This window comes from Suillus discolor, assembly GCF_016758755.1.
Source record: "Suillus discolor strain FC423 chromosome Unknown F5147scaffold_5, whole genome shotgun sequence".
Taxonomy (NCBI): Eukaryota; Fungi; Basidiomycota; class Agaricomycetes; order Boletales; family Suillaceae; genus Suillus; species Suillus discolor.
Window position 1 is genome coordinate 851,803 of NW_024541252.1, and position 424,549 is coordinate 1,276,351.

Sequence of the window (424,549 nt, forward strand, 5' to 3'; positions counted from 1 at the left end):
AGCGCTGGCCTGGCGCTATAGCAAGGAGGGCACTGTCGTCTATTTCCAGGAATCCGCGCAACTGTCCTGCAAGCTATCACCACTTTGTCCAGAGGGCACCTACCTTCGTAGCATTGTCGTGCTTGACCTCTGTCCTCTAGACAATGAACACCGTCACAGAGCTCTCCACGAGCTTTCAGAGGCAGTAGAACGACGCCTTTGACAACGTGGTAGTAGATGTCGACGGCACCATTAGAGCCATCAGCCTCCACCATTTGGCAATGACCTTCCTCGTCTCGATGTCCCACAACCTAACTTTCCAGTCATTGCTTCCGCATGCAACTGTCTTGCCGTTTGGAGACAATGCCATGGCTCGCAATCCTACGTTATCCTCATGTTGCCAGTCCTCGCCTATCTGTACGCCACTCTTTGGGTCCCATAGGCGGAGTGAGCCATCCGACGAACACGTGATGATGTGTCGGCCGCCAGGCAAGTGCACACCACCGCCCAAGTCAGTGTGACCTCGCATAGTCTGCTGTGGCGTGGTCACTGGTGTCTTACTGATGGAGGAAGACATAGTCGCTAGGTTATCCAGCAACGACAATGGTTGCTGTTGAGTCCAGGAGCCTATCTTCATTTCCAATATGATGTTTGTAATAACCGTACAATCCATTACTCACGAGACAGTCTACTTACAGGATTCAATATCTAACCCTCTCACACAAGACAGCTTTTGAAAACAGATCCTCGCTGTTAAGCATGTCGTCAGCTTTAGCTGGCATCCATGGGTGTACTATGGTTGGGAGTTGAGGAAGTCGAGCAGTCGTTTATTCATGCCGTTTTTAAAGCCATGTTCCATGTGTTATCCTCATGCTTGCTTCACAGCTTCATTGCTGTGTAGTCGAAGCGCTCAAATCTGCGACCAGTGCTATGTGGTGTGCATATTCCCATTCGTAAAGGACTGCGTCGATGGCTAACGATTATTCGACAGCGTCTCGCGCCTTTTCTCCACTCTGCACATTTCTTCCAGCCCATGTCCGAACTCGATGAGCATGAGCACGAGCAGCCTTACTATTCACGTTTTTTCAGAGACAAATCTGTGACGCTGCTCGACATCATGGAGAACCATGCTACGTGCTCCATGAAGAGGAAAGTACCGCTCGAGCAGAGGACGGTCTTCATTCAGATTGGTGTAGTTCTACCATGTTGTATCGCTGTCGTCTGCGTTAGTTTTACGAGTCTTTAATCATGGATTTTTACCCTCCCTTTGTGCATCGAGTTGTTATAAATACTATTACCCTGATACAGTGGCAGTGTAGTCATCTTGCTCTATACCTCTCTCTCTCACGGATACCGAGGGCTCGGACAATTATGCCATCAAACAGCAGGGATGAGCAAAGTTCCTAGTAAATGGCATTACTGCGTGGTAAAACGGCCAGCGCAAGATTTCTGGCTAGGGGTATTATAACATATCACAGGTGTCGTCAGAAACCAACGTGTCTCATATAGCTTAGATCAATCATATCTTGCCAACAAGCAAGTTCTTAATCATCTCTCGGCCCGTGATGCGGACAGTGTGGTATAACGTCGGAAGATCTAGGGTAGACGTGAATGTGTCCGCGAGACCGAAGGGCATCATCAACGGGATCCAGCCTGAAAAAAGAGAAAGAAAAAATTGAGACAAAACAACAAGGCTATCCCAAAGTGCCACGTACCCCGAGCATACTCAAGCGCGAAGCACCCCTCATGCATCTTGTATTGCTTCGCCGTACCCCTGGGAAGGAAATGCACATCCCCAGGGCCGTACCTCTCCATCTCCAGTGCACCTGGTTTGAACGCCCACTGTTCGCCGACTAAGATATGGAAATAGTCATCTGCGGTGTGCAACCCCGTGTGTCCTTCCGTGCCTAGAGGGGTACCGAAAATAATGAGGTACTCAGTGATGGACGCGTGGATGATGTACATTGCGCCCATTGCGCCTCCAGCATTGCTGAATACCCACTCAGAGGCGTTCATGTTGAGGGAGATAGCAGGGGAGTCGAGTTGTGGGTGCGTAGAGGTGAGGTTAGTAAGAATGTGGTTGATCATGCCTTGGGGGTCATTCGGAGAGACGGAGATGGCTTCTTGCGCAAGCTCATGGAGGAACTTGGGCTCTAGAACATACCACCGGTCCTGTGGTTGAGGTTATTTGGTGCGGTAGAAGAGTTGGAGGAGTGACTGACCTTGATACCATCGAGCCACGTGAATGTTGCAGCGAGGAGCAACAATGCAGCTATACGTGTTATCCACTTTGTAAAGTTATTTTGTGGCTTTGGTGGAGGCTGCTCGAGAGCTGCGTCCACGTTTCCTAATCTTTTGGCTCCCATTGCGAATTCAGTGTTATTTTGACCTTTCGTTGTGACTCGCGAAAGAACAAGAAAGAAATTGCAACAGCAGCAACGTTAACTGCGGTAGTGGACGTGGTTTAAAAAGCTGAAACTGAGGCACGCACACGTGACTACCACGAAAATCGGACGCGTCTCACGCATTAAAAACAGTATCAACGAGATGCATTCCAGAGTGAAAAGAAAATGATTACTATAAAAAATACAAATACATCCTACACCGAACACCGAAAATAAATCGAATAATAAGATTATACTTCCTGGCTCTCTTTCTTGCCCTTTGCACTTTTACTGGGCAGCAGTTCGGGGTTGATGAAAGGCACGACGCCACCCTGTGAAATGACGACGTCTCCAAGGAGTTTGTTCAGCCTATAGAAAAGCGAGTTAGACACTGCGGAATGACTGAGAATGTTTTGCGTACTCTTCGTCATTTCGGATGGCGAGTTGCAAATGTCTAGGAACGATACGTTGCTTCTTGTTGTCGCGTGCTGCGTTACCGGCAAGCTCGAGAATCTCAGCGGCCAGATACTCTAGTACCGCTGCAAGGTAGACTTTTCCACCAAGTTAGAATGAACTACTGAGTGATTGAATTCAGTGAAGGCCTTACCAGGTGCGCCAGCACCAACACGCTGTGCGTAGTTTCCCTTCTTCAAGAGACGGTGAACACGACCGACGGGGAATTGAAGACCGGCTTTGGCTGAACGGGATTGAGACTTGGATGATGATTCACCAGAGGCTTTGCCACCAGACTTTGCCTTTCCGCCGACTTTGCCAGACATGATAGTTAGATTGAAGTGTGTTGTGAGAGTGTGTATGTACAACGACGGAGGACGGGAACGCAATAGGGGAGCCGGGATCAATGGACAGCTGTATTTATACTGGCAACACGTGATTTTATTCAATAAGGTTCAACAATCAACAAAGAAATGTGGACGCGTTGATCTGGTACCAAATAAGACCACACGCGTCACAAACGATAAATACAAACGCCCGAACCAAATCTGTCAGATAATCATCCACATTCACACTACCTCTTCATCAAATGGCACCTAAACCAGTCTCCACCGCCTCAAAGGCCCCTGCTTCCACCGCTGCCTCAAAGGCACCTGCAAAGACGACAGACAAGGCTAAGAAGGCTACAAAGACTTCTGCTGCTGCTGCTGCCGGGGCTGATGGTGAAAAGAAGAAGCGCCGTAAAGTCCGCAAGGAGACCTACTCCAGTTACATTTACAAGGGTGCGTACTATTAACATTTCTTACAGTTCCAGATCTGACTCTCGTTGCAGTGTTGAGGCAGGTGCACCCTGATACCGGTATCTCCAACAAGGCAATGGCCATCTTGAACTCATTTGTCAACGACATCTTCGAGCGCATCGCAACGGAAGCATCCAGTATGTACTCTCTCATTGTCTTTTTATCATTCCTAACCTCTTCCATCCAGAACTCGCTGCTTACTCCAAAAAATCGACAATATCTTCTCGGGAGATCCAAACATCTGTACGACTTATTCTGCCTGGTGAACTTGCCAAACACGCCATCTCGGAAGGCACCAAGAGTGTCACCAAGGTCAGTTCTTTCACCTTCATATCGCGGCTATCTTACTCATCTGTTGCACCTGCAGTTCTCGAGCTCATCGGCGAAGTAGGCTTATACTTGACTGTTCTACTGTTATCTCGCTGGACAGCATGCGCTGTTGTATTGTAGATGTACCATTTACATTATTTTAATCTACTCTTCGATTTGGAACTTGCCAAGTGCGCGAACTTTTCAAGTAATCAATAGTGAACTCCACGGCGAGTGTCCCTAGAAGTGACCATCGATATGTAGTATATGCTTGAAGTTGAGTACCGTGACTGCAAGCCATTGGTATGCTTCATGGCTTAGACCTTCAGTGACGTCGGATGCCTTGAAACCTGAGTATGTAGCTTCAACTCCAACTCGAAGACCGACTCGGACTCCTCTTGAATATCTGTCACTAGTAAGTACCCCTCATCCAATGCTCAGGAGGGATCTGTGTCTCAGACCTTACTCGACGATGCCAAACCAACCGGTGGATACATGAATGCTTGTGGGGTCACAGTGGAGTTTTGGGCAAGTGAGTGCAATTGGCGCGCGCGCACGGGCCGTCCCGGACTCACCCATTGTATTTGCTCCCTGTAGGCTGTACACCGTGTATCGGTGAGTCTGCAACATCAGGATCTTACATACTAGTTCTATCCCTTATGAAAAGCCAATCAAATCTATTGAATAAGACCGATATCAAATGCTGTCCTTGCTTCTGGCTTGGGCACGAGGTGATCATCACATCGTTCGTTCGCCTCCTTGGACAAAAGGCACGTTAATCCCCGCTATTACGAAGTACTAGAACCCCGCCCTTCGGCTCACGATCCCAGACTTTAGTAACTTGGATGCCATACTCGGGTGATCTGGCCCTCTGGCTACTCGAGCTTCCGCGAGTAATAGATACCCCGTGATGTGTTACGATCTCATATTCGGTTCATTGAACAGGAACATGCTCCCTGTGTGTCAAACAGACGTAAAATGTGATCAACGCCGGCTTACGGTCTCCCCATACCCCGATGCCGGCTATGCATTCGCTCCCTAAATGACAGGCTTCCCAGCTTGCAGACACCTCGTGCTAGTTTTCATCTCGGATTTCACGACTTATCCGGTGGTCTTGAACTTCATATCTATCCAGATCATCTGATGGTCAGATTCAAGATAGCCTAACCTCTGATAGATAGTAGCGAATTATTCGCTTCATGCCCGTATAAATGGCCTAGGAATTTTCGCTTTCAATCCATTCCCCAAGAACTGTAACACCATGGCAGAATACCCCACCCAAGCAAACCACCGTCTCAACGAGTCAGCGGCCAACCATGATGTTCCTGCGCAAGACCTTAGCCATGATGGCCCACCCGATGCATGTCTTAATGATGATATCCCCCAAGAGCATGTCTTCCCACTGTATATAGGCTCACCATACTCATTTCACATTTACAGGGACCTCGTCAATCGTCTCATTCGGGACAACCAAGACATTTGGAACCAGTTGCTTCACAACCAGTTTGTCGAGGACATGCGTGTTGCAGATGCAGACAGCAAGCACGTTCTCCATGGTTTCAAATGGTACATGATTGTATGTTACTTAATATCTGTTGATGTTTCAAGCTGTGGCTCATCACTCTGTAACGCGCAGCAAGATTTCTTCTACTGCGTGCAACTCATAGCATACAACGCCGATCGCGCTGCAAAAGCTCCCAACCCAACGATATATGGGAAATTGACCTCAACTCTCAACAACACGCTGACGCAGTGGGCTCCAAACGCCCTCAAAACTTGCACCGATCCCGATCAGCTGAACATCCCAGACACTGTAGTCTTCTCTGCCAGGAGGGAAGAGGCAACTGAAAAATACTCAAAGTTCATCTCTGACACTGCGGAGGATCAGAACTGGGTAGTCTCTTTGCTCGCCCAAGTCCCCGGTATTCAGGTTCGTGAAGGGATATGAGGTCAATTCATAACAGTCGAGGCTGACTCGGACTCGATCGTTAGTCGTACTATGCGATCGCTAGTGACCTTCAAGCGAATGCTTTACACAAAGGTTAGTATTTTCTTCCAGTAGTGCGCGAGCCTCCAAACTGATCTGACGATGTTTCCAGATACTGCATGGTACAACATCTGGGCTGTCGATAACGCCAAGCACCGCAAGTCCACGATTCAACAAATCAGTAAGGGATCGATGCGCTGTATAACTCTATCCAACCATTGACGTCGTCTCTGCATAGATTTCTTCAAGACTAACTATGAGAGCTGGAAGGACATTCCCTATGAGAAGTTGACTAGAATCTTCAGGGAGGGGTGTCAATGCGAGATCGATTTGTGGAACGTAGCGCTGAACCCTGGACCCGTGGAATGAATGTGCGGACCAAGTGTGTAATAGTATCGGATTGGAATACAAGACACGTCAATGTCAACATATCAGTTTGCGTCGACGCGAGATCAACGATAAACTAAGGTGGTCATAACGGTTTTCAATCGCACACACGATCGATGGCGGTAAGGGGCAGTAACAGTTCCTGGCGATGGCCGTTATAGAAAGACAAACTTTATCTAATTACGAAGTACTAGGGACATGAATTAGGAAACGTTCTCAACAATCAAGAAAATATATAGGTATGCACAGATGTTCCGGTAGGTATGATGCTAAAGATTGTACTACAATGCAAAAACAAATGAGACCCTGCCCCGACCTGCAACCTACAAATAAATGAGAACCCCGTATCAGCTCTGTCTCTTCCCGTTGGTTGGATCTGATTCTGGCCGATGAGTTAGGCCCGCCCTGCGGGGTACATGGCCCCCTTCCGTTGTCGTAAACCGATTTGGCTGGGGTGACACTGTCCGTCGCGCTTCCCTGTGCCCGCGGTCGCTGTCAACACGCTCTCCCTCCTGCGTCGATTGAAGCGCAGGAGAAACCATCCCTGCGCAAGACGAGGAAGCCCTCGACTGGCTCTCTCCCTCTTGCTCACTCGAATGAAATTCGCTTCCCTCTCTAAAGATCTCTTTTGCAATGCCGCAGACGGGTGGGAAGTAACCTGTATCATCAGCCGGTCCACTCTGCGGAGGGAAATAATCGCCCCCAGAATTAGGGGGATGGCCATGATTGTGCCATTGCTCGTCTGCATGCACGGGGGCTCCCGGAGCTGGGTTTATCCACGGTGCCTGCGGCCAAAACGCACCAGGTGTCATCGTCACGCCAGGCGTCATCGGCACCCCACCAGGCGTCAACGGCACCATCGTCACTGATGACGGGTATCCGGTGGATACAGGCACCATGATCCCAGGTGAAAGAGGAATTCCGGGGGAGAACATGTGCGAAGGCAGGTGTGACGAGTACGGAACTTGGGAATGCGGCGGGAGGTGGTATGGAGATGATGGCAGGGGAGCCTCAGTTTGGCCTTCCGCTGCCTGACCCCGGTAACTCCCATCATTTGAACTCTGCTGCTCTGTGGTATTAGCGTGCCCATTTGTTGGCTGCAAGAATGTAAATGGCGGCATGCTTGGAGTAATGGGAGGCAGGCCGTGTGGTGTTATGACACCATAGTGCATATGGTAAGGGGAATGGAGCGGGCTGATCGTGGGGTGATGTATAGGGCTGCGCACACCAGGATGATGCAACGGGCTCATGGGATGAGATGGTGCATAGCCAGCGTGATACATTGGACTCTGTGGGTGGGGTGGAGGGTATGGGGATAGTACCGGTGGATGTGGGAGTGTAAATGTACATGGAGGAGGCAGCGCAATAGGTCCAGGCTGTCGGCGGGAGGATGCCGGTTTCTGTGGCAATGTTTGCTTCTGCGGAGACGAAGATGTAGGCTTCGAATTTAGCGAAGATATTTTGTTTTTCTCTGCAGCCTTGGAAGCTAGCGCCTTGGACCTTCGCAAACCCAGAGATCCAAGTGCGGTCGCGGTGACGTTGGTGTTTCCTGACCCCTCAAACTTGGCTGGTGTGGATCCCTGGCTTGGTTCGACCTCTGAAGCGCCCCACATAGATTGAGACTTATTCGGCAAGTCTGAATTGAGGATCGGATGTGCAAGCACGACAGATTTAGGCGAGGTCTGCCGGGGACTCGACATACTTGGCCATCCCCCGCTCGCCGGAGGGGACGTTGACGCGGTATCACTGCCTACGTCCGACTTAGGACGAGTCAGTTTATGCGGTAGGGAAAATGTCGAGCTCGAGCTCGAGCCCGAGTTCTCCCGCGACGTGCCCATACTAACAGGATGACCCACAGACCCCTGCCCCTCTCGTTCGTCATCAAAGAACGGCTCGTTCAATAGCGAGCTCGCACTGAATGTAGGGCGCCGCGCAGAACCACTGCTAAAAGACGGGCGCTGAGGTGTGGAGCTAAAGGTGGGCCGCTGAGATGTCGAAGAGCTGAAGGACGGTCGCTGGGATTGCGATGCGCCAAACGACAGCCGCTGTGAGAAGTTCGTACCATCAGTCAATGATGATGTTGTACTAAAGCTTGGTCGTGATGACCCTGATGAACTCGTTGTGGTATAGCTTTGCGCTTGCGAAGAGCCCGCAGAGACACTTGGACGCGGCGAGCTGGAGTTTGATGTCCGCGATTTATTTGATGATAGCGGATAATTATCGCTTCCGAGTTTCATGTCCGTGTTTAGCTTCAAGCTGAGGGAATCGGCAACACCCGAGTGTGGGGGCAACTTGATGGCAAGGGCGTCGGCACCCAGAGATAGACTAAGGGGAGCGAAGTTTGTCGAACTATTATTTGAGAACCCTAGATGAGGTGAACTTGTCAATGAATGTGGATGGGTGGGCGTAGGTGCTAGTGAATGGGCTGCTGACGGTGCAAGGGACTGAGTATGCAGGAGTGCAGGTGAGGGCGAAGTGAGGGGGGCGGAGGTAAGGGGACTTGAACCGAGAGAAAGGTCGGAGGATAGAGAACCTGATGACGCAATAGAGCGAGCTAACAGGACTTCCAGCTGAGATGATGTTATGGGATCTCGATCAGCACGTCGAAGTGGATCTAATGGGGGGTGCATCAGAGAATCCAGCTGCGAATGCAACAGCCCATCGAGTGTGAGCTGAGATAGATGTTCATTTTGTTGGCGTCCCAACTGATGGGACTCCAGTTGTAGGGATTGCAAGTGGGATCCAAGAGTATCATACTGTGATAGAGTGGATGGGACTGGTATTTGTACGCCAACATGAGGTATCGAGGCTGCGGACGGCGAGAATTTATCGTAGTGGACCTTCAATGGTCGTCCATTGAATTCATACCTGGAATGGATCACGAATAGTCAGCACATGAGCCGAAATCGATTAACAGAACACGAAGGCATCGAAGGGTTCCAATCGTGTGTAATGCCGCGACACGCCACATCGCTCACAGCAAAAAATATTTCATGATCAAAATGTGAACAAGATAGGGATGTATAAGAAACTCGGAAGGCGCATGGTACATCATGAAGAAGGCAGCCACGCACCCATCAAACATCCTACATGCTCGCTCAGCACCATCTTCTGTGACAAAGCTGACTGTTCCGAACCCGCGGGAGCGCCCATCGGGCCCAACGGTAACATCTGCTCGAGCAACAGCACCAGCTGCACGAAACAGGTCCTTCAAATCCTGCCATTGGATATGGAAGGGAAGCTGGGGTGGAAGAAATATGAGCAAATAGACGCTTGCGGCACCACATGTAAAATATAGGCCAGGAAAGAAATATACAGAGATGGTAATGGTAGAAGGTTACTTGCACAAACTCGAATCTCACGTGATAATCCATAATGGGAGGAGTATCAATGAAGGAGGGGAAAAATCAAGCAAGAAGATTGACAGACTCACGTTACCCACAAATAGGGTTTTCATTCCAGTGCCACCCACCACATCCTGTCCAGATGTGATTTCATCATGTGGATTGCCTGAAGATGGGAACCCTGAGGGGTGCCCATTTGCGCCTCGGATTGCGAGGCTGCTGCCCATTTCATCGACACTTGCGCCAAGCCTGTCGGGGCGCACCTCCAGGACCCTGGTTTGCCAGCAAAATCCATTTAACATGTCAATTGCCCTTCCCGCATCCTCTGCGGTGGCCAGAAGGACAGTACCATAGCCTCGTGAGCGATTGTCAGGCCCTAATGATACATCAGCACGCAAGACAGTGCCTGCGCGACGAAAAAGATCCTTGAGGTCTTGCCAACGGACACGATACGGGAGCTGCAATATCTGGTCAGGGCTGATCAGCACTCAGGAGGGTCTACAGACGACCATACATTTCCAACGAACAACTGAGCGCGGGTATCTCGTAGGGGGGCTAGCTGACGGGAATCCTGAGATTGCCTAGATGATGTGGCCATTTGAATGACAGCCTCAATATCATCATTTGTGGGGCCCGGGAACTCGGAAGGATGTATCAGGCGAGGAGGAGAGAAATCCTGTTGCGATAAGTGAAGAGGAAAAAGAGATAAAAAAGGCATTAGCACCTAGACGATAGAGGAAGGGAAGAGTAAGTGGATCAACGCACAGAAAGAGGCGTCGCTGACGCCATCTGGAGCGGAAGGCGCTAGTACGGCTGCAAGGGTATCGTTGGCTTGGCTTTATTTATGTTGGGGTATGGGCTTCGCGATGCGTCGCGGCTTTATCGCTCGCGTAACGCGTCGGTTGCTACAAAATTGATGGTGCTGAAGTCACGGTGTTTTTCCAGATTAGCAAGTATGCTGGAGGACGTAGAGAACAGTGAGCTCGACCTGCGACAAGATCAGAGTATTGTAAATTAGGAACAAGAAAAACCTGTTAAACGTTTCTGAGCTGCGCGCTTGGATCTGTTTCGCTCATTTTACACGGAATGCTCCACACGAACAAAAACAGGGTAGGGCCCCCAGCGCCACCAGCCCTACGTCATTCTCCTTTTCTGGAAATTACATCCTTTCACTCTCAGGCTTGACCCGAATTTCTCATGGTTCCTCCTTGCTTCGTCCACTCCACAGTCCCTTAACTAAATCTTATCCCTGCTCGGCTAGCCTCCTAGAGTCACTAGTTTTCATACAACCGTCGCGATCATATCCAGCATTCTTCATGACTCAACCCACACCGGACGCACACTCCGATTTCTCACGGGCGTCCTGTCCCTGCGAGGGGTGACATGGGCCCCTGGGTCTGCTGTTCAAGTAGCTGGTGATGTCATTATTCAATATAGAACATCCTCAAGGGAGCCTAGAAAAACACGCACCCAGCAGACTCAAGATCGGTTCGCCCCAATTCCTTTTTCCAAGGTAATTTGATTTCATTCGCAGGTGCCAACCTTCATACCTAGCTGAACATCACCACTGTCCAAACAGCTACACTAGGCATATCTGTTATTTGCGAACATTCCGAAAGATTTATTATTGGCAGTGACAATTTTACTGTAGGCGCGAAAATTCCGAAATTGGAGCAGTGGTTCGGCTAATCTGATTAGGCTTGTGCAATACGCAGACGTTTATGTTGGTAGGTTTACAGATATCCCAATAATAAACGTCATTAATCTGATTGGGCATCAAATCTCCATCTCCCCGGCCTGATATTGGCATGATGATCTGAAGCCTTGAGGGAAGACTGACGAACCTGAGAGTTTTGTATCACAGTAGTAAGTGATTGACCATGTACGAATTCCGATCGATGCACCAGACTCGGACATCCTAGTTGCGTTTGGTGAGTTTGGCCTACTAGGTATTCGACTGATTCTTATGACTAGTTTACAGGTTTGTCGTCTGGACTGTCGGGCAGTCCCTATTCTGTGGCACGAATACTATGAAATTCTCATGATCAAATGCGGTGATCGATGATACCCGAAATTGATGTATGTATTTCCATCAACTCCCTAATAGCATGGTCTCTCCGGAGTCCTCCAGACTCCTACAGAACGTTTTTTGAGATCCGCCCTGGAGTATATCTCATTCAATTGTGTTATCTCCTTACTTATCTTCGTCATAGATCTAGATCAGCATTTTGAGTTGGATTGGTTCATGGAGAAGAGCAGTTTTCCATTGGATTATTCGAGGCTATGGAAAACTGGTGAGATTTGTAACGGATCCTCTCAACAAGCCTGCCACCAGTTTCGTTTCGTTCATTAGTATTATAACCTGATCAGTGGACGATAAGTTAATACGGAACTTAGCAACAAAATACACTTGCTGTACATGGGACACTTGAAAATGTACGCAAACTGTCGCGGTTACCACTTGTGAGGGCGAACTCAACATCCGTCACTATCCACGGTGAAACGTCTCGATCACCTGTACCGAGCAGACTCGAGAAGAGCTTCTCTTGTCTATGAGATAACTGAAGGGAATTCTTCGGGAGGATCGATCAGCTGAGCTTGCCAAGTTCACCATCATGGGCGTTAGATTTCACCCCACCAGTGGCTGATCGTGGACCAATAAGCTCTCCAAGCTGCTGTTATTGTAAAATCCGGTCGCACCATCGGTCGCGAGGCAAGTGCACAAAGCAACGTTTGACTGGGAGCGCATTGAAATCGTGACCGCAACTACAATTATTGTGTTTCGTGTTGTTAAATTCGCAAGCTACTGACTAACCCGAAGACCGTCCTGACATTTTTTCACAGGACACTAATCACTACAGTTTCTTTGAACATTCAAGGGTTCCACATCTTGCCCTTGACAAACTCTAACAAGACTGTATCATTCATTCTTTTCAGATCCGTCGAGTTGTCCACGCCCTGAAAATGCGTTATAAGCTTTTGAATACTGTCGAGGATCATAAGGTAGCTATACATACCGCCTGCTGCGCTGCCCGTATCACCTTGACAGCAATATGTGCACTGATCTCCCTGATGCGCTCGACACGAGGGTACACGAGCTCTAGTGCCCGTTCATCCCACGAAAGAGAACCCGCTAATCCGAATGCAGCCGCTTGTACCATACTATCTGTCACGCTCTTGGCGCGGCACAGTATCGCACCCAAACCAAGCCCTGAGATACAGCAGTCCAGCTCAGATACAGGCATAGAACGAGAGAGAGAACCTACCAGGGAAGATGTACATATTATTACCCTGGCCTGGTTCCCTCCTGACGCCACCAATGACCTCGCTTCCAAATGGCGAGCCACTTGCGAAAATTGCGGTGCCGTTGCTGTGTATGAGAGCCTCAGTGAACGTGCACTCTGAGAGTTGGACAGGGTTGGAGAGAGGGAAGATGATAGGGCGAGGCGTGTTCTGCGACATCTGACGGATGACTTCCGGGGTAAAGGCACCCTGAAAGAGAGTGAGCGTGACAATGAATACAGAATATATGTTTGAATCATACCGCGATTGTCGAGAGACCAAGGAGCGCAGTTGGCTTCACATACTTGACAATTTCTGTAAGGTCCTTCATTGGAATACCTGTGTAATGCCTCCTTGCGAAATCTATGGCATAGCCTGTTAGGTGTGAACCATCCTCCGAAGAAAAGGGGGCATACACATTTTGTGGTCAGCAACCTCTTCCCTGCCGACGTAAACGAGTCCCTTCGAATCCACGAGCCAGATTTGACTCCTGGCTGCTTCCTCGCTCATCCCAGTAATTGTAAAAAAGCTCATAAGCTGCTTAGCAACTCCTACACTGGCGCTGCCGGCGCCAAACAGCAAGATTCTATGTTCGTTGCGCGGGACGGGAACCAGTCGTGCAGCGGAAAGGAGCCCTGCAAGGACAACAGCACCTGTACCTTGGATATCGTCATTGAACAGTGGGAGTCTATTACGAAAACGTTCAAGGTAGGAAAATGCATGGTCGGTGGAAAAATCCTATTGCCCACAAGATTGTTTGTTTCTAAAATGGAAAAGTTGAAGAATGTCAACGGACCTCGAATTGCACCAAAACTTTGGGGTGGACACGTCCCATCTCGGTGATAAACTCATCCATGAAGGCATCATATTCCGCATCAAGGGGCCGGCGTTGGCGCAGCCCGAGATACAAGGGGTCGGAAAGATTAGAGGAATTGTCAGTTCCAAGGTCAAGCGTGATGGGGAAAGTGGACGATGGGCGGATACTAAAATCAATGGTCAGGCGGTTACAAGAATAAGACTGGGGTGGACGCACCCAGCACAGGCGACGTAAAGAGAGAGTTTGCCAACGGCAATGGGCATCCCATTTGCACCAAGGTCACCAAGCCCAAGTATTCGTGAACCTGGTGCATATTATTAAGCACTGATCATCCAACCAAATTAGATGACACGAACCATCCGTGACGACGCTGATCCGAGCCTCGTTTGCAAGGGGCCAGTTGCGCAGAATGTTCCCAATTCTGCCTTTGTCCTTGAGAGAGATGAACTGCAGCACCCATTAAGCCAAGAAGACTCATGAGGTATTTGTATTCATTACCAAACCCTCGCGGTTCCTGTAAATTTTTGAGTACTGTAGGCATGCATCACCGACAGTTGGTGTGTAGATTATAGGTATGATCTCCTGAGTATAAACAGTTAATTGTGTTTTCCAAAGATTCTGACACCACTTGTCTCATACTGGCATGTACTCGAGACATAGCTTGTAAAAGGCCTCGACATCTGCTTGCTTGACTTGCGCAAGGAACGTATATTTCTCGATAGGGGATGTCCTGGAGCGTAATTGGAGAAGGGTACGATCCAACTGAGCTTTCATACTGAAAACTGGTGGCGCGAGGCCTGGCGCAGCTGGAGCTTTAGCTAAAGGCAGTGAAAATTCGGTATGAGGTATGGATATCGATGGAGTAGACCAAACGCACCCCGAGCTTCTATCTTGAGCTTCTGGATGCCCTCATCCGGTGACCAGTAAGGGGTAAGTACGATAGACATTCTATATGGTTTACAGTAGGAAAGATAGTTGTAATTTTGCGAAAGGGAGACAGAAAGGGAGAGAAGAAATAAAATGAGCAGCAATATGAGAAGGTCCTGAGAAGGAAAGGATCATCGTATAGTATATATAGATGTAAATCAGTGATGAGAACGGTAATCGCTGAGCGTGTCAATGGACAGTGCACGGTGTGAGTGCGAACTTGTTTGGTTGTGACCACGGAAGACACGCATAGCGTTTGAGTGATGCGGTGATGGAGATCGCTCCGAAACACCCACACGAGAGGCTACACGGCCCTGGTGGTCACCCGTGCTTTTGAGAAACAGTAGTCAAGTACTGCATTAGTTGTAAGGAATCACACTTACACAAACCTCCTCGACCATGTGATTATCTAAAAAGTGAGGGAATGTACTTACCTTCATCAGCCATTCCTGGGTAGTCATGTCTTCAAAAAGAATCGGGCCGAGGATTCTTACCCTCATAGATTACGCATTTATCCTGCATACATTGTCCTATCTTCGTCTATGACAACATTGGCGAGGGTGACTCGACAGGAGCCCAACGCGAACGAAAGTAACATAGACAAATACTGAGAAATCTACCGGTATCATGACATCTCCTCGTCGTCTGTGTCCGATAGAATTTCCTTGCTTTTACTGGCGAGAAGAATTAGCAAAAAGCTCAGAAAATCTAGATGCCTAACGTACTATTGCTTGTATTTGGGTGGTTCTGCAACAGCGCCCTGTTCCTGACTCTCCTCTCCTCTAGTGACAAACTTATCGAGCATCGTTGGTTCACTCTGGCTCTCTGCATCCTGTAATGCTTTAGGTTTGCGTTTTTGTGGAGGTTCCGTGCGTTGAAAAGCGATGATCTCTGCATGCGACGCTATGAAAAGAGGAGATGATTAAACCCTTGAAGAACGTACCCTCGAGGAACATAAATTCATCTGCTCGCCGCACTACACTTGCTGCGAGAGAATGAAACTGAGAAATGAAGTACTGACACAGCACGCTCCAGACGTACCGACGTCCTTCTGTTGCACAGTTGTTCGCTTCTCCCGCTCCGCGAGCTTCTGGCATGCCTCTGAAAGTCTTCTGATGAACTCCTCGGTGGCAAGTGAGATTAAGAAAGTCGCGTCGCGCGCGACTATTGGAAGTTCCTGAAATGCTGCATGACGCTATACGCCATCTGGGTAGGATCCATTGACAACTACCTTGTCCGCTTTGATTATCTTTTGCACTCTTGAAAATGGTAAGATTGACTTTCCCAGCTCGCGCTCGCGCTGCGGTTCCTTCTCTTTCCGTTTCTTGGTCATCGCACCTGAGTTCGTATCGTCTCCGGGCTCTTCGTCGACAACCTCCACGCTCTGCATATCTTCTGTGAATTTCAAGTCATCCTGCCGTGTCTGCACTTCAGAGACAGACATTATTGATCAGTGCAAGATCAGTGATGGCATTCAATGGTAAGGTCAAACTCAGCCACAGACACGCCCGGAAGTGCACGTGGAAGAGTTGATAATATGGACGCACTTGCCACGCACGTACGCTAATCCAACAAAAAATTCTCCAACTTCTGGCGGGGTCAGTTCTTCAAGGAGCTTCGAATGTAGCCTAGGCCTAGATGGACAGGCTCCACCTACCGCGACTTTAGACTGGCACATAGGATATCTTCTCGGCTAGCCTCTTCTCTCTGTCCTTGATGCTCAATGCTCGTCGTCCCTTTTATTGTGCTGAATCGTATTATACCCTTCAGTCGACGGGGCTCTGATGTCTTTCTACGGACTCCCCTTCCTTATTGGAACGAGGCGCAAATGAACCTAGGACTCATGCTGCCATCTTTAATTCGGCAAGCGATACCACCGTGCATGCCTCTATCTGTATTGCACACGACGTTTAGTCGGTATTATCTTATATGCCCTCACAATATTCCAGTAGAAGCTCTAATCTGCTCGAATGGCAAATTTTGGGTACATGGGGGTAGTTGTTGTTTTGAAGGATTCATATAGGTCAGTACATTTCCCTGGGGGCCACCACAACATTTTAAAATCTTTCTTAGGGCTACTGATAGGGTTCCAAGGAATGTCGTTTATGTTGTGACCCTAAGTTGTTGCAACTTGGAGATTCATAACACATACTATGCCGTCAAGGGCCGCAGACACTTGCCACTCAACACCTTCGGTTCGATCCAACGAGTCTAATCCCGATTCCTGTCAGTGACATACTAGAAGATGGTAGAATGACAATGAAATCCAACCTGTTCTTGGACATTTGATCTTTAGCTTGTTATGTATGCACATGTGACATGGAAGCCTGCACTGAACGCCGGACGATTCAATCTGAATGCACATTCCGATCGTAATGAGGGATATTCACTTCTGCCTGTTACAAATTTAACATTGTCATCTATGTTGATTGCTCGGTCTCTCGCATGTGAAGTGCAGTGTGCACATAAGTCGTATTGAATTGATCCGTTTGTTTCGAGATTTGTAGCCAGTCCATATGATATGCAAGACGTTATATATGTTGCGTACTGAAAAAATTAGATGTGAAATACCCAGAATTTTCACTGATACGGTATATACCAGTTTCATGTCCATCTGGTGTTTTGTTTCCAGACTACAAGTTTCAGTGTCCCGTAGCACAGTGTGTGACTTGCGCGCGTGACGTTTCCTCACGTGCTTTGTGTCACTCAAATTGCTCTGGAAGGTTAACATTGTACACGTTGATTGATAGCAACATAACACTTAGTTGCTATTCCTTCGTTCAACGATGGCCGACTCTGCAGAGACATCTCCGGAAGTGATGCTCCAGTTTTACCGCATGCTGTACCCTTTCAAATCTATCTTCACATGGCTCAACCAGGAACACGCACCAAAAGATTTGTTTACAAACCGCGAATTCGCATTTACTCTCCAGGGAGACGTGTATCTACGTTATAACTGTTTTTCGAATGCAGAAGAACTCAAAAAGCAGGTGTGCGCACTCAATCCGACGCGTTTCGAGATCGGGCCCATGTACTCATCTCGGGTAAGCTGTCTTTCAATCTGCCTGGCACTTATGCTGACAACATGCCAGCCAAACGAGCGGAAATTGGCGCGGTCTGTCAAATCTGGGAAGCTCTTCACCCCGTTAAAGCGCGAGTTGGTGTTCGATATCGATATGACTGATTATGATGGCGTGCGCACATGCTGCACATCAGCGGGAATATGTAAACGCTGCTGGGCATTCATCGCCAACGCTGTGCGCGTCCTTGACTCAGCCTTGCGCACGCAATTTGGATATCATCATTTGTTATGGGTATACTCGGGCCGTCGCGGCATCCATTTGTGGATCAGCGACGACGAGGCCATGGGGCTTACGGACGAACTACGTAGAGCTGTAGTTGGGGCGCTTACTGTGATAGAAGGAGGTAAGGAGATGGCGAAGAAGGTGAATGTAAGGGGCATAGGCACGAAGAGCCACCCAGGAGATTTGCCACCTTCTCTGTGGCATGCGCGCGATGAAGGGAGTAGGATGTGGTATCCATTGTTGGATAACCAAGAATGCTTCCTGTCCGAGGACGGCTGGCGAACGCTGCTTAAACTGGTTCCGGACAAGAAAATTGTCGAGACTCTCGAGGAGCGGTGGGAGAAACAGCCCGGTATCGAATCGTCGAAGAAATGGGACGAGCTGAAGGCTGAGGTGAAGGGTACAGGTGTATGTACTTTACTCTCACTATCCATGCCATTCCTGACGCTTCATAGGCCCGAAATCTAGCCGCTCTAGAAGACATCATTCTGCAATATACATATCCACGCCTGGATGCCGAAGTATCCAAGCACCGAAATCATCTTCTCAAAGCACCATTCTGTGTGCATCCTAAAACTGGCCGAGTCTGCGTCCCCGTTGACCCGAACCGTGTGGAAAATTTTGACCCCAATGCAGTTCCCACAGTCATGCAGCTCCTTCAAGAGCTCGACAAGGCAGGCGAGGGTGCAAGTGAGTGCACTTGTCACTGTACCCGTTGTTTTCACTCATATTTTGATTCAGATTGGGAGCATACAAGTCTCAAGCCATACGTCGACATGCTAGACAGACACGTTATGGGAATTCTGGATGATGTCCGAAGGAGAGAACGGGCAAGAGCTGTGCTTCAACACGGTGTGTGGGTTTTGGTGTATTTTAGGACCATTCAGGTTTACTGGCATTTTCGCTCCAGATCTCAACTGGTGATGGACGTTTGAAAAGTTTCATTTTTATCTTATTTTTACAGCAATATTGTAAGTTGCAAACAATATCATTTACCCTGTTGTATTCTATTACGCTGCCTGTTCTTTTTGTCCTTCCAGTCAGTTACGACATGTCACGTGAGTCGATTAGTGAGACAAAAAAAGTTGCTTTCTGGAACTGTCGTGCTCACGTTCGACACCGTAATGTGTTACATACTTATGCATCCGTTTGCCTTGGGAATGCCCCCCACGCTTAGGTGTCGTCGTTGAAGGAAACCATGACTGCGTCGTCAACGAGCCAATACTCCTCGTTGCTTTCATCGACGTTATCATACGCTCCCAGCTCGACGTCGACAAGCAATGGAAACACATCGAATAGCGGTTCATCTCTACTCTTTGGCTTTCTTGTCAGTGTATTGTCACTCTTCGCCTTATTCATGATTAGTGGACTCGTATGGCATCGTCTGGTCATACGGCGTCAGATGATTGATGAGATGTTGCGGGTTGATACCGATATCCCCTTGCAGAGGAGGCGTATGCAGAAGCCTCTACTGTGGGATGTAGAGGTTTTGCTAGGTCAGGACTGTTCGCAATGGAGGGACACACAGGTAGCGCCCATTTCTCGTTAGTGCCTAGGTCCGTCTGATCCTGTCTCACCTTCATAGCCATTAGCAACGGAAAAGTACGACATTCCGTTGCCACCGCCACTGGACCGCCAAACACCGAGACCTTCTTTCTGGAAACGTCAGGTTATCAACCGCATACCACCTGAGATAACCTATCTCTTTTCTCCTCCCACCCTAGTTAAAGTGACTGATCCCCCACATCTGAGTCATTCGAAGATGGAGCTCCCGCTGGATAGATCTCTTCTCCAAGTTTCGGTCTTGATAGCCATGCCGCGACCGCCAGATTTGTTATCACCTTCGTCGAAAGGTGTGGGATTGAAGAAGTACCAGCCATTGTATGAGATCGTTATTGGGACATCGAACGTGTACTATCATGACTTGGACTCGCAGTAGCTGTGACGCTTGTTCTGATTTTTACGACTGCTACGTGTTTCGTGCTATCTTTCTTTGACGTGCCTTACCAGGGTATATTAATTATTGCACTATTATAGTCTTGGACTCTTTGTTATTCTGGACTGCGCTTCGTCTACTTTGCAATACTCGAAACATGAGGCGAGCCACTGGTCCGTTACTCGCACAGATACATGGGTCGACGTACGTTGAGCCACCACCAAATCACATCTTTTTTTTTGGTCTGACAGCCTTAGTAATTATGATACTTACGTCCTCGCCGGCTAGAACATACAGCAAGTCGGTATCATCCGATAGGTCCTGCCAACAAGTATTGTCTATCCAGGGTTGCGTGTCCTCTTGAACTGGGCCTCGGAAGGCAACTCCGTCCCAAATTCACTTGATATGTGGGCATTCCGTCCAGTCCGTGATCGCGCCTCCCCCTGTTTGGAAACGACGCCTCCCTGCATTCCATTCATAGTACGCCTTAATACAACTTATCTCTCCACAAAAGCCTCGTGTTTTTGGAGCCACAACTCATCGGACCCGCGCCCCAGTGACTCACTCCTCTGTCCTACCGTCCTTGTGTGTTTTGCCCGACATAAGCCGATATACCCGTGATACATACGTGCATCTTCCTCAACTGTATCTGGATTCGGTTTATCTTCTTCCACATGTCAAACGGCTACGCGCCAGGATCTAACATTTACGAAGTCTTACATTCACGGAGAATTTGTGTCTCCGCTCCGCTCGGCTTATGCCCGACATCACTTTCTAGAAGGTCACAAACTATCTTTTCACCGCCTTACCCCCATAGCAATACAGCATGTTCTTCCCCCTCTTCCCCGCAACCTGTCGTCACTATTTCACACAATCAACATCACAACGTGTTGAGGCTGATGTGATTATAGGCAGAACGCCGTGTTAACATTGATAACCATGTCTCTTTCTGGTATACGGAGACATCAAACTTAACAAGGCGCATACGCGTCGCCTCTTTTTAGCCAAATATGCGGCGCGTTCTTCGATGAGGCAAGTAAGTTTTCTTTTGTTGGTATCGACTGCGGGGTCTGAACTGTATTCTACGGTGGGGCCCTAAACATCACTGCCGCAAGGCATCAATGACAGTTATTGGATATTTCATCAGGTATAAAACTTGTATTCTTACTTCTGTCCTCCCGCAACCTTTCAAACCTCCCTTCACATTTCACCCACCATGGCTAGATCCATAACTCGCACGCACGGTGTCAAGCTCAACCCCCTCTTTATTGGTTCTCCCAGTGGGGAGCGCTATCATGTACAAGTCCCCATAGAATGGGATGTGCGCTACAATCCAATGCATTATGCAGAAGTAGCAAACATGCCTCTATTGTCATCCCACCTGTCACAATTTGCAACTAATCCCCCTATCCCAAAGTTGCAACTTGTCTGTGACTTACTGTCCCCTGGATGGGAGATAATAGCCCGTAACCCAACTGGGGTGACAGTGCAAGATGTGTTAGAAGCGATTTATGAGACGCTCCACGGGCTTCTGCGGACGTATGAGTGGGAGGGCATGTCGCTCAAGCAGCGCAGCCGTATTGAAGATATACACCGCGCGCGCTGCGCGGCGTCTTCAGACCCTGAGTACACACGCTTAGCGGGTGTGCGCAGAGTAGATTGTCTGCTCTCAACGACCATGTTTGCTGGACTTACCTCGTTGGTCAGGAGGAGAGAGCAGTGGCAGGTGGTCCTCACGCTGTCACGCGATTTTAGACCCCGTGCCTACTACTAGCTAGTAGTATGTTCTCTCAGCAGTGCTGATGAGAATGTGGCGCATTGAAAAATGGAGAATCACTTATGAACTAATTTGTTGACCCACAGTTCTATTTTACTATATCAGACCCCTCCTCGACTCGTCAGGTGTGTGTTGTTAGTGTCCCAGCATCGTGTATCTGATCTACTTATGCGTTATCGTGCGCGTGTATCACTTTCGAGCTCTACATATGTTTATATCCTTTGTACTTATAGCCCTCTATCGTTACCCGAGTCAACGTTGAACGTTGAAGTAGTACTGTTACTGTTACTGTTACTGTAGTTTGTTGACGCACTGGTATGATCAGGAAATTACATAAATGTGATTTGTTTCTCGGCTGCACTCGTTCTCTGATTCTGAAGCTGGGCTATTATGCTATTCGGCCCGTCAGCACTTCAGCGCTTGCCAGTGAGCCTTCACAGCCTTCACCAGCACCTTCAAGACACGAAGACAACTCATGTAATATATGCAACCTTCAACGGCCGCCATTTTCACAGGGCAAGTTCTACTAAATCCCACTTAATGTCCGTACTAACCAGTATTATAGAAACAATAAGCCCTACAGCTATGACAGAGGTAGGTAAGTGTCATACATCATGCACATAAATTATACATGTGATCAGGCATCCAAATATAAGACCAAACAGCCCAGTACTCTGCACTCTGCTTGCCACTCCCCATCACCTATCTTCACTACACGACACCTCCACCGACCCGATGCAATACTCTCCCAACTCTGTATCATGGAGCAGCTCTGGCGTAGACACCCGGTCTGATACTTCGGAGCTCGTGGCGTTGTCGCGCTTCCTAGTACTAGTACTAGGCGACGGCATAGAAATTGTGAAGGCCATCACGACGAACGAGCCCTCCGGCCGTTCAGACATATCATCAAGTTCATAAGCTTGTGGCTCTGGCGGGGGCGGAGGTGTAGGAGGAGGACTCGGCCTCCGAATAAGTCGGAAGTGCTCTCTAAAAGCCGAGATCCGAGTCATCACAAACGATGAACGGGGCGGATTTCGAGGCTCGACAGTGGTGGCTTTCATCAAGACCGGCCGAGGAGGCTTTTCTTTCCGACAGAACACGCGCGTGGCGCAAAAGGGCTAGTCATCCACGAGCCAATAGCAGATCTCAGCGCCATGTTTCGACGCCGACTGCGGAGCCTGACGCACCGTTATATTTTCCCATTTTAAATCGATCGTCACCTCCGAGTCTCTTCTCGTCCACATATCCCAAAGTGTGGGTTTCTCTCCTATCGCGATCGGTCTCTTCCCTGGGCGAACGCGAACGCGAACTGGCCTGGCAGGTTGGACCACGAGACTCCCTCTACGCATCCTTCTCCATCCAAACAAAGCTGCCATGACCACCATAAACAGCCCGATCGCCAGAAACGCAACTACCAGCGATGGCGATTCATTTGCGCCGAAAATATTACTCATAATTTGATTATTGTTGTTAGAATTGTTGGTGCTAGAATGTTGTGGGGACGTGCTTGTTTGACTACGCGTTGAGGACATGGTGCTGCCTTCGCATGGCGCGAGGCTATCAGTCAGATAAAGTGGGGCACTGCACGCAGCCTTGAGGCGGGCTTAGATATGATGTGCTCAAGATATACTATAGGCTCAGTTATATAAGGATCTGCACGAATGCAGGTCCTGAGACCGATGCTGAACAGGGAACGAGTGTGATAGTAGAAGGGGGTCCGTGATATATCTATACTCCATTCCAATGTCGTTATCAAGGTAATAGTGGACCGACAAAACAAGAATAGAACCAGCAAATCAGATCTCAGAGTCCGTGAAAACCACTGAAACTTTGGTTCGGTCATAGTGTACCGTGGAAGAAGCCCAATTACAGCCGCACTTGTACAAGGAAACAACAGAACAACAGCAAATAAAGAGTCGCGGATAAACTCAAAACAGAGCGTGATTACTCTGCCTTTCATCCCTGCCGACGCTTGATTCCCACCCAGCACTCCACCGGCTTTCGCAGGAAGCCCTCCCGTGTGTCAAACTAATTCATTACAGTTAGTTCGTGTGAGATGACCGGCATGGAAGGAACATACCGCTTTATCCGGATCTGCCAGGACGAATTGGTAGCGGCGGAGAATGGAAGATATGATAATTAATAGCTCCATGGACGCAAGGTTGCGTCCCACACATGCTCTGAGGTTTAGGGTCAACATCAGCAGGCCAGTGATCGCGTGGCATTAAACGTCATGTACCTGGGCCCATAGGAAAACGGATTGAAAGCTTTTTGCAAAGTGGCACTATCATGCTCAAACCACCTCTCTGGACGGAATACATCCGCGTCTTCTCCCCACACTTTGGTGTCCCTATGGATCGTGTAACTTGGAACGCTCAAAACGGCACCCTGCGGGAAATGAATGCCTTGGATAGTCAAACCGCCTTCAGGAGCTACACGAGGAAGACCCATGGAAGATGTCGAATGCATACGCAAGGCTTCATTGATAACAGCTTCCAGATAAGGTAGGCGTTTGACTTGTTCGTATGTGGAAACGTATTCATCTTCACTGCCGAGGGCGTCGTCAAGCTCTTTCTGGAGCTTGAGCTGTACAGAAGGATTGGCAGCAAGGTAATATGTGATGGCACATGACGAGCTGAGCTGAATGGGGAAGATGATTGACCATGATTGGCTAGAAGACTTACTTGGAAGTAGTGTCGGAACCGGCGATGAGCTGAGTGAGGGCCTCTGCGGTGAGCTCTTCTCTGCCCATGAGATTTCCCTCATCATCACGTCCCTCTTGCAGCTTACTCAAGAGGTCAACGCGGTCGGTCGGAGTTGTAAAACGTTTGGCGACAGCGGCGACTGCAAGACCAGCCAAATTCTTGACAGCTATTCCACCCTTGCGGTACCAGGGAAGCAGACGAACCCAGGGTCGCCACGTGGGAGGTAGAACGCCCATAGAAGCCGAGAACTCTCCGCGATCGTTGAGAATCTGGACGGCAGGAATATCGACGTATGCACACTCATTCTGCGACCCGTAGGATTTCATGACATCTTTCTGTGAAACAGCAACAGGCGCGGAGTCTTTGGCGTTCAGGATCATTCCAAACGGTGAACCGAACGCCAAGTCGCCGATGATATCAAACGCCAGATAGTTGTACCCTGACACGACACAAATTAATGCTAGTGGAAATTGAGAGATGGATACATACACGGAAGGCAATCAAGCCACAAACGACCTCCCTTACCGAACCAACCACCTTCTCCCTCGGTGCCAGATTTGTTTTTGAGGGCTTCGTCGAATAAACGGTCCCACTGGTTCATGAGCTGGCTGACATAGAGACGGATAGAAGGTTCGAACTCCAAGACATTCTTTTGCGAAAAGACGTGAGAGACAATCTTACGCTTACGAGCATGGTCAGCGCGGTCCCTGGTATTGAACAAACCACGGTGAATGGAGACGAAGGCGTCGTAGAAGTTGGATTTCAGGCTGCCGTTACCATGGGCATATACAATTTGTAGCGCGTCCGGGTCGGAAATGGAGACGTGGTTTGGTGCAAGACGCACAAAAGTTCCTATGGGCAGGAATATGAGTTCATGTGGGATCAAGTGGGTCAGATGCTACCGTGTTTGTTGTGCAACTGATGTATGACGTCTGAGCGATGACCTTGGCTTGCTACCCAACCCAGCCAAAAATCCGAAAAGCGGGCAAGGAATGGACCCTGTATGCTCCGCTGGTTGTAAGGATCCCTGAGATAAGGGATGACATGGGCCAATAAGATTGGTACTGGAATTAGCAGGAGAGCCGAAAGATAGTTGAGGTCTTCAAAATGAATGGGGACGAGGCATTTAATGGCGTTGAGCAGATTGGACGACATGTTTCTGAAGTACTAAGCCTCGTCAAGGAGAGGAATAAAGGACCCTATTGACACGAGAATGTCTTTTATAATTTATGACATTAATATGATATGATATGTATATAATAGTACCGACGGATCTTACAAGTCACGGTAGCGAATATGAACTCGAGGTCTCTGTGCGCATAGGCTCGTGACCCTCTGCAGTTATATACAGACTCGACGTACGTTCTCGTCGTAGCTCCCCCGAGCTACCCTAAACTCCCTCAGAGGCTCTCTCTTGAAGCAAGTACCTCCAGTTCATTAAAAATCAAATCATGATGACCATCCGCAGTGGAATAATTAAATGGAACAACCGGCAATCATATATTGCCAGGCTAACCAGACTCAGTTCGTCTACTTGGAGCAACCAGGGTGCAGCGGACTGCGAAATCGGCCTTAATGTGACTATGTAGCAACCAATTTGTGAGGCAGCAAATTCTGCCGACTCAGTAGTCAGTCGTACTACCTTCAGTGATCGCATTTGAAAATGGGTTATGCTCCCACTTCTCATGCGAACGTCAACGTCAACGTCCGACCGGAAGAAGATAGATCTACTGCAGGGGCGCTTGCACGCCGTTCCAGTCATAAACTTCAAGTTAGCGCCGACTCCCGAGAGTCCAATTTCTAGCAACTCTTTCTGGTTTCCTGCCACTGTCACTCGCTACATCACCTCCAACCTAGTTGTACTCCTCAAGCTCGCCTCAAGGATATTCACCGAGTAAAAATCAAGCCATGGGTACGATGCTACTAGCCTAAAGTGGTATATGGAAGAACGTTCACAGCCTGGGCCCTGCACAACGTTAGGCCAAGAAGACATATGTAAGTGCAAGAAGTCGAACGTACAACCATCTGTGTTCCTACCCATCGACGTCGACCGAGTCGATCCGGATCCTTTCTTTGACAATTGAGCGCCTTCAATGATAGTCAGATCTACTGCTCAACAACAATCTTTTTATCTAGCTCAGATCACAAGCCGCGCGCCAGATAATGACTAATTCAAGGTTGAACTTGATTGGATGTTCATGATGTCACTCGGTCATGTACGTGCTTCGCCTGTCTCACGTCGTGTAAAGAACATGCCTAAACGTGATGCATTTCAAAGATGCCCCTGCGCAGTTACGGTATAGGTGAAATGCAGGCGTTTTATGACCGTGCCTGCAGGACAACACTCCCAAAATTTCTCCCTTTCCCTTCTCTTCCGCATATCAACGTTTGTTCGTCAGGAGTGTCGCCCCCATGCTTCATTCCGTCTCATTCGTGGCACTGTCTTTGGTCCTGTCAGGCTATGCTCAAAGTCCTACTTATTCGGCAACTTATTTGCCTTCAAACGCTCCCTATCAAAGCGAGCAGGGGCAGGCAGGTTACAACAACTGCACCTCTGGCTACAGTCAGACGTCGGAGTGCCAGAATGCTTATGGTGCGCCGCCAATCGCCGATAAGCATCCTTAACCTTGACTTAGCATATCGCCAGTCAACACTGTTCAGGATTGGTGTATCTGGGGACCTCCTCAGCCAGGCCCTGACTCGGTCATCGGGAACACCGAGGTACATGCCTTCACTTTTTTGTCCAGTGACCGCGAAGAAAGAACCTGTAACCTTCACAGCAAATCGAAGTAGCATGGTGCATGCAGGTGATTTGCCACTATATTCAGTCTCCTAAGTGACGTAGTAATTTTCTCTCAGAGCGGGTACGGAACACGACTGATCCCAGACGGTTCCATCACTGGTGCGCACGTCGTGGTCACTCCAGACTACGTCCAGGTCACAGGTGAGTATATTTTATAGTACAAACTAGATCCACAGCAACAACGTGAACTCAGGCGTCGGCAATCTTACAAACATCAACATTCCTGCCGGCGACAGTGGCGGCGAGCTTGACCCTCACGGTGCAGACGGTAACGGCAATCCTATCGGCGGTCTTGTGTTCTCTAGCGCATTCGGCACGTTGGAGCAAATTCACGAGTGGACGGTAATTTACCGATTGCTCGGAAAGACCGCCACAGCGTTCTAATTGAGTTCTTTGCGTACCCAGAATTTTGTGGCGGATGATCAATTCTGCTTCCGCGCTTGCAAGCCCGCGGTAGATGCACCGACAATGTGTCAGCATATTTATGATGTTATGGGGTGCGAGTGGAATATGCCTGGGAATTATTCTCCGGGAGTGTTTGAGCAGTGTTTGGGTGACTCAGCTGAGGTTAGTGTCAATCCCATTTCACGCACATTTGTCTAGCTAAGCATTTACGAAGCCTATGGGTGTCTATGGGACGTCCACATTTTACCAAGGGGAGCCCATCACACCACCTGCGCATCCCATACCCTCTTCTTCCAGTTGCACTTTCTACAGCACAATCAGTAACGGCCAGGGCGTTTTGACCGGAGGAATCACATCCAAAGCCAGCACAGCATCAGCAACAGCAACTGTGGGTACTCATCACACTTCCCACTTTCATCATCACTCGTGCTTTAGTGATCTTTGTACTTCTTCCGTCACGATTATCACATATTCAGATGTGCCAGCGTCTGTGACGCTCACTTCAATTTCACCGGACATTTCAAGTTCCACGCTTTTATCGCGTTCTTCGTCGCTTTACTCGTATTCAAGTCCTTCGTTGAGTTCTGCAAGTGCACACTCATACTCTCTTCCAAATTCTTCTTTGTTTCGTCCAACGATTTCTTCGCCCCTTCAAACTCCATCCCTCCAAACTTTGTCTTTTCAAACTTCGTCATCTATAAATTCTCCATTCTCCCCTTCTTCTCCTCCTCCTTCCTCCTCCTCCTCCTTCTCCTCCGCCACTTCCTCCTCTTCCGCACCTACCCTTACATCTTCCCCTGCATCACAATCATCCTCTGTATTAGGTGGTCAGAATGGCTCACAACAATGTCCTCTTTTTGCACAGGGTGCCTTCAAATCTGGATCGTCCTCCGGCGCAAACGCGACGGGTTCTTCAGCTGCTCTACCGACCGCGACCCCTGCAGGCTGTCAACGCTTGGCTATCATTGTTTCGACAATTGTGATAGGGTTCTCTATGGGCGTCATTGTGACTTTTTAGAACATTTGCCAATTGACACTTTACTATAGTGATGCTGGTTGAAAGCTTGAACTAGCGATGTCAGTTGTGTCTCACATTTCTTATTCGCCTGTCTTACTTATCGTCTATCACTTCGTATTGGCCAACCAAAGGTGTAGGATACATACAGGGATACTCTTGGAATACATGGACTTTGTCGTGTGCTAGATGAAATCTTTCTTTAGAACTACAGTTACAATAAAACTTTACAGAGGCTCGATGTCTGGGACTGGGCCAACGGCAACTATCCTGGAGGGGTTGACCTGCTGTGTGTGAGTATGAGAGCGCTTAAGAGCCTACAGCACAACGCACTATTGTCTGGGACCAGTAGTAATGTTCTTTGATGTGATCGAACTTGGTGCTCGACTTGAAGGCATCGTTGTTCCAGTACAACTTCCTCATCCAACTGTGGAAAATGAGTCTGTCAAACATCCTAAAAAGATGGAAGACACCTCACAGGTTAATGTTAGGGTACCCGTGACGGATGTCGCGCAGGTTGCATTTGAAGTGGCCTACGTACACGGGATCAAAGCGGGTCTGGAACGGAGCAGTAAGTTTCAGAACGGGCGTTTAAGATCGAACGTACGGTAGTAACGAATAACCTGATATCCGCTTCGGTGAGGATGTTGCCTACGAGGTAATCCTTGCCTTTGAGTATCTCCTCGAGTCGGTCGAGAGATTTGAATAGAGCATGAACGGCGTTCTCATACGCGGATTGGGATTGTGCAAACCCAGATTTGTACACACCATCTGCAGTGCACGATGTCATTAAGACAAGCTCCACGCACAGACTCAGACGCACTGTTTACGGTGTCATACACCCACTCGTTGATACTATCGATCTCCTGGCGGTGTGCTTCAGGATAGATATCAATCGCTGCTTTATCAGCAGGAAGCAAGTGATTAAAGGCGGTGTTGAATATGCGAATGATTTCAGAGCTTTCGTTGTTGACAACAGTGTTGAGCTTCTTGTCCCACAGCACTGGTACTGTAAATCTGATTACGATGTAACAAGCAGTGGTAAATGGGAGGGGAATAGACATACCTTCCGCCATAGTTCGGATCAGCAAGTAAGTAAAGATCTTTGACATGCTGGAAATTTGGGTGTTCTGGGTCGTTATCTGCATCCTCCCAACTCGGATCTGCATTCTTGAATGGCCAGCCTTGCGCACCCATGTGAGGGGACACCGCAGAAAAAGCTGCAAAAAGGTGGCATAAACTCGTGAAGTGCACAAAACTGGTTGGAACTGACGAATGAAATCTTCAAGTCCTTTCAGTTTCCGAGTGATAAGAGTTCTCGTAGCCCAAGCTGAGGAATGTTCAGTCAAAATGAGACTGCGTCAATCCTATCACTGACGGCATGCATAAGATATATAGAGATGGTATCTTCCTGTAAATCAACTGAGTTTGTCAATAAAATAAATATGTTTTCGTGATTTACCTTTCTCCGGCGGGAATTTACCATCGTTACTGATAAAGTTCCTGAAGCTTGATGGAGCTCTTTTGAAGGAGCCGTCTGACTCTGCCCTCAGTTTACCAATGTCACTCTGGCTCGATACGTCTTTTGTAGATGACATTGTTCGTATGCGGTGGAGCAATGAATGAGATGATGGTCGTGGGGAAGAAGATGCCGCAGTCAGGGGTTTGGAGTGGCTAGTAAGCATCAAAAGTCTAGAGCCATACATGGAAAGTTGCCTCATGATCATAGACGTCTCGGACTGGTCACGAGTCTACGAGCCTTGGCGCGCCTGGATTATATAATCACGACATCAGGGATTTGTCACTCAGCGTAATGACATCACCATTATCCCGTAATCACGGATTCACGGCTATGTATCCGCAGCATACACATGAACATATGTATCAAATCATGACATCTGTGCATACAAGTTATGCAGGTTGGCGGCTTTAAATACTTTTGGGCGCGACTCGGACACGAACGTACTTACGCTGCGGGCGGGCAGACTTTTGAAAGGCAATTACTATCATACGGGCGGGAAGTTCACATTCTACAAGTCCGCGGAACAATTCTTGTTGACTCGAAAGGGCGAAGCTAGCTAGAACAGCAAATATTCCGGAGGAGGGAAATATTCATTGATATTGTCAAGACAAATATTCAATAGGTCACAGAAAATTACCTTTTCTGGCAATCTGGCATGTTTCCATCGTTGCGTGAATTCCAGCTAATTCATTTATGGCAAGCCGCGACAGAGGCGAATTATGAAGACAAGTGTGCAATGTGGAAGCCCAACTAACTTTTCGAAAGATCCTCATTACTCTACGTGCCCGCCATTCCGACAACGCCTACATGATCACGGATTTTCGCGATTTCACTGGCTGTCAGCCCTCCCTTGCTTGCCCGGAGGAAGTCCTCAAAAGCGATGAGTGCATCACTATCGTTACTGAATTCCGTTCTGATGATATATGTTTAGGTACGAACTGCGCATAACACAATCATTTACTCACCTCAAGTAAGAGTACAGGCGATCCCAAAATGGTGGCTCGGAGATAACAGTCTGATAACTTGACCGCGCTGCGCGCGATATTGAAGCGGTGGGTAACAGAGACGTGTCAAGAGTCAGATCAATGTCGTGAGGTTTGACCTCGGGCTCGAGAGACACAATTGATGGTGATGGCGACAATACGATGGAGGGCGTGCGTGTATGCCTATGACCTGTTGCCAGTTTCGGTTGCGGTGTTTGTATTTCGGGAAGATTGGAATATTTCATCTTTACTGGCGAAGTGTTGGGTGGGGATGGAGATTTAGTAGGATCCCACTCAAACCCGGGTTTAAGCATTAAATTTATAGTGTCTCCTTCTTTCACACCGTATTCCTTAAGGAGCTTTGCGTCAGCAAGTGCCTTTCCTTTGAGTAAAAGCCGCTGTGCTTCTGCGGGCGGTGCGTTCGGTTGAGAAGCAAGCAAGGCTTTAACTTCGGATACAGTATCTGTTGGCTGCACAGCAAGCGTGAACGACTGCGGAGGCTTTGTTGACTTGAACGTAATACTGATTGATGCGGCTAGCGATCTCTGGTGAGATGACCATCAGTGATAACGTGGAGATGACATCTACCTGGCGGTGCAGAAGGTTCTCCTTTACGTTCTGGAACAGGGGGGAGCTCAACCTGAAACAAATTTCGCGTAAGAACATGCCATGAAACACGATCCTCGAGTCTAACACGCACTGGTAAGATAGGGACCTTCTTTAGTGAATTCTGTGGAGGTTGATTGTAGTCGTCACTGTACACGATAGGCTGAGCTCCAATGACTTTTACAAAGCTCCTGACAAAGACAAGTTCCGCTTGATCAGCCATTGCTCTTGGCGTTATTGTATGGATTGAGACAAAGAGGGTGTTTTAGTACGGAGTGTGGCAGTGCAATAATGAAGGTTTGTGACTTCTGTCACGTCTTCATATTAGTGCTTGTGACCGTGACCCGGGATCCATTCGCGTCACGCTCGTTTCTCCTCCCCAAGTTCGATGGCGGTATGTGTCTGCCTGGTAATGACAAGCTTTTTCACTAATGTCTTATTTGCACACAGTCAGGTTTCAGTTACACTGGAGGTGCGACTATTTACTGCTGGTCATGTTCAATGCTGAACAATGTCGTGTCCAGGCCGTTCGCGGTGTTTTGCCTACTGGCAAGAATTCTCGAAAGTAATAGCCGAGAATACCCATTCTAGAAATTGACTTCTTACAGTTGATATTCACAGTGCTATGCTGAAGCTGACGTGCCTAGTCAATGCCGTCTGCAGGCGGATGATTACCTAGAGTGCCTCCACCACACGAAAGAGGTGAGTATTCCTGCTATCTGCCGTATTTAAATTCATGTCCTTTTTGTGCAGATTGCGCACGCTAAGGCTGTGAAGGCCGAATTTATTAAACAAGCAGAGCACCATGCCAAAGAAGGCCGTAAAGTGGCTGATGTTCTCGCAGATGGCGTGATTGTAGGAGTGGGGCTGATACAAAGAGACCAAGGTGGGGAAGGCAAGCACAAGTAGTGTATTGAAATACCCTTGGTCGCTGGTTCGACTTGCACAGCACTGTTGCATCCTCGCGCATTTTTAGCTGCCTTGCGGCTGTCTGACGGAGCCTTAAGCCGATCAGTTACTGTAATCCGAATGGAAATCACGTTTTCGGAGGTCCTTCTTGCGGCTGACTGTAGTAATTGTAAAATTCCAAACAACGTGTTTCTTGCATGTTATCTGCATTTTGTGAGCTCGCCATCGAGCTTGTGCATCCTTCACTGTAGCGGACTTTAAACGAACCCATGAGATCGACTCTCAGAACGTTTCTTAGTTCGATACATCTTGGTTTCCGACCACCAAACAATTCATCTACCCCTCAGGCCACCGACCGTACCATGGTCGCTCAAGGTGTTGGTTCTATCAGTTCTCCCATCGTCATCTCAGACGATGAGGACGAAGCTATGATAGACCTCCAGCTGCGAGTTGATTCGGATTCTGTTGACAGTGAACAGAATGATCAGCTGCGCACTCCACCAGATGGTAATTCAGAGGAGTTTTCCACGGCGAGCAAGGGCTACGCCATGGCCCTGAACATGGGCTATTGCCCAGGCCGCGGTCTAGGGCGCGGCCTCGACGGTAAGTGCCGTTGTAGCGCGTGTCCTCCACTCACCCAGATGGTCTTCGCTCTAGGTCGAGTGGAGCCTGTGTGCCTTGAGGTTGCTCAGAAACGCAAACGGGTGGACAGCGGTATTGGGTTCCAGCGACCCCAGCTTTACGCAACTGGCTGGTCACCGAGGAAAGGTGATGGTAAGCTAAATAAGAAACGGAGAAAGGAACAGCATACGTTTGGAGCTCCTCCGCGAGGTTTTAGGTCCCAGCAGAATTGTCCATTGCAACCCAAATCGCTCGCTGCCCCGACTGGCCCCGCGAATATTAGCCAAGGGCCTTGGGCAGCGCTCGCCTCAAGTAGGAAAGGCAAAGAACGGGAACGCATTACCGCCCCATCGCCTCCGAAGCCATCACCAAGCCCGGTGCGGGTGCCTTCACTTCCTCAAGGTCCTAGGTCAAATATTCCATATAGTCCTCCATTGCCTGCTGCGCCTCCCCCTAAAGGACCTCGTAGCTGGCTCGCATCTCAAGCTCAGGCTCGGTCACCGACCCTGGCTCCTAAAACTCCACCCATTGCACCACGGTCTCCGCCAACTGCACCACGTGCCATGCAGCAACAGCAGCAGCAACTTACAAGCAATGGATCTCCTATACCGCAGCCTGGTTATCCTCAGATACAAACACAACCAGTTAACAGTTACCCTGACGGGCAGACCACTGCCATCCTGCCTGCCCCACAATCTGCGTTTCCGCAAATGCAGCAACAACAATCGCAAAGCGCCATATACAACCCTGCATTCTCAGGCGCGCCGGTTCCATATTATACTGGGGCAGAACCATCCGAGCCGTGGCACACGCAGTATGGGATGGTGACTGTTGCACCACCTCCACCTGCACCCACCTATTTCATAGCATATCCTGACTATTCGAACCCGGGAGCATATACATACGTACCCGTCCCGACCCCTCCTGCTGGGTATGCACCAGCATCAGCACCTGCTTCTGCCGACCCATACGCCGCGGCAGCTGGAGGTACTACGGGTCCGACATCGCCCAGTGGGCTTGCTCCTGTGGTTACTGATGCATCCACGATTGCTGCTGGTAGCAGCCAGTCCAACGGATATCAAGCTATATCGGCCACCGATCCTGACCACGACCACGACCACGATCGCTCGGAAACTTCAACGCCTGAACCGCCTTCCTCCAAGAAGTTGCTCGCAGAGCGGATGCGGAAGCCCAAGCTCCTCCATATCGGACATGCACCGGAGGCAGACCCAAACAGTAAGACAGGGACGTATGCGAAGCACCTCGCCTCGCAGCCGAACCCTTCATGTACACTCGTGCTAGACAGCATCCCAACGCGCTTCCGTAACCCGTCGTGGGTGCACAAGTGGGCGGTGAATGCAGGGGAAGCAGAGCCCGTGTGCGTTGATGTGGATACGAAGAATGGGAAGTCACTGGTGGAATTTGTGGATTCTGCGTCTGCACGGAAGGCATTTCAGAGTAAGCAGCTGAAGGGGAAGGGGAAACATGCGATTCGGGCATGGTGGTATAGGGTTACGGGGGTGGGCTCTAACGCTGGCGTTGGCGAGATCGAGGAGGGCGAAGTGGAGGATGGAAGCAGAAAGATAAACGAGCCGATTGTTCAGTTGAGCAAGAAGCAAAAGAAGAAGCTGCAGCGGAAGCAGCTGGTTGAGCCGAATCCTCAGGCAGGTTCGAGTGGCGTACAAGTTGCAGCGAGTGAAGATACCATTGTCGACGAACAAGGGCGCGTACCATCTACTGAGCGGGAAGAGGCATCCATCGATGTACCAGCCCCTCGTGGACGTCGGTTCTCGCTCGATGATTCTTCCGTGCGTTTTGAGGTGTCTAGTGGCTCGCAGGATGGTGTTGGGGTTGGTCATTTTATTCAAGGGGACGATGACGAGGATCATTTGTCCATTGCATCTTCACGGCTACACTCCACTCAGCTCGTCATATCTCACGACGACCGAGGGGAGGATGTGGAAATGTCCTCGCCAATAGTGACGAGCGGCATGTCCGGCGATTTGCTATCGGCAAGTGAAATCTGTGGAGAAAAAAGTGCAAAGGTGGACACTCCTAGGTCTACGGATGTGGACTTGGATTGTGCTGTGGCTCTTATTTCAGCGGACAATAGTCCACTTCCTGCATTGAATTCGGAGGCCGCACAACACGACAGAAAATCTGCAGAAGTTTTAACGATCTCCTCGTCAATATCTTTCGACCAGCAGCCCATCTGTTCCAATTCCACTTTACATTCTAACCCATCATCGTCTCTCTTGTCTACAGAAACATCTGCCGACGAATCAGCAGAACATTCGCACTCAGCCAAGGTCATTTCACTCGCACCCCAAAAGGAATTCGAAGAAAATATTGAATCCAGTGCATTCACACAAAATATAGAAAATTTCAACATGGTCAATTCTCTCACATGTACTTCCACCGACTCCTGTTTCCCCTCACGACTACCAGTACCCTTGCCAAACGAACCGTCGGCACACGAACCATCGGTGGACAAGATCGCACATGAAATGAACTTGCGAAGGCTCGTTCATGAAAGTAAGCAGAACAAGGCGAATGCTCGTGGCGCAACTACCTCACCCATGTCCACTGGTCCTGCAACACTCCCCCCTGCGCCATCTGCTGTCAACGGTGAGGTTGCCATTGCGCAACCCAGTCCCACCGTCTCGTCAGCAACGTTTGTTCTGCCTTTTTTTAGAATTTTATCGACACTGATTTTCGAGTAGGAGCTTGGAAGAACTTGCTGTCACGTTTATTTCCGAGACAATAGAAAGCATCAAACCGACGCCGTTCAAACCCGCGGTGCCCTTGAATACACGACAGGAGATGTTTCAGAAGCAGCAGAAGCTTGAACAGTACATTACACGGAGCAAGGAGCTTATTGCGGAGCTCAGCCAGGCGCAGAGCAAGGAAGAAAAAGAAAATATCATGTGCGCTGTTCGTGAGTGGAGCAGGTATGTGAAGTTCGAACATTAGGGACAATGTGGGGCTGAGCTGCGATGCAGATTGATGGAGATGGATTCGGTGGGTGTGCCGAGCAAGGCTCCGGCTGTGACGACTAGATTTTCTTGGCCTTCGTGCGAGGAAACGGTGTTGGTCATCAGTGATGATGAAGACGAGGAATGAGGAGATTGTGCGGGGTTGGTAAGTATGTTAGTTTTTCCATTTGTTCAGGCGTTATCACAGGGGACTTGGATACATTGTATATTTAATAACATCAAGCGATCTTGAAATTGTATTTAAAATCTTAAATTGAGGCAAGTTAAGTGTTATCTGGTCGAGTACCTGGGGTGTGACTCATCAGTCAAAGGGTTGAGGGTAGCGAGCGCCCATTTCAAATTTACTCGGCCGCTGACCTCTACTAGTGCTGTCGAGGCGTTCTTGGTTTTCTAGCAAAGAGCGTTGCCCGAGGTCTGAAAGCACTGGCAGCTGGGCTGGAGTAGCCGACTGTAGTAGTATATAGCCTACACAGCAAACTACCTATAACTCTATTAATATTCACATGCTCACTTTGTGGGTCTTTTCGCGCTCGAGATCGACTGTGTCTGGTGTCAAAACCTCTACTATGGGTAACCCATAGTACTCGTTGGATTAACACGACAATAACGGAACTTGGGGCCCGGCCGGGGGTTTAATCCGTTAAACGGTTATCATAGAATTGTGCCAGAGAGATTCCAGGTCTCGAAAGATACGCGCTGCTTTTGTCAGCGACCGGACCAAACAGGATACAAACATCATAAATAGCCACAATCTCCTGGTCTTGTTACTTGCCCTTTACCACCACCGCATTCCCGCTCATCGTCATACAAACTCATCTGTAAGTCCTCTTCTAGTTTTCACGGGCAATTTATCTTTCTCACTATTCATGCCTTGTTCATACTCATTGTCTTGATATCGTTGCCAATCATCCCGCGTCTATACCCATGTCTTAATCATATCCTCTGATCGTGTGCGATTCTGGTCGATCTCTCGGCGATTCGTTCTGGCTTGTTGCTGCAGTTTCGAATCTTGTATAACAACTCGCTGCCATGGCCTTGAAGCGCATCAACAAGGTCCGTGTGTTGCTACTTGTGTTCCTGTGGCGATGCTCGCGCTCAATTCTGACATGTGGCGCACAGGAATTGATTGACCTCGGACGTGACCCACCCTCATCCTGCAGTGCAGGTCCTGTAGGCGACAACATGTTCTCATGGCAAGCAACAATCATGGGCCCTGTACGACATCTTACTCTTAATCTCGGTTCTATTGCTGATCTAGCGCTCGTGCCATTTGTGATAGACCGACTCACCGTACTCGGGCGGGGTCTTCTTCCTAACAATTACGTTCCCAACCGATTACCCCTTCAAGCCACCCAAAGTCAGCTTCAGGACGAAGATCTATCACCCTAACATCAATGCCAATGGATCCATTTGTTTGGATATTTTGAGGGATCAGTGGTCGCCAGCGTTGACTATATCAAAAGGTGTGCAAATATGCTATATTCTCATTATTGTGGCCTATATCGTGCTTCATACAGTGTTACTTTCGATTTGTTCGATGTTGACGGACCCCAATCCCGATGATCCTCTGGTGCATGATATCGCCCATCTGTATAAGACTGATCGTACCCGCTACGAAGCAACAGCTCGGGAGTGGACAAGGAAGTATGTGTCAACAATATTCAGTATGATCTCATCTCATCTATTTATTGCAGGTATGCCACGTAGTACGGTGTCCATTTACTTCTCTAAGCGGTACACATGAGTTGTATTGGTCGGCTGTATGAAAGTGCATCAACATCCGTTGTACATCATTGCATGTCTATGTTTTTAGTATCCCCCCTTTCGCTTGTTTGTATCAAATGAACGATAAATCGTCCAGGAATCCGTCTCAGTCTGATACTGGTCTGCATGTTCATGTCAAGTTGTTCTTCCGCCCTCGAGTTTACTGCGGTTTACTGCATGCAAGTTATTTTCACTAGTTATCACATGAAGGACCGTCATTGTCGTGAGACTCGTGGCGTGGTGCTCAGCTTGGCAATTTGTTGAGCTGCACTGGTCATTAATAAGTCCAACTTTAAAATTAAATTGTTGTCTTGCAACGGGTCAGTGAGGAATGTCATTATTAACGACCTCCTTCAAACTCTGATTGCGAATGGTTAGTAGGACATCGTCACTATGGACGGGAGTAGCGCGCAACGTTCCGAGTCAACGTTCAACGTCAACTACCAACTTGAGACGTTTCTGGATGAGACGTGTTTGGGAATGTTGTGGCCTTGTAATATTGATAATGTTTTGATGCCTTCCCGACGAGGTACGGATGCTATTTCTCAAACTTCCAACTACACGCGGATATTTAAAACACACTTGCTACAGGGCAGTCGACTTTGAGTCGCAAGAATCTATTGTCCGTTAACTACGGTGTACGCGCCTAGGTGAGTCGGTGTGCCTTGACCTTACTACGTCCAGCACTGCATATCACATGCAACTCCCGACCAATGATGACAGTATGTACTGCATATAGCACCTCGACGCTCGGCACCTCTGCACAAGCACATCCTTCGTAGCCATGTCAGATGTCACCGCGGTGTACCATAACTGACCTGCGGTCACGTCAGGCAGGTTGCCTCCCGGATTTGCATAGTATGCTGACACACTCCTACCTTGGCATTATTTTCCATGTGACAACCTTTCTGTTGCTGGTCCACCAGTGCGTTCAGTTGTGTAATGCGAATTAGTACATTGCAGTGAGCAGTGTGTCATGCCCCTCTCATGCATCGCATTTATGCCTTGGATCGTATATCAAGAATGGAGCTGCTTCAAGTCCATTCAATCTGTCAACACACAAGTTCTTCATTCGCTCAGCCGTTTCCCTGTTCACATCCGCAGCCATGTACGGAAGTAACCCATTCACAGCGCAAGATGCATGGAACGCAGGAAACGGTCAGTCGACCTGGGATTCCAGCGTCCCCCCGCCGTCCATCTTCGGCGCCCTCCCCTACCCCTCTGTGCCCTCAACGCTTGCGGGCGCGATCACACTCAAGTTCACGTCGTTGAGCCCTACAATCTTGAACTGCATGGTGGTTGGACCGCGCAACGAGACGTATTTCCGTGTCGTGACGGACGGGGGCCACACCGTGCTGAAGGATTCACAGGGCTCGAATATCGCGCTGTTGGAGTGGCGGGACCACCCCACAGTCGAGGTGCGTTCTCTGGTCGCAAAACAGCCCATGGGCCACTGGCTTAGACTCTCGACGGACAGGAGGTGTGTTTGATTTAATTTAATTTTTGAATGCGGGGGTCATTCATGTAAAATCCGGTAGTCACCGATTCATGGTCCACAACGGCGTTGGCTACTCCTGGAGACCACATGACAGATTTCTGCAGGTACGTTAGATATTATCCACCGCGCAACCATAGCTGATCCGGGTGCTATGCTACCGACTAGCTATCTATTCCGGGCTCGTATGACGTACTCGCCCGAGTATCGAAGACACACGACGTTGTGACACTTGAATTGACGCCCCATGCGGTACAGCTTGGGCTCCTGGAGCTTGGCGTGCTGGCCACAATTTTATTGCAGTGCGGGAAGAACATAGACTGAAACGGTGTTTTAGATTGCATGGCACACGGACAAACATAGATGTCGTATAGATGGCTGGTATTTATTATTTAGAACATCCATAAATTAATGTTTATTCCTATTGAATCGACTTGCACTGGTGACAGAATGAGTTTAGGGCAAGTGGGACCCTTCAGCTCAATGGTCGGAGGACCCGCAATCAATTTAGTACCGAGGTGTGACAGCTCCTATATGAAACAGAATCATACGAGTCCTCCCGGTACTCCAGAAGGAGGTTCAGCGCAGTAATCATTCCGCGCAGCTCCTTCCGGTCCGCGGCGAACCTCTCTGTCATCGCGTTATTGACCGTGATCTAGCCCACCAATAGCGTAGATGGCCAAATATAAATTTCAAAATTCAGTAAGCTGCCCAATTTTGTCTGATAGCATCACCACAAACAAACAGTTAGAGCAAGCAAATTGTGATGATATTTAGTCGCACTGGTTGATACTTGTGTTTCAAGATCCGAGTAAGTGCCTTGTGGTCGCTGAAATTGACCGTGACGCACGGAGCCCTACTATGAGACTCGGAGGCACTACTACACCCCTTTAGAGGCTCGTGCATGTCAAGGCCGCGAGGTTACCGACACTGCTTTGTATGATTTCAAAGGCAAAGGGACTGAATTACCAAGTCCGCATTTGAAAGCTCTGTGAAGTTTCGGAACCATCGGCCAATTAGACTTGTATGAACAAGATTAAATTCGACGCGTCATGCGTATTGGGATCCGGCTGGGGCCATTCATAGGCGTGTAACGGCACAAACTAGGCTGGTAGAAGGTTAGCCAGAGTAGAGTAGCCACTGGTACGCGCAAGTCGTGACTCCGAAAGTTTTTGGAAGTTGTTCCCGGCTCAGTTCGTGATAGCGCGCATATGATCGGATAGCCTAGATTGAGTTTAAGGCAATACCATTTTTCAGGGACATTAAGTATTTGATTCACCTGATACGTAAGTCCGTATCATGGTGCGCATTACCAGTCTCTATGGCTAAGGACAGCATTATTGACAGAAGAGACGAACTCCGAAGTCAACCTAAAACAGGTCTTAAATTAAGCGCGCCCTTTCAGTGAAACAGATTTGAACTAGAATCACACGAATATTTTTGAATAATATTATGAACAAGCAGGTCCGCACTTCAATCAATGCATAGATACAATACGGGAAGGAAAGGTATTCACAACAGTTAGATACAACGATAAACCGCGAAGAAGCAGTTTTCCGGCAAAACAGGAATCACGAGGCCTGAATTGACCTCATATATTTTTCAAAGAATGTTGTTTGTATGTGGCGTAGCTTGGTTGCCTCGTCGATTGCGGTCAACTTTATTTGTGACTGCGACTGCGACAAGGATCAATGCTCAGCTTCCTAGTCAGCAGAACAAAAAAAGAAGAGACACACCAGTGCCAAGGGCCTCACTATATCAAGCACGGCTGTCAGCCCAGAAATCATCTCGGCTAGTGCAACTTTGTGTCGTGGGTCGGATGGATTGGACAACACATCGGGCAAAACGTTGATAAGGCGGGGCACAGTACGGGTGAAATTATCCAACTCCTGCTCCTCAACTGTGTCTGGCACTGCTGACTCTGTCAGCGAAGCGTGCAGCTCGGGAATGCGTGTCATGGCATGAGCATAGTCCATATAGACCTAGTCAGGCCACAAGTTTCCAAGTTTCAGATAAATGGGTGGAGCGGAAAACGAAATGACGTTACCTTGCCCCGAGTATGCCATCCATCGACAGTCTGATTGGCAATTCTTTCAAATAATGATACAAGCAGATCAAGATCTTGCCGGATGACTGCTTCAGGTGCAAGCTCAACAACAGCAAGGTCGTGAGCCTGCTGATACAATCCTGCATTCAAGTACAATTGGTAGGCCTCGAAAACTTTGCCTTCATAAATAGCACACACAGCCTATGCGAAAGGGTGAGTGCTTGAATGAGGAGAATAATAAAATGCTGACTCTTGCTTCATTCACCCAAGCCACAGGGATCTTGAGGCTTCCAAGGATGCCGCTACACATCCACTCGTCCAGTTTATCGGCAGAGCGGTGAAGAAGGTCTTTTATTGCCTTTTCACGACTGCCATCACCGTGAGTAGCCAAGACATACAGATTGACAACGTGTTCTCACCCTGCAGATCCTTCAATGTGTAAAAGTACAAAAACAGCCTCCTGGAGCATGCCAAGCTGCTCCAGTTGGTGTGCATAGCTGCTCGCAAGCAGGTCAGCACTTGGACTATGGCCTTCATGTTGATCTTGTTCATTATCATCATCCATGGCGTCCCTGCGATTTCCCAGATCCGCACGATCGGCGAAGTCACGGATACGCATACACCGTGATAAGATGATATACAAATGCCACGAGAGTGAGTAATCGCCTGGTGAAGGCCCGAATGAGAGTGGGGAGAGGGCCTGCGATAATGAGCATGTAGGGTCCGCATGTAGGCGAATTAAAGAAAAGAGAGCGTCGGAAGGCGATGGGGTAGGAACATTGAATGGCAACGATTCTGATGAGTGCTCGAGGTATGATGGGAGTGGAGGGGCGACACGAGAAGGCGATTCTTGTCGTGATCGATTGTAGGACTCGAAGACCTGTGATATTGGTGCGTCCATCGGCTCAGAGAACCACAGATGTAAACCGAATGTGCGCTTCCAGTCTAGACCCTTGATAGGGTCAACGTCCGGACAATGCTCTAGACTACTAGCTTTTGACCCTTCCACAACATCTAGTATTCCGGCGAGTAAGGCGTAAATTTTGCGCGTGCTCTCCCCGATGTGTACGTCTATCCGCTGTTCCCGCCAAAGCTGAATTTGTTCCATCAAGTCCTCCCTGAACTCGAAGTCGCCCGAAGCCTGTGATATGAGAGTTGCAAGTTTGATGTAGCCGTTGTCCATGGCTGCTTCGCAAGCTTTTTCTATTTGGTTGCCTGTAAGGAGTGTGTAAATGCACGCAGCAGAGTCGCCAGAGGAATGTTTCTTGAGATCAGCATCTACGAGATAGCCGACAGCTTCCTCAAGCCAATCTGACAGGGCAGCCTTCCGGCGCACTGCAGATATCCGATTGCGCACGTCAACAGTCATTTCCGGTGCGAGGTGTAAGTCGATGCTGTCAAATAACGCGCGACCAAGTCGGAAAAGAGACTGTTCATCGGAGTGGTCGGAGGAAGGATACAGGGACACAAAAGAAGAAAAATCAAGTTCGGCCGTTGGATCGGCGAAAGGGATTCCACTTTCGTCTTTAACAATTGGTGTTTTGCTCAAGTGGTGTTGCAGCAGACGTGAAAGCCGGACGTTGGCCTCTTTATGAGAACGTGCAAAGAGCGGTACGATTGTCTTCGTGATAACTGAAGAATTCGCAGAAGTGTCACTGTCATAATACACCGTCCACAGCTGAACATTATTATTGCAAGAAGATGGACGAAGGCTTACATTTGACTCGACGGAGCAGAGAGTCGTCCAAGGTGGACTAAAGTACCACCTGGTCCCCAGCCTACTCGGAAGGAACGACCAAACGCCAAACCAGCATCTACCAGACCATCTTCACAGCCTGCCACAGCAGAGGCCGAAATTTCCACTCGAGCATATTTTCTAGACGGTCGGTAAGCTGGTGGTTCTATGTCATGCGCAAATGATGCCCTCTGGAAAACATGGAATTAATTTGAAGACTTGTGCTGAGACAAGGTACGCGACAGACCTCCTGTGAGTCCATCCGCAGCCCATCTCCGATGGAGTCGCGACTATGTTTTCGCCTGACTGTAAGCGGCAACTTGAATTGAGGTCGCGTTGCACGGTTCATAGCTTTAATTGCCACGGCCTCCTCAGGGATTCGAAATAGCGAAGTCTGCATGACGTGCATCTTCTGCGCATCCACACCGACTTGTCTAGCCCATGGTATCACCGAAGCATCTTCGCGTTGAGCCGACACGTCCACATCGGATTCACTAGACGAAGCAGAGCGCGAACTTGTACTCTCCGACCCGTCCTCAGTTTCGTCATCCGAATCCGCCGTCAAAACGTGATTGCGCGTCAGTCTTGAGCGAGCGGGGGCCAGGTCGTCCTCCTGCATGTCCGACGAGCTATCTTCTTCTGAGGTTTCTTCATCTGATTCTTGGTCAACTCCTATGTCCTCATCTGAACCAGCTTTGGCATTCTGGTTTTCCAGTAGTTTGGGTGGCGACCGCACCGGGGACTTCTTGAAGTCCTGAACCATATGTACATCGTGTTCATCATCGCTACTGTCGCTGACGGCGGCACTGAAACGTGTCATAGTGCACTCGACTCTGGCGGCCCAGGCGTTTGGCAACTCAACAAGGCAAACCGAAAATCTGAAATGCAACAAACAAGAACAAATTGAGAAAGCATGGTGAGTTATGCCATGATCATATATTAGCAGGACTGTGGATAGCTTTTTGTGTCCGACATAAGTATTTTCGAACACGATATCTTCAGTACGTTTGTAGCCCAGCATGATGTATTTTGAACTCTGGCCTACTTGTCTTCTAGATTACTCTGACCTAGACCCTGGCATGGTAGTATTAAGTAGATCTTGCCCTACACATTCTCAGACTTGAACTCGACCCATTCGTTGACCCACATATACCTCGAAAACGTCATGTACAAATAGCGAAACCACACCATCTGCGAGTCATGTGCTAAAATGGCCCTTGCAGTTGTGAGGTAGTCCGGGATCCCTGAAATGAAAACGGGAAGTGAATCTACCGTAGGCTCAAAGGCTAAAAAAGCTTGAGAGACGATGCCAATGCGAGCAAGAATTGCAGACGGCAGCCCGGCATATTTGGGAAGGACCGGCACTGTGACCAAACTGAAGAGACGTGGCACAGATATATGTGAGGAAGATGACAGAGATTTGATGAGGTATGATACACCCAATGGGAGCGAAAAGTGATTGGGATGCAAAGATATGCCCTTGATGTCAAAAGTCAAGACCTGCCATAAAATAACGGTTAGTAGCACACTACATCGATGAAAGTGGTTTTGGTTTCTGACAGAAGTTATGTGGTGCTCGATCACGAATGGTTGAAGGACTTGAGCAATAATCTCTGCATCCCACTGCTGCGTTATGTTATCTTGCAACTGTCTAAAGAAACTTGTCAAACTCTTATGAACTCTATGTAACGGGATGACGCACGGATGTTCAATAATCCAACGGTTATCCTTCTCAACTCCGAGGATGTCTAAGCTGCGCACAAGCTCCCCCTTTCGTTGTTCCCCGATACCATCAGCGTTTCCGCTGGATAAGCATAAGGAGAAGATTTCAGGACTTAAGCTACTTCGCCGAAGCGCCAGAATTGTTGGCGCAAAGAAAAAGCATTCGTCGTCAGGATGAGCAGTTAATAGGAGGACGCGTGGAGGCGACACAGTCCGTTCTAATAGCGCATCTGTGTTAAATTCAGACGGCTTGTAAAGGATAGAAAGCAGGAGTGTCACAACTGCCAGGATGAAAGGAAAGAACATCATCCAGGGTTGGATCAGTCACGGCAACCCCCGAAAACCTTCGTATCAAGTATGCATACTAGTGTGGGGGGCAAAACTACTTGGGGTCAGTTTTGCCGGTTGCAACCGGCAAAACTGGCAAAACTGGTTGTTTTGCCAGGTGGCGAAACTCTAGGCTATATATGTGTATGACATTCCTAATGAAGACATCAATCATCGAAATCAAAAGCATTTTCCTCCAGCAATTCAACTTCGTTAATGTTCCGAACTTCTTCAGTCTGTGGCAGGATGTCATCTGCATCACAAGGTTTGGTCAAGAGCGGAGCCCATCATCAGTGAACTACCGGAGTTCTGAGAAAAGCATATATTACATTATATAGTACATAATTACCAGCATCTGTATAATTCAGCTATACGCTATCACATTATCATACTTAACTTTATACTAGTGGAAAGATGAGTTTCTATCGGTAACGCTGTCATCACGCTGTCACGGTAGGCGTAGGGGGTACCCAAGTTACGACAGGTTAGTGTCTTGAACTACTCGATCGCACACCTCTTGAGTTCTAGGCGCTCGAAATTCATCAATGATGCAAGTGGGTATCCTCCACCATGGAACATCTTGCTTTAGGGACGATATTCTATTGAATTTCAAGGTATATTTATCAGATTTAAGTTACATCTCTGCGAGTTTTGCCAAGTTGTGCCACCCCCATTTTGCATGAGTTTTGTCGATCACCGGGCACAACCGGTCTGGCACAACCAGTTGGCAAAACTCGGCTGTTTTGCCAACAACACTAATGCATACACCAACCTTTACATCGCTCTGGGCAAGCCCTACCGAGGTCACGTGAACTCGCGAGACGATAAAACCGCTGTACTTATTTATCTTTCTTGCCCTTTGCATTCCCCTTGCATACTCTCTTGGCTTCCGAATGCCGCACTTACAGAAAACTTACAAAAGCTCCAAGCCCTTTTACCCAGGCCTAACAACACCACGTTGCCACCATGCTGTTCTCGACATGGCACAAGAGTTCTTGGTTTGGCCAACTTTTGCCAACGAGTCGTAAACCCACGATCAATACTTCCAACATGACCGGCGTCCTCGTAACAACGGGCTCGGGCAACTCAGCGCCCCCCCCCTCTACTACTCCTGCCTGTAAGTTGTCACTGCGGCGAGAGCGTGTACTAGGATGCCATGGTTAGACGGGAGGTCCAGAAGACAGTGGGCAAGTATTGGGTAGTAAGTGTAAACTGAATTCATCCATGCCCTTCCTGTCATCCATAATTTACGAGGCCAGATTGAACCGCCCAAACTGGATTGAACAACAACAAAAAACATTGATTAAGTGTCGGTCCGGATTCTCAGCGTTATTCGAAGAAATTATGGCACCGTAAGCCAAGTCTAAGTATAATATCAACGCGACGTGACATGAGTAACGTGAAAGTATCTCTAAAGGACGCATCCTGTCCATTTCAAATATATCCCATATAGCCCACTCCCACCTCTGATACCGGAGTGCGGCTCGTGCCATTTGCTTCCCCTGATTCAGGTCTCTGGGTCACGGTGATCTTGGGTGGATTCTGCTGGCTCACTGTCGCGCGCCTAAACGAGATGAGCGGTACGGACATCCGAGTCCCCTCTCGGGTATGAGGTGGTGGTCCGCTGCGTGCACTGCGAACAGAAGCCACTGAAACTCGTTTATTTGCGGTAGCAAACCAGCCGCGCAGACGAGAAGCAAGACTGGGACGCTTATTATCCGGGCGCTTGTTGGTCTCTTCGCTAGTCACCTTGCTGACCACTTCCGGTTGGTCTGACTCCCACCACCACGGCGCACGCTTATCGGATGCCACGGATATACACCAGACGACGAGCCCGCAGACAGTAAGTAGTACGGCACCGACGATAGACCTAGAAACTGCGTCTCCGGGTTTACACCATTCGTAGGAGAATGCCGCGATGAAGAAGAGCATGCTGGGTTTAACCTCAGCTGGCGATCGTCTAGAAGGGATAAATAACTCACCTCCACATGAGCAATGCGTAAGGGAGACTGTAGATCATCGCCAACTTTTCCAGGCCGTGTTTTCCGTCATTCATCCGTTGCAAAAATCTTGACTGATGATGTGTAAGGCCCGATGAATGAATTCACAAAGTGCGCAAATGACAATTACTTACAGCCTCAGAGCCGCGATCCCTGCCAGTGAGATCCAGAGTGATGAACGTCAGACCCAGGGAAATAGAGCCGAAACTAAGAACCAGCGACATGTAACTAGCTATTTGCGTCGGTGAACGCCCGGCACCTGAGTCGACTGATTGGATTGCCAGAAAACCAACATTGGCACCAAGTAGCACCGTACCCTAGAAAAATCCTCTTCAAAATGATACTGTTGAGAGCGAAATTTGACTCACAAGAAGGTTTAGGTTCTGGAGTTGCCCATTCAGTTTCGTGATGAATATCTTCCACTCCGAGGTACTTGCGAGATCGTCTACAAAGCTGGTATGCAGGGACCTTACGTGAGCAACGGGGGCCATGCATAGGAGTGGAGCAAATATAGTCATGTAAATCGATGGCTTATAACTCCAGCCGCGCACTGTCTGGTCGACACTTAACCGAGCACATGGTTGACCATGGAAGTTCAGGTACTGGTTGCGACCTGAGGAAAATATTGATGAGTCCTGTGATACTAGCTTGGTTGAGAGGCTCACAGAAGGTGTGCATAAGTCGCCCTGTTCGTCTGATCAACAGCATTATCGAAGATGGGTATATCGCCCTCACCTATGATGACCACTACATGCACTCTGTCGCCAGATGAGTTCACTGGGGATCCAAATTACCACAACGAACAAGAAGCATAGGCGTGGCATTACCCTTTATCCACTTCACAATTTCAAAGTACTGCTTGAGTTCATCGGCGCTTAACGCTGCTGCAGATCGTGTGGTTGTGAGGTGATCTGAGGATGTATTCAGATGATGAGCTACGTATGTGGCCAAATACTAACCGCAAGTGGCATGAAGCATAAGTTCCTTTAGCTCGTCCAATATATCGTGCGCAACTGGGCAAAGGTTGGGAAACAATTCCCAGTGCTTCCTGTGGAATGGTGTTCGTTAAGTTTTGGAAATCTAGACTAACGAAGGTTGTCAGCAAGAATCATAAAATATCATCTGTGACGTACTTTGGTAGTGACACACACCAGTATTGAGCTTGAACTGCCAGTCCTACAAAATTTCCATACTATAACATCAAAATATTCGCCCACAAAATGCACTTACGTTTGTGAGATAAAGCGGTAACCCCCCGACATTCCCCTAGCATATCCTCTGCATCATATTCATCTAGCCAGAACAGACATCTCTCTGGAGGGTTGACGAAGTAGTAGCAGCATATGATATCCGCACAACCTGCTTTCTTCGGCTCAAGCACTAGTTCTACATCGTCGTAGTCAACGTCAATCTTCTTGGTGTCAATGGCGATGCGGAGTTCTCCGTGAAGATAATTTGAAAAGTAGGTGATGTCGTGCAATACCTCCTGTGAACAGACATCTGACTCCGTATATGTTCTCTGGGGTCGATTTGTAACTATAACACAGCGGGAAAGATCATCACTCACTGTCTGTGCATGCAGGAAGTAGCGGGCACCTTCCGGGTGTACATGCGCCGTCCAGCCTTCTGGGAGGTTTCCGCTAAAACCACGACAAGAATATTAGTCGTAATTGACAATACAAAACTGTGAACTTTTACTCGTGACTGGGGTATTCGACTTGGTAAGCCTTGATCTTGTAGTCAGATATTGAAGGATCGCTAACTCAATTTCAGTATCCGCGTGTGATATTCGTAAGAATGCGTACATCATAGCAAATTCTCGGGAATGTCGATCAAAACGCTTGACTCCATTCGCTGACATTGGAGCAAAACGTGGTCCAGTAGTGTCCCTCGAATGCGCATGGCCTGAAGATGAAGCGCGCGGAGCAAAAGGAACCTGTGAGCCATCAGCATCCGACGCCACAGCCGCGGCGAGGGTAGCGGAAGATGGGCCACACATATTCGATGAGCTTTCGTAAAGGCTCGGAGTGGGGGAGCGAGGGCGTGGGGCTTGTCCATCATGTTTTCGATATGAATTTCGACCAAGAGACACATTTGACTGGGCGCTGCCTGGTCGGCTTATGGGTTCACGGTCTGGAGAGTTTGGCACTGCCAATGTATGCCGACGGGGGCTCAGATAAGACCGTGTGGTGAGTGACGGGCCCTCCGAGCAGCTACCACCGAAAGTAGCTGCACGAGAAAGTGTAGGACGGTGAACGAAATCATCTGGTGAAATAGGCGTCCGCTGGCTCGGTGAAATCTGGGAAAGGTCTGGGTAGCCACTCAGAAAACTTTTGTTGAACCTGGTGTTCACGGAAATGGGAGGACGAGTTGTGGCCGTAGTAGAAGTGGGAGTAGGTGGTGCGCGGTCGGGGAAGGACTCCCTTATTTCTGGCGGACCTGGCACTGTCAAACGTTCAGGACTGGACATGACTTCATGAGATGTATGTTGCCTGGTTGGGCGACGGGGTATTACAATACGCGTAGGTGGGTCATAGGGAGTGTCTGATGGGGAACACGGTTCACTTGGTCTGCTATCTGGACTCGAGCTCGGCGGCAGTTGACTAGCACAAATATATTCGCCAATTGGCTGCAGAGATCGAACCTCGTATGTCGTTGCCGATGCCTTTTCTTCATCTTGAACCCGTGATGAGTGACGAAAGCGTCGAGTAAGGTTAATGAGGAGCTCGATTGCGCGGCTCAGAAATCGGTGAACGTGTGTAAAGGATGAACATTGTTGGAAATAGCGTTGTATACGCATAATGACAAGAGAAAGCATTGGGTGCAGCTCAGCACGTAACATCTGTTAGTAGATAGAGGAAAGCAAAAGGCCTAGTGCGTACGTGAGGAAAAACCAGGGATACGTAGGTAATGCTACGAACTCCGCGCTATATCATTTCAGAAGGGCGCATGTTTTCCACGAGGTAATTCAACAAGCGGATGTTAGCCAACAATCACGAGCGCACCCCTAGAAAGGGGGGGAGGGACTCTGTGACAGCGAAGCAAGTGTGAGTGCGGAAATTGATATGATATCGTCATGAGAAGTCAAAATGAGAGTACTATCACTCTGTTCTGATTCAAGAGGTAAAGGTAGGGTTATCTACCGTACCCTGAAAGTTGAATGTCAGGAGTGGGAGGCTAAAACCGCAACCTGTCCCCAATATCAATCGCCGGGCGGGGCCTGTGATAGGGTTCTCGAGGCAGTTTATGTGGGCACACGTGCAAACAATGCGCAAGACTTCGACTTCCTCAAAACGTCGGAAAGGGCGTGGATCGATGGCTCGCAGCACTCATCGAAAACCAAGTACTGCCATCGCTTCAGTGGAATTGCCTAATGCAATCCGATCACGGACGCATGTAGTCGACAAGGATCTAGAGTCAATTGCCTGCGCCTTGATAATGGTGCGAGGTAAGTCCGATCAACCACAACCAGCGCTAAGAAACCACACCGTTGGTTGCTAGCCGCTACGTTCTGTTTCTCCATAAGCTGATACAACATCGCCTTTGGAGCAGGAAAGGATTACCCCAACGAAGTGCATATCATGATGCTGTATGAGTATGGATGAAAGTTTGAGTGCGAGTTTGATGCTGGTCTTTCGAGATCGGAAAATGCCGCGTTCACTTACATAAAACTTGTTCCTTCGCTCCTGAGCCCAGTGAGACCTCAGTACCAGTCCACAACCCGCCATGACCTCCAAGGATTTCAGATACCCGTCACCTGCAGACTCGCACGACTACGTGTATGATTTTTCAGACCATATTCGCCGTAAACACGGCGAACTAAATGAGGGCCTTGAAGCTGGTCATCGGATACGTCTTCCTATACCAGATATCCGGTTCGAACAGACATACCTTAGCCGCGTGCAGACGTGCCTTCATGTGGAAGAAATAGCGGGAAGAGGAGGCGGTGTCGACCCTCCATCATCCACTGAAGACTCATTCACCGCCGCTACACACGTTATACCAGTCATCACTTCATCACAGCAAATCACACGCGTTGACTGGGGAAAACTAGCTTGGATCACGGTTCGTGATCAGGTAATTATGCCGCTGTTGCAAGGGATGCTTTGGTGTGTTATATTCACTGTAATAAACCGGGACTTGATGGTTTCTATTGTAGGGGCGTCGTTGGAACATACTACCGCCCCTTTGTTGGCGTTATGAAGGACAGTCTTCGTAGTAAACCCGCTTCACCCCTTCCAGTTGAAGGCGAAGGCGTGGGATTGTTAAGGAGCTGGGCAAAGAAGTTGGGTCTCGGCCAACTTACAATTGGACCTGTTAGCACGACATCAAGGTTGTAGTCTTCATGCATCTGGCGAATCATGATCATGACCGGTTGACCTTCCATCAATCATCAATGTTTGCATACTGTCCGAATCATACAATATGCTACCTACAGAAGGAAAGATGCATATGACCCACGAAAGGACTCGATCTGATGCAGACAAAAAGTTTCCATATTGACAGTATATTTCCTTACAGAATCACTCCAGACTTAGTCCGTCGGTGTCCAGTACTTCGAGTACCCGTCGTACAGGATGGTGTTAGAGCGTAGCTTAATGAAGACCTCATTCATGGGTTCTTGTTACACGTCAACATCAATTGATCCGATCACCTTCTAGGTCGAGGGAACCACGAAACACGTCCGCGGACAGGTTTGTAATGCCAGATCGATATCAAAGTTTTTAGTGGGATTCGAGTACATGACACCACCTTCACGGTACTGTACAGCCAGCAAGGCACGACGAGTAGGACATGATCCGTCCTTCCAACAATGAAAGTGATAATTTCGGTTCACAATTGCATATCATGTGTATCAGTCACAAGGACAACACATCTGTTCCTTCTACACCGGAACAAACCACTATTTTCGTGAATTCCCCTTGAAGTTAGTTATCTCTTTCATTCTAAGAAGAGGGCTGGTTCAGGACTGGGGCAGAAGTCCTGAGACCAGGATTGACGTCGATCAACCATCAACGGATCATTGCGAATCACAGAAGTCAAGCATAGTATAATTGAGCGTATCTGCGACGGGTACGCATCGTAATCAACCTTAAATGACCGCAAAGGCTTTACAAGCACCATGAGTTCGATGCCTGTGTTGGATATTCGCGGGCTTCCTGCTGCGCCCTATATTCATTCCAGGAAAAACTATTAACCCTGATGATGTTGCGCTCATTCGTGGCTTGCTCGTGGCTCCCTTACTATGTCAAGAAAGAAGGTTGTAATGCCATGCGTCCTTGATGCGTAGTGAGCATGTATGAGTGTCACAAATATAAACAAGGCATCACATACCAATTTGCTCACGGTGTGAACAATTGAAGCAAGATGAAAATGCACTATTGTGAGCTGCTCTCAGCGATTGCCTGACACGAACTGGGAGGTCTGTTGGACGGCACCGCTGTAAACGGAGGCAATTTGGAAGCAAGCGAAGAACCGACAGAGCCACCATCGCAAGTGAAAGGTTTACATAAAAGGAGGCCGGGGTTCTCAAACGAGGCAGCATTCTCGGAAGATTGCACCACGACATATATCAGAGGAATCTTCCAAAAACCCGATTGGACCATCTACCTCCGTTCACCTTGCGGTTTGATTTCGACGGCTTTTGAGACGACGCTAAAGGGAATATTGCATTAAATGGCAGTACGACCGGGGTTCTATCGACGGTAGAACGAAAGTAGTGTTCTAAGATGTTTTCATGAGAAGAACCCTGAAATCTTGTTAGTTGTCGTGGATTGCTACGGTTTCTCAGGAAGTACTCACAATATTGAGCAGTGTATTTGACAGTAATATTTCCTGCTTCACACTGTGCGGGCGGCTGACCTCCGTTGGTATCCACCCTGAAAATCAAGCTAGCTAATTCTCCCTCGACAGTTTCTATCATTAAGTCATCGATATCGCTCGAGTTCGAGCTAGGCAGATCGCCAACTTTAGCACCAATGACATAGGCATTAGGATCTCCAGCTGTCGCCCCCGATGATGTGAAGTCCCACTTTGGAGACAAACCGGTTCCCACAGGGTTGGGAACATAGTATTGTTGTCCAAGCACGCCAGAATTGTGCGTGAGCCCCAGGATGGTGACGATTTGCTGGACTGTTACACCGGTAGTAGCATACCACACATTATAAGCAACGGTTGGAGCGCTCTCGAAAGAAGGAGTGCCATATAAGCATGAGCTATCGAAAATTTCTCCGTAAGCCCCAACAAGTCTGTATGGTATTAGCAATGGTGTCGAAGGAACGAGACTTGAACTCACGTGTATGTGGATAGGGTGGCATTACAAGTGTAGTTTTGAGTCCCGACGCCAATACCAATATAGCTCGGTGCGTATGTAGGCGCAATGAGCTGCGTTTGATTAGCAGGCACATTGAGTCTTGCACCGGACAGGTCACAGCTTGTGCTATGATGTTTCTCAGCGCGTAATGCATCGACATATCCTAGGATCACAAGAGCGAGGATGTTGAATGTCAGCATTTCTGGAAATTGTGGGATGGCAGTGAGTAGAATTGTTGGCTCTTTTGTAGCCCGAATTGAAGCTCAAGGCCTGCTAATGGAGGAGATTCAAAGGGAGAGAAAGGTGTACGCAATTTGAAACGCTTTGAGCATCATTGATAAGTCGACAGCTGGCTACCGCAGTCGGTCCAAGCAGATAATATTATCGCCTAGAAGCCCGGTCTATTCGTAACTGTCGTGAATCACATAAATGTTACGAATAGTCACAAACAGTCACATTTGCCGAATTCACAGTCCGCTCGGCAGACGTCAACCGTTATCATTAAGATGGTATTGAGTTGTAAGCTATGTATATGAGTACTAGTATGTATTACAAATTATATATAACAATAAATCCCAATGATCGGTGCTGAGTGTAATAGCACTGAGGGAATGTGGAAGTGAGGATGTGGTGCAGCAATGTTGGGGCCAGTGTAAGATGGATGCATGAGATATGGAGGCAGTAAGTGATGAGTGGAAGGGGCAGATCCTGGCGGCAGATTCTGTGGGCGGCTCGACCTGTTTCATTTGTTCCCGACTTGAATGCCTTGGCTGATTAGCGCAATCCGGATTCGCCGCAAGATGCTCCTTGATTTGTGTAGTCAGTTCAATGACTGTCCAATCTGGGAGTGAAAGAGCGCCGGCGATAGTGACGAGGTCGTCCTTGTGTTTCTGCAAGAGTTCGCCGTGGAAACCTGTAGAATGAAACTATAGTAGTGCAGGGACTCTAAAACATGTTCCCTTACATCATGATTGTGTGCCTGTGCAGCCCGTGAAACATCCTTGTGTGCGCCATTTGCAACATCGGGGAGTGTCCTTAACTCATGTTCGGGGTTAGTAGACGCCGTCAGCTTGCCTCGTTGACGTTTCATAGCGTGTCGACGAAATCAAACTCACGAATTGCATAGCAGCCTGGCAGCTGCCAGGCCCACAAAATGTCTCATCAAATTCAATGTCCGACGTCGGCATTGGCGGCAGGTGACATCGACCCGTGACTCTCGCTGCTGTCACGCCCGAAAATACTATCTCCACCATTTCTCAACCGAATTGCTTCGTATCACTTGGAATATGATAGTAGAATACATAGGAATGTTTTCAGTGAAATAGCTAAGTAATTGGTGCAAAATTGAGTGCTGTAGACAAAAATCACGAAAGAGCGGGCGGTCATGATAGACCGTAGCCTACGTAGGGGATAGTACGGTTCCGCCTGAGAAATTGACCCAATCAATGATGGCATAAGGAATCATCAACAGTATGGAATGCGAATACAACATAAGTTGGTAACTATACAGAACTAAATCAAGAGATTCTCAGAAGATGGTATCAATAACCTGATCCATACCCTGCATACCGGGGTTAGTTAATAGGTACGAAGTAAGATATTTTAGGAAAGAACCAACTAATGGGTAATGGCTGGCGTACTGTTGTTGGGCTAGTCAGACACGACAACAAAAAAGTAACAAAAAAGCTACCCCTGGATTCTGCCATTTGGTTCTCGCTTTTGAGGTGCAGCGAGCTTTCTGACAACTCATGTACTCATCCAAGTCGTGGATGACTACCTCTGTGTGGCGTCGGAGGATTGGCATTGTCTTCTCTCGCATCCTATCGTCGACATCGGTAGCGCGACGGTCGGCAATCCTGAGCTGCAGCTGCCGTTTCTCGTTCAATTTATCCACACGACCTCTTGTGTATTTGTCAGGAAGAATCAGGTTAAAAAAATGGAGCCTAACTTGATGTGTGTTAGCAAGGTGAACAGTGATGGTTTGGGATCTTGTGCTGTGTTCCAATGTATGTGTTCATGTTTGAATATGATATTTCGAATTATACTTACATACGCATTCAATAAAAAACTGCAAGGAGCATATTAGGAAAACCGATCGAAAATGATGTGGAACTCGCACCTTAGTTACAGTGCCATGAGTCTCATTGTCATCGTACGCATATTCATTATCACGACACGCCGACAATGAGACCTAGTGGCGTTACTGGTAAGTAAATCAACCAGGACCAAAGCATACGCACTACATGAGCTGCTTCATGCTCTTCTACTGACAGTCACCCGTACACTTGAACCAAGAGACTGGGGACAAAACCCGACGGAGAGCAGAAGGTGAGTTCTCAAAAAACATGCGAGGAAGCCAGCTGTTGGGAGATTGAGGTCGCATAAGGATGCTGTTTAACGTCAGCGATGGATTTCCCGCACGACCACGCGATAGAGGTTGTTGGTTGTCGGCTGCCGATTGATGGACATACAAAACGAGTCAGACATTTCAAGAAAAGAAAGCGTGAAGTGCTTACGAAGTGTCCTTGGTCTTGACACGAAATCTTGTCCCTATGTCAATATATGAGAGTCTTACACAAAAACTCAACATACCCAACAAGAAGCGTCCCGTTAATGACTTTCGTCGAGTTCTCACGTCTCCAGACAATAACTTATTGCATTTATAGTGTTCCAGGTCTTTTGAATGCTGATTAGATCGGGTATTAGCTGAGTTGTAGGATCACTAGCACTAACCCAAAATCGTCTCAGAGTGGCAAGAGTCCCACAGTGCCTGTCCCCCAAAAGAAAATGAGCTCGTGTTGTACGGCGCCTTGGAATATTCACTTACGAAAAGTTTACTGCCTCGAGGTAAAGGCTCTACCAGTACCTTTCTTAGTTTCTGTGAACGCATGACCAGTCAAAAACCAAGGAACAACGTGTGAGGGAATCGTACGTTATCAACTATGTAGTGGCCAGTGTACGCGTATATGACTGGCAAATGTGATCAGATGCGAAGAGCGAATATGCAATCAAGTATACCTTCGTCCTTTCCATCTGTTTCTGTATGGTGCTTGCAAGTTACTTGGTTTCCGTGACCGGAATCTTGTCCATTCCAACGTATCATTCTGATCCTTTGAAAATTGACGAGACATCTTTCACTTACAGTAGAAGAAAAATTGGTCATTTGAGGTTGCATTTGCAACCATCTTGGTGATTTGCTCGAGCTGCCAAACAGCAATTCAGTCAGTCACTTTGGCAAGCTTCAGTCATTAAGTGCCGTACTATGTTGTCCCGTGATGGCCAGAGATGTTTTGGGTGCTCCGCATCATGCTTCATCAAGACAACATTTTCTTCGGGGTAATCGAACTTATCTGTAATGAAGATCCAGATTCAGAAGAATGATCCGGGCCCAGGAGACTATGATTATACAACTCACCGATAAGGAGGCATTTGAGCGATTCGGCGTCCTCATGTGCATGTTGCAAAGGAAGGAAGCCTTTTTTATTCACAGATCGGACTGCAATGAGGAGGGCCTTCTTATTTCCAACATTGGTAGAGTTTGCCATATACGCAGCAGATAGAGGATGAACCTAAGGTTTCCAAAAGGCAAGTGATATGTTTGAAAGTGATTTGAGATGACCGTAACGGGATAGACGATCGGCAGTTGCGGTCTATGGAAATGTAAGTTGATCGACTGTTGAGTGTTCCGAGTCACTAAGTTTGCTTTAACTTGCTTGACTCCAACCGATAATTGAAAATGAGGTGATGGAGCGATGGGGTCAAAGAGTGATAAGAGGTCGAAGAGGAATAAGAACTCCTGTGACATAGCATTTAAAAATTATACCCACGAGTGAGAGATGATCAGAACCAGGTGCTCAGGCTGTTCCTTCGTAGAAAAGTTCTAGGAAATTCACAGCTTTACACAGGCTTACACGGAACAGCATTGACTCCGAGTCAGATCGGGAGGCGGTGGACAAGCTTCTTTCAGAACATCGATTTATTACGATTTTGCGAATGCCAAGAGGATGTAAATGTTATAGTAGATGAGTTTCAGCGTACCCAATCTAGCAGAGCAGAACGTTACTGAACAGTTCAACTCATCGCATGATTCGCATCGACAGGTGCGTTGAACGTGACTTCCCGGCACTTTCCGGACAACCTGTATTCCCAAGACTTTGACACGAAGTCTGTGGCCTACAACACAGGAACACTTCCACAAAAAAAAGTAAAGCGTGCCTACTCATCGATCGCGTGATCTTTAACGACAGTGTTACAGTGAAACCAGCCCCGGGGTATGAATATCGACGGAAAATAGATGACTGATAAAGTAGATAAGTAAATAAACTGTAAAACGTCCAACTTGAATCGGGTTCTTCGGAGGTAGGGTACTGACCTTAGCCTTTCTTGAAGGCTAACGCTTAGATTGAAACCTTCTTGTCCCAGTCCTTTTGGTAGTTGAGTGGTAGATCTCAGGTGCAAGAAAACAACACATACGAATGGGCAATTACTTGTAATCTGGGGGCTAATTGGTTATCATCTCATTTCGTCAACCAAGTCCTGCACTTACTCGAGGTTCTTGAGTTAAGCCTTTCCGGTTGATTGAACTTTCCGATGTGACCTCGAATTGTTTCCTTCGGACCGGAAAGCGGCCAAAAGTCTTTCTCCACATCACTGCTAACCTCGTTTGCTCAAGGTCGGCAACTTGAGACCTGGGAGAGAATGAATTAAGAGATGTTGAAACAACAAAATAGACGTAGAAAACTAACTTAACATTGTCAAGTAAGCCCCGGTAAGAAATACTGGAGTTCTTCCCTACGAAAAAAGTTGTCAGGGATCATCATGTACACGTATCTCAAACTTACTCAGTGAAGAAATTAAAAACTGTTACGTATTCATGAGGATGTAGTAAATGCGGCGCAAGCTTGTTCTTCACCTTTGTGAAAGTCGCACCTGTCATATTATCGTCATGTGCCTCTTCGCTGTCTTTGCAAGCTGACAGGCACACCTATATTGGAAGCTTTAGCTACATGAATGCTAAAAATACGTATTAACTTACAACACGACCTTGATTCTCTTCTTCTGCAGTCATGACACAAGTACCGTTGCATCTGGCATTTGGGTACATTGAGATGGGTGACATCGCAGTCCGATGTGGAGACGTGAGCCAGCGAGACTGAGGAACAAAGCCAGTATCGACTGAGACTGGTGGTCTTGAAGGTGCAGTCTGCACAGATCCATTGATTTCATTGGCACAAGGTGGTGTGCTCGAGAGAAAGACCTTCAGTATTCTCGCGGCGTGATTGTGAACTAGAGTCTGCGTCAGACGACACAAAGCACTGTAACATTGAACTTACGATGCAACATGACACGGTTTACAAGCCCTATCAATGCAATGTCGAAAACGGGAAGCTGCAGGATAGAGAAGATACATACCAATGGCGGACTGCGAAGACATAACCAGGACGTTGTTGCTCAGCCGCAGTATGCTTACCGGGAGGGAAATATGATATTTTTTCGACAACCATGACCATTTCTCAACGAGGGGTGCTCGACTTGCATCCATGTCGCTTTGCTGGCTGGAGGTCACAACGGGTTTAACAGGGGACGGTGATGGAAAGCAGCAGTTAGAATGCTTGAGGTCTATGTGGATTGTTAGTCGGTAGAAATGACAGGGAGAGTGAAGTAATCACCGAGGATAGTTCCGGAATGACAGCAATCGAACACAGCCTACGAATGACCAATATCAAACACTTGACTCTGGCGAACATACATAAGTACTCACGAACAATTGACAACCCTTCGCTTTCAACACTGGTTCCACCAGATGCTGCTTCAGGACCTAACATAATAAGTGTCACAGTTGGCTACATGATCCTCAAACTTACATTGTCGATAATCTTGCCACCATTATGTTCATAGATAGCTGGAGAAACGTTAGTTGGGCGAAATCATTGGAAGATGGACATCACCTTCATCTTGACCATCAACTTCACTATCATGGTGGCAGATAGTCTGTCCGCCGTGACCCGAGTCTGACAAGATAGGGTGAGTCTAACTGATATAGCTATGAGTGAAGACAAACAGTAGAATGCCAGTCTGTCGTGCTCTCCAACATCCTCAACGAGCCATTGGATTTTCTTGAGCTAGGTACGAAGTAAGGATAAATTAGAAGTATCGAAGCAGTTCAAGCTCACAATATTGACTTCGGAAGGCAAAAACGATTTGTGCAATTGGCGGTTGTCCACCAACATCACAATATCATCTTCAGCGTAGCCATACTGGTCTGTAAGAGCGTTACTGATTGTGGGGGTCCACATATAATGAAAAGAACGAACCAATAAGAAGTTTTTTGAACTCTTGTACATCATCGTGTGTGTGGGGGAGCGGAATATCGATCCCCATTACATGCATCACCGCGATGAGTAGTGCCTTCTTCCTGCCTTTGCGGGATACGCCTTGGCTCAAAGACTCAGACATAGAACTGGCTCAGCTGGGCGATACAAAAAAGTGACCGATGACAAGTAGGAGACCGGTACTGTGTAGTAGGTATCGGAAGTATCAGATCGAGCAAGCCAACCATCTGTGATTATAAGAGATTAGGGATATCTGACAGTCACAGCACCCACGAATGAGTCGGCCGCCATCGGCGTATTTCCCAAGCAAGGCACATGACTGAGCAGTGTTGAGCTCACAATTACTAGAGCACAGCCGTCACTATGAGGTGTAACGTCAGACCGGTCCTAGTGGCCGGTTCTGATGGAACGTCAGACTTCTAAAAAGCAATTACGAGATGATCATCTACTAGTAGATCCGGCTTGCCAAGGTTTGACTGTGTTAACTCGCCATGCATACAACCTGCAAAGCGAAAGCCTAAAGGGTTCAAACTTTTATACAAAGATAATGTATGAGAAGAATTTATGCAACTCTGATTGTTATCATGGTGCAGTATTTACTAGTACTGCAACTATAAGCAAATCAGAAAGACGGACTGCAGTACTGGAAGTTCACACCTGAGGCCTGATTGCTGTACTTGGCTGTACTACATACAGCAAAATAATGACATATGATGACAGTCCCGAACGAAAGAACATGGTCTGAACTTGGGTACTGTGGATAGCCATGTGCGTTTCATCAGGGACAGATGTACGTGGGTTTCGGTAACTTGAATAATCAAAAGGTTTGCAGTCAAGACATCGCAGCCTCATCGGCGACAACCTCGGATGTCCATACCCCATAAACGTACCCTTACCGATGATCATGTCTATTTGGGCGTCATTTGACTGTGTGGGTGCAAGTAAACGTATGCGCTCCTGCAGGTTATTGCACGATCAATCATAAATTGGTCTTGGTAACGAATAATTGACAAGCAAACAACGATCTTTGTTCGAGATAAGATTCAAGCATATCTGCCTTGAATTTCCTGAATAAATCCCTCCATAGTGTGGAACTTTACTCCTAAATTGATTAATCGTGGATCAGGGATAGCGGTATCCGGGTATAGTCCAAATTCGGACTGAAAAGCATACTAACAAAACATCATCAGCGTCAAGATTTCAATCATACCGAACAATACCGACCATGTCGTCCATTTCCTGCGCAACATGTGAGCACATGGACTACATTAGAGAAAGAAAATATTTGCAGACCTGCATTCCTGTGGTCTGTGAGGACACAAAAGACACCGGTTTCCCCAGCGCTGACCGTAGCAGGAAGATTAGATCAACAAATTTCTGCGTTTTGATCACATACCCTGCTGGAGGATCGATGCAAATTGAGTGTAGTTCAACTTTGCACTGACGGCATAGAACGTGCGAGAGAGAACCTCTGATTCAGGATCTTTGTAGTGCTTGAGAAGCGCTAATGCGCACTGGCCAAGGTCCCGCTCGACCCACGTAAAATACTGAGGAGATTGAGCGTCATATCTGGCCACGGTTAGTTCCAGGCGATCGGAATCCGGCACGGGCGCAAGAATGTTGTACCTGCCACAAAGTCTGCATCAGCTATGCGTAGGAAAGCTTTCTTGCAGGATGTCTTACTTCCAGAGATTCTCCGAAAACCAGCCTTAAATGATGGGTGTCAACTACTCAAAAGACGCTAAAAATGAAAAACTGCTTACCGGTGTATAAGATAGAATGGGGTACACCGGATTCTCGGAGATAGTCATCCACGTTGGCTTTGTCTAACAATTTCATGATTAAACCCGTGTCGCTTCGCTGAAAAAATCAAGACCTACTGTCGAAGTGGTAAACATTTGCATACTTCCCGTTAGATACCCTTGTACAGTGCGGAAGAGAACTGCGGAAGGTACGCATTGAGGCCAAAATCTCAAGAGGGAACAGCCAGATTCACCTCCAAATGAAGTACTTGACATCCGTTGCTTTGGCAGCGTCAATGAGATTCCTGCCAAGTAGCATTTCGCTGTTGTGACCTTGAGCGACGTTCTTGGGATCATAATAGTCGGTGACCTGTTAAAACAGGTAGCGATAAGTCAGGTCCTCGGAGGGAAATGGAGCAAGCGTGACATACTCCATAGACAGCCTCAACACCGGACAAGGCTTGCTTCAACGAGTCGATGTCCCATAAATCGGCTTGTGCAACCTCGGCACCAAAACTCTTTAGTTTTAACGCTTTCTCCGAACTGCAGTTTCGGGTGATTGCACGCGGTACAAATGTACCATCTGCTAGTAGGGCCTGTACCATGGATGAGCCTGATGATTGTGGTTAGCCAGACACTCGAGCACGAACAACATCAGCATGCCTTGAGTTCCGGTGGCTCCAAACACCGCAACTATGCGAGGTGACGTTGACATTGCAGGTATGAATGAGTGAAGTAGAGAATGGGAGATGTTCATTCTATTCTGCACCTCGACCCCTTAAGTAGCCATCCTCAGATTGTTTGTGTCGTGTTGCGATACTCCGTCATATGGAGTACGATCATTTCTTGTCCGATAATCGGGGCGCAAGTAAAGTCCAGGAGCTCTACTCCGTTCTGCTTTATCCAATGACGAGTATACTGACTGTCAGGCATAGTAAGCGGCAGCCGCCAAAATCACCCGTTGATGGGGATAGGCTCATCCTGGGCCCGAGAAAGGGGATCAGTACGGGACTTTGCAAGACCCAGTAACCGATCAGTGCAAATCAGCAACATTTGGACGATTGCTCACATCTCTTATGCAAGAATAACATTTGTTTCGCGGGCCGGTTACTCCACACTACTACAAGTAACATCCGAGTCCGAGCCTAGTACCGCTGCGGCGAAGTTCCAAGGGACCTGAATGACCTCATAGGTACACAACGCACAAATAAGTAGCTAGGCGGCCGTCAATGTGCGCTGGCATAATGCATGCGATATCTGCAATTGTCATGTGAAGACAAAGTAAGTCTGTAAGACGTTAGACCAATAAACTCACACTGTACGGGGCAAAGCTGGTGTCTCCTCTCCTGCGTGTCACCAGGTGGACACCACCCGCTAGTCATTTAACCATTTCTTTGTAGACCAATCCTGAATGAGATCGATGGTTACTATAGAGGCTGATTGATCTTTGTAAATTTGTAGTGCACGTCGCTCATCACTTCAATGAATTTTTGAAAGACCAGTCAGCCGTAGTAAGCCGGGAAGTACTGCATGTGACAAGTTCGAGGCTCGAAGTTACCGCGGACTCGCGCGAAAGACGCCCCAACGTATTTCAATAAACGATAAATGATATAAAATTGGCTGACTGCGTAATAAACGATTGCTTATATAAGTCATAAGTAATTTGAATTTTCTATTCTCTGGGATGACTCATGCGTGCCGGCAGCGCTAGCTTTCAAGTTCGTCTCGTCCACTCTCACCTTGCACATGCTGCCTGTAGGAGTAGCTGCGCCTCGATCACACACCTAATATGCTCATTCATGCTCATGAACCTCTTCCGCTTGCTGCTCGCCATTTTTCATCACTAGGTTTTGCTACCTATGTTTATGGCTTTACATCCACTACATCAATCCCAGAGGCAGTTGCTACGACTCGGTTACTCGATGTGACGGCTGGTGGGTTCGTCGCTGCCCGACATCATGACTCACAATACTCGAACAAGAGTTGTGGCAGCAATGGCAGTTATGAATCAGAACATGCAAGTTGTCAAGTAGAATATAAAAGGACAGGTTCTGGTGTGTATAGCTATTAATGTAGGGTAACATCGTATTGTCGTGGAAATGATAAGTGGTATTTGCTCGAAGCCAGGATGTGAGAAGGGAAAGTCCTCTGAAAGTCCTCCCGAACAAGTTAATACTAAATTAATTATAAGGTAAATGTCATCAACCACCGTAGTAGCGTTGCCAGGCAATACAGTCCGTTTTGTGCTTCATAATTCAACGATTTGCGACATATCCTGGATCACATGAGCATGAGCATGATACTAAGCACACAAGCCACGTTAATATACTCACCAGGCGGTAGTGACTCGAATACTGCACAAAAAACAGGCTAAGTATGGCGAACAGGATGAAGAAACAGCGAACCCACCGAAGGCTGCTGAGAGCTCAAAGTGGAAGTGTCGTTTCCGTCATCGCTGTGGTTATGGGGATCGCATTTGCGCCAATCCTCGATTGAGACTTCATTTTCCGATAGTCTCTGTAGATGATGCGGGTGGTAGGTTGTCTCGCCTGCCATCTGTATACGTCTGCGAGTAATGCCATAGATTTTTTCCCTGTGAGATGCTCATCAGCGCAACGCAGAAGACAGAAAAGTGCCACCCACCGTATGTGGGAGAGTAGCTCGCAATAAGAAGGTCTGGGATTACGCTCTAGAGAGGATGAGTTCTATAGTTCTCTTCTCTGGATATGTTTCTCACCGAGGTACTCGATGAAGAACTAAGCGAACATCAGTCAGGCTAAAAATGCTTAGAAGATTGTATCCTACCTTTGTCACAGTTTCACCCGTAACGTTGTCGTCATATGCCAACTCATCATCCTTGCATGCAGATAAGGAAACCTTGGGGGGCATCGACTTTAGAATATGTCAGAATACATCATTAAGAAAAAAACGCACAACACAGGCCATGGCTTGGTTCTCGGGGGGCGTCATAGGGCAATTGAATGTACATGGAGGTACGTATGAGTCAGGAGAAGACACTCTGCAGATGTCCATGCCATCAGTTTCCGATGATACATTTCTTGATTGAGAGTCGTCCTTTGACGAGAAACGGCCTTCCCAACTATCCATCGAGATGCTGGAGCTGAGCCTCTTTCCTGTGGGGCGAATATTGAAGTGATGACGAACAGAGTAACAGAATACCCACCGAGAGTCTTGGTTTTCTTTGCCAGACCTGAAATCATCAGTATCGACTCGGAGACGCAATAGAATATAGCTCTCACCTGACAAGACTTTGAGGGGCCTCCGCCATAATCCGTTGCAGTTGGAATGCTCCAAATCTTTGAAGCTTGCATTAGTGCAAAAACGAACACGAACTTTAAACCTGACGCACCCAGCACTGTGTGAGAGTGGCAACAATCCCACAGCGCCTGTTTACCAGACAACATCATTAGTAGGACTTAAAGATCCAATAGGAACACGCACGAAAAGTTTGGCGCCTTGAGGCAATGGATCAACGAGATGTTCTTTCAATATCTTGGAGTCGTTCAGCATCACGAACCAGACGATGATCATGACATGGAGCTTACATTATCAATGATGCGCTTTCCCGTGTAGGTAAGGATGGCTTTATGGAATATTTTAACAAAGCTTAAAGCAAAGAAGCTGGAAGTGACCCTACCTTCATCTTTGTTGTCGGATTCAGAGTTGTGTTGACAAGTCACTTGATCGCCATGACCGGTGTCTGATGGATTATCAATCATTAATCATTAGCGCTTTGCGTTAACGTAAGAGCTTGCTTACAATAGAAAAACATCCGGTCGTATTGGGATGTATGTTTGACCATAACGTCAATCTCACGCAGCTGTGCTTTACGATTAGATAGGCCATGGAAAATACGTAATTCAGGATGCTCACCATGTTTTTTTTGCTGGGATATAACTTTGTCGGAACACTGTTATGATGCATCATGGTGACAATGTTTTCTGGGCGGTAGCCACGAACTGCAGCAACAAATTAATTCGACGATGTTTTCCATCATAAAATATACATACACTTTACGAGGAAGTCTCTCATTTTTATCACATCTATGTGCGCTTGAGGGAGGTTGGGGAAACCGGATACCCTTTCCACAGCAATAAGGAGTGCCCTTTGTATTCCTTCACCCGACATTTAAACTGATCACTGATGAACGAGGCTGAAGACTGATAGGCTTGGGCTCAAGATGCTGAGTCAAATATGCCGGCTGCTGGATAGTATGTGCTGTCGAGCACAATAATTTAAGGTCCTAGAACTGGGTAACTCGGTCGAGTCAGAGATTCAAGGGGAATGAAGAGATGACTTGAGGATAGTGAGTAGCAAACTTGAAATTTATGTACTTTGCATAGGAGACACAGCAGCGCACAGCTTATCTCAAGAGCTGTAGAGCAGAGATATACCACGAAACTTCCAGGACATACAGGATGGCATACACATACACAAATTACCTAAATATCGGTGCACAATAACGACCTGCTTACGATCGTTGAGATGTTAACAAGTCCCAGGAGCAGAAACGAGTCCGAACCAGTCGCGATCAAAGTTCTGCGCCTCGCGTAGCAAATTCAGGTTCCCAAACGTCGCATCTAACACGCGTCAGCCACACGTCTCGCCTCTCTCTCTCCCAGCGGTGGAGAGTTCGGCAATTTCTACGCTTCTCCTCAGGGCACGCACACTCCCACCACGCTGGAGGTTTCCACGAACCTTCATGTGGTACTTTGGCGGTGGCACTAGTCTGCCGGATGACACTTGCTCGCATGAACGCCGGGAGATGTACCGCATTCGCTTGTTCAAGACGTGGTTCATCCAGTTGTGGAAGCGTGCGAAAATCGGCGCCAAATGCAGCAACGCGGATACGCTGCCGGTGAGATAGATCCGGTGCTAGTAAAGCGATGACTTCCTGCTGTATTTCCTCAGGCAGTTGGAAGAACATCGAGGGCGCGGAAATGATATTTGACTTGACACCTGCGGAAAGTCGATCGAGGGCGGAAACAGAAGCAAAGTCAAGAAGAGCACCGCCGTGTAGGTCCCGCATGCCCGACCGAAGGAACAATGCACGGCTGTACAGCAACAGCGCGACAGCTTGCTTTTTCACCCGGATTTTTTTCTTCAAGTTCCTCTGGGATGTATTGTTTAAAATCCGCCAACCCTCTTGCCACGCAAGAGTGCGCTCCTCGCCATCGCCATCATACTCATCAATATGCAGGTCATCAAGATTGACCTTGAAAAGGCTGTAATTCTCATGCTCGATAGCGTTGATGATTTCACGCGCACCGGGCAGTGTCAGGCTGTTCGCGTTGCACTGCAATTGGTCCAGTCTGCAACGCGGCGACGCGACATATTCAATGATGGTAGGGACCACAACGCGGGTAATATTGGTGGCAGAAAGGCCGAGTTGACGCAGATACCGTGCGTTGAGGCTGGGAAGGAATGCTCGAATGAAGGTGTCAGAGAGAGTGCCGTTATGGATCAGCTGGAGCGTGCACAGTCTCGAGCTGTTCAGTGCAGTGGCAAATTGTGCGATGACATCCGCATCGGTCGATAATGGGTTCTGCGTTAATCACGAGGAAAGTGTCAATTTGAGGGACTTTAACAGGATAACGCCGGAGGTTTCCGTACTCACACCGGACAAACATAGTTCCCTGAGCACATCATTGTCCCTGATGAACTTTGATACAGCAAGTAGACCCTTTCCACCTATACCGTTCCTTGTGAGGTACAGCTCTGTGAGGCTGTTTTTGCATGTTCGACCAGCAGGAGAGTCTAGAAAGTTGAAAAGCTGTACGCAACCCTCATCGCCCATTGAACTGTTGCCGATATCCAATCTATGGACAATCTCACGGCGCTGTATAGCATTGATGATATTCCTTGCAGCTTCCAGAACGTCAGCGGCTATTCAGACCATGGAGAAGCGATGAACAAAAGGCGCTCAGTGCTCACCGATGGTTGATGCAAGTCTAGCGCTGACGCTCTTCAAGCGCTGATGATTGACAGAACGAACAGTGGCCGGATCATCATCATAATGATGTCGAATTTTCTGGGAAGATAGCCTAAAGTGCATGATAATAAGTAGGAGATGGTCGAGGGAGACCCGATCGCATTTTCCACTGTGGTTTACATACTTCTGAGAGCGGAGACGGTAACCCGGGTGAGAGTCGATCTATTGAAGGCGCTGTCTCGTTGTACTCACCGGGCTTGTCCGTCGGATCCTAAGCCTGATATTCCATCAGAATATACCAGAACCACACATTGAGCTCGAAACAATTCAGGTTCAAGTTGAACGTTGAACATGTACAGCTTTTCAACAGCCTCCCAGAAGTTCTCGGTTTGGGTTTTGTTTGCCCCCCGCTATTTTGAATCCTAGCCGAAAATACATCCGTCTTCCCTCTGGAATTCCTTAATTATCTACATTCAGAGACTTTGGACCGATTTGTCTCTATCTGTGTGAAGACATCGAGGATATGGCACATTTCTGAGGCTGGTCTGGACAATCACGAATCGACTAGTACACATGTGGCATGCCTCTCGCAACGTGTCCAACTCAGTTGCTCAGGCTCTTGTGCATCTTTCTGACAATATATCCTATACAATGGCAGCGACACGCATTGCTCCCTATTGTACACTTATTTGTGTGTTAGGAAGGAGGAACTGGTAACATGCGTACATGCGAGTGACCTATTTTGATTTTTATAGCTAATTTGTTGCTTGAAATACATTGATTTATGCCGATACATTATGAGAACCGCAGGATGCGAGCCATTTATTCTTCAAATGAACGGAAATCAACTCCCCAGGTCTGGCGTCAATCAGCGTCGTTGTCTGAGACGGAACGCGTTGACGGGTGGATCCATCGATATCGCTCATTCTAAGGACACCGAACTTTTCAGTGATTTCTGTCGATGATCTCAGGTGCAAGCTTGGGCGTTGGTCCGAATTTCACTGACATTTAACCATAAGTAGTACGAATTCATGCTTAGTTAATTAGATATATTCATTGTCCTCACTTGAGTACAAAAAGAGTTGCACAGCCACAGACCTTCCGAGTGACTCAGTCTCATCGTGACCTCATAGAGGAAGGAAGATAATCGTTTCAGAATACTTGGTCAATCTCAAAGAAGGAGCCTTCACTTTCTTTCAGGCCATGAAGGTCGAGTTTTGCCACTGGTCATAGTAATAATCCACTGACTCATTCTAATAGATTGCAGTGGAGGGATGCAGCCATGGCGCACTGAACGCGATATACCAGCACCTACGTGATCTAGAGACCAGGCACAACTATATCGTGGATTTACTTCTTATGTGCGGGGACTTTCAAGCTATTCGCAATCACAGAGACATGCAATGCATGGCTGTCCCGCAGAAGTATAGGCAGCTAGGTGATTTCCACAAGTACGTGCCAATACCTAGTTGACATAAACATGCATTGATCCACTTTTCTCTAGATACTATACAGGAGAAAAGATTGCTCCGGTGCTTACCATCGTAATAGGCGGAAATCACGAGGCATCAAATTACATGTCAGAACTGTACGCATCCGCTCCGCGCGCTACCTGTATCCTTATTTACTCTCACAGGTATCATGGTGGGTGGCTTGCACCAAACATATACTTCCTTGGGCATGCCGGGTGCATCCAAGTGAACGGTATCCGTATCGCTGGTGCGTCTGGAATTTTCAAAAGTAATGATTTCAGTCTAGGTGATTCTCCAATCATGTTCTCGGATTCTCCACATTAAACACACGCAGGTTTTTACGAAAGATTACCTTACGATAATGGCACCATGCGAAGCATATATCACATCAGGGAATTTAACGTTCGTCGTCTGTCTTTGGTGCGTGAATTTTAGTCTTTGTGAGTTCTTGATCTCACATTGGATACATCACAGCTATCCTCCCCGGATATCTTCCTTTCTCATGATTGGCCCCAATACATTGAGCGACATGGTGACACTCAGGGCCTACTTCGCCGCAAACCATTTTTCAGACAGGATGTACAGACGGGCAACCTGGGTTCCCCTCCTTTAATGGGGCTCTTGCGGACACTGAAACCAGAATGGTGGTTTTCAGCGCACTTGCATGTTCGCTTTCAGGCTACAGTACAGCATGAACAATCCGGTATCGGATCAAATTCTCTGCCCACTACTTCGCCACCACAAAACCCAGATGAAATAGCAATTGCAGATGATGATTTCGATGCAGTTGAATATCAGAATCCTCCAATTGAAGATTCTCGTTTGCAAACGACTTCCCACAATCCTGATGAAATAACTCTAGAAGAGGAAGAGGAGGAAGTTATACAACCGCCTCCCGTTGCTTATCGGCCACAGCCATCTGTGACGAACTTCCTCGCATTGGATAAATGCCTTCCAAAACGAGAATTTATGGAGGTATGTGGCTCTGTGTCGATAGGGCATGATTCCGATCGTTTCTAATATAGGTCATCGATGTGCCTACCGCATCGGATGAATCTACCATGCCTGGACAACGCTGCATACCGAAGTTAACCTTCGATCCGGAATGGTTGGCAATATCACGCGCTTTTCACCCATTCTTCTCCACGAGGCGGCGTCAAGCAGATTATCCCGATGAAGCAACAGCTCGTGCGATGGTTGCTGAAGAGATGGTGTGGGTCAAGTCCAATGTGCACAATAACGAAGCGAATTCTTCCGATGTCCCTCTACCTGGCGTCCGAACCATTTTAGATTGCCAGACATTCGTGCAGAGCGCCCCTGGTCCTGGAAGTGAAGGAGCTCAAAAGAATCAACAACGTGAGAGTACTAATTCGTCGAGATATATTCGCTGACATTGGTTATGCAGCACCTTGGTACACTAATCCTCAGACTACCGCTTTTTGCGATATGCTTGGCATTCAAAACGTGATCGATTTCTCTTCGGACAATCGGGCCTAAGAAGCCTCTTGATAGCCTTCCATAGAAATATGCGAGCGCTACCCAGGGTCTAGTATTATCCTCCCACGCCATGTAATTATGTTCCTTCATCACACCAGGCACTTAATATCACATTGCACAGTTATCCTCGTCCTCGCTTCCCCTGCAGTACTCTCGCTGCCATGCTAAGGTTGCGTTTCTGATGGACCACTCCGATTTACATGTTCATGAGATAAATTTTACTTTCTCGAAGCTCCAGTACAGCAAGTGCGTAATAAGCGCCTTGAGGCTGTGGCGTTGGATAAATGTGGCATGATGGCCTGTTCTTTTCTTTCCTTCCCCCACTTGCAACTGTACTACTGTGCAATAGCCCGCCATGATCACAGATCGTTTCACCCACATTCTCAACATATTGAAGAAATGGCTTTCACGGCTTGCACGTCGCTCTGCGAGTTTATTCTTCGTCGTCTTGTCTTCACTGCATCGTTTTGTAGCACGTCATTTGAAGCTCGGTGATCGGAGATTGATCACTCGTTTTGCCAGCGGGGTGCCCCCACGATCTCAAGAGGATATCAAAGGAGAGGGTTCATGTGTTTGCCCGAGTCTTCTGCCGCCTGGTCAAATGGGGCGGGAAGCTGGAGAGCCACCATCGCCCTCAGACGATCCTTACACAGGATCCCATTTACCTTTGCGAAAGAGTACAGGGATGCCTCCGTTGGACCCTAATCCAACAACGATAGGATACACTAGTGCCACTCACACAGATGGGCTCCATCAAGGCCCTGTGTCAAGTTCACACCTGTCTCTGCGTATGGAAGAGGGTTCTACGAAAAGCAAGACATTCCTCAAGGACGGCGCATTGCAGGAGCCCAGCAGTCCAGGCCCTTCGCGCCTTTCTGGCCACCATGAACTGTCCACGATACATTCACGACCACGAGGATACATGGACGATGCTCATTCTTTGAATACAATGCGCACGCCATCCATGAGGCATTTGGCGCCTGGTATGTCCTATTCCCTACACGCGTCCAGTAGTCGTGTTTCGGTGAGCACGGGTCACTCTTTTACACGATCAATTGCTGGTTCGGAAGCCCGACAAGCTGCATATCGAGCACACACGGGAACTGACCATTCTCGCCCGTCTCGCCCGAGTAGCATCTATAGTATCGCCGATGTACACCACGGATCCCGGAATACGGTTTATACTCCATTGGATTCGTCTGCCCAGGCTGTGCCGATACCAGGTCACGGTTTAGATCATCATGTGCATTACACTGCTCCCCCCGGCAACAATGAGCAGGTACCGGGCTCAGAGGTCGTCATGGTCTATGACGGCCCGGAGCTAAGCTCTATGGTTCCGGATGATGTCAAGAGGTATGGCAGGTGCCGTTACCGGTAAACATTAGTCTGCCTTCGTTTACCCAAGCGCTGACCTTTCCAAAGAGAGTACAAGGTCACCAGCTTTACCATCCATGCTTTGACATTGGCTGCACCTGAGTAAGTTATCTTATGACTTTCAGTCGCCGCACCTCAACTTTTTCAAGCATGGATGTGCCCGAAGGATGGACTGCGTTTATGCACCCAGAGGGCGCTCGTTATTTTGTGAACCAAGAAACGGTGCGTCAAATTCATGCATTATTGACGACTGACACCTAATTTGGAGCTATAATGCGCAGAGAACATTCACAGACATGAATGTTTGTGAAGCAGATATACGCGATGACATCGAATACTTCATGCACTATCTGCTGGACGAACTGCAGCAGACCATCGAGGACAGGAACCTCTCGCTCGACATGGAGCAGGTGGACCTCGTGGTTGAGCCCAAGACCTTTGGTGGCGACTCTGTCATCTGTTGCTATTATTTCGTCAATCACCACGACAGATGCCTCTTTTGGTTAGATGACTTTAATCCCGAAGATATTATCTCAGAATGTAAAGGCATCAACAACCTCTCACATATATGTGGGTAGCTAATAGTTCTAAGGAGAACCAGATCTGACGGTTTATCCTTGTTTTCATAACCAGGGCTTGCCGTTGAAGCGCAATACTGGTGTGTGTTCCGGTAAAGGTTCGCACGGCATATATACTTTACTGTCCCATTTCTAATGAAATTCTAGGTCATATGCAAGTAAATTGACATACAATGTAGGAAACATTGGGATTATTTTCCTGGTTTGTGTCCGGTTACACAAGACATTGTCGATGAACTCAATGATATGTTGGTACATGCGACATGTGGTCAGTGCTCTCCTCGATCTGATAATTTGATTGATGCATATGGTCGCAATGAGTAGACCACTTAACATCGCTGCAGTCTTGTGCGGCGTTTGACGCCATTGAACTCAAGGATCATCTTTCTGTGGTTGACAAAATCAAGGGTATGCTACTTTGATACCTTCTTACGGGCGCCATATGCCAATCCCATTTTTTCATAGTCCATACCACTCAGACTGCCCCTGCGCATCAGAGTGTGCGACGAGGTCACGCTGCTATTGTCATTGGTGAGGCCTGAGCCTGAGTTCGATCTATTCTGTTGACCATCATTTAAGGCCGCATCATGTATACGTTCAGTGAGTGCTTTCTCATTTATACATCTAACTGTAATTCACGGTCATTTTGAAGTTCATAATCGCTTTGTGAATTATCACGGTGAAGATTGTGTGAGGCTGATATTTGAACAATCGGTCCATGGTTGGTCATATAAACCATCACCGTTGATGATCATTCTCGCACCCCTTCTGTTGCTTGACCCTGTGGCTCAAGTCCAAGAACTGCACAAGATTTTTGTGGATGAGGTTACTTACGAAGCACGGTGGCGAGAATTCTGCTTAAAATTCAAAGGGCAGCTTCAGGACTCTAACCTCTTGGTAAGACCAGCTTTTCATTGTTATGAACTTTCATGTGATCATTGTCGAGCCAGGCCACTGTCTTACTCAATGCCAACGTCGGGTTTCTCGCCATCAACACTGTTGATAGAAGCGGTAGAAATGCCATTCAAATGGCAAGCTACATGTCCTTGGTGACGAGCTTGGGGAGCATAGTCGTCGGCCTGTTCTTTGTCTCACATGATCGAACATCTGGACAAAATACAGCCACGGAAGCGGTCAGTATATTCAACCGTATTACTGAAACATTTCTCATAGCAGTTTGTTCAGGCAGAATTTTTAGGAAGACTTCACAATAGAAAACACGGACTGGAAAAGCTGGCTATAATTTATAGCCTCCCAAAGGCATTGCTGATGTGGGGGTGAGTCTACACCTTAATGTAATAGGCAGAGGCCCTGATACCAATATATTAGTATGGCCTTCTTCTTTGCGGCATTCTCGATCGATTGGTGGAAAGCTGGAGATAAAACTTCCAGGAGCATCGTTGGTTCTGTGACACTGGTCGTATTGGTGATGATTTTAAGCAGCATCATTCTAACCAGGGACGAAGCAATATGGTCGTGGCGGCTAATCTGGCGGTTGTTTGGAAACATCACCCAGGAACTGTTGTCTCGTCTGGCTAACGCTTGGAAGCAAATCATTGCGCTCGGCCAAATCGACCTTGTTGGTCCCTCTGCCGAGGCGGATATTCCAATGCCTATCACCTCTTATATCACAACTTTACCTGATCCAGAACTAGACAATCATGAAAATCGTCCCGACTCCCCTATCACCCATGTCCGGCTAGGCCACCATACCGCTTCGGTACACGTACCTCAGCAACCACATGCTGGCAACTTCGTGCAGCCATTATCGGATTCACACACCAACCTAGTTGTTCTGTCACGCATAGGCTCTTTGCAACAGATTCGAGAAAATACCCAGACAGATTTCCAGGATCAATCTACCACGGAGGCTCACCGCGAGCACGGTAGTGCCCCATTATCCGTGCACTTTGACACATTGCCAAGCTCTACATCAGAAGGGATGGTTGAAACACCGGCCAGTGCACCACGGAATTCTGATGTTCTCCCAACCACGACAAGCATCTTGTCCAAGCATGGATTACACAGTGCAGCGGTAGCCACCGACACGGAGGTGCCCATATTGCCTGATTTATTTGAAGTGGTCGAAGAGCCCCGGGACCTCGAACATCCTTCGAGCACAACGCCACCTCCAAGAATCTATGCTAGAAGCGCCACTGGTGACCATTTTCATCGTGCGCCAGAGGCTCCGCAGTCGACACTTGAAGCTGGTCATGATGACATAATAGAGGAGTGCCAAGAGTAGGAATGTGAAGGACATGAGGGCCGTCAAGCTCGTGGTTGTCGTTCGAGCTTCAAGGTTCAACATCCTTGGAAAGTTGTGATCACACGCATATAAAATGCCGCTGAGACGAAGAAAAACCAACTGACTAATAAGTTCATGTTGGATGCTGTTGGATGCTTCATTCTCCATTCTCATACGCTATCTCATTATCTTGATTCATCATAGACACCATGCGTTGTAGAGGTCCTTCCTAACTTCCATACTATATGACGAGCGCTTCAGCACGATTAACGATTTTTAAAGGCTAAACGATCCCCTTGACCACCTTAGCTAATCACTTACGGTATTTGGGTTATGTACATCGTCCAAAGGATACAATACTGAACTAATCATTCGCTAGCGTATAGGTTATGAGCCCTGTGCTCTAGAGGCACAGAAACATAAACGGGAGGACAACGAAAAGCAAGAGAATTACTAAAAAATAGAAGCTGAAGACTGAAGAAAAGAAACGGAGCTACGACGCAACAGCAGCTTGGTCATGGCAAGGTGACTTGGTGTTTATTGAAGTACTAATAAGTAGTGTACTTGGAGGATATATAGGGCAGTATTTGATGCTGGGGTCGGGCAAATTCCACTTCACCGACTCTGGCGCTATGCACCAATTGTCAGTCCTCGAGGTTTTCGAGGTCTTTTTATTACGTGTGATATTACACTGCTGGTACCTAGTTTTCACCACAGGACGCCGCACAATCGTGCAGATACACTAGACGAACCAGCAGTGAGGTACAGGTCATCATGACAGTCAAACACCATTTGGGTCAGATGCGTAAGCAATCAACCATTAGTACATTACAGGTATTTGGGCCCTGGAAGTCGGCATTTTGTTCCTCTAAAAAGTAATGCGCCATTTTAGTGCACTATGGTTTTCCAAATCCGCAGGCGAATCATCGTCGGGCGGCAGGCACAGATATGGATGCAGGGTGAGATGAGGGATATTGATGTATCGCTCTTGAAGTGACAAGCTTTTCAAGAACCGAACTGTGGATACTGCGGAGTAAAGGATTACACTTGTCGGTGCTGTCAAGGACAGAAAATTTTATCATCAAGCAATCATTTATGCCAGAATAATGCTATAACGCACTGTTTGGAGTATTAGAATGGCATCTAACCGGTCCTTGTAGCGTTTCCGAAAAGAACGGGCATGTGGCCATCGGCGCTGAGAGGAATGTGAGCTAAGCTGTATCTCATCGTTGGCAGTCCTGATTATCAATACGTTCGTTAAGGAGAAGCGTCACTTTATTGAGCGGCGACTACAACCAAAACGACCGAGATGATGCCCCGATTGAAGTTCTTTCTACCCTGTCCAGTTTGCGTCAAGTTTCATTGATGTGGCGTAGTTGACAGCACGGCACGTAAATTTGAACTCGAGATAGTCGCGGTTGCCATCAGCTCTCAAGTGACGTTGTAAGGATAACAAGAAGTGGTCAAATCCCACCGAACTTTACTAGATACAGCTTAAATTCGTGAATGAATTGAAGGGAGAGGGGGACATACATATAATCTCGTCGGTTTTGTCCCAGACATCGAAATTTGTGACATCAGCTTTTGTTCGTAGGAGACTCTAACACAGGACTCGGTGGTCAAGAGTCTCAAGATTCTTCAGGTCAAGAAGACCAGTCAATTCGACTGGCCTGGATTTGAATGGATGAGAGTCGACTTGGATGAATCCAATCCTTGAGAGGCTGGAGTTTGCATGATATCATGATGGCTGAGGACTGGCTCGTGGGCATTGGGATCAGGTGAAGGTTTTACAGTATGAACCGTGGAGATGATGCAACATCGATTCTGCAATCCTGCGACACGTTGTATCCTCTGTGAGATTAACTTAGCATTACGCATCTGCAAGGTTGAATGATTTGGCTAAACCTTTGTGGAGGAAGAGAAGCTGGAGCCTTGATATAAATCAGCCGAATTTGTGTGAGATGTGTATTTCTCGGAATACAAATCTTTGACCGGATAGGCATATTTCGATAACCCAAGACAGAAGCGATGTCAGTTGATATGCCATATAGCGATGATAGCTCGTGTTTGAAAATGAAGTTTGAAGTGGATCCGAGCCAAAGCCTAATATTAAATATCGAGTTGTCAGGTTGATCGTTTCTTCCCTGCGGCTGCCAAGTGCCCCCTTGCTCGCCATTACCCTCATGGCAATTTCGATCCCCACCTCCCGCTCTATCATAGTATCCAAAGAGATTCTTGAAGGCATTCAAGGTCCGTGAGTCCTGCGGGGTTCTACCAGTCGAACGGAACAGAAATCTAAATGTTTAGAACAGGTGCACACACTATCATTTCTCAGCTCAGCTCCTCGCGGTCAATCACCAAGCTCAAGCTAAACAACAACCGACTAGGGGATGACGGTGTATCTGCACTCTTTGCATTCCTCAAGTCTCCGGCGGCATCACGACATCGCAGTTCGATATCGGAAATTCATCTCAATGATAATGATATAAGCTGTCGGGGTTTGCGCGACATTGCGGACTATGTGAATGGGGATGAAGTGGTACTGAAGACATTGTGGCTCGCAAACGTGAGTGATCATCCTTTTTCCAGTTTCGCAAAGTGTATGAACGCTATCATAGAACACGATAGGACCTGATGCTGATGTTCTAGCCTGGTTTGCTACCACAGTAAACCACTCTCGACTAGAGTTCCTTTCGCTCACAGGAAACCATAAGCTTGGCGATGCTGTCGTTGAGATCTTCTTGCGTCACCTGAGGGCACCCCGCCTTCGGGAGTTGCATGTCAACGCCATGGGACTAACTGCCCGCTGTGCATCTGGACTCGCAGAGTGGATTTCATCGGGGCATACCGGCGGAGCGTATTCCCTGCACACTCTCAAATGTAGTGGCAACAACCTAGGGATCAAGGGCGTATGGGAAGTTATTCGCGCGATCGAGATGGGTAACTGGTCACTCATGAACGTGGAAGTGTACGCGAACCAACTAGCGGGCACAGAAATCCCGAATGACAACTCTCACATTCAACAATCAGAACATTTGTTATCCTCTGAAACGGAGGTGTCATGGAAGGACGCGGAACGTGCTCTTCATCGAGTGCTTCACCGGCGAAACGCTTATTGGAAAAGACAAGTGGAGACGGAGGCATTGAGTCTTCTAAAGTACTCCCGGACACTCATTCTTCGGTCTAAGGCTTCTCTTTCATCCACGAACAAACACCCTACCAGTGATTTGGCCAGCGAATCGTTTCCATTTTACGATCTTCCTATGGAGCTACGCCTCCACATCCTTGCGGTCCTCGCTCCTTCATTATCTTGTGCCCAGCGCACCCGTATCTATGATTATGCTGCCAACCCTTCGACTCTTCCGCTGCTTCTACCACGTCTACGGCGAGATAATGGCCACGCATGTCTCGCAGATCCCTCACGAGCTCTTGGAGCAAGTATAGGATTTACATTGCACACTTCAGGCGGTTGTGCTGAAGGGAAGTGTATGGGTACTGGCAACAGTCTTGTGTGCCGTCGGGAGGCAGAGCGCACCAAGTTTCTGGAAGTTGTTGGATGTCGTGCATATGAGCCTGAATGCGTCACCTGAATGTGGTAGGATCACTTCAGAGGATATTTTGCGAAGGTATTTTATGTAATTGTTTTGTTTATGCAGTGTATACATACCATGACTCATGTGAGTTGCTATAGCAGTAGCTCATGACTCTACTGTATATTGTGCAGGACTATGATAGTGTAGTGTTACAATCTTCATTTCCATTTCACGGTATCTTGGACGCATGTTTGCATGGACAAATTAAACCTATACTTCAACAGGAGGGGAACCTCATCGTCGTCAATGTTTGGGCATCATTCACCAGTCCTCAGTGAGTCCTGAAAATTTGCTACGGAGTGACATAGACACCTCTGACATCGACATATTACACCTGCTTGGCGAAACCCTTAATATATAATGCGACCACAAGGCTGAGGAATCGGCAGGCCGCTGCATGGAGAAATATTTTCCGGACATATATCTCACCAATGCATTGCATAGAAGTGTTCGTGTGGGATTCGGAACTAACTTTGAACTGCTTCTGATCAACCCGACATATGTTGGACGTTGAGTTCCTAACCCGATGTCAAGTCGGCTACGACAGTATCTCGTGCCATATTTTTACACCCCACTAACCGAATCATGCGTAGTTGAGCGTTCATTCGTCTGTTCGGGTGTTTTAATAATACTTGCGTGCACAATCAATTAGCGCAAAGACTACATACCAAAAAAGTCACGAGTATCGGATGTCATTTGACTTGCGCGGGTGTAAGCAAACCTGTGCGCTAGTGCATGCTATTGTATAATCATAGATTGGTCTTGAGAACGAATCGACAAGGAATGCATACAAAAAACAATCTTTGTTCGAAATAAGATTCTGCCTTTAATTTCCTGAGAAAATTCCTCCATAGTATGGAACTTCACTCCTAAATTGATCAAATGTGGGTCAGGGATAGCGGTATCCGGGTATAGTCCAGACTCGGACTGAAAATCATACTATTAAAATACCATCAGCATCAAGGTTTTGATCATGCTGAACGATACCAACCATGTCGTCCATTTTCCTATGCAACATGTGAGTACATGTACTGCATCAGAGAGAAAGTATATACGAATCTGCATTCCAGTGGTAGGGGAGGACACAAATGATACTAACTTTCCTAGCGCTAACGGTAGCAGGAAGATTAGATCAACAGATTCCTGCATTTTGATCGCATACCCTGTTAGAGGATCGATGCAAGCTGAGTGTAGTTCAACTTTGCACTGACGGCATAGAACGTGCGGGAGAGAACCTCTGATTGAGGATCTTTGTAGTGCTTGAGAAGCGCTAATGCGCACCGGCCAAGGTCCCGCTCGACCCACGTGAAATACTGAGGGGTTTGAGCGTTGTATCTGGCCACGGTTAGCTCAAGGCGATCGGAATCCGGCACATGCGCAAGAGTATTGTACCTGCCACAAAATTTGCATCAGCTATGTGCAAGCAGGCTTTATTGCAGGATGTCTTACCTCCAGAGATTCTCCAAAAACTAGCCTTGAATGATGGGCGTCAACTACTCGAAAGACGCTGAAAATGGAAAATTGCTTACCGGTGTACAAGATAGAATGGGGTATGCTGGATTCTCGAGATAGTCATCTACGTTGGCTTTGTCTGGCTATAATTAGCCCGTGTCGTGGGCTGGACGAATGGAGACCTACTGTCGAGGTGATAAACATTTGCATACTTCCCATTGGACACCCTTGTACAGTGCGGAAGAGAACTGCGAAAGGTACGCATTGAGGCCAAAGTTACAAGAGGGAATAGCCAAATTCACCTCCAAATGAAGTACTTAACACCCGTTGCTTTAGCAGCGTCAACGAGATTCTTGCCAAATAGCATTTCGCTGTTGTGACCTTGAGCGAAGTTCTTGGGATCATAATCGTCGGTGACCTGTTAAAATAGGTAGTGAAAAGTTATGCCTTCGGAGGGAAATGGAGCGAACGTGACATACCCATAGACGGCCTCAACATCGGATAGGGCTTGCTTCAACGAGTCGATGTCCCATAAATCGGCTTGGGCAACCTCGGCATCAAGAGTCTTCAGCTTCAATGCCTTCTCCGAACTGCAGTTTCGAGTGATTGCACGCGGTATGAATGTACCATCTGCTAGTAAGGTTTGTACGACGGATAAGCCTGATGATTCTGGTTAGCCAGACACTTGGGCATGAACGACATCAGCATGCCTTGAGTCCCAGTGGCTCCAAACACCGCAACTATGCGAGATGACGTTAGCATTGCTCAGGTATGAGTGAGTGAAGTAGGGAATGGGGAATATTTTATTCAGTTCCGCACACCTTAAGTAGCAATTCTCAATTTGTTGATGCCCTGTTGTGACACTCCGTCAGACGAAGTATATTTACTTCTTATCCAGTAATTGGGGTGGTAGTGAGGTCCCCGCGCTATAATGTATCCAACGGCGAGTTCATTGATGTCAGGTATCAGCGCTTCAGCGGCGACCGGTGGCGCTGCGAATAGGGTCACCATCCACAAGAGGCAGGCAGACTTGTTCGCGCGAATCTGAGAGAAAAGGGCATCCGAGTCGGAATCCACAAAATTATCCAGATCTTGCAATCTAACCAAGCCAGTATACATGATAACCTGTTAGGGCAAGGATGATAAGACCGATCTCCCCACACAAGTGACGTACGTTGCGGCGAACTTCAGAGACCAGAACCATCTGTGATGAGTCAAAACGCAAGTAGCTAGCGATGTCATTTACCACTGCGCACGCCGCAAAGCTTACTGCATGTTCAAAGTTTGTCCATACCAGGTATCACCCACCGCGCCCAATTTTGTGCGGGTTCTCTGGCTAGCACCCAGAGTGACTGCTGACGTTAACAGGATTACTCTGACGAGGCAGTAAAGGCTTAACGGCCGCCACTTCTGGTTCGCAGTGTGATAGCACACAATAATCCTTCTTTGGACGGGAAAGGCTTGTAAAGCGTTTCGCGTGCATTGGTAACAAGGTCGCCGGTCATCTACTAGTCGCGCTGAGTCGGCAGCATATACAGCCTTAAATGTGGTGTCGTCCGCGATAGTACCGAAGGCATATCAGAGTCCAGACATATGAGTATTGAAGTGTGAAGATTTCTGAAGCGCACAGTACTGATATCGCCTATGTTTTACGTTTAGCCTTGACGCTGCACTGCATACATAGATAGGTTTAAACGCCAATCAAGTTCCAAGGACGGTAATGAGAAACGGAAGCACCTGCCCAGTTTGCAACCACCGGTGGGCGACGCCGGGCGTAGTATGGTTTTGTCAAAAAAAATAGTCACAGAGTCACAGACAAGCTGTCACCAGTCACTAGTCACCAATTACCACAGTAATATTCTTCGACCTGGTCGACCTTGACTACTTTTCACTTGCTCTGATATCATAACTTGAACCATATGACATGGTTAAACGATGAATTGGTGAAGGTATCTTCACGATTGTCATTACTTTGACGCACAGCTGTACTGCGGAGTAGACACCTTCAATGAGTGTTTCAATTATGACCAAACATAGCTTGTCAGAACATGGATCAAGAGAATGTTCTTTGATGTACCTCCTGAACACAACTGGTGATACAAAGTCTCAAGATCTCACAGGTGGCTGGTATCATCTATCTCTCAGGTCGCTTCAAGTCTCTACGCTGCAGTGCTGCTTGGGATGGTGTGTTCACAAACCTGTAGTCTTAAAACAGCAAGCTTAAACTTGACACTGTCCAGCAACACCGCAATGCGATCAGACGAAGTTCAATGAACTATGAAAGGTTCCTATACAGCAAAATCAACCGGCTTGTCCGACACATGCGGAGAAGAAGTTACCACGAACTCCAGGCCCCACAAGTTAGGACCGACTCTCTTCTAATGAACAACATATGTCAGGGCAAACTACGCAACAATTGCACATGATCCGAACTGCCCGTTGCAGGTTGCTGCAGGCAATGGTGACAAAGCCGGCGCTGTTTCCGGTGAGCCAAGGGTTTACTCTGGAATTTGTCGAGTGTTGTTCTAGAAGTGGTGCGTCTATCAGCCGGCGCAGGCCAAACGTATCGGCTACGTTGAGCTGCCGATTGGCATGGGTTTCGTGCTGTTCAAGCGTGGCATGAGTTAAGGAGCGAAGCTTCAGAAGAATTATCTGGATGCCTGGGTCGCGTTGTTCTTCATGGTAAGAAAATGACTGGACAGGTATTCGACAGGAGCTTTCTATTCAGCTTTATGACTGGCAACGAAACTAAGCTGCACCTTGAAGGAACCCGTTCCTATAAAACTTGGAGAAGCCAAAATGGCTCTAATGACACGCCGCGAATCGACGTAGGTGCGATGGTAGACATGACCCTTACTAAATGTGCTAGGACTACGTTCAGAAGTGCTGATAAATTGAGAAATACATGTAAAAGAGCCTAGAATGTAGCAGCAAATTTAAGGGAGCTCACAACATTCATTCGCACACGAACTACTACTTTTACATTAGGTACAAATATAGCACTTATTGACCTTGTCGAATAGGGTCGAAGCTGACTCTGCATTAATGTTGCACGATGCAGACACGCAGAGTATGCGTAGTGTAAAACGTGTGGGAGAGAAAGCGCAGAAGGGGTGTTAACAAAACAACTGCAGTACACATAATGTGAAGAGGAAATAACGAAAAGGGGGCCGATGATTATGAGTGGATGCAACATTCACAATTTCAGCGACTCGAAGGAGGACAAATGGTAGTGAACCGTTCGGTAATTCATCCACATCTTCAACAGAGTAGATGGACAAAAGATCTGAGAAAAAACTGACAAGAGATGGTGCGAAAAGGAACATGCACTTCTCGATCATTAATTGGAGGCTCCATGCACGTGGTAGATTGATAGTTTATCCTGTATAATTATCAGCCAGCTTCGCCTATCTCATCGCAAATTGGACCAAGACGTGAACGTGTGCCAGTGTGTCGAATTACTTACTGTCAAGATGGTAGTGACAATATTAGCAACAAGAGCCACTGTCAAGTTGCTGTATAACTTGCCCACACGCTTATTAAGCAGTTGTTTGAGCTCTTGACTCTTGAGTCAGCCTTCTAGGAATCTTCAGCTCGCTCGCGGTCGCAGACTCCAGAGGGCTCAAACAGCACTATGGCGACCAAAGAAGACCAAGAGTCGCTACGTCTTCTTGTCCAACACGTCTCCCGAGGATTCTATGAACCAAAGTTTACTATCATCATGGACCAGCTAGCCCGTCATCCGGTGTAAGTATCTAGAATGTGGATGAAACAGAGCCCGTTAACCTTTCACCTACGATGTGTACCCATGACCACTAATTTGGCACCAGTCTCAAGGATGACGACCTGGCCGGGCGGATGGGCCTTCAGGCGAAAGAATTGAATAAACTTATGGCTGTTTTAGGGAACGACCGCCTGGTGCAAGTGTAGGTGTAGTCATGATTATTTCTCCGCAATCATATCTGATTTTACTTTGAAGGTACCGCCAAAATGAGCTCAAGGAAGGGGCTCAGAGGTCTGTCGGAAGACAGTACTATTACATTGACTACAAGCACTTTTGCGATGTCGTTAAATGGCGCATTGCAGAAATGCGGAGAATCATAGACTCGGGTCTCCGTAATGTCGGTCTAGACCCATTGTTTTCCGTCATCCACTAAAACTAATGGTTCTGTTTAAAGGAACTTGACAACAAAGGTTATATCTGTCCGCAGTGTAGCAAGTCGTACACAACATTAGAAGTTGACAAGCTAATGGATTTTTCGAGAGGAATATTTGTGTGCGAGGACTGCCGCGCAGAAGTTGTGGAGAATGAGAACGCGGAAAACGTCAGGGGGAGTCAGGACCGAATGCAGAGGTTCAACCACCAGATGCGGTTTGTTGTCGAAGGATTGAGAAAAACAGAGTCTATGGTTCTTCCAGCGTGCGTGTCTCAGTACATCAATCGCATATCCTTCCTGACGCATTATGTTGTAGGCTCGATGTTCCCACTTGGGTCAAGAATAATGTTGGTGATGTCGAAAAGCAAAAGACTGGCCAGGTGTCAGGTTTGAAAATAGCAGGATCTGGACCTGGTGGGAGGCAAGAAGATGGTGTTGGCATAGTCATGTCAATGGACAAAGACGAAGCAACGAGACGGCAGGAACGAGATGCCGAGGCAGCGGCAAAACGACAGCAAAACGCTCTGCCAGCATGGCATTTGAAGAGTACTATCACCGGAGATCTCACAGCTCTTGGTATGCAGGAGAGTGCGCGTGCTGTGGCGAGAGAAGGCGAGGGTCTGCCAGTATCCAGTGACGACGCTCTGAAAGGGCTTGGAACTATCGGCACTCAACCGCGTCTACTTCAACTAACGGCAGTGACGGAAGATGTGAAACCAGAAATCAACCAGGAGATGGATTGTACGTCGTTTGCGATGTGAATTCTATGTCATTATGATGATCTAACGGTATACAGATTGCGATCAGTACTATGCCTCGTTGGCGGCCTCTAATGCAGTTTCCTCTCAGAACACGCCCAGATCTGGCCTCGGAAGCGAAGAGTTGGAAGAGGATGATCAAAAACCCTCTGTGCAGTACCTAGATTCCCTAAATGATTACAGGAAGCGGTCCCGATCAAAAGAGGACGAGGGTGCTGCGGCGACAAGGTTGCCCAAAATCGATGTCCCAGAACTAGAGCCAGATATCACTGATTCTATGATGGAGGTAAACGGGGCGGATGATACCCCTGTATTAGGTGGGTTTTCGTTCTCTACATCAAGGATTTTAGTATCCTCATCATTGTGCCGCCTTCGCAGTTAACGGTGTCTTGAAACCATTTTCGGAAGTCACTGATGAAGATACCGAACTTATGACGCCCGACGAGTATACCGCTTACTACGAAGTTTTGCAGTCGCGGTCGTAGACCTAATTTATTTAAGCTACCCTGGATTTAAGTGGTCGATGAAGGGAAACACTATAATTGTTGTACTGATTCAAGATAATAAAAGCATTCTCGTGTATGATGTCCTACTGCCAACGTTCGAGTTGGTCACACCTTCCTTGCATTAGTCGAACTCCCTCAGACCATGTAAAGAGGACTTCAGTAGGGCCTGTTCCCGATGCAACTTGTTACTTTGGTCTACATACTAACTTAAGCTTCAAGTTCAACACGTGATTCGTACCTGAGCCCGGGAGCATATTCATGTCCATGTTCTCAAAGCATTCACCAGAACGTTTACAGCGACCCGTGATCTCTCCGCGACAACCTTGAGGAAAACGCGCCCTTATGTACTAGAGCACATCTGAAGCTCACGAGTTCGATAGCGAGTCAACCATGGACTGTGACGTTTTCAATCCAGTCGATTTACCTTGCGGTCGTACTATCGAGAACAGGCTGGTGAAGGTAGTGTTTCCGTCTACATAATTCGAAGACGGTTGTTTAAAGCAGAGTTATTGTCATAGACAGCTATGTACGAGCACATGGCAAATTTCTCTGGTGGTCCACCAAACGAATTCCACTATGGCTTATACTCAGAATGGGCAAAGCATGGCTGGGGAATGATTCTCACTGGAAATGTCCAGGTCTCACCTCAGCATCTGACCTTGGGCCGTGACATCGTTGTGCCACCCACACTCGATGCCGAGGACGTCAAACCCTTCAAGAAGTTGGCGGAAGTCATCCACGGAGCTGTTGATGGCACGCGCTCCCTGGCTATCATGCAGCTATCGCACGCTGGACGCCAATCAGCGAATTTTATTGGTGGTCGACCGCCTTTTGTTCCACCCCTGGCCCCCAGTTCTGTTTGTGTTGGGGGAGGTCATGATAAAAATCGTGAAAGGAGCGCAGTATCTAACCTGATATTTCATGCGTTGTTCCAAGTTCCTATGGAGATGACCGCACTGGACATTTCAAATGTTCAATCCAGCTTCGTGCAAGGCGCTCTCTTGGCCTACAAAGCAGGCTTCGATGGAATCCAGCTTCATGCTGCCCATGGATGTGAGTTGACATGATATTTGTGTTAATGTATCTGGGTCGAATTTGAATTATTTGCAGATTTACTGGCACAGTTCATGAGCCCTAAGGTGTGGCCACTGTGTACTTCCAAAAGTTAACTACAATTACGCGTCAGAGTAATATTCGGGACGACAAATATTCAGTGGCACCGGAAAATGCCACTCGCATGCTGTCCGAGATAGTTGAAGCTATCCGCAAGGTGGTGCCAACTACTTTCATAATCGGAATCAAAATCAACTCGGCTGACTACGTAACTTCTGGAAACACCGAGGAAGTATCTCAGGAAGGCGAACGGCGTGTTTTGGATCACATCCGCACCATTGCAAGTTGGGGTGTCATCGACTTTATCGAGATTAGTGGAGGCGATTACGAAAAACCTGGTATGGGAGCGTATAAGGAGAATGTTCCCCAGTCTAACCCGATCTCTTGCTCAGACTTTATGGCATGCAGTGGATCTCAAAAACTAGACCGCCAAGCCTTCTTTGCGCAATTTTCACGGACAGTCATGAAGGACCTTCACCGATCGCCTGTCCCTTTCTCTTCTGTCCCACTCATTCTACTGACTGGCGGTCTCCGTTCCCACTCTCACCTACAAGCTGCCTTGATGTCGAAGCACGCCGACTTGCTAGGCATTGGAAGATGCGCTGTCCTCTGTCCCGACCTGCCCAAGATCCTACGATTACAGCTACAAAATAACAAATCTTCTAGCACTTGGGCTGATAAACCCTTTACACGCGAACCAGAAGCAGTGTTCAGAGCTTCTAAATGGATACCAAGTGTAAAGCTCATTGGCAGCGGCGTCGGGACTGCGTGGTATACCACTAGAATGAGGGACATTGCTATCTCCCAGATCAAGAATCCTAGAGCAGAACCACCACCCGCGGACTACAACAGAGGAGGATTAATCGCTGTGTTCACGATGTGGGCTTGGTTCGACTGTAGAATAGCCCCGATTTGGGTCCTAGGAATACTCATGGTCCTTGTTGTCACGGCCGGGTTTTCTGCCAGTGGCGTCATCCGTACGCCGGGCTGATCGGGACGTTCATGCCGGCGCGGCCTCCGAGCAGGGTAGGAGGGCCGAAGGCAACTTGGCACTCCATTTCTTGTTCCCAAGGTAGTAGCCAATTCTCACCAATTCTCACATCCCAACTAGGAGACACTGGAGAAAATCGTACATTTCATAGGACGGACTGCTCGTCACTATTTGATGTGTTTGAGTTGTGCAATTTGATCCAGGACTCTGACTAGCTGAACAGGTTGATCTGAAAAGTAATTCACAGCAGCTTGCCATTCTCAAATATTATTCCGATGTATCTCCGCGCGCGACGTCATCGAAAGAGTTGTGCTGACTCAACCTCTTTTTTTATCCTCCATTGAGAGTGAGAACTCTCTGTAGGACAGTACTGATCCGTGGCTTTCTTCAAATCCCGAAATGCACTGGTGTAGGGCGTACCCCCATGCGTTAGTCTGCCGTTCTCGGATTCAACCATTAATGTTCTCATTTCTGATCTCGCCTTTTCACACTTGTGTCAAACCAGCCACGGATGATCATATTCATGGAAGCCTCGTTATCTTGCTAAGACAGTCACTTCTGGGGATGCTACCCTGTGTTGTCTGGCCGGGGCTTTTTCGGTTTCCCCGGCTGCAAGTAGAACCGTCAAGGTGATAAGAGGTGATAAGCCCCTTGGAAAAACTCATCACATCCGTATTGTTGTTCGCAAAGCATGCGCTTTTCGGCACATGTGGTCCGTTGAAGGCATAAGGTGAAGGTCGCGACTCTCGCGATTGTCACTGCTTGGTAAATATAGCTCTGAAAAGGGCTATAAAGTTAGGGCGTACCAGGCTATCAGCCTGTCAATTGATTCTTGTATAGTGGTATCAGCATGCCTGCAACAACATCGGTCATACTCAACACTGGAGCAGTTATGCCCACGGTCGGTCTTGGTGAGCACAGCCGAAAGGCGAACCATCTCATGTACTGAACGTTAAATGCTTGCGAATATAGGCACATGGAAGTCCAAGCCCGGCCAAGTCGAACATGCTGTTGAATTCGCCCTGAAAAATGGATACAAGCATATTGACACTGCCGCTGGATACCAGAACGAAACAGAAGTCGGACAGGGGATCAAGGCGTCTGGTCTGCCAAGAGACCAGATGTTCCTGACTACGAAGCTTGATAATTCCGACCAGAGGCATCCAGCAAATGCTCTTGAAGCATCACTCAAGAAACTCGATACTACTTATCTAGACCTCTGTGAGTGGCAACCCGTTCGCTGATCTTGACGAGGACTAATTCCTAGAGCAGGGCTCATGCACTGGCCAGCTCCCATGACAAAAGATGGCCAGGCGGACAAGGAACACGACTGGTTGGACACCTGGAAAACTATGGAAGACCTATACCTTGCTCACCCAGAGAAACTGAAGGCTATTGGTCAGTGGCCAACCTCATGTGCTTTCTTTGTACTAAAAATGCATCAGGTGTTTCCAATTTCTCCGTGGAATACCTTGAACGTTTATTGAAAGTTGCACGCGTCGTACCGGCCGTGAACCAGATTGAGCTCCACCCGTAAGTCAAATAAATTTGTTTTTGAGTACTTTGATTGTGAATCATTGCCCGTAGTTCGTGTCCTCAAGATGACGTCGTCGAGTACTGCCAGAACAAGGGAATCGTGATGACAGCTTATTCTCCGTTGGGATCCGACAATTCCCCCTTGTTGAAAAACGAAACTGTTACAAAAATCGCAGCGAAGTATGATGTGCAACCCGCCAATGTGTTGATATCCCTTCATGCAAACAAGCCCATGCACACTGGTGCGTAGTCTTCATGAACATTCTTAATGGAGAGATCGGTTCTCAATGGTATGACACAGTGCTTCCCAAATCCGTGACCAACGAGCGTATCTTGAGTGAGGTGTTATTCCATCATTGATTCTGACTGTTATTCATTATTATCCTCAGACAACGCGAAGATCATAGATTTGACCCCTGAAGAGATTGGCGAGCTTCATGATATTGATAAAACACATCATTTCCGTGCTTGTCACCCATCTTGGACAGGTTTCGGTAGTCTTGGATTCCCTGATTGCAAATAGATTTATGGGTAGTCGAAGTGTAGACGCAGGGGGTGGGCCTGCAAGTAGACTAGCAGTGACTCGAGGCGAATTTCAAGCTATCCTCCCATCTATGAAGACGCTGCATGCAGATAGATACTCCACTTCCAAAGAGCAACTGGACTCCACCATAGACTCGATACTCGTGCCTGTATGTTTCTGTACCTGTGCATGACAATGCCTGATATAATGATGAAACTGTCGAACGATGCTACAACAGTGAACATTGAAAGGACATGAAGGACTAAAGCTAAAAGTTGCATGCTTCTTTAGAGCGCCCGGCACCCAGCGACGCGTTTGCCTATTGTTTCTAATTGTTTTCCGTCACTTACAATTGTCTATCCTTATGACGTTTCAGTGATTGTACCTCCTGCCAGTGTTTTTATAGCCGACGCCAATTTTCTTTTGTTGTCGTCCTTTTGGTCTAGGACAATAAAGCCAACTTTACTTATAACCGCAAATTATTGGCCTGCACACCTCAGACATTTGCGTTTCAGGCGCTTGACTGAGGTGAGATATCTTTCATTGACTCGTACTTATAACATCACTCACGCTACGTAGAGAATTTGCTTGCTCTAGATCCGCGTGGACTTTATATAGATCCTTGACATACGTTGATATTGGGCTGACAGAAAAGTGTGCCAGTTGATACATGCAAAGAATGCATGCAACGATTGGCAGACGTTTCTTCCCAGGGTTTCTCAGTGGGTTTGTCGCGCGTTTCAAGGGACGATCACCTTGCGCAATAACTCGCAAACAACCTCGTCGTCATCCATTCTGCAAAGGTGGGAGAGAGTGCCGCTAGATCAACATTTCATACCTTACTTTAATGACTGTTCTGGCGCTCTCATGCGGGTATGAGACTTGTCTTCAGCCATTGCGAGCGCTTTTTTTCATACAGAGTATCATCATTCATAGAGTAAATTTATAGGGATAGTTGAGTAGGAGTTTGGATGGAGTTCTGGGATGAGGAGGGTGTCGATAACAAAGGTGACTGTTGCATGGCTGTGCGGAAGCGCTTTGAATATGGTGCCTATCATTGTGATAAGCCGGACTTGAGCTTAAGCTTCATCGACATTGTTGATCGATCCATAACTGGCCCTTACTATCGAAATCACAGAGGTAAGCATCTTGGTATACCAATGGGCTGCGACTCGAATTATCGTCAAGATGGTAAGTAGGTATAATGAGTACTGAGAAACTATGCACAGAAATACAGGAACAAACCCAGTGCACCTCCGAGCAATGGAATCATGCCACCGTTAGGTACATGTTGCAGAAGTTGCTAAGATCTGAAACATGATTCTGAATACAATCAAAGATAGAACTATAGCATCCGACTCACCTACACCGACTGATGGATTCCTTAATTGCCATCGTCTGACTCTGAATCATAATCATCGTCTGAATCATCGTCATCGCCAAGTGTAAAGCATTGAATGACCGCGTTGGCTGGAATGAGGCCAACACATAGAAATTCATGTTTGTTCATTGCTTCAGGTTTGATATACGCGCCGGTATATTCAACAAGATCGCACATCCAGTACACATACGTGCCTTCTCTTTCGAGCTGCGAGCTGTCGATCTTCGCAATCGAAACAGCCTGACTTCCCATGTTCAACAGAGTCAAAGCAAATTCAAGAGCCTTTGCTCGTGAGCACGTCACAGATATAAAGGGAGTTCGACGTCGATTACTCCAATCCATATGCCGTTCTAATTGACCTCGGGCATTCCGATGGTTGCGGTTGTAGACAGCATAAGTATGCTGGCCACAAAGGTGCCAGAACGAGTTAACTGGGAACAAGACTGCTCATCAAACACTCGGTAGAAATATTGTGGGAGTGTGTCGTCTTCAGACATCTGGATTATTATTAGATAATTGAGAACGCACGACAGACATACACGGCACCTTGTGAATATGAAGAAAATTTGTTGGTATGATGTTTAGTGAGTGTGGGAACCGAACCGGGCACCATGCTTAATTACTATGACAATGTAAGTTCTTCTAGCGCGCTCAACATGTTGATACAGCGGGGAAACTGACCCTTTGCCGCCAGTGAAATTCCATTCGAAAGGTACTAGATGTCCACGGGAGTTCGCGCATTTTTGGCAAAACGGTCATTACTCCACATCGCACAAACAAACAAAATTAATTCTTTGACAGTTCGATAGCGTGACATCGAAAGTACAACGTCTGCTAGTTTCTTTTTCGAAAATTGACGTGTTGAGTCCAGCGGAGAGTTACCGCGCAGAAAAGTGCATTTTCCCTAGAGTTCGCGCACTTCGTCACACTATGTCACACGTCTGCCGCGATGCCTTTTCACGCTCCGCAGAATTCGCACCGTTTAATTGGGTTTAATATAAGTTATACGAAGCTAATTGGCCGACAAGCGGTTGCGTGTCTGTCGCGGAACTTCGAGTCTTGAATAAGACTCGTCCTCTACTTCATGGGCCTGCGTGTGCGCTGGCTTAAGCCCTACTATGGTCGCGCAGCCACATGTATTCTTTTTAGGCCTGTTTTTCGTCGGGCAACACTCCCGATCGTCTTTCAAACTCCTCCTCTCCTATAGCGGAGTTTGAGGTTCGCCTGGTGGGTAACGATTGTAAGGGGCTCTCATCTCTTTCTGACCTCCTCTCGTCGTCTCGCCAGGTAGGTTGCCTGTAGTTTTATATTACACGATTAATCTCTTTCTGACCTCCTCTCGTCGTCTCGCCAGAGCGTTTTTTGCATTATTTATTGTCACTTCGTTTCCATCGAAATAAATTTCTCATGTCTAATAATGGAGCTGGGTCATCACAAGCTATCTCCGGTACCTCTCAAACCGCTTCATCCGGAGCGGATGAAATTCCCGCACGTTCGGACTCAGAATGCGTCGAAAAGTGTAATGAACTTGTCGAGCAATATCGTCGACGAGAGAATGCAAAGGCAGACACCATCCTTGCCCTACATCAAGTCCTCCTTGAATCATCCAGTATCAGAATCGGAGGAAGCCTCCCTGAAGCCCTTGCAGTATACGTCGACATGCTCGACTCCGTTAAAGAGCGAATGGGAAGGCTGCCGAACGAGGAAATCAAATTAGGGGAACGTCTCCTCAAGAAGCGGAAGAGTGAGACCTACCACCAAGAGAAGAGATTCAAGAAGATGAAAATAGGGTCAGAAAGGAGCGAGCAGACTCCGAGTCTTCTGACGAGGATGAACCTCGAATCAAACGATCTCGAGGACACCTTGACACCTCTAAATTTCCATGGCACGAAAAGCGCGTCACTGCCATTGCCTCTTTGGCGCCGGATATCAAGCAGACCTTCGACCAACTTGAACGATTCGCAGTTGACCCCAAAGCAGTCGTTCGGGACATCTTATCCACACCTGGATGTCCACCATTCCCTCCGGAACAGTGGCTCAATATCGTCCAATGGAAAGTTGTCGACTTGGGAAAGGTCCTTGAAGCCGCCCATTCAACAGACCTTGAACCTAAGCAGACCCACATCATCGACGACAAAGTTGAGCTCTCATTTCGGGCCAACAAATCTTCGGTCAGAATCCACTCTGCCTCAGATCATAACATCGCTGAAGGTTCAACGATACAGCGAGGCACGAACAATGCTCCTGGTTGTATCTATAAATGTTGTAAGGTCGCGCGTTGCCTAGTCTGCTATACTTGAGACGACAAGTGCGTTCGACCCTAAAGGGGAAGCGAGTGCAGCAAGGATCTAGAGGTATGCGCTGAAAGCGCTACTGGTTGGCCAATGCGAAGCGCGGGAAAGCGCAGGTGCGCGCGAGGCGCGAGAATGCGCGAAGCGCGGGAATGCGCGCGCGCGTATTGCGCGAAGCGTGGGAAGGCGTGCGCGTGTATACAGAAACAAGAGAGAGTAAGAGTGAGTTTGCTTAAGTGATGATATGATGTAAGACAAGAGAAGAGAGATGCGAGGTGTAAACAAATAGATTTCTACTATGTTCTGCTAGGTGAATAGTGGGTAGTAACCAGTAAGTCCTCTCTCGTTCTGGTGGGAGAGTAAGTTTGTAAGTCATAGTATGTACTGCTGGCGCTTAAGTATGGCGCCTAAGCACTGTCATGCGGAGCCGAAGCGCTACCGAGTAAGGTGTGTAAAGATATATGTAAGTAAGGGTCCATGATAAAAATAAAGATGGAACGATATGCAAATGTGAGAAATGGAAATATACGCACTAGGGAACTTGGTGGACAGTGGATGGATGCTTCCGGATGGCTGGCGCTATAGGGCGCTACAGCGCGGGAAAGCGCGCGCGCATATACATCGTGAAGCGCGGGAAAGGTACGCGCGCATGGCGCGCGTTGCGCGGGAAAGCTGCGCCTCATATAGAGATAGCTGCAGGTAGCACACAGAGTGATGCTACAAGTTCGTGCCATGTACTCCCCAGTGAAAACTGCCATATTGCACAATGAGAGGCATGAGTCTCTACATCTCCCAGGGACTTAAATTCTGAGTGTCCCCACTCAGCGCGTGTGTGGTGAGGATCTCGAGTGATAGTATGCGAGTACGATGCATGTACGATGCTTGGGTTGTTGGGCGATGAATGCGCACGCGTAGGAATGTATCACATGGTATGCACGAAGCGCGGGAATGCGCAGGTGCGCGTGAGGCGCGAAGGTGCGGGAAAGTGCGCGCGCATATGCGCTCGAGGCGTGGGAATGCAGCATAGCATGGCGAATTGCAAGGGTAACTCTGGTGTGAATAATGCACCATGGGTGTGAGGCGATGATGCGAGAGTGATATGGCTGTGGTGTGTGAAGCGTGGGCGAGGTGCGCGCATATGGTGTGAAGCGTGGGAAAGTGCGCGCGCACAAGGCACGAGAACATGCACTGCATTCTGTGGGGGCGCAAGGGGCTGTTGCACAATGATCTCTGAGTCCAATATGCGTGCGTGAGCATGATGCGAAGTGGCGCGGTCCAAGAGCGATCCAATCCATGTCCAAACCAAGTCCTGCTAGGTGCGCTAAATATTAGGTGCTAAAGGTTTGAACAGCATGAGTAAAACTTTATGCGAAAATATGAAGAGAAAACAGTAACCTTTGCAGATGTCCTATCCGACTTGTCTTCTTCGTGCGGCTGTCGACATCTACACCTTCCTATGAGCAAGGCGTGGGAAGCGCACGCGCACGTGAGGCGCATGGGTGCGGGAAGATTGCGCGCATATCTGCGTGTTCTAAGGTAAAAAGAGCATGGTGCCGCGTCATGCGTGCGAAGAGAAAATAATATCCTATTGAGCTAGGCGGGCACAATCTAAGGTTGTTTTGTTGTTTTTCTTCTATATTCTTCTAGGTAATCCCTATATGCATATATATCAGTGTGTTATTAGTCCTTTGGACAGCGGTATAATGAGAGAAAAATGAAAATGAAAGAGCACTGGACGAAACCCAGGGTAAAACGAACGGTATCCTATGAAACAGCGTTGTTATGTGTCTTTTCTTTGATGTGCAGCTGAAGCGCTTGAAGCGCGTGGTGTGTGTGGCATAGGCGAGGGTCAGAAGGTGCAAGGCTGGCACGCTTGGGGTGCTTGGTTCCTCTTCATCAAGCCTTTTTGATTGCGACTCCGAGGTGGGCTAGTAACTGGCAGAATGAATTCCTGCACAACACGCTGCAGGTTGAAGGCGCGCCAATGGGAGGCGCTGCAAGGGGTGTAGAGGTGCTCTACAAGCTGATAGGATGCGCGCGATGTGCGCGCCTTGGGGCGATTTCGCGCGAATTTGATTATATTGGCCGAACACGCAAGGAACGGCCATTTCTCTGCAAATGTGTTAGCGAGAGACATATATAGTTTGGAATTAGGCGCAAATGTTGCGCGAATGGGCTGTAAGGGTGGTTTATCAAGGCGCAATAGGCGCATAGGTGGAAGAGAATAGTGCACGTCAGGGTGTGCAGGAACAAAATTGACATGGTAAGCAAAAACATGAAGAATGCGAATAAATGTGGAAAGTGCGAAGTTGAAGATGATGATGGGGGAGTTAGGCGCATATGTATGCGTCCGGCGCACGCCTAAGTCGCGCCTGGATGGCTGATTGGAATATATTTTGTGTTGAATAACAGAGATGTGATTTAAAAGGGGAGAAACAATAGAAATGCGATAGTGTGAAAACTCTGCTAAAATTATGAATGCGCGAGGCGCGGGAATTACCGCGTGATGCGCGCGATCATGGCGCGTGAACAAGGGTTGGTGCGAAGATGAAATTAAAGTGTTTGGAATTCTCATATAGCTCCTTAAGAGCTTTAAACATGAAAGGGACAAAAAACGCGAAATGAGATGAGGGAAACTATACGATGCCTCTAGGCGCACGCATTGCGCGTTCTCAGGCGCAATATGGTGCGCCTGAGTCATCCCAGGGTCGCCTGAGTCATGCTCTGCTTGGTGGTTGGGCAGTGTGATGCACGGATGCTTTACTGGCAAGGGATAGTCACTAGAAGCAAAAAGCGCGATGTGCGCGTGATCGTTAGTGACAGATGGAATTACCAGAGGCAAAGTCTGGTTGACGCGAGGTGCAACTTGAGCCTCTGATGCGGTAGAAGGCTCCTCTATAGGCGCGCTAAGGTGCAATAGATGTTTAGGGTCATCCCTGACCTCTGATGATGCGAATAGCGATAGTGGTGACGGTGATGGGGCGATTGGCAAGATTTCTTCCTTAAGCGATGCAATAGCGATAGGCGAGCGTGTTTCAAGCAATGGCGTAATAACTTCCACAATGGGCGCGTTATTGTGCAATAGATATTTAGAGTCATCCCTGACCGTAGGCGATGCGATAGCGATAGGCGAGCGTGATTTGAGTGGTGCATTGGTGTGCAATAGATGTTTAGAGTCATCCCTGACTAAAGGCGATGCGATTGATGCTGACGTGGGCAGCAAATAAGAATTGTCAGCGTGCAAAACAGGTGAAGAAAGAGATGATGATGGGGGCAAAGAGGTGCCTGCAGTGCGCTTCTGGTTGCGCTTTGCAGGCACGCGCTCGAGTTCGTGATCTAAAGCGATGCAGTCTGGTATAGCTTTGTGTGCTGGCGCAGTTGATGGTTCAGGCGAGCGTGAATCGCGCGAAGGCGTGGGAAAATCGTGCGCATGAGGCGCAAGGATAGGAACTGGTGGCCTTTTGTCAAGTACAACATCTGAGGATGCGCGATAGAAGAGTCCAGCTGTCACACTAGCGCTAGTGGACGTATCCTGCGTTGCGCGGCTCGTGTAGTATTGATCTTTGCGCTTGGTTACCATGGCTTGCACCGGTGCTTGCGCTGGCGCGGTCGCTGTGACTAAGTTCGCAAATGGTACTACTACAGGCGCGTTAACTGGCGCGCTTGGCGCGGGAAAAGCGCGCGCAGGTAATAGGAACTGTGCGGCTGCAAAGACGTCCATGAACGGATATGGGTCGTGTGGATAGTGGTCGGGGAACTTGATCATAAGGCGCAAGCGAATTTGCGGCTGAGCATCTCTAGGGATTCCTTCCATGAATAAGCGGTCGCGTTCGGCCTTTCCAATACGGTCTTCATCCATAAGTGGCTGCATAACCTTCCTGAATGCGCGCAAGTAATTGCTTAGTTCAGTGCAAGAGGGCATTGGTTTGTTAGCGTATTCTCGTGCGAATGGCGTGTAAGTCCACGAGTGCGTAGCGTCTCTTGCCATCCCATCCTGGATACATTACCTTCACCTCATCTAAGAAGGCGTCGTAATCGCTTACTGCCGCTTCAGGCATGCCTCCCCATAGTTCTCGATCATCGCGTTCAAGGTAGCGAATAATACCTTTGATGCAGTCGAGTCCTTGGAGTCCTGCTTCATCAGCGAGCTGCTCATATGCGTCAATGAACTCGGCGAGGTTGTCTGTAGTGCCGTCGAATTTGGGCGCGTTCGTTGTGCCACGGATGGGCATTCTATAAGGCATTGAAGCGCGAGAAAGGCGCGCGCGCGAGGCGCGAGAAAGCGCGACTAAAAATGGTTAGCTTGTGAAAATGCAAAGAGATTGACCTATATGTGCTAAATGGCGCTAGACGCGAAGATGCGCAGAACTAGATCTTGCTGACTGTTCCCCTCGCGGTGGGCTCCAGTTGAAGGTTCAACGATACAGCGAGGCACGAACAATGCTCCTGGTTGTATCTATAAATGTTGTAAGGTCGCGCGTTGCCTAGTCTGCTATACTTGAGACGACAAGTGCGTTCGACCCTAAAGGGGAAGCGAGTGCAGCAAGGATCTAGAGGTATGCGCTGAAAGCGCTACTGGTTGGCCAATGCGAAGCGCGAGAAAGCGCAGGTGCGCGCAAGGCGCGGGAATGCGCGCGTGTATGGCGCGAAGCGTGGGAAAGCGTGCGCGTGTATACAGATACGAGAGAGAGTAAGAGTGAGTTTGCTTAAGTGATGATATGATGTAAGACAAGAGAAGAGAGATGCGAGGTGTAAACAAATAGATTTCTACTATGTTCTGCTAGGTAAATAGTGGGTAGTAACCAGTAAGTCCTCTGTCGTTCTGGTGGGAGAGTAAGTTGGTTAGTAAGTATGTACTGCTGGCGCTTTAAGTATGGCGCCTAAGCGCTGTCATGCGGAGCCGAAGCGCTACCGAGTAAGGTATGTAAAGATATATGTAAGTAAGGGTCCATGATAAAAATAAAGATGGAACGATATGCAAATGTGAGAAATGGAAATATACGCACTAGGGAACTTGGTGGACAGTGGATGGATGCTTCTGGATGGCTGGCGCTATAGGGCGCTACAGCGCGGGAAAGCGCGCGCGCATATACATCGTGAAGCGCGGGAAAGGTACGCGCGCATGGCGCGCGTTGCGCGGGAAAGCTGCGCCTCATATAGAGATAGCTGCAGGTAGCACACAGAGTGATGCTACAAGTTCGTGCCATGTACTCCCCAGTGAAAACTGCCATATTGCACAATGAGAGGCATGAGTCTCTACACCGGCTTCATTCTTATGACCGTCTAGCAGTGTTTACGGACAACATGAACTCGGTCGCCATGTTTAACACCCTCGCTGCACTTCCTCCGTATAATTGGTTATTGTTGGTCGCTATGGACGCTATCCTGGCTTCGCATGTGGACCTACGTGTGTTTCACGTTGCGGGGATACACAACACTGTTGCTGATTGCCTTTCGCGCTGGAAGAATGATGAAGCTTATCAGGTATCTCCGGGCTTAATCATCTCACCTTTTCAACCCCCTCGGAATGCGCTGGGGGCATCGAAAAAATGATCACTCAGTCCACTAACGCCAGGCAGCCACTCCGGGAGGCCTGGTCTCTAGAGCGTTCTATCTCCCTCGGTTTTGCTCTTGATCCTGCGACTTCCCGAGCCTACTCGTCTCATCTCAACTCTTATTTGTCCTTCTGCGCAACTCATCGTTTTGCTGTGGAGCCCAACGCTGATACGTTACCATTCTACGTGGTCTACATGTGCCAACACATACAACCTCGGTCTGTTGAATGCTATTTGTCGGGAATTGTCAGTCAATTGGAACCTTATTTCCCTTCCATTCGTCAAATCCGTCAATCTCATCTCGTCAAACGCTCTTTGCAGGGATCCGCGCGTCGGTTTGGGCGTCCTGCAAATCGGAAACATCCTCTATTGCGGGATGACCTTGTTCGTGTGGCCTCTACCATGCCTCGTCCTTTGTCATATGACGACATCCTCTGGCTGTCTCAACTCTTATGTGGTTTCTTCGGCCTCATGCGTTTAGGGGAATTGGTGTGGCTGGACCAACTGGAACTTCGTGATTATGCGAAGTTGTCTCTGCGTCACTCAGTTCGTTTAAATGCTGATTATTTTTCGTTTCTTCTGCCTCGTGATAAAGCGGATGTTCATTTCGAAGGAAATGAAGTTCTCATTCAACGGTGTGAGGGCCCCGTTGACCCTCTACAAAATTTCGCGGCTTACCTGGCCATTCGGGATCTCAAATTCCCACTGCAACCTTTCCTTTGGTTGCGTAACAATGGTAAACCTCCCTCGCGGGTATGGTTTATGCGCCGTTTGCACGTATTTTTTGATGTGTCCATCGCAGGACATTCATTGCGTGCTGGTGGTGCGACTTCTCTGGCCGCTGCTGGTGTCTCACCCTCCAGCATTCAGCGGATTGGGCGCTGGCGTTCGGATACATGGGAACGCTATGTTCGGAAGAACCCTGTTTTGCTGCAAGCCCTGCTGTTTGGTGGGCATTCTATTCACGATGGACCGGGAAATTGATTTTTTGGTGTGTCTCTTTCATCGCTTCGCTCAATATTTATTTATTTATTTTTCCACAATCATTTATTTTTCTTTCCCTCCCATCCCTCCCTTATTTATAGTGTATAGCGGTCGAGACTTAATTTCTTTCTCTTGGTCTTTTCCTATCGTTATGTATTATTATTATCCTGCCAGTTGTCGGAGCATTCCATTTTTCTCGCAGGTTTTGGCTAGGCTCACTATTCATGTATTACTAGTTAAAATCTCCATAGGACTCCCTGTCGTCTGCAGGGAGTCGTGTTTGCACTGGTTATCTCCGCGCTTCCTCTGCCTTCTGCACAGGCCAATTAGATGTTGTGAAGTTGTGCATGTGTAAAGCATTTCGGCATTGCGGAGTTTTGATTACACAGTCTCTATGTAACGCTTTGGGCAGATTGTCACGTCTGGGGCTTATTTCTTTATCGCAGATGATCCTGACAAGCATGTGCCACGAATAAATTTGTTTTAGTATTCTCTAATCATGTATATAACCATCTCACAATATTCTAGAATTATATGTGGAGATCTGACCTTTAGAGTGAGCCTTCTATGCCTCTCACACTGATAAGTTGCCCATGGAACAAGATCTACTTCGATTTTCTTCAAAAAAAATATATGGCAGTGTGTATTATGTTTGGGCGAATCCAGATCTATCATGGATAAGGATTCTGTGCAGAATTGCGTGTGCTAGAGTCAATGCGCGGACTCTTGGGACACACGGACTCGTGGGACCATCTAGTAATCCAGAGTACTTGCTCTGAACGCTCTAGGCTAGGTCTGGAATGGTCTAGCCAGGTCCAGATCTGCTTTTGATTGAAATCTTGCAACAGGTAAAACGTTGAAACTCCCGATGTGTGAATTCAGGCGTGGCTATTTTGACTGTACAATTGTTCTCTTTCCGACAGATTATGGCGACGCTACCTCGACCCATCAAATCAACCTCAGACTCATCTATAGTTGAATCGGGCAACGATACACGTCCACGTTCTGACACTCCCTTTGACGCTGGAATAATCTCTTCCAGTGCATGGACAGAGCATTTGGAGTGCTACTCATTATCAGACGATGAACCTGAGCCGGCAGATGAACATCATGAACCGCAGCCTGTCGAAGAGCCCGTCAAAGCAGCTCGTGCGCTCTACAACTTTGAAGGAAAGGCTGAATTCAAGGAACTGGCCGTCGGGGCTGGAGATGAACTGAACATTTTGAAGGAAGAAGCTGGAGATGGCTGGAGTTTGGTGAGAGTGAGCTCCGGTGAAATAGGGCTGTTACCTCAGACATATTACACGGTGAGTACTGATCTTACTGATCGCTCGATGTTCGTACGCTTATCTAGCTTATGCTGTCCGTGAAGTGCACGACTAGTTTTCTTTCTGCACCGTTAGCCGCTCATGGGAGAAATGAGCCATCTACCAGCACGATCACTCCCAAAGCATCTTTGCAGCATCAGTCGAAGCCACTTTCTATCGTTCCTCAGGATACCGGTGAATGGACGAACCCTCTCCCAAGTTTCAGGCAAAGCCTTCTTAGAGGCAAGACTTTGAATCGGTTCTCCGGGTTCGTGACAAGCGGTGCAGAAGAGTGGGTTCTCGAGGGCTATGTCGATCCAGTCACTTCAAGTCCATCCTCTTCACATCAGCGGATTTCTACGGAAGACTCCATCAACGATGATAATAGACTCAGTAGACTTGGGCTGGGGGAAGCAGACAGGCACTATGTTGACGCTGGCCCTGCGTGGCAATCTAAAGTTCCAAAGTTTCGAGTCTTGGTTCACTCACCTTCAAAGCGCACATCGGGCCTTTCAGGAGCATATACCATGTATAGTGTCACTTCACTCTTTTCTTCGGCTACAGATGAATCATATGATCCATACATCCCACCAATCTCTCCTGCCCGCATCACAGTTCAACGACGGTTTTCTCACTTCATCGTGTTACACACTTCGCTGACTAGACGTCTTCCTGGTATTGCACTCCCACCACTTCCTGAGAAACAGTATGCTGGACGGTTCAGTGCTGATTTTGTCGAAGCTCGTAGAGGCGAACTCGAGAGATATATTGGATGTATTGTGAGGCACCCTGTTGCACGATATGCCGAAGTTGTCACGTCTTTTCTTGGTTGCGAAAATGATGCGGTGAGCGAAAATGATGGGTTCACTTTTGCTTTTTAACCCATGTCCAAGGATTGGAAACGGATTATGCCCCAATTACTTTCAATGCCTGCGGCTGGGCCTTCATTCTTCGCACATGTTTTTCATCCCGCATTCAACTTAGACTTGGACGATGCCACAGAAGTAATCGATCGCTTCAGTCGTCACACCCTTGCAGTGGGCAAGAGCACGCAGAGCTTGAGAAACGTCTTTGGTCACATTCGTGAAGCGAGACTAGGTGAGTACGGGCGTCAGTTGTACCAAATTATCATCACAAAGTGCTTTCCAGAGATGTCGAAAGCCGAACGATTGTTGTCGTACTCATTATTGTCCTTGGTCACGTCGATACCCTTGTCTTCTACTCCCCTGGGGATTAACGAAGATCCGGGGGACACCCCTCAACAGAGAAACGGCCTCTTGAATGAAGAAGGAGCTTGGTGTTGGCGTGAAGGCTGTCAAGGTGCTCACGTGAATTTCTGGAGTTCATGACTAACTGAGACATGACTCGAAGATTGTCTGAAGCTCACAAAAGCGATGCAGAAAACATCAGATGGTCTGCAGATTGTCGCGGACCTGTATGACGATCATGTCTGTGTCATGTTCCTTATGCAAGACTTGTACTAACCACAGACGAAGGCCCGGCGTACCCAGCTTGCAACTCACGACGCCTTCAAGAGCGTTGCCCATCCATACCAATTGTATGAGGTATCTTGGATTGTTCGATCACCGTCTTTGCCCTGAGTATGGTCGTTTCAGGGAATTGTTGAAACCCACCAATCTACTGTTTCACGATATAAAGATGCTCTCAAATTGGGCAAGGTCGGAACGTTCACAATTTTTGTGGAAGACACTGGCTTGATGCATATGTCCAGTCAAACGATGAGATGGCCGCACGCTGCGAAACTGTCTTGAACACTACGATGGCTGAGATGGACACATACCACGACCAGAAAGTGGAAAACTTCAGCACAATAACGAGGGAGCATCTTGATGGAGAGATACACTTTTACGAACAGGTCCTGCACAAGTTGAAGGCAGCCCGGCGCACCTTCGACGCTCCGCGTTTTGACGAGCTGAGCAGGTCACCTCGTCAACCTTCAAGATATGAGCGGGATTTAGAAGCCCCGAAGCTGAATCCTCCACCACTGCCACAGCCCTGTCCTCATGTCTATGACTCAGCGTCTATGAGGCCAGTGAATACGGTAATACACAAGGGGATCGGAGCACTACTAGGAAAGTCCCAGCCTGGTAGGAAAGGGAGTCTTTTGGGAAGAATTTGGGCCGAATAAAGGACCTGATGCGGTATAAAAGTTGTTACTGTCACTTCAGGGTGTTGCGTGGCTGACTTCGTTGCATCTAGAATGTTATCAGCAGGTTCCGACACAAAAATCGGGTCGACTTACTTGAAATTCTGTATCGACGTCTCTTTTTAATTCGTTTTAGCTACTGTCTCCAATCGATTTGTAGACGTTCCGTCTATACCACAAAATGTACGTCTTGGGTCGCGTCTTATTGTTCTTATTTAACTGATATTTGATCGTCCCTCAGGGGTTGTATTTAAAAGGTGCCTTGTCGTTTGGCTCGCGTCCTCGAAGAAGATCACTGCCCTCCTGGTGACGAGCTCCATGCCGTCCAAGACTATCTACATTACTATGATATTCTTTACTACCCTCAATGTCATCTTGTATGTTTAGCAGGGGCTCCAACAGAATCTCTTGGTTGATGCCTCATTAGTAGTTTGATAGGTATGCTTGAGGTCTTCTGACTTGCAAAACTCCAATTCTCTAATTCTCCAGTCCCCACTCAGCAGACCTTGCCATGCTCATTCGTGATAGAGGCATACATTGATCCAGGAGTCCGCGCGATTAATTCCTTTTCATTCTCCGTAGCCCAGATAGAGGACAACGCATCTGAGCACCAATGAGTCATCAGCCATCTGGGCTTCACGCTTCGCAGTAACTTCATTATCATCTGTGTGCTCAGATAGCGGAACTCCGCAAACGCGTAGAATTTGCAGTCTCGGCAATTTATACTGATTCTCGTTGTATTTTATTATCGGGCGTCAAGGACTGCCAGTTAAATCATTTCGACTGTGCAAGTGTAGCAACTTCGCTCCAGTCTGCCTAGACCTTTCAAATATACTTTGAAACGCTAATGTTGAATAAATATCTCGACGGATCCTCGACCCAGTTTCTCCTCCCTGCAGACCACTCGCTAAGCATTTCGCTACACAGTACTGCTAGTTGGTATAAGTACACGCTCCTGGAAGACAATCGAATTCATGTTAGTTTCTGCATCGGAGTTGGCCACGAGTGTGGCGTGGTATTCTCGAACGCTAAGGATGAGGCGTGGTCCCATCACAAACATCTGCATGGACTGTGAAATTTGAGAAGCATCAACAAGTATCTGAATTCCCATAGATTGTGTATTCTACAGAAATGATTAGCAGTGGTGACAAGCAAGAGTCAGCGACAGGTCGGCGCACCATGAGCCCTTGGCCTGCAGAGCTAATAGCAACCTCGAGGCAAGAGACCCAAACAAAGCTAGCGCGTGCGAAACTTGAGAAAAAGATGACAGCATGCACATTACACGCTCACCTTGCAAAATAAAGCACATGAGATCTTATCAGCACTCTGAAACAGTCCCCAGTTGTCGATCCTATCGGTCGACGGAGTCGTCGCATGTCACGGAAGTGTTTTACGGCAATCCAGGCTGAAAGACACAGTGCGAGGATCTCCCAGACAGCGTAGACCGTCCAAAACATTAAATACGCAAGTTGGTCGCCCCCTTCAAATTCGTTATCGCACATGTACGTGCCAGAGAGTATTAGCTTCTCTGGTGTTTGTCCAATGAGCTGTGTTCTTCAAGTCAACAAGTAAAGCTTACCCGCTACACTGTCCCTGGTCGCTATTGTTCCGATTACTGCGCAAGCAATGGTAACAGCCAAAAAGATAACAACAAGAAAAATGAGCATCCTTCTAGATCCCAGATACATGGCATATAAGCGAGCAATCATGATGACTTGCATTGTGTTTTAATCGAGTCAATATCACAGAGGTATTGCAGCTGGGTAACTTACCACCCAACATGGCATATATGACCCCATTTGTCCCATTCTGAGCACGATTCATAAGATTGCCTAAAACACTCAATTAGTGGACACCCTCGTGCTGGTATCAAAAGCTCCGACTTACACCTATTGAGATATTATGTTGAGCCAAGTTCGATGATCAGAATCTCACTCGCCACTACTAAATATGAGCGTAAAAATGAGACGATTGTGTAATACTCACTGCATCCGTTAGTGAGACCAATGGCAAACATCCTATGTGCCGCCAGCCTGAGTCAAAAGAATCGAACACGGCACATATGAGACATACCCAGAACATTGACACTAATTGTCAGAAATGAGCGATTAGCACGGTGATAAGTTGTTGGTCTGGACACACACACAGAATATGGTATTCCAATATAACGTATCTGAAACATATTGAAGTTAGTATAACCTGCCAACCACACTAATGATATAACATAAGGTACGAACAACCAAATACAGCACAGTCATGAGAGACCAGCGTTGCCTCTGTCGCGAATTTATTGTATTAGCCTATCCTGTTTTCTGATACGGGAATTTGTCACTCACCCATATCAGTTCAATCTATGACACCGTTCTCAGCGAGTTGACTGCTCCGACGATAACATCGACTTACCTCTTGTCCCAGTGTCAGTACTAGAAATATTATGAGAATATCAGCAGTTATCGAACACTATTCCGCTCACTCCAATCATATACTACCATGACGCCGGCAGCAACTGCGAAACTGCGAGTCAATGTTAGAACTAGACATCTTGGTGTGACGAACCTGTCCAATAGCTGACAATAATATTTGAATTGATTGTTGGCCACCAACTGGGATCATTGGAAATTACGGTCATATTTGAGAGATGGGGGTGAGCGAGTGGGAAATGTTGGTGGTGTATAAGTTACGATACTTCCGTGCTGAATATATAATCAATTTGCAAACCAGTACTATTGCGCAGGCCACCACTTGAGCTTAGCTTGATCACCAGCTGGAAAGTTCCATGATGGGCCGGCAACTTCAGTATTTCCAACGTGATTTTGTGGAGCACAGTCGGGCCGAGTCTGTTCGGCCTCGCTGGCTGAGTCGGACTCTAATAGACACAGCGAGAAAACCGCTAAACGATACAAAGATAACTGCATGAATGTGACACGTCGTACAATTTTCAAAACTCTCAGCAAATCGCACTGATTTTACAATCAGGATAATTGCGTATGATACTTTTAAATGCTAATATGTGATACCATAAAGCACTTAAGTACTTGGTACGGCATTGAAATGCATGTGCTCTTACTATATGTCAAGATCATCGAGACCATTTTCTATGTATTACTAGTACTACTGCTAAGTAGAAGGTGGACTTCATTACTTCAGCCTTTAGATCCGTTTTTCCAAACTTGATTCTGACTCTCAGAGATCCGAGCGCTGAGCGTTAAATGACCGGTTGCGAAGTACCGTGACTGCCATCATCAAGCAAGCCACATCGCGCGCCTCTATCCGACGTCCATCATACGTTGATGTTTGTATTTCTAATCGCAATAAACCAGCTGACAGACATTAGATATATAGACTCATCACGGCCTAGGTCCAAAAATGCCGACTGTTGCACCACTCCCAACATATCCTCCTGCAAGCGCCAGAAAGTCCTTATCAGCCTCCCAGCTCGCAACTTTCCATAGCAACTTATCAAGCGCCCTCTCTGAGATCCTTGCACTACCTCCCGCAAGACGAGACACCCCTGCCACCCGTAGTTTTTTATTCAGCTACGTTAATAACGTTGCCCATCAAACCTTGCAATCTCTCATCTGGGATGCTCCACCGTATACGGACAATCATGTACACGCACGCGTCCTGTTCCTTGCGGAGAAGCTAGCTATCGTACCCTCCTGCTTCGATGTCAAGGCACTCCTCGACATCGCCATCGCATACTTTCCTTACCCAACTCGCGTCCGTGCCCTTTTCGCTACAGCCCTCGCTAGCACACCAAACCTTGCTACTGTATTTACCTCAGATATGGTTCCTGTGCTCACCACTCTTCTCGAACCGTCCCGCTCTGCCGGTTTATACGGCCTTCGCAAAACCTCACGCTGCTTTCTCAGTCTGCTCTCTGGTTGTCCACCCGAACTCGTGCGTCCATTCGCGAGGGACCACGATTTCATGACAGGACTTGCACAAGCCTACGAAGAAGGACTCTCTGCACTAGCACGTTCGTACGGTGGAATGCGCACGGACGTCGGCACACGCGAGCTGGATGACTGGGAGCGCATTTGGCTTGAAACCAAGGTTGACCTCATAGACAGTTTCCAAATTATTATCACAACCATGCTCCAAGACCTCTCAGTCGCATCCGGTACAGAGTTGGCAGCAGAGTCAGAACGGACGTTCAGTATTGTATTTGCACTATTGAACCTCCCACCCCCGCCAGCAGTACAAACGGGTGGCACTGCTACTAGCACTGCTGCTCCTTTCCTCAACCGATCGTTGATAGCCGACTATCAACACTCGTATGACTTGTCTAGCACTCTTGCATCTGCTCTACGTCGTGCGGCACGTGAAGACGCCCGAGTTGACCTCCTCGAGTCCACCCTTCGCTCCTTCGACATCGAATCTTCCGCTGCTGGGACAAAAGATCCTGGGGCACTCAGGCTGATCATCAAATCGTCTGGCGTCCCGCCCGGCACCTCTGCTTCGGGGAAGGCCAAGTCTTCAAGCAAGGGCAAAACTAAAGCAGGCCGCCCTGAACCTGAGCCGCATGATCTCGACGTGGAGATCTTACAGGTCATGGATATTTTCCCAAATCAATCGCCCGAGTATATCCGGGGGCTCCTCACGCAGTCTGTGTTCAAGAATGCAGAGAAGGTCATCGAAGCACTATTGGAGGGCACCGCACCCGCAGAGCCCTCTGCTGCAGATGATGTCGGTGCGAACAAAAGTGCCCATACTGTGCCCAATGAGCCCATTGAGAGAAAGAACGTGTTTGACGATGAGGTAATAGATGTTACCAAGATACATGTGGGGAAGAAAAAGTATGGAGCGATATTCCTTTGTATATCCTGTCACTCACTGCTCTGCTCTATAGCCAAGATGAGGCATCAACGCTCAGGGACAGAGCAGCCGTCGAGCAAATGAAAGCTGACATTCTTCGACGTGCAGAGGCCATGTATAACGAAGAGGAAGATGAAGACAGCGGCAAGGCTGCCGAAGTCGATCATGATCTCGACTTTGGAAACGAGGTGAAGGTTATTGGTGATGGAGAGGCTAGCAGCGAGGGCGAAAACGATGGCGACGAGGATGGGGTACCGCCTTCGAAAGTTACTCCGGAGACTGTTTTGGAGCTTGCGTATATCCGTGATCCGGAGCTGTTTGCTAGAGATGCTAATACACGGAGGTCGAAAGCACGTAGTGAGCTCAAAACACAGACCGGCGAGTCTTCACTTGTTCTCATTAGTAGCTGCATTGCTGAGTTAACATATAGGTTGGTCCGATGAGCAAATCGAGGGATGGAGGATTATGCTGGAACGCAATGTATGCTATCATTACCTGCGTTGACTGGTCGGTACTGATACTCTCATCACCCTGCATCCAGCCAAAGAAAGACAAGATCTTAGAGAAACACGAATTTTCTGGGAATAGGATAGTAGATTTGTCAACGACCGGAAACGCAGGTGGTTCTGGGTCATCGTCCCGTGGTGAAGATCACGGAAGAAGCAGGGGTGCGCGCGGAGCAGGGAGAGGAAGGGGGCGCGGCCGAGGGTCTGGAGATGGTGGTGATGCGAGAGAGCGAGCATCGAAAGACAAGAACAAAGCTAGCAGAGGGAACCACAATCGGAAAAGGGGACATGACAAGAAGATGGCCAAAGCCGGTCCATCTTAATGCATAGGGGCGATGGATGGAGTATACTTTTCCCAATTTATGTGATGCAATGCGGTAAAATACAACGAGAAGTTTGTATGTGCTGGTAGATAATCAATGTGTAGGCACACTAGGCTATGTGTCTTTGTATCGAGGGAAAAGTTTATCGAACCTCGATTCAAACGTAAGCTCAATCACGTCGTTGACCAGTTGCATATCTATATTAGTGGAATGAGAACGAACATGGCCATACGATTTATTGAAAACATACCTAGCTCGCCTTCTGAATCCAACGGGAGTGTCGCCATGGCTTTTATTGTGGATGCATCCACCACGTTTCCAATAACTTCGACATAGGTGGCAGTCATATCCACATTCTACCACCGACAATGAGTGTTATGAAAAGTCAGGAGTGCACGAGCTCTGACCTTCCTTTGAATTTCTACCTGACCACCATCACTCGCTTCGACGATGGCAATGTCATCTGAAAGCTGGAACAAGATAAGGGGGTCAGACGCGTACGTGAAAGACGTGAATGAACATTAGCTGACTCGGAGTACTTTGCAAGGGAGGCGGACTGTCCTGCCCTTGTTTCCGGAAAGACGGGCAGAGTTGACGCGCATTGAGATATGTTCGTTCATGGCGAGCTCGAGATTGGAATTTGGTGTAGTGCTGCTCCGGGTCGAAAGCGACGCGTCTGTGGCTGTGCAGTGAATAATGGTAGTAAATACAGGTAAACATACGCTTGGGAAATCAAAACAGTTCAAGTTCGTGCACATTAAACGTTAAACAGTCGTTCAATGTATAATCATTCTGAATTACACTTTGTATCTTAATGCTTCGTATGCAATAATTAAACTCCAGAGGACAAGACGCGCATATGGTCACGTTATAGTACTAATAGTACTAGTAGGTCCGGCCGTGATTGAAGCTTCTTTAGTTCGCCGCGCTGTAGCCTCGTGCTGAGCTCCCTAACTCAAACTGCGTCAAGGCTTTATAGGTCCTGGAATACTTTTTAGATGACAGCACAATTCCTTGTACACCTGCTCAACGCAGTGAAGAAGTGGCTTTCACAGCTTGCACGACGCTCTGCGAGTTCATTTTCGCTTTTTTTGTCTTTACTCTGCCGATTTGTTTCTGATCGCCTAAAGCTCAGTGCATGTGGTCAGAGATTGTTTGCTGGGATACGTCTTTCCAGCGAGGCTCTACTGCGCTCCCAAGAGAACATCGCAAGACAGGATGCACCCATTTGCCGGAGTTCTCTGCCTCTACCTTCTTCGGATGGTCCTCGTTCAAGAATCCATTTACAACACCTGCGAAAAAATACAGCGATACCTTTGTCGCAGATTAATACAACAATACGGAATGGGGGTACTGCAGAGATAGAGAGGAGTTCTATATCAAGTTTCCACACAGGGGAGAGCTCGGGGAGCAACATGAGTTGGCCGTCACCCAATGGCGACCCATTAGAGCGGTCTGGCAGCCCAGGCCCATCACGTCCTTTAGGCTATGGATTGTGGGAGTCACATTCACGATCGCAGATATCCACAAATGATGCTCGTTCTCTGGTTGCTGCAAGGCCCACGGCCTCCACGATGCATCCCGCGCTTGGCATGACTCCTTCCAAATATAGTCTTACACCATAATTTACTGGATTACGACCGCACAAGGGACATGTTTATCGTCTTTCGGAAGATGTCCATAATTCCATGGCGCGACAACCTGCACCACCAGATCTTGCTGCCGGTCATGTTTATTACGCTGCTCCGCCCGGTAGCAACAAGATGCCGGGCTCAGAGATTGAGGTCCATCAGCGTATACTCCCAGGAATATTTCCTATGGTTGCGGAAGGAGTCTTGAGGTATGACAGGTGCATTCCCCGGTGAAGATGAGCCTTTTGTCCTACTTGTACTCAAGAGCTGACATTGCAAAAAGGCCCACTGACAGTGCCCTGACTATTGTCCCCGCTATGACAATCACATTTCCTGTCCATGACCTGAGGTAAGTCGTACTTAAACCATCTTCTTTCATACATAAACTCTTTCAAGTGCGGTTTTGCCTGAAGGATGGACCACCCTTGTTCATCCAGAAGGTTCTCGCTACTTTCTAAACGAAAAACAAGTGCGTAAAATCTATCGATCATTGAAGACCAGCATTTTTAGTACGACTACTATATGTAGAGGACATTCACAGAAGTTGATATATTTGACCCACAAATACACAAGGGCATCGAAGACTACATGCAATACTTGTGGAGTGGGCTCAAGTCAATCATTAAACAAGAGAACCTCCGCCTCGACCTGACGCAGGTGGATCTTGTACTTGAACTAAAGGATAGCGACGTTGCTAGCTCCGGCATCGCTTGTGGGTACTATTTCGTTAACCACAATAGCAGATGCCTCTTTTGGTTGCACAAGTCTGACGTCAAAGATGTGCTCTCCGATTGTAAAGGCATCAAGAGTCTTTCACACATACGTGGGTGGATCGTAGTTGTCAGTGCATCTGGATCTGACGACTCGTCCTGGTTCTCATTATCAGGGCTTGCCATTCAGGCACAGTACTGGTTGTGTTCTAGGAAAGGTCCGTGCGACACTGCTTACAATACCATCCAATTTCTAATACAATTATAGGTTCACATACAAGTATACTGACGGAGAGCATAGGCTGCATTGGGAATACTTCCCTGACCTGTGTTTAGTTTCACAAGACCATGTCGATGAGATTAAGGATATGTTGATGCATGCGACATGTGGTTAGTACTTTTTTTAGGTCTTCTATCTCGACCTAATATGTTCGGTCGCAACTTGAACCATCAGATCACATAACATCGAAGCGGTCTTCTGCGCTAGGTGATGTCATCGAACTCAAGGACTACATTTCGGTGGTAAATGGACTCAAGGGTACGTACACTACGTCGATACTTCCTCGTGAATTTCTGTGCTAATTCAGTTTTTCTAAAAAGTTCATTCCCGTGAAAAGCAGCGGATGCAACGATGTCATACTGCCATTATCATTGGTGAGGCTTGAATTTGAACTTCAGCTGTTCCTAATGTCAATTATCGTTTAAGGCCGTATCATGAAGTTATTCAGTCAGTGCTCTCTCATTTCTATCCAGCTGTGATTGACGATGGCTTTCTAGGTGAAAATCAGTTCATCAACTTTCACGGGGAGGATTGCGTGAGACTGATATCTGACAAGACGGTTCATGGTTGGGCATACACACCATCATTGTTGATGGTCGTGGTCGCACCCTTCCTTTTTTTGGACCCCATGACGCAAGTCCAAAAACTACACAGGGCCATTGTAGATGAAATTGCTTCCACAGCACGGTGGAATGCACTTAGTTCGAACTTGAAAGGGCAGCTCAAGGACTCCAATCTCTTGGTAAATCTACCTCTGTTGCGTTGAACAAAATTAATTTGGAACCATTGGTAGGCCACTGTCTTGCTCAGCGTCAATGTTGGGTTTCTCGATATCGGCACTGTTGATACCGGCGGGAGATCTGCCATTCAGATTATAAGCTACATGTCTTTGGTTACGAGCTTGGGAAGTATAATTCTCGGCATGTTCTTGGTCTGGCATGAACAAACCTCTGGAGACAATACAGCCTTGGAAGCGGTCAGTAACATGCTGTACAACTGGAATGTTTCTTATGGTAGTTGTGTCAGGCATCATTCGCGTTAAAAATTCACGACGAAAAGCATGGACTTGAAAAGCTGGCCATAATTTACAGCATTCCCAAGGCGTTACTCATGTGGGGGTGAGTCTGAGCCATAATGCCATAGGCAGACGCCCTGACCTCAAGTTAGGATGATCTTCTTCTTTGTGGCATTTTCCATCGATTGGTGCAGTGCCAGGGATATAACTTCCGGAGCCATAGTCGGTACTGTGGTACTCATCGTATTCGGGTTAATATCATACGGCATCATTCGCATCAGGGAAAGAGAGCGCTGGTGGTGGCACGCAATTGGCCAGCAACTATCACTATCATCCTTTCTGGCTCGAGTTATGAAGTTTTTGGAGATGATAAGAAGCCAAAGACGCAAGCCCCAATCCGACCCTGAAGAAGCTAGCCCCCGTACATTGACAGGCCTCCCACAAGTAAACGCCGATGTGGACGCCCCAACCCCGCGCAACCACCAACCAGAAATATCAGGTGCCGACGGTCGTGACGATGACCTTCACTCTATCGCCGAAACTCGGTCATACCAGTCCAACACCTCTGCGGCGTCCAAAAATGAAGGACAACCGGCAGTCAACGACACGGACGCCGCAGTATCGCCTAGTTCATATTATCCAGAACACCAGGAGAATGCAAAATACACAGATACCGGAGTCGTTGAAGAGCCCGAAGAGGTCGCTTCGTCAAGCACAATTCCGTATCCAAAGATCGTCGGTAGAAGGGCTACCAATGAACATTTCCGTCACGCGGCGGTGGCTGCGAAGTGGACACTACAAGACGGTAAAGACATAGAAGAGGCCAAAGATTAGAATTTGATAACACTGACTTTGAACATCATAAGAGGAAGATCATTGGGCTAGTCACCGAAGTACCAACACGTACTATGTAGCTAGGCGGCCATCACTAGTCAGGATTAGATCTTACTGTAGAACATGTATTATATGGCCTATAGGCCAGCTGTGAGGCGGATAACCTCGTCGGGCGTCTCATCATCACCGACGGTGGGGAGAGTCCGGATGCGTTACTGGTAAATATTGCTGTGCATCATTCTCTCGTCCCTATCGTCTAATCGATCAGATGGCTCTGCCTGACTTTTGCATCCTTTGCGACCTTGGTGGAGGCACTCTTGAAATAATCCGAGTGCTTCTAGTGTAACACTCTTTTTTGCTACGAATACACGCAGTCTGTTGCAACGAAATAAAATGTGATGCTTCAGACTTTGGGACTGCATATCAATCATCGATGTTCACACTTGGGTAAGTACAGACTTATAAGACCGTTCGTCTTTCTAATTTAAGATTTCGGTTCGACTTCGATCAACCTCGCACTGTCGTGTTGTTCCAGCTACACTTCGATCGACTGACGAAAAACTGTATGTAACATAACAAAATGAACTCCGAGAACGCAATATGTGAGACTACAGACTTGGCGGAGAGTTACAGACAGCGAAATCCGACAAGAAAATGAAAATGAACATAACCAGCAAACAAAATACTAAAAGATGTAGTGCTAATACAAGCCTTGTGTTGGCGCTGTCAGGATCCGGGGCAGGCCTAGCTATATAGTAAAGTTTGTACTCAACCATCTGATTGATAATCGAACGGGGGAATCTGACTTACGTTGAACAGCCCAACTGTAGACGCTTCAACGTAAATTCTTTGACATCATCCAGAAGCTTTGCCTCGTCAATTGTCTTTGTGGGGTGGATCTTGCCAGTGCACACTGTCTGATGCATGGCGTCGTTGCAAACGATATAGACATTCTTAGGAGGGAGGTTCCCCTTCTCAAGGTTAATTTGGACATTCTGGTGCGTTTCATCGATGAACCTCTGGTGTTCTTGTGATCTCGTCAGCCGGAAAAGAGAACGTGTTGTGTCGTCCATGTCCGAGTCTGGATCCCAAGGGTCGAAACCCATCTTCTGGGACACCATGTTTTTGATGTGCTGGTCTGACTTGGAGCGAACAAGGAATGCCTCGATGTTCTTGAACTGCTCACAAGTGCGGAGGATGGCAAGGTCAGAATCCAAGAAACGATTGTCTATGACCACGATGATGCAATCAAAGATGTAGAGGCCCATGTCATTGAAGTATTTCCAGTCCGGCACCTCTAGAGTGCCTGATCCGGGAATGTCATACCAAATTGTCCGGGAGTTCGGGCGCGGATCAGGGTACCTCGTGACGGTGCGAGTGGTCTCGATGATTCCCGCAGGAGCGGCCATGGTATGATTTGTGGACAAGCCACGGACGGCATTGATGAAGGACGACTTGCCAGCCCCAGCAGAGCCAACAACTGCGATATGGATGAATCCCGGATTGTAATGATACGTGGCCTTCATCTGATTGATATCTTCCTCTGAAGGGTGACATTCGGGGCGAACACCTTCGAACCATTTCTTCTCAGCAGCGAGCCTTGCTTCCTCCACCCTGCAACTATCTTCTGCAGCTGACTGTTGCAGTCCATCCAGATGGTTCTGCAACATTACGCGGATCAAAATCTCCATTAAGTCATTTTTCATCCTCCTTGCTGTCTCTTCTGCTTCCAGTCGCCTGGCTCTGGCAAAATGCATTGGCCAGATGGCCGCAAACGTGGCGGACCCCGCAGATACCACTGCAGACACTGCAGACGCCACGACTGGGACCATGAGTGGGACAACCATGCGGTGCAGAGAAACTTTGTGTGTGGCTAGCGACTTTTACACTGCTGAGAAGGGCAACCTGTTCTCTGCGTGCGTCCGATGCAACCTAGAATAAGATTGACCAATTGTGGATTGCGGAATTTCAAACTTTGCTCACCTCTGTATAGATTGCGATAATGTAAATGTGGCGTGCAGCTGATGATAAATCTGCAGGGAATACAACAGAAAACGAGTTGACAAGGGGCAAGCAGGGTGGGCGACAGGTTTTATACTTGTCCAGACAAGACGCGAGGCCGGTACGAATAAGGTGTAATAACTTCGTCAGCTTTCACATTGTTCAAAAGCTATTCACGTAGCTTCTGATCGGTGTCGTGTCTAGGGTAGAATAGAGTATGCACCCATTGATGAGAAGTCGTAGATCAGAGATCTGCGTGAAGTTCTGTGACCTGGTTCGCCAGGAACTATCACTTACAAGACAATTTGACATTGTGCAATGAGAAAGCCATGCCCGCCACTACCCCAATTGCCCACATAGGCAAGCCATCGATAGACGAACTGAACCTGGTCTCACCAGTCCTAGTCAACCTCCAATTAGCCACTCGAGACCGCGTTATTTGCTGTTTGGATGCATGAAGGCAGGTGTTCGACGTTGAACGTACGTGAGTGTGGCATTACCAATAGTTGTCATGTTTGGGCATACTTAGCAGATAACGATGTACACCATCCTTGTTTATTGTGACGTGCACTCTATAACCCTGGTATTGCCAGGAAATATGACAAGTCCTGAGTACGTCGTTACCTGCAACTCCGTCCCTACTGCTAGATGATTGCCTACTGTCCTAACTGTCTCAAAGAATTTGCGAATCCGTGGGCTGTTACACGACACCTGAACCAACCTCGTACTTCCTGTCTACGATGGGCCAACCAGCTTGAGAGTGCATCACAAATTTTGCTTGACCCTACTAGTCCTCGATGCTGACGAGTGTCAAAAGGCCCTTCAGCCTGTAACTGAGTAGTAGGGCATTGTCGAGATCCGTGATTGGATTGAATATGGTGATTAGAAGCAGTTGGGGCTGGGGATATGCGATGCCATTTTGTGGACGACATGTTGTCGTGCAATACGCATGTTGTGATAGGGTGCGGGCCGTCCAATATAGAAGGAAACGAGTGTCTTCCGTCAATGTTATCATGATGGTCTGGGAGATTCATAGTAGTGGCGGTGCACCTGCTAGCAGTGTCTTCCGCCTCAATGATCAGTGATCACTCGTCCGGATGGCTTCAGAATATTTCGACCAGACGGCTACAGCAGATATAACAGTTGGGAAGATTGGTGCACCCATGCAGTGCAGAGAAAGGGGGTGGATTTGCCACCGCTGAAAAGCGCGGTGTGGCAACGTGTTTTATGTGCGTCCGATGCGACCTAGACTAATTAACAAATCGTGGACTGCGAAACTTCAAGCTTCGCCCAGCTCTGTACGGATTGCCATGATCTGAGTGCGGCGTCCAGGTGATGACAACTCTACAGGGCAGAGACGAGAAATTATCCGACACGGGGCAAGTAGTAAGGTGGGTGTGCAGGTCTTATACTTGTCCAGATAGATGTGAAGCTGGTACGAATAATGTGTAATATCTTTGGCAGCTTCCATATTGTTGAAAGCTATTAATTTGGCTCCTGATGTGTTACGCCGAGGGTAGAATATTAGAACATGCATCCACCGACAAGAAGTCATAGATCAGAGATCTACGTGAAGTTCTGCGAGTCGATTTGGGCAGATATGAGTGATAGGAGAAGACAGAAGTGAATCAGGTTTCTGGGCATGTATTTCCATATTTCTGATGACTGTTTGTACAATAGACGAAGGTGAGGTGTACAGTCTGGTGTATTTCATAGTGCAAACAACCACTGCCATGGGAGACGATCGAGAGCGTTGTGGAAACAGAGGCGACGGTTCGTAGGGATTGAAATGTTGAAGTATGTCGAATCGGGTGAAAGATGAAATAACGAGATGCAGTGAACAATACAACGAGCAACGAAAAGTAGCTTGGAGCAAGAGTCAGAATCGACATGAGCGACAGGTCTTCAAAAGGCCTCGGCGGCATATCTGCCAATGAGCCTTTACCTGAGCGCTGTCGCCTGAGTCATTTTCTGATTCGACCATGGACGCGTGGAACCACGAGTTCAGGACTGGTTGGCTTACTAGACTTTGCAGTAGTTCTAGAGAGACTGGCATTCCGGTTGCAAATGAATCTTTCTATATTTAGTAACCACGTCATTCAGTCACTGCTGCCACTGCCTTCACCTTCCACGCCATGGGCAAGAAACAATCAGGGTCGGCTGAGAAAAAGCCTACGGAAAAGAAAGGTGGAAACAGCAAGAACACCGACAAAGGTGATCAATCCGAGGGAAAAGTAAGCTACAACAGTCGCTTCTGATGAAAACCGCACCTCGAGTTGTGTCCAGGGAAAGGGTGGTTTGAAGGCCGCAACTGCTATCAACGTCCGCCATATTCTATGCGAGAAACACTCCAAGGCAACTGAGGCATTGCAGAAGATCCAGGTGGTGACACATGCCATTATATGAAGGTGCACTGGTTCTGATAGGTGGTTTGCAGGAGGGGCAGCGCTTCGACAAGGTAGCGCAGGAATACTCAGAGGACAAAGCTAAAGGTGAGTTTACTGACCAGATATAATTGTGGAATGTCACAAAATTCTCGTCCCAGCTGGTGGCAGTCTTGGCTGGATGGTGCGAGGGTCTATGGTTGTAAGTAGTTTGTCATTGACTGACTCAGATAAGCGAAATTTATCTGTCATAAAGGGTGCATTCCAAGATGCTGCATTCGCCCTTACCCCGTCCACTGTCGACAAACCCGTTTTGTCGCCTTTAGTCAAGACGAATTTCGGATACCACGTTATCATGGTAGAGGGTCGTAGATGACTCGACGCCCTCTGTATCTTCCATATACTACTATGCACTCGTTTGGCTTGAGTCTACAATTAGCGAACTATACAACTACCATACGTGAGTGAGATACAAGCTGAGGATATACGTATCAGACAAAGTCGCCTGAAAGGACTGCAGTATAACTACTGAATTAGATAATTAAAGTGTCGAATCCCCAACAGAAACAGATGCCAATTCATTCATGTGACAAGCTAAGCGGCGCCACAGCCTGCTACCAGATCACCACAGACCTTGTGGGGAATGGAGGCAGCGACGCGGTGCACATTATCACCATGTTGAGATAGAAGCTCAAGGAACAAACCTGGACTGAGATCAGCAAGCCAATTTCAGAGGCTGTGCGGGAGAGGCCTGACTTTTGTCCTCTTTGGACCATGGTATTGGCATCGACGACGACTTGCAATAATCTGGGAGTTCTGGAGCGGGGGTGGCTTCCTCTGACGGGGTGGGGACTGCGCGTGCTCTTGGCTTCCGGGGTCTTCTGGTTTGCTTTGGAGGTGGAGCCTCAGCGCCTAGTTCCTGTATACGTCAAACATCTATATCAACAAAAACGCCAGTAGTAAGTAACATAACCCGGACGTACAGTAGGTTCGACCTCTTCTTGAGCAAGACCCGACGAACGCGCAACTGCGGTGGAGCGCCGCCGGCGCTTCTGCTCATCCGCTTCAGGATCTGGAGTTGTCCCGGAGGAAGTGGGGGTCTGATCAGGCTGGACGGTACTCCTGCGGGACTGGTTTCTCCTGGGTTCAGCATTGGATCGCAGCATAGCAGCCCTCCTGCGCTTGCTGGGTACAGCCGAGGAGGTGGGGTGGGCAGCCAATACCTCATCATCATGGCGGCGAATATCCGCAAGTAGCGCGTTGCCTTTCTGCTTATTAGCCCCCCTGCCGTTCCTTCGGCGCCGACCTGCACCATACTGTGCAATAGCCTTGCGGAAGTCGACGTGCGGCTTGTGCAAGTAGTAGTACGTGACACACTGGGCGGCAGTCTTATTGGGTAGATGTTGAGCAATAAGCCCGAATTGTTTCGGATGGGCAGCGTATCTCTCCTTGAAGACAATGCGTTCCTCTTCTGTCCAGAGGTCAAGAGCCGAGGACGAGCTGTAGAATTCCGCAGGATCGTCCAAGAGATTGTTCGTGTCGTCGTAAGAATATGGACCACGGCCATCAACGACAGAAACCATATCCGGTATCTTTGCAACGTTCTTGATCGCCAAGTAGCTTGGATCCGTCAGCTCCTCCATCCCAAGATTCGCGATGATTTGCTCCATCTCAAGATCAGAGCGAACAGCATCACCCAAAACAGCAGCTGATCGTCTGGTGGACCTGCCGCCTGCAGAAGCTGGCATGGATTCCTCAGGTAGACCACCTTTTGACACGTTATCGAGCCGGGCACATTGCGCTATCCATTGCTGATGTAGCTCAAGATATTCTTCTCTCAGCTTTTGCTGTTTTTCCCGAAGGGTTGTTTCTCGCTCCAGGAAGTGTCCTGATAAGGACGATCTAATAGACTGAGAATGTAACGCCATTCTTTCCTGACGGGGCTGATCAGCTGCAAATTCCTCAAAAAGCTTGTCTTGCGCGTCAATGGGTGAAGGCAGAGAAGGCTCGCGGATCGCCCGATTGGCCCTGAGAACCGGAACAACACGCTCATCGCGCGTCTGACGATCACATTGAAGCCTCGTTAAGACTACAAAACGGAGGGCTTTTGCGGTCGAGTCTGAATAAGACGGACGACCATAAAACCAGGTTGCGGGTTGTTCTACGTCAAGTGCAGGAGTCAAAGGCTGCTCTCCTGCCTCGATATGAGATGGACTACCGACCGATTCGGTGGCAGTGACTTGTGGAACAGACTTAAGAAAGGGAGTGTTTCCTGTTAATGTTCGCGAGGAGCCGACATCAATATCTTTCTCCGGTATTCTTGATTCTGGTGAAGGAGCCGTGGTCGCGGTCGCGGACGCTGGCGAGTCATTGACGACCGCCCCCACAGATTTCAAAGCAGGACTGGGTGTAGCAGGACTAATGTCATCAGAAAGAAGGGAGGTTTGGTTGGTTTGCATTTCAATCCCTTTGCCAGTAGAATCTCCCAAGAAGGCGAATTCCACGTCACCAGGGAGAGCATGAGAAGATATGAGTCCAGGAGGAGACATCTCAATATCTAAATTGGTATACGTCTTCAGGTTATCGACAAGCAAAATGGATGGTCATACCTTCTCCTGACAATAAACTTGGTGGAGAACGCGGGAAGTTCGATGCCAAAGGCGGACCATTAAGCTCACCGTTCACCACAGGATAGACCGGTTTGGCGTCCACGTGCGGCAACTCGTGGGGTAGAGGCTTAGGGTGTGTAGAACCCTTTCCAGCAAAAGTGTTCGATGTAGAACCAAGTCGATCAGGATCTCGCGACAACACATGCGTGGGTACTTGTTGGATTGTACTCTCTCGATTTGATTTCGGTGACACGAAATCCTTAGAACCATTATGCACGGACATAGCAGATTTATCAGGTCGAGAAGAAGCAGATGATCGGGATGAAGATCTCGACTTTAATCTTTTAAGGGGGACTTCAGAAGATATCGAGGACGCTCTAGATCGTGCTACGGAGTGGGCAGGTGATGCAGCTCTGCAAGATGGTGAATGCATACGGGGGTCACGATCGGTGATATGTGGGTCTGGGGGAGGAGAGTTAATAGCATGGCGAGGCGGTGTACTAGCAATGGAGGTCGAAGACCGCGTATCATCGTGATCATATTGACTGGATGGTCGACGCGGATAGTAAGCATCTGTGTTCGATTTATCAACTGAGCGCGGTGACCGCCGAGCACTATCATCATATTGTGGCCGATATGAATCTGACCGAACGAACACGTGTGGTTCTCGGTAGCTTTGACCACTAGAATAAGGGCGATAAGTATCACCATGAGTAGGAGGATACCCTGGTGACTTCTGAGGAGAGTAATCTCGTGCAGGACGGGCACGATAATCTGGAAATCTGGGACTTGTAGGCTCCAACCTACATACGATAATGAGAGAATATACTAAGTGACACGCAAATGGACAAACGCTTCGTATCGGCCGGGTCGATCGACGTGTGATTGCTTCCAGGAGTCTGATGGCTCGAACATTCGCTCTGCCATAGTATCTCTGCGGAGTTTTTCCCGTAGAGGTGGTGGACTCGGAGAGGATCTTCGATCTTGCCAAGACGACTGCCAGCGGGAACCGGGATCCCAGAAGCGCGGTTCCATAGAACGAGACCGGTCGTAACGATCTGGGGATGGACTGCGGCTGTTATAGCGTTCTGGTCTCCATGCATTTGGCCTGTAAATGTTCGGATGATCATCACTACGATAGCTAGGTCCCCCACGGGGGATATAACTATCGTACGGGGAGTATCTCCGCGAAGATGGCCCAGGAGATGGAGATCTTCGACGTGCAGTAGAATATGGCGACTAAGAAAGAGGATATTTGAACGACCCGAGAAAGTACGACTCTCACGAGAACTTACGTCGTATACAGATGAGAAACTGCCACCTAGAGAGCGTCGTATGTCGTGTGCAGACGAAGGATTAGCAAAAGTAGAAGTTTCGTAGCTTGCAGAAGTCATGCTTAAGAGGATTGGGACCTCCAAGATGCTACAACGCTTGTCACAGGTAGGAATGGAAGAGAAGTTGGGATGAAAATTAGCCTAGCGCGTCGTGGTGATGTGAATATTTGTATAGCTATTTGAAAGCAAGTGAGGGTCAGTTATCGAACATGGATATTTGAAACTTTGATGCAACTAGGAGCGAAGACGCTCAGTCGAAGTAAATGACTGAGGTAGAATGAGTGATCTCTAGCAAGAAGGGATTGAAACTCCGACCCCCCATTTGCGGGTCGATGTCGTTGTTGGCAACTTGGTGTTATTGCTGGGGACTCTGTTAGGAACTTAGGATGAACTCTGCTGCTTTCGCAAACACTGGCTCTGGCTTCAAAGATCCTGAAAAACTTAGCTTCGAAAGAGACTGGATACGCAGAGCAGTCTTGGCCTCGTATTGGATCGTTATTATTCTGGCTTTCCCATTCTGGTGGCATTTGACGAGTATCGAGAGACTTGCACTTCCGACCAGTCAAGTACGATCACAACTTCAGAGTAACATTGTCTTTCCTATCGCTATTCACTTTGATGCGTCCATTAGCCAACAAAATCCCAGCCTAAACTCTCAAGTTCAAACATTACTTCATGATTCTGCGATAAATGAACCTGGACGGTGGAGAGGCGTTGACATACGCCTACAAGACAGAAGTGATCAAGGTTTGTGCGCTCACGGAAATTATATAATGGACAGGGCAATCTAACGTGTTACTATAGTAGCATCTAGCCTATATACAGTTGCTCTTGGTGGACAGACCTCAATTGCGCATTCAAGAAACTTGCGGGTGAACAGGACCGATGCACAGTCAGGTGAGTCAATAAGAGTACTGTATCTTCAAACGAATTCGACTGCTCTCATATTAGCAACGAGATTAAGCTCTATGTTGTCCGACCTTATCGCTCCTCCAGAGTCAGGCACTTCACATTCGCAGCGCGTCGTTCAATACTCAGATCACTATCGTCTCGCTTTCACGCTACTAAATGAAGACGCAACCCCCAATCGATTCGTTGCAACATGGGATGTGCAAGCTGCGCTCGCAGGTAATCCATATGGCCCCTCTATATCGAGACCAACTCTCAAGACACTTTATCAGAATTCATATATCCGCTGATATCTCAACTCTCTATTTTGCACAATTTTACTGTCGAAAGTCAAGTACAGTACCATGCTCCATTAGCATTTGAGCCGAGACGCGTGACCCTTGGTGACACCGAAGTATCAGGGCTTACTCAGGAAGACTTGACTGTGTTTATCAATTCTGCCGAATGGACACTTGGTCAGTACTGCGTTGTAATCGATGGTGTCAACACCTGACCAGTCATTGTAGCATCCAGCGTCTCGAATGATCCTGTTCTACATTTCGTTTTATTCGTTCCTTCTGAGACCCATTCACCCATGAACATTATTGACAGTGAAGGTAAATGTCGCGTATACTCGCTTATGGTCATTTCTGACTTATTAGTAGGTCGTCCAATAAATCAGAGCTCCTTCCTTTTGCCCCAATGGGGCAGTATTTTCATCCTCAACAATGAACTCAATTCCTCCTCGTTGCATCTTTCATATAACGATCTAAAACCAGTTTTCCGCAATTTTGCCACCCAGCTCGCTGCTCTTTTAGGCGTGCCACCCGTTCCCCTCGGCTTGAGTATGGAAGGAAGCTTTCTATCCGACTGGCAGTTAGATGCTCTGCTCCGGCATCGTGCATTGCAGAATGTGCAAGGCAGCCAGGACACATTACACAGCATTATAAAGCTCGTGGATCAGATCAATAACATGCCTGTTGGGCAAGTGGTACGAGATGATGTCCTAGACGCCCTTGCATCGCTCCACGAGGTACGTTCTGCATCTGGTGTCATATTAATGAAGACTGTGCTCAAATAATGCAGGCTTATCGTACTGCCGCGACATCGCCGGCCCTTGCTCTGCGATGGTCCAGTAAGGCATTATCTATGGCGTCACGCGCTTTCTTCAATCCTGGGATGCTGGCATTGCTGTACTTTCCTGCCGAGCACAAGTATGCGGTGTATACGCCACTATTCGCATCTATATCTGTTCCTCTTGTGGTGGCCTTAATTCGGGATTTCATGGCGTGGAAACGGGGCTCACAGGATAACGGAAGGCGGTGAGATTGATGATTACGCCCTTTGTTTGATAGCTTGTTTGTCGTCCGCAAAGCTCTTGTGTACGCTAGAAAATCCTATAGCAGTGTATTGTAGCCCTCCGTACTATAGTATATAATCACGGGTATGGGAAGCATTAAGGCCAGCTGAAGGCAATAAGATAAAGGGGGTGGTTACTGGGGTTTTGATGGCGGTGATTGATGCGACGTGTGCAAAAGGGATTTTGCTGCTGAATTTTTGAGCATGGGGTAGCACGGAAATGTGTGTATGACATATATTTCCCATAGCATGAGCCTCGATGGCATCCCCATGGTCCCCCTCTCTCAATGCGAAGGTAGAATTGCTATTTTGCGGCGACTCCACCTAGATCCCATAATTTGACAGGGGCTCACGTATACAATTGGGTAATAAGTCTAAGTGCTGAGCCTCTGCGGCCGTGTCTCCGTGTGCTGCTGCTCTCTTAGCGCATCCGCCACAAATTCGCCAACTGCTTTATTGCACGTAATCCCGCAGCTATGCACAGGACAGTGGTTTGTACAGGGTGCAGTGAAAGCTCCAGTCGCTTTGATCACCGCCGAATTCAATTGTCCAAAACCAATTTATGACTAGCCGCCCTTCCCTCCAAGTAACTCACCATCACATACAATATTAAGCTCCCACCTAATCACACACGGTATGATCTTTAAGTACTGAGTAGCGGTATAACTACTAGCCTTTGTATTACTTGCCTACTACTTAGTGCCAGCCAGCCCGGGCCTTCCAGGTCACGTGGGAGTAATTACAAGTACTACGATCATTTAATCCCGATTCCCTCCCAACTTCAACGATAGCTAAGCCTTGAAGACAGGTTCTTATACTATTGATATGAGCTCAACAAAGCTCAATTCAGAGGGGGTGTTGCTCTTTGAGCAACCGTTTGTACGAGTGCGCAGTTACGCCTGCTAATTGTCAATGACCTCACTACAATCACACTCCGCCAGGTCCCTTATGAAAACTATCGAAAGGTCTTCCGTGCGACACAACGGAACATTGAGCGCGAGCTCGGAAATGTGCAGACTGTCTCGAATGACTTACTAAAACGATCCAAGAGCCGCGAGGTCAACCTCGAGGATGCTGCTAAGAGCGTAGATGGAATGATAGGTCGGGTTGAGAACCTCAAGCGCAAGGTACGTGGTGTTATTTGCTAGTTCGGATCTCATTTTACATCAGTGGACATTATGCGCAGCTTTCAGAACTGCAGGATACCGCTGGAAAGCCCACCCTTGATGTCACTCGGGAGAGGCTACAGCATCTCATGGCGGTAGAGACCCTGCAAACCACTGGTAGCCTCGATTTTTCACGGTGGGCGGACACGCGGCTTGACAGATGGCTTGTTGACTGGGCCCTCCGGACTGGACGGGAAAACACAGCACGAACACTGGCACAGGACAGGAACATAGAGGTTTGTAGTTCCGCAAAGTGTTCACATCAACTCATGGCGTTTACCGTTTGCAATAGACCCTTGTGGACATCGATCTGTTCACAGACATCCGAAGAATCGAATTGGCACTTTCCAAGCACAGCTGCACTGAAGCACTGGCATGGTGTAGCGAGAACAAGACGGCGTTGCGGAAAATTAAGGTGAGACTGAATTCTGCAATATGTGATCTCTATGAAAACATCTCGGTTCTTCCGCAGAGCACACTCGAATTTGAACTTCGCTTACAAGAGTACATCGAGTTGGCGCGTGATCAGAAGAAGCAGGAGGCCATGGCTTACTCGAAAAAACATCTCGTGTCATGGCAAGAAACACATCTCCCACAGATTATGCAGGCTGCCACTTTACTTGCAATAAAACCTTCTACGACGTGTGGTCCGTACCGCGTAAGATAGCGTTACTCCATCTGTATTCGTATCTCATTGGACCTTTCAGAGACTATATGACGATTCCCGCTGGCTTGATCTCATTCAAGCCTTTCGGCTTGCCATCTACAATCTGAACTCTTTACCCACTGAACCCCTTCTCAATCTTGCTCTCTATTCTGGTCTGGCTTCACTGAAGCTGCCATCCTGCAACGACAAGTCATCCCACAATATCGACTGCCCGGTGTGCGACCCCAGCATAAACACTCTGGCTCGAGAAGTTCCGTTCAGCCACCACGCCAACTCTACTATTGTTTGTAGAATTAGCGGCAAGATCATGGACGAGGACAACATGCCTATGATGTTTCCTAATGGTCAAGTTTACTCGAGAGAGGTATGTCTTTCACTCCCGAAAACGAACCTATCACCAACTTCTTCATGTGACCAACTGATACTCATTCTACCATCAGGCGCTGGAAGATATGGCAGCAAAGCACAATGGCATGGTCACTTGCCAAGTGACTGATCAGGAGTGCGAGTTCAGTGCGCTCAAGAAAGTATTCATCTCTTAGCTGTTTACGGTGCGGAATACCAGACTCGTCGTCTCGGTTCTTCACTTCGATTTTCACCGTGTGTTGGACCTATATACGCTCATTTTTTTCATCGTGTAATAACATTAGCGACTTGTAGAATATTCAGACTCGACGAAGAGGAGGGCTTTTGTCGAGAATATTTTTCTGACTTAGCCGGAATTCAACTGCATTCGTGACCAAGGGTGTTTTTGTAAGTGGCAATTGAATTCTGGTCAGTCCACTTTCGCTAGTTGACGTTGGGTTGACGTCGAAAAATTCCGCTCGTGGCTGAGCGCTGAGCACTGGACGACCCTTCGGTGACACGTGTCGGCGACCGAGAGCTTTCGTGATAGGTGTCAGAGAGTAGCGAAAAAGAAGAACTGATAGTAACAAAGTCTCTGCGACCTTGGCGGCGGTCTTAGTACGACTGGCCAGGATGTGACGAAGGACTTGCGTAACATGATACACGATAAATTCATCTCGGCCCGATCTGGCCCTGGAAACTTGCCACCTTGGTATGCCTAACGATATCTAACGCCCCTCCGGTGAAGAAGTGGCTCCTAGGACAGGTTCCAGAAGCTGAAGCGGCCATCATGTTGAGTCTTCCAAGAAGAAATTTCCCCATGGTAATGGAACGATTTTGTATACAACTGACAATCGCCGAGGTCATCTCAGCGATTGAAATTTTTCAATAATGAGCGCTGAGCGCTACAGCTTGTAGATTGGCGCTTATCAATATTTGTGCTCACATCGATGACAACCATGGTTTTGATAGGCACATTCTTCAGACTTGCGAGGCGGCACTTTGTCACTTGTGCATTCAAGGTGTGGGACGAGTGCTGTTCTTTGTACTTCACGTGCATTAAATTTAATTGTGACTGACAAAGTGGGGTCATGCGCACTGTGCCTGTCACGCAAGCTTTGACTTGGAGCTTGAAATTTGGAACTTCATGCACATGAAGTGCTGAGCCAGACTATTCGTACCTTGCAACTCCTATATACCAAGCCTACACATATTGTTCTCTCAATCTCGATACCTGGAGGTGTTTTTTTTACCGTATGTCCGAGCTCAAGGCACGCAAGCGCAATCTGAATGGACCTGGACACCACATTTTGCAAGCTGGTCCTGACAAGCAACGGATGACGCTTTCCTGGCACGAAATACCAGAATGGCAGAGGGATAACGAGTATATTTCAATGGGCTACAGACGGTAAGACTTGGTATCAACACTCGACTTGCCACACTGCGAATGGTTGATTGACTGCTGTGCTACTAGAGTGCAGAACTGTTGGTCAGGTTGCATTGCATCTATCTACAGTTGTAAGGATATTTGAGTTGCCTAACATTTATATGTCGTTGATTGATTCTGTTCTGAGTAGATCCTCATAACGAAACTGGTAAGTTTCTTGTTGTTTCAAGTAGGCATGATCCATTGCATTTTCCAGTAAACATCCTCAGTCATCTGGCTGGCGCTATGGTCTTCCTTTGGATTCTGATGACATTCCACGGGCAATATATCTTGGCGTATAGCACTGCAACTTGGCTGGATACTTCTGTCTTTGCTATATTTTTACTCTCTGCAGTGTTCTGCCTTACTGCGAGCGCCATGTTCCACACTGCCACTTGTCATTCGGCACAGGTCAGCCCTTCTCCAAGTTCCGACTACAGGATCTGACTCGTGATTCGAAATTGATCACAGGTGTCGACCCAGTGCCATGCACTGGACTACTCGGGGATCGTCAGTAAGTGAAGGTATTGCCACCTCTATCTCATTTTGATGAATCCTTCCGTAGTCCTCACCGTCGGATCTTTTGTACCATGCCTTTACTACGGATTCTACTGTGAACCAGCCTTGCAAGCCTGTTATCTATGTTCCATCGCACTAGTTGGCGCAGGTCGGTGTTGTCCATTGGTATCAGTCCATTAGCAAGTCATTTACCAATACACGTTTTAAGGTGCAGCATATATCGTTCTCAACCCTGAATATGCAAAACCAACACATCGAGGTGCACGTACCGGTGTTTTCATTGGTCTTGGATTGTCCGCTGTGGTCCCAGTTGCTCATTTATTGGTATCGCATGGGGCATCGAAGCTATTTTCCGAAATGGGATTTGGTTGGCTGCTCGCATCAGGCGGACTATACATTACGGGCGCGTTGATTTAGTGCGTAGGGCCTCATTTCCCGCCTTCACACATGCCTGACATTACAATTCATCCCCGCGCAGCGCCAATCGCATACCGGAATGTCTGGCCCCAGGGAAATTCGACTTACTCTTCGCATCACATCAAATATTTCACTTCTGTGTGGTTCTGGCCGCTCTGGCTCACTGGATGTGTGTATTGACTGCCTTCGATCATTGGCATTCTGGCTTGACCGGATGGAAATTGTGACATGCTGGTGTTGCGTCGCTGCGTCGTGGGTATTACGCTGTGGTTGGACAGCCCTGGGAAAAGATTTTGTCGGAACATGCCCCAAGTCTTCGCCTGTACAGCAGGGCTCACGGCTCCGGCGGAGTCGTTAGCGCGGAAACAAAATGCACGTTGCAGGGTGTATCCGTAAGCCTAATGAAAGTTTGGTCATCCTTATAGATTGAATGGTCTTGATTGTTTGCCTTTGGTGACCGCGCGCTGTATGCGGGAGTCCTCGGGACGTGTGTATACGAAGGTGACGTGTACGTTAGATGATAGACGGATTTTGTGGTGAACGGGATCGAGGCTCTAGTACACCGGCGTCCGACGGATGACGAGTAGATGCAAAGATGCCATGCCACACCAAGACCTCGAGGCTTTGTCCGAGTTTTATTTTTTAGGTATTAGAGAGTGCTGCGATGCAGGGCCGGATGTACTAACTCTTGCGGCCAATGCAGGTTAAGGAAATGCAGCACAAAGTACGTTAGGCTACACTGCAGAGCGTCGTCATTGTCTCCGACACAAGACGTATGTAATACATACGGGCCACGAGACAATTACGTATTTACCGCGTTTGCGGAACCGACACTGGCAAATTAAAGATCTGATCATCACCGAAAGGCACTCATGTGTGCATACAGGCGAGGCCGCATGTTGGCGTCTTGTACACGGTGTAATGACCCATGGAGTGGCATATAAAGTCGCGCCATCACGCAAGTTTTGGTTGCCGTACTCAAGTATTATCTTTCGCGTCCGACAGCTTGTATCATGTATACGGTCGGCCTACAATCCGCTGCCGACGCATTTCTTCTTTCTAGCCTAAAGGCCCAAGTGGCTCTCGCTTTGCTTATTCTCTTTATTCTTCTATTTTTCGGTTTTGGCTCTCAAAAAGATGGTGCTGTTGACGGCGCCCCAGTATTTCTCCCCGGCTCTCATCTCCTCGCCATCACCCCATTCTTCCGCCGACGTTTCGAGTTTCTGAACAATGGATTCCATAAAACTGGCCAGTCCCTCTTTCAGTTCAACATGCTCCGAGTAAGCGTTATAGTACCAAATCTTCTCCGGCGACCACTCACTACTATGTTTGCAGGAGACGGTCATTGTTGTTTCCGGAGAGTCAGCCCGGAAATCCTTTTTCGCCAACAAGCACTTCGACCTCACCGAAGGCTTTAAAATGCTTTCCGGAGCTGTCAGCATCTTTTTCTATGATTGAAGACATTTGATCCTGACGCTAGTTAGATCCCTGTTGTCAAAGGGGTAACTTCAAACCTTCAAACCAAGCGCATTGCGCAAATCCATAAGCGTCTCTCCTCCGTTCAGCGAAATGAACACTTAAGTGGCCGTACGTCGTGTCTATTCATTCACTTATTCTATCTCATCTCATTTTATCATCTTGCGTAGTCATTGCCCCCATTTTGGAGGATTGCCGAAGGGTGATGGAAACGTGGGGACCATCAGGAACATTTGACCCCTTTGAAAAAATTTACGAAGTCGGTTTTTGGATTCACTAGGCTCGTCCCAACTCCTGACCATGTATACTACAGCTTTTATTCCAAATTACTGTACGATCGCTCTCCTGCGAGGAGTTGGCAAACGATCCTGTCCAAGTTGCGCGTCTCAAGGAACTCTACGACACCTTGGACAGTGGGACAACGCCTGCGACTGTCTTACTTCCATGGCTTCCTGGGCCTAGCATGCTTAAGAAGCTGTGGGCGACCAAAAAAATCTACGACATTGTCGTCCGGGCCATTGATGAACGGGAGCGCAGTGGAATATCCAAACCTGACACTCTGCAGATGCTTCTCGACGAAAAAGACGAAAGGCTTGTCATCGTCGGTGTAAGTCTTTTTGTTGAGTATGGCCATTCCGAGTCATCTGACATTTCAACAGTTCATTTTGGGTCTGCTAGTTGCTGGTGCACGTGCTACTGGAACAACGGCTTCGTGGCTCATCACCTATCTTGGTGATCATGAGTCCAAGGATGAAGTAATCGCTGAAGTGGAGCAACTCCTAGCCAATCACGTCTCTCCTAACGTCTCCTACTCTTTGTCACAACAACTTTCGTCCATTCCACTGGAGGCTTGGGAATCTGAGACACCCGTTCTTGATTCTCTTATTCGCGAGACTCTCAGAATTGCGCAACCTCATACTGCCATGCGCCGAAACCTTGGACCTGACGTGACGATTGACGGGAAGACTATCCCATCAGGGGCATATGTATTATATCCTTTCTCAGACGTTCATCTCAATCCGGACGTCTACCCTGATCCTTGGAGGTTCGATCCTAGCCGCAAGGAGACGACGGTTCCGTTCGGTTACGTCGGTTGGGGAGGAGGTAAGTCACGTTGTTGATTGCGCGCTTGTTAGCAAACCTAATTTTCCGGTAACAAGGTAAGACACATTGCCTTGGACAACGCTTGGCCCGACTTGAGCTCAAGCTTGTCACCTCCATGATGCTACTTGGCTTCCGGTACTCCCTCGTTGACAAGAAAGGCGAGCAACTCGATGCACCACCTCAACCCAACTGGAACGATATTCTACTGTGCCGACCAGAACAGGGCTCGTGTTATCTCAAACACGAGAAATCCATGCTTTCACTTTAACTCAAGCTGGCCTTGACTTTTCGGACAATCCCTCTCACCCTGCCAACAAACTAGGATCTTGTTGAGCCCTTTTCGAACATCACATAACTACATTACCCACACGGTTCTAGTCACAAACCCACTGGACACGCATCATTTATTTACCTTATACTTCATTTCAAAAACTGTACCGGCTCCGACACTATGCCCATAAAGTACTTATAAGTTGTTACCCGTCACCGCTCCCTCTCGTTTGCTAGATATCTAGACGTGTGACTAATAATCTAGGTTAGATAGAAGTAATATGCCTGTTTGACGATTCCCATGTAGCGCTACGATGCTCCATTTCTGTATAAAAGCTTTTACACGTCGGGCATGTTGCATGGTTCTCTGATCGATGATATAAGCTAAGCGTGCAGGTGTGAACATATTGAGCAATGCCAATCCGTCGATCCCAGTAATTTTGTTAACCAAAGTATAACCTGTCCTTCGAATTAAGCCCTTTTGGCCGCTCATCTCTCCGATTGGGTCTCTCTGATATCGTGGCAGTCTCAGAAATCAATTCCATGTTCTGTTTCTTCTCTTCAAGCCTACTCTGCATCTTTCGTTCCTCCCTCGACCGTCGCTCCCGTTCTGCAAATCTCGCTCGTTGTTCTCTCGACGGTTCCCACTTGCTCCGCAAGATGCGGCGGACAGCCTCCGGGCTGATCTTGAACTTCTCAGCAAGCACCGGCGTCGAAAACGTACGCTTGTCATAGATATGCATGGCACGCAAACCGTCCATGGCTTCACGAGATAATTTACGTGGAGGGGACCACCCCTGAGGAAAAGCCTCCTTGATGGCGAGACGGTGACGTCTCCACTCCTCTGGCGTGTTTTCCACCGGCGCGCGCTTCCGTCGCCTCGCGGGTGGCTCATCTTCACTCAAATCGAGGCTTTCTCCTTCCGCTAAGGACAGAGGCGCAGGGTGTCCGGCTAGTCTCCAGTCCCTTTTTTTTGGTTCATTGGTAGTGGAATAGTAGCTAGAGAGCGAGCTTTTGTGAAACCAAGACTGCGCGTGGTGTGAAGGTGTACGAAGTAGTGACGTCAACTTATAATAGTTGAACCTCGTTGTAAACTGGATGGCTTGCATGTTCACCCGGGAAAGGAAAATGTAACAAACTTAGTGAGTAAAATTAGTAGGCGGGTTGTCACGGTATTTGCCGAGTGGTTTCGTGACTGCTTCGACTTTCAAACCAGGAAGGAAGCCACTGCCATCAGTTCCCAGCCTATCGTATTGACCTGTTCTCTTTCCCTCCTTCCCTTCTGTTCTGCAAAGATTTTGTATTCGATTCAACGCGCCTGATTATACCCGATGGCCGACCTATCCGATCCCCAAATCGATGAAGGTTAGTCTGCGAAATTACAGCGCATCGCTTAGTGAAATTGGGTTAACCAGCAGCGTGGTGCTGATCCTTGCAGCTTACCAGGATGTTCGTTCCGACAAATCCGACACTAACTGGCTTTTACTCGATTATGAGGTCAGAATTTAAGTTTCCAAGCGGGTCCGATTGCCTTGATGCGTTTAGGTCCTCCCTACGATAATCACACACTTAGTCTGACCGGTCTGACAAGCTAAGAGTCACACAGACGGGAACGGGTGGTCTCGCCGAGTTACGCAATGCACTTGGCGACTCCAAAGCGTCTTACGCATACGTTCGCGTCACCTTCTCCAATGACAAGGAATCTCAACGGGAGAAATTCATTCTAGTAGTGTGGATCGGTCCTGGGTGTAAAGTGATGCGGAAGGCCAAGGTCAGTCCTCAGTCTGTTTCTTTACGTGTGCTACGGCGTGTATGAATATCTTTTTTTGTTTTCCAATTTTAACAACACACGCGGTGGCGGCGGGCTGCGCCTGCACTGCCTTTCAACAGTCAATCGATGACAATGACTCGGATGATGTAGTACTTAGTCTGACATGACTCTTTGCTATATTATCTCGCAGATCTCCGTCCATGCAGCCGATGTCAAGCAGGTATTGCGTGTCTACTCTATCGAAGTTCCCGCTCGGGAAAAGGACGATTTAAAGGAGGATCCGATTGTGGTGAAGCTGCGGAAGGTAAGCATTCTAAAAAAATCTAGAGCGGGGAATATCTACCGGTCTCACATTAATTTTGTCAGGCAGGTGGGGCTAGTTACGACGGGGTGTAGCTTACATCACACAAAGTCGTGCTCTCAATTTCATGGCCCTGCATTCATGCGCCTTGTATGCCGTCGGATATATATGACTCATTTACCACTTGTATTGCGCATCGACTGCGCCTGAGGTCCGATAAGTCTTTTGATCAGCTCGTGCGTCATACAGAGACACCCTGACATCGCATTGCGCAACGGTACCTATGCTATTACTTGCCCGGGATATAGAAGACCCTGTTTCAATTCTTTCAGGCTGCGTAGACGGCGAGCTTCTGCAGATTCTCGATTCCCTGTTCCTCCAGCCGCATACCCATCCATTCTTCCATTGCTTTAGCCTCCAATTTTTTTTCATAAAATGCGATCGATGGCGTGTTCCACTGAATGAAAGAATGATATACAAATATCAAAAGAATTAATCCGCTGAAAAATTGGTAGCACGATCAGCCAAGTGACTTACCTTGAGTACCGACCAATCGAGGCGTGCGCAGCCCTTGTGGGCCGGAGGCTGCATCAGCTAAGGTCCTCGGAAAGAAGCGTGTGATGTTACCTTCTCCTGCGCTACCTTGCCCAGCTCCGCGAAGAGGGCTTTACCAATGCCCTTATTTCTTGCATCCGGGGATACATACAAGTCCTCAAGCTATATGTGAAGTGTTAATAAAGAGGTAGCATCGCGGTGCAGCGTAGGCGAGTCAGAATCTAGACGCACAAAGAGGCCAGGCTTGCCTGTCCACGTTGAAAAATTGAAGAAATACAGCGCCATTCCCAATGCTATTCCGGGTGCCTCGGGCGTCCCATCAAACGCGAGGAGGGTGTGCGCATATTTCTTTTCGAATATATTTTCTCGAAACTTTAACGGCATTTGAGTATGACTCCGCGACCTGTCAAACGACTCACCAGAGCAGGGGTAGCCCTTGCGGACTCGGGTTCGTTTTCATACGTCGCCTAGATAAAAGTGGGAAGTTGCAGTGTATGAAAATCTCGAGGCAAGGGCGATTACCTACAAGATCCTGTACCAACTTGAGCATGGCGTCCTGAGTCATTAATCTTATCAGTGCTGATAACAGCGCTCCGTCAGCAATGCGTTATGTGCTCACCACATCATCTACGTTAGCCGGACGAATGTGAAATGTAAGGGTCATCTCTGGGTATATGATTCTTCCAAAAGGTCTTTGACGGACTTGATGTTGTTAATTCCAGCCTGAGGGATAAGCTATGGTTAAGTACTTGGGGAATCCCCCTCCAAATTAACGGGTGATTGTGGTGCCCAAATACGTATAGGTTTGTGGTACAAATTCAGGACCGCTGTACTAGCGTTTGTGTACACATATTTGCGCGTAAACCTTAGTCTGTAACTTTTCACCGTCGCATCACCAAGGGACGTGAACCCTCGCCGCAAAACATCATGGATCCCACAAAATTGGCCAAACTTCAGGCGCAGGCTGCAGCCAACAGGATCGGTAAGTTTTTATATCACACCGCGGAATTTATAGCTTCCATTCCTTCTTTCTTCTTGACATATGTGTGCTCAATCAAGGCTAACATGATGACGCGTTGCAGGTGGTAAAGGGACCATGCGTCGGAAAATCGTCCGGAAGACCAAGCCCTCTGCCGCACAGGATGACAAAAAACTCCAAGGTGCCCTCAAGAAACTGAATGTGCAACCTATTCCTGGTGTGGAGGAGGTTAATATGTTCAGGGAAGATGGAAACGTACTGCATTTCACTGCCCCAAAAGGTGTGTACGAATTTCTACGTCGCTTGCGAGTAGATAAGCTCGCGTTCGGCGTCCCGTCAGATAAGATTTGTGTTAATTTGTGTTTTTCTTCTTGCCTTGTGTAGTACATGCCGCGGTCTCCGCCAACACGTTTGCGATCTATGGAACTGGTCACGTCAAGGAGCTGACTGAGCTCGTCCCTGGCATCTTGAATCAACTTGGCCCTGATTCATTGGCATCGCTCCGTAAACTTGCGGAATCTTACCAGGCCATCCAGCAAGGGCAACAGAGGCCACCTACCGGTGCCGCTGAGGATGATGATGATGAAGTGCCTGATCTCGTCGATAACTTCGATGTTGAGGGCGAGCAAGCCGCAGCCGAAGAGAAGAAAGAGACCCTTGAGGATGTGAACTGAGCGCGCAACCTGCTTGATGCGCGTGGTTTGAAGGGGAGTATTTGTCATACCGGTGTTGAGAGTTAATTTGATGGGTGGTGGGAAGAGTTGGAACTAAATGACGGACGAGTATCCGGGTAACAGCCAGCTCATTTGCCTTACCATCAGTTTCCATTCATGCACTGTCAACAAAAGCCTTCATCGATCTTACCCCGATACGTCGCTCTTTTCATGTCTTTATCTCATCTTTGTGCTCTGTAGTTCCTATCCTCCCATGCGATCGCACATTACTGCATGCTAGCATTGTTAACTGGTATGGTTCTGAGACAGACATGTTCGCAACATGTACAAGTTTTGGTGACGTACCGACAGCAGGTCGATCTTGAGTTCATCTGTCCGGCTGCCGCATCTACACGTAGCTCAGGCCAGGGTGCTCTGCTCTGGTGCAAGAATTGTACGCACTCGGTTCAAACACGGGGCCTTTGGGTTTGTGACAGCGGTTGTGATGATGATAATTATAGTTGAAGGCCACCGACACGCCTGGGAGGTCAATAAATCCAATTAGTTAGTGAAAGTCCTCGTCATATGATTCAAGCTGGAAACGTCAACTAGTACTTGTCTTGGATAGCTGGTATTACACTTTAAAGCTTTATGAATTAAGTCGCACCAGCTTGAAACGGAAGCCTCAGTAATAGACTAAATTTAGAAGGACCAGCTGTCCTCCTACATGTAGAGTAAATGTAGGGCTAGTCTCAGTGAAACTTGAGACATACGGGCAGAAAACACACCCACTGAGTCAGTGAGAGACTCACCGGGCCGTCGACTGAAGAAGTGGATGCAGTCTAATGCCCCTGTGGTCCGTCAGTTACCCATTTAACCGACGCTCTTGTCTACTACTACCAAAGCCTTGACAATAAAGTAACGGGGGATGCATATGTTTTAAGCTTCGTGCGGACCGGCGGACCGGGTAGCGCATACCAGTTCGCGTGCCAGCAGTTTGTCCGGTCACCGCACATATTGACTCGGACCAAGTGTAGTACTTACTGTCTTGTGATATATCCCTGTATGTGTCTATGCGTCACCTGGTCGTCCAGGGTTAGCGTTCGCACCGGTAGAACCTCTCAGCACCATCCTCAAGACTCCATAAATACAAGTGGAGTAAGACTACGGTGGCATATCTTCCGCTTTTCTTTCTTTCGCTCAAATCAACCGTGACATCGGCAACCGAAACACTCCTCGTACAATGACTACCAAGATCACATACTTCGAAACTCATGGTGGGGTTCGTTACTTTCCCTGCGCGCGTGCACTGATCATCTTGTTTGCCGTCGATAATAGATATTCGATTTCCCACATCTTTGACGGGTGATGGCACTGATGCGATGTAAGCCAATGCCCATGTCGTGATCTGCGATGAATCTTCAACATCACACGCGCCTCAGGAATACAGATTGCGATTATAGTTCAGCATATGTTACCATACACACTGACAGTGGGCTTATCGGTCATGGAATGACGTTCACCATTGGTCGTGGTACTGATATTGTGAGTGAACAAAGCTTAGCGCTTTTAGTACATGCTTCCTCGTCACAAATTTTGGTAGATGATCTATTTATCGTTGCATCACTTCTCTCATTCTGTTGGAAATATGTTACTGATAATCACTTATCTCGCGTCATAGGTGTGCCATGCGATCCGGGAACTTGCTGGACGCTTGATCGGACGGGATCCCGAGAGCTTTTTCGAGAATATGGGCAAGGCTTGGGACTGGATGTGCTCCGACTCGCAGCTGCGATGGTGAGTGCTCGAATGTTCAGCTGAATCGACATTAGGTCGTCGCGTATGACTCAATAGCTTTGCTTCTTCCTGAATTATGTTGTTTTACCTTGGTATCTGTGATCTGACTGTGAATTTGGTTTCAAGGATCGGTCCGGAGAAGGGTGTGATTCACCTTGCAACAGCTGCAGTGAACAACGCCCTGTGGGACATGTTTGCTCGTGCCAGAGGCAAACCCCTATGGAAATTGATTGTTGATATGACTCCCGTTCGTGACATTGTTCTATGCCTGTCCCGTTTAAATTCACTATGAGTACACACACAGGAAGAGCTAGTAAATGCGACTGCGTTTCGTTATATCACAGACGTGCTTACACGTGAAGAAGCACTTGAGATGCTTGAGGCCAAGGAGGCTGGGAAGCGTGAAAGGGAAGCCCTTGTTACCAAAGTTGGGTAGGGTTTATCGACGTACATGTCAATTATCCACATCTTACAGACAAGCACAGGTATCCAGCATATATCACATCAGCGGGCTGGCTTGGTGAGGAGGCGCCTATCGATTCTACTGACTTTGCTGAGAAGTCCTGCAGGATATTCGGATGAGAAAGTGTCTCGTCTCACGAAGGAGGCCCTTGCAAGTGGGTTCAACCACTTCAAGATGAAAGTAGGCGCCGACGTCAAGGATGACTTGCGCAGAGGCAAGATGATCCGTTCTATCATCGACGACCCCGCAAATTACCCGTCTGGATTCAAGGACCCTTCGAGCCCAGAACTGGCTGGCAAGAACGCAGGTCCGACTGGTGCTGTGTTGATGATCGATGCGAACCAGGTTTGGGATGTCCCACAGGCAATAGAGTATGTGACCGGATTAGCGGAAATCAAACCTTGGTTTGTACTATTCATTTTCACTTCAGTTATGAGAGCTGACCCTTGATACTACCAGGTTTATCGAAGAACCTACAGCACCTGACGATGCTTTGGGACACGCTGCGATCAGGCGGGCACTCAAGCCGTACGGGATCGGGGTTGCGACTGGGGAACATGCTCATAACCGTATGGTGTTCAAGCAGTTGTTCCAGGCAGAAGCGATCGATGTTTGTCAGATTGATTCCTGCAGACTCGCAGGTGTCAGTGAGGTTCTGAGCGTGTTGTTGATGGCTGCAAAGTGAGCACGAGGAGACTTTCACTTTTTCATTCGGACGACATGCTGAATGGCCATGTTCGGAGGTTTGGAGTCCCTGTCTGTCCACATGCCGGCGGCGTTGGGTTATGCGAATATGTTATCCATCTGAGGTCAGTGTAGATCCTTTCGCTGAAAGTAGTGTCCCTGACCAGTAGGTTAAGCGTGATTGACTACGTCGCAATTTCCGGAACGATGGAACGAAATGTGTTAGAATTCGCGGACCACTTGCATGAGCACTTTCCCTACAGGTGTACCATGAACGAAAGGGGGAGGTACAATGTTCCGAGTAATCCAAAGGAAGGGTATAGTATTGAGATGTACAAGGAGAGCATTGCCGAGTTTGAGTGGCCTAATGGGTCTTACTGGGTCGGTGCGAGGGGTGGTAAAAAGTTAAGCACTTAGCGATAAGTATAAGCTTCTGTATCATAGGAATTTTAGTCTCTATATATCGGATAGTCGAAGCTAAAGAGAAAATTTGAAGTTTGACATATGTCGGGTGCGCCGAGTTTATTTTGGTATATTTGTGCATGTGATGTACGCGTTGGTTAAATGATGTATGGACAGCCTCTCTTAGGACACGCGGTAGGGTGTTACATTGAACACCTTGAGAAGGTTGGAGGATGGCATACACAACGGCACCACGGGATCCACCACCACAATCTCAAGGTTTTAGGTCTATATCACCCCGACCAGGATACCCGATCCAACACCCGACCCAGATCCAGATACCATCCCAGTTAAGATATCCTCACCCTCACCAGCAACATCGCCCACCACCGACATCTTTCCCTAACCCCACTCCAATCCGACGCCCCCTTCCAACCCCAAAGTCACGTCCAGAATCCCTCAAGTCACGTCCAGAATCCCTCCCCCCGCCTGCACGTGCCGCTCAGACCCCGGCCCCGTCACGTCCGGCACCTATTCCAGCCCCGGCCCCTTCACGTCCTGTCATCCTAGCACATGCTGCATCCCTCGAGAGCACCCACATTAATAATCATCATACCAGACGTCCTCTTCCTAATCCAGGTGCTAAATCAACTAAACATGCAAGCTTGGATCTTCGTGCTCAGTTGGAAAATAATATTCCAACAGAACCAGATCTAAATAGTGCCGTAAGCTCCCAAACCAGCTCATCTGGTTTCTCCCCCTTTTCTGCTGCAAGTGGTGCTTCAAGCTTTTCTAGTTCGACAGCCCTTTCATCTAGCGTGGAACAATCATTTGCTTCCCCAAATCAACCCCCATCATCAGCCTACTCGAATTCACCTCCTGCAACCTTTCACAATACACCACTCCATAGTTTCACCAGCCCTGTCCCAGCATCTAGCTACCCCAATGCCGCTCCACATATAGATGTGCGGGGTACGTGTGTGCTCTTCTCTTACTTGACCTCATTTTTTACACACTTTCAGCTCTTCCACTCTCTTCTGCACCGGCCAAATTTACCCCTCACTGGAAACGTGACCTACCCGGACCTGGGCCATCACCACAGCCAGATGAGTCGTCCTCACGCGTGGGTCCATTTATGGAACGCAGGAGCACTGTATCTGGCTCGGCTATTCCATCAAATTTTGGTAATAATGGGTTTCCCCATCCTGCGACTTCAACCAACTATTCCTCTACCCGTCCAGTAAGCCCAGAGCGTAATCCCACAAGTGTCATAGATCGTGCCCAGACAGTCATTCATCGCGCTCAAACACAAACATCGTCCGGTCGCCGTCCTTTACCATCCATCGGTAATAGGTCCCCACCTGTACCCCCACTTCCAGGTCCGTCTTCTAATCATTGAACACATCACAGTCAGAGTCAAGGGGCATTTTATTTATAGGCATTTCACGTAGTCCTCCCGAACTGGGCAATTCACGCTCGCCCCCTGTTACAGGTAATAGTAGTTATCATAAGTGCGAAATTCAACTTTAAATAATATTTTCAGGAAGCTCGCATTCCCCTTCAGCCATCCCGGCTTCCTCGCAGGGCCAGCCAGCTCAAAGCAGTTCGAGATGGCCTCCAGAACCAGGTATTTATTTGTCATTTCAGTACTCTGACCGTTCATCAATTTCAGATCTAAAAGGGAGTTCGCGTGGTCCACCTATATCAGATGCTTCTCGCTCTCCAACAATTATGTCATCCCGTCCTCCACCCGTCTCCAGTAGTCCAAGATCACCAGCGCCAGGTACTGATAACTCATGTTGACCGCTGGATGTACCTGATTGTTCTGGTTGTCCCAGCTCATTCTGTTTTACAGAGGGCACGTACGGCAAGCAACGCGCCCTCTCCCTCGTCCACGTTCACAGATTCTTCCCGTTTATCGTCTTCGACGATGCGTTCGATGCACACACGGATGCCTGCGACCACTGACGATGAGTCAAATACAAGTGACGTGGGTGATGAGCATGATGAAAAAAATGATGGACGCCACGCAGGAAGAGGATATAGTAGCCCAAGGGAAGACTATAGTCGCCAGCATGGTAGGTATAACGAACAGAATGAAGTTCGCGACATACGTAGTGCAGTAGAATCGGGCAATGTGTCCCCGCAATACGGCATCCGCGACCTTCCTCGGCGCCCTCATCCTTCTCAACCATCTCAAACCCAAGCGCATATTCAGGAAAGGCAATGGACTCGGACACGCCCGACTCGCTCAGCAACTCTCCCGACTCCTCCACCCCAGTCACCCAACCATATCCAAGACAATGAACCACAATCGCTCACACTGCGTATGGCCGCACTCGGACTATCCACTTCCTCTCAGTCACCCTCGCACAACATGCAAAACGATCTAAGCAGACATCCCTCGATGCAAAGTTCACGCTCATCTTCGCCGAGCTTCGACCTGGGGAGCCACCCGCTTTTGCAGCGTGTGCCATCTGCAAAGGAAGAAGAACTTGAAAGCCTGTCTAAACGCCCATCGTTGCAGCGTGGCAAATCTGTGATTGAGGGACTTCAAAAGCATCCTTTTGTGTCCACCCCGATGGAGAGACGGGTGTCAGGCAGAAGTCGAAGCTTGGTGCGTGAGCAGGAACGCCGAAGAGTGTCGCCTGCACGCGAACAATCCCCTATACGTGAACCTTCGCCTACGCGCAGCCAGTGGCCACAGAACATCCCGCCGCTTCCCCGCGCACCGCTATCGCCTGCTGGAAACCGACCTTTTTCACCTGGGTTTAATGCCTCTACGTTTGATAATAACAACATGAATGACTCGCCTGCGCGATCCGCTTTCGCGCGTCCTGCATCTCCACTCAAGAATTCTGTGCTCCCTCCGTCTGGGTTTTCACGCCCTACATCGCCATCAAACCCACCCCTACCGACGCCCCCTGCACGTGTTGAGGCAGGAAGTGCGCATGTGTTCCCCTCTCCACGAAAAGCGAGCAGCGGAAAAGGCCCGTTTAACCCACAAAATCAAAATTCGCCTTCCAATTCACCACAAAAATCGTCCAATACGTATACATCACCAACGTTACCTTCTTCGTCCTCCCCACCGAAACTAGCCTACCTTAGCAACTCGAACACACGGAATGCGTTCCCGCCCACCTCGTTTCCATCTTCGTTCCATACGAGCTCATCTCATTCGACTACATCAAATTCACACATCATGGAGCGTCAGCGCCAAAAGCAGCGTGCGTACGTGTCTACATACGACCTTGATGACGAGCCACCTGTTTCGCCGCTCCGTGAGCGTGTGGGTCTACCTTCGCCTAGTGTATCTCGCTCACCTTCCCCTTCAGATCCTGGGGCACGCGTGAGGGGGCGATCTGTTTCCAGAGGCCCTGCAAATAAGGATCAGGACTATGGATATTGCAATGAGGATGACGGGGATGAGCACTCACCCTCGCCCATCCGTTTCGCGAAGCGCTCCTCTAATCAGTTCTCCGTACTGGAGATGGGTTTTGTGGGTGAGGAGGTTACGCCGAGGTGGCATCGCACGCCGGCGCCCAGAGCTGTGGCAGAGCGCGGGGATGATGAAGGCAGACGCGCGGATGTGGGCGTGCCGGTTATCTCTCTCCCCGGTGGGCATGTTGATTTTGATCAGGACTGTGAGAATGGTGGTAGTGGGACGGTACTATCGAGCAAGACGCAGGAGTCGCCGCCAAGGATTGCTGTTTCGAGCGCTACACCGCCGAGAGTGGCGGGTTCGCGTGCTACGCCGCCGAGGGTGGCTGTTACTAGTTCAACGCCGCCGCGTGCAGCTGTTAACACATCAACGCCACCGCGTGTAGCCGTTAACACATCAACGCCACCGCGTATCGCAGTGTCAGGATCATCACCTTCTTCTCCACAGATTTCTGCATCCTCACCGTCCATACAACAAACATCTGTATCATCGCCCTCTACACCCCAGATATCTGTATCCATTCCCAGTTTCTCTCTGAGGCAACCTAACTCATGGAACACATCGGCGCCATCCCATGAGCCAAAACGTCTCCCGCCACCTCCAGGCGAAAATGGACTAAAAAGTGCAGGAGGACAGAACAATGTGTTCAACGTGCAGAATGGAGGTAAATTATCAGGAGTGCTAAAGGGGATGCGTGGGAACGGGTTATCATGCGCAGGATGCGCTGGTCCAATTATTGGACGTATCGTCAGTGCCATGGGACAGCGGTGGCATCCAGGGTGTTTTCGTTGCTCCACCTGCAATGATCTCCTTGAGCATGTCTCGAGCTTCGATCACGAGGGAAAACCGTATTGTCATCTTGATTACCACGAGGTTCGTTCTCCCAACATTCCTTTGCTATATAACGGTTTTCATTCCAATGTCACACAGAACTTTGCGCCTCGTTGCTATCACTGCAAAACGGCGATTATTGACGAACGGTTCATCACGCTTGACGACGAGGCGCTGGGAAAGCGGACTTATCACGAGCAACATTTTTTTTGTGCGGAGTGTGGGGACCCGTTCCTCCCGCCATCTTCTGGGAGTGGCGGTTTGACGGTCACGGGTGATGGCGAGTTCGATCTTGACGACGACGTCGGTTTCACGGTGTACAAGGGTCATCCATACTGCGAGGCGTGCCACGTCCGTCTGCGTATGCCCAAATGCAAACATTGCAAGAAGTCAATCAGGGACGGAATGCGCGCTGTTGAGGCTTTGGGAGGCAAATGGTGTTGGGAGTGTTTTGTGTGCGAGGTATATGATATCTCTTGTTTTCATTGAATGCTTAGCTCATACCGGGTTGCACTTTCAGGGCTGCAAAACCCCGTTTGACGATCCGTCATTCTTTTTGCGCGAAAACAAGCCATTTTGTGAGCCGTGCTTTAGTTTGATATTGCGAAATGAGGTATGAGGCCAGGTGTGGTTTGAATAATTTATTTCTTGCTGTATGTAGTTTTCGGTTTCGGTTTCTTGCTCGTAGGTACTTGGATGTGCTAGCCACTTTAACTTTGGTCTGTCTACATATCTTATGGTTATATTGAACCAGTTGCTTTAAGTACTTAACGCTTATATAGCGGCCGAACTCAGAAAGTTTCGTAATCTAAATTGCCGGCATCGGTATGTCAATATTCTGCGTGGTTGAAGTTTAAACTGATTCTTTGTTCTGTCTCCTCTTTACTCTTCTACTATGGTAGCTTCTGCTTCATTTCACGGTGTTATTGGTCTTCAAAATGGAAGCAGGTATCAGATTGATTTTGGCAATACGACGGATTCATCGCCACTCTAGAAATTGAAGATATCCGTCTCGTTTCAATGTGTTCACATTTGCTGCTCACACTAACCGAAGACGGAATCTATCTAGCGGACAATCACTGGTCCTATTATTGGCGATGAAAACAGATCATCCCCTTCATCTCTTTGCTAATGATACAATGTGTCTATTTTCAGAGATGAACGAAGTACAACTGTACAAGTCTATGCTTATATCGTATTTCCTGAGTTGCTACTGTATACACCGAAGAGCAGACCGAAGGGGTGTCTTTGTATGGTATAAATTGCTCTTCAACATCCTTGATGGGTTATTTGTCGACATACTGGCTATAAACGCTTAGGGGTGCACTGTCCGAAAGTAAGACCCGCAATAGAAACCACCTATGAAGTGTAAGCGTGCCAGAAGTACAGCCTTGCGAACACATACCGTTGAAAAAAAGAAGATTGATATTGGACTCATACTGTCAAAGGTTCGGTAACTGCCACAGAATCGCTTTGGAATGTTTGCCAATGGCTGCGCAGCATGGTGGCCAAGGAATCGGTATGATCATCCTCCAAAGATGTGAAATGGAGGATGCCATAGCCCATTAGTGCTAGAAAGCCAGCGCCACCTGATGCCCAAAAGACGCCAACTACGCGGAAAGTCCAGAATACTAATTGAGCAACCATAAGTCCTATGCTCCATAAGTACATCGCTTTTGGCATGCTGTATACAACAGATAAGGGCAGGAAACCCCAATCAGACGATTTTGACGAGCGAAGGAAGTTCGCCTAGAAAGAGGGTGAGTCAAGTTGTATCGATCGAAGATAGGGGAAAGTGCACACAGCAAACGAGGCAGTTGCATCCTCGAAACCATGGTGTCTCAAGAGCAGGATCGATCCCGACAAGATGCTTGAAGATGCTGCAAGAATTGGTGCCATAGCAGATGATAACGAAGCACGCGGCAGCATCGAAATGAGAATGCTGGCACTGTGAGATGATTATCAAAATTGGAAATCAACTAAACCCTGAGATTATACTGACATCAGGACCGAAAATGCCTGGACGCCAGCTCAGCTATCCAAATTGATACATTACATGAGACAAACGACCTACCCACACAAGTAACCCTCTCCATTCCGAGATGCATTCAGTCATGAAAGCCTGCCAGTGATCAATATACACATTGTCGTGAACGAAGAGGTCATGAAGCTTGGAGTAGTGGTGGTTAGGGACTCCCCATAACATCAGGTTTGCCAGTGCACGAATCCCAGTGCGATCAACTATGTCTTCTGGCATCGGTGGTTGCAATCTATCCAATTGGGCATTTTCTTGACCATAGTACGTTATGAATCGCTGATTATCTTTTGAATGTTCAGCACTCATGAAGAAATTGCAATGTGTTCACAACTGACTTATTGCACCCCAAAGACGAGCTAAGTTAGGACGTGTCAGCTTGGCATAACACACGAAAAGCATCCTTCTTACCCACAAAACATAGTGTATGGCCATCTAATGGTTCGCCTTGCATAATGGTGAGGTCGTGAACTCTTTTTGCAACAAGTGTCTCCATACCTCGTCGTAAGGACAACGCCCGCAGGAGTTGATCGCACTTTTCCTCTGTATATGGGAATGTAGAGGAGCGCGACGTCATTCGATCTTAGAACGCGTGTCATGTCAATAGACGAATTCTGCGCAAAAAAAGGGCACGATATACCTGTCATGCCGTGACAGATGACACTGATCAAGTTGTCCAAGATGAGTGGCGTCATCTGTGCACAGACATGCATGGGGAAAAACTCGACATGTACCCAGTAGAGTCTTTCCAATGCAGTATCTGTTGAAACTCAATCAACTATTATTGTAAAGAAACTAAACACCCACCTAAGTGGGAGTCAGACACCACCATGCCCATGCCGAACAGTTCTGATGACGTGGGCTCGAGCCAGAAGAGGCAGCGGCTATGGTGATCCACAAAGTAATATGCACATGTAGACGTTTGTGGTGATTCGTCAAACCGAAGCTCGACGAAAAGTTCGCATGCTTGTGGCAATATGATGCCGCATTCGAGGATCCTTTTTTCGATTAAAGCCAGGTAGCCGGACACCAAATTGTCCGTTTCAACATTTGATACGTTCTCCTCTGTGACAACCGAGAAACGATCACGTTTCATATGAAAATATAGTTGGCCTTCTGGATGGGTGAAGGACAGCCAGTTAGATTTGGTGCTGGGACGTTGGTCAAGGTCAGTTCAAGTCCACCGGCCAGTCGCCGGTACTAAGTGAGTTCACCTGGTACGAAGTCGCAACCCAGGTGCAGTTGTAGTGTGGTATGCATCCACCCTTGATGGAGAATGAATGAATGGATGGATACCATACAGGTTGGTTTGAAAGAACTTACCAGAGAAACTTGCCATACCGTCTGGTGGTTGTCGAAGTCACAGGCCTGAGCTCCTTGAGTAGGTCAAGTGAGGATGTCATATCGTTGTAGTGAGTTGAGGTTGAAGTGGTGCCAATTGAAATCAAGTTGGGCAAAAAAGAAGAGGAACTTCCTGAGCAGTGGCGTGTTATTAGTAGTACGCAATTGTGGCTCAGATCAATCGATCGAGCCACACTTGTCACTTAACCGCGCGCGGTAATTCAAGTTGGTGGGTGCTGTGGACCGACCACTGTGACTCAGAAGGGTTGACTCAACTTTATGTCATATTCGCCCTCCGCGCTTGTTTCCGAATTTTAATCATATTGATAATATGGTCTTTAGGTCGTCAGTCTCCCGGGGATAGCTCGTAGGATTCGGGTGTAGTTTACTGACAAGAGGTAAGTGTGACTTACACTCTCGAGATGTGAATTTACCAGACTGCTGGCACTGTCAGGTGCCACATAGTAGTCTATCATCAGGTCATACTGGCATACATCCCATGGCACTACGACTCGGATAGCTCGTAGCCGGTGACTGTCGGTTGCTGCGTGTTAACTTTCAGGCGTGCTGCCAGCATGGGTAAGGCAGGGCCTGGCAAGCCGCAGTAACAATAGCCTGAGCATGAGTCATACACCACGACCATGATGTGGCTCAAAACCAACTTCAAAATGGACTCGCCTCCTTCTAGTATTAGGAGATGGCTGATGCATTGGCGTTGGCGTTGGCCATACCAAGCGCCGCCAGTAAGAAAAACCGGATCTCCGTGGCCAAACTAGCGCTATAATGCTTCACGGCATTATTGCCAGCAATATCTTCCATTGGTGGCAGACCCTATCAGTGAATTATCAGGCTATCATAATTCATACTGGATAGCCAATATGACTCGGACTTCGTCAGTACGTCTTCTTTCTTGACTCGAAAGTTAAACACACCTATCGCGTCTCTTCCGCAGACTTCGGAGACATCGCCCGCCACAGGAGCTCATTACACGCACATGCTGGCATGCGAGACTGTAATTAGCGTGCCATGCGTATGCAGCCAGCCAGGGGCGAAAAAAAAACGTGAACACGATAGTTAGTGCCCTAATTTCAATGGCAAGCTGTTGTCTCCTCACCAGTCCAAATTCCAAGTCATTTCTTACCACCAGAACTAATGCGTGCTATCGTACAAATGCCAGGGCCATAGATAGATTTAGACTAGTGCCAGTTGGGGCTACCATCTGTTCGGCCTTCCACTTCCAAATGACGCCTACGGTAAGATCCACGAGTTGACCACTCCTAGCGCCCAGATAAGTGATACTGCTGAAAATTCCATGGAGACTCGGTGTCCAACAGGCCAAACGATCAGTGTCATAATCAATACAGCTTGGCATTCAAATATTCACTGTCCACCTGCAAGCGTCTATCAGACTCGATTAGTAAACAGCGTGCTATGGGAAACGGCGGCGCTTGCGTTATCAGGGTCTAGCGCCTGTCCTCATGGTCAGACGCTTACTTATGTACTGACGCAAATTTAGCTCTATCCAGCCGCTCCAGCCACATATACACGTTCCTCAGATTGCTCACGCTTCCCTGACCACTACTGTCTTCGATTTGATTCACTGCTCGCTCTGCTGCACGACGACATAACTGTACGACTGTACGCTAAGATGACCAAACATGTAGAAGACGCTTCTTATGGAACACCCTCTGTCCATTCCCGGCAAGTGCACTCATACTGAACGTGATAGATATGCAAGATCTCATGGCGATACAGGATGCACGATGAGAACGTTCCGGTTCATGATGAATCAATTCAAGAAGATTCAGAAGATTCAGAGGAGGAAGAATTTTCCCCAGAAGAGGTTACATTCGAGGCCTCTGAGGATTCCAGGTATTTGTTTTGAATTCCGGTGCAGTGTACGATAAAGTGACACATTTCCCAGGTTCAGTTCCAGAGGCCCTGCTGATGCGAGGGCTATATCTATCAGTCACGCCCGCCAACTTCAAGAGGCCAAGGAGCAGGAGAAGAAAAATCAGAGCCAGCCCAATAAGCAACCCGTCACTCAAAAGTACGTGGTTTTTATTATATCAGAGCTGCCATTTGACGGGGTCAAATATTAGGAAAACAGCTAATCCTCCTCGCCACGTCGATCCCAAACGATACGGATAGTAGATGGCGTAGATGATCAGTGCATCTGCAGAGAAGGCGCAAAGAGAGATAACCAATGCGATTTCCAAGTTACTCGCCAGAATGATGTGATCATGAATCCTAAGAAGTTGTATACTATGTACATAAGCCACGAAATATGGCACAGACGAAATCAAATCTTGCTCAGAGTTACGCGCGTTCAAATTCGTGCCGGTTTCAGAGCTGCAGGATGGTAGGCGCTGACGCTGAGCTTCCATCCGACATTCACCACGGCGCCTTAGATTGTTATTGTTGGAAGAAAACAATTACAGCTGCTATCTGTAACTTGCTAGATCCGTATGATGTCCGGGGGACCTTGGACCTTCTTGGAGTGGAATTCCAATTGTTCCTGATGTAAGTGCGATCTAGGGCTGATGAATTCGCGCGCGCCTGCAGGCGGACATGAATAATACGTGTTCAACTTGGGCATAAATATTGCTGTATTGCAAAGCGCCTCCAATCACCGTCGTACGGACTGCCTTAGCCAGGCTCAATGCGAGTTTGGGCAATTTCTTTACGTGTGTAGTCAAGTTTATGTTTATCGCTTATAATTATAGTAGGCAGATAGGCGAAGATCGCAGAAGTATTTGAATTTGAACATATAATCACGTGCTGGCTCGGAGCCAATTTGTGCGCAGTCTGCGCAGCTCTCAAATTATTTGATTAATTGGTGAAGGACCTATAACACGCAAAATCGTTCTTCAGCGCCATCATGATTATAAGTATTCCAGCTTTCACTAGTGATGAAATTTGGCACGATGTAAGATATATGCGCGGAGAAACGAGGTTCGAACTTGACGAAAAGATAGATAGTAGCAGAGGGAACTGTCAATGAGAGCAATTGCTAGTGTCGCCCTGCAGGAACGCACATATATTGATGCGGACAGTCTGGCTGAGATCACTTGGCAGTCACCGCAGTGTCTCCAGGAATGCATAGATTGGCCAGGGTCGTCTTGGAGACGTTATGACAGGCTAGATATCTGAGGGGTCCAGTGATATGGGATACTAGTATTTCGCTTGCGACAGTGCCTAAACCGGCGAGGTTGAGGCATGTTTTCGTACATTTAAATTGTGCGGTTACATCTGAGGTGTGTCAGGTACGTACTTGACCCACCACTGAGAGATAGTCACGAATTAGAATGGCGGGGAGCTTGCACGATAAACGCCTTGCACCGTGAACCAAAAGTCCAGCAATCCATATCAATACCGGTGCAAGCGTCGAAATCGAGAAAAGCCGGTGGAGAGGCAAATATTGTAATATGGTTACTCACGAGGGAGAGGTTCGTTCACATGCATGCATATTCAAGCATCGAATGACCCTTCACAAGCGGGCGAGATAGCGCAGGGCAAAAGGGTAACAATATGTACGTGACGTGGTCGGGGCAAGACCTGGCAATCACGTGGATATTGGCAAGCCAGCACAGAGAGATATAAAGGCAACGATACGGTAAGGACAGTACACTTCGACGACCTTTGAAATATGATTGCCTTCGTCGTACATGGTGTATGGCAGTATGCAGTATCGGGTCTCATCTGGCCGCTGGGGTTTGCCCAGGTGCTAACGTCGTATTGAGGGGCTGGAGGTGAATTAGCAACGTAAGTGGGAGATAGTGGAGCATGATGCGTGGGGTAGCTTTCTTCCAAATACATCATTAGAGGGGCAAAAAGGGACGGATCCATAATGGAATGCGGGCCACAGCAGCTGGCGAGATTGACACAGTACGCGTATGATGATGTGGTTATTGAGGTACAAAGGGTCACACCGTATAGTTCTGCTATCGTAGAGGTAGTGTGGAAAATCACGACCGTTGTGGGGGCCTACCGGACGGTCGCTCATCTAGGAAGTCCGACTCGCACTGACCGTAGACAGCATAGGTTGTGGGACTAACAGGTGAAAGATATAGATGAGATAGAAGTGATGGAGTGCTTGGGGATGTGGCCGAAGGTAGTCATTGTCGCAATAGGCCGGACGCTTGGATATCGTATATCATCAACTATCGCGTGTATGTCAACGTTGAACGTAAATGACAAGAGCGATCCAATGATATAATTATGTCATGATCTAAAAAGACTTCAGACAATGGATAAAATCATAGAGTACGCGTGCGGAGGGCGCCAACTACCTTGCCCTGGGATTGTCAGCAAAATAATTTCCCTCCAACGCAGTACCGTAATTCCATTGATCAGGCAGTAGTCTCTGTAATCTATACTTTTGTACAATGGCTGCAACCTTCGCGTGGTTTACATTGTGTTGCTTCAGTGTTTCAGGGTCTGGAATAGGGGGCAATGTTGCGAATGTAAGCCGAGCGATGCCTACTTGTTCTAGGTACAACTGTTTGGAGAGCCGTGGTGGGTACTTGTGTTCTTGTGTGATCACACGCTCGATGCTGCCATGTTCGCGAATGAACTTGAGTGCGCGCTGAGGACCAACGTTCTTGATCCGTTGCGAGAAGTCCGTGCCGAGAAGCAAGAGGAAGTCGATGTATGCGGATTTGGAAAGTTGGAGAGCAGTGCGAACGTGGGACCCGTGGACGAGGATCAACGGATCGTTTCTGTTGGCGATATTTCGAATGAGGGGAGCCTCGTAGACGAGGACGTCCTAGGTGAAGAATGGATAAAGATTCACACGTGGCATTCTAAAAGGGATGTACCGTATCTTCGCTTGCAACATAATCAGCTTTGCCATGGATAACAAGTGAGGATGCAAGAGCCTCTGCTTCAAAGGGTCCCCCTGATTCGATGCACGGCACACCCATGGCGCGCAGCATCTCCTTGCTCTCCTCGTAAGTCTGGGTGGTAGGAGGATTCGATCGGCGAGCGTAAGACTCGGAAAGAATACCACTCTTTTCAGCTAACGTTGCGAGGACAGTTTCAGGAGCATCTGCGAGTGTATCCCATACTTGACCCTCCTCTATTGTCATTTGAAGTTGGGTCCTGGACATGATGTACTCGGCGCGAGTCTCGTCTGGGGACTCTGGAACCTCCACGGTAGGGGGTAGTGAGGTGATCTGTGCGACGCACTCGCGATATTCTTGATATAGGGAGGAGAGCGCAGAAATCACATCCTCTGCTGGGGGTACGAAATCTGCAAAAATCACGTCCTGAGAGGTTTGAAAATCAGCTTCTCGAGGTTCGCCTTGCATGATGCTTGGGCCAGGAGGGAGGTCTTGCACTCGAACGTTGGATATGCCTTCAACAAGGGAAGCACCTGGATCCAACGTCGAATTATTTATAGGGTCTAGCCATGACTTGGAATCACAAGGCGAGATGACGGCGACTGATTGACCTGTGCGAGCGAGAAGAATCTCTTTCATGTCTGCATCCGATATGTTAACAGAATCGTAGATTGCCCAAAGGGTATCCTCCTCCGAATGGGTTGATAGAGTTTTGCAAATTTGCTCAAATTCAGAAGCACCAGAAAGGCGAGTTTGAAAGCGAGTTGTAGCAACACTGACTGAGTTCACATCATTCTGAAGGATATCCGATGGTGACAAAGAAGGCTGGAAGTATGTAGGGATGGTCTTTGGAGCCACTGCTACGTGTTGTAACGCATAGCTGACGCGCCGACGGTCCGGCGGTTCCATTGAATGATATTGCGGTAGTAATCGCATCAATTTCCGAAGTCTGCTCAGTCTCTCCACCTCAATGGATGAACGAGCTGCATCCAGTCTCCGTATCTCCCTGCGTCGTTCTACCTAGAAAAGATATCCATTTAAAGTATCTCCGGCTATTGTGGTAACTCACCTCTCGAGCTTTGGCAATGCTGCGGTCTCTACCATCAAATACGCAAATTGCATGCACATTGCACTCGTTGAGCTCTGTGATTATGCGATGCCACCCGAGGACGTGTCTATGCGGATGAGGCATCGGTGCGAAGTGAAGGCGCTGGGTTATGAGGGTGCCATCGCTGATTTGGTCGAAGATGAGTTGGTGGAATTAGTCAGATAAAGAGCTTACATGACAATGGTCTTACCGCAGAGAGATCTGAGGCGGTCTGGAAGTTTTCTGATAACTTCTGGGCTGACAGAGGTAAAATTAGTTGTGAGCAGGGAAGGCTAGATTAGAGCTCACCAGGTTTTCTGTAAAAATGGGGTAAGACCCAGAACTCCCATGCGCACTGCAAATTTTGTCGCTCAACGTCGAAAACTGACTATTGGCAGAAAACCTCCTGTGACATTGGTGTAAACAAGTTCCTAAGAAGACTGTACATCAATTTCCTTTCTTAGCTTTTTATGAACTCCGCCACCGCGATGTCGTGGCTTACAGCGCCTTGCAAGTGAACTGCAAGATCGACGACGACGGCACTCTTTTGTGAATAACCGGGCTCCTTGACCTACCGATATAATCATCTACAGCCTAGTCATTAGACAGGAAATTATACTCGGTATTGACGCGACTGAAGGGAGTCCACGCTCAACATGTCGGTGATGCTCACAAAGTTCGAGTCCAAGAGCAATCGCGTTAAAGGTATGTTCGTTTCCAAGCTTGTCACGAGTTCATGACGCAGCTGCGTGTCATAGGACTTGCTTTTCATCCGACTCAACCACTACTTGCCGCCGCACTTCACAATGGAAGTGTTCAGCTCTGGAATTACCGAATGGGCGTATTAGTGGATCGGTTCGAAGAACACGAAGGTAAAGTTCATTCAAATCGCAATGACTGCGATATCTATCTCATTTAATCGACTGTTAGGACCTGTACGGGGCGTCGCAATTCATCCGAGTCGAGCACTACTGGTTACTGGAGGTGACGACTACAAGATCAAAGTATGGGGTGGGTGTGGTTTCTATTTCCTAAACATCACGCTCATGGGCATGGTAAGACCTGAAACCTCAGAGCAGAAGGTGTCTGTTTACTCTGCACGGTCACCTCGACTACGTCCGAACCGTTCAGTTCCACCACGAAATGCCATGGATAGTAAGTCATGTTTCGCTTTCCATCGGATAGTTTGTTGAGAGTTGTTCGAATTTGCAGTTGTCGGCGTCCGACGATCAGACTATTCGGATATGGAACAGCACCTCGCGGCATTGTGTTGCAATTTTGACAGGGCACTCTCATTATGTTATGTCCGCACAATTCCACCCAAAAGACGATCTCATCGTCTCAACGTCGATGGACCAAACCGTACGAGTTTGGGACATCTCCGGTCTGCGCAAGAATACACCAAATAACGGCCCTAACAACTTCGAGACGTTTGACACGTTCTCCACGGTCAAGTATGTGCTAGAAGGCCACGATCGTGGTGTAAACTGGGCTTCATTCCACCCTACGCTACCGTTGATCGTGTCTGCAGCTGATGATCGGACGATCAAGATCTGGCGAATGAGCGAGACCCGAGCATGGGAGGTTGACTCATGCAGAGGTCACTTCAACAGCGTGTCAAGTGCGATATTCCACCCAAAGCACGAGTTAATCGTATCTTGCGCAGAGGACAAGACTGTCCGAGTCTGGGATCTGGCCAAGCGGACAGCAATCCAGACATTCAGGCGGGAGAACGACAGGTTCTGGATATTGGCTGCACATCCAAACCTCAACTTGTTTGCAGCAGGACATGACGGTGGTCTCATTGTGTTCAAGCTCGAGCGCGAACGACCCGCCTTTACCGTGCATGGGGACATGCTTTACTATATCCGTGATAAGTATGTGCGTACTTACGACTTCAACTCGGGTTCCGACATCGGCTTGTTGAGCGTACGGAAATTTGGAAGCCCATATGTTCCTCCGCGTACTGTGAGCTACAACCCTGCCGAACGGGCTGTTGTGGTCACCATTTCCTCGGATAACGGGTTGTTTGAGCTCTCTTCATTGCCGACGCAGTCCAATGGCGAGGTCAAAGACTCGTCTGCAGATGGAAAGCGCGGCTCGGCTCACAGCGCAATCTTTGTTGCAAGAAATCGGTTTTCGGTACTCAACAAAACCTCCCAGGTAGTCGCTCTAATTTTCTGGTCAGAGGATATTATTCTAATAATCTTTGCAGCTCATTGAAGTTCGCGACTTGTCGAATTCAGTCGTGAAGACCATCAAACCCCCAGCTCAGACTAATGAAATTTTCTACGGGGGTACAGCCTGCCTAATTCTAAGTTCGACAACTACTGTTGTGCTGTATGATATCCAACAGCAGAAAACGATCGCAGAGTTGAACAGTCCACCTGTTAAATATGTCGTTTGGAACGCAGACGGGTCGCTAGTCGCGCTGATGAGCAAACACAGTGAGTTCATCCTATACAGTTCTTTGGACTGAGTTCAAAGCCATGAATAGCAATCACTATTGCCAACAAAAATTTCTCGCAAAACAGCCTCATCCATGAGACGATACGAATCAAGTCCGGGGCTTGGGATGACACAGGCGTTTTTATCTACTCCACGCTCAACCATATCAAGTACTGCTTGCCTCAAGGGTACTGAGTTTCTTCCCGCTAGCTTACATGCAGCTGATCTATCTGCTTTCTCAGTGACCATGGCGTCATCTGCACACTAGATAATCCCGTCTACCTTACCCGTGTCAAGGGTAAAACCGCTCATTGCCTGGACCGATCTGCACGCCCACGCACCATCACGTTCGATCCGACTGAGTACCGCTTCAAACTCGCGCTCCTGCGCAATAACTATGACGAGATGCTTCATATCATCCGCACGTCGACATTGCTTGGGCAGAGCATCATTGCGTATCTTCAGCAAAAGGGCTTCCCAGAGGTTTGTTTTCGAGTGCAGATCCTTGAAATATGGAAGGTTCATACAATGTACAGATTGCACTGCACTTTGTGCAAGACAAGAACACCAGATTTGATCTTGCAATCGAGTGTGGGAACTTGGACGTCGCACTTGAGACTGCAAGAGCGATCGACCGGCCTGAGTGTTGGGAGCGTCTAGCGCAACAAGCCTTGAAGCAGGGCAACCACAAGGTTTGCTTCCTTCCTTGCGTGTTGTCCAACAATCGATTTATTGCATCTCAGATCGTCGAAAAAGCCTACCAGCAAACTAAGAACTTCGACCGCTTGTCGTTTTTGTATCTCGCCACAGGCAGTACAGAAAAGCTCTCCAAAATGCAGAAAATTGCAGATGCACGAGGCGACCCCATGTCGCGCTTCCACAATGCGCTTTATGCCGGCGATGTTCTGGGACGTATTACTGTTTTGCGCGACGTCGGGCTTCGTAAGTACATTCCTTTAGTTCGGGTTTTAAGACTTCACACTTCGTCCCAGACCCCTTGGCATATCTTACAGCAAAGACAAATGGTTTGGAGGAAGAAGCAGCTGAAATCCTTGAGGCGGCTGGCCTTACCGAGGCCGACGTGGACGATGTCCCTACATTTGGAAAATGTACCCTCCAAACCCCGTCTATTGTCACTCCTACATCCAACTTCAACTGGCCGTCTATTTCCATGGGAGAATCCTTCTTTGACCGTGCGCTCGCCAATGGCCATCTTGATGGGGATGGTGATATACCTCACATCAATGGCAATGGCTTGGACTCAGGTGCAGGCGCCTCTACCGCTCTGGACGAGTGGGCGAAGGATGAGGAACCAGATGTGGAGGAAGATGGATGGGAGCTTGATGCAGAGGCGGAAGATGATGAGGAGAAAGATGTGGATGATGAGTTTGAGGATGCCGTCGAAGAGGAGGACCTTGGCGCCGGCGCTGCACCTGGTGTAAGCGAGAACGAGCTCTGGGTCCGGAACTCACCTTTCGCAGCTGAACATGTCGCAGCTGGATCATTCGACTCCGCCATGCAGGTAAGCTACACGTCACTTCTTCGTTTCGAATAGACACTCAATTCTCCAACTAGCTTCTCAACCGACAGCTGGGCGTTGTGAACTTTGCGCTCTTGAAGCCATCGTTCTTGTCCATCTATCGTTCGTCACATGTCTACGTATCCCCGATCGCTTCGTTGCCGCCATTGCAATTGCACATTCGGAAGAACCCCGAGGAGACCTCGCCCGGACGGGTGCTGCCTGTTGCTGCTCGTACTCTTTCTTCGATCCGCACAGAGCTGTCAGAAGGATACCGCTTCGTTTCCGGAAACAAGTTGTCAGAGGCTCAGGCAACATTCCGGGCGGTGTTGCTAGCATTGCTGCTTATGGTTGTCTCATCAGATAAAGAGGCCAAAGAAGTAAGCGTTATCAAACCACTGGATATCAACGCCAACTGATTATACTACCAGTGGCGAGACACTGTGACGACCGCCCGAGAGTATCTCCTCGGTGTCTCCATTGAGCTTGAACGGCGGCGTATTGCACAGGATGAACCTGACAATGTTCGCCGGAGCCTTGAACTCGCCGCATATTTCACGCATTGTCAGTTACAGCCACAGCACATGCAGATCGCACTACGGAGCGCTATTGGTGTGTTCGCCAAAGCCAACAACCATGCAACCGCTGCCAAACTGGCACGTCGCCTTCTTGAGCTTAACCCCGATCCCAAAATTGTTGCACAGGTATACTCCCGGTTCTTTTATCTCATTCATTGCCCTCGCTAACTCGTATGTTAAGGCTCGTCAGCGCATCGCAGCAGGGGACCGCAATCCTCGGAACACAGTCGAGGTCTCATACGATGAGTTCACAGAGTTTGAGATCTGTGCAGCTACATACACCCCCATCTACAAAGGCTCACCATCCGTGCGCTGTCCATATACCGATGCAGCCTTCCTGCCTGAGTTCAAAGGCAAGTTGGACCCGTTGATAGAGCTGACTGAGATTGGGGCAACTGTGAGTGGGCTGCCTGCACCACGGTAGAATTTTGTTAGATGTGGATGGACAATAGTATCAATTAGGAATAATCGAATCTTGACATACTATTTGTTCTGACGATTGTTCCGATATATATCAGCTAGAATGACGGGTGCCATAAATTGCCACGAGCACGGATTTACGCATACACTCCAAATTAAAATCAGTACCATCTCGCGCAGAAGTTAATCTTCACAGTGGACACTGATGACAGGGGATGATACAGTCCACTTAACTTACACAAAGGCACGCCATAGAAACAGGGAAGAAAGTACTGGACGAAGAGTTGGAACAGAGATGTGGCAGTGGCGTTTTGCCCTCGCGTATAGACTTCCACCAACACTCAAATCCCGCAAACACGTCACCATACCTCTCGCGAAGTTTACAGCCGTCTCAGTATCACACAGGACATGAATTCATCGGAGAGTACGCTTAAATGGTACAAACTGAACCTGTTGGCTTTCAATTATGTGGAGAGCCATGTCAAACGCAAGAACAGATCTTACGCGACTGTCTGCTATTCACGCATCCTCCAGCACGCAAGGACAGTGGTCTGGATGTATAAATATGTTGAATGACATGGAAGCAATAGGACGAGAGGAGGATAGAGACTTGCAAATACTCTTATGAATGGCGTTGCCGGTGCGAAGATGGCAAGGCAGGACGTGACATCTGAAAGCTGCAGGCCCAGTCGTCTTTACCTTCGTCGTTCTGAGTTGCTGCCCGATCAAGTCCGTAAGTGAATCCATGGAAAGCCCTTTATGACAGCCAATATTGCATCATCAACAGGCATGGCATGCTCGAGATCGACACGCTAACCGGCATCCTTCAGCTTCGCTTATCCCCCAGCGTCCAATGCTGCGTCTCGATGGGGTGTGCTTGCTGGAACTTGAGCAAAAAAGCTGCAGATGCACGACAAGTGTCAGGGCATGTATGGAACTACAGCCTATGTGCCACGACACCGAGTAATCATCTTTCTTGTGCATGCAGCAGGCCCAAAGTTGTTCATGGAACTCAGAATTCTTGAGGACCTGGAATCTGCATTCATCAAGGTCATAATAATGTCTACGTCAGAGAAGCGATTTGATAAAAAATCTGATACACACATACAGTATTGTTCCTTCGATGCGCACATCGTACTAGTTACTCTGTAAGTGTGTGCAAAGACTCGGTGAGATTCACATCGAGATCCTTTCTGTTCGGAGTCCGGACATGTTTTTATTCTGTTTGTCATTTTTGGGGGTTAGTAGGACAAGATGAGAATGAGTTGATTGCTAAAATTTGGAATTGCGGAATCGTTTATGTGTAAGTTCCGCACCACAGGCACCCATGAATCGTATAAGTGTTTCGATGCCGACGTACCATCCCCCAATCGCAACCAACCGCCTCATGATGAGCCACTGTAACAAGATCCAACACTCCACTGGAGCTTTCATTGCAATTTGCAAAAAGACTTGACGTCATTCAAGTTGCTCGTTGTCGCTCGCCAGGAATGAGCATCGATGCGGCGGTACGATAGAACTATTGGCTTCCCGGCAGCGTCAGGCTACCACGCCCTGGCACTTCCACGTTCGTTCAAAGTTCTGCCAGGAAGACGTGACGGCACGAGGACCGCTCTAAAACCTGATCAGGCGATCGCACAAAGGGAACTACTAGTACTAGTACACACTATTTCTCGATTTCGCTTGCGAGAACAATGCGGCACATGAATTTTGTTGAGCCGGGCATCATATGCACCCCTGAATTATGTCAGTGATTCTATCCGTAGTAGTGGGGACTGAACTATAACAATTGTAACTTACCGCCTCGTAATATGAGCCATTGTAGCTAGATTTGATACGCCACTCCGGAGCTTCCACTGTAGATGTTTTCACTTGCCAGGTATGTTTGTCGATCGGCGCACTAGACGATTTATTTTTCTCGGCGGTAACTATGATCACACCTCTGTTCGGTTGGTAGGACTGAATTTTCGTCGATGACAGTACAGGTATTCTTCTAGAATCAGACCAGTCAATTTATCAGCCAATTTGTCACGGTTGTGAGGAATCTTTGCCAACATACTTCGGTTTCAAACTTTCGCGGAGGAGCATAATTTCGATGACTTGTTACTAACAGGAGTGAGTAAATAGTTTAAGCTATACTTGCGCTGAGAATTTTCAACTTTTGTTACATACCTGACACAGTTGCCTCCTCCGGCGTATCAGTACTAGCTCATCCCGAAAATCTGACTAGACTCGAAGAAAGACTAGTACTTAAACATTGAACAATATTAATTGGACCATGTGTTGATGATCGGCATTTCCAAGACCAGGATATTGAATGTTAAGCAGAGTGACTCATCTGAACTTCTGAAGGTCTAGCACCAAATTATCACGTGATATAATAGTAGAGGTTGCCGTAAGGTCATGGCAAGGGATCCTGAGTCTCTGCCATACTCACAGTGTACCAAGGCAATCATAAACGGCGATTTGGGGCCCGTTCCTGGCTCTGTCCGTCGGTTATGTGTATTGACCTAGTCAGATCATCTCGGTGGTAATAACGGTTGACTGAACTAGGCAATACGATACGGACGGCGGTCAAGACAGTGCAGTGTCTCGTCTCTTAGTGGAGATGATGACCTAGCTTCCTATTCAGCCGGGAGGAATCTGTGGTGCTAAAGTTTATTTATACAAAGATATACCACATATAAAGGTATAGCGATATGTCCCTTTCATACATTCCCCTTCATAAAAATGGCCATTCAATCACTTGTAAGTGGTTGATGTTTGATTTTTCTGCTGCGAAGGCTAAAATACTGGCTAGCCAACCTCGACTGAAATACTTGTTGTGGGCGGCGGACCCGCCGGAAGTTACGCTGCTGCTGCTTTAGCTCGAGAAGGTTTTGAAGTTACTCTTCTCGAAGCTGCGAACTTCCCTCGGTCAGCATTTGTGATATATGACATCCGCATATACGGTCACTAATACACAATTGTGCTAGATATCATATAGGCGAGAGCTTGCTCCCGTCGGTCCGCCAATTCTTGGCATTTGTTGACGCAGAGGAATCTATCATAAACTATGGCTTCACAATTAAGGTGCGGATGATTTTAAATGCACCAGAATACAGTACATTAAATGATTTCCTTCTTATAGCCCGGTGCTGCGATCAAGTTGAACCAGTTCAAACGAGAAGGATGTGAGCCTCAGTTGCCCTCGTTCACCGTCGTATTAACATCAATTCTTCGCTCCAGATACAGATTTCATTGCGCTTAACCCAAACAATGGATCTTGGAACGTGGTCTGTGATATATCGGAAACATTATTTCTATCTCACCATTTCGCAGATCCGATCAGAATTTGACGATCTGTTATTTCGTCATGCTTCGAAGTGTGGTGCAACCATATTCGATAACATAAAAGTCGCCGAAATTCATTTCGACGGAGAAAGGCCTATTTCAGCCGACTGGAGGAATTCAAGCACCGGGGTACAGGGCCGAATCTTTTTCAACTACCTAGTCGATGCATCAGGAAGGAACGGGATCATGTCCACAAAGTATCTCAAGAACAGACGCTATAATCAGGCTCTCCACAACGTCGCATGCTGGGGATACTGGGCCGGAACCGGGTCTTACATGCCAAATACCACTCGCCAGAATGCTATCTGGGTCGAAGCACTTGAAGGTATGAAATCTACCCGAAGTCGTCATGCTGAGCTGAATGTGTGCAGACGAGTCTGGATGGGCTTGGTTCATCCCTCTTCATGATGGGACTACGTCTGTAGGCATTGTGATGGATCAAGAGTCGAGCAACCGCAAGAAGAAGGCTTCTCGTGCGGCCTTGGGAACATCCGGCTCGAATCTTCTGACTCATTATAAGGAAGAATTACGCAGAGCTCCCGGAGTACTCAGATTGATTGGAAATGGCACTCTTCGAAACAACGGTACATTGGAAGCTGTTAAATCTGCGAGTGATTTTAGTTACTCGGCTTCCTCTTACGCCGGGGATCATTTCCGCCTGGCGGGGGATTCTGGAGGTATTTCTTCTGATGTTTTGTGGTACTCGCAATTGACAATCATCAAGCGTTCATTGACCCATTCTTCTCCTCTGGCGTGCATCTGGCTTTCACAGGAGGACTTTCGGCTGCCATCACGATAGCTGCGTCCATTCGAGGGCTTTGCAGCGAAGAGGATGCCCAACGGTGGCATACCTCAAAGATCGCCACCTCTTACACGAGGCACGTGAACTTTGTCGCTCGGGCAATAGCAACTAATGCAACGGATGTTGTAGGTTTCTTCTTGTCATCATGGGGACCTACAAACAGATCCGCAATCAGTCTAAACCAGTGATGAGCGATGTGGATGAGGACAATTTTGATAGAGCCTTTAGTCTTATCAGGCCAGGTGAGAATCAATATTTTTCCCTGTCACTGCGAATCTCAGGACTTGAGTGCAGTGATACAAGGAACCGCAGATGTTGGCAAGGCGCTAACAGAAGATGAACTCCAGGTACGCATGTTCTGCTGTCACCTTCCACGACACGCTCAATCCGACTGCCAGAAAACCATGGACTTCTGTCGTCATTTATTTGCACCCACTGATCCTGAGATGCATTCTGCAGTCACAACTAGGCAAGGGTTTCTCGTCTGTTTCAACTGGATTATTCGATACTAAACTCAATAGAATAGATTGGATCCTACTTTAACATCTCCAGATGCACCCGTCATGACGGAATGCGAAGTGGATCGGTTGCTCGGAGATGTTGATGAGGAAGCCAAGATTGTTTTGAAGGAGATCAACGCGCGAAAGCCCATCCATACGATGTACAATCCTACGGAGAACTTCGGCGTGGAGGAACACGTTGGTTTCAAAGCTGTCTTGGAACGAGGGAAATTGGGTTTGGTGACTGCGTAGCTCGGAAATGCAGATCAGTTATGTTAGACGTCGGTTATTCGCTATGGTCCGACAGAATTCAACAATCCATCTTGGCCAACTATGTTCCAGAGTAGTAGAACTTCCGCACAGATTTTGTGGAGCTTCAATAAATTTTCCGCTCCATGTTGCAATTCAAGTTTTGCCTAACCGCAGGTCTGATTCCGTGATCGCCAAAATTCCGGATAGTCTTGGGATAGTCACTTGCTTATATGTAATTTCAGCTTTCCCGCGCCACTGGGCCGATGGCAAATACAATAATTGATCGACCTGCTCACTACAACTTCTACCATGGATATCTCCTACAGTTCGTCAGCGGCCCAAGTCATTGAGAACACGTCGACCGGCGTTGAAGACACATCTGTCGAGCGCCCTCGAACACCTGAACCAGTCCAGCGCTCACCACCAGAGTCAAGCAATGACCGGAACCAGCAGCCTTCGCTACAAGAAATCCTTCAAATGACATCTACCACAGTCAGCTTCATATCAACCATCACAACACTCTTCAACGAGAAAGGGGAGCAGAATTTGTGCTTCCGAGAAGGTAAAATTCGATGTTCAGAGCGCATATAGTCACGTAGACGCTATCCCCTAATAAAACACAGAGCTCAGACGAAAAAACATTCTCATCGCGCTGAATGCACACGCCTGGGCGAGTGCGAGGCTCGTGCACGAACACAAAGTCGCAGGAGACACGCTGGGAGCCGGCATTCAGAAACTTTTGAAAGACGAAAAGAATCAAGGCAGGTCATCTCACCCCGTTTTCAGGTCGACGTTTGGTATGCACGCCATTTGTATTGCCCCGCTTTAGGCTATGCCGTTTGCTAGTTACGATTACTGATTGTTGTTATTTTTTCCTGAAGATCGCATACGCGCACATTTGTCGGAGATGTTTGAAGCCATCAACAACACTGTCGCTAGCTTGACGGGGCTCAGTTGAGATCGGGCGTCATTGTTACTGTCCGATATGATGCGCCGCCTGTGTCCGTCCTGTTACTAGTAGGTACCTTGTCAATAGATCTGCCCAATTCGACCTGGTCTTGTTGTATTGTTATTGAAGGTCGCAGTTGATGCACTAATATATCGATCTGATGATATCCATGCAGTGTACTTACCTGCAGTGCTAGCACAGGTGCTATCGCTCAGCTAATCCAAAACCGCTCCATTTGATATTACGTGGCGGCGAATTTCTGATGGCACCTCCCACCACTGTCAAGTCTGTTTGGGTTCATAATGAAGCCACTCTTGCCGCTTCAGCTTGATGTGACTGCCTGCGCATTTACTCATACATCCTATTTCCCACGAAGCATGTGATATCTTGATGACTATAAACGTTTCTTCTCCGCCAAACAATTTAAGTTAGTGCTTCGAGGAGAAGTGCTGCGGGAGGTTTTCTGCTAATAGTCAGTTTTCGACGTTGAGTGACGAAATTTGCAGTGCGCATGGGAGTTCTGGGTCTTACCCCATTTTTACAGAAAACCTGGTGAGCTCTAATCTAGCCTTCTCTGCTCACAACCAATTTTACCTCCGTCAGCCCGGAAGTTATCCGAAAACTTCCAGACCGCCTCAGATCTCTCTGCGGTAAGACCGTTGTCATGTAAGCTCTTTATCTGACTAACTCCCCCAACTCATCTTCGACCAAATCAGCGATGGCACCCTTATAACCCAGCGCCTTCACTTCGCACCGATGCCTCATCCGCATAGACACGTCCTCGGGTGGCATCGCATAATCACCGAACTCAAAGAGTGCAATGTGCATGCAATTTGTGTATTTGATGGTAGAGACCGTAGCATTGCCAAAGCTCGAGAGGTGAGTTGCCACAATAGCCGGAGATACTTTAGATGGATATCTTTTCTAGGTAGAACGACGCAGGGAGATACGGAGACTGGATGCAGCTCGTTCATCCATTGAGGTGGAGAGACTGAGCAGACTTCGGAAATTGATGCGATTACTACCGCAATATCATTCAATGGAACCGCCGGACCGTCGGCGCGTCAGCTATGCGTTACAACACGTAGCAGTGGCTCCAAAGACCATCCCTACATACTTCCAGCCTTCTTTGTCACCATCGGATATCCTTCAGAATGATGTGAACTCAGTCAGTGTTGCTACAACTCGCTTTCAAACTCGCCTTTCTGGTGCTTCTGAATTTGAGCAAATTTGCAATACTCTATCAACTCATTCGGAGGAGGATACCCTTTGGGCAATCTACTGTTAACATATCGGATGCAGACATGAAAGAGATTCTTCTCGCTCGCACAGGTCAATCAGTCGCCGTCATCTCGCCTTGTGATTCCAAGTCATGGCTAGACCCTATAAATAATTCGACGTTGGATCCAGGTGCTTCCCTCGTTGAAGGCATATCCAACCTTCGAGTGCAAGACCTCCCTCCTGGCCCAAGCATCATGCAAGGCGAACCTCGAGAAGCTGATTTTCAAACCTCTCAGGACGTGATCTTTGCAGATTTCGTACCCCCAGCAGAGGATGCGATTTCTGCGCTCTCCTCCCTATATCAAGAATATCGCGAGTGCGTCGCACAGATCACCTCACTACCAGTACGTACGTCGATAGTCACAGCAGGCACACATTGGCTCCGAGCCAGCACGTGATTATATGTTTTAGACTTTTTGCGATCTTCGCATATTTATTCCTATAAGCGATAAACATAAACTTGACTACACACGTAAAGAAATTGCTCAAACTCGCGTTGAGCTTGGCTAAGGCAGTTTGTACGACGGTGATTGGGAGGCGCTTTGCATTACTTATGGCCAAGTTGAACACGTATTATTCATGTCCGCCTGCAGGCGCGCGCGAATTCATCAGCCAGCCCTAGATCGCACTAAGTTACATCAGGAACAATTGAAATTCCACTCCAAGAAGGTCCAAGGTCCCCCGGACATCATACGGATCTAGCAAGTTACAGATAGCAGCTGTAATTGTTTTCTTTCAATTGATAAGTTAAGGCGCCCTGGTGATGGAAGTTCGCCTACCATCCTGCCAGTGCAGCTCTGAAACCGGCACGAATTTGAACACGCGTAACTCTGAGCAAGATTTGATTTCGTCTGTGCCATATTTTGTGGCTTATGTACATAGTATACAACTTCTTAGGATTCACGAACACATCATTCTAGAGAGTAACATTGGTTATCTCTCTTTGCGCCTTCTCTGCAGATGCACTGATCATCTACGCCATCTACTAGCCGGATCCTTTGGGATCGACGTTGCGAGGAGGATTAGCTGTTTTCCTAATATTTGACCCCGTCAAATGGCAGCTCTGACATAATAAAAACCACGTACTTCTGAGAGACGGGTTGCTTATTGGGCTGGCTCTGATTTTTCTCCTCCTGCTCCCTGGCCTCTTGAAGTTGGCGGGCGTGACTGGGAGATACAGCCCTCGCATCAGCAGAGCGTCTGGAACTGAACCTGGGAAATGTGTCACTTTATCGTACACTGCACCGGAATTCAAAACAAATACCTGTAGTCCTCAGAGGCCTCGAATGTAACCTCTTCTGGGGAAAATTCTTCCTCCTCTGAATCTTCTTCAATTGATTCGTCATGAAGTTCCGGAACGTTCTCATAGTTCATCCTGTATCGCCATGAGATCTTGCATATCTATCATGTTCAGTATGAGTGCACTTGCCGTGAATGGGTTGAGGGTGTTCCATAGGGAGCGTCTTCTACGCGTTCGGTCATCTTGGCGTACAGTTATGTCGTCGTGCAGCAGAGCGAGTAGTGAATCAAATCGAAGACAGAGCAGTGGACAGGGAAGCGTAAGCAATCTGAGGAACGTATACTTATATGTAGCTGGAGCGGAGCTCAATTTGCGTCAGTACATAAGTAATCGTCTGACCATGAGGACAGGCGCTAGACCCTGATAACCCAAGCGCCGTTTCCCATAGCATGCTGTTTACTAATCGAGTCTGATAAACGCTTGCGGGTGGACAGCGAGTGCCAAGCTGTATTGATTATTCCACTGATCGTTTGGCCTGTTGTACACCGAGTCTTCATGAAATTATCAGCAGTATCACTTATCTGGGCGCTAGGAGTGGTCAACTTGTGGATCTTACCGTAAATGTCATTTGGAAGTGGAAGGCCGAACAGATAGCCCCAACTGGCACTAGTCTAAACCCTAACATTTGTACGATAGCCCTGACTGGCACTTGTACGATAGCACACATTACTAGTTCTGGTGGTAGGAAATGACTGAGAATTTGGACTGGTGAGGAGACAACAACTTGCCATTGAAATTAGGACACTGATTATTGTGTTCGCGTTTTTTTTTGCCCCTGGCTGGCTGGATATGCATGGCACGCTAATTAGTACAGTCTCGTATGCCAGCAGGTGCGTTTAATAAGCTTTTGTGGTGGGTGATACCTCCGAAGTCTGCGGAAGACGCGATAAGTGTGTTTAACTTTCGAGTCAAGGAAGAAGACGTACTGACGAAGTCCGAGTCATATTGCCATTGGTTATCCAGTATGAATTATGTGGCATAGTAGAGAATCCGCTTGCGTCCGGTTACTGCCTTTTATGGTTTACAAGCCCCGAACAGACTTGGTACTAATCAGGAAAAACCTCCCGTACGTGCTAACTTAGATAACTTATTGTATTATAATAATTCTTTATATACTAGTATATACAATTTCGTCAGAACAGTGCTAGCACGCGCAGCTAATCCAAACCGATATTACGCGGCGACGAGTTTCTGATGGCACCGCCCAAGTCTCATAATGAAGCCACTCTTGCCGCTTCAGCTTGATGTGACTGCCTGCGCAATTACTCATATATCCTACATGTGATATCTTGATGACTATTAACGTTTCTTCTCCGCCAAGTTAGTGATTTGAGGAGAAGTGCCATATGATATTCGCGTTCGTCGTGACCTTACTTAACCTTGGATGTCCACTATACAAGTTTCCTTCTACTTATCATGCTGCTCATAATTAATATCATTTTACCGAATTATCGAATTCTAGTAGCTTCTGAACATTGCCACATCGCACATATCAACATTCTAAAAAAGGTAAATTTTAAGCAATACTTTGTACTTCTTCGCCCAACCCTCCCGACAGCAACATACTTACTCAGTCAATAGCCTGCTGCAAATCAGCATTGCCGGCGACAGTAACCAGACATGGCCGGCAAAGGCCCACATTGTTCATTTGTTCTTCTCGCCGAGTTTGACATTGATAGTGGTGCCCAGCTCACGTACCAGTTTCCTCAGCCGCTGGGAACAGACGAGGGGTGAATTTCGACTTGACCTGACCCGAATTATGTGTCGCTTAACTATTTCATGTCAGTTTGCTTGCAAATCTTATGCTTCCAGATGGAGCAGAGAGGCACCTTGAAGATTGGACCATCTTCTTCCTCAACCAGACGCCGTTCAATACCATTGCACCAGTTCTTGCTTTGGAGACGGAACCGAGTGACAATCAGTCAAATGGAGAGGACGACCGCCCGGAACTGTTATATGTTCTCAACCTGGTGCGGACGAAGCATGACAAGTCGGTTCGGAGGTGCGTAGGTAGTTTTGACTTGCTGCACACCATCTACATGCGTCGCATCGCAGAGGTGCCGTAGTGAAAGCGATGGCTATTTGCACACGACATCCATTCATCCAAATATTCAAGGTATATCTGAATTTCATATCATTTGACTGATTGCTCACCAAGCGCCAGCCCGTTCTCCTCCTTGCACTCGATGACTATTTTGCAAACCCATCCCAAGAATGTCTTACGCGCCTATTTGATGCGATTAATTCGATGAACATCAGTGCTGCGCCTGCGCTTACACGATGTGAAAAACTAATTATGCGCGCCTCAGAGCGCAAAGACATCTTTGCGGAGAAGTTCACTCATATACCCCCATTTCCTCTCAAGGCTGCACACAAGACGACAGGATCGAATGGCTCACATTCATCTGAAGACGGGGTTCTCATCGGTGCTCGCTCGCGCTCTACGACAGCTACCTCTGATCATAACCCTACCCACCCGTCCTCTCCGTCGGACAGCTCGTTCAGTCTTGGTGGGAGTGCAGTATGGGTGAATGATGACAGCGTTATAATTGATAGTCAAGTGGGTGTTGCAATAGGTGCAGGCCCAGGAAGCGTCGGTGGTGCTTCAGTGAGCGGTAGCAGTGTTCTTACTAGCCGCGGGCGGCGTAGCACTGATACAAGCTCGAACTCGAGCCACGCTTATAGTGGTGGCGCAATACCCACATCATCCGACCCACATTTGCGGTCGGGGATATCCAAAGATACCCATTTCTTTCAGACAAGCATTGCATACAAAGGACATACCCTGCCAATCAAACTGCCTCTGGCCACCTTTCCTGAGGAAGTCGGAGAGGTGCGTCTCTTGATGACAATGCACTTGATACATAGTTCTGAATACCTGTTTTCTCAAGTATTCCCTAATCCAACTAATACAAACGTTTTCTTCGCCTCTCATCACAATCTCTGGACCGCTACACCCACATCTACACACGAACGGAATTCTCACGCACCCAATAATAATTCTCTTCAACGCGCTTGTTACTGGCAAACGCATCCTCTTCCTTGGTCATAATATCCCTGCTGGACAGGTCGCCAATTATGTCCTTTCTGCTTGTGCCCTGGGCTCTGGATGTGGTGCAGTACTACGAGGATTCATTGAGCGATCATTTCCTTACGCCGGACTTGCGGGCGAGGATTGGGTTTCAACGTATGCATTTCCACACTTTTTCTCGTGGAAGACCTTAATCAATGATATTTATTTCATAGGCCGGCATACATAGCAGGCGTAACTAATCCTATCTTCGAAACCAGTGGACCCTGGGATCTTTTGATGGACATCGGCACAGGTCGTGTTGTCGTGCACAAAGACATACACGTATCTTTCCCAACTACGATGGCACCGCCTGCACTTGTCAACCCAATGATGCCACGTCCGATAAAGGCGGAAAACTCGACCGGGAGCGAGGATGATATCCAGCGTATCGCAACTCGAGACGGGAAGGACGGGAACCAAAAGAGCGAGTTTGCAGCGAAGCAAGACAGCTTAGATAACATGTTCATTGAGGATGTAGGTCTTAGTAAAATTGTCGCATTGCCTCGATCGCGTCGGCAACTGACATCGCTCGGTGTTTAGCTGATTTCAGCAATCACCTCGCACTTCGGGGAGACGCTGGTGCGGATGCGATTTACGGAGTACGTCTCGCGCTTCGTTCGGCTAGCGTCGCGGTACGAGGAGCTCGTTGTGGGATCGACGAAGCTTGGATGTGGTAGCGCACCATTTTTAGACGGGTCCCTGGGCAGCGGTATCGTGTTTTCGGACGAGGCAGTTGCATTTAAGGAGCTTGCTGCGAATGCAAGTCGGATTGAGGGTTGGCGAAGGAGCAAGTCCTATCAATACTGCGTCCAGGTGGGTAGTTCTTCCTCTAGAGGGTGTGGGCCTCGAGGACATTTTGATATATTTTTCGTACTGTGTAGGATTTCAAAAAACATCGGGCAACCGCTGCTATTCAGGGATTCGACCTATCTCATCAACTTTTGAAATTGCGGCTGGTGAAAAACTTGCCAGACGCGGAAGTCGAGCTCATCGTGCGTTCGATAGCAGACAACTTGAGGACATACGAACAAATAGTTGAGGTGAGCATTCTCACATTCTGGGCTGTTGGGTGATCCATAATTTATGGTGCAGCTGCTTGCTTGTATGCCGCCACATGCCGGAGGATTACAGCCTCTGAGTTTTTGCCTATTTCACCATCAAGAATCTATTCGGGAAGCTACCGTTGGTATTTTCAACGAGCTGCGTCAGAACCCCGTACGTTATTTGCTCATCTTTCCGTGTTCGTATGAAATAACTCACTGTTTTTGTTCTATAGGTCGGGGTGATTTTTCTGCAAGCTCTGAATCACTTCCAGAGGTATGCCTATGTTCGACAGGCGCACGCTCGTGAATCACGCATGAAGGATTTGAGCCATGGTCTAGCCCCACCACCTCACTTGGTATCACGGACGCCGTCCAACCGCAGTGAAGTCAGTCTAGGGGTGATGTGAGCATGGAGAAATGTCGTCAGTTTGCAAGTTCCCGTCTATGCGGACTCACATAAAATAATTCTATTTCGGCGCGCACTACATGTACATCATATATCATACAAGTATTTGTGTTGTCGCGAGCACCACACCTCTCAAGACCCACCCTACTAGCAGGACCAACAGGGAAGGGCCAGGACAGGTGCCACCGTCAAGCGGAGGAACCTCCCCTTTCAGGATCTCCTTGGATTGAATGCCAGCGACACAGGATTTTGCTAAGTATAGAACTCTGGTCGTACTCATCTGGAGATGTAACATATAGGGCTGCCCACACAAGTAGTATCAAAAAGCAGGCGCCTCCAAACATCGCGAATCCGCCGACCACGTGAGACGCCAGTAGGAGAAAGTGGGCCACCATAAAGACGATGCTCCATAGATAGAGGCCTTTGGGCAAACTAAAGACGATGGCAGATGGGAGCATTCCAATCGAGCGTGACTTTGCGGCTCTTAGGTAGCGCGCCTGAAATAGACATGTCAACTAGACTGCGGAGCGTAAGAAAGAGAATGATGCGAACAGCAAATGATGCAGTGGCGTCTTCTAGGCCGTGGTGCTTAAGGAGTAGGATTGATCCTACGGCGAGGCTCCCAGACGCTGAGAGAATCGCCGGTAAGGCAGATGACAAGGAAGCACGAGATAAGAGGCAAGAGAGAATGGTAGCACTATAAAAAAACAGTCATGACGGCGCCCTTAATGTCCGATAATCAAGGCTTCTCACATTGTGATCGGGAAAGTCTGTAGAACCAAACCATGAATTAAGCTTCACGACAGTATCTGAAATGCGCGCACCCAAACAACTGCTGTATGCCACTCTGAAACACATGTGGTCATGAAAATTTGCCATTGATCGACAAACACTTGTTCATTTGCAAACAAATCATGGAGTTCGAAAAAAAATCGGTCGGGGATTCCCCACAAAACCAGGTTTGCAATTGTTTTCACCCATTGATGATCCATATCTTCTTCGGGCGTCATGATCTGCAGCCTATCTAATTGGGCATGCTCTTGTCCATAGTAGGTCAAAAACCGCTGGTTTTCTGCCATGTGCCTCAGTATGTGTCGAGGTGATTTGAATGTTTAACAAACCTATTGCGCCCCATAGACGAGCTATAATATTCGTGAGCTCGATTCAGAACAGGAGCTGAGGATTCCCACCCACCAACAAAGCATAATGTGTGGCCATCGAGGGCCCGACCTTGAGAGAAAGTTTCGGTTAGGAAATTGGGCACGCTTAATATTTTTGGGATGTACCTCGTTGCAGAGACAGTAGCTGCAACAGCTGACCACATCTCTCTGCAGTGTATGGAAACGTAGATGATCGCGAGGTCATACGGTCTTCATTCAGAGTTCAGAATATGAAAATTGATGAATAAGGAAATAAATACCTGCTGCACCATGAGACATGACGCCGATTAAATCGTCTACCATCTGAGGTGACAACTGCGCGTATATGTGCATCGGGAAGAATTCCACATGGACCCAATACAGCCTCTCTAAAGCGATGTCTGCTGACATGTGAGGATAAACGACGGAGATTAATTCGAATAACACACCGCGATGGGAGTCAGAGACGATCGTTCCCATATCAAGCAGTTCTGTGGAAGTTTGCTCAATCCAGAATATACGCCGGGTATTATGGTCTACGAAGTAGTAGGCACAGGAGAGTGGAAATTCATCGAGCTCTATGAATAACTCCGATGAGGGCGGTATCACAATTTGCTGCTGCGAGATTATGTCATCGATAAACTTAAGGCAGCCGGACACCTGGTTCTCGGTCTCTTGCCTATGAACATTGGCTTCAGTCACAACGACGTAGTTGGGAAGTCTTGCTTGGAAGTACAGCTGGCCTTCGGGGTGTGGGTATGAGTTCCATTTTGTTTGCATGTTGAGAGTACTTGAGAGATATTGATTGTTCAGTTTTGTGCCAAAGGACGCTAAATGACTAACCTGGGAGCGCTGAGACATCCTGGTGGTATCACGGTGTGATAAGAATAGATACTAAAAAATCAATAAAACGTCAGTGTATGTCTGGGCTTTTGCGAGCTGCACAAACTTACCTGGGCGATTTGCCATAGCGTGCAGTAGCCACTGACGTCGTGGGTCTGAGCATTCCTGCTGGTAAATGATTGGACGAAGGCGCTGCCACATCATTGCATCCTGCTTGAATGTACTGGCTCATATCGGAAATTGTAGTTGTTGACCATGAATTGCCTGACCCGTTATAAAGCAAAGTTGTTCATAGTTGCTGTGTGGCAGCAGTTCACTGCCTTTGCCAACGCGTAACGCTGATCTGGACATGGATCTGGGTTCTCGCAAGCCAATTCAAAGACCCCGGTCAACTGTGGCGGTGTTATCACAGGAAAGAATATTTCGGAGTTTCAAAAGCTTTTACGATAAACGCCATGTCTTTGTAAATCTATCTACAAAACTTCCCCCTTAAATTTCCCTACCAGGCAGAACTTTTCGATGAGGACAGGCCCTACTAGCTGCCGCGGGAGCGAGATATCACAATAAGACCCCATTGACACTCGGCACCCTCATCATTTGTAACATGCCAGCTCTACATTTCGTCGAGGATTAGCAATTTGGTTGGAGGTAGACGCCATGATAAATTGGAGGGAGGCACCGGGGGCAGACTTGTGAGGCCAGCGGTCGTGACACTTTGTATCATCTGAGAAGAGGTGGTATAAAGAGACATTAGCATATTTGGCGAAAGGTTGAAAACATGCCTTTGTCGGCGCCTGCCACGCTGAGCAAGGGTGTTAGTGTCCTAAAATGGAAGTTGTCGTCTACCGACAAACTCACCAGCACCTGCCTAATAAGGTTATATCAACATTTCTCGAGCCTACATACGGAAAGTCATCATGGATATTACATTTGACCGACCAAGGATACGGCAATTACAGTCACGTCCTAGTACCAATCTACTATGTGTTAGGGCATACATCACGTCAGGTGAGATATTACAGCACATCATGGCAGGCGTAACTGATGAAATAGTAAGAGCAACGTCAGTTCTGGCGTCTCTTATATATATGATAGTGGCGGCTCATGCCAGTGGCTGGCTCATCAATCACTTGATGGCCTTATCAGAGCTTCTTTGTTCATATATGGACCTGTTGGCCAGCAAAGGTTGCTAAAGAGTTGACCGTTATCGCAAACTTCTGCCGCCCTAGCCTCATAAAAGGTGTCCCTGTGTATGATCTCAGTGTGCTCTCATCACCTACCGTCCTTGAAAGTTTGACTAGCATGTCGTACCCCAACCCAGAAGATCGCAAGCATAACCCACAACGGTATCTATTAGTTTCTACCCCACACCATTATGTAATATCTCATCCAAGTTATCAGGAAATCCGACGAAACTACAACTACTCCCAAGGTTCGCAGATCCAAGGATGCGAAAGATTCAGAAGACGAACGACCCAAGGATTATGCAGACAGCTCCTCAAACCATGAGAGGTACAAATTTTCCCGCTTCACTCTGGCTTGTAATGCAGAGATTGATCGCTCATTAGGTTCACGAGTCGTGGAAGGCAGGATGAGCATCTGAGACGAATGCCGCAGGCACAGATGCAACCCAACACCTGGTCAAATCCTCCTCCTCAACATCAAGGCTCCAGTATGCAAGCACCTCGTCAAGCAAATCCTTCATACTATTCTCCTGCACAATACGCTCCTGCACAACATGCTCCCGCTCAACGTCCCCCTGCCCTGCTCAGCACGCTCCTGTACAACATGCTCCCGCTCAACATCCCCCTACTCAGCACGCTCCTGTACAACATGCCCCCACTCAACGTCCCCCTGCTTATTACGCTCCTGCACAACATGCCTCCGCGCAACATTCCCCCGCACAGTACGCTCCTGCGCAACATGCCCCTGCGCAACATGCCTCCGCACAACGTCCCCCTGTTCAGTATGCTCCCGCACAACATGCTCCTGCGCAACATGCCTCCGCACAACGTCCCCCTGTTCAGTATGCTCCCGCACAACATGCTCCCTCGCAACGTCCCCCCGCACACTATGCCCCCGCACAGTACCCAACCGCACAGTACCCCACACCTCAGTTTCCTCCCGCACATTACCCATCTCAGTTTCCTCCCGCACAATACCCACCAGGCCCTCCAGGGCGAAGGTGATGGATGGTTTAGGCGTCAGGTATTCATCATTCGCAGTGTGACTGCTACGACTCTCATACGTCAGGTGTAACAATGTATTCCGGTTATCTCAAATATGTACAACGAAAGAAAGGTGACGACACGTTGATTACGACTAGTATTCGAAACTTCATGTGTTCCTTGAGAAAATTCACTTCACATTACTTCAATTTAACACTGCAGTGTTTGTCTTCCAGAACTTGTAGTGGTGTGCAACAGCCTTCCAACATTTACTCGAACAATATCGAGACCAGATCCTAACTTCTGAGAACGTCCACGTGCTAGAAGTTGATGCTTGTCGAAGCTCGAGAACGTTTATGCCAGCCTGATTAGAGTTGCCGGCGCACAGCCCTGAGTAAAATTACCATATACTTACTAATTAAAGTACTATCTGCATAGGTTTTCGTTTTCGAGCGCGAAGACTCGGCACTGCCCGCTCACTTCACACCGCGGGCTTTGAATTTGTATGCGCCTCTTCTTGTTCTGGAGTCTAGACCCTTAGGGAAAACTTCGACGTACGCACCATGTACACGTCCAGTCGATGAAGGAACATACAAAACAGTGTCGAAGGTTTCTGTCATGTTACGGTATCAAGGCACTTACCCCAGACTGATCTACAGCAAGTACAGCCGCAATGCGTCAGTTGATACACAGGAATTTATAACTGAACTTTCGCGCTATAGTAGACAAAGAGCGACTTCTACGCCATTCTGCAAATACCAGGTTGTTCTTCCTGTGTCAGATACCGCCTCTTCACCATATAATAACAGGCTGTTATCTGAGTTCGATCATCAATAACAAATGACTTCCTTCCAAATCACAGAAGATCTTCTCGCTCAGGAGAAAGCTTGGTAGGATGATCCACCTCCTTGTATGAATTATCAATCAAATCATTCATTGTTTCCAGGCTACCAACTGATGTAGATGTCGACTCAGAGTCTAATGACTCCGATCTCTCATCAGAGGAAGAATTTAGTCCAGCTGAATCAGAGGAATCGATCCAGGGTCCTTCAACTGGGTTTGTTCATCTAAATCGAAGCGGGGCCCAGGATCTCACACTGTCATTTAGTTTTTCCGAGCGCGGACCAGCCAACAAGGATTGTGATGTCGCACCAAAGAAAGACAAGAAAGACAAGAACACCGTTCCACCGATCGCCCCGTACGTTCAAATATTATAAGCAATCCGGTCTCATGATAACAAATGGTTACTCAAGGCCTCGTAAGACCCCCCGACCACCTCCCAAAAACAAGCCCAACCCAGACAATTACCCAACCGGCCAGACAAAGCAGGCAAAGTCTAAGTGACTTGTGCCCTACCGCGGCTGTACAGTTATATACCATTCTCGTTCGTATTTGAGGGTTCTGTCATGACAATTCTCATGTAGATGTGCAATGTTCCCGGCCACTGTGCCATATGCTTTTCTCTCACAATCATGATACGCATATCTGTCATAATGTCCGAGTCAATATGGTATGGTACGCACATGTCCAGTCAATCAAGGGACATACATAACACAGTGTCGAGGTTTCTGTCGTGTCACGGTATCAAGGCACTTACACCAGACTGATTTACAGCAAGTACGGCAATGAGTCAGTCGATACACAGGACCTTTATAACTGACCAATGAACGTTCGCGTTGTAGTAGACAAAGAGCGATTTCTACGCCATGCTGCAAATACCAGTGTTGTTCTTCCTGTGTTAGATATCGTATCTTCGCCTTATAACAGGCTAAAATTCGAACTACTCGATCATAAATACCAAATGGCCTCCTACCAAATCACAGAAGATCTTCTCGCTGAGGAGAAAGGGTAAGATGACCCACCTCCTAGTATTAACCATCAATGAAATCATTCATTGTTTCCAGGCTACCAACCAATGCAGATGTCGACTCAGAGTCTGATGACTCCGACGATCTCTCGTCAGAGGAAGAATTTGATCCAGCTGAATCAGAGGAGTCGATCCAGGGTCCTTCAACTGGGTTCGTTCATCTAAATAAACATTTTCAAAAGCGGGGCCCAGGATCTCACACTATCATTTAGTTTTACCGAGCGCGGACCAGCCGACCCCAGAAGCGCATCGAAGAAAGATAAGAAAGACAAGAACACTCTTCCGCAGATCGCCCCGTACGTTCAACTATTATAAGCAATCCGGTCTCATGATACTAACAAGTGGTTACTCAAGGCCTCGGAAGACTACCCAACCACCTCCGGAAAAGAAGCCCAACCCAGCCAATTACCCAGCCGGCCAGGCAAAGCCCAAGTGATTTGTGCCCAATCGTAGAGATATATACCATTTCCAATATACCATTTTCGTTCCATGAAAGATCAGTATCTGAGGGTTCTGTCATGATATAGATATGCGATGTTCCCGGCGCCCCATGCCATATGTTAACCCTATGTTTTTCTCTCACAATATTCATGATACACATGTCAGCCATAATGTCAATGTATTATGCAGTGCCAACACTCGTTCTTTAGACAGTTGCTTCTCAACGAGAACTCGAGGTTTGAGGACGTGGGCCTGCTAGTGCCGCATTCTACCAGTATGCCTGTTGTTAGGCAAAATTCGCACGGGCTCTTTAGCACAATCAACTATTTGTAGGCCTGCGGCAAGTTAAAGACTACCTTCAGATTCACTGAAGATCGACTTTCCTGCATGTTCCCGTCCTTTCGTTTGATAATCAGGGGTTCGAACCATAGATGGAACATGTATCTTGCGACTCAAAGTCCAGTATATGGAAACCTGCTACTGATATCTCGTGGAAGAGGGATCAAAAGAATCTAGGAATGAGTGATATCCGCCAAATAATTGACCGAGTCTTCCAGGCAAATTGACAATACACCCCCAATGTCGCCTGCGCCAGATAACACAAAGCTCTCCAAGGTTGTCATAATAAACATGAGCCCAAATCACCATAGTCCTGTAAGACCCATTTCATAGCAGAAAGTACACACCTAAATGTAAATTTCCTTCGCTTAAAGACCGGACAACGTGCGGATTTTTCCAGCTCTGAACGTGCGATGTGCTTTTGATGATAGAATCATGCATGTAGATAGAAGGTCTAGTTATCCGAACTCCACAGCATAGGCATGCTTCTCCTTGTGATAAGACATGTTTGAACTTTGCATACAACAGCCTTTGAGGATCACTTGATGCGAAGAGGTCCTGGTAGAAAAAACAAGAACGAGGCAGAGCAAATACGATAAATCTGGCTCGGTTAAAATAAAGATCTGGCAACGAGGCAGTTAATTCATTGGCAAGACTCCTGTCACTATGTCTCCAACCTTTGAAATAATAACCCTGAACAAGCATGCTACCTTTTCCGAGTTAAAGGTATCCATGATCGAGGCTCATCGGATCCTGACAATGCCTCAGCCCAAGGATCCCGTGTTTGTGTTTTTGGTCGTTGATCAGATTCTGGTGGTTCTAGTCTTTCATCCCTAGACACGTTTCGAGACTGCGTCTCAACTGCAGAATGGTGGCTGGGTGCCTCGAGTCGCTCCCTATTGGCTCTTTCTGCCTCATACCTCGCTTCTAGAATAGCTGCGTTTAACTTGACCCGTTGCTGACGTGCTAGATCCGTTTGTAGTTCCTGCCATGACAATATATATCAAAATTCACGTAAAACATTAGCAAAGTATCAGGTTAAATTAGCGTGTCCTACCTCAATACCCGGCGGATCGGGCCTGGTGTGCGTCAGCCATGCTGACCATTGCACTGCACATAATAAACACGATAAGAATGAATAAAAAAGTAGGAAAAATCAGAAACAAGAACGTAACGATTAAAATGGAGGTACAAACCTGGTAAGCGTTTGCCACTAGCAACGTACGCCCACATGTCCTCGTTTTTCCTGTACTTCACTGTTCGTTTGGAACGTCCTTCGTACACATAAAAAGTCAGACCATAAGTGGGGACTTGAAAGAGGTTCCGGCACAGTCGTACCGTTGTTCGTATTTGGATACTCAAAATACTTGTTGCCTGAATTATCGGATCAAGAGACACAGGACAAGGCTTTGTGTCGCGCCCGGAACGTACCTTCCATGTCCCTTCCAACGAAATATGTCTACAGGAAACCGTTAGTAACAGAACGTGAATCGGGTTATGGTCTGGTCTATCACATACTGGCTTCAATATTCGCTGCCACAAACGCCTCACAATTGACATGGTACCACGGTAAGACAGCTGCGAGAAAAGAGCACTGAAAATTTAAAACAGCTACTGCCTCTCGAGGCACAGACAACGCCTCACCAGTTTTTTTGCCGAACGGAACAAGGTGACTCGAGTCGTCCGCTGTAAAACTCCGAGCACCGCGCACTAATGGCGGATGCGGATATATCCGCAGTCCGGCGGCAAAAAACGGCCAGGTGGCGGACTTTGAAATTACTTAGGCACATGAAACCTTGCCTGGCCAAATATACGTAGATGTAAAATTATATGCACGGCTAATCTTATTCCTTATTGGCACGTACAGTGCACCCTGCCGAGCGAGTAGTGAGCAGGAGATATGGGTCGTCGGTGCTGCAGTTGAACACTGAGGCCTCGAGGTGTCGTCTTACGGTCTGAAATGTCTTTTATTTTCAATGTCCGATGTGCCGCCGTTCTTGCCGTGGTGCGCGCCGGACTTTTTTTGCGCCGAAGGAGCGGTTTCAGGGATGTTCTCGAATATTGCCGTGGAGCTGGAGTGCGACTTATATCTAGGAAATACTTGCTAGCAAGCCGCTCCAACATTACTAGGACGAGCTCCAAGGCGAGTCATTGAAGCGCATTGCATTACTTCTACAAGGGGAATGAAATTCTCTAGTAATCTCCAAGACCCTCATCGTCATCCAAGTCTCCCTCTTGTATTTCCTTTGCGAGCTCTTTCTCGCGCTCCCGCGCATCCTGCGCAGCAGCAAGCTCCTTACGGTGTGCATTAAGAGGGTAACGCATAGCCTGCAAGATCCAAGTATGAGATATGCCCGACGTGAAAGTTTCCAACAGAAAAAACTTTACCTTGACACTCTCGTTATGCAAATCCAAGCAATATCCGATTCGTCTGCCAAACATATCGCTTGCCTCAGGGCCGTAGCCATCCTTCTGACTTCCGCATTCCATCCATCCTTTCTCATGGACGATTCTGCCTTCAATCACACCGTCCCGAATAGCCTTACCAACAATATACTCTGCGTCTTCCTCGGAATCGAGATGGAGTTTCAAGCAGATGTCACGCAACGAAATCCTCGAGTATGATAGAGAGAGCCTGCGAATACCTGTCTTGATAACATTTTGCCGGAGCCGGACAATCAGGGTATAAGTTTTGTCGGCCTCGAATTGTGCAGCATGTTTATTCAAAGTTGTCTGGAACTCCGATAAGGAGCCTGTCCGAACAGCTAGGGGAACGCGTCAGCAATTGCATTGCTTTGGACAGCAGTGAATTTTCCTACCCTTCACGATGTCAAAGTAAGCACTCAAGGCTTTTTCTAATACCGGATGCCGGAAAAGACCCCGGTCCGGAATGTCACCCATTAAAAGTTCAACGATCACAAAAAGTTTGTGCACGACCTGGTAGAACCCTGGCGCAGTCTTTGCAGCAGGGGCGCGACGAATAGCTTGTTGCAGGTTCGTGTGTGCCGCAGTATAATTTAGTTGCACCGCTTTGATGCGCCCAAGACAATAGTGGTAACGGGCATACTGCGGGTTGCTCGCTGAGGCGGGGAAAGTAGTCTTGGACACTAGCTTGTCAGCCTGGTCGTAAAGATTGTAGTGGAGATAACCCCGAAGTAAGCGATTAATCAGCGAGGCTTGCGTGTCATCATCGTGACGAAGAGACGCAGTGCGTTGCGCAGCGAGGAACATTCTGGAAAACGACAAGTCAAGACCATGCTAAATTTACATGGACCTGAACTCACGGGCGGGCATCTGCCAACTCTCCACCGAGCTCATATGATCGCTCCACGGCAAACCATATCTTGGCAGCTATTGGGTCCATACTTCTACGGTTCATGGACTGCATTTTGTCGACAGTCTCGTGAGAAAGCTCCATGGACTTGGAGTATGTGTCTTTGGACGTGTGGAGATGATGAATGATGAGCAGACGGAAATAAATCTCAGCTTCTGGTACAGGATCAGAAGTTGGCTTCGACGATGGAGGCAAAGATGGGGCAGCATTTGTCCCTGATGTTGTATCTACTTCCATCGACTGTTCCACGGGAGGAGCAGGAGGAAGCCATGATAGTAGAGAATTCTTGACAGCAGAGTCTGCGCAAAGTTGAGCATACGAATAGAAAGTGTGAATGCATCACACACCTTTGGGATAATTCTCCTCGATAGCATCGCGTAGAACCTTGTCATTTATGCGCTTTCGCAGCGCAGTTAGTGAACGTAAGACGCGATGAGTGAGCCGGGTTTCGATGTCATTGATAGCACGGTCGATGAGCGCAATGTTAGCTTTAATCTCCTGCGTCGGTGTCGGTGGTTCTGGCTTCCTTTCATCTTTCTTCTCGTCCTTCTTGTCGGTAGCCTTCACAATCTCGACGTCAGGCATGATGCAAAGGATAGTTAATGACGCGGTGACGCGTCCTGTGTTGATGGGGGTCAGTATTATTATGTAAGTCTTGGAGACGGTAATAAATTGTTCAGGTGGGCAATGTGCGGTATCGACTCTATAGCTCAGTGGTAGAGCACACGATTGCAGATCGTGCGGTCCCGTGTTCGAACCACGGTGGGGTCTTTTTTGCTCTTCAGGAATAAATTGTTATTATTATTTTTGTAGAACTTTAGCTGAGCTTGAAGACTTAACACGTCATCCAAACTGGGACTGCAACATCTTCACTAAAACCATGGTATGGCAATTCTCTTGGCTGCTTCTTGCAGCAACTGTCCAAGCGGCCTCTTTGTCCCTTCAGTCCCCTCGTTTCACAATTAGCACGCCAGATGCGACCCAGCTGCGCTCGGACACGTATGCACTAATCACATTCCTGCTGTAGTATAACTCATATGCCATACAGCCTGTCCCTGACCGAAAAACCAGAGCCTTTGACTCTTGGCCCAACTGACACTCTTAAGCTCACGTTCCAGATAACGGAAAGTGATGAGGGCAAGGGTGTTCAGCCGCACCAAACCTTCCTCCGATTCTATGACAAGGCATCGGGCGAGGAGGGCATCCAGCCTGTTCGTGTGACCCCAGGAGGAAAGGCTAAATTTGAGCTGGTGCGTTGCATCACTTTTGCTGCTGCAAAACGTGTTAGATTTAATCGCCATGTTAGAACATGGTGCGCCCACCTGCGTCCATCCCGCCAACTACGCACAACCCCCTTGAGGTCTCGCTTATTCTGGGCTCCTTCGTGCACGCACCTGCACAATACGACCTTTTTGAGCTCTACCTACCTGCCTCCCGAACTCCTGAACACCCGGATGAAGCCTCGTTCCATGTCCTCCCCGCCATCAAGCATACCTTCCGCCCTGAACAAAAGTCACCTCCTCAGTTTGTCTCTGCCGTATTTGCAGCGACTGTACTGTCGCCTTGGCTCGTGTTGATCGGACTGGTACGTTTTTTTTTGCATTAAATCAATCCTCAGCTGACGAACTTTGTTATCAAAGTGGAGTAAAATTGGCGTCAAGGTCCCAAACCTCTTTTCACTCAGTATCATACCCTTCACTGCCCTCCTGGGCGCCTTTGAAGTGCTACTTGTCTGGTATTGGGTAGATCTCAAGCTTGGTCAGGTGCTTCTGTACGGAGGTATCCTTGCCATTCCAACCGTGTTCGCTGGTAAGCAAGCTCTGTATGCGACTGGAGAGTGGAGAGCCGGTCGGAAGTAAACGTTGCATACTTGTGACTTTGTACCGTCTTAATCACAGCGTCCTTGGTACCTATCGTGGCTTTCCCCTATGGACAGACAACACACTTAGCATTATGAGGACATGTAGGCAAGTGCAGCTTGCCTTTTCCATCAAGGAGACTATCGCCCTCTATGCCCCTTGCCTTAAATAAAATTTGGTATCAATATGTTTGACGCCTGCTGGCGTTAAACACCGTTGCTGATCAGATTGCAGATGTACATACAAACATGCACGTGCGTTCACATTCCCAATTTCACAGGTTAGCAGGTAGGGTCGTCCTGCAGCTAATGCAAGATATGAGGGCTTGAGTGACCAGGTAAACTTCGCTCATGGCATTTTCGGTGTGAGTAGCATCATTTCTTTCCAGGTTGTTTCTAAACACCGGCGGCAGTTATCAAGCTCTCTGACCCGCACTGTTCTGTATTTGACCTCCGGCGAATGGATCACAGGAAAATCATATTCTGCATCGCTTACAGTACACTGTACACACCCACAAGACATTGTATTTGTTGATTCCACGAACTTGGGATGCGTTACCCTGAACACCAGCCTACCGTGACACCGCACTGCGTGCTTCTGAGATCTGGCTATCTTTCAGGTAGTGTTCCTTTCCTTTCTCCGGAATACCCAAGCGAAATAAAGGTCACAGTTTTTCTTCACCACCAAACAACAAATATTGGACGGATGTCGTCCCATTTTGGTATTGGACTTGTCTTGAGCAGTGCGGGTAGTCCCTTCCTGAAACGATCATTCTAATAGGTCCGTACAGCATTCATGAAGAACGAGTTTGATTTCTTGACGATGATCAACAAGTGCGTGACAGAAAAGTCCTTACAAGAGCAACTAAGAATACAATCTACGAGAAATCTTTCGGGGATCTTTTATTGCACTTTGCAACGTGTGTGTTTTCATCTCTATTTTGCGCTTAGTACGTGTTCTGATAAAGAGTATCGCCGCCAACATACCCGGACCCTTCATTTGCGTTACAATGTTTTCCCGATACTAGTATGCACAGCAATACTGAATTGCGGGAGTGTCATTGGTACCATTGCAGACTCTGGTGTCCACTGTATACAATTGAGCGCACGTTTCCCCACACGGCGTTCTCCAAATGCATGGGGTGTAAGTGGTCTCGGGGCTGGGCATGGCTCGTGCACAAAGAGGACCACCAGCCGTCAATGCCAGGATAATAATCGTCAACAGACTCATCTAGACCGCATCAGTGTTATCGTATATTGTTGGTGAGGTGAAACTTACCGTAGATATTTCAAACCAGTGTGGGTTTTTTTGGTTGGTTGTTCGTCAGTTATGTGCTCACGCGCTTTATAGGTGCTGCTGGTTAAAGCATTAACCTGTAGTTTGAAAACAGTAATCAAATATAGGCAGGTTAAGATCTGTGTCATGAGAATCACTTCACATTGACCACGATACTTGCACATTCTAGATCTAGTTACGCTGACCTGTGAAGTTCAATACAACGGCTGCCACATCGCGCCAGGTGATTGGATATCTCTATCTCTCTCCAACTTCTTGTCTTTTGTAATATTGAAGTCTAGTGATAAACTTTGTTCCTGTTCGCCCGTCCCTTTCATCCGTCCCCCCTGCCACCTAGAACTATGCGGAGACCCGGACTCGCACAACATCATGGAGATTGAAGGGGCTTTCAACTGGTCTTCTTGTTACTAATCTTCGTTGATATTACATGTGATATTGTAAACCAAAGGCATTGAGATATAATATGGCCTCTTTGACACAAGAGATGCACGGTTGTTTGTACATGATGAATCCCAAAGCCTTCGACTTCCTTTTTAGCAACAAAAAGTCCGGTTCAGCGAATAGTATCTCCGACAGCGTTAGATCTCAGTCGCAAGCGTTGTACCTTCCGATCATCCACCGTCCGCTATGTCTCCGTCGTCCCTCTCACGTTTTGATGCACGCCCGCGCCTGCCTGCCGACGTCCTTGCAAACTCGTGGCGCATGTCAGTACTTGGTTGGAGGAGAGAACGGCAGTAGAAGACAGGAAGGAACAAGAATTGGGGGAGCTAGTTGAGGCGGACAGACTAACCATATAATTCAAAACAGAGCCAGAGGACGTCCACGTGGATGACCTCGCCGAGAATATTAATGTCAAGATACATCCTCTTTTCAATCGACACTGCTACGCGTAAGACAACATTCGCGGAGCGCGATATACCAGGATCAGGATTCAGGAAGCAAAAATTATAGTGGATTGCGGGCGAGTATCCCCATTCTCATGTTATCGATCACATGCGGTGTCGCTTATTGATTTATGCAGCGTCCAGAGCATCTGGAGATCTCTGAGCTAGCGCACGCCCCGTCCCGTTAATGCCCACTATACCGCACTCGAATTATCAGAAGCACGGCACGCACGAATATCGAAGACATGCGCGTTGCTGGTTGAGAATTACTCGCGCTCACGGAACCAACCACACGCGTGCTATGTGCCGCGGCAGACAACAATGCATAATTCTTGTACAGAAGACACGAAAAACAGGGGACTGCGGCCCATTCACCGCGACAGTTGAATGTCACGTTCGTCAACAAGCACGCAGACTAACACATTCGCGAGACAGCCAACTTGAAACGAAATCCTTCAGGCGCACGCTCATTCGTTCACAGGAGTCCACAGCTGCCTGCTGATGGGATTCCCCTGCTGGCTCTTGAGGGTGACCTGCAACGAGCGTCAGGAACAGTATGGTACCGCGGTCAATGGGCCACGTCACCGATGCATCATCTTCAAGCTCCAAAGTATAATATCTGCCGTCCTTGGTCGCGTCGGGGACTTGGAGTCTGCACCTCATCGTCAGTCGACAGGCCTGGTCTGAATCACGCATGATACGCACGCGATCTTGCCCTCTACGGAGACCAATTTCCACCAGTGCTCAGTGTCGCTCATGATGACTTGCATGCTCGACTGCAAATTTGTGCAAAGCGGTGAGATTGGCATCGGAATCGCTTCTCGCAGACACCTACGTTCCAGGACAAGTAATTTCCAGTATCCTTGTTCTGGACCGACCACAGATTCGCGTTCGCTGTTCTGTCGTATTTGTACTTCGCGATCCACTATTGATGACGTCACTCGTCAGCGTTGGAGTCGGAAATGCATCTCTGGACGTCTACTGACCCTCTGATTGTCGGTATGGTTGATGCCCTGACCTTGGACCTTGACGTGCACGCCGTCTTTGGCCGTCGCCAACACGAGGTCAGTGTCGTGGACGTTTACAAGGACACCGGTGATAGCCATGATGAATGAGATTTGTTGGTTGGGAGGCAAGAAAGAGAATATGAGAAGTGAGTTGGTCTTCAAACCTGCGATCGCAACATCATTTATATGCGGACTCCTCAGGGCGCAGACTCGGCCACGGGCCACGGCATTCTGCTGTCCCGGGCACCATGCGCGCTCTTGAATCGTGCGAGCAGCTCTATGCTGGTGCCAAACCATGGTGCGATGGTGAAACTTTCATCGCAAAAGGAGCTATCAATCATTCCTCGTTTCCTCCTGTCAAGAATGTTTGTCAATTAATTTACCTCATCCCAACACTTTTACTTTCATTGCCGGAGTCGAGCATCATTTCTGGCACTTCATCATTGATTTCCCGGCGGTGACTACATATGATGCCCTGGCACTTACATGCTCGCTTGCCAGGAATGTTCTTTGACGGCGTTACGACGAGCGTTTTCCTACTAGATCAGTAGCGACTCCCACGGCGGTGAATTGCAAATGGCCTTACAAACATTTCTTGATTTCGCTTGCTAGGAATGTTTGTCGATCGTGGGGCAGGGCCATTCCTTGATTTCTCGGCACTGGCTATTATTCTTGCTTGCGGTGAATGTTTGCCAATCGCAACACATTGTCTGTACTTTTCGAATTGGCGTGCGCAACTGTCTCGGCATTGACCACAGTGCTTCCATTGCGAGAGAAGTTCACTAATATTGCTCGTTTGCGGGAAATGTTTGCCAATCGCAAGTACATGGTCCACACTTTCAAGAGATCAGTTGAATTTTTCTATCAATGGGAGGTACAACACTAGTGTCAGGTGTCATTGGTTGTATGGTTGAGTTCTTCTTGCCATGCCCCAACAACCTGCCTGGAAGCCCCGCCTTGACAAGCTCAGCGCCCCTCGTTTTGTGAACCGCAGTCTGCGTCTATTTTGTATCCCACCACGAGATGAATGGCTCTCCCTATACTATTTTGAAAATTGCGAGCATTCAGGCCTCAGGTTGATTAATATCGTTTACCTTGGATAACCTTTTGGTGTATTTTTCTAGCGCAGCAGTATAGCGGGGAGTAATACAAGAGGCTCAGGTCAGACCGCAGTATCATTGTATGGGTAAAGAACATAACTGCTTATTCACTGCATGATGAACATCGATTCAGAACACTGAAGATATTGTAGCTAATTTTTCTGACACGCTTTCATTCGTATTTCGCGCGCATGGAATTTGAATCCCTCTCAGCATTTGTATTATATCATATCATGTACTAATTTACACTTGTACAAGCAGTCCGTTCACCTTCGGACGTTTTCTACCGCGAATTACCATAAGAGACGGGCCTGTACACTATGTTCTCCCTTGTCTTTTCCTCTTCGTTCTCTGTTGCAAACAGCGCTTCGAGTGTCTCAGCGACATCACGCTCTCGAAAGTCCGGTCTGCATTTCGCACTAAGCCATTTGAAAGGAAGTCGACAGCATCGTTGATGCCGGAGACAATGATGCAGGAGCACTCGAATGATGGTAAGTGCAAGTGAAGCTCTTGGACGACCGTGACACACATTAGCAGAGATTACATAAATCGAATGGTCAAAGGGAGAGTAGAGGGACATAGACATCTAACTTAATGTAAGAATATCTGGAGCGCAATGGTGCTCAGTGGAGCCTCAAAGGGGCTCAAGTGGAGCGCGCACATAATCGTACTCGATCAATTTCATCATTAATGAAGTAAATTCAAACACTTGTATTGCATAGTGCATGTATATACAACTGTACACATAGATAGTAGAGAGAAAAGATAACTAATGCCATCTTTCTGCGTGTGCGAACGCCAAATTCGAAAAGTGCGGACAATGTGCTGCGATCAGTGGCAAACATTCACCGCAAGCGAGAATAATCACTTTGCAGTCAGTGCTGAGAAATCAAGGAATGGCCCTGCCCCGCGATCGACAAACATTCCTAGCAAGCGAAATCAAGAAATGTTTGTAAGGCCATTTGCAATTCACCGCCGTGGGAGTCGCTACTGATCTAGTAGGAAAACGCTCGTCGTAACGCCGTCAAAGAACATTCCTGACAAGCGAGCATGTAAGTGCCAGGGCATCATATGTAGTCACCGCCGGGAAATCAATGATGAAGTGCCAGAAATGATGCTCGACTCCGGCAATGAAAGTAAAAGTGTTGGGATGAGGTAAATTAATTGACAAACATTCTTGACAGGAGGAAACGAGAAATGATTGATAGCTCCTTTTGCGATGAAAGTTCCACCATCGCACTATGGTTTGGCACCAGCATAGAGCTGCTCGCACGATTCAAGAGCGCGCATGGTGCCCGGGACAGCAGAATGCCGTGGCCCGTGGCCGAGTCTGCGCCCTGAGGAGTCCGCATATAAATGATGTTGCGATCGCAGGTTTGAAGACCAACTCACTTCTCATATTCTCTTTCTTGCCTCCCAACCAACAAATCTCATTCATCATGGCTATCACCGGTGTCCTTGTAAACGTCCACGACACTGACCTCGTGTTGGCGACGGCCAAAGACGGCGTGCACGTCAAGGTCCAAGGTCAGGGCATCAACCATACCGACAATCAGAGGGTCAGTAGACGTCCAGAGATGCATTTCCGACTCCAACGCTGACGAGTGACGTCATCAATAGTGGATCGCGAAGTACAAATACGACAGAACAGCGGACGCGAATCTGTGGTCGGTCCAGAACAAGGATACTGGAAATTACTTGTCGTGGAACGTAGGTGTCTGCGAGAAGCGATTCCGATGCCAATCTCACCGCTTTGCACAAATTTGCAGTCGAGCATGCAAGTCATCATGAGCGACACTGAGCACTGGTGGAAATTGGTCTCCGTAGAGGGCAATATCGCGTGCGTATCATGCGTGATTCAGACCAGGCCTGTCGACTGACGATGAGGTGCAGACTCCAAGTCCCCCACGCGACCAAGGACGGCAGATATTATACTTTGGAGCTTGAAGATGATGCATCGGTGACGTGGCCCATTGACCGCGGTACCATACTGTTCCTGACGCTCGTTGCAGGTCACCCTCAAGAACCAGCAGGGGGATCCCATCAGCAGGCAGCTGTGGACTCCTGTGAACGAATGAGCGTGCGCCTGAAGGATTTCGTTTCAAGTTGGCTGTCTCGCGAATGTGTTAGTCTGCGTGCTTGTTGACGAACGTGACATTCAACTGTCGCGGTGAATGGGCCGCAGTCCCCTGTTTTTCGTGTCTTCTGTACAAGAATTATGCATTGTTGTCTGCCGCGGCACATAGCACGCGTGTGGTTGGTTCCGTGAGCGCGAGTAATTCTCAACCAGCAACGCGCATGTCTTCGATATTCGTGCGTGCCGTGCTTCTGATAATTCGAGTGCGGTATAGTGGGCATTAACAGGACGAGGCGTGCGCTAGCTCAGAGAAGGTATGGTACATCTCCAGATGCTCTGGACGCCGCATAAATCAATAAACGACCCCGCGTGCGATCGATAACATGAGAACGGGGACACTCGCCCGCAGTCCACCATGATACTTGCCTCCTGATCCGTGTATATCGCGTTCTGCGAGTATTATCATAGATGTCGATTGAGAAGAGGAGGGCGGCGAGGAATGGTGGCAGCACCGCGTCATGTATCTCGACATTAATATTCTCGACAGGGCCATGCACATGCGGACGTCTTCTGGCTCTATTTTAAATTATATGATCAGTCTGTCCGCCTCAGCTCGCTCCCCCAAATCTCCTTCCTTCCTTTGTCTTCTGTTGCTGTTCTCTCCTCCAAACACTGAGTACTGAGTACTGACGCACCGGGAGTTTTCAAGGACGTTGGCAGGCAGGCGCATGTGTGCACAGAAATGTAAGAGAGACGACGGAGACATAGCCGACGGTAGATATCGATGACCGGACAGGTTCAAGTTGCGACTGGGATCGGACGCGGCTGTCGCCGGTCGGAGACGATAAGCTTTTTTTAGCTAAAAAGGAAGTCGAAGACTTTAGGATTCAATATGCACAAACAACCGGGCATCACCTCCTCTGTGTGCGATGTTACATGTACAGTCGCATCAATGCATCAATACCGATATCATATGTGGTGTTTCTCTGATCAACGAAGATCAGAAGACCGGGTTCAAGCCTCCCTCAATCCCACGATGTTAAGCCACATCCGAGTCCGGGTCTCCACATAGTAGTTCTATGTGGCAGGGGAGGCAAATGAAAGGGACAAGCGAACAGGGACAAAGTTTACCATTCAATAAACTAAAATATGAGAATGCTGGGAGAGAAGGTTAGATGTAGAGATATACAATCACCCGGTGTGACTCAATATAGTGGCCGTTGCATCGAACTTCGAGTCAAGGCTCGGCGTGACTAGAGCATGTACATATTTCGTGATCAAGAGATTCCGCAGAGTGATTGACTTCGTATGACACGAGTCTTAGTCTGCCTACGTGTGATTTCTGTTTCCAAACTTACGGATTAACGCTTTAACCAGCATCTATAAAGCGCGTGAGCATGAACAATCAACCAAAAAAACACCGCACCTACTTGAACAATTCGTACCTCTGACCGTAAGGTTCCCCTCACCAACAGGATCCGACTTATGACACTGATGACGGTCTAGATGAATTTCTTGACAATCATCATTCTGGCATTTACGGCCGGAGGTCCTCTTCGCGCACGAGCCGTGCCCAGCCCCGAGACCACCGACGCCTTATGCAATTGGCAAACGTGTGGCACGTTAGATACGTGTGTGGGAATGAACACACAAATAGTGTCCGTCAGAGGTTGCGAGATTAACGGCGTTGAAACGATTCAGTATTGTTGTTGATACAAGTGTCGCCCGGGAAAGCACTGTAACGCACATGAAAGGTCCGGGCATGCTAGCGGTGGAACTATTTATCAGAGCGCAAAATAGAGATGAAAACAGTTCTGCTCATACGTGATGCTGCGATAAACCATCCCCCAAAGATTCTCGTAGATTGTTTACGGCGTAGCAGCCTCAGTCGCCCTTGTTGAGACATTCTGTCTCGCACTTGACGGTTGGGAAATAAAACTCGTTCTCCATATATAAACTAAGTCTATGGAACCAACAAGCACAAAATGTCTTGGATGTGTACGTACTATGGATAGTGCAGAATATGATTTCCCTTATGCGAAGGAATTCGTTCGCCAGAGGTCGATAACCGTTTGCGCTTGAAAGCAGTGATATATGGGGAATCGAAGTGAATCACGAAACAGTGTTGATCCAGAGTCGGAATACGAACACGCGCGTTCAGGCTGCCCCCCAGATCATTTATGCTGCATGGTCGCGAAGGAAATGAGTGTAGCATAACAGAAAAGGTAGGAAATGAGAACTCAAGGCGATCTGTGCTCCTATAGCCTTTGTCTCAGGCTTGTCTGAACCATTGCTAACGATGCCCGGGTGCGTTCGTCTTCCACATGTATTAGGAAGGCCCAAGCGTTAGTGCTTATCCCCCTAATACAGGCACAGCTCTCCACGATATGGTCAATAGTGTCAGATTATTAGTTACATCCGAGACAAGCCCAAGTTCCACTTGGTACCTATCGCTATATCTTACGCACGCACAAAAAATACAGTATGAAATCCGCTTATTTAGCACACCATGATTGGGCATGGTACACAACTGCAGCCTCCGAGAATGTACAGTGATAGCAAGTTGAAGTTCTTGATCTGCAAATTTGAAAGTAGGTCTATGTCTTGAATATCCGTAAAAGTCGGGCTTCTGTGACGATCCGAGTGCGACAGAGCGGACACTCGCGAGATGAGGCGAGTACTAAATCAGAGCAGGCACGACACATAGCTAGATGTCTGTTGGCATGAGTTAGTGAAAGGCCATGTGCGCAAACACAATATGTAGCACTTACCCGCAATCCACGATTGCAATATTTGCCTCCTGGTCCTGGCATATCACACACAAACCTGAACGTTCTGCAGGCGTCGTCCTAGGTAGTGGTGGTGATGGAGAGGTGGAAGGCGGCGGAGGATGTTGCTGCGATTCGTCATGTGTCTCGACATTCTCAGCAGAACCGTGCGTATGGGCGTCTTCTGACTCTGCTGGCTCTGTCTCCACGATTGGCCTTTCTGCCTCATCTCTCTCTCTCTCTTCTTGTTCTTGCCTCTCTCGCCTTTCCCTCTCTTCTTGTTCTCTCTCCTCTCTCTCCATGATATCTCTTTCCTCCGCTGCTGTTCTCTCCTCCTCCAACCAGGCACTGACGCGCGCCACGAGTTGCTCTTTCTCAAGGAGATCGGCAGGTAGACGCACACGTGCCTCGTATAGTATCTGCTTTAGCGTGTGAATGGACAATCGCGAGAGTGACGAGTAGGACATCGCCAGGAGAGCAGAGAGTGGGGGCGGGGGCTGCGGCGTGGATGGCTGAGGCGGTGAGCGAGGTGCGGTTGGTGGGCGCGTAGGAGGCGGGCTGGCAGTAGACGCTGGAGAAGGGCGTGGAGTGGAGTGGGGCGCCGATCGGGGCGGCGTTTGTGGCTGCGAAGCTGTTCTGAATCGTGGCTGTGGTTGAGGGGAAGAAGGCTGGGGCGGAGGCGGCGTAGGGGGTGTCTGGCGCTGTCTTGTGGTGTTAGAGGTATACGTTCTGTATGGTGCTGGCTCAGGGTCAAGGTCAGGACGGGGGAAGTCGGGTGGTGGTGGTGTAAACGTTTGTTGGTGAGTTGGGGGTGGAGGACGGGTGCTAAAGAGTCCGCGAGGGCGCGAGGAACGATGTTTGGGGACACCATGGGCACGATAGTGAGATTCATTTGAGGGCGGGAGGGTGCCTGTTGGTGTCTAGGAGAAGTGAGCGATAAAATGATGGACCAGAATGGAGCGGAAAGCACCTTTACAGCGATTATGGCATCCACGAGGTCATTCTTATCGATAGGGCCTTTGACGGGGATATCATATGCGTTGACATAGCGGCGAAGGTCGGAGAGCGGCAGGGATTTGAGCTGGTTTCTACTAGAAGCTGTTACTGAGTACAAGACATCAGATTGGGACGTTGGTACTAGAAAGTATGGGACGCACTGTTGAGAAACTCAATACAGAATGCACAAACGTGAACTTGGTCATAGCCAGATGCTGCGCCATGGCGGGGCATGAGCGCCTGGTAGTCTGCGCAGCTTGAACAATATAAGTAACCTGCTCGAAGCCGCCAATCGAATCAATCCAGTCACTGATGTAGTTCGCAGATGTGACAACTGACCACAATGATTACAGCGGGTTGAGCGTGTAAATATGATGATAAATTCCTTGTTGCATTTCCTACAGGCGTTCTGCGCACGACTTGTGGAAGGCGCTGGTGGAGGACCGCTGAGCAGAGGGAGCCCGTTCAAGTTGGACATGCACAACAATAGAAATTCGAGAGGTGAAGATGATGATAGTCACTGGCAAGTCCTTGGACACCGCCGTGAGACTCCTTAGACTACTGCTTGTTCTGGTATATTCTCGAGAACAGCCTCGGTCGCTGTATCACGCGGTCTCGCCTCTTATGTTGTTTATCACTGTTCACGACGGCGGCTGAGCGCAAACCAGCTATACCAGTCCGCAGCAACAAAAATAAAGATATTGTCGGTTCATTCATGCGGTTGCCAATAATATCCACTGGCGCTCCTGTCCACTTCTGCGTCTCTGATGGTTGACTGCAGCACGCCAACTTTTATGCATAACCAGGATACAATATTGATGGTATGACCTGCAGACTCTAGATCTACTCCATCCAGGACTGGGACCGATGATCCTTTAAGTTAAGCTTAACGACGAGTTGAACTCCATCTAGTTAGTCGGAAGTCACGTGATAGGCTTGCGTTGGTCTGATAAGATGGCTTCTATATTACATTTGTAGGAGTTGATTGTACGTATGTAGCCATTATTTGAACCATTTAGATCGTTTTGATATCGTTTCCCAACTGACCGTCCACCATGTCAGACCCGTGCATGCAACACTATCTCAACAACTTTCGAGTGGTACCTGCTCGATCTGCTCCTCAACCAAGCCATATATCAGCACCAAACTCATCTACGCCTGTTTCGTCCGCCCCTGCAGCACCGATCTTCCAGCAGACAACGATCACGCCCGACATCTCACTGCAGCATCTCCATGCAGATGTAAAGGCAATCCTCCAGTCCGTGGAAGCCTCTCTTGAGGAGCAGAAAAAGATTTTAAAGGACTTGAATGACCTGAGCACGACCGTCAACGTTTTGGAAGGTGTACTTTGTGGTAATGTAGGTCCCGGTCGCGGTAAGAAGAAGAAGAGGAAGAAGAAGAAGGAGGAAATTATGGATTTGGATGCACTACAATCCAAGGGGGGTATAGTCCGTCGGTTAGCGACAATGGATGGCGCGATCAACCATTTACTTGCTAGGTTGGACACAGCTTCCCGTGCGTTTTATGAGTTTTGTTTCAAATTCGCGTTCTGATTAATACAGATGAACCTCTTACTGCCACCGCGCCGCCACAAGGTCTGTTGAAAGTTCGGCCCTGGTTTCCTTTCGTGCAGCACTCTTCTGAAACCCTCACCCCCGCTGTTTATCGTATGTATCTCCCTTTTTAATTCTCATCTCATACTGAGACCATAAATCTCATCTTTGTCTCTTCATCATCATTGACTGCTCCACGAATTTTAATTTCGACTGGATTCTTGTACACATACCCGCAGCTAACAACTCGTATCGTGCTTTAGGTAAGTTTTCCTTCTAAATCATTTCAAAAGACCTTTCTCTTTGCGGCTAGCCCTGACAAGTATCCATGGACAGACATAGAATCTTCCATCTTCCTTTTTTTTATTCATTTATCTGGTCCCCATCTAATTCAACGAACTAATTTACCTACCCAACAGCATTTACTTGCTCGCCAAAATATAACCACAGTGTTCAGCGCAATTCCAGCTCACCCGAGAGTACAGAGTCTCAAGCTTCTCTGGACTCTACAATATCCCCTAGTGTTTTTAACCATGTTCCGTATCCTGCAATAGCCGACGTCTCCTCTCGCTCAGCGGCCCCTGCTACCTTGCACACCAGAGTCCCCATAAATGGGCCTGATCTTTCCTCACCGCTACCAACCCCATCTCCTGAAACCCCGCTCGAGGAAAGTTTCAGCAGGGCGAATGACTCAAACTCCAGGTCTTGGACGGCCCCACAACCGAGACGGGATACTACATCACTCCGCGCCTTCCCAAACTCATTATTAAACCCCATTTCTCCCTCGTTTACTAATCCAATTCACAAACCTACACGCACCTCCACTCTATCTGCATCGCGTTCACTTGACTACAAATCCAACCCTGCTCCATCAAATTTCACCCATACAGTGACCTTACCTTCCACCTCGTCAACTTCAGGCTCGTCTGCTTATAATGTGTCATCCCCTGTCTCTAGAATCGCCACTATCGCTCCTGCTTCACCCTCATCGTCACTTTCATCTTCTGTCCGCACTGCCAACATGCACCTCGCGAGCCCACCCACAACTCCCACCTCTACACTCGCACAAGCGCACGCAACTACATTATATCACATCCTACCGCAGGTTTACCAGGATGTCGGGGGAGATGTGGATTGTGAGGGACCATGTATGGAATGTAAAATGCGACACTATGAACATGATGGGCGTCGCAGCCAGAGTATGGACTCCCAGGAGCGGAGCGTTGAGGAGGAAACCCGAGATCAAAGTACGATTCCTGGTTCATCGCGTATTTGCTTGAATACGTCTTCAGGCGGGATTGGTACCCCATCCTCATTGTTTTCAGAGGCATCTCTGCCTGCACCTGAGGCACGGCCTGAAGTACCAGCAATCCCGCCATCTACAATCGAGACGCAGAGCGAGTTGGATCGCCGATCACGGTCGTTTGAAGTCAATGCGGAGGCATCTCCACACGTGCTTGAGGCGCAACTTGAAGGGTTAGGAATAGAGCCAGAAATCCCACTGCTTGCATCAGAGGCGGATCCTGAAGAGTTGAGAGGAGAGCGAAAAGCTACTGCGTCGGCTTCCAGAGAAAGCTCAAGAAGTCCATCACACGCAATCGACTTGGATGCGCTGCAGAGACTCATACATGGGCACACACTTCCACCACGGTATCGTTTGGGTATGGCTAGGACGGACAAGGATGGAGAGCCTCGCGGTTCAAAACGTATGTGGACGGATGAGTATGGGGAAGTAAACGGGGACTTCGGTGGCCCAAGTCTTGAGGAGAGTTTGTGGCTTGGCCACACACCTGATGCTGGTAGATCGGGTGAGTCAGGACTTGATAGCCTGAATGAACCTGGGCATGACGATTTTGAAGAGTGTGAGAGAGAGCAGAGCTTGCAGATAGAGAACGAGGGTGGAGGGCTCGAAGGATTCTTTGAATCCTTCAAGTCAACAGAAAAACGTTCTGATATGTTGCTTACGCCAAGTGACGCACACAAGCCAGCAGACACGCGACACGCTTTCCCACAAGAGTACCATTCAGAACAATTTGCAGACTCAGAAGACAGCATAGAGCCTGAACCTGTTCACTCTGAACTACGCCAACCAAGTCCCTTAGATCCGATGTGCCTCAATCCTTATTACCTGGACCAACATGAGGATCTCCATGCTGAAGACTCCCGCGAACAAACACCTGCAGATTCTCTCGAGAGAGATGAAGAGGCTGTCGTCGCAGCGCTCACTGCTGCATCTCCTTCAGCAGAGAGTAGATCCCCGCCTTTGCCGTCCTCCGCAGAGGATTTATCTGTATGTTTGCCTTTACAGCCAGAATCGGAGGTGTCGTGTCCAAGAGTCCAGGACCAAGGAGATGGCCCTCCTTCACAGGAACCAATGGAGATTCTTGATGATGGGGATGACATTTTCACGACGTTTATTGATTTCACAAACGCCTACACCGATGGAGCCACGTCCGCTCTGAGAAGTACATATACTGAGGATCTCGTGGAGCAAGAACCTGCAGAGATGCATGTGGAGCACGAACCTGTAGTGACTGTTGATCATCAAATACACGTCGAATCCGAAATCACTACATCTGCCGAGCTCTCAGCCCAACTTGAACATATGGCTTCCGTCCACTCTCCCCCCACCTTCGTTACCCCACCCCCTTGCGCGTCGCCATCATCACTCACACACCTATTCAGGTCACTTTCCCCACTGTCCTCGCTGGGGGAGTCTCCGCCGGCATTGCAAGAGGAAATCAATGCTGGGAGCGAGGAGAGGCGAGAGCAAACTCGGATGGAGTTGCGCAGAGCAGAGAGCCTCGATTCAGATGAAGACTTTGGCGTGTACCAGTGCAGAGCACGCTCAGCGTCCTCGGTATCGGTACTGCAGAGGAAGATGCTGTTGAGATTGCTGCAGTCTGGTGAGTTAGGAAGCGGACCAGGCGCATCCATCGAAGAGCTCTCTGTGCTCGCAAAGAAGGATCCGCGCAAGATCATGATCTCCGAGCTCAAACTCAAGCGTAAGCTCGAGTCATTAGAGTCAGCGATCCAGTCGCGGCCACCAAAAAAGAAAACTAGGTTCCATGCAGATATGAATGCCACGTCATTCAGTACAGATGACGCGACTTCTTCCTATACCTATCTAGCCCATCAACTCCAATATCAAGATGCAGGACATCCAGTGCCCCGTGGTGCCATGACAATCAGCGAGCCAGCGCAGACCTCCGTGACTACCTCAGAGATGACAGAGCCGGAGCTAGTTGCAAATACCAGTAAGCCCTGGGAGGATTCAATTTCACGCGGGAAACGGGTGCGGCCTCTAAGCTGGAAGGCGAGCCAAATCACTGCCGAGAAGAACGTCCAGCGGCCCGAGAGAAACGGGAAACCCAAGTCACGGCAACCGCAAAAGAGAAAGTCCAAGTCACTGGCTGTTCAGGAAGAAGTCCAGATGTGTCAATGGCCTGCAAAGAGCGAACAGGATGGGTCGTTTCAGCGGCAGTTCGTACAGTGTGATAAGTCAGTACTTTTTGATTATTTCATCCTATGGTCATCCCATAGTTCGTGCAGCTGCGACTTGTGGTATCACTTTGGCTGCGCTGGTTTTTCTGAAGGAGATCCTCGCTTGGAGGAGCCAGATTCCGTCTTCATCTGTCCGCCATGCTGGTACGCGTTCAACAAATTTGTGCCTCCTGCATTAAATTAATCAAGTGGAACTATTTAGCGTCTCAAGTAGGTGTTCATGCCATCCACTGGCAGCTGCCTAATATGATCAACCATGATCGATTTTCTAGGTGCAAAATGTCACGCCCTGCGCAGACGCACAAAAACATGTGCCCGTCCAAATTGTTCATTCACCAAACTCGGTACAGACTCGGAGGAGTTTGTCATCGAGCGCCTAGTCGGGCGAAAAACCATCGGGGAAGCCAGGCACCTGTTTTTGGTAAAATGGGAGGGGTGTGTTCTCTTCTTTATGACGACTTACTGGCTTCGCGGCTTGATACTTGTGTCTCCAGATATCCGATTGCGCAAGCTAGCTGGATCCCCGACGGAAACATAAGCGGTGTCTCGCGAGTCTTTGATCGCTTTGTGGCAGATGCGACGACTGAGGGTATCAATCTCAATCTAAAAGGCGTTGTTCTGTTGGAGGAGGCGAGAGATGGGGGGGTGGAATATTTAGACTCTGAAGTGCAGTGCTTCATCTTTCTCTGTATGCATTTGACGAAGATTGAAACACAACCAGTGCTAGTGATCACGTGATTATTTCCGTAGGTACAAACACCTACTATAGCCTTTATATGTTGTACTATATACACCCCAATATGGTGTTTGCTCGTCTGGTGAACAAGCTGTTGAGAAAAAACTGAGCAAGGTGAAAGTCAGCAGGCCGAACCCTCTGACCAAGCTTCCGAAATCAAATAAACTGAGCGATACGTTCGGCAAGCACATACAGCGGAGCTTGAAATCAGCGCTGTGGCAATCTTTCAAAGTCTCTTCAGACTAGTCGGTACTACTTATCGGCCCCGACTCGTCGCTGAAACGCGTTCATGCTACTATGGGAGATTCCCCGCCCGCCATAACGTCTCCCGAAGCACTTGTTATCGTCGACGGCGATGACCAACTCTTTCCGGCAACAATTGCACTGCATGTACATTGCACTTGACGCGAAATGACGACTGTTGTTCAAATTCCATATTATGGGTGGCATGGGAGTTTGGCTTGAGAATTAAAAAGGTCCATATACAATATGCGTCACGTCTGTGTTCGTGTACTACTAGTACTGCTACGCGTACTAGTTCGGCATACTACGCGGCCTCTGAAAATCAGGATTTTGAATTTGTCTCGCAGCACCGTCACTAGTGCACTCGTGGCGCTAGTTACCTAGATTGAAGCTGTCAAGCCCCTTGAATTCTCCTTTCACATCACTCAAGCAGAGTCAGGCTGGAGAATCAATTCGAAAATAATTACACCTTCAAGTTGAAGGAGCATGAAGTCGAGAGGTGATTTCAGTACTCGCGGTGGGTCTTTACCATCATTGGGAAGGATCCTAATCCTTATTGCTCGTACCACTGAGTCCTGCTAGCCAAAATCATCAATTTCGCTTTCATTTTGCTGATCAATGATCAATCGCCCACGTTACCAGCTAGCAGCCGCCAATACAAGAATGACCCATTGAATTACGGGATATTACACAATGTTCCGACACTCTCCAGTCGTTATGCTTCCGTAAAAGCTCTACATAATCGGCTGAAGAAAATAGCTATTTTTACAAGTGAGCCTCGGCTTTCAAGTTGTATTTGAAGGCTTTGTGACGCGTCCCTGGAGCGTGGGTGGTGGAGGCTGCATTGTATGTGGATATACATGCGGCCGGTCCATCATGATGCAAATGTATAAAAATATTGGCATGAGGTGGGTGAGTTTTAGCGCCTACCGGATTATCGCATTTTAACAACCGTGTTGCAGGGAAATATCATACTGTTTCAAGCTCAAGTTTCAACTTAGTGCTGAGTGTGCTTTTGCAAGAATCAAGATTGGCTAACTTAGGTATCTGCAAAAAATTTTTGCAACGTATTAGTATGTACTGTCAGAATTCATCAGCCCACATACCGGAGAATTGTGACGGATGATTGATCATCACCGGTCCAGGCTGAACAACTCGGTTGCCGACTGCCAACTGGTGATGAGGTCCAGGGATGTCGGTGCGAACTCTCGAAGTCCGTGCGCTCTTACTATATTGCCTTATATGCACTGGCAGAATCATGAACTTCACCGTGCGACTCGCGAATAGTAACGGTGATGAAAGCGGCGTATGGCATCAAGGCTATAAATTTTATATTGTTCAACTAATGTTCTACTATTTTTTCATCCTTCCCCATCCTGACCGCCTGTCCAGTGATGACGTCTTTCAGACGCTGGTTCCTGGCAGTTCTCGCGGCATCTGTTGTCAAGGCCGAGCCAGTTCAGAAATCAGACTTGCAACTTCCGCCTAGTGCTTCCATCCACCAAGCTACAGTCAAGGAGCTTTTCGTCACGAGCTACAAGGCTTACCAGTACGATACAGTAGTCTTTCTTTCTATCTGCACTCACCATATCGCATGCAGGGAGTACGCCTGGGGGTATGATGATCTGTTGCCCGTTTCAGAGTCATACTTTGATGGACGCAATGGATGGGGCGCTTCCATTGCCGACGCTATGGGCACCATGGTAAGTAATGAGCCTCGTCTAGAGGTCAAGTTACTGAGCTGTCGTTGCGTGTGCACGTAATGTAGTGGATCATGGGGTTGACGGTATGTTTCCACATGCGAGACGTGAATCAACATCAACTCATTCCAAAACGTATCCAGGATTGGTTTGAACAAGCTGTCAATCACACTGCTAACACCGACTTTACCATTTCGCACACTTCCGATACCGTCAGGTAACTTGATGCCCTATCTTCGCTTTTAAGCTATCTTGCTGATTAAGGGCAGTCTTTTTGAAACCACCATTCGTTATGTTGCAGGTTTTATAAGTGCGTATGAGCTTAGCGGGGGAATATATCCAGTTCTGGTTGAAAAGGCCCAGGACCTCGCCGATCAAATGGCCTATGCCTGGGTCAGGGAGGTAATCGTCATAGTATTTGCATGTGCGTAATTGTATCTGATTCTTTCATAGAATCAGTCCATTCCGTATGGTTTTATAAACTTTTCGAACCTCCTACCCACTATCGCCACTGTGAGCAGTTTACCGACACCTAAATCTCGATGATACTTATCTTCAATTGTAGTCAAACATTGCCGAGGCTGGAAGTGTGAGTCTACATCATGTACATCATGTATACTGCAGAACAAGTTGTGACATTTGTCCTGCGTAGCTTACCCTGGAGTGGAACCGCCTCAGGTGTGTGTGTCATTTTGCTTGTCCAGCTCCTTGAATGAACTGGATGTTAAGTCTATATACTGGCAATTCCACGTACCAAACACTGGCTGAGAAATCTGTGCAGTATATGATTAACATGGTAAGCAGGATTATCAACTTTGATGTTGGCTCTTACCTGATGTGTTACTTTTCAGCCGACCCCCCTCCCCGGTATGCCTGCTCAAGGCATTGACCCATTGACCAGTGATCCTGTTGGTGGGTATGTGGTAAGTGCTGATGTTTGTGGTATATGCATCTCCGAATTTACCTTTGTAGACTTGGGGAGGAGGTTCTGACTCTTACTTCGAGTATCTCATCAAATATGCTCGCCTTACAAATACCGACGACAACTCGTACGCTGATGCGTGGTTGACCGCTGCTGATACTTCCGTGAAGACGCTCCTAAGAGTATGCAGACCTCTTCATCTCGATAAACTCACATTTTGATTCTTCGCATTAGTCGTCAACTGTTGATGACTGGTTGTACCTCGCTGATTACGACAACGACCAAGTTATTCGTCACGTGGGGTCCCACCTGGCTTGCTTCTACGGAGGGAACTGGATTCTAGGTATCTTCTCCTCTTCTCCCTGTGGCCTGAGCTTGATGTAAACCCAAGGCGGCAAGCTCACCAATAATGAAACACTGGTTTCTATCGGTCTTCGACTCACCGATGCCTGCTGGAACACATACGCGAGCACTGCGTACGTCCCCCACCATCATCTATCACTGTGCTGATTCCTTGTTTCCAGCACTGGGATTGGCCCTGAAGGTTTCGCATACATCTCTAGCGACGGAAACTACACTGGCAACACTCCTCCTAGTCAAGAGCAACTTGATTTCTATTATGCGCATGGCTTCTATATCACCGCTCCCGACTACATTCTTCGTCCTGAAGTCCTTGAGTCGAACTTCTATGCTTGGCGTGCGACTGGTGATCCCAAGTACTTCAACAATGCAGTTAGTGCTACTGTCAGCTTCAAGAAGTATCTGCCTACAACTGTTGCATACACTGGTATCTATGACGTTGACAACGTGCTTTCCCAAAAAGTCGATGACATGGAAAGTTTCTGGTTCGCCGAGGTCCTCAAGTACCTGTGAGTATTGCTGCATGTGAAAATCTTGGGCTCTTCATAAAAATGCATAGGTATTTGACCTTTGACGACCCCAGTCACATCTCGCTTGATGAATGTAAGCACTTCCTACATAACCCATTAGCCTAGGCGACTAATGCCTTTCACTAGATGTCTTCAACACAGAGTGCCACGTTTTCAAGGCGCCGCCTGCCAAATCCCATTATGGCTCAGGTTCTGAGCCTCAACCCGTGTCATCGCAGCCATTCTCCCCGCTGAGTGCACCCCTACCAGCTGTTTCCCCGATTCTTGCGCTCCTACGCTCATTATAAACCTTAATTCGTGGGCGCTATCAATAATTCCGCGTTTAGAGCTAAACTGTTTGGCTTCTGGAGTTCAGCTCCAAGATCAAGTTATATCACTGTCCTTTTGATTTGGATAAGTCGTCTTTCGTTTATCGCGTCTTTCGTTTATTGTGTCTTTCGTTTATTGATGATGCTATCATCCTCTCTTTTGGACTTCGGCTCTTACTCAAGATATATCACTGTCATTTTGATTTGCATAGTTGTCTTTCGTATATACATGGCGCGATAGAATAATCATGGATTTACTGAATGGTGATGGATTCCCTCATGGCCACGGAGCAGCTGTGAGACGGGTGACGGTAGAAGCACGCGGCAATCGTACGCATAAGATGACCCATCGATACCGGTAAAAATATTATGTACTGTCCTTCACAACTGAGTACTGAGTCGTCACCCCGACAGGTTGTCAGGACACGTAGTAGCGCCAAACGAACGTTTTAAGTAAGGCTTCTTTATCGCGTAAGGGTGCAGTGACTGCAAGCACGAATTGAAAGTCGACTTGAGTACAAGAGATGTCTGGTTGCAGAATTAGATGAGTCTGACGTGGACTCGGTGAGTACGAGACGCACAGTGCTCGTTGCAGCAGGCTCACTGTGCTCAGAATTAATGGTTATTTGTATGGCGGGCGTTTACGACGATGGGGGTGCGTGGAGGAAATAACCCTGGATAAGCGCCCTACATCAGTTGGTTTAATGTTGTCATGACTCGATATGAGTCCTCACCACCAACAAGAATCAACCTTCAACGTATGTTCTTCGTCAGCTTGAACATGCTACTGACCATCAATCTTTCTGTGTGGGTCAACGCGACATGTCAGGGGTACTCGATGTAATACAAAATGTGTATCTCTCGTGAGAGGGGCGCAGTGCCGACGCAGACAACGCAGTAGCAACCGGTGCCAACGAGGACAATGCGAGGGCAGTTTCCTGGGCTTGGTCTTCATACTACTCAAGTACTGAATTGCAACATGACGATCGTAAGCGTATAACAAGATTATGTACTGGGACAAGGGGTATTCAGGATAGATGAAACTGACGGTAATTGACATGATTGAATGAAACATCAGATATAACGACGTGAATATTAACCGTATGACCAGCGTGAAATGCAATGTACAGCATAAGAAGCTGAATGGAAGATGGATACCGCATTTGACAAGACGTAGGGAAGAAGGCGAGCCAAAAAGAAACAAGAAAACAACCTCAGTTACTCCACAACATCTCTCAGAACTTTGCAAGGTCGACAGGGGGACCCGTCACCTCCACATTCCCGTGCTCATCCATTTTCGCGTTTTGGGTGGTCGCCTTGACGCCCGACTCCTTATTCGTCTGTACCTCCTCACGGCCCAAACTGAGCGAATCATCGGGAATCCATACGATGCGCTGTGGGAGGCACGCAGCTGGTTGCGCAAATCCATAATCCTCTGCACCGTCTGGCCCGCGCGCAAAGAATACATCGTCATAGTCACTGCGCGGAGCTTGTTCGGCCCCTGACTCAGAGGACGAGGCGCGAGGTTTGTCAGTGGGCGAAGGTCCCTCCTCGATCTCTTCAACGGTCTCCTTGCGGTTTGAGCCCGACGCGCCATCGACATCATGTTTGAATGTCTGGTGCGCGTGGCTGAGTGGAAGAGCCTCGGTAAGCGGACCAAAGGAGCTGTTGATGATGGCCTGGTAGCCGACGGTAAGAGCGATCAACACAATCATGAGCACGCCCTCTGGAAGCGCGCCTCGCTTCCCGTCCGGAGCCTCCACGAGGAAGAACAAGGCACAGAGACAGATCTGCTGGACATACATCCCAACGAATACGTGCTGAATCGCCTTCGGGAAGAACAAACCTCCTGTGTCAGCCGAGGGCGGCTGCGTGTACTGGTAAAGGAAGAGGTACTTGTAGAGGAGATAGAAAAGGAAAAATGTAAAGCATGCAAGGCCATTGATCACAGGAGAGATGATCGAGTAAGCAAACGCTGAGATAAACTGTTAATACGCTTGGTGTGAACTGCCACAAACAGACGTACTGATGACGACAAGCAGAGTGATAGTCGGGAATAATGTTCCCCAAGCAACAGTTGTCGGCGCATACTTGATATTATAAACAGAGCGTGGAGTGCTGCCAAGGATAAACAGCTTGACGTAGTAAATGATGAGCCCAACAGCACTCAAAAATCCGCCAGCTACACCAGATAAACCCTGAAGAAGAATGTATCTGAATATCTTAATGAGCAACTGTCTAGGCAAGCTCACAAGAGTGACTTACGTCAGGAAGAAAGTCGACGCTTGAGGCAAATATTGAGCCAGTAGACCAGCTATCGAACTGGGGTTTGCAAGTATTGATGGGAGAGCCGCAAAGATGCCCGAACTCAAAGTGACGATCAAGAACGAGTGCTAGATACCGTGAGCAAAACTGCTCACCGTTTATAAACAATGAAATACTCACGATTACTTGGAAAATGAAGTACCGAGTCATCAAGCTCAATTCGAGACCTGTGCGCGTCGGAATACCCTCGAAACGTCCAAGAAGACGAAGGACAATTGGCAAGAGCATCATGAGGACGGCGAGTAATACGGGGGGTAGAATACCCTGTATGATTCCAATAACAGGGCTTGGCAGCTTGCATAACCAAGCGAGCCACGATTCGCGAACGCAAAGGCCTTCAATGTTGGAGATGATACCGACAAAGGCAACGGGAATGGCCCAGAAAATGATTAGAGCTGCAGTGGCGCTATAGCTAATTACCATTCGAATGCGCTTTTCATATGGATTAAGCCCAAGGTTACCCCAGATCACATCAGGTGGAGATACTTCGAGGTACCGGTCGGCCATGCAGTATGGTTCATGGTGAGTCAATGCGTTAACTGCAAGGTGAGCGGCGATCTGTTGGTTGAAAGTGACAAATGCGGAATTGAGAAGCGGATAAGTCTGTTTGGCGCGGTCATTTTTGTCCACCTTTCCATCTTCTTCTGGTAACGAAAGGCCTTGATCGGCGAGAGTTTGGCGACCTTGAGTCAACAATCCCGTAGTAGCAGCGATCTCTTGCCTGCACCAATCAATCGTGTCGACCTCTTTGCCGATGAAAGGGAGTGAGAAAGGCATAAAACCGGCTGGAAGACGATGCGAAGGCCGCTTATCCCGAGGAACCAGACGCTCTGCCAAAGCCACATTACGCTCAGGATCCGCTGAAGGGGATGAATCGCCAGCGCCGTTGGCCTTCTTTAATGCCTTTCGTCGAAGTTTAGCGGCCGTTGAAAGCAGTGATGTCTCTGCAGACTCTAGTTTTCCGCAAGCAGCCAGGCGACGATCGTGGATAGAGGGAAGCTCCTTCAGATCCCTAAGAAGTTCAAAGGTCAAACACAGCTGTCGTATGCAAGGCAAGACGAATAGAAGTAAAAGAATGACCGGAGTCACTGGGCAGGCGCAATACTCGTGAGAAGTTACATAGACAGGCAGGTACGAGAAACGATAAAAACCGATAAAAGTAGAGGTACACACCGATTGAGCCACACCTTTTTCACACCACCAGGAAGGTGGGAATACAACTGGTGAAGCGCGGGCTCAGAAAGATATTTCGTAGGAATACCGGTTACAAGAATCGTGTTTGCTTGCACAGAGCTGGAATGAGCAGGATTGATGAGGTGCAACTGCCGAACTGTGGTGAAGTGTTGCATTTCCCGCCTGATATTCCAGTAAATCCAAACTAGTAGTGAAGACGGTCAAATTTAGAGGTCTCGTAAAACCTGTTGAGCAAGCTCACAGGTAAAGAGGTATGCAAGGATAATGTGAGCGGCAAATCTATCATTGTTTGATTTAGAAATGTTGCCAAGGATGAAGCGATCCAGTCCTGTGCTGTTGGGGGTAGAATTGTTGACAGAGGTGACTGGCATCAGGACGGCCCAAGAAATAAACCAGATAGGTAGAAGGACGCGAATCATCATCCGCAAGAACCGAACAAAAAGGTAGGCGTCTGGTCCGTTGACTTGTTGAACATCACGATAGTCTGTCTTGAATAGGGCAATAGGCCAAGTTAAAAATCCAGCATCGAAAGGTTTGACACGGTCCCTGGATGAACAGAACGTGAGCCGTCTAGGATGAGGTACTATATTTGAACGCATACTTTTCAACCGGAGCTAGTGTGCGTCGCTCATAAACTTGTTTGAAGTAAGGACGTAGTATCGTGAACAGGCCAATCTCAATTCCAAAGACTGCAGCATTGAATACAAGGGCAGTGATGAAAGTGGCTGTTGTAGCAGACTTCGCAGTCTGCTGGTCCACGCCCGACCTAAGAAAGTCAGCCACAGGCAATAGACGAGTAAATGAAACACATACATGGCGATAGACAAGAATGAAGTAAGGGGAAGAAAGAAAAGGAGAGCGATAAACTTAAGCCGAACTTAAGATGCACGTTTACCTGCTAGCAATCCGGGAAACCTTGTTTGCCGAACTCCTGACAGCTCCTCAATATTACCTCATAAATTATGTAATCACTGATTTGATTACGTTCTCATATAACGTAAGGACAGTTGCCAGCCACTCAAAGGCCAAGGCTACTCTCAGCGCGAATGCTTCTCTCCGTATCCAGATATCTTGTAAGTATTTGCCAACCAACAATTGTATTGTATTCTCTAAAGCAATCTCTATTGGCAGTGATTGTTATTTTCCATGACAGATGGTTCTAGTCTAGGCACAAGATCATGTCATGGTCCCATAAGTTTAGACTTTCCCGTTCCACTCCGACCCTTGTAAATTCGATTGGCCCCGGTTCACATCTTGCCGACGAGGACACGGCACAATCATCATCCCGGATCTTGCATAGATATTTCAACGAGCAACTCACTCTCAGGCGGATGCTATCATGGTGCCCTACCGCCATGATACAGTTGTATTTAAATTGACAACCACCTTGGCCCGGGGTTCAAGCATTGCAAGTCAAGTCAGACCTCTTAAGATAACCGCAGGCCAAGGAGAATCTGCAGTACAAATTCGCCTAATCCACGGACAAGAGATTTCAATGGTCTGCTCTTAAGTCCGTGGCCAACCAGATAAACACATTGAGCAACAACTTTTGTGCGACTCTGGCTCTTTGAGGCGAGCGAGGGGGCGCAATGACTCTGATCAAGTTCTAGTCAGTTCTTGGGGAAAGAAAAACTATTTCATGGTACTCGAAGCACGTGCCATGGTAAAACAAATCCAGCTAATGAGTACGGCATAGAAGTGATACCTAGTGCCGGACATTCCCTTACAATACACAGCATGTCCTGAACTAAGTAGAAGGTTCACTTCATCGATGCCATGAGCTGGTCTAACTCTCTGGCAATAAGGGAATTAGGACACGACTTCCTAAGTTGTCTTCAACCACCATAAGCCACAAACAGCAAATAATAGTCAAAATACTCACTCCATCCCTTTCTTATCTCCACGTTCCTTGCACTCCCTGCCTGCCGCACGCCAGTCTTCGCACAGCACATAAAGTCCCACGCGTTTTGGGCCATCGCATCGCATTACGTATGACGCTGCTTCCTTCAGGTGACCAGCTTCGACAAGATGTTTTACGAATGCCTCGTAGCCAATAGGACTCCGTCTTGAACGCGCAAACGCGTCTAGTGCATCGAAATCCCGCATAGCTGTGAGCGCGTGCAACTTGAGATACCAAAATCTGAAAAGCATAAGTTCAAAAGCCCTGGACACCACACAGTTGACAGACCGTTTGTCTGGAACTTTGAACTCGCTTTTGACGCGGTCAGCTTTCTTGCTCATGCCGTTCGAGATACACGTGCGTATCGTCTCAGAGACGCTTTGTCCAAAAAACTTGACTTTGCCATCTGAGTCCTTCTCATATTGCTGCTGAAGCGCAAGCAGGCGGACACTTTCATTCATCATCTACAGAATAAAGCTCAATATTGAGTGGAAACAGTCGCAGTACAAATAATCAGGCTTACCTTGGCTTCAAATGGACGGTCTTTGTCCTCTGAAAAGAATTTCTCTGCTGCATTCACGGCTGTCATCACCGCATGAGGATCCTGAGTAACGGTTAAATCGCAGATAACTGAAGAAGGAAACTTCGCACGTACAGTCATCTGGGCTGCCTCGTCTAGTGCCAGGATTGCACTCTCCACTCTCCTATCATCACTGTAGTAAAAATCTCTTAGCATTTCTCGGTTCTGTTCCCGAGCGTATACTTGAAGGAGCTTGCTTGCAGGTGCAAGCTGATCTCCGCCATCCTCAATCAACTTGAAAAAAGAGCCTAGAGGAAGGCGCTTGTGAAGATGTAGTAATACATGGTACACTTGACAATCGTCTCAGATATTAAAGTTCCAGATGCAGGGCACTACTCACCGAGATCGGTGTCACCACTATCGACCGCTTTTACCAGAGCCAGTTTGTCTTCTTTCATGGTTAATAGTAATGGAACCTGATCGGAGGCCCTAGTTTCGTGGTCTAACAGCTGAAGGAAGAATATCTCAGTATAAGGGAGTGAGAACAGAAAAAAACATCTTTACCTTAGTGGCCAATCCTGTCCTCCCAACCTCCCATGCTCGCCGGGAAATATCTGCATAGCTGACCTCGCCGCCACCGAGCTTCTCAAACTTGTCTACTATAAGTCTGCACACTTCATCATCTTCACCGTCAACAGCAGAAGACTTGGACCGTGCAATCTTTACACTCGCCCAGTGCTTGAGAACAACATCAGGTTTAAGAGACAGGAAGGAAGAGACACGGATAGCAAGAAGGTGCAGGTTTCGGGATGTTAAGCGGTTTATGAGGTGCGTCGGGGATACATATTGATACCTGTGGGAATCAAATTTCGATCACATTGAGCCTTACAGATATCAAACTTACTCCGAATACGTCAGAGGGATTCCAATTTCGTAGAAGCGGACAGCATTCAGTACTTTCAATGCTTGGCCCATGGCTATAAAGTCGGTGGGATTGTAAAGGTCTAGGAATCCCCATCCAAATTTTGCGGCCTATCTCTTCAATTAGTAACTGAAGGGCCAATTTAAAGCATAATACTTGCACTAAGCAACTTTCTTTGCCAATAAGGATCCCATTCATGACCAGCAGCATCAATACATTCGTTCACAGCCGCAGCAAGGTCTGATCGAATACTTCGTATGTTCTCATCTGCTTTTGGTGATCGTTGTACAAAACTTTCCCAAGCTGCGAACAGGATGGCAGATGATGATGTTGAGCCTGGACGAAATATTGATACCGAAGACACTTATAAAACATGTCAAGGTTCGCTTGCTAAACGTACTACCAAACAAGCTTACCAGGCACTTTCTGGATGAAGTCGCAAACGTCCTGCCCTATGACACGGGCACCATCGGTCTCTGTGACGACAAAGGTAGCACCAAAATACTGATAGCTATTGATATCATATCAGCCATTGATGTGGACGAGAGAGAAAGTCCAAACCGCAGCGTTTCTCCCGCTAGGTTATCTCGTGAAGGCAGAATAAGTGATGCGAGATCATTCCAAGTAACCAAAACTGCGTCGTTACCGCACCATTCCACTTGATTGACCGGTCCTTCGGCACCCACGGTTGCTGTGTCGAGAACGACCAGTTCACGTTGGAAGTCCGTTGAAACGACCCAAAGAAGACCAGAGAAAGTTAACAACGCAAGGAATTTACCATTAGGCGAAGGAGAGACGTGCAAGAATGGTCCACGGGCTACACGTTGATCCGCACTTTCCAGGTTATCCACGGTAAGGATAGTGGCATCCACTGAAAGTAGCACCTCCACATGTCTCGATATCGATTGATCCGGGGGTATAACAGCCCACGAGTGAGGCGGTTCGGATATCCCTGCCAGAAATTGATACATGCTATGCAGACAATATGGATGATGATGAACATACCAGGGTTTGCAAGCGCCAATGGCCTCCCGCCTTCCCAGTCTTTCACCTCTAGGAGAGTCAAAGAGCCTGTTAGGGCAACTAGTCCATTCTCATGTATTCTGGCGTCGATTATACCCAACTCCGCTGCCTCGTTTCCCAACGAAAACTGCTGGTAGTCGCCTTGCAGGTCGTACAAACGATACACGCCCTCCTCATTCAAAACTACAAGTCGCTCATCAAAGGTCCATCCGAACCGCACTATTCGGCCTTGATCCCACTGTCAAATGCGAGTTAGCTAGCCGTTGAACTCTTGACTTGATGCAGAATATCCACACTGAATAGTAGTAAGCCCTCTCCGGCTGGCGAGTATACCTGTATTTGAGATTTCGTAAATGCAGGTCCTCCGCGACCCAGTGCAACCAGCTTCGAGGTGTCTCTCATAAGTGCTAGGGCACCTCTCATCCTGCCATTCTGGATAATTGAATGAAGCACATACCTATCGGCCCACCATTCTTGCACCCAGCAATCAAGTAGTCAGCGATGTTTGGGAGCTTTCCAGGTAGCGTGTACAGTTGCTGACGTCTGTAAAACACGACGCCACTTGAGACTGCTTCCCATGTTGCTGAAGGGTGTTGTACGGTGTCCATCCTTGAATCTGGACTTCAAATCACGAAAGTTCTTCAAGGTAACAGTCGAACCAGGATCTGGCAACAACGACGAACTCGATCGAGGTGAACTGTTCAGACGTAAAATGTTGTGCGACCACGCAAACGGAGAGCACGACTTTCAGGAATAGTACTACTTATGTAATTCCATTGTCCTCATCGTTACTACTGCCAGTACTAGTGCAGCTCCGAGTCGGGGAACGTCCGATCTTCATTCTGTGACCTGACGGGTCTAGCTAGAAGACTAGCTATAAAACACTAAGCCGGACTTGGAATCGACGCGAAGTTACCAACGGCACTTTCCCAACCGAAGGTCGGACGAGGCACCTCAATTGCTGAGCCGATCGCGGGGAACCGTGTCCACATTAATATTCTCAGACTGCTTGTACAGCTGGTGATTTGAGACTGTGAGTACTAGCTAGTAGCCTAGGGGACACACTGGCATCAAACCCCATCCGTTTCATGATATTATGTTTTCGCCTCTCTTTGACAGGTAGATACCCTATCATTCTCCTCAACTACCACACGTAACTCGAGAGTGAATACTATGTTACATGCTCGTCAGGACAGCTGTTTCGAGAATTTCAGTATTGCCTAAGGCTGTAAGTGACATCCAGCCACATGTCTCCATTTTGTGTCTCACCTAGGCACCTAGTAGTCCAGTGTGCACCTCAAAATAGGGGCCCCGGCTGCAAATACATCTTCGTCGAGCCGTTGGTATCCGGGCCAGGCATCGTTCCGATTTGCTCGTCCATGCCTACGTAGAATGTATTGGACTTTGCGTCCTTTTTGTCCCCTCAATGGGAGTTTCATTCACATTGAGGAGGTATGCATTAATCCGGAACGCCACGACGCGAATGGCTCAATATCATATTCAGAATTGTTTGCGCCCTAGCATTCCAAATCGGATTTACCACCTTCACCACCACTGGGTGAACGACCTCCACAATGCATCATCAATTTCCTCAAACATGTTGACTGCTAGTCAAAAATCGACTCGGGACCAATAAGACGAGATTATTACAGGCCAGTGGCAACGTTCAATTGAAATTGGTGAGAATTAGGTGGTTATGACAAGGCCTTCCTCCAGAACAATAGCAGGGTATAAACCACTCTCAGAGAAGGATTTCGCGACTTCCGGCGAACGCAAAGTTCCTCCTACTCAAGAGGGCGAGGCGGTATCGATTGGCATAATGACTTATTTTCCAAGTTGATACACTGGAATGACGATCAGTAGCCTTCACAGGGTTGCGTCAGCTTTGATGTGCATGGAATCGTCTTGTGCGGTATCGGTAAGCGTCCTGAAAACTTTGACATTCATTTCTAGACCGGACCGCTCGGATTTATGATTTAGCTGAGGAAATGACTCCGTCCTATCGAATGTCTCCTTCGTGCCTTGCCAGCCCACCTCTCCCCTTCTGGCTTGGATTAAAATCACAAAAAAGGATTTCACTTCAATCATTGCACCCACTTCCAATCGTTCCTGGGGTGATACCGGGCTCTGACGAAGATCGAGAACTACTCGACGAACTAGAATTGAGCTAGAACAATATAGTTGAATTTGTTACTTTTAGACAAATTGGACGAACAGTCGACCATTTACGCCTTCATGATTCCAACTTAGGACTCGTCCCTTCGCGTCATCATCAGTGACATGCGCCCCATGCGCCCGTATCTCCATCATTATGACAGAGTTTCGACCCCTACCTAGCGTGACCGGGGGAAAATATGAATGCAACCCTGGACGAAACTCCACACACTGGTGCGCACGAGACGCAAGCAGTTAATTTGCATTACGATATTGCTGCAAATTTTTGATGAAACCATAAGATGATGCTATGCATCAAAGTTCAGCCAATTTCTGCGGTGAAAGGGACGGTGACCGACCAATTAGAATCAGCAGGCACATTCGGAGGTTCCGCCTGACAGGTTTCCTTATGAGAAGAACGGCTTACGATCTGATACACGTGAAGTTCTCTGCTCCAATCGAGCGAAGTGACTCCCACCGAACCCTGAAGAGCAGAGCCTTCTCTTTCGAGAATGTGATGACATCCCGCACTACAACATAAACAGCCTAAGAGTTCAGCGATTAAAAAAAAAAGCCACGAGGCAAAAGCTGGAAATAATTTTTGAGGGCATAAACGATGTGACATCCTGCCTCATCTCTCTAATTTTGGTATTGAGTCCTTGAGAATCCACTGATCAGATGCTATTAGAGGAACCCAAGGAGATCTGAGAGTAGGAAGCATAGTATACGCTCATATAATTTTCCGCATGATTGGAGTTCTAACAGCGTTCAACTCGTCGTCTCGGGGAGAAGTCACCCCTAAACAAATGCCATCAAGCGGTGTCCCTCCCGATTCTTCTCGTGCTCCAACGTTCTGCATCGATTGGTCGACTGGATCTTCCCGAGCCAAGATGTCGGGCAACAAACGGCACACTACCCTGCAGGAGTCAAAAATGGTCAAGAGTATTGTATTATAAGGATGCACTAGCCACATATCAGACTGTAGACCCGGATTCCGGGCGCTCCGTTGCTATGCGAATTCGTAGTGACATACTGTGCATGGCACGCTCGGACCGTTGGCCAAACGTTATTGATAGGGAGCTTGATTGTATAGAATTTTCTAAAATAACCAAGCGCTAGCGGACGAGACGGATCATCAGAAGCTCGAGGCCAAAAAAGTTCAAGGCCATCACACTGCTTTGACAACAAAGCAGTGTGGTTAACCCTAGTGACAGTGATGGATGATGATATGATGCTCACATGGGCAAAGCAATCGATTGGTATAGTATGTTGCTTCACCACACTCTCGGTGAGATGCATGTCGCTGCTCGCATATGACCGGTGTCGCAAGTCGCAGCTACACACTAGCTAGTAACGGAGAAATAAAAGACATTCAAAGACTTAAGCAAAAAGCTACCTACCACTGTAGCCTGGACAGGCAAGGGGTCATGAACTCGGGATCGCCCTCAGGCTGGGATAGCCTAGGTTATTGTGTGATGCACTTCAGAAGTCATCCGCCCGTCACGCGATGACAAAACCGAGTACTGGCGAAATAATCAACGACAGAAATTGTACAGTACGGGTTATGCTACTTACACCTGATTCAACGTTTGAACGCTCAAGCGCTAGCGCTCAACGTTCAAACGCCTGTTGAGTCAACGTGTTGGAACGTCAACGAACGTTGAACGTGGCACGCCTGGTTACATAACTTATACTCAGGCTTAAGCACCTCTCCAGCAAAATTTGAAGTTGAAATTGCCCAATATCATCATATACCCTTGTATACCGCGGCCGTGCAACGTTCACACCTTTAAATGATCAGTCCTGATTTATTGAATGATTTGTTAGATGTGAGTTTGATGCTTATCAGTCGCAATGGCGTGATCATTGCTCATCATAATGGGCCACATTCCTAGTCTCCCATCTTAGAGCCGGTACGGAAAATTCTAATCATACCGTTTGGGTCACTTTAAGACTCAAAGCTGATATTTTGGTTCAGCTATCCGAGTTGACGCCGATATCGTTCTCTTATCGTCCCTCCAGTCATGTTCCGTCCGACAAGGCCCCGACCATTCACGCTGTTGTAACGCAGCGAAAGTCACAACTTGCAGCTCTCGACGACCACATCGACCTTCTGACCCGTGCATTGGAAAAATTACAAGGCATCCAAGCTAGGTTGAAGGAGAAACGGGCCATTGTGCAAGAGTCATTTGAATTCTACCAAGCCCTGGCATCTCCAGCATGCTGTTTGCTACCATCAGAGCTTCTTGGAGAGATATTTCTTCGATGTCTTCCCCAGACAAATTATGTTGCACCTTCATCGGATGAATGTCCAATGGTCTTGACAAGGGTCTGCCGTCACTGGCGAGCGGTTTCCCTGTCCACTCCTCGATTATGGGCATCCTTAAGCATATCCTTGCTCAGGGCAGACACAACTGGCGGTGACGAGTACAAGCGCTGGTTAGAAAAAGCCAGCAGTGTTCCGCTGTCCATTCGTGTGGTGCATGACATGGACCTCTCAGATAGGAAAGAGCCTCTTTCCATACAATGGCTCCGACCTTTCTTGGGCCGATGTTCTGACCTTTGGTGGCATGGACCTCCCATCCAAGGTTTATTGGACAACTCTGTTCAGTCCCTGTCACGCTTTCAGGTCACCTTTCAGAAAGCAAATTTCCTGGTCTCCATACCCAGCCCAATGCCGCGACTCCGTTCTGCGGTCTTGCAATCCCTGACTTACGATCTACACTCTCTGCGTTCCATTGACTTGCCTTGGCACCAGCTTTTGGAACTGAAGATACAGTTCGCACTGGTTAGCAGTGCTACTTTTCTGCAGATCATCGGCCTCTGCACGCAAGTTCAACGGGTCAGCGTTTCCTCCATATGTGCGGATGCATTGCTACAGGCGGGCCTGCAACCGTCCCCTTTGATAGGCACGGTGAACCACAGTATTCATAAACTTGAGGTCAATGTTATCCGCGCCGGCTTGGGTAGCCTTTTCGAAGCTCTGACCCTACCAGCATTAGAGGAGTTGGTCATCCGCTTCTGTTCGCCGGATAGATATCCTTGGCCACACGGGCAATTTTCGGCATTCGTTACTCGGTCCAGATGCCCACTCAAGTGGCTCACCATACACCGCAACAAGGGCGCCGAGTCACACCTCACAGAATACCTTAAGATGTTGCCGGGTTTGAAGATAGTGATGTGATCAGGTGATAAGTAATGGACTTCAGTTCTGTACGTGTCCACCTCCTGCGATATCGAGTTTTACTTACTGCTTCTCATTCCTCTCCAGGAAATATAAAATTATAATTCCAGCATCGCCTGTTCTATTTGACTGGACTGTATCGGCCTTCTTTTGATCTTATTAATTCATCATCTCTGAGCCTGACTGTAGATGTTGTCTGTTGTACAGCAGCGCGCGACTTATGCATCACGCAGTCTTACCACAGAAGACCAACATCCTGGCGCTCATGTAGTTTTGGCGATCGCCGTCGCCTTCGACGCAATCACATCAAGAACCAAGTGATGCAAGAATAGATAAGTTTCACTAGAAGTCTTACGTGCCGATTGCAAATTCATGCCTGTTCCATTGTTGTCCAATGACATGTTCGTGATGTCGGCTGTCGTCTTGTTCAGGATGGGAGATGGGAATTGCATTATTCCAGTATCATGTCCCACCAGCTATGCAAGCCTATCTTCGAACATAACATTTATTTATCTTCCCCGCATTGTCCAGATACCAATGTACTGAACAAAGGGATGCCCATGTATAGTTCCAGTATCAGAGTCATCGTCGGGGTCAGAGGAATGTGCCGGTTTCTCGTAAGTTTTATCCGAGCTTTCACCGCGAGCCGCATTCCTGTCACTTGATCCCCTCAGGTGGTTTCCAAAAGAATTGTCTAGTTAAGTGAGCACTCGAGAATCATCGATGCAGAAGATTTGAACCACACATGCCCACTGACGGACACGCTGTATGAAACACGTAAGCATGTATAGCTTTCCTCTCGCATACTCCGCCGGAACACCCATATGTGCGCACGCCTTATGCATATTCGGCATTGGTAGGAACTCTATGCAAGGTCACGACGATTACTTAGACACCCCAAGTGTGTTTCTCTCGTATAGGAATTGCTTCTCTGCGGTGCCATTTCAGGTGCAAGAGATCTGTATTACGACAACGGAATTCATCTGCGCTCTGCACGGTGTCACGCCATGCGCCTGTTCGTCGATGATGCTTCTGTTTGGTCAATGCACACGTCCCTACATTACCTTTGAGACTGTACGGAGTCGCAAATTTCGGCAGTATTAGCAACCAAAATTGCACACACCTGGGGCATTCGTTTGACAGGACAAATCTGGGGAACTTACAGGCGTGTCGTCCCCACGATCAGAAAAGTGCAACAGTCGTTAGATTGTTCAATGAGCTGACGAGGTACTTACTATATGTGGTGCCTGAGTGAAAATCGTTCATCGTCCCCGCTGCCGCTGCCGCTGATTAAGCTAAACAGTCGCAGATCTGAGTTTATATCATCACATGGAGACAGTAAGTACCTGTACCAGGTGCCATGGAGGTACCATGGTGAACGACACCATGGTACCAACAGATGAGCTCAGTTTAACAATATGAAGAAATGAAAGCCCCTTGTGACCGTCATCCTCGTTCTCCGATGGTCTCCGATCCATCATGTTTTTGATGGCAGCAGGCCTTACAATATCCTCACACCGGGACAAGACTGTACCAGTGATCCTGGCGCATCATGCCCAATCAGGACTTATCATGATTTCATTTCCCAAGGCAATGAGGCTTCCGATAACGTTTTTTTCCTCCTAGTCACATCTGGGACAGGCCAAGACTATTACTGGTGTCTCCTGGGCTTTAGGACCCCATGTTCGGGGATAACGATTTGAGGATGTGCGTGTTCGGACCCTACGGCTGAGTTTTAGCGCTACCAAGATTATTCGGCTACCCTTTTCGAGCGTTCGTCTCTTGATATGGGAGGTTTACCAAGTCATGCGCACCCGATCACATCGAGGCGCTGGATAGGATGGGGATGATGCTGTTATCGCAGGTACGCATCCTGTGCATATTACTATGTTCTGGCGAATAAATGGGAATATAGCCTGACCGCGTGGGTCCCCTGCTAGATGTCAATTCGCGCAGTGACACTGATTCTGATGGAGTTCGTCTGCCTCGCTGTCTGTACTCGAAACTTTGCAATACGTCGGCAATTGCAGATCGTTGGCCTGCGAATGAGGGTGCTTCCACTTCAGAAATTCGCTTGCGTTTGTGCACCCCTATTTCTTCTGTAACCCTGTTAGCGTTCATGAGATCTCGTGGTCGGACATGCATAACACGTGTGATCAGATTTACAGCATGACTAACATAATGTGTTTCGGGACGGGTCCATCCTCCGCGGTGTAGTATGGTAGTCACCAGGGACAGGAAGGCTCTGTTACGCGGCACTAGTGATAACGCGCCACATGGATTAACAATGAAAACGGGTCTGATCATGGCTTGGCACAACTGAGATACTGTTTCAATACTCTCAGAAATATGATGCGACTCACCTAGTATACACTTTGCCCCTGGTGACGGAGACCGTGCACTTTCTGCAACCAGGAACACACAAATTGGGGATGTAGTGGAGGGACGACATCGTCTATTAGGTCTACCTGTAGTTGTGCTTCCCAAAAAATTGCGGTGGATATTAGAATAGACATGTATAGTAAGTGTTTTGTGCCAGAAGACTTAACGAAATAAGTAAATATACCACAAAAGGGGGTGAACGTGACCATAACGAAGCGGAAGTTCGGAACCAGCCAAAGAAAATGCAAAGAAGAGTAGTATCGTAAAAATGCATGTCATTCATGAATGACCCTCCACATCCCTCATCGAAGGCAATGTGACCACGCGTGTCTCTCCTATACCTGGGAGATATATAACCTTCACTTGCGACGTTGAGGGTGGCATGCCGCAGTCCTGAGATTGGGTTGGGCGTCTGTGGGTACCAGATGACCACGAGCGGTAACGTGATAGAATCACGGTGTCAAGGTTTGGCTTATGGCAGTGTTCATAAAACCATAGATTGGTTACCGGCGGGCGATGTAGCGCCAATAAACACCATTTGGTGGCTGAAAAAGGTGAGATTACTATAAGAGACGACAATGCAACACTGGTAGCGAACCTGGGTAAACTGGGTTGAGTCATCTAGAAGGGACATATGAGGATTGCTAGACACAAAGAAAAGTGGCAACTTACGAGCTCTAATGCATTCCCAAATATCCACGCCGCGACCTTTAGGATCCCATATTCCGCACTGAGAATACAAGCTCCAGTGCACATTGATCTCCCATATCCTTGTGGCATTTCCGATATATGGAGTTGCGCCAGGCATACTGTTAGGATGAGGTGACTGAATGATGATGGCTAGAAGGAGTTGTAGATAATGGGATAGAACGGACGGCTCTATGTATTGAGAGAAGAGAGGAGAGATTCTTTGAACGATGCCAGGGTAGGGTCGGATCGTCAAATGGTTAGGACTGCTAGGGAGAGCAAGGAGAACATTTATATAGCTGACGGGAAGAAAGGCAATATATTATTGTGACGACCAAAGTAGTGACATCAACGCACATATAAAGAAAATTACGTTAGTGTGACAGCATCGGTTAATAAAGACATTATGTACGAAATTCTCAACTTTCTATATTTGCACATAATCATCTTACTAGCCTGTATGCGCACCGATCGCTTCCCGGCATAGCATATGTGGCCCACGATACTGGTATTCGACGTCACTCAAGGAATGAATCGTACAGTGACTTCAAAGTGAATAAAATATAGTAAAACATAAAATAAAATATACCAAGAAAGTGACCTACCAATTCCAACTAAATGCGTTCGATTGTAAACGTGTTCGATTTCTAGAACTTCACAATGACGCTGAGATTTCAAAGCTCGGATTTCAATCACTCAACGTGACGACATGGCTGCCGCGAGCTGATGGCCTGATGGCAAGTGTTCCATCTTTTTCTTCCGCAATCTCACCTACTTCGGTGTATGACGCATTCATTCCACTAGCAAAAAATATCGTAAGGTCTGCCAGGGTCTACCCTTTGTTCATGATATTTTCCTCTCAGTCCATTGCGGAGATAAGGTAAATGAACTTCAACACGATTGATGGGGTCATCGGTCGGCGACATTCCCTGAATTGCCGGCGGTTCCACGTCTACGGAATAAAAGCGTGAAACAATCGCGAAGAATGCGCAAAGCACACATCAAACAACCGGTACCGTCAGCGGACAAATCGTGAAGAAAGCGCAAAGTAAATTTCGGTTAATATCAAACAACCGGTACCGTCATTAGAAAGGACGTGAATCCATGTGAGTCGCAGAGGCTAACGATGCCTTCGAGAACCCTTTGTGAGAAAAATGACGAAAGTTGTGAAGGAAAATGGCACATGCTCTACTCTCATGTTCATGACAAATCCCGACGCTGTCAATGATCCGGGGAACATTCCGACTATCTGTCCTTAAGTCGGATCTTAACTGGTTGGGATCGGGAAATTAGGGACAAACCAACGTATCTTTAATAAGTAGAAGCGTGTTTCACAACCGAGCAAGTAGAGCTAACTTACTAGGTTGGTGAGAATAGCTTTGGCGACACCTCAGCGAATCGGGTTGTGAGTACGCGAAAGCAGATTACCGGGTGCCCACGATCCCTCTTCGCTCGCATGGCGTACCTCATATAAGCTATCACTCAGCAGACACGAAGCACATTAAGAAGACGTTATCGTCCCTGACCCCAGTAATCTCTGAATCCTGCCCGGAGGTTGTGGGCTGATTGTGTCTTTGCGGGTAAGTGGGGTAAGGACAACCGTATCTGGCTGCGATGTGCATGTACCGGATCCGTAGCAACCAGGAACAATACCATCACCTGCTTTGTTATCTGATATCTCAGTCTTCAAGATATGACTCCATGGTCTGATAACGGATTCTGTCAACATGAGGACGGGAGGGCAAGACCACCAGTCCTCTTGTGACAGGCTTAGGCTATCACCCACCAGGAAGCGTGGGGTAAGAAGATCTGATGCCCTACAAGAGCGTCAATATCAGTACCCCAGTTCCTGAGTGACGCGATTCCGCTCTAGGAGTCCGTGTTGCAAAGTCCTTTGGGAACGGCTCATGACCGGGTGACCGGTGGCTGCAAATCGCCAAGAAGCAATTGTAAGCTACGATTGATTGCGCATGCATCAGGTATTCTATGCAGCAACCTAACACTGTCGCGGTAAGAAGGGAAACGGCATCACCCATCTCATTATTCATAGTCCGGACTATCATAGTTGGGACTTGCCGTGCACCCCAAACTTTTATACCATTAAACTTCAGTAGACATTAGATGAGATTTTTTTATCAAGTCGTTGACGACATACCCCGCACAAAGATGAAATGAGTGCAGCGAATCAAAATACGGACTGGCTTCGATAGCTTCTCGCATGGGCACCATGATGGGTAAAATCATATAGTACTAGCGACTCCTGAGGTCCTTGAACAGCTCCAACTTGAAATAGCCCTCCGGAACCTTGTATTGATCCCGCCGAACGGGTAGTTAAAATTGGTGTCTGCCAAAACTGCGTGCTATAACTATAGTCGCAATGGACAAGTAGCCGAGCTAAGCTAGTAAATATTGGTGTTGGGAACATATAGAGCGGCGAATAGTATGTTTCAACTTAGTAAGTTTAGGTGTTACAAGGGAAGTCACACGATGTCACGGTCTGGCAACTCGTGCACCGCGCATGTCTTTGCCACAAACGTTAACTTTGGTTTCACTTCATCCGTGGGCTGTGACACCCGGCGCTCGATCTACACCCAACTGCCCAAATTCTGAAATAACGTCATTGACTGCGAAGCTCTATCATATCGCTTTAATTTGGGGATGCTCAGTCGACGGATGGTAAGTAGCGAGCAGAAGTCACTTGTAATTAACAACCCTGAACTTTGTTTCTCGCAAAGGCTTTTGGCTGGGGTAGCCTCATTCTGGCTGCCGGAGGCAGTTTTCTTTATGTAAAAACATCGCTCAGAGATCGCAGAAGGCGACAACCTTCTTTAACCGAACGTAGTCCTTGACCCGGAATGATGCGGACTACCGCTCCTCGTGAGTTTGTTCCCCGCTGCCATGTCATGTTTTGATTCCTTTTTTTTTGTTCGAGTCATGGCGCAGACAATTTCATGCAGTCTTTGAAATGTGGCATGCTCCCTTCGTTATCTTGGAGCACAAAAAACCTATGATGCAATAGCGTAATTTTGGCAAATCGCGTGCGCTCCCGAACTTTACTGCTCCACTCATTCGCTGGTTAATTACCGCCGTACTGCGGTGGTATCCGTCTGATAGACGATTACAGTGTTCATGCTCGCAAATGAACGTTATGTGTACACTGAAATTTAGATTCGTCCAGATTTCGATACGGGGTGCCTTCCAAGATTTTGTTCTAGTCTGTCGTCTGAGTTGTGAGGGTAGCGTGGCCCGGGAGCGTGGCCAGACCGTCATCATGATATTGCAAAATCCATTACCCAGTTTAGAGTTAGAGCCCACTATTCGCAACTTCGTGATCTGATGCCACAAGCCAAATATTGTCACAGCGAACATCTATGTTACTAAAATAATTTCTAGGTCTCGATCTTTCGAGGTACATTTGTCGTAGGTGGCGTTGCACTATTTTTGCCAATTCCCACTGACATCATAGAATGAAAATTCCGCACCACAGGGAGTGCTATATCCACCTGCGTATCTTTTATCCCGAATGTCGACTTACTTCTGAACGTCATATTTCTCGTCAACAGAAGCATGGAGGTATGCTAGGTGCCAACAGCGATGGTCACACTGCTTTCTCCAAGTGTCTTCTCGACCTGACATATTCGTCGAAGAACTCCAACGTATATGCCCAAGCGTCCGACGGGAGCGGCAGTGGACGAACTTGCGAATTCACCAGTGGGCTAGCATGAGTGACGAGAAAGACACCAAACGCTGGAGGGCAAAGGTTGCGAGAAAGACTTTGGCACGATATAATGCTACAGTCAACACTGACAATGTTCCTTCAAAATCCAAGTCATTCCTCGGTTTCTACTTTACGGTACTCTGGATGTTAATGTTCGTTTTCAACCTAAAGATACTTACTGATACTTGATGTCCCTTCCATTAGTCGTGTTCTTGAGGTCAAACCAGTCACGATCAAACATAGCTAAGATTCTTACAGCGGACATGATTCCCTAGAGTGTGCTCATCACTTTTCAACCATACAACAGTATTTGTTTCGTGTCTGCACTGAAATATATTTATGGCAAAAAAGAAATAAAATAAGTCCAACAAACTTACGATCAAAATCCCTCGGAATTAGAACAATGTGAGCTGGACGACCTCGACAAGCCTCTCAAGTTCCCGGATTCACATGTGTCTGCTGGCAACAATAACGAGAAGATGAGGTACCTTTCAAGACATCAGTCAGCGTGGCTCGTTCACCTCTTGCTGCCGTCAATAACGTCGCGCATAGGTACGTTCCGTGCTTGTTCGTTTCGTCAAGGACAACGAACTCGGAGCCATCACCAACGGAGTGATCTTGAATTCCTCTCGACAAGCTTCGTCGTGTTTGATAGCGAGCTTTCGTAGAACTCTTCGCGTCAGGCCAGCTTCTTTGAGATTGCAAGAGAGCGTAGAAGGACCCATAATGATATCGTGCTTAAATGCAAGCCATGTGCATATTTCATCGAGGTACAAGTTCGACTTCTTTGCAAGAAGGCCTTGAATGAATGACTTTCAAGAGTGTCCGTGTAATGCGTCTAATGAGTGGTGAAGGAGGTTTCTCGACAGTGTCGTGTTCTTCGAATATCGGTTGCAAGTGAAAATAGCTTCTCCGCGAGCTTCACGGGTACTTTCCTACTCTTGTCCGTGATCGATTGATCCCACAGATAAAATGCGCATCCTTTCAGGTCTTGCTGACCTGCCGGTTGATCATGGTTGTGAAACTGACAATACTGATGAGGGCGTTCAAGTTGAAGGGCATGACTTCCTTTTTGGTCAGACCCACAAATTTTGGCTTGTGTCATTACTTCCTCAAAACTGCCTCTTGCTTTAAGCCTGCTCGTCGTTCTGAGCATTCATGAAGGCAAATTACAAGGTGAGACTTTGTACCAATTAGCAGAAACAGAAGTTCATCGTTTGTTTAGTTTTCCAACATCTGTGGGACAGTTTACCAGCAGGGGAACATTATTTTTACTCCCGATGGCAACACACTGCTGAGTCCTGTCGGGAATCGAGTATCAGTATTTGATTTGGTGAAGTAAGTGCATCATGTAGTATATGAGAGATGCTGAAGGATGACGCTCTTCCTAAGCAATAAATCCCGAACTCTGCCAGTCGAGAATCGTAAAAATATTGCTGCAATTGCCCTCAGTCCAGATGGGAACGTTCTGGTATCTGTCGATGAAGGTTCGTTGGGGTACTTGTAGATCTTGCGAATACTGAACATTTTGCGTAGATGGCAGAGCGTTGCTAGTAAATTTCAAAAGAGGCGTGGTATTGCATCATTTCAACTTCCAAAAACCGGTTCAGGATATACAATTTTCACATGATGGAAAGTGAGTTCTGCATTTTTTTTCGTGCGATCGATGGTTCTCATCTTCTGATCACCCTTTAGGTTCATCGCGGTGACCCATGATTCCCATGTGCAAGTTTGGCGCACGCCAAATCACCTAGTCCGAGAGTTCGCACCATTCGTACTTCACCGCACATACACGGGGCATCATGCCGAGGTATCCAGTATTCGATGGTCACCGGATTCAACGTGAGCGCATTTAGTTATTGTTATTGACCACTAAGCTCAGTGAAACTAGCTGCTTCATAACGACATCGCGCGACATGACTGCCCGATTATTTACCCTTGATCCCTTGGAAGGGTTTCGACCAAAAACGTTTGCTGGTCATAAGGACGCTGTGGTTGGAGCATACTTCTCTGCCGATGGCAAATTCGTAAGTGAAACTTAGTCTTTCGTCTTGCCTTTGACTTACATATGCTCAGATATACACTGTCAGCCGTGATGGTGCTGTGTTCACATGGACAGCCAAAGACGAGCCAGACGACGCTGAGGAGCCACAGCTTGTTTCTTCAGCTCTCGCACATTCAATTCCTCAGACAAGGTGGGGCGTATATGACCGCCACTATTTTAATCTCCCACACACGAAAGTTGTCTGTACCACCTTCCACCCATCTTCCAACCTCCTAGTCGTTGGATTTTCTAGTGGGGTGTTTGGGCTTTGGGAGCTTCCGTCATTCACAAATATCCACACTCTGAGCATCTCGCAGGAGAAGATATCATCTGTTGCAATATCTCCAACCGGAGAGTGGCTTGCCTTTGGCGCACGTAGGCTTGGTCAGCTCCTTGTCTGGGAATGGCAATCAGAGTCCTACATCCTCAAACAACAGGGACACTATTTTGATATGAACACGCTAGCTTACGCTCCAGACGGGCAGACCATTGCCACAGGGGGTGATGATGGCAAGCTTAAGGTCTGGTCCGTACAAAATGGCTTCTGCTTCGTAACCTTCTCAGAGCACACTGCACCCATAATGGGCATCACTTTCGCGAAACACGGCTCTGTTCTCTTCTCCGCATCTCTTGATGGCACCGTTCGTGCATTCGACCTAGTTCGGTACCGCAATTTCCGAACTTTTACATCCCCTTCTCCTGTTCAGTTCTCTTCCATAGCAGTCGACCCATCAGGAGAAGTTGTTGCTGCAGGCTCAACAGACACATTCGAAGTCTTTATGTGGTCAGTCCAGACCGGGAAGCTCCTCGACATCCTCGCCGGCCATGAAGCACCCGTATCTACGCTTGCCTTCTCACCAACGGGTGCCAATCAACTAGCGAGTGGTTCTTGGGATCGCACTATTCGCATTTGGAGCATTTTTGGCAGATCACGCGCTGTGGAACCTCTTACACTCTCCTCCGATGTTCTCTCGATTGCGTTTCGACCGGATGGCGTGGAGCTAGGAGCGTCTACGCTTGATGGCCAGATCACATTCTTTGATGTGCGATCAGGAAAGCAGTCAAATGTCATTGATGGCCGCAAAGATGTTTCTGGAGGACGAAAAGCAGACGATCGAGTCGCGGCTGCCAATAGTTCCTCCACGAAGGCGTTCACGAGCCTTGCATATACTGCAGATGGGTCATGTGTACTTGCCGGTGGAAATAGCAAGTACGTTTGTCTATATGACGTACGTGAGGGAGAGGGAGTGCTTGTGAAGAAGTTCCAGATTTCAGAAAACCTCTCGCTAGATGGCACTCAGGAGTTTCTAGATAGTCGCAAGGTCAACGATGCGGGTATCAACATCGATCTGATTGATGACCGCGGCAATGCCAGCGATCTAGAAGATAGGATGGATACGAGTCTACCAGGTGCATCGAGAGGAGCAGGCGACATGTCCATACGAAGGTACCGGCAAGAAGCACGCACTAAATGCGTGCGCTTCTCACCAACAGGGCGTGCTTGGGCAGCTGCAAGCACCGAAGGCCTCTTGATCTACTCTCTAGACGACACTGTTATGTTTGACCCTTTCGACCTCACAATAGATCTCACTCCGCAAGCTGTACTCAATATCCTTGCGGAGGGCGAGTACCTGAAGGCGCTTGTTCTTGCATTCCGCTTGAATGAAAAACCCATTATACAACAAGTTTACGAGCGCATTCCACGCAGTGATATACGCCTTGTTGCACGACAGATGCCTAATATTTATATCCCTGCACTCCTTCGATTCACGTCGGAGCATCTGGAGAAGAGTCCTCATCTCGAATTCGACCTCATTTGGGTGCAGGCTGTGATTACGGCACATGGTCGCTTCCTGAGGGATCACAGCGGTGAATATGCACCTGTATTGCGGGCGGCCCGGAAGGCATTAGGTGACGTAGAGGGGTCAATATCACGGCTGTACGTTTCTACCTGCATCCATAGGCGTTTGCGCCTCATTGATTGTTGTCCAGATGCGACGAAAATACGTCAACGTTGCAGTACCTCATTGACCAGTCGGTGGTCAAACATGGACTAGATACTGACATGTCATCAAACGCTTTGAATGATTGACTACCCAGTGAGTTATGACTTTTAAACATTAGGCTTGTCGTCTTACTAACGGTAGTACCTAGCAATAGGTGTCGTATAGAAACATGTTACATATCAAATAAAAGTAGATTAGACAGGTGCAAATTAATGGACTTTCATCGTACAAGGGGGACCAGCAAAACATTCCTCATTCCCATGACATCCTGACTACTTCTTGACAGGTATTTCTAAGCGACGGTAACGATGCTGAGAATGCAATTTCTGGAAAGTAGTCATAACACTCACTGTCACTGTGCCTCTGATCCACACCCCGATAGCCCCAATAATACGCAAGCCCTGTTCCAGCAATGAGAGCTGCGGTCATGATGAACTGCGTGATCCAAATGATGAGCGGTCGCAGTCAGTACTGATTCACTGAGCGCACAAATCTGTTCCTTGGCGGCTGATTATGCCAGTATTTCTGGGACATATCTCCCTGCTGGCGGAAATTAGGGGTCGGATGCATCTTGGAATTGTTTCTTCGCTGAGATGGTGGTTGTTGTCGAAAGAGATCATAGGAGAAGATGACTTGAGTATGATGTCACCTGGTTGGTGATGTTTACGTCTCTGGATCTACGGGTAATATCCCTAATCGCTATCTACTCCCATTGCACGGCGAGCGGTCGATGATACTTACTTTCAGGCTCTGCGGGAATCGTGTTATGTAAATGGCCATCGAGATGTTGCTGCTTTCCATTCTGATCAAGGTTTCATTTTGTACTGCCCATGTCTATATTTCTTACGCAGCTCGAGTCTGGCACTACTCATTAATCATTTTTTGTTAGGTTTTTTTACAGAATGGCTACTACGCCCAGCAGTTCCATGTTCCATCACTTGCCTTGAATGTCTATTGACTGATGCGGCTAATTCTGGTTTGTGTAATGCCTCACATTCACAGAGGCTACATTTGCGGACCATGCCCAACCTTATGCGTGCCATGTGCTGCAGCGGACAGCAATGTATACTTGTATGAACAACATGAAAAACAGCGGGCTGCAACCTAATCTCCGTGACAATTGCAACAAGCGCATAGAAACATACTGGCAAACCAGCTGGAGGAAATCCTTCAGGTACATGCTTATTTATCCTGGATCATCCACAACTGCCTTTTGATGGGAGGCTCCTGTTGGTCCTCAAGGGTGACCTGCAACGAACATCAGGAACAATATGGTACCACGGTCAATGGGCTAGCATCACCGATCCATTATTTTCAAGTTCCAAAGTATAGACGCTTTGATCGTCTTTGGAGTCATGGGGGATTTGGAATCTGCACCTCATCGTCAGTTGATAGGCATGGTCTGAATCGCATAATACGCACGCGACATTTCCGCCTACGAAGACCAATTTCCACCAGTGCTCAGTGTCGCTCATGATGACTTGCTTGCCCGACTGCAAATTTGTGCAAAGAGGTGAGATTGGCATCGGAACCGCTTCTTGCAGACACTGACGTTCCACGACAAGTAATCTCCAGTATCCTTGTTCTGGACCGACCACAAACGCATGTCTGTTTCTTTGACATATTTATATCTCGAGGTCCACTATTGATATCACTCCTCAGCGCAAGGGTCGGAACTTCATCTTTGGCTATCTACTGACCCTCTGATTGTCAGTCTGATTGAAGGCTTGGCCTTCGACCTTCGTGTGCACACCGTCTCTGTGCGTCCCCAACACGAAGTCAGGGTCACGCACATTTACAAGGACACCGTTGATAGACATGATAATCGAAATTTGTTGTTGGGGAGGCAAGGAAGAGAATACGAGAAGCGAGTTGGTCTTCATAACATCATTTATATGCGTCCTCAGGGTACAGACTCGGCGACGGCATTCTGCCATCACGGGCACCACATGCGCTTCTGAATCGCGTAAGCCGCAGCCTGAGCTCAACGCTGATACTGTAATTGCAACTCGCCGCCTCGTGACTCGTATCAACCATCGTGGCCACTACTCTGGAACTTTCAAGGAACTATCATCATTCCTCGTTTTCGCCTGCCAAGAATGTTTGTCGATGAATTTACCTCATCCTGTCACTTTCACTTCCATTGCGGAAGGAGTCGAGCATCATTTCTCGATTAAGAGCATATTTCTCAGCAGTAGCTACTACATACCCTGCCCTGGCACTTCCAAATGGCTTTATAAACATTCCTCAATTTCGCTTCGCGGGGAATGTTTGATCGCAGGGCAGGATTATTACTCGACTTCTCAGCGCTCAGCATTGACTATACATAGTGCATCTATTGCAAAAGAAGTTTCGAAATTTACAAAGCATTCGTCTAAATCTTACTGGTGGGGAATATTTAGCACATTGTCAGGACTTTCGAGAGATCAGTTGATTTCCCGTATCAATGTCCATGTCCCATCACTTGCCTCGAATGTTTATTGACTGTCCGAAGTCAGTTAAATCTATACGGTAGATTCCTTCTCTGTGGAACCGTCCTTTGATTTTGTATCATCGTTGCAGTTCGCCATCTTTTCCTCATACCCAGATACATCTATTTCCTCAAATCTGTCAGCAGCTCCAGGAACCGGAAACATCCTGCTCAATATATAGAACACGATACTTGAAGTGCCAAATCCTGTGAAGAAGGACAAGTCGAATATGTGAGTCGCAGCAGCTGGTACGGGTATTCCAACTGTGGAACTATGAGTACCGCAAGCAAAATACAAACTAACAGGGACGTACTATCCCCAACGAACCCCACTACATTGATGGCAATGCCTGCCACGTATGCTGCGTACGCTCTTTAAACTCAAGTGAGCGATGGAGAGCCAACATTTCTAGTCTTCCACAGACCTGGGATTGAAACCATAATTGTACCAATACCAACTTCCTTTGCGGGTGACGTAGAGGTCGGCGACGTTATAATGGCCCTTGCGCACAAACCAGTATTCAGCGGCCTAGAGGCATATTAAGTCTGAAATAAAATGCGATACAGATCCAGGTGCACTCACCATAACTCCCGCGATCGCGCTCAGGAAGACCGTGTACGCAGACATATAGGAGGAAAAACGGCTGCTGCTTGCTACCAGATTCCAGGGACACATGACAAGTCCGACAATTGCTGATATATACCCGCCGCGTCTGACATTCTGTGATGAAAATAAGTACTTCCTGAAATCAATGCATGAAGTAAATAATTTACGATGAAACGTGGACATAGCGCCGTCAGATCACAACCCGCACTGACTGAGTTAGCGCTGATGTTCCCTCTAGAAACGGGCGGGGTACAAAGTATGAGCTATGACAGCGACTCGTGCGTCCATTACATACCCTATCTGAGATCAATCAGTATTAGATCTTCAAGGAAGTTGACATGATGCCTACCTGAGCTATAATGAGAGAGAAGGCGATGAACCAGACCTATAATGATCTTCTCGTCAGTGCAAAACAACCTTGCATTGTTCATACTCACACCAAATCGAGTGGCAGGGGATGGGTTGTCGTCCAAGAACATTCCTAGCAAATCCACGGGCGACCAAACTACTTCCCCGTAGATTGCTTGTGACGATGAGCTGACGATCACACCGAAGAGACAGACTAAACCATAAGAGAGGGGAATGGACCAGAGCTGGGAAATGATCGGTGTGGATGGAGTCTTCGCCCGTGACCCAAAATCCGGCGCGTTCCTACAAATATGGTAAGATTATGGAGATAATACATGAAAGCATAGCAGGCATACGTCGTCAATGTTATGAGGTTACTGATGCATATACCAATATTGCTGATCATGGCCCATGCCAGTTCGGAGCCATGGATAGTCGCCGGCTGTTTGACGATCGGTCCAACACCTTTTGCCTTGACGATGCACCAAATCATAAAGATGACACAGGCAATGGGTGAGACGATCGTCTTGAACGTGAAGAAATGACGACTGTTGCCAGCTCATCAGTAATCCGTCCGAATGAACTTCTCTAAACGTACATTTTGTGCACGGGAGGCCATATGAAGGGCAAAGATATAATCCAAAAAATGAGGAAGCACATGAAATCCCTGGTATTAGTGCCAGAGGACAAGGGCATGGAATTTGCTTCGTCGTATAAGGTATCAGATCAGATCACGAAGGACCAACTCATCAATAAACTCACGGATATTATTAACACTTGGCCAGATTGTACGGAGCATCACTAAAACGCATGAACCGCCGATACTCGATTGCACTCCGTACCAGATACTGCAATGCAGTGAGTACAGCACGGCGCAGAAGACATCATACCTACCATGCCATCGTCGCTCTATTGAATACACACCACAGACTTCCAAATATTCCGAAGCTGGCACGGTTGACGACAGGGAAGGTAACATGAAATACAGCACCCGGCCGACCCAACAGGACGACAAACGGCGTCATCACACCGTAACCAATCCAGATAGTCAGCCAGGCTTGCCACCACGACATGCCCATGACGATCATGCTAGAAGTTATCATCCAACTATCGGAGAACCTGTATGAGTTTATACTACAAGCTGAAGATTTGCAACTAACCTTCCGACATTTATCTGCGAGCAGAGCTTCATAAGGGTTCTGTCATTGTGACGATTCACTACTCACTGACGTGCTCGCCCAGCTGGCCAACAAGCTTGTTAGTTGTGCAGTCAATCCAATAGATTGCAGCCCTCACAAAGCGACATAACTGAATGCAGTCCACGTTCTTTCCTCTATTGGAACTGGCAGTAGATCGTCGCTCTGAGGACCCATACAGTAAGCTTAAACTGTTGAACCTAGTAATCAGAACTTGAAACTCACCGAAACAAATTGCAGGTCGGAGGGAGCACGCTCTTCTCGAGTATGGGGAACCTCGAGCGCTTTGAGCAATTGTCTTGCAAAGTCCATCAGTTACGATAAGCCGTAGACTCTGGGCACAAAAGTGCAAAGTACACGTATTTAAGACAATCCTCTTATCTTTCCTGAACTGTCAAACTGCATGAATGTATTTTATGTCAGGGGTTAAACGTATGCCTTCTACTGCGGTTGCTAATAGAAGCTTGAGAACAAGGTCATATCATGGCGTGCCTAGTAATGTCAGAGGATCAGCATTTCGCAGTGGCAAATGACTCGTGAGGTGACACCTGACCTTCCCGATATGTATAGTTGTGGCTCGCCAATGGCACTATCTAACTAGTCGTTTCCCCCGACACCAGCAATAGATCCTGCCCCACGTCCTTAGGATTACTATCTACCTACCACTGACCAGGCTCGGGCAAGTACGTTCCGTTCCGTTATCCGGCAACCCCCGCTTCCTCTCCTACAGACTATTCCCACGCCACTCCTCCTCTCCTCAATGTCTAGCCGTGCCAGGGATAGAGGGCGAGACAACCGCAGTGGGCCTGGGTGAGTTTCTGTTGTGTAACATAGACTACTGTTAAAGACGTACTCTATAAGTTGTGAGGCAGTCCTAGCGGCCTGCCCCTCAGAGAACGAAGGACTGATAGACGAAACACAAGAAGCTAACAGAATAACATTAACAGGTCCAGAGAGGCCCGTCAGGGCTATAGTTTCTGAGCCTTTCTTGGATGTATCCAATAAAATATTTATAAACTCACAGGACTCAATTTCAAATTTGTCAGTCAGAGTCACGTGCGCGCGTTATAGGAACGCGTCGTACTAGCCTGAGGGTCCACAACCGCCACATCAATTGATCAATGGTCTACCGTATTTGTGCCACATTGGTCGACCGGAAGCAGGCAATCGTCTTTCTTGTCCTCCTAGTTTTCTCCACCGTTCTGCTCACAACATGGTCAGCATAATCATCAAATCCCTAGCCTCATGTCTCCTGCTGGCGAGACTGGCACATCGTCTACTCTGCCATGCGCCAATGTACCAACCAGTTCATGGTGCTGGTAAAATTGAATCCACTCCAAACAGCCGCGGGGCTTCCGTCGTCAGCGAGAATATCGGCGTGCTCGGTGTCAAGTGCGCACTTGTCCTATTTTTATTGAGTAGCATCTGACATTCCATCAAGGATTAAGGTATATGACTGCACTCGTAGAGTCTTCTGATGTCGAGACAGCTTTCAAGGAATAGTGAGTACTTGTTCTGAGGTTGGTTGATCGAGCATTTTCATGGTTATAATGGTTGCAAGCGTACGTCCAGGAGTAGAACACAATTTCTATGGCCCTCTCATAAGAGCCACTAACATTGCTCTCGCGTGCCTTGAAGAAATAAAGGTTGACGGGATGTGTGTTCCTGTTCCTGCCGTGGACATGATCTGTCAGCAGAACGATATGCCCATGCACCAAACCCACCAGACTGCGAAATCAACTCGGAAGCCCGACCCGGCATCGATGTACGTGTTTCATCGCATTTATGAGGCTCTTCATTGACATGGTGTGCAGGTCACCTTACTTTGTGGAAGGAAGGAGTCTATCATCGAGATGTCAGCCCTGGAAACCTGATGTGGTACTGGAAAGACGGGAAGCGAATAGGTATTTTAAACGACTACGATCTATCCTCATTGGTAGATTACCCAGGCCCTCGAGGCAACGAACGCACAGGAATGGTGCTGTTCATGGCACTTGATCTTCTCACCATAGAGGGTCAACGAGGCGAAATCAAACACCTATATCGTCATGATCTGGAGTCGTTTATGCGGTGTTTCGTCTGGATTTCCTTGCGTTACAGGGAGGGAGTCCTTTTATCATGCGGACTGCACTCTTTCGATGAATGGGCAACTTTAGGCGCTGTGGCATAATCAGAGGCACAGCACGTGCGGATATTGAAGACATGCATGGTTTTTCAATGTTAATGGTCGAGAATCATTTTTCTTGCCTCACGCTCACGGAGCCAACTACACGCACGCCTATGTGTCACAGCAGACAACAATGCATACTCGTACAAGAGACATGAAAAACAGCGGGTTGCAGCCCATTCTCCGTGACAATTCAATGTCACGTTCGTCGACAAGCACGCAGACTAACACATTCGCGAGACAGCCAAACGAAATCCTTCAGGTGCATGTTTATTCATCCACGGGAGTCCACAGCTGCTTGCTGACGGGCTGCCCCTGCTGATTCTCGAGGGTGACCTGCAACGAGCATCAGGAACAGTATGGTACCACGGTCAACGGGCCACGTCACCGATCCATTATCTTCAAGCTCCAAAGTATAGTAGCTTTGATCGTCCTTGGACGCGTGGGGGACTTGGAATCTGCACATCATTGTTAGTCGGTAGGCCTGGTCTGAATCACGCATGATACGCACGCGAGATTCTCGCCTACGAAGACCAATTTCCACCAGTGCTCAGTGTCGCTCATGATGACTTGCATGCTCGACTGCAAGTTTGTGCAAAGAGGTGAGATTGGCATCGGAACCGCTTCTTGCAAATACTGACGTTCCATGACAAGTAATCTCCAACATTCTCGGCCTGGACCGACCACAGACGTGTCTGTTTCTTGGACATATTTATACCTCGCAATCCACTATTGATGTCACTCGTCAGTGCCAGGGTCGGAACTTCATCTATGACTATCTACTGACCTTCCGATTGTGGCCTTTGACCTTCACATGCACGCCGTCTCTGGGAATCCACAACGGAGCGTCAGGGTCATGCACATTTACAAGGACACCGCTGATGGGCATGATGATTAAGATTTATTGTTGGGAGGCAAGGAGGAGAATATGAGAAGTGAGCTGGTCTTCAAACTTGCAATTGTAACATCATTTATATGCGCATCCCTCAGGGTACTAGTACAGACTCTGCAACGACATCCGGCCTTGCTGGGCACCACACATGCTCCTGAATTGTCTCGTGACTCGGGTCGGCCATCGTGACCACCACTATAGAATTCTCAAGGAGCCCTCGGTCATTCCTCGTTTTTGCTTCCCAAGAATGTTTGTCGATGAATTTGTCACTTCATTACCAAAGGAATTGAGCACCATTTCTCAATTAAGGATTGGTTTCGACTACATACCACGCCCTGGCACTTCCATACTCGCTTTTCCAGGAATATTCTTCAACAGCGTTACGACGAGCGTTTTCCTAGATCAGTCGCTTTTCCAGCTTAGCAACTCCCATGGCGGTGAATTGCAAATGGGTTTGCAAACATTCAACAAACATTCCTCAATTTCGCTCGCGGGAAATGTTTGTTGATCGCGGGGCAGGCTTATTACTCGACTTCTCGGTATTGACTACATAACGCTTCCATTACAAAAAAACCTTCGAAGTTGACAAAAAATTCATCTATATCTTGCTTGGAGAATGTTTGCCAATCGCGGCGCATTGTCAGGACTTTTGAGAGACCAGGTAATTTCCCGTATCCACGAGAAATACAGCTCTAGTGTCGGCTTTTCAGTTCAAGAAGCGTCTTTGGTTGTGTATGGCTGGGTTCTTGCATGTCCAACTGCCTTGAACCCAGCATGGCACATGCACCCCTTTGTCTAATAATTCAGCTCCAATGGCAATACCCTCTTCTGCCGCTCGTTGGCTCTGGCAATATACTCGAACTGAAGCCAAGGAACAAAATAGTCAACAGCGGGAGCAGCTATCATGAATGCGGTGGGCTTGAGGCTGCAACTTGCAGATCAAGTCGTCATTAAGTTGGTACTCGAGTTTGGCACTAAGTGCTTGAACTGAATTTAAAAGCCGATACTAGTGCTGTACCTCCATCGATACGGGAAATCAATTGATCTCTCGCAATGTGCTAAATGTTCCCCGCAAGTAAGATTTAGACAAATGCTTTGTGAATTTTCAAGCTTCTTTTGCAATAGAAGCGCTATGTAGTCAATGATGAGCGCTGAGAAGTCGAGTAATAATCCTGCCCAGCGATCGACAAACATTCCCCGCGAGCGAAATTCAGGAATGTTTATAAAGCCATTTGGAAGTGCCAGGGCAGGGTATGTAGTTACTGCTGAGAAACATGACCTTAATCGAGAAATAATGCTCGACTCCTTCCGCAATGGAAGTAAAAGTGATAGGATGAGGTAAATTCATCGACAAACATTCTTGGCAGGCGAAAACGAGGAATGATGATAGTTCCTTGAAAGTTCCAGAGTAGTGGCCATGATGGTTGATACGCACATACTTCAGTCATAGCCCTATGTAGAAGTGGTGCCCCGGATGTGCCAAATGGCCCTAGAATGGGTACCAGCCTGCACCGGCCTATACATGCACATTGGTGCCGGCCAAGGGTGTTAAGGTGGTACTGGCCAACCACTGAAGTGGGGCTGCCTATACGTGAAGGCTGACCACAGGTGTAGGGGTGGTACTGGCCGACCACTACATATACATGTACATTGGTGCTGACCACAGGTGTGGGAGTGGTACTGGCCGACCACTGCCTACACATGTATATTGGTGCTGGCCAGAGGTGTGGGAGTAGTACTGGCCGACCACTGCCTACACATGTATATTGGTGCTGGCCAGAGGTGTGGGAGTGGTACTGGCCGACCACTGCCTACACATGTATATTGGTGCTGGCCAGAGGTGTGAATGTGGTACTGGCCGACCACTGCATATACATGTACATTGGTGCTAACCACAGGTGTGGGAGTAGTACTAGCTGACCACAGCCCATAGATGTACATTGGTGCTGGCCAGAGGTGTGGGAGTGGTACCGGCCGACCACTGCCTACACATGTATATTGGTGCTGGCCAGAGGTGTGGGACTGGTACTGGCCGACCATTCAAGTGAGGCTCCCTATACACACACATCAGTATCAGCCAACACCTTAGGACATGGAAAATAGAGTTGGCCTGACTAAGTCCAAGTCATGTAGAGGCAGGCAGTTCAACAACTTAAGGCATCAGAAAAACTTAACATTGTTGAAGAACCTTATGGTACTTGGCCAAGTCTTTCCAAGACTTGCACTAACACACTCAAGTCCAGCAAGATATTTGACTTATACCAGTTTGTCAGTATCAGTAGAAAGGCTAAGTATACAAATATATTTAAGTTTTTCATGTCCTATGTGGTCTGGAGCATCATGGTCAAACACAAGTATCTAAAACAATTCAGGAATGATAAGGAAAGTGTAGGTTTCCTGATGGCATTGATAATAGAGTCGGCCGGATCAGGTCCAGGCTGTGTATGGCCTGGCCGGCCGACACCTTAGATATTGATAATAGAGTCGGCCGGATCAAGTCCAGGCTGTGTATGGCCTGGCCGGCCGACACCTCAGGCAGTGATAATAGAGTCGGCCGGATCAGGTCCAGGCTGTGTACAGGAAGGCAGGCCGACACCTCAGACGTGGACAATAGAGTCGGCCGGATCAGAACTAGGTTATGTATGGCCTGGCCGGCCGACACCTCAGACAGTGATAATAGAGTCGGCTGTATCAGGTCCAAGCTGTGTACAGGAAGGCAGGCCGACACCTCAGACGTGGACAAGAGAGTCGGCCGGATCAGAACTAGGTCATGTATGGCCCGGCTGGCCAACACCTCAGACAGTGATAATAGAGTCGGCCAGATCAGGTCCAGGCTGTGTACAGGAAGGCCGGCCGACCCCTTAGACATTGACAATAGAGTCGGCCGGATCATGACCAGGTCGTGTATGGCCAGGCCGGCCGACACCTCAGACAGTGATAATAGAGTCGGCCGGATCATGTCCAGGCTTTATACAGGAAGGCAGGCTAATACCTTAGGTATATATTGAACATAGACTTCTGCATATCTAATTGATGGGATTTTTGATAGACACAAACCTAGTATTATCAAGAAAGATGTTGGTTTTAGTACTATCCCTTTAGAGCTAGTTCATTCAAATTGCAATATCTGCAAGTATAAATGGGCCAGCTCTACAGTATGATGTAGGCAGGGTTCCTGACCATCATAACAATCATTTTTTGGCTAGATAAGTCTTTGATATTATAATAGCCAAGACTGTTAAGTGACTACAATCAACTTGTCTTTGAATGAATTTTCAGCATCCAATGCAAATCTTCCCCACAAGAGCACCTGTCGATGTGCATAAGCTTGATGACCGGGCTTTGTAGCTTGTTGGTATCTTTGGTCCCATTCTCCCATCCTGTATTTAAACCAACTCACTGTCCAACCCATTTCGTGTTGGACCAATCTCAACTCTTCCTCCCACCTTTGCCATCTAGCCTTAGCTTTCAACCAATTTACCCTGTAGACTAATACAGGTCACTTGCAGAACATAGACATATTAGATATGATTTACATTCATCCATCCACACATCTTCCTTCAAATCATGACCGTTGTTGACTCTCCAAAACCAAGCCAGTCTGTCTGATCCCTGCCCATATCTGTTCTCTTCAGTCACTTCCTTGTCAACACTGAGCTGGTGTAGCTGAATGTCTTGATAGATCGTCGTCAGAGTATCTTCATCAGCCCCTAGTCTCTGAATTGAACTCCTAGCCCTTTGATACCTTCGGACACACTTCTCTATCTTGATACGGCATTGAAGAGCCTCCTGCTTTGACCTGGTTCCTGTCCATGTGGAATCTGCACTTCGGAAATGCTGACGGTAAATTATTGCTTTATGACCGAGAGCTTGTCGCAACTTTTCCAAGCAATCATTCGCTTGACCCTTTCGTAACTCCAGTTCTTCAGCTTGCAGAGTGTGCAAGCCCAGGGCTAAAGCCTCATTTCGAGGCACTGAAGATGGCATCCAAATGGCCATGACTTCTGCAGGAACTGCCTCATCCATCTCTTCCAACACATCTTCAATATCTGCAGCCTCCCATACTTCCTCCACCGCATCTGAGGTGCAAAATCTAATGTCATCCACATGCTCAGTACCTGCATGGACTTCAATGCCCTCTGTCATAGCATCAGCAATTTCATGAAATTTAGAAATCCGAGCAGCCAGTTTTTGTCGTTTCTCTTGAAGTGCAGCCCTTTGAACAGCAGAAGCATCTTTGGGAAGCTGCCGAATAGCTATCCTCAGTGCATCCCTAGATATGAATTAGAAATACGTTATCACCATCAATATATGATGAAACAACATACTGCGAATCCTCTATATTGATGCCATCAATGAGCCAAGAAATTGATCCCAACTTTCCTGTATCAGCAAGTTCTGATTCTGTTAATTTTAGCCGCATTTCTGCCATTGTTGGTGCTTCCAATCACCCAATCAGAATGTACGACACATGGACCTGAATAGAAGCTTCGAAGTGCTCACCTTTATCTATTTTTAGCTGGTAGATGTCAAGATGTTCTCCGCGCTCATCCTTTGCCTTCTCCTCATCTTTTTCCCATGCCCTCACTTTGATGACATCCAAAGATCCGGTAAGCTCTTCAAACGGCAGCCTAGTGTCTTCAATGCCCTTGTTGGCCCGTTTGTACTTTCTCAAGAGCGTCTTAACTGCATCACTGTGAAACTGTGATGTCATTCATTCCAAATATAGGCACTTACCTATTCTGACAAGTTTTCTCCAATTTGAGTTACGCATGTGATCATCAAGAATTTCTTGACGGTGAGCTTGGCTCATAGAACGTGCTGTGGGAGATATCTTGTTAAAGGGAGCCCAGAGTGTCTCCAGAATTTCCCCATCAACTTGTCCAGCTCCTTGAATGAAGTTTAAGCTGTATCTAGCAAAACAGGCAAGTTTATGAGCGCTCAAGTGAAATTTCCCCACCGCAGCCACAATCTTGGTGTTGTCTGGGAGTGCCAAGCCAGGGCAGTTGGCAACACGTTGACCAAAGTTAAGGTTCCACTGACACCCCACATCATAGATGATCAGGGAGTTGTCAACGTTGCCAGCAGCGTGCTTTATGGCATTACAAATGGAATAATCTATATTCATGTGGCTGGAAGTGATTTTGTCAGCATGTCAAGCACAATGCTTGTCTTAGCCTAGATTGAGTAAATGAAAGAAAACTTGCCGTTCACCCTTCTGAAAGTCCACTATGCAGTGAGGAACAAAACAACCATGCCGAGCACAAGCAGTGGCACCAACCCCTGTAGCCCTGAGGTTGCTTCTGTTTGTGTTTGCTGCATTGACTGCCCGATGGTTGCTACACAAGGATTGCTTTCCACAGGTTTAGCCACCACTGACAATACAACACAATTTGAGTCACCTCTTTACTCTCTATAGCCGAAGTCAAGTGTGCTTGGTATTCTCTGTCTGTTACCATATAACCTAAACCATCTGACAGGAAGACGTCAAGCTCAGGCTGTCGCATGTTCATATGCTGAGCAGTAAAATTTCCATCTACCACCAATCTTTTCATAACAAGCCACCTGCAATCAAAAGTCAGCATCCGCATATAAGTCAGCTAGTTATATGAGTGATCTGGCCAGTATACACAAATAGTCAGCCGGCACCGACTCTGAGCTGTGTACCAGAGGTACCAGCCAGTCTACACAAATGGTCGGCTGGCACTGGCTCTGAGCTGTGTACCAGAGGTACTGGCCAGGACTCAGCTGACACATGTTATCGGCCAGGACCACTGCTGTGCTACGCACTGCTGGTACTGGCCGGAGTCTAGCAGGCAGGGATTTTGGAATTGACTTGCCTTTCATACTGTTGCTCCCAAACAAGAGGCATATTGATTCCGGGCTGTGGACATGAAGGGCAAAATAGGGCAAGATCTCCTGCACTAGGGGGCGCTTCCTTGTCATGGCCAAATCCAAACCATTTACGGTTCTTCAAGTCCCGCCAGAGTCGAGATACTCTCATGAGTTCTCGATAGCGATCCTACAGATGGGGTTTTGCATTCAGTATGAGCTAGAATTATGGTATTATCAGTTCCACTCACTGGGACAGTGTCCGGGAAAGCATTATTTGTCAGCCGTCTGATTTTCTCAAAGAAGCTCATTGCTGAAGTCTTGCATTCCAAGGCATCAATGAGAAAATGATCCAGTACCTCGAAGGTGAAAGCAGTCCTAGGGTGTGTGGTACTGGCAGGAAATAGTCCTGCTTGGAGCAGCTGCAGGTGATGTTCATGATGTGATCCTGGACATTGACACCATGACACATTGTGTGTGAACACCCCAGAAGAATGTACAATAATCACAGGAGTATCTTGATCAACGTGACTTTGTGCAACTCCATAGAAAGGGCAAGACTTTCCACCGTGGCCCATGTACCATATAAATCCTTGGTCAGCAAGAGTGTCGTCCTCGAAGCACTTGCCGTTCCACAATTGGATTTTGTGGAAAGGCAATGACTGATGTGATTTGAGGAGGCAAGGCTGACACCAACTGTGGTCGCCAGTGCAAGTTGTGCAATGGAAGGCAGCATCTTCACATTGGCAAGTCTCACAGATCCCTGTGGCAAATTTCTCTGAGTCCAAGATGACATCTAGATATGTGTCTCGGTGGGTGAGATACTCTGCTATGAAGTCATTTTGTGTCTATGTCATTTATGAGAAACAATTACTAGTAAGCCACGGCCTGTTAGATATACCTTTGTTTTTCTCCCTTGCTCAGGAGCCTCTCCGTCAATAGCAAAGTCACCAAACATTTCTTGGTTTAAATCATCTTCTGGGATGTCTGGTGATTCTGCATCTACTGCTCTGGCTCGTTTCCTTGGGCTGGTGGTATGCTCTGGCAAAGTTTCATACAGCGCATCAGCACAAGACTCAACCCAAGAGGGCTTTCCCTTTCTGTCTCTTGTAGGTTGGTGAGTAACATAATCAACATCCAGATCCTTTTTTTGTGATAACTTTCCTCTATCTTGGAAAGAATAAGAAATAGCCTTGAGACGCTGGCGTTTTTTTGAGGACATAGTGCTTAGACCGAGGAAAGATCCTGCCGTATGAGAAGTCAACCAATTTAATATCACAAGCTTTGTCTAATCTGGACATCTACTATTGGGAAATTACTCCCCTTCTCATTCTCTTATTTGATCTCCGAATGGCTTTTAGACCCCCCTTCTTACCTGCCCCCACTCTATTCAGAAAATCCCGCTGGTCCGGATACTTTGGTCTCGGTACACCAAGCCTATCGTGTACTTTATCCTTGACAAAGTGGGCAATTACAATTCTCTCCCCATCGCCCCACTTCGGCACCCCATGCTCCAGCACCTTTCCTAAAATGTAAACCATAGTGCCAGGGGGATATGCTAGCTCGGCACCCAGATCTGGCAGAGCTAGTATGGCATGGTGAGCTTTGCCAAGGCTCACCAAAAGGTCATAAAATGAAGGCGAATGCTCCAGGGTCTCGATGACTTGGGGTCTCTCGATTGACGATAACTTCCAATCCAGAAAACTCTGAGGGCCAGACAATGGGATCTGAAGTACGAACCATATCCTTCATATTAGCAACTGATTCCACGCCGGCCTGATATTGATCTGGCGCAATAACACTGGTGATAGCGGACCACAAATGTTCAGCTACCGTTATTTCGGACAACCACTCTCGGACCGCAGGTAAAGAAAGAGTGCCTGATTGGTACAAGTCATCCTGAAGCCGCTAGCCCATTTAAGTTAGTTCCGTATCACAGCAAGTATATTAATATGAAGTTACCTCATGACGTTGCATGAATCCTCCGGGGCATAAGGTCACCCTTCCTACTCCAAACTCTCCCCCACCTGAAGGCATGACAAATCCTTGAGAACGCCAAGGCTGCTTTGCCTTCTGAGTTGGCTTGGGCAAAGACTGATCTAAGGCAGGTCTCAGCAATTTGATGGACTGGTTGACACGATCCTAATTATAACTGATTAAAAGAACTTAAACTGTATTAATCAGACTCGTACCATTCTATCAGGCACCATGATTTCTGGCAAATACCAAGCGAGAATCCTTCCGTGCCTGTCAACAAATGTTGCCGGCTCTGATATTGAACCGAACGAAGGACAGTGGAAATATTTTGCTAGCTTATGTCTCTGGCTGTCAGCATGTGATGGGTGGGACGCCTTGGCACTATCTGCAAACCGATCTACATCTAAATCTGCCCGCACTATGGCAACAAAATGAATGACAGACCCCCCAACCATCAAATCAACACTCACGGGGATTAACTACAGCATGGGCTATCACGACCGCAGCTCTGGTAAGTTCAATCTCCGTAATGACATTTGCCGTGACATCGCTACCAGTACTGGACAGTAAGTCCTGCCACTTGGCCCACAATCTGGTCCTAAAATTCCAGCTGTTCAGTTTTGCCTGGACAGTGACATGAGACTCCCTTACCTGGCTCTTTGAAGCAAATTGTCATTGATTTTGTCACCTATCAGCAACTCATACGGCGATGAATCACGGAGTAGGTCATCTACATGCCCACGGAGGATCTTGGACAGAATTGTTACAGCAGGATCTGCCATTTGTCAGTGGTTGAAGTTTGGAAAAACAGACATTAAACGACGGAATGATAAATTTTTCAACCACAGACGATCTAGACTATAAATGGTTTTTAATTTAAGTCTCGATGTGGATGAAAAGACTTTGAAAGATCCAAATCGGGATAGCTTCTAAATTTGGGTGAAATTCAACGCCTACACTGTGAGGCTGTCGGACAGAATACACCAAGATCCCCCATTTCTTGGTGGTTGGAGTATTGAGAACAGAATTGAAATAGCAGAATGGGAAAATTTCTAACCAGGTGGTGTAGACTATATATGGTTTTTAAGGTTTTTGATTTACAACGTGCGATGCGGAGCAAAAGTGGAAGATCCAGATCAGGATAACTTCTAAACTGGACGGGGCCATACTATATGATTTGCGGCAACATACCATCCAAGCAGAGGCCTGTATTATGAAAGAAACAGATGAGAAACAGCAGTCTCAACTTAAGTTACATCTTGTCTTTTAAATTCAAGCTTTATGCTGACGGCAAGTAATAAACCAGTATGCTGCTCTGATTGTCTTCTAACTGAATATCAAATCTTCAGCTTCGGCTGGATTCAGTTAGAAGACAATCAGAGTAAGGGGTGAGGCGCAATTGCTACTTGCCAAAAGCCTCATCCCTTGCTCCGATTGCCTTCTAACTGAATCCAGCCTACATGCAGCTGGTATCTCAGGTATTTCACCTGAGTTGAGGAGAAGAGCAATCGTGTCTCACCCCTTACTCCGATTGTCTGAATACCAAATCTTCAGCTGCGGCTGGATTCAGTCAAAAGAAAGACAATCAGAGTCAGGGATGAGACGCAATTGCTCTTCTCCTCAGCTCAGGTGAAATACCTGAGATACCAGCTGCATGTAGGCTGGATTCAGTTAGAAGGCAATTGGAGCAAGGGATGAGGCTTTTGGCAAGTAGCAATTGCGCCTCACCCCTTACTCTGATTGTCTTCTAACTGAATATCAAATCTTCAGCTGCGGCTGGATTCAGTTAGAAGACAATCAGAGTAAGGGATGTATCTCAGGTATTTCACCTGAGCTGAGGAGAAGAGCAATTGCGCCTCACCCCTTACTCTGATTGTCTTCTAACTGAATATCAAATCTTCAGCTGAGACTGGATTCAGTTAGAAGACAATCAGAGTAACGGACGAGGCTTTGGCAAGGCCCACAGCATGTATCTCAGGTATTTCACTTGAGTTGAGGAGAAGAGCAATTGCATCTCACCTCTTACTCTGATTGTCTGCTAACTGAATCCAGCTGCAGCTGCATCTATTCTGTCATGTTCAAGACTAAAGGCGAGCGCACTGAGGGTACTCTCAAGCTCACCCCTATTTCAACAATATGCCGCGGTGAAAATTGGTGGACATTCTAAGTTACTGCATTCGGGGGTCACGTGACTTTTTCGCACGAACAAGGAACCTGACATCACGATTTCGTTGCAAATTAAAAAAACTAAGTTACATTTGGCATCATTGAATTGAAGAAAAAATAACAGAGCGCAAAAATCAATACAAGGCTGCCGCAGAGGGGCCCTCTCTGCGACAGTCTAGTACTGTCATAATACAGTAATAAAAAGTATGATAAAAAAAGGAATAGCTAACTATATAACATAATCTGCGAATGGCGCAATCAGTATTTGCAAAGAGAATATCAAACAGGTTACCTTTGAGTATCGGAGCAAGCCAAAAGAAACATATCTGTAAGCTGTGGTCATTGTTTTGAGAAGAGAGAGCGATGGGAAGTACCTTATGGTGGAGCAGGTGTCATCCTTCCGGAGAAAATACAATACAATAATGATGGGAGGAGGCGCACCAATGTGGACACTTAAACCTCCCAAGCGCAATGATGGTTGAAGGAGGGGCGCACCAATGTGGACACTAAATCCTCCCCAAGCCAAGCCCCCAGTACTCAATGGTAAAAAAGGGAGGAGAAGTGCGCCAATGCGCACATAGATCTCCTCCCCAAGCCAAGCCCCCAGTACTCAATGGTAAACAAAGGGAGGAGAAGTGCGCCAATGCGCACATAGATCTCCTCCCCAAGTCAAGCCCCCAGTACTCAATGGGTAAACAAAGGGAGGAGAAGTGCGCCAATGCGCACATAGATCTCCTCCCCAAGCCAAGCCCCCAGTACTCAATGATAAAAGAAGGGAAAAGTGCGCCAATGCACACATAGATCTCCCCAGTATATATAGATTGACTAGAAAGAAGGCGTTTAGTGAAGAGATTGTTGAAAAAAAAGACAGACCTTATATGTGGAGGCGCCCCAATAGCCTCCCCAGTGAATGGAAATTGACTAGAAAGAAGGCGTTTAGTGAAGAGACGGTTTAAAAAAAAGGATAGACCTTATATGTGGAGGCGCCCCAATAGCCTCCCCAGTGAATATAAATTGACTAGAAAGAAGGTGTTTAGTGAAGAGACGGTTGAACAAAAACAGACCTTGGATCTGCAGGCGCACCAATAGCCTCCTCAGTGAATAGAAATTGGCTAGAAAGAAGGTGTTCAGTGAAGAGATGGTTGAAAAGAGGCATACCTTAGGTATCCTTTCACCGGATGAACCAAAGAAGATCAACCTATACACCCAAATTAGAAATAGAATTGGAATTAAGAGACACATACCGCGCGGTAGAGAATGAGCGCTCAGTGAGTTGTGAGCCACTTACACAGCTGCAGTCTGTGTAGGTGGCTAACAAGGTGAGCGGATGGAAGAGATGTGGTTTGAAATTGAACCGTGTGAAATTGTTGCGCCTGGCTATATGTTACAACATATTTGATGTTGTTTGTCGTGGAAAATGCCGGCGTGACACGATCACATGACTGGTTGGTTTGAAAATTCGCAAAGTCCTTTGTACTGCATTGTTTGGCACGGAAAATGCCGGCGCAACCATGGACACGATCACATGACTGGTTGATTTGAAAATTCTCAAAGTCCTTTGCGCTGCAGTTGTCTTTATGCCACCTAGAAAGAAGAACACGGCAAAGAAGTCCTGTGGCGGTTCTGCCAAGAAACTTTTGGCACCTGTCGGCTCTCCTCCGGTGCCCGCTGCGTCACACGCCGAATCGTCCACGTCATCCTTGGAGCCGGAAGACACTAGGACAACTGAAGATCACAGTATAGTAAGTTTTTTTGCCTACTTCAAGTGTTTCATTGACTGACTGCGGGTCAGTGGTGTTTGATTTGTCGCGATGGCGCGGAAGGTGACGTTATACTTTTTGAATGCAACGCGTGCCCCCGCGTCATGTGCAGCAAATGCATTGAGGTGCCCAAGGCCCATATTGATGACGTCCGACATACGGACGTAATATTTTTATGTCTTTCTTGTCACTCGTTGCGGACGATCAAGGAGCCCACGCCATATTTTGTGAGTCTTTCTTTATTATTCAAATTTTAAATTGATTGACTGTTCAGGGCTTCTATCATAACGTTTTGCCAGAGCAAGGAGGAATGCCTGTACTCCCAGGCTTCCTGCAGCTCAAGGGCAAGTACGAGCTGGCGTCTAGCTCCATCTTGGCAGCCACACCCCTTGCTGTCGTCCATTTTATCCTTGGTGGCAAGGACAGAATCCCGACACCTGTTCCACTCCTCTCCCATTACCTTGACAAGTTCTACCCCAGCGGCGGGTTTCTGTACATTGAGATCTTGTTCGACGTTGCTTCATATCAGCAGATCGACAACTACACCCACGACCAGGTTCGAACGGTTTCTGAGCTCACCAGTCACCTTGGTTCCACCGGTCGCGTCTTTGCGTTTCTCTCCAACCATTCGGAAGAAGACAGTGGGTGGCTCTTTGCAGGGAAGGAGGGTCAAGGTGAGGGAGAGTATGTTGCGATGGAAGTTCAGCATGTAAGTTTAAAATTTTGGACGTTTTAACGTTATGAATTAATGTATCCTAGGTTCTCTCTACAGTGTTAAAGCCCTATGCTAGGATCCTCAAGTCCTCCCACATCGTCTTCCTGGTCTGCGGCTCTGTGGTGGCGCACGAGACACCCTACACTCAGCTCAAGGAGGCCGTTCTTCAATTCGACTTCGCGGGCGCAATCATCTTTCCCGCACCTCGCTTTCAACCTCTTGTCGCCACGAATTTTTTGGTCGCCATGATGGAACTTGTCGCGATTGAGCAACTCAGCATTTGCAGCGTGTTTCCCACTCTCCTTAGTATGTCAGGTTGCCTCGGTCAGCACACCAGCATCATCCTGATGACTCGAGTCAACATTGAAGGTTGCTGCAAACTGGAACTGACTACATTTGCGCGCGCTCACACTCAGACTTCACCTTGGGGCCTGGATATTCCTGCACAGTGCCCCCAATGCGGCTCTACCAAGAGCTGGGCCGAGAGGGTCGCTGTGACGGTTGCTGATAAGAGTCGCGATGAGGACGCCCCAGACCGTGTCTCTGTTTGCCGGTACATCTACACATGCAAGTACACCAACTGTGGTAGCATGCAAAAGTTGCCTCCCTACAAGTTGTCCGTCACCAAGCCTCCTGGGTCAATTGTCAACAGCGCAAAGACCAAGAACTGCGCTTGGTTCCAGTCGCCTTCTACTCATTTTGTACTTCAGTCTTCAGCTGTGTCTACCCAAGGCAAGCGCATGAATGAGGGGGTGCCTACTGGGACTGCCAAGAAGGCGCGCAGGTGATTTGGGTATTTACTTGACAGTGTATGTACATAATTTGAATTGAGTTATCACTTTGTCACACGGTTGATTTGGTAACGACGCGTCTTGGTTTGCATGCACGTGATCGCGTCTCCTTCAAAATTTCAACTTTTCGGCCTGGTCTAAGGTTACGCGACGCATACCCACCCTTGCCGAAAGCTCCTGACTTATACAACGTGTCATCAATGGCTGAATGGTATGCTTCTTGGGAGGGAGTACTGACTCTCCACAAAGATCAGTTTGTAAATGGAAAGAATTCCCGTCACAATTTGCTGAGACAGATCCGCAATGAAATTGTCGCAATTCATCACACAAGAGAGGATCCCGAGGATTTACCAAAGGGATTGAAAAAGGTACTGTTCATTCTGAGTATACAATGGTGCTGACATACTTGATATATAGGCTATCCGGAGGTACTACCTCCAGTTCTTAACGGACGCTGATGATCGGCGTGATGAGCAACAGATCTTGGGAGATGACTCAGAGCTGGAGGAAGAACTTGGCATGTCCCCTGAGGACAGAGAGTTGGCGGCTCGTCCTAAGGACGCAGGGTTCTACAAGAAGGAGCTTAACGCTTGGGACGTCGCACAGAAACTCTTTAAGCAGGAGATGGACGACTACGATAAGGAGCAGCAACAGAAGAAAGGCGTACAACATTCTATTAAGTATAGGACTGGACATGCGAGGGAATGATTCAACAGCATGACCTCTGCACATCGGAAGGAGGTTGAGGAGGCGAGGGACAAGTGGAATAGGGATGGCGCCCCAGCAGAATCACAGGCGATGTAAATTGTCATTTTTTGTTCAATTTCTACTCTAACTATATTGGCAGGTATCGAAAGAAAAACCTCAAAAAAGTTCTCGATGATTTTACAGAACAGATTCGTCGTACTATGGGTTGCCGACTCGTGATGTTGGTCAGTCACAAGAAAAATGCCGATCAGACTTTAAGTGTCAAGATGTGAGTATTTATACACTCTCCTCAGTGTAAACTAACAATGTTATTGTTATTCAGTCATGAGTCTCAGCCTGTCAATCAGAAGAAATCGTTTAGCCAGAGTTCTCGAGGAAGCAAAGAATGGACGTCTGAAGGTTTTGAAAAATATGCCGAGTGGTCAAAAGCTGAATTCTGTGAGTTTTGTATTTTTTTTGGATCGGTTCAGACTGCTCAATGACCGTGTATCAGACCCCACCAATGATGATGATGACTCCTCCGATGAAGAAACGAATGATGGAAAGGATGCAATGCCCGAAGTCATCCTGGATAACCACGGTTACGCAAAGCTCCCTTCTCGTAAGGAAGTGAGCCTCAAGGGGCAACAAGAACTGGTTCGGCAAATTTTTCATGCATCTTACAGCGAGTTGTTGATTACTTCGTCTTTGTCGATTTTAACTTGACTCACCTTCCGTTTTTCAGAAGTTTTCACTGGTAGCATGAAGCCAGTACCTTGGCTCTCAATCACCGGTGAGCCTTTGCTGTACCTGGATCCAGACTCCATCCCCAATGGTTTTACCGTGCAAGACCCATCTCATTTGAGAGTGAAGGAAATCAACAAACTTTGGGGCCATTGGGAAGCCCGGAAGGCTTCGAAGCAGAGACTCGTTATTTTCGTCGGAGCTGCAAGTGCCCACATGAACAAGTCCCTGCTCGAAAATGCTGTTTATGTAGGCGAGAAGAAATCAAAAAAGAAGTACGTAGAAGTCAACGATGAAGAAGGAGCCTCAGCTGCCCCTACACCTGTGAAACGTACAAGACGGCTGGCCAAGGACAGCTCCGAGGACAGCTCTGATGATAATCTAGCTCCATCAGCAGGCCTCATCGCTCGACCGTCAGTTGCTCAAGAAGGCATACGCACACCAGCTACTGTACCAATGAAAGATCGAATGTCATTCTTACGATCCCTCAGCAGCAACAGAGAGTATCTGCTTTTCATTTCGAGTATTGGTGGCTTGAAAAAGGTACGCTTGTGATTTTTACCTAGATTGGTGAAACTTGACACTCACCCGATGCAGGAACAAAGCTCTGAGGCAACCGAATGGCCTGCATGGGCGACATGGTCTTGGGAGGGATCGCACCTTCCAAACAGTGTACACTCAGAGGTTAGTGAGTTGGACACGTTCTTTGAGGTAGTCTCGTCTACGAAGATATCTGGCTTGGCGTCAGCCATGAAGGTCGGCCTAGGTCTCGGGATGCTGCTAAGAGAATGTAAGCAAGTCATCGAGTATGAGGCGGACGACGCTACCCCCAACACCCCCTCTTACTTTGGCACCTCTATTTTGGGTATCAAGACCCTCGACCTCGTTATAGAGGCAATAAACACAGCCAGAGGTGGGGTCACCCGCATGGTCAAGGCGAAGGAGGGACAACATGCTGCCATTACTGAGGCTGGTGGAGAAGAACATGGTACCGATACTGCCGCTCAGACTATTTCGACCAGGGAAGAGGAAGTGGATGACGAGAAACAAAGGGAGGAAGATGAGATGAGAAGGAAGGTTGAAGAGGAACTTCGCGAGACAGAGGAACAGAAGAAGAAAATGGCGATGCTGCAGGAGGACATGAGAAAGCTGGAGGAGAGAAAGCGAAAGCTGGAGGAGGAGAACCAGAAGCTGTTGAAACTGGTGGAAGTGGCGAACGAAAAGGACAGTGAGGGTAAGGAGCTGGAGAAGGCTGAGGAGGAGGAGGAGGAGGAGGAGGAGGAGGAGGAGGAGGAGGAGGAGGAGGAGGAGGAGGAGGAGGAGGAGGAGGAGGAGGAGGAGGAGGAGGAGGAGGAGGAGGAGGAGGAGGAGGAGGAGGAGGAGGAGGAGGAGGAGGAGGAGGAGGAGGTAGTGCAGAAAGGGAAGAAAAGAGGAAAGTCTGGGGGATCTGGAAGACCATCCAAAAAGCCTACCACTGACAATATTCGTCGATCCAGCAGAGCCAGACAGCCGTCCAAAAAGGCCATGCGCAAGTGACATAGCATAGCACATTGTATTGTTGCTGTTTTCATTCGTAAATCTAGTGGATATTACTAGGCAAAGTAATATACATTATAAGGTGGCCAGTATATAGTTGACATGGCCACTCAAGATCCTTAGACCTCATCTACAAGCAGGAGGCTGGCTGAACTGGCCAGTACTTGCTCTACATGACCGGCCAGCACCTTTATACATGCCAGTACCTGCCCTATACCCCCGGCCGGGACTCTTATACTGTGCTGGCCAGTACTTGCACTACATGACCGGCCAGCACCTTTATACATGCCAGTACCTGCCCTCTACCCCCGGCCGGGGCTCTTATACTGAGCAGTATAAGAGCCCCGGCCGGGGGTAGAGGGCAGGTACTGGCATGTATAAAGGTGCTGGCCAGTCATGTAGTGCAAGTACTGGCCAGTTCAGCCAGCCTCCTGCTTGTAAAATGAGCACATGGCCTATACCCCTGGCCGGGGCTCTTATACAGCACAGTATAAGAGTCCCGGCTGGGGGCTGTGTCATGGCTGAGCTGCCCAGTACCTGCCCTGTGTGCTCGGCCAGGGCTCTTATATGATCATATATAAGAGTGCTGGCTGGAGGCTGTGTCCTGGCTAAGCTGGCCAGTACCTGTCCAATACCCCTGGCCGGGACTCTTATACAGGGATGTATAACAGTCCTGGCCGGGGGCTATGTCATGGCTGAGCTGGCCAGTACCTGCCCTGTGTGCTCGGCCGGGGCTCCTATACGACCATGTATAAAAGTGCTGGCCAGTACCTGCTCTATGTGCTCGGCCGAGGCTCTTATACGTCCATGTATACAAATGCTGGCCGGAGGATGTGTCCTCACTGAGCTGGCCCCTGCCCTACCACAGTTGGCCAGTACTCCTATACATAGGTGTATGAGCAGGGCTGGCCAGAGGCTGGGTCCTGGTGAAGCTGGCCAGTGCCTGCCCTATGTGCTCGGCCGAGACTCCTATACGACTGTCCATAAGAGTGCTGGCCAGAGGCTGGGTCCTGCCCTACATGGCCGGCCAGCACCCTTATATGTGGTCGTATGAGCAGTGCTGGCCGAGCACTTGTATATGGAAACATCGGCCAGTCCTAGCTCTACACACTGCCTGAGTGGTCACACAGGCTACATACCTTGCGGGTTCAAGGTACACTGGCTGTGCCTACCTCTACACACCGGCCAGCCACATATCTACCTGGACAGGCCGGTACTGGCTGGGACACATTCTACAGCCTTTTGGCACATCCGGGGCACCACTTCTACGTCCAAAGTGACTGAAGGGTCTGTGATACGAGTCACGAGGCGGCGAGTTGCAATTACAGTATCAGCGTTGAGCTCGGGCTGCGGCTTACACGATTCAGGAGCGCATGTGGTACCCGTGATGGCAGAATGTCTGTACCCTGAGGACGTGTATTAATGATGTTACAATCGCAGAGTTGACCAACTCACTTCTCGTAATCTCTCCCTTGCCTCGCCAACAATAAATTCAGATTTCAATTATCATGTCTATCGATGGTGACCTTGTAAATGTGCGTGACCCTGACTTCGTGTTGGGACGCACAGAGACAGTCTGCACACGAAGGTCGAAGGCCAGGCCTTTAACCAGACTGGTACCATATTCAATGTTCCTGACGTTTGTTGCAGGTCACCCTCGAGAACCAGCAGGAGCCTCCCATCAAAAGGCAGCTGTGGATGATCGAGAATAAATGAGCATGCACCCGAAGGATTTCCTTTAGCTGTCTCGCGAGTATGTTAGTCTACGTGCTTGTTGCAATTGTCACGGAGATTAGGCTGCAGCCCGCTGTTTTTCATGTTGTTCAAACAAGTATACATTGCTGTCCGCCACAGCACACAACACGCATATTGTTGGGCATGGTCCGCAAATGTAGCCTCCCTGAATATGAGGCAAGAAGAAGAATTCTTAACCAGCAACATTGAAAAATATGCATGTCTTCAATATCCGTATGTGCTGCACCTCTGATGACTCGAGTGTGGTATAGGGAGCATTCGCAGAACAAGGCAGAGAAGGTACAGCATATCGTTAGATGCTCTGGATGCATGAATTAATATAACCCTCAGGCTACGTGTGACTGATAATATGAGAACGGGGATACTCATCCGCAATCTACGATGATGGCATGATGCTTGCCTCCTGATACTAGTATATCGCATTCTGCGAATGTTGTCTTGCGCATAGAAAGGTCAATTGAGGAAGGGGAGGGTGACGAGGAATTATGGCAACACCCGTCATGTATCTGGACATTTAATATTCTCGGTAGGGCCATGCATGTGGACCGTGTTTTTTTTGGCTCTGTTTTAAATTATGATGATGGCCGGATTTGATAGGAGATATACATAAACCAGAATTGGCCGCATCAGTCGATAAACATCCAAGGCAAGTGATATAACATGGAAGTGCTGGGTGTAGTACTGATTGCCGAGAAATTTCGACAAGCAACACTCTTTGAGATTCACGTTAGAAGCTTAGTGTTTGGGTCGCAAAATTTTGAATTTCTACTACGACGGACAAAGACCTAAGCTGTAAGAATACGATAGAGCTATCTGGGCGAAAGCGCGCAGCGCTTCCCGGTCCCGATCTGCATGCCTGTAAGAGACGAGTGAGCTGCGAATCCCACACTAGTAGGAGTCCAGCGACGCATAGAGCGAAACTCGTATTCCCAAGGTAGTAGGAGCGGATGAACTAGGTGCTTACTTTGACGAAAGCCTTAGCAGACGCGTGGCATTGTGTATCGCAGATACTCATCATGAAGTGCAGGGGTGGCTTGCAGGTATGGTGCGAGGATCTGTGCGTGTTTTCGAAGGTAGAGTTGAAAGGCGTCGCTAGCCCAGCGTCCCATGGTTTTGACTACGTCAAATGGGATGTTGCAAAGAAGATATTCCAATGTAGCGCCTATTCTGATTCCATGACCCTGCAGAGGGACCAGGCCTGCATCTGTCGCGGCTTGTGCGAGGCACGCAATGAATTTTGACTTTGTGAGGACGCGATGGCCTTTCCCATGCTTGTAGGAAAAGAGGGCTATATTTCCGGGAGGGTCGTTAATGCGGTAATGATTCTCTAGAGCTGCTACGGGGTCAGAGACACCATGCTGGTGCGCGCATGAAACATCTTCACCTGTGGGGGAAGATTTTGTGTGCGGTAAGTGGAACACGGTCGTTTGCAAACCGTTTCGGTCTGTTTTGTGTTGGACGTCTGAGCGGGTGATGTGCAAGGATGGGTCAAACCCGTTAATGCTGGGCACTGTAAAATCACCTGCTCGAGCCATGGTGTAGAAGGTGATGGCGAGGCATGCGCGTACTGCAGCAGTGAGTGGATTGTCGGCGTCAAGTTTTCCCAGGAGTGCTTCAACGAAGCTGATTGTGTATGGTTGTCGTTTCTTCTTCTTGGAAGTGGTGGGGGTAAGGTTGTTCGCTGCTTTGAGCAGCGTGACAATTTGGTCATCGTCGATGGTCCAGGGTTGACTGTGCAAGATATGCCATGCGCGCACACCATGTACATAGTTGGATACCGTTTTTCCAGAATATAGACCCGCCATGGTGGCAATGAATGAGGCGATGAGGTTGGAAGATGCTGGGGACCGTTGTGCTTCTGCAATCGACTTCGTGTCGCAGAATACGTGAAAGGCGAGGATTCCACTGCCATACAGTTCTTGAGTGCTGCGGGCCCAAGCATGTATCATTACGTTTTGTATGCGCTGGACGTCGAGATTCGGGTGCGTCAGCAGTGAGTTAGAGCTCGTCGGGGACCAGAGATGTAGACGGTCTCTGGCTGCGCAATGTGGGCGTAATGGGGATGGGAGCAGAGCGGGGTTAGCAGGATAGGCTGTAGGGGAAGAAGCCTTCAATGGCTGTTTGATAGTTTTCGTGGGTGGCAAAGACTTACTATGTTTGTGACGCTTCGAAGAGAGCCTCCCCCTCGCGTCTGAGGATGTCGTTGAGGTTGTGGGAATGATGGTTGACGTCGCGGCGAGGCTGAGCAGGTGTGGCAGTTCGGCGCCGCGTCGTTTCAGCGAGACGTTCAGCAGGGAGAGTGGGAGCGTCAAAGTCAACGAGGAACTCTTGGATTTCTGCGGGAATGTGCACTGGAGGGAGAAGGAGGTTGGCTGGTGGGTATTTCCCCCTTGAAGGCTCGTCTGCGGGGTTGTGTGCGCTGGGAACGTAACGAGTGAGGAAGGTGCAGTTGGTTGTGGCTGACAGCTTATGGATGTGTTTGAATACTTCATTGGTGGCGCGGTTCCGGCTGCAGCCCTTCCACCATCCTTCGACGACGCCACAGTTATCCCCGTAAATCTTGAGGCATGAGTTTTCTGGGCAGTTAGCAGCGAGCGTGCGAGCAAGGAGTTCCATTCCGACTGCTTCGGCCCAGCCAATGTCTCAATTGTCTCTGTCCCACCCTGGAATAAGGCGCCAAGCTCGCCACCAGCCCTTGATCCAGATCGCAACGCCAACACCCGAGCTAGCGTCTGAGTAAGCTTCAGGTTCGATGACGTCGACGGGTCCTGGGATGGTGCGGGAGACGTTGGGTTGTGCGAGAGTGCTTTTCCACCAGCGGAGGTCGTTTGGAGTGTCTTTTGGGGGGGTGCGAGGCATGTGAGGACGGTTACTACAGATGGATAGCATGGCTTCGAGGGAAACCAGGTATGCTCTCCCGGCAGGGAGAACAAAAGACACGCGAAGGAGTTTTCCGTGGAGCTGTTGCGTTTCGTGCAGGGTGTGTGCGGGTTGCTTCTCCCACTCACGGATGGCCTCCAGGTATTTCTCCTTCTTCTGTTCTGGGATGGAGACCCTGCGGGTCTCCAGATCCCATAGGAACCCGATGAACAGGGCGCATGTGGAGAAGAGTATGTCCTTGGCAAGTTCCCACGGGATGCCCAGAAAGCGAGAGAGTCTGTTGATATCGTCGAAGCAGTAGGTGAAGCGTGCGTCTTCTGGGGAGCGGGGAGAAGCAGAAGAAAGGTCAATGATTGGAAAGGTGAAGTCTTCGTCGAACTCCTCAATTCGGTCGTCGGGCATTGAGGATCCTTGATACCAGCGACGACCTCCCTCCACAAGACGACCGCCGTTCTTGGCGACGATGAGTGCTCTTGCTGCCCGCAGCTGGTTGTATTCGTTGAGGTATTTGCGCAGGATGTGGATGAAGAAGTGGTCGTCGACCCATTTGGACACGGGGCCGATGCCTTGTGAGCGCATGACGTTGGTGCCCACATCCGCCATTTCTCCGTATGATCCTGCGGCTGATGAACAACCGAAGCAGAAGCTCGTGTCGATGGCGAAGCTGTTGGTGTCTGTGCGAACCACCAATCCCGGCCATTGGGAAGGGTGTAAAGGTACGGTTCGGTAAGCTTCGGCCACGTCTCGGACGGCTGCTTGGGATCCTGGTGGAAGGTGCCAGATGAGGGTGCAAATGGTAGCGGCGGTGCCCCATGTGCAAGGGTAGAGGTTGGAATCGATGGATGAGTTGATGGATGAGATTGGGGGGGAAGGTGATGAAGGAAAGGATAGGTTTTGGACAATGCGGAATCTCCCTGGTTTACCCGGCTTGGGTATGATGGACAAGGGAGCCGTTTGGAAAGGACCAATGAGGGTTTCCGTCTCAGTTCTGGTGAGCGGGCCCATATATCTGCCAGTAGCATATTCACATTCAATAATTGCAGTAAAAGCGTCGCGATGTTCAAGAATGGATGGATTATTAGCTGGGGTGTAAGTAGAGGTGATGGGGCGTATACTACCGGTGAAACCCGTGCGCAGACTATTAGGTATATGTTTGTATCTATGTATAAGTTTGGAACTCATGAGAATGTGGTGCCAGGCTTCTGTGTGGTATGGGGTGAGGGCGTTAGAGTGTCTCGCTGAGAGAACATCCTTGAGCGCCGTGTTCCTTGCTTCCACACCCTGAGCACTCGTGTACGTGGGAACAGGAGGTGTTGATGCAGCCGTTGGGTCTTTGCCAGTCGTAGCATAGCTCGCGTCCTTCGGGGTTGACCAGGTGCCCCGCTGAATTGTGGGTGCAGCGGGTTTTGGTGTGTCCATCCCACAAGAGCTCGGTGACGCACTTGTGGATGTTGTGACGGAAACGGCCCAAGCAAAGGGCGCAGGTGGAGGAGCCAGTTTTGCCTGTGCCCGCTGGAAAAAGCTGGTTGGCGTTGGGTTGTTTCCCTTGCTGGTTTCCCAAGGGACGGCGGTATGGGTGGAAGCGTTCTTCAGACTGAGTGACCCCCACAGGTTCTTGTTTCCCGCGAGATGGGGCATTTTCCCGAGTTCGTACTTTCGACTGTGAAGATGAGAGGGCGACAGAGTTTTGGAGCTGGGTTGGGAAGGTAGGGTAACGCGGCGAGTAGTTTGGTAGCATGGGTGCGGGAAGTGGTTGAGCGGAGTTCATCCAAGTGTTGGTAGCGGGTGAGGGAAGCGAATTGTGGGTGGAGTTAGAACATTGTGCGGGAAGCAGGTGATGGGAGGTGGGAAGCGGGAAGCATGGGTGCAGCCATGGTTGAGGCAGGTTTGGTAGCATGGGTTGGTAGCAGGTTGGAGGCAAAGAGGGGAGCATGTAGCGGGAAGCGGGCAGCAAAGGGAGCATGAGCAAGTTGGGGAAAGCATATTCAAATGTTGTGTAAGTAGGTAGTGAGTTCGCGAGAGGGTGAAGTGAATCAAGTGTGTGTTAGGGTTGGTCAATGTTTGTATGGGGGAAGATGTGTACCATTTTCATCCCTTCATCTCGTTCTTCTTCCCAGACGTCATCTGACAGGCTGTTATATAGCGCATTGTTGAATAATCCGATGTTGAAACCTTGATTTAGGGTAAGACGGTCGTGCCAATCTCTGCGAACCATGCTTGCGTAGCGGAGAAGAGTCTTTTCCCCCCACGGGCGCATTCTGTGTTCGTGGTTTGTGATGAGCATGAAGAAAAGTGCAAGCGCCATCTGGTGCTTGTCGGGCCAACCAGCCTTCTCGATATGGACAAGGAAGCTGGTTTTGGCCAAGTCAAACTGCCTCCAGGAAAGATCGTGATCCTGTAAGGCTTTGTTAGAGGCTTTGAAGGAAGAAAAGGATTTCAAGGCAACAATGCCATCGATCTTTTCGAGACCTAGAGCGTCATCCACGGAGGACTTGTTCCAGTCTCGAGCCTCACGACAGCCATCAGGGCTGAAGTACCAGAGTTCAACGAACTCCATGTTCTTGACCTTTTGGAGCGCGAATTGCGAGGGACGCGGGATGATGACATCTGATACCGGTAGGTCGACGTTAAAGTCGTTGATCTTTGGTTTCTTTTTCTCGGTTTCGCGACGTTCTTCTGCTTCTGCAGCTTCTCTTTCTTCGCGCTCGCGATCTGCGGCTTCTTGGATGGCGTGTGCGTCTTCGTCGAGCTGTTGCTGCCAGAGGACGATGCGTTCTTGGCGTTCTTGGGTCCAACCATTGACGAGCTGGGCGAGGGCGGCTTCTGCGGTCAGTCCTGAGCCTACGAGGGCGGCAGTACATGCTGCAAAAGCAGGTGATTCGAAGTTCGGCTGAACTTCGAGCGACGGATCAGAGTTTATGCGAGGTACGATTACTTCCACCATGGTAGAACGACGGTGCCGGGCGTGGGTTTCGATATTAAATGAGAAAGGATGAAAGAATTGTGGGTGTTGGTTTACTTGTAGGTACTTGTGTGAAAGAAAGAAAACAAAGGAGGATGGAGAGAACGTCGACAACGACTACTAGGGAATGACAGTCGCGGTACGAGAAGAAGAGTTCGTGCCGCTTCTGTTGTTCTCACAAAGACTAAACTCTGTTCCTTCGCTCGTGCCTCGTTACGTAACAGAGCCGCAAACCAGTGGTAGCAAAGTGGTATACTACCGGAGTTTTATTATGTAATCATTTTTTGGACTACCAGGTCCATGTTTCAAAATTTCATCACTTGCCTTGGATGTTTATTGACTGTCCGAAGTCCCTTCAATCTATACGGTAGATGACTCCTTCTCTGTGGAATCGTCCTTCGATTTTGTATCCTCATCGCAGCTCGCCATCTTTTCCTCATACCCAGATACATCTATTTCCTCAAATCTGTCAGCAGCTCCAGGAACCGGAAACATCCTGCTCAATGTATAGTACACGATACTTGCAATGCCAAATCCTGTGAAGAAGGACAAGTCGAATATGTGAGTCGCAGCAGCTGGTACGGGTCTTCCAGCTGTGGAACTATGAGTACCGCAAGTAAAATACAAACTAAAGGGACGTACTATCCCCAGCGAACCCCACTACATTGATGGCAATGCCTGCCACGTATGCTGCGTACGCTCTTTAAACTCAAGTGAGCGATGGAGAGCCAACATTTCTAGTCTTCCACAGACCTGGGGTTAAAACCATAATTGTACCAATACCAACTTCCTTTGCGGGTGACGTAGAAGTCGGCGACGTTATAATGGCCCTTGCGCACAAACCAGTATTCAGTGGCCTAGAGACATATTAAGTTTGAAATAAAATACGATACAGATCCAGGTGCACTCACCATAACTCCCGCGATCGCGCTCAGGAAGACCGAGTACGCAGACATATAGGAGGAAAAACGGCTGCTGCTTGATACCAGATTCCAGGGACACATGACAAGTCCGACAATGGCTGATATATACCCGCCGCGTCTGATATTCTGTGATGAAAATAAGTACTTCCTGAAATCGATGCATGAAGTAAAGGATTTACGATGAAACGTGGAAATAGCGCCGTCAGATCACAACCCGCACTGACCGAGTTAGCGCAGATGTTCGTTCTGGAAATGGGCGGGGTACAAAGCATGAGCTATAACAATGGCTTGTGCGTTCATTACATACCCTATCTGAGATCAATCAGTATTAGATCTTCAAGGAAGTTGACATGATGCCTACCTGAGCTATAATGAGAGAGAAGGCGATGAACCAGACCTATAATGATCTTCTCGTCAGTGCAAAACAACCTTGCATTTTTCATACTCACACCAAATCGAGTGGCAGGGGATGGGTTGTCGTCCAAGAACATTCCTAGCAAATCCACTGGTGACCAAATTACTTCCCCGTAGATTGTTTGTGACGATGAGCTGACGATCACACCAAAGAGACAGACTAAACCATAAGAGAGGGGAATGGACAAGAGCTGGGAAATGACCGGTGCGGATGGAGTCTTCGCCCGTGACCCAAAATCCGGCGCGTTCCTACAAATATGGTAAGATTATTGAGATAATACATGAAAGCATAGCAGGCATACGTCGTCAATGTTATGAGGTTACTGAGGCATATACCAACACTGCTGACCATGGCCCATGCCAGTTCGGAGCCATGGATAGTCGCCGGCTGTTTGACGATCGGTCCAACACCTTTTGCCTTGACGATGCACCAAATCATAAAGATAAGACAGGCAATGGGTGAGACGATCGTCTTGAACGTGAAGAAATGACGACTGTTGCGAGCTCATCAGTAATCCCTCAGAATGAACTTCTCTAAACGTACATTGTGTGCACGGGAGGCCATATGAAGGGCAAAGATATAACCCAAAAAATGAGGAAGCACATGAAATCCCTGGTATTAGTGCCAGAGGACAAGGGCATGGAATTTGCTTCGTCGTATAAGGTATCATATCAGATCACGAAGGACCAACTCATCAAAAACTCACGGATATTATTAACACTTGGCCAGATTGCACGGAGCATCACTAAAACGCATGAACCGCCGATACTCGATTGCACTCCGTACCAGATACTGCAATGAAGTGAGTACAGCACGGCGCAGAAGACATCATACCTACCATGCCATCGCCGCTCTATTGAATACACACCACAAGCTTCCAAATATTCCGAAGCTGGCACGGTTGACGACAGGGAAGGTAACATGAAATACAGCACCCGGTCGGCCCAACAGGACGACAAACGGCGTCATCACACCATAACCAATCCAGATAGTCAGCCAGGCTTGCCACCACGACATGCCCATGACGATCATGCTAGAAGTTATCATCCAACTATCGGAGAAAACCTGTATGAGGTTACATTACAAGCTGAAGATTTGCAACTAACGTTCCGACATTGATCTGCGAGTAGAGCTTCATAAGCGTTTTGTGTCATTATGATGATTCACTACTCACCGACGTGCTCGTCCAGCTGGCCGACAAGCGTGTTAGTTGTGCAGTCAATCCAACAGATTGCAGCCCTCACAAAGCGACATAACTGAATGCAGTCCATGTTCTTTCCTCTATCGGAACTGGCAGTAGATCGTCGCTCTGAGGGACCATGCAGTAGTAAGCCTAAACTGTGAAACCTAGTAATCAGCACTTGAAACTCACCGAAACAAATTGCAGGTCGGAGGGAGCACGCTCTTCTCGAGTATGGGGAACCTCGAGCGCTTTGAGCAATTGTCTTGCAAAGTCCATCAGTTGCGATAGGTCGTAGACTCTGGGCACAAAAGTGCAAAGTACACGTATTTAACACAATCCTGTTATCTTCCCTGAAGTGTCAAACTGACTGGATGAATCTTCTGTACAGGGTAAAACGTATGCCTTCTACAGCGGACGCTAATAGATGCTTGAGAACAAGGTCGTAGATTCTCATATCATGGCGTCTCGCAGTGGCAAATGAGGTAAACCAACGGGTATCACTTTGTCACGCGCACGACGGTGACGTGAAGGTGGAGAATGCCGCTTCACGGCACCTCCCAGAGAAAAAAAAAATTGTGATGGATTTTGAAGCGCTTCATGCTGGTCAAGAAGATGAAACATAGCATTAGCCGGGATCCCAAAAATATTGCAGCGGTAATTGCTAGGGTGGAATAAGCGAACGAAGACGATAGGGTCACCTACTACTGGCTATGGGTCTGATCTTGGGCCTTAAAGTGGGGATGGGTCATTTTGTGACTCATGCCAAGGGGAAGAGTCGAGACTCGAGACATCCAAATTTTGCTAGGGAATGCAATCCACCTTAAGCACTCTGGTTGAAGTGAGATAAATGTACTTACCTCTCATCCCCCGAAACAAGACGTCCACATGCAAAGTTTGCGAGGCAAGTCGTGCCCGTCCGGCCCGCGGGACATACTTACGGTGATCAACCGTAGCTAAGTGGTCTTCTATCCTGAACAGTACTCGGATGCTGGTCGGTAGCTCCCAATCGAGATTCAAGGACTTATCTTTTGTACACGCGCAAGCAATCTGTCGATAACGTTGTCCTGGGCAGGCTGGGCAAAATCGATAGAAGAACTTGAAGTTCAGACAGTCATTCGGCAATCATTATTGGGACTCTACTGTGACTAGTGACGAGTCTTACTAATAGCATCTTCACGAGCACCCACTGTGGTAATCTCTTTCTACGGGTCTGGACTCTGCATCGGGAATTCAAAAGAACGCGTTAACTCGTCAAACTTGGGGAAGGAGTTGTATTGTCACAGTACCGGTAGTACCAACAATGTCTGACACAGAACATGGCGCCAGACAAAGTCAAAACTACATAAACATACCCAACCCCAACCCCCCACACCACACCAACCTCGCCTCACCCACCAGCCCAAGACCACCACCCACACCATTCACCAGCAGCAAAAAAACTCGACTCCCGATCGGAGTACGTACGTAGGGACCAGACTAGGAGCGTAGTATAACCTAATATGATATATATAATCGGACGCGTAAAAACAGACGTGAGAAAAAAGGACGGAGCGCAAGATGTGACGGGTGCTAGAGCAGTGAGATGGATGGACAGGCGATGTGGAACAAAGGGAGACACGACCCCTGGAAATACGAGATGTCGAGATGACGGCTGACGATAAAAATTGAGAATGATGTCCGAGCGGTGATGGTCTCCTCCCCCTCCCTCCTACACGAAACATAAAAGAACGAGCTCATCGTGTAGGAGTACCGTTGCGGTACGCTGCCTGGTTGGTATAACCACCCCGCTGAGCTGGCTGCCCTTGTGACGGTGCAGGCGCTGCGCCGTTCTGGCGGCCGTTGCTTGAAGTTTGCTGAGAAGGTGCCTGCTGTCGCTGCTGCTGAGATGATTGGGGCTGAGGCTGGGGTTGGGGTTGGGACTTTTGCGGGGCAGGCTCCTCAGTAGCGCTGGGTGCGACATAAAGGCCCTTATCGATAGATTGGGGAATTGGCTGAATCTCGGTGCCAAGCTCCTGCTCAATGCGATATAGATTGAAACGGTCCTCATAAGTGACCAGGTTAATAGCAAGACCCAAGTGCCCGAACCGACCGGAACGACCAATGCGGTGGAGGTACGTCTCCGAGTTCTTGGGGAAGTCAAAGTTGATTACAACGTTGACTGCCTGGATATCAATTCCTCGGGTCAATAAGTCTGAGCAGACGAGGTTGCGGCAGACTCCATTGCGGAAGTCATGGAACACGCGATTACGATGTGACTGAAGCATCTTTGCGTGCGAATAGAAACATGAATAGCCGAGGTCTGTTACTTTCTTTGCGAGTAGCTCGACGCGATTGGTAGAGTTACAGAATATAATGGATTGGTTGATTTGCAACTGGAGATGGATGGTCAACAAGGCAAGGGGGTTGGTGCGCGGGAACTTACTTTAGAGAAAAGGGTGTTCAAACAGTGGACCTTCTGTCGCTCCTCGACATAAGCGTAATACTGCGTAACACCACGTAAAGTGAGCTCCTCCATAAGATTGATCTCATAAGGGGTTCTCATGCGTTTGTCCTACACAAAAGAAACATGTCAAACACTAGTAGCAAAGGCAATACCCTGGATGAGCCTACCTTGAAATCCTTCACCATCATAGGGAAGGTTGCACTGAAAAGCATGACCTGACGATCCGTAGGAAGGAAAGAGAGTAATTGTTCCATGACAGGAGTGAACTCGGGCGACAAAAGTTTGTCCGCCTCGTCCATGACGAACACAGGACACTCGCTGAGATCAGCAACGTTTTTGCCTGCTAAATCCAGGATACGTCCCGGTGTTCCAACGAGAACATGAACCGTCTCTGATAAGCGCATAATATCATCTTTGAGGGTTGTGCCGCCTGTGGTCACCATGACCTGGATACCCATATGTTTTCCCAATATTTTACAGACCTGGGATGTCTGGAGGGCAAGTTCGCGAGTAGGGACGAGGAGTAGGGCTTGAATCTTGTTCTTGCCGACATCAATTTGCTGTAATGAGGGTATAACGAAAGCAGCGGTCTTGCCTGTCCCGTTTTTAGCACGAGCAAGGATGTCACGTTTGGTGAGGGCGACAGGGATGGCTTCTTCTTGTATAGGCGATGGCCTTTCGAAACCTGCTTCAAAAATGCCCATGAGGAGTTCACGACGGAGGAACATGTCCTCAAATTCAGTTCCTTTGGTGTTTGTGACGTCTTCTGTTTGTGGGCGCAAGTCTTTTGGTGGTGGACGAAGACCCGCCCTCCATGAAGCGTCAGTGGGAGTTGCGGATGAGCTACGAAATCAAAATTGCATTAGAAAAAGATAGGTTAAAAACAGGAAAGAAGAACATACGCGGTGGATGTAGATGTAGATGGTCTTGCCGATTGAGACATGTCCACGAATTGTTGTTAACGGTCACGGAGAGTAGATATTGGTAGTCGCTATTGGACGATGTAAAAAGGCAGGGCTAGTTTTATCAGCCACGCGTCTTGTACTGAGGTTTAGTATTTGTGGATCGGTAACTTCTTTGTTTCTTGATCACGCCAAAAATGAATCGACAGGCTGACGATGAGGTTGTTGAAGGCTTAAAGGCTTGAAGGACGTTTGGGTTGAGAGTACTAGTTGGTCGAGTGCAAAACAGTTGGTTTCAATCCTACAAAGCCATTGAATTCAAGGTTTCCCGTTTTCTCACGACCCGCTATTGGATCCGCTTTACCTCTTGCACCTGCCTGAGCCAGGGTCCTGAACAACGTTAAACTCGCGTGACACGTCGGCCCTCGTAACGTAGGAAGGGCCTCTTAGTGACACGATTTTTCATCCCTAGGTCTCAGAATATCCGCTCAAGACTTTGTTGGCAGTCACAGAAGGTGTAACAATTATTTTGCGGTGGCCATGCTGACTATTCTATGATTGCAATCAACTTGAACTCCCTTAGTTTGTCACGCCCTCGTGTGGAGGTACGTCAGATGAACTTGCACGTGTTGACAAGCAGCCGGTTCATTTCCAGACTCGGTAGGAAAAAAAAATCTCAGTGGCTGTGGGCCACGTCGAATAAGCATCGTTTTCGCAATGAATTCGATATGCTCTGAACCTAATCAAAGTATGGCATAAATAATGTGCCAGGCAGCATCTCGCATGCATTTGAGTTGACATCCAATCATGACGGTGCCTACCTCAATTCTTTACGCTCTCACAACATATAGGACGACCGTGAAACGGCGTGCGTAGTAGGTGCTATTCAAGCCTCGTGCAGGGTGCATCCGAGCCGGGACCCGCCTCTACCCTTCAAGTTCCGGACCGATAACGTACTTGGCGAAACTTTGCAAGCCCATCAGCACCCATGTCATACCTGCAGCCAATCTCAGAGTCACCCCAGGTGAAGTTCCAGTCCCAAAACTACCTCATCATTCTTTGAAGAGGGCCGATGGAGATATCAAGAAGCTGGGACTTGAATTAATGTAATAGCAGGTCCGGCAAGGGGAGGGCGGCCATTTCGTGATCGCAAGCGAAATGATCTTATGGAATTATGTCAACAAAAAGGAGCAAGGAGGCTAATGTCAAAACGAAAGGGATTACCTTATTTCTTGCGCACGCGACGGGTTGAACTCTGAATGAAGTGAGTACCGTGCCGGTATACATGGTAATCTGACTATCCATTATGTATTAGATATAGGAACCTACCATATGATATCTATCAGCTGCCTGTAGCGTCATAGATGAGATATGGTCATACGGGTCAGTGCGACACGGGGACCAGACAGAATCTCAGTGGTAGGTGTGAGAGGATGCCTCTCATTTCTGCTTGACTGGAATTAATCAGCAGCAGTTGATTGGACTGACAATATTGCGAGAGACAGTGCAAACTTTCACATCAACTACATGCCGGAAGAAACATTCGCGTTACCCATTCAACTCCATCTATTCCATGTCTCCATTGATGAATCACGACAAAAGAATGGCTTTTCTTCCTGCACCCTTGTTGCAGCAGGACACTCCTTCAGAGGTTGCTTGGTGTGTGCCACTTGCGTTTCAGAGACCTGTTGGATCTCATGATAATTCATGAATTTTTGGGCCTTGTTTTCCTCGTCGACCCAATGATCAATACATGCCTAGGACTTGCGGGATCACACACAATTCCCGGTTGTGGCTACCTTGGTAAGGCGCTAATAACTTTTGGCCGTCACGGTGTTTAGATTACGATCATGATACTCGCGTCGGAGTATTGACCATGATTGTAGGTAGGGCTCCTGACATGCTTCAGCTCTATGTTGATTTTGGACTGCACGAGGATGGAAGCGGCCATATTGGATTAAAACACCTTCCGTCCACGAGGCGCTCATCCTTGCCGACCCGGGAGCCAGCCACGAAACTTGATGGAAAGGCTCGAACATCGAGTTGCTTTGAATTATTCCTAGGATTCGCTGCTAGAATATTCAAGGCCGGAAGGTAAGACAAGATTTACTAAACTATGAGATAGTCGTAAAGAAATTTGGGAAGGAGTGTGTTTGACGCAGGCCAGTAAACGGCATCCATCACCATCAGTTCGTTGTATCCCATCTTGAAACATTTCCATATTTGACATAATTGCATACCAGGTACATCATTACCTTACGGAACGTCATTTGATTGCTATCTGACTGACTATCCGCACAGCACAAATTATGACCGACTTTCTGCACAGGAAATATAGTGTTTTCTCGAGAGCAGGACTCTGACATTTGTGCATGAATTCTTCGAGGCTAAGCGTTTTTTCAGAGGTACTATGTTAATCAGTTACATTGCGTTGTCAATGAGTGTATGTCATTTTCTGCTGGCAGATTCGAGGCATTAGACCAGCCACATATATTATATCCATAATTGCTAGTGTCAAACTTATAACGTGATGTGACAACATTAATGTTGTAGCGCCTTGGGGCAAACGCAAGTGGTTATGAATTACTGAATTCACCATGGCAAAGCATCGCGCCGTAATCATAGTCTCCCCTGATATGTAAGAAGATCAATCGAAGACAGTCGTTTCTTCCGTAATCGTGTGAATTGGCAAAGTCGCATCAAGATCAGAAGCCGCGAGACTCCAAAGCCGTCGTTTCTCCTCCTGCAAATCGCCGTGTGCCACAGTCATGGGTCCCACGCCAACGTCCAGAGATGACCTTACCAGCCGTGTCCTCCCACAGATGATTCTTTCTGACAAGTCCAATCCGTTAACCAGACCATATAGCCCCTTGTCAAGCGACCTCACGGTCGCACAAAGGGCGGCGGCAAGGTTCTCTGTCAGAGGCAATGCGATCGGTAGGTATAATCGAGTCAAGTGTACCGATCTTCACATCAAGCAATTCCTCAGTCACTGGAGGCTGCGGCAGCCTTGGGATCGAAGCAGCACGTGCCCTGCTGGAGCATGGCGCGTCGGGTGTGTCACTATTTGACGTCAATCTGGCGCAAGCCCAGGATATTGTTGATAGGTTGCGTTCTGATTTCCCATCGGCAACGATCATTACGAAGAAAGTAGACGTCCGCGATCAGCAGGTCGTTCAAGCAGCCGTCGCCGAGACTGCTGACGAGCTCGGAAGCTTGGATATTCTCCTGTGCTTCGCAGGTGTGGTCGCTTGTAACCACGCCCTTGATATTGCTCTTGAAGAGTGGAAACGTACGCTTGACATCAATACGACAGGAAGCTGGTTGTGTGCCCAGGCAGTGGCAGAGTAAATCAACCCCGTTTAAACTCGAAGCCCACCTCCTGACAGTCCAAAGACAGATGGTCCAACAAGGGACAGGCGGTAGCATCATCTTTACAGCATCCATCTCTGGCCATAGTGTCAATTTTCCCCAGCCACAAGTCTCATACAATGTTTCCAAGGGCGCACTCCTACAGCTAAAGAGTTCTCTTGCAGCCGAGTGGGCTCGGTATGGCATCCGTATCAACAGCATCAGCCCAGGGTATATGGACACAATATTGAATGAAGGTGAAGGACTTGAAGAAGCTAGGAGACTGTGGTACTCAAGAAACCCGATGGGACGCATGGGGGACCCGAGCGAGCTGACAGGTGCTGTGGTGCTCCTCTGCAGTCGTGCGGGGAGGTACATCAATGGGGCTGATATCATTGTGGATGGTATGGCCTGCAACCTAGGTTCGAATGGAAATGCTTAACAAATGTTGTTCAGGCGGTGGTTCTGTTTTTTGATTGCCAGTACGTGACGATGTTCGAAATCAGATTATGGAGCACATAACATGAATCATGGACGTACCGACAACCTGGGAATGTCACTTAAGGGGAAAAGAGCGGGTTGCATAACGATGGTCATTGAAGAATGTGAAATACGAATATGTTTTGAGGTCGTGGCGTTCTGTATCACGGTCATCGTCCGAAGCATAGCAGATTGAAATCAGAAGTCATATGCGCCAGCAAGGTGGCGCTGTGAAATTGAATGGATTCGCTGACACCGTCACTGTGGAGCTGGACCAATTTAATAGTCTCGAAGATCCCTTACCTACCAAAGCTCCACCATAAGAGTTATTATGAAAAGAGAAGGTGGACACATAAAATTGTGACAACCGCCCACACGCGGTGCGGATCCACCTGTACTTGAGTCTCCATAGTCAGTGCTTGATAGAAGGAACGCGGTGCTTTCCACCTGTATTTTATACAGGATAGCGTATTGTGTACATGTTTTGAGGATAATTCGGCCAGGGTCTCGATGGTGCGAAGCCGGTCCAGACTAAATCCAGACTGTTACGAAAAGAGCATAAGATATACCAGAGATAAGGATGAAAGTCTCGAAATGAAGGAACAGAAGGACATGGGAAACGACGCGGCGACCTAAATGGGTTGAAAATCACTGCAAATCAGACGACGAGGAACGAGGCGACACTCATGTGAACAGTTCAATCAGACGTGGCATTTATCACGATTCCTTGTCATGCGCTTTGAATTTCCGCTGCCTGCCCCGTCGGGATTAAGCGTGAGCGCCAACGCGCGCCTGACTTCATGAATTTAAACTCTCGGTCTCCCTTCTTCTTACCAACCACACATTCACCTACTTAAGTAAGTGCCAGCTAGCAGGAATCATATATCTGTGTGTGCTAACAACGTTTTCTCAGCGACATCGCACAGGTCCTATCTGACGGTGATCTTGTCGAGTCAACACACACTCTTTTGAAACCGACGCTCGTTACACTTATATCTCGGCAGTTAGATATCGGACATGTTTACGCCTCCCCCGTCGCCTTTCCCATCCAAAAGTTCTGAATTGTCCGAGCTGGAAATGACTCACGATACCCCCACACACGCTAACCCATCTGCGTTCCCCACACATTCATGCCAATCCAAACAAAAATATACCCTTGCTCTTCGCTGGACGATCATATTGGTACCAATAACTCTCATCGCAATTGGCGTGTCCACGCGATTGTTTATTCATCCAACATCGTTCGATGCCCTTTCGCCAAACTCAATCCACGAGTGGAAAACGTGGTCCAAAAGCTTGACCGATTGGTCACTGCATGAGAGGCACAAACCTACCGAGAACTCCCCATGGCTCGCGATAGTACCTGGCACAAACGCGTCACCTGTCATCAAGAGGAGTACACTTTCGGCCACCCCTGCACCCACCGTTCCAATAAATCCAACTTTGCCAACTCCATTCCCCCAGCCCTATGACACAACTTTGTCGCCAAATTTCTCCACCACATCCTGCTACAATTTCTTCCTTAATATGACACAGACGGATGCTTTGCGATCTTGCCGCCCTTTCTCACTCTTGCTCACTCGCTCTCAAGCATTTATACAGGTGTGTTATTTACTAGATTGCATCCTACATATTGTTCAACATCACTACCTCGGTACTGTCCCACAAGCAGAATCAAGATGATATAAATGCAACGAACATAGATATTTGGGGAACGTGCAACACTGACCTCTCCTCAAGTCAATGTGACCTAAACATGGCGTGGTTTACATCGTCACTACGTTCTTCATGCGCTACCGATTTGAGTAACCAAAACGCTATGGCAGTCAGCGCACTGATAGGTATGATATGAATAATAGTGATGCCGAGTGGGTTTCCTGACAATGAAACACTTCACGCAGGTCTTCAAGCATTTGACTTGATGCGGCAAGCAGCGTGTTCCGTGGATCCTGTGGCAAATGCATATTGTTATGTCGAAGCTGTGGCGAGCTCTGATGCCTCCAGCTATTATTTCTACCAGCTACCCCTCGGACAGGCACTGCCCCAAATCACCAGCGGGGCATGTAACTCTTGCACCAAGAGTCTCATGTCAATGTATTCAGCTGCTCTGAGCAGTGCAAACGCCACGAGCTTGACAGGATTGCAGGCTACGTACGGTGACGCGGCAACCAAACTGAACAATGTGTGTGGATCGCCCTATGCCCAAACTTCAACTGTGGCGTCCTCGTCAGCGCCGCCGAGCGTTGACTTGACCAGCGTGGGAGGGACCTGGGCTGTGCTGTTGGCTGTGGGTGTACTATCGACTTCAATGTCGTCATAGGGTCGATTTGTTACCTGGGACAATTTATTGGCTGATCGTGTTTCATCGATTTTGGGGCTATTTGGTTTTCGTTTTCTTTGCGGATTTACTCACATGGGCGTGCGGGCTACCACTCTGGACTTTGTTCATTCTTACTACGTTCACAGCGTCAATTAGTATCCTACGGTCAACCGCTGTGTATCCAATACCTTTTCGTGTGTACCATTAAATTTGAGATGATGAACCATTTCATTTTTGCGGTGATCGGTTGTATATGCTTTGTGTCACAGCTTTGTTCGGCATCGGATGTTCGTTCCGCTCTTGTAGTGGATCTAGATTCGTCCCTGGCTTCAGGTTATTCCCCCTTGTATTTACAGGCCCGTACAGGCACAGTAGAAACCACGAATGGTGTGAGTTTGCTGAAGGTTCAAGGGTTTTGATTGATTGTTTCTTTTTTGGCACAGCAATCATTGTCATACATACATAGTTCCTGGGACTGGTTTCGGCATCAATCATCATGTTGTTTCTTTGTCATGTCATTAATATTGTGGTTTTAGTGGTTATTCCTCGTCCCGGATCATGTTGTAGGTCGCTGTCGGACTTACTGATCACTGCACCCGCTGCCATTCTGCTCTCGAGCGTTTGTAAGCGTCCCCGCTCAATGCGCTTGCGAGTATGGACACGAAGGGCTGCCATTTGACGCTTGCAAGGTATCTGGACGATGCTCATTGCGCATGCACGCGCTTCGCAGATCATCCATCTCTATTCCTATAAACCAACTGGGCAGCCAATTGGTTGGTTTGGTGAAGAGGGCTCTCAATGGGTAACATTGTGATTAGACCGCAGGATTCCATAGAACTTTACAATTTGTTGCCCCAGGTCATGATGAGCTGCGAGATGTGATGTGTGTGCACAAGCCTTCTCTCCAGTGTTTTTTTGTCAAAACTCTCATCGACTTTTTGATTGTGAACAATCCTTGGTATCAGCAATGCAGAGTCAAATATATGAATGACTTGTTCAATATGTGTGATGGTGATGTGGATACTGGTGTTCCGCGAGTGTTGGAGATATGTCGTAAAGAAGCGAGGCCATCGTTTCACGTCGCTGATGCGCATAATATACTTTTAGCAACCAAAATCGCAGAGGCAAACACAGCCAACACTCACAGTAACAACGATTCAACCTTGGCTGTCGGCAATTTGGTGTGCCTTTCGACGGCCCATCGATGTCGACAGTATCTCAAGATCTCAACAAGAACAACAGGCGAGTGGCAAAGTGTATGTCCCGCTTTGACGGACCCTACAAAGTGGTGTCAACCAACTGTGTATATGTGAAAGGTGCCGGTTCCAGTTGGGTTCCAGAGTGCCCGGAAGGAGCCGGCACCACACGTCCAGCTGAGCGAGAGTGTTCGGCTCTTCGTTGTTTCTTCTCTGTTCCACACGTCCTAGTCGCTCGTACCTACAGTCTCCTCGCTCGTTTCTCGTATTTTCGCCCACCCTCCACTCCCATTATCGTCACAACTATAATCATATTCATGTCATATTGGATTATATCTCGAATACCCGTACATGCATACCTGTCATCGTATCTAGCTATCTTATCGCATATAATGGTCATCCGACAGTCCGCCTGTCGAGTTTGTTTCCCGCCCACCCGGCGGCAATCTCGTCAGCGTCCAACGCTCGGCACGAAGCTGGATATCTCTTACACTCTAGATCTACCTGAACATACTAGCATGAGGATTAGCCGACAACCATCACAAGGGTCCTGGGATGCCCGGAGGACCGTGGTATGGCAGTTGCAGCCTGTGCAGGGAGGGAAACGTTTCCGCGACGACTTTCATCAATTTCCTTTTTGGTTAGACCCACGTGAAATTTTAATCCAGTGCCATTACAACTGCTGTAATCTCGCCTTGGCACACGATACTTAACTTCCATTCCCGAACAACGACAACGGCAAGCTGGTGCTGCTGGTCTTATACGTCCTTCCTTCAATACTTTCCTAGACCCACTGCTACGACTAAGATTCTGTGTAGCACTCTATTGTCACATGTGCACTGCCCCCTTTTCTACCTCCCGTCCATTCCTTGTGACCAAACAGCTATGTTTCACTCCCGTCTGCGGGTGCGTGTTGGGCCATCGATGGATCAGCTTGTTTGTATCACAGACAAAGTGAATAGCGGAAAGGCGCACGACATATCTTCGGAATTGTTCGAAGGCAAGGTCGCTATCAACATCAAAGGTTTCACCAATCCCCGTGGCAAAGAGCATTATGCGGAGTACTTTGACCGAGAAGATAGGAAAGGGATCACGTGGAGTATCCAGGTTCAGGGTGAGTCCAAGCATTGCTGTACTTCGGACATTGTTCGTTTTATCTGATGGCTGTGTGGTAATTATATCAGGCCGGTTCCTACAACCGACTTCAGCAGATGACGTTATGTTTGGAAATACGTTCGACAAACGTTTAAAGCTGCCTTGGGGTGCTGGTGTGGCACTCAAATTCATGAAGTGAGTATGCTGTTGTGTTCGTTCAGAATTGGACGTACACGGCGATAGGAGCTAATAATAATTGTTAGATTCGTCGACCCTACCTTGGAACATGACTTGCTGTCGGACACGAAGCCATGGGCCCTTTCACCACTGATCGCAACAATGCCCCATTTTGTACACGAAAGAATAGACGACATCCGGGCTTCGCCCCTGCTAGAGAACAGACGGTCAGAGTCCTCGTTTCCACCCTCACGATCAATAGGCGAGGATACCTCGCAGTTGCAATTTGCCATTGCGTCCTCGAATTCTTCTAGCTCTACGTATTTGACCCCATACTCGTCCAATTCTACGTTTGTGACACCATCCCCGTCATTGTCAGTTGCCTCATCTTCATCTAACCTCTCGAGTTTTCCGAAGATGCCTGGTTCATTGGGCGTCTCGTCAAATAATTCTCTTACGTTGCCTCTTGAAAAAGCACATATGAAGAAGAATAAGAAGAGGCTATTTGATCGTGCGCTGGATCTACGGACTACAAGCGAACGCAGGTCATACTTTAGCAGTCCTCAACATCGACAAGAGATTGTATTTGGACCTGAGGTATTGTCGTTCATTATTTTAACCATTGTCTACTGACAGCTCCTTTAGGATCTGATCACGACAGATTTTTGCTATGGGTATCTGCAATTCAAACCGACTCTTGCCTTGAGGATTTCAGGTGGCATGACATTCGACCTCATGAAGTACTGGGATAGACATCCTGTCAGGTTTGTTTGTTGCAAACGGAGAAAGCCAGAAGACGGAGAACGCAGTGACGGGCAGCCCACGGGTGACTTATATTGGATTGTCTCGATAGAAACTGCAGATGAAAGCGATATACATCAGGAAGATTCAACGCCAGGACAGGGTATATAGACGGGTATTTCTAAATCATATTCACAACTTGTATTATTGAGCAATAGACACAACGGACAAATTTTCTACTATCATATGGTTAGGGGTAGTTTTCCCTTAGTGGGAGCGTTTACATCATGTGGCCGTGCCACTTTGCCTGCTCCCGAGTCGGCAGCTAGCAGCATAACGTCGAACCATAATATTGTCAGTACACCAAGATAATGATTCAGATATGCCGTGCGGAAGACGGCGAATCATATCAGGTATGTTGCACCAGAGTCTTCGGTGGCATAGACCCGCAACACTTACGTCAAACAACAGGTCAATGCTAACTTACGAGACATTGAGAGGCAAGTCTATGCCCAAGCCCAGTTTTACACCGCACTAACAGTTGTTTTACAGGCGAGGAAGCCTAGAGGCATTCTTGAATCAGGAGACGGGCGTTGATCAGGACGCTATCTTGGCTTACCTTTCCGATGGCACGCGCTTGCGTACCGACAATGTTCGTGAGCTAGTGGGTGCACATGACCAGGCAAGTCGTATTCTCACTGCAAACACGGAAAACATTAACTCCATGAACAGACTATCTATGTTTTCAACAAGTATTATTTGGATTTTGACTTAAACGACGTGCTTCACGAGCTAAGGGTCAACCCACCACTACAACCTCCGATTGAAGGTGCGTGGCTCGAGCCATACTTGAAATTTTGACGTCAGCAAAGTATCACAGATTCAATCTCTACAACTCCTCCATATCGACCTCCACAACTCGCCGCATCTTACATTCGCACAGCACACACGCACCTCGAACACATCGTCCATACCGTAGCCACCCTTCATCGTCAACATCAAGCAGTCCGAATTGCATCCAGTAGCCTCGAACTGAACGTTCTCGCTATAGCTGACGTCTTCGATGGCATCGCTATGACGGCCCGTAAGGACCTCGAACGTCAGGCTGCGCTCCTTGCTGGTCTGGATGCGGATTTGGAAATTATAAGCCGCGTGAAGATACATATCGAATTTTTGTCGCCTGCTGTGAGAACCGCGATTGAGAACGGAGAGCGACCGAGGACGCTGGGTGATTATGTATCGAATGTGAAGATGAAACAGGTCGCTGACGCGTGTGCGAGGACGCATGGTACGTAATCGAAAACAAGTTGGGATGACATTCTTATGTTGTCGGTTTAGAGGACCTTCGAGCACAGTTCCAAGACGCTGAGAAGTCAGCGGCCAGATTAACGAACGGAACTGATTCTGTACGCGCAATAGTAATGAATACGCAGTTGGTGTTCCTTATCCTATGATAGTCTGCCTATCTCACTCGTTCATAGAATTCTAGAGAGTGCGGACGCCTCGGGCCGTCGGGCGCAGGAGATTCTTGAAAAGGCCTCGGACATTACAGCAGCTCTTGAGAGTCCTGCCATGGATTCAAATAGCCTTCTTCGTGGTATGTCCGATTCATAGATGCATTAACAAGGTAATCATGTTTCAGAGCTGAAACATCTTGATGGTGTACTACGAAACGAAGTACAAGCTGTTACCGAAGCCAAGGTTTGTCTTCAAGGTCGCTGAAAGTGCTCTTACTGATGCTTTGTAGAACGCATATACCGAGCAATGTATCGGTGTCCTTCGGCAAATCAGTGCCTTGAATATCGACATTGTGCAGCTGCCAACGATTTATCTAACCTGCAAGGCAAATTCAGGGCTAAGAACAGCTTTTCTCACATACAAAGACTTCATAATATGCTGTATGCATATGGTGCCACTGTCGTTGAGATCGTGCGACGCAAGGAATTTGGTCAGTCAACGCAGTATTGCGTGACCCCATGTCTGATCTCTTAAATGCAGCTCACTTTTTCTATCAGCGCGCACAAAGCATTTTGGAAGTGATGGCCAAGCTGTCGTAAGTCCATGAAAGTTGTGATACTATGTTACAACTCCTGACGAGTCTGTAGTGCAAGCGAGCGGAAGCGCCGACAGGTATATAGAGGGGAAGTGCATGGTCAACTTCCCTTCGATACAAAAGGAATGGATGATGTTGTACCGACCATCGACTTTTCTCCTTCCGGTAGCAAAGAGCCGTCGTATTCGCTCAAACGAGATGACATTGATGGTATTGTTTTGTCCTCTAGCAAATCGGCCAAACTCATAGTGAAATACCAGTGTTGCTTCAAGTCCTGGGTGATCTGGAGTCCTGGGCGCGGTCAAGTTCAGACCCTGTGGCGATGGGTTCAATACAGGAAGCAAGAAGTGCAGTGGATAAGCTCATAACCAAGATGGATAATCTGGAAGCTGGGTTCGACCGTATCGCTGAGCGTTCTTGTGAGTAAAAACCAATCGCCAGACACGTCTAGCTAACTTCGTGCAAGTACTCTCGGCATCACGACTGTCCTCGTCACGCAGAAGGCGTAAGTCAATATTTCAATATTTTTGTTCTAATATGGGTACTCACGTAAGTCACAGTAACAGAAGCGGATGAACATGCATTTCAAGAACTGGCTGAGCAACTACGCGAAATGCAAGAATCCCAGGCAAACCAAGAAAAGTCGATGCAACAAGAGCGGACGTCCTTTCAGGCTGAAATACATCGACTCCATAACGATCTTCAAACCACTGAACTCACATCTCACTCCGAGCGGGAACGTGCGGATATACTGGAGCGTGAGCTGCACCAAGCCAAAGCGCAGATTGAAAGCGAGGTTACACCCCGACGTATACTGGAGCGCCGTAATTTGGAGTTAGCCCAAGACCTCGAGAAAGAGCGACAGAATCGCGTTCTAGCACTCGTTGATGCAACCGAACAGACACGTGCAGTTGAAGTAATGAGGCAGGAGCTATCGCAGGTCCGTTCGCAAGCGGAGGAAGTGAAAGCTTTGGAGGCTAGGAATGCGTCGAAAATTGCTCAGCTGGTCGAGGAACAAGGAACGACTCTGCGGAACCTGGAGGCAGCACGTTCCAGAGGGGAAAATTTGGAGACCCAGATCCAAACCGCTCGCTCTGAATGCGAGGGGTTGAACAGAGCACTGAAGAACACCAACCTGGAGAAAGATAGATTACTTCGGGTACAGGCCAACGAGCACGATCGCATTATGCGGGATCACATCGCCGAAGCTGATGGCGACAGGGCTGTTCTTGAACACCAATTCTCGGAGCTCAGAGCACAGCTTGAAGATACTGAACGGCGACTGAAGGAGGCACACTCACAAACCGAGTTAACCAACGCAGATGCCATCGGTCTGCGTGAGGAGCTTCAGCGGGTCGAGCATGAGCTTCGGGAGGCAAGGCACATAGAGAGAATCCTCCGAGATGACTTGACAGCTGGACGGTCCTCCCAGTCTGACTACGAACATCGATTGGAAAATAGCGGCCGTCTGGTTGCTCAGATGCTTGACGTCGCAATTGCTTTCCGAAATTCTCATTGCAAAGCGCTTTCTCTCGTGCATAATCTCACTAGTCACCCCAGCTCATCGAAGCACGCACAGTCCCTTGCCGATTCTACATTCACATCCACTCAACGCCATGGACAGAGTGCTGGTGCGCAAGCCGATGAGCCCCCTCCAATTGATCCATCAGATCTTCTGGGTGCCCTGGAATCACTACGTGCCTTCGACCATGATCATTTCTTGGAAGCGGTGGGCAGAGCAGGTTCCATCATTCGGAAGTGGCAGAAGCAATGCAAGGAATATCGAGAACGCGCGAAGGGCAAGATCTCTTTCCGGAATTTTGCCAAAGGGGATTTAGCACTGTTCCTACCAACCCGGAATTCTATTTCAAAACCTTGGGCGGCGTTTAATGGTATGTATCTCTGTTACTATGATGATGAAACTTCTCCCGACGTTGTTTTTGATATCTAGTTTCATTCCCACATTACTTCCTTTTGGCTACTGGCCACCTCGGCGAGCAGCTGAAAACAAGGGAATGGATAGTGGCAAGGATAACATCCATTACCGAACGTATTGTCGATAGTAAGGTGCGTGCGGCATGGTTCATACTGTCGTATTTGTCCTCAACGCCCGACCAGGACCCCTCCAGTAATCCATATGGTTTAGGCGACGGCGTAAAGTACTATATGTTGGAAGTGGAAGACTGGACTCAAGCAGGTCAAATGAATAAGCGGAGACCTGCTGGCAGAAAGGTTTCGGCGTTATCGGATCCTGAAACAGACCGCAAGACAAGCTCAATTCCTCCTGAGCCTTCTCCTAGCCCGCCACCAGCGCCTCCCCAGTCTGACTTTGAGAGCGTTTTCAGTGTTACACAACCTCCCACATCATCATCCTTCCCCGTCAGGGCAAGAGCGAACTCCACGCCTGTTGCTGGTCCATCTTCATTGTCTCGTCTGCTTGCCCAAGCCCCTCCTGAGAACTCGATAGAAATAAGTCCATTGTCGCGGGATGTTTCTCCCCCTACTACCCCTTTGCCACCACCTCCACCTCCTTCGCCGCCGACACAAGTTGATTTGAATGCGCAACAGCCTGCCTCATTAACTCATGCTCCATACATACCATCTCCACTGCGTCCAGGTTCGCGTGCATCACGTGGCTCCTCGTCCTCTAGGTTCTCTGCGGTGCGGCTTCCGCCACTTGCATCTGTCTCTGCTTCCCCCACTTCCGTGAAAGCAGTGGCTACTACTGCTCTGACAGAACATGATTTATCGTCAATATCTCCTCCACACGAATATTCATCCATCAAAGGACCGCCGTCTCCACAAGGCTCGTTGTCCGAAGGGATGACCAGTATCTTTCTCAACAGACGCCGGACTACGTCACACCATGTCCCTCGGTCGTCTCCATTGGCGTCTAGCAATTTCTCGAGCCCACCATCCGCTACTAGCGCACTTGCTAGCTTAGCCAGCAATTTCGTGCCTTTCGGGAGAAGAAAGAAGGTCGATATGCCTGCTCCCATCATTGAGGGGCATGTACGCGATCAAGCCGGGGGTAGTGAGGTGTCAGCTAGTGATATGCTGAGACGGTTTTAGATCCCACCTCATAGATAGCTCTGGCCGAAATGTACGGGGTTGGTCCACGATCACTGTTCGCCCTTGATCGTAGCCCTCAGGGCATCATGTGATCGGATCGACTTTCAACTCATTTTACTAAGGATCTCTCCGCGAAAGCCAGAGATTCAGCCTTTTAAGTACTCAAGTGTACTACGGACCGTAGCAATACCGCCAATATGGCCATCATTTGACTCTGGAGTCTTGACCATGTTGTTTGGGAATGATTACATTAATTTTGTTGCGACTCGGTCGGGACTCGGCGACCTCCATTTATCCACGCATTTATGATATTATAAAAGTTTCTTGCGCCTATCTCTTCAGGTGAAATTCCAATTCTTATATGTAGCCTAACATTTTTACACGCAGTTTTGACTCACGAAAGACTGAAGGAGATGAAGAACTCACGACCGTCAACCGGGGAAAAATTTGGTCTGTCCTGTCCGGATCCAGGATCATGCATCATGATGCATTGATGTTTGGCAACTCCGAGTCTGTTCGTCTTACTTATGCCGCCTACTACGTGGAACGATGCGACTCGCTTGCTGAAGTACTAGGAGATCCTTCCGCTTGACAGCCCCCTTTCCGACAGACGCTGCCTGATTTTAGTCGAATCAAGGCACTGGTTTTCAAGTTAGAATGTGCTAAAAAAGCTGTCTGCGGCCTACTTCCAGGGAAAGATGTATTGTGGGGTAACTTGAACATGCGGTTCGAGTCTACTGATCATCATTAGCGCTGGGAATAGTATCAACCCATTCCATTTCTGGCTGTTACCAATGATGGCATGTTCCGCGAATGCATGGGTAATGATCGTTAACTTGTCAAGCTCACCGTCAAAGTTTTTCCGTCTTGATCTATGATGGTTCATTGGAAGTACACTCGCGGACCATGGGTAGCGGGGTACCTCAGGAGAATTATCAACTGCCGAACTTTATCCGGTCCGCTGGTTTGAAGTGTGTGCATAAAACCTAGCTTCCCTGAATGATCGTTCGTAACCTTTCTCTTCTTGACCATCTCACTCTAGAGATCAATCATGGGTGGGGTTACTGCTGTCAGCGGAAAAGACACTTCATTTGCGCATCTCATCGATGAGCGGAGGAAGTGGTACAACAACAGGCGGTAAGCAAACACTGCTGAATGCTTCTCGTTCTGATCGATGTAAATGCATCATAGAATCATCGCTCTCAACGCCTGGATTGTCCTTCTGTACGTTTCTTAGTCCGTTTTGTCACTCCTTTGTTAAACCTCTTTTCTTAGCCTCATCACTTCCTCGACGAATGGGTACGACGGCAGTATGATGAATGGGCTGCAGTCCCTTCCTCAGTGGGAGTCCGCCTTTGGCTATCCATCTGGCGGTATGCTAGGTCTCTTGAACGCTATTCAGGTGAGTTTCTTTTGTACCTACGTTGATGATCTTTATTGATAATGGACCACGCAGAATATTGGTGGCCTAGCGGGCTATCCATTTGCCCCTTACCTATCAGACGGTATAGGACGTCGTAAGACGGTGTTCTTCGGTGCAACAATTATGTGCATTGCTACTGCCATACAGACTGCCTCTCAGTCCGTGGGCATGTTCATTGGTGCTCGATTCCTTATCGGTTTTGGTCTTACTTTTGCCGGTCGGTACACAGTCCCCTTGTGTATAAGTAATTGATTAACTGACACGCTATGTATAGCTAATGCCGCACCAATGTTGGTCACTGAGGTTTCGTATCCCACGTACCGTGCTCCCCTGACATCTCTCTACAACTCCCTTTGGTATTCTGGTTCTATCATGTAAGTTTGATCATGTGAAGCCGCTCATCGGATCTTAGGCGCTGATGAGATTATTGATATCAGCGCTGCCTGGACGACTTATGGCACGTTCAAGATTAACAGCACATGGGCATGGCGTCTGCCTTCTCTTCTTCAGGGTATTCCATCCATCCTGCAGTTCTTTCTTGTGCTGTTTGCTCCTGAATCACCCCGTTGGTTGATCAGAAATGGTCGTGAGGCCGAGGCTCTCAAGACCCTCGCCTATTATCATGCTGATGGTAATGAGTGAGTCGCATTATTTTGACCGCATTTTCATCACCTGAAGTATTTTTCTCAGGCAGGATCCTTTGGTTGTGTACGAGTTCGAGGAGATCAAAGCTGCCATTGAATATGACCGTAGTAGTCAGTCTCGTTTTACTTGCTGCACTGCACTTTCTCACACGAACTCTCCTAGCTGCCACCAATGTCGGTTGGAAGGTACTTATTGCCACTCCTGGCAATAGGAAGCGCATGCGCATTATCGTCGCTCTTGCCTTCTTCTCTCAGTGGTCTGGAAACGGTCTTGTTTCATACTACCTCACAAAGGTCTTCGACCAGATTGGTATCACAGGTTCAAGCACTCAGCTGCTTATCAACGGTATCTTGCAAATTTGGAACTTAGGATGGGCTGTCTTCGCCTCTTTCATGGTCAATAGACTCGGTCGTCGCTTTTTGTTCTTGCTTTCAGCAGCTTTGATGACACTCTTCTACATGGCACAAGCTATTTGCTTCGCTGAGTACGCTGAGCATGGTAGCCCCGCCGCCGGACACGCTGTCATCGCCTTCATCTTCCTCTTCTATGCGGCATACGATGTGGCGTTTACGCCTCTCATTGTCTCCTACACCGTGGAAATTTTGCCTTACAGCATTCGTGCAAAGGGCTTCAACGTCTTCAACTTCGTCGTCTCTCTTGCGCTCATTTTCAACCAATATGTGAACCCGATCGCACTGGACGCCTTATCGTGGAAATACTACGTAAGTATTTGTAGACGCTGCCTTGCTCTAAATTTTTTTTCTCAACGGTCATGCCTAGCTCGTATACGTCTGCTGGCTCGCTGTCGAATTCGTCTTCCTGTGGTTCTTCCTCATCGAGACTAAGAACAGGACTCTTGAAGAAACTGCAGCCCTCTTTGACGGTGAAGATGTACTGGAACAGATTGCCAACAAGGCAGAGGGTCAACACGAGGTGTACGAAGACGGTTCATTGGAGAAAAAATCTTTCACCGCGGGCAACGAGGCGCCTAGTGTTTAATTTCCCTGAGCGTATTTCGGATGATGCCGTCTCCATGTTCGAAGGGTATTAATTCCTTTACGTATAACCTTATGCAGAACGTGGCACCGCGCAGCCTTCTACGCATGTACAACAAATATAACTTTGGCTCATTTTCAGTCTGTCTGTTTAAGTTGTGCCAATGAATTCATATGTGGCGTAACACCATATGATATGTTTCACCACTTGTAACTATAAGTTCCAGTCCTCGGCTGCTCGAGGCTCAATTTAAAAATACTCTTCCCCGCGTGTTCCCCGCAGTCACTAGCATATGGACACGCATCAATATCGGAGTGACCTAGGTCGAGTTCACATGGAGGCCTTGGAAAGCCGCTCAACGCCGCGCACGTCAGAATGAGTATGTACAGGATTTTATAATATACGACAAACGTTTACTGTGACAAAAAGAAAGAAAGAAAACAAATACGGAATATTTGGCAGTTGCGGTGAAGCATTAGGAGCACAAGACAAAATGAGCTATTGTGCATAAAAAACCTATAGCACATGAAGGCCAATACGGAACATGATCGACAGAATATGGACAAGAAGGGCACCGTGGGTGGGTTAGTCCAATGAGTGAATAGATATGTAAGAATTGTAGCATGGCGGGGTGTACTTGCAATGAATTTTCCCTCCACAGGCAACCCAGAAAACGTCCGTATCTCGATGCAGCTCGCGCATTCTCAGCCATCTTGTTACCATCGGTGAATCAGCCCAATGATCACCTTCACAGCATGCCTTGTCGCCAATGTAAACCGCACAATTACAACCAGCAATGAACAATACAGAATGATAAGAGGGAATGTCGATGACTGAAGAATGAGTGAAGGCATGGCTGGCCCTACTCGACTCAGCCCATCTTGCTATCCTTCTTCTTCTGCTTACGCGGTGGCGTTACTGGTCGACCCATGTTCATCCCCCCGTATGGATACTTAGCCTTCTTCTCAGCAGGCTTCAGGATCTGAAAATCAAAAGTCAAACTCAATCAAAGAACATGCAGGGTAGCTCGTATCGTACCTGGAAGGAACATAATAGGGTTTCGTCTACACTCATCATCGCGCCTGCGTTATCGAACTCTCCGCAGTAATTAGGCGCTGAGAATAACGTGACCAAATGCCGCTTTGCAAAAAATTCATAACCATCCTCAACGACCTAATTCCACGGCGTCAGTGAGCGATACAGCACTTGGGGCCCGTACGGACGCTGCCCGTAAAGCGCAGCATACCTGATGAGCTCTACAGATAAGATCCATGTCATGTTTCTGCAAAAATCGGGACACCACGTCGGGACCAAATGTGAAGGATACTCCTCGATCATTCTCCGACCACCCAGTGATATCCTTGTCGGGATCTGACCATAGTAGGTCACATAGCAAACCTTGGTCGGGTAAGACACTCATATTCAAGCAAGATGCACAGCACACCTACCTGTGTCAGGAACATCCGTAGGTCTCATCACTCTCCGTATTTGCTCCATGGATTGAAGATCAGGGCTGAGACCACCGTGCATTGTAAAGATCTTTTCGTCGATGATAGCGGCTATAGGAAGACAATTAAAGCAATCCGTAAACGTCTTCCACAGTTTGATATTGTAGCGCCGTTTGCCTGTCAGTGCCATCAGAGCCTCATCATGAAGAATTGCAGCACAACTCACATTCATCATAGAAGCCATAGATTCGGTTTATACTTGCACACTCATGGTTGCCCCGGAGAATGAAAAAGTTTTCGGGGTACTTGATCTTGTAGGCGAGGAGGAGACAGATGGTCTCGAGAGACTGCTTCCCCCGATCGACGTAGTCGCCGAGGAAAAGATAGTTCGCTTCTGGTGGGAACCCGCCATACTCGAAAAGTCGGAGTAGGTCATAATATTGACCGTGGATGTCACCTAGCCGAAGGTGGACCCGAATGAGTCATCCCGATAAACCACAAGAACCGAGCGATACTCACCACAAATCTTTATGGGGGCCTCCAATTCAAGCAGTATCGGTTGATTTATAAATATCTCGCGTGCTTTTGTGCAGAGATATTTGATCTCGTATTCTTGTAGCTGGACAGGTTTGCCTGGGCGGTTGCCTCGCACTGGATGTAAAAGTTCGGTTAACACCTGCTTTGTAACATATTACGGGCGGTCCATTCTAGAAATGCAGGGAGGCTATGAGCGCTTCTGTGTGCATGTGCACCCCATCTTTTTTTCCGAGGTTGCTTGCTGTGGTGGTCACGCGGCCCCACATTTCACCCATGCCTGTGAATGGGCACCACGTTGCACTAGCCCGCCTCAGACGCTGACCGGTTATGTTCCTTCCTTCCACCGCCCTGCCCCTCAAGGTCCGAAATCTGCTCTCCAAGGAGCCTACGAGTCAGAGCACGAGCCACTCACCCTCCAACAAGCGGTCAATAACCGAGTCCAGATCGATCTCCGTCTGCGAATCTGCCATGACTGGTCTAACTGAATGTACTCAGTACGTTGGACTTGACGTGAAGGATGATGGTATGAGGAGAAAAAACGGGCGAAATAACCGCGAGAAGGAAGATCGTTTTCGGCGCTGTAGAGTTGGTTTTTAAAGCGTTTTTTGAACGGCTTGTGAGATTTGGAGCGGGATAGTCGTTGAGCTGACGATGGCTGCCAGAACCAGGTAAAGAAAAGATAAAATGAGAATATCGATGAGGGAAAACACCAAGGATCCAGATAACAAGCAACCTGGATGAGCAGATCGGTGTCAAGGCAAATACCGAACCTCGGCTCAAAACGGGAACAATCCGTGTGAACTTTCTCTATCAACAAGAAAAAAAGAGTGCGACAGTACAATTGCAGCAAGGGATACTATCAATACAACCTATCCAAAGAGTGCCATAGTGTACCACAAGTACTATACAACAGATACGAACATAAGAAACACACAAACGAGGCACGTTACAGCACAACTGCAGGGATTGCTACTCCATTACCAGCTTGAGTGTTCTCATCTGCTGGTCGTCGATTCCTTCTCCGTCGTCGCCTGTATATACATTTGAGAAACATACAATACCGAGCAAAAAAAACACACCTCGGGAACATCGGCCCTTTTGGCATGACACGATGATCAAGGTCAAGTGCGATGTTTGTGCCCGCATGTAAAGCCTGCATGCACGATCAACATTATTAAACCGCCTCACTCGTACATCATGATAGGACCCACCTCTATCCACTCCACAACGGAAGGTACATCTGCTGCCTGCAAGAGAAACTGCTCCCCTTCTAATCGTACCCTTATCACGTTCTTCCGCTTAAAGTAATCATTCCCGAGGCCGCTCTCCGCGTGCTGGAGGGTATATGCACGGATCAAATCGCCTTTCCCAGGCTTTTGTATTTCGCTACTCCGCAATTGCATCCTCGATGAAAGGAAGCTCAGGCGAGACGGAGCTCGTGGTGTCAGAGGCGATGTCCTTTGTGAAGCCGTCTCCTGTGAAGCTGAACTAGACACAGAATTACGACGGCTGTTCGGCTCAGTCACCGGGAGCAGCTCCATGCCCCCATTTGTCCCAGGAGATACCATACCCCTTCCTCGCGATTGCGGCCCGCTCGATGAACCATTGTGCCGCCACGGGGTCAGGAAGCTGGCACCGGACAGCCTCCTATTGACACGCAACATCGAAGGCGTCGTGGATTGATTCGTAGCTCTTGATGATTGCGATTCGCTCCTCGCCCTGTGCGGTGTGGGAGGGGGTGAACTCGACGAGGATGCAACCGGTTGATCGACCGCTATTTTCGAAGGAGGCGTCGGGCTCTCCTCCCCTCTTTTCGACGAGGGCGCTGGGCTTTCGTTCGCTTTCCGCACCGGCGCATGATATCCGCTACTTAGGTCACCCACGCCGACACGTCTCTCCCACCACTCGCCAATGATGCCCGCCCCGCTCGCGCCGGGAGGACACTTGTACACACGGAGTACTGTCCCTTCGAGCTCGCAGAACACACGTCTCCATTTCCTGTCCTTTGCCTGAACACCAGGCAAGCTGAACTCCATTTTGAGCGGCATAATAGCGCTGAGATACAGCGAATTGCTATATGGCGGTAACCGCTCGCGACCTTCATCCTCATGGTATTGGAATTGGAATGGAGGTGCACTCTTCGGCGGGCGCGGGTCGAAGGAAGGATACGGAGGTGGGTCCGACGTGGAGGTGAAAGTAGGCATGGACGTGCGTCGCATAAGCCTTCCCATTACATTGTCCGTGTTATCGCTCTCAACGGATTCGACGGTGTGACCAGACACGGAAGGTACATTCGAATGCACTGTGTCGCGTGACTTTTTGCTCAAGTCTCTCCGGGACACACTCAGGTCAATCATACTGCGAGATGGCGCGCGATACAGACTTGGCGGGCGGCTGACCTCCAGGGAAGGTTGTGCGCGATAAAGCGAAGGCGTAGGCGTTATTCGCCGCCGAACATTAATAGACTCTCCGAGAGATGGTTTCTGAGAGAAAGGTTTAGCTGTAGAGACGTCCGGCCTCGGAGTCAAGTCCGGGAGCTTCCCATATGCCTTGGACGAGAAATAATCAACAGCATTGTGGGGAGCGGGGATAGACCCCCCTGCTGAAGACGGCGAGGCAAAAGGTCGAGAAAAATGACCAGCGACTGGGGGAGCCAAGTCGGCAATTTGGGTTTGAAACTCTTGCAGCGGAGAATGAGATAAAGAATGGCCTGTACCCAAACTCGACATTTCCTCCCCATCACCGTCTTCGTCACTCTGGTGCTCCAAGTCTTCATTTATCAATCCCTCGTCTCCATAACCCTCGTCGTCCTCCACGTCCTCATCGTCCTCATATTCGATAGCAGAGTCTGGCTCTGGATCGATGTCAGGTCGTCCATGAACAGTTAATGATGGCATATGCTGGAGACGGATAGCTGGCCGCACAGCGGTCTCTGTAGCAGGAGTAGGCACAGGCAAAGTCGGAAGATTCAAGATTGGCATACGATGCCTTGAGATAATAGAAGGAGATAGACGTAGGCCACGCTCAGTGGCAACGCGGAATGGAGGCGGTAGGGCCGTCGTCGGCTGTGTCCCTGTTGAGTGTTGACCCAGAATACTGGACGAGGGTAAAGATTGTGTAGCAGGTGAAACCAAGATAGCAGATGAGAAAGGTATTTGAGCAGGTTCTGGTTCTACAGATGAGTTGGTCATGTCTATGTTCACGATTGATTCGTTAGAAGGAGCGGGTTCCTTCGTTTGCCGTGGAGTTTGTGATCCTTCCAAGTGCGGTATCTCCGAGTCGTCTGGTACAGGAGATGCATCTCGTAAGACTATGATATCTGGCACGTTGCTCGGGGTCGTTGAGTGTAATAAGACATCATGTGATGCACGTGTAAGGCAGTCCCTTGACGCGCCAGACCACAAAAAGAATGGTGCTGGAGCGAGGACATTTTTCCCATCACTGCTAGACTGATCAGAAGCATTCTTCGAGACCTTTATCTCTCGTAAAAACAATGGGGCGGGACCATGCCCCGCGAACACCGGGCTCACAGGGGATTGTGTGAGACCGTCCCAAGCTGAGAAACGCCTTGATTGGCGGGTGGGGCTATTGCTAGACGATGAATCATCCGTGTCTGTGGGGCTGAAAGCATCATCTAGTTGTAAGCCTGTAAGGCTAGGAGTGGATATATCTGGCTTGCGGGGAACGTCAGGAGAGGGTATGTGTGAGCGGTCGTTTGGGACGGATGGAACGAGTCGGATAGACATGTTATCTTTTGAGCGGCTACCTCCCAAGCTCAAACGCGAGTTCAGTTTCTTGAGAAGCTGTGCTGCACGAGCCTGAAACACGACGGCCTGATTCATATCTGAACCGACAGGAGACAAAGGTGAGATCATACCTGGAACGGTATTGCAGGTTGCAGACGAGGCTTGTCCATCGTGAGGATGTGAGAGGCTTGGAGATAGTGGGCGCTCCTTATTTCAATGCGGTGGCAGGTGTCGGACCTGGCAGGACAGGGTTGTCTAGAATTAAGCAACGAATATTAAGCAACGGATCGAGTTTGGATAGCTGTCAGATCCTGATTATACTTCTGTGAGTGTTGCGATAGCAGTCAACCAGAAAGCAAATCATCGAGACTTACACAAAACTAGTTGGTGCGAGGTCAAGTGGAAAGAATTATAAAGCATGGGTACTAGTAGCACTACATAGTACCAGTCTAGCTAGTAGTGTGTGACTGACACGGCAATGATTCGGCTCGTATTTCTAAACTTATAACAGACATGACATAGATGCTCCAACTTGTCATTAATTGCCATACTTTCGGGAGTAGTTGACCTTCTAAAGAGCGATCGGGCGCCTCATGTTCTATCTCGTCCTCACTCATCACTTTGTAGTGCTTTTATCGACCTAAAGCACCATCATGGAATGTAACGGGGGTATACCACATCAACTTTCGAATTCCACACCGAGTCACTTGATCACCGTTCACCTCGGCCCACACATACTCCTTTCATTACAATTCCGGCCCCAGCCCGAGATAAGCCCGAGATCCGTGGTTATTAGGTGCGGGAACACGCCACCATTGTCACCCCACAAGTATGTTGCCGCCGTCGACACTCGCACACTACGTAAACAAAACCTTGTGAAGACGATCAGCAAAAAACACAGTAGTCAAACTTGCGTACCTCAGCGCATGGATTTGGAGGGTGCCAACCCCCGGGGCACGAGGAATATGGCGTCCGGAAGCCTATAAGTCCTCGAGGAGTTCTCAGGACGGGCTGGTCGTGATTTCTGTATGAATCGGGAATTGCCCACGGGATATTTTGAGATGCTGTCAATGCCGAGTCCTGGGAAGCTGACTACCAAGCGATTAGACTGTAACGGGAAATTATCATGTCACCGAATGACGACCGTGTACCATGGCGAGATTGCCATCATAGAGTTGGACTTTCATTTACTTGGCCCACATTTGCCATCGAGAGTTTTGCCGGCAGTCTTCGACCCATTCAAAATGAGCCCGAACCAATTCCCTGAAGTAGATTATAATCGTGCGATGAACGTCGCTGAGTCTAGCGAGCGACCAATCATGATAGCTTCAGACAGAAAAAGAATCAAAATGTAGCACTCGCGAGAATCAAAGGCTATATAAAAGGTTGACTGATGATTTGACGAACCGTCTCTTGGGAGAACAATCAATTGCAGTACGTTTGGACATGTCTTAGGCCGCGGCGACAGGTAGGCCAGCGGCAGGAAATGTTGGTGTGAAGTTCAGGAATACACCCGACACAATTTCAAGCTTGACGGTGAACTTGGCGGTCACAGCATCATGAGATGGCAGCTGTGCAAGTTCTTGGCAAAGAATATGATGAAGGTCAAAAGATTATGGGCTATATATGTAATGACTTACAATGTAATACTGTCATAGCCAGCGCTACAGCAAGCAAGTAGTATTAATGCTGATGATAAGTACTGGAAATCTAACCGGGTCAGCGCCGAACTAATAAGTAGTCACGTGAACAGAAAATGGACCGATACTGCGCTAGAAGCTCGTGCGAGTTGAACCTACAAAAATTCAGGCTTCTTTCAAGTTCGTCCAAGTCGGTTGCTCAGTGTTTATTGTCCGTTCCTTCCATAACTTTCATTCTAACTCACCTCCAAGTAAGTCTTAACACCTTCTGTTCTTGTCGCCAAGGCTCGTTTCCTTAAGGAAGTGTTCGATATTCATCCAATTTTTTCTTGCAGACAACATGACTTCAACTCAGTATTCCGACGGACGTCAAGAGAAGCGTGTTGAGAACTATACCAAATTCTGGCAAAAGGACTTTGGTAAGGAGGGTGAAACGGACAATCAAAACCGTGTTGAGAGCTACACCGACGTTGTAAACGGTATTACCTCACAATTTTTTGTTATGAATGGCTTTTAGTAACAGAAAACACAGGCTACTACGATGGTGCAACGGAGCTGTACGAGTATGGCTGGGCACAGTCCTTCCACTTCTCGCGGTTCTACAAAGGCGAGGCTTTCGTAGCCTCTTTGGCCCGTCATGAGCACTACCTCTCAGCACAAATGGGACTTCGCTCTGGCATGCGAGTACTGGACGTCGGGTGCGGCGTCGGTGGTCCTGCACGCGAGATTGCACGCTTCGCTGACGTTAATATCGTCGGCTTGAACAACAACGATTTCCAAATTCAGCGTGCTCGGAAGTACACTAAGAAGGCTGGCCTTGAAAACCAAGTGAGCTTCGCCAAGGGTGATTTCATGAAACTGTCGGAACAGTTCGGAGAGAACTCGTTCGATGCTGGTGGGTGTTTTTGCAGGCTTTCAGAAATCATTGAATCCTAACGGCGTTAATGTTAGTGTACGCAATTGAAGCCACTGTCCATGCACCCACATGGGAGGGTGTGTATGGTGAAATTATGAAGGTTCTGAAGCCTGGAGGAGTGGTATGATTAGCTTTTGACTCCGAGTTTCAATATATTGACATCAGTTTGTAGTTCGGTGTCTATGAATGGTGCATGACTGACACGTGGGATGCATCCATTCCTGCACACAAGGAACTTGCGCATGCCATCGAGTTTGGCAATGGTATCCCAGAAATGCGTCCCTTGAAGCAAGCCCGCGAAGCTATGGTCAAGGTTGGCTTCTCCATTGAGCATGAAGAGGATCTCGCCGAACGCCCTGATGAAGTTCCATGGTATTACCCACTGGAAGGCGATATATGGAAGGCCCAGACTGCTTGGGATTGCTTCACTGTTTGGCGGATGAGCTGGAGTGGAAAGCTCGTTTCACACACCGCAATCAAGTTCATGGAGATACTTGGTCTTCTGCCCAAGGGCACATATGATGTTGGCGAATCCCTCAAGGTCGCTGCCGATGCACTTGTGAAGGGTGGCCAGACAAAAGTGAGTTGAAGCACGCTTTTGTAAATGTCTAGCGAAGGCTCATGATTTGTTTGAAGCTGTTCACGCCCATGTATCTCGCAATTTGCCGCAAGCCTGCATTGTCTGAAAGCTAGACTGGATACCCATGACACCACATATACGTATATACCCCCGCCGCCCCGCCACTAATATCCTAGAAAAATTGCATAACTTTATGGCAATGCGTTGAGCACGATCTTGAGTTGGAACCTTGGGTGATCGATTGATAAATGATTCAGTCTATTCGGATCTACGCTAACGATATTGGGAATGATCTGGCGAAGAAAGATGAGAACTTCATCAGAGCGAACCTAGACTGGTGAGTAACACGTACACATCAACAAGCGAACCTTATTATTTTTATGAGAGCCCTGGCGGTATGATGTGACTTATGATAAGATGACCAGCCATCCCAGGACGAGCAAACCTAGATTACCCGAGGCATATACTGACGGACAGCTCATCTTTCTGCGAAGTCACGTTGGCGACTTTGAGACTCGCACTTGTTGGCGCGTCGCGCTAGACCGTGCTGATGAGTTCCTTGTCCGTTTCGGCACGCTAGAGGACCTGATACTGATAAGATGTATTGATGGCGAAGTTAGCAAATATGCAATTGGTACAAGAATACCACAGGCCGGAAGAACTAGATCCAAGTAGGCTGCTATTGGAAAAGGTTTGGATCAATTTCATAATCGGTCACACTTGTTGATTAGGTCTTAGTTACAGCAAAGTTACAGCCTTTTGATTTGGTATATAGGAGCTTGAATCTCACGACTCCAATGAATGTGCCATATGCTACACAGAACGTCATAGCTGCGATTCAGATTGTCAGCGTCAGCGTCATCGCAGCAGGCACAACACATCATGCATCATGTACCACCACTCCAGCCTACTCTCGCCATATACAATTTGATTTCCAAAGTACCGTAACGGTACCTTCTACCCACACACTGACTCTCAATCTTAGCCAGAACCCCAATGCTTTGAGGGACGCGATCCATAGACGAGGAATAAGTGCTAGTACGACACTGCAATGTCCCATTTAGAGCTATGTCATTTCACATCCCTCGCTGACTGCATTGAACCTTGTAATTGATGCTCTCTTTGCTGCTCTCACTTCATCTCTTGATCTTCTGCCTGTCTCGCGGATCGCTCCAACCCATGATACATCATAGCCATCCTCCGTCGCTTCACAGAAGCATGTGAGTATGTGCCCCGAGTGGGCGATGAAATGGATCGCATTGCCACAGACCGTCAAAGGAGTAAAGATCACATTCAATGGGCGCAAGTCCATAGTGCAGTGCTAGAGCTCGGTTTGTTGGGTTCCACAGTGACTACGTCAGCATGAGCGACTGTCAGATCTGATGGTGGGGTGACGCAGTTTTTGGGGCAGACAAAGTGGAATGGTTTGAGGGCATTTCTGTCATGTAGTCTGTCAGGACCAGGTTGTTGATGAGTATGAGCAACTGCTGTGGGCAGGTGGAATGAGAACAAGAAAGTGGCGCAACAACCGCTTCGTGTTAGACTAGCAGGATAGCAAGGCTCGCTGATCAGAATGTTGTCTGCAAGGTTTTGCTGAGTGATAACTTAGTGTCAGTGAGGATTGATATTAACTTTACTTGACACCTAATAAGTACTGCTGTAAGTCAGCAGACACTATTCTTTGTTGTCGCCCATCATTGAACAAACTACACTGCTCCCCTGCCTTTGATTGAATCGGCGTGTACGGGCCTGCATGGCCGGCTGAATACTGTGTTTGCTGCGCTCAAGCGCAGGTTGCAATTCAGCAGTACTGTGCTAAGTTAGCAATACATAGGAGCTGATTGGTGTGGAAGTTATAGTCTGACGTACCGTCTCCTGGAAACTCGCAGAAATAAGATCAGGCGATCAGTAGCGAGCAAACTCGAGATCAAAATGTGATTGGGAGACAGGAGACCCTCTGTGCCATATGAAAACATTGTATTAGGATGCCTGGGATGCCTGTGTATATGTGATTGCGATGAAACCAATGCAAAGAAGCAGAAACGAAGTGCAGAGTAGCTGTATAATGCTGGATGACATAGAATAAACAATCCGTAAACATATGCTTGAAAAAATAAACGGGGCATGGGTGAGACATGAAAAAGCTCCTTCCAGGACTCGAGGGGAAATATTAGCGTTTTGGTCGTTTCATATCACCGCCGGCGCTAATATCAAGGTTTGCCAGAGGTCTTCGAGTTCCGTTAGGGTTTCCAGCGACCGGTTGTTGTTGCTGAGCAAGGCCAAGGCCTTGCATAGGCCTGGATGACGATGAAGAGGCCCTGCAATTCAGGGGTAAGTCTGGTGTCAGTCATATGATGGCATCAAGAACTACATACTGCATGGTGTCAGCTTTACGTTTCAGGCCCGAAATGTTGGACGTGCTGGAAGTAGAACCCGCTGTCCAGTTTGGGAGTTGAGGTGGCCCCACTGATTTGGGTTGTTGTGCAACCGGATTCTGTTTTTCATGTGAGCAATAATCAGTCCCATAGGGAGAATGTACCCACCATGCCCGGAGGAAAATGGAACCCTCCCATGGATGGCGTGGCACGCCTAGTCTCTGAAGAGGAAGCAGATGCACTGGAGCTGCTTTCGCGTGCTTTCGGAGGCACTGAAGGTGCACCTACTGCATCGTCGAGACCATGACGTACTGAATTTGCAGTCGATGGACCAGCTTGGAAACGTGGCGCATTCGAGTGAGAAAAACGAGAACCTCCTGGAGCAGTCACTTCGCCTCTTCCAGAGCTAGAGATCTCCTGGTCATGCGCCAAGTTTTCCTGGGGAGCCTTTGAGGATTCTCGAGGCTTCCCAGATGTAGTGGTTTCCCCTTGGTCAAAAGTCACGTCCGAGACACTCACTCCGCCCATGCCCTCTTCGAAGTCGATCGGTCTCCCCAAATCACCATCCCCAAGGTCAACGTTGGCGTAGAATTCATCATCTTCTGAGTCAATACTGTATGACGTCTCGTCAGCCACTGGTAGTTCAACCTCGTCCGCTGGTGGCGGTTCTGCAGCAGGTTCAGTGAAAGACACACGCCGTTGCTCAGGCTGAACAAGTGGCGACGGGGCGGTTTGCCTATACTGTCCGCGATTCGCATTCACCGCTCGTTGGACTGGTGTTTGGATAGGAGTGTTCAGGCCGTTGGTAGTACCGTGACCATTCCCAGATGCTTGGTCATTAAAAATTGGGGTAGCGCTCGTGGAACCACTTGCACCCGAAGCCATCCCCTGCCGTAAATGTCGGGGGATATATTTGATCGGGGTCTCTGCTCCCTGAGGTGGCTCAGACTTGACTACAACCCTGTTCGCTTTCACATCTGGAGTAATCGCAGACGTTTGTGGTGCTGTTTGCATGGAAGAAGGTACAGCCATTGAAATACTGCCTGATATATGAGGTTTTGTATCATCAAACTCTGGACGGCGATATAGTTCGGACTTGTCAAATTTTGCCTTGCCAGAATTCTTGAATGAGCTCTGGTTCGTTCCCAGTACTGTGAGGGTACTTACAGGTGAGACTTTAATCTTCGTGATCTCTTGGGTATATGACTTGTCATATAAACAATTTCCAAGGAGCGATCCAAAGTTGCGGAGCGCTCGCTTCACTGCATCGGTCACAGCTTCCTTCTTACTCTGACAAGATAAAATGAATGAGCAGAACTGTCAAATGCATAAATATTACCTTGTCGATAGCCTGAGATTTACCCTTCGCATTCTCCGCCGCTCCATATCCAACATCTTCATGAAACACACCACATCTAAGGGTGACACGGACAATACAAGAAACACCAACGTTACATCTCTTGGACTCCTCATTGTAGTCCATGTAGTCGGTAGTCATATTGACAATTTGGGAACTCCATCCATTGAACCCAAACACCTCGTTTGCGATGTTAATTATTTTCCACCCTTCCGCATACGTGAGCTTAGGTCCACCTCCAGGACCAGGTCTCTGTGAGATGTACTCCGGCCCAAGCTTCTTGTTTAGCTTAGCCTGAAGCGTAGCGATCTTGATGGCCGTATCGTCGGACATATCCATAGAGAATGAGTGATCAGCGAAAGAGTTGGCTGATGTAAAACTGCCATGCATCGACGCATCGAACGACATCGCGCCGCTGGTGACAACCCTCGACTGAGGCTGACCGAATCCTGGTGCTGGCCGTTGCATTGTCATATTGTATGAATCCAAGAGGTGACCACTAAAAGCTCCAGCCATTAATAAGATAATGACCGGATGCTAAACGGGTTAACGTGATGGGAAGAAGATCAGGCGCTCAAGCGCTCACATGCACAGCTAAACGCGCTGCAAGGACCAAACTGACACAAACAGATTAACGCGTTGTTGATGCACGTGATAGACTCAATGACTCTCACGTGCCCACATTTGAGCTTGAAGTCTAGAGTCAGACTGCACCATAGTCTGCAACTCACACCTTCCTTGAAGTTGAACTGACTATATTATGATATGGCAATAGATTCATAAGTATTGCCATGACTTGAACGCAATAGTGTATGTGCCCCCTTCTCCAGCCTGAGGATTATCATATCTCGTATACTGTCTTCCTGACTTGTGCAAACCTTTCTGGGTGCCGATCTCTCAAATTTATGTCCTTGGCCGTGGATCGCACGGTGATGAATTCGGAGTCTCGGATGTAGTAAATAGCTACATTTTTTGGCTGCCTGGCGTTACTGGCACAAGTTATTTTTACAATCACCAACCCAACAACATTGGGCGCATGTCATTGTCATCAGCTACAGCCTGTCACGCACTGCTGTGCGATACGCAGCTAAATTCGGTCCATTTCAGTGCAGTACATACATACTCGGGCATCCGCGCAGGGGTTTGAGTTCTCCGTCTTAGTACTCGGCCCGAATTAGTGACTCCTTGGGCCCATTGGCGCTGTTAAGATTCTAAGTAAGAATCGGGGTAGTTCTGGGGCATGTGTGGAAGGCCGAGTTGATCGGACGTACCTGCCAGAACTGCTTGAATTCAAGCTTGACGAGTATTTTCAAAAGAGTGAGTGAATCTTGGGATCGTACTGCAAAGAGGAAATTTCAGCGGCATAGACAAGCACTTAGCAAAATTGATTAGCTAATGTAAATTCTCCATTTTTGGAAAGCGGAAGACGAACTTTCCTTTGCGGACAACTTCACTTTCCAATTAGATAGACTGGTGGTGACCGGTCTGACTTCCAATGTCTGCTCTGCAAGCCGTCAAACGGTTTCGAATACGGGAGCTCGGGGCTACTGCTCTACCGAGTCCCGTTCTCGCCAAAACCAAATCATATCCTAGCTCGGCATCCTCGTCGCGCAACAAGGTTCCAGTTGCTAGCATAGAGAATCCATTCATCCCGAAGCTCAATTCAAAGACAGGCAGATGGGCACCGCCAAAGTATTCCCTGCGCCAACAGGCTTTGCTTGTCAAGAAAGCTCGCGAATCTGGCACGCTTGCGCTTCTGCCTCCTGGTCCTAAAATTTCGGTAGTAGAAATTGCTGCTGCTGCTGCTGCTTCTGGGCAGTCCATTGTTCCAGGACCCTCAGCTTCAGTAAAATCTCAAGTTCAAAATGCTGCCGCACCATGGACGCGCCCAATAGAATGGACAGGTGAAGTGAAGGAGAAGAAAGTTCTTGGTGCAGAAATTGGGAACAGATTGTATGCAGGGAAGAAGCGAATGTTCAAGGGGCACAAGTGGCAGCGCACTGCAGAGAAGAGGGAGAAACGGAGAGCGTTACTCATGCGCAGTATGCCCAAGCGTATTAAAGAGTTTAAGCAGGTATGGTCTCTACTGTCACTTTCACTGCGATGGTTGACATGGTGTTTCAGTATTACAAGAGGCGACGCCCACACCCTCTCAAACCTCCCCGTACCGCTAAGAATGCGAAACTTCCGTTCTAGATTTGTTTGCTATTTACTGGCCATTAGAATTGTGTTCCAGCCTAGTACATATGTGCTTAAGGAACGATCGAAACTTTACTAATGCGGATCATTATCCTGCAGCGGTGTACTAAGAGCACAGCTGATCTTGCCAACTAATCCAAAAACTGGTCGAGCGCGTGATACACCAGGAATACGGACCGCTAGTCGACCTGAGTGGTCAACGCGAGAGGTCCGGTAAATATGGACCCGGTCGGATCATATTCGGAACCGAATCGATGGATGTGACAGGACTATCATTACGGCCTTATAGGGCTTCCGGGTTTCTGAGGACCCTGCCAGTCTGAGGTCCATACCTTTTCCTATTTCTTTCTCTATCTTCTAATCACGAATCTGGTAGAATGGACCTTGATCACTACGAACACTGCGACAGAACACAAGATCATCGCATAGAAGGCGTTAGCGAAATAGATCTGCTCATTCCGCTGGATGAGGACTCGGAAGCTCAAGAGCGAAGGCTCTTGAGGAAATTGGATAAGAGGATTCTACCAATACTATGCCTTCTTTATTTATTTGCTTGTGAGTTCGATCTTCTGCGTCTTCGGTGATTTTGGCAGGGCACCAATCAAATGATCTGATCTTTGAACTCGGCAGACCTTGATCGGTCCAACCTGGGCAATGCTCGATTACAGGGTTTGCCCGGAGATGTTCTCGGTGGAGATCCCACTGGTGTACTATTTGACTGGGTCAATTCTGCCTTCTTTTTCACCTATGTGAGTTTCCAATTCTTTTGGTTTTTCGGTCGCGTGCCAACTACTATCGGACAATGCGACTCGCAGATACTTTTGCAAATTCCATTCACGGTCCTCTCGAAGTATTACAATCCACGCATTTGGATTGGCTGCTCTGCTATCCTCTGGGGAATATCTTCCACATCAATGGTCTGAGAACTGTATAGTTCATGTTTCCTTTGTTCTCATGACATGTGACATACTCAGGCAACCGCGCATACTTTTACTGGCCTGATGATTGCTCGACTTGCGCTGGGAACTTTCGAAGCAGCCTTTGGAGGTGCTGTTGTATTATACTTTTGTGAGTTGTGGTTGTGGAACTTTCAGTACCTACTGGATTTGACGTTTTTAATAGCTTTCTACTATACCAAGGCCGAGTGCGGTACTCGCATCGCATACTGGTTTGGGTTTGCAGCCGTCGCAGGGGCATTTGGGGGGCTCATCGCTTACGGGATCCAACATGTCAAGGTGTCGATTGCGAACTGGAGGTTACTTTTTCTGCTCGAGGTATGTTGGACAGATGGAATGTAAGTCATGCACTGATAATATGCCTTCCAGGGCACACCAACAATACTCCTGGGTTTCCTTTGTCTATCCTTACTTCCAGACCGTCCGGAGTCCACTCACTTTCTTACTGCGGCGGAGCGTAAAATCGCGATTAGCCGTATGAACAGAGGGACAAGTGGCGACTTTGGTGCAGTTGTCCGTCGAAGTAATGCTCATGAAATTGATGCAAGTATAAGGTTCTGACTGATGAACAGGTCATGTCATCGCGGCTTTCCAGGACTGGAGGGCAAGCCTTCCATCGGCCTTTCTATGACCCGGTATCTGATATGAACCGTAGATTTACGTAGGTGGCGTAATTTACTTCGGCCTCAATTGTGCCTTGGCATCGTTGTCGGCCTTCTTGCCAACTATCATTGGTACCATGGGGCATGGTAAGACTATCATTTCTGTCATCAAACCATCTTTGACTCAAATTTACATTAGAAAATGCGATGGCTCAACTAATGACAGTGCCGCCATATGCTCTAGCCGGTTTCGTGCTCATGGTTACGTCCTACGCATCCGATAGGCTGCAGATTAGAGGACCCTTACTTGTCTGTACCAGCACGATTGGTGGTCTGGGTTATATGTGAACGTTGTTATTTATGGATAGGATGCAAATGCTGATATGGATTCTGCTCTAGGATAATGCTTGGCGCTACTAATCGGCAAGACGTGCGCTATGGCGCCACATTTCTCATCACTAGCGGAACCTATTCGAGCATCGGCTTGATGAACGCTTGGTGTACTTTGATTTTATATATATGTCTACAGTTCATTTAATTTTTCTACTCAACAGATAGCCATAATCTCGGCTCTGAAACGAAGAGAGCCGCTGGGATTCCGCTCTACGGTGCTATTGGGCAAATCGGTGGCATCTTGGGATCCCATCTCTACCCTTTGACTGAGGGTCCCGCTTACACGTTTGTCCTTCGACCTTTCTATACCTGACCTAACTGACGGTATTTTAGGAGCGGATTTACTGGTAATGTGACAGTCATACTGCAACTTCCTCCCACATTGACAAACTGACATCAGTTTCTGCGTTCCTGCTCTTTTTGGCTGCGCTATGTGCACTCTTGTTGAGTGTAAGCCTAGATCTCCTTTTGTGATCACCTGAATTCATCATTCATTTTTCTTCAAAGGTTTCCTTCCGTTTGGACAATATGCAGCGAGATCAGAAGTATGGCAAGCCAGATCCAGATGATATGGTAGATACATCGGAGCTCGCAGACAAGGTAAGTTGTTAAATTGAAAGGCAAATGTTTGTTCTGACCAATCAATAGGCTCCTGCATTCCGATACGTTCCGTAGCAGATACGTAATCGCATACCCAATGATCAGTCCAAATACTATTATACCGTTAAGTACTGTTTCTTATCCGATTCACTAGGACCTTGTTTCTTCTTACTTTTTCAAGTCCTTCTGACAATATTTGTTTCCCCAATCACTTCATGTCCATTCGTTACTACCAACATCAATGAAATGGGCACCCATCAAGTCAGAGAATATTCGAGTGACTTCAAACCACCGCATCAATATATCCACATCTGAGACCTTTTACACGAGCTGCTCGAGAAGCAAACGTCACTGACACAAGCATCAGACTTGGATCTACCAGTGTCGGCAATGCTTGATTGATGGGTCTAGCACGGAACGCGCTTGAAGGAGACCTGACAGGCGTTCAATCCGATATGCCCAATTCTGCCGTTTTTATATCATATTTGTGAGCCAACATGCACTTGACTAGTTGATCACAGCACGATAAATTCTCTTTCAAGTTCCATTCCCGGTATCCTTCAACCCCCTATGTTGGCTAGGATGCTTTGCGATCGCTTGGAGTCTATTTCAACCCTCATGGTCGGGCCATATATAGTGGTCACAGTTGTTCTTGTCTTAATGGTACATGTATCGGATAAGTATCATAAACCGCAAAGCAGGGGCTTTCCGTTTTCGCTGTCTGCGGCGCCTTGGATGTAGTAGGCTATGCGTACGTGAGCGAGTCCCTAGTGAGAACAAATCACTCATGAACGCTCTTGTCAAAAAAAGATTGCTATTGTGTTATCCTTATAGTCAGCGCATCCGTCACTGTGTTGCACGCGACTACTGGTGTTTATTATGCCAGGCTCAGGGTGGCTTGGTGTAAGCGTGCCGCTCATTCGGTTTTAATTAAGATACGACGACGTTTCGAAATCAGTTACTCACAATATTCTTGGCTTTGATCAAAAAGAGCTGCTAGAATTTTATTGTGTGGAGCAATCGGACAGGGAGGGAGCATCTTGGCCAGGGTGCGCACCTGCCCACCGATCAGTATGAGTACAGGCAAGTCTTTAGCCGAATTCTTATTCTTTCAGACGAGGATTGACTGATTAGCAAAATTCCCTTTCACTGAGATGCGGCTGTTGGTCTTCAAGTTCCAGGCTAGGCGCTCTCCCTCTACATAGTCACAGCGCTGTGTACCTTGATATTGATCGTAAGTCGGATCATGCAATCCCCTGCAATCCCCTTGATTGTGCTCCAATTCCACCGTTGGGACAATGAGCAACGAGACATCCAAAGAGGTACAGAACTTTGATATATAACGCTCGCATTTCTATTAAGACGGGATAGCCACCGGTCTACATTTCTACGCACTCGAAAAGTTCAATATTGATTCTATTCTTATGTCATGGTCTGCAACAAACTGAATATTCAGTACTCAGTAATGAGGCGCAACACGTAACATTGAGGAACGTGGAGAATTTTGAGGCCGACGATAATGCGAAGCAAACATCAAGCGTATAGTGGGCGAATAAGGTTCGTAAATTCGTAAATCCAAGTCATAAACGCGAGAAGAATGTGGTGTCAGGTAACAAAAGCGTATCGGATGGCTAGAATAATCGTAGACAAAAAGATCTGGACAGTAAAAGTGAAGCACACGATAATGATGGAAAGTGTGATTGATCCGAATGTATTCCTAGAAGTGTGTAGTGCACGGTATAGTGCAGATGCAAATATGGAAATTTGGAATGAAGATGAGAGTGGAAGCTAATGTGCTAGAGATCAAGCAAATGACCGTTACTTGCCGCCACCCTGAAGGATGAGAGCCTTTTCTTTGAGAACAGAAGGGTAGCTATTCATGAGATGAGCCAGAGCCCGGAGATCGTCTTGATCAAGCAAGCCGATGGTAAGTTTAGGCTGAAAGAAGAAGAAGCGTTCAGTCACACGAGCAGCACCGATAGAACCCAAACTTACTGCGCCTTTAATACCAAACGCCTTGATAGCTCGATACCTGAATGCATCACAAAGTTAGATTTCCGTAAAGCTGAAAATGCTACTACCGACGTACAACTTATCGCCGAGCTGTTGCTTCTGTGCCTGTATTGGCTTATCCATAAGGCTGTCGATAAACTCATCTGTACTCTTGACGACTAACGGGTCTACTTTCGGCAGAGGGAGGCCGGTTGCTGACGATGAATTTGCGAGCTTAATAATCTCGGCAGCGGGTAAACGAGCTAGAGATGCGATTGTATGTGACGAAGATGATCCGCCGGGTGTAACTGGTACGGGAGACGACGCGGCAGATGGGCCCTTGGATGACAATGCAGGAGTCTTGGGAGAGCTCTCAACGGTTGCACTGATCTTCTTCGCCTGAGGCGTCACTGGGATGGGCTGTGCAGGAGCAGATTGGATAGACTGAGTATCCGGCTTCTGTTGTTCCCCATCTCCATCATCACTATCCAGGACCATTTTTGCGTCTGCTATCTTTGCTCGCAGAACATCGGTGTTGAACAGACACAGGGCACGCTCGCGCTTAGGAAGACTCATGAGAAGTTCGACGAGGTCGGCCTGCCTGGATGACTCGAGTTTGCTTACAGCCACAGCCATGCGGTCTTGCTCAGAAATAGGTGGCACCGAGCCAGAGGGAGAGGAAGTGCGTGGAGGTGTGGACAGGGACGCAGAGATTGAAATAGGGGTAGATGGATGCTCCGGCGCCGAGGCAGTGGCATTCAGAGCGCTGGGGTCGAGCACACGCGAATCTTGAGAGTTCGAGGGCGAGGGCGACTTCATAGGTGAGGGTGTGCTGACAGGCTTCAGCGAATTACGGGCAGTAGCAACTTGTTCGGCAAATTTGGCAGGATCTTGAATACCGGAGACGGCTTCGCTCAGAGACAATGATACCAAGGATTCAACGACCGATTCGACCTCGTTGGCGGGTACAGTATCACTCGCCTTCACTCGTCGGCTGAGTTCACCGGTGAGAACTTCCTTCCTCACCACAGGTGAAAGCGCGGCAAGATCATCGTAGCGCATAGGCAAATTAAGAGTGCCAGAAAGAGCAGCCTGTGTACATGTCAGTATTCATTTTAACTGCTAAGAAAGGACAAAGGTTTTACATTATAATAGCTGCCTGAGCCTCGCCTGCCTCTGTCCGGACGGTCAATATGACCCATAACGGGCGAGCCAAGAACAGAAGGAGCACGGCGTGGACTAGAGAAGCCGATGTAGCTCTCGCCAGCTTCACTAGCAGTGGGACTTGTTGCTCCGCTCGCACTTCTAGGGTGTCCATTATGGCCAAACCGCTGGGCGAGTTTCTCCTGTCGTAACTGTTTTGGTTCATGGAGTCTGACGACTAGCTGTTTTGTGCCTAGAACGACACCGTTCATAGCATGCATAGCAGCGGAAGCTAGATTGGCATGGAATTAACAATTACCGATGTCGAGCAAACAGTAATATTATACCTGCATCGGGAGTCTGGAAGGAAACGAATCCAAAGCCACGGCTCTCGCCATTCTCGTTTCGCATCACGCGAGCACTATCCCGATCATTAGGGCGTCTTTCGGAAGAAAGGAGATGGCCCATACCTGACAATCTGACCGAACTATAATTCCATGGTAGCGTGAGATGAATAATTTAGCACAGGAAAGTAAAATATCAATACCTGACGGAAATGGGCGAAAAGACCGTTGGAGTTTATTTCAGGGTCTAAGTTCTGTACCCGAGGATAAGTACCTTCAGAATCGTGATGTGATAAATGCTGACCTTGCAGAATAGATTGCAAGGGTCTATCAGACCACTGTGACTACTGGACCCGGGTCCCGATAATGGGGCAAGTTGCACTTGCTGGCCCGGACCATGAACAAATATGGGGGCTCTTGCAGCAGGGTATGGACTCACTCGAGGAGGCGAGTACTGCTGCTTGGTTAGTGGGCCCGATCAACAATAATGACGTTGAGATACAAACTTGAGGATAGGGGAATACAGATCCTGATGGAACAAATGTTGGGGCATGGGCGCTGAACTCAGAGACAGTACCACTGGTACGTCGTGCCTGGTATACTGTTACAGCAATGTTTTGTCCTTCAACATCAGCACAGTGCATAGCTTCTTCAGCAACTTGTGCATCCTCTTCACGCCAGAACTCGACAACTCCGGTATCGCTTCCAAATCCAGTCTGTGTCCGAGTAGATGCGAGAGCGCCAAATGGTCGAAATAAATCATAAAGTTGGAAATCAGTAAAACCAACTGGAAGATGCTTGACAAGACGTGGCAGAGCGGATGGAGGGGGGAGTGGCGTCGGCGGTGTGGTTGGGGGATATGGAGATAGGACCAAAAACACGGAAGGTTGCAAACCCTGAATCGGACGCGACTGCAAGGTGGCGAGAGCCTTCTCCGCTATGAGAATTAACAGTTCAGTTAGGAAGATCAAAATGAACGTGCAAATCAGGCACAACCTTTCTCGAGGTACTTGAATTCTATGGTTCCTGAGAGAGGGCGATTGCTGCCATCACGCGCAATGTTGGGTCTGAATGGAGCACATGGTTGGAAGGTCATGGCAAGATTCTCATCAGTGACATAAGGGGGAAGATTGGAGATATAAAGCAAAGGTTCGTGAAGATATGGATGAGGTTGGGGAACCTCGGTATCCTGCAAGGTCGGAGAAGAATATCCAGTAGCCATCTTGATTATCGGTATAAGATGACTACTCCGAGTCAATTCTATGTTCAATAGATGAATTTTCTGTCAGTCTATTTTGATCTAATACTAAAAACTTACGCAGTCAATTGGGGGAATCAACGACCTTGGGTCACCAATTCGAAGTGGTCACTGCAATGCCAAAGCACGCAAGTGAAAAATCGGGGCGTGGAAAGCTTATATCAGCGACGCGTGGTCGCTGCGTCGATGATGCTTTAGTCCTTGACTCGGACTACTTTTGAAATCATGATCGCGGCCCAATTGACCCAGATTGAGTTGCTCTGAGCAACTGTCCAACACCAACCAGCATGAGCTAGCACGATAACCGCTAGTGGATGCGTTCGACATGCCGTGGGGCGGTTCTCGTGAGTCGTGGCCAACACAAGTACTAAGTACTTAACATTTTAATGGTGCGTTTTCACCCTCTCTCACGTCACGAGCGCAAGCTGCGGTCCCTCGCATCTCTGAGCCTGTGCCCAAAATACTAGTCAGTATTCGCATAATGTATGTCTCCATGATATCATCACTATATGGTCTTATGAGATGGTTATTTTCTGCTTGATAAGCTCACGTTCAACATGTTTCTGCAGATCCCCTCGGACTTACGCGTGCGTTTTTCATGGATCCCTACCTGGAACAATCATGCCGGCGGGTCACGGTTTTACCAGATGACACAAAAGACAACATTCCTTCCGTCCGATCAGCCAAACATCACAGCTTGCGAACCCTTTGTCCAATTCGAGCTCGACCACCGACCTCCAGCATGTCATTGCACGCATGTGGTTCCGTTTTTCTACGAATGTACTTCCACAGTGCTGCGCACGAAATGGTACTATTCATTTACGAGTGGACTCCACTTCGATCACATCCGTGCGGGGATCCTCGTCATCCGTGAAGTTGTTCCGCGATCACACCAGTGTGGGGATCTTCGTCATCTGTCAAAGTGTTCCGCCCACTTTTTGCAGTATTGTTTCCGAAAAAAATTATATTTGGTGATAGTACAGTGGGCACCCCTGGCCGGCAGCCCACAATGCCCGGTCGGTTCTTTGTTGTTCCTTGATGAACATTTCATAATGTTCTTTCAGAGATGCCTCCCACTGGTACTAGGCCTACAGGTAACTCTAACATCCAAAGTTCTGTCGTGCAAATTGTTCGGAACTCTGAGCACACATCCTTTTCAGTCAAGGTTCTCCGTCCTGTGAGGAACAAATCCCTTTTACCTGCGCTTCAAGTGACACAACATCCCACATTAGATGAGACGTTTCCGCAACCTCCCCCATTCTGGTATATCAGATTGTTATTCTCAGTGCAACTAGTGTTCTCACGTCATTTCCTCATTCATTCCGATTCCTGCATCTCGGTGGTCTATTTTTCTTTCTAGACATATTTACACACTCCACTCTGGAGTCCGAGGCTCGATTGAAGTCTGGGTCTTAGTATATCTGCCTCTGGCTGCAGTACTTGGTTGCCGTGTCTCACGCGTGTCGGGACGGATGTCAGCCCATACTAGATGTTCACCAGAGTTCGTGTTTTTTTGCAACAACAATAACTTTTTTTACCGTTGAATAGCCTGATGTCGAAAACACAATGACTGCTAGTTTTTGTCTCGAGATGCGAAGAGTTGAGTCCAGCGGAGAGTTATAGCAGAGTGGGATTGTCTCAATCAATTTGTCTGGTGATAACAGTGTGAAAGTCAAACAAGAACTAATACTAGATATCAAACAAACATGTTAATGCATAGTATTTGGGCAAAGCCCTATCAACCAAAACATATCTCAGTTCTTCCTAGATGGGGACAAGATGAGCTGCAAATGCCCAATATTAAGGCATGCATCAAGTCAACAAAGGCAAGCTAAAGGCAAAGATTGACCATCAAAGGAATTGACTGTTGTTCTGACATCCAACAAGGTGAGTTAAGGTAGTGGAGCATGTAGCAGCAAGAGCTCAGTGATGTGCAAAGTCAGCTAAATGTATTGATGTACCTGTAGCAGCAAGAGCTACAGATATGGTTAGATATGTAGGTACTGTTACAAGTAACATCGGTCACGTGGCCCCCCTATCATTTTCCCTTCATCCTCGCCCTCACCATCTACCGGCTCGTCCTCCTTTACCGACTTTCCGTTGACCGGATCCTCAGGACCGTTCCCGTCCCTCGCATCGCCCGCCTCTATGCACGTGCACGCACGTTCCTCCCCTGATTTGACCACCAATGTGGTCCCGCACCTATGACTCGGTCTGACTCGTGCCACCAATGTGGCTTTCCTCTTTCTGTTCCTTCTGACTGCGGATTCCCACACGTTGTATTCTTACCGTTGGTCCATTCCAACGTTTCTCGGTCTCATTCCACATTCGACCACCCATCACTAATCTGGCCCTGTTGCCAATGCACCTATACCATTCTCGTTTCCCCTTTACCCTTACCTACTGTGCAGTAGCCTTGCCCTTAACCCTCTCCACTTAGTATAAGTAGTCGGTCACCCTGTACTAGATTCCCTAACTTGAATCTACTCAATCTTCCCTGGAACATACTTCTCTCTGAACGCCCCTTTGGCTTCAGTCTCTAGTATCTTTTCTTAGTTGCTCATCGCGACTAAGTCTACCTCGATCGACCTCATTGTTCGGACAAGACTGTCCTTACCTTGAGCGACTTCAGAGACATCCGTCTCAGAAGTCACGTGACACGCGCGTACTGTGATCACTGCCGACTCGCCGTCGCCAGTCTCACTTGCTATACCGGACCCTTCTGGTTACGTCACGAACGTTAGCAGACGACGCCCCTCTTAGGGCTCCACCTAACAGATCTATTTGAGTGCGTAACAGGTACTAAATGATTGAATGGTACTAACCTCAGCAACATACAAAGTCAACTGAGGAAGTAGATACATGCATGAGGAAACAAAAATTTCTAGTAGTTAGTAAGCGAACAGCTCTGAAGGACAATAGCGAGCATTTAATATCCAACACTCCCCCTCAAACCAAGCATAGTCTGAGGGTGGAGGCAAAGTGCTTGACTTCGAGACTAGGAAGAGATTTTGTAAGGATATCTGCAGTCATAACGTCTGTAGGGCAGTAAAGTAATAAAATCAAGTCTTTTTCAACAGAGAACCAAATGAAATGATACCTAATGTTGATGTGTTTTGTCCGGGCGTGAAACACCCTGGACTTGGCGAGTGCAATAGCTAATTGGTTGTCGCAATGAAGGACAATAGTAGGATGAGTTAATGGATGGAATATTTTGCTGATGAAGTGATGCAACCAAACGGCCTCTTTCACAGTGTGTGTAGCCGCGATGTATTCAGCTTCAGTAGTGGAGAGAGTTACTAACTCTTGCTTCTTCGAGCTCCACAACACTGCACCACCATCTAGCAGAAACATGTACCCGGATATTGCATGGTGATGCTCTTGGGATGCACTGTCAGTGTCCATATATCCTTCAAGCCCTTGCTTGGAGCCTCCAAAGGTGAGTGCTAAGGTTTTCGTGCCAACCAGGTAGCAGTAGATGTGTTTTACTGCATCCCAATGCAGCATTCTTGGGTTCGTGCCGAATTGTGTGATGGTCAATATGGTGAACATGATGTTGGGTCGCATACCCACAGCTAAGTGCATCAGCGAGCCTATGGCTTCATGATATGAGATGTTCTTCATGAGGGTGGCTTCTGCAGAGGTTTTTGGAGATTGCAAGAGGGATAATGATACATTTGGGTCCATGGGAATGGAGCAGGGCTTAAAGTCGCTGAAATTGTACTTAGCTAGGATGGCTTCAATGTAGGTTTCGTGCAAGAATGAAATGGTCCATGTGACCTTCATTCTGAGGAGGGATGCGACTGGCCCTAGGTCCGTGAGCTTGTAGTGTGCAGCTACTTGCTGCTTAAACTTGGCAATTAGAGTGTGATTGCTGCTGGTGATGGTGCAGTCGTCAATGTGGGCAGCGAGTATGAGAATATCAGGGCCAATGTGTTTGTAAAACATGCCCCAGTCCAATTCTGCGCGTGTTAGTCCTAAGTCTTTGAGGAGATGACATAGCTGTTGGTACCATTTGAGAGCTTCCTGCTTGGAGCTGTAAAGTGCCACATGTAGGCATGCGACTGGATGCTTAAACTGTGAGTTGACATTGAGTCTGGGTGGAAGTTGCATGAATATGACTTCATTAGAGTCAAGTTTTCCATTGAGGAAAGCACTGTGAAAATTGAAGAAGTCAATGTTGCAGTCATTGCAGGTGGCAATTGCTGTGATCGTCCAGAGAGAAGCAAGGCATGTGACCGGCGCATACATATTGTAATAGTCAACACCATGCACCTGTGAGTAGCCTTTTGTGACTAATCGAGCTTTGTACTTATCAATTTCCACGTCCACATTTCTCTTAATGCGGAAGACCCATTTACACCCAACCATGTTTGCTCCCACCGGCTTCTCTACGATCAACCACGTGTTTGCATCTTTGAGTGCGGTGAGTTCCTTTTTCACTGCATTGTCCCATTTTGGCCAGTCCGTTCTGACACGGGCATCTTCCAGCATTGTGGGATCCATTCCCTCTACTTCTTCCACTCTGGCCACCATCACAAAAACCTCTTTGTCATCATCATTAAGCTTGCCGTACTCTCCACCTACTCCTAGCTCAATAGCTAGGTGACTATACTCCCCTGCAGGTCGCATACCTTGAGGTAAGTCCGTGCTTTCGCCATCCATGATGCCAGCACCTTCTCTTAGACTCTTGATGTAGACTGATTCTACTCTTACTCTTCCAGAGCGATGCAGCTGTGTATTTCCTTCAAATTGGGCGCCTAGGTGGTCAGTGGGAGGTGGGTTGTTCATTGCGGGTGATGGTTGGCTGGTGAGTTTTGAACCAACATCATCAATTCATACCGTGTTGCTAACTGGTACTTTTATGGATGAACCGACATCATCGATTCGTACCATTGTAGAGATACAACAATTGCTGGACACTACATGAAGTAAGTGTTTAGCAATATATAATGTGTTGTGGTCTTGCACAGCCTAGTCTGCTATACTTGCAGAGCAAGTGCGTTCGACCTGAGGGGTTTGCTATTTGGAATAGGTCTGTAGTTAGTGAAATGATATGTGGTCAAAAGTCTGAGCATGGGAAACAATGTCCGATGTTTTCGGGTTAGCAGGTTGTGTCGGGTTGTGTCGGGTTGTGTCGGGTTGTGTCGGGTTGTGTCGGGTTGTGTCGGGTTGTTGTGTCAGGTTGTGTTGGGTTGTGTTGGGTTAGTGTCGGGTTTGCATCTGAAATATAGTGAATGTTGGGGATAGTGAATGGTGGATGTTTCAGAGTGTTTCGGATAAAGAAAGGATGATATTTGCGGAAATCAGCTAAGAACTACTAAATATCAGATGATTTCCTCCTACTCGGAGGTAGAAAGGTAAGTAATAGGTAGGTAGGAGGTATGCGAAATATATAGTGTCTATGTAGAATTTTGGAGTGCTATAGGCAAAAGTAGTAGCGATAATTTTCGGGTCCGATGTCCTATGTAATAAGACATGCAGTACTGTGGACATGTAATAATGTGGTCTACAATGTTAGCGACGTGAAAATGAATAACTGCACACCTAGTGGGGATAGATATGACAGGACATGACATAGGGAGGACATTTTCATCGGGTTAGCATCAGGTTTCATCAGATTAACATCAGATTAGTGGATTAGTGTCGGGTTTAGCAGTGTAGCACTCAGCCTCGCACTGAGCTCATATTCTGTTATTTCCTGATACATGTTCAATGCCTGTCGTGCACTAATCACTTCCCAATGTAACCCAACACTAACCCACTCAATCCAACACTAACCCGATGAAACCCGACACTTTGACTAGCAGATCCAATGTTTCGGCTGCATTGGCTGACCCGAAATCCTGCGCACTTGTCTTACCTGTGTCCCGTGCTGTCTTGCTAGCCCCACTAGGTGTGTAGTTGATTATTTTGCACATTACTCATGTCGTAGCCAGCACTATTACATGTTTTCCCATTGTCCACAGCACCTCGTGTTTGTTTACATGTACTTCGGACCCAAAATATTCCACCACTACTTTCGCCTATGGGTTTCTGGATTTCTACATACTTACATATATATTGGGCTGACTTCGAGTATTAGTAGGGAGCTGTTTCCTGATACTTAGTGGTCAAACCTGATATTTTGTAGTTCTTAGTTGACATTGCAAATATTACCGCTCTTTCTATCTAAAATACCCATCATTATTGTTAATCCACATACTGCTCGCTTTCCCGACATTCGCTATCACAATTCCTAGTAACCTGCTAAACCCAAACCCAAAACCCACTAATCTGCTAACCTGAAAACATCGGACCTGATGCTTTGGCATCGGACATTGTTTCCCATGCTCAGACTTTTGACCGCATATTGTTTCACTAACTACAGACCTATTCGAAATAGCAAACCCCTTGGGTCGAACGCACTTGCTCTGCAAGTATAGCATACTAGGCTGTGCAAGACCACAACACATTTTATATTGCTAATTACTTACTTCGTGTAGTGTCCAGTAATTGTTGTATCATTACAATGCGCATGTTCCACGAGAGTTCTATTGAGTCTCTCCACAACTCCATTTTGTTGCAGGGAATTGTGAATGGTGAGTTGTCACCTTATTCCTTTCTCCTTCAGATATTCATCAAACTTCTTGCTTAGATACTCTCCTCCTCGATCCGAGCATACTTTGTGTAGACGCGCACCATATTGATGGCTTACATAAGCTTCATATTGCTTGAATGGAGTACAGTGTACTACCGGTACCTTTCACACCAGATTCACACTTGTTGAGTTAAGGCCTGTACACCACCATTTGATACAATTTGAGTACCTAGCATTAATATTAGGCATCTAAATATTACTACTGATGCAATGATTGATTTTTTTTCGCAATGTTGAATATGCTCGATGATTTAAAACATGGAGTGCTCAAATGTCACACAAATGCGGTACATTTCACAGTGTGACCAATGTGTGATGCACACTCAATTCACACAAATGCGGTACATTTCACAGTGCGACCAATGCGTGATGTGGTCACGCTTGAAACAAGTTTTGCACAAAATGCCTTCCACAACATGAAATTTCGACCCAATCACTCCTTTCTGTAGAGATATTTTGTGTAGAATACCTGGCTGATTAAAATGATACTATATATACAGGCAATTTTCGGTGAATTCTTTGCACTGGGCCTGGTACAAAAGTCATTTCTCAGCACAAATTACTATTTCTTTGACTGAATTTATCCCCAGCTTTGACACACTTCACATATCTATTTGTAAATTTGTATTATACTTCTATACATGCTTCTTAATGCCTCGCTCAAGTGGCAGGACAAATAATAATAATAATAATAATAATTGATGAAGTTTTAGCACAAGTGTGAAATGTACCAGTGGTGTGAAAGGTACCGGTAGTACACTGTAAGTGCTTTGCTCTTCTTCTTTAGAAATGCTATCCTCGTCTCCTGGCTAAAGTCATCTGTAAAGGTGACATAATACAGGCATCCGTTTATCGTTTCAGTTTGCACTGGTCCCCAGAGATCTGTATGGACAAGATCTCCATACGTGGATGATTTGGTCTTTGCTTCATTTGGGAATGGTTGTTGAGTAGCTTTGGCCTGTGTGCATGTCTTGCAAAAGTAGGTTTTGAGCTTTCATCTAGTGGTATACCTTTGATTAAGCCCTTCTCTATTGCATTTGAAATCACTTCATGGAATACATGTCCCAACACTTGATGTAACTTGTTGATGGTACATTTCATTGTTGCTGAGTTTGCACTGTGCGTTGCTGATGATGTAATTCAATATAGTTTGTCAATCTGTGGAATCTTGGCTATAGGTCTTTGCTCCAGTGCTGGGGTCAATATCCTGCACATTCTATCTTTGAAGTGTACAGCGAATCCCATGATAGCGATTCTGTTGGCCGATATCAGTGTGAAGGCCATCTTCAGCATATATAGGGTGTCTTTGAGGGTTACAGTGGTCTTCTTCATCCCCAAAGGTAGGTCTATCTTTATATCTCCTTTCCCTATGGCACTGATGGTAGAGCCATCTGCAATGCGCACATCTTGTGCTTCAATGGAGGTGAATATTATGAATTTCAAGTGGTTGGGACAGAAATGAGACATTGCGCCGGAGTCAATGATGGCTCCACGTTTCTCAGCAGGTATGTTGATCTTCTTCGCTATGTTTGCTAGATCTGATGTGGCAAAGGCATGATCATTGGCTCTTTCGATCTTGTCTGCTGTGTTAGCTGTTTGTTTTGGCACCTTCCCTCCTTACCTTAGTCCCTGACCCTCTTTCCCTCCTCCAGCTCTCCAGCAATCAGATTTATAGTGACCCTTTCTGTCACAATTGAAGCAAGTGATGTTTTCACTTTTGCTCGTCATAGTATGTCCTTTTCTTATGTTTGTCTTTGCTGTGAATGCACTATTGTTCCCTTTCTTCTGTGTTCTGGGATTGGTTATCTGCTGATGTTTGTATTCTTCTGTGATAATGTTTATCAGCTCATAGTACGAGGTAAGTGATGTCTTCAATATTCTTGCTGCAGCATTGATGGATGATAGTAGGGGTCTGTATGTCTCTGGAAGAGACCCCATAACAATCACTGAGAAGTCTTTGTCATTGATTGACACTCCCATTCCTGCTAGTGACTCGCGAATTTGGTACATCTCTCCAAAATATGCTTTGACATCTCCTCCTTCCTTGCATCTCATTTCCTGCAGTTTTCGGTGCAGGTCTATTTGCATGAGTTCTGTTTTGCCTTCATGCATAGCAGCTATCTCTCTCCATATCTCTGAGCCTTCACCCAGGTGTTGGACTCGCAGCAGCCAATCCATTATCATGCTGAATATATGCTGTCTAACTACTAAGTCTTTTTGATAATGTTCATTGATCTTCTTCTCTAAGTCTTTGATTTCAGTAGCTGTTGCTATAGAGTCATCTGGCTTCATAACCTGTCTGCTTGTATTTGTCCCATATGGGACTGGCTTTGTTATTCGACTGTCTAGGTACCGCATCAAACCTCGAGCATCAATCACTGTCTTGGCTCTTTGTTTATATGTTATCCAGTTTGAGCCATCTTTGGCAAGCTGGGGTATATTGTAGAGTGTGGAGCTGGAGCTGGGGAGCATGGTACTATCCATAGTCGATGCAGGGCTCATGACCTGTAGAAGTAGCTGTAGACTTTAGAGTAAGATCTGAATATTATATTGACTGAAATCTATTCGAAATATTGCTACAGTATATATACCAAGATATGCTAATAGTAAGTACCTGGTCCATAAGTAAGTGAACACAGTGAAGGTTCAATGATACAGTGAAGCACGAACAATGCTCCTGACTGTATCTATAAATGTTGTAAGGTTGCGCATTGCCTAGTCTGCTATACTTGAGACAACAAGTGCATTCGACCCTAAAGGAGAAGCAAGTGCAGCAAGGATCTAGTAGTAGATGCTGAAGGCACTACTGGTTGGCGAATGCGAAGCATGGGAAAGCGCAGGTGCGCGCGAGGCGCGAGAATGCACAAAGCGCGGGAATGCACGCGCGTGTATGCGGAAACAAGAGAGAGTAAGAGTGAGTTTGCTTAAGTGATGATTAGACACTAGACAAGAGGTGAGAGATGCAAGCTGAGAGATGTTATATGCGAGGTGCCAAGGAATAGATTTCAACTATGCTCTGCTGGGTAGTAAATGGGTATTGTTCTGGTTCAGTCCTCTGTCGTTCTTGGTGGGTGAGTAAGTGAGTAATAGTATGTACTGCTGGCGCTTAAGTATGGTGCCTAAGCGCTGTCATGCGGAGCCGAAGCGCTACCGAGTAAGGTATGTAAGGATATATGTAAGTAAGGGTCCATGATAAAAATAAAGATGGAATGATATGAAAATGTGAGAAATGGAAATATACGCACTAGGGAACTTGGTGGACAGTGGATGGATGCTTCCGGATGGCTGGCGCTATAGGGCGCTCAAGCGCGGGAAAGCTCACACACATATACATTGTGAAGCGCGGGAAGTTGCGCGCACATTGCGTGATGTGCAGGAAAGCTGCGCCCCATGTAGGAATAGCTGTAGGAAGCATACAGAGTGATGCTACAAGTTCGTGCTGTATACTCCTTGGTGAAAACTGCAATATTGCACAAGGAGAGGCATGAGTCTCTACAATGGACTTGTCTTTGGTCCATGTATCTGCTTACAAAATCTGTTTCGGATATTACCCCTATGTCCATCCTTGTTTATCTATGTTTGTACCTTTTCCATCTTTGTGCTCGTACTTCCATCATAATACACTGATCCCAATATGCTGCACTAGCTTCCCCTTTAGGGTCAAATGCACTTGTCTTGCAAGTATAGCAGACTAGGCAGTGCATGACCTACAACAGTTTGGAGCCCATAGCATCACTTTGAGTTGTCAACCTACACTGTATTGAGGAAGCCATCCATGCAGAAACTATAGTTATAAACTCTGACTCATCCGAAAAAAGTGAAGTTGACATTGGAGAAGATCCTGATGAAGCTTCTGAAGATGAGCTAAGTATGTTACACTCAAAAAAAAATTGAGAAACTTATTTAACAAGGCTGTAGACAGATTAATGAAGGATTGGACTTCCCCTATATATGCCTTCTTTGAACCTACACCAGCAATTGAATATCATGATAACTGTCGCTGCCATGTGTTCAAGTGTGCAGCATGAGCCTGCAAACATTGTATCTGTCAGTATCTTGATAAGAAAGATGCCAAGTCCACAGGCAATATGCGCAAGCACATAAAATCCTACTCAGGCAAAGTGGCTTTGTAAGCAGCAATGGAATCTGGAAGTATGACTGCTGCACGAGACGGAGTCATCACAAATCTGCTCAGAACAGGATCAATTAAAACATCATTTAACCGCAAAGGCAAAGGAAAGGTTACATACTCACACCATCAACACACTCATACAGAAACAAGGTTTGTTTAACACTCATCTGATGATACACCAGTACTGATAGACTGTAGAGCGGAGATCGCTCATTGGGTGTCGGAGAGTCTCAGGCCATTTGAAGCTGTAAACAATTGAGGATTTCAGAGCTTGATGAAGACAGGACAACCCAAATATTACATAACTTTGCCGTCAACAGTAGCTCATTGTAGGACTTGGAGTCCTTATAGCCTCATAGAGGCTATTTTTGCAGTGTCCCTCAGGTCCTAGCACAGTATGTGCTATCACTATCATGGCATGCATCTTTTCCATCGTCAGCTGATGGCTGACGGCCACGGCTCATGCATGCGCATCCGTTTTTCTTCGGCTCCATCGCCCATCCTTCCTCCATCCTATCCATGTCCTCCACTTGTCCATTGGTGCATATTTTATCTTGTTTGCGTTAGACTGACTATATTTCCGAAGTGATATCGCTTATGTTTCCATTACTTGCATTATGGACCCTTGATATGTATTACCATTATCTTCTTGGCTCCGAACAGCGCTTTGCACTGTAGGACTTGGAGTCCTTGTGGCCTTGTAGAGGTTTATTTTCTGATGCATGTTGAATGCTAGTCATTTCCCCAATCATTCCCTATCATATCCAACTCAATACACACCAAACCCAAAAACATCGGACTTCGGGTTTTGCATCGGGTTTCACATCGGCCGATCGGATATCGCGCGCACTCATCCTACCTATGTCCAGTCTCATCGCGCTAGCCCCACTAGGTGCATAGTTACTTGTTTTCACATTGCTAACATTGTCGACCGCATTATTACATGTATTCCCATAGTCCACAGTACATCATGTCTTATTACATAGGACATCGGACCCGAAATATTGTGCTACTACTTTCACCTATAGGGTTCCGGATTTCTACATATCTACATAAATATTGGACTCCCCATAGCATCATCATCATCCAAGTAGAGGAGAATCGTCTCTGATGTTTAGGGGTCAAAGCCGATATTTCATAGTTCTTAGTTGACATTGCGAATATCATTGTTCCTTCACCGTCTGTACCCGTCATCGTTATTATTGCGCACACCGCTTGCTTTCCTGATGCTCGCTATTGTGTTACTATTAGTTTCCGATACTGTCATATCCCGTGTTCTGGACCCGGACCAATCACACACATCATTTCCGGACTTCCAGATACAGCCAACTTCTATCCATCGTCCAGATCCGACCCGCGTCTAACTTCCGTGCCTTATCCCTTTGTACGTTCCTTCTCCAGTTAGACTATACTCATTTTCCGTACCTCGTTTCATTTCCGCCTTTATTTTCCTATGTCTTCATCTCCGTCTTCATTTACTATTTTCCGATAGACTAGTGTTTGACTTTTCTATACGCTCCGTCCACAGCCTTGCATAGCTTTGGACTGCGCAGACTGATTCTCCGTTAAGTCCTCAGTAGTATATAAACCCTGTAGAATCTTTGTACTTCCTCAGTTCGAATATTATCTCAGACTCTGCTCATTCCCTTCTCCGTCCGACTTGAGTTTCTCCTCTCGTCGTCCTCCACTAGTCTTAGGATCGATTCCTATAGACTTGTCACCTCCGCCTCTACCTCTGGTAGTCCTCTGCTGTTTCCTTCTAGTTCGGACATCATCCGGATTAGTCTTATCCTTCATTCCTGAATGTCCGCCGGAATTCCCACGCATCGGACATCGGACTCCGGACTCGTCCGACACCCTTCGGACATCGTCCAACAGCCCTCGGAAGTTAAGGGCACGTACTCAGGTAAGGGGCGCAGCGCACGAGCTGAAGCCAAGCCCTTCGGATCCGACCTTTGAGCACGTTCTTAACAGATACACCGAACCCGAACCCAATAACCCAAAACCTGAAAAACATCGGACCCAATGCTTTTGCATTGGACATCGTAATTATACCTTCGGACATTGTTTCCCACGCTCGGATTATTGACCTCACATCACCCACTGACCCCCAAAACTATTCCCAGACCGCAGACCCCTGGGTCGAACGCACTTGTCCCACAAGTATAGCAGATAGGCAGTGCAAGACCACAACATAAAGATATCAGTTTGGAGCCATCTTTGTATAGCCCCACTCTGTGTTGTATACCTACAGCACACTATCATATATACTTAGTACTTTAGATTTTTCATGTATCTTCTTTTCCCACTATCAAAATTATCATCTGTTTGCATGCAACACTCAGACTAAGAATCTAAACCTTCGGCCAACTACATCATGTGCTGCATTAACGGTTGTGCTAAACATTCACACTTTGCTCATTGCACTTATCATCAGACTCTCCTCCCGTTTCACCATTGCATCGCATCACCTTCGTGTTTCCGCTAAAGGCTCGCTCATATATCCTTCAGCTTTTCTCCGCACCTTCGTGCTCCATCAAACTTTCGACTGCTCAGTCACATATCATATCGCACCTTCGGCGGTTTGCTCGCGCTCGCATCGCATCAGCGCAACATTGCACACTTCTTCCATTCTCAATTACTCTTACTAGTTTCCAAGTTTCCCCTCACATTTTACTTAGAGGAATCATTCTCAGTAGCAATCCCCTTGGGCCGAATAATATACTCGCGTCCAGAGGTCTATTTGAGTTTTACCCCACTTCACCCTTTCTCCCCCTTTCACCCCCTCTCATCTAGCTATCATTCCTCACACACATCGTGATGTTAAACAAGTCTTTATCAATACTCGCGGATGAATTCCAAGGATGCTACAAGTAAGGATAGTTCAGCACGCAAGCTCCACAAAACTAAACACTTAGCAGGACTATGAGGGGGAGCTCAACTTTGCTACAGATGCCTGGACATCACCCAATCATAGGGCATATGTAGCCATATCAGTGCACCTAGAGCATGACAGTCAGCCATTCTCAATGATTCTCAATATTGTTGAGGTCACACAGGTAAAAACACTCACTCAAACATCAAAGCATGTGCTAATGTATAGCAGTCCCATACTGGTGTGAATTTAGCGGAAGCCTTTGCGAACATTCTAGATGACTTCAGAATATCAGATGAGATGTTGAGCATCACAGCTGACAATGCTGCATCAAACAAGACACTAGTTGCAGACCTTGCAGACCTAAACACACATTTTGCTGGTGATACGAATCGCACTCATTGCTTTTTACATACCGTAAATCTTGTGGCAAAATCACTACTACAAGAATTCAATGCACCAAAGAAAGGCAATGACAAGGATGGGCCAGATGAGCTTGCTGAAATGATAGACCTCGAGGAGCTGCAAACACAAGAAGAAGACCCAAATAAAGGTCCTGATAATGACGATGACGATGACGATGACGATGACGATGACGATGACGATGACGATGACGATGACGATGACGATGACGATGACGATGACGATGACGATGACGATGACGATGACGATGACGATGACGATGACGATGACGATGACGATGACGATGACGATGACGATGACGATGACGATGACGATGACGATGACGATGACAGATGGATTGATGAGGTAGCCTTGCTGAATGCTGAAGAACGTTCAGAGTTGGCAGGAAGTATCTGCCTAGTAAGGCTGGTTCTGGTCAAAGTCAAACAAAAACTTCCAACTCACATGCATATACTGATAGAATCCCTCACAGCTACACAGACTCACCTTCAAACTTGTGCATTCTACCACAATACTGCTGCCAAGATGGAAATTGATGCTTGAAGAACTTGGATTGCCGATTCGGATAATGCCATGTGATGTGTCGACTCGTTGGAACTCAACATTTGACATGCTGAATTTTGCACTTGAGTATTGGTCTGCAGTTGATGCAATCACACCAAACTTGGCCATGGTAATCCCAGCCATGGACCACATCAATATGGTCTTTACCAGCTGTGTCATCAAGAAGGACCAACTTGATCCTGCAATTTGCGCTGCCCTTTTGCTTGCCAAATGAACACTTAACTGTTATTACTCATACACAAACTCATCAGTGGTGTATCACATTGCAATGGGTACATTTTGTTCTTCTCTAATTCTATCTAATATTTCTAATATTTTTTTTGTATTACAGTGCTTCATCCACGCCATAAGCTCACCTATTTCAAGTCAGCAGGCTGGGAGCAGGAGTGGATCAACACTGCGGAAGGGCTTGTTCACACGGAATTTCAGCGCTATGCTCCTCACTCAGTTCACTCAGCTGTTGAGGGATCTGCTGCCAATCCAGCTCATGAGGTTGATGAGGTGCATACTAATTTTCTAAAAATCACTCTGATGGCTCATACAACCATATCTAGGATGATGACTCCCATAATATCTTTGACCGCTTACCATCACTCACTCAATCCACAGCCACTTCCTCAGCTGAGGAGCTGGATATGTACCTCAACACCAACATTGAGAATATTATGGATCCAATTGCTTGGTGGCATGGCCATCGCAAGACCTACCCACAGCTGTCTTGTATGGCCCTTGATTATCTCACTATCCCTGGTGAGTATTTTTTCTTTTGTGAGCACATAAATTTAATATTGTATATTATAGCTACATCTGTTGATGTGGAACGCATATTCAGCTGTGGACGGCTCCTCCTCTCTCATGTGTGCAATCGTCTATCTGTGCAGATGACATGAGCATTGCTTTGTGTAGGCCTGTGGAGCCTCTTAGGGTTAGTAAAGGACACAGATATTCAGTCCATTGCAAGCCTTCCTGATGTTGCCAGCGAGGATGAGGAATTCGAAGATGGTTGGGATAGTATTACATTGGACTAGGTACTACTACTGTCGTTTTTGTTTTAGCTACATGCATGAATTGTATGGTGGGTACAGGTATACCCCTCAGACCCTTTACCCCTCGATGACCCATCAAGAGACCCATACCCTCAAGTACCCTTGGGTGCATGGGTATGGGTAGTTGGCGGGTACAGGTACAGGTACAGGTTAGTCACTGGACACCCGCGGGTTTACCCCTGCGGATTAGGGTGCGGTGAAAAATTATCCAGCCAGTTATTAACTGGGTTATTAACCCAGGAGATGGTAGTCAATTATTAACCGACATTTTTTAACACATATTGACAGTCGGCATGTGATTTTTTCGTCCAAGCTATTAACTGTTATTAACTGGTCGAAAACAGGTGTTATTAATTATTCTTGATGAAAAAAATTCTGTGCACTGGGCAATTTCACTTCCAGACCCATTTGCCATCAGCATTGTCGGCGTCATCAATGCAAGCCACCATTTGCTCTCTCTTCTTACCTTTCAACACACTCCCTTGGGGTGGATCATCAGCGAGAATTTTTGTGAGTTCCGGCATGTCCAAGTCAATGTCTTCCTCAGCATTGAAAGTGGAATCACCAAGCATGTTTTTAATTTTGTTGTCGAGCCAGGTATGAGTATCTTCATCAAGTATCTCCTCGTGTTCATCACCGTTTTCGATAATCAACGAACTTCCTGTGATACTGTGCGTCTGCGAAGCAGTGCTCTTTCCTTTGCCGAAAATGACCTGCTCAACATCAAAGAAGTCCAATGTGGGTTGCTCGCACAAGCGGAATTTCTGTAAATTCAAGGTGTTAGGAATGTGCTGTGTAAAAATGATATACTGACCTCGGGATCATACATATGCCACTGTCTGATCTGCATCATATCTACGAGTGTTTGGACTTGCTGGCTGTTATGCACTCAAATAGATCTGTTATGCGGAACCCTAAGAGGGGTGTCGTCCACTAACGGTCGTTGACGTAACCGGAAGGATCCAGTATGGCGAGTGAGACTGGCGACGTCAAGTTGGCAGTGATCACAGACACACGTGTCACATGACTTCTAAGACGGATGTCTGTGAAGTCACCAGGCTCAAAGTAAGGACAGTCTTGTCCGAACGATGAGTGTCGATCGAGGTAGACTTAGTTGTGAGGAGCAACTAAGAAAAGATACTAGAGACTGAAGCCTAGAGGCATTCAGAGAGAAGTATGTTCCAGGGAAGATTGAGTAGATTCAAGTTAGAGAATCTAGTACAGGGTGACCGACTACTTATACTAAGTGGAAAGGGTTGAGGGCTGGGTTACCATACTGCAGGTAAGGGAAAAGGGGAAACGAGAATGGTATAGGTACGTTGGCAACACAGCCGGATTAGTGATGGGAGGTCGAATGTGGAATGAGACCAAGAAACGTTGGAATGATCCAATGGTAAGAATACAATGTGCAGGATTCCACAGTTAGAAGAGAACAAGAAAGGAAAGCCACATTGGTGGCACGAGTCAGACCAAGTCAGAGGTGTGGGACCACATTGGTGGTCGAATCAAGAGAGGAACGTGCGTACACATGCATAGAGGCGGGTGATGCGAGGGACAGGAACGGTCCCAAGGATCCGGTCAACGGATAGTCAGTAAAGGAGGACGAGCCAGTAGATGGTGAGGGCGAGGATGAAGGGAAAATGATAGGGGGGCCATGTGACCGATGTTACTTGTAACACTGGCGATTTCTGAGGGCCGAGTTCATTCGGGTGAAAACCGACATAGTACGTTCCTCAGGCATGTCATTCGGCTTCACAGAAAATATATTCTGTGCGATGCACTAAGGGCTGATAGATTAGCACAATATCAATGTCAATGGACGAGCAACAACATACTGCAAGGACAGCACCTTCAGGAATACAAGTGAGATGTGTCCACCATGACAAGATAGATTGGCCAGCTTCGACTGGGGCATCAAAGGGATATTGAACATTATTTACAGTTCTTGACCGGTGTCCCTCCAGTGTTGAATTATTTACAGTTAATAACCCGGTCAATAACTCAGTTAATTAATTGCTGTTAAAAATTATTGAATTTTTCACCGCACCCTACTGTGGATCCCTATGTGCGGGTATGACCTCTGGTACCCTGGGGTTTACCCATGCAAATCCCTAAATCCTGCCACCATGCCAGGACACCTGCTACTGTGCACAGATCATTCACCTGGCATGTTTCATATTTTTTTAGTGTGAAATATAATAAAACATGTATATTAATATACATCAACTTTTTTTTTCTCGATACATTCAAGTTGAAATGTTGGACAAGTAGATCTACCTTTCGCCAAGACACTCAAGTGAGATAAGTCCGTTTAAGGACAAAATAAGTAATGTGAGAATTTCAGTGGAAGCAAGGTCACATGAGCAATACGCGAGGTTGAGGCTGTGCCACCGTCCCTTTCTATGAACAAACAACATCCAAGAGCATCCAAGAGACTCAAGCCCAGCTTGGTACCCCGACGGTCCCCGCACGGAAATCGACACAAAAATAACTGTTGTTGAGTGTACTATTTTGAAACACACGAAAGTCTACTAATAGGAAGTTATACCTTATGTGAACTTCTTCTCAGATCGCTCCACCCTCGCTCGCCGCCGATTTGCTCACTAGTCAAAATTTATAGATTGCATTATCTGCCATATGATATCCATACTCGTTCCACGGGGTCATATATTAGTCTGCGCAGTTCTTGTATGATCCGCACCGAACGCATTTCATTTTCCTGCTAGTATATACACATTCTAGCAAGGTCTCATGTTCCGGCGAACGATATATGTCCGCTCTGTAAAAAGTAGTTTAAGGGCATCGATAACGGCATCACACATGCATTCATGTGTTATGCAAGTACTAGATTTGACTCGTGCCATTAGAGTTCTTGCAATTGGGGAAAACATCTATCACTCTCCAACTTTCTCATAAAAGATGTGATTTGTCGACGTATGTATAATTTGACATCGGCCCACTAGTTTTTTCTTTTGAAATGACACGTTGACTGCAGCGAAGAGGTACCGCACAGAAAAGTGCGTTTTTCCCTACACTTTGCGCAGGGTCCGCGCATTATGTCACACCGTACCGGCGTCAAATTGACGAAAAACATTCGTTTTGGTTACGGGACTTCAATTTGCATGCAATCTTGATACACCGCTTTTGGTGTACTGTCAGGTTGTTCACAGCAGATTCATTCTGACAAGCATGTGCTTGGAGAAATTTATTCTAGTGGTATTCTATAAGTAATCATGGGTAACCACGTATCGCATTCCATATTTGCTATGATGTGTGAATGGAGTTATCTATGCACAAAACCAGCCTCGAACACCCATAAGTCGGCCGTGGCACGAGATCCAATTCGATGTTGGCCCTGAAAAATACATGGTCGTGTGCATAATGTCGAGGATCGGTGACACTCAAGAATAGAGTGGATTTCATAATTGACAATGACAGTACGTGATTCATTGATACGAGTCCTCACTGAGGTAGTCGGCCCTCCCTTGAGAACAGCACATCATTTCAATCTATTGGGGGAGCATCCCGGATAACAAAGCGTGGTGCCAGGCGGATGCCTCCTCAAGGTATTTTCGACATGAATGTCAGGATCCTGACCGAGGCTGCGGACTCGGAGTGTGCATAAAATTTGGTATATCCTTTACACATGTGGCACAGGTTCGCTTGAGTTATGTGTAACTTTGCATTTACCCATGTGTCACATCATAGTGGGTGCTCGCTGGTGCTTGCCTTCCTCAGCGCCTTTCGTTTGCTATTGGACGTTGACGAGTCTCCAGGCGACGGATGTATTATATTAAAAGAAGACCTTCATTTAATTGAGAAGAACTAAGTTGAATCAAAATGGGCGCACCAATTATAACATGCCAGAATGAATAATAACATAAATAAGCACGGCGGGATGTATCAGTCAGCGTGATACTCGTAAGAAAATCAACAGCGAATGATGCCGAAGTAGAATGTAGATATGCACCGGCATCGTTAAAGCAGGGAGGTACAGGCTCCGTAAGACTGATCTAGGTCCCTAGAATGGACATTTGATTTTCCAGAATGGGAAGGGATGGCGCAGCTAACGGATTGTGAGGTGTCTATTTTGAAACCCGAGGACATGCCAGGATAAAGTGCGCAGCAAACCTAGCTTGGTGGCCAGGAGCCTATCGACGAGATGGTTCGGTTCAGTCTTCTTTGGTTACAGAGGAAGGACCCGGACCCGCGCAGCTCGTCATACTACTTGGTTTCAAAGCAATTAAAAACTTGGAAACTGCCTCAAATTAGAATCCCATGTGCTTGAGAACTTGTTGAATCCCGATTTTTCTGCTCATGATAAGTTCGCCCACATGGAATTGCGGCAATCAAACGGCACCAGCAATAGTATCAATGACATATATGTTGAAAGTCGTCTTGACCTGTCTATTTTTGCATCTGGTGTTCGATCCGTCAGGACTCAGGAACGAAAAGCAATCAGTGAGAACACTCATCTCAGATCATGGTCACTCCAAAACCTGGATTCGCCGAGAGTGAGCTGGCAGTGTGAACAATTTTCTGGCAGTGAGTGAAGTCCCTAGGAAAGATTAATCGTTGCTAAACATGGTTGAGCGCTTGAGCCTGTAAGTTACCTCATCCACTGTTCCGTCAAGTCTGAATGGTCGGACTATCCCGTGAATTGGATATCGCGTCTTCTTGGACAATACCGCCGACCCAAGATGACCAGACTACGGGCACTTTCAAAATGCCTTTTGAGTTTTCTTAGACAACCCGTCCGTTAAGGCTTGGTATCGATCCATAGAGAAACACGAGCTGTTGGTGATCGTCAAGTTTCACCATCTGCGCAGGTGGGTGCTCTTGGGCTCAAAATAGTGCATATCTCCTTGGATATACATAGAGATGGTCAAATAGGAGAAAGATCAGCAGGAAAGCGTCAATAGGATACCGCCAAGTTGGGTGGGCCATAAACAACTTCCTTCCAGTTCAGGGTCGGCAACGTGCCCAAATTTCCATTCTGGGACATTGTAAAAATACATACCCAAACGACGCCAATGTGCTGCCATGAGTTTGTCCTCATGTGAAGGTTTCATTCTATAACCAACCGGTAATGTCCTGAAACTTGCAGGTACACCCATCGCTTGGACAAATACCATTTTGTGTAACAATGTTGCTGTTAATGCTTCCGCGATTATCGTGTGCGTAATCAATGTCGTCTGGTGCGGCGACCCTTTCCTGGTACGTTAATAATGACGGAACCGAGGTTCACTAACTGTATAAAAAGGATCGACTTCAAATTGTGTAGTCCCTTAGTGTAATTTTTTTAAGTTTCTTGGTTCTTCTTCTGCATACTCGAAAAAATGCACTCGTGGCGCCGAATTCTCTCGACTTTGGCCCTCCTTTCATCTGCAGTTGCTGTGCCAGCTTCCTCATCAGTGACATCAGCTCCGGCAGCTAGTCCAACTGTCCCTTATGCCAGTGACGACCCCAACTATCCTCTATGGAATGAAGATGAAAACATAATCCCTGAAGCTATCCGTGGCACCCTTGGGGCTTCCATCCTTGGACCCCAAAATATTCCAATGGAGCTGCAAAACCCCGACCTCTTAGCTCCTCCCACCACCGACAGCGGCTCTCTGTAAGGCATATACCTCGTGGTGTTTTCTCGTTTCCTAATTGCATATTAGGCCGAACTTCAAGTGGCCTTTTTCCTTAAGTCACAATCGCCTTCAGACTGGTGGTTGGGCAAGGCAACAGAACAGTACGTGGTTTATGTCATGATTTCGCCTACAGGTGATGAAACGTGCAACTTGCCAGTAAATGATATGAGTGTCGCTACTGATTTGGCAGGCGTCAATATGCGCCTGGAAGTAGGTGCCATCCGCGAGATGCACTGGCACAATGACGGCGAGGTATACGACTTTCTTGAATTACTGAGTGCAGTGCTAATGGTCATTTTAAAGTGGGCATATGTCATCCAGGGTGACATTCGTATCAGCACTGTAACTCCGGATGGTCAAGTTTACGTCGGTGATGTTGTGAGTACATCACACCCGCTCATACACCTTGCCTAAACTGCGATTCAGTCACAAGGAGATATATGGTACTTCCCTGCAGGCTATCCCCATAGGTATGTGTTTTCATTTACACTCAGGCAACGAGCTAAACTGTGATCCAGTATCCAGGCCAAAAACACTTCAGCTGGTGGCGCAGAGTTTTTGTTGGTCTTCGACTCCGGTTCCTTCAGTGAAGATTCCACTTTCCTTCTTACGGTCGGTCGTTTGTCTGTGTGTGAGTCCTTGCCTGACCATGATCAACAGGACTGGCTGGCCCATGTGCCCAAAGAAGTTATCGCAAAGAACTTCCAGGTAAATATTTCAGCATTCGACCACATCCCAGCCAGCGAATTATACATCTTCCCATGTAGGTTTTTCCCATTCCCGGTCATCGCATAAACTCACGTTTTCATTAGCTACTCCTCCTCCGTTGAATATTGAGTCGGACATGGTCATTCCGAATGACACCCCGATGCCTTTCACCTTCGCCATGTCACAGGTCAACGCAACTCAGGCACCTGGAGGTTCATACAAGGTCGTAGACACGCGTACCTTCCCTGTGTCTACCACGGTCTGTAGTGCTGAAGTCACTGTCGAGGTGGGCGGTATGAGGTTTGTGATTCTTACTTGTCCTTGTCAGAGCCCGAGCTAACCAACTGTATGGTTTAACAGGGAGCTTCACGTGAGGAAATCCTTCTGTCTCGAGAATATCTTTCTAAGCTTTGTTTGTGAAGTGGCACCCCACGGAACCTGAGTGGACTTTCTTCGTGTGCGTATCAGTTTTACCTGAGATCTAATCCAACTAAACCCTTCCCAGTTCGGGCCAGGCCCGCATTACTGTTTACGGCTCCTCCGCTCAGGCAAATACAATGGACTTCCAAGTAGGTCTATCCGAATCTCTGTGATTCGGCAGTTATATAACAGCGAATGCTTCTCTCCTTTTAGGCTGGCGATATCGCATATATTCCGCCATCATATGGTATGGGTTTAACGTGATTGTGTTCGACATTTCTTCTAAATATCTTTTAGGCCATTACGTTGAGAATACTGGCAATTCTACGTTACTGTTTCTAGAAATTTTCAGATCAGGTTCTGTATATCAAACCATATGCCGCGTGTCAAACTCATTGTTATTCTACAGGATTGTTCCAGGATATCTCTCTTACTCAGTGGCTGGCGCTGACGCCACCCGAGCTTGTCAAGGCACATCTCGGTCTCGATGACGCTACCATTGCCAGTTTCTCGAGGGTCAAGCAAGAGGTCGTCGGCCCCGCCCATTAATCAATCAATTTCAGCGTTCTGGACTTATTTATCTCAACGATAACACAAATAATTTGTCACGTACCTGTACGAGTTTTTGAGCGTTAGCATGACCTGTGAATTTTGTGATCGTACTGAAGATACTTTTTATTCCTTATCATTTAGAAATTTATGATCCTTATTATGATCATGGTATTTTGACTTCCAAGTCGTACTTGTAGCCAATATCAAGTTGACTGATTCCTCTCTCACTTGCAACCTTAGTGTGATCAGTCTAGGCCGGAATTTAGCTTGCATATCTCATCAGTTATACGTAACTGAATAAGGTGGACGCCTTTAGAGTTTCAGGCCGAGTGCTAGTAGTGACTAGTACTAGTGTAGATGCAACTCCACTTGTTTCGGGAGCTTGTCGCCACACTTACTATGCCATGATACGAGCTGCCTCGTTGTGCATCTTACAGCTCGACTGCAAACCACAAGTGTCTCGGAAATATCCGAAGCAGGACCCCGTAAGCCAATGACAGCTGAGGCTACAAGTCGGAGATACCATACGTATTTAGATGAACTTTTCAATAATGGCTTCACCTTCTGGATCCTCTCCAGAAATACCTCGACTATCTTTGTTTCAAATCTCGATACATACATCGACAGAAATCGATAGCACAATTAAAATCACCTTGAAGAAGGTCTATGAAGGTCAAGAAGTCATTTTTCATATCTCCGGGACCGAGCCCAATAACTCGACTTCCTCACAGGTATAATTGCGAAGCACGACAAATCGCTCCATAAGGTCACTAAGAAGAGATACTCTTGAACCCGTGCTAAGCTGTAAATGAGACAAACCTTGTTCCAAATTTCAAACTTCCGAATCGATGGATCAGTGTCCTTCCATCTTTCGCAGCTTCATCACCGAATATGAGTATTTCCGGGTCCGACGCTATCTCGGCATCATGGTTCATGAAGATGGCGCGTCGTTCTTCATCTCACTCGAGAGCACGAGCAGATATGCTCTTCTGACTGCCAAGATAGCGACTCTAGCCAGTGCGGGGTGCGGGGTGCAGAGAAGCATTCGGTATGTACAGATACGCACCACGATGCACCCGTAACTCACGCTGTACCTCATCCCAGGCACATGGTGGGAATTCGGCGATGGGTAATGGTGATAAAGGCCATGTCATTGATGTCATGAGGTTGCGATTCTTGCCACGATGCCCATTGTTTGCATTTGGAGATGCGATGCTGGCAGTACGAGTCAGCTGGATGCAAGTGTTTTCTTGACACTAAATAAACTTGCAAGGGAACGTTTGCATTGGTGCAAAACACGTACTATGCGAGCTTTTAAATTTAGGGGATTGTGCTTGGCTGCCGTGGCGGCATGCTGTTCAGAGGAGCGCTCAATGAGCCATGATGCCTTCCGGGGTCCTACTTTCGGACCGCAAGTTCAACTTTCGCGATTTCCGCACAATATTGTAATTTTCACTACGGCAAGCTGAGCATGAAATCAGATTCGAAGAGTAATCTCAGGAGAAACCCGTTTTTGGGCGGTAGTTTCTACATGATATGTATATCCAGAAACGTAAGAGTTGCACCCTTTCGAACTCGATTGTAACGGCAATAATCCTTCTAAGTTCGGGAGGAACATCTAACATAATTGAACTAAAAGCCAAGTGAAGTTTTTTTCGGCCTAGCACCATTCCATGTACTAGAGGGGCGGCACTAATCCCCTCGTGTTTCAGTATCACAAGAAAACATTGTGATAAAGTTTCTTTCGAAGTTGATAGCGCCGATTTGCCGCTACAGTCCCGCAACCTCAGGTTTACACGTAATTGGTACTATTACCTCTGTTCAAGAGAAAAATGGAACTAACCAGGAGCGCGCAGCGCTCGGATCTAGACCAATTGCTGTCAATATCTCGACGCTGTCATGTCTTACATTATTGGGTAGCCATTGAAGACTAGGCCTCCCATATAAACAAAAAAAGAAAACGACACAAATCAGCGCGCTCAGCGGATCAGAGTATATGCGCAGCATATTCCATACTTGATCGTCAATATTTGATGCGATAATCAGGCCTCAGGGGCGAAGGCGATACGGCTGAAAACATTGACAATTTCGGCCATATAGTCCAAATGCTTTCCAGCAATATTGGAATTATAGCGAGACAATGAGTAAATGATTCATTGTGTCGATGATCCGGGCGCATACTTGGCGATACAAGACAGTCCAAGATGCGGCATAACATATGGCCGCATTACCGTATATTGGCATAGGCACCATCATGCCACCATCCCGCCGCTGTGCGAAAGGGTCCCACCAGATCGCGTGGTGATGCATGAGTCATGAGAATGGACACTGGAAAGTGGACGCTCACTGGTATCAAGAAATTATGTTATTATGGCATTCTCGGATATGCCATCAGTGATATCTGTGAGATGACGGGCCAAGGTAATGATATGTACTGACAACCTGAGAAGCAACCAATCAGCTGGACAAAAGCATGGCACTGAGTGCTTTAGGAGGCCACAACTTTGGGACCTCCTGGCATTACTAGGGAGGTCTCTGAGCAGGGCAATCAGACATTCCATTCAGGCGGTTCCGCCAGTTGCACACGGTGTCCGCGTTTAGGCGAAAGATTAGTGGCAGATAACTGAGTCGACAGAGGTATTTCTTGCAGTGGTGCCTTCAGTTAAAGTTGTTTCAGTAACACCACCTCGAACTTCCTGTCGCAACTGCAAGGCTTGAGATAGTATGTGTATAAGGCTATAAATTAATAATAACTTACGACTGGCTGAATAATATCACCCCGGACTTCATATCTAAGTTGCACACATGCTCCACGTAGTCTCCCCTGGCCAGATCATTTTAGACGAAGGAAAATAGTCGTTACGCCAACGTTCCGCATTCAGGAGTACTGTCAACTTCCAGTGCGACTCGAGTAGTATGGTGGTCACAGGATTTAACGGAGTTTGAAAAGCATGCCGGCTAGTACCGGTCCGTTGTTTCCTTCTCACTCAAATCACTTGTACCCCCTCGACACCGCCAGTAACTGTTCAGTGGGTAAATACACTACTTGTTTCCATTTCATGTCAAAAGAGAGATCCTACGGAATATCACAATTGAAATCGCTTGCAGGTTTGGCATTGGCAGCCTTGCGAGATTCTTCGGTGACGGCGCGTCAGCGCGCCGGTGGCAAGCCTTGAAGCTTGAAGCTTTGAAGCACTGTTGTGTACATCCCTCTTTATTCTCGTGCTTACCCTAGTCAATTTCTTTCCAGCTTCCACATCCTGTGATCTGATGCTACTGATGTCCTCGAATCTAAAGGCCACGCAAATTTTGGTATGCAATAGTCTTGTGGCGACCGAAATGACTGAAGCTTTTTCAAGTACTTTACCTGCGCAGATGGTATCAGCTTTGGTTCTCAGATTCATAAATTCAAATTGATTCTCATAATGCTCTTAACTGTAGTGAGAGTCACGCTAGCTCTTTCGCCTCGCAAATTTGTACTTTGGTCGCCGCCAAACAAGTTCAGTGTGTGCAGGTCATGAAAACGCTGCAGTAGGCGAGGCCTTTCCATGCGCCTCATTCGAAGTCTGGCGTTGGGCGGCTACACTGTAGTTGGACACTTGTTAGGTCCTAGTGGTGTTCGAAACCTGATCTAATGGCTCGCGCGGTCCGAATGTCTTCTCATTCCCGCCTCGCTCACCTTCGATTAATGTTTTCAAACGCATCCACTCCTCCACAGCTGGTGATTTCAGCAGGCCAGTACACTTGTCTGCAGGTCCTACAGAATATTGCAGCCTCAATGCTGGCACGCACTAAAGCTACCTTACAAATTTCATTGTACATTGGCGCGCGCGAGCACGCCCGAAATCAGAAATTTTCTGGTAAGCAAATAATGTCTTGAAAGTATGCGTTAACAGCCTTTTTGCAGCTTTCATACAGGTTGAAAACACAACAACTATATAGATGGTCATGCTCTTACTGATTTCTGATGTGCTGCAAGAATCGTGTCTTATCTGCATGACGTGCGTCAGTGTGCCCAAAATTTTATAGTGAGCACAAGTTCTTAAATATCATGATGATGTGGTAATTCCATGCAGATTCAGAATAACCATTTAGATGACTTCACTTGTGAGCCAGTTCTGATGTGCTGCAAGAATTTTGTTGTCTTGATTGGGCACGTCTGTGCACCTGAAACAGGCACAAACTGCTGTGCAAGTCAGTCTTCGTGTCCTGTGGGCCACCTTGCCCGAGACTCGAGATCTCCCTCCCAACAATCATTTACCAGTGCTTGCCATTTTGGGTCAATTATAGACATCTCTGGGTTGCTGGTTCTGCTTTTTTACACAGAATTATGCAGTAACTTATCATTCATTTCTTATTTGACATTTTCTCGCTATGCACAACAGATGAAGTTCATTGTTAGTACACAGAAGTGAGTGTTGGCACGTGAATTTTCTGCAACATACTAGTACACTGCCTGGAAGAGAATATTTGAGTTTCAGAGATGGTAAGTATGTATAAGGGCTTATATTAATGACCATTTGCTTTGCAAGACTTCAAGCCATCTACAGTGGGTCTCGATCTAATTTGATTTCTGGAGACGGTCACGCGTATTCCACGTGACCACGTAGCGTTCAGACTTGTTTTGTTGCTACTTATGAATGTCAGTTACAACCATTTCACTGACCAAAATTCACTCTTGATCCTCTAACACATGGAGAATATAGAAGACGACGTGTCCAAACCAGCCCCTGTGATTGTGGACTGTGACGTTCTAGAGGCTGCTAAAGAGAATATCCAGCCACTTGCATCTGGTCGTCGAGTTACCACTCTTTCAGCTATCCTGCAAACTCCTCACGCACAGCGGGATGCGCAACTACTCGCAGCGCGCAAGCGCTTCCGTACGAACATCCAAATTGCACTCGAAGATGATGATGATGATCCACTGGAAGCATACTCGCGTTTTGTTCAATGGACTCTCGAAAATTACCCCCAAGGGCAAAGTGCAGAGTCTGGACTTTTAGAGCTTCTGGAAGAAGCAACGCGGGTATTAAAGGACAACCGAGAAGGACGATGGAAAGGGACGTCGACGTACCTCAAACTTTGGGTACTGTACGCGAGCTATGTGGAGAAACCGAGCATCATCTACAAATTTTTGCTCGCAAATGATATTGGAACCGATCATGCTCTACTGTATGAGGAATACGCGGCTGCACTTGAGAGAGCCGGACGGTAAGCTTCAGCCTAACTTCACGCAAGGCTCGTTTTGAAGCAAGGTTTTGTCGCAGGCGCAGTGAAGCAGATGCTGCATATCTACTTGGAATTGCACGTCAGGCTTTTCCCCTTGATAGACTTGTAGCAAAGCATAGTGAATTCCAGAAACGAATGATGACTGCAGCCACAATGACTCCACAGCTCGCTCCAAATGCTCCCCCACGTAGAACAGCGTTGGGGGTGACTTCCTCATCTTCTGCTGCAGTACCAACTCCTTCGTCATCATCGCAAGTCGGTGCCAATGGGTCTCGAAGTGGACCACGGCTAGGCACAAACGCTCGTCTCCAGATTTTCGTGGACCCTTCCGGAGCAGGGTCGGCCGACGCAATGGATTCAGTCACACCTTATCCTGATATCGGAACACGTAAATCTCGTGTCAAAGAAAATGTACCCGAGGTCAGCAAAGCTGCAGGCAGCACCTTAAAGCAAGCAGGTCGTACTAGACGAATTGCGTCTGGGTCGAATTCGGGAGCAATTGCACCAAAAATTGTGCCTTTCAGAGACCCCGAACCAGACATGGACGTGGAAGGAAAGGTTGTAATGGACCCACCTCGTGTTCCCATATCCAGGCAGAAGGACACAGTACCGGAGACTCCCACAAGGACTAGCACCATGATACCGTTCCATGACATCCCCAACGGTGGCGGTATTCCGTCTATCGCTCAATTCACACCCTTTCGAGATGAGGTGAGTAAACTTTACTGTATGGCCTTACAAAGTTGCTGACAGCTGCTTATCGATCTAGCCTGAAATAGACCCGTCGGCTGCAACGCTTGCACCTGAGACGGTGATGAAACTAAAAACTGTTGGGGGACCTGTGATTGGATCTGAAGCAGAAGCGTTGAGGAAAGATCCTTTGAAGAACTATTCTACAGAAGAATGTCCACAGGATGACTGAATGATGTTTCCCTTGTTTAACCCCTCTTTTCGCCTAGGCTATTGTCGGTTAGTATGCTACATTATTATCTACACTCACTTTCCCCTCCTGCTTCAACATCTTGATCTTGGGTTTAGTCTTGAGTTTTGTAAAAGTATCCTTAGCAGATCGTGACCCTGCTAGCTTATCTGTAGAACAAAGATTGTTAACCTCTACCCCCAACCTAGCAGGCTGGCTAAAGACTAGTCACTGGTCGTCGACCGACGGTTTGCTTGTTTCCTAATCTGTCTTTCCCCTGACACGACCGTATCCGCAGCCCAGACTTTTGATCAGTCTACACATCTGACCTTGTCAACCACACTTGCTAAGTTTCAGTGATCCCCGCAATGTCATCCAAGCGAATCGCTTTATATCCTTGCTCTCCCAATACCGTACGTGGAACATCGACAAAAATCTCAGCTAGTAAAGATAAGGTTGTCTATACCAATGGCAAAACTGTGATCGTGCGTCGTCGCCCATCATACACCCTCATGCTGTTCACTCATGGGCTATCCACCTCTAGATCCGTGACCTTAAAGTGAGGATCGATCTTGATACTCGTTTTTATTATTTATTCAATGCTGGTCCACCTAGAATGCCGCCCTATCAACGACTTTCTCTGGTCACGCATACAATACGACTGTTGCACGTTTCTCACCATCTGGCTTCTACTGCGCATCTGCAGACATCACTGGAACAGGTGCGCATCTATTACAGTGTTCTATGTGATAAAGTCGCTGTCGCTGATCAAATCTGATCCTACAGTCAAGATATGGGATACCATAGGCGAGGATCAAACTGTGAAAGGAGAATACAAAGTTATCTCCGGGAAAGTGTAAGTGGTATGCTCTGCTCATCGAGAGTTTATCTGAGTGACACTGTTCGCAATCGGTAGCAACGACCTGGCTTGGGATGGCGAAAGCAAGCGGATAATTGCGGTTGGCGATGGCAGAGAGAAGTACGCAAAGTGTCTATGTAGAGCGGACAGAAACTGACAGTGATTTTGAAGATTTGGTCATGCCTTTCTTGCCGATTCCGGCTCTTCGACGGGTCAAATCAGTGGACACTCAAAGGTTCGTCGTCACCATTTGTGTGAACTAACAAGCTCATCTCGGGTAGGTAATCAATGCTGTTTCTATTAGGTATCAGCGCCCCTTTAGGGCGGCTACCGCCTCCGATGATAATTCCATCGTCTTTCATCAAGGTAAATAGCATTCAAGTTCATCGAACGAACACTGAATCCTTGGCATCCTGCAGGCGTTCCTTTCAAATACGATAAGGTCTGAAACTTCTTTAGGGTATGAGTGTTTGACTATAAAATATGTGAAGACCATCAGAACACACACCAAATTCGTGCAAGATGTTCAATTTGGACCCTCAGGTGACCACTTCGCCAGTGTGGGCTCAGACTCGAAAGTCTTCCTTTATGATGGGAAGACTGGTGAGACGGTCACAGAGTTTACGGACAGCCCGCACAAAGGAACCATTGTGAGTTGTGACGGAAGCGTGGTTCGAGTTGAGAGACTGACATTGTCTCTACTAGATGTCCTGCTCTTGGAGCCCAGATAGCAAGTCATTCTTTACGACTTCTCTAGATTGCACTGTTAGATTATGTGCGCGCTCAAACGTACTGCGCTTTACTAACTTGACTGAACTGGTCATATCCAGGGGATATCGAGTCCCATAAGTCGTTGCAGGCTTGGACTGTTGGCAGTGGCGTACCCAATCAGCAAGTCGGCGGTGTCTGGAGTGGTATCAGTGACCTTGTGTCACTCTCTATGTCTGGTGATTTGAATGTCTTTGACCTGCGCACGGGAGATAAGCCAACGCGTATCCTTCAAGTATGCAACCCTTCCTGAGTTCATGGTGCTTTACTTGACACTCTTCGTACAGGCTCCACAAAAAGCAATTACCGCAGCCTCGTCAACGTCTTCGAATACATTCTTCGCTGGGTCGGCTGACGGGCGAGTGTTATCATACAACGTGGACTCGACATTACCTTCAGATGCCGTTCAGCTGGTAGGGGGCACGTTACACACAAGTCTTGTATCTGGCATGGCGACTGCAAGCTCTGGGAAGGTATTCACCGCAGGTTATGATGACCACATCAGAGAGATTGAGGGATCCACATACACGTCTGTTTTTTGCAATTCCGCGTCGTTGTTTTATTGAAATGGGTGTGATAGACCTGCGTCCATCCCTTCATTGTCGCAGCCCAAGTCCGTTGCAGTGACATCAGACGAGACCGTATTTGTCGCTGGCATCACCTCGGTAGAAGCAATCCGTAACAATCAAAGGGTTTTCGAGCTGAAACCATCATATGCACCAAGCGCAGTGGGCGCTGGGGGACTTGTGGTTGCAGTCGGTGGGGAGGTGAGCATCTCCATTCTATAAACTTTGATATTTTCAGTTTATCGTGCTCAAGGACAAACGCGTACACGTCTATACTTGGAATGGTAATACGTTGACGGAGAAACTAGTACTTCCAGAAAGCGAAGGCACGATAACTGCGCTGGCGGTCTCAAATGATGGAGTATTGATAGTGCAAGGAAATGTGAGTATTCAAGCACCAGTTCTGATTCAGGTTCCCGTTACCGACATCTCATCTACAGTCTGCCGGAAAGATCGCGTTATATCACTCACAGAGTGGCGAGGTAAGTTTTGCTAATCACTACACCGGGTACACTGAAATGATGTCATGAACCACCAGCCTATTCCGACTCGCTGGGACTGGCACACTGCGCGCATATCTTCCTTGGAATTCTTTCCAGCCCTGTCTCCGACCCATGTTGTTTCGGGATCTCTTGACACCAACCTCTACGTCTGGAGTTTGGAAAACATATCGAAACGTGTTCTCATTAAGGGGGCGGGTCCAGGGGGCGTTAACTGTGTCATTTGGCTCGGTGACGCACATGTCACCGATGGTAAAAAGACAGGACGTGTTTTGAGCGCTGGCGCCGATGGATGTGTGCGCGTCTGGGAAGTCGAGTTGCCAGGGAAGTGAGGAACTAGATAATGACCACTAGATAAGATAAGATAAGACGTGTGACGACATATAGTATGCGCGCATTACTACCACTCATTTCCACCACTCAGTACTCAGTACTAGTCGTCAAACATGCATAGTCATATCACGCAACATCTGAAAGACCAAGCTAACTTGAGGCCATGCTACAACGCAGCCACTCGGCACGAATTTCTTACAGCTGCTGGTACGCTGACCCTATCTCCAGCCCGTCTTGCGTTTTGGCTCTGTCAGGATCGCATTTATGCGGCACACGCATACCCACACTTTATTGGTCTGCTCATATCAAAAATTCCCTTCGATGGACCTGCTGTTGAGGAGGAATTGAACAGAGAGACTCTCGCCCTGCTGACGATATGCTTGGAGGGGATTATTCGCGAGGTTGCATTCTTTGAAGGGGTCGCAACGGAGTGGAAATTGGATATCGATGGTTGGAAAGAACGGAAGGCCACACGAGATTACACAGCTGAGATGGCAAGGGTGGCTTCTGTTGGTTCGTTGGAAGAGGGACTCGTGTTTCTGTGGGCAATGGAACAGGTGTGTATGCCTCGCAATCGACATATTACGCTACTTGACACAGGCTCTGTAGGTATACCTCGATGCATGGAAGTATGTAAAATCCCTGTTCCCTCCCCAAAGTGACTCAGAAGACTATACTGCAAATGCGATTCGCCAACTAACAAACAACTGGACGAGACCGGAGTTCGAGGAATTTGTCCAGAAGGTGGAGGCTCTGGCAAACAAGCACTTTGCTAGACGTCACCATGGGCATTCACACTCAGCTGTACGTGCGATGGAGAGTATTTGGGAGAGAGCTGTGGAACTTGAGGAGATGTTTTGGCCCAACCAGGGAGAGGACACCCTTTTGAGGTCGAACGCATAAATTCTTTGGAAAATAATGCCACTTGATTGTCATAGGAGTATATTGTAGGAGAGGAGCTCGTGTATCATAGTGGTGTCTGCCGGACCGGAAGGCCTTTTTCAGTTCGCTTGCATGACAAGACTGCTAATGCTATACACCAACTATGTTCCACATTCCCACTGTCGCGCCATGAAGGTCACCGACTCACCGGTTGCCAAACTACAGAGCCACTGCTATGATATCTCGTCAGCTATTCCAATTGGTGAATGATGATCATGATAATGCTGCGGTATCCAGGAGTTTCCAGGTACAAAAACATTCTTCGAATCCAATCGATTGAATTTATTTTGGTGATGACAACAAACCTGTGCGAGAGCTCGTAAAAGCTAAAAATTGAACTCCAGAAAAGTGAGATGAAAAAATATCCAGGCGCGGGTCACCGCTGATCCGGTTCGTATTACTGAGGTGAATCGGGCAACGACAAGCGGGCCGTGATAATAAAACTTTGAACCCTGCAGGAACCTCCAAGTCAATACAAGGTATATCCATTTCTCATTTTGTATACTCACGACTCGCGGGAGGTGAGCCAGGTCTGCTGCGGTTTGCATCAATTCATGGCATTTCCGTGTGAATGTTGCCAACGTTCTTTCCTGGACGCGTCGATGAACATTGGCTATCTAAAAGTTAGGTAAGTTGACGGACATCCGCTGTGGAGTGTTGGGCTTACGGTGACTGATTATTATTGATAGCATTCATTGTCTCCCTGCGTCGTTCTGGCTACCGCAGCACTAGTTGGTGAGACTGTAATCACACGATTTCCGGAAATCAAAAAGGAACGAGTGACAGTCTTTAAACTAAACTGATGAGTGGGGATTCCGAGGTAAGAATGTATCATCTCCGTTGGTTTGATCGGAGTACGCACAGCCTTAAAAGTGAATCCATCACCTGGCGGCCCGCGTGCCAACCGCTAGTATTATGATTATCCAGCACGCAAGCTGGGTCAAAAGTGACTGAGATTCAATCACTACAGGTATGAATAAAAAGTCACTTGTCAGGAGTGAGAACTTGATGAAACTTGAAGACCACCGACGCTATTCGGAGGAACGACTATCCTCCTTCGTATACATAAAGGGCCGTCTATATATATGTAGGTGGTTGACACATCAATCAGGGTCGCCAGAGCTTAGTGTGATTACCTACTAGTAATAGTAAGAATTTACCCGTAACTTGGGGGTCATGCTACAAGCTCGTCTGAGTCCGCGCGACGTCGCAATCTTGTCACTGTCAGTGGCTCATCGTTGTAGTCTATGCCAGTATAAGATAGCTATATTTAGTAGGAGATCCTTCTATAGTTCCCACGATCACAACCCAGGCCGGGCATGAATGTCCATAGGAAACCTGATACTTACTCAGTATTAGTCACTGGTCAGTGACGTTGATCAAGGCGTGCTTCCGCACGGCGCACGGGGATCTCCTACTATCTCTCTTCGGGAACTCGTGTTCTTGGAGTCATCTGATTGGCGAAGAATCGATAATATTTCCGATCAGCCCGGCGACATAGCCGCAAGATATGTACTGCCGCGCGTCTACGCATACTCAATTTACCTAGATTCCTACTCAGCACCCCCTAGCCAATGTCTTCCATTCCATGATTTGCGTTCAATATGAGCTTGGACGATGAGCGAGTCCCAGTGTAACTGTGTGACATCTGTGTCCTTGCAGCCTGCTACCGCGCCAGTGCAAGTAATGCTGCCGCCTCAGTGCTCATCACTTGCGCACACCCTTGGAGCTCATTTATTGGCTGCTCCGACACTGCCGTCGAATATCTGTGCCTGAATTTATCGGCTTCTTATAGATGGTAGATGGCAAGAGGAGTGGTATACCATTTGACATCCTTCCTCCAACCCCATGATTCTCTATGAACCAACCGACTTCGTGATAGGGCGCTCTCTTTTGAATCTAAATGTGAGTCATGCAAATAGTGACCTCACAGATGCCGACTCCGAATTTTCTTAGTACGCTTATGGTGAGAGAAACTCTTGTCAACTGGTATCAGCCTATCTGAAATTAACTCAGTGTCTACAACTGTGATCTGGGTTCGTGTTGTTACCGGAGTTTCTCTATACCTCTCGATTGACATCTACAAAGGTCTATGACTATATCATCACATTCGACGATGAGGTGCACTATCTCTGATTATTGCTATCTTCGCGATTCTGAGCCCAATGGTTTCGAAGCTGGCCTATCTTCGCAAGTCCACGCGGGGGAAGGTCAAGATACTGTATCTGGTGTGTCGCTATCTGCCATTTGTGCTGTTAGCTGCAGATACCTACCGTGAGCCCCAGTTCGTATTACTGTTTGCATGATTGAAAGTGTTGTAGAGGTATTGCAACCTGCCTTGCCATTGAGTGTGAGGTGCTTTCTCCAGAGTGTGTTGTACGATGTCTGACGTGCCAAATAGCAATGTCAGACATACTTCCAGATAAACTCATGTCAGTGCCTTACAAGCCTCCAAGATTGACAAATATCTCATTTATTTACAGGGCTTCAGGGAATCACATTGGTAGCTGCGGAATGTAGGTTTTGATCCTTATTCTGCACTATTTTCACGATGAAACATAATACCTGTAGGGATGTTCATTTTGAGAACGTACGCCATCTGGGGAAGAAGCAGAAGGATATTGATCATTCTCTTGGGTTCCTTCTTCGTACGCTTAGATCTCTCCCGAGCGTCCCTCTTGAGATGTCAGTTATTTCACAGGCAATTTTGATCCCAGTCATCTATATCTTGAATAGCTTTGGCAACTCAGTGACAAGTATGTGTTCCCGTCGCTGCCAAAGAGTGATACCAATCGATGCATTTACAACTTGAAGTATCCGAACCTCCAATCCCTCACATCACTAGCTGTTATAATGTCGGCGAAAGTCGCATCATTGTTGTAGCCTATGTTTTACTAGTAGTCGCTGAAATTGGTGAGTGAGCGTTGAATGGAAAAAAAATTATCAGGTTTGACCAGTTTCCTCACAGAAATTTTGTCTTTTACACTATACCGCTCCATCAAACATTACAGAAGTCTTACAAACGACAATCACTTGCTCAATATTCTCATTCAGCACAACATATTCTATTTCATCTGCGGACTCTGTACGTGGTAAAACAGCCTCGGCAATTCGTGCTTGCTGCTGAAGCTATTTGGCCAGTCTTTTCGCTTCTTGTCATCCTGACCATAGCGCTTCTTCCTGTACGTGCGCATCTCTCACAGCTAGCCTTTATGCTTCCTGTGCTTACCAGTCGGCATGACAGTCTGTGTACGGTGATATGGCTTCAAAGTACGTCGTATGTCGGTGTTGGGGAATGAGACGCTCAATAGGATGGTATCAAAGCCTACAGGTCACGGTACATGCCCTGCTCGTTACACGGATGCATCTTGAGCTTTGGAGGTCGGACCGTGCTCAGAGGTTCGTCTTGGTTGACGATAGTATAGCCCTCGATACATTGGATTGGCAAGTTCTGAGAAGTCGCAATCAAGATTGGCACAGAAATATTCTGGCCACTTGACCTTGTCTTCGTTGTATGGTTTTAGCAAGTTGCGTAAATATGTAGCTATGTACTGTAGAGACACGTAGTCGCTAAATAATCAGTAACTCTCAGTAAGGTCACTGGACATCACGTGGACAATGGACATGTCAGTTACGCGTCAGTGGTGTCACGACTCACGACCCTATCATTAGCTTTGAAGCTTTGAAGCTTTGAAGCTTCGAAGTCCGATACACGACTCATTCAGTGACTGCGAATGTCGAGATTGCGGACAACTTCAAGTCCAACGACATGAGTTCTTCCAGCACATCTCCATCCGCACAGGACATCTGGAAGTGGACATTCACCAAGGAAGCGACTGCTCCATGCTTCATTAGAGACGCCCTCTCGATGAAGGAAAGCAACACCAAAGGTCTGTCTCGCTTGCTTAACCGCAATACCTGCCTAACCAACCATGGATTCAGATGCCGACTTTTACTGGCTGGGACACATCCCCTGTCGAAAAGTGATCATTGTTGGCATAGTGGTTGGAATTCAGGACTACGAGAAACGGACGTTGTACACTAGTGAGTGAACAGTTTTTGTGGCTAAGCTTTCGAGTAGTTACCGAGGTTGTTCAATAGTCGACGATTCTACGGCTGTCATAGACTGCGTGCTTCGTCATCCTTTGCCACCGAAAGCTCCAACGAATGCTGATGCAAGTCGCTCGGTTCAGAACTCAAAATGGGAGGCGGCGTCACTTATTCCTCCTGCACCACCCACTCCTGTCACTGCTATCGGCTACCCAGTACAAGTAATCGGCAAAGTTTCTCGGTTCTACGATACAAGACAAATAGTAGTCGAATCTATTGGTAAGTGCTGCGCTACTTATCTTTCACTGTAAACTGAGCGTGTCCTCACGGTTGCTCTTCACGAACGCAACATGGGAATGAACTTGAAGAACCCTGCCAGTCGACTAATGACCAATGGAAACACTGGAAAACCGTTGCGGAGCTTCACAAGTCGAGATATTCCGTGCCGAAACCGTTTGAGATACCAGTGCCTCTTGCCGTTGCTTCATGTGAGACTGGTTCGGAAGAGCCAGCTGCGGCATCCACGTCGGCATCGGGGACGGGTATCCCCGTGCCCCGCACGCCCTTGAAGCGTCCAGCACACGATCATGCCCCATCCTCACCACTTACGGATAGTACAACCTCCGCCCCATCCAGTCCAATTAAACATGGATCTACAGTGAGTATTCTGCATTGTATACAACCACCACCCAACCCTTTATTTTTCAGGATCCACCGAAACTTCGTCACCCTTCCCGATTACATGCGCGGGACTTGACTGAGAACACGTTTCGACTGTACCTCAAGCATTACATGGATCATGCTGTTGTGGCCCTTCATTGGGACGCAGATGATAATTTGTTCTCGACGCCGACTAAGCGCCCGCGCGTTCCATTGGACCAAACTCCCAAGGCACGAACGGTGTATACAACGGATAACATGACGCCACGCGCATCTACTCTGAATGATAGTGCTCCCGATCGCCCTGCATTCACGCTCTCGCACCTACGCCGCGTTCCAGAACTCGCACTTCTCGCTTGCCGGGTGGTTCATACCGAGAGGAAGCGACGCGCCCAAGCAGAGAGGGATGCAGAAAAAGACAAGGCTATGCAGACACAGAAGACCTCCTCGAACAATACCCATGGGCCCTTATCGAAAGCCCTTGCTCATTCACGAACGAGGACCAAGCCCACAGATGTGCCGCGTGTGAAGATGAAGCGCCTATTTTCGTGGGCGGTGTTAAAGTTATATGAAGAGGGTAGCATCGTGCTCTGGGACCAACCACTGACGCCCGTTGCTGTCTCCGGTTCGCGTCCTCCTGGGTCTGGCGACACAAGCGGGTTGTGGAAGACTGCGAACAACACTGCTAATTGCTCAAGTGCGAACAGCTCAGTGTTTTCAACCGCCAATAACACGATGTTTTCTTCTACTGGGGCTTCTTCGTCCAAGTTCGTCATGTCTGAAGAAGATGCCTATCTCTCTGATCCACCGATGTATGAGGAAGATGAGGCTTATGTTTCTGTGACGCCGGCATTGCTTGCTGCACCTGTGCGAAAGATCATGCGTGCGAAGGGGATGCGAGGCAAGAGTGTCAAGGTTGGAGCGGAGGAGATTACCAGGTGTTTGAGAAGAGAGGATGCACGCTGGGCGCGGATTGGGGCGTGGGCTGTGGAAGAGACTATGGAAATGATTCTTGGGGAGCGGAAGTAAGTTCGTCGCGTTGCGAGCGCATGTTTTGGGGTCGACTGCCTCTGGGTTTGCAGCGGAATGATATATGATATCTTCAACAGCATGGTATATTACACAAACTAGTGAATGTATGAATTGCTCTGTCTATGCAGGCGAGTCTAATTGTTTTGAATGAAAGTTGTGCCGAAAAGGTTGAGATGAAGATATGAACAACTCAAAAAGTACGTTGTTTTCTTGAAGTTTTTATTATTTGGCCAGTCACTTTGGTTTCCTCCCAAACTTGACTGTACGCACAGGCCAGTATGTGGAAGGTTGAAGTGTCAGTTTTATTGACCTGCCAATGTCGGATTGATAATTTATTTATCTGTACACAGATTCTGAACATGTGAGACTCATGTGAATTGATCCGCGTCATACAAGACTCGAGATGGTGAGCACAGACAAATTTGCAGTCTGTAGGGACTAATATTGCTCGAGGTCTGCAGTGTCACATGCGATTGATTGGGGAGTTTAGGTTCGGGTGGGTCGGAGGAATACATGTCATGGTAATCATGATGTACGGATGCGGTCAATATAGACATCCTGGTGGCAGCGATGGGCCAGTATAACTGTCCGAAGGTGGTAGTGTGGCAGGAATCTGGGAATTGAGTCAAATAATTGAACAGGGGGGACATTGTATGTGCAAACCTTAATGAAATTTATCGGTGGCGGTATGACACACTATGTACAGCTTAGAATAAAAATCAATGGGATGCAATAATTAGTATTGGTGGCAGTGTGAAGTGCGTAGACTGGGTGCCAGCCTAGGGCGTGACATGGGTGGACCCGGGTGGCACCCGTACCCAATCCGCGGGTAGATGGAACTTCAGAGGCCTACCCGCACCCGTACGGGTAAGAGTATCACGGGTGCGGGTGGATCCATGGGTGGACCTGCAGGTGGTATGGGTCACCCGCGGGTGAACTAGTATATGTTATGTAGAACTGTACTGTAGTACATATGAGAACATATGTATGAAATATATGTAAAAAATCAATCAGAGTCAACATCAATTGTGTCGCGGCGTGAGGGATCCTCTTTTCCCTTCCCTTCTCCCTTCTCCTTTCCCATTTTCTTTCGCATGATTTTTGTAGCGATGCTGAGATCGGGCATAAGGGGTGTATTGAACCAAGATCCAACGGCAACCTGTGCCTTGAAAGAGCTTTACCCTTTCGATATAGAGAGGATCCGCTACTGAGTTGAATGGGCATTTATTGACCGCGCAACGGCGTGTATTTGTTGCTGGCGAGTTAGGTGCCAAAGATGCGCTCGAAGCTGAGTTGATACTGCTCCTCGACATGGAGGATTGAGGTTTAATTAACTGATGACGAGAGACTCGGAGAGAGGGACCAGGCCACCAGGGCAGCACACATCGAATTTAAACATCTCGAATAGATGTCGGTTGGCGTCATGTTGACAGGCTCTGACTCGGATAAGGACTAAAAATTAAAATCCGTCTGAAAATAGTTTATGGTCATACAGCACTGCTTAGTACCTGTTCAGAACCTTCATACCACGGTTATAGTACCTCAGCGAGCTTGATTTTGACATCGGATAAGTGCAAGTAGGGAGGGTACAATATTCATCTGAAACTAATTTGTCACTTGGCGCCGGTTCATACCTCTCATTGGGGTACTAGACCACCCGTGGGTACCCGTGGATACCCAACTTTAGCAAGCCCTCCGACCCGTACCCGTGCGGGTGAGCCACCTGTACCACCCACCACCCATATCACCCGACCCACGTTCCATCCGTGGGTGGCACCCGGGTGGGTACCCGGGTAACCCTCACCCATGTCACGCCCTATGCCAGCCTCGCCCATATGAGGCAGACGCGACGTGTCTGTTTACATTTATTTGGACGAGTGCAAATGGAGCTCACCCAAAAATATTTCCGTTCATCACCAGCCCCCAGGCCTCACCGATGGGCCCCATATTACGTCCGCCAGAGATACAAGGTACGAAGCCACTGATACGGTGACTCCGTGGTATGGATGCACATAAATGAGATAGTCACAACAACTTATCATTAAGGTCCAGAAGCACGGCTCGGCTACTCTTCGATATACTAGCCACATCCGAATAGTCAGCGTGTCCAGTGTAGAAGGGTCCAGATCTTGGTATCGAGAGCCGTGCATGCCTATTACTTATTGCTTCCCTGATCGCGATATCGATTAGGTTAACGCCGTCTCAGAATGTCAAGAGATCATCACCTTGAGAGACTTTTCCTGTATTATGCCGCGCATCCAATCGTATACTGGGTGACTATCCGTTCAAATACTGTGGAATAGACTCACAAAAAGACCAATGAAGGAAGGAAGTTGCAACGTTGAGCGCTTGAGCTTGAGCCTCGATGCCGTTCAATTTGCAAAACATATGATTTGTATCTGTTCTAGGCCACTACTTAACGCCAGAGCTAAGTATCCGCTGACTAATCTGCAGCTCAGGTCCCCGCCTGACTCAATTTCGGTACGGTAATAGTCACTGCCGTGGTCCGACCTCTCCCAATACACAGGAACGTCTACGTTCCAATCCATGAGCTCCCTGATGAATTTTTCTGTTCAAATTTTTAGCAGACTGCGCAGTCTCGCATAACTGTGACTGGTGGTGGCCCGAGTTGAGATAGTGGAACACGATCGTTCTGACTCTCCACAATACGTGCTACGGGGTAATGATTGCAACGTGGATCAGGAAGTAACCGTGACTGGACATGACAAAAGCTCACCGGTCGTCGGCTGGGTCTCGATACGATGAAGTTGAGCTTGCTCGACTCCAGCAACTAGTGTGGCTGTTAACATTCTCGTATCTTCGTTATCAAGGAAAGCCATCTATTCTCTGTCGTTCCCTGGAGTAGTAAATTATCCATCCATCAGCTTCTTACCGACAAAATTCACATTTTTCTTCCATGTGTTGCAGTCTTTTTACGGTTTCTTCCGCACATATTTTCAAAGCTGGTACTAATCTATTCTACGTTATCTAGCCATCCACTTATTACTTGAGAAGACGACGGTCTAAAATACACAGGATATCTAACGTCCGTCACCTCGTGTTTCCCATTTTACAGGCCATGTACAAGCATCGGTCCTCGTGCGCATACTTTAATTTCCCTCGACATTGGGCCCCGGAATGCCTTTTCAGTTCCTCGCATTCTGTAGAAAATGCTATTACAAGAATAGTTGCGCCAAGGAGCCGACACCACGATATTGTCATATTCAGCTGACTTCTAGTTCCATCGCTGCAACAGCAAGTGCTACTAGAGCCAAGGAAGACGTCAAGAAGGTCGTGTCTTTAATGCTGATAAGCAGTACGTCTACTGGCACAAAAGGCGGTCATAAGGAAGGACTAAATTGGCCAAGGAATTCCAAGGGCACCAATCAGTTGACTGACCCTCGCCCTGATATCAATGTGGCGAGGATATAATTCATCTCGCTAGTAAAGAGCAGTATCTTGGACTGATCGAGGCCGCTGTGGAATGCAAAGTTTATTTGCTGAAAGCGAGACGAGAAGTAATCACACTTCTAAGCAATTTGAAAATTGTCCTGCAAAATGCTTCATCGTGCCTTTGTTTCATTTACTAAACGCGCAGCGTAAAATCATTGGTTTCCGCCGCAGCGGTTAGATGGGCTTACAAGATATCACGCACCCGACTTGGAACTTTAGCGTTCCTCACAATGGAGGGATCACTATGGAATCGCGACATCGATCAGAAGAGGAACGAGAATGGTTAGTACAGGCTCCGAGTCGATGACCCGCCGTCGGCGTCTGTAATGCTCATAATACGAACCTACATCACACCAGATGACCATCATAACAATAATTGCGCAATGAGTTATCTACTGCAGCTAGCAAGGGACGAATGTCAAAGGACAAAAAGTGAACAAAAAAGTACCTAGCCATACTAGAAGGCCGTGACTCCGCAACCATACAATACATGCCAATATAATATGATCATCTGTGCACTACTGTTCTACACAATCTGATGGAGATGTAAGCAGGAGGTCACCCCCATTGGGTAGATTACTCACATAATTGCGGATGTCGCTCGGGAAGCTTGACGAAGACTGTGCCATCGTGTCATTGTGTGTCGTGTCAGGCGAGTTATGAGTATTGTTTACGAAATCATCTAGGCAGAAGTTATCAAGGCTACCATCCAATATGAATGGTTCGTCCAGCCTGTTTTGCGTGCTGTATTCGTGTGACTGAAAGATTCCTTGGTCCGAGAAATTTTGGGTCACAGGATAATTTTGAGAAGAGAGTAGATGCATGGGATCCATTAAATCGGGAGAAGCATGAGTAGTGTGTGCGAGGAGTTGTGAATTGGTTTGATATGCGACATGTGGTGACATGGAAGATGTGGGTGTCTGTACAGAGACGGGATATCGGAAGTGGTATGTAGCAGAGAAGATAGGGACTGGGCGTGGGCGACCTGAGGATCTTGCGGGAGTTCCTGGGTCCAGAATACGGTATACATCCTGAATGATGGTGTATAGGGTAGGATCTTTGGCGACAAATCAATTGAACGCCTGTTACACATCAAGTTCAGAAAATACGGACCTGGAGATTTGCACAGGGTCTCCCAGTACTTGGGAACTAGAGGTGTGCTGTACAGCAATGGACCATCACCAGAGAAACCGGTAAAATATGGTCCGACGCATTCGAGTTTCGTGTCCTCGCTGTGGATGGGTGCGCCATCCAATAACACTATGTAGGATGACTTGCCAATGACGGCTGAGGGGGAGACGAAGGTAACAGTGGAATCAATGTCCCTTATGGGACGTGGTGTGTCTGAGGAGGGGTGTGAAGCGACACCTTGAGGGGGCAAGTGATATGGAGAGGAAAATGGTGCATGGGAACTTGATGAGAATGAACTAGACTCTGGCAAAATGTCAATGTATACTGGGGTACGCATGTCCTGAGGAAGGTGGTTTCGTTGAGACGATGACATGTATTGTCCAGAAGACATAGATGAGTCTTTGGATTCAGATGAGCAAGTGGATGAGTCGGCGCTGGTTGACGTCGAAAGGTTGGAATATATAGAGGAAGGAGAAGGGTTGGATTCATCCTGGCTATGAGGAGAAAACCTCCGGGACAAGTCGACTTCACTCCGCGCACCATAATATTGCAGGGTAAGCGAATCGATCACTGCCAAAACAGTAAATTCTAGTTACGCCGTGCACAGGACAGCGGACCCGGATACTTACGTTCCCGACCCTCGACTGTGTCCTTAAACTGTTGTAGACGACTGCCTATTTGTTTTGATGATCTGTGCTTTCCCGTCTTGCGGTAGATGTAATCTGAGATGAACTGATTGCGTTGAGGGAATCGACTTAATACATGTGCTTCCGAGTCCCGGGAGTAGTGAGCGGATCCATATTCTTGAAGGCCTGGCTCGGAGTCACGTGACCTATTAATTAGGTTGTGAATACAATCCGCACCTTTCAGCATCGTGGCTTCGAGACAAGGTGGCCATACAGGCTCGGATTTACCCTTCAGAGTTTTCCAACTTTTTCTGACCTTCATGATCGTCTGAAAAATGTCTTCTGTGCTTTGGCTCGGTGGTATTGCCTGTGGAGGATCGGGATCACGTGGACTTGTCATGCTGCCAGCTCAAGATGACGATGGGCAGCGTTCAAAACGCACTTGGTGGGCGTGGAGTGTGGGCGATCAAATTATGGGTGCAGGATAATACAATACTATAGTGATCTGATTATAGATCAAAGCAGGTGAAGTATACCAATTGGAGGCTGGCTAGCGTTGGCTAATATAACTTAAGGGTGCCCCACTGGGGGCGTTAACGGCAAACATGGCAGTAAGTTTCCCGGATGTGGCAGAAAAGTTGTATGATTAACGAAAATAGCTTTGACATAACATGCGGAGGGGACAAGAACCCCGTTGTCAATCGATCAAGCTGCGTCACGTACTTAAGGTTTCAAATTTGCAGCGATTTATTCTTGAGAAGTACGAGACAGTATGGTTTGCGCCGCCCGAATAAAGGGTGGTACCGCAAAAATAACTACCCCCAGTTGGCAACCACAGAATCATGCCACAAAACATGCGCCATGATTACATCTCGACGGTGAGCCTTCGCGAGAAGCCGTTGATGAGAGGATAATAATGTTGCAATGTCCCAGCGATGTGACTAAATATTGTCACCCGCGCTGATTTCATGAGGGAGATCATCAATCAGTGACTGCGTCAGTTAGTCATAGATCCCACTCACCCTCCGGCGATGTGATAGTCCCGAACGCGGAGAATTCCTTTCATGTGAATAGCAACAATGAATATTTCAAACGAGGTGAAGTGACCTTGCAATTATCTTGTGCTCACCGGAGGAAATTGACTACTACCGTTTCTCAGGCCTGGGCCAGACGTCAGACTCGACGTGACGCTCTGAGCGTCAGTTCTTTGTTCAACCTATGAATTGAGCCCACACTTGATTTGCAGCTTTCCTACTGATAACATATGCACTGATCATGAATCTGTGCGCCAGAATTACTGGGCTTCTCTCTCATCTTTCTGGCTGGTGAGTGCCTACTGCTCGGGCCGAAGGAGCCTACTTTTCTCGCCACAGCTCAGTGTTGCTTGAAGGTCTCAATGAAATAAACGATAAACGATTTTTATTGGCCGACTGCGTGCGCTACTCGACCCTGAAGCTACGTAATACCTCTATTTATTCTGGCAACTCCACTTTGTGATCGACCTGTGCATGGAAGCTCAACACGAGTTCTTAACATCGACCTCGGCCCATCAGAACCTTTCGCCTCAGGCCCTCGGCAACGGTGAGGGTTTCATAGAAGAGCTGATCAGTTGAAGCTTCGTCAGTTCGAGAAGACTCTCATGAACAAGCTGGTCGGTAGCTCAAAAAGGATGTGCAGCGGCTCAATGAACCCTAAATCCTGTCAGGGCACTGGCTTTGCAGGATTTAACCCGAGATAACCGACAGTGTATAACGGTGGTGGCTTACATACAAGAACCTGCCAAGGAACTGTAAGCGTCTGAATCGGAACAGACTCGGAATCTCCCAGTGTGCAGTAAGGGACAATTAAAAAAAGGGTTTAAATTTCTGGAATAGTAGGTCCCCGCATTCAAGTAGTAGAACAGGTTGGCTCAGCCCTTCGACTCGGAATTGAACGTCTCCCAACTTCGAAGTTAATCACCAAGCTTTAGGTCGTACTGTTCGCACAAGTTAGCCCAGAGACTAGGTTATGCTTCAGGTGTTAGACCGCTAATAGGCGTTTATTCCAGATGGATACTGGTCATAAGATAAGACCGAAGATGTAGTTGGCCACATGGGAGACTGGACCATCAGTCGTGGACGTAACTTCATGAATCCTTTCACGGCATGATTCCATTGCGAAGTTTAAGAAGAGAGAACACGACTCTCCCAATCGCCCAAGTCATCTGTAAGGTACACTTCACGATCATTGAAACCGACACTAAACTCGCTTGCGATGCGGCAATCTGACTATGGTGAAGTGAGGAAGCCGTCACTTAGTAGGTAACATCCATACCTGGTATTCGTGCTAGGATTACATGCATTACATGCCTGCTGGGTCAAATGCCAGCGCTTGTTTCAGCGAATGCAGGCTGCTGTCTGTAGAAATTCATATGAATTGTCATGGGGGGCGCACGCCCTTCTCCGTAACCGGTGATATTACGGATCATGTCATGCTGAAGGAGATAACTTAACCGACAAGATGGCTACGAGGGCACACAGTACTAGCGCCTACTCGCATGCAGGACGTACTACATGCACCTGAGACACAGCCAAATAAGAGCCTGTGACTCATGTAATGGCTGCTCAAATTGGACGCCATATTCGAATTCGATACATTCAAGTTCATGAATGTCCCAGGATATGTATCGCATCTGTCCAAAAAGACCATGGCCTCATTGATAAATGCTGAGAACAGGCCCTCAGGCTGGGATACGAACTCGGTGATAATCCAGCGCACGTTCAGATCCAGAGTCGGCGGCCCATCGGCGAGTCCCATGACCCTAATCAGAAAATTAACTGAGCTAATTTTGCTCGAGTGCTTGTTACAAATGTTGATCATGACTCCTTAGTACACGGACACGAATAATATCGCATACTCTGTTACGTATCGTTCTGAGATTCAGGGGTGACGTGGAGATTGAGGATCCTGGACATCCGAGTCTGTAGCCATCATGTGAACAACACATAGTAACGTCACATTAGTAACAGATTCGGACAAGAATGATCATGCAATGATTCAGAGGTATCTCGCAGTGCTCACGGCTGACAGACTTTCTCGAGAAAACATACAGGTAAATAGCCCCCATTCAGCCGAGCCCAAGCCTCCAATTTCAGCAATGACCTAGTATAAGCGTAATCCGGGGTCCACTCGGCATTCAACGGATATCTCTGGTAGTAAAAGATGGGTGAAATGACTCGAAGGGATTCCAGGACAAGAAGTCCGCCGATATCGACACAGCAGCATCTGGATGACACTAACCGGTACTAAGTCCTGTCTACTCCCCAAGTCCAGGTGTTAAATAAGGGAGTCCATGAATTAGGGTAAGCAGCGTTGTTGAATGTCACCACGGTGTTGTTTGGATTAGCCACCCTGCAAATAACCGAGACTGAAACATTTAGCCAGGTAGTAGACCGGTTGCCGAGCTATAGTAGGCCGGAACCTCACAGAAGTAAAACCCGCCGCCGACTAAGTGAATGAATAACTAAAGTCGCACCACCAAACGACAAACGGACGATTGAACTTAGTAGTACATTTGGGCCTTCCAAAGGGGGTTCCCGAGTCGATGTCCTGCCGGCATCAACCATTGGCCGTGGATATAAGGCTGAACCTTTGAAGATGACATCAGTCAATGAACGGTAGGTCACCGTAGAAGAGATGAGAGAACGAAGATATTTCAACTTGATGCCCGGTATCGACTCCCACGCTGGTCGGCCGAAAACCATCATGACGATTTTCCGAATCTCGAGTTCAACAGACAAAATTTCTCAATTCTGTCGCAAGACCCAGGCTTTTTCCAAGAGTCTCTGACTCCAAATCAGCTGGCAGGTGCGGTGTTGCATTCAGTGTAAGTCATAGGATCGACGCTCTAGCTTAAGAATAGATCCGGCAGCCGAGGTTTGGAGCCTCGTCCTTGCCAAACCTTGTCTTGATTTTTGGACATAGCTTTAGGCAGGCCCACGCTGCGAGTGGTCTTTCCAAATTCCTTCGCCATACACCCAATTGCCTCCTTGTCCCCCTGGCTCCGGTTCTTATGATCACAGGTACCCGTGACATTTGCAAATTGCACCCTCGGCTGGGTTATCCTACTAATGAAGACCAATCAGAAGGCGGGCAAAGATTTTAAATGTTCAAGAACACAGCGGCAGACCGGCTACTAGTAGCGCAGGGCTTGCCGTGATTTATTTTATATTTAGTGTCCAAAAGATTTTTACGCCAAGTCGGTTGCATAGCAGTCTAGTTGGGTGGTACATACTAAACCAGTGAACACCGTGCTTCCAAGCACGATAACTCCACCCCGGATCATGGTGACAGTCAACCCGGAAGCCCGACCAGTAACAGTGTATTGACACATGATGGATTTCAAGGCGATTCAGGTTCTTATGGGGCAACGCTCTTCCTCGGGTAAAACAGACAGGGCATCCGGCGGGGAATCACAACACAACTATCAGGCGTTTACAGAACCCCGGAGCCCCTTTCACCTCAAGGATCATTCAGGTTTTGTACTATATAGTTGATTTGTCAACAAGACTTCACCACGCCTGCACGTCACAAAAAATCCGCGGATAACGAGCGGAGGATTACACGTACACGACAGGGTGCTCAGTCATAAAATCTACCGCTGATTTCCTCCGATCTAGGTGAGAATGCATGTAGACCCTTGTTTTCAAATTTCGCAGATTCGAAGGACAGGCGTTTCCTGGCCCAGTATTACGAATCAAGGCACTCACCTCGCTTTGCTAATTACTAGCTGGCTGTCATGCGGCCCAGATCAGTACAGATCTCACGTTGATCATCACTTTGCACACGCCCGTTGTTAACTGCTGTAGCGTTCCTATCAGCGTCGGTATGGCTTCTTCGGATCCCTAATGCCTGAATACACTGGCCTGTTGAAGGTAAATGGGGTGGGGTTCCGTTGGAAGGAGCGCGGGTGGCTTGACGCGGCATTTGGAAGGTGTGACATAGCTATGATGTGGCACTGATGGAGAACACGGGGTGTGTGTGGAGATTGTGCTTTGAGGAATGGAAACGAGTTTGTCGCATCCTCCGCGGTAAGTTGCATCTAGGGTTGGTCTATGATACAGGTATCTCTAACGGCATACTATATAAGTTAATAAATGGTATGAATTGCTCTATGCCTTGGATGGGGGAGGCGGCATGCCCTCGCTGAGGAGTACGGGAGTTGATCTAGCAGGTTCGGGGTCGCCCATCATTTGTTGAACAGCCTTGCTCTTGAGTAGGTGGGCATATTTGGGTTGAACGAAAGTTGCGCTGGACAATGCAGGAATGAGTAAGAAGAGTTAAGTTCAAAAGATTGGAGACTGACTGCGCTTCGACCAGTAAGTTGCCTTTGAGATCCTCTACTTTGCCAGTGACCTTGGATTTGCGACCTGCCTTGTCGACTAAACTGATCCGGACGACGATGAACTAGTGCCCGGTCAAGCACGTAAGTATGTGAAAGAAAGAGGTACTTGCCTGATCCGCAAAGGTCGGGGCGCGATAATTTATGGACAAGTTGGCAGTGACGCCAATCTTTTCTGGTAAATTAATAATCGCCTTGTACAATAGGTCAAGACACGCTCAATGCTCGGAACAAATAACTCACAGTTCGCGCCAGACTCTCATCCAAAATAGTAGCCAGTAGCCCACCGTGAATTATCCCATCATGGCCACACACACCCCGACCTACATGCACGATGACGAGAGCCTCACTCTCATCCTTCCTAGCGCGTACGAGAGGTGGAAGCGCGAGTTTTCCGGGGCCACGAAGTGCACCTGCAGTGAGGCTGTTTACGCGGAGCTCCTCTGGGTAATTAGCATAAGGGCGGCTCTCATACCACTCGTGGGCGTCGGGCTGAGCACGGTGGGACGTGAGGAGTGGGAGGGTTTGTAGGGTTTGTTCGAGAGTTGCGGTGTATCTAATTGATTGTGGGGAATCAGGGTCGGGGGGCGCTGGGGCTGGCCGGGGGGAGATGAAGGTAATGTAAGGGTGCGGGTAGAAGGCGCCAAGGGTGTAGCCGGTGATGGCAACGGAACCGCCAAGGGCTAGTGTTCTGAGGTAGCGGCGTGGCGAACGGGAAGTGGGAGGGGGTCCGGTCGAGAAAACTCGTGCATTTGTGAGGATGCGTCTCAAAATATTAGAAGACATTATATGCCGGTCCCATTAATGACTAGTACTGATGATTGCTCAGTCAGTGTCGGGTGTTGCCGAAGCGGAGTGTAAACATAACTTTGACATACAGAGATCGACCATCGACGACTTTAACCTCAAGACCTACCCCCTCAAGACCGTCAAAATGGTGAGTTGCCAGCAAGCGTCGTTCGCTGTGTGCATCGGAGCACCCTAGCACTATTCAGTCCATACTCTTCAACCTTCAATACAATGGATGGCAAGTCCTTCATCCAGATAACGCCATGGGATATCATCCTCATATTCATATAGAATTGGTTCAGCGCAAATCTTGATCCTTGTTATCAAGTCAAGTGGAGTCGTCATGTACGATGATGATACTTTATATTGCTGGACTCGTTGGATGCACAGTCATCCAGGAGTGCTAGAGCTCCGAGACATGCAGCTTACGTCGCAGGCACTTTTGTGCTCTGCTTCGCATGCTGATTCGTTCTCGTCTCAATGACCAGCCCCCCAAAGTCAAGGCCGGTTCCCGCAAGAAACCCGCATCCGCACCAGGTGCTGCTGGCAAAGCTGCAAAAATCACAAAAAATCCTCTCTTCGAGGCAAAGCCGAAGAACTTTGGCATTGGTTCGCTTCATCTTTGTTTCGCAAAATTGCCAACTGATGTATTTTTTAGGCCAACATATTCGTCCTAAGACCGATCTCACTCGCTTTGTCAAATGGCCCGAGTACATCCGCCTTCAACGCCAGAAGGTCATTCTTTCTCAGCGCTTGAAAGTTCCTCCTGCTATTGCCCAGTTCTCCCACACTCTGGACAAGAACACTGCTACACAACTTTTCAAGCTCCTCAACAAATACCGCCCGGAGAGCAAAGTCGAGAAGAAGGAGCGTCTCGAGGCTCTAGCCAAAGCTGCCGCTGAGGAAAAGGAACCTGCCAAGGTTTGTATTCGACGTATTGTAAATTGCAGGTTATTGATATAGATGATCTACAGGACAAGAAACCTCTTTTCGTCAAGTACGGTTTGAACCACTGCGTCGCCCTCATCGAGGCGAAGAAGGCGTCTCTCGTAATCATCGCTCACGACGTCGACCCCATTGAGTTGGTTGTCTTCCTTCCCGCTCTTTGTCGCAAAATGGGTGTCCCCTATGTCATCGTCAAGGGCAAAGCCCGTCTGGGCACCGTGGTCCACAAGAAGACCGCTGCCATTCTCACTCTCCAAGATGTCAAGAGCGAAGACCAGCGCGAGCTTGCAACCCTCGTCAGCGCCGCCAAAGCCAACTTGTGAGTTTTCCCTTTTCATGTTGTATCTACGCTTCAGTGCTAATGGGAATTCAAAGCACTGACAAGTACGAAGATCAGCGCCGTCACTGGGGTGGTGGTCTCCGTGGATACAAGTCCACTCAAATGATGCGCAAGCGCGCGAAAGCTGCTGGTTTGGACTCCAAGGCTGCTGCTCTTGGCAAGCTGTAAGCTTTGTGCTAGTCCTTTTCGTTTATCGTCACCACTTTATATGTCATGCCTGTTATGAATATGGTATGCATCGTACGCTGGGTTATCCCAAGTTACTACTGTGTGGAGGCCAGGGCATATCGTGCCAGGTCGTATACTGTGATGCATGTTGCGCCATCAGCTATAACATGATTGCAGTTGTTTGAAAGTCTACTTTGAAATTAGCAAAACCAATATGAAACCGAGATAGCATATGGGGCCAGCGAGTGACAGTGCCTGAGCTCTGAACTTCACGATAGCTGTGACTAGTTGCATCTAAAGAGCTGCCAGTACAAGGGAATCATGCATGGTGAATGGATCGAACCGGGACCAGGGAATGAGTGTGAGAAGTGCGTAGTCTAGACAACTCCTGGTGAGTATAAAGGAAATTTTAGTCCCCTCATCCCCATTTGCTCCACTGAAAGCATAATAAACATTGCCTACAAACATGCGATGATCCCGTTATGAATCCACGTCTGGAACCTCCTCCACCCGTGCCGAGCGACTCCCTGGACGCGATTGCTCTGGGGACTCATCACCAACCTCCTCGATAAAAGCCCCACCGTTATTAGCAAGCTGTTCCTCAGGACTCGCACCAGCGGGAGCCTTTGCCTTCTTCTTCTTCCCGGCTTTCTTCTTTGGAACATCCCACTCCCACAACGGAACAAATGACTCGATCTACGCCAAATGCCTAAGAAACAAGGATACAAAAAACAAAAAACATCACAACTCACAACACCAACGTCTGCGAATAATTGAGGGAAGATCCAAATTCCAGGGCTTGCTATGACCACGGTGATTATGTAGAATATCAACCGTATGATTGCGAGTCCAAAGAATGCGCCGAGTAAACCCAGCATGGCAATGCTCAGGTACCACACACCCAAACGCATCACTGGGGGCCACAACGGGAACATTACGGCTGCAAGCATAAGCGCGACCATCAAAAGTCCGCCAGCATATGTAGTCCATTGAGAACCTTCGTAGAGCCACACGAAGTACGCATCTTGGGCAAATTGTTGTTGCTGAACGACAGTGACGTGGCGCGGAGATATGGATGAGCCTGTGGGTGCGCCGCGGTCTACGCGGAGGTAAAAAGCGTATTGTATGGATGATTGGAGGAGGGCCTCAGCCTCGACTTCCGTAGTGACCTTGGGTACGTTTTTTACTTTTGCATAGGCGGGCGAGAGGAGGGCTTTCACTGCGGATTTGCCTGGTAGTGGTGGTGATGACGGTCATGGTTAGAACAGTGGCAGCAAAAAATTGACTCCAAAACGATCAGATACCTTTGAAATAATCGACGCGTTTCCCATTCAACGCACCAACACGTATTTTCATGCCAGATTTACTGCTGCGGAGGAATTGGACAACATTGCGGGTTTCTGGAGGCGCTTTAGCTTGCGTATCATCCTTCGAAGCCATTTGCGATGGATGACAACTAAGAAATTAGTCTGGTGGTGACTATGATGTTTGGGATTGAGGGAGGCGCTGCCACGAATAAGTGAGTCACGCCTAACAAAGGGACAGAGGTGTGCTTATGTCAGCAAAAAAATCAAGTTAGTAAAAAGACTCAGCATCAACTTAACATTCTTAAAGACCTCCGTCGTCAGCTCTTCTGGGTTTGTCCCATTTACTTTCAATTCGAAAGATACAGCCTGATACAGCACATTGACATCCCCGCAGCGGTTCAATCTCCCGGTATCAATACATCGACCGGTGACCGCGTGCAGCATTATTAATTTACTAGTCACTTACAGTGCGGTGTGCTATGGTGATGCTACTAGTAGTAGTTGTTGTAGGATTGCATAACCAAAGTTTACCACAGAATTGTCACCTGTGGGAGCTTCCTGGCCCGCGAAGTCGTATTTTCCTCTGTATCTGCGCTCTTATGAATACCCCTGTTCTTGGACTGGGAAGCTCAGCCTCAGTTTTGTCTGTGACATCCATATCGTAACAGTATGGGTTAATAGTCGCAATGTGGCATGGCTGAATTCCACAGGTATAATATACTTTAATGGGCGGCCAGATTGTTCACCGAGGTAAGTCCCTTCTAAATACCCCCACTTCGTGCAGTAATTTTGATAAGGTTCGATGGTAGCTGCGTTGCATCCGAGAATGCCATCGAATTGCAACTGAGCAAGTCGTTTAATGTCAGATAGCAGAAATTGATTGCACGTAGCCTTAACACTGGCATGCGAATTTCATCAATAGCAGCCCAAACGCCATGATGCTTATCGTTTGTGATCTTTCTAGCACCGTTATACTTTCATTGAACAACCCCTCCAGATATTTCCAGTCATTACAAAATAGAAACAGATGCTTACAGAAGTGTATCTTCTTTTGAAGTCTACAGTAACGAGGGAGTTCTTCACAAGGTAAATTCTTATATCCACACATTATAGATAGTCATGCCTAGACAATCAGATCTTCATCTGGCCAGAACAGATTACGAGGCTTCTACACATATCAGGCTAATGCCGTGGTTTCCACTCGTGGCAAGGGGATCACAGCTTTGTTACAGAGCAGAGCAATTAGATTGGGTGTCAGTCCGTCGTCGCAGCGCCATATATCTCCTGCATCAACACTGCCTCCAACTTGACCACCCCTTCGGAATACTTCATTCTAGACTTGGCTAGCGCATGTTCTAGTAAGTCTGGCTAGAATTGACAGAATGTTGGCGCTACGGTCCACCGATTGTTGTGTTCGCTACAAGAGCACAGCTCTGGCCAAGGCTGTACACGGGCATCAAACCTGCTGGCGTTTGTCGGACGAATCGGAGACTGGCGCGCTGAATACCGCTACGATCCTCCGTCGTGGCATCTTCGTCAAGACAAGTATACCACTCCCTGGTGACTTACAGTTCACACCAGAATTGTATTTAATAACCTAATCTAGACTCTAGCAATGGCGAGGAAGCAAGAAAAAACACACGCTCAAAGTCTGGTCACAGACCAGAACAACAGCGGATAACGTTCATCGCCTTCGGATATTTCCCTGAACTGTGCGTCCACCTTGACCGTCCCTTTCTCGAATACTTCCCCATCCCACATAGAAGTCCAGCTCTCGACGCTGTGGGCGAACATGTCAACTTCGACACTCCTATATACTTGATTCACGACACCCTTCTGTTGAGCACCCGTGTGCGCTCCGAGAATGATGGAGCCTGGTTCAGCGGAGAGAAGGCCAGCAAGAGCACGTGCCATGTGCAGCTGTTGATCTTCTTTAAACAGGTGGAAGAAGGCTGTTGCGTGAATTGCGGAAACACATCCGCGTAACGAATTCAACGAAGTGAGGTTATTGAGGTCGGGAGTTGAAACTTCTGTTGTATGTAGGGACGCAGGCGGAGCCACAGCGAGGATATCTGGGTCAAAAGCGTCCCCGCCCACGAAGTGAGCTGGAAAAGTCTCTGGAGACGACTTGAAGAGTTCATGCCCCAGATCCCAGAGTTCTGGAATACTTCGTTCAAAGTTATGTACGAGATTATATGCTATGCTCACCTTGATGGAGGTCAGTTCCAATCGTTTGAGCTGCAGGAAAACCATCAAGAATCACTTCCCTGATGACATTTCCAACTACAGACCGTCCATCATGATTAGCACCCTGTGTGGAAGATGGAGGGGGCACATACAGCAGCAGCCGACGTCAAGGAAAATTGGGTTCTTGTGTTCACGTCCGATGCGCACAACTTGCTGATAAGCAGGTAGCCCCAACATCCTGCGTCTAAAGGGCTCGATTTTTGTGTGTTAACTCAGCACAAATGTACAGACAAAATACCTGGCAAAAGAGAAAAGATAGATGCAGCCATAAGGAGCAACCTAGCCACGAACAACTAAGTTTCGATACGGCAGGACGTGTCCAAAGGTCTGGATACCTTGTATGCCTTTGCTTGAACATCCAATATATGCTGTTTCAGAGTTGCATCGTCTTCAATTCCGGTCAGATCCTTGTAAAATGCAGCGTCTTGAGGGCGCAAGTTATAAAGGCTTTCGTCAAGAGTAGGGAAAGTGCGCTGAGCCTCAATCTTTGGAGGTTCCCTATTCGTCATGTCGCGTTCCTTGTCGACACCAGGATCCAAGTAGCTGGAGGGTCATTTGACGACGTGACTGTACTTAAAGCCCAGAAAGTTGACTGCGCAATATTAGTTTGATTACTTACTGGGTATAGAGCAATCAATTACCAAACGCACTAGTAGTCAACAACACTGCACGAAGAGCTAACATTTAGTCAGCCTCCTGTTCACTGAGGCTCTTGAAGCCACTCATATGGGCGTCAACACAGGAAGAGCGTACTCAGCGTGGCGCCCGCCGCGATCTAGTCCGCTATTACGATAAGAGAACAGGTCCTTGGCAGCCTACCCGCAATCTCCTTCAAGTTAGTAACCCACGAACTTACAAACAAAATGCTTTTGTTGATGCGCTCTACCCGGATTCTGGCTCAGCAGCGCGCTTGTGCACTAGTGATGTTAGAAGGTCAAGTATCGTGTTCTGTCTTTGATTAAAATTCGCAACACTCGCTACCTCACCAGCAGGTAAGAAACTGAAATTAGCAAGGCCAGCGGATGACGACTCACCATGTTGACCATCAATTTTCCGTTGGTGGACGTATACACGAACGATACGGTGGTCACCAGGTGTCAGAGATTAGACTATCCTCTTGCCTGGAAACACTAAAAAAGTCAGTCTATCTGATAACGCCTGGCTTGAAGGGCGTCTGAAAATTCTATATACAATCTGATCAGACTAGAACGAAGTTGGGTAAGGTTCATCCCAAGTTCCCGCACGAACAGGCATTTGTCAGCGGAGAGAAAGCCAGCGAGAGCAGTGAGCACGGGCTATATACAACTACTGGTTTCCTTCAAACAGGTGAAAGAAGACTGTTGTGTGAATTTCGGAAACACGTCCACATACGAGATTCAATGAAGCAAGGTTATTGGACTTGCTGATCAGCAAGTAGCGCTGACAGTCTATGTTTAGAAAGTTCAACGAGTGGCGCTGTGACTTGGTGCCGAGACGTAGCCTGCGGAGTTTCCCGGCATCACAATTCCAGCTGAGCGCCGACTTAATTTTCCTTCTCCGACCTACCTACGACACCGCATCCTCGCTCGTTATCCTCCTCGTTCCTTGCTCCCACACCCACACCCTCTTAATTAGCCTTTAATCCGTTGCTGCTTTGTAGTCCATCATTATCGTAATCATTAGAATGTATAAAATCTTAACCCTATCTTGATTGCACCGCACAAGAGTTAGAGCACGACCGAATTCGTAAGCAGGTTTCCCGCCCACACAGCGGCTCCGCCTGCTTGCGTCCCTCCCCGAGCTAACGCTCGGACCAGCCCAACGTCGTGCCGCCGACTCTTAAGCCAGATGAAGCTGGAAGATACGAGAATAGGGTTTAAAGTCCAGTTGTGCAACCGGTCAAAGACCGCAGACCAAACCGTACCGCAACTTTTTAAGACCAAATTTTCGGTCTCGGTTGCCCTTAATTCGATATCTTACGGCTGCCGGTTGCTTCGTTTGACCAGTGTTATGCACATTGAAGCTCATTGGTTCAGTGTTCGAACCACTGAAATTCATTGCCACAGTGCCTACAGTTCTGTACAGTTCCCCGCACGAGTGATCGATCGATCACTGCATTATCGGTTATAGCTTCGTTACAATGTGATAAATGTCAAACTGTTCTCTCAGGGATACTACTTACAAAACACCTGATCAGATCACACCAGAATTGTATTTAATATCCTAGTCTAGACTCTAGCAATGGCGAGGAACACATGGTCACAGTCTGGTCACAGACCAGAGCAACAGCGGATAACGTTCATCGCCACCCACATCTTCGGATACCTCCCTTAACTGTGCATCCACCTTGACCGTCCCTTTCTCGAATACTTCCCCATCCCACATAGAAGTCCAGCTCTCGACGCTGTGGGCGAACATGTCAACCTCGATACCCCAATATACTTGATTCACGACACCCTTCTGTTGAGCACCCGCGTGCGCTCCGAGAATGATGGAGCCTGATTCAGCGGAGAGAAGGCCAGCAAATGCACGTGCCATGTGCAGCTGTTGATCTTCTTTAAACAAGTGGAAGAAGGCTGTTGCGTGAATTGCGGAAACACATCCGCGTAACGAATTCAACGAAGTGAGGTTATTGAGGTCGGGAGTTGAAACTTCTGTTGTATGTAGGGACGCAGGCGGAGCCACAGCGAGGATATCTGGGTCAAAAGCGTCCCCGCCCACGAAGTGAGCTGGAAAAGTCTCTGGAGACGACTTGAAGAGTTCATGCCCCAGATCCCAGAGTTCTGGAATACTTCGTTCAAAGTTATGTACGAGCTTATATGCTATGCTCACCTTGATGGAGGTCAGTTCCAATCGTTTGAGCTGCAGGAAAACCATCAAGAATCACTTCCCTGATGACATTTCCAACTACAGACCGTCCATCATGATTAGCACCCTGTGTGGAAGATGGAGGGGGCACATACAGCAGCAGCCGACGTCAAGGAAAATTGGGTTCTTGTGTTCACGTCCGATGCGCACAACTTGCTGATAAGCAGGTAGCCCCAACATCCTGCGTCTAAAGGGCTCGATTTTTGTGTGTAAACTCAGCACAAACGTACAAACAAAATACCTGGCAAAAGAGAAAAGGTAAATGCACACGTAGGGAGCAACCTAGCCACGAACAACTAAGTTTCGATATGGCAAGACGTGTCCAAATGTCTAGATACCTTATATGCCTCTGCTTGAACATCCAATATATGCTGCTTCAGAGTGGCATCGTCTTCAATTCCGGTCAGATCCTTGTAAAATGCAGCGTCTTGAGGGCGCAAGTTATAAAGGCTCTCGTCAAGAGTAGGGAAAGTGCGCTGAATCTCAATCTTTGGAGGCTCTTTATTCGTCATGTCGCGTTCCTTGTCGACACCAGGACCCAAGTAGCTGGAGGGTCATTTGACGACGTGACTGTACTTAAAGCCCAGAAAGTTGACTGCGCAATATTAGTTTAAACCCCGGACTTACTTGCTGGGTATAGAGCAATCAATTACCAAACGCACTGTTAGTCAATAGCACTGCACGAAGAGCTAACATTTAGTCAGCCTCCTGTTCACTGGGGCTCTTAGGAAGAGCGTACGCAGCGTAGCGCCCGCGATCTCTCTATTGCGATAAGGGAACAGGTCCTTGGCAGTCTATCCGCAGTCTACTCCAAGTTGGTAACCCACGAATTTACGAATGAAATGCTTTCGTTGATGCGCTCTACCCGGATTTTGACCCAGCAGCGCGCTTGTGCACTAGTGATGTTAGAAGGTCAAGTATCGTGTTCTGTCTTTGATTAAAATTCGCAACACTCGCTACCTCACCAGCAGGTAAGAAACTGAAATTAGCAAGGCCAGCGGATGACGACTCACCATGTTGACCATCAATTTTCCGTTGGTGGACGTATACACGAACGATACGGTGGTCACCAGGTGTCAGGGATTAGACTGTCCTCTTGCCCGGTAACATTAAAAAAGTCAGTCTATCTGATAGCGCCTGGCTTGAAGGGCGTCCGAAAATTCTATATCACAATCTGGTCACAGACTAGAACGAAGTTGGGTAAGGTTCATCCCAAGTTCCCGCACGAACAGGCATTTGTCAGCGGAGAGAAAGCCAGCGAGAGCACGGGCTAGATTCCAGTCAGCTTCTTGAAAATTGCAGCTTGGGAATGCAAGCCATAAAGACTTTCATTGAGGAAAGGGCAGAGCGGCGAGCTCCGATCTTTGTGGTTTGTCCGTCCAAGTCATCTCGTGTTTGTTCGCGACACTAAGATCGGTTTATTTAACGACGTGACCGTGACTGTATTGAATAATATTCTAATCCTAGAAAGGTTAGCTGCGCAGAATCCAAGACTGCTTGCTGGGTATCCATAGTGCGATCGATTACAACATTGTGGTGCGAATGGCCCGTGTCTTCCAGGATTGCTATGAAGTATACTGCTTCGGCTGAGAAGAGTCGAGCCTGAGCGCTGAGCGTGTGATGTGCGGTAACGTTTCGAGGCTAGTCCGGACCCGGTTAAACTTCTTTCTTTATCACCTCCTACTATGCTCCAGCGCGTGTAAAATTTGGTGGTAATATCTACTAAGATCCGACCACATCTATGCAAACATGTTCCTAATGGAAAGATAGCACAGGTACTTACATCAACCCACCTTCTTCATTTTCTCAACCCTCCGTAATGCTTCCTGGGCTTCAACAACGCCCTCCCTAATGCCCATCTTGCTACATTGCTCGGCGCTCTTCTCGAACAACTTTTTTGCACCATCCAAGTCAGATGACATCTGCAGGGATCATAAATAAGCATTTTGAATGACTCAATAAAGACTTACTTCTCTCAAACTCCCCAAATTGAAGAGCACCACGCCGAGCGCCTGCTCACAAACCTCCCTTCCATCATCAGCAGGCTGTCCCCATCCGAACCATTGTGAGCTTTTTGGTTGCGCTTGTGCTCGCTCAATAATTCCCAACGCTTGACGTGCCCACGCCTCAGCTTGCGCACGTACTTCTGGTGTGGGAGGACGACGCATTATCAATTCAGAAAGATTATTCATGAGTTGAGCGGCTTGTTGGTGGCCTGTGCATGAGAGAAAGTGAAACCGCAGTGCTTTTGCTCACCTCGACATCGGTCTTCAATGGACACGTTATTTTCTTTGGGTGGCAAGAGTAAAGATATCGCCTGAAGGTACAGTGGCATCGCATACCTGTTGGCAGAGCGTTAGCTTTAATGAAAGGCTGATGTTAACATGTGAAGGAAATCAACATTCCTAACTGGATGAGTGCTACTCACTCAATTCTACCTTTCTTTGCATAAAGGGCACCGAGGGCCTCCAGCGGAGCACCAAGGTCTGCCTTTGACATCCAAGACGGAAGTTCGAGATCTTCTAGTGCACTAGACCCTGTATTGTCTTGCGCTTTTATGTTCGTATCCGAGTTGGCGTTTGTCATCCCAAGTCCAGATAGCCTCAAAACCTCCTCTACAGCCCATATGAGCCATTTCTCCTCCTCATCCAGGTCCCGTTCACTTGCCATTTGGCCCAATTTATACGCAAGAGCTACGCGTCGAAGGCGTTCCTCTTTGCATAAGATGTAGTATGACCATCCAGGCGCTCCTTCTACCACAGCACTTGGCGTCTTTTCGGCATCTGGCAAGGGAGAATGTTGTTCGCTCGGACCGGCACCTAGCTCCCAAGCAATCTGCAGGGCCTCTCGAGAGTGACGGTCTGAGGCGACTTCGGAAAGGAGGGAGGCTAAGCCTGATAGCTTTAGATATGGATATGGCGCAAATGTCTGATAAGGAAGAGACAGTGCCGTTTGGAATGCGCTAAAATCAATGGTCAGAATTCCATAAATAAAGGAGTACCACAATACAGACCGGGTAATGTATCTCTCGCTCAGCGATAAATCTCCTTGGTTCCTCGCTTTTATTCCTGCGCGGAGGTCCCCGCGAACCTGCTCTGGCCAGAGGGTAAAGGATGTGTAGAACTCGTATCTTTAGATAGCAACTTGAAGATTATTACGATTGAATGAAAAGTTCGAAGGCAAGACTCACAGTCCAAGACCAGTCGCTCCGATCCCAAGCGCGAGTAACGCTGTGAAAAGTTTGGAAACGCGTACCCCGCCGACTGTACTATGTGGTGGTGCAGTTGAAGAGAAACCCCTACATGCCATTGGACGGGTACTAGTAATGACTTGGCGCCACGCTGGTCGAGAGTTGAGACGTCGAACTAGTCTACATTGGCCATCCCTAATTGCGGCCATCGCAGTTGATTTTTGAAGATAGAGGAGTCACAACAGTACTGAGTGGTAAGTACTAGCACGTTGGTTTGGCAAATAATATGGTTGCGGCGGCCACAGTGCAGATATACTTACATGATGAACTTAAACGGCGCCGGCGCCAGTTCCCGACTTGGGTGATTTGTTCGCGCTTGACTTTGTTCTCACTATATGACCACTACCACATCCGAAATCGCATATCGTTTTGGGCGCACGGGCCGGGATGTAGTGGCTATCACGACCGACTACCACGCCTGCAAAGACACCAGGTTTACTGCGGTGTGATACATACCAGCAGTGTTTTGGTACTTTGCACTTGTCTGGCAACTAGATGTATTGATCATGGCAGCTGCGGGACATAACTCAGCTGAGCTGAGCGCCGATTGATGATACAAGTAACAAAATTACAGGAAATACAGACTATGAATTCTTTCAATCCTCCACCCTACCAAATGAAAACCCTACCACGTCCCAAATGCGCCCTTCTTTGCAACATCCGGAGCCTCGACTGGAGTACACCCTACGATGACGCGCAAAAGAGAAAATCCGGATGCTAGGTGAGCATGCCACGCCAAGGGCTGTGCCTCTGACGTCTTTGCTGGACCTCCATGGAAGTCCACGTAAGGAACGCCATGCATGCACCGGAAAGGAACTGAACGCACTCCGAGACTGAGGTGGCACAAGGGTTTAGGTAAAATGGTGGGGCCTTGTAAAGGTTCGCTTGCATCGTCTTCGCTCTTTGTTCGAATTCTTCGAAGTAGTCATCAGCTCGCTCAGGTTCAACTCACTCGCGATCTTCCGGAGCTTTTCTAACGAGATCTTAGCGCGCACGAGCTCCCGGTGCATGGTTGTGTAGTGAACGGTAACAAAACGGTTGTGTTTGATGAGGGCCGCAAGTTCGTCAAGGAACCAATCAGGATGATGATGAACGAGCTCGAGAAGATACTGTCAGTTTTCGAAATTGAGTCCGTGGACGGCCAAGATATTCACTTCTAGTAGGCTCGTCGTGGAGCTCCTTGATGCGATGAAAAGTACGACGGGAGAATCCTACACAGTCCAGGATCTCACGGAGCCGAAATATGCCAAACGGGATAGCTGCAAGCTTGAGGTCAGCGGAGATTTTCCTATTGCCCATGAACGAAGTTCAGCAGCTGGTGTTGTGTAAAGTTTGGTCCGGCGGTCCGTTGTATGATAGGATGACAGAATTGCCATAAATAGTATGTCATCCGCGCATGACATCATAAGTTGCGCAACGCTTGATCTACTTAAGTCCTACCTACCGCAATTTTAATCCTCACTTACTATCCTTCATCATGCCCAGATACTGTAGGACAGCTACCTTCGTGCTCCTGTCATTGATACTTGAGTCTGGTACCATTGATACTATTGGGTCCTGCAGTATTCATCTACTCGGTGGCTGCTTTCTCTCACCCAAAAGTCACTATTCGGCCGACAGTTCTCAAAGATTCTTGGAGACGTCGAGAAGCCTGATTCAAAGGTATGTGTAGATATTACTATGTATTAGTAAGTGTGTTTCATTTATTAGTACTGATCTAATCGCAAGGAATACTAGGGCCCTTGTCACAACATTTTCAGACTCCTGGACCGACTCTGGAACCCTGACATGACTTACACAAAGAACCAGCTTGCCGTCCACTCCTGGTTCATCGTCTGGTGCTGGTACACTCATTCATCGTCGCACGGCCGGCACTGATTCACTGTCCTGTACTAGTTCACCGTCCCAGTGATCCCCCCCATAACGCTTGTTCGTCTCATCCCTCCTTGTACTCATCATCTTCATCGTCCGGCGCTGGTTCACCATCCCAAGCTTTCAGGTTCGTGTCATATTGATGCATTAAACACTGTAACTTACTAACTGTAGTGCTCCATCAATGCATCATTGCTGCAATTGTGGCACCCTTTACTTTTCATGCTAATGCATCCCCTCCGCCTCGTCTGATGCATCCCCTTCGCTTGTTGACATCCTTTCCGTCTCATCCCACCCGCCGCTCGCTTTCTCGCGCCCTCCCGCCGTCTGGTGCCACCTCCTTTGAACACACCTGTTGCGAGCTGCAATGACATAGATGGTGCTCTCTTTCTCCTCCTTTGTCATATCCAAGCAATAAATTCAGCTTCAGGTCGCGACGGAAGTGTCAAATAACTGCTAGGCTAAGTCTTGTGAGGACCTAATGTTACCTATTAATGGTTGAAAGCTGAACACATAAGAATGAAGTATTTGCTCCGGTACCATTGGTAATTGCTGGAACGTTCGTCGCCTGGACCCTCGCCGTCTCGTCATGAATGAACCGAATATCAATATTAGTTGAAACTTGAAACTAGTACCAGTCAGCAGAGGCCACTTCCACAAACGATATCGCTTGCATGACCCTTCGCGAGTTCGCATACGTATCACCACATTCCGCTTAAAATCTAGAGAACGAGGTTCTTAGACACCAAAAGCTGGGCGCTAGGGAAGTTGCCGATAAGAGCGCAGCCCCGTATTCCTATCAAGACCAGCAGCATCGCAGAGAACAGCGAGCCCATTGAAAAGAAAGACGGACTACTACTATTAGCGATATTTCCAGCAACGATGCGAGGACGATTTGGCTTTCCCAATATTGGAGTGCGGCGCCCAGAGTTTCAAGATCTTTTAATCGACACGGCCCAAAAGCATGGCGTCGAGATCAGGACACAGCTGTAATATTGATCGAAGGCAGCAAAGATTATTATATGCACAGCTTAAATTTAAGCCTCCATCTCCGTGCTACTCAGCTTCCTCTATATCATCGCTCTCCAACCACCAGCCCTTTCCCTCCTTTTGATCTCTCAAAGCTCCCAAAACCCTGATATCACCCTCGCCATCAACTTCATCTGCCTCCCCATTCTCGTCTTCTCCGAGGACATTCCCACCAACACCTCCCGCGCACCACGGAAGGGACGAAAAAAGCCTATGTGTTCGAGGCAGCTGCAGTTGAGCAATACCAGTGCGATCAACAGCGCGCAACCAGCCACCTAACTCAAGCGCAACGTTCGCATGCGTCCATCTTCCCGGTGCACGCTCGTCACTTGCCCCTCCTTGTCCCAACCAGGTCACGACATCGCCTACGCCTTCCAATGCATCCTGCTCCTTGTTACGCACATCAAACCATGAGGGCTTGCACACCTTCTGTCCTTTTCGTGGAACCGGTGTCGGGAGAGCATGAAGCGTGGACAGTGCAAGTGTCGGAAAGGCGTGTGGGGTGGTGGACGGAAGGTTCTGTGTTGGGGAGATTACAAGGGGGGAAATATGATGATATTTGTACTCACACCACCGACACAGTCAACCCAACTAAGCCCTTCACAGACCCCGTCACATTGATCGACATCAGTACAGAACATAGTATAATTTTCGTGGATGTACAATCCCAGGAGCGACGAGTCAATGGGCGAATCTGATGCAATCGTCTGCCAGCCAAGTAAAAGTTCCTCAGCATACATTAGGATCACACTCAATGGAAGTCGTACCTCTAGGCAAACTCGACTCGTCTTCCGATCATGTTCTGAAAGCCAGTTTGGCAGAGGTGACGGGTCTAGGAGCGTTTCATCTAGCTCACGCTCCTTTGCGGCATCTCTGGCGGAGAGATGTGTTGCCGGAGGGTCTCCCTTGCCTGCATCTCGTCAGGTTGAACCAAACTGGCGGTAAAGCGAGTACTCACGTTTGTTATACAATATCTTTCCCATCAGATGAAATAGCACTAGACTCTGCTCTCTTCGCGTGACAGCCTCCAAGACAGCCCGTGCACTTCCGGCCACATTCCGTCGGGTCTTTCCCTTCCCACCACCCTTGGTCAACGTTACTACACACGCAAACTCCAGTGCCATCACTGCGCTCCTGATATCCCCGTTCGACGACTCGACAATCATCTCTACAACATCTTTGGCTGGTGGCTTTCCAGAAGTAGACGCAAAATGCTTAGTGAGCATCGCCTGCAGAGCCTTGTTCATCAGCGTCGGTGCAATAGGGTTGAAAGCGATGCGCGTGACATATGGGCTAGTGGAAAGATCAGCTCCGAGAAGACTTCTTATGTCTATAGTCTCTTTCTTGGACCAGCGTGCACCGCCTGCACCGTCCCACGCATCATCATTATAAGCATTCTCGCCGCGGAGACCTGAGTCGGATATGATGATCACAACTGGGGGTCCAGACTCAGAAGAGCTGCAGAGCGACTGCAAGGCATCGTGAAATCGCGCTTGCGTAGGAAGGTGTAGAATATTAGGTAGATCCTCCAGAAGGATCAAGTGGCGGTTAGAAGGACGGCTCGAGGAAGTGGATGGGAGGGATGGCGTGGATGACTGTGATAGAAATTTTGACTGGCTATGAGATTGTGGCTGCATCGACACGATTGCAGAGCTTGTCGCAAAAATATTATAACATGAGGAAGCTCTCGTGAGGAATGCCTGAAATTTGTCGAACAGTGCTTCCGTACCCATCCAAGAGTCATCTGGAAGGAAGAGTTAACAATCTATACAAAAAGTACATTGCGATGCTCATCACCCCCAAAATCGTCAATCAAGGTACTCGGACCGCGTTCGCTCATACTGTTGCGCCACTCGACGATTTCGAAACCCATCTCTCTTGCTAACACACGTAGTGTAGTGGTCTTTGCGGTACCAGCAGGCCCAGTGAGAACCAGAATCCGCTGTTAGGAGATACGCAGGATATGACTGAGTCATGGATAAATCAAAAGGACAAGACATACGCGATATTTTCGCAGCTTCCCAGCTGGCCCTCCTTCAAAGGCTTCCGAGAGCCATCGCCGCACATCCTCTACTTTGCGCTTGTGCACTGCCAAATCGGCCTATGGGTGATTCCCAATGAGAACAATTGCACCGATGTTCAGCTGGGCACAACCAGAGATGAACTGAGGCAGACCTCGATCGTTGGCTCATGCTTGTCCACCCAGAGCCTATCATCGTCCCGATCAACTGGAGGCTTTCCCTTGCCCTTCACGTCCTTCCTTTGGATCTGCGGCTGCAGAAGTGAGGGTTGTTGCGACGACACGGGTGACTCTTGGGGTCGCGGTTGAGGTACAGATCCTATCAGATCAAACACGGGTGGTTTTGCAGACTGATATGACAGTGAGTGCAAGGATTATTCAGCTTGTTTTGACGCGTAGTATAAGACCGGGCAAAAACGCGTTCCCGAATTATTATGACAGACCTACAGTTCTCAGTTTCTTGTTCGGAGGCTCAGAGGACGCGTCGAGTTTCACGGTCTTGAGTTTTGTTTTGTTTCTGGACGCCTTGGAAGTGGAGCCAGAAGACGACTTAATAGTATGCATTTTCAAAGGAACAGCGGCTTTGTAGGATGTACCCAGCGGTCTAAATTTAAAAAGCAGCCGAAAGCTTTAAGATTCAACAAGTACAAACAACTATTGCGCAAGTAACTTGTTGTAAGTGAATCATTTAATGGCCCGTCAAAGGGTGCACGGTCATGCTCTTGACAGGTTGTCTCTCCAATTTTTGAAACTATATCTGGATCTGTGAAATCCCACTTTCATCCGTGATTATACACCATTCAAGTACATGCAACGCAAAAGCCTGGGACATGAGCGCTAGCGGTGGCCCAGAGCCTCGAGGTAGATGGTCCAGTGCCAGTCTGCGGAACAAGTGAACCCTGCGGACTGCTGCGGATGGCTTCTTATGCTGGCAGCCAGCTCAGTCCTTACTAATGCACAATGACCAATTTCTATTGCCTAATGCTTATCGGAGTCACATGTTCAGTTTTTGTTGATTCTCCGCCTCGGCTCCGGCGAGTCATGGATGAGTGATCATACGGATAACGGAACCAAAATCTTCTCATGAAATTGACGCTAGTCTGACGTTCTTATATTTCTGTGTTGGGCGCGTACCCGTGTCTCGTGCTTCACCTGTCCGAATTTTCCATTTCCTTTTACCAACCAGTAATTGAAAGTCGGAATTTGTGCTATTCTCGAAGGTGTGGAACATTATGCCTCCATACCAGTTGCTTTTAGCAGAAGCACTCGTCGGGGCGGCAGCAATTAGTGGCCTCGCGCTCTTTTTTGCGCACTCTCAACAGCGGAAGATACGCTTGCCGACTACCCAAGATGCTAGTTTGGTTGACGATGTGAACCAGGATGATCCTTTTAATGTGACCAAACCGGAAGATTTTATCGACGGAGAACCAATCGACGAAGATGCGTTCTGGTTCAAAGTGAGCATTATAATGGTTATAGGTCGCGTATGACGAAAGGTCTTACCTTAGTTCAGATGCGCAACAGGAAATTACTGCTTGTATTGCTTTCAGCCGCCATTCTTGTGCTTGAGGGCGTTTCCCTGGGTTGGTCGGCCTACCCAGATGGTCAGAAAGTGCTTGCAGAACACATATTCCGGACCACGTTTGGACTCTACGTTGGCCTTCTAGTTCTTCGTTCCGTTGGCCAATCCACCACGGATCGCCATTCCGAGTCGGTGATACATATCACTACCTTGACCTTCTTCTCCTCGGTCCTTCACTTTGGCGTGGCAATCCTTCCTTCATCTGATTCTATCTCGTCACACAATCTACAAGCTTCTCCTCCTTTACTCGCTTTCTGGTATAGCATGACCGCATTGTATACCTTGACTTTTGCGATAATTGCGACAACACCCTGTGGACCACCGTTACACTTTCTTCCTTCACTTATCTACTCTAAAAAAACTATCGACGACACGACCAATAAATCATACGACAACGTCTGCGGCCTTCCGGGCACCTCTGTCATCGATTATCTCTTTTTCCGTTACGTGACACGCGTCGTTCAGCTTGGAACTTCCGTTTCTGTCGAAATTGGCGACTTGCCAATCCTTCCGGCTAAGATGCGAGCGACCTATCAGTTCTTCAGGATGCGTACAAATCTTCGTGCAAATCCTCTTAAGCCAGGATGGGACCTCGCTTGGCGCCTCATAAGTGTCAACAAGCTTGCATTTACTGCAGAGATAATGCTGGCCGTTGCAGCTGCTCCAATGTGGTTCGGGTCCCCGTTCTTCGTTCGCAAGCTCATCGCATACCTGGAAGATGATCCTGACCGCCTCAATAAGGGATGGGGATGGGTATACGCTTTGGGGCAGTTTGCATCCCTTATTATCGTCACGCAACGTAAGTTTTTTCAGCGCAACACCCTCTAATTTGATGTTGATGTGCTGCAGTCAACTCCCAAATGTGGTACTTCGCAACTTCCGTTATCCAAATGCGTTTGCGGACGCAACTCAATACCATCCTTTTCGCAAAAACACTAGTTCGGAAGGATGTCGTGTCTTCTAGTACCTCCGCGTCCAATGAGAAAGATGATACAAAATCGACAACTACGAACGGAGAAAACAAAGAGAAGGGCGAGGAAGAGAACGAATTTTCGAGCAAATCCCAGGTCATGACTTTGATGACAACTGATGTTGATCGGGTCGCCGAGTTTTCTTATCACCTTTTCGCCATTGCAGGTGAGATTGTTTGATCATGTCAGTGTTTCTAGTTCTGATTTCTTCCAGATTCTCCGGTCGAAATTGTTGTAGGGACGATGTTGCTCTACAGCATGCTTGGCGTCTCGTGCTTTATTGGTCTTGCGGTCATTTGTCTCTTTCTGCCATTGAATCACCTGGCAGGAAAAGTAGTGATCAGTACACAGGACAACTTGATGAAAGCCAGGGACGAACGGGTCTCACTCATGAACGAGGTAATTACCTTGTGAAACACCTCTTGACTTAACTTTAACGACACCTCTGACAGATACTGGGTGGCATACGCATGCTGAAGGTAATGATCCCTTGCATATAATTTCCTGAAATCCTCCCTCATCGATTTGCAGTTCATGGCATGGGAACGCAGCTTCGAAAAGCGCGTGATGAAGGTTCGCGAGAGAGAACTGAAATACCAAAAGTTGAACTACAAGATCGAGGTACGTGATTTTCCTTCTCGTATCATCCGACTCCTAATGTGTCCACCCTTCAGGTCGTGTTCGCTGCTCTCTGGTATGTTTTCATGCAGGTTTCCTCTGCCTTATCTAACGGAAAGCTTAGGGAAGCATCTCCTCTCATTGTCACCCTGGTTTCTTTCTGGCATTTCGCAGTCTGGCGTCAACAGGCATTGACTCCCTCTATCGCCTTCACATCTGTAAGCCTTTCCTTATCAGTCCACTTGATGTTTACAAATTGAACACATTTGCTTAGATGATGGGTAGGCATGTATGATCTGCATGGTGCTTGAGCTAACAAATCTGGCGTAGTTTTCAACGAAATGCGTTTTGCGATGAACGCACTCCCAGAAACTTTCATTAATCTGCTTCAGGTCCATGTTTCACTCATGCGGATCGGGAAGTACCTCCAACTAACCGAGGTAGCACCTGTACCTCCGCTCTCGGCTGCACCAGCCATTAACACTATCGCCGTTCAATCTGCTACCATCACATGGCCTCATGATCGTTCTGCGGATTCGTCGGCAGCTTCCACGCCCCGGCATAAATTTATGCTCGTTGATCTTGCTTTGAAATTCCCTGAAGGACAACTTTCACTCGTTTGTGGTAAGCTGGGCAGCGGAAAGACCCTGTTGTTATTGGGTATGTCTTTTAGAGCGAGTTTTAGAATACTGCTCAATGTCACGGCAATGCAGCTTTACTCGGCGAGGCGGACCTCCTCACCGGCCAGGTCATTTGTCCGCGTTCACCACCAGACGCGCTTGCTTCCTTCGCCGATCAGAAGGTCACACAGGAAGAGTGGATAGTGCCCGGCGTTTGCGCTTACGTACCACAGGTGAGCGGCAGTGGTGGTGGGGTATGTCATAAATTGAAGAACTTGATACTTCAAGGCTGCCTGGCTGCGAAATGCTTCTATTCAAGGTGAGCCACGGATGTTCAACCATTTCAAGTACGCTTATCGCGATTTCCAGACAATATCCTGTTCGGTCTGCCACTTGACGAAGAGCGATATCATACGACATTAGAGGTCAGCCATACTTCATGGGCAATAAAAGCTCGACTAACTGTATCTTTAGATCTGTGCACTCATCAGCGATCTCAAGATCCTTGAGGACGGAGATCAATCCGAAATCGGCGAGCGTGGTGTATGTTGCGTTTTGCCACTTAAGGTCATGTATACTGATCGAAGTTGCGTTGGCAGGTAAACTTGTCAGGCGGACAAAAAGCTCGAGGTTGGTGAACTGAAATTTAACTTGCCATACATATTGAATTTCCCTCAAGTTTCCTTGGCTCGTGCTGTTTACTCCCGAGCATCCGTACTGTTACTCGACGACGTTCTGTCTGCTGGTGCGTCCGTTTTAAGCGCTTTGCTTCTAAATGCCAACCTTTGAGTGCAGTTGATGCTCACACCGCTCACCACATCTACTCCAAGTGCATTAAAGGAGACCTGATGCATGGGCGAACGGTGATCCTTGTGTCACACCATGTCCAACTTTGCTTGAGCGGTGCTGCATATGTCGTCGCTCTTGATAACGGCCAACTTCTATTCGCTGGTGAACGTGAAGCCTTTGAAGCATCTCCTGTGAAAGGGACATTGGTGCAGACCATGGGTGGCGCTGGCAAGAAGCAGGGCGCGGCAAGTACTTCGAAGAATCCATCGGTGCCTGCAAGCCATTCTCCCGTTTCCACGCTCGTGCAAGATGATGTGGAACCTGACCCAATATCTGAGACGAGCTCTACCGTGATCGATGAGCCGCAAGTAAATCTGGAGCGGAAAGCACCCAGGAAAGTTGTGGAAGACGAGAAACGCGCTGTGGGGCGCGTTAGTCGTGATGTCTGGAAACTTTATGTGAAGTCGTGCGGTGCCTACGGGTACTGGGCATGGTTCTTGTCCATTCTCGTGCTGGGTTCTCTGTGTCCTGTTGCAGAGAACTGGTGGCTTAAGTATGTTCATAATGTTAGCAGTATCCTGTTGCATGATTGACATTGGCATCCGTAGGACATGGTCGGGATCAAGCACAGAAGAGGCCGACGCTAAGGGACCGGTGTATTACATTATCATTTATGCTGCAGTAAGCACAGCTCTACAGTATTATCCCTCACCATGACTCATGTCCTTGCAGGTCACTCTCACAGGTTTGAATCAGTTGGCTTGTGCCATACGGTGCTAATTATCTTTCAGGTGTTTTGATTTCGACTTACAGATACTTCGTATTGTGTATGCAAACTATACCCGTTCTCATGAACCCCTACTGAACCATTTCTCGTTCAGATAACGGCTCCATCCATGCATCTACCGTTTTATACCAACGTAGGTCGAGGTTAAGATGTTACTTTTGACTACTTACTTACATTACTCATGATAGAACTTCTGGAGACCGTGCTGTTTGCGCAAATTCGTTTCCATGATACTGTGTCGCGGGGGAGACTCCTGAATCGATTCGGGAAAGACTTCGAAGGTCCGTTTTCTAAGCCGATGTTTTCTTCGCCTATACAATAACACGTAACAATATAGGCGTTGACAGTCGACTCGCGGATCACTTTGGTCGAAGTCTCATCTTTGCATTTTCTTTCTTCGTCACGGTTGTGTCTGTTACTTTTGCAGGCGGAGTTCCATTCCTCATTGCTATCATTATCTTGGGCTTCATTTACTATGATGGTTTGCACCTTTTTTCTCGATCGATCACTCAGCACTGACTGTTGAGCTTGTGTTTAGTTTCAAAGGTACTTTTTTGTTACGTTCTTGCTTGAGGAAATGCTTAAGTGCCTAGGACTACGGACAAGCTGCTAGAGATATGCGGCGCCTGGGTAAGTGTTCTTCATATTCAAGAGCGGCCGATTGACTTTAGTTACCTTAAGACTCCGTGGCACGGTCTCCCCTTTATTCGATCTATGGTGAAACCATTGCCGGAGCGCCCATCCTCCGAGCTTTCGGTGCTTCGTCAAAGTTCATGCGAGACATGCTTCGCTATGTCGATACGGTGAGTCAAACAGAATTCGCTTTCACTTAATCTGATCGATGCCTGCTAGAATATAAACCCGAACTATTGGCAATGGGCTGGTACGTTGAGCGGTCGTTTGATTGTCGAGAGTGATTGACATTGGCTGATGTGTTTAGTCAATCGCTGGCTCTCCGCCCGGTTTGACCTTCTGTCCGCTGTGACCGTTGGTGTAACAGGTTGTATTACCGTTGCCACTCCGACCATCTCAGCTGCGCTCGCTGGATTCGCTCTTTCATTTGCTGGAGGCATGACGTTCACAGTATGTGCCTGCTTGTCATGGACTATGGAACGATATACTGATACTGCCTGCAGTTGTTATTCCTAGTAGGTGAACTGGTGTCTGTCTATATTTCTTATTAATCTCGAACTCAGGTGCGACGGTTCGTCGGCCTTGAACAATCTATGGCTAGTACCTTAGCATACTGTGTGATGTGTGGTGTTATTGATGGACCTCTAACAGGTCGCCCTGGAGCGTATCAAGGAGTATTCAGAGCTTCAGCGCGAGCCTCCTGAATACATCGAGCCGCGTCCGCCAGCTTCGTGGCCAGATCGAGGTACCATCAAGTGTGAAAATTTGATCATCCGTTATGCGGTAAGCCAGTTTCAGTGGGAACCTCTCATCAGCTCATAACCTTTCCCATAGCCCGAGTTGCCCGATGTTCTTCACAACTTGAACTTCGAGGTCCACCCTGGGGAGAAGGTACTAGATATTCGGAGACTCCTTTGTCAGCAACTGAGTTTTGTTCTTAGGTTGGCATCCTGGGGCGCACGGGTTCTGGAAAGAGCACCCTTGCACTCTCGTTCTTCCGCTTCGTGGAGGCAACAGAGGGTTGCATCATCATCGACGGTCTGGACATCTCCAAAATGGGACTTTCGGACCTTCGTAGCAAGCTTACTATCATTCCTCGTGCGTGTCCTGCCAAGTGAGGATTATCATACTTACAACAAACAGAGGACCCTACCATCCTTAGCGGTACTTTGCGATCCACGCTGGATGTATTCGACGAGTACGGGGACGCGGAAATTGTCGGTTTACGTTTACATTGGTTGACCGCAACGGTATACTGACTGTTCTTTAGTTCGAGGCTCTTCGACGTGTTCATTTGATTCCGTCTGATGCCGATGATGTTGTCGAAATTGACGGTGTCGCGGTCAATGTTAATGTTTTCCGAAACCTAGAGTCGTCAGTATCGGAAGGAGGGGAAAACTTCTCTACGGGGTTAGCGCTTTGTCAACGCCACTGAATAACCTTGCTCACGAATTTTCTAGCGAGAAACAACTTCTATGCATGGCTCGAGCAATCCTGAAACGCTCGAAAGTTTTGGTCATGGACGAGGTGCGTTTTCTTGTCCTTCACCTACGTTTCACTCCTCAAGGCTAGGTTACAGGCAACAGCAAGGTGATATCGATCGTATGATAGAAGCGGATATTTCAACTGACATAACTTCAGCGTTGACTACGCGACTGACGAGCTCATTGGAAAGACGATCAGAGAGTTCGTTTTGCGACATTAATAACACTCATGAGAAATTGACCACGCCCAACAGAGAATTTGCAAACAGCACCATTCTCACCATCGCGCACCGACTGCGCACTGTTATCGATTATGATAGGGTATGAAAAATCCACCTTACATGGTTTGTGCATTACTAATGGACTACTAGGTGATGCTCCTTGACCAGGGCAAAATCGTAGAGTTTGACCGGTAAGTCATCGCGAAATATATGGTGCAGAAAGTTAACTAAGACCTTCAGTCCTGCTGTGCTGCTTTCTGACCCCTCGTCGCAATTCTACGGGTTGTGCGAGGCGACGGGCGAGAATGAATTTGCAATGTTGAAGAATCTGGCTGGGGTGTGATTACAAAAATGAATCACTGGGCGTTTACCATACCATGGAAATATCAGAACATGACATCTTGAACGTTACACATTAGAGTGTACTTTTTACATGTTTTGAACGGGTGCATCTAGAGGATTTGTGACAGCAGGGCACCCAGGCTTATGGTGCTGGATCTATGGCGGTCCAAACGCAACTTAATTAAATCACGTGCACGCACAATTTTCACGCAAGCAGAATCGCGCGCACGCAACACAAAAAAATCGCACGCACGCCGCACGCTGTATAATTAAGAAACTCGAAGTATTAGATACAGTAGCATGACGGAGAACGACATCGGAAAGACGGATCCTGCTGCGGTGGCCGCGGGAATTAGTGATGTTCCGGCCTGGCTTCAAGCCCCGGGCCAGCCAAAGCCGGGCTAGATTGAGCCAGGCCAAGCCCAGGCCCAGGTGACGGCCTGACAAGGGCTTTGGCCTAGGCTTCAATTCTGCAAAGCCTGAGCCGCTGGCCCAAGCTGCGGCTTAGAATTATGTAAGTACTGCGCAGGAACCTGATTGTCGACTCTATTTTTGTCATTTTCTTGCTTCTCTTTGGTTCTTGCTTCCTAGTCCATCATACTGTAGGGTATGTCAGAATGACACGGTGAGTCGCCATTGTCGTCTTCTTTCAAAGCTTCCGCTAATACTCACCCCGGTGATGGAAAAACAGACATCACCCGCCATATCAGACTATCGAGGCCGCTCTACCAGCTGGCATGACCACACTCGCACAAGACTACCTATCTATCATGTCATCATCCATCTCCAGCGAGCGTGCATTTTCACAAGGCGGCATCACTGTCACTAAACGGCAGAACAGGCTCAAAGGAGATGTTGTCGAAGCTCTTCAAATTGTTGAGTGTTCAATACGACATGACCTTCTCTTTCGAGAGCCTGGACCGTCATCCCTCATGGAGTTAGAGGAGCTTGATGATGCTGAATTGGAAGCTGGGAGTGACTCGAAGACTGCAGGTGATGATGGTGATGACGAGGATAGTTGGGATATCATGCTTGATGATGCGGAAGACGATGCTGATGATGAAGCTGATGATGAGGTGTCTGACTTTGAGACAGACTAGGTCTGGTCCATGTTGCTTGTTCCGTAGTTCTATTGCACTACAATATATAATGTCGCACTGATAGCAAAAGAGCCGTGGCTTCGTTTGGCTCAAGCTGTGGCTTTTGGCCGGCTTTGGCTCATGGCCTTGGCTTGAAATATGGTGAGCCCGAGCCCCCTCAGGCCAAGCCAAAGCCAGGCCGAAACATCACTAGCGGGAATACTTTCATACAATTTTGACGGGCCATACGACTTTGGAAATTTTGACGATGACATTCAAGTTGTCAAGCCATCCATATTGACGGATTCCTCAGCAATGAATGCTGCATCATTGACGGCCAATTCTCGCAAGGAACTGGGTTCTGGACATCCACAGGGTAGCAGGGCACATGCTAAGACTCAAGCATCCTCATCCCGCCCAACATTCAATATGCTTCTCAAGCCCAAGAATATGCCTATACTTCCCATATTTCCTTCTTAGTAAAGAGGCCAAACGGGACATATATGTCCCCTTTAGTAAGCTAAAATCTTGTTCGCACTGAGCACCAGCGGTTGATACCAGCCAAAAACCATGACTTTACCGCTCAGGCTATTTACTATTCTTGCACGCTATGTTTGTTTATCATTTGTTGGTGCTAATCAACATTCCTGCGCTCCTGTTTCACCTGCCCTCACTGTCCATGACAGCGAGCTCAACAGCTCCTTTGGTAGCCATCACTTCTACATATTTTTGTGCATTTCTCACTGCATACCCTGTAGCCCATCACAGTGCTCTGTCTACCCTCTGGTCCATCCTATCCGGCGTCGTTATTTGAACACCCTCTGTGACACTTAGACTCTGTTATTTCCTGTATGTTATCCTCGTTCTTCCTGTCAGTTGTCTTCCTAATGTAATTCTTTAGTGCCAGGAGCCCATTAATCATCAGTATCATCCCTTTGATCACTCTGTGTATTAGCACTTGTTTGGGTTGGTGAACTGGCAGCGCCCGTACTTCCCTTCTAGTCGTCACCGCCACCTCCAACCACATCTCATGGTCAGGTCCTCGTGGAATTCATTGGGTGGTATATCCCGTCAGTGCATCGTGCAAGTTGGTGGTAGTAAGGCCAAGACCCTGCAAGCAGGCAGCATTTGGCAGCGTGAAGACCAAGCAAAGTCATTTTGTGCAGAACTACTCAAAAGTATGTTACATTATTTCTTTCATTTGACTCAGCTGATCGTCACATAGAGTTGCCTCTGCACGAGCGAGAGCGACTTCTAGCTTCCGAGTCTCTTGCTACATCTCAAGCACCCTCACATGTCAATACGGACACTTCTATATTTATTCAGAGCTCGAGCAGGTCACCGATGCGCATATCAAGTATGTTACTGTGCGCTGTGATGCTTGGACCCGCACTGGGCAGCAAATAGGCCATTTTGATACTTGTCTCAAGGAGCATAGAACACTATGAGTTTCTTGTCCTCGCACATTCATTATCCTGCAAATAATCTTGTCCGAAACTAAACCCGCTTTTCCCATGCCTTGCGCATCCGCTTATCCGCACTTTCCCATGCATCGGCCGCATCAGATGTGCATTCCTGCGCTTCGGATACCTCGGAAACGCATTAGGAAGGTCCCTCGTTTATCCATAGTCCATCCAAACCCCATTGGTATGTGAATTTCCTTACCTCAAGGCTTGTAAAATGTGTTGCAGCCTTATTACATGTCCTTACATATTTACTATATTTCCTATCCCTTCCCTCTCTGAGTGAGAGTTTAGACAGTAAAAGTTGACTACTTCTTAGTATTACTTACTACACTTCCCTCGTACTGGATACCTCTCCCATTAGGTTTACCTTCGAAGTAGTCCCTTGTAGTGCGCGCTTTTTAGCCCCTATTAGGTTCCTTATACCTCTCTATACCTAGACTTTCCTTACCTCGCAATATACCTTTGCCCTCACTCTCTCTGAACCTCATTCCTTAAACTCTCTATACCTTGTCCGCACTTTCCTGCACTTTCCGCACCTTCGGCCGCACGTTCCCGCGCTTCGGATAGCCTCAGATACATTCCCACACCTCGCGCATACCTTGTCCGCTATTTTCCCGTGCTTAGTGCACTCTTGGGTCGCACATATCCATCATCGTTCTAGTAGCAATTCCCTTTAGGGTCGAACATGTCTGTTTAGACATAGCAGCTAGGCATTAGCTTGACCCAACCTTTTCTTGCCACCCAGCAAGGTTGTTGTTTCCACAGCGCTCATATACTTTCTTCATTAAATTCTATTCCCAGACCCATTGATACATGCAACCACAGCCTATATATCGCCCAACAACTTGCTACATGGAACAATTAATATCACGTACTTATGGCCAACAATCTGGACCCTTGTTGTCTACCAACGGACACATAATTCAAGTCCCTTTTTTCTTACTCTTCCTCTGCCGCTCAGAATCTATCCTAGCATCCTCAAGCGCTGCTTGTTTCTCTGTCAATTTTCTCACACATTTTGTGCGTGGCTGTGGTGCCGCGGCATCTGGCAGCCTTTTGTTGCAGTGGAGAGGGAGCTGTTCAGTTGTTGAGGGTGCGCTATCATTGTAGGCAGTATTTTGAGTATCTATTTGATGTTACATAAATAAAGCTATATGAATGAATAATGCTTTGACATACCTCTACTGAGTGTGAGAAGACTTGGGTCTACCAGATCATTGGTGATTGAGCTAATAGGTAATGATAACTGAGACTCTGACTGTGATACATCTGGTAAGGCATCAAATGAATTGTGTGTGTCAATCAAAAAATCTGGTGCCGAGGAAGCACCGGAGGCTGAACTAGAATCACCGAAATCACCTAATGCAGATGACAAAGGTGTAGGCTGAGAGGGTGGTGATGAGATAAGGGTAGTAGGTGGTGGTGGAAGGCGGGGCTCTGCGGATGACAAAGGTGCAGGCTGAGGTGGTGGTGATGAGATAAGGGTACTAGGAGGTGGTGGTGGAAGGCGGGGGCTCGGTTTCAGGTGTGAGAACTGCCCCATCTGCAATTTTTTGTCTGCATTCTTCTACTTCATCTGCTGTAATCTCAACAAAGCGGCAGGTATTGTTAGCAATGGCAGCAACAACATTCTCAAGTGCCTCAATCCCACCCTTCAGATCAGACGGATTGGCCCATTGGGGGTGGTTCCAACCTACAAGTTTGATGTGATATTTGTGGACAATTGCAACTTCATAGCGAGTGAACTCTACAGTTGCTGATGCATCCTTGGTAACATCACCTAGCACACTCATTAAAATTGGGAGAGATCACAAAGGGCTAGAGAAAACTTACAAAGTGACGCTCGCAAACCGGCATGAATATTTTGCTTTGCTTCTATGACACGATTATTATGGTTGGTCGCTGCAGCTGTATGGAAGAAACATTAAATAAGTAATGTTAGACAAAAAAAAATGAACAAGTAAAGATCCCCTTTGAAAGCATTGCACTTTCGAAGTCAGTGGCAGTATGTGCAGCATCACACCGCAGGTAGATGCGCATGAAGTGCTCACAGGCAGCACTGGTAAAGAATGCCTTCGGTGTCATCTGAAAGTCAGATGTGCTGCAAACCATAAACACAAAGGCCTCTATGCCAGCACATTGTGAAAGTGCCTCAAGCTAGGAGTATGTTAAACAAGTAAGTACTAGAGGGAAAATAAAAACATACCTCATCCCTGACAGCCTGAAAGCTTTTCGCACACTCAGTTGACTTAGTGCAAGCAGTAATATTAGGTGGATGTTTGGCAGCATGGCTTTTGAATTCATCAAACTCTGTGACAAGAGCCTTCTTTTCATCTTCCGTAAGCTCGTCGTATTCGGCCTTGTCCTTGATGATGTCTGACATCTTTGTACACCCAACCTATGTACTATTGCCTGCAAATAATTCATCAGCAGTGTCCACAAAATTACAAACTGTACTTACCAGTGTTGGACCTGATACCCTTGAAGTGAACCCAGGTGGACCACGCACTCATTTTCCCTCGCTTTCCACGTTAAAGTTTTGAGCCCAAGCAAAACCGCTCCAGGTAATGGCGTTGAGGCTTTTTGAAAATTCGTGCGAGCTCTATGGCTTTGTCCTCTAGATAGCGAAGGACAGCTTGTACTTCACCTTCTTCATTCATGCATTTTTCATGCCATCTGTGAGTGAGTAAGGCATGGAACTCCTTGGAGACCTTCACATAAGGCCCACGAGTACGCATCATTAGTCGATGTGGGTGATGAGTGTGAGGATTCATAATGAGAGCAAACAGAGATGCAATGGATTTTGCGAATACAAACATACATCATACTTATATAGTGCGAGGGCAACAACATTATCAGATGATTACGCACATGAAAAAAGACCAGCATCCTGCAGCATAGCCTCAGAAATTGCTTCAGCTTGTTCCACACTAAAACCAGCCTCCTCTGTTAGCTTCACAACCCACCATTTTGGTAGAGATGCCTTCTCGATATTAGCGCATATTGTATGTAATGTGTCAGGGAGCCCGAGCGTATTGATGACTTCCTCCATTTCAGGACCGAATGATCTTAAGACCTCATGCTGGACCCGCAACAGAGGGATTGTGCGCTGAAGTGAGGAGGAAGGTTTGACAGCTTGTGGAGATGGTGACTGCAGAGCTCTCTGTTTGCTGACTTTCACAGCTGACGGGACAGCAACACTCTTGTTCCTAATGGGAGTAATAGGGCTGGTATCAGGGTAACCATCATCTTCATCTTCAGACTCATAGACAACCACAGGACGTTTAGTAGCATTCCACTAAGTACAATACAATGTCAGCTTCCTGCTTCTATTACATATATATTGACCTACCAAATCAATCGCCTGAATGTTTGACGTGTTCGGATCTGCTGGTGCCGAAAAAATAGGAACAGCTTTTGTATTCCAGGTAAGGGGCAACCCCTGTGGAACAACTGATAGAAGGATGGTGTTGAGACCAATAAGCTGGGCAAGGCTGCCGGAAGGATGGCCTCAAACATGGAAATGGCATGATGAGTTGATGAGTGGTGCAGGGACGAGGGGGACACAGCTGTAATTCATTGTAGAGGAACATGATGGTGTCGTACTAGATCCACTGGACGCTGGCCAATTGTTGAGGGTATGACAAGTAGCAAAGCGATGTGCGAGAGGCATAGCAAAACACTTGATGAAAAGCTGAGATAGCTCTGCGACAATCTGATGTAATTCTTCATTCTCTGCAAGCACCCTTGGGTTAACATAGAAATCGGCTTTCAGCTACTCTGGGGTGATATCACTGCCTGGAACAGTAGCACCAGGGTGATGGAAAAACAATGTTGAGCCACCAGTAAGCCGATCAAGTGCAGTACACTAAAGCACAGTGTGTATGAGTGTAAATCAATACTTTGTTTGTCGACGTACCAGATCAAAGATGAGAGCCAGGATAGTCTTCATGTGATCAGTGCGCATCTGCCAAAGATTCATCCGCTGCTGTTGGTTGGTTTGCTGAGTGGGACCAGGCTGTGATGATCCTGTACAGTAGTGAGTTGAAGTAAGAGAGTGGAATCTGTAAGTAAGATTGATGTGATCACCATCATTGTGTAGTTGATGAACAAGTGAGGCCAGTACAGCAACTTTCCACCGTTCTTGAATGTCGTTGATGTTGGCTAAGAGTTCGGGGGGAGGAATTATGGCAAGGGTTTCTTTTAGCCCATCTACTGTTGGATCACGGCTGTAATGAGTCTGATTCCATACAGGCATGATGTAGGATACAAAGATGTAAGACAAAACTTTGCGCAAGTACTTAGACCATCCAAAAGTAGACAATTGTAAGTTACAACATATTTTGGTTGTGTTTTGGCATTCAATATTCAGATACAACCCCCAACCAATTTCACTTGCTCTCAATTCTCAAACAACTCTCAGATAGTCATGCTGGGTAGTGCCTTCAGCCAGTCGTGATATGCGTCATCGATGATTTCTGAAACCAACTGCTTCTTCTCGCTAATACGCTGTGTGATGAAACCCATGACCTTGGGACCAGCAACAGTGTCACTGATGCTAATACTGAATCCATTGTGGAATAGCCAGAAATTCATGACCATCTGGATGCCCACAAAGAGGTCATGAGTAGCCTCCTAGCCTCTAATTCACTATGGAGATACTCTCAGATAGTCATGCTGGGTAGCACCTTCAGCCAGTTGTGATATGCAGCATCCTCGATGATTTCTAAAACCAACTACTTCTGGAAGAGTACGATGACAGAACCCGAATGGGATATGACAACCTTCAATACTCTGCTGCCTGACACAAACAGACATTTGCGAGATGTTAATATATGAACCCTTGGAACCAGCTGTGACCATCTGCTTCACATTGTTGTTGTCCTTCAGGTTCTTCTGCATGTACTGACCGGAGTCATCACGAGCGTGATTGAGTTCACGCTCTACCTTGCTCTCGAACGACTCTCGGATAGTCATGCCAGGTAGCACCTTCAGCCGGTCATGATATGCGTCATCGATGATTTCCACAGTCAACTGCTTCTTCTTGCTAATACACTGTGTGATGAAATCCATGACCTTGGGACCAGCAACAGTGTCACTAATAAAGTTGAACACTGTTAAGATTGTATGAGTATGGCCAATAGATATCATTGAAAAGCTACAATATTTTAACTACATATCATCAGCAGCATGATGCTCGAGTCCATCAATATAACCCTCAACCTGTTGCATGCGTTCTCCATCATAAGACTCCTCATTGATAACGCCCTCAGTCAGTAGGAGTGCTACCATCAGCCAAAGCATCATGAGCCAAACTATTACCACCAGCTGCTCCAAGTCGTATACCTGGCCATCATGGTCCAGAATATCCATGAAGAGTCTGAATTTGATGAATGTGTCGCTGATGCCATGAGTTCACCAACTGAAGATGTTCCCATTGCCAACTCAGCTCAGAGGCAAGTGGCAGGTCTTCAGTGGAAAGGATAGTGATTGTGTTTGGATAGTAGATAGTGTCATCATGAATCTTCGTCATCAAACGACCAACTTCAACATTTAGCCTCTGCAGCTCTTCCTGGGCACGCATATGATCAAAGTATTGTGCTGATGCCTGCCGATAAAGAGGGTTTGCTCACTGTTTAGTCTGGATCTGCCCATTGCTATCATGTAGCAAGTCAAACTCGGCTAAAAAAGAAGACTCGATTATTTGGTCTCAATCGAGCAAAGGGCAAGGTGGCGTCATTTCAGCAGCATACTTATTGTAGTGTTGAAGGGCATTTTGGATAGCAGTTGCACGGCTTTTGAGGGCTTTGGAAATTTGAGTACGAAGTTTGTAACCTGAGTAAAAAACTTCACATTAGTATCATGTCATGATGTGAACTAGAACTTACCAAGACCATTCATCTGCAACTTCGTAAGCTTCCAATAGTCGCATGACAACCAATCTCTCAACATCATCGACAGCCTTGAAAAAGAGGCAGTGCGTAATATGTGACTGTGCCTGGATACACTCTGGGTGATTAGGACCCCAATGTTCATCAATCCCCATCTGGTGCTCAAAGTCCTCGACTACTTCCTGCTTCTGGTCATGCTTAGCAGCAGCATGTGTGTGTCGACGCCTGACATTGCCAATCTCCTTCGAGGAGTAATTTGGCCTAAGGTCAAGCCTGCCAAATTCCGTATGAGCCGCATCATAAGTGAGCCTGCCATAATGACCATTAATGTTCATCTTAAAGTTGCTTGAGAAAAACCTACAGCGCATCCTCATATTCAACCAACACCTTCACATAGTCAACTTCAACAGGTGCAGCATCTTTCTTGCTGCTCATTTTCTCCAATGATATCCTCTCATCATCCAAATCAGCCTCAAAAGGCGCATCAGGTCCCACTGGAGACTCAGCAAGGAATGTAGAAGTAGCAGCAATAGCTTCGAGTGCTTGAACATAGTTGTTGTAGATAAAATTAGCTAAATTTGTTGTCAGCATTGTAAATTAATTAAACTTAGGATGTACACAGGTTAGCATATTTGTCCATGTCAGCAAAGCGAAAGTGTTCATCAAGAGTTTGGTGGCGATGAAATTCAGTAGCGTTCCGAAGTTTCAGGTGCTAGAGCATTAGACTCTGAAAATACACGTTCACAAGTCTCGAAATCTTCTTTACCGGCGCCAACCTTGTACTTGGAATAGTGTTGGACCTGGCAAAGGTGATTGTGAGCATGACCATGAAAGGCGGGAACTACGCCATGAAGGTTGAGTTCTTTGATGTGATTTGCCAAGGAGCTGCGGAGCAAGATCTTCTCGAGCGCACATTTGATGTCATAGCCGTAAAGAATATTCTTCCCGAAAACTTCCATTAGTTTGTTGAGGCTTGCAATCGGGTATTTCATACTGTGCTGAGAGTTAGCATTCTGCCATAATCATTCTAGAAACGATACTAACAGTTCGCCACTCCGAAACCATGTCACATATGGTCAGAAGAAAGCCATGACGACAGACAGTGATGAATATTCCTGATTTCTTGAAGATTGCAAACATCTTCTTGCGTGATTCTGGTGCAGCATTATGCCATTGATCAACACATATGCCCACCAGTTCAGACGAATCACCTGATTCAGGTTCCTCAATCCAAGGATCATCAGAATCACGGATGGTTGCTGCTGTTGCGGCAGAGTGAGACCTCGACTGTTGGTTGTGCGCATTACTGACCTCATCAGCGAACATATTAACATAAGGCTCACTAAGCCAAATGGAGGATGTTCCTGATTGGGGGTCCAGGCGCTCCACTCCATGACGAACTGCTGGATCGACAAGTTTGGCTGAATTGTTGCTGTCACAGGCACAGATGATAGAGTATCATAAAGGTGGTTCCTGTTGAAGTGTGTACTGGCATGCTGGGCATGAATTGAGCATGCGCCAGTTGGGAGTATCACAACCAAGGTGCCTGTCAAGACGAGCAGTGATCTGTCAGTTGAAGCTCGAGATAAACATCAAAGGCAGCACAAAGTTGCTCAGCAAAATAACACCTATAGCATACCTTGAATATACATCAATTATGTGAGATTGCATTGAAGGCGACAGCACTTACATTATGCAGATGACACAATTTTTTGGCTTCAGCATGGATGCTGAGACGAGGGCACACACTGGTGTGTTTGTCGGTAGACAGCAAGGGTCCGAATTGTAATGGCGACACTGGGCTTCACCTGGCGATGAACCAATGCATCCATAACGAAGTAAGGTTACATTTGGAAAGATAGACTCATGCTTGAATCTGTGGATGGATCGGCCTAGAGCAGTGACCATTAGTAAAGCAATGTAAAAGTAGTGTCGTGTAATTACTCACTGAAGATGTCCACTACTTCAATTCCAAACACGTCACTGATCTGAATCATTAACCTCAGGAAATTCAATGTTGTCATGCTGGTATGCGAGTAGTGTGTCTGTAAGTACGTCATATTGATCACTCCATGCAGCAAGCTGTTGGGCAATATGCAGGCTGCGATTGCAAGTATCAACAGGTCTGGGAATAGAACTTAATGAAGAAAGTACACAAGCACACAGTAACATACTTGATATGCGCATGGGAGACCTGCTCAAGCTCTGAATAGAGAGTATGTTCCTCACCCCAATGGCTGACAGCAAAACCTTCTTCACCGGGTGGAGGGAACACTGCATCAATATTGATGACACCACTGTCCATAGAAGTGTCCGTATTGACATGTGAGGGTGCTTGAGATGTAGCAAGAGACTCGGAAGCTAGAAGTCGCTCTCGCTCGTGCAGAGGCAACTCTATGTGACGATCAGCTGAGTCAAATGAAAGAAATAATGTAACATACTTTTGAGTAGTTCTGCACAAAATGACTTTGCTTGGTCTTCACGCTGCCAAATGCTGCCTGCTTGCAGGGTCTTGGCCTTACTACCACCAACTTGCACGATGCACTGACGGGATATACCACCCAATGAATTCCACGAGGACCTGACCATGAGATGTGGTTGGAGGTGGCGGTGACGACTAGAAGGGAAGTACGGGCGCTGCCAGTTCACCAACCCAAACAAGTGCTAATACACAGAGTGATCAAAGGGATGATACTGATGATTAATGGGCTCCTGGCACTAAAGAATTACATTAGGAAGACAACTGACAGGAAGAACGAGGATAACATACAGGAAATAACAGAGTCTAAGTGTCACAGAGGGTGTTCAAATAACGACGCCGGATAGGATGGACCAGAGGGTAGACAGAGCACTGTGATGGGCTACAGGGTATGCAGTGAGAAATGCACAAAAATATGTAGAAGTGATGGCTACCAAAGGAGCTGTTGAGCTCGCTGTCATGGACAGTGAGGGCAGGTGAAACAGGAGCGCAGGAATGTTGATTAGCACCAACAAATGATAAACAAACATAGCGTGCAAGAATAGTAAATAGCCTGAGCGGTAAAGTCATGGTTTTTGGCTGGTATCAACCGCTGGTGCTCAGTGCGAACAAGATTTTAGCTTACTAAAGGGGACATATATGTCCCGTTTGGCCTCTTTACTAAGAAGGAAATATGGGAAGTATAGGCATATTCTTGGGCTTGAGAAGCATATCGAATGTTGGGCGGGATGAGGATGCTTGAGTCTTAGCATGTGCCCTGCTACCCTGTGGATGTCCAGAACCCAGTTCCTTGCGAGAATTGGCCGTCAATGATGCAGCATTCATTGCTGAGGAATCCGTCAATATGGATGGCTTGACAACTTGAATGTCATCGTCAAAATTTCCAAAGTCGTATGGCCCGTCAAAATTGTATGAAAGTATTCCCGCGGTCACCGCAGCAGGATCCGTCTTTCCGATGTCGTTCTCCGTCATGCTATGAAATTCCTTTGGCAATTCTGTTTCAACTTTCGCTATTGCTTCTGTCCCAACCTCCAAGTTGTCATCAATATTTAGTGTCACAAACGAGTCTGTAGCACCAATGGTCACAACTGGTAGAGTCAAAATTAACATTGTTTTATTGCCAGGGATGTTATTGGAATGCTACGGTGTACCTCAATGTTGCTTTTTCTTCGGTTCTTCCACAAGCCCCGGTGTTGTCTTGGGACTCAGACTCAGTTGCTGGCCAACAAACTCGATGTCAGAATCAGAATCGGACATTTTTCCAAACAAAGGTGAATTGCTGCAGGCATGGTTCTTGGGTTTGAAACTAAGCTTCACTTGTTGAGGTTTCAGGTTGCTTCCTGTTCAACATGTTTTTGTAAGCTAAAATTTTTCAGCGAGACAACACATACTGTTGTCCTTGGTTCTTGACTGTGTCAATGGTGCATTCTGTTTGTCTCCATTGCTAGTGTCAATTTCTGAATCATCTGCCATAGGGTCATCTACTTCATCTGATATTTTGCATACTGTGCCTGGAGATATGATTTGAAGTGAGTACATTCATGTCTGATGCTCGGGTTGTACTCTGACTTACCAAAATATATGAATTGATCTGCCCACTTCTGCCCAGCAGGGTGACATGTTTTTAAGACATCCCCCCCAGTGAGTACTTCTTGACTACTTTTCACCATGTTTTTGCCGCTTTTGACAATGAGAAACCATGGAAATCAGCCTGAGCTGGGCTCCCTGTCATTGTTGTTGTCATTGTCGTCTTTGATATTGTGGCCCATACCATCAATATGTGCAAACAGTCGTGGAAAAGATTCTGGAGGTAGGTATCAATGTCCTTCATGGTCATTTCTGGTTGAGGTTGTAGATTTTCACCATCGGGATCCTTGGACACAGCAAAACCAAGTTGTCGGAGCTCCTCGATCTTTGCATTGTGAGGTGTGACCTTCCGATTTAAACAGCCCTTCTTGTTCTATGTCAAGTTCAACATCAGCTACTTAGAATAAGTACTCTACAGTATAATTTTACTCGCCGTTCCAACAGTGACCATGATGATGGATCCAACACCCATTTTACGAAGATCAGATGCAGTGTTCCGAGTCTTAGAATGGTAAAGTTGCTAATTAGAACTTGTTGTCATTTCTCGAAGAAAGATTCTTACCTTTGCAATCTCTTTACCATTCCGAAGGCCATTCTTTGTGGTAATAGCACCTTTCTTACTTGATCCACCAGCTAGACTCAAGTTGTCTTGCTTCCAAAAGCCTCCGTTGGTCTCCCGTCAGGCAACCTCTTCCAGAGCAATAGCATTGGAGAACAGATGAGTATACTTTGACATCAGTGAACTAACATTTGATGATCCTCATTTACTCTGAGCATTGGGCAATGTCGTGTTGTCTGGATGGCTGGTATCAAAGTGACCACAATTGATGCATAGTGCAGGCTCATCCTCTTTTTGGTCTTTACGAAGCTTTGGTCGCAGACATGGACACTGAGAACCATCTGCAGTCCTCCCTCGACAAGTTTGGCCAGCATTGTCGGGATCAGACATTGTGCTGGTGGGTAGGGAGGAAGACAAGCAAACCCACAGTTTGTGAGATATTATCATATTGATCGAGCCACATTTTCATCCAACTTACATACTAGTATTATGCAGTCTATGGGACAGGTACAATTGAATTGACCCATTAAATCTCTAGCAATAAGTATTGTAGTACGGAAAGTGCTTGGGACCACAGCAAGGCCCATGGCATCCATATTTCTGGTGGAAGATGAACTACTAATGATCTCATCTTCCGAAATCCAACTGTAATGTCCTCGTGAGTATCATATGTTGACAAGTTCCATTGCAAAGCTGGAAAATATGGACTGTCTGGCATTATATCAGCCTCTCGAATATCTGTAAGGGCTTGATGAAAAATTGTCTCTGCTTCGAAAGAGGGAAAGGGATTCACATGCTTAGGAACTAAAATGGGCTCGCCATTCAAATTTTCCTCGAGGTCAGCCACAATCATATCTTGTAAATCATGCATCTCATCTGCATCTTCCTGGTCCTCACTTGATAGAGACGGTCCACCAGTGCCATGATAGTGGGCAAGCAAATCAGGGTGGATATCCTCTAAAGGATCATCAAGGTAGACACCATTTTCAATTTCGGAGAGGAATCTCAAGTCCTATAAGAAGAATTCAATCCAAATGTCAAATTATAATTAAGAATGATAAGCATACTGCAGGAGATTAGTTCTTTGTTGAAACCCCGGAAATGGGGTAATGGTTCCATTCATCAATAAAAGCTGAACAGTCGATCTTGATGAGATCGAGGAAAAGGCTATGCAAAAGCCATAAATGGTGAGGGTTCTTGCGGTCGAGTCCATGGGGACGCTCGAGACAAATAAAAAATCCTTTCTATCGATGAGCAAATTGCTGGCCAACCTCTACCCACAGCCATTTAATACGGGTGTTATGTGTCGAGCTACATCATAGTATGCAGGTTATTAATAAAACACAAAATTTCTGCTAGCGACGACTGAGAACTTACGATCCCCACAGGAAGGATCCTTGATTTGGGCCACAATGCATTACCATCCAGACAGAGACCTCCACATTCTCGCCACCTCGATCACCCCTCACTCTCAGTGGTACTCCATGCTTTGCAATCGCCCGAAGAAAAATTTCAAGCACAGTCATCGCACAGTTGTTTGTACCTGCCTGAAGGGCAACAATCTACATGAAAAGTAAGTCTAAATCAAACACTGCTGATTTGGAACTTACTGTTCGACAATATCCATCAACAATCCCATGAATAACAATCCCCCATAGAATCAGTTTGTGATGTCCATGCAAGTGCCATAGGTGATTGGACCTCGGCACAAAATATTTCCACCGTTCAATAAGTTTTCGACGTCGCAAGACTTGACCAACAACATCAACTCTCCAAAGTGAGCTTTGAACACGGCTTCGCTGGATGCAAACACCATGAGCCCTCAAAAACCCAATCAAATAACGATGCCCCGAGTCTGGTTTCTGGGTCTTGAATACTTTGACAAGAACATTTAAATTGTGATTTGATATTGTCGAAAAATGTCGATATACATTGTGCTGTTTCAGGTAGCGGCAGAGTGTGTTTCGATGAATGCCTAGTAAGGCTGCAATTTTTGTCAATGTAATTCTACAGTACGGAGACAGTGCATCAGTGAGCCATTCGCCATCAATGACTTTGTGGGGATAGCCTCATCCTCAAGTAATCTTGGTGGCAAAAATTGGATTGACTTTGGAATATCTTGTCTCATTGCTGAATTCAAGTTGATTGATGCATGAATACTAGTTATCCTTGACTGTCACATAGATATCAAATTATTACTTACCTGCTTGTTGCTGAAGCTACTGCTTGTCTCAGCTCCACAACAGTTGCAGCAAGAGCTCTCGCACATTCATCTGCCCATTCAGGATGCTGGAGCTTTGTGTCTAATGCCTTGAGTAAGGGAATTGAGTCACTGAATATCTTCTCTATCAGTGTATGTAGTTGCAGAGGGTCATGGTCTTCTTGTCGAAGAGATCTGCTTGCATGATCATAGGTGGTATACACTAATTCATGTGCTTTTCGAACATTGTGAGACCAGTGTCCAGAAGACTCGTTGCAAGGAGGCAATGCTGGAAATTGAATGGGGCAGCATTCCATGACAAGAATTGGCAAAAGATTTAATGATCGAGAAGTGAATATGCAGGTCAGACGCACCATAAACTTCCATTGAAACTAGTTGTGTTTTATTCACACATTTACACAACTTACAGAACACAACATACTGTACTCTTCCAACTTGAAGTTAAATGTGGACACCATGCTCAGCATAGAACAGACTTGAACTCAGAGGTTGGCACTGAAATTGAACTTCGGCTGACTCTGACAAATTCATTGTAGTAATTTCAACAATCTGATTCACTTTGCTACTCCCCATGCCCAACGCTCGGCTGCTCATTATTATGACAGTGAATTTATTGTCATTCAGGTGAGTTACTAGTAGACTTGCATTTTGAAACAGAACCAGTTAAATGACTCTATTGCTCTATAGGTTCAGAACCAGCTCTACCGCCTACCAATTGACCTTCTCAAATGATGTTCCCCGATATTTGCGAACATGTTTTCCTTACCCCGCACTGGCATTTGCAGTGACGAGGGTCTCACGGATAACACACCCATTGTGCTTCACGGGCATTCCAGTGTGGATTTCAATTGTCTTCTTGATCACCTTTTTGGAAAGTGTGTTGGATATTTTATTCAATTCTAGTATCACTACTGATTTCTGCTACTAGGCTCCAGGATACAGATAGCGACAGCAACGGCGACACAGAACAAGTCAACAACACACCACCAGAATCTGTGTCCACTCTTGTGTCACTTCTGACTATTAGTGCCATCTTTGATGTTAGCATTGGGAAGTCATATTCCGTCAATCAACTGGAGACACCCTGTTCTGGACTTGCCAATGAAGCTCCAGCTTTGTCACCAGTTCAAAATCCTTCCATGGCTGACTCTCGCATTCAGAGAGCTCGTTTCACTCCCCATTGAAAGCCTCGGACCAGCAGGCTTAGAAAAAATTCCTGCCTACATCTTACATGCACTAATTCAAGTTAAACATCAGATTTCTACACACCGGCTCACCCTGGCAGCTGTTGTTCCCCCTGCTATGGCCGGGATGCTTTGCCATACACCAATGTCATGTGCCGACGGTTGGGAAACAGGTTGGAAAGCTGGCCCTGCTGAGATGTTGCGACACCCTGATATCTTCTATTCCAGCTGGGATATTCTTGCACACCTCAATTCGGTCGAGATTCCACAGGTTTGCAGTGATTGCCAGGAATCTTCCGTCGCAAACATGAAGGAAACAGGGTGTCTCTTGATGGAAGATGGATTTGTAGAGGACAAGCTCGAGGGACTGAGGGCCTGGTTGATGTCTCACTAAATTAATTTGTTTCCCATTAAGCTAGGACTACAATACTGCGTAATTAGTACTTATAATATGATAAGGAGCAACTTGCGATTGTCGAAAACAATGGTCAAGTCTCTGCGCACGATTTTTTTGTGTGCATGCACGCGATTCTGCTGTGCATGCACATGATTTAATTAAGTTGCGTTTGGACCGCCATACTGGATCAGTTCAAATATTATACACACACAAAACTCTCACACACACAAAGGTCTTGTATTGCAGAAAATTCAGTAATCTTTAAGTCTACTATGTCATTCTAGCTAGCTAAGGTGTCTTGAATCATTAGGCCGCTGCAGCCCTGGCAAATACCTCACTAGACTTGCCAACCAAGCCATCAGATGATGAGGATACCTTACAAAATTTCTTCATGGCTAGTAGGGATCTGCATGGGTAAACCCTGGGGTGTCAGAGACCTTACCCTCACCTGCACCCCCATGAAGGGTACAGGTTTTGAGGGTATGGCAAAGCTCATACACTTACCCATACCTGTGCAGGGTTTACCCACAGGTAATACATATATATATATATGAAGTTAGCAATTGTAAAAATGAGACACTCACCTCCTGCAAACAGCGGGCAGCGACTTGAATCAGTGTGGCTTGAGCTTGGTTGAGAATCAACAGACTTGTGAACTGCAAATGGTGGCCGACAACTTGAATCAGCATGGCTGTTGCTTGAATGAGGATCAACAGACTTGCCAACTGCAAATGGTGAGCAAAGACTTGAATCAGCATGGCTGTTGCTCGAACAAAGATTGACACACTCACGAACTGTGGATGGTGGGCAAGTTGGGCAACAGCTTGGATGAGCATGGCTGTTGCTCAAATGATGATCAACAGACTCACCAACTGCGAACAGTGGCTGACGACATGGATCAGCATGGCTCGAGCTCCAACGAGGATCAATGCACTTGCTCACTGCAAATGGCGGGCAATGACTTGGATCAGCATAACTTGAGCTTGAAGGAGGACCCTTACACTCACTTTGTCTGTGGAACTTGAAGGTAGGTGTTGTGTTGAAGAAGATAGAGAGGCATAGCATGCTATAGTAGGCAGGTGTAAGCATTAGCAATAGGCAGTTGAGGAGTACAAGTGTAAGTACAACTATAGTTCTTGATTAGGTAATGTACCAGTGATCAAACTAAGCCTCTAACATAGTTGAATCAACTGAAATACATGGCTTCAAAACTAACTTCTCTGCTGCTCAGGTACTGCACAATGAGTATGATGCAGGTCAGAACAGAGTACACCCTCGTGATGTAGTCTTAAAGCAGCCAAGCTCTTAATATTGTTGAGTAAAGTGCTAGTCTTATTTGTCATCCTTCCTAATCATTAAGAAATACATGAATTCTCCTGACAGAAAAGATATCCTGTGTCATAAAGAGAATGACGAAACTACACTAGACGACTGATAACTGTGTACCAGCTAGTGTAATTTAAGGATTGGCTCAAGGTAGGCCTCAGAAGATTTAATATGTCGTGACAAATGATGACAAATGAATAGAGGGAATAAACTAATATTCACTCAGATGTTCACACAAATATAGGGTGAGAAACTTAGGAAAATACTCAAATCCTCCTTCCTTCTCCGAAGGGAATCTATCTGGGAAAGGAAATCTCCTTAAAAAGGGGAAATCTATCTGGGAAGGGGAATCTCTTCAAGAAGGGGATTCTATTATTCAGAGGGGAAACAAAGTCCCTTATATACTACTCTAAATGTGGCTGTGTAACTACCTAAATAAGGAAATATGACTCATTCTGACTCATACTAAGTCATAATAGATATAACTCATAGTGACTCAGACAGGAAAATGACTTATAATGACTCAATAGTTGAAATGTTCCATGATGACTTGTTCACTTCTTAAATATTCCCATCTATAAACTTTCTCCACTCAAATATCTGACTAAGCCATTGACCATTTATGAACCATTGATATGTTGAATTGTTATCTCGGGTATGTTTCCAAACATACAGAAAGTTGTGAAGAATGTGTGAGAAAATATAAGAGATTATGAGAAATGCTGAATAATCAGTTTTGGTATGTTTGACACTGAACTTTGAGCCAGATAAGTATCAATTTAAACTGTTAAGTGGTAATGTAGAGTCTTCAAGTCTGAAAACATTCAAATAAAATATCAAAGTAGTGTAGAAAATTCATGATAATTCCATAGAGCAAAGTAAGGAACCTTATGACTCAAAAGTAGCCATGACCATGCACAAAACAGGTTTGGTGCATGTCACTATGTCTGTCATTGTATTAGGATGTTTGGCACCAGGACCTGCTCAGGGGTCATTCTTAGTTAGGTTTTGGGTTCTGGAGGTCTTAGACCCTGTTGGAAGCATCTTTCACTGCAGACATTTCCCCATTTTCCTCCACCAAACATCCAAAAAACATTGATTGAGAAGATAGAATTTTCCCCTCATTTTGTTTGTCAAAACATTGAAAAAAAGTAATTCATGTTTCAATAATTTTCTGTGTATGGAACATGATGCAAAAATTGATCATGTCCCTTTAAGAATAGTGCTGTATTTTCCATCTATTATCTTTTAAATAACAGCTTAAAATAATGTTGATTTTCTTCTGGGTTTTCAAATATACACAGAACATCTGAAAAACATAGTATATTTGATAAACATGGAGAAGAAAATTAACATTATTTTAAGCTGTTATTTAAAAGACAATAGATGGAAAATACAGCATTATCCTTGAAGGAACATGATCAATTTTTGCATCATGTCCCACACACAGAAAATCATTGAAACATGAATTACTTTTCTTCAATGTTTTGACAGATAAAATGAGGGGAAAATTCTATCTTCTCAATCAATGTTTTTTGGATGTTTGGTGAAGGAAAATGGGAAAATGCCTGTAGTGTTTTAGAGTAGCAGTTTCCCATATGTAGCCTCAGCTTCTGCACACCATCTGTTGCCACCTGTGTCGAGGTGTAGCCTCTCCACCTGGTGACTGGAGTGAGTGCACACCATGGTGATCACCCTCAATGACCTTTGTCGTCTGCGCAACATTTCTGGCCTGCTCGACGAAAAGCCAGACCTTCGATGTATAGCATCAGACAGTCAGCTTTTGCCCCCCAGAATATCCAATTTTGGCACTGCTCTTACAGGTTTTCTACCTCTCAAAGTCAATTCTATTGCCGCCAGCACTAATTTATGATTCATCCAGCAATGTCTTGCTTTGTCAAAGTCCTCCCAAATGCTAGTCCTAACAATTCTGGTTCCTTCTGCATCCAGCACCAACATGTCCAACATGACCATCACACCTTAGTCCAGCTTCTATGGAGATTATGAGAAAAGAGAAGAGCCTACAGACTGGCTCCAAAAATATGAATTATCTTTTCCCACTTCAGCAGTTGACACTGACAAGCTTAATCAATTCGAACTTCAGTGGGCTGCAGCCAGTCCAGCAGAGAGCTGGTATGCAAACCTTCCAGAGTCAGATAAGGCCACATGGAGCACATTTTGAGCAGCATTCAAGGTTCGCTGTCCCCAACCAGCACAAGTCACATTAATGGCTGCACAGAAGAAGGAATAGCTCAAGTCAGTAGTACTAAAGGAGGAGAAGATTGGTATAATGATAGAGGAAGATTGAGGAAGAGAATGGGGACACATAAAGTAGGCAAAGAAGCTCGCACAAATAGTGCAAGGATTCAATGACAGCCAATATCATCTGCTGGATGTCATACTGGAAAACACTCCAGAGGTCCTACATAACTTTATGCTGGATAACTATGCTACATGGATGGACTTCAAGGCTGATGTTATGAAAATCTTGGTGTCACAGCTACTGAGAGAAAAACAAGGTCTTGCTATGGAGCAAAAACTTTGCGAAGATGTTGACAAATTGCAGGACCAAATAGTCAATGACCACAAGACACTGCAGTCCCTGTCACAGACAACTTCAATTCCCTACACTGCACCACCGCCATACAGATACAGCTATCACTACAATGGGCCATCAGCACCAATCCCTCAAACCTAAGTGACTGCAACCCTACCTGTATTCCAGTCATCAGTACAGCCGTCGACTCCCAAAATTCCCCAGACTCCGCAAAGTACCAACTTGTTCATGCCAGCAATGCCAATGACTAGAGAAAACTGTTCTACAGCTATAGAGGATACCCGCAAATGCCAACTTGCCAAGGAGGATCACCAGCAGACCGCATGCGAACAGCTGCACAGTATGCCACCATCTCTCACCACCCCAACTTAGACATTGGCAAGCAAGCTTACACCCAGCAGATGTAAGAATGGCACATGCAACATGGGTCTGACACTATCCCTAACTCACAGAGACCATATCCGTCAAAGCCTGGAACTTCGCCCATCGGATCACAAGAATGCTTTAACTGTGGGATGGTGATGACACCACCACACCAGGCATATGACTGCCCCAATGAAGTGTTACCCACACAGGAAACCAAGTGGAGAGAGACAGTGTCACAACTGGTGTCTAGAACATTGACAACACCCACCATGCCAGGACCAATGTCCAATGTTCAGTTCATTTCGAATGCTGCAGCAATGCCATACGCACCACAGATAGCACAAGCTCCCTATTCCCCATATTCCTACTTCACAGAGCCATACAAGTCGTATAATGTCATGGGAAACGAATACAGACTGCAGCTGTAGGGGACCTACCTGCGGTCACAGAGCCACACACTCTATTGTTTCCCAATACCCCAGAGGTTACACCCAGTACACCATTATCAGAATTCACATCTGGACCCACAACACAGTTCAACACCTTGGCCCTTAACATGCCAATGTCATAAGCTCTGGACATATTAAATGTCAAAGCAATGGACAATGATTTCATAGTACCTACCATCAACATCACCTCTCCAAAATTGAATATTCAGCAAGAGCCAATATCACCCATAACTCTTGACACCAACTCCTTCCTTGCAGAGCTCCTATTCTCAGACTCAGAATCTAGTTCCATTTCTATGCTAAATTTCTCAGAATTATCTTCTAGTACCCCTTCACATATTGCTTTCACATCAGACACTGACATAACGAGTTCTTGGGCCGATATATCAGAACCAGTAGATCAGAATACATCTGTTGATAGTTCTTTTACTATACTAAGTCTTGTACCTACTTTTGAATCAAACCCATCTTCTGACTGTTACTTGGGCACAAGTGATTGAACAATTGCTGATCTTTATGCTGTTTCAGACAATGATGACCCAGATCACACACCCAAAAGCAGCCCATTTGTCACACAGATCATCCTATATGGGCTGGGCACAAAAACTTCATGTTTCCATGCAAATGTAGACAATGGAGCAATGATTAATGCAATTGACCTTAAGACCTTCCATAAGGCATTGTGGAACCTAAAGCAACTCATGAAATCAACACGCATCCTCCAAATGGCAAATGGCAATGAGGTACCATCACAAGGAGTATGGACTGGAACATTCCAGTGGAATAAGGTAAAAGTTTGTGCATCATTCGAAGTCTTCGACGGTGGCAGCATTTAGAATGTTCTAATAGGAAAGCCTCTCTTAGAATAATTGCAAGCCAAACACAACTATGCGAGTGATACCATTAGTATCCCAACATTGCCCCAACCGTACATAATACATAATATTGCTAACACACTCACAGCACCAACAGCCAAATTATTGCACCATCCAGCACTTGTACATAGTTCAGCAACACTGATCGTTGAAATGAATACATCAGAACCTCAAGTATATGAAGACAGCATTGGCCCTCAAACCAATGTTAGCGACCCTCAAGCATCAAACTATGACCCTCAAGCACATAACAACCCTATTTTCCTCATTATCACAGTCCCTGCAGACCCTAAGCTCCATATTCCATCCTCTAAGCCACCAATAGCCACTAATGAATCATTTGTTTACACAGCGTCTCAACAATACCCTAACAACTAAATCAACACATACATGGATGCTTTGTCCCAAGCAGGAGCCCATATTGTCATCGCCAATGACAAACTGTGGCTAATGTTGATAGACAACACTTTATTCATGACACTGTGCTCACCTATTCTATTTACAGCAACTGATCCCTCAATAGATGAATATTCTCAACATGTTCTAGTATGGCTGGTACTAGAAGAACCAGAAGAACACAACCTAAGAGAGATACCTGAGTTTCCCATTCCAACATCAATGCCTAATGTATACTCAAGACACTCCAACCTGTTCAAGCCGGAAAGAGTAGCAGAGATTTTGCAGCAAATCAAGATTGAAGAGGACTTAAGCTCAGGGCAACAGCAGTAGGTACATGACTTATGTGCAGAATTCGCTGACACTTTTGCTCTAGTGGTCAGCAAAGTATTCCCAGTGGACTTCAAGACATTCAAATACACATTCCTGGAAGGCACCAAATTCAACACGAAGGTAAATCAACGGGGCCTGACACCACCTCAGTGCGCATTTCTATATGAATGGTTGAATGAACTCAAGAAAGCTAGCATCATATGCCGTATTTCACCTAAGGAAGTCAAAGCAGCAAGTCCCACTGTCCTTGCCCAGAAGGCACATGGCTCAGGGAGCCTCCCACTCTATGAACTACTGCATTGTGTCAATGACCAGTGTGCTACGCATGGACTACCAACAAGGGATGACCTACCTCAGAGGCCAACTATCAGGAATACAGGCACCAATAAGAATGAAGCAGAACTTTGCAGAGATCAATCACGCTAGTCAGATACCACCTGTACCTCAAGGTGATATTAGAACAAAGCAGCAGTATCTCAGTGGACACTGCTGGATCAGTATTATTGATTTCACAGCAGGATTCTATGCAATGCCAATGGATGAAGACACCCAGCCATACCTAGCCTTTTACATGGAAGGATGAGGATATGATTGTTATTGTCGCATGCCATTTGGACTGATAGGTGCACCTACGAACTTTGGAGACATGGCCACTATCACACTAAGGGACCTTATTGGACTTTTGTTTGAATTATATGTAGACAACACTGGTATGGCAAGTGACATCTTCAAAGACAAAATGGCATACTTGCGAAGGTTCTTTGAATGAGTCAGAGCCATGCAATTTTCATTGTCACCATCCAAAACCCAATTGTTTATGACAGAAATCATTTTTGCAGGTGCCAGAGTTAGAAAGGATGGAATCAAGCCAGACCTCTTAAAACTTTCAGCAGTAGTAGACTGGAATATACCCAACACTGTTCATAATCTCATGCAATTCCTCAGACTAACTAGCTATTTCAGATCACTAATCAAAGATTATGCTAGAAAGGCAGCATCCCTCACAGACCTCATAAGACGATTAGGCACCCCAACAGAAGGACAACATGCAGGTTGGTTCAAATACAGACAACATCTCCAGACAACCCAACTCAAGTCATACTGGGGACCTCATCACACTGAAACATTCCTAGAACTCAAGAAGATCCTGGTAGGTGAACCTGTGTTGAAAGGACCATGTTTCAATGGTACTCCCTTTATCATTACAATGGATGGGTGCCAGGAAGGATTTAAGGCAGTATTAGGCCAGAAGCATACCTTGACACTACCATCCAGAAGAACAGTCACTGCTGTCCACCCATCACCTTTGCATCAAAACAAACATCACCCATGGAAGAAAAGTACAAACCATATCTACTAGAATTTGCTGCATTGAAATTTGCCTTACACTGCAGGCATTTTCCCATTTTCCTTCACCAAACATCCAAAAAACATTAATTGAGAAGATAGAACTTTCCTCTCATTTTGTCTGTCAAAACATTAGAAAAAAGTAATTCATGTTTCAATGATTTTTGAGCAGTAAACCAGAGAAAGTTTTGGAGTCAGTCCTTAGGACTCCAGTTTCTTTGGAAGTTGGTGAGATCCTTGGTACATCTCGTGAATTATCAGGAATTTTAGCCAATGCAATCAAACCAAAGCCTATTGTTGTTAAAAAAGCTCAAGCTCATTCTATTTGGAGCAAGACCCATGGCTTATTGATCAAGATGACTATGTATTGTGATGGATAACCTATTAATGCTATAATTGACACTGGTAGCCAGCTCAATATAGTGAGCCGTCAAGTTTGGAAAGCACAGATTAATTGTCCCATTGACATAGGCAGGAGCATTTCTATGAATGATGCCAATGGAGGCAAAGGAAAGTTATGAGGATTAGTTGAAAATGTTCCACTTACATGTGGAGCAGTTCATACTAAAGCTGATTTCTACATTGGAGACCATGTACTTTTTAATTTGCTATTAGAAAAACCATGGCAATGTGGAAACTATGTTAGCATTGATAAAAGACAGGACAGAACATGGCTTGTATTCAAAGATCCACGAAATGTTCAAGCAACACACGAAATGTTATGTACCCCAGATGATATCAATCCTGAATGGGTTTTTGAACCATCAACCTGGCTCGGTTCAAAATTCCATAGCAGTTTCTTGATTTTTGATGAAGAAATGGTTATTAATTCTAAGTCAGAAATGTCAAATTTTGACTTACCTATGGATAACATGACTGGAATATTACCTAATACACCAGTCACTCGAAACTCTACAGAAATATTGAATTTTTGTGGATTACATAATCCCAGATATTCCAACATACAGAAAATTCTGGAAGAAAGTGATGTCATAGGTGATGTCACAGTTCTAGACCACTAATTTGAATTTATACCTACCCTATATGGTATAAAAGCACCCAGAAACTGTGCTATGAAAAATAACCCCCCATATTCTTTCTCCTAAAATTTGCAGCTGGCCCACTTACCTAATTCGGACATTTGGATAAGTGGCATGCAAAATGCTACTGACTCTCTGAGTGCCATTTTGGGCACTGCTGGAAGTTACCGGCTGACTTTGAATTCTCAAAACAACAAAACACAAACACTACAGCTACATCCAGTGCCTAATGCTACCTCTCCCTCACACAAATCTTTACTCCCCTCTCCTGTTTCTACTCCCATCCAGCCAGCAACTGCTGAAACTGGATGGGAGGAGTCCTTTTCATCTTCTGGCGACCTTGAACTTGTCTATCCGGATGACATCGGACCTGTTGGAGACACCACCAAGTTGGAGGAAGGAGGAGATTTAATGGGAGAAGGTATGTGTTATGATTCTGTTGATTTTTCTAAATGACTAACACATGTTTTGTGCCATGCGCTAGAACATAACACTTCCCTCCATCATGTTTTGGACCCCAACACTATTTATTTGCCAACTCCAAGTGTACTGCCTGAGGTATTGTGTGCTCCTGCTACTCCTACTCCTACTCCTGCAACAGGACCTGACCCCACCATTCCCCCACTCAATTCAGCTCTCAGTGCCTCCGCTATGGACTGCAGTGCTTCCGCTATGGACTGTGAGCCACCAGCTCAAGTCCTAATGGCAATTAATGTTTTTACCGGAGCTGCCGGCTCAAGTTCTAACTGTGATTAATGTTTTACCCCCTACACACACTACCTATCCCACCTCTACTATATTAAATACTGGTACCGCTACCACGAGCTTCCCTGATTCTTTCACACAGCTTTGCATTCCTACTCCTCATCCTAGCAGAGCCACATGGCACCCAGTATCTTCACAGTCTACATCACCTGCTATATCAGATCATTCTATCCCCCAACCTTATAATAAGATACACATTTGCACTTCGGTAGACTTGCCTACCAATGAACTTTGGATTGATGTGCATTGCATTGTCCATGTTACTACCATCTCTAGTGGCCCACATCAAGTACTGTTTATCAACTGAGTCCATGTATTGGAAGCCCTAGCTAAGTCTGTTCGCACTAGTCCACCTCCACCTTACATTTCACATTGTGCGGACACGAACATGACTCACACTACTATTATCCTACCAGTACCTGACAACCACCAGTATCTTTTGGACTATTTTGTGATGGACTTACCTACCACGTCGGACCATCATACTCCTATGCTAGATGAAGTTGCGAATGCCTATCAAGACTATACTCAATGTCAAGACAATCTTTGTGCCTTGGATTGGGACTCGGGAATATTGTGAACACATCCTTTTGTCAATGAAGTCACTGAATCCTTTCCTTCTGCAGGACCGAGATCCGAATGAGACTGGGAGGATCATGCACAGGACCTTCTCAATCATCACATGCATAGTCGTGCTCTTATTGCAATGCTCAAGGACAATATTTTGTCTCACATGTTAGAAGAAGGACTTTGACATCCTGGAGTCCTCACATGTGATCCCAATCAATACATCGGCACACATGTACCACCAACACACTACCAAGCTAAACATTTCCTATTAATCCATTTTTTACTCTCGATGAGACTGATTATTTGAACTCACTTGCAGCTGTAGCTGAATTCCATGGAGAGCATAGGCTTGCATTATCCGTCAAAGCAGCTCTATTGATGCCATATCCTGATCCTGACATTGTGCGTGCACTAGTCCAGGAAGGTGTGCTCGATGGACAGAGTGAGAGTCAAGTAATTTCATTTGCTCGTGTGCGAGATCGTGCATTAGGAATACAATGAGTTTGTCTATTCATAGTTGCATATCATCCCTTTTAGTCTTCAACTCATGCTGACACATCACAGCTCCATTTTTGCATCTGTTTTGATGATGAGCTTGACAAAGACTCCGATAGTGATAATGATGAAATGAGACCAGATGCGTCCCACATATTCTTTTTGGCTTAATGACAAGGTAAAGCCTCAGAGTGTCTATGATAGATGTACACTGATGCCATCATCTAGACACAGCACCTATATTTGTATTGAGTTTGATTTTATTTGTTTGTGTTTCTGTTCATTGTCATTTTTTGTTTGTCTCTCTCGATTTTTGCTATTCAAAAGCCACAAAAAAATTGTCTCATATTCTCTTACGTGTATGTTTAGCTTCGAGCTTCACTTCCTTTTTGTTTGTGCTACTATTTGCCTCACTGAGACATCTAGTCAAGAACCTTTACTTGTTTTTCCTGAGGACCTAGGCAAAGATCAAACAATTGAAGAGTATTGTTTGGATCTTGTTATAGAAGAAGACTGTCAAAAATGCTTCAAAGAGCTATTTGACAATATGACCGAAGATTCTGATTGGGAACCATCTAGTTCAGACAAAGAAATTGATGATGATGACTTGTATCTCAGTTATCAAGCATCTATACTTTCTGACCCATCCTATAATCTGATTCTTACTATGTATAAACAAGTTGACAAGAAAGTCAAGCCTGTTTCTGGCACTTTTCCTCAAGACGCACAAGTCTTGAGACGATTTCCATACAATCCACTAGAAACTATGATTCCCTTGACACCCCATCCACCCAACTTCATCCCAGATGGAAGACTTACTATTGAACATATAGAAAGTTTTAATTTCAATACTACCAGATTTCTTTGGCCTGAAGAGGTCAAACTTTTCCAATACATCATATACCTAAATCAAGATGCACTAGCATTTGAGGAAACCGACTGAGGAACCCTCAAGGAATCATACTTTTCACCTTACATTATCCCTACTATTCCCCATGTGCCTTGGAAATACAAAACATCCCTATTCCACCCGGTACCAGAGAAAAAGTCATTGATCTACTATGTACCAAGATCAATGCAGGAGTATATGAACCCAGTCAATCAGCCTATTGTTTACGCTGGTTCTGTGTATTGAAGAAAAATGGAAAACTCTGATTAGTTCATGACTTGCAACTGCTTAACAAAATTTCTATTCGAGATGCTGGTCTTATTCCAATTGTAGATGTTATAATCTAAAATCAAAAATAGAAAATTAGATATTCAGAATCATTTGCAGGCTGGAAATGCTACACAGTATTTGACCTCTTCTCGGGATTTGATGCTAGAAAAATGCACCCAGACAGTGGAGATTTGACAGCTTTCCTAACACCCTTAGGATTGCTTCAATTGACCCCATTACCAATGGGATATATGAATGCACCTGCAGAATTTCAGAAGTGCACTAGTTTTGTCTTACAAGATGAAATTCTCCATGTGGCAAATGTTTTTATTGATGACTTACCAGTCAAAGGACCTAAGTCTATCTACCCTGATGAAGAAGGAAACCTAGAGGTGTTAAAAGAACACCCTGGGATCAGAAGATTTATTTAGGAACACACTGTTGATGTACATAGGATAATGCACTGCATCAAGGATGTTGGAGCGACTTTCTCTGCAACTAAAATTCAGCTATGTTTGCCTGATGTCCTAATAGTTGAACAGAGATGTACACCAGAAGGAAGATTACCAAACACAAAAAAAGTTTTCAAAATCCTCAATTGGCCTATTCCTACCACTATCAAAGAAGCAAGAGGCTTCATGGGCCTTTGTGGAACAGTTCGCATATGGATTCTAGGTTTTTCAGAACTAGCAAAACCTATTACCCAATTATGGAAGAAAGATGAACCCTTTGTTTGGGGAGAAGAATAAGACAGAGGATTTGAGATGTTGAAAGAAAGAATTTGTTCTGCCCCTGCAATGTGAAGTATTGAGCAAACTTCATGATTCTATCAGTTAACTCTAGTTTTATGGTTGTGAAAATTATATTGTTACAAATAGACAATGAAGGAAGAAGGAGACTAGCACATTATGGATCCTTACCTATGGGAGATACATAATCAAGGTATTCCCAGCCAAAACTAGAACTCTATGGACTTTTTCGAGCACTTAGGCATTTCAGACTTTACATTATTGGTGTGCAGACCTTTATTGTGGAAGTGGATGCTAAGTATATAAAAGGAATGCTCAATGAACCCGATCTACAACCCAACACTACCATCAACCATTTGATTCAAGGAATACTCCTATTCGATTTCACTCTTGTTCATGTACCTGCCACACAATTCAAAGAACCTGATGCACTATCTAGGAGACCTTTGGCAGATGATGAAGAAATACTACCTGATAAGGATTTATGACTTGGTGATATAGCACTGTTTACTGGAATCTCTCAGGAACGCTATTGACCCAATTGTCTATCCCCTTCCTATGCCATTTATTCCTATGAACCAACCACCCTACCCTCTATTCTAGCTGCAACCACTACTCAAGAAAAGTCTTTGAGGGATATATACAAATTCCTCAGCACTTTTGAAGCACTCCATTTTGATCGGACAGCCCAACATAGAAAATTTGTTAATAGGGCAACACAGTTCTTTGTCCGAGGTGACAAAATGTTTAAAAGAATAGTTGGCAGACCACCTCTACTTGTGGTATTTGAAGCTAGCAAAAGAGCTTCAATTCTTCATAATGCTCATAAAGAACTAGGACATCAAGGAGTTCAAGCAACTTTTGAGACCATATACTACCAATTTTATTGGCCTCATTTGTACACCAATGTTAAACATCATGTGCAATCTTGTCATGACTGCCAAGTACACAGTGTCAAGAAGATGCATATTCCAATCACTGTTTCTACCCCCGCGACTATATTTGTAAAGATTTATATGGATATTATGAAGATGCCTTCAGCTGCAGGCCACAAAAATCTTGTGATTGCTAGAGACGATATATCCTGTTATATTGAAGGAAGAGCTTTACAATCCCCATCAGCCAAAGCTATGGCTAAGTTTTTCTGGGAGGATCTGTATTGCAGATATGGAGCCATTGGTCAAGTTGTGACTGACAATGGACCAGAAGTTAAAGGGGCATTTGAGCAACTTCTCATGCAAGTTGATATTTCCCAAGTGAAGATTTCACCTTACAATTCCCAAGCAAATGGAGTTGTTGAGCATGGACATTTCAATATCAGAGAAGCTATTGTAAAAAGTTGTAAAAAGAATATTACAAAATGGCCTGAAAAGATTTGACAGGCCTTATTTGCAGAAAACATAACCACCAGTCATGTCACTGGATGGTCACCCTTCTATTTGTTACATGGAGTCCATCCCGTTGTAGAGATACAACAATTGCTGGGCACTACACGAAGTAAGTAGCTAGCAATATAAAAATGTGTTGTGGTCATGCACCGCCTTGTCTGCTATACTTGCAAGACAAGTGCATTCGACCCGAGGGGTTTGCTGTATGGAATGGTCTGTAATTAGTGAAATGATAGATGGTTCAAAGTCCAAGCGCAAGAAGAAAAGTCTGAAGGTATATCTACGATGTCCGACACCAAAGCATCGGGTCCGATGTTTTCAGGTTTTGGGTTAGTGGGTTTCAGGTTTGGGTTTTAGCGGGTTAGCGGGAATCGTGATAATGAGTGTCGGAAAAGCGAGTGGTATGCGGATTAATGATAATGATGGGTATTTCGGATAGAAAGAGCAGTAATATTCGCAATGTCAACTAAGAACTACGAAATATCGGGTTTGACTACTAAGTATCAGGAAACGGCTCCCTACTACTTGGATCATGAAAATACTTGTAGTCAGTCCAATATATATGTAAGTATGTAGAAATATGGAACCCTATAGGCGAAAGTAGTGGCCAACGATTTCGGGTCTGAAGTACATGTAAACTAACACAAGGCGCTGCGGATGATGGGAAAACATGTAATAGCGCTTGCTATGACGTGAGTAATGTGCAAAATAATCAACTACGCACCTAGTGGGGCTAGCAAGATGGGACAGGACACAGATAGGACAAGTGCATAGGATTTCGGGTCAGCCAATGCGGCCGAAACGTCAGGTCTGCTAGTCAAAGTGTCAGGTTTGCGTCAGGTTGTAATTAGTGCACGATGGGCATTGGATATGTATCGGAAAACGACTGAATACGTGCTCAGCGCAAGCTCCAGTGCTACACCATTCTACCATTTGACTTAACAGAAGCTACTTTCATGGTAGAAGGATTTCATGCTAATATGGACACAGCAGAATTCCTATCCCTATATATCCACCAGATTGAAAGGAGGCAGGAAGATTTGGATCATGCTGCAAAGACCTTGAAAAAGGCACAGTTCAAGTCCAAAGCTCAATTTGAACACAAATTCCATCTATGAATGCATCACACTAGTTTTGAAAAAGGAGACTTAGTCCTTGTTCAAAACACTAGAGTTGAAAAAGAACTCAACCAAAAAACAAAACCATGCTATCTTGGTCCTTTTGTTGTAGAAAGACAAACCAAGGGAGGTTCATATGTTCTGAGATAAATGAATGGTGTCCTATCTAAACGTAATCTAGCCACATTTAGACTCATACCATATATCTCCAGAGATCTATCAATACTACCATCACTATCAGACCCTCTTGAAGATGAAGACAAAACACTATCACAACCAAGTGCCAATACTTCCAGTGAAGATGAGCCAATCTCACAAAGTGATTGATTTATATAACCCAACCCAACCCTCCCAAAAAAAAGAGACCACTGTAACAACACTATCTATTGAGAATGCATCACATGAGAAATGTGATTGCACAATCATGGAGACTACTACAAAACAAAGAGCACTGCACAATTCCATCCTCACTACACAATTGGAACCCATAGCATATCCACTCGGGAGTTGTTACTACAGCTCCATCATCATATTCGTGACCCACATCATCACTACTATTGCTACTGGACACACAACTGGGGACAGTTGTGATTTCACTGCCCCGCAGATGTCCTGCATAATACAGGAATCATGCATGCTCTCTTTCTCCTCCTTTGTCATATCCAAGCACTAAATTTAGCTTCATGTAACAATGGAAGTGTCAAATAATATCAGCAGGATGTTTTGCATTATAAAGTCCTTTGTAGCCAGCAGAAGCACTGTAGCAGAATGTGGTACTATAACAGTTAATTATTACAGAATCAAATTGTAATGACTTGTAATATGCTATAACTATAGTACTAAGCCATTTAGAGTTAAAATAGATTTTGAATGTTGGCTATTTGAATCCATGGAACCATTTGATTTCAGACTTGACTTGACTTCCTAATATAGTGGTCAATTGATCGTTCAAATTGTTGTCATTGGTGATTAGATATAAGATAGTACAATCACAAGAATTGTATACTACAATAAATGATCAGCAGGACAAACAATGAGCTACCCTTCGACATTAAATATAATAATATGAGACCATTATGTCATTGGACCCCTCCAACTACTAGTGCCTGTAATGCTACCACCCCAACCTGTAAGTGCACTTGTACCCAGCATAAAGAAAAATTGATTGTCATTCTGTTGGTCATCCTGCATAAATGGTGGTGCATTACCCCAATCTGACACAACTTTGGGTTCTTCAAATGGCCACGACTTTGGTGGAACATGATACACTGCAGGCATTTTTCCATTTTCCTCCACCAAACATCCAAAAAACATTGATTAAGAGAATAGAGAATTTCCCCTCATTTTTCCTCTCAAAACATTGAAAAAAAGTAATTCATATTTCAATAATGTTCTGTGTGTAGGACATGATGCAAAAATTGGATATGTTCCTTCAAGGATAATGCTGTATTTTTGATGTATTGTTTTTGAAATAACAGCTGAAAATAATGTTCATTTTCTTCTCTGTATTTTTCAAATATACACAGAACATTTGAAAAAACATAGTATATTTGAAAAACACAGAAAATAAAATAAACATTATTTTAAGTTATTCTTTCAAAAACAATACATCAAAAATACAGCATTATCCTTGAAGGAACATGCCCAATTTTTTTATCATATCCCACATACAGAACATCATTGAAACATGAATTACTTTTTTCTAATGTTTTGACAGGGAAAATGAAGGGAAATTTTTATCTTCTCAATTAATGTTTTTTGGATATTTGGTGGAGGAAAATGGAAAAATGCCTGCAGTGATATTGAAGCTGGGAACTTAAACCTGAGGGTGTTTCACTGCTGTAACCACTGTAATTATGATCACTGGGGAGATATGGTATGTATTGTGCTACTTGAGGCAATTGTACAATTTTATGAGGGTACTACAATGCATTGGACAATAATGATGATGACAATGCAACTATACCTTGATGGAATGTTAGTGATGGTAACAAAGCTGAAGATGTTGAAGGAGTTGCTGAGGAGTTATTCATCCTTGATTGGTATAGTTCCAATGAGGAGGAGGGGACATATATTGTATTGTTTTGTAGGTAATCCTTCTCCAGTACAAGGCCTAAGAACTTTTCTGTAAATACAAAGTCAATATATTATTTTTTGCATCTCTCATACACTTACAAACATTGCTCATGGCGAGTGGTGATGTATGGTAAGAATTTACCATCATCAAGCTCAGGATGATTCAAATATCACTTCATTGCATTCCGGATTCCAATTGTGACTGGCTGAAACTCATGCATGAAGAAGTGCAGCACGTTTTCTGATTTTGATAGCTTACTTATTGCATCACAGTGTATGATACAATTTAACTAGTGTCAAACAAATATGAATCAGTAGTATCCAAGAAGTGTTGACAAACAGACTCACTGCAGCACCTGAGAGTTCATACATAAACCATGAGGGTTTTGAGATCTGCATTCTCAATGCTGAGTCATTAAGGAAAGGCAAATTTTGCCCAAACCAAAAGTTTTCATGAAAATTGAAGTAAGGTACAGCTAAAAATACAAGTATTTTCAAGCAATCAGGGTCCCAGCCATGCAAGAAGTAGTCTTGAAGGTTTTTTTTATCCAGCATGACATTCACACATACTGCTATGTGCGCCATATCATCTTTATCAAATGTGGTACCATTAGGCTAAAGGCCTAAGGCCAATAGATAACTTTCAGCTTCTTGAACCAACTTGCCTCATATGGTTGAGAGTTTGTCTATTATGAGCTTGAGGACTCTAGTCATAGGCTCAGTATCTATTTATGATCAATGAAAAAAAAACACATACCATAGCCACTCTTTGTACATGCTGAAGAGAGACACTCGGTAGTGATAGCCTGTAGCACCTTTCAATTGTTTTCCTATCCAGACTCAAGAATCATGTTAAGCATGATGAGCTTCTGAGCATGATATATATTCATTTTGTCTTTCTTACTGTAAAAACCTATTTTTGAGAGATTCATAGTAGCATTCCTTGAGCCACACCTTGCACACTGTGAATTGTTTTTATTGTTGTTGAGGTTGTTGAGGTTGTCAAGAGACATGATGCTCATTGAGGCCCTCGATGACATTTGCTGGCTGAAGGTACATGAACTTGAGGATGAGACCACATATGGCCTGAGGCACTCTTGCAGCAGTAACTGGGCTGTTCTGCAGTGAGATTGATGGTGCTGCAATATATTGATAGCAGGACCTTCTGTCTTGAATCATTGTAGGTATAGAATCAATAATGTACTGAAGTACAACACAATACATACCTGTATCATAGTGTTAGCAGTAATGTGATATTCTATTGCAATTCCCAAGTTACTTTGGCTTGCTTGGAATGAATTTGGTTGAAAGGGGGATGATGGAAGGGCATCTGTGTTCATAAATGTCAGGTTGTGTGCCAGGGGTGCTATCATTACCACACCTACACCCACACCCACACCCAACAATGCAAGGCATACTAGTAGCATTAGAAAGGATTCTAAGTCAAATTACCTGATAAGGTGAAAACACTCACCTTTAAATAAAACATATGGTTTGGGTTGTGGGCAGACAAATGAGCAGCTCACAATTAGTTTAACTTTAAAGTGAACTTGCAAGCCCACTGGCACTGTTTTATTAATCATGGCATGAGGCATAAGTTGATGACTCAAATAAGAAGAAGAACCATAAGATTTAGCATGATGTCTTACTAGGATGTGAAAACAGTAAAATCACCTATTTTCAGTATCCTACCACAGTCAACAGTTCAGACAAATACCAACAGTTGATAACATGGTTGTTTGTGGGAAAAGTGTGCTGAGTTCTCAAAGGAAGTACACAGTGACTAAAGAAGGGAACAGAATCAGTGACTAGCTTGATGCAGTGCTATGATTTCAACAAATACAGATGTATGTCTATGTGATGATTCTCAGAGCTATAATGATACTCCCTATCTTCACAAACTAATTGGAGATCAAACTAAGCCTCTAACACAGTGTAACTATACAACAATGGCTGAACACTACACGAAGTAAGCACTTAGCCAAATATAAATATTGTAGTCTTGCACAGCCTAGTCTGCTATACTTGCGAGACAAGTGCGTTCAACCTGAGGGGTTTGCTGTTTGGAAGCAGGCTCCTACCCATCCACAGCCAGAGAGGTTGAGGACAGACTGCTACATCTGAAATGTTATGTTACATCAGTATTCCCATAGTACAAAAAATTTAAACCCAACCCATCCTTATTCCTCAACCTCTCCAGCAGTGGCTGGAAGAAAACATTTGTAAACAGTCTCGGCCACAGCAGCAAAACCTGTGGCACTTGAAAAAAAAAAAACAGAAAATCAAGTAGGTATATGTACGTTAATTAAAATATATATAGTTATTATTTCCATCTGCCTCGGAGATGCGTCTCTGAGATCAGATAGATGCAATCACAGAAGTGTTCAATATCATCGGCATCTCAGTCTTGCAATTCCTGGACAAAATACTGTCCAATAATATTTATTCAAACAACGAAATTTACCCCAGGTTGCGATACAATGTGCTTCATCAAATATCATGCCAATAATCTGCTGTGCAAAAAGTGGTTTGTGCAGCAGTTTCTTAAATTCCCCTCCAGGCTTCATAAGTTGCTCTGGACTAACAATGACGGCCCAATACTTCATATCTTCGATGTCCTGTGTGAAAAGACCAGGTTATGATAGTAAGTCATCCTCCCATAGCATAACTGTTAGATCCTCATGTGAAAATTGCCCCAGCTAGTGGTCTCCGAGCTTATTGATATACTTAGCAAGCCTGATTTTTCCAGCGACGAAACATTTTGTCTCCTGAGCTGGTTCAACAGAGTCACAATAATTTTAAGGCCAGGTTTGAATAGTAAAGGCATCCAAAATATCATAGTCTTCCCCATTGATGTGCTGGCAATGCACACAATGTCACGGTTAGCTTCAATGAATGCTTGTGTGATTTTGATTTGCCAAAGGCATGGCTGTTTTCCAAAGTGCTGCTGAGTGATGTCTCAAATTATGCCCAGACTAGGGGCTTCTGACATGTGACAACTAAGTGCTCAAATGGAATATTCTATATTTTAATTAATGTACATATACCTACTTGATTTTCTGTTTTTTTTTTCAAGTGCTGCAGGTTTTTGCCACTGTGGCCGAGACTGTTTACAAATGTTTTCTTCCAGCCACTGCTGGAGAGGTTGAGGAATAAGGTTGGGCTGGGTTTAAATTTTTGTACTATGGGAATGCTGATGTAACATAACATTTCAGATGTAGCAGTCTGTCCTCAATCTCTCTAGCTATGGATGGGTAGGAGCCTGGTTTGGAAGTAGAATAATTAGTTATATGAAAAGGAAGATAGCCTGAAGGCAAAAACATTGGATCCAATACCTTTGGGTCAGGTTAAGCATTGGGTTGCATTGGGAATATATCGGAAAGGTAGTGAATGTTAGGGATAGTGAATGTCAAGTTACTGTCGGATGTTTCAGGGTGTTTTGGATAATGACAGGATGATATTTGCAGAATTCAGCTAAGAACTACTGATATCAGATGACCTGCTCCCACTCAGAGGTAGAAAGGTAAGTAATGTAATAGGTAGGAGGTATGTGAAATATAGTGTCTGTGTAGAATTTCAGAGTGCTATAGGCAAAAGTAGTAGCAATAATTTAAAGGTCTAATGTCCTATGTAATAAGACATGTGGTACTGTGGACATGTAATAATGCGGTGTAGGACTGGAAGTCCTTACAGCCTCATAGAAGCTCCGCACCATGGCCTGCATAACAGACCTGACAGGTATGGGATCCATGCGAGCGTCCTTGTACTGTGGCACTGTCCTGTATAGGCCGGTTTTTCAAATGACCCATCCATTGCTAAAGGGATTGTTGTGCTAGTGCCAAGTGCTATTCAAAGGCATCCATCGATGGTGCGCACTTTCATTGTTTTTGTTTTCCATCCCTACTAACACTGTGATATGTCACCCTCACACCAGATGCTAATCAAAGGTGTTTGGCCTGCGGTCCCCATGCAGAATACCATAAGCCTCACTGACATGTTTCAAAGGCTTTTTTTTATGGTGACAAAGAGTGTATGGCTGTCTTCCTTTTCCAAGTCCAGCTTATAATACACTGCTAACTAGAGTTCCTCCACTCAGGGTGCTGCCCAGGCCAAGCCAAACCAGGGCTGAGTCGTTATTATATTTTATATTTTGAAAGCCCTCAAGTTATTGAGTTACTCAGAACAGCAGGCAGCCAAGATGACCCTTGACGATCTTACAAAGTGCATCGTCTTCATTTTGTCTCCTCTATATATTCTCCTTACCTCAACAGACTGCTATCAGCATTTCATGACAAGGGCATATGTTCAAAAACTTTCAATGGATGTATTGTATTAAGTTAGTGAATACATGCCCTGTCACTACACATGTGCTAATCTATATGGTGATCAGTGATTCCACTGTTGCAATGTCGATGTGTGGCACAACTTTACTGAGCTGCACATTAGATCACTGGGAAAATTCCATGATGACCGATGTAGAGATACAACAATTGCTGGGCACTGCACAGAGTAAGTAGCCAGCAATATAAAAATGTTGTGGTCGTGCACAGCCTAGTCTGCTATACTTGCAAGACAAGTGCGTTCAACCCGAGGGGTTAGCTATTTAGAATGGTCTGTAGTTAGTGAAACGATAAATGGTCAAAAGTCTGAGTGCGAGAAACAAAGTCCAAGGGTATATCTACGATGTCCGATGCCAAAGTGTTGGGTCCGATGTTTTCGGGTTTCGGGTTAGCGGGTTTCGGGTTTGGGTTTAGCGGGTTAGCGGGAATGGCGATAGCGAACATTGGGAAAGCGAGCAGTATGCAGATATATGATAACAACAGGTATTTCAGATAGAAAGAGCAGTAATATTCGCAATGTCAACTAAGAACTACGAAATATCGGGTTTGACCACTAAGTATCGGGAAACGACTCCCTACTACTTAGATAATGAAAATACTCATAGTCATCCAGGCTCCGAGGACTTGATAACAGTGCAGTAGCTTCAATAAATGCTATACAGACTCATGCCATAGGATTTCAAGACCTCTGAACAACATCATCTACACAGTCCTAGATGAGCACATCCTTAGAGCTGCCACCCAATATTATTTTTTACTGTGAATACCTCAATAATACTTCCCTTTCAGTCAGACAGGATTGACACCTCACATGCTCCCTCGTTCGATCTTGGGCCGAAAAATGGACCTTGGTGTCCCATTTGGTGGCATGGTGCAGAGACGTACAAATGCAGCGCAAAGGACAAGCCTTTGTGAGAGGAGGAGACTTGGTCATGTCAGCCGATGAACATTGGCGAATAGGTAGAGTAAGTAAGCATGCGAAGAGGAAGCAAAAGCAAAATGAAACACATGACACAACAGGACTGAATAAGCAGACATGCTAACTTTGATGGCGATGAACTTGCAGAATGAGATGAATTGGGATGGTGGACCAGTATGGGACAATGAAGATTATGAGTGCAAGGACTAGGATAAGATGAACTGGGATGGCGGACCAGCACTGGACAATGAGTACAAGGGCGAATGAGACAGATCAGTGTCATGAGGGTGGGATGGAAGGGGCAAAGGTAGAGGGTTCCAGAGACCAGCGCTGGACGGAATGTGACAGACCAGTGTCATGGGGGTGGAATAGAAGGGGCAAAGGTAGAGGGTTTTGGAGACCAGCGCTGGACGATGAGTGCAAGAGTAAAAGAGGAAGGTTGGGGGGTTCTGGAGTCGGTGTCTGGAAATGTTGTGATAAGCTTTCCTAGTAGTATTCCTTATGATTAGCTTCATGATCAGTACTAATAAGTGAAACACACTTACTAACATGTATTAATACCTACACATATGTTTGAAGGAGGCTCTTTGAAGTCTCGGAAAAGCCTTGAGAACTGTTGGCCAAATAGTGAATGTCGGAAGTGAATATTTCCGCGAGAGAAAAAAGCCACTGAGTACACGAAGATTGCGGCACCGAATAGTGTGGCTAGCACTCCCACAGGTAAATTGAATAGTGCGGGAACTATTATGGAATTGGAAGTGTGTTTAGTGCTGTTGTTGCAGAACTTACCTGTCGAAGTTTCTAGATTTGGCCAACTGATCCAAAGCATGTAACCCCAAGCATACATGAAACCAACACATAGGTGGTCGAACATGCTTCCTGCCTGCATGAACCTTCTGGTTCTGCGGCCTCTGCTAAAAAAAACAGCCAGGGTCCATAAAAAGGCCATCCAACCTATGAGTGTCTCTATAATGAAATGAGAGACAATTTTTTGTATTAACCAGATAGTAGCAACCTCGGCTATCAGTGATAGAAGTGCTATGCTCTTGGTGAAGGTAACTGTCCTGCAGTATCTGGGCATGATGAAGGATTGAAATATTAAAGGATTAAAATTGCCATACTACCTACGGTAGGACTCAAGCTTAAGTAGGCAGGTCCTAAGCAATGAACTGAAACATTGATGTCATGACATACTATTTATGGCAATTGTCATACAACAGACCGCCAGCATCCTTCTTTCAGAGGTACAATATCTACCCCTATGTTTGTGGTGAGGGGGTGATTGTTATAATTTTGCATGACTTTCCATAGTAAATTTATTGCGAGAAGCATTGTTACTGAAGGAAGGGTTTCTCTTATCATTTTATTTCTTTTGTTATCAGTACCATATTGTTGGGCTGACTTGTCTTCTTTTTTTCTTTAATCACTAGCATACTATTGGAGTGATTCATTTTCTTTTGTCATTACCATACTGTTGGGCTGACTATATTCTGTTTATTTTCTATTGCATCCATACTGTTGAATTGACTGGTGTTGGTTACTGACCTCACAGAAGTACTTTTGTCTGAACATAGCTTAGGGAAGTGTAAAACAGCCACCCATAAACAACCACATTATCAGTCATTGGTATTTGTCTGAATCACTGACTGTGGAGATATTTGATTTTGTAGCTGTTTATCTATAGATCATCTATCTAAGAAGACAGCACACAGCCACACTTTTCTTATACTTCATTAGCCAGAGTCTCACATCCATCCATAGTCCAAAACCAACCCAATGATACATTTTCCATGATTAATATTTGCATATCAGACCATTTTTGCATCATACTACTTCTATTTCATCATAGACCCTTACTTACATATAGCTTTACATACCATACTCAGTAGCGCATTGGCTCAGCTTTGCATGACAGCACTTAGTGTAATACTTAAGCACTAGCAGTACATATTATTCAGTAGCTTGTTTTCCAGATGTTCCAGTAGCAACTCCCATTAGTCTAGAGTTGGTAGCTATTAGCAATCAGTATCTGTTTACTGCCCACATCATATCCATTATCGCCTTACTCTACATCTATTTCTATTGTTGTTTGTCCCAATTACCATTTGGACCCCTCATGCATTAGCCACTTTGCAGTCATATTTTTTTCATGTCTTTGGCTTTCAGCTGCTGCTATGTTTCTGTGCTACATGTGTGCACCTGCCACTTTCCTACACTTTGCATTGGCCAACAAGCAGCACCTTCTGTGCCTATTTCTAGACCTTTGCTGCACTAGCTTCCCCTTTAGGGTCAAACACACTTATCCCACAAGTATAGCAGACTAGGCAGTGCATGACCTACAACATAAAGATATCAGTTTGGAGCCCATAGCGCTACTCTGAGTTGTAAACCTATAGTGGTCTACAATGTTAGTGATGTGAAAATAAATAACTGCGCACCTAGTGGAGATAGATACAACAGAATATGACATAGGGAGGATATTTTCTGATAGGCTGATGCAAAACCTGATGTTTAGATCTGATGAATGTCTGATCGGGCAGCTAGAAACATAATCAGACAGAATGGCATAGTCATGCTTTGTAAAATAGCCTGATATGGGCCTAACATGAGCCTGAGCATCATAATGGATCAGCCCAAACTAATATGTGGCTTCAAAACCTACTCTCTGTTGCTCAGGCACTACACAATGAGTATGACACAGGACAGAACAGAGTACATCCTCTTGATGTAGTTTTAAGTGGACCAAGTTCTTAATATTAGTGACTGACTGTTAGTCTTATTTGTCTTTCCTTGCTAATGAAAATATGAATATTCTCCCCACAGAGTTGATTTCCTATGTCTAAAAGAGAACTAGAATATATCTGCACTAGATAAATGATAACTGTATACCAGCTAGTATAAAAAGTATGACTCAATGGTAGCTTCAAATATGCTTCTGTATGTCATGGGAAAAATTGTCAAAAAGTGGAATGAAATAACTTAATATTTCACTCAGTGTGTCACTTAGTATCTTAAATGTGAGAATTTAAAAAGAGCTTTATAATCACTCTTCTTACTTTCTACTCACTTATTCACACTCAAGCTTAGATAATATGGAAAATAAGCTCTCTGTAACTTGGTTGGAGCTCTCTTTATTAGAGGGGGAAATTGGCTTCTTATATATTACTCTACTAGTGGCTGTGCTACTGATTACTAATCTACTATTGAAGTTTCAAAGAATGTCATAGAATTTTCCAGACTATTCCACCAAACTTCAGTATTATCTAATAGAATATTCCAGAATATTTCAAATTAACATTAGTAGCTGTGCTCTGTGGCTATGCTAACCTGTGCTAGAAAGCTATGTACACTGCCTCTGCACTACCTGAATGCTGTACTCCAAAGCTGTGTTCAAACTTTATTGAGATTCTTACAGTCTGATGTTAACTTGTTAAATACTATAGTGTTGGTCTTGCATATTTGTTATGATGAAGCTTTGTATGGGTGTCATGATGTGTCACCAAGTCACATGAAACCAATTATGTAATGAAGTATGAAGTCTTTCAATCTTTCCTCTCAGTACCATAAAAATAAAACACCTATGTATGTGAATATGTCAGAACATGACACAAAACATACCCTAGAATATGTGAAAATGTGTGAGAAAATGCTGACTGATTGAGAAATCACAAGCTTGAAGGCAATCTTTCAGAAGGATAAGTATTATTTTAGACAGTTAAGTAGTACTGAGTCAATTTGAGTCCAAAAATACTCAAATAAAATATGGATGCTGCATAGAAAATTCTGGGTAGGGTCATAGGCTATTGTGAAAGGTATTATAAGCCAGATATTTGCCATGTTCATATACAAAACAGGTTTTGTGCATCTCAATGAGTATGAATTTCTAGCCAGGCGCTTATTCTGAACTCATGATAGAATTATGGTTGCGCCACAATTGTCGAAATAGGAGTCAGCTACCATCAGAAGATGGATTCATATTCTCATAATTGTACTGCCAGTGACACTACAACAGACTACATATGTATATGTGTACTCTATAGACAGTCAGATAAGAGTAATCAGACATAAGAATTTGAATAAGTGGAGTTAACATTAGTAATATGACTCCTCACTTGCTATCTGCTTCCCATCAACACTGCCATCACATCTAGAAGAAAACGAAGAATTGTATGGCTCCCTACTGTCATCAACCTCTTGGACATTGTGACTAGGGAACATCCTGCTATATCTGCTCTCCTTGGCATCCTTTCTTCCTTTGTTCTCTATTACTGCCACTCCTGCATCATGAAGGCATTTCAGAGTAAACCTATTTGAAAATTGGTCCTTTTCAAATGCGCCTGGGACTCCTCCATTTTGTCTCTCATGAGGGGCATGATCAGCTCTAGTTCTTCAGTGCATAGGCACTGATATTTAATCTTAGCAGCAAAAGTCCAGCAGCTAATACGAGAGAGTTCAAGCATGCATTGACTGAAATGAAACAGTATATGATTTTCTATGTTAGATATAATCTGCTCAAATTGTCCCCAATATGAAAAGGGGTTTTCCTGATGTGCTTAGGGCTGCCGCAGTCTGGTTCTGAACCATTGTGATACTCGGACCCGCATTGGGCAGGAACAAGTGTCTTTTGATACTTATGTCAAGGTCTATAGAAACTCACAAGATCTATATCATTTCAGTTCTCCCTAGCAACAAGTTCCTTCGGCTGATAGCCAACTGGCATGCACCCTTACTCGGGCCAGTTCTCCATACTATTCATCCATGTCCTTTCCATGTCCACCTATCTCCGCTGGTGCATGTTCATTTTCTCTCTTGGTTAGACTAAACAATACTAGATGTCCACGGGAGTCCGCGCATTTTTGGCAAAATGTTTATTACTCCACATCGCACAAACAAACAAAATTAATTCTTTGACGGTTCGATAGCGTGACATCGAAAGTACAACATCTGCTAGTTTATTTTTCGAAAATTGACGTGTTGAGTCCAGTGGAGAGTTACCGCACAGAAAAGTGCATTTTCCCTAGAGTTCATGCACTTCGTCACAATATGTCACACGTCTGCCGCAATGCCTTTTCACGCTCCGCAGAGTCCGCACCGTTTGAACAGCGTGTTGTGAAGTTGTGTGCTGTGTACTTACTTAGAGGCAAAATGAAGCGGCATAAACATGCAATTAATGCTACTGAACTGACTATTGTGACTGTAAGATATGTAAGTGTAACTAATGTGAATAATAGTAAGGCAGACTCGGATAAGCTTGTGCAGGCATACTATGATAGTTGTGAAAAGAATGATGGGGAATGGTATGATGGTGTGTATTGATAGGCACATGGTGGTGTAAATTATGCTGGGGAGAGAATGGGTGCTGCTGGTGTCCACGAGGAGGTGAAGTAAGTGCAACGCGGGAATAAACGGTCGAGGGGGGATCAGACATTGACAGCGCGGGAACTAAATGTGGAGTAGCGGACGAGGATGGCACTGGTAAGTCCGTCGAATGTTGCGGGTTGTTGAGTCGACGACGGATTGCAGGAGGCTCAACTTGAAGTGACTCCACTGATGCAGCATTTTCATCAATCATGCTTGCATGTGTGCATTTCTGCCCATGAGGGAGATGGCCATAAAGGCCAGTGAACTTCGGATCATCCTTCAGCTGGGGGCGGCCATCAAGCTGCGCTTGAATCAAGGAAACACGTTCAGGATTGTTTCGAGCACCATCGAGAGAAATTTCCAGAGCTTGTGCAAGTTCGAGAAGATCAGCTTTTGATTTGCCGCCAAGAGAACCGCTGAATAATACTGTAGGACCACGAGCATCATGGACAGCTTGAGCAGCTGTTTCTCGCGCTTCCCACCACTGTGTTGCCTCTGCCTTCTGTCGCGCTTTTTCAGCCCGTGCTGCCTTCTCAGCCTCCCAAGCACGCACACCTGCAGCTGAAGTGAGTCCCCTTGCTCCAACATTAATTGTACCCTCTTTCGTCTTCTTTTTGTTTGAATTTAGCTTCTTTTTTAGGTCGCCCATCTCCTGCAGTGCGAGTATGCAATGTGCTTCCGCAGAATCAAGTCTGGCTGCCAGAGTGCGGTTTTCCTCCAGCAACCGCTCATTCATTTCCACCGTGGCATCAAGTTTCTTCTCCATGGACCAGCTGGGAAGGAACGGGGTAGGAGTTGGGGTGACAGCGCTAATGACCAAATGAGCGAACAACGGATCTGACTCTGGTGTTGCAGGACTCGGAGTTGTGGTAGGAGTGTTTGGTGAGTGTGTCTGCGGTGTAGATGTGGGATGGGAAGATGACGGCGCTTCATTATTCTCCAAAGATTCTCGTGTGACAGTGTCTGACTCATCATTATCCTCCCTTTCACCATCGCTAATTTCGCCGTCGGAGTCAGCACCTGGCTCCAAGCCCTCCTCGAAATCAAACACCTCCTCGACATCAGGCAGCAGCTCAGGTGTCTTTCCTCCACCCCCTTCAGGGACTGGAAAAGATGAAGGTACGTGCGCATGAATTGATGTTGCCTTACTCGGCGCATAATCTTCTTCTCTGAATATGCTTGGATCAATGGGATTGAGGCCACTACGTTGCCATGCCTTTTTAATGAGATCTGGCCGTGAAAAAACTTCGTTTCGAACTGCCATGTATTCCCTGACAAATTCTTTCCTAGGTATGTCCGCACCTGTCTCAGTAACAACTTCATCGCAGCGCTTTCGCCAGGCATTCTGCAAGGGGCCAAAGCAACCAACATCAAGAGGCTGCAACTTGTGAGTCATATGTGGAGGGAGACAGAACAAGTGAGTGTTATTGTTGAGTGCAAGCTCACGAATCTGATCTGTGATATGCGAGCTGTGGCCATCAAATATGAGAAGGATGGGTTTCCCAGATGTGTTACGAGCTGTGGCCTGAGGTATGAATGATTCTTCAAACCATTGTGTGCCGACGAAGTCATCAGTCCAACCATTAGGGGACATGTAAGTACTGCAATATTCGTGTCAGTATTGGTTAATTTTGATGACAACTAATCTTACTTGATTGCAGGATTGACTGTCCACCATGATGGTGAATGCTCCTTGCCAGAAAACACAAATGCTGGCTGTATATTTGTGCCGTCAGCACACACACACTCGATGATGGTGACAAGCTCAAGGTTGTCACTTTTGAACTTGTAGTGTACCCGTTTTCCGCGCGACATAAGGTATTTGACTCTGCAATGTCCTCGTCCTCCTCCTCATTGACAACCTTTCTCATCCATGTTGTATACGTTCTCCCATGGGATGCCAAGCTCTTCCATGATCTCACGCAGGAGCTTGAAGTGGTCTTCGACTGTTGTTTTATTGAAACACTGGCCCCATTTTGGATCAAGTCCTGAAGGCCGCCCAAGCTTAATGCTTGGATGGCGATGGAGAAAACGGTAAATCCAGTTCTTTGATGGTGTCCTTCGACAGAGTGCATAACACTTCTGTTTGACGGTCCGCTTACTGATTGGATTGCCTGCAGCATCGAGGTGCTCGATCCAGTCCACGAGAACTTTCTCTTGATGCTCTGAGAGCAGCTGCTGATGTTTGTGGGCCTCCTTAGGAGGACGAACACCACGAAATCGGCCACAAAGAGTACTCTCGGGAACACCATAGTAAGTCACTGTTTTTCTGATATTTGGTGTGTTACCAGCTCACTGATCTTCCCAAAGCTTTGCACAGGCCTTCTGGACTTTTTCTTCTTTGGTCTCGCGCAGCTGTTTGGACTTGACCATGCAGTTGTTAGAGTCGGCTCGGAC

At 47.2% G+C, this 424,549-nt stretch overlaps 140 protein-coding genes and 1 non-coding gene across 141 annotated transcripts; 77 read left to right on the forward strand and 64 right to left on the reverse strand.

The window, feature by feature from the left end:
• Positions 1-1,472: 1,472 nt before the first annotated feature.
• On the reverse strand, positions 1,473-2,619 carry F5147DRAFT_305258 (ERG2/sigma1 receptor-like protein). Its single transcript, XM_041429128.1, has 3 exons — positions 2,202-2,619; positions 1,695-2,151; positions 1,473-1,632 (listed from the first exon to the last, which is right to left on the reverse strand). The coding sequence occupies exons 1-3, from the start codon at positions 2,343-2,345 to the stop codon at positions 1,499-1,501; spliced, it is 735 nt and encodes a 244-aa protein (XP_041298137.1). The 5' UTR covers positions 2,346-2,619; the 3' UTR covers positions 1,473-1,498.
• F5147DRAFT_567361 (histone-fold-containing protein) lies at positions 2,615-3,142 on the reverse strand (the record flags this gene model as incomplete). The annotated part of the gene is made up of 3 exons (XM_041430849.1): positions 2,615-2,732; positions 2,785-2,914; positions 2,971-3,142. The coding sequence occupies 3 exons, from the start codon at positions 3,140-3,142 to the stop codon at positions 2,615-2,617; spliced, it is 420 nt and encodes a 139-aa protein (XP_041298138.1).
• A 187-nt stretch (positions 3,143-3,329) lies between these two features.
• F5147DRAFT_671896 (histone-fold-containing protein) lies at positions 3,330-4,223 on the forward strand. The gene is made up of 4 exons (XM_041435636.1): positions 3,330-3,598; positions 3,649-3,753; positions 3,804-3,928; positions 3,984-4,223. Exons 1-4 carry the CDS (start codon positions 3,406-3,408, stop codon positions 4,005-4,007), a joined length of 447 nt encoding a protein of 148 aa, XP_041298139.1. The 5' UTR covers positions 3,330-3,405; the 3' UTR covers positions 4,008-4,223.
• A 963-nt stretch (positions 4,224-5,186) lies between these two features.
• Positions 5,187-5,873, forward strand: F5147DRAFT_566922 (uncharacterized protein; the record flags this gene model as incomplete). The annotated part of the gene is made up of 2 exons (XM_041430827.1): positions 5,187-5,501; positions 5,562-5,873. The coding sequence occupies 2 exons, from the start codon at positions 5,187-5,189 to the stop codon at positions 5,871-5,873; spliced, it is 627 nt and encodes a 208-aa protein (XP_041298140.1).
• Positions 5,874-6,404: 531 nt separating this feature from the next.
• F5147DRAFT_305284 (uncharacterized protein) lies at positions 6,405-9,274 on the reverse strand. Its single transcript, XM_041429129.1, has one exon. The coding sequence runs from the start codon at positions 8,927-8,929 to the stop codon at positions 6,647-6,649; it is 2,283 nt and encodes a 760-aa protein (XP_041298141.1). The 5' UTR covers positions 8,930-9,274; the 3' UTR covers positions 6,405-6,646.
• Positions 9,125-10,101, reverse strand: F5147DRAFT_555167 (uncharacterized protein; the record flags this gene model as incomplete). Its single annotated transcript, XM_041430486.1, has 3 exons — positions 9,125-9,167; positions 9,374-9,540; positions 9,733-10,101. Coding segments are annotated over 3 exons (579 nt in total), but the record flags the coding sequence as incomplete, so codon positions are not given.
• A 2,416-nt stretch (positions 10,102-12,517) lies between these two features.
• On the reverse strand, positions 12,518-14,689 carry F5147DRAFT_833527 (malate dehydrogenase; the record flags this gene model as incomplete). Its single annotated transcript, XM_041443869.1, has 11 exons — positions 12,518-12,601; positions 12,661-12,854; positions 12,910-13,135; positions 13,188-13,288; positions 13,342-13,663; positions 13,722-13,908; positions 13,959-14,046; positions 14,099-14,189; positions 14,241-14,324; positions 14,382-14,560; positions 14,620-14,689. 11 exons carry the CDS (start codon positions 14,687-14,689, stop codon positions 12,518-12,520), a joined length of 1,626 nt encoding a protein of 541 aa, XP_041298143.1.
• Positions 14,690-15,393: 704 nt separating this feature from the next.
• On the reverse strand, positions 15,394-16,002 carry F5147DRAFT_567390 (uncharacterized protein; the record flags this gene model as incomplete). The annotated part of the gene is made up of 4 exons (XM_041430853.1): positions 15,394-15,560; positions 15,613-15,654; positions 15,711-15,846; positions 15,901-16,002. The coding sequence occupies 4 exons, from the start codon at positions 16,000-16,002 to the stop codon at positions 15,394-15,396; spliced, it is 447 nt and encodes a 148-aa protein (XP_041298144.1).
• A 1,404-nt stretch (positions 16,003-17,406) lies between these two features.
• On the forward strand, positions 17,407-19,013 carry F5147DRAFT_671923 (prim-pol domain-containing protein). Its single transcript, XM_041435637.1, has 4 exons — positions 17,407-17,713; positions 17,762-18,382; positions 18,430-18,664; positions 18,716-19,013. Exons 1-4 carry the CDS (start codon positions 17,456-17,458, stop codon positions 18,907-18,909), a joined length of 1,308 nt encoding a protein of 435 aa, XP_041298145.1. The 5' UTR covers positions 17,407-17,455; the 3' UTR covers positions 18,910-19,013.
• A 186-nt stretch (positions 19,014-19,199) lies between these two features.
• On the forward strand, positions 19,200-19,907 carry F5147DRAFT_540497 (uncharacterized protein; the record flags this gene model as incomplete). Its single annotated transcript, XM_041430221.1, has 2 exons — positions 19,200-19,502; positions 19,560-19,907. Coding segments are annotated over 2 exons (651 nt in total), but the record flags the coding sequence as incomplete, so codon positions are not given.
• A 1,090-nt stretch (positions 19,908-20,997) lies between these two features.
• F5147DRAFT_628111 (uncharacterized protein) lies at positions 20,998-21,684 on the forward strand (the record flags this gene model as incomplete). The annotated part of the gene is made up of 1 exon (XM_041432731.1): positions 20,998-21,684. The coding sequence occupies exon 1, from the start codon at positions 21,127-21,129 to the stop codon at positions 21,682-21,684; it is 558 nt and encodes a 185-aa protein (XP_041298147.1). The 5' UTR covers positions 20,998-21,126.
• A 372-nt stretch (positions 21,685-22,056) lies between these two features.
• F5147DRAFT_833532 (uncharacterized protein) lies at positions 22,057-23,292 on the reverse strand. Its single transcript, XM_041443870.1, has 3 exons — positions 22,875-23,292; positions 22,253-22,805; positions 22,057-22,203 (listed from the first exon to the last, which is right to left on the reverse strand). Exons 1-2 carry the CDS (start codon positions 23,217-23,219, stop codon positions 22,386-22,388), a joined length of 765 nt encoding a protein of 254 aa, XP_041298148.1. The 5' UTR covers positions 23,220-23,292; the 3' UTR covers positions 22,057-22,203; positions 22,253-22,385.
• On the reverse strand, positions 23,293-25,587 carry F5147DRAFT_671937 (cytochrome P450). The gene is made up of 6 exons (XM_041435638.1): positions 25,295-25,587; positions 24,882-25,244; positions 24,372-24,831; positions 23,927-24,322; positions 23,768-23,867; positions 23,293-23,715 (listed from the first exon to the last, which is right to left on the reverse strand). The coding sequence occupies exons 1-6, from the start codon at positions 25,545-25,547 to the stop codon at positions 23,644-23,646; spliced, it is 1,644 nt and encodes a 547-aa protein (XP_041298149.1). The 5' UTR covers positions 25,548-25,587; the 3' UTR covers positions 23,293-23,643.
• Positions 25,588-26,378: 791 nt separating this feature from the next.
• F5147DRAFT_305640 (uncharacterized protein) lies at positions 26,379-28,905 on the forward strand. Its single transcript, XM_041429130.1, has 10 exons — positions 26,379-26,387; positions 26,529-26,608; positions 26,671-26,985; positions 27,040-27,113; positions 27,173-27,199; positions 27,252-27,336; positions 27,389-27,537; positions 27,601-27,762; positions 27,815-27,988; positions 28,466-28,905. Exons 3-10 carry the CDS (start codon positions 26,805-26,807, stop codon positions 28,616-28,618), a joined length of 1,005 nt encoding a protein of 334 aa, XP_041298150.1. The 5' UTR covers positions 26,379-26,387; positions 26,529-26,608; positions 26,671-26,804; the 3' UTR covers positions 28,619-28,905.
• Positions 28,843-30,213, reverse strand: F5147DRAFT_567500 (glutathione S-transferase; the record flags this gene model as incomplete). Its single annotated transcript, XM_041430858.1, has 9 exons — positions 28,843-28,899; positions 28,949-29,042; positions 29,094-29,173; positions 29,223-29,386; positions 29,439-29,632; positions 29,682-29,835; positions 29,889-29,945; positions 29,994-30,026; positions 30,078-30,213. 9 exons carry the CDS (start codon positions 30,211-30,213, stop codon positions 28,843-28,845), a joined length of 969 nt encoding a protein of 322 aa, XP_041298151.1.
• A 605-nt stretch (positions 30,214-30,818) lies between these two features.
• On the reverse strand, positions 30,819-32,002 carry F5147DRAFT_671956 (uncharacterized protein). Its single transcript, XM_041435639.1, has 4 exons — positions 31,821-32,002; positions 31,709-31,760; positions 31,103-31,655; positions 30,819-31,050 (listed from the first exon to the last, which is right to left on the reverse strand). Exons 1-4 carry the CDS (start codon positions 31,947-31,949, stop codon positions 30,915-30,917), a joined length of 870 nt encoding a protein of 289 aa, XP_041298152.1. The 5' UTR covers positions 31,950-32,002; the 3' UTR covers positions 30,819-30,914.
• An 84-nt stretch (positions 32,003-32,086) lies between these two features.
• Positions 32,087-32,843, forward strand: F5147DRAFT_671957 (uncharacterized protein). Its single transcript, XM_041435640.1, has 5 exons — positions 32,087-32,120; positions 32,177-32,198; positions 32,251-32,291; positions 32,348-32,428; positions 32,480-32,843. The coding sequence occupies exons 1-5, from the start codon at positions 32,115-32,117 to the stop codon at positions 32,633-32,635; spliced, it is 306 nt and encodes a 101-aa protein (XP_041298153.1). The 5' UTR covers positions 32,087-32,114; the 3' UTR covers positions 32,636-32,843.
• A 3,131-nt stretch (positions 32,844-35,974) lies between these two features.
• Positions 35,975-36,229, forward strand: F5147DRAFT_567399 (uncharacterized protein; the record flags this gene model as incomplete). The annotated part of the gene is made up of 1 exon (XM_041430854.1): positions 35,975-36,229. A coding segment is annotated over one exon (255 nt), but the record flags the coding sequence as incomplete, so codon positions are not given.
• Positions 36,230-37,016: 787 nt separating this feature from the next.
• On the forward strand, positions 37,017-38,221 carry F5147DRAFT_671968 (ubiquitin-conjugating enzyme/RWD-like protein). The gene is made up of 5 exons (XM_041435641.1): positions 37,017-37,305; positions 37,372-37,467; positions 37,532-37,715; positions 37,770-37,896; positions 37,947-38,221. Exons 1-5 carry the CDS (start codon positions 37,282-37,284, stop codon positions 37,957-37,959), a joined length of 444 nt encoding a protein of 147 aa, XP_041298155.1. The 5' UTR covers positions 37,017-37,281; the 3' UTR covers positions 37,960-38,221.
• Positions 38,222-39,122: 901 nt separating this feature from the next.
• F5147DRAFT_566963 (uncharacterized protein) lies at positions 39,123-39,835 on the forward strand (the record flags this gene model as incomplete). The annotated part of the gene is made up of 3 exons (XM_041430829.1): positions 39,123-39,496; positions 39,555-39,618; positions 39,680-39,835. The coding sequence occupies 3 exons, from the start codon at positions 39,123-39,125 to the stop codon at positions 39,833-39,835; spliced, it is 594 nt and encodes a 197-aa protein (XP_041298156.1).
• A 1,097-nt stretch (positions 39,836-40,932) lies between these two features.
• F5147DRAFT_628134 (nuclear protein 96-domain-containing protein) lies at positions 40,933-44,171 on the reverse strand. The gene is made up of 7 exons (XM_041432732.1): positions 43,541-44,171; positions 43,276-43,484; positions 41,978-43,213; positions 41,809-41,926; positions 41,559-41,759; positions 41,248-41,493; positions 40,933-41,187 (listed from the first exon to the last, which is right to left on the reverse strand). Exons 1-7 carry the CDS (start codon positions 44,111-44,113, stop codon positions 41,083-41,085), a joined length of 2,688 nt encoding a protein of 895 aa, XP_041298157.1. The 5' UTR covers positions 44,114-44,171; the 3' UTR covers positions 40,933-41,082.
• A 90-nt stretch (positions 44,172-44,261) lies between these two features.
• On the reverse strand, positions 44,262-45,435 carry F5147DRAFT_671980 (N-acetylglucosaminylphosphatidylinositoldeacety la se). Its single transcript, XM_041435642.1, has 3 exons — positions 44,996-45,435; positions 44,854-44,944; positions 44,262-44,793 (listed from the first exon to the last, which is right to left on the reverse strand). Exons 1-3 carry the CDS (start codon positions 45,322-45,324, stop codon positions 44,398-44,400), a joined length of 816 nt encoding a protein of 271 aa, XP_041298158.1. The 5' UTR covers positions 45,325-45,435; the 3' UTR covers positions 44,262-44,397.
• A 1,341-nt stretch (positions 45,436-46,776) lies between these two features.
• F5147DRAFT_811758 (uncharacterized protein) lies at positions 46,777-50,184 on the reverse strand (the record flags this gene model as incomplete). Its single annotated transcript, XM_041443463.1, has 11 exons — positions 46,777-47,275; positions 47,325-47,416; positions 47,477-47,659; positions 47,711-47,955; positions 48,008-48,077; positions 48,147-48,253; positions 48,302-48,390; positions 48,476-48,518; positions 48,573-48,982; positions 49,041-49,100; positions 49,148-50,184. 11 exons carry the CDS (start codon positions 50,182-50,184, stop codon positions 46,777-46,779), a joined length of 2,835 nt encoding a protein of 944 aa, XP_041298159.1.
• An 818-nt stretch (positions 50,185-51,002) lies between these two features.
• Positions 51,003-51,937, forward strand: F5147DRAFT_671992 (uncharacterized protein). The gene is made up of 2 exons (XM_041435643.1): positions 51,003-51,451; positions 51,502-51,937. The coding sequence occupies exons 1-2, from the start codon at positions 51,069-51,071 to the stop codon at positions 51,680-51,682; spliced, it is 564 nt and encodes a 187-aa protein (XP_041298160.1). The 5' UTR covers positions 51,003-51,068; the 3' UTR covers positions 51,683-51,937.
• Positions 51,938-52,375: 438 nt separating this feature from the next.
• Positions 52,376-52,983, reverse strand: F5147DRAFT_671994 (uncharacterized protein). Its single transcript, XM_041435644.1, has one exon. It carries the CDS (start codon positions 52,909-52,911, stop codon positions 52,669-52,671), a length of 243 nt encoding a protein of 80 aa, XP_041298161.1. The 5' UTR covers positions 52,912-52,983; the 3' UTR covers positions 52,376-52,668.
• On the reverse strand, positions 52,984-54,061 carry F5147DRAFT_604836 (uncharacterized protein). The gene is made up of 3 exons (XM_041432311.1): positions 53,638-54,061; positions 53,145-53,590; positions 52,984-53,091 (listed from the first exon to the last, which is right to left on the reverse strand). The coding sequence occupies exons 1-3, from the start codon at positions 53,853-53,855 to the stop codon at positions 53,078-53,080; spliced, it is 678 nt and encodes a 225-aa protein (XP_041298162.1). The 5' UTR covers positions 53,856-54,061; the 3' UTR covers positions 52,984-53,077.
• A 1,855-nt stretch (positions 54,062-55,916) lies between these two features.
• F5147DRAFT_306410 (caspase domain-containing protein) lies at positions 55,917-57,430 on the reverse strand. Its single transcript, XM_041429132.1, has 9 exons — positions 57,071-57,430; positions 56,917-57,005; positions 56,798-56,858; positions 56,674-56,736; positions 56,588-56,625; positions 56,483-56,533; positions 56,389-56,425; positions 56,172-56,331; positions 55,917-56,106 (listed from the first exon to the last, which is right to left on the reverse strand). The coding sequence occupies exons 1-9, from the start codon at positions 57,198-57,200 to the stop codon at positions 55,992-55,994; spliced, it is 744 nt and encodes a 247-aa protein (XP_041298163.1). The 5' UTR covers positions 57,201-57,430; the 3' UTR covers positions 55,917-55,991.
• A 622-nt stretch (positions 57,431-58,052) lies between these two features.
• F5147DRAFT_648827 (peptidase C14, caspase domain-containing protein) lies at positions 58,053-60,111 on the reverse strand (the record flags this gene model as incomplete). The annotated part of the gene is made up of 15 exons (XM_041433301.1): positions 58,053-58,079; positions 58,202-58,343; positions 58,401-58,446; positions 58,497-58,515; positions 58,568-58,639; positions 58,691-58,941; positions 58,989-59,043; positions 59,126-59,274; positions 59,325-59,361; positions 59,417-59,473; positions 59,520-59,557; positions 59,604-59,666; positions 59,717-59,777; positions 59,829-59,917; positions 59,970-60,111. 15 exons carry the CDS (start codon positions 60,109-60,111, stop codon positions 58,053-58,055), a joined length of 1,248 nt encoding a protein of 415 aa, XP_041298164.1.
• Positions 60,112-60,886: 775 nt separating this feature from the next.
• On the reverse strand, positions 60,887-62,858 carry F5147DRAFT_305941 (uncharacterized protein). Its single transcript, XM_041429131.1, has 12 exons — positions 62,799-62,858; positions 62,393-62,740; positions 62,161-62,342; positions 61,984-62,099; positions 61,868-61,929; positions 61,751-61,813; positions 61,671-61,695; positions 61,503-61,613; positions 61,384-61,427; positions 61,281-61,330; positions 61,212-61,226; positions 60,887-61,159 (listed from the first exon to the last, which is right to left on the reverse strand). Exons 2-12 carry the CDS (start codon positions 62,484-62,486, stop codon positions 61,031-61,033), a joined length of 891 nt encoding a protein of 296 aa, XP_041298165.1. The 5' UTR covers positions 62,487-62,740; positions 62,799-62,858; the 3' UTR covers positions 60,887-61,030.
• A 1,030-nt stretch (positions 62,859-63,888) lies between these two features.
• F5147DRAFT_306505 (caspase domain-containing protein) lies at positions 63,889-66,014 on the reverse strand. Its single transcript, XM_041429133.1, has 16 exons — positions 65,761-66,014; positions 65,624-65,709; positions 65,510-65,570; positions 65,388-65,450; positions 65,296-65,333; positions 65,192-65,242; positions 65,100-65,136; positions 64,990-65,046; positions 64,914-64,940; positions 64,664-64,863; positions 64,535-64,606; positions 64,467-64,485; positions 64,373-64,418; positions 64,139-64,322; positions 64,063-64,083; positions 63,889-64,004 (listed from the first exon to the last, which is right to left on the reverse strand). Exons 1-16 carry the CDS (start codon positions 65,876-65,878, stop codon positions 63,978-63,980), a joined length of 1,107 nt encoding a protein of 368 aa, XP_041298166.1. The 5' UTR covers positions 65,879-66,014; the 3' UTR covers positions 63,889-63,977.
• A 15-nt stretch (positions 66,015-66,029) lies between these two features.
• F5147DRAFT_672059 (uncharacterized protein) lies at positions 66,030-68,071 on the reverse strand. Its single transcript, XM_041435645.1, has 3 exons — positions 67,685-68,071; positions 67,368-67,618; positions 66,030-67,295 (listed from the first exon to the last, which is right to left on the reverse strand). Exons 1-3 carry the CDS (start codon positions 67,803-67,805, stop codon positions 66,282-66,284), a joined length of 1,386 nt encoding a protein of 461 aa, XP_041298167.1. The 5' UTR covers positions 67,806-68,071; the 3' UTR covers positions 66,030-66,281.
• A 699-nt stretch (positions 68,072-68,770) lies between these two features.
• F5147DRAFT_306601 (lariat debranching enzyme, C-terminal domain-containing protein) lies at positions 68,771-70,803 on the forward strand. The gene is made up of 8 exons (XM_041429134.1): positions 68,771-68,891; positions 68,943-69,133; positions 69,187-69,270; positions 69,319-69,440; positions 69,489-69,574; positions 69,629-70,129; positions 70,180-70,510; positions 70,560-70,803. Exons 1-8 carry the CDS (start codon positions 68,886-68,888, stop codon positions 70,649-70,651), a joined length of 1,413 nt encoding a protein of 470 aa, XP_041298168.1. The 5' UTR covers positions 68,771-68,885; the 3' UTR covers positions 70,652-70,803.
• A 203-nt stretch (positions 70,804-71,006) lies between these two features.
• Positions 71,007-74,848, forward strand: F5147DRAFT_768657 (uncharacterized protein; the record flags this gene model as incomplete). Its single annotated transcript, XM_041440993.1, has 13 exons — positions 71,007-72,025; positions 72,074-72,127; positions 72,175-72,247; positions 72,307-72,595; positions 72,659-72,683; positions 72,783-72,871; positions 72,928-73,011; positions 73,069-73,134; positions 73,183-73,203; positions 73,256-73,500; positions 73,554-73,736; positions 73,789-73,874; positions 73,933-74,848. 13 exons carry the CDS (start codon positions 71,007-71,009, stop codon positions 74,846-74,848), a joined length of 3,150 nt encoding a protein of 1,049 aa, XP_041298169.1.
• A 2,152-nt stretch (positions 74,849-77,000) lies between these two features.
• On the forward strand, positions 77,001-78,684 carry F5147DRAFT_833551 (uncharacterized protein). The gene is made up of 3 exons (XM_041443871.1): positions 77,001-77,098; positions 77,161-77,414; positions 77,467-78,684. Exons 1-3 carry the CDS (start codon positions 77,032-77,034, stop codon positions 78,436-78,438), a joined length of 1,293 nt encoding a protein of 430 aa, XP_041298170.1. The 5' UTR covers positions 77,001-77,031; the 3' UTR covers positions 78,439-78,684.
• Positions 78,685-79,231: 547 nt separating this feature from the next.
• F5147DRAFT_672077 (uncharacterized protein) lies at positions 79,232-80,689 on the reverse strand. The gene is made up of 9 exons (XM_041435646.1): positions 80,604-80,689; positions 80,369-80,553; positions 80,196-80,311; positions 80,080-80,141; positions 79,948-80,003; positions 79,891-79,910; positions 79,608-79,833; positions 79,386-79,446; positions 79,232-79,310 (listed from the first exon to the last, which is right to left on the reverse strand). The coding sequence occupies exons 1-7, from the start codon at positions 80,653-80,655 to the stop codon at positions 79,608-79,610; spliced, it is 717 nt and encodes a 238-aa protein (XP_041298171.1). The 5' UTR covers positions 80,656-80,689; the 3' UTR covers positions 79,232-79,310; positions 79,386-79,446.
• A 2,733-nt stretch (positions 80,690-83,422) lies between these two features.
• Positions 83,423-85,401, forward strand: F5147DRAFT_672083 (TFIIE alpha subunit-domain-containing protein). Its single transcript, XM_041435647.1, has 7 exons — positions 83,423-83,640; positions 83,724-83,819; positions 83,873-84,014; positions 84,072-84,313; positions 84,367-84,791; positions 84,847-85,125; positions 85,187-85,401. Exons 1-7 carry the CDS (start codon positions 83,528-83,530, stop codon positions 85,291-85,293), a joined length of 1,404 nt encoding a protein of 467 aa, XP_041298172.1. The 5' UTR covers positions 83,423-83,527; the 3' UTR covers positions 85,294-85,401.
• Positions 85,402-85,587: 186 nt separating this feature from the next.
• Positions 85,588-87,712, forward strand: F5147DRAFT_672085 (uncharacterized protein). Its single transcript, XM_041435648.1, has 5 exons — positions 85,588-85,773; positions 85,833-86,367; positions 86,425-86,453; positions 86,501-86,765; positions 86,820-87,712. Exons 1-5 carry the CDS (start codon positions 85,705-85,707, stop codon positions 87,416-87,418), a joined length of 1,497 nt encoding a protein of 498 aa, XP_041298173.1. The 5' UTR covers positions 85,588-85,704; the 3' UTR covers positions 87,419-87,712.
• Positions 87,713-88,268: 556 nt separating this feature from the next.
• F5147DRAFT_743020 (NADP-dependent oxidoreductase domain-containing protein) lies at positions 88,269-89,477 on the forward strand (the record flags this gene model as incomplete). Its single annotated transcript, XM_041439573.1, has 7 exons — positions 88,269-88,329; positions 88,391-88,639; positions 88,691-88,816; positions 88,864-88,951; positions 89,006-89,196; positions 89,256-89,291; positions 89,344-89,477. The coding sequence occupies 7 exons, from the start codon at positions 88,269-88,271 to the stop codon at positions 89,475-89,477; spliced, it is 885 nt and encodes a 294-aa protein (XP_041298174.1).
• Positions 89,478-90,861: 1,384 nt separating this feature from the next.
• On the reverse strand, positions 90,862-91,617 carry F5147DRAFT_648836 (uncharacterized protein; the record flags this gene model as incomplete). Its single annotated transcript, XM_041433302.1, has 3 exons — positions 90,862-91,098; positions 91,218-91,355; positions 91,540-91,617. 3 exons carry the CDS (start codon positions 91,615-91,617, stop codon positions 90,862-90,864), a joined length of 453 nt encoding a protein of 150 aa, XP_041298175.1.
• An 8,997-nt stretch (positions 91,618-100,614) lies between these two features.
• On the forward strand, positions 100,615-103,144 carry F5147DRAFT_567212 (uncharacterized protein; the record flags this gene model as incomplete). Its single annotated transcript, XM_041430838.1, has 8 exons — positions 100,615-100,995; positions 101,061-101,840; positions 101,889-102,093; positions 102,145-102,315; positions 102,367-102,443; positions 102,492-102,560; positions 102,612-102,695; positions 102,728-103,144. The coding sequence occupies 8 exons, from the start codon at positions 100,615-100,617 to the stop codon at positions 103,142-103,144; spliced, it is 2,184 nt and encodes a 727-aa protein (XP_041298176.1).
• Positions 103,145-103,975: 831 nt separating this feature from the next.
• On the reverse strand, positions 103,976-106,071 carry F5147DRAFT_833557 (uncharacterized protein). The gene is made up of 14 exons (XM_041443872.1): positions 105,905-106,071; positions 105,719-105,855; positions 105,636-105,668; positions 105,566-105,585; positions 105,499-105,513; positions 105,400-105,438; positions 105,307-105,335; positions 105,236-105,249; positions 105,145-105,180; positions 104,935-104,994; positions 104,742-104,876; positions 104,453-104,690; positions 104,341-104,398; positions 103,976-104,285 (listed from the first exon to the last, which is right to left on the reverse strand). Exons 2-14 carry the CDS (start codon positions 105,789-105,791, stop codon positions 104,082-104,084), a joined length of 954 nt encoding a protein of 317 aa, XP_041298177.1. The 5' UTR covers positions 105,792-105,855; positions 105,905-106,071; the 3' UTR covers positions 103,976-104,081.
• A 41-nt stretch (positions 106,072-106,112) lies between these two features.
• F5147DRAFT_307008 (uncharacterized protein) lies at positions 106,113-109,081 on the forward strand. Its single transcript, XM_041429136.1, has 6 exons — positions 106,113-106,454; positions 106,505-107,961; positions 108,015-108,358; positions 108,411-108,460; positions 108,522-109,004; positions 109,060-109,081. Exons 2-5 carry the CDS (start codon positions 106,529-106,531, stop codon positions 108,807-108,809), a joined length of 2,115 nt encoding a protein of 704 aa, XP_041298178.1. The 5' UTR covers positions 106,113-106,454; positions 106,505-106,528; the 3' UTR covers positions 108,810-109,004; positions 109,060-109,081.
• Positions 108,438-109,560, reverse strand: F5147DRAFT_672121 (replication factor A protein 3). The gene is made up of 4 exons (XM_041435649.1): positions 109,340-109,560; positions 109,217-109,279; positions 109,060-109,165; positions 108,438-109,006 (listed from the first exon to the last, which is right to left on the reverse strand). The coding sequence occupies exons 1-4, from the start codon at positions 109,427-109,429 to the stop codon at positions 108,924-108,926; spliced, it is 342 nt and encodes a 113-aa protein (XP_041298179.1). The 5' UTR covers positions 109,430-109,560; the 3' UTR covers positions 108,438-108,923.
• A 179-nt stretch (positions 109,561-109,739) lies between these two features.
• F5147DRAFT_307065 (uncharacterized protein) lies at positions 109,740-110,702 on the forward strand. Its single transcript, XM_041429139.1, has one exon. The coding sequence runs from the start codon at positions 109,808-109,810 to the stop codon at positions 110,432-110,434; it is 627 nt and encodes a 208-aa protein (XP_041298180.1). The 5' UTR covers positions 109,740-109,807; the 3' UTR covers positions 110,435-110,702.
• Positions 110,556-113,385, forward strand: F5147DRAFT_307025 (uncharacterized protein). Its single transcript, XM_041429138.1, has 12 exons — positions 110,556-110,789; positions 110,837-110,909; positions 110,969-111,263; positions 111,327-111,351; positions 111,452-111,540; positions 111,605-111,688; positions 111,751-111,804; positions 111,857-111,877; positions 111,928-112,172; positions 112,224-112,406; positions 112,457-112,548; positions 112,598-113,385. Exons 1-12 carry the CDS (start codon positions 110,677-110,679, stop codon positions 113,277-113,279), a joined length of 1,956 nt encoding a protein of 651 aa, XP_041298181.1. The 5' UTR covers positions 110,556-110,676; the 3' UTR covers positions 113,280-113,385.
• A 551-nt stretch (positions 113,386-113,936) lies between these two features.
• Positions 113,937-115,556, reverse strand: F5147DRAFT_307021 (interferon-inducible GTPase-domain-containing protein). Its single transcript, XM_041429137.1, has 3 exons — positions 115,263-115,556; positions 114,090-115,211; positions 113,937-114,027 (listed from the first exon to the last, which is right to left on the reverse strand). Exons 2-3 carry the CDS (start codon positions 115,124-115,126, stop codon positions 114,024-114,026), a joined length of 1,041 nt encoding a protein of 346 aa, XP_041298182.1. The 5' UTR covers positions 115,127-115,211; positions 115,263-115,556; the 3' UTR covers positions 113,937-114,023.
• Positions 115,557-117,371: 1,815 nt separating this feature from the next.
• Positions 117,372-118,100, forward strand: F5147DRAFT_672135 (uncharacterized protein). Its single transcript, XM_041435650.1, has 5 exons — positions 117,372-117,514; positions 117,567-117,662; positions 117,718-117,772; positions 117,826-117,866; positions 117,921-118,100. Exons 1-5 carry the CDS (start codon positions 117,416-117,418, stop codon positions 118,038-118,040), a joined length of 411 nt encoding a protein of 136 aa, XP_041298183.1. The 5' UTR covers positions 117,372-117,415; the 3' UTR covers positions 118,041-118,100.
• F5147DRAFT_672140 (uncharacterized protein) lies at positions 118,101-121,898 on the reverse strand. Its single transcript, XM_041435651.1, has 5 exons — positions 121,569-121,898; positions 121,127-121,512; positions 120,274-121,076; positions 118,648-120,221; positions 118,101-118,583 (listed from the first exon to the last, which is right to left on the reverse strand). Exons 1-5 carry the CDS (start codon positions 121,665-121,667, stop codon positions 118,380-118,382), a joined length of 3,066 nt encoding a protein of 1,021 aa, XP_041298184.1. The 5' UTR covers positions 121,668-121,898; the 3' UTR covers positions 118,101-118,379.
• Positions 121,899-121,975: 77 nt separating this feature from the next.
• Positions 121,976-123,984, forward strand: F5147DRAFT_672142 (phosphatidylinositol-glycan biosynthesis class S protein-domain-containing protein). Its single transcript, XM_041435652.1, has 7 exons — positions 121,976-122,354; positions 122,412-122,504; positions 122,559-122,735; positions 122,789-122,971; positions 123,023-123,112; positions 123,161-123,528; positions 123,582-123,984. The coding sequence occupies exons 1-7, from the start codon at positions 121,994-121,996 to the stop codon at positions 123,819-123,821; spliced, it is 1,512 nt and encodes a 503-aa protein (XP_041298185.1). The 5' UTR covers positions 121,976-121,993; the 3' UTR covers positions 123,822-123,984.
• A 608-nt stretch (positions 123,985-124,592) lies between these two features.
• Positions 124,593-126,430, forward strand: F5147DRAFT_672144 (CTLH/CRA C-terminal to lish motif domain-containing protein). The gene is made up of 7 exons (XM_041435653.1): positions 124,593-124,739; positions 124,796-124,981; positions 125,041-125,256; positions 125,313-125,435; positions 125,493-125,678; positions 125,728-126,051; positions 126,128-126,430. The coding sequence occupies exons 1-7, from the start codon at positions 124,680-124,682 to the stop codon at positions 126,227-126,229; spliced, it is 1,197 nt and encodes a 398-aa protein (XP_041298186.1). The 5' UTR covers positions 124,593-124,679; the 3' UTR covers positions 126,230-126,430.
• Positions 126,431-127,154: 724 nt separating this feature from the next.
• On the forward strand, positions 127,155-128,817 carry F5147DRAFT_672146 (hemolysin-III related-domain-containing protein). The gene is made up of 8 exons (XM_041435654.1): positions 127,155-127,440; positions 127,507-127,550; positions 127,610-127,627; positions 127,676-127,869; positions 127,930-127,972; positions 128,024-128,125; positions 128,186-128,393; positions 128,456-128,817. Exons 1-8 carry the CDS (start codon positions 127,289-127,291, stop codon positions 128,619-128,621), a joined length of 927 nt encoding a protein of 308 aa, XP_041298187.1. The 5' UTR covers positions 127,155-127,288; the 3' UTR covers positions 128,622-128,817.
• A 379-nt stretch (positions 128,818-129,196) lies between these two features.
• Positions 129,197-131,465, forward strand: F5147DRAFT_307227 (cytochrome P450). The gene is made up of 7 exons (XM_041429140.1): positions 129,197-129,674; positions 129,730-129,828; positions 129,879-129,981; positions 130,041-130,129; positions 130,184-130,477; positions 130,530-130,974; positions 131,031-131,465. The coding sequence occupies exons 1-7, from the start codon at positions 129,408-129,410 to the stop codon at positions 131,240-131,242; spliced, it is 1,509 nt and encodes a 502-aa protein (XP_041298188.1). The 5' UTR covers positions 129,197-129,407; the 3' UTR covers positions 131,243-131,465.
• Positions 131,466-131,840: 375 nt separating this feature from the next.
• Positions 131,841-132,194, reverse strand: F5147DRAFT_559617 (uncharacterized protein; the record flags this gene model as incomplete). The annotated part of the gene is made up of 1 exon (XM_041430565.1): positions 131,841-132,194. A coding segment is annotated over one exon (354 nt), but the record flags the coding sequence as incomplete, so codon positions are not given.
• A 236-nt stretch (positions 132,195-132,430) lies between these two features.
• On the forward strand, positions 132,431-133,505 carry F5147DRAFT_833568 (uncharacterized protein). The gene is made up of 5 exons (XM_041443873.1): positions 132,431-132,609; positions 132,683-132,741; positions 132,818-133,015; positions 133,206-133,319; positions 133,382-133,505. The coding sequence occupies exons 1-5, from the start codon at positions 132,576-132,578 to the stop codon at positions 133,409-133,411; spliced, it is 435 nt and encodes a 144-aa protein (XP_041298190.1). The 5' UTR covers positions 132,431-132,575; the 3' UTR covers positions 133,412-133,505.
• Positions 133,487-134,666, reverse strand: F5147DRAFT_672159 (acyl-CoA N-acyltransferase). The gene is made up of 7 exons (XM_041435655.1): positions 134,491-134,666; positions 134,398-134,427; positions 134,291-134,338; positions 134,103-134,243; positions 133,944-134,033; positions 133,854-133,886; positions 133,487-133,773 (listed from the first exon to the last, which is right to left on the reverse strand). Exons 1-7 carry the CDS (start codon positions 134,533-134,535, stop codon positions 133,645-133,647), a joined length of 516 nt encoding a protein of 171 aa, XP_041298191.1. The 5' UTR covers positions 134,536-134,666; the 3' UTR covers positions 133,487-133,644.
• A 62-nt stretch (positions 134,667-134,728) lies between these two features.
• On the forward strand, positions 134,729-135,912 carry F5147DRAFT_672167 (nascent polypeptide-associated complex subunit beta). The gene is made up of 3 exons (XM_041435656.1): positions 134,729-134,853; positions 134,954-135,130; positions 135,235-135,912. Exons 1-3 carry the CDS (start codon positions 134,799-134,801, stop codon positions 135,522-135,524), a joined length of 522 nt encoding a protein of 173 aa, XP_041298192.1. The 5' UTR covers positions 134,729-134,798; the 3' UTR covers positions 135,525-135,912.
• Positions 135,913-136,512: 600 nt separating this feature from the next.
• Positions 136,513-138,948, forward strand: F5147DRAFT_672169 (enolase C-terminal domain-like protein). Its single transcript, XM_041435657.1, has 11 exons — positions 136,513-136,780; positions 136,842-136,887; positions 136,946-137,048; positions 137,185-137,300; positions 137,427-137,547; positions 137,605-137,732; positions 137,786-137,820; positions 137,870-138,167; positions 138,223-138,444; positions 138,507-138,572; positions 138,624-138,948. Exons 1-11 carry the CDS (start codon positions 136,747-136,749, stop codon positions 138,862-138,864), a joined length of 1,410 nt encoding a protein of 469 aa, XP_041298193.1. The 5' UTR covers positions 136,513-136,746; the 3' UTR covers positions 138,865-138,948.
• A 100-nt stretch (positions 138,949-139,048) lies between these two features.
• F5147DRAFT_672181 (uncharacterized protein) lies at positions 139,049-140,271 on the forward strand. Its single transcript, XM_041435658.1, has 2 exons — positions 139,049-139,821; positions 139,872-140,271. The coding sequence occupies exons 1-2, from the start codon at positions 139,083-139,085 to the stop codon at positions 140,246-140,248; spliced, it is 1,116 nt and encodes a 371-aa protein (XP_041298194.1). The 5' UTR covers positions 139,049-139,082; the 3' UTR covers positions 140,249-140,271.
• Positions 140,272-142,981: 2,710 nt separating this feature from the next.
• On the forward strand, positions 142,982-143,741 carry F5147DRAFT_567480 (LIM domain-containing protein; the record flags this gene model as incomplete). Its single annotated transcript, XM_041430856.1, has 3 exons — positions 142,982-143,164; positions 143,222-143,584; positions 143,643-143,741. The coding sequence occupies 3 exons, from the start codon at positions 142,982-142,984 to the stop codon at positions 143,739-143,741; spliced, it is 645 nt and encodes a 214-aa protein (XP_041298195.1).
• Positions 143,742-144,498: 757 nt separating this feature from the next.
• On the reverse strand, positions 144,499-146,752 carry F5147DRAFT_307627 (uncharacterized protein). Its single transcript, XM_041429141.1, has 11 exons — positions 146,481-146,752; positions 146,372-146,422; positions 145,965-146,308; positions 145,798-145,917; positions 145,656-145,739; positions 145,569-145,604; positions 145,496-145,516; positions 145,197-145,444; positions 145,125-145,141; positions 144,926-145,070; positions 144,499-144,871 (listed from the first exon to the last, which is right to left on the reverse strand). The coding sequence occupies exons 1-11, from the start codon at positions 146,558-146,560 to the stop codon at positions 144,557-144,559; spliced, it is 1,461 nt and encodes a 486-aa protein (XP_041298196.1). The 5' UTR covers positions 146,561-146,752; the 3' UTR covers positions 144,499-144,556.
• Positions 146,753-148,254: 1,502 nt separating this feature from the next.
• On the forward strand, positions 148,255-148,649 carry F5147DRAFT_768686 (uncharacterized protein; the record flags this gene model as incomplete). Its single annotated transcript, XM_041440994.1, has 3 exons — positions 148,255-148,370; positions 148,423-148,548; positions 148,601-148,649. 3 exons carry the CDS (start codon positions 148,255-148,257, stop codon positions 148,647-148,649), a joined length of 291 nt encoding a protein of 96 aa, XP_041298197.1.
• Positions 148,650-150,668: 2,019 nt separating this feature from the next.
• On the reverse strand, positions 150,669-152,857 carry F5147DRAFT_672209 (PIN domain-like protein). Its single transcript, XM_041435659.1, has 5 exons — positions 152,739-152,857; positions 152,625-152,687; positions 152,412-152,574; positions 151,319-152,362; positions 150,669-151,266 (listed from the first exon to the last, which is right to left on the reverse strand). Exons 1-5 carry the CDS (start codon positions 152,777-152,779, stop codon positions 150,787-150,789), a joined length of 1,791 nt encoding a protein of 596 aa, XP_041298198.1. The 5' UTR covers positions 152,780-152,857; the 3' UTR covers positions 150,669-150,786.
• Positions 152,858-152,942: 85 nt separating this feature from the next.
• On the forward strand, positions 152,943-157,729 carry F5147DRAFT_672212 (coatomer WD associated region-domain-containing protein). The gene is made up of 14 exons (XM_041435660.1): positions 152,943-153,134; positions 153,188-153,301; positions 153,360-153,440; positions 153,490-153,584; positions 153,642-154,592; positions 154,645-154,876; positions 154,927-155,065; positions 155,120-155,360; positions 155,414-155,569; positions 155,621-155,819; positions 155,870-156,399; positions 156,453-156,776; positions 156,828-157,100; positions 157,156-157,729. Exons 1-14 carry the CDS (start codon positions 153,086-153,088, stop codon positions 157,396-157,398), a joined length of 3,627 nt encoding a protein of 1,208 aa, XP_041298199.1. The 5' UTR covers positions 152,943-153,085; the 3' UTR covers positions 157,399-157,729.
• A 2,098-nt stretch (positions 157,730-159,827) lies between these two features.
• On the forward strand, positions 159,828-162,281 carry F5147DRAFT_750970 (putative halogenase; the record flags this gene model as incomplete). Its single annotated transcript, XM_041440173.1, has 12 exons — positions 159,828-160,142; positions 160,195-160,310; positions 160,370-160,466; positions 160,525-160,567; positions 160,623-160,669; positions 160,716-161,052; positions 161,099-161,404; positions 161,452-161,605; positions 161,659-161,771; positions 161,824-161,876; positions 161,928-162,004; positions 162,056-162,281. Exons 1-12 carry the CDS (start codon positions 160,125-160,127, stop codon positions 162,279-162,281), a joined length of 1,587 nt encoding a protein of 528 aa, XP_041298200.1. The 5' UTR covers positions 159,828-160,124.
• A 307-nt stretch (positions 162,282-162,588) lies between these two features.
• On the forward strand, positions 162,589-163,396 carry F5147DRAFT_672222 (uncharacterized protein; the record flags this gene model as incomplete). Its single annotated transcript, XM_041435661.1, has 3 exons — positions 162,589-162,843; positions 162,905-163,078; positions 163,163-163,396. Coding segments are annotated over 3 exons (506 nt in total), but the record flags the coding sequence as incomplete, so codon positions are not given.
• A 188-nt stretch (positions 163,397-163,584) lies between these two features.
• Positions 163,585-164,695, forward strand: F5147DRAFT_307770 (uncharacterized protein). The gene is made up of 4 exons (XM_041429142.1): positions 163,585-163,782; positions 163,834-163,896; positions 163,947-164,109; positions 164,159-164,695. The coding sequence occupies exons 1-4, from the start codon at positions 163,742-163,744 to the stop codon at positions 164,516-164,518; spliced, it is 627 nt and encodes a 208-aa protein (XP_041298202.1). The 5' UTR covers positions 163,585-163,741; the 3' UTR covers positions 164,519-164,695.
• Positions 164,696-167,347: 2,652 nt separating this feature from the next.
• F5147DRAFT_672237 (docking domain of Afi1 for Arf3 in vesicle trafficking-domain-containing protein) lies at positions 167,348-170,370 on the forward strand. The gene is made up of 10 exons (XM_041435662.1): positions 167,348-167,541; positions 167,598-167,813; positions 167,867-167,927; positions 167,976-168,644; positions 168,703-168,998; positions 169,058-169,358; positions 169,425-169,697; positions 169,766-169,924; positions 169,977-170,099; positions 170,161-170,370. The coding sequence occupies exons 1-10, from the start codon at positions 167,432-167,434 to the stop codon at positions 170,332-170,334; spliced, it is 2,382 nt and encodes a 793-aa protein (XP_041298203.1). The 5' UTR covers positions 167,348-167,431; the 3' UTR covers positions 170,335-170,370.
• Positions 170,371-172,585, reverse strand: F5147DRAFT_672239 (uncharacterized protein). The gene is made up of 11 exons (XM_041435663.1): positions 172,426-172,585; positions 172,316-172,366; positions 171,922-172,262; positions 171,754-171,873; positions 171,620-171,703; positions 171,528-171,563; positions 171,455-171,475; positions 171,158-171,405; positions 171,087-171,103; positions 170,886-171,030; positions 170,371-170,830 (listed from the first exon to the last, which is right to left on the reverse strand). Exons 1-11 carry the CDS (start codon positions 172,545-172,547, stop codon positions 170,522-170,524), a joined length of 1,494 nt encoding a protein of 497 aa, XP_041298204.1. The 5' UTR covers positions 172,548-172,585; the 3' UTR covers positions 170,371-170,521.
• An 873-nt stretch (positions 172,586-173,458) lies between these two features.
• Positions 173,459-174,692, forward strand: F5147DRAFT_307948 (uncharacterized protein). The gene is made up of 3 exons (XM_041429143.1): positions 173,459-173,661; positions 173,717-173,827; positions 173,884-174,692. Exons 1-3 carry the CDS (start codon positions 173,618-173,620, stop codon positions 174,572-174,574), a joined length of 846 nt encoding a protein of 281 aa, XP_041298205.1. The 5' UTR covers positions 173,459-173,617; the 3' UTR covers positions 174,575-174,692.
• A 1,786-nt stretch (positions 174,693-176,478) lies between these two features.
• Positions 176,479-176,861, reverse strand: F5147DRAFT_672269 (uncharacterized protein; the record flags this gene model as incomplete). The annotated part of the gene is made up of 3 exons (XM_041435664.1): positions 176,479-176,501; positions 176,555-176,656; positions 176,748-176,861. Coding segments are annotated over 2 exons (216 nt in total), but the record flags the coding sequence as incomplete, so codon positions are not given.
• Positions 176,862-177,643: 782 nt separating this feature from the next.
• Positions 177,644-178,800, reverse strand: F5147DRAFT_308034 (uncharacterized protein). The gene is made up of 7 exons (XM_041429144.1): positions 178,649-178,800; positions 178,562-178,589; positions 178,469-178,504; positions 178,327-178,404; positions 178,188-178,240; positions 177,808-178,115; positions 177,644-177,753 (listed from the first exon to the last, which is right to left on the reverse strand). The coding sequence occupies exons 1-6, from the start codon at positions 178,688-178,690 to the stop codon at positions 177,837-177,839; spliced, it is 516 nt and encodes a 171-aa protein (XP_041298207.1). The 5' UTR covers positions 178,691-178,800; the 3' UTR covers positions 177,644-177,753; positions 177,808-177,836.
• A 341-nt stretch (positions 178,801-179,141) lies between these two features.
• On the reverse strand, positions 179,142-181,095 carry F5147DRAFT_672281 (PCI domain-containing protein). The gene is made up of 5 exons (XM_041435665.1): positions 180,812-181,095; positions 180,415-180,763; positions 179,950-180,362; positions 179,519-179,895; positions 179,142-179,458 (listed from the first exon to the last, which is right to left on the reverse strand). The coding sequence occupies exons 1-5, from the start codon at positions 181,047-181,049 to the stop codon at positions 179,324-179,326; spliced, it is 1,512 nt and encodes a 503-aa protein (XP_041298208.1). The 5' UTR covers positions 181,050-181,095; the 3' UTR covers positions 179,142-179,323.
• Positions 181,096-181,163: 68 nt separating this feature from the next.
• On the forward strand, positions 181,164-181,235 carry F5147DRAFT_t24. Its single transcript has one exon. It is a non-coding gene; the product is annotated as a tRNA-Cys (tRNA).
• A 63-nt stretch (positions 181,236-181,298) lies between these two features.
• On the forward strand, positions 181,299-182,574 carry F5147DRAFT_672283 (Oligosaccharyltransferase subunit Ribophorin II-domain-containing protein). The gene is made up of 4 exons (XM_041435666.1): positions 181,299-181,463; positions 181,513-181,714; positions 181,771-182,049; positions 182,105-182,574. The coding sequence occupies exons 1-4, from the start codon at positions 181,345-181,347 to the stop codon at positions 182,321-182,323; spliced, it is 819 nt and encodes a 272-aa protein (XP_041298209.1). The 5' UTR covers positions 181,299-181,344; the 3' UTR covers positions 182,324-182,574.
• A 2,074-nt stretch (positions 182,575-184,648) lies between these two features.
• Positions 184,649-186,001, reverse strand: F5147DRAFT_308140 (uncharacterized protein). The gene is made up of 4 exons (XM_041429145.1): positions 185,490-186,001; positions 185,339-185,428; positions 185,209-185,279; positions 184,649-185,155 (listed from the first exon to the last, which is right to left on the reverse strand). Exons 1-4 carry the CDS (start codon positions 185,805-185,807, stop codon positions 184,903-184,905), a joined length of 732 nt encoding a protein of 243 aa, XP_041298210.1. The 5' UTR covers positions 185,808-186,001; the 3' UTR covers positions 184,649-184,902.
• A 1,727-nt stretch (positions 186,002-187,728) lies between these two features.
• F5147DRAFT_308160 (uncharacterized protein) lies at positions 187,729-189,001 on the forward strand. The gene is made up of 5 exons (XM_041429146.1): positions 187,729-188,169; positions 188,231-188,320; positions 188,380-188,450; positions 188,504-188,570; positions 188,623-189,001. Exons 1-5 carry the CDS (start codon positions 187,852-187,854, stop codon positions 188,686-188,688), a joined length of 612 nt encoding a protein of 203 aa, XP_041298211.1. The 5' UTR covers positions 187,729-187,851; the 3' UTR covers positions 188,689-189,001.
• A 2,072-nt stretch (positions 189,002-191,073) lies between these two features.
• On the reverse strand, positions 191,074-192,989 carry F5147DRAFT_672308 (uncharacterized protein). The gene is made up of 5 exons (XM_041435667.1): positions 192,791-192,989; positions 192,613-192,726; positions 192,426-192,559; positions 191,459-192,375; positions 191,074-191,402 (listed from the first exon to the last, which is right to left on the reverse strand). The coding sequence occupies exons 1-5, from the start codon at positions 192,927-192,929 to the stop codon at positions 191,285-191,287; spliced, it is 1,422 nt and encodes a 473-aa protein (XP_041298212.1). The 5' UTR covers positions 192,930-192,989; the 3' UTR covers positions 191,074-191,284.
• A 3,896-nt stretch (positions 192,990-196,885) lies between these two features.
• Positions 196,886-198,246, forward strand: F5147DRAFT_567519 (uncharacterized protein; the record flags this gene model as incomplete). Its single annotated transcript, XM_041430860.1, has 5 exons — positions 196,886-197,040; positions 197,365-197,505; positions 197,557-197,658; positions 197,806-197,943; positions 198,003-198,246. 5 exons carry the CDS (start codon positions 196,886-196,888, stop codon positions 198,244-198,246), a joined length of 780 nt encoding a protein of 259 aa, XP_041298213.1.
• A 1,530-nt stretch (positions 198,247-199,776) lies between these two features.
• Positions 199,777-202,572, forward strand: F5147DRAFT_672325 (glycoside hydrolase family 47 protein). The gene is made up of 16 exons (XM_041435668.1): positions 199,777-200,036; positions 200,088-200,190; positions 200,256-200,273; positions 200,331-200,404; positions 200,457-200,589; positions 200,641-200,700; positions 200,753-200,776; positions 200,840-200,865; positions 200,917-200,983; positions 201,039-201,110; positions 201,160-201,291; positions 201,344-201,452; positions 201,501-201,585; positions 201,634-201,978; positions 202,029-202,072; positions 202,126-202,572. The coding sequence occupies exons 1-16, from the start codon at positions 199,882-199,884 to the stop codon at positions 202,284-202,286; spliced, it is 1,608 nt and encodes a 535-aa protein (XP_041298214.1). The 5' UTR covers positions 199,777-199,881; the 3' UTR covers positions 202,287-202,572.
• A 605-nt stretch (positions 202,573-203,177) lies between these two features.
• F5147DRAFT_672330 (uncharacterized protein) lies at positions 203,178-206,735 on the reverse strand. Its single transcript, XM_041435669.1, has 8 exons — positions 206,640-206,735; positions 206,428-206,592; positions 206,068-206,372; positions 205,806-206,010; positions 204,753-205,644; positions 204,573-204,700; positions 204,334-204,521; positions 203,178-204,282 (listed from the first exon to the last, which is right to left on the reverse strand). Coding segments are annotated over exons 1-8 (2,625 nt in total). The 5' UTR covers positions 206,642-206,735; the 3' UTR covers positions 203,178-203,542.
• Positions 206,736-207,586: 851 nt separating this feature from the next.
• F5147DRAFT_743043 (Vps16, C-terminal region-domain-containing protein) lies at positions 207,587-210,799 on the reverse strand (the record flags this gene model as incomplete). The annotated part of the gene is made up of 14 exons (XM_041439574.1): positions 207,587-207,659; positions 207,709-207,966; positions 208,015-208,190; positions 208,250-208,330; positions 208,382-208,596; positions 208,647-208,755; positions 208,811-209,099; positions 209,151-209,250; positions 209,325-209,531; positions 209,585-209,679; positions 209,730-210,120; positions 210,174-210,429; positions 210,486-210,598; positions 210,649-210,799. 14 exons carry the CDS (start codon positions 210,797-210,799, stop codon positions 207,587-207,589), a joined length of 2,514 nt encoding a protein of 837 aa, XP_041298216.1.
• Positions 210,800-214,066: 3,267 nt separating this feature from the next.
• F5147DRAFT_308424 (uncharacterized protein) lies at positions 214,067-215,790 on the forward strand. Its single transcript, XM_041429147.1, has 4 exons — positions 214,067-214,174; positions 214,241-214,258; positions 214,324-215,558; positions 215,617-215,790. The coding sequence occupies exons 1-3, from the start codon at positions 214,139-214,141 to the stop codon at positions 215,527-215,529; spliced, it is 1,260 nt and encodes a 419-aa protein (XP_041298217.1). The 5' UTR covers positions 214,067-214,138; the 3' UTR covers positions 215,530-215,558; positions 215,617-215,790.
• Positions 215,791-217,963: 2,173 nt separating this feature from the next.
• F5147DRAFT_672352 (uncharacterized protein) lies at positions 217,964-218,929 on the reverse strand. The gene is made up of 3 exons (XM_041435670.1): positions 218,584-218,929; positions 218,510-218,532; positions 217,964-218,456 (listed from the first exon to the last, which is right to left on the reverse strand). The coding sequence occupies exons 1-3, from the start codon at positions 218,717-218,719 to the stop codon at positions 218,415-218,417; spliced, it is 201 nt and encodes a 66-aa protein (XP_041298218.1). The 5' UTR covers positions 218,720-218,929; the 3' UTR covers positions 217,964-218,414.
• Positions 218,930-223,403: 4,474 nt separating this feature from the next.
• Positions 223,404-226,458, forward strand: F5147DRAFT_672363 (WD40 repeat-like protein). The gene is made up of 8 exons (XM_041435671.1): positions 223,404-223,492; positions 223,542-223,654; positions 223,709-223,803; positions 223,853-223,952; positions 224,012-224,158; positions 224,208-224,343; positions 224,393-226,299; positions 226,353-226,458. Exons 1-8 carry the CDS (start codon positions 223,475-223,477, stop codon positions 226,450-226,452), a joined length of 2,616 nt encoding a protein of 871 aa, XP_041298219.1. The 5' UTR covers positions 223,404-223,474; the 3' UTR covers positions 226,453-226,458.
• A 930-nt stretch (positions 226,459-227,388) lies between these two features.
• Positions 227,389-228,621, reverse strand: F5147DRAFT_672371 (uncharacterized protein). The gene is given in 5 exon segments (XM_041435672.1): positions 227,389-227,737; positions 227,789-227,859; positions 227,919-228,008; positions 228,067-228,528; positions 228,539-228,621. 4 exon segments carry the CDS (start codon positions 228,301-228,303, stop codon positions 227,650-227,652), a joined length of 486 nt encoding a protein of 161 aa, XP_041298220.1. The 5' UTR covers positions 228,304-228,528; positions 228,539-228,621; the 3' UTR covers positions 227,389-227,649.
• A 203-nt stretch (positions 228,622-228,824) lies between these two features.
• F5147DRAFT_672373 (permease for cytosine/purines, uracil, thiamine, allantoin-domain-containing protein) lies at positions 228,825-231,387 on the reverse strand. The gene is made up of 15 exons (XM_041435673.1): positions 231,213-231,387; positions 231,088-231,152; positions 231,018-231,033; positions 230,952-230,965; positions 230,686-230,898; positions 230,554-230,639; positions 230,390-230,495; positions 230,148-230,339; positions 229,881-230,094; positions 229,789-229,828; positions 229,611-229,678; positions 229,420-229,557; positions 229,262-229,365; positions 229,151-229,209; positions 228,825-229,100 (listed from the first exon to the last, which is right to left on the reverse strand). The coding sequence occupies exons 1-15, from the start codon at positions 231,297-231,299 to the stop codon at positions 228,871-228,873; spliced, it is 1,632 nt and encodes a 543-aa protein (XP_041298221.1). The 5' UTR covers positions 231,300-231,387; the 3' UTR covers positions 228,825-228,870.
• An 813-nt stretch (positions 231,388-232,200) lies between these two features.
• Positions 232,201-233,157, forward strand: F5147DRAFT_648875 (uncharacterized protein; the record flags this gene model as incomplete). Its single annotated transcript, XM_041433303.1, has 5 exons — positions 232,201-232,379; positions 232,436-232,489; positions 232,549-232,676; positions 232,802-232,891; positions 232,928-233,157. 5 exons carry the CDS (start codon positions 232,201-232,203, stop codon positions 233,155-233,157), a joined length of 681 nt encoding a protein of 226 aa, XP_041298222.1.
• A 4,154-nt stretch (positions 233,158-237,311) lies between these two features.
• F5147DRAFT_558202 (uncharacterized protein) lies at positions 237,312-237,991 on the reverse strand (the record flags this gene model as incomplete). Its single annotated transcript, XM_041430543.1, has 2 exons — positions 237,312-237,535; positions 237,583-237,991. Coding segments are annotated over 2 exons (633 nt in total), but the record flags the coding sequence as incomplete, so codon positions are not given.
• Positions 237,992-238,027: 36 nt separating this feature from the next.
• F5147DRAFT_537361 (uncharacterized protein) lies at positions 238,028-238,595 on the reverse strand (the record flags this gene model as incomplete). The annotated part of the gene is made up of 3 exons (XM_041430180.1): positions 238,028-238,319; positions 238,375-238,486; positions 238,550-238,595. Coding segments are annotated over 3 exons (450 nt in total), but the record flags the coding sequence as incomplete, so codon positions are not given.
• Positions 238,596-238,760: 165 nt separating this feature from the next.
• On the reverse strand, positions 238,761-240,720 carry F5147DRAFT_567183 (uncharacterized protein; the record flags this gene model as incomplete). Its single annotated transcript, XM_041430836.1, has 5 exons — positions 238,761-239,138; positions 239,250-239,399; positions 239,449-239,611; positions 239,896-240,068; positions 240,130-240,720. Coding segments are annotated over 5 exons (1,455 nt in total), but the record flags the coding sequence as incomplete, so codon positions are not given.
• Positions 240,721-245,598: 4,878 nt separating this feature from the next.
• F5147DRAFT_648879 (uncharacterized protein) lies at positions 245,599-250,254 on the forward strand (the record flags this gene model as incomplete). Its single annotated transcript, XM_041433304.1, has 15 exons — positions 245,599-245,763; positions 245,814-246,008; positions 246,056-246,490; positions 246,541-246,802; positions 246,866-247,280; positions 247,430-247,655; positions 247,705-247,967; positions 248,004-248,087; positions 248,135-248,263; positions 248,318-248,433; positions 248,489-248,596; positions 248,720-248,767; positions 248,795-249,261; positions 249,316-249,406; positions 249,434-250,254. 15 exons carry the CDS (start codon positions 245,599-245,601, stop codon positions 250,252-250,254), a joined length of 3,825 nt encoding a protein of 1,274 aa, XP_041298226.1.
• A 7,806-nt stretch (positions 250,255-258,060) lies between these two features.
• F5147DRAFT_672393 (permease for cytosine/purines, uracil, thiamine, allantoin-domain-containing protein) lies at positions 258,061-260,740 on the reverse strand. The gene is made up of 16 exons (XM_041435674.1): positions 260,562-260,740; positions 260,434-260,498; positions 260,364-260,379; positions 260,296-260,309; positions 260,028-260,240; positions 259,896-259,981; positions 259,733-259,838; positions 259,491-259,682; positions 259,224-259,437; positions 259,131-259,171; positions 259,082-259,084; positions 258,954-259,017; positions 258,763-258,900; positions 258,605-258,708; positions 258,494-258,552; positions 258,061-258,444 (listed from the first exon to the last, which is right to left on the reverse strand). The coding sequence occupies exons 1-16, from the start codon at positions 260,646-260,648 to the stop codon at positions 258,212-258,214; spliced, it is 1,635 nt and encodes a 544-aa protein (XP_041298227.1). The 5' UTR covers positions 260,649-260,740; the 3' UTR covers positions 258,061-258,211.
• Positions 260,741-261,736: 996 nt separating this feature from the next.
• F5147DRAFT_811953 (eukaryotic translation initiation factor 4A-like protein) lies at positions 261,737-263,758 on the reverse strand (the record flags this gene model as incomplete). The annotated part of the gene is made up of 4 exons (XM_041443464.1): positions 261,737-262,744; positions 262,795-262,923; positions 262,983-263,658; positions 263,718-263,758. The coding sequence occupies 4 exons, from the start codon at positions 263,756-263,758 to the stop codon at positions 262,106-262,108; spliced, it is 1,485 nt and encodes a 494-aa protein (XP_041298228.1). The 3' UTR covers positions 261,737-262,105.
• A 766-nt stretch (positions 263,759-264,524) lies between these two features.
• Positions 264,525-265,991, forward strand: F5147DRAFT_648882 (uncharacterized protein; the record flags this gene model as incomplete). Its single annotated transcript, XM_041433305.1, has 7 exons — positions 264,525-264,585; positions 264,619-264,823; positions 265,074-265,136; positions 265,351-265,376; positions 265,479-265,520; positions 265,604-265,811; positions 265,961-265,991. The coding sequence occupies 7 exons, from the start codon at positions 264,525-264,527 to the stop codon at positions 265,989-265,991; spliced, it is 636 nt and encodes a 211-aa protein (XP_041298229.1).
• A 494-nt stretch (positions 265,992-266,485) lies between these two features.
• Positions 266,486-267,544, forward strand: F5147DRAFT_743049 (uncharacterized protein; the record flags this gene model as incomplete). The annotated part of the gene is made up of 4 exons (XM_041439575.1): positions 266,486-266,654; positions 266,707-267,064; positions 267,114-267,472; positions 267,525-267,544. 4 exons carry the CDS (start codon positions 266,486-266,488, stop codon positions 267,542-267,544), a joined length of 906 nt encoding a protein of 301 aa, XP_041298230.1.
• Positions 267,545-268,230: 686 nt separating this feature from the next.
• On the forward strand, positions 268,231-269,976 carry F5147DRAFT_308730 (uncharacterized protein). The gene is made up of 4 exons (XM_041429148.1): positions 268,231-268,405; positions 268,462-269,150; positions 269,221-269,389; positions 269,450-269,976. The coding sequence occupies exons 2-4, from the start codon at positions 268,566-268,568 to the stop codon at positions 269,866-269,868; spliced, it is 1,173 nt and encodes a 390-aa protein (XP_041298231.1). The 5' UTR covers positions 268,231-268,405; positions 268,462-268,565; the 3' UTR covers positions 269,869-269,976.
• A 417-nt stretch (positions 269,977-270,393) lies between these two features.
• Positions 270,394-271,643, forward strand: F5147DRAFT_672420 (uncharacterized protein). Its single transcript, XM_041435675.1, has 2 exons — positions 270,394-270,951; positions 271,014-271,643. Exons 1-2 carry the CDS (start codon positions 270,856-270,858, stop codon positions 271,179-271,181), a joined length of 264 nt encoding a protein of 87 aa, XP_041298232.1. The 5' UTR covers positions 270,394-270,855; the 3' UTR covers positions 271,182-271,643.
• A 119-nt stretch (positions 271,644-271,762) lies between these two features.
• On the forward strand, positions 271,763-273,306 carry F5147DRAFT_628267 (uncharacterized protein). The gene is made up of 4 exons (XM_041432733.1): positions 271,763-272,178; positions 272,249-272,354; positions 272,423-272,933; positions 272,982-273,306. Exons 1-4 carry the CDS (start codon positions 271,950-271,952, stop codon positions 273,246-273,248), a joined length of 1,113 nt encoding a protein of 370 aa, XP_041298233.1. The 5' UTR covers positions 271,763-271,949; the 3' UTR covers positions 273,249-273,306.
• Positions 273,307-273,373: 67 nt separating this feature from the next.
• On the forward strand, positions 273,374-278,546 carry F5147DRAFT_750987 (putative peripheral membrane protein). Its single transcript, XM_041440174.1, has 17 exons — positions 273,374-273,490; positions 273,549-273,598; positions 273,630-273,759; positions 273,810-273,906; positions 273,958-274,365; positions 274,416-274,509; positions 274,559-274,674; positions 274,720-274,778; positions 274,825-274,867; positions 274,894-275,025; positions 275,076-275,130; positions 275,183-275,340; positions 275,391-275,549; positions 275,597-275,635; positions 275,691-277,022; positions 277,082-277,197; positions 277,249-278,546. The coding sequence occupies exons 1-17, from the start codon at positions 273,449-273,451 to the stop codon at positions 278,200-278,202; spliced, it is 3,984 nt and encodes a 1,327-aa protein (XP_041298234.1). The 5' UTR covers positions 273,374-273,448; the 3' UTR covers positions 278,203-278,546.
• A 526-nt stretch (positions 278,547-279,072) lies between these two features.
• Positions 279,073-281,413, forward strand: F5147DRAFT_308844 (hexose transporter). Its single transcript, XM_041429149.1, has 9 exons — positions 279,073-279,339; positions 279,394-279,426; positions 279,478-279,604; positions 279,659-279,842; positions 279,900-279,999; positions 280,063-280,263; positions 280,316-280,380; positions 280,433-280,992; positions 281,051-281,413. Exons 1-9 carry the CDS (start codon positions 279,254-279,256, stop codon positions 281,267-281,269), a joined length of 1,575 nt encoding a protein of 524 aa, XP_041298235.1. The 5' UTR covers positions 279,073-279,253; the 3' UTR covers positions 281,270-281,413.
• Positions 281,414-282,101: 688 nt separating this feature from the next.
• F5147DRAFT_308894 (serine/threonine-protein phosphatase PP1) lies at positions 282,102-284,027 on the reverse strand. The gene is made up of 7 exons (XM_041429150.1): positions 283,664-284,027; positions 283,234-283,365; positions 282,941-283,171; positions 282,715-282,891; positions 282,513-282,664; positions 282,305-282,439; positions 282,102-282,248 (listed from the first exon to the last, which is right to left on the reverse strand). Exons 1-7 carry the CDS (start codon positions 283,719-283,721, stop codon positions 282,138-282,140), a joined length of 996 nt encoding a protein of 331 aa, XP_041298236.1. The 5' UTR covers positions 283,722-284,027; the 3' UTR covers positions 282,102-282,137.
• Positions 284,028-284,197: 170 nt separating this feature from the next.
• F5147DRAFT_567532 (uncharacterized protein) lies at positions 284,198-284,654 on the reverse strand (the record flags this gene model as incomplete). The annotated part of the gene is made up of 3 exons (XM_041430862.1): positions 284,198-284,282; positions 284,331-284,404; positions 284,463-284,654. 3 exons carry the CDS (start codon positions 284,652-284,654, stop codon positions 284,198-284,200), a joined length of 351 nt encoding a protein of 116 aa, XP_041298237.1.
• Positions 284,655-284,909: 255 nt separating this feature from the next.
• Positions 284,910-285,638, reverse strand: F5147DRAFT_536347 (uncharacterized protein; the record flags this gene model as incomplete). Its single annotated transcript, XM_041430160.1, has 1 exon — positions 284,910-285,638. A coding segment is annotated over one exon (729 nt), but the record flags the coding sequence as incomplete, so codon positions are not given.
• Positions 285,639-288,977: 3,339 nt separating this feature from the next.
• F5147DRAFT_743056 (S-adenosyl-L-methionine-dependent methyltransferase) lies at positions 288,978-290,246 on the forward strand (the record flags this gene model as incomplete). The annotated part of the gene is made up of 5 exons (XM_041439576.1): positions 288,978-289,116; positions 289,170-289,532; positions 289,589-289,674; positions 289,726-290,133; positions 290,190-290,246. 5 exons carry the CDS (start codon positions 288,978-288,980, stop codon positions 290,244-290,246), a joined length of 1,053 nt encoding a protein of 350 aa, XP_041298239.1.
• Positions 290,247-290,381: 135 nt separating this feature from the next.
• On the forward strand, positions 290,382-290,914 carry F5147DRAFT_308964 (uncharacterized protein). Its single transcript, XM_041429151.1, has 2 exons — positions 290,382-290,470; positions 290,519-290,914. The coding sequence occupies exon 2, from the start codon at positions 290,551-290,553 to the stop codon at positions 290,806-290,808; it is 258 nt and encodes an 85-aa protein (XP_041298240.1). The 5' UTR covers positions 290,382-290,470; positions 290,519-290,550; the 3' UTR covers positions 290,809-290,914.
• Positions 290,825-291,159, forward strand: F5147DRAFT_833607 (uncharacterized protein; the record flags this gene model as incomplete). The annotated part of the gene is made up of 1 exon (XM_041443874.1): positions 290,825-291,159. A coding segment is annotated over exon 1 (228 nt), but the record flags the coding sequence as incomplete, so codon positions are not given.
• An 820-nt stretch (positions 291,160-291,979) lies between these two features.
• Positions 291,980-294,421, reverse strand: F5147DRAFT_604977 (Rad52/22 family double-strand break repair protein-domain-containing protein). Its single transcript, XM_041432312.1, has 5 exons — positions 293,848-294,421; positions 293,676-293,798; positions 292,677-293,618; positions 292,509-292,627; positions 291,980-292,451 (listed from the first exon to the last, which is right to left on the reverse strand). Exons 1-5 carry the CDS (start codon positions 294,379-294,381, stop codon positions 292,304-292,306), a joined length of 1,866 nt encoding a protein of 621 aa, XP_041298242.1. The 5' UTR covers positions 294,382-294,421; the 3' UTR covers positions 291,980-292,303.
• Positions 294,422-295,360: 939 nt separating this feature from the next.
• F5147DRAFT_743057 (uncharacterized protein) lies at positions 295,361-296,061 on the forward strand (the record flags this gene model as incomplete). Its single annotated transcript, XM_041439577.1, has 2 exons — positions 295,361-295,939; positions 295,990-296,061. 2 exons carry the CDS (start codon positions 295,361-295,363, stop codon positions 296,059-296,061), a joined length of 651 nt encoding a protein of 216 aa, XP_041298243.1.
• Positions 296,062-296,381: 320 nt separating this feature from the next.
• On the forward strand, positions 296,382-298,891 carry F5147DRAFT_672451 (major facilitator superfamily domain-containing protein). Its single transcript, XM_041435676.1, has 15 exons — positions 296,382-296,619; positions 296,695-296,813; positions 296,880-296,981; positions 297,039-297,132; positions 297,187-297,338; positions 297,390-297,543; positions 297,593-297,624; positions 297,676-297,769; positions 297,822-297,966; positions 298,022-298,122; positions 298,177-298,300; positions 298,349-298,362; positions 298,416-298,465; positions 298,523-298,615; positions 298,664-298,891. The coding sequence occupies exons 1-15, from the start codon at positions 296,442-296,444 to the stop codon at positions 298,688-298,690; spliced, it is 1,479 nt and encodes a 492-aa protein (XP_041298244.1). The 5' UTR covers positions 296,382-296,441; the 3' UTR covers positions 298,691-298,891.
• Positions 298,892-300,013: 1,122 nt separating this feature from the next.
• Positions 300,014-303,468, reverse strand: F5147DRAFT_672458 (uncharacterized protein). The gene is made up of 11 exons (XM_041435677.1): positions 303,413-303,468; positions 303,091-303,354; positions 302,601-303,031; positions 302,399-302,548; positions 302,298-302,348; positions 302,221-302,237; positions 302,098-302,171; positions 301,753-302,042; positions 300,705-301,699; positions 300,611-300,647; positions 300,014-300,553 (listed from the first exon to the last, which is right to left on the reverse strand). Exons 2-11 carry the CDS (start codon positions 303,314-303,316, stop codon positions 300,434-300,436), a joined length of 2,391 nt encoding a protein of 796 aa, XP_041298245.1. The 5' UTR covers positions 303,317-303,354; positions 303,413-303,468; the 3' UTR covers positions 300,014-300,433.
• On the forward strand, positions 303,469-304,927 carry F5147DRAFT_672464 (uncharacterized protein). Its single transcript, XM_041435678.1, has 3 exons — positions 303,469-303,741; positions 303,922-304,529; positions 304,585-304,927. Exons 1-3 carry the CDS (start codon positions 303,739-303,741, stop codon positions 304,586-304,588), a joined length of 615 nt encoding a protein of 204 aa, XP_041298246.1. The 5' UTR covers positions 303,469-303,738; the 3' UTR covers positions 304,589-304,927.
• Positions 304,928-317,296: 12,369 nt separating this feature from the next.
• F5147DRAFT_558727 (uncharacterized protein) lies at positions 317,297-317,455 on the forward strand (the record flags this gene model as incomplete). The annotated part of the gene is made up of 1 exon (XM_041430550.1): positions 317,297-317,455. A coding segment is annotated over one exon (159 nt), but the record flags the coding sequence as incomplete, so codon positions are not given.
• A 6,846-nt stretch (positions 317,456-324,301) lies between these two features.
• Positions 324,302-326,578, forward strand: F5147DRAFT_672470 (putative oxalate decarboxylase/oxidase). Its single transcript, XM_041435679.1, has 14 exons — positions 324,302-324,649; positions 324,699-324,772; positions 324,829-324,923; positions 324,975-325,049; positions 325,098-325,141; positions 325,190-325,283; positions 325,332-325,434; positions 325,484-325,679; positions 325,740-325,749; positions 325,802-325,836; positions 325,885-325,948; positions 326,013-326,046; positions 326,097-326,156; positions 326,209-326,578. The coding sequence occupies exons 1-14, from the start codon at positions 324,372-324,374 to the stop codon at positions 326,346-326,348; spliced, it is 1,302 nt and encodes a 433-aa protein (XP_041298248.1). The 5' UTR covers positions 324,302-324,371; the 3' UTR covers positions 326,349-326,578.
• A 4,424-nt stretch (positions 326,579-331,002) lies between these two features.
• On the forward strand, positions 331,003-332,702 carry F5147DRAFT_309231 (uncharacterized protein). Its single transcript, XM_041429152.1, has 3 exons — positions 331,003-331,562; positions 331,619-332,291; positions 332,350-332,702. The coding sequence occupies exons 1-3, from the start codon at positions 331,045-331,047 to the stop codon at positions 332,500-332,502; spliced, it is 1,344 nt and encodes a 447-aa protein (XP_041298249.1). The 5' UTR covers positions 331,003-331,044; the 3' UTR covers positions 332,503-332,702.
• Positions 332,703-332,731: 29 nt separating this feature from the next.
• Positions 332,732-335,615, forward strand: F5147DRAFT_672484 (WD40-repeat-containing domain protein). The gene is made up of 16 exons (XM_041435680.1): positions 332,732-332,984; positions 333,044-333,058; positions 333,115-333,220; positions 333,286-333,355; positions 333,416-333,478; positions 333,530-333,593; positions 333,640-333,724; positions 333,778-333,800; positions 333,850-334,008; positions 334,064-334,133; positions 334,189-334,361; positions 334,414-334,655; positions 334,707-334,893; positions 334,946-335,074; positions 335,133-335,174; positions 335,231-335,615. The coding sequence occupies exons 1-16, from the start codon at positions 332,868-332,870 to the stop codon at positions 335,522-335,524; spliced, it is 1,839 nt and encodes a 612-aa protein (XP_041298250.1). The 5' UTR covers positions 332,732-332,867; the 3' UTR covers positions 335,525-335,615.
• Positions 335,537-336,919, forward strand: F5147DRAFT_309312 (heme oxygenase-like protein). The gene is made up of 2 exons (XM_041429153.1): positions 335,537-336,082; positions 336,135-336,919. Exons 1-2 carry the CDS (start codon positions 335,639-335,641, stop codon positions 336,426-336,428), a joined length of 738 nt encoding a protein of 245 aa, XP_041298251.1. The 5' UTR covers positions 335,537-335,638; the 3' UTR covers positions 336,429-336,919.
• Positions 336,920-338,483: 1,564 nt separating this feature from the next.
• On the forward strand, positions 338,484-340,062 carry F5147DRAFT_672510 (uncharacterized protein). The gene is made up of 13 exons (XM_041435681.1): positions 338,484-338,503; positions 338,556-338,588; positions 338,645-338,695; positions 338,753-338,817; positions 338,869-338,899; positions 338,951-338,983; positions 339,039-339,115; positions 339,169-339,223; positions 339,282-339,380; positions 339,436-339,552; positions 339,609-339,649; positions 339,712-339,737; positions 339,792-340,062. Exons 4-13 carry the CDS (start codon positions 338,770-338,772, stop codon positions 339,964-339,966), a joined length of 702 nt encoding a protein of 233 aa, XP_041298252.1. The 5' UTR covers positions 338,484-338,503; positions 338,556-338,588; positions 338,645-338,695; positions 338,753-338,769; the 3' UTR covers positions 339,967-340,062.
• Positions 340,063-340,095: 33 nt separating this feature from the next.
• On the forward strand, positions 340,096-342,339 carry F5147DRAFT_672531 (uncharacterized protein). Its single transcript, XM_041435682.1, has 5 exons — positions 340,096-340,357; positions 340,410-340,511; positions 340,569-340,796; positions 340,886-341,175; positions 341,226-342,339. The coding sequence occupies exons 1-5, from the start codon at positions 340,237-340,239 to the stop codon at positions 342,204-342,206; spliced, it is 1,722 nt and encodes a 573-aa protein (XP_041298253.1). The 5' UTR covers positions 340,096-340,236; the 3' UTR covers positions 342,207-342,339.
• A 3,681-nt stretch (positions 342,340-346,020) lies between these two features.
• On the reverse strand, positions 346,021-347,819 carry F5147DRAFT_833617 (uncharacterized protein; the record flags this gene model as incomplete). Its single annotated transcript, XM_041443875.1, has 5 exons — positions 346,021-346,197; positions 346,247-346,719; positions 346,776-347,363; positions 347,423-347,605; positions 347,657-347,819. 5 exons carry the CDS (start codon positions 347,817-347,819, stop codon positions 346,189-346,191), a joined length of 1,416 nt encoding a protein of 471 aa, XP_041298254.1. The 3' UTR covers positions 346,021-346,188.
• A 4,750-nt stretch (positions 347,820-352,569) lies between these two features.
• Positions 352,570-353,585, reverse strand: F5147DRAFT_743065 (HotDog domain-containing protein; the record flags this gene model as incomplete). Its single annotated transcript, XM_041439578.1, has 4 exons — positions 352,570-352,708; positions 352,764-352,864; positions 352,913-352,993; positions 353,043-353,585. 4 exons carry the CDS (start codon positions 353,583-353,585, stop codon positions 352,570-352,572), a joined length of 864 nt encoding a protein of 287 aa, XP_041298255.1.
• Positions 353,586-353,677: 92 nt separating this feature from the next.
• On the forward strand, positions 353,678-355,270 carry F5147DRAFT_309652 (60S ribosomal protein L7A variant 1). The gene is made up of 5 exons (XM_041429155.1): positions 353,678-353,826; positions 353,880-354,197; positions 354,247-354,509; positions 354,563-354,852; positions 354,909-355,270. The coding sequence occupies exons 2-5, from the start codon at positions 354,047-354,049 to the stop codon at positions 355,039-355,041; spliced, it is 837 nt and encodes a 278-aa protein (XP_041298256.1). The 5' UTR covers positions 353,678-353,826; positions 353,880-354,046; the 3' UTR covers positions 355,042-355,270.
• F5147DRAFT_309647 (translocation protein Sec62-domain-containing protein) lies at positions 355,150-356,590 on the reverse strand. The gene is made up of 3 exons (XM_041429154.1): positions 356,346-356,590; positions 355,794-356,272; positions 355,150-355,737 (listed from the first exon to the last, which is right to left on the reverse strand). The coding sequence occupies exons 1-3, from the start codon at positions 356,479-356,481 to the stop codon at positions 355,522-355,524; spliced, it is 831 nt and encodes a 276-aa protein (XP_041298257.1). The 5' UTR covers positions 356,482-356,590; the 3' UTR covers positions 355,150-355,521.
• Positions 356,591-357,992: 1,402 nt separating this feature from the next.
• F5147DRAFT_567364 (uncharacterized protein) lies at positions 357,993-359,104 on the reverse strand (the record flags this gene model as incomplete). Its single annotated transcript, XM_041430850.1, has 5 exons — positions 357,993-358,507; positions 358,557-358,631; positions 358,688-358,779; positions 358,834-358,874; positions 358,931-359,104. The coding sequence occupies 5 exons, from the start codon at positions 359,102-359,104 to the stop codon at positions 357,993-357,995; spliced, it is 897 nt and encodes a 298-aa protein (XP_041298258.1).
• Positions 359,105-360,833: 1,729 nt separating this feature from the next.
• On the reverse strand, positions 360,834-361,954 carry F5147DRAFT_768744 (uncharacterized protein; the record flags this gene model as incomplete). The annotated part of the gene is made up of 5 exons (XM_041440995.1): positions 360,834-361,357; positions 361,407-361,481; positions 361,538-361,629; positions 361,684-361,724; positions 361,781-361,954. 5 exons carry the CDS (start codon positions 361,952-361,954, stop codon positions 360,834-360,836), a joined length of 906 nt encoding a protein of 301 aa, XP_041298259.1.
• A 981-nt stretch (positions 361,955-362,935) lies between these two features.
• On the reverse strand, positions 362,936-364,994 carry F5147DRAFT_672565 (uncharacterized protein). The gene is made up of 6 exons (XM_041435683.1): positions 364,633-364,994; positions 364,456-364,572; positions 363,871-364,404; positions 363,699-363,784; positions 363,413-363,645; positions 362,936-363,364 (listed from the first exon to the last, which is right to left on the reverse strand). The coding sequence occupies exons 1-6, from the start codon at positions 364,839-364,841 to the stop codon at positions 363,227-363,229; spliced, it is 1,317 nt and encodes a 438-aa protein (XP_041298260.1). The 5' UTR covers positions 364,842-364,994; the 3' UTR covers positions 362,936-363,226.
• A 2,547-nt stretch (positions 364,995-367,541) lies between these two features.
• F5147DRAFT_605012 (Rad17 cell cycle checkpoint protein-domain-containing protein) lies at positions 367,542-370,221 on the reverse strand. The gene is made up of 8 exons (XM_041432313.1): positions 370,061-370,221; positions 369,769-369,963; positions 369,596-369,694; positions 369,391-369,535; positions 368,552-369,337; positions 368,361-368,503; positions 368,163-368,300; positions 367,542-368,112 (listed from the first exon to the last, which is right to left on the reverse strand). Exons 1-8 carry the CDS (start codon positions 370,175-370,177, stop codon positions 367,621-367,623), a joined length of 2,115 nt encoding a protein of 704 aa, XP_041298261.1. The 5' UTR covers positions 370,178-370,221; the 3' UTR covers positions 367,542-367,620.
• Positions 370,222-370,684: 463 nt separating this feature from the next.
• Positions 370,685-377,876, forward strand: F5147DRAFT_605013 (multidrug resistance-associated ABC transporter). Its single transcript, XM_041432314.1, has 41 exons — positions 370,685-371,070; positions 371,127-371,994; positions 372,045-372,332; positions 372,381-372,565; positions 372,619-372,645; positions 372,698-372,787; positions 372,841-372,860; positions 372,909-373,002; positions 373,059-373,065; positions 373,115-373,444; positions 373,498-373,637; positions 373,693-373,723; positions 373,774-373,829; positions 373,879-373,947; positions 374,004-374,034; positions 374,084-374,149; positions 374,200-374,746; positions 374,802-374,874; positions 374,926-374,938; positions 374,985-375,020; positions 375,075-375,113; positions 375,169-375,261; positions 375,318-375,461; positions 375,519-375,526; positions 375,574-375,610; positions 375,662-375,783; positions 375,833-375,863; positions 375,921-376,063; positions 376,117-376,128; positions 376,177-376,230; positions 376,265-376,396; positions 376,448-376,504; positions 376,555-376,711; positions 376,757-376,830; positions 376,884-377,023; positions 377,074-377,140; positions 377,193-377,203; positions 377,255-377,299; positions 377,352-377,418; positions 377,469-377,509; positions 377,559-377,876. Exons 1-41 carry the CDS (start codon positions 370,846-370,848, stop codon positions 377,659-377,661), a joined length of 4,773 nt encoding a protein of 1,590 aa, XP_041298262.1. The 5' UTR covers positions 370,685-370,845; the 3' UTR covers positions 377,662-377,876.
• A 1,893-nt stretch (positions 377,877-379,769) lies between these two features.
• On the forward strand, positions 379,770-380,146 carry F5147DRAFT_768749 (uncharacterized protein; the record flags this gene model as incomplete). Its single annotated transcript, XM_041440996.1, has 2 exons — positions 379,770-379,917; positions 379,965-380,146. The coding sequence occupies 2 exons, from the start codon at positions 379,770-379,772 to the stop codon at positions 380,144-380,146; spliced, it is 330 nt and encodes a 109-aa protein (XP_041298263.1).
• A 982-nt stretch (positions 380,147-381,128) lies between these two features.
• Positions 381,129-382,588, reverse strand: F5147DRAFT_768750 (uncharacterized protein; the record flags this gene model as incomplete). The annotated part of the gene is made up of 6 exons (XM_041440997.1): positions 381,129-381,331; positions 381,385-381,748; positions 381,777-381,985; positions 382,039-382,113; positions 382,194-382,362; positions 382,412-382,588. The coding sequence occupies 6 exons, from the start codon at positions 382,586-382,588 to the stop codon at positions 381,129-381,131; spliced, it is 1,197 nt and encodes a 398-aa protein (XP_041298264.1).
• Positions 382,589-383,068: 480 nt separating this feature from the next.
• F5147DRAFT_768751 (uncharacterized protein) lies at positions 383,069-384,463 on the reverse strand (the record flags this gene model as incomplete). The annotated part of the gene is made up of 6 exons (XM_041440998.1): positions 383,069-383,503; positions 383,558-383,715; positions 383,812-383,940; positions 384,019-384,073; positions 384,125-384,234; positions 384,295-384,463. The coding sequence occupies 6 exons, from the start codon at positions 384,461-384,463 to the stop codon at positions 383,069-383,071; spliced, it is 1,056 nt and encodes a 351-aa protein (XP_041298265.1).
• A 485-nt stretch (positions 384,464-384,948) lies between these two features.
• On the reverse strand, positions 384,949-385,308 carry F5147DRAFT_812040 (uncharacterized protein; the record flags this gene model as incomplete). Its single annotated transcript, XM_041443465.1, has 1 exon — positions 384,949-385,308. A coding segment is annotated over one exon (360 nt), but the record flags the coding sequence as incomplete, so codon positions are not given.
• A 1,395-nt stretch (positions 385,309-386,703) lies between these two features.
• On the reverse strand, positions 386,704-387,236 carry F5147DRAFT_743073 (uncharacterized protein; the record flags this gene model as incomplete). The annotated part of the gene is made up of 3 exons (XM_041439579.1): positions 386,704-386,808; positions 386,834-387,094; positions 387,159-387,236. 3 exons carry the CDS (start codon positions 387,234-387,236, stop codon positions 386,704-386,706), a joined length of 444 nt encoding a protein of 147 aa, XP_041298267.1.
• Positions 387,237-391,247: 4,011 nt separating this feature from the next.
• On the reverse strand, positions 391,248-391,682 carry F5147DRAFT_567609 (uncharacterized protein; the record flags this gene model as incomplete). Its single annotated transcript, XM_041430867.1, has 1 exon — positions 391,248-391,682. A coding segment is annotated over one exon (435 nt), but the record flags the coding sequence as incomplete, so codon positions are not given.
• A 601-nt stretch (positions 391,683-392,283) lies between these two features.
• Positions 392,284-392,526, reverse strand: F5147DRAFT_567104 (uncharacterized protein; the record flags this gene model as incomplete). Its single annotated transcript, XM_041430834.1, has 1 exon — positions 392,284-392,526. A coding segment is annotated over one exon (243 nt), but the record flags the coding sequence as incomplete, so codon positions are not given.
• Positions 392,527-393,695: 1,169 nt separating this feature from the next.
• Positions 393,696-394,520, forward strand: F5147DRAFT_648908 (uncharacterized protein; the record flags this gene model as incomplete). Its single annotated transcript, XM_041433306.1, has 3 exons — positions 393,696-393,817; positions 393,871-393,982; positions 394,056-394,520. 3 exons carry the CDS (start codon positions 393,696-393,698, stop codon positions 394,518-394,520), a joined length of 699 nt encoding a protein of 232 aa, XP_041298270.1.
• A 3,013-nt stretch (positions 394,521-397,533) lies between these two features.
• F5147DRAFT_648909 (uncharacterized protein) lies at positions 397,534-399,200 on the forward strand (the record flags this gene model as incomplete). Its single annotated transcript, XM_041433307.1, has 7 exons — positions 397,534-397,689; positions 397,834-397,982; positions 398,063-398,105; positions 398,185-398,424; positions 398,499-398,620; positions 398,675-398,809; positions 398,861-399,200. 7 exons carry the CDS (start codon positions 397,534-397,536, stop codon positions 399,198-399,200), a joined length of 1,185 nt encoding a protein of 394 aa, XP_041298271.1.
• Positions 399,201-399,721: 521 nt separating this feature from the next.
• On the forward strand, positions 399,722-400,057 carry F5147DRAFT_567495 (uncharacterized protein; the record flags this gene model as incomplete). The annotated part of the gene is made up of 1 exon (XM_041430857.1): positions 399,722-400,057. A coding segment is annotated over one exon (336 nt), but the record flags the coding sequence as incomplete, so codon positions are not given.
• A 657-nt stretch (positions 400,058-400,714) lies between these two features.
• On the forward strand, positions 400,715-401,251 carry F5147DRAFT_768755 (uncharacterized protein; the record flags this gene model as incomplete). The annotated part of the gene is made up of 3 exons (XM_041440999.1): positions 400,715-400,821; positions 400,876-400,945; positions 400,976-401,251. 3 exons carry the CDS (start codon positions 400,715-400,717, stop codon positions 401,249-401,251), a joined length of 453 nt encoding a protein of 150 aa, XP_041298273.1.
• Positions 401,252-405,697: 4,446 nt separating this feature from the next.
• On the forward strand, positions 405,698-405,919 carry F5147DRAFT_528497 (uncharacterized protein; the record flags this gene model as incomplete). The annotated part of the gene is made up of 1 exon (XM_041430044.1): positions 405,698-405,919. A coding segment is annotated over one exon (222 nt), but the record flags the coding sequence as incomplete, so codon positions are not given.
• Positions 405,920-406,632: 713 nt separating this feature from the next.
• On the forward strand, positions 406,633-406,854 carry F5147DRAFT_531614 (uncharacterized protein; the record flags this gene model as incomplete). The annotated part of the gene is made up of 1 exon (XM_041430091.1): positions 406,633-406,854. A coding segment is annotated over one exon (222 nt), but the record flags the coding sequence as incomplete, so codon positions are not given.
• Positions 406,855-407,729: 875 nt separating this feature from the next.
• Positions 407,730-408,092, forward strand: F5147DRAFT_523168 (uncharacterized protein; the record flags this gene model as incomplete). The annotated part of the gene is made up of 1 exon (XM_041429947.1): positions 407,730-408,092. A coding segment is annotated over one exon (363 nt), but the record flags the coding sequence as incomplete, so codon positions are not given.
• Between the last annotated feature and the right edge of the window lie 16,457 nt (positions 408,093-424,549).

Coding starts and splice junctions, on each gene's coding strand:
- F5147DRAFT_305258 (XM_041429128.1), bottom strand. CDS start 2,345: ATGGGAGCCAAAAGATTAGGAAACGTGGACGCAGCTCTCGAGCAGCCT. Junction 2,152..2,201: donor CGTGGCTCGATGGTATCAAG/GTCAGTCACTCC, acceptor CCTCAACCACAG/GACCGGTGGTATGTTCTAGA. Junction 1,633..1,694: donor CGCGCTTGAGTATGCTCGGG/GTACGTGGCACT, acceptor CTCTTTTTTCAG/GCTGGATCCCGTTGATGATG.
- F5147DRAFT_671896 (XM_041435636.1), top strand. CDS start 3,406: ATGGCACCTAAACCAGTCTCCACCGCCTCAAAGGCCCCTGCTTCCACC. Junction 3,599..3,648: donor CTCCAGTTACATTTACAAGG/GTGCGTACTATT, acceptor CTCTCGTTGCAG/TGTTGAGGCAGGTGCACCCT. Junction 3,754..3,803: donor CATCGCAACGGAAGCATCCA/GTATGTACTCTC, acceptor TCTTCCATCCAG/AACTCGCTGCTTACTCCAAA.
- F5147DRAFT_305284 (XM_041429129.1), bottom strand. CDS start 8,929: ATGCACCCCCCATTAGATCCACTTCGACGTGCTGATCGAGATCCCATA.
- F5147DRAFT_671923 (XM_041435637.1), top strand. CDS start 17,456: ATGGCCGACTCTGCAGAGACATCTCCGGAAGTGATGCTCCAGTTTTAC. Junction 18,383..18,429: donor CTGAGGTGAAGGGTACAGGT/GTATGTACTTTA, acceptor GACGCTTCATAG/GCCCGAAATCTAGCCGCTCT. Junction 18,665..18,715: donor CAAGGCAGGCGAGGGTGCAA/GTGAGTGCACTT, acceptor ATTTTGATTCAG/ATTGGGAGCATACAAGTCTC.
- F5147DRAFT_833532 (XM_041443870.1), bottom strand. CDS start 23,219: ATGTCCTCAACGCGTAGTCAAACAAGCACGTCCCCACAACATTCTAGC. Junction 22,806..22,874: donor TAAAATGGGAAAATATAACG/GTGCGTCAGGCT, acceptor GTGGATGACTAG/CCCTTTTGCGCCACGCGCGT.
- F5147DRAFT_671937 (XM_041435638.1), bottom strand. CDS start 25,547: ATGTCGTCCAATCTGCTCAACGCCATTAAATGCCTCGTCCCCATTCAT. Junction 24,832..24,881: donor GTGGCTTGATTGCCTTCCGT/GTATGTATCCAT, acceptor GTGTCGTGTCAG/GGTACAACTATCTGGCGTTT. Junction 23,716..23,767: donor TGGCAGATCCGGATAAAGCG/GTATGTTCCTTC, acceptor GTAATGAATTAG/TTTGACACACGGGAGGGCTT.
- F5147DRAFT_305640 (XM_041429130.1), top strand. CDS start 26,805: ATGCTTCATTCCGTCTCATTCGTGGCACTGTCTTTGGTCCTGTCAGGC. Junction 27,337..27,388: donor AGACTACGTCCAGGTCACAG/GTGAGTATATTT, acceptor ACGTGAACTCAG/GCGTCGGCAATCTTACAAAC. Junction 27,538..27,600: donor AGCAAATTCACGAGTGGACG/GTAATTTACCGA, acceptor TTGCGTACCCAG/AATTTTGTGGCGGATGATCA.
- F5147DRAFT_671956 (XM_041435639.1), bottom strand. CDS start 31,949: ATGGCTGATCAAGCGGAACTTGTCTTTGTCAGGAGCTTTGTAAAAGTC. Junction 31,761..31,820: donor AGAAGGTCCCTATCTTACCA/GTGCGTGTTAGA, acceptor AATTTGTTTCAG/GTTGAGCTCCCCCCTGTTCC. Junction 31,656..31,708: donor AGAACCTTCTGCACCGCCAG/GTAGATGTCATC, acceptor AGAGATCGCTAG/CCGCATCAATCAGTATTACG.
- F5147DRAFT_671957 (XM_041435640.1), top strand. Junction 32,199..32,250: donor AGGTTTCAGTTACACTGGAG/GTGCGACTATTT, acceptor TGTCGTGTCCAG/GCCGTTCGCGGTGTTTTGCC. Junction 32,429..32,479: donor GCCTCCACCACACGAAAGAG/GTGAGTATTCCT, acceptor CTTTTTGTGCAG/ATTGCGCACGCTAAGGCTGT.
- F5147DRAFT_671968 (XM_041435641.1), top strand. CDS start 37,282: ATGGCCTTGAAGCGCATCAACAAG. Junction 37,306..37,371: donor CCTTGAAGCGCATCAACAAG/GTCCGTGTGTTG, acceptor TGTGGCGCACAG/GAATTGATTGACCTCGGACG. Junction 37,716..37,769: donor AGCGTTGACTATATCAAAAG/GTGTGCAAATAT, acceptor TGCTTCATACAG/TGTTACTTTCGATTTGTTCG.
- F5147DRAFT_628134 (XM_041432732.1), bottom strand. CDS start 44,113: ATGACACGTTTCAGTGCCGCCGTCAGCGACAGTAGCGATGATGAACAC. Junction 41,760..41,808: donor CTTGGGTGAATGAAGCAAGA/GTCAGCATTTTA, acceptor CCTTTCGCATAG/GCTGTGTGTGCTATTTATGA. Junction 41,494..41,558: donor GATGGCATACTCGGGGCAAG/GTAACGTCATTT, acceptor TGGCCTGACTAG/GTCTATATGGACTATGCTCA.
- F5147DRAFT_671980 (XM_041435642.1), bottom strand. CDS start 45,324: ATGATGTTCTTTCCTTTCATCCTGGCAGTTGTGACACTCCTGCTTTCT. Junction 44,945..44,995: donor CGTTGGATTATTGAACATCC/GTGCGTCATCCC, acceptor AAGTTTCTTTAG/ACAGTTGCAAGATAACATAA. Junction 44,794..44,853: donor TCGAGCACCACATAACTTCT/GTCAGAAACCAA, acceptor ATTTTATGGCAG/GTCTTGACTTTTGACATCAA.
- F5147DRAFT_671992 (XM_041435643.1), top strand. CDS start 51,069: ATGACCTCCAAGGATTTCAGATACCCGTCACCTGCAGACTCGCACGAC. Junction 51,452..51,501: donor CTGTTGCAAGGGATGCTTTG/GTGTGTTATATT, acceptor TTTCTATTGTAG/GGGCGTCGTTGGAACATACT.
- F5147DRAFT_671994 (XM_041435644.1), bottom strand. CDS start 52,911: ATGTCGTGGTGCAATCTTCCGAGAATGCTGCCTCGTTTGAGAACCCCG.
- F5147DRAFT_604836 (XM_041432311.1), bottom strand. CDS start 53,855: ATGCTGACATTCAACATCCTCGCTCTTGTGATCCTAGGATATGTCGAT. Junction 53,591..53,637: donor GCCACCCTATCCACATACAC/GTGAGTTCAAGT, acceptor AATACCATACAG/ACTTGTTGGGGCTTACGGAG.
- F5147DRAFT_306410 (XM_041429132.1), bottom strand. CDS start 57,200: ATGGCAAACTCTACCAATGTTGGAAATAAGAAGGCCCTCCTCATTGCA. Junction 57,006..57,070: donor GCTCAAATGCCTCCTTATCG/GTGAGTTGTATA, acceptor TCTTCATTACAG/ATAAGTTCGATTACCCCGAA. Junction 56,626..56,673: donor AACAGATGGAAAGGACGAAG/GTATACTTGATT, acceptor CACATTTGCCAG/TCATATACGCGTACACTGGC.
- F5147DRAFT_305941 (XM_041429131.1), bottom strand. CDS start 62,486: ATGAACATCTCCCATTCTCTACTTCACTCATTCATACCTGCAATGTCA. Junction 62,343..62,392: donor TGGAGCCACCGGAACTCAAG/GCATGCTGATGT, acceptor CACAATCATCAG/GCTCATCCATGGTACAGGCC. Junction 61,930..61,983: donor GTCAAGTACTTCATTTGGAG/GTGAATCTGGCT, acceptor TACCTTCCGCAG/TTCTCTTCCGCACTGTACAA.
- F5147DRAFT_306505 (XM_041429133.1), bottom strand. CDS start 65,878: ATGTCGGGTGAAGGAATACAAAGGGCACTCCTTATTGCTGTGGAAAGG. Junction 65,571..65,623: donor ATCCCAGCAAAAAAAACATG/GTGAGCATCCTG, acceptor CGTAAAGCACAG/CTGCGTGAGATTGACGTTAT. Junction 64,084..64,138: donor TGAGCTCTCAGCAGCCTTCG/GTGGGTTCGCTG, acceptor TTTTTTGTGCAG/TATTCGAGTCACTACCGCCT.
- F5147DRAFT_672059 (XM_041435645.1), bottom strand. CDS start 67,805: ATGCACTTTAGGCTATCTTCCCAGAAAATTCGACATCATTATGATGAT. Junction 67,619..67,684: donor TAGACTTGCATCAACCATCG/GTGAGCACTGAG, acceptor ACGTTCTGGAAG/CTGCAAGGAATATCATCAAT. Junction 67,296..67,367: donor GGGAACTATGTTTGTCCGGT/GTGAGTACGGAA, acceptor TGATTAACGCAG/AACCCATTATCGACCGATGC.
- F5147DRAFT_306601 (XM_041429134.1), top strand. Junction 69,134..69,186: donor CAGCTAGGTGATTTCCACAA/GTACGTGCCAAT, acceptor ACTTTTCTCTAG/ATACTATACAGGAGAAAAGA. Junction 69,441..69,488: donor AAGTAATGATTTCAGTCTAG/GTGATTCTCCAA, acceptor AAACACACGCAG/GTTTTTACGAAAGATTACCT.
- F5147DRAFT_833551 (XM_041443871.1), top strand. CDS start 77,032: ATGGCAATTTCGATCCCCACCTCCCGCTCTATCATAGTATCCAAAGAG. Junction 77,099..77,160: donor GATTCTTGAAGGCATTCAAG/GTCCGTGAGTCC, acceptor TGTTTAGAACAG/GTGCACACACTATCATTTCT. Junction 77,415..77,466: donor AGACATTGTGGCTCGCAAAC/GTGAGTGATCAT, acceptor ACGCTATCATAG/AACACGATAGGACCTGATGC.
- F5147DRAFT_672077 (XM_041435646.1), bottom strand. CDS start 80,655: ATGCTAACGTCATCTCGCATAGTTGCGGTGTTTGGAGCCACTGGGACT. Junction 80,554..80,603: donor TGGAGCCACTGGGACTCAAG/GCATGCTGATGT, acceptor CAGAATCATCAG/GCTTATCCGTCGTACAAACC. Junction 79,911..79,947: donor AGCAATTTTCCATTTTCAGC/GTCTTTCGAGTA, acceptor ATTCAAGGCTAG/TTTTTGGAGAATCTCTGGAG.
- F5147DRAFT_672083 (XM_041435647.1), top strand. CDS start 83,528: ATGGCGACCAAAGAAGACCAAGAGTCGCTACGTCTTCTTGTCCAACAC. Junction 84,015..84,071: donor TAGACTCGGGTCTCCGTAAT/GTCGGTCTAGAC, acceptor TTCTGTTTAAAG/GAACTTGACAACAAAGGTTA. Junction 85,126..85,186: donor GGATGATACCCCTGTATTAG/GTGGGTTTTCGT, acceptor CCGCCTTCGCAG/TTAACGGTGTCTTGAAACCA.
- F5147DRAFT_672085 (XM_041435648.1), top strand. CDS start 85,705: ATGGACTGTGACGTTTTCAATCCAGTCGATTTACCTTGCGGTCGTACT. Junction 86,368..86,424: donor GCTTCATGCTGCCCATGGAT/GTGAGTTGACAT, acceptor AATTATTTGCAG/ATTTACTGGCACAGTTCATG. Junction 86,766..86,819: donor AGGCGATTACGAAAAACCTG/GTATGGGAGCGT, acceptor TCTCTTGCTCAG/ACTTTATGGCATGCAGTGGA.
- F5147DRAFT_833557 (XM_041443872.1), bottom strand. CDS start 105,791: ATGACCGTAATTTCCAATGATCCCAGTTGGTGGCCAACAATCAATTCA. Junction 105,336..105,399: donor TGACTGTGCTGTATTTGGTT/GTTCGTACCTTA, acceptor AATATGTTTCAG/ATACGTTATATTGGAATACC. Junction 104,399..104,452: donor CATGTGCTTTATTTTGCAAG/GTGAGCGTGTAA, acceptor CGCACGCGCTAG/CTTTGTTTGGGTCTCTTGCC.
- F5147DRAFT_307008 (XM_041429136.1), top strand. CDS start 106,529: ATGCCGACTGTTGCACCACTCCCAACATATCCTCCTGCAAGCGCCAGA. Junction 107,962..108,014: donor ATACATGTGGGGAAGAAAAA/GTATGGAGCGAT, acceptor TCTGCTCTATAG/CCAAGATGAGGCATCAACGC. Junction 108,461..108,521: donor GGATTATGCTGGAACGCAAT/GTATGCTATCAT, acceptor CCCTGCATCCAG/CCAAAGAAAGACAAGATCTT.
- F5147DRAFT_672121 (XM_041435649.1), bottom strand. CDS start 109,429: ATGAACGAACATATCTCAATGCGCGTCAACTCTGCCCGTCTTTCCGGA. Junction 109,280..109,339: donor TCCCTTGCAAAGTACTCCGA/GTCAGCTAATGT, acceptor ATCTTGTTCCAG/CTTTCAGATGACATTGCCAT. Junction 109,007..109,059: donor GGATTCAGAAGGCGAGCTAG/GTATGTTTTCAA, acceptor CCACTAATATAG/ATATGCAACTGGTCAACGAC.
- F5147DRAFT_307065 (XM_041429139.1), top strand. CDS start 109,808: ATGACAGCACAATTCCTTGTACACCTGCTCAACGCAGTGAAGAAGTGG.
- F5147DRAFT_307025 (XM_041429138.1), top strand. CDS start 110,677: ATGAGCCTTTTGTCCTACTTGTACTCAAGAGCTGACATTGCAAAAAGG. Junction 110,790..110,836: donor TTTCCTGTCCATGACCTGAG/GTAAGTCGTACT, acceptor AACTCTTTCAAG/TGCGGTTTTGCCTGAAGGAT. Junction 112,407..112,456: donor ACAATACAGCCTTGGAAGCG/GTCAGTAACATG, acceptor TAGTTGTGTCAG/GCATCATTCGCGTTAAAAAT.
- F5147DRAFT_307021 (XM_041429137.1), bottom strand. CDS start 115,126: ATGGTTGTCCCACTCATGGTCCCAGTCGTGGCGTCTGCAGTGTCTGCA.
- F5147DRAFT_672135 (XM_041435650.1), top strand. CDS start 117,416: ATGGGCAAGAAACAATCAGGGTCGGCTGAGAAAAAGCCTACGGAAAAG. Junction 117,515..117,566: donor GTGATCAATCCGAGGGAAAA/GTAAGCTACAAC, acceptor AGTTGTGTCCAG/GGAAAGGGTGGTTTGAAGGC. Junction 117,773..117,825: donor CTCAGAGGACAAAGCTAAAG/GTGAGTTTACTG, acceptor TTCTCGTCCCAG/CTGGTGGCAGTCTTGGCTGG.
- F5147DRAFT_672140 (XM_041435651.1), bottom strand. CDS start 121,667: ATGACTTCTGCAAGCTACGAAACTTCTACTTTTGCTAATCCTTCGTCT. Junction 121,077..121,126: donor CGACCCGGCCGATACGAAGC/GTTTGTCCATTT, acceptor TATCGTATGTAG/GTTGGAGCCTACAAGTCCCA. Junction 120,222..120,273: donor AAGTTTATTGTCAGGAGAAG/GTATGACCATCC, acceptor ATACCAATTTAG/ATATTGAGATGTCTCCTCCT.
- F5147DRAFT_672142 (XM_041435652.1), top strand. CDS start 121,994: ATGAACTCTGCTGCTTTCGCAAACACTGGCTCTGGCTTCAAAGATCCT. Junction 122,736..122,788: donor TGTGCAAGCTGCGCTCGCAG/GTAATCCATATG, acceptor ACACTTTATCAG/AATTCATATATCCGCTGATA. Junction 122,972..123,022: donor TTCTGCCGAATGGACACTTG/GTCAGTACTGCG, acceptor CAGTCATTGTAG/CATCCAGCGTCTCGAATGAT.
- F5147DRAFT_672144 (XM_041435653.1), top strand. CDS start 124,680: ATGAGCTCAACAAAGCTCAATTCAGAGGGGGTGTTGCTCTTTGAGCAA. Junction 124,740..124,795: donor TTGAGCAACCGTTTGTACGA/GTGCGCAGTTAC, acceptor ACACTCCGCCAG/GTCCCTTATGAAAACTATCG. Junction 125,257..125,312: donor CACAGGACAGGAACATAGAG/GTTTGTAGTTCC, acceptor CGTTTGCAATAG/ACCCTTGTGGACATCGATCT.
- F5147DRAFT_672146 (XM_041435654.1), top strand. CDS start 127,289: ATGTCCGAGCTCAAGGCACGCAAGCGCAATCTGAATGGACCTGGACAC. Junction 127,441..127,506: donor ATTTCAATGGGCTACAGACG/GTAAGACTTGGT, acceptor CTGTGCTACTAG/AGTGCAGAACTGTTGGTCAG. Junction 127,870..127,929: donor CCACTTGTCATTCGGCACAG/GTCAGCCCTTCT, acceptor AATTGATCACAG/GTGTCGACCCAGTGCCATGC.
- F5147DRAFT_307227 (XM_041429140.1), top strand. CDS start 129,408: ATGTATACGGTCGGCCTACAATCCGCTGCCGACGCATTTCTTCTTTCT. Junction 129,675..129,729: donor TTCAGTTCAACATGCTCCGA/GTAAGCGTTATA, acceptor CTATGTTTGCAG/GAGACGGTCATTGTTGTTTC. Junction 129,829..129,878: donor TTAAAATGCTTTCCGGAGCT/GTCAGCATCTTT, acceptor GACGCTAGTTAG/ATCCCTGTTGTCAAAGGGGT.
- F5147DRAFT_833568 (XM_041443873.1), top strand. CDS start 132,576: ATGGCCGACCTATCCGATCCCCAAATCGATGAAG. Junction 132,742..132,817: donor GGCTTTTACTCGATTATGAG/GTCAGAATTTAA, acceptor TCACACACTTAG/TCTGACCGGTCTGACAAGCT. Junction 133,016..133,205: donor AAGTGATGCGGAAGGCCAAG/GTCAGTCCTCAG, acceptor ATTATCTCGCAG/ATCTCCGTCCATGCAGCCGA.
- F5147DRAFT_672159 (XM_041435655.1), bottom strand. CDS start 134,535: ATGACCCTTACATTTCACATTCGTCCGGCTAACGTAGATGATGTG. Junction 134,034..134,102: donor CAGGCAAGCCTGGCCTCTTT/GTGCGTCTAGAT, acceptor CTTCACATATAG/CTTGAGGACTTGTATGTATC. Junction 133,887..133,943: donor GCAAGGTAGCGCAGGAGAAG/GTAACATCACAC, acceptor CCGGCCCACAAG/GGCTGCGCACGCCTCGATTG.
- F5147DRAFT_672167 (XM_041435656.1), top strand. CDS start 134,799: ATGGATCCCACAAAATTGGCCAAACTTCAGGCGCAGGCTGCAGCCAAC. Junction 134,854..134,953: donor GGCTGCAGCCAACAGGATCG/GTAAGTTTTTAT, acceptor GACGCGTTGCAG/GTGGTAAAGGGACCATGCGT. Junction 135,131..135,234: donor GCATTTCACTGCCCCAAAAG/GTGTGTACGAAT, acceptor TGCCTTGTGTAG/TACATGCCGCGGTCTCCGCC.
- F5147DRAFT_672169 (XM_041435657.1), top strand. CDS start 136,747: ATGACTACCAAGATCACATACTTCGAAACTCATG. Junction 137,301..137,426: donor TCCGACTCGCAGCTGCGATG/GTGAGTGCTCGA, acceptor TTTGGTTTCAAG/GATCGGTCCGGAGAAGGGTG. Junction 137,733..137,785: donor GCCCTTGTTACCAAAGTTGG/GTAGGGTTTATC, acceptor AGACAAGCACAG/GTATCCAGCATATATCACAT.
- F5147DRAFT_672181 (XM_041435658.1), top strand. CDS start 139,083: ATGGCATACACAACGGCACCACGGGATCCACCACCACAATCTCAAGGT. Junction 139,822..139,871: donor TCCACATATAGATGTGCGGG/GTACGTGTGTGC, acceptor ACACACTTTCAG/CTCTTCCACTCTCTTCTGCA.
- F5147DRAFT_307627 (XM_041429141.1), bottom strand. CDS start 146,560: ATGACATCCTCACTTGACCTACTCAAGGAGCTCAGGCCTGTGACTTCG. Junction 145,740..145,797: donor CATCTGTCACGGCATGACAG/GTATATCGTGCC, acceptor ACGCGTTCTAAG/ATCGAATGACGTCGCGCTCC. Junction 144,872..144,925: donor ATGCAACTGCCTCGTTTGCT/GTGTGCACTTTC, acceptor CCCTCTTTCTAG/GCGAACTTCCTTCGCTCGTC.
- F5147DRAFT_672209 (XM_041435659.1), bottom strand. CDS start 152,779: ATGGGAGTTCTGGGTCTTACCCCATTTTTACAGAAAACCTG. Junction 152,575..152,624: donor TGCGGTAAGACCATTGTCAT/GTAAGCTCTTTA, acceptor CGACCAAATCAG/CGATGGCACCCTCATAACCC. Junction 151,267..151,318: donor ATGTTGCAAGCGAAGATACG/GTACATCCCTTT, acceptor TTCTTCACCTAG/GACGTCCTCGTCTACGAGGC.
- F5147DRAFT_672212 (XM_041435660.1), top strand. CDS start 153,086: ATGTCGGTGATGCTCACAAAGTTCGAGTCCAAGAGCAATCGCGTTAAA. Junction 153,302..153,359: donor TCGGTTCGAAGAACACGAAG/GTAAAGTTCATT, acceptor ATCGACTGTTAG/GACCTGTACGGGGCGTCGCA. Junction 156,400..156,452: donor CATTCGACTCCGCCATGCAG/GTAAGCTACACG, acceptor TTCTCCAACTAG/CTTCTCAACCGACAGCTGGG.
- F5147DRAFT_307770 (XM_041429142.1), top strand. CDS start 163,742: ATGGGAGTTCTGGGTCTTACCCCATTTTTACAGAAAACCTG. Junction 163,783..163,833: donor CCATTTTTACAGAAAACCTG/GTGAGCTCTAAT, acceptor TACCTCCGTCAG/CCCGGAAGTTATCCGAAAAC. Junction 164,110..164,158: donor GCATTGCCAAAGCTCGAGAG/GTGAGTTGCCAC, acceptor TATCTTTTCTAG/GTAGAACGACGCAGGGAGAT.
- F5147DRAFT_672237 (XM_041435662.1), top strand. CDS start 167,432: ATGGCCGGCAAAGGCCCACATTGTTCATTTGTTCTTCTCGCCGAGTTT. Junction 167,928..167,975: donor CATTCATCCAAATATTCAAG/GTATATCTGAAT, acceptor ACCAAGCGCCAG/CCCGTTCTCCTCCTTGCACT. Junction 168,645..168,702: donor TTCCTGAGGAAGTCGGAGAG/GTGCGTCTCTTG, acceptor TGTTTTCTCAAG/TATTCCCTAATCCAACTAAT.
- F5147DRAFT_672239 (XM_041435663.1), bottom strand. CDS start 172,547: ATGAGCCAGTACATTCAAGCAGGATGCAATGATGTGGCAGCGCCTTCG. Junction 171,704..171,753: donor CATGTCTCATGGTGCAGCAG/GTATTTATTTCC, acceptor CTCTGAATGAAG/ACCGTATGACCTCGCGATCA. Junction 170,831..170,885: donor ACGCCACTGCATCATTTGCT/GTTCGCATCATT, acceptor TGTCTATTTCAG/GCGCGCTACCTAAGAGCCGC.
- F5147DRAFT_307948 (XM_041429143.1), top strand. CDS start 173,618: ATGTCGTACCCCAACCCAGAAGATCGCAAGCATAACCCACAACG. Junction 173,662..173,716: donor CGCAAGCATAACCCACAACG/GTATCTATTAGT, acceptor CCAAGTTATCAG/GAAATCCGACGAAACTACAA. Junction 173,828..173,883: donor AGCTCCTCAAACCATGAGAG/GTACAAATTTTC, acceptor ATCGCTCATTAG/GTTCACGAGTCGTGGAAGGC.
- F5147DRAFT_308034 (XM_041429144.1), bottom strand. CDS start 178,690: ATGTCAATTGTGAGGCGTTTGTGGCAGCGAATATTGAAGCCA. Junction 178,405..178,468: donor GTATCCAAATACGAACAACG/GTACGACTGTGC, acceptor ATGTGTACGAAG/GACGTTCCAAACGAACAGTG. Junction 178,116..178,187: donor CCGATCCGCCGGGTATTGAG/GTAGGACACGCT, acceptor TTGTCATGGCAG/GAACTACAAACGGATCTAGC.
- F5147DRAFT_672281 (XM_041435665.1), bottom strand. CDS start 181,049: ATGCCTGACGTCGAGATTGTGAAGGCTACCGACAAGAAGGACGAGAAG. Junction 180,764..180,811: donor CGAGGAGAATTATCCCAAAG/GTGTGTGATGCA, acceptor AACTTTGCGCAG/ACTCTGCTGTCAAGAATTCT. Junction 180,363..180,414: donor GAGTTGGCAGATGCCCGCCC/GTGAGTTCAGGT, acceptor GTCGTTTTCCAG/AATGTTCCTCGCTGCGCAAC.
- F5147DRAFT_672283 (XM_041435666.1), top strand. CDS start 181,345: ATGGTATGGCAATTCTCTTGGCTGCTTCTTGCAGCAACTGTCCAAGCG. Junction 181,715..181,770: donor GAAAGGCTAAATTTGAGCTG/GTGCGTTGCATC, acceptor TCGCCATGTTAG/AACATGGTGCGCCCACCTGC. Junction 182,050..182,104: donor GGCTCGTGTTGATCGGACTG/GTACGTTTTTTT, acceptor TTGTTATCAAAG/TGGAGTAAAATTGGCGTCAA.
- F5147DRAFT_308140 (XM_041429145.1), bottom strand. CDS start 185,807: ATGGTTTGGCACCAGCATAGAGCTGCTCGCACGATTCAAGAGCGCGCA. Junction 185,429..185,489: donor ACCATACCGACAATCAGAGG/GTCAGTAGACGT, acceptor CGTCATCAATAG/TGGATCGCGAAGTACAAATA. Junction 185,156..185,208: donor TCCGTAGAGGGCAAGATCGC/GTGCGTATCATG, acceptor GATGAGGTGCAG/ACTCCAAGTCCCCGACGCGA.
- F5147DRAFT_308160 (XM_041429146.1), top strand. CDS start 187,852: ATGGTTTGGCACCAGCATAGAGCTGCTCGCACGATTCAAGAGCGCGCA. Junction 188,321..188,379: donor GAAATTACTTGTCGTGGAAC/GTAGGTGTCTGC, acceptor ACAAATTTGCAG/TCGAGCATGCAAGTCATCAT. Junction 188,571..188,622: donor AGCTTGAAGATGATGCATCG/GTGACGTGGCCC, acceptor CGCTCGTTGCAG/GTCACCCTCAAGAACCAGCA.
- F5147DRAFT_672308 (XM_041435667.1), bottom strand. CDS start 192,929: ATGTCCAACTTGAACGGGCTCCCTCTGCTCAGCGGTCCTCCACCAGCG. Junction 192,560..192,612: donor CTGTATTGAGTTTCTCAACA/GTGCGTCCCATA, acceptor TCTTGTACTCAG/TAACAGCTTCTAGTAGAAAC. Junction 192,376..192,425: donor ATGCCATAATCGCTGTAAAG/GTGCTTTCCGCT, acceptor CACTTCTCCTAG/ACACCAACAGGCACCCTCCC.
- F5147DRAFT_672325 (XM_041435668.1), top strand. CDS start 199,882: ATGACGTCTTTCAGACGCTGGTTCCTGGCAGTTCTCGCGGCATCTGTT. Junction 200,984..201,038: donor TGCAGTATATGATTAACATG/GTAAGCAGGATT, acceptor GTTACTTTTCAG/CCGACCCCCCTCCCCGGTAT. Junction 201,979..202,028: donor GCCGAGGTCCTCAAGTACCT/GTGAGTATTGCT, acceptor AAAAATGCATAG/GTATTTGACCTTTGACGACC.
- F5147DRAFT_672330 (XM_041435669.1), bottom strand. Junction 206,373..206,427: donor ACACTAGCTCCGGTTGAAAA/GTATGCGTTCAA, acceptor CTGTTCATCCAG/GGACCGTGTCAAACCTTTCG. Junction 204,283..204,333: donor CACTCTGCTTGTCGTCATCA/GTACGTCTGTTT, acceptor AGTTTATCTCAG/CGTTTGCTTACTCGATCATC.
- F5147DRAFT_308424 (XM_041429147.1), top strand. CDS start 214,139: ATGATCAGTCCTGATTTATTGAATGATTTGTTAGAT.
- F5147DRAFT_672352 (XM_041435670.1), bottom strand. CDS start 218,719: ATGCCTGGCGCAACTCCATATATCGGAAATGCCACAAGGATATGGGAG. Junction 218,533..218,583: donor TTGGGAATGCATTAGAGCTC/GTAAGTTGCCAC, acceptor TGTCCCTTCTAG/ATGACTCAACCCAGTTTACC. Junction 218,457..218,509: donor ACTCAACCCAGTTTACCCAG/GTTCGCTACCAG, acceptor CACCTTTTTCAG/CCACCAAATGGTGTTTATTG.
- F5147DRAFT_672363 (XM_041435671.1), top strand. Junction 224,159..224,207: donor CGATGGTCACCGGATTCAAC/GTGAGCGCATTT, acceptor CAGTGAAACTAG/CTGCTTCATAACGACATCGC. Junction 224,344..224,392: donor TCTCTGCCGATGGCAAATTC/GTAAGTGAAACT, acceptor ACATATGCTCAG/ATATACACTGTCAGCCGTGA.
- F5147DRAFT_672371 (XM_041435672.1), bottom strand. CDS start 228,303: ATGGCAGAATGCCGTCGCCGAGTCTGTACCCTGAGGACGCATATAAAT. Junction 227,860..227,918: donor GAGATTACTTGTCGTGGAAC/GTCAGTGTCTGC, acceptor ACAAATTTGCAG/TCGGGCAAGCAAGTCATCAT. Junction 227,738..227,788: donor TTCGTAGGCGGAAATGTCGC/GTGCGTATTATG, acceptor GATGAGGTGCAG/ATTCCAAATCCCCCATGACT.
- F5147DRAFT_672373 (XM_041435673.1), bottom strand. CDS start 231,299: ATGGACTTTGCAAGACAATTGCTCAAAGCGCTCGAGGTTCCCCATACT. Junction 229,366..229,419: donor GCGCGATCGCGGGAGTTATG/GTGAGTGCACCT, acceptor ATATGCCTCTAG/GCCGCTGAATACTGGTTTGT. Junction 229,101..229,150: donor AGTGGGGTTCGTTGGGGATA/GTACGTCCCTGT, acceptor ATAGTTCCACAG/TTGGAATACCCGTACCAGCT.
- F5147DRAFT_672393 (XM_041435674.1), bottom strand. CDS start 260,648: ATGGACTTTGCAAGACAATTGCTCAAAGCGCTCGAGGTTCCCCATACT. Junction 259,683..259,732: donor TGGCCTCCCGTGCACACAAT/GTACGTTTAGAG, acceptor AGCTCGCAACAG/TCGTCATTTCTTCACGTTCA. Junction 258,553..258,604: donor AATTATGGTTTTAACCCCAG/GTCTGTGGAAGA, acceptor TTGAGTTTAAAG/AGCGTACGCAGCATACGTGG.
- F5147DRAFT_308730 (XM_041429148.1), top strand. CDS start 268,566: ATGTTTACGCCTCCCCCGTCGCCTTTCCCATCCAAAAGTTCTGAATTG. Junction 269,151..269,220: donor GCTCTCAAGCATTTATACAG/GTGTGTTATTTA, acceptor TCCCACAAGCAG/AATCAAGATGATATAAATGC. Junction 269,390..269,449: donor GGCAGTCAGCGCACTGATAG/GTATGATATGAA, acceptor CACTTCACGCAG/GTCTTCAAGCATTTGACTTG.
- F5147DRAFT_672420 (XM_041435675.1), top strand. CDS start 270,856: ATGACTTGTTCAATATGTGTGATGGTGATGTGGATACTGGTGTTCCGC. Junction 270,952..271,013: donor GAGGCCATCGTTTCACGTCG/CTGATGCGCATA, acceptor GCCAACACTCAC/AGTAACAACGATTCAACCTT.
- F5147DRAFT_628267 (XM_041432733.1), top strand. CDS start 271,950: ATGTTTCACTCCCGTCTGCGGGTGCGTGTTGGGCCATCGATGGATCAG. Junction 272,355..272,422: donor GTGGCACTCAAATTCATGAA/GTGAGTATGCTG, acceptor AATAATTGTTAG/ATTCGTCGACCCTACCTTGG. Junction 272,934..272,981: donor AGATTGTATTTGGACCTGAG/GTATTGTCGTTC, acceptor CAGCTCCTTTAG/GATCTGATCACGACAGATTT.
- F5147DRAFT_750987 (XM_041440174.1), top strand. CDS start 273,449: ATGATTCAGATATGCCGTGCGGAAGACGGCGAATCATATCAG. Junction 273,491..273,548: donor AAGACGGCGAATCATATCAG/GTATGTTGCACC, acceptor GTCAAACAACAG/GTCAATGCTAACTTACGAGA. Junction 275,026..275,075: donor CGTGCGACGCAAGGAATTTG/GTCAGTCAACGC, acceptor TCTTAAATGCAG/CTCACTTTTTCTATCAGCGC.
- F5147DRAFT_308844 (XM_041429149.1), top strand. CDS start 279,254: ATGGGTGGGGTTACTGCTGTCAGCGGAAAAGACACTTCATTTGCGCAT. Junction 279,605..279,658: donor GTCTCTTGAACGCTATTCAG/GTGAGTTTCTTT, acceptor TGGACCACGCAG/AATATTGGTGGCCTAGCGGG. Junction 280,993..281,050: donor CCTTATCGTGGAAATACTAC/GTAAGTATTTGT, acceptor GGTCATGCCTAG/CTCGTATACGTCTGCTGGCT.
- F5147DRAFT_308894 (XM_041429150.1), bottom strand. CDS start 283,721: ATGGCAGATTCGCAGACGGAGATCGATCTGGACTCGGTTATTGACCGC. Junction 283,172..283,233: donor GGCCCCCATAAAGATTTGTG/GTGAGTATCGCT, acceptor ACCTTCGGCTAG/GTGACATCCACGGTCAATAT. Junction 282,249..282,304: donor CCCTATTATGTTCCTTCCAG/GTACGATACGAG, acceptor TTTGATTTTCAG/ATCCTGAAGCCTGCTGAGAA.
- F5147DRAFT_308964 (XM_041429151.1), top strand. CDS start 290,551: ATGACCAGCCATCCCAGGACGAGCAAACCTAGATTACCCGAGGCATAT.
- F5147DRAFT_604977 (XM_041432312.1), bottom strand. CDS start 294,381: ATGGCTGGAGCTTTTAGTGGTCACCTCTTGGATTCATACAATATGACA. Junction 293,619..293,675: donor CGAAGATTAAAGTCTCACCT/GTAAGTACCCTC, acceptor AATTCTGGCAAG/GCAAAATTTGACAAGTCCGA. Junction 292,628..292,676: donor TCCATTTTCCTCCGGGCATG/GTGGGTACATTC, acceptor CATGAAAAACAG/AATCCGGTTGCACAACAACC.
- F5147DRAFT_672451 (XM_041435676.1), top strand. CDS start 296,442: ATGGACCTTGATCACTACGAACACTGCGACAGAACACAAGATCATCGC. Junction 296,982..297,038: donor GAATATCTTCCACATCAATG/GTCTGAGAACTG, acceptor TGACATACTCAG/GCAACCGCGCATACTTTTAC. Junction 297,625..297,675: donor CGGCTTTCCAGGACTGGAGG/GCAAGCCTTCCA, acceptor TATGAACCGTAG/ATTTACGTAGGTGGCGTAAT.
- F5147DRAFT_672458 (XM_041435677.1), bottom strand. CDS start 303,316: ATGGCTACTGGATATTCTTCTCCGACCTTGCAGGATACCGAGGTTCCC. Junction 301,700..301,752: donor GCTCAGGCAGCTATTATAAT/GTAAAACCTTTG, acceptor ACATGTACACAG/GCTGCTCTTTCTGGCACTCT. Junction 300,554..300,610: donor CGTTTGGTATTAAAGGCGCA/GTAAGTTTGGGT, acceptor TTCTTCTTTCAG/CCTAAACTTACCATCGGCTT.
- F5147DRAFT_672470 (XM_041435679.1), top strand. CDS start 324,372: ATGCACTCGTGGCGCCGAATTCTCTCGACTTTGGCCCTCCTTTCATCT. Junction 324,650..324,698: donor ACCACCGACAGCGGCTCTCT/GTAAGGCATATA, acceptor ATTGCATATTAG/GCCGAACTTCAAGTGGCCTT. Junction 324,773..324,828: donor TTGGGCAAGGCAACAGAACA/GTACGTGGTTTA, acceptor GCAACTTGCCAG/TAAATGATATGAGTGTCGCT.
- F5147DRAFT_309231 (XM_041429152.1), top strand. CDS start 331,045: ATGGAGAATATAGAAGACGACGTGTCCAAACCAGCCCCTGTGATTGTG. Junction 331,563..331,618: donor GCACTTGAGAGAGCCGGACG/GTAAGCTTCAGC, acceptor GTTTTGTCGCAG/GCGCAGTGAAGCAGATGCTG. Junction 332,292..332,349: donor TCACACCCTTTCGAGATGAG/GTGAGTAAACTT, acceptor TTATCGATCTAG/CCTGAAATAGACCCGTCGGC.
- F5147DRAFT_672484 (XM_041435680.1), top strand. CDS start 332,868: ATGTCATCCAAGCGAATCGCTTTATATCCTTGCTCTCCCAATACCGTA. Junction 333,221..333,285: donor TGCAGACATCACTGGAACAG/GTGCGCATCTAT, acceptor CTGATCCTACAG/TCAAGATATGGGATACCATA. Junction 335,175..335,230: donor ATCACTCACAGAGTGGCGAG/GTAAGTTTTGCT, acceptor ATGAACCACCAG/CCTATTCCGACTCGCTGGGA.
- F5147DRAFT_309312 (XM_041429153.1), top strand. CDS start 335,639: ATGCATAGTCATATCACGCAACATCTGAAAGACCAAGCTAACTTGAGG. Junction 336,083..336,134: donor TTCTGTGGGCAATGGAACAG/GTGTGTATGCCT, acceptor CAGGCTCTGTAG/GTATACCTCGATGCATGGAA.
- F5147DRAFT_672510 (XM_041435681.1), top strand. CDS start 338,770: ATGATTGAAAGTGTTGTAGAGGTATTGCAACCTGCCTTGCCATTGAGT. Junction 339,650..339,711: donor TGACCATAGCGCTTCTTCCT/GTACGTGCGCAT, acceptor TCGGCATGACAG/TCTGTGTACGGTGATATGGC. Junction 339,738..339,791: donor TACGGTGATATGGCTTCAAA/GTACGTCGTATG, acceptor ATGGTATCAAAG/CCTACAGGTCACGGTACATG.
- F5147DRAFT_672531 (XM_041435682.1), top strand. CDS start 340,237: ATGAGTTCTTCCAGCACATCTCCATCCGCACAGGACATCTGGAAGTGG. Junction 340,512..340,568: donor GAAACGGACGTTGTACACTA/GTGAGTGAACAG, acceptor GTTGTTCAATAG/TCGACGATTCTACGGCTGTC. Junction 341,176..341,225: donor CAATTAAACATGGATCTACA/GTGAGTATTCTG, acceptor TTTATTTTTCAG/GATCCACCGAAACTTCGTCA.
- F5147DRAFT_309652 (XM_041429155.1), top strand. CDS start 354,047: ATGCTGATTCGTTCTCGTCTCAATGACCAGCCCCCCAAAGTCAAGGCC. Junction 354,198..354,246: donor GCCGAAGAACTTTGGCATTG/GTTCGCTTCATC, acceptor TGTATTTTTTAG/GCCAACATATTCGTCCTAAG. Junction 354,853..354,908: donor AGCGCCGCCAAAGCCAACTT/GTGAGTTTTCCC, acceptor GGGAATTCAAAG/CACTGACAAGTACGAAGATC.
- F5147DRAFT_309647 (XM_041429154.1), bottom strand. CDS start 356,481: ATGGCTTCGAAGGATGATACGCAAGCTAAAGCGCCTCCAGAAACCCGC. Junction 356,273..356,345: donor ACGCGTCGATTATTTCAAAG/GTATCTGATCGT, acceptor CACCACTACCAG/GCAAATCCGCAGTGAAAGCC. Junction 355,738..355,793: donor TATTCGCAGACGTTGGTGTT/GTGAGTTGTGAT, acceptor CATTTGGCGTAG/ATCGAGTCATTTGTTCCGTT.
- F5147DRAFT_672565 (XM_041435683.1), bottom strand. CDS start 364,841: ATGGCCGCAATTAGGGATGGCCAATGTAGACTAGTTCGACGTCTCAAC. Junction 364,573..364,632: donor GGAGCGACTGGTCTTGGACT/GTGAGTCTTGCC, acceptor TGCTATCTAAAG/ATACGAGTTCTACACATCCT. Junction 364,405..364,455: donor AGCGAGAGATACATTACCCG/GTCTGTATTGTG, acceptor CATTGATTTTAG/CGCATTCCAAACGGCACTGT.
- F5147DRAFT_605012 (XM_041432313.1), bottom strand. CDS start 370,177: ATGCATACTATTAAGTCGTCTTCTGGCTCCACTTCCAAGGCGTCCAGA. Junction 369,964..370,060: donor CGAACAAGAAACTGAGAACT/GTAGGTCTGTCA, acceptor CTGTCATATCAG/TCTGCAAAACCACCCGTGTT. Junction 368,113..368,162: donor GGGTTGACTGTGTCGGTGGT/GTGAGTACAAAT, acceptor TCCCCAACACAG/AACCTTCCGTCCACCACCCC.
- F5147DRAFT_605013 (XM_041432314.1), top strand. CDS start 370,846: ATGCCTCCATACCAGTTGCTTTTAGCAGAAGCACTCGTCGGGGCGGCA. Junction 374,150..374,199: donor CGACGACGTTCTGTCTGCTG/GTGCGTCCGTTT, acceptor CTTTGAGTGCAG/TTGATGCTCACACCGCTCAC. Junction 374,747..374,801: donor GCAGAGAACTGGTGGCTTAA/GTATGTTCATAA, acceptor TGGCATCCGTAG/GACATGGTCGGGATCAAGCA.